Source organism: Haliotis asinina, chromosome 3 (assembly GCF_037392515.1).
Source record: "Haliotis asinina isolate JCU_RB_2024 chromosome 3, JCU_Hal_asi_v2, whole genome shotgun sequence".
Lineage (NCBI taxonomy): Eukaryota > Metazoa > Mollusca > Gastropoda > Lepetellida > Haliotidae > Haliotis > Haliotis asinina.
This window is the reverse complement of record NC_090282.1, coordinates 60063566-60537159: the sequence shown is the minus strand read 5'-3', so window position 1 is coordinate 60537159 and position 473594 is coordinate 60063566. Positions and strand designations below refer to the sequence as shown.

Below are 473594 nucleotides of genomic sequence, written 5' to 3'. Positions count from 1 at the left end.
ATGGTGGCGATATGAAGCCTCTTTACTCTTGAACAAAACCTACAAAAGGATTGCGCATATTGTTTCCTGACAAAACTCAGTCATGATTTATTTACCCCAAGTTACGGTTTCGTTTTTCGAACAACTGAAATCCACCCTTTTCCCGCACCACCGTGGGCATACGCTAGATCTACGCACCTTAGTACATTGGCAGTCAGCTTACAATCGATATCACTACGACTGTCCCTGAACCTTAAACGTGATCTGTAGGCTGTACGCGGATGTTGTATAAGATGTTAAAAATACCTGTTGAACACGTAACGTCTTCATACAGTTATATCAGCATTGTATTAAGTGTACCTACGGTTTGAAATAATAAATATCAGTGTTCTACCAGACACGAGGCTGTGGTAGATGTGTGAGGGAGGGAGCCCAGTTTACTGCCGCTTTGAACAGTACTTCGGTTGTAACAGGCTGTCAGCTCAACGTGGACGGAAAGCTGGTAGCTATGCAGATCTTTTCTGACCATAAAACGATTAAACCTACAGGGGCATAGCTACCTATATATAAGGCCCTGGCTTACACATGATTAATGCTAAAGAGGTTGGTCAAGCCATCAATAATATCTAAATATAAAGGGTAGCAACCTGTCGGGTTTACATTTTCAAAAGGCATCTGAGAAATTGTATAGGTGAAGGAAAACCACATTCTATGAATAGTGAACATTTTTATTTATTTTTATTTACTGAGTGCGATGTTTGGTTGCAGGTACTAACACCGTTATCAAGCGAATTGTCTGTGTAGATACTAACATTGCAATAAAGAAGTTGACTATCCACAGAGCTTGGTTTTCCTTTCCCTATCGGGCTTAGTCGAAAACAGTTGGCTTGCCTGACTCACATGGAGCTGAGAAACCCCTATCTGGGATTCAAACCCACGATCAAAAGACCCTGGTACGAATGATTATAAGGGACGCAGCTGTACAAATATCAGTGGTGCTTTAGACAACAGTGACACGTTTTCTCATGCTTTATACAGATTTTAGATCATTGTCAGACAAGCTCTAACCTTTACCAGTACATCCTGTTCAGGTAAGGGCTGCGGATTTAGGCCTAAGCTTGATTAATATTGAGCACTATGCGAGGATCTACCTGAACACGCGAACCATGATAAGGGGACTTCAGTTTGTTACGGGGTTACTTCCCTTTGATACTAGGATCCGACTCCAGTTTTGTTTTGGTTCTCTAGAAGGCCAGTGTGTTAGTCTTGTGCCCGTGAGTCTTACCAAGTGTGTATGTTACCAGGGATAATCTGCAGCTATTCTCCCTGATGTTACATGGTTGACACATGTCATCTTGGATATCTGTTTCCCACGTAAAACGGATCATCATGTTATGAGATTTTGGTTTAACGCCACATGAAACAAGACGATTTTGTGGAGGACATGACTACTTAACACATTGTAGCCCTTTGTACCCACATTGAACACATTGGTGTGCCGAGCGGACACTTTAACCATTAGGCTACCACTACACCCCGTACATCGAAGATATTGTTAACCATTAAAAACATTCGTTATGTTTAATGTTTCTAAAATAAGAATAAGTCATGCCACGATTACCACCTTGTTGAAATTCATACATACGGGTGACAAATCTGGAGATGTAACACAAATAGGTGAAATACAAACAGTGAATTCTAAGACCTACTGAAGGTTTTCATAGGTGTAACGAAGCGACCCGTGAAGGTCCGGGTTAGAATTGATCTTCAGTAACCCATGCTTGTCGTAAATGGCGACTAACGGGATCGTCTGGTCAGACTCACTGACTTGGTTGACACATTTCATCGTATCCCCATTGCGTAGATCGATGCTTATGCTGTTGATCATTGGATAGTCTGGCCCAGACAGATCGTCGCCATGAATGCGGCGTCAACCAACCAACCAATAGGTGAATTAATGTGACGCTAAGTGAGGCATTGTGCAGGCTACCGGATGGCGTCGAGATGACTATAAGGTATACTATTTAGTCGCGTCTGTGATTGGCATCCAGTTACTGAACGACCATACCTGTTTCTATTCCACAGACACGAATTACATCTGAAAAGGCAATACTAACACCCTAGTCCTTAATAGTTCTTACAATGCCCCCTAAATAACAATGGTCGTGTTATCTATTCCACATTCCCACAATTCCCTGAGCTGACACTGTATATGAGTTTTGTGTTGTGTCTTTTCATCCCGGACGCCATCACCAGTCCAGCTGCATATAGCGGCGCTTTGTAAATAATAGCTTCTATGCCTGACAGTCCCTTCACACAATCGAGCACAGTATGGGCTTATCCGGGGAGGAGGAGGTATTTCCCAGAACTTTCATGATATATCTGCACACCCTTCTCTTCGCCTTGGACCCACATCCCTTGTGGCGTTCCACAATCATTAACTAACTTGAAAGCAGTTTAGAAAAAAATCACTCACTCACTCCCGCGTACCAGATACAGCTGACCGAACCGAGGGGGTTCGGATTCTAGACGTTTTCTGATCAGGATTTCAATCAGTATTTGCGGCTCCACATGCATGCATCACCTCCTGCCAGTTATGTACGATAGAGGGTTCGAATCCTGGTTCACACCAAATACTTTTCTGGGTGTATCAGCACTCTATCCATGCTTTGGCATTTTAACGAAATGTCTATGACCTACATCGAGCTGTGGTGTGGCTTGACCCGTCAAAGTTAAACCTAGCTCTCACATTATTGGGAACATTTATTTCTGACGATGGTAATTTCGTCTAAATCTGTCTCTGAAAGACACCAAACTACATTTACCTGCGCTTATATTCAACTGGCTATGTCAATGAGACATATTCATCCTCCATATGGTCGGTGAATTATAGGTCACGTTGGATCACTGCATACATATAAATAAAAAATCACGCTAAATGGGGGAATATGATTATTTTCTGTCGTTACAATGAAGTAATTAGGGTTGTACGGATGAAATACAATTAACTCTCAGTAAATCTGTCCTGCTTGAGGCGGTGGACTTACCCACATTCGTCAAATGCTTGCAAATATTCACGTTAACTATAGAGTCATCTGGTCTGTTCAAGCCTACAAATTGTGAAACATACCCCGCTGCTTTGAAATCAATGACAAAAGAATTTTTGTTTATTCGTTAAAACATCAGATTAGTTTTTTCTTTGCCTCTATGATATATTTTAGATCATAAGAATACTGATCTATTGTACATAGACTGTTTTATTTACATCTCTCTATTGGCGACCAACGTCCCCTACAGCCGTAATGAGTGTCTCGATGCAAGGTGATATCTGTGACATGGTCCTATCATGACACTGAAATGTAGTGAATCCACAGTTCACGGGCTATTAGACACGAACGGGATATCAGGTTGCTATTTCAATACAAAGGGACGCGTGACACTACTGAGTTATACCGAATTTATTGCTAATCTCATCAAAGTGGTGAATGTGTTTGTGACTTTTGTTGCAACGCAATTCAGTTAAATATGCTTCTGCGAGTATGATAATTTTAATTCTAAAACGTAAAATTACACTTTTCGTACTTTAGGTTCCTGCAAGCATGATATGAATAAGGCGAAGTCCGGTATAAAAGTGTTGTGGGTCTAATTAGTGTGACTTACATATATACGTATATAAATGGGGGGGGGGGGGGTTCCCACTTTGCCTGACGTTTTTGTTCGGAATAAAAAATCACTGATGCGCGATAATACCTATAACAATAGGGGATTAACTTATAGTCTGTTTCGATCTAACAAACGATTTAACACACTACATTTTGATTTTTTTTATTTCAGCAATTCAGTTTGGTATATTTAAATTTGGTACAATTTCAAAAATTAATTTGCTTTCACAAATAAAATATACAGACATATACATAATCATTCAAACACATATAGATGTTGTGGGCTTACGCGATCCACGTTACAGTCTTAAAGGAAGGTCTGTAATTAAGTCGCCTAAAGGCATGGTAATTAGGATCAGGTTTGCGAACAAATCAGACCTAATTGGTTAAAATACCCCTTTTAAAGATCTGAAGGAAGTACAAACAAGTTGAATGCCAACTGGAAAGTATAATTACCAACTGAGAATATTTGTAAGTACTTCATCTCATTAAAATCGGATCTCAGTAAAACTACAGCGACACAATATGGCGTGATTGTAATGCGACAGCTAAATTCCTATGTAAAACCAAATACGTTTTTATAGAGCACCTTGTTTCCTCCTTTATTGCAACTCTTCTCATACCTCTTCGTGATATTCCACATTGTTGTTTGAGTTAGGATAAAGCTCATGCTGTAACTGAGGTATCAATATTTAGTTCAACACCATTAAAACTCGCATCGTAGACTGACGTGATCTCTGTAAAGGGCAGCTCAAAATAGAACAACCAAGAAATGGTTATTCGAAAGTGATGTATTTCATACAGGTGTCATATATAATTCTGACCTGTGACGTAATGCCTTCAATGCATATTAATGAGCTATCGCGCATAATTTATTTCCCTCCAGATGAAACAGGTCCTATACGACTGTAGAGCCTTGGGCCTTAACTTCGGCGATTGCAATTGTTTTCTGCCATGACGGGCCCGTGAAGGTCTGGGGTAGAACAGACCTTCATCCTTCATCAATCCATGCTTGTCATAAGCCGTGAATGTAGTTAAGTTAATGGGTACTGTGGTTGTTGAAGACACTGTTATTGAATCCACTCATCAAAAGCGTTTGAATACATGCTATTACTACTATTAAGGTATTAATGTAGGACATGTATATGTGTGATCGCTGACAGTGTTCAGAAATCGTTGAAATCGCTACCTGCTTGTGATGAGTGTTATTGAAAGACGTGTTAATGTCATGGGCGCATCCAGAAAGGGGGTGGGAGTAGCATATATTGGCACACAGTTCACACAGAAGTCAGGATTTTGGTTTTGGAAACTGTTGTTACACAATGTTAATCTTGCAGATGCATTTGCTGCGACAAAGGCAAAAATGAATACATTTTACGAGCGCTTCAGATTCGTACATTATGACGAGATTCTGGGTTGCTAATCTGTCATACAGTATGACTCTGCTGAAGCAAATATATCCAAGAAAGCCCACACAAGTCTTGCTAATGTGGCTAGTCTAGATTTCCGTTGCTTCAAGAAAGTCTCTGCGCTTCATTTTGTTGTGTTTATCATTTTAATTTAAAAACTGCTATTTTCTGTAAAACATGTTCATTTCAGATACTACCCGTTAGTCTAAGTGCTTCTTTCATTGACTGAATGTTGTTTTAAGCCACACAGAACAATATTCCAGCCACACAGCGTCCCTCTGTAAATAATCAAATCCGAGCCAATCCAGTGATCAACATCATGAGCATCGTATTACGCAACTGGACTAGGATGACGTGTCAGCCAAGTCGGCGAGTCTGCCCACCGATCCCATTAACTGCCTCTTACAACAAGCATGCACGTGTTACTTGAAGATCAATTGTAACCCAAATCTTCAAGGGTCGCTTGTCACACCTATGCCAACCATCCCCTACCCCCTGGTGTACCTACGGCCCTCTCATTGTGTCCCCTACCGTAATATTGCTAAAAGGGGCATACTTCTATTCTCCTTTACTCATTCAAGCCAGCCTTCATTCAGATGGACTATTGCTGAATGTGGCATATAAATAAACATTCAAACGAACATTTTCCATGACGTGTATAGTTTTATCGTTGATGGCACAGCTTCAGCCCTTGAACTCGCAGAAACCTATGATAATAGGTTCGAATCTCTGATCGCTCCGTTTTGGGGCCTGATTTTTAAGGGCCACACCTTTGCACGTGGGTTTCACTAAAATGTGAATGTCCGAGAGCATTCGGCATCACTTGCCACTTTCTGAAAACTGCAAGAAGACGCGCCTCCTTTCGCAACATGCACACCTGCCAATTCTCCCGCCTTTGGGTCGAGACTCATGCCATATTAGTCACGTCAGGCTCTCACGAAACTAAACAAATAAATCTCTGACCAAATTTCTATTTTCTTCAGCATGCACATGAAATAAAGTCACACAAATACGTGTGACTACATCGTTTGCAACGACTTTTTTGTGATGCATGAAGCCCGTACTAAGCAAATGCCATTCAGGATCGGACCAGGTGATTTCGGTGTCACCCCATTAGTCAAACGACCTATTACAGACTACATTCATACTACAGTCAACTAAATATGTCATGGTTAATTGCTGTTACATATGGACCCTTAATGCACCTGTAGGTAGATGGAATGACCCATATGGAAAAAAACAACAAAAAAGAATATAGGAAGAGTTTATTTATTCAAGAAACAAGTATAAATATACTACAAACAAAAAGTATGGGAACACCCTAAAATTTGATAGTCATATACAAAGCTAAACTGGTGGAGTCATTAATACCATAATGTACATGCAACCTTTTGCTTGCTTAGAGCACTTTAAACATGCTGGAACATGCAGAGAAGCAACTGATTCAATATTCTTTGACTTGAAATTATCAATAACACTGCGAAATGCCAAAACACAACAACAGAGTGCGTGTGGGACACAGACTTTCCATGCAGCTTCTGGCAGTCAAACATGGTGCTAGTGTGTTTCAACACCCATGGTTTCACTGTTTCTTTAGTACTTCATACACATATGAAACATTTCTTCAATACTGTGGTCACATATATACTCTTTCACAAATCATTTCATTAATGAAATACCATACTCTTGCTTTACACCATACACTAAGTCAGTTTAGATCTCTGGCTGATACAGATATCCAGAAATGTCCAGACGTGGTCCAGAGACGTGGTCAGCTTGACTTTGGTCCCAGAGTGTGGTGGGTCTGTCCTCCTCATCATGATATACACACGTTTTCTTAGGTGTACAGTAACTAAAACATCCAGCTGGGGTGGTTGTGAGGCAGGGACTTGTTCATCATGTTAATGGAACCCACCCAGATTGTTGTTTGTTCTACGTTGTAGGGGTGATTTCACAAGGGATGGGGAACTAGAAGTTGTCATTTTGGGTTGATATATATATATATGTTGATATGTAGTTATTCTTAACATTCTGCAACATAGTAGACTCCAAGTTGGTAGCTCTGTAAATGACAAACAAACCAATAAATTACATTTGTCATTCACTATCTGGTTTTAATAAAACTAATTTACAGAAACTAAATCTGTTATGACAAAATCAGATTGTATAAAACTGAGTGAAAAATATATTTCATCATCGTGGCATGTCAAACAAACAGATTTGTGTCACCTTATTGTTTTGCATTCAATAGGAGACGAGGGGCAGCCTAGTTTTAAAGCATTTGCTGGTCATGCGGAAGACCTGGGTTCCATTCTCCACAAGGGTACAATGTGTGAAGCACATTTCTGGTGTCCCCCCACCATGATATTGCTAAAAGCAGAGTAAAACCTTACTTACTCACTCACTCTATTATTATGGAGCCGACGTGATGTGATACTGTAGTCCTGGAAAACCAGCATTCTGGTCAGGGCCTTAGCTGCCTCCTGGAGGAAGCATTTGCTGTAAACCCCAGTAGTCACCAGTGATGGAATATTGATAGAAGCGACTAAACCAGAACGCAAGTCACCACCATAATGGTCATATGTTACTGCAATCCCATTACAAACTTGAGGAAACCTTACACCAGGGTTCGAATCCGGATGCCTAGAATACGTTTCTAGATTTATTACATCCAACCCATACCTATGGGTTTCACTAGCAGTAACACATGGGCATCTCTCACTATAAAGGTGAAGCTCATCACTATTGTCCACCACTGTATGACACCATAAGTGGTGCAACAGATTATCAATGGAAGGAGCCAAAATAGAATCAGAAGCTAAAAACTTAGCCAGCAGTTATATAATCTCAAGTTACTTTTGCAATATCCCACACACATTACTGTGCCTGCTATCACTGATATCATTTGTCTGATATTATAAACTGCATTATAATATAGCATTATTCTCCACTCACTCATCCATGAAGAGTGTTTTCAAAAATGTCTCCATTTTTCACAGAGACAGTAAAACATGATACATGCAGTAACCTCTCAGGGTATAGAAGTCCCTTAAACCCCACCTAGATCTCGGTCACAACACAGATGAAAGTCTTCCAAATAAAGACTTAAATTACGGCTAGTTCTTTGTGCTCTGCAGCAACTACACTTTAATGTGTGTGCATGCATGTGTGTGTGCATGTTGCAGAAATAATAGAAATACAGGAAATGAATTCTGAAAACTATGTTGTCAGTCATGTTACAGATTTCAACAGTTAATTATCTCTGTATCATGATATATCTGATGATATGCTTATATATACCTATTACTCTGCTGGGATTCTGGAAAAGAAAACATCCCCAGCAACATAGGATTAGTGAATAGGCTGACTAAATGGATACAATGACTTGGTTGATTGCATGTCACCTGCTCCAGTGTCACTTGGTGTTCATCATGTTCAACACTGGTTTGCAGTCTTCAGACAGGCATACACCTCCAATACAGTGTGGCATCATCCAACCAACAAGCAAATCACAGACTTACAGATTCCATGTGGCTGTAAGTAGGCCAGAAACATGTATGGTTTAAAGCCTGAGCAAAGACCATCAACATCTGAGGATGAGAGCACCATATTATATTGCATGAAAACAGATTTACTTCTCAAGGCAAAATGTCAAAGTTTAGTCTGGTCGATGGTGTTTAACTGAATTACACACCTATAAATTTTGTATCAATGGGTGATCTCAATGATGACCATCTGGACTGTCTTTGCTTATGACATCAAACATTTGATTGTCTGGCTCTGGCTTACTTCCCACAATTGTGATGAAATTGGACTGATGAGTTTTGCAAGTAGTTCTTGTTAACAAATGCTCAAATGTTTTACTTTCTGGGCATACATGTGGCCTTTATCAGCATATTTCTTGTTTAGCCCATATCTGCTTTAGGTATGGTAAATGGTGTAGACTGGTTTGGTGAAGTATTTCCTCATCACATTGAGGGCAGAGGTTCAAATCCAACATAGGAAACCCATTTCTGGTGTCACCTGGGGTTAAACTGCCTTGGGTATGAATGACAACAAAAGACCAAAGTAAGCTTAAATAATATATTTCTCTCATCACATTTGTAAAGAAAAAAGAATAAAAAGAACTCAGGATATTAGTATTTACAAGTATCTATTTTTCTCAAACAGATGTATATTTTCAAAGCATAAATGAAAAGAAACATATTTATCCAAAAATAGGAATGATGCTGCTTTAATGATATCTAGACAATCATGAGAAACATTTCTGAAATTCATATACTGATTTTCAGATCATTGATAAACTGGATATAAAAATAACAAGCCTATACTGGCCCCCATTTCCACATGAAGCCACACTTACACCACCTGTTCTAATCATGACTTTAACATCACGTCTGTGTACACTGTATACAAACTACAGGTCTATCCAAACTGTGGCCTCCACCTCCTCATCTAGCCATACCTACACCAAATGTACTAACTATAACTTTAACATTACATCTTGAAAACTCTATACAAACTACAAGCCTATCCAAACTGTGGTCTCCACCTACCCATGTAGCCACACCTACACCACCTGTACTAACCATGACCTTAACATTACATCTTCTACACCATATACAAACTACAAGCCTATCCAAACTGTGGCCTCCACCTCCCCATTTAGCCACACCTACACCACCTGTAATAACCATGACTTTAACATTACATCTTGTACACTCTATACAAACTAGAAGCCTGTCCAAACTCTGGCCTCCACCTCCCCATTTAGCCACACCTACACCACCTGTACTAACCATGACTTTAACATTACATCTTGTACACCATATACAAACTACAAGCCTATCCAAACTGTGGCCTCCACCTCCCCATTTAGCCACACCTACACCACCTGTACTAACCATGACTTTAACATTACAACTGTGTACACTGTATACAAACTACAAGTCTATCCAAACTGTGGCCTCCACCTTCCCATCTAGCCACAACTACACCACCTGTACTAACCATGACTTCAACATCATATCTTGTACACTCTATACAAACTAGAAGCCTATCCAAACTGTGGCCTCCACCTACCCATTTAGCCACACCTACACCACCTGTACTAACCATGACCTTAACATTACATCTTGAACACTGTATACAAACTACAAGCCTATCCAAACTGTGGCCTCCACCTCCCCATTTAGCCACACCTACACCACCTGTACTAACCATGACCTTAACATTACATCTTCTACACCATATACAAACTACAAGTCTATCCAAACTGTGGCCTCCACCTTCCCATCTGGCCACAACTACACCACCTGTACTAACCATGACTTCAACATCATATCTTGTACACTCTATACAAACTAGAAGCCTATCCAAACTGTGGCCTCCACCTACCCATTTAGCCACACCTACACCACCTGTACTAACCATGACTTTAACATTACATCTTGAACACTGTATACAAACTACAAGCCTATCCAAACTGTGGCCTCCACCTCCCCATTTAGCCACACCTACACCACCTGTACTAACCATGACCTTAACATTACATCTTCTACACCATATACAAACTACAAGCCTATCCAAACTGTGGCCTCCACCTCCCCATTTAGCCACACTTACACCACCTGTACTAACCATGACTTTAACGTTACATCTTGAACACTGTATACAAACTACAAGCCTATCCAAACTGTGGCGTCCACCTCCCCATTTAGCCACACCTACACCACCTGTACTAACCATGACCTTAACATTACATCTTGAACACTGTATACAAACTAGAAACCTATCCAAACTGTGGCGTCCACCTCCCCATTTAGCCACACCTACACCACCTGTACTAACCTTGACTTTAACATTACATCTTGAACACTGTATACAAACTACAAGCCTATCCAAACTGTGGCCTCCACCTCCCCATTTAGCCACACCTACACCACCTGTACTAACCATGACTTCAACATTATATCTTCTACACTGTATTCAAATAAAAAGCCCAAGGTTAACATTAATTAAGAGTAGCACACCAATCTATTTTGAACAGCCTATGTACTCCATTCGTAATGGAGTAAAATGTAGTACAAAACTATGTCTCGTCCATGGGGCTAATGCCAGATTCAATTTACCAGAATAGTGATTCCATTATTTGTATCATTTGGTACACTATGATTAGGGCTTTCATTTAAATAGGTTGGAACTACAGCCAAGAAGACAGCCAAAAAGCCGCTGGTAGGGACCAATGTTGAAGCTAAAACAAGACAAGCAACTGCTGAATGGAACACAATTTCAGGACACTGATAGGAAATGGGCATAAAGTTCTTACAATCTAGAGTAGTGACTTCCATTCACATAAATAGTTTCAGAGGAAACACACATCAATCAGAGCAAAATGTTGATGACTAAAGAGTAAGCAATTAATGTTAGTAAAACAGATACTTCAAACATTTTCAAATACTTTACTGCCATACTTATAGCCTGGCCCTCTTACAAACCTTCACCTCTACATCCTTAACCTCATCTCTCTTTCTCTTCCTATTCACCATCTTGTTCAGGGGCCCAGGTCTCCTGCTGGGGACTGGAAGTGACACTCCTTGGTGGCCCAAGCTGGTCAAACTGCAGGACACATTGCACTCACTCAGATTGGTGAAGCTGCTCACTGGGCTGACAGGAAGAGACATGGAGCTTGAGGTCAGTAGTGGTCCATCCTGAAAAAGGTCACAGGTGTTACCGAACCTGATGTCTTTAGAAACTATATCTGAGAGGTTGATGTCATCTGGCAAACCTGACATGTCTGATTTCAGGGATCTGCTAGGTGTGGTGCCATAGTTCAAGGAGGTGGTGCTGGAAGATGGGGAGGGAAGTAGATCACTGTAGAATTCCTCTGAATTCTGGAAGAGGGTAGAAGAGCTGGGGAAGGGGTCTGTAAGACTGGTGGAGCTCATGCTGGTCAGGCTGGGACTGGTGCTGGCTGGGAGAGACTCATCACTGGGGCTGATAGACCAGTTATCTGGAGTGCCTGATAAAAATTTTGATGTTACATCATCGGTGTCAAAATATGAATTAAATCTGGGACATTCAGGATAAAAGAAGGATTCCTGGTTTTCTAGATACTTGCTGATGGGGCTGTCTGGTCTGTTAGTGCCAAACATGGATGATCTAGAGGTAGGACTAGTGGGGCTGATGGACCTATTGTTGTTAGAGGGGATGGCTGCATCAGTCCAAGTTGTGTGGGGGTAGAGACAGGTACAGCGAGGCTGAAAGTCACCCAGGCTCACCCAACTCTCGTTGGGACACAACATCTTGTGGTTCTGAAGTATATTTCAGATGCATTTCCAAGTACAAGTTATTAGAAAAGAGGTTACAGTTATAGAGCACTCGATACCTAGTGTTAATCTTAACCAAACTCTAAACCAAACGCCAACCCTAACCCTAACTAAACGTTAACTCTGTTGCTTTGAAAGATGGCAGAAGGTGCCAGTATTCTGAAATCTAGCCGAAAAGAGACCTTTATGAAATCATAATACACTTTATTTCATGATATCTTCAAATGAATGTTAATGAGTCGATATACAATATCTGATGTTATGTATTTGTATCTCTCTGAGGTGTCAGTAGTTCTGTTAATGTAACACACATTCCTGGAACAGCAAAAAACGTATTAATCTATTCTATACATTTGTGGATTTTTGAGAGGGGCAATGTCTAACACCAATGACTAAATCAGTTCATATAAGTTACCTTCACAGTTTTTCTCTCTTGCACCAACTCAAGGTTATACTAGAGTCTTCAACTCCAAACTCAAGTCTCACAAGAGAAATCTGTAAAATAGAATATAGAGTCTACTATGCAAGTATGATCATGTATGAACTGAACTGAATTAATCAGTAAATTTATTTAAAACCTGAATCAAATAGTGACTAACAGTCTCAAGTGAGATCTGTCGCTTGTCATACTTATTGCAATGGTACCTTACTTAAGTGTTAAAGTTTAGTTTAGTCATTTCCATGTACAGTCGTGCATGGTGTAGAAACGAATACAGCTTGTCTGTTGTCAAGGATGAACTCTCATGTTTAATTGCTAACAAAAGTATACCTGTAAATATTTGAGCAACAAAAGTTTGTATCTGTACAGGAAATACAATTTATTACCTTACTGTAGTAAGAAGAAAGTGAAGGAGCTCAGATATGTCGTAGAAACTGCTGAAAAACACAGGTGTGATAGCAATGTTACGCTTCGATAAACGAAGATTCGTAATGGCCGCCCTTGAACTTGGCAACCGTTACCCTAGCAACATCGGTAAACATGTTTGTTCTAACATATACATCTAAAGGAAATTACAAAACATTCTGGATAAGAACCAGCGCTATTTCTCCTACAATACACATGCTAAAAATAGAAAAAAAATACCCTTTTCTTACGGTAATAGGTGAAAGGGAGGCTACTCTAAAATGTATTTCAAGTTATCTCCCTTCCCACACTCCAGCGCAGCGATGACTAGCTAAGATACTATTCATGTAGTGAACGCTATGTACCCTAGCTAAGCGATGACTAGCATAATATACTATGCTGGTTCGCCGGATGAACTCTGGGTAGGACCTTCCTAAACCGCAAAACCACGAAAGACGCGTAGACGTATAAACTGTGATAGTTGTATTTGAAGTTAATGTTTATGAAGTCGGGTTTGGCTTCAAAGCGTGGATTTCACTTGACACTACACAAATGAATATTTTGTTGATATATTTACATATGTACAACCGTTAACTACAACACCTATGTCTTCTTCAGATGGAATAAAATGTAACCATTATTCCGAATCCTGAAAATTCTAATTCTAAATGTTTTACTATTAAAGGTGGCTCTGTTTATTTAAATCAAGCAACAAATGCTGACAGAAGAGACGTATATAAGACCTCTGAAAAGTTTTGAGAACTAAACTAGCCACTTAAATTTGTTCTTGCATTGACAAATGTGCACCTGTAAACTATGATTGAAAATACTGTGGCTGAAAAATACCCGAGTAAATGGTCCGAGTTGCTTTTTGAGATGATACGAGAATAAGACGAGTGGGTCACGAATGGGTTACGAATGAGTCTGAGAACTTATGCAAAAAGCCGACTCGCTAACACACAGTTACATATGTACATGGGGGCGGCATTTGTCCTGTGCCCTACCTACGGCCCTGTCATTGTGTCCCCTACCGTAATATTGCTAAAAATGGCATACATCTATTCTCCTTTACTCGTTCAAGCCAGCCTTCATTCAGATGGACTATTGCTGAATGCGGCATATAAATAAACATTCAAACGAACATTTTCCATGACATGTGTATAGTTTTATCGTTGATGGCGCAGCTTCAGCCCTTGAACTCGCAGAAACCTATGATAATGGGTTCGAATCTATCTCTGATCGCTCTGTTTTTGCTCCTAGTTTTTCAGCATCACATCTTTGCACGTGGGTTTCACTAAAATGCAAATGTCTGAGAGCATTCGTCATCACTTGCCACTTTCTGAAAACTGCAAGAAGACGCGCCTCCTTTCGCAACATGCACACCTGCCAATCCTCCCACCTTTGGGTCTATTACTCATTGGCTCTCATGAAACCAAACATATAAATCTCTGACCAAATTTCTATTTTCTTCAGCATGCACATGAAATAAAGTCACACACATAAGTGTGACCACATCGTTTGCAATGACTTTTTTGTGATGCATGAAGCCCGTACTAAGCAAGTGCCACTCAGGATCGGACCAGGTGATTTCGGTGTCACCCCATTAGTCAAAGGACCTATTACAGACTACATTCATACTACAGTCAACTAAATATGTCATGGTTAATTGCTGTTACATATGAACCCTTGATACCCCTGTAGTTAGATGGAATGACCCATATGGAAAAAAAACAAAAAAGAATATAGGAAGAGTTTATTTATTCAAGAAACAAGTATAAATATACTACAAACAAAAAGTATGGGAACACCCTAAAATTTGATAGTCATATACAAAGCTAAACTGGTGGAGTCATTAATACCATAAGGTACATGCAACCTTTTGCAACATGGTCATATGTTACTGCAATCCCATTACAAACTTGAGGAAACCTTACACCAGGGTTCGAATCCGGATGCCTAGAATACGTTTCTAGATTTATTACATCCAACCCATACCTATGGGTTTCACTAGCAGTAACACATGGGCATCTCTCACTATAAAGGTGAAGCTCATCACTATTGTCCACCACTGTATGACACCATTAGTGGTGCAACAGATTATCAATGGAAGGAGCCAAAATAGAATCAGAAGCTAAAATCTTAGCCATCAGTTACATAATTTCAAGTTACTTTTGCAATATCCCACACACATTACTGTGCCTGCTATCACTGATATCATTTGTCTGATATTATTAACTGCATTATAATATAGCATTTTTCTCCACTCACTCATCCATGAAAAGTGTTTTCAAAAATGTCTCCATTTTTCACAGAGACAGTAAAACATGATACATGCAGTAACCTCTCAGGGTATAGAAGTCCCTTAAACCCCACCTAGATCTCGGTCACAACACAGATGAAAGTCTTCCAAATAAAGACTTAAATTACGGCTAGTTCTTTGTGCTCTGCAGCAACTACACTTTAATGTGTGTGCATGCATGTGTGTGTGCATGTTGCAGAAATAATAGAAATATAGGAAATGAATTCCGAAAACTATGTTGTCAGTCTTGTTACAGATTTCAAAAGTTAATAATCTCTGTATCATGATATATCTGATGATATGCTTATATATACCTATTACTCTGCTGGGATTCTGGAAAAGAAAACATCCCCAGCAACATAGGATTAGTGAATAAGCTGACTAAATGGATACAATGACTTGGTTGATTGCATGTCACCTGCTCCAGTGTCACTTGGTGTTCATCATGTTCAACACTGGTTTGCCGTCTCCTGACAGGCATAAACCTCCAATACAGTGTGGCATTATCCAAATCATAGACTTACAGTTTCAATGTGGGTGTAAGTAGGCCAGAAATATGTATGGTTTAAAACCTAGCAAAGACCATCAACATCTTAGGATGAGAGCACCATATTATATTGCATGAAAACAGATTTACTTCTCAAGGCAAAATACCAAAGTTTAGTCTGGTCGATGGTGTTTAACTGAGTTACACACCTATAAATTTTGTATCAATGGGTGATCTCAATGATGACCATCTGGACTGTCTTTGCTCATGACATCAAACATTTGATTGTCTGGCTCTGGCTTACTTCCCACAATTTTGATGAAATTGGACTGATGAGTTTTGCAAGTAGTTCTTGTTAACAAATGCTCAAATGTTTTACTTTCTGGGCATACATGTGGCCTTTATCAGCATATTTTCTTGTTTAGCCCATATCTGCTTTAGGTATGGCAGATGGTGTAGACTGGTTTGGTGAAGTATTTCCTCATCACATTGAGGGCAGAGGTTCAAATCCAACATAGGAAACCCATTTCTGGTGTCACCTGGGGTTAAACTGCCTTGGGTATGAATGACAACAAAAGACCAAAGTAAGCTTAAATAATATATTTCTCTCATCACATTTGTAAAGAAAAAAGAATAAAAAGAACTCAGGATATTAGTATTTACAAGTATCTATTTTTCTCAAACAGATGTATATTTTCAAAGCATAAATGAAAAGAAACATATTTATCCAAAAATAGGAATGATGCTGCTTTAATGATGTCTAGACAATCATGAGAAACATTTTTGAAATTCATATACTGATTTTCAGATCATTGATAAACTGGATATAAAAATAACAAGCATAGACTGGCCCCCATTTCCACATGAAGCCACACTTACACCACCTGTTCTAATCATGACTTTAACATCACGTCTGTGTACACTGTATACAAACTACAGGTCTATCCAAATTGTGGCCTCCACCTCCTCATCTAGCCATACCTACACCTAATGTACTAACTATGACTTTACCATTACATCTTGAAAACTCTATACAAACTACAAGCCTATCCAAACTGTGGTCTCCACCTCTCCATGTAGCCACACCTACACCACCTGTACTAACCATGACCTTAACATTACATCTTCTACACCATATACAAACTACAAGCCTATCCAAACTGTGGCCTCCACCTCCGCATTTAGCCACACCTACTATTATATGGTCTCTGTTTAAATCAAACAACAAATGCTGACAGAAGAGACGTATATAAGACCTCTGAAAAGTTTTGAGAACTAAACTAGCCACTTAAATTTGTTCTTGCATTGACAAATGAGCACCTGTAAACTATGATTGAAAATACTGTTGCTGAAAAATGCCCTAGTAAATGGTCCGAGTTGCTTTTTGAGATGATGCGAGAATAAGACGAGTGGGTCACGAATGGGTTACGAATGGGTCTGAGAGCTTATGCAAAAAGCCGACTCGCAAACACACAGTTACATATGTACATGGGGGTGGCATCTGTCCTGTGCCCTACCTACGGCCCTGTCATTGTGTGCCCTACCTACGGCCCTGTCATTGTGTCCCCTACCGTAATATTGCTAAAAATGGCATACATCTATTCTCCTTTACTCGTTCAAGCCAGCCTTCATTCAGATGGACTATTGCTGAATGCGGCATATAAATAAACATTCAAACGAACATTTTCCATGACATGTGTATAGTTTTATCGTTGATGGCGCAGCTTCAGCCCTTGAACTCGCAGAAACCTATGATAATGGGTTCGAATCTATCTCTGATCGCTCTGTTTTTGCTCCTAGTTTTTCAGCATCACATCTTTGCGCGTGGGTTTCACTAAAATGCAAATGTCTGAGAGCATTCGTCATCACTTGGCACTTTCTGAAAACTGCAAGAAGACGCGCCTCCTTTCGCAACATGCACACCTGCCAATCCTCCCACCTTTGGGTCTATTACTCATTGGCTATCACGAAACCAAACATATAAATCTCTGACCAAATTTCTATTTTCTTCAGCATGCACATGAAATAAAGTCACACAAATAAGTGTGACCACATCGTTTGCAACGACTTTTTTGTGATGCATGAAGCCCGTACTAAGCAAGTGCCACTCAGGATCGGACCAGGTGATTTCGGTGTCACCCCATTAGTCAAACAACCTATTACAGACTACATTCATACTACAGTCAACTAAATATGTCATGGTTAATTGCTGTTACATATGAACCCTTGATACCCCTGTAGTTAGATGGAATGACCCAAATGGGAAAAAAAAAAAAAGAATATTGGAAGAGTTTATTTATTCAAGAAACAAGTATAAATATACTACAAACAAAAAGTATGGGAACACCCTAAAATTTGATAGTCATATACAAAGCTAAACTGGTGGAGTCATTAATACCATAATGTACATGCAACCTTTTGCTTGCTTAGAGCACTTTAAACATGCTGGAACATGCAGAGAAGCAACTGATTCAATATTCTTTGACTTGAAATTATCAATAACACTGCGAAATGCCAAAACACAACAACAGAGTGCGTGTGGGACACAGACTTTCCATGCAGCTTCTGGCAGTCAAACATGGTGCTAGTGTGTTTCAACACCCATGGTTTCACTGTTTCTTTAGTACTTCATACACATATGAAACATTTCTTCAATACTGTGGTCACATATATACTCTTTCACAAATCATTTCATTAATGAAATACCATACTCTTCCTTTACACCATACACTAAGTCAGTTTAGATCTCTGGCGGATACAGATATCCAGAAGTGTCCAGACGTGGTCCAGAGACGTGGTCAGCTTGATTTTGGTCCCAGAGTGTGGTGGGTCTGTCCTCCTCATCATGATATACACACATTTTCTCAGGTGTACAGTAACTAAAACATCCAGCTGGGGTGGTTGTGAGGCAGGGTCTTGTTCATCATGTTATTGGAACCCACCCAGATTGTTGTTTGTTTTACGTTGTAGGGGTGATTTCACTAGGGATGGGGAACTAGAAGTTGTCATTTTGGGTTGATATATATACATGTTGATATGTAGTTATTCTTAACATTCTGCAACATAGTAGACTCCAAGTTGGTAGCTCTGTAAATGACAAACAAACAAATAAATTACAGTTGTCATTCACTATCTGGTTTTAGTAAAACCAATTTACAGAAATTAAATCTGTTATGACAAAATCAGATTGTATAAAACTGAGTGAAAAATATATTTCATCATCGTGACATGTCAAACAAACAGATTTGTGTCACCTTATTGTTTTGCATTCAATAGGAGACGAGGGGCAGCCTAGTTTTAAAGCATTTGCTGGTCATGCGGAAGACCTGGGTTCCATTCTCCACAAGGGTACAATGTGTGAAGCACATTTCTGGTGTCCCCCCACCATGATATTGCTAAAAGCAGAGTAAAACCTTACTTACTCACTCACTCTATTATTATGGAGACGACGTGATGTGATACTTTAGTCCTGGAAAACCACCATTCTGGTCAGGGCCTTAGCTGCCTCCTGGAGGAAGCATTTGTTGTAAACCCCAGTGGTCACCAGTGACGGAATATTGCTAGAGGCGACTAAACCAGAACTCAAGTCACGACCATAATGGTCATATGTTACTGCAATCCCATTACAAACTTGAGGAAACCTTACACCAGGGTTCGAATCCGGATGCCTAGAATACGTTTCTAGATTTATTACATCCAACCCATACCTATGGGTTTCACTAGCAGTAACATATGGGCATCTCTCACTATAAAGGTGAAGCTCATCAATATTGTCCACCACTGTATGACACCATAAGTGGTGCAATAGATTATCAATGGAAGGAGCCAAAATAGAATCAGAAGCTAAAAACTTAGCCAGCAGTTATATAATCTCAAGTTACTTTTGCAATATCCCACACACATTACTGTGCCTGCTATCACTGATATCATTTGTCTGATATTATAAACTGCATTATAATATAGCATTATTCTCCACTCACTCATCCATGAAAAGTGTTTTCAAAAATGTCTCCATTTTTCACAGAGACAGTAAAACATGATACATGCAGTAACCTCTCAGGGTATAGAAGTCCCTTAAACCCCACCTAGATCTCGGTCACAACACAGGTGAAAGTCTTCCAAATAAAGACTTAAATTACGGCTAGTTCTTTGTGCTCTGCAGCAACTACACTTTAATGTGTGTGCATGCATGTGTGTGTGCATGTTGCAGAAATAATAGAAATATAGGAAAGGAATTCCAAAAACTATGTTGTCAGTCTTGTTACAGATTTCAACAGTTAATTATCTCTGTATCATGATATATCTGATGATATGCTTATATATACCTATTACTCTGCTGGGATTCTGGAAAAGAAAACATCCCCAGCAACATAGGATTAGTGAATAAGCTGACTAAATGGATACAATGACTTGGTTGATTGCATGTCACCTGCTCCAGTGTCACTTGGTGTTCATCATGTTCAACACTGGTTTGCCGTCTCCAGACAGGCATACACCTCCAATACAGTGTGGCATCATCCAACCAACAAGCAAATCATAGACTCACAGTTTCAATGTGGGTGTAAGTAGGCCAGAAACATGTATGGTTTAAAGACTGAGCAAAGACCTTCAATATCTGAGGATGAGAGCACCATATTATATTGCATGAAAACAGATTTAAGTATCAAGGCAAAATGTCAAAGTTTATATCAATGGGTGATTTCAATGATGACCATCTGGACTGTCTTTGCTCATGACATCAAACATTTGATTGTCTGGCTCTGGCTTACTTCCCACAATTTTGATGAAATTGGACTGATAGAGTTTTGCAAGTAGTTCTTGTTAACAAATGCTCAAATGTTTTACTTTCTGGGTATACATCTGGCATTTACCACCATATTTTCTTGTTTAGCCTAGATCTACTTTAGGAATGGCAGATGGTGTAGACTGGTTTGGTGAAGTATTTCCTCAGAGCAGAGGTTCAAATCCAACATAGGAAACCCATTTCTGGTGTCACCTGGGGTTAAACTGCCTTGGGTATGAATGACAACAAAAGACCAAAGTAAGCTTAAATAATATATTTCTCTCATCACATTTGTAAAGAAAAAAGAATAAAAAGAACTCAGGATATTAGTATTTACAAGTATCTATTTTTCTCAAACAGATGTGTATTTTCAAAGCATAAATGAAAAGAAACATATTTATTCAACAATAGGAATGATGCTGCTTTAATGATGTTTAGACAATCATGAGAAACATTTTTCCAATTCATATACTGATTTTCAGATCATTGATAAACCGGATATAAAAATAACAAGCCTATACAAACACTGGTCAACATTTCCACATGAAGCCATACCTACACCACCTGTCCTAACCATGACTTTAACACTACATCTGTGTACACTGTATACAAACTACAAGTCTATCCAAACTGTGGCCTCCACCTCCCCATCTTGCCACACCTACACCACCTGTACTAACCATGACTTTAACATTACATCTTGTACACCATATACAAAGTACAATCCTCTTCAAAGTGGATTCCACTTCTCCATCTAGCCACACCTACACCACCTGTACTAACCATGACTTTAACATTATATCTTGAACACTGTATACAAACTACAAGCCTATCCAAACTGTGGCCTCCACCTTCCCATGTAGCCACACCTACACCACCTGTACTAACCATGACTTTAACACTACATCTTGTACACTGTATACAAACTACAAGTCTATCCAAACTGCGGCCTCCACCTCCCCATCTAGCCACACCTACACCACCTGTACTAACCATGACTTTAACATTACAACTGTGTACACTGTATACAAACTACAAGTCTATCCAAACTGTGGCCTCCACCTCCCCATCTAGCCACACCTACACCACCTGTACTAACCATGACTTTAACATCACAACTGTGTACACTGTATACAAACTACAAGTCTATCCAAACTGTGGCCTCCACCTCCCCATCTAGCCACACCTACACCACCTGTACTAACCATGACTTTAACATTATATCTTGAACACTGTATACAAACTACAAGTCTAGTGAAACTGTGGCTTTCACCTCCCCATCTGGCCACACCTACACCACCTGTACTAACCATGACTTTAACATTACAACTGTGTACACTGTATACAAACTACAAGTCTATCCAAACTGTGGCCTCCACCTCCCCTTCTAGCCACACCTACACCACCTGTAGAAACCATGACTTTAACATTACAACTGTGTACACTGTATACAAACTACAAGTCTATCCAAACTGTGGCCTCCACCTCCCCATCTAGCCACACCTACACCACCTGTACTAACCATGACTTTAACATTATATCTTGAACACTGTATACAAACTACAAGCCTATCCAAGCTGTGGCTTCCACCTCCCCATCTGGCCACACCTACACCACCTGTACTAACCATGACCTTAACATTACAACTGTGTACACTGTATACAAACTACAAGTCTATCCAAACTGTGGTCTCCACCTCCCCATCTAGCCACACCTACACTACCTGTACTACCCATGACTTTAACATTATATCTTGAACACTGTATACAAACTACAAGTCTATCCAAACTGTGGCTTCCACCTCTCCATCTAGCCACACGTACACCACCTGTACTAACCATGACTTTAACATTACAACTGTGTACACTGTATACAAACTACAAGTCTATCCAAACTGTGGCTTCCACCTCCCCATCTGGCCACACCTACACCACCTGTACTAACCATGACTTTAACATTACAACTGTGTACACTGTATACAAACTAGAAGCCTATCCAAACTGTGGCCTCCACCTCCCCATCTAGCCACACCTACACTGCCTGTACTAACCATGACTTTAACATTATATCTTGAACACTGTATACAAACTACAAGTCTATTGAAACTGTGGCTTCCACCTCCCCCTCTAGCCACACCTACACCACCTGTACTAACCATGACTTTAACATTATATCTTGTACACCATACACAAAGTACAATCCTATCCAAAGTGGCTTCCACCTCCCCATCTGGCCACACCTACACCACCTGTACTAACCATGACTTAAACATTACATCTTGTACACCGTATACAAAGTACAATCCTATCCAAAGTGGCTTCCACCTCCCCATCTAGCCACACCTACACCACCTGTACTAACCATGACTTTAACATTATATCTTGAACACTGCATACAAACTACAAGTCTATCCAAACTGTGGGCTCCACCTCCCCATTTAGCCACACCTACACTACCTGTACTAACCATGACTTTAACATTATATCTTGAACACTGCATACAAACTACAAGTCTATCCAAACTGTGGCCTCCACCTCCCCATTTAGCCACACCTACACCACCTGTACTAACCATGACTTTAACATTATATCTTGAACACTGTATACAAACTACAAGTCTATTGAAACTGTGGCCTCCACCTCCCCATCTAGCCACACCTACACCACCTGTACTAACCATGACTTTAACATTATATCTTGTACACCATATACAAAGTACAATCCTATCCAAAGTGGCTTCCACCTCCCCATCTGGCCACACCTACACCACCTGTACTAATCATGACTTAAACATTACATCTTGTACACCATATACAAAGTACAGTCCTATCCAAAGTGGCTTCCACCTCCCCATCTAGCCTCACCTACACCACCTGTACTAACCATGACTTTAACATTATATCTTGAACACTGCATACAAACTACAAGTCTATCCAAACTGTGGCCTCCACCTCCCCATTTAGCCACACCTACACCACCTGTACTAACCATGACTTTAACATTATATCTTGAACACTGTATACAAACTACAAGTCTATTGAAACTGTGGCCTCCACCTCCCCATCTAGCCACACCTACACCACCTGTACTAACCATGACTTAAACATTATATCTTGTACACCATATACAAAGTACAATCCTATCCAAAGTGGCTTCCACCTCCCCATTTAGCCACACCTACACCACCTGTACTAACCATGACTTTAACATTACATCTTGAACACTGTATACAAACTACAATCCTATCCAAACTGTGGCTTCCACCTCTCCATCTAGCCACACGTACACCACCTGTACTAACCATGACTTTAACATTACAACTGTGTACACTGTATACAAACTACAAGTCTATCCAAACTGTGGCTTCCACCTCCCCATCTGGCCACACCTACACCACCTGTACTAACCATGACTTTAACATTACAACTGTGTACACTGTATACAAACTAGAAGCCTATCCAAACTGTGGCCTCCACCTCCCCATCTAGCCACACCTACACTGCCTGTACTAACCATGACTTTAACATTATATCTTGAACACTGTATACAAACTACAAGTCTATTGAAACTGTGGCTTCCACCTCCCCCTCTAGCCACACCTACACCACCTGTACTAACCATGACTTTAACATTATATCTTGTACACCATACACAAAGTACAATCCTATCCAAAGTGGCTTCCACCTCCCCATCTGGCCACACCTACACCACCTGTACTAACCATGACTTAAACATTACATCTTGTACACCGTATACAAAGTACAATCCTATCCAAAGTGGCTTCCACCTCCCCATCTAGCCACACCTACACCACCTGTACTAACCATGACTTTAACATTATATCTTGAACACTGCATACAAACTACAAGTCTATCCAAACTGTGGGCTCCACCTCCCCATTTAGCCACACCTACACTACCTGTACTAACCATGACTTTAACATTATATCTTGAACACTGCATACAAACTACAAGTCTATCCAAACTGTGGCCTCCACCTCCCCATTTAGCCACACCTACACCACCTGTACTAACCATGACTTTAACATTATATCTTGAACACTGTATACAAACTACAAGTCTATTGAAACTGTGGCCTCCACCTCCCCATCTAGCCACACCTACACCACCTGTACTAACCATGACTTTAACATTATATCTTGTACACCATATACAAAGTACAATCCTATCCAAAGTGGCTTCCACCTCCCCATCTGGCCACACCTACACCACCTGTACTAATCATGACTTAAACATTACATCTTGTACACCATATACAAAGTACAGTCCTATCCAAAGTGGCTTCCACCTCCCCATCTAGCCTCACCTACACCACCTGTACTAACCATGACTTTAACATTATATCTTGAACACTGCATACAAACTACAAGTCTATCCAAACTGTGGCCTCCACCTCCCCATTTAGCCACACCTACACCACCTGTACTAACCATGACTTTAACATTATATCTTGAACACTGTATACAAACTACAAGTCTATTGAAACTGTGGCCTCCACCTCCCCATCTAGCCACACCTACACCACCTGTACTAACCATGACTTAAACATTATATCTTGTACACCATATACAAAGTACAATCCTATCCAAAGTGGCTTCCACCTCCCCATTTAGCCACACCTACACCACCTGTACTAACCATGACTTTAACATTACATCTTGAACACTGTATACAAACTACAATCCTATCCAAACTGTGGCCTCCACCTTCCCATCTGGCCACAACTACACCACCTGTACTAACCATGACTTCAACATCATATCTTGTACACTGTATTCAAACGAAAAGCCCAAGGTTAACATTAATTAAGACTAGCACACCAATCTATTTTGAACAGCCTATGTACTCCATTCGTAATGGAGTAAAATGTAGTACAAAACTATGTCTCGTCCATAGGGGTAATGCCAGATTCAATTTACCAGAATAGTGATTCCATTATTTCTATCATTTGGTACACTATGATTAGGGCTTTCATTTAAATAGGTTGGAACTACAGCCAAGAAGACAGCCAAAAAGCCGCTGGTAGGGACCAATGTTGAAGCTAAAACAAGACAAGCAACTGCTGAATGGAACACAATTTCAGGACACTGATAGGAAATGTTGTTTCAAAGGCATATAGAAGTTGGAGGAATCAAACTAAAAGTGCTTTATGGTTCAACTTCTTTAGTATACAAGGTCACAATGTTTCGAGACAGATTCTAGTCTCTTCTTCAGTCTCTTCTTCATCCTCACCTCACCTGAAGAAGAGACTAGAATCTGTCTCGAAACGTTGTGACCTTGTATAATAAAGAAGTTGAACCATAAAGCACTTTTAGTGATAGGAAATGGGCTTAAAGTTCTTACAATCTAGAGTAGTGACCTCCATTCACAAAAATAGTTTCAGAGGAAACACACATCAATCAGAGCAAAATGTTGATGACTAAAGAGTAAGCAATTAATGTTAGTAAAACAGATACTTCAATCATTAACAAATACTTTACTGCCATACTTATAGCCTGGCCCTCTTACAAACCTTCACCTCTACATCCTTAACCTCATCTCTCTTTCTCTTCCTATTCACCATCTTGTTCAGGGGCCCAGGTCTCCTGCTGGGGACTGGAAGTGACACTCCTTGGTGGCCCAAGCTGGTCAAACTGCAGGACACATTGCACTCACTCAGATTGGTGAAGCTGCTCACTGGGCTGACAGGAAGAGACATGGAGCTTGAGGTCAGTAGTGGTCCATCCTGAAAAAGGTCACAGGTGTTACCGAACCTGATGTCTTTAGAAACTATATCTGAGAGGTTGATGTCATCTGGCAAACCTGACATGTCTGATTTCAGGGATCTGCTAGGTGTGGAGCCATAGTTCAAGGAGGTGGTGCTGGAAGATGGGGAGGGAAGTAGATCACTGTAGAATTCCTCTGAATTCTGGAAGAGGGTAGAAGAGCTGGGGAAGGGGTCTGCAAGACTGGTGGAGCTCATGCTGGTCAGGCTGGGACTGGTGCTGGCTGGGAGAGACTCATCACTGGGGCTGATAGACCAGTTATCTGGAGTGCCTGATAAAAATTTTGATGTTACATCATCGGTGTCAAAATATGAATTAAATCTGGGACATTCAGGATAAAAGAAGGATTCCTGGTTTTCTAGATACTTGCTGATGGGGCTGTCTGGTCTGTTAGTGCCAAACATGGATGATCTAGGGGTAGGACTAGTGGGGCTGATGGACCTATTGTTGTTAGAGGGGATGGCTGCATCAGTCCAAGTTGTGTGGGGGTAGAGACAGGTACAGCGAGGCTGAAAGTCACCCAGGCTCACCCAACTCTCGTTGGGACACAACATCTTGTGGTTCTGAAGTATATTTCAGATGCATTTCCAAGTACAAGTTATTAGAAAAGAGGTTACAGTTATAGAGCACTCGATACCTAGTGTTAACCTTAACCAAACTCTAAACCAAACCCCAACCCTAACCCTAACTGAACCTTAACTCTGTTGCTTTGAAAGATGGCAGAAGGTGCCAGTATTCTGAAATCTAGCCGAAAAGAGACTTTTATGAAATCATAATACACTTTATTTCATGGTATCTGCAAATGAGTGTCAATGTGTCGATATACAAAATGTGATGTTATGTATTTATCTCAACATGTTTATGTCATTTATTTATCTTGTTATCTCTCTGAGGTGTCAGTAGTTCTGTTAATGTAACACACATATTCCTGGAACAGCAAAAAATCTATTCTATACATTTGTGGATTTTCGAGAGGGGCAATGTCTAACACCAATGACTAAAGCAGTTCATGTAAGTTACCTTCACAGTTTTTCTCTCTTGCACCAACTCAAGGTTATACTAGAGTCTTCAACTCCAAACTCAAGTCTCACAAGAGAAATCTGTAAAATAGAATATAGAGTCTATGCAAGTATGATCATGTATGAACTGAACTGAATTAATCAGTAAATTTATAATCTGAATCAAATAGTGACTAACAGTCTCAAGTGAGATCTGTCGCTTGTCATACTTACTGCAATGGTACCTTACTTAAGTGTTAAAGTTTAGTTTAGTCATTTCCATGTACAGTCGTGCATGGTGTAGAAACGAATACAGCTTGTCTGTTGTCAAGGATGAACTCTCATGTTTAATTGCTAACAAAAGTATACCTGTAAATATTTGAGCAACAAACGTTTGTATATCTGTACAGGAAATACAATTCATTACCTTACTGTAAGAAGAAGAAAGTGAAGGAGCTCAGATATGTTGTAGAAACTGCAGAAAAACACAGGTGTGATATCAATGTTACGCTTCGATAAACGAAGATTCGTAATGGCCGCCCTTGAACTTGACAACCGTTACCCTAGCAACATCGGTAAACATGTTTGTTCTAACATATACATCTAAAGGAAATTACAAAACATTCTGGATAAGAACCAGCGCTGTTTCTCCTACAATGCACATGCTAAAAATAGAAAAAAAACCCTTTTTCTTACGGTAATAGGTGAAAGGGAGGCTACTCTAAAATGTATTTCAAGTTATCTCCCTTCCCACACTCCAGCGCAGCGATGACTAGCTAAGATACATAGCGTTCACTATTCATGTAGTGAACGCTATGTACCTTAGCTAAGCGATGACTAGCATAATATACTATGCTGGTTCGCCGGATGAACTCAGGGTAGGACCTTCCTAAACCGCAAAACCACGAAAGACGCGTAGACGTATAAACTGTGATAGTTGTATTTGAAGTTAATGTTTATGAAGTCGGGTTTGGCTTCAAAGCGTGGATTTCACTTGACACTACACAAATGAATATTTTGTTGATATATTTACATATGTACAACCGTTACCTACAACACCTATGTCTTCTTCAGATGGAATAAAATGTAACCATTATTCCGAATCCTGAAAATTCTAATTCTAAATGTTTTACTATTAAAGGTGGCTCTATTAATTTAAATCAAACAACAAATGCTGACAGAAGAGACGTATATAAGACCTCTGAAAAGTTTTGAGAACTAAACTAGCCACTTAAATTTGTTCTTGCATTGACAAATGTGCACCTGTAAACTATGATTGAAAATACTGTTGCTGAAAAATACCCGAGTAAATGGTCCGAGTTGCTTTTTGAGATGATGCGAGAATAAGACGAGTGGGTCACGAATGGGTCTGAGAACTTATGCACAAAGCCGACACGGTGTCATATAGTTACATATGTACAGTCCAAGGGTGGCCGTTATGCCAGATCCTCTCATTGAAGTAGGGTGATTTCACTCTGCTTTTCTCTGCACATATTTCACCCAGCGTTAACCAGTACATTACTCGTTTAATCCATGAGATAATTTCAGCTGTAACGGCCTGACGGTGTAAGGAACGGTCATATATTTCACAGTGTCATTTACATATATATCGCTGCACAGTTCATACACAGGCCGCGTTCTTTCCGTATCAGCTGAATTGAACCTTATTTGCATATATATTCCATAGTGAAATTTCAACCTTCAAGGTCACAATCTTTATCCATTAGATAAAAAAAGATGTAAATCGTCACCTACAAAACCTGTGTGTAGGTGCCTCTCAACAAAGACGTGTCAGAAATCACCCGGTTCAGAGCAGCGCCTGTGTTATACAGCCAACTCTCAATTTGCCCTTTGTTTAGATAGTAACATGGCAAACATGTAGGGGGTATAAGTGTCATAACTCGCCATTGTGAATAAACAATACACGAACGTGATCGTGCAGGGCGACGTTTATGAACATCGGGGGTCTGTAATAATTCATTGATAAGAAAAATTGAACGGGAACGCCCCTATAAACCCTCGTTGACGACCGACAACAACACCAATAGCAATGTAATTTACGCTAGACAAGGCTTCCACGAATATTCATACACTGACATTTGCTGTGTCTGAAATTCAAAATGGCGGCCAGTATGGTCTTCGGTTCAAACGTAAGTTGATATTTTTTTCTGCAACTGACATTGTAGTTTTGTAACGTTATTATATATTTTAAATGGCATAAATTTGACAATATGCCTCAACCTGCCATTAGGAAAGGTTGTGCGTTCCTGAGGAAAGACAAACTTAGATATGTTTAAAGCGATCGTTCTCACTTTCATAAATACGTGAGTTTGGGAGACGTTTGAAATATGTATTTGGTAACATGAGTAACAGGTTAAAACCTCTTGGCTGTGTCGGTAGTCTGTGACACAGTGCATGACTGAGTCCCGCATTTCACAGGCGAAACTGAGAGATCTGTTTCAAGATGACTCGAATGTGATAGAACGGGTATCTGTCCGTCCGCTATGGCGTTAACACGTTAACTCAATATTTCAACTTCGCGTCTGTTGTAAGTTGCCATCATGATCATTAAGAAGCAATGGCAATGTTGACTCCGAAAAAGGTGAGTCTGGTTGAACTAGAGACAATGCAAGTCGTAGATCTTGGTTTTGATAATCATATACACGTGGAACCGACACAGTCATGATGGAATATATTCAGACAGCATAAAGAAATTTATAGGCCAGTTGGCTTGGTATATAAACAATGGTCCATAATAACATTCATTTTCTATGATAAATAACATATATGTCAAAGTGGAGATACACAATCAAAATGTACCCTTAAGCCAACTCCCGATGGACAAGAAACTGTGATCCATACCTAACGTTTTTAACACCGTAAAATTCCACGATGTGCTCCAATACACATTATTTAATTGCCATTCGTCCTATCTGAAAAGAAACAAACTGTGCCAGTGGCAGCATGAATAACGAAATGCATCACAGGTACAAATGACTCCGTGTATAGCTTTAATCAGCTAAGGTGTATATTGTTATGAATGTATATTGGTTTGCTTTATGACACTGCGTTTACAAATCAGAGTCTAGTTGCCATCGCAACGCCAGCTTTTAAGAAGCATGTTGTTACACTCATTGACACTGAGGCTCATCAGGTGTGGTGTGTCGAAATGAAATGACACTGGTTAGGATGTCACGTAGTATATTATGAATATGGGTTGTACTTGGTAGCAACAGTTGTTAGATACGAAGATTAGTTGAGATTTAATTTACCTATAGTTTATGTATGTAAAAAATAATTCTAACCACAGCTAGCAAGCAGCATGCACAACTATTTGATACAGTCAAAAAACCAATGTATCTCTAAGCTTGCTGGCACTGTTATTAATGTTAATTCCTAATACTAATATTCCTAATACTCAGCGTGATTTTTCTATCAGTGATCAGTTATTTGTTCGCGAGTTAAAACTATTTCTTATGCTTCATTTGTAAACACGATGGCATCTATGCAGGAAATCAAATAAATTGAATCACTTGAGTTAAACTTAACTGATCATAATGTTGATCCTCTTCCTAGAAGGGATACAACTCCTACATATCAGATCTAGAGTTCAGTGGATGAATGAGGGAGAAAAGTAACTTTTTTCTGCAATCTCGATAACAGAACTTTAGTTAGCAAGATAATGCCTAGTCTAGAAGCTCTGGATGGTTCTTTACTATTAAACTCGCAGCACATAATGAAAGAAGTTGAATCATTTCAACAAAATCTCTATTCTGCTAGGACCCCTCAATATCTGATACAGCAATCCTTGAGTTTGGGTATCACGGATGTCCCAGTCATCTAAAGCTCCCAAGTTTGTCACAGAGAGGGGTCCATATGGTGCTTAAATCTCTCAGTCCCGTTCGACTTCAGGCTTTTGTCTCACACCAATACTAGCGGTAGGGGTAGACCATTGGTTAAGCGTCCACTTGTCACGCTGAAGGCCCGGGTTCGACGCTGTGCATGGATACAATGTGTGAAGCCCATTTCTAGTGCAGTTGCTGGAATATTGTTGAAAGCCGTCTAAAACTAAACTCACTCACTGTCACACCTGGCGGGGTATACCTGACGCAATGCTCACGATAGCGTTAGACTAAACCCACTCACTCGAGGTGTACGTTGTCTAGAACCCTGATTCCTCGTCTAAGACAGACATTGTCTACCATATGGAGCAGTCTCCAACAAAAATAAAAACAGTTGAAACTATCATGTTGGAGTTCCATACAAACCTCGCTTTATCCCACGTCAACCATAGAAATCTGACTCTCAAAGGTACTGAGTGAACATTTTAAGCGTTACAGTTATCTCACGGGTGAGGACAAAACGAATGGGCTTCCCACATTTTACCACATGGCTACGCTGTGCAGGAGCTGGGCCAACCCCTTTAACCCATGTACCGTTTCCGTGGTTCGATCCCCGGTCGTGTCATACCAGCAACGTGTGTTGCTACCTGCATTGTTCTCGTCAGTAAGGAATAAACACAAGGTACTCTTAGCTCGGAGTGAAAAAAGTGTTTTGTTATTGTTTTTTTTTCACTCCGAGCTTAAGAAAACCCCTGTGTCTGTGTTGGGTAGGAACCTATCCCTGTACAGCTGTGTCAGTTGTACTGGCCAGCTCTATGTTCAGTGGGAATAAATCCTTAAACTGAAGAAATTTCACTTTGACAGCAATCACTTCTACAACGTGATTGAAGGGAAGCAACTCTAAATACTTGCTTAGACTGGTCTTCTGTCTATTAACACACATCGTAAAGGCAAGCATAACAGCAGTGGAAAACTCAGTAGCAAGGGCATGACATATTCTTTGTGTATGGTATATTCTTTGATTGTATGGTGTATTTACTAATTCCAAAGTCCGTGAAAGTTGATAAGTCTTAAATCGTCCTAAATAGGGTTCGTGTCATACAACGCATAATAGGCCTAAACGTAGTCGTAAAAAGAAAACAAAACCACATGCCCACGGAACGCCATATTGTTTACCTCAGTTACGATATATATTATTCCGCGCATTTAATGCAATAATAAGGCACTTTATTCGCTCGCTTCCAAGTATTAAGATGTCTGCACATTAGTCCATATTGGTGAAATGTAAGGTTTATGTTTCATTATACATCACGTCTTCATGAAATCAATTTTTACTTTGCGAACTATTTCCGTACAGCGGATGCAACACATCTGCAATTCGATAGCAACCATTAGTTCACCAGTAGCTGGGATTTTACCATCACTGAAATTAGTCGAGAACTGGATCAAAGAAGTCAAAATGAGTATTGAAACAACAAGAAGATTCGAGGGTCCTCCACAAGGAATCAGTGCAGGCTATAAACAACAACGTGCAAGAATTAGGGTTTGTAGACAAATTTTACTTGAAATTGTTGAAAAAAACCCGTGTAGGATGTTATTACTGTTAATCACAGGGGCTTGTAACGCTGAAAACTGCCATCAAGGTATATATTGTCCAGAATGGGTTAGGACAATATATACCTTGATGGCAGTTTTCAGCGTTACAAGCCCCTGTGCTGTTAATGTCAGTGTTCGATTGTGTTGTTTCTAATCATGGTTTCACATGATTTAGAGCATATGTGACATTTTCATGATTTTAAGCCGAAATACTACTTGTCATGTATGTCCGCAAAGCAAGTTGATACGAGGAAGGGTTTATTTCCCACGCATTATGTTCCTATCAACAATGGAAGTTTAGTACCAGCATAAACTGTATCCCCCCTAAAAAAATTACATGGTAATTTGTGTCTCAAGTAATATGATGACATGGCGGTAGGCAAGTAAAATTGGAAATGTGTAACTCTTTCTGATGCAAAAATTTGGTAGATATTTGTGTGTAATAAGAATTGGATGTGCTTCTATTTTCAGTTGGATGAAGAAATGGCAGAAAAAGCTGCTCAGATAAGACTGTAAGTACATTTAGAAAAAGCCTTGCATATTCTTCATGAAATGTTACCTGTAAGTGTCTGTGCAAATGAACCATGTCAGGTTTGACTGTTATTTTAGTTAGCTGATGCTGAACAGAAGGAAACTAAACTGACTGGGTCATCTAAAGCCACAGACATCTATCTCATGGTGTCTCAGAGTAATATGCTGTCAGACACTATCCTCAGATCATTTATTCTAGCTGTGTTAATCATCTAATAGGTTGCATACTAACAGTATTAGTCTGATACATGTCTGTTCAACAGCTCATCATGTATATACAAACAGTGAATGAATTTAGAAATAGCAAGATCAAGAGATGTTTGACTTAAATAAGGATTTTATTTTTAATTGTATTTCTTTAGCATGTTTTGTTGTTAACAAGTCTACAAGAATAAATTAATATGAAATGTTTTCATTGCTCATACATGTTAACATCATTAAGTTTCAAAAAGTGAGTTTCACATGAGCAAATCTTAGCACTTTTAGAAATGTGAACAAAGACTGAAATACTTGATTCAGGGGACATGCTCCACTGATTTAAAAGGGAGTGAAGACACTGAATTAACTTGTCACAGTTCTGGGTAAAAGTAATTAAAAAAAATGAATTGTTCACTACATTGAAGAGTGAAATATCAGTCCTTCGCTGATTTGAGAGTTTTGTTTGTTTTTGGTCCAATAAATTCTAATTCAGTGAAGTTCTAAAAGTAAGCCTGATTTGTTGGTTAGGTACTTCAGAAGTGCAACTGGCTAAAGGCAACACTTTCAAGCTTCTTTTCTCCTTTAGTAAGTTTGTATCCTGCGAGCATGATCCGAGTCTAGTGCTTGGGATACATGGTGATAAGTGTCAAGTACAACCTTCCATGTAAATCACTAGCATAACATAGCAACTGGCTTACAACAATCTACATCTAGATGAACCTTTAATTCTGAAAGCTTTTAACCACATAGCATGGCAAGTTTGTGCCTGGAATCAGATAATCAGCTGATAGTTGCTATTATTTGTAAGATGCTAATCTCCACTGTTAATCTGCATCATTATTGTATTTAAGCATCAGCCAAGACAGAGTTACTTAGTAACTATCACTTCTCATTAATTACTGTTGTATGACAGTATCCATGTCAGATGATCTATGTCAGCCTTGGTCCAGACACTAAAAGAAAGGTTATCCTATTGCTATTTAGGCTTGGTGCTCCTTGGCACCGACCGACACTACCGTTTTGTGTTGTTCTGGTACTTAACACTATGCTGACCTGGCACTGATTGCTTGTGCATCTGAGAAAGAAAATTTACAAGAGTTTAAAAAAAGTAAACATATATATAACTAGCCATCCTTTCAACTCCATGTTGTCATATCCTACCGGGCACTAAGACCTGCCTTTGAGATATATAAATGTAGACATGCAATGATATTCATTGTTGTCACCATAATTGCCTGTGTCACTGCATTGTTAATCTTCAGTGGGAGTTTGATGACAACTGGCTTTCATGGAATGTATGGACCAACTTTAAAAAAAAAATTTAATCTTGAATTAAATGGGAAAAACATTTGTCATGCCTATTGGTTATACAGCAAATAGATTAGAATATACCATAGAAAGGTATATACTAGCATTCACATAATTGACATTTGATCCCTGGATTCCAGGTTTGTTGTTGTTAGTGGATTGTCACTCAAAATATCAATCTCTGAACTAGCCTCAAATATTTGCAGGCCACCATCCTGTAGAATGAATATCACAGCATTAGGCACATTAAAACGACAAATGTAATGATGATTACATATTACTGTAAGCTCTACTTTTCCAAATCTAGTTTCATGTCATGATGTGACAAGTTTAGACATACCATCATTCCTATTGTAAAACTTGTCCTTTTGCTGCCTGAAAATATATTGGTGCTTGAATAATTTGACAGTTTCATGTATGAACTATGTCTTGTAATGAACAGTAAGTGCCACTGATAGTAAGGGGCAGTAACTTAAATAAGTTCAATTAGGGTCAATTTTATCTATTGGGACTAAACAGTCAATATATAAATCTGGCAAGAACATTTTGGTATTGAGGCAAGAACAATGTTACATGCTTTTTCCCCATTCTATTTGCATACTTGTTGTGCCACTAGGCAGCAGTGTGTGTTGTTCAACATGATTAATAGTTTTGTTCATGTAATAGTGTTGGTTAACAGTTGCATCATTTTATTCAGTATGGTTTGAGTACCTGTGTTGTTTTGATCAGGGAGAAGCAGATCAATGAGCGAGCCCTCTGGAACCAGGAGCTTGAAGAGAAAAGCGGCTTCAAGAAGCATCAGGAGAACAAGAAACGGATACAAGAGGAGCTACGCATGGCCAGCCGGGCAGCTATAGCAGTAAGTCAGAGGCCAAACAAGTTAGTGCTGCTCTTGAACTTGAAGTTAGGAAATAAATATAAAATGTTTTCAATGCCTGTGTTCATTAATGTTTGATGAATGCACAATTTTGTAAAACTTCTACTTATCAAGTACATTATTTATGAAAAGTGAAAAAAAAAAGATTTCCAGGTTTCAAATTCCTTAATTCTGGATCCATTTTGTTTAAAGCTTTGTGAATCTGTTAAAATTGCTGGTTGCTGACTCAGCATAAGATTTTTAATACTTGTTTCTCTGGCATACTGTGTCCCCAAAAGTATCCTGAAATAGCTTTCATCAAAATTATTGGTACTGATATATTTTATGATAATAGCAAACATAAGCCTTTAGTGGGTTTCACTTCATGTTTGATGACTTACAGTTTGCAGGGCCAATTTTTTTTGGACTATTAGTTCCTGCATATATAACAGATATACCATATCCTACTGAAGCAATTATTAAAATAATCTATGACATGCATGATGCCCATAGCTGATCTAATGCTCTGGCTGAACCGTAGGTAAGCATAAAGTCCTTGAAATCTTTTGTTACATACTTCATTTTGCTCCTTTGAAATTGTTTTTCCTGATGCTGAACAGATCTGGCTAGACTTGATCATTTTTAAGACAGATGTCTTCCCAAGTCATGGTGTACGACTATGCTTTCACAGACACATAATATGTCAATATGTGTTTTGTCACTATAGTATGTTTTTGAAGGCAAGAACTTAGTGACTTCTGCTTGGTACAGACCATAGGACAAAGAATTTATTTGTCTGTTGGAGTCATTGTACATAATGGCAAAGATTTCATTGTGGGAAGAAACATGTACAACTTGTCGCAAACATTTTATTTTTTAAAGTTGTACCCAGCTCAGTAATACTTATATAAAGGCTGATCAGGCAGGCAGCTTCATACTGACAAGAATACATGGGCCAAAGTATTTTCAATAGACACTGTGCATCCCTCAGTACCTCTGAGCAGGATAAAGTAAATATGAGAGTCCTCCAAATTGTCCAGTTGACAAATGGCATAAACATAAATCACAAATCACTAATTTTGTTCACTGTAACTACTGGAGAAAGAGATGAACATTTTTGTGAAAGTATTAAAAGAATGTTTACTTTTGGAGCTGTTTTGCAACTTGTGAAGGACTGAACAGGGTAAGAAGTGAAAGTGTTTACACTTGACTAATAATTAAGATGTCTTGTCAAGAGTTGCCACCAACCTATTGGTGATGTCCATGGAAACACAGTAGTCTTTGACTTCAGTTAATATTGAAACCTGTCAAGACTGCATACCACGTGACATCAAAGACATGTAACATATTTCTTTAAGTGAAAGTGTGTGATTTTATTTCTGTTTGTTGAAACTTAAGGAAAGCTGATTTCAATTTCCTACAACATTTTCAGATTTTGCTTGCTTGTTTTGCTATGATTATACTAAGAAATGCAAGTGGTATATTTTGAGAGAGAGGTAGGAGAGCACTGCAATTTGCTCGGCCGAGCAGCTTTTAGCCATGCCAGAATCTATGGTTGTGGGGTTGAACCTAAGACCAGATAGAAAGATATAGGACTTTGGGCTTAAGACTGTTGTAACATGATTAGTCTCTCACCTAATTATATAATACATTATTTTTGTTCTCTCTTTTCACCAGTATCTTTTCAGTCTGTCCAACAGGTAATTACTCAAGTAATTAACTCACATGTTCTGACACCTTTAGGCATGTATATCTGGTCCATCAGCCCACTGTTACTGTTTGGCCATGGTGTTCAGCCGAATGTGGGATAAAACAGCATTCAGTCATTCACATCTTCACTCACACAATTACTCACTGAGTTACACATTCACAAAACACAGATCACTGATTTTGTGCATTTGCACCCAAATCACTATGCATTGCACATTTAGATAGTGACCTTTATTCCAGGGCTTGATGAAACTTGTAGTCAATATTAGATACATGCTAGTAAATTTGATCCCAGTCACTGCTTTCATATTTCTTTCCTATCCCGAATACGGTTTTCACACTACCTGCAACTCGATAATGCAGGGCTAGGCAATATTATTCACAGGACTAGTTGGCATGTGGTTTTGGGATGTAGCATAAATAGATTTTAAAGAAAACAATTAGTCCCTCTACATTTTCACAGTCTTGGACAAGCAGTGTAAGTAATTTTCATCTCAGTATTATTTGTTACAGTTACACTCCTCTACTGAGTCTAACAAACCCTACTAGAAGGTCATGTCAGGTAATGTTTGAGCGACCGTCCAGTCAAACGCAAGATGGATGAACAGACTTAACCAGTCAAAAACAATGGCTACTGTTTAGGGCTTGGCACTGATCCCTAAAAAATGAACAGATATTTTACCTGCAGTATATATGCTTTTGGCTTTCTGATGACATGGTTACTGTTAGCCAATATAATATATCTCCAAACTGACATCCTTGAATATTGACAAGAATGCTACTTTCAGCAATTGTTTATCATTGTTGACAGTGTTGTAGCATGCTCCATATGCTTCACCTGGAAGCAGTTACATGGAAAATAGCATTCAGAATCATTCGGGTACAGACAGTTTAGAGGCTAAAGTTCAAAAGGTATATGCAAATGTCCACTTTTGTGATTCGGTAAGCAGTGTTCTGATTGGTCAATCTCAAAGTTTACCTGACGCAACCTCCTTCTATGGTTTGTTAGACTCGGTAGAGGAGTGTAATGAATAGTACTGAGACTAAGTTTAGCTAGACTGCTTGGACAGGTGTACTAGTAGCCATGTCTATATGTGCCATGAAGAATTGAAGAATTGTATACAGTGAACTTATCAAATACATATGATTATTATCTATTTCATCTTCAAAAAGTCAACTTATTGAGACAAACATGCTTAACTTTTATTTAGAAAATATCCTCAAGTGTGAAAATGTTTTTACATTTATGAATTTATCCATGTCTTAAATGGCTGTGAGCTCCTGCATGTTGTCATCAAAGCCTTACAAAGGCTGAGTGATTACAGTGAGACTCCAGATACCTGGACAGCAAACATACCGAAACCACACCTTTCAGCCATTTTTTCATAATAAACCAATCTTTTACGTTATTAAAGTGACTGTCTATAACAGATATTCAGTTTCCTTTTCCAGATGATAAATTTTACTAATGAACCGACTTAAATCAACACAAAATCGACTCACTTATCCGCACAATGTTTTTATCTTCTGCTGATCATGTGAAGTGAAGCCCGAGTGTCCTACACTTTTTGACATGAAACAAGGTCTACTAATCCAGACTGATGACCGATCAACAGGGTATTGGTCGTGACTAATAGGTCTGTCCAACACTAAGTGAATTGTAATTGGCAAATCAAAATAACCATGCTGTTTTTCAGTTGATTTTAACCCAGAAGTGTATACTCACTACCATTTCAACAACAAAACTTGGATGACAGAAATCCACATATCCAGATATTCAGTTATCCAGACGATTTATGCAAAAATGAATGTCCTGATATGGGGGGTCTCACGCTCCAATCTTTGTTCTCCCATGATAATTCAGCAACCCATGCTTGACATGAGATGACAAATTTGCTTGTCAAGCTTGCGCTTTGTTCTTTGCAGTGCAAAAAGTCAAGTTATTCTGTTGTCTGTCTAGACATCATCATTTGCACACCAGTGTCATAGAGCTGGAATATAGCAGTGTGACAAAGAAAGATATGTTGTCATACTCCTCATTGTTGCAGTTTTGGTAGACAATTGTTATCATTGTGATAAACAATCTGTAATTTGAAGTAAAATACTTGCTCCAGGCTGGACTGCCATGCTTTTTAGAATCAGTAGGTTTCTTTACAAGCGAAAACAGTCTGGTCATACAGTGTGTTGTTAAATTCAGTATTGGTAAATGATCACTGTTGGACTTAGATTGTGTGGTTGGCTTAGATGGTTTGTGCAAAAGAAAAGGACCAGGCACAGACCTGAAACTACTTTTACAGATCTTCTGGTTAGAGTCAACAAAACAAACTAGTTGACCAGTTACTGGGAGCAACTGTCTGATGCCAGATGCCATTGCCAAAAGGTTAATATCATGTATCTTCCAAATGTAATACTTTTGCCAACTGGACTAGTGAAACTGAAATATAGTGAGTAGATTATTAATTACTGTATTTATTTTATTTATTTTTATACACATTTCAGTTAACAAGTTTATACAGATCCAGAAGTATTCTTGTTATCTCTACATTGGAAATGTATTTCAGTCTCTACATGGACTCAATGTGTGCCATGCTTTCAACAGACTAATGCACTATCCAACAGTTTCTTCCAGAAATCTGAGTCCAATCAACTAACTCAAACCTTAGTGGGTTTTTAACAAGACATATCAGGTTGAAGTCCCACAGGGATTTTTAAGCGATGACTGTGCCTGTTTGTATGACTAGCCAAATAGTGTTGTACTGTGTCCGTGTATTGGCTGCAGTGTGACTTAGACTAGCCAGTGTCAAGAACACCTTGTTGTCTCCATGGGAAGCACTTGTCACCATGGCGATTGTTGTTGCTCTGCATAGAAAGCACAACGTCTGACCGTTCAGACCCCTCAACACTGCATTAGTGTATTTGTACATTATTGATAATGCAGTAATTGGATCAAGTTAAAGAATTGGGAAACGCAAAATGTTAACATGATGCAGTTTTCATGAGACTTGGAGTAGATACACCTCTTGTGGTACTTACACATGAACAGAAAAGGATTAAAGTTGACAATGTGACAACAATTTACTGTCAGGCAATTTAGAAATAAAATGCTTTCATGTAGACATGTTTTTCTGATTACCATGGTGACAGAAAACAATGTTGTTCTTAACCTAGATATGCACCATTCAGTGTCTAAGTCCAGGAGACTGAAGCTTTATATCTGGTACTGTATGTTGATGCCTGACACATTTTCCTGTTTTACACTTTACAGATTTTAACCCATCTTGCTGGTTATCTTATGTTGGTCGAATTAAAAATAAAATCAATATATTTTACTGAATACTTTATTAAGCATTAAGTTGTTTGTGTTTGTCAGAAAGATTACAAACTCCTGACAGTAAGACTTGAGATAATGCTTTGTATCCTTTGAGGTTTGCAGTGGTGAGAAACTTATTCAATTATGGGCTATACATTTGGTCATTTCCTGATGAAAAGGAATAATAACTTCAACTGTATTTTTCATGTGGTTGTTTATTTTCATTTTGAATAATATCACATAGAAATCTGATAAAGGGATTGTCAAAGATTGGGATTGAGAACAGACCTGTTTATGGAAGCTACATATCCTTTCCATACTGCTGTTTTTGCTGTTTAAAGTCTATAATCAGTAGAGGACGTAACGTGTACGCGAGACGGTCTCCCGTTACGTGTACAAGTGACTACCTGAGAGGGGGTCACTCATACGCGTGACTGCCTGATCATAGACAGGGAAATTCTTTTTGTCACACAAAAACGCGTCTAAAAGTGTTATTTATGTAAATAATTAAACAAAATTTGCTACAGTTGTTGAATGATGGTCAAGTTATTGGATGACGTGAATGAAAGCATAAAAAGAGGAAATTAAATAGTCAAAAAATGACAAAAAAGTGCAAAATTTGAGCAAAAAATGACGATATTTAACAGAGAATTTCACCTATGTACATATTTTTCAGAAACTTAAATTTAGTATTTTCTGAAAGCTCATTCATCGTAGATTCATAATATATATGCAGTTTTCGATGCACACCAACGCACACCTGTTTGTTATTGTGTTGAAACATGTTTACTTTCTTCGAAACTGCGCGAACCGTCTCGCGTAGAAGTGACTGGGTTACCGTGTCATTAATGGGAGGTAACTGATGCCTGACTAAATTGCTCAGTCAAAACATCCGTCTTGCGGCTTGGACTGTCCGAAGCGTACGTAATTTACATGGCGATATTTTTCTTACGTTACAATGAGGATATCATAAATTATAACAAAATCACGAATAACATTTTTTCATGCGGAATACTCTTTTTGTTGGAAGTATAATCATTGGAAAACACGACCACTTCTACCGATGTAAAAACAGTTTTACGTTTTATGTTTGCTGCTATAGCAGTAGATTTTAGACTTTTGACGGCAATTTTCACCTGTGTGCACATTTCACACAAACATGATCTTTATATTTTCTGAAAGCTTGTTCCATGCAGATTTACCTCGTATAGGTACTTGTTCGTGTACACGAATGCACATAGGTGTACAATCGCGATGAAACACATCTACTTTCCACCCACCGCTCGTCACAGACACACAAACGGCCTCACAATTTCGTTACGCGTACGAGACGCTTCCCAGAAGCACGAACAAGAATAGTCAGTTTTTGACGGCAATTTTCACCTGTGTGCACATTTCACACAAACATGATCTTTATATTTTCTGAAAGCTTGTTCCATGCAGATTTACCTCGTATAAGTACTTGTTCGTGTACACGAATGCACACAGGTGTACAATCGCGATGAAACACATCTACTTTCCACCCACCGCTCGTCACAGACACACAAACGGCCTCACAATTTCGTTACGCGTACAAGAGACGCTACCCAGAAGCACGAACGAAAATAGTCGGTTTTTGACGGCAATTTTCACCTATGTGCACATTTCACACAAACATGATCTTTATATTTTCTGAAAGCTTGTTCCATGCAGATTTACCTCGTATAAGTACTTGTTCGTGTACACGAATGCACATAGGTGTACAATCGCGATGAAACACATCTACTTTCCACCCACCGCTCGTCACAGACACACAAACGGCCTCACAATTTCGTTACGCGTACGAGAGACGCTACCCAGAAGCACGAACAAAAATAGTCAGTTTTTGACGGCAATTTTCACTTATGTGCACATTTCACACAAACATGATCTTTATATTTTCTGAAAGCTTGTTCCATGCAGATTTACCTCGTATAAGTACTTGTTCGTGTACACGAATGCACATAGGTGTACAATCGCGATGAAACACATCTACTTTCCACCCACCGCTCGTCACAGACACACAAACGGCTTCACAATTTCGTTACGCGTACGAGACGCTTCCCAGAAGCACGAACAAAAATAGTCAGTTTTTGACGGCAATTTTCACCTGTGTGCACATTTCACACAAACATGATCTTTATATTTTCTGAAAGCTTGTTCCATGCAGATTTACCTCGTATAAGTACTTGTTCGTGTACACGAATGCACATAGGTGTACAATCGCGATGAAACACATCTACTTTCCACCCACCGCTCGTCACAGACACACAAACGGCTTCACAATTTCGTTACGCGTACGAGACGCTTCCCAGAAGCACGAACAAAAATAGTCAGTTTTTGACGGCACTTTTCACCTGTGTGCACATTTCACACAAACATGATCTTTATATTTTCTGAAAGCTTGTTCCATGCAGATTTACCTCGTATAAGTACTTGTTCGTGTACACGAATGCACATAGGTGTACAATCGCGATGAAACACATCTACTTTCCCCCCACCGCTCGTCACAGACACACAAACGGCCTCACAATTTCGTTACGCGTACGAGACGCTACCCAGAAGCACGAACGAAAGTAGTCGGTTTTTGACGGCAATTTTCACCTATGTGCACATTTCACACAAACATGATCTTTATATTTTCTGAAAGCTTGTTCCATGCAGATTTACCTCGTATAAGTACTTGTTCGTGTACACGAATGCACACAGGTGTACAATCGCGATGAAACACATCTACTTTCCACCCACCGCTCGTCACAGACACACAAACGGCTTCACAATTTCGTTACGCGTACGAGAGACGCTTCCCAGAAGCACGAACGAAAGTAGTCGGTTTTTGACGGCAATTTTCACCTATGTGCACATTTCACACAAACATGATCTTTATATTTTCTGAAAGTTTGTTCCATGCAGATTTACCTCGTATAAGTACTTGTTCGTGTACACGAATGCACATAGGTGTACAATCTCGATGAAACACATCTACTTTCCACCCACCGCTCGTCACAGACACACAAACCTTACTCACAAGATCGTTACGACTACGAGAGACGCCTTTTGCCACGGGAGCAGACCCGGTGCTCAATATGTTCACTCGCATCAAGTGGTAAGTAACTTCAGAGGACTGCATGATCTTTAATAGTTTACGTAAAATGTATTCTTGAACACACTGCATGCAGGAATTACCACTCATTTCCTTAAGTTTTTATGTCATTGTCATCAACACGTAATATTATAGAAATACGATTTCTCGACTTCTAAACAGATGACGTGAATGTGATAAAAAAGAGTTATTTAGACGGAGATGTATGTATTCATATGTATTGTTTCCAGTCAAAGTAAACTTAGCCTCAGTACTTTTCCTTACGCTCCACTACTGAGTCTAACAAAACCTTATGGGAGGTCGCGTCAGGTAACCTTTGGGACTGACCAATCGCGAAAGTGGACATTCGCACACACCTTTTGAACTTTTTATCTCGAAAAGGTTCGTACCCGAACGATTCCGAATGTTATTTAGCGTATGATCGCTTCTGGATGATTCACACGGCGCACATTACAACCATGACAACAGAGTTAACTGTCTCCGAAAACAGTGTTTTGGCAATATTCAAGGGATCTCATCTTGCAGAAATATTAGCCAATGGTAACCATGTCAACAGAAACCCCAAAGCGTATATACCGCAGGTCAAATATCTGTATTTTCTGCGGATTGTTGTTTGTGGAGAGATCTGTGCCCCTAAGTAGTAGCCGTTGTCTGATTGGTTAAATCTATATAACCGTCTCGCTATTGATTGGACGGTCATAGGTCGCTCAAAGGTTGCCTGATGCGACCTTCTGCTAGGGTTTGTTAAACTCGGTGGTGGAGTTTAAGGAATAACATTGAGACTGAGTTTACTTAGATTGACATTGTTTCAAAGCTGTATTATTAGTCAACTACAGCAATAAAATCAGTCGAGCCATCCCTGTTACACACGGAAAATGCCACTTCCCTGAGCAGATTTTGCTCACCTACATATCAACTGATTTTTTGTCACAACTGATTAAACATGATTCTGTCTTTTACCAGTTTAACAACACCAAACAAAATAGTTAGCATTTAATTGTGCGTTTTTAAGTTTACCACGGACGATAAAAACATCGTAAGCAGTAAACTGCACAGTGGCTGGCCGTGTCCACAAGACAGCCGTGTCAACTGTCTGCAAATATGCTGTCTCCAAACCCAATAAATGGGTATCCAGTCTCCTACCTGTATATTCAGGGCTAATCAACTGCAGTCATAAACTATGCCTGACTGCATCCTCTTCATTCCGGCTTAATCATTGCTGGAAAACAGTGTCGTGTGTGATATTGCATAATCTGCGTGAAATTTATTTGTGTTTCATTCTGTCAGGGGACAAATACAATTCGCCGTACTGAAGAATTTTGAACATGCACCTGTGTCCGAGAATATATAACTATTTCCATAGTTATACTAAATACATATAAAACATTCAGTGAAAGGTTACGTAATTATGACAAATAATGCAAAATTCCCTGGTATACACATATTTCTTCATTCTGCAGATGATGGCTGAAAAGGCTGTCCAAACCAACATGCTGGACTGTAGCTGGGTCTGGTTGTCTTCCCCTGTCCATGCTGTCGCCCAGGAAGGAAAACCCTTCCTATTTCACGCATATACATAGAATATATATTTCTGTGTTGGCTTTGAATGTATTGTTTTTATCTATGAATACTATTTAAACCATCTACCAAAGTAAAAGAGAGGAAAGCCGATGATAGTGTTGACAACGACGCACAGCACTTTCAAGTACTCTTCGAAGATAATCAGTACAAGAATAACTCCTTCATACCAAAACAGAACACTTTGAAAACATTATAACATTAGGCAATAAAAATCTGTTTATAAGTCGTCGATCAGTAATGCTATGGACAATATTCTGAGTTTGTAATCATCTGGAACAATTTTACTCCTTTCTTCCTCATGAATATGTCATCTCATTATCATGTGAGGGATCGTTATCACGTGATCAGTTCAGTCGGAATGAAGTAAGAAAACGCTATTTTGCCCACCTCCATGCGACTTGAATATTTGTCACCACAAAATAAACATTTCTATGGCCTTTCACAGATTATCAAACACAAACAGGAAACGGAATACATGTAATTAACATTTAATTATGTGTTTTCAAGCTATCATAAAATATACCTCGGACGACAAAGGCACCGTAAACAGGAAATTACACAAACGCCGCCGCCCCCCCCCCCCCCCCCCCCCCCCATGTCCACCAGATAGCCGTGTAAACTGTCTGCAAACTCATTAGATGTACACACCCTGAAGTAACGTGCTGTACTGCATCACACCTGTTGCCTGTCTCCACCTGTATATTCAGTGATACCCAACTACATTCATTAACTATGCCTGGCCGCGTTCGGCCCAGTCTTCACTCCAGTGTCACTTGTGTGATACAATAAATTGCGTAATCCAAATGAAAGTTAATTGTGTTGCATTCGGCCAAAAAGATGAACCAAGACAAGCTCAATTCGCCGCACTGATGTATTTGAAATATGTACCTGTGTTTCATAAACATAGCTGTACTAAATACATCTAGAACATTCAGGGAAAGCTTCATACATTTTCGTTTTTATGACAAATAATGCAATGTTCCCTGGAATGTGCGTGTCCCCTCATTCTGCTGACTCCAGGCGGAAACGGGCATTTGGCCGTTCACAGTCCAACGCAGCATGCAGGATTATACATGGGGCCGGTTATCTTCCACTGGCCATGCTGTCTTCCAGGAACGAAAACCTTTTCTGTTTCAAGCATATACATAGAATATGTGTAAACAAGAAAGTCCCAGTTTTTACCTGAAGTAGATCTCGTAATGTGTGTTGTTAGTTTTGTTGTAGAAAAGGTATGTATGCAAATACGTATGTATTCGATCTAATTGAAGTTACCTGTATGTGTACAGGGTAAGTGAAATAACACATTCTTACCTTAATATACTGTGCACACTGAAGGGGATGGAGGAATGATGTCTTCCAGGATGAGGGATGTTACGCAAATCGCCGACATGATGCACAATTCTTCAGAAAATGTTGATTTGTAGAGTTAGCATGAGCTTACCGAATGCGTAATGTATCCGCCAGGTCATATGGAGTTTGATCGAAAGAGGGGGCGAAAGATATTACAACCTGCAGGGGGCGTTAAGTTTCCTTACTTAAATTTGTATTTTCGTACTTTTTTCATTTCGAAATTATGTCACAAAGTGTAATTTCTTTTTTTAAATGCCTTTATCAAATCATGTCAATTTCCGAAGGCATAAATTAGGTTCAAGTTACTTATATGCATTTTCATGATAAACAAGTCATCATTCGCAAGCTGGACCGTACAGAGGAACACCATCCTCAACTTGCAATAAGCAAACACGAGATCAGTGAGCCGCTTGAGCGGCTCACCAGAAATCTTATAACAGTTAGCGTCTAATTAGTTTGTTTTCTTCCCAACTTCTGTCATTTTACACAATGCACATCTTTTTACAGTGGTCTTAAAAGAAACATCATTTCTCTTTCAAGAGGTTCAGAAACGTTTGCATTTGGTTCGGTTCCAATGGTGAACACTAGCTAAGACTACAAATCGGTTTGCTATAATCGTCTTGGCAATGAAGTATTGCAGATTCATACCCGTGGAGATATTCAGAGAGATATGCATCATAGCCTAATTTTCATACATCAATAACATTTTTTTCAGATGTGTTTACAAAATAGTGTGTATACCGATGAAACTGCATGCTCACTTCCTTCGGATAACACCTCACATACGAGGGGTTCACGCTTCATTTGATTGGCTGAAACAGTCTGAAACAGGGACTGTATGTTCTGTAAAACAGCATGCACGGCTAATGCGGGCATAAACTGATATGTACTCTGGAAGATACGATATCCACATGTCAACACCATGAGCTGTAATGAAATATCGAAGCAGGTATTTTAGTATAACACTAATTTTGATCAGTGCGAGATGTCAACTATGGCTGGCACCGCGAGTCCCTTTTTTCAGTGTGCTGTGTGGAGTTACACAATGGACGTACGTCACTTCCGAAAAATATGCAAATGATTTAATAGTTTTCGCAGGATTACTTTTGACGAAATTGGCAAAGTTTTGATTCATGCAAGATGCGGTAGGGGTCGTATTAGTTTCAAAATATTCTGTAACTTTCTGCAAGATGAATACGTTGACATTTCCACCAGTAATACATTCAAATGAAATAAATCACCTTTTCATGAGCGATGAATTGATTTTTGTGTGATTGGCAATGGCATATGTAAAAAGTCGACCTTGGGCGTGGTATTCTGTTTTCCCGATGTTTTCACGTGCCGAAAAAATCGAAAATACAGAGGCCAAGTATGCATCAACCTAGGATGATTGTAAATATTTTGTCGGACAAACAACTTGTATTCTGCAGGTTGTAATCTGTTCAGTGCAAATGACGAAAGCGTGGCATCCGAGATCGAAAAACCTGTTCATTCACGACTGTCAAGTACCCCACCACCCTTGGGGATTTTACGGGACGCTTTAATTACCCTGCATCGTGTTCGCACCCAATCGAGGTGGTTCCACGGTGATTGAATTAATTAGGGGGAAGCGCTTCAGTTAGTACCGCGGAGCGCACCGTCTCGCGGACAAGAGACGATAGGCCGTCTCGCGTACACGTTACGTCTCGGACTGATAATATGCTTAAGGAAATATGGATTATCATATTAAGTTTCAGGTTTAGTACTGGGTCTTTGTAAAGATTACCTAAAGACTAGCTGTGAATTTAATAGTGTGCAACTAAAAGCTTGTTATTTGTTTCAGTCCTATACTGTTATTAGTATCTAGTACAACTACTTATAATTTTAGTAAGGATTAGGGTTCACCATGCTGACAGTGATCTGTGTCCTAAACTGGAAGTTTTGTGGTGTGTTTATTTTTTTTCATTTCTTGAATTCTCTTAACATGATTAAGTAATAGAATACACAAGAGAGAGTTCAACATCTCAACATCGTTGTTATTGCCATATAGAGGTATAAACAGGAGAAATATTCAGTCATATTGGAATACACAATTAGGAATATTGTTTGATAGATAAAGTCTAAACAATCTTCATGTAGCCTATCTTTCATTCCAGGTACGGCGTGTAGCCTTGAAGAATCTTATGGAGAAGGAATTTGCAATGTATACGGAGGAGCTGAAGACACTAGGAAAAACATTCTACAAACAGAGAGTCTAATGACATAATGTATATACATATGTAATGAAACAGCAAACCCTGTGCTCAACATGTCATATTTACATATGTCTCTTCATTCGTACAGAAGCAGTTATTTGAAAGGTCACATCTTACAGAAATTGTTTAATTTCTTCCTGAATCAGTTTTACTGCAGTCTACATGGTTTACATGGCTCAAATATTTTCTAACCCAAAGTGATATTGATTTTACGTGTCGTCCATTTTGAGATGAAAACTGCAATTATTTAATGTTTTATTTTGTGTCATTAGATATATATATTTTATCTTTAGTTTCCATTCTATATTTCATCAAATGGTTATACTCATTTCATGAACGTCGTCTTATAGACATCATTTTTCAAGGGCCCATGCATCTTATTTTAACCATTGCTTGTAATGTAAGATATTATGGCAGCAATTAAGTGTTTTAAGTGTATGTGTTTACAAGTGTATATGTTTTCTGTGATCTAATGTTTTCTCAGTGATTTGTTCTGGTGTTGGAGAGATTATTTAAAGGTTAGAAATCAGTTTCAGAATGTGTCATTTACCTCGTCCACAATGCCAAATAAATGTTTGTAAATGCACAGCTACCAAAGAACTTGTTAAGAAAGCACATGATCTTGAATTGCATCATCAGCATTATCACCTGGTATGGTTGTTATTGAATTGACAAAAAAATTGTTAACCAAAGATTTATATTGAAACTTCTCCCATTAACAGGGAATGACCTGTTTGTCCACATGACTGAAATTTTGATAAGGTTTATCAGGTGTCCGAGAACACTATTACATATACCCCTGACACGTATCAATATGTTTTGTGTGTCGTAGGACAGTGATTATCCCTATCAAGAGTGTAGTGATATATTTTTAGTCTTTGGGTCATCTTCACTTATTTGGAAGACTTTTATGAGTGTCATTGTGCATGTTCAGAATCCCAACTAGACCATTAATCAGTGTCATGTTTAGATTTAAATCTACCACTGACTTGCCAAATCTTCAGTGGCTGCTTCAAATACATATTGTTACATGTATTAAACATGCACGCTTCAGTTTGGATTAGTTTTGACCGCCATGGATTTTGTGTCCTCAGTAATCTAAATAACAGTTTGTGTATAGGATGCAGGGTGAAAATATACACATCTTCATAATTTTATGAACACTGCACTTGTTATGACTATCTTGCCAAGGAAATGTCTACCCAAGACCTGTCAGTGTCAAAAATACTAGAAGTATTATCTCTAACAGCATCAGTATTATGATAATAATAATAATAATAACAATAATATGTTTATCTAGCGTCTCTTTGTTACAGTGTCAATTATACTCTGTATGCAATAAACCAGATATTAAAGCATTTATTTTGTGTGTGTGAATATATTTGGATTCACGGGTGATGAACATCTTGATTTAAAACAGCATCAAGAGAAAATGAGAAGTCATACATAGTAAATTCATGTAAATTTATTTTTTGCAGCCTTTCGACATTTGACCAACCAATGTACAGACTTTACAATAACATCATCTGTCTCGGGTGACTCACTGTACACATGTATCTACATCATTCTTGCATCTTAAATACATCAACTAAAATACACTACCCTCTTCAGGTAACTTGCAGCTCAAATGATCATTTCATTCAATACACGAACAAAATATACATCAGAGAAATAATATCTTTTCTCCATAGGCCTCTTATTTTAATATATTTTTGTTTACCGATTTCTCTTTACCAAACTGTAATATACATCAGATTCAGAAAAAAAACATTCACTTTGCAGACTGAACATGGAAAGTATTTTTAAAAGAAGAATACAAATTCAAATTCTTCCCTGAAATTAATCTACAGAACTCTAATTTTGTATTTGACTCCATAATGAAGGTTCGGGTATATCAGTCTATAATCTTAATAGTTGAAATAGAAGACAAAACCTTTTCAAGATGTGCATCACAGAGGTCTGGTAATTTTCAAATTTACAATGACATGCTGAAATAAAAGTACACATTTCTTTTAAAATCCTGAATATTTGTCAAATGTATTAATCGCATGATTGGGAACTTGTGTTGCTCCATACAAAAAGCAAAATGCTCAATTTTGATAATATCTGGATAAACCCAAGTGTACAACCAGGAACTACTGTGATATGACCAAGATTCATATTGCTGATTCCGAGGGACTTTGCAGGAAGTATTGTTTGGGCATCAACTGGATATTGACGAAACAACCCAAAAGTTTTTTCAAAATCCAATGATTGAATCCAAATTTTTTTTAGCTTTTTGATTTATTTATAATTATTTCTTGTGTTGCCACTTCAGTGTCCGCTCTTTTGTATAAACTAAAATATATATTTTTCTATATAAACTTTGCACATCCACCCAGTCATTTCAAACATTAAACTCAGACACACATCAAGGGTGTGACACAAAACTCATCAACATTATACAAAGATCAGCATTCATATATTACATTACAAAATGTTTATCTACATGTTTACATAGAGACAGCTTGTACATGTACTGCATCACAGACAGTCCATGGACGGCATATAACAGTTCATATTATGCCAGTATTACACGTTGCAATGTAAAGTGTACACCTTTGGAAGATATTCATTTACCACCACAATCCTGATAATTTCAGTACTTTCAAGACTATTACTTTGATGTGAGAAGTACATATGATTCAGTTTGTGATGATTACAGATTTGGATACACTGGATCATGACATTACTGTATGAGAGGAAACAAGAAATGAAATGCTATCTTTCAAAGGACATTGCATTCTTGATGACAATATGTGTATCAACATTGCTAAGCAGCATGCATGATGAATGAACATGGAAATCTGATGTAAACACAAGATAATCTAAATATTTTCAAGTGCAGCCTAACATGATACATATATCTTCCAACAAATAATGTTCTGTAGACTACAAGCTAACCAATATCCTGACCTTGAACTAAAGTCTCGCCTGTTGTCATAATGTATGCAATTGTTAGGAGCACAGGTGAAATGTGCAGCATGCTCCCTGTGCATCAAGCACCATCTATGGCTGACAATGCATGTACAAGCTGTCTGTAGTTGCACCAAGGCAAGTAGTGACAATGACTTGAACACTGAGGTATGAGCTAGCCCTGTTTCTGCAGAGTCAGGGCGAGATGCGATACAATGATCACATGACCTTCCCATCATTCCCTGATGAAATTATACCCTAAAATAATACACAGAATACTTTTTACTGAAATAACAAAAAGGATGATGTTATATACTACTACAATGTGTTATCATCAACATTATTAAAAAGGATGATTTCATAACCCAAATCGTTTTCATAACTAAAAGAAGCACCCATAAAATGCCATTTTTTCTCTATCCAAAACATAATTTTTACAACAATACTATACCATCTGAGCTGTTACACAATAAAGTAAACGTTTAATTACAGGTACATGAATATTTTCTTGAAGACAGTACATTAGTTTAAGGACTAATTTCACAGGTTTTGATGGATGGGCATTTGACTCCTCTAAGTATATGGGTTGTGCGCAATGATATCTGTACACAAGATACACAAACAATAACAGGCATCCGGCTGTTTACCACAAGGAATACACTCTCTCCATCAATTGCTTGTAGTCCATCAATAAATTAATCACTATAAACACCTCAATGACAGGCAGGACCAACATGGTCCTTTTATGAGATGTAACTGCCAGAGAAATGCATTTCATGAAAAAAAATCTAGGAATCTGTACAGAACCAATGGTGAAAGTTCGGTCATAATGTTTACATATTATGGTAACCGAAAGTTCACAAACCTCTCATTTTGAAGTCTGTGCACAAATATATTACACATGATGCATTGCAAAATGCTGTCGGAAGCAATTCATCAAGACTGTACATAGAATCAACTGTTCTTTCATCTCAGAAGGTCTGACTATTCCTCTTCGTATTTCTATGCATTGTGAACCTTTTCATGGACACTATGTGTCCGGGACGTGTGACGAAGTGTAGACACAAAATACATCTATTTCACATGGACTGTTCCTCTGGCAAGAGTTCTCATAGCATTGTTGGTGCATATTTGCAAACTGGGTTTGATGTTTGGTCTACTATTTGATTTATAAGTCTTGAAGCAGATGTGAGAGAACCAGTTTAGTATGCAGTGTTTCTCTTTGAAACACAACTGACAACGTGTCAGTCACAAAGCATGTTCATTTCACATCAATGCACACAGGATGCACCATGAATAATCAAGAAAGGATGTCTGTGCAAAAAGTGCTCACATGGCAGTTTGTTCCAGCAATATATTGTGTCACCATTTATCTTGCCCTCTGTGAAACTTCTAGAAATATGCACAGTTCTTTCCTGATGTGATTAAATCAGTAAATAAAAAAATACTTCAAATTCAGATCTTTGTAGAAAAGTTAAACCATTCTTCAACACTAGGAGAGTTATTGCTTGTAGATGACAAATGTATTTTCACTCCAAATAAACTTGTCCAAGTTTCTGCCACTTAATATAATCGTTTCAATTCCATGCTGCCAGTTCACCATCAATTCATGATTAAGCCCTCATGAGGACTTCCAACATGTTTTTTCTTGACTTCATTTCTCAGAGTTTAGAAGAAAAACACTATAAACAGTTTGTTCCAAAACCCTGTAATCATTCTATCCACAATCCTGCATGACTGAAGCTTGGAGTTTGAAATCAAACAACAAACAGAAACACAATCCCATCAGATCCATCATTACATTCTCTAAATAAAAATTAAACAAAACATCATACACTCATTCTCGTATTTCGTGTACTGCGCAACTAAAAATATTTTTTAAAACACAAATCCAACCTGTGTCCATTGTTTGCACAAGCACATAATTCTCTGTCATATGAATTGCCATTTGTGCATATTCTCATCCATTTCCCAGAAAAACACATGGTGAGTGTGTCGATGGTGTTCTGTGTTCTAATACACACTGCTGGGTGGGGAATGCCCGAACACGTTTCATATCACAGGACAGCGCATCAAGCACTAAGGCAGTATGTTCACTGTGTGAACAAACAGGGTTATTAATTGTCAGGATGTTACCACAGCTATTGTTATTTGCCACCAAACTGAGATATTGCATTCCCAGGACTTTGACAACACGAACTGCACTTATTTTCCTGCAAAGAAAAATATAATATTGTTAGAAGTTTTAGAAAATATAAGAAATTAATTTATTTGATGAATTTATAGCATACATATTCTCCAGAATATCAGAATTATACCTGTACATTTGATGATAATTAGAACACATATTTATTGTTGAATTCATTTCTTGGTCAATACATACCCATATCCTGATATCATTCTGATATTTTTCAAATTCATGACACCATTCGTCAAACTTTCTTATCCATCTTTGTTCTATTTCTTCTTTAGCTGAAAAACAAAACAAGATGTAATTTTTTTCCTATTCTACTGTTACCATGGTTACCACCAACATGTTAATAAATATCAGCATTATCATACCATTGCCTGCATTTGATCATAAGTAAAGTACCAGTTACTGACTTGAGATTTATCAGTTTGGTCAGCAAAATGATCCATGCACAGGTACATGTGCACTAATACATCCAGATCAAAGCTGAGAGTAGATACTCCTTGGTGGTGACAGAGACATTGTGGCCATTGAATCCCACATCTGTCTTATCTTGCTTCTTGGCAGCGTTTGTGAAGAAAAATGCACATGCTTTCTCTGCTTGACAATTCTCCTGATATGTTTCATAACTGTCTTTCTTACATATTTTCTATCAGCACTGGCATAATCATCTATCCACTAAAACCACACATTCTACAGGGTATCCACTTCAGACAAGTCAGATATAGCCACTGTATACGCTGTCTAAGTGCTGGGATGTTTTAATAATAAGAGGAAAACCATCCATGAGTAACAATCATTATGGGCTGTATCTAGGAACATGCGTGTTCCTCGTATTTATACAGTTTCATTAATGACGTGACACATGTGATAGCATCATATTTGAGTAGATCATTGCTCATGCTGTTGAGCACTGGATTGTCTGCCCAGGCTAGATTATTTACACATTGATGCCATAGAGTTTATGTTCACCACCATCATACATTTTAAGTATTGCTGAGAGAAGGCGTTAAATAACAATAGAAACAAATAAATTAATGTTGAGATGAATGTTTGACATTGTTACTTACTGGTATCTACGGACACTGCGTATTCAGCTACAAGTCTATTCTTTGCGTCTGCTGCTCGGTAAACACCTTGATCAGCAGCTGTCAAGTCAGGGATGACTAAGGAATTATCGTGGGCTAGAATATGGCGATCACTTTGTACATTTGAACCATTCTTTGTCCATGTGACTAAACCTTGAATATTTAATTTATACTCCACACGTAATGTTAACGAACTGCCGGAAGCCTTCCATATACTTTTAGAATCTGAAAAGGAAAAGTTAAAGTATTAGTATATTAATGCTGAAGTTTTGCTGAAATTTGTAATATTAACTAAAGATTCACTGTCAAAGGACATTTAACAAAATTTCAGCAAAAAAGGGGAAAGGGTGGGGGGTTCCACACCCCTGTGCCCCTCTCTGCATTTGCTTATGTTCATGTTAATCATGAGACTACAACAACTACACAACTTACTATACAATGGCTGTCCGAGTGCATCTTCAATGGCAGCCTCCCAGGCCATGGTACGATCAATATGTCTGTATGTGACCAATCTGTAAACAAGGAACAAACATGAAATTATAAATACTATCAGTGAAGTGAATGTCTTGCTGCTATCTACAGTATGTCTGCCATGTCACAGCTGTGAACTTAATATGGATGATGTAAGTAAAGTGATATATGTGACTTGTATGATGTACAAAACCAGCTGGATAGACCCACAATCACAGGAACCTGAGGATCCAGAAGTGGGGTCCACACACCCTTTAATCTTATCATCCCATAACATACTGGATCCCACTTTAGATGGGTAAGATCCTTTCAGACCTTGGAGACATCATTGTGGGAAATCTGGGATTTGAACTCATAACAGAATAACGAGTGCATCCTTGGAGGGTGATTAGTGATATCCTCGCCCACTTGACCACTCTCAGCATCTGTGACTCTGTAACAAGATTGTGAATGTAATAGTAAGGCTATATAAAACATTCTGAATCTGGAATGAGGTACTGACTTTCTGTAGGTGTTGATGCTGCGACATGTTCCTGCATCGCGGTCCCACCCACAGTATGGGTCGTACAGACACTGGTCCACCTTCAAGTACTTGGAACAGATCTCGATCCTCAGCTGCGTCACTGAGACATCTGTGCCCAGGTACACGTACTTGCCCTGTGTGGAAAAGGACTGGTTATTGCACAGCTCTTACACACTGTCCACTGGAAATTTGCTCATAGGTATCGTTGGTAATTATGTGCAGTCAGCAGGGTGAATACAAACTTTTCCTGCAATGTCTAATTTCTTTATTAACCAGTGTTAGTTAGAAAGTAAGCGTGATGTATACATCACATACACCTCTCAATACAAACACTGATGTACATCCTTAATGTGATAAGTACTGTGGGAATAATGCAGACTTAATAAGCAATGATCCATTCTTGTACTATACTTACATGAAGCTTCATACTCCACACAGGTCTAACAGTATTGAATGGTTTAAATATAGTAGACAGGATGCTGTGGGGAGCTTTGTGCGTTGACTCAGATGGCCAGGCAAATATCTTGTACACCAGGCCAGTGTCTGAAACAGCCAGAAAAACACTGAAAGGAACAACTGACAACACATGGCACAAATACTTCACCTCATTTTCAAAATGGCAAAGGAAGGATTTTGTCCTACATGTTCCATTTTGATAACACACTGTTCAGGCCATTTGTGTACACAAGTGTTTCTAGATCTGTCTAGGCCTTGTATATGAACATACTTTTAAAAAAAACTAACTTAAAATCTTATCAGTTTATGTTTATCAAGTCAATAAAACAAAAAACAAAAATGTTTGAGATCATGAATATCTTGGGAGACATTAGTTCATATTGAAGAATGAGCAAACATCACCCAAAATATTCATGACAGCTAACCTCCTTGTCCATTGTATTTATTGATATCTTATTTCCTTTTACAATATTGTGTAATGGCAGACAACAGAGGGTGTGAGAATGAACTTACTACTGGCAGTGTAGAAGACCAGCTCCCCATGGCCAGACACATTGGAAGCCACAGCTAGTCTCTGCATCAGACAGTTGCCCTTGTAGAAGATGGGGCGGCCATATTGATGTGTCACAGCCTGGTCCATCAGGGGATGAGACTTGATGAAGTTGATGACTGTGTCAGGGAGGCTGCGGGTGTCATCCACAGAACACTGCAAATGAGAGAAAGGCTTTAGGTCTTGTGATATGTTTTGGGATGCGTGGGATCATGTTGTTGGAAACAAATTTTGTAGTAAATTAAAATGTGAAACAGGTGACAGGTGATCACAATTTCAACTGAGCATGTATATAAGGTGACTGTCAACTGACTGCAGCATTGGGATCCACTCAGTTACTGCATGGTTCACATGGCCATTTGCCTACACACAGCAGACCCTACCACAAAAACTGAATCTGTTACATCTTGTTAAAAAAATATGGGTTGGTTATTTAACACTTTATCAACATCTTAGCATACGTTTTATCAAGGACATACACAATACAAACTTTAATCATCTTTAAAAAACTACCTGTGAATCACTAGCAGACTGATTCGAGTTAAACCTGTTAAATACTGACCGAGTGCCAGCAGACAAACTGTCCTGCAATGTCTGCCCTGTACACTGTACTTACATTTCCTGGCCTGGGATCTGGAACATCCACCTCAGGTACTGGAAGCCAGTTAGACTTGGTGTTGGTCTGGTCCTTGAATGGGCCGTTGAAAGCTCGTTCAATTTGGTGCACAGTAAATGCACAGATGGCAGATGCAGTCAGGCCATTTCTGGAGAAGCAAACTGAATTTCAACAAACTTCCTACAATGAAATTCCTCGCAAAAAAGGACAACACTACCTGATACAGTTTGATACATTTTTTATTTAGACATCAGCACTTGAGACAATCTTTTCTGAATGATGGTATTCAGTAAAAATTTATGATTCATACTGGAATTCAACTTACACATTTGTTGTGAAGAGTCCGTAAAATGTCTGCCCATCAACAGAATACACATCCTCTGTAACAAAAACAATGATTCATATATTCCATAAAATCTCACCAAACCAAATGATATGTCTCGCCTCATGATGTAAAGCTTTACTTTGTCCCACTGACAACAACAAAGTTGGAGTTGTGACTGTTACTCACGTATTTCATCAAAATAGTATGGGTATTCTCCTGGGATGGAGCAGTTCAGTCGAGCCTTCAGATAGGAAGTCCACACGTGGTTGAGCACACCCTTCCCTCCCCTGTCGTTCTGTAAACAAAGTCAGAGAATGAGCATCCTTACCTCAACCTTATGTGGGTGGGTGGATTGGTGGGTGAATTTGTTGTATAATACATAACTGCCAGGTTGTAAATTATCAAGCCTGGATCCAACGATGGACATGAATATCGATCCACGCAACTAAGATGTAGGCCTGACCACCAGATCTTGTTAGTTGCCTTTTACCACAAGCATGGGTTGCTGAAGCCTAGGTCTAACGCAACCTTCACAGGTCATGCAGATCAGCCTGGGCCGCGTTTCACAAAACTCTCGTAAGCCTAAGATCTCGTAAGTTTTGTTGTAGCCATTGTGCCTCCTATACGGAAACACAGGAGCTACGGATGCTACGAGAAAAGTTACGAGATCTTAGGCTTATGAGAGTTTTGTGAAACGCGGCCCTGGATTGTAAATGTGATCAGCATAACCATGATGCCACACAGGGCAAAGACAGAAACATGGCAGCCTATCTCTAACTGCACACCAAGTTAGACATATATCCATTAACAACTGACTTGACCTCACTCAGGAAAATACGATGTCACAAATAGTTCAGATCATACACAGCCAGTGTTCCGCACAGTTTCAGGTCTTACCTTGCAGACTTTGGCCACCCTGGAGTAGATCTTCTTGCCACAGTTGGTGTACTCAAGCGCAACCTCCCGGAAGAAGAAGTAAACTTGGTTGCCTACATCGAAGGACCCAACAAACTGGGGCTCTGAAACACAGAATCATGTCAATCTTGTCAGTGATAGACATCAGAAGTCACACTTCATTTCAGATAATTCTAACAATGTTATCTCCCCTGTATCCATGACAACAAAAATAGAGATACCGTGAGTAAATTTACTTAAGTATGCAGAAAATAGGATCTGCATGTACAATCACTATCAATCACTGTCAAATACTTTAGCTTTCATTACATCAACTGCATATTGCAAACGTTATTTTGCTAATACACAATCATGTATTTTACCATTAAGCCACTTAGGGTCATTCCTCTGTGTCCTGACATAGCGCACAGCCATGGTGCCATTCCTGTAGTAGAGGTCAGGCCGGAACAGTAAAGGGTCAGCTTTGATGAAGTCTGTGACTGTCCCTGAGTACTGGCCTGGAATGTCACCAGGGTTGGATTCCTCTGAAACCACACAAGGTAGAACAAAGTCAGCTTTGTAGAACAACAGCACTCATAAACAACAGATAGACCTTGAACAGGAAGTAAGCTGGACTCTCGGACTACACTAACTCAATTACACATAGCAACCTGCATGGCTAAGCATGTGCAGTATGTAAGTGGGTATGTGATGGGTTGTATGCATTTTGTTTTACACCAACATCAGCAGTTTTACAGCTGCATTGAGATGATCAATAACTATGTGAAATCACATCAAAGGTTCATGAGCAGGTTCATCAACCAAGTCTACCATGTCTACCTCATACTGAGGTACTGGTGGCATGCACTCCAATCAGGAATCTGACTGGAGATGATACACCAGTATGACCACTGCTAGGGTAAACTGGTACACTGTCAGCCAGTTCCTACTGAGAGTTGTCTACCCTGGTTATCTGTTTAAGTTCCCCTGTCTTCAGCAGATACACACTAACTCATCAATTTCATGCAGACTGACTTGCTGATATTCAAAATCCCATTCAGATATATACTTCTATTTATCAAATTGTACTTACCAACAAACAAAGCTGTTGCATTATCAAAAGGGTCATATGGACACATCCCAATTCCAGACGAATGCGACAAAACCAGGAAGTCATTGACTGGGACCTGTCGAGTTACAAAAAAAACCCGGCACATTAACTTCCATGAAACTAACTGTGCAGAGAACACATAACATCAACCCATGACCACTTTTATTCTCATGCCTGGTTCCATATTCTGAAGACACAGCATCATCGTACTATAAAAAAGAGGTCTGCATATATTTTCCCCAAAATCAATAATGGCAGGGGATTGAAAAAATCTAATGTAACTACTTTCAAATAGTTCTTCACTTTTGTAAAAAAATATTCTCAAGAAGTACATCCCTCTTACTAGTTCTTAAATGCATTTTTTTCCAAAAGACAATTTCTAACCCATAATGGGTCTAATGGAGGTCACATCCTTGCTGGGAGGTGAGAACACTTACACTGAGTTGGTAGCTGGTAGGGTTGTAGGAACCAGTGCCGCACACGTACAGTGTGTTGGAGTTGCTGGTGTTGCGGGCGATGAAGCGAATGTGGTTCTGACAGTCAGGAAGCTGCAGAGAAACAACAGAATATGAAAAGATGTGACTGTGTTGAGAAGACAGAAGTATGTGTACTCTATGTGTACCTGCTCCCACCTGGTGGTCAGGTGTTGTGAAGTGACTGAAAACACCGATCATTGGTTTTCTGTAGCTAAAGACTCCAGGAAATAAACTTCTGTGAGTTTATCTAGTTGCATTCCACCAATTTGAGAGAAAAGGGAATGTGATTATACGTTGTACTAATATGGGTATAGAACCTTGTCTTCAGTGTGATGAGCTAACACTTTATCTGCTGGGCTACATTCAAACATTTCCTAGTGTTTTCAGTTGAGGGATCATATAGAAATGTGATGCAATTTGTTATCATGGATGTACTGTATTATCATGGAGAGAATAATCATAAAACAACCTACCTCCTTTTTGCCCTGTATCTTACATCTGCCAACATCAGCACGGTTTGGAGACAGGTCCTTTTTCCGTACCTACAGAAAAAGTCAAATAAGTAAAACATTGTCATCTTTGTGTTTTATGTTGAATCGAATCATGGTCATGTGAAATCATCAGCTCCAAGGATGCTGCTGAGATACAGTGACACACAATGAGATGGGTTACACATAGTGATGACATTGTTTAAGAAACACAGTTTGCTCTACCACCATGTATAGTGAATACATATACATGGTGGTACAGCCAACTGTATTTCTTTTCTAAGTTGCCAAATATAATTCTTCCTTGGTATAATTTCGATTAATCTAAGGCAGAAAACAAATGACAATGCCTGTGACTTGAATTAAGAATGCTCGATCATGGCTAACTGAAGCACTGTTTTACTACGTGTCTGGCCCCTATGTTAAAACAAATGTTACCTGAGAAAAAATTATAAACAGTTTGATGATGGTTTATGTTTGGGTGAAATTTCTTCTCTAACTTCACATATCTACTACCAACATGAGTTTAGATCAGTACATCTGGAAGTCAAGTGACATTCCAGACTAGACTAGGGGCAGGGGCAGAGTAGTCTGGCACAGTGAAATAATGCAAAAAGTGCACATTATCATTTGATAAAGTACTGTTGGTGCATTTGATCTTCCACTGGAGCATCTTAGAAAATTGAATCTTATGACCCTTTTCTGCTCTTGAAACCATTTTGGGAATGGAGGTTAGTGGTGAGTTTTCCACTGTTTTATTCCATCAATATCACGATGGGGGACACAATGTACCTGTGGAAAATCAAACCTGGGTCTTTGGAGGTGACTAGCAAATGCTTTAACCATGAGGCTACCCTATCATCCCCTTTGGGAATAGAACCCTGGTCAGTAAACCAGGTAACCACAGTAAGCACTGAGCTACCTTTTCCTTCTTTAAAACTGACTACTTCTCAGATCACAGCAGTTTTTCTTTAGTAGACTATTAATCCTTTGAAGTCTCATTTGTAATTACTTGAAATCTGAAGACATCACACAACACCATCAGACAAATGTGGTATTTGAACAAAGACGTATGGATCCAGTCATGGCAAGGGGAGGTAATTCAGTCTCATTAAGTGCTGACCTTGTGTGCTGGCTGAATTCAGTGAAAATTACTTTATAACATATACTTACGCTTGCTCGGTCTGTGACATTGGTAAGACTAAGCCCATAAATCCGATTCCTGTAAAAAAAAAGAATAAAATAATTAGTTTCAGGTGAATGATAAACCATTTCAAACCTCAAAGATTATTTGAAAGATATATCACGTAACATCAATAACACTTTTAACTGTAATGACAAGTCTAGATAAATGGAGTGATGAGAATTACAAATGATATTGATGCTTCAAATCTTTCCCCTAACGTCACAGGGAAGTTTTTCAATCAATCAAAAACTTCAGTAATTTTCTTGTAAATGTCTTCCAACGGCAATTAATTTCACTTTGTGTTGACAAGACGACATTTCACATTGATTATTATGCTTGAATAACTGCTCTGGGAAATCAGACAAAATTAGCGCAATTCACAATTCCTGGACATTGGACTAAAAACTCCCAAACTAATGACAGACAACACATTTCCCTTCGAGAAAACAGTCTTCTCTTCTTCATTCCCCGTTTTTTTTTTTCACAAATTCTCATTTTTATATTCAGCCAGGGGTGAAATTATGTTGGCTATTGATTTTCATGTTAAACTGTCATTAAGGGGAGGGCACTCTGACAGAACTCGTAACAGGAAACTCTCCAAACTTCTTAAATGCATAACATATGAGGATCCCATGACACAATATCCATACAATATCTCCTACTACATTCACATATTTACTCATGAATTGCTTTCTCTGCTCTTGCTTTTACCTCACAGATCCTGAAATGATTTTTCATCCCCAGAACATTTTGTTATTCTAAGCAATGATTTATAGCTGAGCTAAATGCGACAGATAGTCTGCTGGAACACAATGTTTTCATTACAGAAGGATTCTGAGTGAGAGACAGCCAATGAAAAAATCAGACAATATCTGAATATGATAAAAATGCAGGTTAGTCAAAATATGTTACAATCACAAGTTCTTGTAAATGACATTACCACATAACCACGGCAAAATCATTTCAACATATCTTTCCATGTAAAAGACTTAGACAGAAAACAAATCGACCAAAAAATGTTTTGCAAAAAAATTTCTCAATTCTCTGTAAAAACATCAACTAGTGTTACATAAACATCCAAATGTTCCACATTTGTAACAATACGATATCCCATGTACACCCATCTCCATCTATTTTGACAACAAAACAACCATGTCTTGCTGTTATCATCAGAAATACAAGGCGGAAATCACATGATATCACGAACATGCGGAGAGCTCCATGCATGTTGTACCACTTCCATGAGCAGCTGAATATACATGTTAAATGCAGTGTATGATGATCGTCGAATGGTCTCTCCGTACATACATGTATGTTTGTTGTGATAAACCTATAGCTCAACGTCAACCATATTTTCTCTCGAGTGCAAAAACTCACAACTTCCATAAAAAAATGTTTCTGTTTGATTTTTGGATGATTTCCACCATTCTTGCATTAAGTTATTGGTGGTATCTTTCACCTTATTATACAAGCTCATGCAATGTGATTATTTTCAGAAACAGATCTGCAGTTAATGAATAATTCAGAACAGCCTGCTGGTGTACAGAGCACAATATAAGTTGCTACTGTTTGTGATAGGAAATATGTTACTTCCTTTATCGTTCATGTCACGACATACTGAACTAGTTCACAAATTGCAGAGTAAACTGGTATCACACTGCTTCCAGGAAAACACCACCGATATCACAGCAGGGGAGTCCAAAAATGGCTTCACACATTTAACCTTTTCATCATCAGGTGGTTAGTGGGTACTGTTTAGAAGGGGTTGAATAATCGTTATGAATGTTTGAAAAAGCTGTTCTAAGATTAAACGATTCCAAATTTATCAATCAGGAAAAGAAATATCAGCCAAATGAAGAACCAATTAAGTTACCTCGCAGTGTACTTCATGGCTCCATGCCATTACATGACAAATTTTCTGTGGTTGAAGTTTAGAGTGAAACCAGACAAGGACTTGCAGTCAGGTGTTTGCCAAGCTTCTGTAGAACTGGTTGAGATGGTAGAAACCAGACAATTTACTTGGATCTGTCTTTGTACTATCATTACCTGATAAATCACAGACTTCTAGGGAACACAAGGGAAGTAACTGTGGACTACTTACACAATGGACCCAGAAAGAAAATATTACTTTCAAAAAAATATTTTCCTAAAATACTTCTTTTAGGTAGCAAAATAATCCCCATTCCTAGGAAATAATATGTTAAAGTGGGAGTGCTTAATCCTGAAATAAATCATCAACATCTTGTTATTGTCTCCTAATAAGTTAACAATAACATTTTTGTGCCCCATTTAACACCTCTAGATGTCTTCAAATTACTTCGTACATGTAAAAATCAATGACACCAAGATTACAAACTATAAACCTTTTGCCAACAACAAACACAGGAGAGTAGAGTTCTTCCTACTTCTGAGAACCTCTATAACCAACAACTGCCTTCAAAAAGCAAACAGAATGACAGAGCAATAAAAACAGTTCTCTTTTCCTTTTTCAGTTGACCTATACTTTTTAACATGCATAATTTCAGAAGATCACCATCATCAGCCAACTTGTTATTTCTCTTCACGAGCTCTGAGTGGCAGCCATGATCAGCCGATAACAGAAAGATGTTTTTGTAAATTGACGATGAAGGTCTGTAAAACCCAACTCAACCCCAACCTCCTCTGTTACTGTTAGCAGTAAAGCAGAAAATGGATTATGCCAAAATGCACAATTTCCCTTCAGTTCCGTGACCAAACATTGGCTCAAGAATTCCTCACCAGGACAAGAATTTTTGCTATTCACTACCTCCATCATGGACCCCCATACCATAATGCCACTCAGTTGCTATAGACAAGGTGAAAAACGAATTTAAAATGATGCAGAATAGGCACAAAAAGACTTTCATAATTTTTTCATCACTTCAACAAATACTTCATAAGTATTTTACAATTCAGTAAGATCACAGGACAAAGACAGGGTACTAAATGTACATGTCCTACCAAGAGAGTGAGTTCAGAATTATACAGAGTTGAACACTATTTCATATATATGTATATATGTTTGACATGTGAGAACAACACAGGTGAAACTGGAGAGCATAGGGTTAGTGCAAGTGGGTGGATGACATGCCACAATATCTTGTAGTGAGTATGGTTTCATGCCACTTTTAGCAATATTCCAGCAATATCACAGTGGGGAACACAACAAATGAGCTTTACACAATGTACCTGCGGGGGAACCAGCCCGAATCTTAGGTGTGATAAACAGCGATGAGATTGGATATGTGTGAAAAAAGATGAACATGGGCTAGGCATCTCTGGGGTAATGTAAACTTAAACAACATAATATATAACATGAATGACACTAACGCCATCAAATACATGGAGCTCTGTGGCTTCATGGAAAATGTTCGTCCCTGGGTAAGTCAGTGCTTAACATCTAGGCAATAAGCTCCCCCTACCCCCCACCACCAAAGCACCTTGTAAGCAATAATACATAATACAAGGATGTTTATTTAAGAAGAAGAAGACATCAACAAAGATTGTCAATAGCATCATATATCACATGTATAACACAAGTCTGTCTGTGTTAATCTCTAGGTGATATACAATATATTTGTCTTCACATCCCGGCATGGCTATATTACACAAGGTAACCAAATAACAAGGATATCACAAAAATTTGAAGAGATGAGATGAAACTTAATATGGATCCGAATCCAATATTACAAGACATCAGCACACAGAACTGAAAACACATCACAAGCTCAAGGCAATTTCCTCTGTTGTAGAGGAACTCAGACCACAAATGTGCAATGCTGAATAACATGACTATTAAACACCACATCTGACCTTTAAGAATAATCTGATCTTAATATTTCGCATTATATGTCAGGGCTTTGCTCTTTACCTCCAGACATTTGCAATAATCCCAATATGGGAAGAGTCTTACATTCTGTGCAACATGATGGAGTTATAACTCTATCTAACAATGTTCATCTTGGGAAACGTTCAGGCAGACTGCCCAAGGTCAAGGATTATGTTGTATACCAAGAACCCAAGAGAACCTCCAGTTTACAAAGCAACACAAATGTTGCCACCTTGCCCTATGACATTTCTTGTCTGTGTAGTCTGGAAGACACGTTGTATTTGGTTGAGCTGTAAACACAAATACTGCCTTGTCTGTAGCTATAGGGGAGGAAGTGACCACACCAAGCTCCTACTCCAATGTCTTTATAAAAATGCCGCTGGATGATCATGGTAACACGGTACCTTGCTGTTACTGAGCTTCATACGGTACAGGAGAAGAACACAGATGCAAACCATGCAGGCACAACCAGGTGAAAAAAATGAACCTGGGCTTAGGTGTGATGAGTTAACACTTCAACCAATGAGCTACTCCACTGGTCACTTGTCTTTGTCGGCAGGGTTGAAGTTCTAGAGTATAAGTCATTGAATCTTGAGTTTGAGTAAATGGGGTATTTTGAGCTGCTTTATCATCACTGAATAACTGCAAATGAATACACAACTGAGAGTGGTCAAATGTAACACACAAAGTCAGACAGGTACATAAAATCTGTGGTCTAGACTATAACTTGTCTGACTTCCATTTTGTGGAAGCTGCAGTGGTTGGGTGGGTTAGATGGCTGATAGTATGCTGGCGATTAGGCGTCTGACTCTGAGAGTGTGGGTTCAAAACCCAGATGAGACTCAAACCTACAAAAGTACAAGAATCTGTATGTTACTGAGAAACTTAAATCCTATCCTATACATAACAAACGTTACATCCCTGCACATGTTGAACATCACGGCATGTGAACCTGTAAACTAAAGGTACAGCAAGTGTATGATGCAGTTTTTTCTCCCTGACATCTCTTTTTCTCATCCATATACCAGATACATACCAGAGCATAACATGACTAGAAAGCCTCCACATCATCTCCACCAGGTGGCCCAGATACATCAGAAGGCGAGTGGGATATGACACAAGATTTATAGCCAATCACTATCCTCAAGAGACCCCTGACCTGACATCAAGAGTCGCTCAGGACCATGTGTCTACTGGAACAGAAGACCTCCACAAAGTACAATGCTGTCAAGTCCCATTACAACTGGTTGAGGAGACACTAGTCCCATCAAGGAGCCTCTTGGATTGTTCTTCCCAGGAGTTCCATAGAACAGAATGGTATCATTGACCTTTTCATTCAGACATCTTTGTGGTCGAAAGGAATAATGCCAAGTGCACACTAATATTTCCTTCTCCAACTGGCATGGCAGTGATACTCTGGGTGGCTATGGGGCGTCATGTGAAAATAGTTATACATAAAGTCAAATATAGGTCAATGTATAAGGAAACTTTCAGTTATGAAATAGCTCCTAAGAGCAGAGACAATTGTACCATTCTGACTATATCAAGAGCATGTGTTTTTTCAATCATGGTGACATACAAAATAGTGACCAAAGGCAAGATGATCACTCGTTTGAAAAAAAACAACAAACTCATAACTTAAGCAGCTGCTTAAATCTAGCTGACAAAAAGAAACAACACTCATCAAACAGTACAGCGACCAAACTCATCACATTTGCCAGTTTGTATGAAACCACCATGTCTTATTCTTGTTTCTAAGCACCATGATGTGAACAGCACGTTTCACAACTACCGACTGCTGAACCTTCCACCTGACATGCTTCATATCCAAAGGCAGCTGGGTTGTCAAATGCTTTAATGAGAAAAAAATACTTTGTCAAAATGTTATCTTTTTCCCTTGTGTGATTACAGTGACAGATTGGCAAAAAAATGTTATTTATTTTCAAACAACTCAGACCCCACAAACGGAAGGACAGCAGACAGTTTCTAAAAGCAACCCTTAAAATGGACCCAATTCAGCTGCTAACTTCTATTGTGCTGATTCAGCAACAATCTCAGGCCTACAAATAACACAGAGCCTAAAGGAGTTATAAATCATGTACAGGCTAAAATAGAACAGAATAAAATTGAGGGCCAATGAAAAAGTAAAAACATCTGTATAATGCTGGAACAAATGGTAATATAAGGCAGAACTGCAGTTCATCCTTTGTTTCATGAGGACATAATTATCCATCTAATCCCTGATGACACACAAATGAGATAACTCTGAGCTTTAGTTTCGACAAATGGTCTCTCGTCTGCTGAAACTAGGCCCTAAATGAGTTATCTATTTGATTTTCATCCAATTATTTTTCAAATGTGCCACAGCAGGAATATTAGTTTATTCAAATCAGCAGTGCCAGCGAGGAACAGAATTCTGCATGTTGAAAACAATTGAGCAATATACATGTTTGGTTAAAAACATATGAATTTGGGTTGGTAGGTTGGTTTTAAATCTAATAAAGAAGCATTTACAGAGCAATCTTAGCACCATGATTCACAAATATAGTTTGTGAGCTACAATCATCCTAATGGTAAGATTTGAAAAAGGACCAAAATTCTATTAATTGAATGAGGAAGAATCCATAGTGTTGTGGTTTAAACAAATGGTTGATTTGGGTTAAAGAGTTTAGTATAAAGCTACCTATTGCAGCTACATACTGCAGCTGATCATAACAGCAAGACAAAAAGTGCTACAGGTTAAACAAATGTAAGGACATGCTTATGATGCTATAGGGATGATGGGGGTAGTCTAGTGGTTAAAGTGTTCACTTGTCATGGCAAAGGCCCTGGTTCTATTCCCTCAAATGGGTACAATGTGTCCCGAACCATCATACTGCTGGAATATTGCTAAAAGCAGTATAAAACTAAACTCACTCACTCATGATGTTGTCAGACCAAGGATCTTAATCTGATCTAGAGGAGGCTAGAACTCTGAATGTGCTCCCTAACACATCTCACCTGTACTGTGTGTCCATCACTTCAAGCAAACATATTTCTTACTTGATGTGTATTAAATATACAGCCACATAGAAACAAAAATAATACAACTGTTACTTTAAAAGTTTAATAAGTTCTCAAGATATTTTCTAATCCTATCCAAACTGGAATTAATCTTTTGCAGATCTGTTTATGAGAAAATCAACATGTGATAAACAGCTTACTGCATATGTTTTAATTGAAACATAACATTCATGTAAGAGTGCTGATACATAAAACTGAAATTACATATGAATTAAATAAACCTGAATATCAAATGAAATATTTTAAACCCCATAATGATTAGAATATAGGTATGATAAGAAAGAAAATGTTATCTATCGAGCAATTAAATCGGTCATGATACTGGAAATTAGAATTACATATAGAAATATATGCTGGGAATGAAAATGTGCAATTCAACATAATCACTATCAGGCTAATACCTCCCCTCATATTTGAGGTATTAAGTAACACTTGCACTTCCTTCGATTCAGTTGAAATACTTATTTTTATGGTGGGAATGATATCTGTGATGTGTTCACTCACCCTAACTACATCAAAACTTGATGACACATGTGTATTATGTCAACTTTCACATGTGCAGCTATACAAAAATGTTAAAACATTTGAAATATTTGCAAAATGGGATTGTTATAAAACTGACTTTCAAATTTTAGTTTTTTTCCAACAATATGAATACAAAGTAAACCGTGCAAAGTAATATAAAATTAAAGACCTTTCAGTAGCACATTTTCAGTAAATGCATTACATTTAGAGCTCCAGAGCATCAAAGTATATGCAATATTTTCTGCCATATTAATAAAATCTGTCATTTTGTCAGGTGTATTTGATTTGAAACATAAATGGGAACAATAGGCCCTACTGTTTGTTGTATGAAGTTGGCAAGATCAACATCAACCTTTCAAACAATTTCCCAGCAGGTTACAATACATGCTCCTGGCTACACTGAGTGAGTGAGTGAGTGAGTGAGTGAGTGAGTGAGCTTAATGTAAGCTGTAAATGGAAAACTAGTAGTAAAGCCAGTCAATGTGATGTATCAGTTTGATAAAAATGTTGCAAATAGCAAATGAATCATAATCAGGGCCATGAGCAGATCCTGCCTTGGCTATAAGGGATGCAACTCTCCACAGCAAGCAGCAACCCTTTAGAAGAATGGATTAACATCCGGAAATCATCAATTCAAGCACAAAGACACTGACACTCTGCAGATACAATTCATAGTAAAGACAGCTTAATCTATCTCACATGACACGACTATCTCAGCTGTTTAAGCCAATTAAGCCAAAGGAAAAGACACCCAGTAATGCCCTTAAACCATTTTTCAAATCAATTAAAATAGTATTAAATTTCTGAAACAATATTTCACATTTGAAACCATTTTTTTAATGAGAGTCTGCAGCTGAAGCAGAATGAAGAAAAAATTCCCTACTTTGTCATTTCTCCTAAAGGAGGAGAATTTTAATGACAGATTGTTGGAAATACTACTGGAGACACATTGTCTGATCCGATTGTCTCTGCTTCCTAGCTATACACATGGTGAAAGACATTATGCGATCCCTTAACAGCATGCTAAGTTTCAGGAAGCCATCAGATTTCTCAAGGTTGTAAAAACAGTGGCAAATTAGAATCCGGAATGGCCATTAGTGAGTTTCAACAATAAACTGTATCAGAGACCAAGCCTTACAATCACAACAGCAACAGTCCACAGCAACAGCAACAAATGTGAAAAACAGGATTTTCTACAGTGTTTGTTTTATTATTCTCCACCCATATATGTATTTAAACACAATTCAATATGGATTTTAAAGTAATGAAATCATGACCTATGGAATTGCTGAAAAATCAATATGCAGAATAATATCTACAAACATTCCCACCATACCGACACACTAACAGATACTGGTGTACATTGAGCAGACTCCTGCTTGAAAAACGGCTCACTATCAAGGTAATAAATGTCAAATAAATTTGATAAAGCACCTGAATCCAAACAGCTCCGAGCATAGAAACAATCTGCACTGTGTAGAACAGTGGGAGTTGTAATCTTTATAGCTTTAATTCAATTGATTCATACATGGTGATAACTTCTTTTTACGAAAACAGGAAGTTAAGGCTATGCTGTAAATACTAAAAATTCATCTTCAAAAATTGTCACAGTGCTGTTATACCATATGTGAGACTTCTATGCTGTCAAACCCTACATGTAGCACACCTGCATCCAGTAATACCCTACTTGTGCACACCTGCATCCTGCCATACACTACTTGTCCACACCTGCAGGTATAAGCAGCCACTACAAACAGGTGAGGCATAATAGCAGGTGTCAGTGACATGTCTGTTATAAAATATATGGAGGAAGCATGAAGTCAATACTCTAAAATGTTACGAATATTCACTTACGAAAAAGGTAAACACACTTGTGCTGTTTGAGAATCTCTTGTCATTTAAAAGTATTAGCCTGCTTCATGAGAGTATACATAGCAAAAACTGAAGGAAAAATAATGGATTTGGAAAGTTTGGGGAAGAAAATAAGCTCCTTGAGTATTTGGATGACAATATTCATAAAGTTGCTTCAGACCACTTTGTGTTGTAAAATGGAAAAAGTTTCACAGTAGGTGATTACAGCTTTAGACTGCTTCTGGCAATATTCCAGCAATATCACAACATATGCCATTGTGTGGTTCAGACAATTGTACAAGAGAAATGTTCAAAGCATTCTGCTCACAGCAAAGATTTTTTTGTGATTATGGAAACAGTTTAATTTGCACTTTTTATGAAAGTTCAAGCAATCATTCCTTCATGCAAAGGGAAATCTGTTTAATATTCGAAGGAGAGATAGATGAAGAGGCAAAATCCACTATGGTTGGGATAGTATGGAGTAAGTTCCCCATTTCATCAATCCAGAAGCCAGCAGTGACAAGATCACAAAGTGTTGATGCCAAACACAAGCTCAAATAGGAATCCATGGAAACTGAGCCCCAAAAGGAACACACTGAGTGTATACAAGCATGTTCATTTTATAGTATCAGTTATTTCCAAAACTGGTCCCCACAACAAACAATGAATCAATTTAATTTTCATAACAGACAAGAATTGTAAAGATGACAAAGGAAGCATAGATTGGTGACATGATTTGTACCAATATGTCTTGTACTGACATATTGCATGTATTGTACTTTCATGTCTTGTACTGCTGTCTTGTACTTTCATGTCTTGTACTAATGCCCCTCTACCAGCTGTAGATAACAGCTATCTACCACTCACTGATTAAATTCCAGCATGAGTATCGACTACCAGTTCCATCTCTAGATGGGAGCAGCTATCTGCAGACACTGGGAACCCATGGACCTGGGTGGCTGAAGGTGTATTTACAGAGTGTTCTATAGTTACTGCTACACAGAGTACATGTTAAGAAGGGCAAAATAAAGGGTACACTTCTTTGCACATTCCTTGTGGAAACGTTAATGTTTTTTGAGACGACAAAGGACTCCTTTGACATAACATTCAGCTACAATCCATGGCATCCAGATGGGGGAAACAAACTAGGACGTTGTTCCATTCCTGGGATGAGTGAGTGGGGTCGGGTTTAATGCCACTTGAACAGTTCTGAAGTTATATCCCAGTATGTGGGCGGTCCTACATGTTAACGTTGGTGAGCACAGGAACTGACAGACCATGAATCATTGTGTGAATCTTGACACAAAACAACCACCAGCAAAAGAAAAGATGGAAACCATAAACATACTATTTCCTGTACAACCACTTCTGGATACTTGACATTGAAAGGGCCGTCAGTTAAAAATCAGGAACTTTATAATCTGACGACTGCCAAGGACTTACAGCATTATGTAAGTGAAGGAGGACACTTGGAGGAATTAAAAAGTTCTTAATGTAGAAATAGTCTTGTGACAGCATTATTACAGATGAGATTTTTCTGTGAAGTTCATCCTTTCACACCTAATCCATCACTAGTCCTTACAGCACTGTTAAATGCCACAAAGAAGCTTTGACATCTGGTTCATCACTTTGATAAATACGGCCTGACACACTTGTTAGTTGTGATGATATCAACAAGATAGGAGTTGGTGATAACTTCTGCACTAGATTATTATTGTCAACATAAATACACAGTATGGCTAATGATACCCAGTTTGCATATTATATACTGCCAAGACCTTTTGTTCTAACCTTCAGATGCACTCACACAAATACAAAACACTCCTTATACACGAAAAGAAACACTGTAGGTCTTATCTTCTAGTTAAGAACAAATATACAACTGAGACATCCCTTGTACATAGGTAAGACATCAGTAAACACATTGTCCTGCCATTCTCTTCAAACCAATTCACAATAGTTGAGGTGCGATCTCCTTTCCATCTCCATCAAGCATGTCTGCCATTGTTTGTTTCCCTTTCTGTTTTTACCTCTGACTGCGCTGGAGGCAGCATGCATGAACATTCGGGAAACAGAAGAACTGGATGAAAGGCGCGAGCTCAGGTTGTGGCACAGGTCTTCAGAATTGCTTGACATATTCTGAAACTTAGTCATTGCTCCTGACATTCTGAAGTCTGATGTGACCAACTCACAAAACCAACAAAGATCAGACTCCACACACAACTTTTTGAAGTGAAAATTATTTGGATATGGATGACAAATTTTCTTGCAATGAAGGTGACCATTAATGTAGTTCTGGATGATTAGTATAAACTGACAGATCTGCCAACTAGATAGGATCTTACTGCAATACTTCAGTTATGTTCACTGAACCCAAGTAAACAATTCGATGTTATCAAAGGCCAATATATTATCTATGCTTCCAAGGAATCTGCTGAGTTCTTGGCATTCTTGAGATGCATACAAACACCAATCCTCCACATGTAGTTTGTGTTGTCAAGGACCAGACATTCCATCTTGAGGAAGTCTTTGGCAACTACAGAATGTTTCAAAACTAAAAACAAAATATTTTCTAGTCTCCCTGCTTCATGATTTTGTTAAACAGCCACAATAAACATGCCATCTTAAATTCAGCTGAAACTGAACAACAGGCAAAGAAGCTGAAGATGAAATTAGTCAGCAATTAGTCTTCAATACCGAACATACTGAGAAAAAGTGAATCAACACAACTCTTGCCTATTAGTGAGCTATTTTGTCACTATCTTGTGAGAAGTATTGACTTTGGCACTCCTATTTTACCCTCCATGGATGCCATGCTCCATTTGCAGGAAGTTAAGATGATGGTACAGATGTGGAAAACTAAATAGCCAGGAGACAGAGGTTTAAAGAATGATGAATGTGTACTGCAGTTTCACCACACTGAAGTTGTTCTTACAGGCCTCTTACTCTCCACCACACTATTTAGAATGCCTTTAAAGGAGTCAATCTTGCAGGAAGCAGTTTGTAATACTGAGTTTTGTTTGCTCATCCGTTGCTGTTTTCAATGCAACTCGCTGTTCAATTTGAGAGAACATCTATTTTAAACTCGTGTAAACTTGTGGAACCCATGTTAAGAATGTGTTACAAATTATTACAGACTTCAAAACAACCATGGGTCAAATGAATACGAGGCATTGATTTAGAATTGGAAACATGAAATGTTTTACCAAAATTCATTTACAATTGAGTCAGAAGGCTGCATTGATTTTGCAAATGTGGAATATCAGATTCATTTCACACAAATATAATTGCTGACTTAATTGTAAACACTTTTTCACAAAGAACTGACTGATTTATTATTTTCAGACATTCTGATGTTTATTCCACTGTAGGAGAATGTTGTGTTTTGTCACACGTTCTCCTTGTGTTCAGCATTACAAGAATGCATGATGACAGCTTGATGTTCTCAGATTGATGGTGCATACAGCTGCTCCAACACAGATTGCTCATATTATTTCTACATACACAAGAATGCCTTCAAGCACAAGCTGCTTCTCCAGTACGAGCCTGTTGTCATATTCCTGCATACACTAATGGACGAATGATCAGGAAACACACAAAATGTTGCAGTAAAACGGTCACCATAGTCATGCAATGACTGTGGACTACCTGCATTGAAATCAGCTCTCTCGGTAAACATAGATGATTGTAAACCAAAAGTCACTGTGTTCTGTAATCTGATTGAAAACATGATCAAATGGTATTAGATTCACAAAAACTGAGAGACTATTCACTGCATATGGACACATAGAAATGTCGCAAACAATTGTTTTGTTGTGTCATCAACAGTGGTGACGTCATTCAAATCATAAAGTTAGAATGACGTCACAAATGAGCAACTCCAGATGCTACCATGGGAACCAGCGGAAACAGCCAGCTGATGACACTTCACTGCTGTGCCCATACTCGATGTAAATGAGTGCAGAAAGTAAAACCCTTTGCTTTACTTTTTTGTTTACAATGTCGATAAACATCATGTGTTGGCCAATTTCCGGGTGTTATTGAGTATTTGAAGCACAGGAATACATTTGGAACCAACGGCGTCATATAATCTTGACAGAATACAACAGGTAATGGCAATGACTGATCGAGAAATTGACAGAGAATATTTCATTAACTTCATGTTTAGCATCTGGGAATACAAGTTTTATGAAGAAATGTTATTTCTAATGTTTTTCTTGAGAGGAATTGATACAAGAATGAGAGTCAGAGCTTACAGCAACACTCTATCAGATATGCTATTCTTAGGGTTATTGAGTTGGGTACATGCTGTTTGCAGCAGTGTTCAAGCTCTATTAAATTGTCTGAATAATGGTGAGTGGTTTTAACTACAGTGCCAAACTATTAAGCCTTTTTTTTAGATAAAAAGATATAACTATCAACAAAAGTTTACTTTCTAACTGTATGGCATGACAAAATCAGAGATCATTTCAAAATGTCTCTTCCTGATTGATCACAAACGTACAAAATTGTTAAAGATATTCTCAATCAATATCCAAAGCTTTGTCTCCGTTAGTGAAGCTTACATATTGTTCCCCTCTCTGGCCCGTGAAGGTCCCACTGTAGAATAGGCCTTCAGCAACCCATGCTTGCCATAAAAAGGAGACTATGCTTGTCATAAGAGGTGACTAATGGGGTCGTGTGGTCAGGCTCGTTAACTTGGTAGATACACCTCTTCAGTTCCCAAATGTGCAGATTGATGCTCATGTTGTTGGTAGCTGGATTGTTTGGTCCAGACTCGATTATCTACAGACCGCAGCCATATAGCTGGAAAATTGCTGAGTGTGGCGTAAAACTAAACTCACTCATTCACCCTCTCTTCATAAATACCAAAAGTCTTTATATTAATCAGAAACAGTGTCTTTTTCCCTAAAATCAAAGACTAGATTTGAAGCTCAGGAAAGAAGAAGAGAAATGATGGTTTTTGCATGAGAAACTATGGTGTCAGTCATTTTAATGTGAGAAGTGTCTCAGCAAAAGGTCTTCAGGAAAAAGGATTCTTGGCATTTACTGCATAAATCCTGTCGTCTGATTACATCTGAAACAATGGATGTATGAAGAAATGAAGGCATGTATGCAACCAAAAATTGCTTTATTCTTTTTGAAGTTTCAGTTATGGCCTCTAAAAATGAAACAGTGAAATTGTACACATATTTTTGTCAACACAGACACTAACCAGTTCCTGTTCCTCAAACAACTGATATGAAAATTATATGGTGTTTTTAATCATATTGTTGTCATCAGTGCATCTTCTGGATTCATATAGACTCAAACTTCAATGGACATTAAAGTAGAATATATGGACTGTTATTAAAGGCATCAATTACCAAACCCTTTGAAATTCCAATACCATAAACTTAAAACATGGTAACTGTTTTAGACCATGTTGTTACAGAATGATATTCTCATTATCCTCCAGGCAATATCCATGTTTGCTGATGCCAGCGAATCTGTCTGTAGGCTGTCTGGATTCCATTCCAGAAGGATATTACTATAAGTTCCTTGCATGCCCCAGTACCTCCTGGTTTGGCTGGGATGACCATTACTTGCCGGTCAAATGAACATCATGTACCATGACCCATTTCAATGTGAAAGCCATGTCCTCTTCAACAAACTTCTTCAAAAGCAGACATTTTTGTAATTTGTCTGTGTTAGAAAGAAGAATTTGTTCACGTAATTTATTGATATTCTCAGATCTTTTATTTTGATGCTTCACCTAGCGTATAGACTAAACACCAAAGATAATGGCACTCGAGTCTTTGATCTGGGCTGGAATCAAAACACCTTTTCCAAACCAAGATAACATCTCTATTGCTCCTGTTTTTCTCAACATATTGCAGGAAACAATTTCATGGTCACTACCTCTATCCAGCAGTGGTACTAATACATTTCATTATAACCCCAATCAAACACATTAATCAATCAAGCTAATACCACAAGATAAGAAACATCAATGGCGTTCTTGTTCATGTACCTTTGTCAGACAAATGAACCAGTTACACCAATCTAACAAAACTAGTAATTCTTCAACACTGACATGAAACATTAAGAAGCAATTAGTTTGAAACGTGTGTACTAAGTTAAAAGGGGCAATGTGTCATATTTGTTCAAATCTATTTCTTGGTTCCTTCTGAATTCATGTCAGTTCATACATGTGTTAGAATACTAGAATGTTACTGTAAACAAACAGTGTAGGTTTGGGTAATTACTGTTTTGATTACTGGCAATATTAAAGTACAGTTTACTGGGTGCTATTACCATGGCGAGGAATGTTTGTATATCACATTGTATTAAGTTGATGTTGAAGAAATTCAAAACTGACACAAGACACAGTTTCTGATAATAAAACCAAGTAAAGATTAGCAAAATGATTTGATAATTCTGAATAAAACATGACGCCATTATCATTACCATTCAAAGTACACCTGCCTATTACTCCCAAAATGCTGGTACATGGTACATGGAGATACATTTTTATTTCTAACAGACAAATGGTTTGATTATGCAATAACGTTTTCAGAACATCTATATCATGTGTGTAGGATATATATACTTGGTGTCTTAAAAACATTTTGGTGTGAATGAGGCATCATCACCATCTTCTGTTACCAAACTCCAAGATGTTTGCCAGAGACAAGGCATTATGATGCTCAGACTTGAGTGCCGTCAGTTTTTGCTACCTAATATTACATGGCACACTATCCATTCTGAATTCCATTGCATTTGAACTCCATATCACAATATGTTCTGTGGTGATAGGAACTAACATCAGCCGCATATAATTTTTTAATATTGAACTTTTATTGCAATCCATGCTGACTGAATTTTCCTTGCCAACCAACTCCGGCCTTCAAGATGGTCTACCAAGATTGGAGGCAATTCTCATATTAAAACCTAAATTTTCATATTTCTGGGTCTTTCAAGTTTACAAATGCAACAGTTTTAGAAGCATAATCTATTCAAACATCTGACTGATTACTGAGACTAGTCTTACATGTCTCTGGCAAAAACAACATCTTGGCGACTGATATCTCCTCTCAGTCATCGTAGGCGTCCTTTTTGACAGCAACATTATGGAACATGTATTCCTATGTTGGCACATCTTTGAAAGCTGCTTCTGCACCTTAACACTTGTAAATTTGGTTTGGTTCCCACGACCAAACCATTTGGTTGGTCCTTCTGGACAGCAAGTAGTTTCCATTGGCTGGCATCCATCGCTGGTATCATTAGAAATTATTATTGGATATGATCTTTTTATCATGGGCGACTAGCGAATCATTTTTACATCATCCATTATGCAGTTTCACAGCATCTTCTTTCAAAGATGCCATCATAAGAAAACATGTGACTACATTTTAAACACATCAAAAGGCAGGACTGAAGTATGAATTTTTTTTTCAGCAGACAGTGTGTCTCCATTACAACTTTGCATAATTTTCTTCACGGATGCAATGGCACAAAGTATGATAGTAATCATCTATGACATGACAATCCTTGTTACCACTTCTGTAATTGCCCGTTTTCGATCACTGACAAGAACACAAATAAACAAATGTTCCAGACATGGATAGTGTGAGTGAAGCCTTAAGGTCTAGCTTCAAAGATGAGTTTATTTGAAAGTAATAAATTGGGCCTCTTGAAAATATTGAATGACCACATTCATGTGATCATACAAACATAGATATTCCATTTATGAACTCATGTATTTAAGTAGCAATTTGGGGACATAATTCATACAATCTTTCAAACTTACATCAATCTTCTCTCATCAAAAAATAACATCTTTCATGTGTGATGATGTGATGAGCTGTTCGGTGATTTCACAATGAAGTCATCGTGTCTTCTGAGAGGCAACATCACTTTATTATCCCTCTGCGGAATAAGTTTTCTTACACATTTGACTTTGCTACTAGTTTTGCTGATAGGCTATATATTTCTGTGATAGATTTAGCTATATATTTCTGTGATTGATTTGAATGTATATTTCTCTGACAGATCCAACTATATCAGTGCCAACGTCACAAATAAGCACTCTCCTTCCTTTGTGACATTTACGTTCAATGGAACTTTGTTCTTTATACAACTGTAACAAAAACTAATAAACTAAAAGCCTGCGAAAATGTTACCAAGGACAACAGAATGGGTTTTTATGCTGAACACGTGCTCAAATTCAACAACGATTTTTTTCACAATTACTGATGTGTTTATTGTTTCATAAAACTTAACAACATTCCAGAGGCCTGTAAATAATTTTGTCCATATCACACCACACAAGTTATTGTTATTATGAACAAGACAAGAGGGTGATATGATGAACAAAACCCAATGGTAATAAGCAAGACGGCTCATGAACTTAGTCAACAATCACACTTCACCAATGGATTCATCATAACTTGAAACAACACAGGTTACACAAGGTCTATTCTAACCCACTGTCTCAAGATTATATGTAATGTATCACAATGGTAATGTGAATGCCAAAACACGAGGCACATAATTCCAAAACGTCAGCTCAATGTGGGTCACCAAAAAGTGATAAGCGACAAGCGATAAGTGATACTATTCATCAATAATTGTTTCTCTTTAATTGACAGATTACTGCGGTATGAATGTCATGTACGACATTGTAAAGTCACAAATTTGCCATGATGAGACTTATAGCCCATGAACAGTGGCATAACTCAAGCAAGAAGCAGCCAGTCCTAAACAATGCCCGCAACATTGGTAGTCCTGCTCTTGATACTTCCCAGTAGATCTGTGTCCCTCTTCAAAAATGGCTGTTGATTAATTTTGTTATGTTCTAATTTCTCCCTCAGAAAGTTCCATACAAAATATTAGTTTTCCACAAAAGATCACAGGTATTTGAGCAAAACATATCTGTAGTGATGTGTATCAATGAAGGTTTTAAAAAAGTACAAAATACTCCATGCTGATAAGCATGTTACCTTGTAACATATAATTATATAACATGGGCCAAGGACATCGGAGCTATGAAACTGATATTAAAAAGACACAGATCACTTATTCATGCAGAGATATTGCATGAACAAGTTCTGTTTGAAATAACAATATACATTAATCATTCAGTACAAGTTCATAAAACCTTAGCCTTTTATCAACACTTTAAACAAGATAAAAAAGGAACTATAACATTATGATGATCATATATATACATGAACCTTAAACACGGAACGTTATAACAATAATGTTAGAAGTAGTGTGGTAATTTAAAAAACATCAATTTCAAATACAAATACTTATTTACTCTGACATGGTTTGACGGAGAGAGCAAAAAAACATGTCTAGATTAACATTTCCATACATACATTGATATATTACTCTTTAATTTGGATTTTTTAACTTTTCAGGTTTTGATTGTACAATTTCAGAAACATCTATAAATCTACGATAAATTGAAAACAGATACTTCATACTTTTACAAATAATCATGTTTCCAATAAATACACAGAAGTCTTTGAGAGCAGTGATGATGGATTAACTGTTTTCTTATGCAGCATCATGAGTCACCCTTTGCATGTTACACTATTCTCGGATCATCAAATCCTTGTAATATTGGATGGCATCATGTGAAGTCTCACATTATCAATTCCTCACCAGTTTAAGAGATAGGTCACATGAACTTTTATCACCATCAAATCCCTTATAGTCTCTTTAATCCATTGTAATCTGCCACTGACAAAAACTCCTTTTTTTCAAATTAGTTTAGTGTTTAATTTGGGTAGCATTACAAATCCCCTGAATTTCCTTGCCGACAAGGTTTGTAACAAGTGTCACACTATCAGTGTATGTGATACCACTCGGGTAATATGTATCATTCCTCTGGGGTTAGCCTTTGGAAAGATCTTAGGATCATATTACGATCGTAAAGGATTGTCAATTTTGCGAGCACAAACATGATTTAACGTCTTGTCGACAGTGATTTACACCATCAACAATGCTGGAGAGCTTGAGTTGTATCAAGAATATGAATGTAAATATTTCATTACAGAAACTTGAAATAACATATCTTCTTTCTTTGAGAGTATTGTTTAAATTATTCTAATGTATACGTAATGTAGATTTTAGATCCATAAAGGAAATAAGCGAGAAGAAAATAGAGACAGTTATTTACTAATCGAACCATGGTTACTTTGTTGGAAGATTAAGTGAGATAAACACCGTCTGGCCAAATAAAACTTTGTTTGTTATCTTTTATTTACACTGATAATAAACAGTGTTGGTAGCAGGATTGAAACCTTGATGCTTAGGAACTGTTTACCTTTAACGAATCAACAGAAATTGTCAAGTGCACTTACAGTACCTGTACAACAGAAGAAAAGAATATGTGTAAGAGCGAGCGAGCGAGTGAGGCTTCACGCTATTTTGCACAGCGTTACAGCATTCCAGATCTTTCACAGCATGTCATCTTAATGTACAAAGAATCACACCCACTTGCTGTTAGAGTGCCTAATAAAGATTTCAGTCTGAAAGATACTCTGTGAATTCATGTTCCAAGAAACCAGCAACCAATTCCTCTGCCAATGAGTTACTAAACCAATCACATCATGTCTCTTGCCAAAACATGGTATCATGACAAGCTGTGAATTATTTAGTAAACACTTCACACTTCATCACAGATATCTGAAATCCTTTTCACACATTAAAGTCCAGATTCTTTGACACACCAAGAGCTCACTGCTCCTTGACTGGTAGCAAAATTATCCAAATATCTGCAATGTTTCCTTCCTGAAATTGTGTATAGAGCATATGAACAAACACCGAACCATCATCAATCGAGCTTGATACTGATTACTTTTACAGCTTGAGTATTTGTTAAACAGACATCATGGGCGAAGTTCTTTGAAATTCCTCTCCTCTATGCATGGTGGCCACATTACCTTCGATTGATCTAGCACAACAGGCAAAGATTAGCTTGCTCTGGGCACAAAAAGTCAGGTTTGGTTCTGTCCAATTACCACTGCTTGTGAGGTGGTCCAACCACACTGTGTATGCAGGTGCAGCTCTACCCTAATAAAAAAATCATGCAAAAAGTGATGGTTTTAGGTATACTTGTAACTAAGGAATCACTTTTCACTCTGCAGTGGAATTTTTTTTGGGTAAAATTCCTGAAAGTAATCCTGAAATATAAACTGAAACTAATTGGTATAGTTAAGAGAAATTGAACATTTAGAAAATTCACAGTCAGGATAATCTGGGAAAAGTCTGCACATTGTTCAATTCAGCTGTTGGGCGGTTCAGTGCTTCAGCATTGTCTTTCATGTTTGAAAACATGTTAAGTTTCCCTAAAAACTTTTTCAAGTGTATTGAACTACAAAGTAGTGCCATGTGCAAGGCGTGTGTGGGACTAATTAAATACTGGCCTCCTGTTATCACTAACTGTAAGGACATGAGAGAACTTCCTTACATCTTATAAATAGGTTGGGGATCTCCAGTCCAATGGAACTGGTCTACAGAAATGAATGTGACACGGTTTATCCCTGTGGGAATTGAACCTAGAATTCATGTATCGAAGGCAAACACATTAATCACTGAGCTAGCCCACATCTCCTGAGATTGAGTGAGTGAGAGATGGGTTCTTATAATGGTTGGTAATGGAATAGATGCAGCTGCGGGATGATGTTTGAAACGACATACCCACTCACAATGTACCCATTCTGTTTATCCAGACATTAATTCTCAAAATTAAGGCATGGTCGCAAACAGGTGCCGGAAATTCATCTTAATGGAGCAGAACACTGGGTATTACAGGAAGTGCTCAAAAATGTTAAAAAAGTATTGTGTAAAATATGCACTTGATACTATCATGCTCCCATCATTTCTACATAGGTTTCAGGGAAAACGTATATCACTTTGCTTACAGTCTTTGTCCCATGTGAATGGCCAGTTTGTTAATGATTTGAACTATTCTGCATTTTCACACACAGTGATCAGCATGTGCCGATATAATTAATTATTAATTAATAATACCTGATTCGTATAGCACCTTCCTTCCAACTTTTGCTGCTCAGTGGTACTTAAAAGTTTCTGATCAGTATGACAACTTTAAGAATTGGAGTTGCAGGCATCGTTAAAGAAATAATTTTTTTTAAAGGCTGCAAAAAGATGTGTTGTTCTCTGCACTCTTGATCTGTTCTGGCAGGTCATTCCACAAAGTGTGAGCCTTCACAGAGAATGCTCTATCACCCATCTTGCTGTTTGTGTGTGGTATTGTGAGAAGGTCGTTTGAACGTAGGGAGAGCCTCAGACAACACTTGTGAAGTAGGGACGTTAAATACAGTGGTGCAGTGTCACTGTACAATTCTTTGTACATCAAGGTGATGATCTTGTAGTGAATACGCTGCTTGATAGGGAGCCAGTGTAAACTGCTGAGCGCTGGAGTGATGTGGACGATCTTTTTGCTCCTTGTGATCACTTGTGCAGCATTATTCTGAATCCTCTGGAGATGATGCACTGCTGTGGCCTCGTGGGTCAGTGACTTGCAATAGTCCAGGATAGTGAAGGAAAGTTATATAACAGCATGACAATAACTGTGTTTAAGGTACTTCATTAAGGTACTTTCTTATCTTCCCAATTTTCTCAGGTGCCAGGATGCAGATTTAGCAACAGAAAGTACCTGCTTGTTAAAGGACATTGTGCTATCAAATATAATACCACTGTTTTCAAAGTGTTCAACTGGAGCAACACCAGAGTCATTAACCACACTTGGTGCAATGGATCCCTTGGTCAGTTGTTGTTGTCTACCAAGAATGATGAATTCTGTCTTGTCCGAATTAAACTTTGGGTGGTGAGTAGTCATCCATTCCTGCACATCTTTGCTACAGCTGCTCGCGACTGACGGTGACACGACAGGGAGAGAGAGTGAGTGAGTGAGTTTAGTTTTACGCCGCACTCAGCAATATTACAGCTATATGGCGGCGGTCTGTAAATAATCGAGTCTGGACCAGACAATCCAGTGATCAACAACATGAGCATCGATCTGCGCAATTGGGAACCGATGACATGTGTCAACCAAGTCAGCGAGTCTGACCACCCGATCCCGTTAGTCGCCTCTTAAGACAAGCTGAGTCACCTTTTATGGCAAGCATGGGTTGCTGAAGGCCTATTCAACCCCGGGACCTTCACGGGTCACGACAGGGAGAAGTACGAATATATATAATGAAATATATATCATGAATACATTATGCACAAGAAACTATGGCTATCAAATGTATATTAGATATTTTGTTAGAAGTTATTTTGAGGTGACACATGCATCTAGGCGCTATACTGCCATACAGTGTCTTAATAGACATTCCAGGTTATCACAGGTCAAAATGATTCTTGCAAGAGTTGAGAGGGCTCATTTGGTCAGATTCGATAGCATGTCATTGTAAACTGAAAGTGTGGATTGCTGCTCATGATATCAAACACTGGATTGCCTTACCGATTCTTATACAGCTTGTATTAATACAGCTGGAATATAGCTGAAGGCTGAGCCAAACGACAATGACATAAACAAGGAACAAGTTACACCAACTCTCATATCTTTACTGCAGGATGACACACCATGACCACAAAACTTGCATCAGTCAGATGAGTCTACAAAGGCTAGCACTCCTGCTACATAATACTACATCTGGAGCAGGCATCTGGCTTTCTTTAGGTCATCATTTACAAAATACTAGAATTTCACGTCCATTCTGAAAAATTCCGTAAGTTTTCATCAGCAGGCGAACCTTGGCATCTGGTTCCATGACTATTGTAATATGTCTGTCACCATTGTAAAGAGATCAGTCTTGCTTGTCTAAGCCGGCAGACCAGACCATGGTTGCTGTAGCATGCTAACAGATATGTTGATGACATCCAGCCCTATCGGGTCACAGATGAAGTGCTCCTTCATCCTCTGAACCGCTGAAGGTGTGCAGAACGTTTAGTGGAATGCTGCCACTCAAAAAGTCATTGATGAAAGATGAAGACATTGATCCCTGCTCAAAAATGAGTTCTTAGCTCCATTTCACATTTTTTTCGTGCTTCTGAGACACATTCTCCATTATCAATACAACTCTATTGACAGGAGATATGACAACGAGTCCATATTTTGAAAAATTAATCGGTTTTGTGAGAAAGTGATTTGGATAAATATTTCAACAGTCTTCACACTGCCTTCACCAAACCTTCAGTGGTCTACAGATTGGTATATGTATCAAGTGATGCTGTGCAGTGGAAGTGACTGAAACTGATAAACCAGACATTAAACTATACTTATTGTGGAACATTTGATGCTTAGACTGGTTGTGTCTGTGCATATATCTTATGCGCCATGATTCACTTGTGTGTGCTTGACCTTCATTCCCTGCTCCCTGAGGAGTATGCTACCTAAGCTGCCCACGAAGCCCTGTAAGGTTGATGTCATACTGACATATGATATTATCAAGCACCCATTGCTGGATGAACAGAGGCATACTTTGACAAAGCTGTTGACTCAAGCAGACACCACATGTGCTACATGTGTTTCAGAGTGAGGTCAAACAAAACCTCTAGACACTCTCGAGAGGAGACAAGCTGACTCACCCGTTGGACATCTCTCCCATCTCTCCCGAGATAAAAGTGAGTGAGTAAGTAAATAAGTGAGTGAGCAAGTGCGACAGCTGGTTACCGCTGCTTTCAAAAATGTTTCAGTAACATTACGTAACGTCTGCTTTATGTTGGAACACATCCAGGCCTGTGTATTGCTCTGTTGTTGGTGACAATGATATTGATTCAGAACAGAAACAAGCAGATGATGTTGGTTACCTCCAGAGGATTACTATATTTTTCAACAAGTGTGCATGAGAAGAAAAAACAGTAAAAAGTGAACGGAGTGCCAAATTTTCACATATGGTTTCTAAAATGATTTTGATGGGTTGACATAAGTTAGAAAAAGATTATACATTTGTCAGGATTTAGAACAACTTTATTTAAATCATCACAACAAATGAAGAAATCAAACACAAGTTTGAGTCATGAATATTTATATGAGAAAACTTTTATGTGCAGATTTATGGAACTAAAAATCCTGGTTTGACTGAAAATGTACATTTGTACAAAAATGGTAGATTTAACATAGAATAAGTTTTGGAATACAGAAGAAGTATGTGATGATATAGATAGCTGTCAGGTGAACTGAATTTGATGAATGTGAAACTGGAGCATTTTGAACTCTGTGAATACTGTAGTAGTATAAAGGGAAGTTCAAATATAGGCAAACATTTTCTTACACTAATCATTGCAAGGAAAGGAGGTGAACACTCTTGCGAAAGGGGTGGGTGGATGGGTAAATGGGTAGGTGGTGTGTGTGTGTGTTTGCACACATCATTTTCACCTGTTTTCAGTGGTCATTTAATAAACCTTCAGGACAAACAGGATTCGTTTATGCATTACTATTATTACTAACATTGACATATTTTCTCCAACTAGTCTTGCCCTTGAAAGGACATCTGACCTTGTTAGAGCAGGTAATGGACTGCACTGTGGCCATGTTTAGAACTGTGTGTTTGTTGTTTGACACAGTAATGAGCAATACCCTAGATATATATGACAGGTGTATATCGTAATATATCTGGAGGAGACCTTCCAGTGAGTGATATTGGGAAAAAGATCCCCCAAAACATCGTCAATCAGAGACTAACCATCTAGTCTGTCTGGTGACCTCGAACAACCAGCATACACACTAGGGATCAATTTTCACCTGTCATCGCCACTCTGGTAGTTACTGTTATTGTTACTGCATTTATCAACAGGAATATTCCTGGTGCTTGCACATTTTACAACAGTTCTTTGAAAACTGAAACTGCAACTGATGTTAAATACTGACTCACAAACATGCTCAAAGTGGGCCTATGTACACCAGTCAGCAATATCATAACTGCATTAATGTTATGTGTCAATAATCGACTTAAACCATGCCAACCAGTGACTGACAGAGTGAACACCAAAATGTTACAAGGACCTACACACAGTTTGTCATCCCTCGCCATAAATTATCCAATCATTCATCTAGTAGCCACAACAACCTGATACACATCTTAGATAGCTGTTTCAACCAGTGTGGGGTTGTGGGGATTATTCTGCCACAGAAATCCACACAGACCGATGACAAAACAAAGATATTGAACCCTATTTCCATGTTTGCAGCTTGTGTGCTGTATATTTTCTATGTGTAGATCAATATATTTGTCTCTCAGACAGTGCTGCTATTACAGATGTTGTGTAAAGTACACTTCACCACTGAGGAGAGCTTTGGATATTGATCATAGTCTCACTGGGCATACACGGATAAAAATATTGCTGTTATCACAAGATACACAATACATTCCTGTTCATCAGGCACATATACCCATTGCAGTCCATAGAGCACTTACATAAAATTTTGATGATATATCATTATAATTTTCTATCACTCCGATATAGTTAAAACCTAAATGCATAATTCAGTGATCTATGAAGTTAAGCTTACTCCATTTGTTTGGTGTTCATGAAAGTGGTGTGTGTAATCACATTAGTCCAAGATAAAGCTTCTTCAATATAATTAACTTTCATGAAAGTGGTATTCGAGTTATATGGCGCCAGGATAAACTTGTTGAATATATAAACAGCTTTCATGAAAACAGTGTTTGTACTCACATGGCGCCCACAAGCAGGCTCTGGGACAAAGTATCCACCATAATGTATCGATAGTATCTTGGATCCGTGCTTTTCCCATCGTGAAAAGAGCTGACATCCAGATCTGGAAACACAACACATATTCCCATAAAATAACAAAATAACAGCCTCAAAAACAATCTGCTGCATAGAGATTCAGGTCTTCAGATGATTTCAAGGATAAAAGTCTTTTTTGTGACTGAGAACAAAAGAGTTTTCAATACAATAAATAAAGGGAACAAAGAAAGACTCTGAAATGAAACAACAAAAAAGTTGATGCAATATCTCCTGCTCTTGGAAATGGTCATTGTCAGGTCCCAGAAACCAAATAAACGTGAGGACACTTTCTGGCAGCTGGGACACACACTAACTTGGAAACTTACATTCACACGTGTACAGAATAATTTACACCTACAAATTTTATTATTTGATTCTATTTTGCTTTTATTTGCTCATAAAGATCATGTGACAACTGAGTCCTGATTTGATAAACAACACTGGTCTTGGAAAACATGTTTGAAAAACAACATTGTTGTCAATGAATACCAATTTGATAAACACTATTGTGGTAACTGAATCATTATGTCTACCTATTCTTATCAGAATATCTTCAGCAGCTGCCAACACAGACACCTTGTTATATATTATAGACTTCATCAGGAGATTAAACAACTCTTAATGTGATTTCTCCACACAAGAGATGTTTACAAGAGATCAAACAATTAAGCTCACAGATTCTGTACACTGCAGGCTGTGACGTTCCAAGTTTTCAGTTAAATCATCTTCTAGAATAGACTTTTTGCACGCAGCCGACAGAAAAAGAAGTTATCCAATATTTAATGCTTTCCAACACTATCGGTATTCATTGGAATCCCTTCCTTTACGAAACTGCCCACAAACCACACATGTTTTCATCTAGAGACAAATACCTCTAGCCAAAGTGGTAACAATGAAAAATACATAAAACGTTATGGTCCAACTTAATCATATTTTGCTCATCTCAAAATGGCTTGATTCGTGTCAGTCAACAAAAGGCTCTCTTGAGAAATAGGTCTGTAACAAAGTTAGAGCATGTCTCCCCATTGGCGACTTCACTTGGGGATCACCACATGACCCTAATCAGAGAAGACCCAGCTAGTATCAAGCCGTAAATTGAATTATACATTGTGTGACTAGATGATGTTCGCAGATCGTCCAAACACCAACCAGACATGACTAGTCCCACAGTTCAAGTTGTTGTTCAATATTGCAGTGTTTGCGTAGAGTGAGTGAGTGGGCTGATGCCACTTTGAATGGAGTGTCCACTTTTGTTAGCATGAAGATTAGGACAAGGATTGGAAATGTTGATGATGCCAAAGAAAGAAATATTTTGTATAAGGACATGTATTAGCCAGAGTGAGTGAGTGAACGAGGGAGTTAGTTTAGTTTAACGCTGCACTCTGCAATATCCCAGCTATATGGTGGCAGGAGTGAGTGAGTGAGTGAGTGAGTGAGTGAACATTGACACCAAAGGTAATTTAGATTTAGAAGCAATTCCAAAATTTAAGCCATACAGGAAAATTAAATCACCCTTCACCTGTAAATCTTTATGACTCACAATTCCACAACATTGAGATGAGTACGAGATAAAGTTCTTTGAGAATCAAGCTGTCATAGAAAATTTGATAATGTCATTTCATCTGTTACCAGAAAAATCCTAGCTCATCTCTATGGGGTAGGAATGACAAATTTAATTTAAAGATGGCCGCCTTGACAATCAGAGCACAGACTTGTGGGATATGGCGTATGATGGCAAATGTCAGTAAGCAAAGGACAGAGCTCAGAACCTATCATGGGAGACAAAATCCCAATCAGAAACATTAGTGGATCCTGATGAGTTTAAAGCTGAGGAAATACTACATCCAAATGCACACATGTTGCACTAACTCTTTAATATCCGTCTGAAGAAGATGGATCATTTCTGGCAATGCAGAGTGGTTAATGGTTTTATGTGTGAGCAATTCTCTGGAGATGTTCTCTTTATCATGAATTCACACTCTCCTAAGCTCGTAAGCAGTGCTGGATATGACTTTGTGCAAGGACCAAAGAACAAGCCCACATCTTACTCGCAAATCATACACTGAGAAAAGGAATTGGATGAAAAATGAGCTTTACTCTCCGGGGTATAAAGTTATATGAAAACTTGATGTCATAAAAAGTCATTTAGGCTTTGTGCCAAAGATATGAAAATTAAATATTTCTCAAGGTTCAAGGATTATTCACAGCTGATGTCCGATCACATTAAGTCAGTACATGTGAAGAGTAAGTGAGTGAATTTAGCTTTACGTCGATTTTAGCAACATTCCTGCAATTTCAGGGCGGAACACACCAGAAATAGGCTTAAAACACTTTATCCATTTCAGCATCAAACCTGGGTCTTTAGCATGACAAGAAAACACTTTAACCATAATGCTACACTAATATATGAAGAAAGTTAGATGTATATTATCATAAATTGTCAGCAGAAGTACAAATGTGCACTGTTGCAAATAAAACTGAACTGAAGTAATAAACCATTTTTTTCAGTAAATCATGGTCCTTTCATGTATACATCAAAGAAAAATAATATATGGCATGCTGTTCTTCATGTGACAAGTGATGAGCACACCTGGGAAATGTCACATTGTTCCGTTATGTGTCATATCACACCCTTGTGGAATAAATGTCTCACCTTCCACCTCTCAGATTCCATATAACATTAAATAACACAGGCTACTGTTATGAACCCCGATGACCTGAGACAGGAAAGACATTAGGCCACAATCAGCTGTTTTTTAGGTTTTCATTCAAAATGAACTCAGAAAATGTATAAATCAAATACCATTTATAAAATCTGCATATACCATGTGCATGGAAGTCATTCATGTAAACAATAATGGTTGGTACGATTATCTAAAGTGCATTATTTCATTATATTTGAAGACATTATACATCAGATATATTATCCATTGAAATGTTTTCTAATCTGATAAGTGTATTTAATCAAGTAAATACAGATGTAAGCACACATAGCAATTTTCATTGTCTAGAGATATTTGGTTTGTCATGAACAATGGCTGTGAAGTGTCTGCATTTAACTGAATCAAAACCAACATTGATTATAGAAATAGAAAAGTCTAGCCAACTGATTAGATTTAGAAAATAAAATTGTTAGACGAGAGAAATGTATTAAGCCATAAATATACCATCGAGTGGTTGCGGGTCAATATTGGGAGGTAATGAAATAATGTAAAGCAGGGTGTTTGGTAAGGACGTGGGCAGGTGTGAAAATCTAATTATTAATTTATAATGCCTTATGGTCACAGTATGTGTGTATGGGTACAATGAACAGGAAATCGGTAGTTCCTGAGGCTAGTGCCCTGACCATTCAAGTACACGACGTCATGCTAAGGTGCAGCTCCGCACGTACATATGCACTATAAGTAGCCAAATGCTTGGTTAGTTTATGCAGACATTGACAGTACAACAACTTGAAAGAATATGAGAGATGAGAGCACACAAGATAATTGAATGATTACAAACAGGTTTAAATTGAAGCAACAAAACCCTTCCAAATCCATAAGAAATCTCTGCTAAAAGCAAAGTTGATTGTACAAATTTGACTATATAAGTATAAATACATCTCACCAGATTTACAGCTGTACATTGGTGTTTGTAAATAAATTGAGCCTGGACCAAACAATCCACTGATTGTCACAATGTGATTTGATGACAGAGCACACAAAATATGTTGGCTAATCCAGGGACCATATACCGAGGGACAGCCCTCAGCAGTACTTTATCATTGACCATCACTGCCGCGATAATGAGTTCAAGCAATACCCACTGAACCAGTATATGGTCTCTGGCTAATCATACACACATCTTAAACCCACCCTGACATTGTGGCCATCTAATATACATTTTATCATGAAGGTAAGCAGACTTAATGTTCACTAGTCACTAAGAAGTCCCAGATTTGATTCCCCACATGGTATCCCCTGCTGTGGTATTGATAGAGTAAAAGTAGTGTTTAACCAAACTCACTCACAAACCCTTCCTGGCAACAAATTTGCCATAATTTAAAAAATTGATGGGACAGTGAACAGTGTCAGGAGGTCAGGCAAGGTCACATAATATTAAAGGTTTTCCCTGGTATTATTACATCAAAGTCACGCCCTACGTTGTAAACATGTGTCTGTCTGCTACCACTAACAGCAGGAATTAAATTCGTGTGAAATGGGCAGGACTTGGTAGCCCATGACAAATGTGTGTGCCATGTTGCATTGGGTGACGACAATGTATTGTGTTTCTGATGGATATCAACCTAGCTTCCTGTAAACTGCTGTAGAATCGAGCCCACTGGTGCGATCTAGTTCAATCACTTCAATACCCAAAATAGAAACAAAAAGAACAGGGCAGAAGCTATAAACTCTCAGAATACGAGGAGGATGTGATAGAGAGTTAAGTTAGCCAATAACCATGAGCAGAAGCAATGAATATATAAACCACTATATCAATAAATGCAAAAAACAATGTTTGCATGAACTAACTTAACTGAGCAAAAGGAATGTGCTTAAAGGTCAGACAAAGATCAATATTTGAAGTTTGAAAATTTAATTTGTTTAATTGAGCTATACATCAACTAACATTTTCATTATAATTTGAAATAAGCTTTGATTTCCTTGCATATTGGAATTATTAACTTTTTACATAACTCTCAATGTATAAATTACTGAATAATTTCAAATCTAAATATTATTCAGTCCATTTGTCAAATGTTTCCTGCTTAACACCATAAGCACATATACTGGACAAAAATAGTTAGAGATATATGTAAATTTTGAAATGACAAATAACGACATGATGAAAAAATATCAGTCATAAAGATACCAGTGTCCCTCACTTATTTTGTTCAGTATATATTCCATCTACAGGAGCCCATAAATAATGATAGTGTACCAGACAATCTAATAACTGATATCATAGCAATTATCCATGTCAATGTCAATGATACAAAAATATGGCCATTCAATCAACTGTTACCTCTTACAATCAGCACTGGAAGCTGGGAACATTGTCTAACCCATACCACACAGAGATCAATTAAACAGACTCTCATAACATCAACCTTCTTTGGGCATCGGCAACATGGATGATTTGGTAAAACAGAGACAAACAGTTTAAAATTCTTCCACAATGCTGTTGTAGTCTTTATCTTTCCTTGAAGGAGTGTTTATGTTTTCCCTGATCTGTGCAAGCCATAAAGTGACAAGACATCCTTTTCTAACTGTTTCCACCAAAAAAACGCAGCCACACAAAGCTCTTAATCCATCTGAGACAACAGAGTATGATAATTCTCGGGCACTGTGCTAAGATACACATTCATTAGACAAACGGAAACTGTTAAGGCTGTTTAAAAGTGAATTACAACATAAATCTCTCAGAACGCCTGGGGCAGACGACACTGATGCTCCAAAATGACAAATGTTGATGAAAATTTCATTGGCTTCTTCAATAAAGTCTGTAATTGAGATAAGACCTAAATATGAAATGCTTGCTCAGTAAATAAAACAACCATTATAAAATGCTATAGGGATGAATACTTGACAAAGTCATTTTCTGATTGCAGAATTTATGTCAAAAGTCAATGCTATCCCAGTATGACATTTTTATCTGTCATAAATATTGGAATGAAGTGAATTTTAAACAAAAATCTGAGCTCAGTGAGCACATGTTGCAGGGTTTTATGATTTTTGTTATCATATTGGATCACTTCATTTGTGGAAACCAAAATAGATGGACTGAGTGAAATTGGTTGAACAAGTCTTTCAGTCAAGTAATATCACATTGTGTCAGGTTGGTGTGGAAGGGAAATGGTGGGAGAGGGTGGCTTCAAACATTTAAAACTTTGATGGAACCAACAAACATGAGAATATTTATATCTAGGACTTGTAATCCTAAAGAAAGAGGACTGTTTTTCTGAAAATACAACTTCTTTATTCTGTATAGGCATCATTTCAACATAGATTCTAATGCCGTTGTCAAGCAAGTGAAAACTTCTATCAACTTCCATCAAACTTCTATAAACTTATGAACCTAGAAACACAATCATGTTGACCTGGGATTCAAACCCTAATCAAAGTTGATCTGGTGAAATGAAATGAACAGGCCACCAAAAACATAAAAATTCTTCCACATTTGTAAATGTCCCCTAGATATTTCCCAGTACTACTTCACATGTCTTGAATAATGCAAATTGCAATTAAGAAAAACAATGGTTTGTAATCAGTTGCAAATGAATTCTTCACTATGGTCATTGACCAGAGAGAATATTAGGTTTGTTTTTCCGATATTTTTTTTAGATTTTGACATTTTTGTAAACTAGAGAGGAAGTATGTGCACTAGAATGACCTTTATTAAGAGTTAATGAGGCCAAGTGAAGAGAACAATTCCTGCAATACTGGATGTTTGAGTCACATGGATGAACTCACCCATAAGCATAGCAAGTGTGAAATATGCTCTAAGCCAGCCATTTAGCATTCAGATATGAAGGAAAGCATGAAACACAGTTTTAACAACTCATGTGCATTTCAAACAGCTGACCATGAAAGGCCTCCATTTGGAAATATTAAGAAACACCAATAACATTCTCATTGATGACTGCCCTTGCTGAGACCCTGAGGCACTGGAAATCCACTTTGTCTTTGAGGTTCTTACTGGTCTTGTACACTCTAAGGCAGGCAAAAATCTGCAGAGGCATAAAATGGCCTGAGATGGAATTATTGCCAGGTTATATTACACAGCTGACACATTGACATGAAAACAACTAAACCTCACTTGGTAGTTTTGAGTGTTCAAAAAGTGGCCAGGATCACCTGAACGTTATTTCATGAATAAGAATTTCCCTGATGTAATTAAATAGTTCTAAAACCATGACCTTGAATGTTGTAATGCTTGTGAAAACACCATTTCATTTCCCTTGTTGTGAATACAAGGAATTTGTTTTAGAAGACGTTACTGTATTCAAGTACTGTAACGTGTTCACATATTTGGAAGTCATAATCGGACTGATAAACGGTTAAACGGATAAACCTAGAGCTTGTGGTATCACCAAAACATATGAAGTATTAGCTGTATGGGGTTTACCATTTGTTCTTTGATTCCAAAGCCAGCAGGGACCTTGGCACTGGTGGTTGCCTGATATCTCCAGAAATCTTGTGGCAATAGCTAAGGAGATGCACATGCAGAATATGTGGAGCTCTAGACCCTATGTCAGCTAAATGAACAGTATTAGAAAATAATGGCTATTTTGCCAGCAGTGTGGCATTACTTAGAAACTTTACTGCATTGCCCAATTCAGTTAGCTATTTCTGGTGGCAAATGAATCAGTTAGCTGATACAGGTTCTGCCCATTGGTCATGGTAAGTAGTTGTGTGGAGACTAGCATCACAGATTCCTGTGGATTTCTGTGGATTCCTGGAGAGTAAAAGTTGAACACTTTTCATATTTGTTTTGCATGACATTATCATCAACCTGAAGTTCAACATATGTTAAGCATAAAATTAACATATGTCCAGAAACACAGATTTGTTGCCGAAAAAAAAAAAATATCCTTCTGTTGTCATGGCATCATGAAAATGTTAAACTAATGAGTCAGAAGAGCAAAATCCAGAAACCATTTTTTTAACATTTCAGCAGCGTGAATATCTCAGTGTAATTATAGAACCATGGTCAGCTACAACCTTCAACTGATCATTGTGATATCTTCCAAAAGAAATCTTCCCAAGTGTTTCTTAGAGCTCCATGTCCCGATTCAATGAAACTAGTTAAGCAACATAAAAAATTAGTTCAAGGCACAAGTGAACTCCATGTGTGCCTGGCACCTCCAGACGATCTTGAGATCCCCTTAAGGAAAACCTGTTTCCCCATTACTTGTAGCAGTGCAGGTGTCTAGCTGCTGGCTTCTGTAATCACTGACTTTAACCGTATGTTGGCGTTTCAGCTCCCAGCAACTCACACTGGGTTAATTTCACAATTTCCTTAAAACCGTTAAAGGTATTCTTCAAAAAGTTTTCTGCTCATTTTTCATATGTGTTTTTCGTCTGAAATTTGAAACTTTTGTTTTGTTATCTCTTTCGCCATGATTATAATTGGCAGGATAATTCAATTAAATTGTCAAAAACATTTGTATGAAATTAATCTCATTTCTGACACGCCTAACTGCGCAAAAGCATGACACTGAGAAAATTAATAAACACACATCTTTTTTTGTCAATCATGAATTTGTTTGATTTGTTTGATAAGTCGATCAATGTATCTGATTAGGACAAGTGGATGTAAATATTTAGCATTTCACGTCCCCTATCTCACAGCTACCTCCTCGCTGGATCCCAATTTGTCAACTCTAAGGGGATAAGTCAGATAAAAGAACAGTTCCTGATAACATACACACAGTTTATGGTGAACATGATACACTGTGGAAACCCTAGAATTCAACAAAATGTGTTATTTTTTTCAGGAAATATTTATTTACTGTTTTGATACATATTGTGAAAACACTGCCTGAAGATTTCCTCATATTTGCTAAAAAGTTATTTTGGAGTGTCCCTGAGTGCAAATCGTTACAGAGTCAACTTTTTCTTCAAATATTGAAAGTTTGGTTATTTTTTTAAAAAGTGAGAACTATATGAAAAAATATCTTCAAAGATTCCTCACACCACAGGGAATCTCCTAATAGAGATGATGATCAAGCAGAATAAGTAACATCATTGTCTGGGGATTGGCTGGGATGTCTGAAAAATATCTTCGTACAATGTTTCACTTTTCACCAGCTCAGCAGTGTAGAGTTATCTCCCCTAATGTTTGTACATGGCCATAGCCACGTAATGCTACGAGCCCATAGATAATGACCCTAACCTGAAACCTATTCCCAGATACAAGTGTCTGATGTTGCGATATTGCAAATATATATGGTGAATTGAAGCAACATGATCTGACATTACCCTTGAAAGTGCAAAGTTGCTGAAGATGAACCAATAATACAACTGATGACAGAAGAAGGTGGACACTTTCATGACCTACAGATAAAGGTACCACCATGCCTTTCAGGAGGAGGTTACAAGGTTGATTGATTGAGGAAAGGCTGATGTAGCTCTCAGTCACTCCTACATGATATAGTCAGTATCTTTCACCAGAGATTCCTTGTCAACACGGCTGGGGTTTGACATTTACATTTATTAGCATCAGTGTCAAAATATGAGCCTGGTTTTATTAAACGGATTTGTATGACTGTGACTAATGGTGTTCTGATGATTGAAAATAAAAATTTTGATTAAAAGAAGGATTAAAGATAATTATTGATTGTAAAAATACTTACTTTCAATTGATCAGAGTTTTGATGTTTTAGCATAACACACTTAAAGTAAACTAATCATTAAATATGATGAATATTTATTAACAAACATGCACTCAACAGCGTAAAGCTATGCATAGTGTAAAATCTTAACCACTTTTATTGTTTGATAACAATGCCAGTACCTGTCTTGCATATGTGTATTTCATTGCATGACAATATTAGTTACAAAAAAACTCCGAAACATTAATTAGAACAAAACTTGTGAAAAATCCATAAAATTGGTGATTACTTTCAAAATGTACATATTTTATTTATAATCATTAATTGTCTGATAATCGATATTAGATTTTGTTTCTGATTCCCTACATTAGCTGTGACCATGTTGTAAATTCAATAAAGATAACCCACTGCCCTTGTCCTTGCACATGAGTGAGTGAGTGAGTGAGTGAGTGAGTGAGTGAGTGAGTGAGTGAGAACACAGAACACTGTTCAGCTGTCCAAAAAACAGCATCAAGCAATGACACAATCACAATATGTAAATTAATCCAACCAGCTGAACACTCAGTCTCCCAAGCATTGAGCAAACAATTCTCTTTTACACAACAAACCGAGCTTCAGCAGCATGTCAAGTGTATACCCATCAAAAACTTTCCCACGAGTGCTACCTACCTGTTTCAGGAACAATATCAGCTACCATTTTAGCTTCCTCTTAATGTTCAAGTCTTAGAGGAAGGAAATTTAATTATTTGCGACATACAATCACGCTCAATTTCCTTCTAATGGCTATGCTATTGCTCTCAATGCTCTGGCATTGTTCCTCTGACTTTTCTACTTCAAAAATATGTTTCAAGGATGCTGTCCACGTACCGCATATCTCCATATATAAGGCAATTTCTTATGCCAACAGAAGAGGGTTTAGAGTGAGTAAGTGTAGTTTTACACTGCACTTGGCACTATAACAGCTATATGGCAGCAGTCTATAAATAACTACAGTCTGGACAGAACATCCAGTGATCAACCACATGAGCATCAATCTATGCAACTGGGACATGATGACGTATGTCAACCAAGTGAGCAAGTCTGACCACCTGATACTGTCAGTGAGCTTTCATGAAAAGCATGGGTTCCTAAGATCAATTCTGAGACCAGTTCTGTTTTCCTGGCTCTATCACTTTCACACTCAGGTGATGGTTATCAGTAAAATTTAACATTTCCTACAAAATAATTGTTCCAAGAACTATTTTTGGAATATGAATTCCCATTGTATACAAATCCTGTTTTTTTTGCATTAAACATTTTCTGGACATAAAGATTAACAGGGTCTTGTTTCAATCATGATTATATAGCCGGGTCTAGACAGACCATAGACTTCCGATTTTAATGCAAGAAAACAAAGCCAAATAGTTTGTATAATTCTCTCCGGGGCAGAGATTTAGATTAGTGGAACAAGATGGGCTGCTATTTCTGACAACAGTACATTTGAGTTCATCTGTATCAGTCAGGAAATCCTGTACATCATGTAGGGGCTGTGTATTGACATTTTCAGATGTTAGGTAAGTATTTAATGATTTATATATGAACAAGATTGTTATCAACCCAAAACAGATCAAATATTATCATTTCAAGTGAGGAAATCAGAGGATGGTCAGCTGGATAGCGTATTTGCTCCCTCAACACAAGGACTTGGTTTTGTTCCTCTCATAGTGAGCAAATAAAGGTACATAAATCCCTATTCATTCCCACAGGTCTGACAAGTACAGTTTAGCAAAAAATTAACAGACAATAATTCAGAATTTTTTATGAGTCCAAAATGTTTAACTTGTTCCGGCAATGGGTGAGCAAATACACAATTACGAATACGATGCTCATACAGTTCATTGCCGTAACCCTCCTTCAGAGTCATAAAGCCAGGGCAGATGGTTCACAAACCTCATAATTGATTTAAAGAGGAAACTATCAACCTAATTAAACTCCCAATCAGCCATATTTTCAAATTAAGCAATCACAACTAGCGCACTGGGTCACGGTGCAAGATGAGGATCGGGATCAGACAGGCACTTCCAGTCCAACATCATTTTTATAAGGTTATACATTCTTTCAATGGCAATAATTATTTCCTTCTGGCCAAAGTTATGGTCCAATTAGGAATGACTGAATGGAACACATGAGCAGAGGCACGGATGCATGTACATGCAATGATATGGATGTATATATAGGATGATCTTGATAAAATAACGACTAACAAGGCATGGGCATGTAGTACTTGGTGTGTTTATCCCAATTAGCTTCAAGATGTTTTATCTGCAGTGTCCACATATGATGTGTTGAGATGTGAAGCCTCAGAATATCAAACATGAAGGCTACGCCAGATCTCTGCAAACATTTTGATACCATTTTATTACAACACCAGGTTGAAATAGTCAATTTGAACTGAAACCTTAACACAACCAGATCTTATCAAATCTATTTTTTGCTCTTTTTATCTGAATATCACATTATTCATTTCCATGTGTACATCATTAAAGAAAATGTTTAAGAGTGTTTTGGCAATGTTTGTTTAAAACTGAATAAAGATGGATGATCACACAACCTTATAACAGACAGTTTCCGACCTGGTAAACATCCTCACATACACACAGCCATGATACTGCAGTCCCCTTTCGTCAAGCTGCAATGCTACATAACAAGTAATAAACCATTAAATGGTTGCACCAAATGTTCTGTATTTACAGCAGTGACAATGTCTAAGCTTCTGTGAAGCTACAGGAAGGAAGACCTAACTTTAGGCTCCATCAGAGACTGCCTCTCAAGCAGCTCATAGAAGGATCCAGTTGGTTTTGGCTTTACTTTCTTCAAATTCATACAATACAGGTACAAAACAATTTCTAAAAATGCACCAAAAGCAAATATATCTTTGTTAACCTGATGTCCTACAGGCTATAAAAAGTTGCTTGGCTTGTTTTTTTCCTAAGAGAATCAGAGACTGAAAAGGGTTCTGCCTCAAGCAAAAATCTGATGACTCCCGAGACATTAACTGGATGGCAATATGGACAACCTCTAAAACACTACAAGGCATTTATTAGGTTATATACATGACTGTTTAACCCTATGTCTGTATATATTTACACATATATACTGGTGATGGCAAATGTTTAGATGTTGTCCATTTGATGTGGTTCTCAAACCATGGATATTTGATTGTGACTGATGACTTCACTCCAGGAGGAGGATATACCTATCTTCAGTACAGTAATGAAAATGCCTTGCGAGGTCATCAAGGTCAGACATTATACAATGAAACATCTCTCTACTCCATCATAGTCCTTGGATAGCAACCCTCAGTAGGGGAACCAACATTTATACATCGGTGTTATGAATTTCATCTCTCATCACTGACGACAGGCTGACACAGGAAAAGCCGATTCATGTCATAACATACTAGAGAGTAATGAAAGGGTGATTTATCTAGCTGAATGTCTTCAAGAGCAAAGAAAATACAAACTTTGAAGGTCAGAGACAGAAGAAGTAATGGAGGAACATCAGAAAATGCTAGGCTCTGTTTTCTTAAAAAAACAACAAACACACAAGTGTGGTCTTACGCAATTAGCCCCTGTAGAATTAGTTAATGGCAGTAATTCATAATATGGGATTTTTTACGTTTTAAGCGGAAATGCCACATCAGTTTTTTTACAGTTAGCATAGTCTACTTCTGACATTGAGCCAACAACATGCTATACGTGAAATATATATTCATTTTTAGGGAGTCAATGAGGGTGATGAATTTCAAGACAGTTCTGCATCAGATCCTGATTAGACCTGGATATGCCTTGTTGTAAACATGGAATTACTTCTGTGCTGTCTGCCTTACAACTAATTTCATAACAACCAAAGACAGCAGCATTGACTTCAGAGTTTCCATGTACGCCAGTAAGTGAACTAACAAGAATTTAGTCACAGACATCCATCTCCACATGCAGGAGCTTTGAAAGGAAAGGCAATAAACAAACAGGCTTTGTCTTTCATACGTATCAGCTTCCTCAGCAGCAAATGGGAGGACTGCGAAAGATATGTCCTCCTGTCTTGTCTTTGAAATTAGAATTTGAAACTTTGAAAAATGATAATTTCTTCCAGTTGCACATGTCCATATAATAACAAGATCAGAGTTCTCATTCTTCAACTGTCGTTCTTGTTTCCTGATACTGATAAGGATTTAGTATTCTCAGACGAGATGACGCATAATGATGGAGAGGACAACACAACACCAAGGAACGTGTGGAAGGGTGTGAATGATGTCACAGGGTTATCCTACAGAAAACAATGTCAGATAACTCTGAGCTAGCTCCAATAGCAACTGGCCATCCCACAAAGGCCCTGGTTCCAAAACGTGAGGAAATTTTCAACACTTTTATCAATGTTTTCGCCTTGATTAATGTCGGAGGTTATCAGTGTTGGGGAGGGGTTTTATCACTAATGAAATGATAGATCAGCTGAGGTCGGCAATTTTGACATGGGCAATGATTGGAAGCCCGTATTCTAGAGATGTTAGGATCAGAGGTCACTCAATGGTTTGCCGCCCACCTCTCTTGGGTTTGGGTTTGCCACCATCCCCTTTCATAAAATTATTTTTTTAAAGAAAAATACATTAACAAGTTTCAGAACATTTAATTTACACATTTTCTGTTGCCACTGTTTTGCAATCGGAATATGATGCCACAGGCAGTTTTGTCATTCACCTGATCATTCTTATACATGGTTTTTCAGTGATCACTGAGTGAAGAAACAGAGCATTGAGGAAAAGGACAAGAGAAAATACAAAAAGGGGAAGAAAAATTCAAAAACACATGGATGAAAGAGAACAGAGGGAAAAAGAAGTATACTCAGTAGAGAAGTATATGGATAAAATGAAAACAACAGATAAGAAGGAAAATACAAACATGTAGAAGAATAAGACAAAAAGATAAGGAGGGAAAGGAAAATTCTGTGAAAGAATAGGGTCAAGGAAATTAAAAGGAGTACAAGGAAAATTCTGATGACGAATAAGAAGAAAAAGGATTAGAAGGAAAAGAATCGGAAAAATGAAAAGATGGAGAGGAAGAAGAAGTATATTTGATAGTTTGGTATTGATGCCCATCACATTCTGCTACAGAATCTGTGTATGTTGATGACAGGGAAACATGCATCTTTGACATCACTATCTCAGGTGAATCATACCTTAACACTAAATATACACCTTTCTGTAGTGTCGGTAACGAAACCGATATAGACCAACTAGAATGTTATTAACAAACCACCTGCTATTTTGCTACAGAATTTGACATGTTCCATTTATAATTATCAGCAAGCAAAAAAGGAAATGAAATATCTGACAGATGACAAACACAGAAAAGCTTTCATCACTGGTTTTGACAACATGCACCAAATAACTTATATGTCACAGATAAAAGCTTGGTGTTTTGGAGAACTTTAAACTAAAGCATGAAAGATCAGGAAGATTATTTTTGCAAGCAGTGTCATTGTTTCAGTTATCAAAATACATAATAGTCCTCAGTTGTAAGTTCTCCATGATAAGAAATGAAAGGTTATCTGAAGCATTTTTTTGTCATCTCCATGTGTTGAAGGCTTGGCTTGGTAAATATTGCAATTCTGATAGGTATCACTACTAACACTTACAAATCATTTTCCCAACAAGTGAACTATGCATACATTGTACTCAGTCAGATGTATCTGGTTCAGACAGAATGTAACAAACAAGAGTGGTGTGTAGGTCTTGCATTGCTGACATGAAGATTAAAATGAATGCAGACATTTACAACCTTGTGACATTGATAACCGAGGCCTGAGGGTGTGGGTTCGAATCCTGGATGGGACTCAAGTCAAAAACAAAGTACTAGAATTTGTGCTTTACCAAGAAAGTGTAAGCCCAAATATAACATACGTTACAAGGCCTGAAAGCCAGGGATATGCGTCCTCTCTGTTCATCCCTGCCAAGACACTGGATGATGCTACTGCACAAATCGTTCAATTACGTGAAATATGCTCATGCCAACCAAATTTAGCAACATGAATATCTGTGGGTTTCTCTTCATGTGAAGTGTGTCCTTCCAGGCAGAGGTCCATGTTGTATGATATCACAAACTGTTCATGGTTGACAATGGGTTCTATATCAGAATGTTTTGCCATAGCACACGTTTCTCCCTTAGATTCACATCACAGTGGTTAATTCACAATGAGAAGGAATTATTACTTCTAGTTGACAAATAAAATAAGTGACACAAAAAAAGTAATTAGCATCTCAGTTTTCATTTGTTGTTGGTAGAGATGTTGGCAGTCAGATGCAAGTTAAAATCCTTGCTTGTCCATAGGCTTCTTAGCACTGTGGGGAGCTGTGACTGATGATAGTAACAGTATAGAACTACATGAACTAACTGCAGCTGCAGGGAGCTTTAGGACCTTGCAGCAAAGGGAAGTCTCTGGAAGCAGCCATCAACTCCGAACATGGAATGGGAAATGAGACGGGAACTTGACATGACAGAAATCTTAGATTAGGCTATCCTTACGCCCACATCATGACTCGTATAGAATAAGTTGGATCGCAGAGATAAACCATGAAATCTTTCTCTTGTGATCCCTGAATAATTCATGCAATAGGTACTTGTCAATCTGTTACATCCTAACGATAAAACAAACATGGCTCTGTACTTAGAAGCTTTCAAGCAGTGCTGGTTACGGTGTTCACACATGTTTCAGCCATTGCATGATAAGACCTCCCACAATGAGACAATGAATACCCAGGAATACTTCCACCACTGAGATAGTAACACAACAATACATCCCAGTCCCACAATCTTATCTTGCAACAAAGATGTGCAGCCGTTGTGCACAATCACACATAAATGGTCGATGCAGCCACAACACCTGACAACCCTCGACATCCATATGTGCAGCAACTGTTTCCTGTGATGTGCATATCATTCTGTTTACATCACAAAAACAGCCCTGGCAGGTAGATAAAGATTTTTTTGTACTTTCTGGAAACCAAGCTGAGACTGTAAATAAACGGAAGTGTTACTTGAACCTCCAGACCAATCTACTCAATACACAGCATCTTGGAATGTTAAGCATGCTAGATTGTTCCTTTTCCTGAATTTCCTTTACACTGAACCTAGAGTAAGTGAGTTGGCTTTAATTCTGAATTGAACAGCATTGCAGTGATAACTTTATTTGAGAGTCAAGTCAAAATGAATGGAATGAAGTTTAATAATAAAGAATAATTTTAGTGAAATGTATGAGTGAGTGAGTGACTTTTACATCGGTATTAAGCAATATTCCAGCCATATCACAGCAAGAAAGAAATGGGTTTTGCATACTGTACCCTGATGGGGAATCAAACCCCTTTCATCAGGGTGATGAGCAAACACTTTAACAACTAGGCTACCCCACCACCCCTGAAATATATGTGCAGACAGAAATAGATACAAGTTGTGCAATGATAAGGCACTAAAGTTATGTATCCCAATAAAGGGTGCCATAATTCCTTTTATCATCATACATTCAAAGTTTTTCTGGTATAAAGTCATGTGATTAATGACAAAAACTGTTTCAAAAACCAGTATGCCCAGGCTCCAATGCTTTTAAGTTGGCTGCCTGTGGCATTATATTCGCACAGCTCTATCATATAGGTTTTAGCCCAAAATATTCCTTCAATGATCTGGGCAATTGAAAACCTTCTGATTGTTGATTATGATCCACTTGAAAAAAGATAGCATATCAACTTCTGAAAAAGTACTGTAATTAACACAGTATCATGATACATATTGGAACGTAACCCTACTTTATCATTGCAGAACAAATATACATATAATCTTCAGAAAATGAAGACTAATTTAGCTCCTAAATGACAGACCATGTTGTATCCCCTGAAGCTATTCCCAGACACAACCTGATGCTCTTCCAGATGATACTATCAATAATCCTTATCTGACTTTGTTCGCTTCAGAGGATCCAACAACCCAATGGTTTTCCAAGCATAAAACAGCTACCTTCCAAACGACATCAAAAACGTGAAAAACTTCGGATCTAAATCTTCTAAGAGTGTTAATTTCCATTCAATCAATTTCACTTCAGTACTGAACCTTCACAGGAAAGGACTCTGTATTATTAAACTCAGTCTTTAGCACAAATCACAGCCTTGGACCCTCAATGTACAACAATATAGTGTCCCTGGGGGATGGGGAGAACCAGATGTCCCCCATAGGCACACCATAAACATGGGTAAGGTGAAAGGTTCATGCTGGCATTGAGGGATCGATATGGTTGTATCGGTCTGTGATGGCAGCAAGTATCATCCTCACCTTCATCCTCAGCACAGCTGGATGTCATACTGTTTGATGATGAATATATATTTTGATAACGTCATCTAAATCATTAATTTACAGGCATCTAGTGTCTGCAATTGTTGAAGCAAATACACACAAAAAAATATTTACCTTTGAACAGTTTAATTTTTTTATATACTTTCATAATTAAGCTGCCTTCAAAATGCACTGTTCTGAATTTCATTCTTTTCACATTCACAATTAAATTAAAAAGTAAAAGGATCTGATTTGGGTCTCAGCTTCCACATCCAGAGGCATATGTTCTAAATTTTCTGACTGAATGACGTTAATCAGTTTTCTGGAAATCTTTATGAATCACTAACACCATAAATGCTACTCAAACTTTGAAACTGCACAAGTCTGTCACAGTAGAATATATCAAAGATAATTTGATTAAAAAGCTATAATATTTATTCTTTCAAATTGCATCTAATCTCATGAAATACACTTTCAATATTACATTTTGCAACAGCAAGCTGAAGCCAGGAATCAAAGACAATCCCAGTCATGGTAGCTCCCTTCAGAACACAGTACAAGAGTCTGTTTTCCCTCTTGAATTCCTTGAAATCCTTCATCGATGTGTCAGGTAGAACAAACTACATACACGACCTGTCATTTCCTGTCATGTACCCATTCCCGTACATGTTAGTGCTTGTTTTTCCACGTCACTGTCATGAAAGTGACGCAATGACTTTTTTTTCCCCAGTGTTCACGGATTTCCTTCAGCCAGCGTATATTTATGGTGGATGACAGGCGCTGCTTTGAGATAAAGTGCTACATAAAAGGAACATATTGACGATCCCCGTAGAGGAAATGTTCGGATTAGTTATGTCATAACTTTGGCAGATTTCACTGGGAGAATGCCAGTGTGTGACGCACAAGAGATGGAGTTTAACAATATTAGCCATAGTCTCCACAAAAAGCATGGCAAACCTTCCGTAATGGGGAAGGCTGGAGCTACTCTGTCTTTGGAAAGGGAAAACAAGGCCATAAAAAGTAAAGTTTGGTTAATAGCACATGACAAGATAATGAAGTTCTGATAGAAAGATCAGAGGTTATCTCCCTTTGTAATAGCATCATGCCATGCTCTCCCGTTATTGGTACTAACTAACCTGTCCCTGTGTTCAAGATGAACAATATTTTGATCAAAATTTAATTTTTTACAAAAGGCTATTGCAAATGATGGGATGTATTCATCATAGTATCACCATATGCGTCATCAAAGTTTCTAAATATCAATGTTTGAAAATAATAGGCATCATATACTAATGGAATGTTGGAAAATAATTATAAATATGTAAAAAAAACAAATAGAAAGACAATCAGAAGATGTTTGAAACTCTATTTTTATAAACAACAGTTATGGTATGTATCATTTGACTTCATGCTATGGATAATCTATACTTTTCAGAACAAGTCAAGGAAATGAAAGACTTCCTGCATATTATCTGTTTGGACAGAATGGTGATAAAATCTTATTACTTGGTTTAAATTACATCCAATACACACATTAATCAGCCACATCTCATTCACAGCAGAAAAACAGTAATTAAATTTCTTCTTCATATAAAACACGGCAGTGATATTACAGCCAATTTATGAAAGGAATGGCTGCCAATAAACCTTCTTCTGATCTCCGTCAAACACGAGATGGCAATATTCATGGCAACACAAAGAAAACTGGTTTGTCATCTATTTGCCATAGCATGTTTCTCCTTCATTACTGTTACAAACACAAAATCATTAATTTTCCATCATGATTAATGTTCCACACCAAAGGAAATCCTTCATAAACCTACCTAGTGGACCTTTAACACATATTGAGCCTCCTGCATGCTGTTGGTGTATCACACAGCCCACATTCATAATTCCCAAGATAAATGATGAAGTATTACCACATGTTGGTGCAGAATTGATTATCTTCATCAAAGCTGATGGATAAAGACAAGCTATATTTACAGTGTCATCTGTCCACATGTGTCATTAATCACCTTGTTCTGTGAGGTTAGATGTGAAACATCACATCCAGGCCAATGAGAGATTTATCCATATTTTTCACGGTCTTGTGTCATATGATGCTATAGTAAGAGGCAGTGGGCAACATGGATCATCAGGTTTCAAAGAAGTACAACTTTACAGGAGATCTTTCATATGATTTGTAGAGAGGTCACATAACATGTAATCTTGTGACAAAAGTATTTAATCATTATCTGAAGGTTGGGAATGAGAGAATGGGTGTTTTTACCTCCTGTGTTGTAAGAGCTGAAGTATGAGACCTTCAAAGGCATGAATCACTTCTTCACAAGTTCAGTACTCAGGCCAGGCCAGGACGCTGTCTTGTTGTACAGAATTTGGTCATGATGCCAATAAAAACTTTTTTTTTTCAGTTTTGGTTCACATCTCATTCCTGACCCAAGTCATAGCAAATACTTTTTGCTAATTGCAAAAACTGTTGAAAATTTATCAACACAACACCATACTTTTGTCATTAAGGTTGGGTTTGTGTGTAAAAACAAAAAATACATTTCTGTTCTCTGTTTGAACAGTTGAACCTGAACATTAAAAATATTCTCATACAAATTTGTAAAGGTCACATCGAACTGAAATATATGCTATTAACAATTGATCAAAACCACTGTGATGTTACCCAAAGTAACATAGGATAGAAGTGAAGTTTTTTTTAACCTTTAAGACAGAAGTTGCTGCAGGCTGAAGCTACTTCTGCAGGTACAAGTAACTGTGTCTAGTTGACAATGATCAACTTCTTTTGATAATTCGAATTTCAGTTTTAATGCAACTGCACTCATGAGAACTATACTTTGGGCAATTATGTAAGAGAGGCAGATGTTTCGTAAGAATGTTTACTTAAAAAATATATCAAGATCAAGATTAAAACAACATAACAGATTACAAGATTTTCAGAGACTGTGATTATCAACATAGTTAGAAGCAAATGATAATGGCACAGAACTCAGTCTCCTTACAAATGCCGAGAATGTTATTCATTGCAATGCAATTGGACTTTGATAATCCTAAGGAACACAAAATGTTTTGGGCAATAGCAAATGCCAAGAGACAAGCCAAGTAGGAAAACCTACAGCATAAAAGCTTCACTGAAATATTCCTCTGATAAGTGGGTCTAATGAACTCCTCTTGTGACACGATGACTGATAAAGTTTTCTAAACCATCAAATCAAAGGCAAAAAATGCTGAACTACAAGAGGAAAATAATCTGCTATCCATGTTAACATGTTGAGAACACTTGCTTTTGTGAGGACCTCAAGACCTGGTCCCCCTCTGAGCACATGAAATACAATGGATCTCTTTGTCTCTCTGTCATAAGCTTAACCAGACCAATACATCTTATTAGGCAAACCATGAGATATCATAGACAGAAAAGAAGAGGTTGTATTCCTTTGACTTTGCAAAGAACAAAAGTATTCTTTCATGCACTTTACATCATGCTTTCAATACCTTTTTTAAAAATCCCATTTTGATGTTTCTGCAACAGTTCATATATTTTGTCGGTACATCTATTCAAGTCTGTCAATATTCTAATCTTTGAAAGCGTCCTCTTAAAATGCTTTAAATACATTTTAAGTTGTTAATCATTTGCCTAAATATGCTGAATATACATAAGTAAATACTGCAACTTGTTCACTTGCATAAGGGTTATATGGTTCAAGGGAACATTGCTTAAGCTAGTGGGTGCAGCCTTGAAAGGCACCTACTGGAATGATCCAGCTTGCATGAAGTATGTGTCCAACTAGGCAATAAGCTCTACCCATGCTATTCTTACACACAGCAGTGTCAGGCCACACTCAGTGTTACAGATAACCCATGATGGATTGAAATATAAATGCAAACTGATTAGGCGGACAATGGTACAAACTAGGAAGGGAACACTGGGAAAATACAGCAGTCAGAAAGAATCATGTACATGAGTAATGAACGCTTGACATCACTCGCCTTGTATCTCCCATTGTCGTTGAAGTCAATGAGCACACTAATCTGACAGAAGCAATTCACTGGATAGTTGTTTCTCAGTGAAAATACATACTGCATGGATGTTCTCACAACATGCAACTTTCGACTGCATGGATGTTCTCACAACATCAGGAATGGAGATTTTTGCATACAGCATGGAGGTTGGTGCACACAGCACGGAGGCTGGTGCACATAGCATGGCGGCTGGTGCATACAGCATGCAGAATGGTGCATGCATGAATCTTGTCATTTAAATCAAGGAGGCTGTTGCATGGAGTATGGAGTTAATGCACAGTGGTTGCAACTTAAAGCATACAGATTGTAGCATACAGCGTGGAAGTTGATGCATTGATGCATACAACATGGAGACTGGTACATACAACATAGGGTATGGCAATAAAGCAAGGAGGTTGTCGCATCAAGTATAAAAAACTGTCACATACAGCATGGAGACTGACATGCAAGGAGTCCTGATGACAAGAGAAATGCATCAGTTTCAGCCAACCTTCCAGCACCAGCCATGTGCACAATGCACCTTTGGACCTCATATGACAATAAGGTAGCAGGCAGCGATCTGCGCTGCTGTTAATGAAGATGGAATTGTAATCAGTGTGTGACAGTACTGTCCTTGGAGAGGTGCCATAGCCTTGGAGCTAGGTCCCCAATGGAAGGAAGACAAATCACCACAAACTACCACAACTAATGAAGTCGTTGTTAGGTTAGGTCTGGTGACAATCAGACTTTGGCAAGTCTCATGGGAACGTACATGAAATATAGTATGTGTGAGGACAACCTACCATGACAAACCATCTGAACAAATAGGCATCCAGAGAATTCAATAATGGAAAAGACATCTGATGTGATGAAGAATCAGTCATTTGGGTCCAATACTGCTTTGGAGAGAGTGAGTGAGTGAGTTTGGGTTTACACCATACTCAGCAATATTTCAGCCATATGGCAATGGTCCTTAAATAATCAAGTCTGGACCAGACAATCCAGTGATCAACAGCATGAGCATTATTCTGCACAATTGGTAACCAAAGGCCAGCGAGCCTGACCACCTGATCCCATTAGTCGCCTCTTACAACAAATATGAGTATCTGAAGGCCAATTCTAACCCAGGCCTTGATAGTATAATATTGCTTTGGACAGTATATCAGATATATAATCAGTGTCTGTTTAATCTATGGACAAAGTACATATTCAAAGTGTTACCCCATTGTAAAACTTTAAATAACAACTGGACAGACTGACCATAATTTCAAATCAGGAAAGGCCAGATTCAGAAATTAATTGGTAAGAAATGAGTACCAGGAGTGAAAAAAAACGTTACTACCATCAGATTTTTAAATATTTTGAAATACTGACAACGTTGAATATATGTGCTAATCTTCTCATTTAAAAAACCCACACATACACCGGCATCAGCCAGCATCTGTGTGTTATCATGAGTTTGGACAGGAGATAAATGAATGTGACTTGCAATTTGGTGGAGTCATATTTGAGCATCATCCTCTCATGTAAAGTGGTTATATGCTAATTTAAACTGACTGCAATCACCAAAGAGCAAAAAATTCACTTGAAAACGTCAGAAAATCCCCAGAGTTAACAGAATCATTATGACATGGATACTAGTCTCTAGATTAAAACTTCCGGCACATTTGTTTTTTTCTGAACTCTATGGACAAATGAGATGTAGAAAACATCCAAGTGGAAAGGAAACAAACAACGTGACGTGGCTGAGATATGACAGACTTCCTGACTGAAGGAGACCTCTAGGGTAATCAAAAGTTCAGTCCAAACCTGATTATTGGTCCCGAAAAGACAGCTGGAGTCGTAGGTGATGTGAAGAAAAAGTATGACTGAGACGTGTGATGTAAGGTCATACATCCGAATGTTGTGTGACCAGGTTATTATTGCAGCGGTCCCAAAGGAGGACAAGGACATCAAGAAGACATTGAAGGTGGCCATATTGACAGATCATCAATGGGCTGAGACACTGAATAAAATTGATGACCTGAAGGCATGTCTGGCTTTTGACAATCAATCCTCTGGGAAAACCCTTCAATATGGTGCATTGTCTGCAGTACATGGAGCCTTGGTGTACAGCTATACATAGGGTAGATCACCTACATATTGTGGTGTACAGCCCTTCAATGGGTAGATCATCTACAGATTGTGGTGTACAGCCCTACATAGGACGGATCACCTACGGATTGTGGTGTACAGTTCTACAATGACGGATCACCTACAGATTGTGATGTACAGCCCTACAATGGCGGATCACCTACAGATTGTGGTATACAGTTCTACATTGGGTAGATCACCTACAGATTGTGGTGTACAGTTCTACATAGGGTAGATCACCTAGAGAATGTCGTGTACAGTTCTACAAAGGGTGGATCACCTCCAGAATGTGGTGTACACCTCTACATAGGGTGGATCAACTTCTGTATGCAGTGTTGTTCGCTATTTAAGCTAATACCACCATCGGATGCTAGTGATGTTACTGCCATTCCACATCTCAACATCCAACTGAGAATATCATCACATCCATGGGGCAGAAGACAGACTGATTATATTCAAACTGAAGCATAGTACAAGCAGAATTAGGCCATGTGATCTTGATAGCTACACTCAAAGGAAAACATTTTCTTGACTACTCTACCCAACTATCAGTATCCTCTATGTGTTCAGATGAACTACATGTACATTAAATTTGTTTACAGACTTGGTGACAAAGATCTTGATTACAGCAATGCTATCCACTTTTTGCCACACTTGCTGAACAATGTGTCTGGTCTAAAGCATTGGGTCTTTCCTTGCATGTTTGGCAAGGCTCTTCAAAGTGAGCGATCTAATTAAGACTTTTCTGTTGGGAATAGTTTCTGAAGATGAGCAGATCTTTGATATTACAAATTAATTGCATCAATTGCTTGCAGGGGAAAAGCAAAATATCTGTTTCAATAGTCCTTGTTCTTTCCAGTTAACACCAAACAGGTTTGGCAGAAATTGCTTATAATCTGAATTATCCATTTCCCTTCTTGTCTTTCATCCAGACTCTTGCAATTCTATGATTGCTATATGTTCAACACACAAACAAACTTACCACAAAAGAACACTTTCTTTGAGTGAAGCCTCTTCTAAAAGGCCATAGATTCATGAAATCATAACTGGCAAATATGTTTGAATGATTGAGTCTCCATTCATGGAGATGTTGACAAAGTCAAATGATACTCGTCGACAGAGAAACTATTGCAAAGAACACTGGAATTGCATGTTCCAAAACATGAAGCCTGGCCTGATCAATTTACAATTACAGACATCAGTATTCCCTCTCAGTGCAGGCTGGATGCTTCTCTAATCCTACACGCACTCCCTCCTCTCGAGGATGTCCAGAAACAATCCACAGGGATTAACAATAATAGGCAGTACCACTCAATTGATGTAATTTTCTTGTTTGATGTAATTCGGTAAATTCTACCAGGAAGAGCTTATCTGAATAGAAATATCTTAATGACTTGACTGACTTCAATGAGACATGAGTATGTTGTAAATGCAGCTTGATAATTACTGTACTTTATTGCGAGAACCTCATAATATCTCCTGAACCAGGCTGTATTTTAGGAAAGGAAGTATGTATGTTGATGTTAATCCTGCTGATTGACCACTTTATCTGATCAGTATTTATATCCCTTATGGTATGTTTATTATTCCATAGACATATACTCATGGAGTGAGCTTGAAACAACTGATGCATAAATCATGTTCCAGTGAACACTTCTTTGTTCTAACATCTTTGGTGGGCTAGAACAACAGATGAAATATTTCAAAATAATCTACTATCTTCTGAATGAATGCTTTTGTACTGATATGGTGCTTGGATTCCCTGAAGGCATTGTTGTGAAGAATGGGCACCCACAGTGAGGGATATAAGCCTTGCATCCATGCATGTTTTCGGCTCATCCACTATTGGTTGCCACAGTAGGAGGGGTACTTCCAGAAGGGCTAAAGTCACTGGACAAACAGGAGTCCATGGCAGGAGGCATACCACACAGCATCCATGAAGAACTGTTTTATGTCCAGAAGATAATATTTGATACAGATACATGTTTCATGGGTAATAAATTGCAAAAAATAAAATATATACATCATCAAAACAATTTGTAAGTGTGTTTTCATACAAATTACAGCAGATGCGAATTCAGAAAGCAATGTCAGAGAATTATTGTTTTCAGGAATATTATAGACTATATTTTCAACAACTACTATCCCAAGATGCTATGTTGTTGCACTGTTGCTGTGCATGGAGACACTACATGAATGTGTATGAAATTTTAAGTCCTGCATATCACTCAATACCCATGACTGGCGAAATAACACCATCACACAGAGATACAATTGTGGCCTGATATAGCTCCTGGCTGATGGTGCTATGAGCTAATCAGCTGTACCAAGTCAACCTTTAATTTGACTGTAAAGATACAAAGAATTCCACTGCATGTTCCTGTTGTGTCTCAGCAAACAATATACTCAGCAGGAGTCACGTCAGACCACCAGTCACCATGGGTGCCAATAAACTCACCATTTAAAGCTTGGAAGGCACATCTGAAAAAACACATCAGCTGACCTCGAGATTGGGTGGTCAATGTTGGCATTCCTACAAGATTTAACAGTCTGCTCCCTGCTGAGCTGGGAACATCTCAGTAAGCTGGTCATAGCATGAATAAACAACTGGTAATCAGACAGGAATGGACTCAATAAAGCAAGTCACGATGCTGTGTGCTTTACTGGTATTACAATGCTTCATCAGTGGAATGTTTCAGTACCTGAATGCTTTGTTTCTTCTGTTTGCAGGTGTCTGTTACACCAAGATAAAACAATGTTCATTATACAACCTGATTCCTTAAGATTCCATGTGACTCACTTACTGTTACTAGTACTTCTAGTTACAGGGATGTCACCTTAAGAGGTCATGTGATACTGAAATAATTACCAGTCGCATGAAACTTTTCTAGATACAAGATGCCTTATCAAATCAAAGTCATGGAAACCATTGAAATCATATCAGGTTGTGTATACCTGACAGACAATATTTGACCATAATTTCAATCAGGATTCATACCGTTTTAAAAACACAGCAAAATGCAACCATGAGGCTACTGCAAGGCAAAGTTTAAAATATCACTGGATCTACATCCTGCTGTCAAACAATGTGTGAGTACTACACCACACTCTGCTGTATTCTAGCTATATGGCAGCAGTTTATAAATAATGAAGTCTGGACTGGGAGATCCAGCATGAGCATTAGTCTATGCAACTGGGATATGATGACGTGTAAAACAAAGTCAGCAATCCTGACCACTCGATCCTGACTGTCACCTTTTATGACAAACAAGGTTACTGAAGATCTATTCTAACCCAGTTCTTCAAAGGTGATGAAGTCAAACTGAAGGTAATATTTATGAATAGATACCGTCACTGTCACACGCGTAAACATTAACGTTGTTTATTTGTGTTTCAGGTTTCTTGTTATATGCTGATTTTTTGTTTGACAACACATTCTCATTTCGTAAGGACTTACAAAAGTTTCACCAGGCATATCTCAAGTTGCTAATGCCAAATCCATACCCATAACATTACTCAGAAGAGCCTGCCAGTAATACTCCAGGAAGTAAGAAAATTGTGGGGGATTATATAAGACTTAGGGTAAATCTCCAAAGTTCAGTACGTGCAAACAACATTCCAGTCTGCACTGGTAGGACTGATGAATGTGATATATCTACATTCTTGTCTGGCTGGACATCACCTCTCAACTGACCGATCAATCCATGGCTAATGAGGATGCCACAGGTAATTGTGACCCCTGAACATACTAATGGTCTTGTCATTAGCTCTCAAATCACTTGAGTAACATCGGTGCTACATGCTGGACAACTAACTATCAATCTCTGTGAATGCTTCAAGGTCACAGCATCTCATGGCCATTTTTTACCATGGTTTCAGCAAAATAAATTAACTATTTAAGATTACAGCAAAAAGTTTGGTCATAAAAACACCAACCAATTTAATCATCTGACATTATGAAACTAATGAAAATTCAATGGATTTGTATCTACTAACAATTTTCAAAATTCACTTTTTATATTGCTTGAATAAATCAGATATGGTGTTGCATTTTCCCTGAAACACATTTAATGAATTTCAATCTGAACTGAATTTATCATGTAAAAAGAAATAATATGATATTAACATCATCAGTTTTGTCTTGAATATTACTAATCAGTTATTAAAATTACTTGTCTGTGTATCAAACCAAAATGACTGTTCCCCATAAAGAAATTATTCAAACTAAAATCTGAAATGATGCATACACATGGTTCACAAACAAGATGCCACAATCAGTATTTGGTTCATTGTGTTGTTTCAACTTGAAATCAGAACAGTAACCTAGCGACAACACAACTAACAACTGGTTCAGACAATTTTTCAATTCTAAAATGAGATGTATTCACCCAGAGGACATTAGAAATGGGCTTAACACATTGTACCCATGCAGAGAATTGAACCTGGCCTTCAGCATGATACACGAATGCTACAACCACTAGGCTACCCTACCAAACAGCAGGTGATTAAGTGCTGGCCATCAAAATGACCGTCTGTGTGAACACAACAAGCCACAGTCAAAGGAGATTGCAAAGCCACATACATTATGCAGATTAATGTGATAAATATGAAGACTAATGAGATCCTTTTCTTTACTTATCTGATATCTGTTGACATTTGGCTACGATTTCAAGTTCATTATTGAAGTGGATCCTAAATACCCACTTTCCCAGATACTACTGGCCACAAAACTGACTGTTATGTATGTAAGTTTATATCTGTAAAGACAACAACTATCACAAATGGTGATTGGAACAGAGGGAGTTAATGTGTTCCAAAGCATTGAAATGTTTGAACATCATACATCTATGACGATAAATGTCAAAACGGATCATGAAAAGATACTGTTGTAGACATTGGAGGATAATGGTTATGGCATTTATGGCAAGGCATAAACGATGACCCAAAATGTCTGACTGTGATGATCTGACCAATATCCTGAGAACAGAACATATACAGTTCTCAACTATGATTCAGATTCTAATCTTATACTATTTCCATTTACTAATACCAGTGGTTTACAAAGGAAGATAGGAAACTCCAAAACAAATGAGTCAGCTCTTGAAATGGGTTCCAAAATATGTTACCCACACATAAAAACAGCATTGTGTATGATTAAATGATATCTCCCTATTTTGCAGTAGATCGGTACAGGTAGATCACCATCGATATTCAAGGATCTGTAATGATGTAAAAATACAGCCAGACAAAATAAACTAATTCATCAACAAGGCCATCTGGTCAGTTTACATGGCTACATAGCTCCAGTGATAATAAAAGCACTGTCACATTATTTCAACACATTACGACAACCTGATATCTGGGCTGTGATCAGAGTGCACCCCATGGTCACTGCATGGTGGGTAGACTTGTGCACATATCTAAGGTAAAGATTAATAATTTAAATGAAAATTTCATACAAAAAAATATATGACAGATAGGGGGTCTTACTGTTCACTCATCGAAACTTGATTCTTGAATGAGGATAGAATTACTATACATGCATGGGGTCATCATTCAGTACAATGCTGGAGCCAGGCTGACAGTGGAGTAGTTATTGTCCAAGGTCTGATAATGATAAGTGCATAGCTGCAAAGTAATCCTAGCATGCTATTTTAAAATGACACAGATTATGACAAGAAGCACTCATTGATCTTTTCTTTCTCCATCCTTACCATTAATTTGAATTCCAGTATAGTTACATACGAACATAAGTCAGACTGATGGCAAACTTCCTCTTCATTATCTTGAAACCACCTATGGTATCTTACACCATGCTACGACCAATTATTCCTCTGTATGTTATGTATCAAAGATCAGAGGCAGTGTTATTTCTCCCCTTAAGAAGTAACAGTGTTACCTTCAAGGCTGTAAGTGAAGTCTCTATCAGCTTCATCCCTCATAGCCATCACTCACAAACATAGCTATGTGTCTTTGAAGCTGTTTATCCTGGGGAACAAGCAGTACCTATCTAATGACAGTGTATTTATCATTGGGACAGTATGCATCACTCTTCTGGATGACCACTCACTGAGTGTTGTCTGTCTGTCTGGTACACAGACTAAGTCACTTAGTCTTTCTCAGCTTTCACCAATATTCCTGCCATATCATACAAACAGACTTGAAGAGAATACTAGAGAATTTTCAGAAGACCTTAAAGCAAATACATCCAAGAAAGCCCATGTCAGTCCAGAAAATGTGGCAGTCAGCTTATCAAAAGGAAGAAATTCTCAAGGGTCCTTTTTATTATTCTTTATTTGTTTCACTATGAGTTTGTTTTTTTTTTGCGGGGTGGGGGGGAATATGTCCATTTCAGAGACTAGTTGATAGTGTAGCACTCTGGCAACCATGTCGTGAAGGAAGAATTCCGTGAACAAACCAGAAATGCAGTGTCATGGTTATGAGGTCTATGACGTACTCCTTGTTCTTTGGTGGTCAACGTTCACAAAGATGGGTATAATTTCAAACAATCTCTGTCAGCCACGAGAACCTTATGTTTTGGGGGGGAGGGTCAATAATGGCACCGGTCACTGCCCCAGAATCAAATGTGGTACAAGCAGTGTGTTATACAAACTGTTTATGCCTGTTTATTTGTGTTATCTTTACAACACTTATCATTCTTGATTAGATGCTAGATGGAGATGGGTGTGCCCAGCTAGCTTGACCAGTCCTCATTTGTGCCACCAGCTCCTGGGAAAGCCATTGACATTTCACACAAATAATGCTGACATCAATACATCCCTGTTTCATCAACATTTACATTACAAGTTTTATCTTCAACAAAACAGAATTGTAAATCTACTAAAACCAGCTTGTGTGTCATGCTATCTCAAACAGACTTTTACAAAATTTAATGGCAGTAAACTATCACAGTGAAAAAACCGGGAAACCAGATAAGGTCGCATTGGAATTTAAACGCTGATACAGCAGCTGAAATTTAAAAATCAGAATCCTTGCACAGCAAAAATTGCAAGATCTTGTCAACATGATTTGGTATTCCCAGTCATTGAGTCTAATACACCATCATACCAGTAATGAGTCATAAACGACCACCATTAGCCAGATTGAGTGATGACCACCACCCCAGATGACCAGGATAAAGGGACACCAAGTGTACATGAAGCTTGCCAACTGCCACTGTGATGGTGATAGGCTTGCTCTTATAAATCAATGTAATAGCTGAACTTCTCAATCACTCCTTACAGCTAAACTGACCCACATGGCCAAGCAAGGTGGAAAGCTTTAAATCTTACAAATCTTGTCCAATTAAACCTGATGACTTAATAACATCTAGAGTGTCATTTCTGACAATCTAATGTGTAATGCTGCCCAAAATTTGCTAAGTGATAAGGAAAGTTGGAACTGGAGGTGATCAGCTTCTGGGTATTGAAATACGACTTGTTCTGGCTGATAGCTGAAGTAGCTGCAGGCATGACACTTATTACTTTTACTCATAAGAGCTACAGAATCTTATAAAGGATAACAAGCACAAAAATCATTTCTTTCTTCCAATTTCTTGAATTTGTCAGAAAATAAACATAAGGATCAACATGTTGTCAAAATTTATCCAAGAACACATAATTCTACGAAAGTCAATCCAAATCACCACTGAGTCAATCCAATGTGCAATTCTTTCAATTTGTCCTTTCAGCTACACATGCATGGATTAAAAAAGTCCCGATAATATAATCCAAAATTTGCCATTTCTGATCTGACCATAGCCGGTGGAGGTGGCAGGCAAAAGTTGTCCAACTCAGTTAGCCTCCATTACATGGGAGATTGCTAACAATCTGTTTACTATTGATTGCATACACCAAAGTAAACACCCCAGCGCTGGTCTTCAGTGTGAGTTTCCTCCGTTCCCTGTGGCCACAACCTCAGTATTCACCTTGGTGCCGATCCATTTCCTCCAGGGCTAGCAACTATGAGCCACCACCAGACCAATTTATACTCACTAAGATTCATTATCTAAGTCATTACACTAACCACCTTTGGGCTATCATAAGCCAGCTTTTCATTTGGGAAGAGTGCTTGGAATACTGTAACTCTCTCGAGATACCTACATGCTAATGCAGGGATTATTTCACCCCAATAAACATCAATCACAATGTTTCACTAGATCTGGGTGCTATTTCCATCTAATTTTTCAACAATTTCAGACATTTTTCTCAAAGTCTTATTTTGTTTCCGTTTGACATGGTATAACAGGGTTCTAATCAAAGTCGAGACGGTCTGTAAACTTCCATACCTACCTGAATGGAAAGGACAAAGTTGGTTAACACCTGAAATGGTAAAATTGTGACCACCATGCTGATATCAACCTTCTTTTCCATCAGTGTGGACCTAACATGGTTGTGCGTCAGCAAATTAAGTCTTGACCGACTCAAGTTGCTGCAATGGGAAAACCTAATTTCACTCTCTGTTCAAAGATGAGATGACTTTCTACAGGGAAAACATACACGTCTGAGTGTGAATGAGATCTAACATCCTTTATTGACTAGTCTGTATCACAGTCAAAGAATGACCTTATTCCAGACACTTTCAACAAACCAACTAAATCAAAATTAATTTGCATTTTTTGTTCACTTTCAGAACAATCCGAGTTAACACAACCTATTTAGTATTTAGCGTTTTATAATTTGTAAGTTTTACAGTACACCATACTCTAGAGATAAAGTATCCCATATTTCTCAAGGACAGAAATTAGTAGCAAAAAAAGACATCATTCCTGAATCAGGGTTCATGCCTTATCATAAAGTTGTCAGTGCTCCACTGCACAAACAACATCAGTAAAATCACATGTGTCAATCACATGTGAATTAAGTAAACCCCATGCTAATTTATGTAGGCCAGTTCATGACTGACATTGAGAACTGAGATGTTATACACTGGTCAAGCACTTGTTCAGTCAATCAAATAAGACTGAAAACACAGAAAGGTTTTTGATAACCTAGTAAGTATGCTGTACAGGACAAAAGGTCATGAAGAAAACTGAAGCATGACAGTAAATTTCTGACTGACTGACAAGATCAAAGTTACTCAAACTTATCTCTGAATTCCAATAAACATGCCCTTTCTCATCAAAATGAACAAAAGCATGCTTTCAAGAAATGGGACTCTTCCAAACCTCTATCACTTCCACATTCAAACAAAGAACATATATATCACATTACTTCATAAAAGATGGTCAAGAATCTCTCAAAAATGTCTACCTTGAATCATTAATAACATGGCTTCCAACAGCACCTATACAAACATAGTCTAAGTTCCCCACAAAAAAGACAACCTCCACAGCAACTATTTCCTTTTTGCAAAATAGTTGGATGTAGTTGAGTATGGAAGATGTTTTCTCGATGACCCCAGGGCAAGAATCTGGCCTTTCTTTGATACCATCATCCATACTTATGTTGGAATTTGATCCTGACTTGACCTTTGTCCAAGGATTTGAGAAGCTATCCATGTGCATGTTTCATGCATGCTGTCCCAAGGGAGCAAATCACAATTTTGGAACTTTAGAATCATCATCTGTGAAGGTATAACTTCAGATACCCAGAAATATATCGTATACATCTGAAACCTCAAGCTGAATGTCACTCATCAAATGTGAGATGAGTGAACATATATCTGATTTTATTTTTCTGATTGTATGAATGTAGTTAGTAACTGAGTTGTCATAATACAAACTAGATATCATTTGTGCAATTTCCATTCAGCTCAGCGTGAAACCATCTTGGAAAGTGATGTTGTTCTAAACAAAATTAATTTTAAATCAAGTTCCACCCCCAAAAATGTACTAATGACCTTCGCTATCTGAGTCCTGTCAGTCATATTCACAGAAATAAAAACAAGCTGAACACTGTAGATAGTTACAATCAGGACAGTCCATCCAAATTCAATTTAGATATCCCTAAAGGCAAACACAGAACCTGTGACACTGAGTTAAAATATACAACTCTGTAAAGAAGTCTCTCGGATTCTCTTCATTTGCAGCAATCACAGGTCAGATGAGATGAATCAACACCAGTGGAACTCCAATCTCACTCTACAAAATAATAAACTGTTGTCCTGACCTGAGGCCAAATCAGCTGTCCAAATAAAGTCATTGATTGTTTTAATAGCTCCCCGATAGCTTCTAATGGAACAGCAATGGCAGCCCATATCCCCAAGATAAGTTACTTTTAGGCTGATAAGGAATTTGAAACTACCTCCGAAATATGTGGTAATCCAAACTGAAAAGTTTTTAAATACGGTTTTTAATAAGGTTCAGTATGTGATCAACTGCATCATAGATAATAATTTAAATGTTTTTAATAGGATTTTGTAGGTAGGCAATTGTATTAAAGCTAACAATGTTTGTTGGGCTGTGTCATAGCTATCAGGGCCTTTGCATTCAGCATTTCCAGAAGAAGACAGAGACTTGCTCTCTGTTGTGTAAGATGTCAATGGGTTAGAACAAAACTTGACATTTGACATTTTTTGTGTGTTTCTAATTGTTTGGCCAACTACATTTGTACTTTACAGTTTTCACAAAAGTTATTCATACTGACAAACAGAATGCCACTTGATGCAGCGAACAGCAAAAGACACACAAGCAATAAATCAGTCTTACAATCGCTGTTACACAATGATTTCGTCTCTGTCATGACTCCTGTTCAATTAAATGGGAAGAGAAAACAATTTTTTTTTGTCTGACTAACCAACAGAGGTTTGGATATAAAAAACAGAAACTGCATCATCCCTGGAGAATTAGCATATCTGGCAAGGTAGCCATTTTAACTGCCATCGATCATTTCACTGAACTTTGGAATACATATTTCTAAAAGACATGAATACCTTTCTGATGTTAATCACTTAAACTGTCCTCTTTAAAGAATTGTTCTCACTCTGTAAATATACTTCTCTGATGCACAGTCTTAGATTGTACACTTAAATATATACTGAAGCAAACACTACAGTAGAAATACTTGGCACGGAGAAATGGGTTCAATATCAATATTGCAATTTACCTGATTTCACTGACGATCATCCAGGTGAATAACTTTTCCAGGTATATAACCAAACAAATGTACACAAATCTTAAAAACATTAACACCACAGGCATGCATATCCATAAAGCAGATTTCTTCAGAATTTTTCCACATTTTTCAGATGATAGGAAGATATATGAAATAGCATGTTGAGAAAGTTGGCCACATGTGTTAACTTGAACATGGCACTACACCACTTCAGTTTGCAATTTTAGATGCACCACCCTCCCAATTTCTATATGATATAGAGACCTGGCTTCCCAATTTGTAATAATTGTTTTTGATGTTGAGGGTAGCAGAGAACATTTGCATATTTATTCAACCTACATTCTACATCTTTAAAACTTCTGCATTTCTTTCAGATTCATGTCATGGGAAAATGCTAATTTGCCAAAACAAACATGCATGTTTTCTTATGAAATTTATGGTAGAGGTGGCTGAAAAAAGCTGATTAATCTTGCAAAATGCGTGGTGGTTCGGTGCACTGCTTCAGACACAGCATTCACAAACATACATTTCAAGGGATGTACATCAGTTAAGCTGCAGAAATGATTTCTGTAAGTTACATAGCAATTATTCCACTGCAAATCATGATGTGAAATTTAATCATCCAAGGTACTTTGGCAGATTCCCAGCATGCTGTAGATATAGTTGCTGCATATGTGCTGTGAGAAACATGAAATAGTATTTTTTAATGTGTCTATTACCATGTGAGCAATGTTTGTTTATGAGTTGGTGGTCAGCAAGGTTGCATGCTTCTTACTCCTTTATTCACTACAACTCCAGACGCATGCAGATTTACTGATATCTTGTTTATGGAAATGGGACAAATTGTAAATATGTAACGTAAAAGATTGGGTCCATGTTTATTTTAATTCATTAAAAGTGAGTGAGAAGAGTTATATGCAAAATTACAGTCTCAACAGGAAGTGCTGACGTCTTTGAGTCATCAAAGCATGAACAAGTAAATGGTAATTGGACAGGTTCCTAGAGATACTACTGAAATCCAGGGCATAGAATTCCGAAGCTCTCTTAGCGCTAAGATAGTCATAAGTAGCACACATTACCATTAACGTATGACTGTCTTAGTACTAATAGAGCTTCAAAAATCTAGGCCAAGTACAACTACCATTCAAGTCAGCTACCTCATTTCCAGTATTGCAATGATTTGGTTAAACATACAACATACTCTGGTTAAAGTGTAAATTCCAGCATGTCAGATTCTTCACATCTCCCGATCTGTTGACCTATGTGACACCAGAGACCATACCGGAACTAGCTGACCAGGTGTTCAAGTCCCTAGCCACAGGTAAATAAATGGTCCTGATATCCCTGGGTCAGACTCTCAACTCTCTGGACACTGTATCAGATTGCCTGAGGTGAAAAGACTGACACTTGATAGTCCAGGGTATGCTCAGATAGCTGGATGGAAGCTGAGATACCACAATAACAAATATGGCCCTGATATGTCCATCCCTGTGGAAAATTAGTGTCAGCTGGGGGCTTTCCTTAACTCCAGCTTCAACATCTGTTTGCTGGTTAAATCTACCAGAAAACTGCCCATGATATGCCTGAGTTGGACTCTGAATGAAAGTCAAGTTTACTCAGGCTTTAAAGATGAAATTGACCTGAGACTAGGGTGTGTGTCTCCACATTATATGGTGGCCGTCTGCAAAGCTGAAATACTTGTGGACTACTCACTGGCCCAGTCTCAAGAGGCTTGGATGTTCCAAATACAATGGATCCTTCAGACTACAATAATTTAATGTTAATTTCAGCTTGCTAAAATATTACAACTACCATTTCATTCAAACAGAATTATGCCTCAAGTAGACACACATTTTCTAATCATTGAAAAATTAATATTCAGTCAAATTGGGATAACTCAAGGCAAGCATATTTCTTGGGGAGTGGGAAGATGAAATTTCATGTTTTATTATTAGTCTCATCATATTTCTCATCAGTACCATGAAACAGCAGAGGGTTCATCTGACCAGACATGGCTGATGAAGAGATGAGGGGCAGATCCACAGCTGGGGCACAAAAGATCAGATGGACCAACTGATGTGCATCACCTACAGTGATATCCCTCTGATGACAGACAGCACGTGGCCAAATGGACTGACCAACAGGCTGCTTAGATTTCCCTTCCTATTTAGAGTCTGGTCCAGTCCTGACCAACAAACAGATTTCTCTCTTCTGACATTGACCAACTGCTTACATTCTTTGGATTTCTACGGTCCTGTCTGGTTTCATCCAGACATTACATTTGATAAGTAGCACACTGATTTTGACAAATGTTGATACCAAATTTTTCTTCAACGATTAAAATTTATGCAATTCCAATAAATCCACAAAAAGCAACACAATTTCAATATTGTTACAAGCACATCCAACAGCAAATGAAGCTATGTCAATATTTTCTGATCAGACAGGACAATTAAAGAAAGGAAATCTCCTGCACAAAAATATTTTGAATATAAATAAAACAAATGGCTATTCGTATGAAAGCATTTTTTTTAAAGACTCAAAACAAATGGCCACACTTGCCCCGTTAAATTGAATTTGATTCACTTTAATGGAACAAATCCCCCTCCAGAAAAGGTCATGCACCACTGGTCAGTGCCAATCATAATTTGCCACACTATCCCGAGTATTAAACACTCAGCCTGTACAATTAACACTGAGATATGGCTGGCTCAAGTTACATGAAGGGGCTTTCTCCTTTAATTTATGACCAGGTGGTATGCAATTATAATCAGTTGACATTTATTTTCATTAGGCAGTGTTCAAATTGCAATAAAAGGATTTCAGCAGTGTGCATGTTTGGATGCAATTGATTGTATGTTCTGTGTGTTGAAGTAAGCCCTGGAGATACATGTTTAGTATGCCAGATAAAATATCCCACTATTAGTCAGTATCAAAGTGTTTGGGATACTAAAAGTGGCTTTGTCCCATGGTTTAATGCAATTACTTGAACCATTAGGTGAAGCAGGTTCCATTGACAATGGCATATAATTTGGTAAAGTGATTCAGAATAAGATGTACAAATTGTCAAAAAAACATGTATTAACTTTTTTAAAAAAGAAAACAAATTGCCCTAATATGCACATTTTCCATTTCAAAAGGATATTATGACCCACTATGGAAGGAAAAGCAGATCTGCTGACAGCAAAACTTGTTGCAATGTGAAAAATATAAAACAAAAAATAAAATATATGATTCAGATGCCTGAATATCTTTCAGCTAATTATATGAAATGTACGCCTTTATGGGATAGATATCTTTCACATAATCCATATTTCATAACTTCAGTTTTAATATCAGTTTCATGCTAATGATCCCAGTGTTGACATTTTGCAGATCATGAAATATGGGCCTGGAAAATATTAGCATTGCTATTATCAATATCATCAACAGCATTAAGATATCAGATGCTCTCTGAAATATTACCCCTTACAATGCATCTTGATAAAAATATGTAGTTTACAAGCAACATTAAAATACTGAAGTTTGTCTGATAAGAGTCTTATTAATGCTACAAGTAATTCCCATTACAGGCAGGATACTTTTAATTATTGATAATTTATAGTGAAATGTGGAGCTAATATGAAACTCTTTCATACCATGGAAAGACCTTGATCGTGTACACCTTCCCAGTTTCCCTGATGCCAGAACAGATAAAAAAGATGATCTCGTCAGGAGGGTCCGCCTTTTCCGTCGTTTCCACCTGCGCTACAAAGATTTATTTGTGCATCACATGTTTTCCGTCACACAGCACAAGATGGCAACAACCCACTTGTCCAATTAGTGCTTCCTGTCGGTATCTGCGCACATTTTCAAACAATCGGTAGCCCTACAGAGGACCATTGCCATGATTGTGCAGGCCTCAGTCCAAGGTTTTAATGAAAGATGCTTTTTCATCATTTTGACATGAACAGGACTGAATCAAACTGTTTATCGCTCTTACTGAAGGACATTACATTTCGGCTGCATCTGATGACTACAACTAAACAGACAACAAGACTGAAGAGTGTAGGATGAGTTGGGCAAGAGCAATAGGATTAACAGAGTTTATTGCAAGAAACATGGACAAACAATGACATCTATGGGCAGTGAATGTATATGCCAGTAGACTATCATGAGTGAGTGAGTGAGTGACAGTGATGCTTTATGTGACTACTTAAATATTCTGTCCATACGTAAGCTTCACACAATGTACCCATGTGGAGAATCAAACCTGGGTTTTCGAAGGATGAGAGTAGTGTTTAATGACTAAGCTACACCATGTGGAAGGAAAGCAGAATGTGACGTAGGTAACACTCACAAGGTTCAAGGTTCTATCATCAATTTGCTACCTTGACAACAACCCATGGCAGCTAAGGGCCATAACTCAATATGTACATTCACGCAGAGTTACTTCCCTTAGTTGGTATGACCAGGGATCAAAATAATACAAAAATCAATAAATAACACTTCTTGAAAGATGCTGTAAACAAGGATAATTGAAGCTCAACTTTGCTTGAATCTGTCATTTGGGAAAAGAATGATATAAGTTTTATTTTTAGCAGTCATGCTGGCTCAGTTCAGTTGTGCTAGATGTTCGTGCAAGACCTACACTAGCAATCAGACCAAGAGAGCAGGAGCGAATATACTGCCCCAGGTCCAACACTAACGCACTTGATGGGAAGTCAATTTGAAAACACTCACATCCTTTCCACTCCACACTGAACAAACACTATATCCTTTTCGCCCCCAGACTTGACAATTAAAGGACTTGGACAGCTTTTTTTTTGTTAGTGTCTGTGCAGCAGACAAGGAGAGTTCAATGGTTGTGAGTGAACTGAAGGATTGTCTGATTTGATATTATGATGTACTTGTAGAGGGAAGGCAAGGGGTGTGCCACTTCCGACTTGTATAAGATTGTAAGTGCCAAAAAAAAGGTGGAGAATTTATCTGTGATAACATAAAATGGTTTCAGTCTTGAAAAAATATGTTTGGAAAATGATATTGTCTGAACAGACCTGTCACTGTTTTCCCAAGCAGGCCTGTTTTATAAAGGTGACAACCAATACTGTAATTAGAGGGCGTGGCAATAACGTATAGATTTTAAAAAAAAAAAAGGCCTTCCATAGAAAATATTCAGAAATGATTCTTGTAACCAACACCTGATGTGCACTTATAAACATAGGCAATATGCACCATAAAGTCTGCCGATTCTTCAACATCTGCCAACTTGATTTGCAGTCAGTCTTCATGTTGTATAACTTCAACAGCCACTGAATGATCTAACAAAAACTGTAACTTGACCACACAAGTTAATTGTTTATTAATCATCCCAGAAAACCTTGGTCTGCTACTTCTGTGTCAGCTAGGCTTTGTAATCAGATTGCTAATCATCCATGCTGGAGCTGATTTGTAAAAACCAACGGGAATTTAAAACCCTCAATGTTTTCCATAGGAAACATATAACAATGATCAAGAGATACAAGACGTGAACAATGATATTTGCCTGAAATTTCAGAAAGCTTATAATATTTCTCCAGTCCAAGATGGTACATATTATATACTTGAGTACTCCCCTAATGTCTCCTTCAAGATGTTTATCTGCTTGACATTTACATCTGCAGCTGAGGAGACAATGAGAAAACTGCTGTGTCATGAACTCGGTGGCCATGTTGTTGCTGTGTTAACTTATCACAAATGATGTTGAAATGATCCTCTACCAACTGAATGCAGGTTTTTATGCCATTTCTAACAATGTTCCCAAAATATCTCATCAAGGAACAGCAGGAATTAGCTTTCCATGAGGGATTGGCAACTTGGAATTCAACTTTCATCTTCAGGACCAAATGGACTCTTCCTCTCCTGGCAAAACCAGACAGACTTTGCTCAGATTGATGATCAAAGTCATCAGTTAACTGTTTCAGCCATTGGTATTCTGGATATTCCATTTAAGGTAGTAGGTATATCTCAGACTGTAAGTATATCCTGTCTTGTTAGTTTTTATCACCAAAAGGATGTGAATAGTCTGAATATTGTAGTAGTCAGTATTTTCTCAGTCAGGTAATCAGCACATCCTGGCTAGTTATTATTTCCCCAGCCGAGCAAGTAGTATATCCTGGCTAGTCAATACTTCCCTAGCCAGGTAATGCATATATCCCTGCTAGTCAGTATTTCCCCAGCCAGGCATTTCCTGGCTAGTCAACACTTACCCAGACAGGAAATCCAGATATACTGGCTGGAGGATATATCCTGACTAGTCAGTATTTTCCCAGCTAAGTAATACATATATACTGGCTAGAAGATATATCCTGACTTGTCAGTTTTTCCCCAGCCAGGTAGTCCTAACATCCTGGCTAGAAGATACATCCTGACTAGGGAATAACTCCCTGACAAGATGCAAGGCAGCAGGATGCCACCCACCCTGTCTTTCACTTATCCAGCACCTAAACACATGTTGTGCGATACAGTCACAGATATTCGTCCTAACACAATGACTATATTGTCAAAGAACACAGGGTCCGACATGCACTTGACAGTTCTCACAAGCTCCAAATGTCAGGGTGCCAAGGTGCACAGGGGAACGGAAGAAAGAATTCTTTTCATCCAATCCTATCTATGACTTGCACGAGCTGTTTCTTAAAGCTGGAATCTTTTTTCTGCATTCTCTAATTGGGTGCATTTTTAGCTCTTTCTTCTATAGGGTATGGCGATTACGATAAAGAGCTTAGATGAAAACATCCTGTTTTTTTTCTGCCTATTCACACACCCGTTTATTCAATTTAACCCAGGTGCTGAACAGTCAAGTGAGAGTCAGTTATCTGGAATATTCACCAAATATACACTACTCGATGCTGGAATGTGTTGAGCATGAAAAATGGTCAAAATCTGCCTGAAATCATGACACTTAACAATGAAATGGTTGTATATCATACTATCATAAGCAGGATAAGGTTTACTTGAACTACTCCCCACAGAGACTTCAGGGCAGAGTAGGTGTAAAGAAATCTGACGATTAGCATAAAAAGCTGTATTGAATGTGCAGCAAAACTCAAAGGCATGCAGCCTGTGATTATAACCTTTGAATCAAAATTCAAGCAACAGAAAAAATATTGCCTATCAAAATTAAGTTTTAATAAAAACATAAACAGACAATAATCTGCTAATTAGCTGCTCATGTTGAAAGTATTTTGGGAGAATATCAAGCTGTAATTGAATAGCTGTTTTAGCTGTGTCTAAGAGGGTGTGACTAATGAAGTTTGCGATACCTAAAAATTGAGATTGGTGTGTTCTCTCTGATGATCCAGATCTCATTTCAAACAGATTCATATGACTTGATATTGAGGATTACAGAATCTTGGTCAAATGCTGAATATGGATTTATATTGTGTTTAGCAACATTCCAGCTACTTCCTGGCAGCGTAAACACAATCCAGACCAAGCCACAAAACAGTGGTGGACAGTATGATCAGAGAGCAACATCACTGGTTTCAGGACAGTCTGACAGACTGGTGGGATTAGTGCAGCATTGTAACCACTATAGTAAAGTCTTGAAACAGAAGTCCAGTGGACATAACATGTAACACCTCAAGGTGACCCTGAGATCAAATGTCCAGCACACCTGCAGACAACTGTCCATGTGTCCAGTGTCGCCATACCTGTTTCACTCAACACAACACAACCACAAATGTGGAGCTTCCATCACTAACAAGGCTGTCAACATCAGACAGCATGTTCCTAACTACTGGAAATGGGACGAAGATGTTCCCTGTTCATCGGCCATGTTCAACAAGGTCAACGACAGCATGGCCACCTGTATGGCGAAGAGATCACAGACACACTGTCCAGTCTAAGTGCCATACCTGACAACTGGTTAATCTCAATCACAGCCAAAATACCAAACTGTCATGTTCTGTGAGTATGCTGTCATGTCAATACACTTTTTATTCATTCGTCTGAAAAAATAAATCCAGTCATCAATGTTGCATTTATTTTCGAGGAGTTCACAAGAGTAATGATAGAAAAGAGTTAGGAACTGAACCAATTAGTATTAAGCAATTCATTCACTGCATCTCAACAAATGATTTTCACCTTGAAACTATTCTGCTTCCTCAGTTAAAATGTACACATTTTGCAAAATCACTGCAGATACATACAAACACTTACAATATGCACGTTTCCATTTTGACCACAGCGGAAAAACCACTCATTTGGCTAAGAGCCAGTACTTGATAATAATTGAAAACAATATCCACGTAAAGACGTCACTACTAACACACTTTCCATGTGAAGGCATGCACGCTAACTACATGTGGACACAAACTTGAGTGTAATTTCCTAATTAATCTAGGTCTAGACACCAGCTGTGAACCTTCCTTGCAGATTCACAGCATCCATCGATAATCTTCTCTAATGTTGTCCATAACTGTATGATCACAACAGTATGCTAAAATCATTAAGATTACTTTTAAGAATAACATTTAAGAACCCATAGTTAATTGAAAAACCTCATATCTGAAAAACATACTGTTATGATACTATGAATTGGTAACTTGTATGGATATCAGTGGTTCCACGACTGCAAGAAATACATCTAAAGTTGCTCAATTACAAGTACAATTTTCGATTGGGAACAATATATTTCTTCTAGTATTTATTGACTGATCATTTGAGCAGATGCAGACGAAGTATTGGCAAAAACATCTATTCATTTTTCAATCTTCCAGATGATGTTTGTTCGATGCGACTGATCGTGGATTACACTATGGCTTATTGGATGCTTCAACATATTTCTTGTAATCTGTGTGACTTTGGGATAAATGGCATTACAGGCCTACAGGAACTCTTACTTCAAGCAGATCAATCAATGCTTCACATTAAGACTTAGACCAAGAAACCCATGTAATTCTTTTGATCAGCCAATCATCTTATAGGTTTATTGTTGGAGGGACTATTATTTAAGGTCATCAGAAGCAGTACTCGTGGACAGTATGGACAATATAAACATAGAGGACAATCCTGGCAATACAGACATGGATGACAAGATGGACATTCCTCAGGTACTGGTGCTGCAGGTGATGCAAAGGTTGTACTGGTACTAATTTGTCTCGAATGGCAATTAATTAACTGAACCAGATGATAAAATTTACTTATCTTAATGCTGGATGGTTAAGCATATAGTAATTGCAAGAATTTGATATTACATCTTATAATGTTCAATATATCTACATTTATGTTTTGTACTTTTTTTTCATAGACAGCAACATGTGGTTTTAAAGTATTTCAGCGGCAATGGTGAAATGAGAAATACTCAACTTTAGGTTCCACAAACTTATATTCAGTTGCAAGAGTTTGGTTTATAACCAGTTTGATCATGATTTCAGTTACAGCATGACTTTGGATAATGTACCAATGTCTACACTACTGAATGGCATGGAGTCAATGGTGGCAACTGTACATTGTTGTCTTTTCTTTCAAAATGAATTTAAAAAGATCAATTTTGTGATATATTAGGTTATATCAATAATTTATAGAGGGTTATTGTACTGTTGCCACCACTGACTACATGCCAATTCTATGGTGCCATTGTTTATGACACATTATCCAAAGGTAATCATGATCAAAGTGGTGATAAACCCTATGCTACATTACATTAACTAAGTATGATAAATTTATCTTTCTAAGTTTATTCTTTGAATCACTGAAATATTTTAAACCCCATATAGACTGATCTAGCAGTGGTATAATACAAACTCTGTGGTGGCTGCAATGCTTTGGTGGAATACCCTCAGAGGCATCAGAGAAATAGCACTAATCAAATTAAATACTTAACATTAGCAGTGGGACAAGTAGTACATGAAGTCAGAAGGTGAACATTAAACATGACCACACACTGCTGCAATTACAGGATGACAGAATGAAATAACAGGTCCCCAATGATGATGCATAACAGTATGGACTAGGAACACTCATCCAGGATGACTGAAATAGGTCAAGTCTGAGACACTATCAGGAAACTGTGACAAAAGCTTCAGATTCTGGTTTCAACTGACAAAAGGTTGGCTGCATAAAGGTTGTTTACAAAAATGTTACAAGTGAACGTGACTGTTTTCATGACTTGTTAAATGGTCAACGACTTGGATCTGCATATGGCAAGTACCAATGGTAAAGGAGCAAGAAGCTGACAAATATTTGCCTTCATTCTCTTACATCAAGCCTCACATTACACTGGCTGTGTAATCTGGATGTGTAGTAAAGGGATGATCTACTTATCAGAAAATCTATCAGTGATCCATCATGGCAAGAGCCTTTTGACGGCTCCCAAACTTTCTCAGGCAAGCAAATACCAGGCTGCTCCAACCAAAACCAACCACAGAATACTTCAGATCGAGGAAAAAGTCAATCCATTAAGATTTGCAAGTGGTTGTATTCATGGTCATTAATGGCATCTTTCAGCTGACAGATTCTCAAAGTTGGACTATACTTCTGATAATGCAGTCCAGAGTCATGATGTATGTGTTTCTATAAAAAAGAAACTGCCTTGGGCATGTAATTGCCAGGGTTTCAACGTCAATAACTTTGGACCTAGCAAGTGCTTGATTTAACATGACCACTTCACACAGCCTATAGAAGTTTCTAACATCTTAACTGGTTTTTTTCCTTTGAATTTAAGTGTTAAACACCAGAAACTGTTGGGTAACAGTTTGTAATCCTCTTCTGATAGTCGTAATGGCAAAGCTTTTTCTTCAAACTTGATCACCAACTTTGGGAGAATAGAATATTTGACTTGAAATATGCTTTCAACAATCAGATCTTTGGTAAAAAATTGTTTTATACATCAATCAATCTGCAACAGCTCATACAAAATAAAATCAATCCAAACTATCCCTTGCCGTATGAAAGAAGCTGATTCTATTAGCAATTCGCATCATAATTGGCGCGCTGAATGGAATGTTTTGTAGGGAATGGCTCCCCGAGGGATTTCCAATCTGGTTTGATTTCCAATCCTACTTTTGATGCGTTTAGGGGGATTTCCTAACTGAGAATATTGTCTTAAGTTTCACATTCAAAGACTAATTATACACCAGCCTTGATCAACATTACAGTATAGAACTTCAAGTCTTCCTTAAGTGCCCAGAAGGATTAGTTCCAATGGGAGGAGAGGAAGTTCGTGTATTTTGAGACTCCCTCTTGGAATGACGAAAAGAGATGCAAATGTTGCAACATTGTCCACAAGCGCTACCTACCTTTGGCTGCTAATACTGGCTTGTTTTAACTAACTATAAACCACCACTAGCCTTCGAGTGCTTGTTTGATCTTTTTTTGATCAAACAGCGAAGGAATGGGTTTTTTTCATCATATGATATCTCCCAGTAGGCACTTCTTCATCTGATATTTTCAAAGGCTGTTGACAAAGTCACTGAAAATAGCCTCTTCCCAGAGCTTGCTCACAAACAAGAGCTAGTCAACAATTAATTACGTCTAACTGCTGTTGTCAATACTTCGATCAGTGACATCAGGATTTTGTTTTTTTACCCCACCTTCATCCATTTATGTCTGTGCTGGTGTTTTTCATCAAAATGACTTGAAAAAGCAAACTGTTACTTGAATCCTTTACTGAATCAAATGAATCACTGAATAAACTCTCTAAATTACAATCTAATACTTTTAATGACAACTTCAATCAAGATAGTTTTCATAAACAAATGTTTATGAGCTTGAGACATTTAAATACTTGTCATTTTGGTATTATGCCTAGATTATTTTAAAAAATAATAATTTTTTTTTAGAATTGTGGCAGGAGTTGAAACCCGAAAATATGGTAAATGGAATTTAAATTTGCTTTATTGCACTGACATAGTGATGCGCATGCACCAACTGTCGGATGATGGTTTCATTGTACCAGAGACATGATGTCTTGTGGCCAGGGATTGCCCCACAGTCTGTCATCTCAAGGCAGATGCTCTCAAGACCATCCCCTGACAGCTTCAGCAGCTCACACCAGTCCTGGCCACAAAACTCAAGGAGTAGTGTGCTAGTATGTTGCTTGGGAGAAATACTGAAACTTGGAGACCAGACTAACAGAGAATCTGATACCCAGGCTGTAACATGGGAACCTACCATTGGACCAACGCACAAGCTCTTGAAAGAGATTATTCAACACACATAGACTGGATGGAAGTCAAAATCTTTTGTCTAGGATGGAATCATTTACTTCAGGTGTCCAAATTGTACAGATTAGGTAAATGGAGTCTACCAACGTTCTCCCACCAAACTGCACATTACTATTACAGGTAAATTCAGCATTTCATTCTTTCGTTCACATTCAGTTATACTAAGATATCATAACACTCTTGCCACAATTGACAAGATGTCATAAAACTGTTGTCACTGTTTACAAGATGTCATAAAACTGTTGTCACTGTTTACAAGATGTCATAAAACTGTTGTAACGGATGACAAGTTGTCATAAAACTGTGGTCACTGTTGACAAGTTGTCATAACACTGTTGTCACTGTTGAGAAGTTGTCATAACACTGACATCACAATTGACAAGATGTCAAAACACTGAAGCTACTGTTGACAATATGTGGTAGCACTGGTTCCACTGTAAACAAAATGTCATAACATTGTTGCCACAATTGACGTCATGTCATAAAATTGTTGCCACAACTGACAAGATGTCATGACACTCTTGTCACAATTGACAAAATGTCATATCACCATTGACAAATTTCATAACTCTGTTCCCACTGTTGACCCGTTTGATGAAGGCTGTATCATTGGCTCTGGGTTTCATCAGAGTCACCACCTCTTACTATGGGTATTTGAATTGTTTGACAATAATTAACTAAAGCTTAAATATTTGTCAGTATGTTACTGATCATTCATATGCAAATACACTTGTATTCCAAGGGATACATAAGCTTGTTTAACTGAAGCTAACAACAAAGCACCTAGAGACTTATACAATGACTGAAACAGATACTTGAAATATTTACAACTCAGACTTCTGATAAGATTCCAGATAAAACCCTGTATTTTATCACAGCAAAATAAACCAATCCCAACATGTAAGAACTGACAACAGCAGCTGACCCCTACATAAACCAGGTACTTCCCGCTGGGTGTCAGGACAAGATTTACTGGCAAACATTGGGAAAAATATTTGTTTTATGATAATTGTTACACATTGCACAGATGTTTCTGGATTGATATTTTTTCAAGGATCAAATAAGATTATGGTAGTTAAAAATAAGCTTTGCAAACAGAGACTATGATCCAGAATTTAACCTGTACCTAACAGACAAATCTGACTACATGTCTGTGGTGTGTGTAATATGATGTACTCTTGATCTATGTATAAGAAAATTCCTGTTATGTTAGATTCATAAAATATAGGTTTAAAAGGAAAAGAGTTTAATGACAGGCGGTTTGTTGAACAGAAGAATTCAAGTCAATTACCCTCATATGTGGATATTTTATCACAAAAGACTGCACATTATTATTCTGGGAACAAGATGGCAGCTGCACCATCTGTCGACATATTTGAGGTTTGATGCCAGGCACAGTCAATAAGTGAAATTATTCTTTATGTCCTTAGTGACGTTGGTCACATAAGGCTTAAAGTAGTGTAACGCTTTGCCTCTGAATACACATAATTTTGATAGCAACAAAGACACCCATTTTAATTGAAAAGTAGTCCCAGAGAGACCAGAGATCCTGAACCTGAGGAAATCTAGACTTGCTTCATATCGGGCATTAGCATTGCAGAGAGGGCTTGGCAGAAAGAAAAATAATGTACGTCAAGGACTGCTAGATAAGTAATAATAAATAAATAGGCAGACAGTTTCACAAATTCTGGTCTAGAAAACAGATAAAGAGAATGTACTAGACAGAAAAATAAATCCAGTGAGGCCTTGATGACTTACAGGGAAAATGTTAATCTGTCTCATTTTCCCTACTGCCATGCCCACCCTGAAAAGCTAAGTCCCTGGGTAGAATAGGCCTTCAGCAACCCATGCTTGCCATAAAAGGTGACTATGCTTGTCGTAAGAGGCAACTGACGGGATTGGGTGGTTAGACTCGCTGACTTGGTTGACACATGTCATCGGTTCCCAATTGCGCCGATTGATGCTATGTTGTTGATCGCTGGATTGTCTGGTCAAGACTTGATTCTTTACAGACCACTGCCATATAGCTGGAATATTGCTGAGTGTGGCATAAAACTAAACTCACTAACTCACTCACACACTGAAAAGCTAACCGTAAAAGAAGCAAGTAAAGATTTCCTCAGGTTCAGGTTCAGATTCAGGTTCTCCAACACGGTGGCCCCCATCGAGTTGGTTCATCAACATGCGAAGGAAAGATTCAGTATTTCATGTTTAGCTGAAAATCAGAAACTGGCAATAGAGAGTGCAAGGATCAATCGTCATGATGTGTTTGTAGAAACAAAAAATGGTAGTGGCAAGTTTTCCTGATGCATTCGGAAATTACTGAGATCTTGCGAATGATCACTCTTGAGACAGCGTCACTGATTCCACAACTAAATCTGAACACCTCCAATCGTGAGTCTTGAACACTCACACCATGAAAAGGCCGTATTAGAACAGAGGTTACGTAGGAAGATATGACAGGAGTAACCTCTGTGGGAAGAGAATGTCTGGAACCAAGCAAGTGTACTCTATTCCATGATAGGGGTGGCTGGGTTGCCTAGAGGTGAAATGGGTATTTTTTTTTACTATCATAATTATACATAATCAGGGACTAAGCATTAGTCAAGGAAACAGCAACGGCTTCATTTTGCTGTGTGGCATCAGATACCAACTTGATGTTCCAGCACTACACAAGCAGAACCACTTTATCTCACATACCTGATGAATTAAGACATGAAAAAAAATTACTTTATGTGGTGTCTAATGAAGATATTATTTTATTTTGTACATTATTACATTACAGATATATCTGCTTTAAACACTCAAAAATTATTTTCCTCTGAATGATAAATAGTAGATCAATGTGTTTATACAAGTCAAATCGTATGAGAAGAAACAGGGGAGTTACTATTCTTTTGTAACATGGATGGAGCTGTGTTATGCATGGAATGCTCTGACTTATGCCATTACAGATTTCCTTGCTTGGTTTTGCAACAAATTAATCAGGAACAGAATGCTCTCATCACCGGTGAACATGGCACACCTGCAAATACACCGTCGAACCACCTTACAACGAACAAACAACACTGTACCATCTTGTACATGGTGAAACAGGTTAACATTATACAGAAAAATACTTGCATACAGTTTGCTTCAGAAGATGCCATGCAAGTCTTGATTGATGCAGCTAATTTGTGGCATGTCTGAAGTTGGTAGCACTGTAGGCAGTCAATTTGTATATATCAACTAAGCTGAGCAAAACAGGTGGTCATGTTTGCTGCCATACTCTTTACCGTAGTGGACGGAATACTTTTTTTTACACAGTTGAATTTTGCCTCATAAACTGCACTTGTTACTCAAAAAAGTGCCGACATCACATAAACTTAAAAAAGCATGATAACATGAATAATTTTTCTTTAACATGCAAGAATTCCAACATTTACACAGCTGATGAAAAGTAAATTGGCACAAGTTCAATGCCAGTGTTCCTGTGATTACTGAGCATGTTTAGCCGAGTATAAATGGAAACCGAAACTCAACTCCTTGTGAGGTGCCACAAAAAAGACATTATCTGTAAAATCTATACACAGTTTTAAATAGAAATGGGTGTATAATACCAGTGCCAACAAAATGTTCCTCATAGAATCAACAATTACACTGGCTTGGTATTATCTGGGTGTGTTTGAACACGACTGAGATTTTCCTTGTGGTTTCCTGCGACAAACTGTCATATTTGGCACGATGACAAACATCTGCCATAAAAATTGTTAAATTGTATCGCTAATGGGTGGTACAGCAATTCAAGTGTATGATTATGTAACTATTAACAGTGATTGTTCTATTAAGGAAATGTATTTGTGAAAATGTTCTAAATTTTACATTTGTTTGTGTGAAAGAAGGACTGAGTGGGTTGGACTTAATGGTGCTTTGAACATTATTTCATTACCTTTTGGCATGTCAGCTAATGTGGGAATCCAGCCAAAAGTGATGCAAGACATTTATCACCTGTCAGATGCCATCAATGCCATTCCAGCTCAATGACAATTACATAGTTAATAGTCTCTCGTACAGACCCTGAAGTAAATATATCCAAGGAAGCCCACACAAGTCTAGAAAATATGGCAAGTCTAGATTTCCACAGCTTCAGGTCTCAGGGCTCCTTTCATTTCATGTTAGTTTCCTTCATTATGAGCTTGGTTCAGCACAGTATGTTCATTTCTGAGACTATCTGTTAGTCTACATATTTAAGTATGGAAGCAATACTCCCATCAGTTGGTGGATGGGATGCATATTTGGGGTCTACAGACCAAGAATCATAATTAGAACGAGGCTTGATTCCCAGGATGGGTACAATGTTTGAATCCCATTTCTGCCGTCCCCCTGTGATATTGCGGGAATACTGCTAAACCTGGTGTAAAACCAAACTCAGTCTTACCTGAAGTCCACACACGTTCAATGAGTACTAAGCAGCCTGCATTTGTATGGGTGTATATTTCACCAGAAATAGAACTACAAAAATTAAAGCAGACAAGACATTATTATGACCACTAATGTGCTAATTATCAGCAACAGCTGAAAGTCTTGAAACTAAATCTTAGCTTACTGTGGAATAAGCATATCAACTAATTAAGGTAACCGTGTACAATGTTCAGTAGGCACATATCTTGATGGCAAGTATAAATAGTTTACAGGAAGGCAGCGCTGCTTGTTGTGTCTGCGGAAGCAACTCGGAAGTTCCTTGTCTCTCAGGTACAGAGATGAACTACCCCATCAGACGGCGGTAATGGAACACAAGACCTATCTTACATCAACTTACAACCTTTTGTCCAAACTACAGGTGCTCAATGTTCTCTGACTGATGATAGTTTATGAGGCTTGAGCTACACACCCACTGAGAGTACAGCCAGACGTATATCTACAAAGTCTCACAATAGTTGCTGAGATAAGTCCATTGATCCAAAATGACTACCATGCAATTGCGAGAACATCGGCTGCAGATACTCTTGGAGGGTAACCAAGTGTGATGACCTTTCACGAAAACAATTCTTGTTTCAGCTTGATGTCATTTTGTCAGATGATCACCATTCCTTCTTGAAGTGTTCCTTCATTTCTGATGAAACATATCTCAATGTTTGGACTTCTTTTTATGCAGAATGGACAAACAATGGTCCAGCTAGCATATTGTCTCTGACCTATGTTTCCATAGGTTGGGATGGAGATCTTGCATATCTGAAATCTTCTACCACCTTGGGGAAATTGCTTCTAGCAACTCCATACTACTGGATGGACTTTTGGCACAGCTTCGGACTATGATACTCCTCAGACTGCCCCTAATTTGGTTAAGATGTCCCTTGGAGATATCTAGATACCCTGGGATAATTCACCTCACATGAACAGAAGATAAAACATTCTGGCATCTTAATACAGGTCACATCCAGACACTTTGGCCTTTGTAATGAAAGGTTTATCGGGACAAACATCTGTGATGTTGCTCCTTTGATATCTACTGGGTTCTGGTGTTACCTGGCCACATGGACAGTGGTTGTGAGTCAAGTAATTGCCATTGATAAGGCGGATTTGACCACTGAGTGTCTTCAGTTGTCAGCCCAGCCAACTACTTGTTGCGGTCAAGCATCAAAAACAGACCTCCCCTAAGCTCGTTAGGATTTTCTACCCTTCAAGGCTGTCACCTACATACATTGACTGTCACAGCTACCAGAGTAATTAATTACCGTTTAGCATGTACTTATGACAATAGAGAAATATACATTTTACCAGTTATGACACTTACAAAACGTTCTGAAAAATACTTCAGCCCACATGAAGATGACAACAGGAGATATCTTTATGTAAATCAACATAAATAAAAGGATTTAAAATTTAAATCATATGACTCAGCTGCAATTTCATAAGCATGACACTTGGACTTCATTAAAATACATTTGAAAGAAGTTCAGTCTTGTTTTTGCCTCAAGTCAATATTTCATGATTAGGTGGAAAGGAGACCACTAATTGGCTATCACAAAATTTAATCTGATGGTAATAAATTACAATTTCAAATTAATTAGAGTTTTAATACAAAGACGTTTAACACTTGACAGTCAGAATCCCTGGAGAGTAGAGACGTCCCCCTCGCCTGTATTAATGAAGACACCAGATTATACTGTCATCCATGTGCCAACTGTAATGAATTTATGGAGCTTTCCAAATACAAAATAATCAGCTTAAGAGTAGCAGTTCCATCTTCTTATCATCAAAAGTTGCTTAAGGGATTCTCTATGATTTAAAATAAATATTTATCTTTGCTTCAGTTCCACAGGTGGAGTGAGTATGAAATAAAGATGCTCCAACATAATGTCAATTGAAGCATTTGCAAACATTAAAATCTGAAAAACATATTTTATTTTCTGAATTAGACTTTAAAATTATTTTATAATGTCAGACTTGATCAAACACTGATCTTCCTCATGTGAGGAAAGCATGAGCTCTACAGCTCATTCCCATGCGCAAAATGCTCATTATGTCAGAAATCTGCTGCAAATCATCATCATCATCATCATCATCATCATCATCATCAAATTTCAACATGTTTGAGAAAGAAATATTTGCTGTGCATGTTCTCTGAACCTCACTGATGTCCCCACTCACTGGCTAGTGACCTAACATTGATTGTTCATATACCTTGTAGAGGTTTTTGAATAAGCATTTCAGTCACTCATTAATTCTTCTTCACAGACTCTTCTTTACAAACCTATCTGCAGGAACACTGTTTGTAATAAAATATGGCGACAAAATATGCTATTTTCAGAAAAACTATTACAGATTTGGAAGGGTCATCATGAACATGAATGAACAGTAATTACTGTAGAAAATCATCCAGGAGAATGCAACTGTTACTCTGTCAATATAATTATGTCCCTTGAGTGAGCTCTTGCTCAACTTAAGTAAAGAAAACACCTGATAAATCCTCCATTTATTCTTCAACAAAGAACCCGCTCAATCTTGTGGCTTTATTGACCTTATAGACAACCCACATTTTCTTTCCTTGGTCACCAGACTACCTACAACAATACAATTAAACTTGCTTCACGATTTTACTTTGACATCTAACTGGAGGCGATTAATTTTCTGCTTGGAGATAACCATTTCTAAACAACAGTTTCCAGTTTGTCACAAAAAGTAATCGTGGCATGGCCTTCCCCAAATAACTGCCAAATTACTACTGCTGAAGCATGGTTAGGTCTCTTGCCCAAAGGTATTTTCAGTGAAAACATGCAAAGGATGAAACCCTCCTTTACTGATTTCGTGTCTTCCCCAAGAAGATATTGACAGAATGTACTTAACGTTAACCATTTACGAACCAGTATTACATTTGGTGTTTGTTTGGAAAAGAACCTATCACTCCAAACTACAAAGTCTGTCCATCGGTGCTATAATGGTAGGCCTTCAAGAAGATGGGACTTTGTGAAGATTTAACTTTCAGGATACTAAGCCAGGATTACTTTCAAGGAATATGGATGAATCCGAGCTGGTCTTTGTCCTTTCTGCAGGTCCAGGCTAAATATTGATGCATTCACTCAAAGAGCATGTTCGACTTGGTCCCTGGCTGCCTATGTGGGAAGAGGCAGGCCATCACAAAACAACACGGAGCGTTTCACCACCACTCCAGCACATTCATGGCTAATCTCAAAGAAATCGGATATCAGTGGGCATTAACTGTAATATCTTCCTTCTACTCATTACAAGTTCTAACATTCACCAACATGGCTGCCATTAAATGTTAAATTCAAGAGAAAACAAACCCTTCTATGTACTCTTTAATGTCTACTTAAGAGAACATCATCAAATAAATGGTGGATCACATTTTTTTTTCAGCAAAGGCAATTTTTTTTTTCTGGAAGGTATTTCATTACTTTGATAATAAAATTCAAGAAACATGATATCAGTTGTAACATCTGCATAGATTGATATTAACACCGAAACTGCTATCTTCACTTTTAATTTACATTTAAAGCAAAACAATAGATTATATATCTATTTCATCTACCTCAAATATATTCATAATTTTACTGTTACGTATCTACATGTATTCATGTTTTCAGTTACTTTATAATTAGTTGTTTTTGTTGTTTTTTTCTAACATTATTAATTGCATGCTGCTGTGATTGAGCAGAAGTATTGTTGACCACAGTCTGACCCTGGCAACTAATGACTGCCAGCATAAGCACCATGGACACTGTCACCTAATCACAGGCTAGGACCACCCTCCCTGTCTCCATCCACCCTGAGGAACAAATAAGGGCTGCAGCATAAGCACTCTGCCCGTTACTCATCACAGAGTATTCCAATGAAAAGATAACTATTTCCTAATGTCTCTTACAGAGAAGTTTATTCTTTCCAATAATCCCCATTGTCCAGAGCACGGCCTCCAGCAGGGTCATTCAGTCTAAAGTGACCAGGGTTTTAATCAACTGACCAGAGGAATATAATCACTTCCTGCACCCCTAGGGCTGTGAATGTCAACAGACAGCCCCTTCACAAGTAAGGTTACCCAATAGATGATTAAACTGTAAACATGCCAGATAACCTTATCTCCCCAACTGCTATGTACATGCGATGTTATGCCATAGGCCATTGCAAGCTATGTTGGCTAATTAGCTGAGATTAGTTAATACAGTTGAAATGTCCAGGATGCGCAATTGTTTGTCTCTCCTAAAAGCTGACATCCACAGCATAACAGAAAACCTGTCATAAGATAAACTAATTTGTCCAGTAAACAGTTTGAGGTAGAAATGGGTCAGCACAAAATAATTCCAGAATTTCATCTTGTAACTGATTCCCATGAGATACATCTCATGTTGAAAGATCATTGCACAAACCATAATCACCATACTGAGTATATAGGCCATACATCAATTCATCCATTTCTAAAAGCCCTGTCCTTTGACAGCAGTGTCTGCAAGCATTTATTTGCAAAATATATTTTGAAAAGATCAGTATTAACAATAAATTCTATTCTTCTGTCAAAAAAAAAAGAAATTCAGCATGTATGATAAAAACAGTGTTTTCTTTCAAGTCTAGGCACTTTAGAAGTATCTATGAATGCAAGGATAGCTGACTGTGGATGGACAGGTTGATGTATAACAAAATCAGATCATAATCTTTTCACAAGTATCAAAGAATTAAGAAGCAAGAATCTGAAACTCGCTGCTTTAGACATTAGAAGTATTTTATTACCTCCAAGTCAGGACAAACTGTATTCAAGAAAAGCTATTTCCCTATTAAGTCAACTTGAATTTTACAAAGAAAACACAAGAATAAGAGATCACCAAATGAAGATGTTGCAATGTGATGCTCATCGCTTTTGTGTCATGATCTCAGCAGAACGTGAAACCAAATACAACAGATCTCATGGCATTCAGCACTCAGTATTCTGTTCTTTAATCTCTGTCTGTGACATAGGTGGACACTCATGTTCATAAAAGTCATGCTCAGATCTGACGTCTGTCAGTCATGCAGTTATAAAAGCCTTGGGTATCTGTGTGAAGTGAACTTTTTTCCTGTTCACATTTGTGTGACCCCTTGCACAATTACAGGCATATAATGTTTGCTTTAAGAGCCTGATAATCACTATGCAGTGAATGAAGCTCCAACAAATGGAAATGATGAAATGATCGAAACTCTCAGACGACATAGCTCATTTGTGAATAAAAATCACAAATTATTCTTGCAGCGAAAGCCAAACTGGAGCATGATTTACAGGCAATGAGCAGGATTCTGACACAAATTTCAAATAAGCGGAATCTATTGGATAACACAGAATTACACTGTCCACGAGCACACCAAATTGGTTTAGCGACTTCGTCAGGTCCGTAGAACCCTGGACCTGTAAACACTTGGGCTTTTCATTTAGTTCATCTGAGGCCAAAGAGGATGCCTCTGACCAGCATTGATTATTGGGGAATAAGATTAATTCGATTTTGCATAAGCTTGTAATGCCAGTCGTATATTTTGATAGTGGGTAGTGATCCCAACCTGCCATGGTAACACCCAAGACGATATCATTTATCCACAATTTTCAACAGGTTTTACGCGTGCATACTCCTGCATCAGTGACAATCCATCACCTCGTCTCATTGGTCGCGGTTTTATACCCTTCTTCCTTTACAGTCATTTACATCTTCTGATGAGCAGCCATCATGAAAGATGGCTTGCGCATTATCTTGCAAAGGATAGGAATCTTTATTAATATCAGTATCACCCTTCATAGCCTTTATCCCACTTTGCTATGCCCAATGTTGAATCAGGACCTGTGCTCATATATGATGAATTCTTATTATCTAAGAACTCATGCTCACTGAGATTTGGGGTTGAAAACAACATACACTCACAGAAACCAATATAAAATGGAAAGTGAGATACTTCTAACCTCATAAAAAATTGAGAAAATAATTCTACAGTATTAAAAGAGAATGGTGCTCAAGTATTTCAACATAGATAAAAACAATATTGGGAATAACAAAGTTTACAAAAAAGTGTAAATAATAGACAATTAACCAAAGATTACAAACCAAGAAGAGTTTAATCATGATTAATTCCTATGATACTTTTATCTTGAAAACATAAATCCTTAAGATTTTTTCCTCTCATCTCTGATACTAAATTTTACAAGTTTTAACTAATCAAGAAACATGCCCAACCTTCATGAGATCAGGAACTGTCATCCACTGTCTGTCTGCCAAACCAGACAAGGCATAGACGAAGTAATGAGTACCATGTGTGAACATTAGACATTGTCTTCGTCTAATCAGTATGCCCAATTACTGCTAGACTGTGTCTTGTAAGGCATGAATCAAATATGCCATGGCTGCCAATTGGTCTGATGTAAGTCCTCCTTTAAGAAAATTCCAATTTCTTATCTGTTACATGACTGGTGAGTACATTCATAGGATTTGGTGACATAGACAGAAAATGACCTCCCAGGCAATAAGAGTATAGATTGCAATTTACTTTCACATAAACAAAGTGCCTGACAATGGATCTAAGTAAGTGTGTTGACATACAGCAATCTGTATATCAGCTAACAGACCTATCAGCCTTTCACAAGGGCACCCCGGTGGTTAACCAGTGTTATATAAGGACAACAAAACAAGCGAGAATCATTATCCTGAACAAATGCTGTGACAATGTAAGGATTGGAAAAGAGATGGAACAGCAAGACCAATCAAAGAGGAAAGCTGTATCAAAAGAAAGGCCAGATGATGGCTAAATATCTCAAGAAGCAAGGCAATTATTTCAAGAGGGATTCTTAGCCAGTATGAACACATATTTTGTTGGATGAATTACATGAAAGTGATTACTTAACACACACATCCAAATCTGCCCACATCTACGTACTCAGGGGTCGTACTTGATAAATTAGCTAGTGTAGTCTAAAACACTTCATGGCTCTTGAAACCGGATGTAAAATTCCTTTATTCATAAAATCTTCAAGAGATCTTGCAAGAGCTAGATCAGTTGATTAGATGGAGGGAACAGTTCTGGATGGAAACAAAACTGAGACTGTAGGAAGTGGATGAAAATAGAGAAGCATTTGAAAGGATTGATGTATTCTAATGTACTACAGGAAACTGGTGAATGACAAATATTTGACAAAGGTTAAAGGATTCAGTGCCAGCTATATTTAGAGTGCTAAATTTGGAGTAGTAGGTTTGTCTGGAGATGAAACAAGAACACTTTTAAGTATGTCTCACCCATGTCTCTGAGGAAGGAAAACTTTGAAAGCTTGCTACTGACACTTCATTCATTACCGGAATTGTTTCACACCTGTTCAAGTTTGGCTGGAGTCTACAAGACTATCCAGCATACAAACATGTTAAAGCCCCTTTGAGGACAATAATTTGAAAAGTTTGATAAGCATTCGTTAGAGGCTGACAGATGACAAAGTGGGCCCACATAACCACTTCTGTGATACTAGGTTGATCATGGAGCTTCAGTCAGTCTGTACCCACGCTACATCAACTGTAGCCAGCATGTACCAAGACAAAACTTAGTCTCTGAAAATCTCTAAACATCACTTAAACTGAAAATGGGCCAAAGTGAGAGAGGAGATTGAGTACCTGAACCTGAAGAAATCTAGACTTGCTTCTCTTTGAGACTACAGGCAGATTACGGGCAGTGTTAGTTTGAGGAAAAATATGTGTGAGGCTGTGAGAGACTGGGCTACAACCCACAAACTACAGCAACTGTCACCAGATATACACAAGCTCTCCATGCATCATGGATCAACCACCACTGAAGCATTATCTAACATCCAGTTGCTATCTGATATCAGTAGGCAGGGAACACTCCCAGTCCCACCATAAATAAACCTCCTGGGAACATATCTAAACAGGGGTGTTGATATACTCTACAAATTGCTGTGAAAAATAATCTTATTAAGGGGTATGGAAATTGAGGGTATCTCCAACAGCTTTTGAATATGAGGAAAGATGTGCTGACATTTGCATTTCTCACAACATTGCTGAGTAATGGGTTTATTTATACTTGATGGACTTGCATTTCAGGGCTACAAAAAAAATGTGTGAATAATTCATCATGCCAGTTCATTGGTGCTTTATCGTTATTACATACTGAGTTTACAGCATTAATGGTAATATAAATGCCATGTCTGTGCAACAATGTATGCAGACAAATGGATTCTTATTAGACATCATCTGATGCAGGTGGCAACACACGAACTTCGAGAAGCTATGAATTTTCCAAACAATATTCCCACATTCTTTTCTCCATAACAAGAAATGACACTAAATAATGTCAGAACTTAAGAACATATTTTACAGATAAGACAACAAAACTCAGCACTGATTTGAATTGAATTATCTTTAGTTTCCCATGAATATATCAGGAACTATCATTTTCTATTCAACAAGATAAGAGCTGGGATTGTAAGTTTTTATACACAAATTCCATCGAATGCAAAACAAGCACACCTCATTCTTAATCCATGAGTTTACATTCCACAGGAATATGACAAAAATAGTGCTATGCAAATGTTCTCTATTAAAATTATTCACATGAAGTAGATCATCTATATCTCATGTTTTCACAAACAAATTACCTCATTGGAATAAAAGTCATACACGTCAAACTACAATAGAGATGTTTGCTGATACATTCTTCATTTCAATGGAGCTAATTATATACAGACTACATTTGACAGTTGTCATTAATATTTCATATTAGTGATGGAATTTACTCACTAGGAAGATACCCACGCATCACAAATGGACAGTACTGCACCGAGACACTCCAACTCATAAGCCCTAAAAACCACCATCGCCGTTCTCTTTCATGAATATTCAACTTACAGCCATGGTTGGAGGTGGATTTTAACACTGATCAGTAATACTTATGAAATGTACCTTTTTCAGTCATGAAAGGGAGCAAATGTGGTGATAACCAAATACAACTATCTTGGCAAATGGATGGCTATAGCAGTGTCATGGAAACTCAACACTGAGAATACATTCTGGAATGAAATCTACCATAACACATAATCTCATAAGACACAATTGTAAGGATTTAATGTCACACTGTAGAGCCCATTAATATCCTTTCAACTTCATAGTAATGGACACCAATTACCCTAACTTTGAATGCCATGACAGTCTTTTGTGGGAATGATATAACAAAGGGTAAATAAGAAAAATTGCTGTCAGAATGTACAGTGAATAAGTGTGAATGTGTGCACTGACTTACCTTGTGCTACAAACTGGGCCCCAGAATCACACCCCTCAAGTTCAGAAGATCCTACTGCAGCAGTTATTCCACACAGCAAAAACCACAAAGTCCCAAGGAAAGCCATGTTTTGAAGCTGGAGTTGTCGTCGATATAAAACCAGTTGTGTCTCCTGCATGTTTTGCATAATGACAAAACTGTCTTAAACACACTGTGCCAGTGTGTGTTCCAGTACCGATAGGAAGTCAAGCTCAGTAGTGGGCAAGGACTTTAATAAAATAGTTACCACATCTAAATTAACTCATTTATTCCCTGCTAGGATGGGTAGAGTTCATCTCTGTGCCTGAAAAACCTTCAAAGAATCGGCTTCACTTTAAAACTCCTTCTCCACTGATTGCAGTATTGGAACTTGATAAGTTCCGTGTGAAATATCTCTGAAAATGTTATAAGTCGACTTGTGCTGTGAATGAACTGACCACAGTAATAATGTCACACAAAAAATTAATTCCAACAAGCGAGTCTTTTCTCAAGAAGTATGTAGTAAACCCTCGGTTTGCTCCTGCTGTTGTTAATAACCACACCGCTAGAATGATCAGTCGCCTATATCTGTGAAATGTAAGACTAAAATCCTGCTTTCACTTCACACAGCAAGTCATAAATTAGATTTCCTCTAGTGGTAGGATGGCTGTTAATATTTCACGTGTTTGCTGAGTCCATGTCACCAGAGTCTGACCTGTGTATGTGAGGGGAGGTCTATGACTGATGACTGGAGCTGTCAATCACACACTAGTCGTGTGGCTACTGCCCAGGGCTTGTGTTGGCTCTGCGACTATACTCAGGGCATCTGCTGCCTTGTGGTCCAATTAGCACGGAGAATGGGTAGAGGAGCGTTCGCTGGCCTCAAGGCAATTTTCCTCCTGGTTGTTTTGCTATGCTGTTGATTAGTGTATAAACCTGGTAGTGGGTTGGTAAAAAACACAATTTCTGAACGGGAGTAACAGCTTTAAACTCACAGTATAATCCACTTTTGACTTTTTTAATCTTGATATTTCCTCCAACAGTGGCTTAGAAGTTGCCTGCCTATTTTTCGTTGATCACAAGATGGGGAATCTGTATGGCAAACGTTTGGAGGAATGGAGCTCCTGTTCTTGAACAATCACAGGAACAGAGGCGAAGATTGCACTTCTTATGTGAGAGTGGGGTCTACCACTGTAGAACAATGTACAAGCTCACAGACAGCAGATGGCTCATGCATGCCAGAGTTTTCTCAGCCGTTCCTTAGTTTCAGGCAGAGTTAGACCTCCAGTGAACTGGTACCTGTGGAAAATAAGCAGACGTATATGTAGAAGGCAGATGACAGGTGTTGTATGTGTCACAGAGGATCTACATCAAAGACGCAGTATATCATTGTGTAGCAATTTCAGTTAGGGGCTGTCTCGAGACTTCGGTCACTGGCTGTGACAGGGCTGTTCCTCAATGTTAAACGCACACAAGCATTATCTCTCATAAACAAACATCAGTTTAAAAGGGTTTCATGTCCCATTCAATCTTATGTACAAAATGGTCAAAATGAAAGGCAGGTGTTTTTTCATGCCTTCATGATTTGAACGAAGGCACAATTACTTTAACAAATTGGCTGGAAAAGTGCAGTGCATATGACTGGGAGCAACGTTTAAGATTACAGGGTAGGAAAATGAAGTTATTGTGACCAGTGGCAGGAATATACCTCACTGACCCCTAGGGCTCATAAACCTCATTCAAGTAGAACCTCAGACTGTTTGTGATGGTCTATCGGGTGATAATGAGGTTACCTCGGGCCACTGCTCTAGCCAGCTGAGGAAGGGACAAGGTAAGGGGAGAGAAGCAGTGCTCCCTAGTGGCAGACATGCTACCACCTGAGACTCGGCATCTCATAGGAGGTCTTCTTCATGATCAAAAGATAAAAGTCGACCTGGGCCAGTGGTTCATTGCTTGCAGGGGGAATGGTGTGAGCTAACAAACCCTGATAATGTAGTTAGTAATGTTACACCAATTAACACTTCCTGCACTGTTATCTGTCTAGAGAGTGAGTGAGTGATTAGGATTTAATGTTGCTTTGAAATGTACTTCAGTCATATCAAGTCTAGTCAGCTGATGGTCTCTTGCAGAAGACCCAGCTGCATGAGCGGGGTGCTGACAAAGACAGGATCTTAATCAAGGAGGATCTGGATCTGAACCAATCCCTGACAGATCCTGGTGGATCTGAGAGGCAACTTTGCGTTCCAGTACCTTTCTCTACCAGACCACCCAGAGGCATCACCTGTAGTTTCCTCCCAGTAAAGAATATAAGAGCATAGATTCAAACCCATGATCAGCAGATCCTGTCACTTCCAATGGGCATAATTCAGAACTTTCTTAAAACCATTGGTACTACGAACATACCACGCGAATAATTCCCAGATTCCAGGAGTCATACAGTGGGGAGTTCTGTGCAGACACTGATAGAGATGTGGGGGAGGAATGTAGACTGGGTAACATCAAAAGATGGAATGTGTATGAGACAATAAGTGTGTCATTTCTTATACAGCATTTTGGATGATTCCCTTAATACCACTCTGGGAAAATGTGAAGGGCGTTCCATGTTTCCCAATCAATGGGTCAAAATTAGCTCTGTCACAAACACTTAGTCTGTCTCACAGTCCCTAAACCATATTACTTTGCCTAATGCCAAGCCTTGTCTACAGTGCTAAAGCCGTTAAAGGAAGCAAGTCTATATTTCCTCAGGTTCTGAATCTCTCGTCTCCTTTTCAAGTAAAATGGGTTTGTTTGTTACTATCAAAATTATACATATTCAGGGACTAAACTGTAGTCTAACAAACACTTTGACCTGTTAGGGCAACCACACCACTAAATGATAGATGGTGAGAGAGTACATACACATTAGGAAGGGAATTAGAGAAGGTGGGTCTTGCTGCACATCATGGGAAAAGTCTCCTGAAAATGATGACAATTACTTTACTCTACAGTCCAGAGGGAACTCCTCTTGCTTATCTTTATATACAGATGTTCGATTCCCAAAATGGTACACACTGGAGTACTCTGAAAGGGTGCATGCGTGAGTGCGCGAGTCAGCGAGTGAGTGGCTTTACAATACTTTTATCAATATTCCAGCAATACCACAGCAGGGGACACCAGATACGGGCTTCACCCACTGTACCCATGTGGGGAATCAAACCTGGGTCTTCAGCAGATGCCTAAAACGCCAGGCTATCTCACTGCCCTCCAGAAGCAGGAGGTCTACACTCAGCGTAACCCTACACGGTCTCAGACGTTGTGTCAAGCAGCAGATGTAGAGGGTACACCACTTGATGTCACAGGGCATGGATACAGAACCGAGGCATCACTGCCATATGTCATGTAAACAGTTTGTGCAGCTTACATACGGGGATTGATGCATATATTCACAAACAACATCCATATAAACATATGGCTATACCTACTATCAACTAGTGACCGATTTACCGTTAACGATCATGGTAGGATATCTGATCACATTAACACATTTTGATGAGTTTCTCAAGAATCGGAGGTATCTATCTGGCAGTGTTAGAAGGAAATTACAGAAATATTTTTCAAAACTCTTGGCATTGTCTTGAATAAGTGTATGCAGACATATTTGATTCACATTGATATATTAATTCACTTGGCTCAACATGTCACAGGTTTGAGGAGTGAACACTGAAGTGTTTCTTCACAGCTGAGCCGCTTTAACTGTCCGCATGAGCAGTGTTTTGATAACTCCTGTTGATACAGTTGAGGATGGAATCTATGGTGAAATTCATGTTATGTAGGTGCTCCTAACTTAAACGTCAGTCCTAACATACACTGTGTCACATATACCCCCAAACCTTGTCTATCTGGACAGCTAGTGATCATCCAAAAATACTTGTACGAGTCTGAATTAACAATATGCTATAATCAGTTACATGTATTAGCATTAAACAAAACTGTAAGGACAATAAAGTTTCTGGACCAACAGCATTTGCTAATTGATTTTCAGAGATAAAGTCATATAATTTTTGCATTGATATTAATTATTTTGCCCTCATGGAAGCTACCATACAATGCATGCCAACAAAAATTACATATTTTGATTACAATATTAACTTAAAAAGTTCTTAAAGCATTCTTTACAAATATGTTATTCACAACTTGTGACTGAAACCAGTTTGGCAAACACCGACAACACTGTGTGCACCAGTTTTCAATGTATGGAGCAATCATTTACATTCCATATATGGCAAGTGTTCTCTGTTTGGAAGCTGTTCGTGTTGAGGTTTCAATTGTATTTCAGGCAAGTTGTTAGCAATAATAAGTCTTTTATTGCATCCAGAGAGAGAGATATATAAATGTAATATAAATGTAATATTATAGATACATATGGATACAATAAAAGACTTATTATTGCCTACAACTTGCCTGAAAAAGATTATATATATATAAAATAGGCCAAAATATTGTCAAAAAAGTGTGATATTGTGCCTCTAATTAAACAGTCTGAAATCTAGTATTTACTGACATGCTACATTCGCCAGTCTCATCACAAGTCGCTACCCCTGCTGATCTAATGTTCTAAGGTACGTAACTGTATCAGTACTTATCTCCTATATTCAGCACCACACAGCAAATTTCAAATGTGATTACACCTAGTGATTCCTCAACTGGGAGAAAAAGGTTCATAATCTATGATCATGCACATCAACAATCTAGTTTAGAATTTCTAATTTATGTCACATTTCTGTGTTTTACCTCATTACCACGTTCTACCACAGGTATGGCCAGGTAGGCCAAAGTCAAGACGAAGACATTTTGCCTGACAACTTGTCAAGCATCAATAGGCCACCAGTGCTAAATTATTTCAAGCATGCAAAATAATAATCTAATGCTGCTTCAGTAATTTGCCTTTTCATCATGGTCCATTGTTCCCATTAACATCTTGATTAAAGGTGAGAAGGTGCAGGTATGGCCAGGTACAAGGATTAACTCTTCACTTCCAGGTGTTAATTGATGAACGCTCTATTTTAGAGGTTAATGAGTTTTATGGGTGTACTGTTTTCACAAGTAATTGTGTCTGGTCTGGTCTACCTGACACAAGACTCGGTAAGATATGTCTGTTAATAGGTTAATTCAGCATGTACAAAAATAAGGATACATTAGCACAAGAGGGTTAATTACAAGTGGGATGCAAATGCCAGGAGTCACTTTAGGGGATTTACATTTGAGAAATGTCTCGTTTTTTGGGTAATGTGCAAATGCATGTTAAAATTAAAATCCACCTAACATTTCACTGGGATACGGAATTCCTTGATACACCTGACTGGCTACACATTCCAAGGACTTATCTCAGTAATAGATGCTGACATTACATCCCAAGTCTAAGGCAAATGTTAAAAAAATCAAGTCACATTATCATAAATTTTCACTAATATTTTATAGCTTTACTTGACTGACTTGTTTAACAACTTGTCCACTGTTAGAATACTGTGGATGTAAAAATCAAAGAATTTAACATAAATAATGCAACTTTGCTACATACATTGCAGGAATACTCTCGATATATAAATAAACGAATTGGACTTAAATATTACTATTTTACTACATGCATTGTTAGAATGTATTGTTGGAATACACTGAACAGCAACAGAAGTGCAAGTTTCGAAAAATATGAAGTCACATAGAAGCAAGCATTCATGTTTATGCGTTTTATTTAAAAATGTGACAACAAAGAAAACCGATTTGTGTGCCTTCTGCTATTCAGTATAATCTCAGTAACCACATATGAGCATTGTTCACAGTTTCTGATCACTTTCCATCACCCATTGCTTTGTCTAGTCTCATATTTAACTGCTGCCATTTGTAGGCGAAGTAATGCTTGCTCACTCAAATTATCTGAACACCTATGACAAAGAAAGTAAATGAGTATTTAATGTCTTGGATCAGGATAAAGTTTAATTTTTGAACACATAAGTACTAATTGAGAAGTAAATACAGTTTTCATAATTTCGTTTGGAAATGGAGTCTTTTGTAACAGCATTTGGTGACAGCATCAGGAGATATGCTGGTATGAGGTTAATCTAGAACTGTTCAGTGTAAATCAGATCACTTTGGGTCACTAACCAAGAAAGTGTTTGAATTAGTCTTACTGCTGTTCCTGTGATATATGTGAGTGAGTGAGTGAGTGAGTGAGTGAGTGAGTGAGTGAGTGAGTGAGTGAGTGAGCGAGCGAGTGCATCTGTACACCCGATACCAGCTAAACATATTTGGCCTGGAACCTTGGCCTTCAGTATGATGGGCCGAACACCTTAACCAATAAGCTTCCCCGCTGTGTTATTATGACAAGAGCAAGCAAGAAGAGGTTTTGTGCATGTTCCCATGCTATAGTGAGATGACTCAACAAATAAGAAAATCTATCACTTTACCAACACATCTACACCAACAAATAAACCAACCGAACACATTCCTGTAGTGACCCTACCATCAAACACTTAACTCCTGATGCTGTGATGTATATCTCACAAACTTCCACCTCAAAAAGGCATCAATCACAAGAAAATGGGATATCATCTCATTTTCACAACTGTCTTCAGCTAGCCATTACAAACAAATACACATAATGTAGAAGATAAGTCCATCCATACAGCCAGCTAAAACACAAGCATTTACAAGACTATTACACTGATGTATAGTAAACAGGTTGAACTGGTACAATTGGGTCTCTCTTCCATTGGATCAACATAGCTGTATGTGAACAGAAACCTCATTGAACAACTGCACGGCAATAAACACACAGCCTCCAAGTAATGGTCCCTCATTTCCCAGCTTAACGACAGGTAACATCTTTCTTCGCATGTTTATCAGACGGCTGATAAACGGCAACCAGATACCAATAAAACCTGTGAAATATAAACTTCTGTCTGGACTTCTTCTGGTTCACAAGGTTAAGCAACTGGTCTGAGTGTTGGGTAAGTTGTTTTTGACATTTGTTAGTAAGATAGTTTTGGGTCGTAAAGAAATGAAAACGAATGTGCCACATTTCTACCCTGATACCAGTGTGATATATTAAAGTGCTGAGTTACATTTTTAGCTTTAAATACCTTCATACATTTGTTTGACAGCTGGGAATGGAACAACCATTATCACATAGTACTTTGGTCCAATCTCAAACTGACAGATTACTTAATTTATTGAGAATTTCTTGTCAGGAACAACTTTAAATACATATCTCAGTACATTAATGTAAATTCCAAAGGATGATCTTGTTTCATAGAAACTGTAGTGCGAAAAATATTAATTCTTGTGTCATTTGTATTCCGTGGATCATTTGCTGATATCCTGACAGTAATGTATCAAAGTGGTGTCTCAACTTCTAATTATTACTTTAGAATTAAATTCTGAAAACACAGGTGAATAAAAACATGAAATGATTGTCCATTTGACTGACAGTCATCGTGAAGTGTTCATCATTCACTGCAGAGCTGTTGTTGAGAGGCGTAGGGTTACGTCAAACAGACACTGCTCTGGTTTCTTGCAACAATGCGTCTTTGTTGCTTTGATACAGGACAACCAGGGTCATTTCAACAGAACCGTCAGATATAACTGGTGGATTCATGAGAGCTAATTGGTACTGATAACGCGGCCATAGGTGTAACAATAAACTGCACAGTTACAAAGATTTGCAGAAGGTAGGAATTGTACACAAAGTTTTAAACATTCCATACCACCTTCATTGAGAGGCACTTGTAACATTGATTAAAGTTTGATTAACTTCTACGAGCACTTCATATCATGCCTTTCATTATTACAACACAATAAAGACCTATCAATGGACATTATAAATTTATCGCTGACATTGTTCAGCCTTGGGCTTGGTTTTTCATTATTTTTATTCTCTGATCACAACCAACAGAACAAAGCAAAAGCTTATTTCACAAGAACATGTAAATAATTTTATAGAAATTTTAAAACTAATTTGGTTGGTGAGTTACATGCACTGTACCAAAACATTATCAATGGCCAAACATATGCAAAATAAATGTTTTGTTGAAAATATTTTGTGTGAAAAAACGGTTGTCTCAGAAATTTGTCTGAATGATTAAATTATCAGTCACGCAATAAATCTGTTATTAAATTGGAAATGATAAACAAAATATCTTTCTTTATGAAAGATATCGTTATTTCAGCATCAATGTTCAATCAAGGAGCCATGACAACTAATCTGTTTAACTGTAAGGAAAGACATGACCTGTACAAAGAGAGCTTTGATGAAAACCTGACTCATTCTTTTGGAAATATAATGAAATAGAGTATCAGACAGACGATGTCAGAAAAAAATACTTCCGACAACAGAATGCTATAAGGCAACTTGAAAGCACAATCTTCGATCATGAGCAATGACATGTCTAATTACAATCAGACCTTTAAACCAAACACTCATAAATCTCTTCAAGGATAATAATTCATCATAGTTGGTATCAGTTTACTCGTTATTAATAATTGCTTCAAAGCAAGCCTACGACTCATCAGATATCCAATAAGCATCAATGAATGATTCAAACATGGCAATGATCAAAACTTTTATTTATTGAATTATGTTTATTAATGTTTGGTCAATTAAGTTGTGTGTATCAAATGTTGGTCATAAACACACATGTGAAGTTTTAAATCAGAAAGGAAACATTAACATTTCAATCTCTACTAAAGTCAGTGAGATAAACAAAAAAGAACATAAAGTTTTAAAGTTTGTCTTTTTGAAATGTACATCAGTTATCAATCATTAAACATTGTCTGCCGTGAATTGCTTCTCACTGAATCTCATTCTTTGACAGATGCTGACTATGGGGTCCGTATACCTACAGCAATGTTTATAATGAAAGTGATTACTGGTTTGGACACTTAATATGGCCTTCAAAACTGGTTATAACACTGCATATTCAGATATTTTCCAGATGTAATTTGACCATATGTATGATGTTATTGAGAAATGAGTTCCGATTTCATTTGTGTGAACGAAGCTTTTACACTGATTAATATCAGAGCTGTAAACTAAATGGGATCGCCATGACCTCGTTATATTATATGTATCGTTATCTTCTTATATGCATATCTATTTGTCATGACATGTAAGTGATTGAATAGACTTATGTTTTCATATATTTCAATTTCATAATTAGTACTGCAGTAAATATTTACTGCAGAGATGTATTGTTGGCAAGTATAGCCTAATGTTAATAAAACAATGTAAATACTTTGAACACGTTGGTCAGTCATATGTTGATAGATGAGTCAAACACTTGGATAGGTTGAATTTTTCCCTGGTCCAGACAACATGGATACAAAACGGTTTCACTGTTATGATGCATATAAAACAAGATGTCTATACAACTGCTTTTAATTCGGCCTATGGACTGCTTTTAATGTTTTTCCAAACAACTAATGTGCCATAAGTTAATAATTTTTCCAGATGCCATTTGTTATGAAAAAAGAAGCCGTTTCAGAAACATCCATCTGAATTTGGTCATCTGGTTCATCAACTGCTTCCTGAATACAACTGAATACAACTAAACTGAGAAATATCCCAGTATCTTTCAGCAAAGCTTAATTTCTGAACATGATAAATAATTCAACACAATTCAAAAGGTTCTTTGTTCTTGTTAATCAGGGAATGAATGGCAAGGGGTCCTTCCCACCTGAGCAAGTAGGGTCACACAGAATCAGTTGGCGAATGTAACATAACTCAACGCTTTCGACAGTTTTATTACCTGTGAACAAGATCTGAAGACTAGCTCTGCATTGCAACACATGGGATGCAAGATGCAGAGTGCTACAGCGCTGTCTTTCCCTGATGAATCACTTCGTGACCTGCAGCCTAGCGTCACAGTCATGATGTACAACCTAGCCATGACTGTCACGTTGTCGTGAATAAGGTCTTAGTGATAATTACGCATGGCACAGACACAGGGATTGCATTAGATATAATCTATGATACAACAGAACTCATCGTTAATTTCATTTCATTACAGAAATCTTCGACTAACTTTGTAGTTTATCAGACTTTGTAGATTAGAGTTTGATTAGGTCACTTCAAAGAGGCTGCATCTGCAACACTGATTAGAAGAATCAAGGAAACTGAATTGAATTTTCCTGAAAACTGTTGATATCATGTTCCATTGGAAAATCGATAGAAAATGTCAGCATTTTAATTGTTCTTTCATTTCAGAGGAAAAATGCATCAATTCTTTAATGCTACTTGTATAAAGCTATCTCTAGCTGATCTGAATGTGGTAGGTTCATGGATCATTCATGAAAACAATTCTTTAATTTTTTCAACATATGAAATGACAACCATAAAATACCCTACCACAAGCTGGTAACTTACATGAACTCATACGGCATTGCTGTATGGAAGTGTTTTAAAGGCCACCACAACTTACATTGACCATGTTTACATCATATACATACATGCAATAAAATCAACAAAAGCAAAGTGTAAGTTAAAAGTTTAGATATTTAGGAAAAGAATCTAATGTTTTGTCTTCAGAATAAGATCTGCTTGCTTGGCATTTTAGAAGTTGATGAGTAAGAGGAGTTTGCTTGACAAACAGCATAAGAATATATATACTGAAACGTCACAATAAAATATAATATAAAGAAGTTGTTTTCCATATAGCTTTGTACCTTCGTCTTATTCTGAAGAATACCAAACAAATTTCATAGAGATATTCATCAAAGAGAAAGTTTAAACTTCTTCCTTTGAAACTCGAAAAAAAAATCAGTTCCTTTTGCAAGCCAACTAGCACCTGTTTTTTAGGTTAGCTGGTAACACAACTGCAGACCACCCATGTCTTGTCTAAACAATCCCTCAATAAAATCATTGTTTGACCAGAATTCTGTCGGAATGTTTACAAATGTTCTATAAAAGGATAGTGTTTATCATTCACATATTACATAATATGATAAGAATCTCTTAAAGAGGGCCTCTGCTGCACTTAAAGACAGGGCTAGCAATTTTTTCAAGACAGGTAGATGAGAGAACCTGAGATTGTCTGGATGTTCTAAGCAACCTTTCCCTGGTCGAGTGCTATATATCATTATGCTTGTTGGAGCCTGGGCCCCTTTAACTGTACAACAGACTCAGACAACCTACCTGATACATGCAAGGTTGTTGTGATAAATCTGCCACATATCAATTCATTCATGCTTTGAATGACATTTTCAGCAAGGAGGTGAGACTACATGGGCTCACTTCATGATGAGTGGGTGAGTTTAGTTTTATGCCGCAATATTCCAGCCATATGTTGGCATTTCATGATGAAGAACACCGTTGCTATATACTGATGTATGTGGATGTGCGTGTGTGCATGTGCATGCATGCGCACACATTCAGGTGCATGCGTACATGCAGTGCATGCATGTGTGTTTGAGCATGCATGTCTACTTGCTTGTAATAGTCCAGTTCGATCCACCAAAGGTTTATAGTGCTAGTCCATGCTCTAACCACTACACCACCATCACGTAGAGAACTCGAAACCACAGATAATACTGTAATCTAAAGCTTGTCAAGTGCATAATGCCTCTCTTCTTTCAACCTGAACAAAACATGAAAGCAGACCCACAAATGAATTAAAATGAATCTGGTAACCAATCAGATCAGGTTAACAACAATGTAGAACAGAAATCGTGAAAAGAGAATCAAGACATCTAAATGACAAATGTTCCTGGAACTGCAGTCACGATCATTGCTGTGCAGCACTTGGAGGACGAGGCATCACCTCTGATACATCATAACTGAAGGCAAGACAGAATCAACCATATCTTCAGAACAAACAGTTTAAACCTTTTTTCATATTGTCTTTTATCATGCTACAGAAGAATGCTAATAAAATCTTTTGCTTTTATGATAGTAAATGAAATATGGATTTATAAACACAGTTCTGGATTTGAAAAGGTCATGTTGATATTTTTGTATCAGGGCCTGTATGAGAACAACACGTCGTGGAAACAAGTACAGTTAGTGCATGAAAAATTACTAACAAAAGCAAAACAGGGTAGCCTAGTGGTCAGAGTGTTCATTCCTCACTCAAAGGACCCAGGTTTGTTTCCTCACACAGGTACAATATGTAAAGTAAATTTCTAGTGGCCCCTGTCATGATACTGTTGGAGTTTTGCTAAAAGCAGAGTAAAACTACATTCATACGTATGAATGCAGGTATGATTCCTTACTGTGTCACATGAAATACCAATAACTGCACACAATTTATGTAATAACCTTATATTGTTTACATTTTATGGTTTAACAACATCAGAATTGATGACTAAGACATTTCCTGTATTAATCTTCTTAAATTTTAATCCATAAAATATCTTGGTCATCTATAACAACTTTTAATGCCACTAAAAGAAATGATATTTCACAAGATGAAACCAGCTAAAAGAAATGATATTTTACAAGATGAAACCAGCAATTAACAATGTCTTTGGCCGCTGAATTTCCAGGTCAAATAAGCATCACTGAGAAGGAATCCCACCATTGACATACATATATGAGAAATGTGCTGATTCTATCAGTCTCCGGAGTGTGGGTGTGCCTGCTGCCAGTCAAGTGTGTAACCGTGATTACATAACAAAAATATCTGGGTCAGGAGATGCTGACTGAGTCAGTCTGAACCACAGAGAGGGAGCTCTACCACTGCAATGTTCAAGGGGTGGCATTGCTGGAAAGTGAAATATTGGACAAATGCTTTTTGGGATTATGTACAGAGTGGTGTGGGTGAGTTTAGTGTTACATCACACTCATATTCCTGCCATATGGAGGTGGTCTGTAAATAATTAAGTCTGGACCAGATAGTCCAATGATCGACACATGCACAACAATCTGCGCAATTGGAAATTGATGACGTGTCAACAAAGACAGTGAGCCTGACCACCCAATCCAATTAGTTGCCTCTTACAATAAGCAGTTTCCTCTTGTAGCAAGCTCGGGTTGCTGAAGACCTATTCTATTCCTGATCTTCACAAGCAATTTACGTACAGAAAGCTGTAGAGACTAATCAGAAAGTGAGTGAGTGAGTTCAATGTAGTTTTCCACCGCTTTTATCAATCTTTCAGCAATGATATCAAGGCGGGACACCAGAAATGGGTTCCACACATTTTACTCACATGGGAATCAAACCCAGGTCTTCAGTGTGACGAGCTAACACTTTAATCACTAGGCTAAACCCTCACCCCAGAACCTAATCAGGGAAGTCATTATTTCTGTTGACAAGAATGGATAGCTGTAGTAAGTCACAAGCTCAGTGTGTCAACATCAATACTATTTGTCATGTAAAAAGAGTAAGTGAGTCTGATTATGATTTTACGCCACTTTTAGTTATATTCCAGCAATTTCATGGCAGAAAGTACAAAAAAGGTAATCACACTTTAACTGCTTGAACGATGGCCTCTCGTGTAAGATGAAACTTTTAATGACTGTGAAACCTACAACCACCTCATCCCTCTTGGTACCCAGCACACAACTACCACATGGGGCAAAGCGTACCTTGTCCATCCATGAACCGTTCTTGTCACCATGACATTCAACAAGAAGATGCAACTCCATATGACTGGGTTAGGTTGCTAAAAAGAAATATCCCTATTTAACAGGTTCATGTAGAGTATGGTACACTCCACAAGAATTCACATTCAAGAATGCTGGTAAGTGCTCTGACATACCTCAGAGATGACAGACGACATAAAGGAAAGAACTACAAATAGCTCAATCCTTCTGGATAGTGTCTGTTATGCTTGTTTTGCAATTCTCACGATAAAACACACATGCTGATGCATATCAATACACCTATGTCAGCCATCTATTCCTGTCAGGTTGGTGAGAACATGCTGGGACTATGTTAGCAATGAGGTAATACTATACACTCAAGTCTGAAAGCACACTTCTTATCAAGAGACTTTAAAACTTTCTTCAGACATCTGCAACTGTTACAAATACTAACATCATTAGAATAAATTGAAAATGAACACTCTTATTACTGCAGGAGACCAGACAAGACGCAGGAAACAAATGAAACAGTCTATCTCGATTATATTTTTGTGCCCCTTTTCAACAAATTCTAATCAATATATTTATGACTATATTTACAAGGACTAGTAACAAGAGATAGCACTCTCCTGAAATCTTGCGGTATCATTTGAGACATAAGTTTGCTTGTAATTATTCCCAGCATGAGAGATAGTTATCACAGCGCTAGTATCATGTTTCTATGTCTGCCCACAAATTATATGGCGGCCTGAAGATTATATCAAAGTCCGATTCAGCAGCTTCACCACTTCCAAATATCAGCTCTTTTCACAATGAGAGCAAGGAGCAGACACTACCTACCGGATTGTCCTCTGCTTTGATTCCTCATGAAGATAATGTATTACAACCTCCAAAGCAGCACTGTAGAACCAAGCCCTTTTAGCGCTGATAATCACATGAAGACTAATAGTGTAGCTTCCACAAAGACCCACGACTGAAGAGTGTATCCCCAGTGTTATTCAACAAAAGGAAGGATTTGCTAATTTGTAGGTCAGTTTGCCGTGATCAGCTACCTCATCCATAAATGATGGTATGGTGGTGCTGCAGTGTGCACTGTGTTCTTGTCTAGGATTCAAGTGGGTGTGTGGTATTGTTCAACAAACCTAGATGATCAGTCAAAACAGAGAAGTCCTCCCACTTCGATATTGAATGGACATAAAAGCAGACAAGCCAGTGAAAGAAGCTGGTTCCTAATGTTCAATTAATGGGACTGGAACAGTGACAATAGAATAGCCTTTTCCTCTCGCCCACATCTCTTATCCTGACAATTTTTTTGCTGTTGTTCATTTAAACTTTTAAACAGTTACTCCACAGAACTCTAAACCTTAGCACTATAAGATTCAACGTGAATGAGCAGTATGTCTATATTCGATGTTACATGTGTGGGTGACGGCAACACCTGCTACAGGCACAACAAGAAACACACTTAAACCACACCCTCCATCCTGAAGGCTCCTCATTCACGTCATGTTTGTTATTACTGTCATCAGACAAGATTGTTACTGTTTGGTTCTCTTATTTAAAAAAATAGTTGTTTTTTTTTTTTAATTTTGGGTACTTCAAATTTCAGTTCATACTGAAGAAGCATAACTAGTGTTTCCATTATATTCAAGATCAGGTCCCACTGTCACAGTTGTATTATAGTTCTACAACTATCCTAAAAGCCCTATACTCTAACATGGACTTAGCAATACGGAGATGACTGTCAACTTTGGTAATGGCAAAATACACTTCAAATTTCATACCAGCCTAAAACAGAAACCTTACTCCATATCACACACTAATGCTATATCCTTTAACACAGACTCCCACAAAATATCTTTCATAAGTCCTATATACCATACTTCCCACTGCAAATCACAAGGCATCAAGAATACATGACAAGGCATCAAGAATACATGACCACATAAAGGTCCAGTCTTACATATAAATATGTCAAGAAAATATACTTGAAAATAAAATTGTTATATGTACACAAGGCCCAACCCATTGTTATTGCACACTGAGTTAAGTTGCTAGGGTTCATATATCATAACAAATCCTGTTTACCTTCATGTTTTTCTTAATGGTGTTTCTACAATGGTCCTTAAGCTGAAAAGAATTTTTCCACATCAAATGATAATAAACAACATAATAAAATACACAAATTGCTGACCTGAAAACCATTTGTTTTCTTTCTGAGAATATTAAAACATTTTACTCGAAACTTTCACATTACAGGGTGCTCAGCTTGATTAACCTGGAATTCAAGAGTAATGACCCAAACAGTATAATGTATCCACAGGTAATAAATATCAAAACATTATCCACGCTGAGAGTCATCAAAAGAAACGGCCATCCTAAACAGAGAAGTGAATTTCATGTAGACCCATAATGATCAATCAGGTATAAAGTACTGTTGACTTCTGATCCTGCATTCTAGAGTGTCATCTCCATTTAAAATTCATGAGTGAAAACCCTTTGATTTCATTCCTATGATTAGCACACCCATTGATCTTACTATTGCCATCAAATATACAGGGTTTAATATGCTACGATGAGGAAGAATGGCGTAGCAGCTTATGCCTGGCTCATGAAAAATTCATCCAGTGCATTTTTTTGTCCATATCATATCACAGATAAGATGGCTTTCATACTGCACAATGGTCTGTGAAATTAGTTAAGTTATTGTGGTGAACAGATCACTATATGCATTCAAGTAAGTGTGAAACTTAATTCTGTTGTCAGTAGTATTGCAACCAGTCTTCCATGCAAATTAGAATATCATCCTTGCTGTGGCACTAGCTAGTATTGCAGTCGCGTGGAATGGAACCCTGGCATGATGCATCAATGCAAGCAGTTAAAAAATATATACACTGGTAATTGTTTTTACTGTAACAAGAATGACAACTTTGGGAACAAATAAACCAATCGCAAGACTGTAGGAACAAATTCTTTTTACACATATGTAAGAAGAGAAGAGGTTGACAGGGGATTAACATCATGGTCCGGATTACTTCCTTCCTATAGTACTGTGCAAGTAGGTATGTGTGTGTGTGGCTCTTTAACCAGTGTGTGGCTCTTTAACTAGTGTGTGGCTCTTCAACTAGTGTGTGGCTTTTCAACTAGTGTGTGGCTCTTTAACTAGTGTGTGGCTCTTTAACTAGTCTGGATTAATGCCAGGCTTACTTCCTTCCTATAGTACTGTGCAAGTAGGTATGTGTGTGGCTCTTTAACCAGTGTGTGGCTCTTTAACCAGTGTGGGGCTCTTTAACTAGTGTGTGGCTCTTCAACTAGTGTGTGGCTCTTCAACTAGTGTGTGGCTCTTTAACTAGTCTGGACTAATGCCAGGCCTACTTCCTTCCTATAGTACTGTGCAAGCAGTTATGTGTGTGACTCTAAAACCAGTGTGTGGCTCTTTAACTAGTGTGTGGCTCTTCAACTAGTGTGTGGCTCTTTAACCAGTGTGTGACTCTTTAACTAGTCTGGACTAATGCCAGGTTTACTTCCTTCCTATAGTACTGTGCAAACAGGTATATGTGTGGCTCTTTAACTAGTCATTACTAATGACAGGCTTATTGGGCAATGACACATGTTCCTCAGTTCATCATGGCAGACACATGCTTCTTTCATCCACAACTTGGGCATGTAACCAAGAGATTTCACACAGGCTTTTCTCAAGTCCCATCTGCTTGTCACGGGTGCCAGAATGCTTCAATAGTCACATAGTTCAGATAGCCCCTACAGACTATCCAGAAAGCAAACTGTCGGCAAAAACATAATGATAAGTTGTGAGTTGAAATCCCACACTCACCAGCCTCTCATCGCCATATCTATGAGTGAGTGAGAGTTTACTTTTATGCTGCTTTTAGCACAATTCCAGCAATGTCACGGTGGGGAAAGATTGTTGCAAAGAATGAAGAAGTTATCCATGAAACGTGGCCTACATGTAGACCAAAATACTATTTTAAAGTCACTCACAAGTACGAACCCTCAACCATCAACATCCCCTGGACATTTGCATACAGTAAACCCCTAGATCAGACACAACGCACAGCATACTCCTGAACCAAGATAATGTTGCAGCTTCTAAGGACCATTCCCTTATTCCCTGATACAAATTATTCCTCCATTACTGCCTAAGTGAGGATGAAACTGATTCCTACGTAATGTATGCATCTTTCCTGACCTCTGAGTAGTTTTCCGAGTGGCTGGGCAAATGAACACACCAGGCCAGAGAGGCATGAAATGTGATGTGAGCAAGGTGTGTATAATTCCAGTGAGCTTGTTCAGGCTGTCACAGTATAATACACTGCTTGAGATATGGAACGTTTGGACATGGCTGCACAATACCTCATAAATAATCAAGATTCCCCTATCATTTCAGGCTCTCTTGTCATCCTCAAAGACCATTCCAGAAATTTTGACATCATGTGAAGTGCCATCATTCTGAAATCAAAGCTTCTTTAATTTCTAATTTTCGGGAAAAAATATGGTATTGATGGGAAGTTTGCTTTTTAAGGGATTTGCTGATGCTGTAATTGAGCCAATTTGGTGCCTTCTTTGGAGATGTTTTACCATTCTCTCTTCACTTGGCATCTTTTCAACAATTTGTCTTTACAGAGGTTTATTCCAACAAAAAGACACATCCAGTCTATAGAAATCCAAAGGTAATTATTCTGTTGTTTTTCACAGATAATTACAATTATCACAAGCATCAGTTTGAATAAGTCTTACGCACCTGATGAGGTGGTGTGTATTTCGCACCACATCAGGTTGCAGTCGCTCAAACAAAGCCTGGGTTTCTGATGACGCCACAGACATAATGATATTACAAGGCTGTGCCATGATGCATGAAACATGCACGTTCTTCACAAGTCCCACACAAAATGCAGATAGGCTTTTCCACAAGACTGCCTGCATTAGCGGACCAGACTTGGTGACTGTGAAACGCGATTACATCAAGGTGTGTTTCATTAGAAGATTCCATTCCCAGGAAAACATTAACAGGATGGACGAGTTACCTGCCTTATTGACGAGGGAATTGGATGTTGCACAGCAGAATCAGCTGACAGGAGTTAGACTTGTCAGACATGATATTCGTCAAGAATCATCAGGCATACGTTGGAATACCAAATGTTCATTATGAGTTTAAGCAGCTTGAGTACCTGAATGCTTTGTTTTTATCATATTGGAGTCAGAATACAACGCCCAATGAAATAGCTCAAATTCAGAAAACAGGGTTGTAAAATAAGTTGCGTTTTTGCTAATTAGCAAAGAGGCTTTGCATAAACTGCTGTGAAACAAATGATCTTGGTAGAAAGAGGTTTGGGAGTGTGGGAACCATTATATAGAGTGAGGAGATCAAGGGCGTTTCTGGGGTAGTCGGCATGATTTGAAAATATATTCTATGCCAAACAACTTAAACAACAACAAATTCCTTCATGTTCCTATGATTAATATATTTTTTTACCATGATAGGTCAAACTTGACAACTGACACAGTAATACACTTTACCGAGGACAGATGGGAAGAATGGATGGATGGAGAGAGAGAGAAAGAAAGAAGAGTAAGGGAGAGAGACAGATTGTTGTCTAGGATCAAACCCTGGCCTATCATTGTCATAGGCTACCACTTTTACCCTAGTGCTACTCCTCCATCTGAGCCCATGACATCCTGCCCTGTGAGCTGAACAACATCTGACAATTCTCAAGTGAAAGATTCAGCAAGGAAAGACAGCGATAACTCCTGAAACTATCACAACTAGACCAATGATTTCAGCCTGGTTTGTTTCATGTCACTGATGTAGTGCAAAGACTTACTTAGCTCCCGGGATGAAACAAACGTTGTGAAGGTGTTTGTTGCCTCACCGGTCAACCAGAAAAAGGTGTCGGCTTTGACAATTCTGCATGATGCGTTAATGTCCAGAAGATCAAAGGGCCAATATGCAGTTGTTGCACTGCCTTCAATCCAGAGGAAATACTGTTACATTTATGACATTTGTACTTCAAAGATACCTCGATAGATTCTGATAACTCTCCAAACTAGTTTTATTGAGGGAATCACGTTAGTCATATTGAGTCATCTCTCCTATGGATCTTAGGTCTGCTTATTGTTTGTAGAGAATCAGCAAATGAAATCTGATATGAAATTACTTTTGTCTTCAAGAGTAGTGAAACACAATATTAATATACACTGAAGACTTTCTATTGAAACCTGCTTTAAAGTAGCAGGTACTAGCAGCCATGTTGATAATGCAGACTATTGGTAAATAAAATAAAACCTTGGAAAAGGCAAAGGAAAGAGCATTAAATAGTTAGGATGCTTTTGAGATACTTTTGTCAACATAAGTAGCAAAACGATTTGATCAGTATCTTAGCAATATCAGAGTGAACAGGTGATTATCACCAGTATCTTAGCAATAATATGATAAAATGTTTTCAGTATCTTAGCAATATTAGGACAACAACTGGTTATCATTTTGTATATATGTTACCAATATTAGGCTAAAATTTTATCAGTATCTTAACAAAATTAGCGTAACTAGTTACTTATTGTCAGTAAATATATTAGCCAAATGCATCTTGGGAGATAGAAAGCTGGCTTATCAAAAATCTCAGCAATATTAAGATAATGAATTGATTTATCAATATGTCAGCAATATCTGGATATATTACGGCCATGCAGGATCTTAGTAATATCCAGTGTCTATTCTAGGACACACAATTGTGCGATTTGCGCTAATAATGATCAAATCGCACCTCATAAAAACAACAGAGCGCGAACTGTCACGCATAGTAATTTGCTCCCTAACTACCTTTCAAAAAACATATAAAAAAAGCTTTATACTGACAAGGAATTACTTTTTAAATTGGAATCTGCCACAGAGTCAAGTTCGAGTGACAACATGTAAACATAACAGAGTAACTTCCCTTGGTTAAAACCACTATCGGCACTGGGGAAACGAAATTCCATTCACATCAGTATGAAAATAGATAACATTATCCAATGAAGTTATGATTTGATTAATTAGTTAATTGACAATGTTAGACAATGAACTCTTAACATAGTGCTTGTGTACAGCACTTTGAAAACACAGTTTCGTCGATCTTTTTTAGAACATCAGTTTGTTTTAACTTCGTTTTCGAAATCAGACAATATTATCACTTGAAGTTGAAGATGACAAATGAATATACAATTTTATTTACGATGGTTTGTGGTAATTTGGTGTGAACAATGCCACGCAAAAGAATGAAAATAACAGACTTTTTTGCACAAGATACCACTGAGAAAGCAATAGTGTCCGCCACGTCTCCCCAGACTGATACGTCTGTTAAGGAGACGTGTGAATCGAAAAGTGAGCAAAACCCCGAGACTGACCCCGGTCCCTCGGACTCTAAAAAAACAACCCCCAAACCAAGTGTTTTTCAGAAAATAATGCTTGCAAGAATGGCCATGGCTCTCTCAAAATGAGATTGGTGCTATGATATGTGACTATTGTAGCCAAAATAAAATGAGCAATAGTTTCACTGGTGTTGGTTGCAATACCTTTTGTACATCCACACTATTTTGAGAGGTATTCCCCCTACATTTTCCAAATCCCCCCTCCTTTTTCAGTTCTAGAATAGACACTGAATTTCAGGACTATTTGGGATTCAGCATATGAGAAAACTGACCTTCATCATCAGTGAATTCTCAGTTGCATAGAAAAATATAAAAAGTAGCACCTTGAGGCTTGCACCATGAGATCACTGCTTAATGGTGCAGTGGCCTGTACAGCATGACAAACTAGTGGACAGCATGAGCTTCATCAGCATGTCTGAGTCTAATGATGCACAGTCAGTTCCACAACATGCTGCAGTCACTCAAGCTTACTACAGTCCATGTTTGTACAAGCATATGGTCAAGAGGGCATATGCAGGCTACATTCCAGGCTGGTTGACTGCAATGAAGTTATGCATGTTCACCAAAAGATTAACGCTTAGTCTCTGAAAATATATCATTTTAACTGTAACAAGTAAACACATTTAAATTGATAACTAGCCCCAGAGGGACCACAAGTTGGAGAAATCTAGACTTTATTTCGGGCTTCAGCATTGTAGGGCAGGCTAGGCTGTAAGGAAAACATTATAGTTCAGGGACTGTGAGACAGACAATTCCACAAGTCCATAATACATTGATATCTGTTTTCAGTTTTATTTTGTCAGGCAATTATGAGTTTGTGTATGGATATTAAAACAAAATCAGCTTGCCTTAGTTTCCAGATCCAGATTGATGTCAGCTCTTGAGTTATCCAATCGTCTCTTTAGTTACCATGTGTAAAAACTGAAGAAAAAGAAAACAAGAATTAAATCGACATTATCGGACATGAAGCATTCTTGACCCAAGGACCATTAGTATACATGCCCCTCTAACAAGGCTTTGTACTTCACAAAAGAACACTGACAGAAAACGTCAGCACAACCTTCCTCACAAATAGAAGAAAACCAAACCATGACAAATGGCATTTGTCTTGAATCTCTCAAAATAAAACTAGTGTAAAAATATCTGAGGAGTGTCTGGAGCTTCTTGTTCGTTCAATCCCAGCATTTCCTTGCTAAAACACTGAGGAATAATGACTGCCAAATAGACAGGCCTGGCAGAATCCCTTACATCAATGCATTACGCAAACTTCAAAGACGCTTCCCAAGTCTAATAATCTGGTACAAGGCAGATGGGATAAATATGACACAGCGATTAGTCAAAAATGACACTTTCCAATTTCATAACAATAGCTTGTCTGGACAAACAATCGTATTATGTTGTCAGTTTTCGACTAATATGGCCGTCTCAAGTAGCCAAAGATGTTAGATCCAGAAAATTGTCTGGCAGCACTATACCAAGCTAAAGTGCTTAAATACTCCATTATAAGAGAATGAGAGTTGTAGGAGAAGACTCAAAACAGTCTTGTGATGTCGATAAATGATGTATTTTATACCATATTTCCCTCTTTGTTCATTGAGCACAACCACTGAATCTGTCTGTATGATTAATCTATCAGGAGTGATCACAATTTGGTGGTAGGGGATGACGTTATAGCTCTGTGACTGGAGAGAGTTCAAACGCTCGCTCTAACTGTCTGCTCAATTTTCATAACATGATTATTTCATTATCAGTTATGAATGGAGAGTACAATTATTTGAACTGAAACCTGAAACCAATATGTCATTTTTGTGGGATGCACTTAATGACACCCTCCGTCAAAAGCACAACATTATTTTCTGTACAATAATGCATACTTCAAAGATATCCATTCTGACAGTTCATGTATAAAAGATTTAACAGTAATGAATTGCAAATCTTGCTGAAGACAAAATTGCTGCATATATATTATGAGTGAGTCTGCCATAAGCAATATCATAGCAATATATACAAGTGACTCATTTTAATGATGCTTCATTGGACGAACGTTCCAGGTGACCATGCTTGATGACAATTACTACTTTAGTGCCTCATATGGGTAACATCTCAAACATCATTACAGAACTGTTGATTCATCCTACCTCCCTGGGCCACCTGTGCAAACCCCTTGTACAATCTATTGTGACACCACAGACCACCCCTGTCACCTACTGATCTCTAGTAGTACCTTGGACCAAACATGCCATCTTCTGCATGACCAATGGTGGCGCCTTAGACTGACTCAAGTCACCTGCATGAGTGAGTGAGTGAGTGATTGATCTAGCGAGTTTAGTTTTATGTGGCTTTTTGAAATATTCTAGTAATATCACTGCGGGGTACACCACACATGGGCTTCACATACTGTACCAGTGTGGGGAATTGAACTTGGATCTTTGATATCACCTGTATGATCTACAGCAACACCTTAGATCAACCATGATACATTCTGCATGACCTATGGCGACACCTTAGATCAACCATGATACATTCTGCAAGACCTATGGCGACACCTTAGATCAACCATGATACACTCTGCATGACCTATGGCGACACCTTAGATCAACCTTGCCCCCTGTATAATCTATAGTATCATCTGCTGAAATATCTTCAGTTTAAACCTTAGGCTCTAGCTTCTATTATGAACTATTGATAGACTGAGTCCCTAAAAACTCTGCATCGATCCTGTAAGTTAAACTTAAGTCACATAATCAAAAGATGCATTTAAATTAATTGTTAATGTGACCCTGTAGGTTTTATTTAGCCATAATCCACCTCCAAATCAACTTCTTTTTGACAGAGCATACAGTATCAAAACCTGGCAAGACAGGAAGTGTAGAACCAGCTAATGTACATCCCACTAAAAGAAGAAATGCAAGACTCCTCTATTGATGCACAACTAGCAGAAAATATCTGAAAAGCAAATTTGGTATTTTTTCACACAAATTCTATCTGTACATGAACACAAATATCAGTGCATTTCTCACTGTAGCCAAATGTAGGTCAGTGTGATTACTACTCGTGAGGTCTGATCCTACTCAATATATTGATGCAAAGAAGTACCAGCCAGTTGATGTGTATATGATATGTGGGCTGTCGCTCTGCTAATACTTGCAGCAAGGGTATATACATATTACCAGCAAGAAAAAAGAATCTTCTGGGCAGTCAAGCGTTTGTATAAAATGCCACCACAAACACTTTAAATGGTGTCTTTATCATTTTGGTAAATAATGATGTGATTTAGTCCTCATCACGTCTCTTTTTCACTTCAGTAAATGTTGTGGTTATGTTGATTGCGACGAATTCTGACTTCTTATGTTAGTTACAACTTTGCACGATATTCTATATTGAAAGATCAATACAATTTACCGAGGTAGAGAGTTCCTGACCATTCTCCCTCATTTCATTTCATGAAGGATTCCAAACTCACTTGTTGCCATGACGACTTTTCAAAGTCTATGAGGAATGCATAATGAATTTGCTGACTTCTAAATTTAAATCTTACAAATTCTTATGATCATAAAAATAGCAGTACAGAAAGAAATGTTTTGGTGAATATCAAGGTTAAGCTACTTGTCTATATGTCTGACACATTTATACATAACACAGCACAAGGATTATAGCACTTGTCTATATGTCTACTACATTTATACCTAACACAGCACAAGGGTTATAGCACTTGTCTATATGTCTACTACATTTATACCTAACACAGCACAAGGGTTATAGCACTTGTCTATATGTCTACTACATTTGTACCTAACACAGCACAAGGGTTATAGCACTTGTCTATATGTCTACTACATTTATACCTAACACAGCACAAGGGTTATAGCACTTGTCTATATGTCTACTACATTTATACCTAACACAGCACAAGGGTTATAGCACTTGTCTATATGTCTACTACATTTATACCTAACACAGCACAAGGGTTATAGCACTTGTCTATATGTCTACTACATTTATACCTAACACAGCACAAGGGTTATAGCACTTGTCTATATGTCTACTACATTTATACCTAACACAGCACAAGGGTTATAGCACTTGTCTATATGTCTACTACATTTATACCTAACACATGGTGTAAAGATTATACATCTATTACATTTATACCGAACACATCATAAAGATTATAGCCTTTGTTTACATGTCCACTACATTTATACCTAACACTGCAAGGATTAAAACATTTGTTTATGGGTCAACTATATTTATACACTGGACAAATATCTGTGTCACATCATCAGTTTTTCACTCATGACTTGACTAAAATAAGCTGTACATTTGTGATACATAAACACAGAGTATAAAATCCTGTCAATTAATGACAGCTAAAACAATCTGAATGTCACAGATATAGATGTAAAACAAGTGCCAATTCATTTTATATATTAATGTTGTCTGGCTGATTTCTGGTAGAACGTGAAGTCTATGACCAACTGACATTTACAGAGCACTTCAATCATGGCTCAAAAACAACAGATATAGAGCAGACATTACTCAGCATCTACAGTTATATATGTATCTTGTACGGTGTGATTATTTGTGTGCTCGTAAAATATCTTTGGAACTAAGTAACATAGTTCAGACTTCAGAAGTTGGTGAATATTATAAGATGAGTATATGGATGACAACTTTTTTATTGTCTTACACAAGGGCACCTGAAGAAGGGGCAAGAAGTAGCCCAGAAATGTCCTGTTAGACAATAAAAAAGAAGTTGTCATCCATATACTCACTCATCTTGTTACAGTTCAGACTTATGTGTAGTTATCAAGGGTAACTGTAGTCTTTTCACACAGCATTCTGCCATCAAATAAATATCTCACTGGGCCCATGATAGAATCCGAATGCCTCAAGCTTGCTACCACCTTTCAAAACACTCTTGATCCAGTCACACACCTCTCAGTGTATCTGGTAACCTCTTTGTGGAGAAAAATCTGTCATAACAAGGACAGTTTCTGTATTTCTCATCTGGAAAGAACACATTCACTCTAGTAGAAACTGACATTCTTCTTCTGACTAAACATAAGGATTTGATTCTTACGATGCCATGTTTGAACTGAGGTAGAATGCCATTTTTTACAACAGTAGGATGCCATGTTTGAAGTCAGTTAGGTTTCCATATTTTATGGGATGCCATGTTTGATCTATGAAAGGGTGCAAAGTTTGATCTAAGCTAGGATTCCATGTTTGATTTAAGTTAGGGTGCCATGTTTGGTCCATGCCATGTGTTCATGTTTGATCTTAGGCAGTGTGAAATGTTTGACAGAGGCAAGGAACATGTTTGATCAATGCTAGGATGCTATGTTTCATCTGGGGTTTGGTGCTATGTTTTCAGCAAGGAATATGTTTCATTTATGCCCAGGTGCCAGGTTTGATCTTATTTTGGATGTCATGTTTCATTTAGGATAGAGTACCATGTATTATCTTAGCAAGTAATATGTTTGTTCCGTGTTAGGATTCCATCTCTGATCTTAGCTTGAATGACATGTTTGATGCCAGTCAACGTGCTCTTTTTCACTGCTTCTGTCCTTACATCAATGATTTTTATTGAGTTTGTCATAATAACAAAACCATTTTAATGACAAAAGTTTTCTATCAGACTAAAGTCATGTGGACTGAAGCTGATTAACTGCCAGTATATGGGGCATGAAATATCAGGTTATGTACACTGAAGTGAAAATATCACTTATACTTTCACTCCAATGAAACATAATTGACACTTTTCTGATGAATAACAATCCCTATTTTCACAATGTATTCTTTTATTGCATTTTACTATGTTAATATTCCATATCATAAGGTTTATTGGGTCACTTTGTGGAACAAATGGGAACATTTCTTGGTTACATGCCAATATTATCCCCAATAAACCTGGAGGATATGCTCTGGATGTTGCAACACATATAACCAGGAAGGTTTAAGTACCTCTAGATTTATGTCTCCACACAGAAAAGCCATTTCTTAAAATAGTTATCTGTCACCATTTTGTGATAAAACAAATTTTTTTTTGTTCTCACAGCGACACATATGGAAACCAAAATTGAAAAACATTAATTTATTACTCATCTTCCAAGACAATAACTATCATACTACCTGAACTTTAAAGCGCTCCCTGTTTTACTAAATTGTATGTTTCTCCAGTTTTTGTATGTTTCTGAATTATCTGTAATCTTCTTTTCATCAGTTATTTGTGGTTTCTGTGATGTTGATTAAAATCAGATCAATACATAACATAAAGACATTAACATCCCCTCCCCACCAACTCCAAAATAATCCAAACTGTTTACAACTATCGACTGAAGCAAACACAAGAAAGAACAGATATTTCCCACACTGTACATGTGCAAGAACACTGGACTCTGGATGCTATTATGCGTACAACTGTTAATAGATGGCTGACAGTGACAAGGACTCCTGCTGAAGATTTCATAGCACAATCACAGTCAAAATACAGGATTTGTTGCACTGATGTAATCTAAGTAGGATATTTGCAGGAATCAATCAAGTTTGGTTAATGTGATGAGAATACAAAGGGAGAACCCTTTTCGCAGTGTATAGCAAGGTTTCCAGACTGCCTTATCATCAGGTGATCATGAAATTCCTTGTCAAACAGTATGTTCATCTGGTCCACATGGTCATCTAGCTGTAGTTGTTATGCCCAGTCATGTAATCTCAGTGATTTACTGCCCCATTATGTACAGACAACATGACTACCTGACAACAGGTCGTTACACACAAACACCTGATGTTGATGACAGTTGTTATGTTTGACATTTCACAACTACCTCTCTCCTGTGGGAGAAAAACTTGTTTTTCTGTTTCCTGATAGTAATGAGATAAGAGGATCATATAAACGATATTAAATATCCTATGACTGAGTATCCTGTCATATTGTTTGTTGTTGAGCAATATTTTGGTATTGGTATTTTTCTTCACATCTGGACCGGGAAACCACTGACTAAAAACCTGAGAAATGATCCAAGACAACTGACACACACGTCACACACCCTGATCACGATCCAGATGATCATAGAGCTAACGTGATCATAACTCCCATACTTTAACACAGAGTTTTGGTTATCACAGTGGATTGCACTGAGGAACAGGGATGTGTTACCTGCCTTTTTTCATCCAGCTTCAACAATGACAAAAAAAAATCCATCCTTCGTGTAGAAAATTATGAAGGAGTTTTGAAGAAATCAGCTGTTCTTTGGTTAAGCTTAAAACTGCTCACCAATTCAATAACAGCTCTATCCCTGGGGCATGCATATCGAACCTGGGTAAAACAATCCAGTCATTGACAGCATGAGTTCCTTCTGTAGGTAACAGGGATAGCCAGATATATAAAACATTGCAGCCACCTAATCCCCATTCAGCTGAGCACACATACCATGGAGGTATGAAAACTATGAATCCTCATTTATAAAATATTTGTATAAAAGACTTCTTCCCTCAGTAGGTTGTCATTGCTTCCTTGTGCTGACTAATCAACATCAAGCTTACAAGGGAGAAGTAGACTCAGTGTGGTGACTGTTTTCAGAGAGAACATCCCCATGTCACAGAACACTGATTGATCAGTGGAAGAATGCTAGACATCGTAAACGACAAGGCATACAATCATGCAAATGAAATAAAAATTGTACTCCAGGAAAGACACTGAGACTGCTGAGAACAGTTTGGTCATCATGCAGTTTCGAAGCCTGTAGAAAATATTTCCGTCACTACCATTGCACTCATCACAAATACTTGACAAGACAAATAAATTATTCAACCAAAACAGAAGACCATGTAGGGAGACACTGGGAGGAGCCTTTAATGATTCAATGTATGCAAATAAACATTCATGACAAACACCACACTTGACCCCGGAGAAACAATGGACCACGCAATAAAAACATACAATTTAGCAATTATGTGATGCGGTGTAGTTAATGGTGATCATTATAAGAACAATTGAAAATGGCAGCTGTGACAGAACTGGGTCACACTTACCACTGGTCTACTTTGTGGGCAACAAGATCTATGTAATTTTATTAAGTAGAAATAAATTGCCACAGCAAAATTTATAAAACAATAAACTGAGAATTTTAAAGATGATAATTATATTACTAAGTATCGGGTTTGCTTTTTATTGTAAATGAGGGATGAAGTTTCAATTGAACAGTGACACAAATCAAAGATGATGACGATAAAATCAGCGTATACCTGTATGAGTGCATGAATGTGGGTTTCATGCCACTATATTTCACTGATATATTTCACTGATATGACACTTGGCTGACATGAGCATGGGAAAGAAACCAATAGCAGTGAGTGAGTGAGTGAGTGAGTGAGTGAGTGAGTGAGTGAGTGAGTGAGTGAGTGAGTGAGTGCACATGGGTGGTAGCGTGAGTGGGTTTTAAGTGTTAGTAAGATTTTAGTTTTCAACACACCTCTATCATTTAAATCATATCACTTCAGAACCAAACCTGGTGTTTAATGACAAAAATAAGATTGCGGTCTGATGAAAGGCAGGTGGAATGAGCGTTTCAAAATTTATTCAAGATCTAAAAAAAAGAATTAACTTGCTGCCAACAGGATGTTCTTGATATTGGAACCACTCATCTATATGCCGTCTGAGAATCTATTCCAACCTTTCACAAAGTAAACAGTTGTGACCCAAATTTCACATCCTTAAGTCAACAGGCAGATACTTCTTCATCCGAACTCCCAGAAAAACCATCAACGTGGTCTTTACAGCCGGAAATCTTTCTCTCTCTTAACCAAGGTCTCTCTAACTACATTGCCCATGCATCAGGGGAAATGTCAATGTGACCATTTATAACCAATGAAAGATGATTTACGTCATAGCGGGTAATTACGACTGTTATCATGCAGATGATGATATGAAATGCATTATATCTGTCCATAAGGGATGTCAAGGAACCTCATTGGTGGAGGGACATGGATTGCCCAAACTAACCCTCTCTTCAAAGACAGTGTTCAGGAAGTAATCCCTTAATGGATTACTTCATTCTGGTTTGTTGGGATCAAACTTCCATCCATCAGATGGAGATATGAATTTGCATGTTGAATGTTATTTTAAGCCAAAGGCAGTGGGCAAGCTAAGTTGTTACAACATTTGCTCATTATACCAGAGATCCAGATTCAATTCCATGTGTGGTTACAATGTTTGAAGCACATTTTGGGTGTCCCAGACTGTGATATTACTGGCATATTGCTTAAATATAAAACTATACTCATTCACTAACTTAAATATTCAGACTGACACTAACAGAAATATTAAAACTGTCACATTGTTGGGTGTGAATATTTTAAGTCATATATAGGTGGATATGTGCAAACATAACGTCACATCCAACATTTGTTTGAGTCAGTTCTTGAGACAACAGTGGGATAATGGAGTCCTAACTTTTTTCAGCAAAATATCAAAGAATGAATTCCCATACAGAATTTTATATCCTTACAATTTGCATTGCACTGTAGATATTTTGAGCAAGACAGACAAATTCCAGAAACCCTTATCAATCCACAGTGTATTAGGTTGGGATGCAAGTTTGAAAGAAAGCCTGACTGAATCTGGTACATACAAACCAAACAAATGATGTGAAAGCACCAAATCTGATTCAAACATCCATAAGCAAGGGGGGAAACTCTGTTGGGAAAGTCAATCCCCTGCCACAGTTGAACATTCTTTTGCAACCTTGAACAGTTGACACATGAAATAAGTAACATGGGTGTGTACCCAAATATTTCGAGATGTAAAAAGTGTTGAAAATATGCTTTGTCCATTCGTAAGTCATGCTGCTCACAGGTTTCAAGAAACTTAGAGAGACATATAAATTTAAAAAGCATCAAAGAATCATTAAACCCCACAAGTAGCTCAGCCATTCCTAAAAAATCGTGTAATGTAATGCTTTCCAGATGTACCAGAATTCAATAAACAAGCCATCATTCCCCTATCTAGACAACAAAAAACACAATACATATACATTATTCAGTCACGATATGCCCATACTTTCAGATATGTGGCCAATTTCTTCACTTTTTACAGAGATATCTGCAGCACTTTTACTTGTACACTTCAGCACAAATCGGCCAAGACAGTCCCCGAAAAAATATATCATCTGTATCAGTTTGCTTGGTGTGGGTTATCCTTTTTTGCATTCTTGATGAAATATCTAGAGCTTAAATCATGTTTACATTCTTGCATAATTGAATTCCTACTTGTGGTAGGGATTAACCCATGCCTTCACAAACAAGATCACTATCAGAGTCTTCCTCACTTCAAAGATATACATTTCTAAACCAACCGCAAGTGCAACCTTTTAGATGCTGTGAAAATATCAGGTGCTTGCCAATCTGACAGTGGTACAAGGACCTGCACACATTTTGACACAAATATTGATTATCTGAAAATGTTTCAGGTGGAACTAGTTTTTATTTTTTGTTATGAACTCCACAACAAACTATATTGCTGGCTTCAACAGAAATACCAATTTAAATTGTGTTTCCTTGGCTCTGATTTTTTTGTGATTTTATTTATCCTTTTGTCGATTTCAAACAAAAGGTTTTGGCAGAAGTTTCTATGCTGCTCTTGCAATATTATAAGAAGGAATAGGGGAAATGCTAGTCTAAACAGCAATATTCCTTTAAAGAAAGAAGTTTAATAGTCAAAACAAGTGACTGACAACATAGCCATTATCCACTGTGTTGCATCCTGTGGACACAGCAACCAAACTGTCATGTGCAACCATCCTCAGATGATTGTATTAACAATGGGATATTGGGAATGTTCTTCCAAACAATCCTCACTGTGGCCATCATGCTGGACCAACTCTTGTTGTCTCCATCCAACAGTAACTGTCACTCTTTTTTGTTCTGTAAAGGCCAGGCCCTACACACATCATGATAATATCCCTGTTGTTTTATAAACTTTTCCCAGTTATATGGTTATGTCCTTTCTTGGAATAATCAAGACTGGACCAGACAATCCAGTGGTCAATATTGTGAGCAACAATTCATGATGTCAAGGTAAAAAGGGACACAATGAAACACACCTGTAAATAATCAGGACTGGACCAGACAATCCAGTGGTCAATATTGTAAGCAACAATTCATGATGTCAAGGTAAGAAGGGACACAATGAAACACACCTGGACATAATCAAGACTGGATCAGACAATCCAGTGATTGATACTGTCAGCAATCTATGATATCTGGGTTTGAAGAAATGCAGAGAATCAATTACCTTGTCTGACCACCAGATCAATGTGTCCCCATTTACAACATGCTTTGGCTGTTAGGGACCAATATTCGGACCATGATTCATTTTACCCTTCCACGATAAGTGACCTCTTCGGCCTCATAATCCCCCTGTGATTTAACAGAAACAGCAGGTACCAAAATCAGTCATGCAAAAAGCATCCTGATTATGAATCTACCCCCAGAAATCTCAAAAGCATTCAGGTTTCTCCAAATGCAACTGCTAACGAATTAAGAAGTTAGCAAATGTACAAATTAGCATAGATAGTGATATTACAGCTGGAGCCAGACAGAGTAGTCTCAGTGACTAGTCCATAGGGAAATCAAGACCTACAGATACAACACTGCTACTGATTGCCCACCAAGCTTCATGCCTTCCATGCATTTAAATCATTATAAAAATAATCAATAAACTACATCAAATATAAGAAAATAATCCAGTAGACTTTGTGCAGAGGGACACATTTGGACGTGTGTCCAAGGTATGTGCTGAACTGTGGATAGATCAACCTTCAGATTCTATCTTCCTGAAGCATTCTGGACTTCATTGTTTTTGGGACTTGGGAAAAAAATAGGTCTTTGAAGGTGTATTATTAGTTAAATAAGAGGTTAAAAGAGAAGCATGATAAACATTTTTATGTCGTACCAAAATGGCCCACATTCTGAAATGAAGAAAATTCAATGATGAAATTTCATGCTGTAAAACAATCCTGCTTCCTATCTGATCTGCCCATGAAAATGCATGTCAGTAAGCAATTTTTTAAAGCACATCTTTATTGAGTGCAGCTTCAGAGCCATCCACACAGTGGTACCGTGCCGTCATGACAGGATGTTGAATCATCAGTGGATATACACACCAGTGCGTGCGAAGCTGGAGGTGACCGGTGCAGCCTTGATTAGAAAGGCGCATCATGTTATTCAAACTTTGTCACAAAACTTTCCAGTGCAGTTGAACCGTGTCAGCGCTACATTTTGTTCAGCAAAGCATGATGGAACTAATTATGGGAAGCATACATAGGAATCAAATGGCAAAATGTATTTAGTTGACCTTCATAACTTCCTGCTTCCTAGATGGATTAGCATTCTGTCATCCAGTGTGTATCACGTTGAGTTCAAAGATTCATATTATGGGTTGGGTACTATTCTGGGGTTCATCGGCTAAGGATAGCTGAACCTGTCTGGGTGATAAATTGCTGAATACATTTTACAGGTGAAGACCAGTATCAGTTAATGAGAGTTTCTGAAATTTGTCTTACCCCTAGGTGAAGGAGTTGGCTTTCCTTGATAGAGCAGTGATCGAGCAGTTTTATTAATCAAGATATTTATCATTCTAAACAATTTTGCTTGTTTCACCATGAATGGGGTTCTAGGAATATGCACCCTTTTTGAGAGGAAAAGGATTATTTAGAGTCATATTGTGCGCAATAGCAATAAGTCTCAAAATGAGTGAGTGAGTAAGTGAGTGCGTGAGTGTGTGTTTGGTTGAGTGACTGGGTATGTGAGTGAGTGAGTGGACAGTATTCCACTTATAACATGGTGTATCAGCTTGAGGAATCAATCTGTGTAGATCTGGGTTAGGATTGATGTTCAGTAACCCATGCTTGTCGTAAGAAGAGACAAATGAAGGCTACTGCTGATCACTAGATTGTCTGGTCCAGACTCGATTATTTACAAACTGCCACCATATAGCTGGAATACTGCTGAGTTCTCTTAGAACTGAACTCACTCACCGACGTTGGAGGCAAGCCTTAAATGATGGAAGCATTCAGTGAAGTCTTTGGAGAAACTGTTATCCATGGATATTGTAGTGTCAGCTAGCTCTAATTCACTGACCTACACCAAAAACTACTTACCTCAAACAGTTGTCTTTAACTGATCTACACTAAAAACTACCTGCCTCAATCAGCTGTCTTTAACTGATCTACACTAAAAACTACCTGCCTCAATCAGCTGTCTTTAACTGATCTACACTAAAAACTACCTGCCTCAATCAGCTGTCTTTAACTGATCTACACTAAAAACTACCTGCCTCAATCAGCTGTCTTTTACTGATCTACACTAAAAACTACCTACCCCAATCAGTTGTCTTTCACAGTGTCACCACACAGGAAATACTGCATACACAATTTTGTTGTTACCACCTATTTACAGCAGATAAAAACTTTGCAAAAGGAAGAGGTGGTTTCTTTTTTCACCACCGTGAATAAATGTCAGGAACATGCAGCTTGTTATTTGTAAATATCCAAAATAACACGTAGCACTTTTACAACAAAATGCTGCACCATGTCCCAGTGGGCTGACATTTCCATTGTTACATACATTCAGGAGCCATTTCTGCATTAGCGTCCAGGGTAATAACAGATAAGCGCATCTCTTTCTCCGAAGAGTGCGCTACAGTGGCAAGAGTCACCCAATCATTCACAACCTACACATAACAGGGACAGGGTCTGTCACTGCAATTTATTTCTGAAACAAGCAGAGGAGCTACATGGATTGTCATCATGGCGTCTTGCTTCATCTAACAAGTAGTCAAATGAACAACCACTAACAAGGTAACACGAATTGTCATGGTGGTGCTTTTCGGTGGTGCTTTTCGGTGGTGCAATCAGTAGCTGGGAATTATGGCACCTTGCTGCCAGGAGGAGCAACAAAATGTCAACAAGCTAGACAGACAGCAGCAACAGGAGAGCATTGACTATTCTGAAGCATCTTGTCACAACAACCAGTAACTGGGGCACGTGGTTTGTCTTGACGATGCCTTGCCTCCATAGGAGTGAGTGAGTGAGTGAGTTATTGGTTATTTCAAAGCAATAATGAACGAAAAGGTGGATTTGGGGAAAAAGTCTTGGCTTGGCAGACTGACTCCAAATTCAACACCGAGAGGGTGGGGTTTTCTGGTGCTGTTAGCAATCTTTCCGCAATATCGCTGTAAAGAACACCAGAAGAGGGATTCACACACAGCACCAATTTGGAATTGAAGGTTGTACTTTGAGGCCTCCTGCTCTAATAGTGAGTGAGTGAGTGAGTGAGTGAGTGAGTATGGTTTAAACCACTTTTAGCAATATTCCAGCTTGATCACACCAGAAGATGCCAGCTATGGGATTCACATATTGTACCCATGTGGGGAATCAAACCTGGATCTTCAGCATGACAAGCAAACACTTTAACCACCTGGGTACCCTACCAAACAGGATGAACAAAATATGTAAAACCAAGAATGGAACCACTACAGTTAACACTGCATACAACCAGTCTCCCTGTAGTTATGGAATATTTCGTTACTTGTGGGAACATACAATAATATACCCTCCTTGTAGTTCTTCATCAACCAGTTTTAGTGACATTCAAAAACAGTCCCTCATTATACTAACACAACACTATTCATCTTTGTGTGTAACAACATGTCTCCCCTGCACTGATATACAACAAAAATACATTGCCACTTTGTGACTCTGTGTGACTCTCACTCTGTGAGAAAAAATCTCTCCTTCCTGTGAACTATAACAATATTTAATGCATTATCTCCACAGTAACATCAACACACACAATTACACTATCCATACATCAGTTTGTCTGATTAAAACCCCTCAGTTTACACATTAGTTTCACCACGTAACCTGAAATGGCAAATTCCGAAAAAACACATTGCCATGTTTTATGATCGGTTTCCTGGATTGCTGTCAGTGTACTGATAAACTTAATTCTTTGGAAAACATTATTTGCCTATGTATCAGTCCATGCTTCATCCAAGCTGCTGGTGATGGAGGAAGCCTCGCTCACTACCTCATGCACAGATGTCAGTATTCCACTTGCATGTTATCTTATGTGAAGAAAGCCTCAACTGCTAAGTGAGTGAATGAGTTCAGATTAAGCAGTTTTTAACCATATTCCACACATATCATGTCAGGGAACACCAGAAATGGGCTTCAGACATTGTACCCAGAATCAAATGCGGGCAATTGGAGTCATGAGTGAACGCTTTAACCACTGGGCTACCCCACTGTCTCCCTTATATAAATTGATGATGATCTTGGATGTCTATAAATTTGGTGAAAGTGAGCAAGTGAAGTTTACTGATGCTTTGAGCAATATTCCAGCAATATCACGGCCAGGTACACCAGATATGGGCTTTACCCTTTCTACCCTTGAGGGGAATTGAACACATATATTTGGTGTGATGAGCAAACACTTTAACCTCTAGGCTACCCCACCGCCTCACTTTGATGAAAACCACAAGCATGGATATGACGTAACAAACATCTAGATGACTGTTCCCTAAGAACATATCATTTTCAACAAGAGACCTTTATCTCATTTTTTTTCCTGTTTTATATCCCACTCATATTACTCCTCACTGCTAGTGGATTCTAATTGGATCTGACAAAAAAACATTGTTGCTAAATCGGAAGCCACATTTTCAAACCTGCCTGGATGTCTGTGATGAGACTGTTCATTTCGATTACCTGTACAACACCTGTCCCAGCAGCATGAGCATGTCTTTGCCTTGAACCATCAAAGCATGAGAATGCAGTAATTACCTGTCAAGCACTTGATGAATATTTCATTGGCAGGCCTGAAGTTGTGGAGGGGACAAGACGTTACCACGATGTGATGCAATCAATTTCACATGATGTAGTAGAAATTGACGTAGCGCAAGTAAGAACACAAACACTCTTAGTGCCAATATGTTATTAACAAGCCAAATTTAGACCATTACAGATTGATGGAAGGGGAAGCCATTTCCAATATGCCGAGTTGATTCGGCTGAATAAACCATACGGATGGACTACATCAACTTTTCAAAAGATCTAATCTTAACTAATACTGCCGATTCTAAATATAGGTGCACATGCTTGGTCTAACTGCTTAAAGCATGTAATCTTGCTATCCTATGAGTCTGAGAGCTTCATGATCAGTTCTACTTACAGGATAGAACATCTCTTGAATCACCAAGGTATGGTTTCATTAATACATCAACAAGTCCTAGATTGCCTACACTATCCTAATGTGTGCCAAAACAGCAGGTAACAGACTAGCTTCTTATCATAACTCTGAGTTTCAGTTGAGGATGTTTGGATAGGTTGTGGCGCCCCCTGAGACATTTTGACATCACTACACATGGAGAAGGAATCGGGAGAATCTGATTCTGACGGAGGTTGAAGGAAACATAAGCTTACATCAGAAACATGGTCTCAGAAACATTTGCCCCGGTGGATTTGGGGTAAAGGGAAGGTCCCCAGCACCTTATACTTGTGACACAATGAAAATTAACTGGGGATTTCGTGTCCACAATGGCTGCTGAGTCTGGCTTGTGCTTGGATGGATCATATTTCCCATTACAAATTCTGATTCAACATCATTGTACATCCTCTAAACTACTGGATGAAGCTACACTGTTTCATACACTGGGGGAATGTTATTTCTTTTATACAGTTCAAAACATTCCAGTTAGGTCATGGCAGACAATACAAACTGAATCACCACCGTCGTTTGACAGCACGAGCAAAATACACAGCACTGGGGAAGAATGCAACTCGTCAGCCAAGCCAACCATTCTAACCATCTGATCTTGGTTCAGGCTGTTTCTGTGACAAGAATTGGACACAGAAGACTTATTCTGACCCTGAATTCCCTGCAGGCTTTCAGATTAATGCATGGCGACCAAGCCAAGTTAATCAAGTTTCATGATAGAACTCTCTAAAATGTCCCAGTGAGATATGAAGTAGTCCCAGGATAAAAAATCACTTCCTCAGGAATCTTGGTCAGGCATGTTTCTCCATCCTTCTCACTCTGACATGTCAATTAAGATGGTCTTATTGCAAAATACCACCATGTGATAGTTTCTGAAGATGATACTCTTCAAGACGCTATATGAGATTCGGCTCCTGCAGTTATTTTCCAAAAACCTTCATCACAAAGGCAGAGGTGTATTTCTTTGTTGTGGGAGCACTGAATACATCATAATCTTCAATGCCAATAAAAGCAGCATAGGAGCGGAGGCCACTCAGTGCGAGACTTCCAGATATATCGAGATGTTGCTCACCTGCTTCTTGTAACAAGAATAGATTGAGTTGAGTGATGGCTAGGTCCTGCCAAGGTGCACTTGACACTTACAACCAGGAGATGGTCCCCACTAAACTAATAATGAATCCTCTAAACAATATTAGCATGCTGTAAACCCACAGTTCCGTGACAGAGTATCCATAAACAAGTACAGTAAGGTATACAAGAATGATGCAGGGTCTTGGCTTGAAGGATTCCATCTTGGCAGCATCTGGAGCTGAATATACATTGGGAAGAAACATTTGTTGTTTTCAGATAGGTTGACGGATGGTGATATCATTGAGTCTGAGGTTTGTGGTATGTTTTTTTGTGGGTGGAGATCAGGAGTACAAACATGTATATGTTACAAACACTTTGCTGTTTACTACCTTTCTCAGCAGCTCGGATGTAGGACAGAAGTTAAAATTTGGGCATCTAAATCAGTGACTGATATGATGAACAGTGACCATAATGACCAGGCATGATGACAGACTATTCACCATTTATTTCCTATGAAGGCAGTGGGCCAGCCTAGTTGTTAAAGTGTCAACTTGTCACGCCAAAGACCCGGGTTCGATTCTTCCCATGGGCACAATGTGTGAAGCCCGTTTCTGGTGTCTCTCACTGTGATATTGCTGTAATATTGCTAAAAGCGACATAAAACTAAACTCACTCACCTCCTATGAATCAGATTAATTCCTGTCCCAGATCTCAAAAATGGTTACCAAATATTCCATAAAATGAATACTCATACACTTGTTCCAGAGAAACACACATGACACAAATTCTCCAACACTTCTACTCACTATTGTCAAGTCATTATAGATACATTATTCAAAGTTCTATACTCAACAATTTGTTCTTTTCAGATCATGACAAGGCTGCAATCATGCAAGATATACCATTCAGGGAATCGTTACAACGTGACCCACTACCACTGTGACACAGCAGCACTGGCTTACTTCCATTCACAATGTCTCATCAGGTTTCATGCCTGAATGTTAAAGGTCTTGTTTAATGCTTTATACTGATTTACTATTCATTCCAAGTAAAATTCACCGATATATTATTTCAATAAATATATGATGGAAATCATTATCTCCGTAGATCGGCATCTACGGTGCTAACTGATATGAACAGTCAGCAGAGGAACCGTTTAGTGTTACAGTACTTTGTCAGAGAAGAAAGACAGCTTGCACAGTTGTTAAAAACACCTCTGGGCATCCAGCATCTATTATTTTCATAGCAATAATCAAATTGGAAACAGGGAAAATAGTTGCCATAAAACAGTCCCAGTGCCAGTTTGATGCCCTCCATGTCAGATTGTTCCCGAGGAGTTGTCAGTCTGGCGATGTCTTCCCATCTGTCTCCCAGAGAGGGGAGTTAACACAAGGGGGGACACAGGGGAAGCCCAGCCCTGCCAGACCCCTGCAGTGTAAACTGATGGACTTGAAAGGACAATTACTCCCACCATTTACAACCCAGTTGTCAAGCGGCCTGACTCAGTCTACTGCTTCCGCAACCCTAAAGTCAATATCTCTTACAATCAAAATCTCCACAAACGCCAAAACACGAACCTGGTTCTCTCCAATAAACTATCCAACTTTAAATTCTGACATATTTTTTTAGTTCACATGGCATGGAAAATGCATTAGTAAAACTGAAATTCTTTGTCTACCACACTTGGTTTTATTTCAGAAAAATGCAGAATATTGTGGGAATAATGGCCTGGGTCAAGATGACATTGCACATTGGCAAAATTCCTTGAAATTGCATGTGTGCATGCATGTTACCCTTTGTGCACATGCTGTCCAGGACGTTGTGATTTGTGGAGCACAATGACATCACAATGTAGGCAGATGCAGTTGTTACGCATGTTCCGAGGCAGCCAAGGACAAGCATTTCTTTCCCAGGGAAAAGCAGCAAAGTGTAGCCACCCATGACAACTTATGCATGTGCACTGTATGACTGCCATACACAATTAATAATTCACATTTTTGTACTTCCATTCTAAGTGAATAGTTTTTGCAACATTTCATTCCAAAGAAAATTGAGTGATTCCATCCAAAATTACATTGAGGTGAAAAATGTTGCTGTATTCAGTGTAAAGAGGTAATCAATAAAACTGTATGTTGCTACACACCATTTGGTTATTTCATATTTAAATCGCTGTTAGAGACTGATTATAGGCAAGTAAAATGATGTAAGTAATCTGTTACACTCCCATCCCAGTCTCAGTGGCCCCATATTCTCATGTATTACAGCAGACCAAATTCACTTCATTGGACGCTGCTCTCTATACCAGACATATACATTTATCAAATTGACCAAACATATCGTAATCAGTGATACAGTAGTGGAACCTTATGTGTAGATGCTTGCAGCCAAAAGATTGGTTATTTCAAAGCAATAATGAACAAAAAGGTGGATTTGGGGAAAAAGTCTTGGCTTGGCAGACTGGCTCCAAATTCAACACCGAGAGGGTGGGGTTTTCTGGTGCTGTTAGCAATCTTTCCGCAATATCGCTGTAAAGAACACCAGAAAAGGGATTCACACACAGCACCAATTTGAAATTGAAGGTTGTACTTTGAGGCCTCCTGCTCTAATAGTGAATAGTGAGTGAGTGAGTGAGTGAGTGAGTGAGTGAGTGAGTGAGTGAGTGAGTGAGTGAGTGAGTGAGTGAGTGAGTGAGTGAGGCCAAGAATGGGCATATACAATGTCTGCAATCACATCTGGGTTTGGGGATGACCCTTCAATACTCCACCCACTGCCACATCTTCACTGTATTGACAATTACAAGTATTGCTGGCTTACCAATATTACCTTTGGAATAAAAGCTTACACAGTGATACTGAATTGCATGTATCAGACAGTCAGCTTCTACAATATCTTACTTCTGACAGCATACATTACACAAACGAATATATCTATCCTTCAATTACACACTCCTTGCACAGGAGATATCTGAGATTGTGATTCGAATCATTAGCCTGATTATGATTTTATACTTTGCATGCAATGTGGTAAACTTCTGAATTTCAGCATGAGTGTTCACCAACGATGCACTTATCAGAAGTGTATCTCTCGCATAACTCTTTGTGTGTCAGATGAGGCAGAGACAGTTTAACACAGCAGAATTATGTATGTTTTGATAAGTTTGAATATTAACATCTTATTATATTCAAATTGTACATTGTACTACACGGGGAACAGCTTCTTGTCTGTAGACTTGACCAAAAAAGTATTCATGGCACATAATCCCCTTGCCTCATCACTGGAATGCAGTTTCAGGGGCCAAACATTTTCCATAATTACAGCAAACTACATCATACATCGTCCCGATAACATTACTGCCCTGAAGACATAAAGTAGGAGGCCAAATGAAATCCTTCCATTCCAAATCTGTAATCTACTGATGAAAAAATCTTAAACAGGCGTCAATAAAGAGAGCTTGATGAATTTCTAAGTCAAGGACAGGTGGGGCTATTTGGGCGATACGAAACTACTACCAAATGTTGATTAAATCCCTAGCGGCTGGCTTGTCCTAGCCTCCGTACCAGCAATTCATCAAATCACTCAATGAGAGGAAGCTTAAAGAGTATTGATCCACCGAGGGGCTCGCTTACACTTGCAGACACTTTTATCTTACAAAAACTATATTTATTGCAAACAATGAGTGATATCACACATGATCGATGCCTGGGGTTCATGGTGCCTCCTGCCATTGACCTTATCCCTGTATTTCATTAAACACAGCTAAAGAAAACAAGACACCACTAATACCATTTTTATGTCAGACCCCCAAAATAAATCACTCCTCCTCCATTGATTTCCCGCTATCATGCTGATTGCTCCAAAAACATGCTTACATATACTTGGAACTTGAAACTTTATTCAAGACTTTTTATTCCACAGAATTAGTATCAGTATTACATGACATTTCAGACACTTTGAGACTGTCATGTTGAAATGGATTCTGTGTGAACCAGAGAATGGAATACTGAATCCACGGGGTTTGAGTATATATGTCAGATATGTTTTTAGCAATATTCCCACAAAATCTCAGACAGAGACATCAGAAAGGGCTTCACATATTGGGATTCCATGAAGGGGAATCAATCCCATGACTATCATGTGATGTAAGAAAGCCATAACCATGTTACTTGTTGGGAAGACCACTCAGAGTGATTGGTCAGACTCACTGAACTACCAAGAATCTGTAGTTCCCACCCATGGTCAATAACCAGGCAGTATTTGCATATATCCCATGGAAATCCAGGTCTGTGTAAACACATCTGTAGTCTATCTTTTTCATTAATAGACATGCGGAGACGCCTGTGTATGTGTTTACATTGATGACATCCTTTTTTATTTGCCTGCCAAACATCGAGAATAAACCAACACGGTAGGACAATATGAACGATCTACATACATACACAATTTTACACATCATAACACACACTACGCATGTCTATGCATCAGGATGGGTGTTATTGGGATGATAAAGAGTTATCATCCTTCCTTCCCACGTGGCCTTGTTTACCTTGGGGAACATCTGCAAACTTTGACTAAAAATTCTCATTGGAGGTTAAAAACCACTTGACCTTGTATGTATTGGCAATTCAGATTGGAATAAGATGGCTCCAATCACACAAGGCTCTATGTGACCAAAAATACCTTCACACAAATCCCATGTGAAAACCAAGATATTTCCCTATCACCATGAGGGTTAATGTGTGTACTGAGCGATGCAATTAACAAGGGGAAGGGACACAGGTCCTTGACCTTCAAATACTGACCCAGGCATGACAAGAAATAATGTCTGCCAAATTATTGGAAAACCCTGATGTTCTGTGAGCAGCCTGGTCATCTTCATTATAAGGAGAAATCAGGAATCATTGATCTTGTCATCATCTCTACTGTTTTTCTTGTTATACTGGGAGAGTATGCAGGATGCATTAGCATGGAGTGTGGGGCTATACATGGATATTGCTGTGTACTGCAAACACATTCCCCACACTGCACACATACTGTGTTTATCTGGCCATTTCATCAATTCCAAATCAGATCTTGATTGGGCACATCATAATCTTCTACTGATTTACAACATCATCAGGCTATTTAGATTCTCTGAATAAACCGATATGACAGAAATACATGTATTATTAATGCATGTGTTACTGATAGTTATGGCTGTCTCAAATCCCATATTCTAGTCGGATTTAGTTACTTGTAAAACATGGGATGGTGCAGATATATCTCAAACAAGTGGAATTATTCAAGAATAAATCAACGGAGAAGCAATAAAACTGGTTGAAATACGATGATGTCGGTTATCTTACATTTGAAGTCGGTGCAATGCTACACCATAGCTGCAGCGACATAGTTGTCTTTGAAAGCAACATCAACAACATGTTGGCTTTGAAAACAACGTCAACAACATGTCAGCTATTCCACTGTGTTTCAGCTTGAGGTGCAGAGAACTTCAAAGTGATGTAGCTCTCAGATGTTTACCACCTTTGTGAAACCCATTAACACAGGTACAGTCCAAACAAAGATGGAATCCAAATCTGTGCACATGTGGGATTTGAAACGATGATCAGAGAATCCATGCATCCCTAAGGGACATAACTCTGTACAGAGCAATGTTACCCCAAAAAATAAACATTACTATTGTTTATAGTTAAATGCACACCTAATCCACCTCATAAATTCTCACCCAAACCAATCAGTTGTAGATTGGGTACCTGGAAGGACACAAACTCCTTATAAATCCATCATGAAAATTTGAAAAAAGATCTGTTTGCTACATGTACTCTCTGACTAAAACATACAAAACTGCGACACTGTAACTAAATTGGAATTGAAGATATGTATATATAAAATGTCTCCTTGACCTTGTTCTGCACAAAAACAACACACTGACCATGCTCTCATTAGTCCCTGGTATCAACTTTGTAAGAGTCACCAAGGTGGGTTTATTAGATGTAATTCAGACCAGGATCCAGGACAGTAGCAGTAAAACCATTGTGAGAGACCTTTAGTGCCTTCACATTTGATTTACAGCCAGTAATGACTATGCTATCTTCTTTAGGAACTTGCTGAAGACAAGATGAGTTAGCACAGGAAGCCACACACCTTGGGATACATCGGGCATTTCTGAGAATGGAATCTCAGACTATCAGACACCATAAAACTTCACCCTATTCCTCCGCAAATGTTCAGACCTTAAGCTGGAATGGTAAAGCTATCTCAACTTTGATGAAATTTCCCCATTGTACTAGAGAGTGCAAATCCTTTTCACACAAGAAATGTATTATGTGTTATTATGAAAAATGACAATAAAAAAAGGTTTTAAAGGTGGAGATTGGAAACTGAATCATATTCAGAATCAAATTTTGGTCGGGCCATTCAATTTAATCAAATGTATTGTTCAATGAATTGTTTCAATCAATGTTGATAAACTGTCTAACATATTTTTTGTCTTGTATTGCTTGATACATCATGCATTCTTTCATGCATTGTTGTAGGTACTTTCTTGATGAACAGAGGATGAGAGAAGAAAAAACAGTTGCAAGGGGAAGTTTAAATTCCTACATGAGCTAGTGAGTAGGTTTATGTTGACTATAATCATTGGCTTGGTACACTGACAAAATTTAAATTCAATATATCTTAAAAACAACTTCAGTGATGTAAATATTTTAATAATTTAGCAATGTCCATAACCAAACAAATACTATAGTCTGGCCAACTGATATCATGCAAGATTGGGATAATGGTGAAAAAGACACACTTAGTAATACTGCCCAGCCACAAAAATAAAGAATATAGCTTTAAAAGTGTTCTTCCTTTGAACATAGAATGCATATTACAAAAGACAATTTCTAAAAACTTACAACTATTTGAGAAAAAAAAAGAACAAAGAAAAATCTCAGCTGATTTTTTCCCAATCTTCATTAATGCTTTCATCTTGAATTTGGTCAAATTTATTTGTATGCTTGTTATTTTTCTCAGACATTGATTACCAGCCAAACCACCATCAGCTATACATATGAACTGTCACCTAACTGGCATAGTTATCAAAATATTGCAGATATCAAAGAAAATCATGTCTTGCCTTAAGACCAACGATCAATACTCCTTTCAGATGTTTTATAATGACAAGTTTTCATTCAGTAGTCTTGAAATTTGACATTTTTGTTGAGGGGTTGACATTTGAAAGACATAATTTCATAGGTTTTCAAAAGACCAGATTTAGACCTAAAATGAAAAAAAAAGAGAAAAGGAAAAAAAAAGACATTAAAAATTAAATGAATACTCTTCGACATTTGAACATAGCGATTAAATATCAAAAGTCTCTTCAAGTAACATCTGTATTGATGAAAACAGACAAAAATACATTTTGTAAACAGGTCGATTATGTATTTATTACATCAATATTGACAGTTTTCCACAGTGAAATTTAGTGATAACAATTAATTTCCTTACTGATTACTGATACACACAGTACAGGGGCATCTTATCACCCATATAATATGAACCGTGTAACATAAGACAAATGTCTGTTAATATTCTTAATAACCACATTTACTCAGAAATTACTATGTTTAATCAATATACCTTGATTGACCTGAACGACTATGAACCTGTGAGTCTGTATTTCAAGTAATCATATACAGGTGTAACACAGAAGAGAACGTATGAGTGTTAGATTGTGTGTATGTTGTTTAATGGCACCCTCAGCAATAATCCAGCCATACTGCAGTCTGTAAATAATCACATCTGGACCAGACAATCCAGTCATTGACAATACGAGCACTGATCTTCTCTCATGGGATATGATGACATGTGTTGACCAAGTCAACGGGCCTTACTATCTAATCCTGTTAATCAGCTTTCAACAAGCAATGGTTGCTGCGGACAAGTTCTAGGTTCTAGTCTGGATCTTTATATGAGTGAGTGAGTGAGTGAGTGAGTGAGTGAGTGAGTGAGTGAGTGAGTGAGTGAGTGAGATGATTTAACCAACCTTGCACACTATGAGTTATTTGATGTTATCCAGCTTTTAATATTCCAGTAAATTCAGAGCCAACAACATCAGGAAGAGGCTTTGCTTATTTTAGCATTCAAACCAGTACTCTGGAGTGATGACCTTGGTCATCATGAGTATGTCCTTAGTGAACCCAATTATGAAGAAACAATATCAGACAGTCATGGACAAACAACACCTGTCTCCATGCTAACAGACAGGTGATATATTCAAAACAACATACTGAAGAACCAGTATCACACGCCAGACAGGCTTCAGTAACAACAACTTTGACATGTCCTATAAACATACATTCCTAATATTAGTACCTGACAGGAAGGTGAAGCGACATGTACGTTATCAATCCTCAACTCAGTCACAGTCACAGTCAGATTCGTGTTGAATTGAGTGCATGAATTGATTTAATATGATGTGTGAAGTCAACTATTAACATGATGTGTGAAGTCAACTATTAACATGATGTGTGAAGTCACCTGTAGATATGATGAGTAAAGTAACAATTAAAAGGTGTGAAGTCAATATACATATGTGCAAGGTCAACGATAAATATTTGTGAAATCAATGATAAATATGTGTAAAGTCGCTTTAAATATGTGTAAAGTCACATGCAGAGTAAGGCGACTATAAAAATTATACACAAATTCAACAAACTCTGTTTTAATATTATATGTAATGTTTCCCAATAAATATGTGTAAAATTCTATCACTATCATATGTAAAGCCATCTAAAATATGATATAGCCCTTGAAGATCCTGGGTTAGAATTGAGTAAAGTGAATCACTGGATTGTCTGGTTCAGATATCTACATGGAATACATACTGAATGCTGTGTAAAGTAAACAAACAAAAAATACAAAAATTATGTGTGATATTAAAGATACTGAACTTGGAGAAAACACTCCATAAATTACGAATTCAGTCTCTTCAAATGATGTTAAAATTCCCCGGGAATTTCCTGTTCAGTTCACTGTAACATGCTTCTATATTAACCAGAACATTTGTGTCACCACAAATGGCTGTTCTGACATTTGAAAAAATATGTCCTTGATAGCTTAATTTTCGGTTACTGTAGTAATGTCAGAACATCCTCACACAGCATGTACTGTACATTGGATTTCATAAATGGTCATTAAAAATATATTCAGTTCAACTCAATTCATTCGCAAACACATATATTGGTTAAAAGGTTTGCACATAACATTCACTAAAAGCAAATATGGCCGGAGGGTAGAACATAGGCTATGGCAGAGTTCCATGACGGCAAGAGGAACCATCAACTCCAATCTATCGCTGATCTAATAGATGCTTGACTCCATACCTCCATCACCACAGTGAAACAATTTACCAATGAAGCATATTCCTAAACTGAATGTGGAACTTTCACATATATGGCAGCCATGCTGGTTGGTGGTTTGGGTTAGAAAGATAAAGGCTCTGATTACATTCTTACCCCAAGGAGACCCTGGACTTGTAAATAGGTAAATGGAAAAAAGCCTTGGGGTGCCTTATTAGACGGACATTCTCAAGTAGACAGGCAGAACATGCAAAAATACAACGGTGTGGCTAGGTCCATCGTATATGATCCAATTTCGGCAATTCAAAAGTATGATCGAGTGAATTTTTAGCAGGATGGCTTATAAATCAATGTCATTAACAATGCATGATATATGGAATTTTACAGTCTATCTGATGAAAGTGGCACTGAACCTTAAATTTCAATAACAACACTAATTGGATCAGCATTTCATTTCCCAAAGTGATTTTAAAGCAGCAACAGAAAGGCTTGAGTCTCCTGTATACAAAGCCAAAGAGACAAGCGTCTGAATTTATAATACAATGGAATAAATTTGCACTTTACATGATGCCAACAGGTTGATGTATCGGCCAATGAATCACTCATCCCTCAACACGATGTAACATGTATCAATTAGGATTCAAACAGTCCATTATGGTTTGAATTGATCGAAATAAAAAGTATTGATGCTTTCGAATGTTCTAAAATGACAATTTTATATTCAATACGCTTGAAAAATTCAACATAGTTGCTCAAGGCCGTTCTTTTTACAAACAAACTCGTGGAATATGGCCATGCATTATTCATTACAATATCTTAAGTGCTACAATGCATATTATCAACCTTTCAAACTACTGAATATCTAGATGTTCATAGATGTAGTTATGTCATTTATACTGCAAAAGTAGCAAAACCAAACTGTACCACATTGTATTTTGCAAATTTATCTGTTTTGTTCAACTATTATTCATATGGTGTAGTCATATAAATCACACTCGTTCAAGATGGCAACCTGTATATACACTCAACACAGTAAGCTAAGGACCACCCCAATATTCAATATTTAACCATTATATGGATCATAATATACTGTTCACACTTAGCTAAGGATCAAAGCATTTTTTCAGCAGGAAACCATCATGTGGGATGACAATTTGGTTTAAATATCTGAGCCTCGTGTAAGTGAGTGAGTGAGTTTAGTTTTATGATCCTGGGTTGCTGAAGGCAAATTCTACCCCAAACTTTCAGGGGTCCCTTGTGTAGGTATGGATCTAACTCTTCAGTATATCATTGCATCTTGTTGATTCTATACCTGCTATTGACAGGTGTTGTATACTTGTCAATGACCAATGCCATGATTTGCAAAATGGTTGATTGGTGGCATGAAACCATTTTTACGATTACTCATGTATCTAGTGCATGTAGTTAACATAAAGTGGCTGCTTTCATAAAGATGTGTTACCATATCCTTATTCATCCAGTTTTAAATGGATACAATTTCAAATCATATATCTACATTTAAGTAAATTTTAATGATTATCAAAGTGTGAAAAGTATATAAGAACTATTAAATGCTTGGTCCCTAACGTTTTGGTTGAGCATAGTTGAATCTGTGTCAGCAAAATCAATGATTGATATCATGAGCAATAACCTGAGCATCAGTGTACAATGACATCTAGGAATGTAATGATGTCAACCAGTAAACAACTGAGTAAAACTAGTGATTGATATTATAAGCAACATCATTGTCTGTCAGGGTACAGTGACATCTAAAACCAATTCATCCATTCCACATTTCCATTTGTGCAACTGTCCTGTTGGAACATGTGGGAGTACTGTCCATAATTATCCATGATTTTTACGAGGTGGTGGGGTAGTGGTGAAGCCATGAGGTTGAAGCGCTGGCTAGTCATGATGAAGATCCATGTTTGATTCCCCACATAAGTACAATGGGTAAGGACCATTTCTATTGTCCCCTGCCATGATAATTTTGCAGGATATTGCTAAAAACGGCATAAAACTAAACTCACTGACTCAAAGCATTACAAACAGCAATGATGATACAATACTTAAAATATGCTTTGTTATAAGCATATAAGGTGTATATATCATAGTATCCTCACATCCAAGTAACCTCAATATTACTGCAACCTTACATCCAAGTATCCTTTCACTCAAGTAACCTTACATCCAAGTATCCTTACATCCAAGTATCCTTACATCCAAGTATCCTTACATCCAAGTATCCTTTCACTCAAGTATCCTTACATCCAAGTATCCTTTCACCCAAGTATCCTTACATCCAAGCATCCTTTCACCCAAGTATCCTTACACCCAAGTATCCTTACATCCAAGTATCCTTTCACTTAAGTATCCTTACATCCAAGTATCCTTACATCCAAGTATCCTTTCACTCAAGTATCCTTACATCCAAGTATCCTTACATCCAAGTATCCTTTCACCCAAGTATCCTTACATCCAAGTAACCTTTCACCCAAGTATCCTTACATCCAAGTCACCCAAGTATCCTTACATCCAAGTATCCTTTCACCCAAGTATCCTTACATCCAAGTATCTTTACATGCAAGTATTTTTACACTCAATTATCCTTATACCTCAGTATCAACTTCACAAACCATCCAAGAGTACCGCAATCATGATGTATTTCATAAATTAATCTATTTCAGTATTTCATAGAAGAAAATACAAAGTATAATACTATATGTAGTATAATATACAGTTATAAAATATATTCAGTTACAATGCAATAATACTTCATTTCAGAAATATTTAATATACCACTTGATCATGGACCAGCGTTTATGAAAGTACATACTAAGTTTCAATCATCAAGATCTATACATAGATTTATTGATACACTGAGTTTGTGTTCACAATATAAAATACTTCAATGATAGGAATTATGAGATACAGTCAACATTACTGCAGCTACCAGAAACTCCAGCCCACAGATTCTATGTCTCAGTGAACACGGCTCATACTTTTCATCAATCACCTTGTATTTCACAGCAAGAAATAAGCATTATTACCAAACATAAACCAACAAAATAAAATTACACCCTAATCCCTATAATTCAATATCCCATTGAAGAAAAAACCTTAGTGTTCAGATAAAATATCTATATTTTATCATCAGATTTGATTTTCTTGATAAAATCACTTGGTTAGAAGCTGTTCTATGGGTTTCAGATGAGGTACATAAATTTTAATAAACATTTCTGTCAAACTTTGACAAAGTAAACACTTAAGAGTAATATATGCTTCATACCAATTGGACTATTGTATGAGGATGCACTTGAAATACTGAGATTTGCTCCACTTTTAGCAATATTCCAGCAATATCACAGTTGGGGATACCAGAAATGGGCTTCACATTCTGTACTCGTGTGGGGAATTGAACCCCTTATCTCTTGATGAGCCAATGCTTTCACCACTAGGCTACTCTGCCACCATTCTTGAAGTAAGGAGGATAGTGTATACCTTGACAAATGTTTAGTCTATGAATATTCTAGTCTCTGAAATATATATTATTTTTATAGTAACAAACAAACCCATTGAAATTAAAAAGGAGCCCCTCCAGAACCTGAGCAAATCTAGACTTGCTTCAGGTTGAAAAGAGGGTTCGACAAGAGGGAAAATAATGTTGTTCAGGGACTGTGAGAGAGACTAGTGTATACTATACCATGAAATACATCACTGCTCCATGTCTAGTGACACGAACACACCATGACAGGATAACATGGCAGTGGGCATGTTTTCAAAATTCTTTGGCTAATGCATAGCATGAAGATAAACAAGGTCTAAGCAGTGTCTCGGATTGAAACAAACACAAATTATACTGGTGTGTAATGTTCTGAAATGAGACAAGATGTTTCTTCAAGTGATCTGTAAAGTCGTCAGTGAGATCCTGGTGAGATTTGCTCCATTTCTCTAGGTATTGTGCCAGCTGATAGGCCTGGTTGTTTGTTTTGAAATATCAAGGAGACTCCTCTGTCCAGAAGAAGTGTGGACAGTAACTGAGAGGACCAGGACCAATCAATCAGTGGTCATCACAGTTTGTGATCACTCAGTCAGCAACCCTTTTGAAAATTCTCATACAGCATCATCATTATGTAATATTTACTTCTCCAGTCAATACCATTGCTTGAACTAAATTCTTGAACTAACTAAGTTCACTTTGTGTCCTTCAGCAGTTTACCATACATCAGGTTTAACTGTTTGTCAACTGAAAATTATGGTTTGATGGCTGACGAGCAGGATTTCATGTTTAGCTAATCTGAAAAGTGACACTACAAAATCTTGACTGATAAACATTAAGTAAACAATATAAATGTTTACTCTGTCAGGCTGAATTAAAGTGGGAGAAGAGGATGTTACAAGTACTTACATAACAGACACATAATACTGGTGCTTGATACTGATGGCCAGAGCTATCAAGATTCAGGTCAACTGATGATGTAGAGTATATCTGCTAGGTCGGCCAGCACCATATGTTAGACCTTCTAAACCCTAGGCCACATAAACAGAACTCAGAAAGCATGAACACTAGAGGTGATTCATTCCTCTAACTCCAACACATAACCCTTCTCAACAACAATCCACGATCACGTAAAGCGTATCCTCAAACACATTACACCACATTGTGAAAATACTACAGCATTAGAGCCAGGCTGATCACAGGAAGAATGTACTCACTGCCATACATTCTCAATTGGTCAATGGTAATTCTGTCATCATGTGTTAAGATGGGAACGATAAATACAGCTTACCATTTGTGTGAAGACCTGCAGTAAGAGTCAAGTCAAAGTGACAGCTAGGTAGAGAACACTGAGATATCACCAAGCATGAACTATGGAATCCCCCAGCCTGGAGGCTAGGCATCACCAGTACAGTGTTTACACTGGATGTGGAGGAATAACGGCTACGGCTTATCAGGAAACGAGGGCATTCTGATGCAAACACGGCCTTACCTTACTGTTGTCCATTCTGAATAATGGTCCTCTGCATCACCCTGCTGCAAATAATGAATTGAGCATTGAATAATGGAGTAGAGTCCAGAGTAACAGCAAGTGATTGACTGGCAGTGTGCCTGCCTGCCTGCCTGCCTCTATGTTGTGAGTGGGACTGAGACCCTTCTCAGGCTGCTAGCCTGCTCGCTCTCTCTGTCGGTTGGTCAGGGTAGTTAGCGGAGAGACTGCTGGTGCGAACCACTCTGCAGGAGAGATACAGAGAGGGGAGAGAGGGCTGGCAATAGCTAGTGTCAAGCTGTATCAGACGGACTGACGGCCAGACAGACACAGACCTGGTTCTGTTATGGGTAGGGGGTAGAATGTATGATCACTATGTGGGGTAGCAGATGTCAGATGAACTGACAGGGTGCACGGAAATGCTGGATTTCAGTGAAACAAAATGATATAACACACCACAAATGGGCACTGGGACAGAAATCTGTCATCTTTTTTTCACTACTTCAGGGTGGCCAAAGAAGATGAATCTGTTAAGCAACACACTTTAGAGGACAAAACCACGAGCTGATAATAGCTGGCTGTGAAACTACCTTTATCTCAAGGTTTAAGGTTGGGTCAGATGGAGCAGATAAAGCAGACGGATTGGAATTGCTGATATTTGCTGCAAATGATTAAGAAGTTTATTGTATGCTCAGACAGCAAATGGACATGTTGGGTTGGGTAATTAGATAATCCTCCCTACAGGGCAGAGGAGGAATTTGATTAGCCAAGACAAGACATATCCTGAAATGTATGTGTAATGACCATCTAACATGGAAGACCTGAGTCAGTCTTGCTTTGAATGACTGTCAGGTGCAGCTTGATAACTCTACACTATGGACACTGACTCGAGCGCAGAGATGGCAAATTTCATGAGCCTGTCCAGGTAGTTCTCATACCAGACTAAGGGATAGACATATTGATTTGTTTCCTGAGGACATAATGCTCGACACATGGCAGAAGGGACATACTTGCTAATGTCTTGAATTACCGATGTGTATGCATATAAAAAAATAATACTGAATGATGTGTTCCATTACTTGTTTGTTGTTCAACAGCTCTCAATAGTGTTTCTGCTGCTGTCAAAACTAAAGTCTCAGGCAGAAAACCTAGTGATTGATATCACAAGCATGATCCATACAATTAGGGTGTGATGATCCACAATCAACGAGCTCAGACCAATCAACCAGATCCATCTTGTCACCACTTATGACCAGTATAGATTGCTGGGTCCTAATTCTCACCCACAATCAGCAAGGGAGGGAATTATAGGAGACTGAGTGGTCAGCCAAGGTGAATCATTGTCTTGATTCACAGACCTTTTTAATGACCTGCTTAGTGAAGGATTAAAAGCTGAGGCAACCACATATTCCTCAATTATAAAAATGAATTTGTGGCGAGTGAAAGAGTCTGGTGTTAAGGTTATCTAGTGCATCTATTATATGTGGGCTGAAAAGCTGAGGCCACAATCATTACTAAAGTGGGATGATTAACTAGGTCAGCATGCATGGTGTAAGAGTGATTGCAACAATCAATGCTACAGCAACCAATATTTGTTACATCATGTCACAAAGTAGTCATGGACCTGTGTGTGGCGACAGACAGATGTGGATGATCACAACATTTTTTCAGAGTGAGAGAGCAAGTGAGTGAGCTTGTGAGTGAGTGAGTGAGTGAGGTTTTATGCCGCTTTCAACAACATTCCAGCAGTAACGCGGTAAGGAAAACCAGAATATGCTTTACACATTGTACCTATGTGGGGAATTAAACCTAGGTTTTCAGTGGAACACTAACCACTGGGCTACCACTCTGACCCTTGAAGCATGAAATATAACTGATGTTTATAATACAGGGATGTGTTTCAAACGATATATTTCTCTGAACAACAATTAATTCTGAAGAATCACAACAGAATAAATAAGAACCCATTCTGCTGAATATCACAATATATTCTGTCCCCAAATAAAGCTGGTTGAAAACTCAGTAATCTGGAAGGTGTTTGATTTTTACTTATGTAATTGAAACACTTCTATATTAGCAACCAGGCTCCCTCACATCTACTTGGACCAACAAGTAGTAATAAATTCCAGTTGTTCAGCTAGAAAACTTAATTTCCATGCTTAAAATTAATTGCCAAAAAAACCCCATAAAAATGTGCAATTAAACCAAGTTAAGTGCTATCGTCTCACATTTGACTGTGAGCTCTTGAGATAGATATTAACACACCTGAACCCATTAGAGGGAGCTGGGTTCACTGGTAGTTTGAAATGCATGTTGTCATTATATATTACCACAAGGAAAAGGATGGTATATATACATTTATTCAAACCAAAAGCATTGGTTGTGCTTGTTGTATAATGTAGTTTCTAGAAGGATTAGTTATTGTATTTGTTTTACAAGACTGTCAGTATTGGTTATTCAGAGTCAGTTATGCAATGAAGATTGTCAGCCTGTGTTCTGATGGTATTTGTGCACAATGTAGTTTACCACCTTACGTATGTATTGGTTCTTTTGGTTGTACAGTTTGGTTTCCTAGTCTGAGTAAAAGCTGTGTCAGTTGTATCATGCAGGTTCCTAGCCTTGACATTAGTGCTAAGGCTGAATATAGGCTGAATTTGTTGTACAAGTCTGAGCAAAGGTTCAATATCCCAAGCTTGATGAAGTCATGACAGTAAAGACATATTGGACGGATGCTGGAGAGAAAGCTTACACCAGACTGATTGATTTGCCATAGGAATAGAAAACTAGTGACTGTGGGCCGATCACGGTCTAGAATAGAGACAGGAATTACATAGGTGGACCTTGACAGATCACTGTCGCCATCCCTAACGCATAGGTAGGGGGCCTCAGGGGAGGACATCGCTCAGGTGGGAGGACATGGAGGAGGATATCTTTCACTCCAGTAGGAAAACATGTAGGAGGACATAACTCACACAGGTGGGAGGACATGAAGGACATCTCTCATACAGGTAAGAGCACATGAAGGAGGACATAACTCACACAGGTTGGGGACTTGACGAAGGGCATAACTCACACAGGCGGGAAGACTTGAAGGAGGACATAACTAACACAGGTTCGGAGACTTGAAGAAGGATACAACCCACAAGTGGAAGGACTTGAAAGAGGACATAACTTGTACAGGTGGGAGAACTTCAAGGAGGACATTGCTCATATATGTGGGAGGACTTGAAGGATGACTCTCACACACAGGTGGGAGGTTTGAGTTGGTGGTCTGGAGGGCAGAGGTTGGAGAATGACCAAGAAACAGGAGGCTTATCAATGGTTTGAGAGATGTGGAAACTATTTCAGCTTTGTATAGCACAGACAAATCTATAGCAGACATTTGGGATTAGTTATATCCATTTTCGTCCTGAGTCTGGGGTGCTGTCTGGATTGTCTAACAGGCTGATGGCAACACAAAATATAGCTAACACAGTAAAATACAGATGTGGATGACGGCAGACACACTTGCGACTACAGATGGAATGTAACTGAAGCAGTGGTACCTGTGTAGAGCTATCACCAACTCTCCAGGGTACCCAAGACTGATGTCTCCTTTGTCATACCCAGAATAGTAAAATCAAACACCAATGGAACTGGCTGGACACAATGGCCCAATGTCCATCAGATAGACTCCATGGTGTATGACAGATGTAGGAAGGGAGTAGACAATGTTAACATGGTAGGGATTGTGTATTATCCTTTAACCCTAGTCTGGGAAAGATGTGCCTGAGGACAGAAGACGAACAGACAGATGGAGAAGATGAGGAGCTGAACATTTATTAGATTACAGTATTATACATGGGATGAATCAGACATCAGCATGCTGCTCAGGCTTGTAGATAAGGCTGGGGTTGGATGCTCGCGGCTGTTACAGAATAACATGGGACCTATTATTTGAAGAACTATGACAGTAAAATAATATGATAAAGCAAGATAATTTAGCAATTTGGTGACCTATCTATAATATGACATTGCTAACTGCATGGCCATCACGTTGGCTGATAACAGCACACACCCTGGGGAGGGGATGGCACAGCTGAAGGTAGCAGTTGAAGTACAACTGGGCAGAGATTAAATATCTGGAATTTGACATTCATGGGAAGGCTTCCTAATGGGTATGGCAGAGGAGGTGAATGGTAAATGTACTGGGTGGTTAGGATCATTACATTGGATTGATTCCACAATATTCATGGACAGAAAATAGCATGAAATGTTTCAGTGAGTGAGGGAAGGAAGGTCACAGGGAAGTGAGCAACTGCTTGGTTGGATCAGTGAGTGTGTGAGTGTGTGAGTGTGTGAGGGAGTCAGGACTGTCAGTTCATCACTTACTTATTGCAGTTCATCACTTACTGTCAGTCAGTTCATCACTTACTTATTGCAAGCAAAGCTGTTCATCGGTGAATGATGAAGAACATGAGAGAGTTGTTTCATGACAACAAATTAACCCAACACCCAAACACAAGAAAATCATCTCCAGGACCATCATTTAGATTAACTTGTGACTCCACCAGCATTAGCCAACAATCCCTTGCTAACTTCTGTAACAACACAATCACAATTATACCTGACATTTCAAAGCATGACCACTAGCTCTTGTGTGACAAATTAAAAAAATGACTTAAGAACCCCATGGTTTTCAAGTGATCCATTCTTGCACCTTTCGCTGCCTGACCAAACAACTTCCTCACATCTAAAATCCCCAACTCATCTCCATAGAGGTTTATGGTTGGCTGGCTCAATCTGCAATCTCCAACTACTTAGCTTCCTGTGCATATAATAATCTAATATTGTCCACTCTCCTTCCTCTGTCAATCAACCCCTTCTTAACACCAAAGATGGAATCCAACACAAATAACTTCCCTGGAGGCAGCATGCCTGCAGAGTGAACAGACTTTTTTAAGATAAAACCCTTCAAGAACATATCTGGAAAGTTTACTAATGGATGTTTCATGCATGATGTACAGTATGTATGGAGTGGAGGTAAGGATTGCTTTAGGCGTTGGAGGGTCTTCCTGGAAGTTTGTCTATGTTATCCTGATATTGAGCTGATGTTTATCATCATGATTGTCATGTTGTGATACAGCCAGCAGTATTTTATGTCAAGTTTCCACGATCCTTATAGCAATATTCAAGAAATGGACACAGGGAATCAAACTCAGCTTTTCAGAGTGACAAGTATGTCAACCACTACGCTATCCCAGTATGAATAACAGTTTCATGTATCCTGCTTATGGGGGTACTCATATACTACAGATGGGTTGGTGAAATTGACAGCTTGAATGAAACAAACACAGATGAAATCATCAAAAGTGTATAACATATCCAATATTTGAATACAAGGCAAAAGGTTTTATAGTCTTGCTAGAAATAATGTACTCACTTAATAAATGGTGATCAGCTCAGGGATATCGATTAGTGCTGATTATGAACACAAATGAATGGAGACTACGAAACATGACTCACAAGGAACTCACAGCACCATCATGATAAATAACATTTCCTCCTTGAACATAATAAACACTAAATTTACCAAAACATGAACACACGACTGCACCTTGTTTACTTTTAGAAAATGGCAGTCAAGCATATCGGATATTGAAGCCAATCCATAAGTGTAAAAAACTGTAGCGCTGTAATTACCCCAACTTGTCCAGGACAAAGTCTCAAACCTCACGGATGTCTGCAGTTAATTTCCATGTCTCACTTTTTTTTCAATATTTGAGATTAAATATTGAAGAAATGTTGACAGTCATTAACAGACTGGTGACAGCGGTACGGTGAGGACTGTCAACACAACATCGGACGAGCATCGAATTAAGGATTCATGTCCAAGTCCAATTAATAATGGGGCGCCATAAAGGAGAGACTTTTAGCCATTGTACCATCTTCTTGCTGTAACCACTGAGCGGGTCTGGGATAATGTGAAAATGTCGCTATCACATGGGAAAAAAATTGGATTTAGGATCTCTCAGTCGATGTCGAATAGTGCCAGTTCTGGTCCAGATCCGATAGCATTGTGCCAGCAGAATAATGCTTAATTGAATGTGGGGATCGGCATTATGAAAGCCATGCCGGAAATTACGAAAAATTTCGAAAAAATCCTTGTCATCAATTTTTTAAATTGACTTTAAGAGAATGCCACTTGGACAAGAATGAATGACAGTAAAAATGGAGGAATGTTTGGGTCGTGAAGCATCATGAATTATGGCTTTCTGCTTGGGTGTGTTGGATAGGCAAAACAATGAATGATTTGATGAATGCTAATTCTAACTGATTTAAGTTTGAACTCTGTCAATAATTCCAAAAAGGTTTTACAGATGAAAAATGCAGCTTGTTTTTATTCTAACTAGACAAATAACATGCATATTTATACATTTACAGTTGACTAAATTGATAAAAGATATTGAAGAATTGTTGATAATTTGTTGAAATCGATCATTTTAATACAATAATGATTGGTGTAGTGAAACATGCCATATGACTATTTTCTCATATAAAAAATAAAGATTTGGATAAATATCTTCTACACACATCATATAATGCACCTCATAATTAAAGAAAAGACAGAAAGAACATTAAAAGAAGATTAATCTTTTGAAGAAAAACCATAAAACCTTTCATACAGTAAAAAACCAAAATACATGCACACCACAGTATGAATGATCTCGTTTCATTATTCACTGATTAAATATTAAGAAGATTAACGACCAGCTTTAGTATACAAGTGCATATACACATTAAAACCATTATCACATGTCCACTTTGTCATATATCAACAAAGCTTGATTGACAGCTATCCACACAATGTAAAACACACAGTCAAAACAATATGATCACCTCCAATTACAAGCAGCAGTCAACCAGGAAGTATTTATGAGGATTGTATGACAGTTAAATAATGGATGACAGCGTCACTCCATCAGAGTCGTGACATGGCCTCCATGTCAACACTGACCATACTCTTAACAACCTTGGGATACAGAGTTGGTTCAGCACATAGGTGGAACGTAACACTATCAATAATTTATTGATTCCCACCTTCTCCCCTAATGATGTGTTATGACAGCTGGTTTGGATAGGTATTCCTGTAAATATTTGACAAATGCTTGAAAATGGGTATAGTAGTCCTAATCAATGTTTCTCTGATACTTGTGTCCTGATGAAACAGTTGCTGGCGTGTAATGTGGTATCAAAATGATGATAATAACATTCTATGCAAAGGCATTGTTGTTGCAGTGTTTTCATGACATGATAGTGAGTTTTGGTTTTGCACAATATTTTTAGCAATATTATTCCAGCAATATCACACTGGGTAAAACTTTGCACTCTGTACACATGTGGGGAATGGAACCCAAGTCTTCAGCATGACCACCAAACACTTTAACCACAGTGCCACCTTACTGTCCAAATAGATTGTCCTAATCCGTCTGACCCGTGAAGGTCCCAGGGTAGAATAGGCCTTCAGCAACCCATGCTTGCCACAAAAGGCGACTATGCTTGTCGTAAGAGACGACTAACGGGATCGAGTGGTCAGGATCGCTGACTTGGTTGACACATGTCAACAGTTCCAAATTGCGCAGATCGATGCTCATGTTGTTGATCACCTGATTGTCTGGTCCAGACTCGATTATTTACAGACCGCCACCACATAACTGTAATATTGCTGAGTGCGGCGTAAAACTAAACTCACTCACTCACCTAATCCTTCTACTTCCTGTGGTAAAATGAGTTTAATACATGAGTTTCACTAATTCATTATGACAACCATGAAATAATTTCTTTACTACCTATTTCTTAATCTATAAAAAATGCACTGATCACAATCACTGCCTAAAACAACAGAAATATCTTATGAATCATGTCAACAGTCTACAGCTTAGACTAACTTCTAATCATGTTCATGACAAATAATCACAAAACGTCATGAAAAGGAGCTCAGAAACCCTTCGTATTTTCAGAAACTGGAAATCTAGACTTGCATGGGTTTTTCTCTTAGATATGTTTGTTTCAAGGTCTGTATGACAGCATGTGAGTGAGTGAGTGAGTGAGTGAGTGAGTATAGTTTTACACCTCTTCGAGCAATATTCCAGCATTAATATGGCTGGGAACACCAGAAATGGACTTTGCACTTGTGGAGACCTGAATACTGGTTTGGGGGTAATGAGCAAGCTGTTGAACCACTATGCTACCAAAACACTCATCTTGCCAACCAGACTGTCTTCAGTTATGACATCATTCCTAGTGTGATGACATTCAGATCTGATTTCACAACAAGAATCATGCCCACAACTATGGTGTCTGTATAACATGAACAACACGTGCAAGAATGAAGTGATATCTGCCCTACCGACGTGCAGTTTTGCATGAACTCAACTATTTCCAACCCTACAATTTGCTGTAGGACAGCAGTGCTAAATAACACAAAAACAATACATGAACAAAAGGGAAGAGAGAATCCCAAACATGACTACTGGTACTCCCTAATGCACTGTAAATGTTAAAACAATGAAATGTCCTCAACACAGATACTGTCGACACCCAAATTGATCAATTACATGCAATTGTTTCCCAGCAGTTGCTCTATGCCTCATTAAAGGAGAAATAGAAATAGCTTGAAATGTTGTTAAAAATACAAAAAGATCTTGTTTCACACCCAAAATACTGCATGTCTACATATTAATCCAACTCTGTCTCTAGAAGGCTAAATCAGTTATCAGTGTATACCAGTCTATAAGATAATTGAAGATGCTTCAATCAAAAAGCCCCAATTGGGTATAACAAATAACATATTATTTTGGTACCAGAAAAGTGATTACAAACACCGCCTATAGATATAATAATCCAATAAAATGTACAGCATTGGTATCAAGATGTATCTCATAAGCCAAGTCTATTTACAACTATCTGGGCAGCTGGTGCCCTAGCTTGTCCCAAGGCTGTATTGAATGATAGATCCATGGTATTACAGTAATTTTATCCTTAACATAGGAAAGTCTAAATATGCAGCTTTCATACAACACCAGTCTTTCAAAAGGACAGTTTGTTGTTAATATTTATACCATCTATGAATTATGATATAATCCAATAATGATAGCATTAGAGACTTGTGTGAGTCTACGGGTGCTGATAACTGGAGAGTCTATTACTAAAGGCTTAGTTCCTGGTGACTGAAGCAAGTATAAGGTCTTTCACCACATCATAAACCCTGATGCTGTATAGAAAGTAATACTGCCATAAACTGGGGTCAGGTTTCAATGAATTAATCATGATCAAATTACAGATAACAGCCAATGACAGCATGGTCATGTGTCTATGCAAAACATAATCCATGACAAACTTCCTCGACATAATCGATTAATGTGGATTTCTTCCAGACCGAAACTTGATACTAGTAAAGCTAGGCCACAATACTCCATCACCAGTGCTAGGATGGTCTTCCATGAACTCGTCTTGAAGGTCTTGTCTCAAGTTTATCCCTCTCAAAATGAACCATGTGAAATTTACAGCTTTTGTGTTCGGCACAGACAACTAAAGCCCATTGGTCAGCTGAGGTTAACTCATGTCCAGTGGCTATTAATTACTAGCTAATCAAGTTGATATCTGCCAAGACCAGCTCTGAAATTATTCATCAGCGGTGGAGGCAATATGTTACAATCGAAGCAATAACAGCATAGAATCCTCAATGTGAATAAACAGAGCTATGGAAGGGATTCTATTGTCACGAATGAAAGGCTTAATTTCCTTGTGTCATCATTGATGTTTGGAGTATGAATAAGAAGCCATTTTGTCTGCTGCAATGACTAGATACACTTGGCGAAAATATGAATCAACACATTTTCATCGCTCAAGGAGGAAAAATAAAATAAAATTCAAACTTAAACAAATTGAAAAATCAATATGAAATATCAATATGAGAATAGAAAAAAAATACTACTCAATAGAAGTTTAAAAAGCACCTGATCCTGATGGCATAACAAAATAATCACAATAATATGAAGGATCAGTGTTCCTTAACTGCTGAGTACTAAATATAACTCAGTGCCAGCCTCCTGATCCAGAAAGGATTATTGAATGCCCCAGCTGAGACAGTGACAATTGGACACAGTGACAAATGGAGTATTTGAAAGTTTATGCACGAGAACTAAAATTCCCGTCCTCTATTTCTGACTATCATGAAAAAGCACCCCCCATGAGAAATGTACATCACTGAGCAAGCTCGCACTGTGGCCAGTTTTGGTGAATACAAATTGCAAATTTTGCTTGAGTTTCAGTATTATCAATTTAAAAAACCCATCTATGTGAGACAGTTCGACATATTTATTCAATTGAAAAAGTCCCCTTTTGGCAACCAATCTGTTATGTGTTTGTAAATCAACATAACGCCACAGGACTGACCGTCACTGGAAGTATTTTTGTAAATTGCAACTTACCAGATTTGCACTTAATCTTCCTGCGTTGTCATGTTCATGACCTACAAACTGCTTGGTCTGCAAAAAAACCAACAAAAAAGCATGTGTCACTAGAATTTCACAGCAATTTGTCAATGTTTCATATTTCTTTGGAACAGCACAATGTGCTGAAAGGTGTTTCTTTCATATCTATTATATACAGTACAGACAAGCAGGGTGATATTGTTTCTGACAAATCTGTGGACGTGTTGAAATGATTGAACTCTTCGCTTATTACAAAAGGTAAGAAACATGGTGGAGAATTTCAATGTAAAGCTTCTTAGTGACTGTTCTGCCAGTGTGAATGTCAATTCTTAGCTTGTCTGAAGTGTTGGTGGGCTCCTTAAAGTGAAATCACACGTTTAAAGGATTTAACAAAAGGTAACTCTCCAGGTTATGCTTACTATTTTAATGGTGTGATCCTCCTGCCATAAAGAGTGAAACTACTGCCATATACAGAATGGTAGAACTATTACTATACAGACTGCTGTGCCTCTATTTCAATACTGACAGTAATACAATAATATGGAGAGTGGTAGAACTATTTCAAGAAAGACATTAATACAACTCTAGCAATATGGAGAGTGGCAGAACTCTTTCAAGACAGAGAGTGGTACAATTATCTAATTAGTAACAGTTGGGCAATTGTTTCAGTACGGATCAACATTAGTGCAACTCTTGCAGTGCATGCAACAATGGCAATAACAAGAATAGTGTCACGTTTCTTTCTGTAAAGTCGGTGGATTTTACTATCAGGAGTGAAGAGCAACGATAGAATCAGTATCTTAGTACAAACCTTATCAGCCAACACTGCACCACTATCATGTTCTGGTTGGTTGTGATGTACTGAAGTGAGTGAGTGAGGTTAGTTTTACACTGCACTCAGCAACATTCCAACTATATGGCAGGGATCTGTAAATAATCGAGGCTGGACCAGACAATCCAGTGATCAACAGCACGAGCAGCGATCTGCACAATTGGGAACCAGTGATGTGTCAACCAAGTTGGTGAGTCTGACCACCCGTTAGTCGCCTTTTATGACAAGCATGGGTAGCTGGAGGCCTATTCTACCCCTGACCTTATCGGGTCTGTGATGCACTGAAAGTCCTATCAGATGGTTAATTTGTAATTTTACAGTCAAAAGACTGCAGGTAATTGGTAACTCATGTTTATTTATTTGGTGCAATCTACAATCACTGCTCCATTGTTGGCTCAATATGAATAATAGAGTGTTTTAACATAGCTTTCAGTCCTATCTGCAGATCCTGGTGTAAGGGGACACAACACTGCAGACAAACAAGGTCCTTCAAATCATTGAACAGGACAAGAGCAGGTGATTGCCATATCTATACTTCCATACCTGTAACACCACAATTGAAATCTGTTTAACAGGCACGTCAATCCTTTGTTCAACACTAAAACAACATAAATGGAATATAATCCACATCCACATAATTTTGATAGCTACACCAAAGATCAAACTTGTCACAAATATGGATTCAAACCCAGAAACACCACATGTATCACAAAACAATACAACACTTTATACGTTCTAACTGTGACTCACCATGATTTAGGAGTAACAAGATACAATCAGGATCCCATGCATGTTGTATGTTGAGACAAATACTGGCAATGAGAGCAACAAACAACTCTTTTTTAGAAATTTCCACTATCAGGACTCACACAGAAACTAAGACCATGGAGTCTGGATGCCCAGTGTTAAAGTGTGGCTTTTGACATTAATGTCATGCATGGAAACAACGCAGGAGACAATCATGGGAAGAAGCTGCCCGATCCACCATGAATGTCTTGTGAGAGGAGCTGGCCCAGCTCCCTTCATGATCCGTAATATAATTGAACCAATCTGAGGTGCGGAGCTGACAATAAGGGCTGCTTTATGGCAAATGTGTTGTGCAGGACTGACGTCATTCTAAACATAAACCAATTGGACTTTATGGTAGGGCAAAGGGGAAGCATGACACAGGTCTGGTCCTTGTGTGGACAGCTGATGAAGAATTGGTCTTGGAATAACGAGGAAGATGGAGAACAGTTATTGTGGCCTTTTCACACAGCTCATTTACCCGAAAGTGAAATTTTTGTAAATTTCCAATTATGAAAGCAAACTTTAATGTTTGTGTGAGGAAATTAAAGAAATTCTTTGATCTTAGCTATGGATTCCATCACTTCTCATAACGGAAAAATAACCTTGGAAATGAAGAGGATGGGGGGAGCATTTGATTCATATATTAAACAACAAATAAATTATTCATCATGTAGCAATCAATCAGCATCGGCACATATTGATACACACATACCAACAAGTGTAATGCCTTGATCAGTGACAGGACTTGACATCATCAATGTCATTTATGCCTCATCTGCAAAGCAATTTTTGGTTGTTGCCAACACTGTTGCTGTCATGCTGTGAGGGAAACAAGTTTGAATCTCCTGACATTTTGATTTGTACATTAATCATAAACATTACTAAAATCACACGTAAAAATGTTTTGCCTTCAAAACACAAATTAACTTTTCATGGGATATTTCAAGCAGGAATAAATTTTTAAATACTGCCAAATAATCAATAAGTACAAGACATTTTCCACATTTTTTTCAAATAAAAAACACTTCGACATTTCACCCAGGCACAAACTGTTTCAGGAAAAATCTATTTGATATCATTCATAATACCTTCAGCCATGATGTGATTTTTTGACAATTTGATATAATGTCTGTTGCTTGTCCTAACATTTCAGGCCATGATCAACAAATAACAAGGACACAGATATTCTCTGTGATCAACTGTAGTCTTGGTGATCCACTGACTTCAGGGGTTACGTGTCATTCCCAATGGAAACTGACTCATCACAGGCATCAGAAAAACTAACAACATTAAAGTGGTCTTCATATCAGATCCTTACGTTCAATGTCTACCATAACTTTCAATGGCACAAACACACCGAAATCACCATCTTCAAAATGGTTTACCAGTTATTGTACAGGGAGGTAACTTGTTTTCCCTGTCTGCCTCTAATCTGTACTTGATACAATATGGGTGGACAACTGCTGCCCAATCTGTCAGGCCTCATATGTCTTGGTCCCAGTAGTGTATATATATGCTCCCTGTCAGGTGACTAGAACCAGGCAATCAATACATCGCCATACTATGTCAGGAAGCGAGGGCCCTCAAACCTACCATGAAATTGTGCCAGAGAAAATCCATACCTTGGTCAGACAAAGACAGGGCTCATTCCAGCAGGTGTTTTAGGGGATGTTTGGACAATGTTTAACTGTTAGGTGTTATAATACTGCAATAAACTGCTAAATCTTGCCACTTGAGATTGGGTCCTTTCTCAGATCTTGTTCCCTGACTGTGGACAATTTGGTTATGGTGTAGAACATCTCCATAGAGAACTAACATGCAGCATGAGACTGAGGTCCATACAGTTGTTTTATAGCTTGTACAAGGACATGAAGATACCACCTCTATGGACATGTCTCAGACAGGCAAAACAACGAGCAGTAGTTCATAGTTCAGAGTGAGTGAGTGAGTTTGAAGTTTTTTTCAATATTCCAGCAATATAATGACCGGGGACACCAGAAAATCAGCTACATATTGTGACCATGTGGGGAATCAAACCCATGTCTTTGGTGTGAAGGACGAATGCTTTAACCACTAGACTACCACTCCATCCCCCTCAGCAGTACATAACATAATAAGGATGAGAATATTTTTGGCAATATTTACTGTGCTAAGTGGTTGGAAGGCTGCTGGTTTGCACTCAGAAATACAGCATCGTAACTCTAGTCAAAGGTTCAATGCACTTGCAAAAGTCATTTTCAACTCCCTGGGAAGTATACAATGTAATAAGCAATACTTAAATTTTCATTGTGTTCATCAAAATTCTGGCAATGTGATTGGTTAACTGGGAACATTTCTTTTGATTTCATTTCCCAATGAATCTAAAAAGCTAAGCCCCGCCCACCGAACCGGACTACTTTGGGACCTGAGGAATGTCAGGGAATACCTTTACACGGCGAGGGAATTCCCGTGCACTCAGGTACCCTAATGAACTTTGGATAAACATTGATGAGATACATTGTGGTTAACATAAACAAACAACTCAAAATTATCCATGAGCGTTAATAATGTTGTAACGCCTTGACAAGAGCATGTGCCCGATGGAACAACATCAGTTCATCAACTTCATGGCATCGCAATCCCAGTCACATCGCAATCTCTTTCCACTTGCGCAAATACTGCTGCCACTAACAATCTCAGTTCCACTAACTTCATGTCATCGGGTTTCATTTCCAATTCTCACTTTTCAAACTGAGTCTTTCAGTTCGCTGGTAACAATTCAAATGTTTGAACTTGAAACTTTGCTGTTACCGGGACGCGTCATGTTGTTTTGTTTTGTTCTGATTTGCCACCCGATGTTAGCTTGGTTGATTGACAGGTGTTTGGGTGTGCTCTATGCTGATTGGCTAATGGTTTGGTAGGCGTGTCATTTTATGTAAATGAGTCACCTGAGTCATGTCACGCCATTACTGAATTCTTACACCGAAATTGTTAATTGGAGGTAACAAAGATACCTGTTTCGATGAATTTGATTATGTTTAAAGAACTATTGTTGAAAGCCTATAGTATTTGTTGTTGAATTTAATTATAAGAATCGACTGTGTATTTCTTTCGCTGCACTGAGGTATGAAACTAAAAACCAGTGTGCAAACTTTTGTAAGAATCCGTTATGCGGATTCATACAGTTTGCACATTGGTTTTTAGTTTCATACCTCAATGCAACGAAAGAAACACACAGTCAATCCTTATATGACATCTAGTGAAACTCAGGTCACGCTATCAACATGACAAACTGATATTTAACAGACATGAGCTTAGATTTTCAAAGCTTTCTTAGAGCTAAGACAGACGTAATTTCAATGTATGGCACTTACTATCTCAGTGCTAAGAGAGCTTTGAAAATCTGGGCCATGGTCCTTAGTAAAACTGGTTCCACAGTGAGAGTAGAATCTTCCATTGTGGGGGCTTAATCCTGCCCTCACCAGCACTATAATAATGATATATCTATGATTTATTCAGTAGAAAGGCCTAAGGTTCACATACATAAAATACTTATTTGCTAATAAACAAAAAGGAAAGAGTTGGAACATAAATGATACTATAAATGATAATAGAAAGGAACAGCATAAAACTGAAGCATAATGGGGGCCTATGAATCTCCTACAAATCAGGAGCAGATAACCCAGTGGTTTTGAGCACAGTGTTACGGAATGATGTAATACTATAAACCAAGACTTATCTCCTGATCCTGAGCTGGTGTACATGACAAGTATAGGTTGCTGAGGAATATCAACCAGGATACTTGTGAAGATCCGGGTGAGAATTGGTCTTCAGAAACCCATGCTTGCCATAAAAGGCAACTAATGGGATGGCTGGTCAGACTTGCTGACTTGGTTTGACACATGTCATCATATCCCAATTGTCATACCCCAATGCTCATGCTGTTGTCCACTGGATTGTCTGATCCAGACTTAATTATTCAAGTCATATATCTGGAATATTGCTGAGTGTGGCATGAAATTAAAATGATGCACTCTTACAAGGAATATCTTGAGTTGTGGTGTGTTTATCGTTCACATGAAAACTTTCATCAACAAATGATTTGTAAAGATTTAGTGTCTACAATTTCCTCACACATTAACCTAAAACACCAAAAACTGAAAATGTGCTGAGCATAAATCCATTACAGTCTCATAGAAGTCTGTCTGAGCTCAAACTTCACATCTTCCCTTCCTGACACATTTTGTACATAGCCTCACAAAAGGATGAGCCTACTCATCCTTGCCTAACTTTGTCAAGTCTAAACACATTAACTTTGCACATGTCTTACCTTGTAGAGCAATTTCTGGCCATTTCGTCAGAAACGGTGTGAATTTTCAGAAAATGTGTCATGTACATAAATCACGATTGCCATTTACATGAATGTAAATCACTTCTGACCTACAATCAATTGAATCAATATGGCAAAGCGTCATTGTTGGCCACATCACTTTATGCAAGTCCAACAAGGGGTTCACCATAATTTGATTTGTATGTTCCCTGGCGCTAACAGAATGTTTACAAACATTAAAAAATGATACAAATTAAGCGATCTACCAAATCTTGTACCCACGACACAGTTATCGGCTTATTGTAAATTGATCATTTCTGTTGCAGTGGCAAGCGACTCTCGACCAGTACTACACCACTTAAAGGATCAAACACTTTGCTGTGAGAGTAACAGGGAAAACCCATTGCATTTTCCCTCTACATCACTTGTATACTCTCTACCTCTGCATGCTCAGCAAATATGATTACGGCTGAACATTTTGTTGTCCACAGTCTACTTCTATCATGTTCAGACTTCACTAGCTTTGAACTATAGATCATTTTTTTTTATTGGACCAAGTACTTTGTAGCTAATGCTTTCAGTAATGTTGAAAGTAGGGGTAATGAGCTCACATTGATGGTCTTGATACAATAAATTTCCTCTGAAGTTACTCAAGATTTCAGAGGAAGAAATCTATTCTTACTAGATTGTTGTATAGATTGGTACCCATAAAATTTGATTTTGCATTTAAAGTTCTATTTTTTACATCTAAGTTTTGGCAACATACTTGTCTATCTTGGCAGTATAAAATGAAAAAACAAATGCCCTTTTACTTCTTTAAAGGACAAAATAATGGGTCAAAATTGATCTTAAAACTGTCTCCTTATGAAGTTATTATGAATAACAGCAGATTATAAGTTATAAGCTTATACCTTTCATGAAGTTATTGATCATTCAGTATGCTGCTGATGCAGCACTAGGTGAAGTGGCCCATCCAAGTTGTCAGTACGCAGTATATTATTGATGAAGATTCTGATGGAAGCATCAAGTCTTCATGAAGATAAGTTTAGGTTGAGTGCAAGTGTACATCATTAAACAACACAACTATAGCTTGCATGTACAAACTATGTGTGGTCTCACATGACACAGAGTGGGCAAGTGAGTGAGTGTGTTGGCGAGTGAGTGAGTGTGTGTGTGTGCATGGGTGAGTGAGTGAGTGCGTGGGTGAGTGAGTGGGTGAGTGAGTGAGTGAGTGAATGGGTGAGTGAGTGCATGCAAGAGTGAGTGAGAGTGAGTGAGTGAGTGAGGAAGGAGGGAGGGAGGGAGGGAGGTTTCCCACTGTATGAACAGTATTCTAGTTAAAATGTTGGGAAGACCTGTCAGCATGGCTGTGGGACAGACAAAAATGAAATGACTGGGCCACCAGTACCACATTGTGGACTATCGCCAACTGCCATGTCTGTCTATAATTAGTTGGACATTTCTAACTTAACATAATTCACTCATCCATAACCTTACTGATCTGGACAGTCTCATTTGAAAGGATAGCATCTCTTTGAACATTAGACATGTCTTTGGTAAATGACAGACAATTATTATACCATTACCATACACAAAAGCAAAACAAAGTCATGCAAAAATATGAAAAGTATTTTTGGCTACATGCATCCCACAACAACGCTATTGATTAAGGAGAGCCTGTCCCAAGTATCCCCGTATCTTTCACTATCAAGCATCTGAGCATCTGATGGTTATCCATTATTCAACACAGAGCCTGTGTTTTGACTGAACCGCTGTGATTTCCTACCAGCCACAGGATTTGGGGGGTCAGCACTTTGTGTACTCATAACAAGTGATGCATAAACTCACCAACCTCTTGAGAATCATATGCCAAACATTGGATTAATTTCAATATAATTTGCACTGATCATAAGCAATTAATTGTCATTTCAGCGTAGGATCAGAGGAGTATTATACTGTAATCGATCGAGTGTGGCGTACAAATATAATTTGCATTAATGGCACAAAAACATCTCGCAGGCGTTATGGTAGAAAGTCTAAGTGCAAATTTATTGACTGCGAGGCACTGTTCTAGGAATATGGTATTCACAGTCACTGGGTTTGAACTAATGAACACAACTGGGGGAATTTTTTTTTATGGCCCTCAAGAAGCGATTACACTCTGAGGAAATAAATATTTTATTGAAATGAAACTTGGGGAATGTGTCTTAACTCAGACAGGCTTTCCGAAAAAAGTACATAACATTTGTTGGCAATGTGTTTCAGCTGACCAAAAGATTTCTAACTAAGCACAGAGAAGCAATATCATGAAATAACCCCATAATGCCCTTCAATTTCCTGTGTATGTGATGCGTAGGCAGGTGACAAAGCTTTTTCAGAGTAGGCAAGATGTCTAACATGTGACAACCAGATCATGCAAATACATGGCAACAAACACAAATTACACATAGCTACTCATTAAGTACAATATCTGCTAATGAGTGTTTGATATTGTGAGAGTTAATATCAGTGACCTAATGGTCACGATGCCATTTCATTGGGATACTCCCATGTGATATTGCTCCAAGCACAGGCATTATTTTAGTATTATGTGATACTGTGTGGGTAGATATTTAACTGCTATGTTGTTAGTTTCCTGGATGCTGGCAAAAGACCACATATCTGAGTGAGTGAGTAAGTGAGTGAGCGAGCGAGCAAGCCAGCGAGCCAGCGAGCCAGCTTGGTTTTACCAATATCACAGCATGGGACACCAGAAATGCATATTCACATATTGTGCCCATGTGGGGATTTGAACCCAGGTACTTGGGTTGATAAGTGATCACTTTAACCACCACCCGCCGACTACATCTGAACAGCAGTGAGTGAGCGAGTAAGTGCGAGAGTGAGTGAGTGAGTGGGTATAGGTGTTACAACAATTAGAAGCTTCGATATTCAGAGTTGCCATGTAATCTGTAGTGAGATATAGGATGCAGGGGTGTCTTTCACAACATCTCCCATTTAGAAAGATAACCTTTACATAAAACACTAATGTATGCATGGTTACAATCACTTATTGCACTAGACACTTGTAATATAGCAAAAAACACTGATATGAATGTATAGAACAATGTTAAAAGGTATACTATTGATATGATTGGTAGTAATACTGCCAACATGGTAGGGAATATTGATCAGAGATTGGGAAACATGGAATCGAACATTGGTAGTATGGGAGGGAATACTGGCACTTGCAAACCATGAAGAACAGTATTCGGTCGATAGTAAATGATGAAGAACAGTATTCTGACACTAGTAAACCATGAAGAACAGTATTCTGGTGCTGGTAAACCATGAAGAGCAGTATTTTGGCACTAGTAAACCATGAAGAGCAGTATTTTGGCACTAGTAAACCATGAAGAACAGTATTCTGGTGCTGGTAAACCATGAAGAGCAGTATTCTGGCGCTAGTAAACAATGAAGAGCAGTATTCTGGCACTAGAAAAACCATGATGAGCAGTAATCTGGCACTAGTAAACCATGAAGAACAGTATTCTGTTGCTAGTAAACCATGAAGAGCAGTATTCTGTCACTAGAAAAACCATGATGAGCAGTATTCTGGCACTAGTAAACCATGAAGAACAGTATTCTGGCACTAGTAAACCATGAAGAACAGTATTCTGGCACTAGTAAACCATGAAGAACAGTATTCTGTCACTAGTAAACCATGAAGAGCAGTATTCTAGCACTAGTAAACCATGAAGAACAGTATTCTGTCACTAGTAAACCATGAAGAGCAGTATTCTAGCACTAGTAAACCATGAAGAACAGTATTCTGTCACTAGTAAACCATGAAGAACAGTATTCTGTCACTAGTAAACCATGAAGAACAATAACAATTAATCAAGAAAGTCTGTAAATGAGATGGAACGTGAAATAACTTAACAGCTGTCTGTAGAAATCATTTTAACCTGAACGCACCATGACCCTTAGTCAATAAACAATGCAGGAGAATATGAGAAGCGTGATGAAAGGTTATGAAGAGTTAATAAAACAATTTAATATTTTCTGGGACTATTTCCAGGCTCAAAGGACCTCTTGACTTGTTACACATTCTGTCACTATAAAACAGCCTTATCACAAACCGTCAAAGGTTGTGTTTGCATTGCTAGAATAACTGACCTTCCTAGGATCATAAATATTTTTAATAACACTCATTTCATGATACATAACTCCTTTAATATCCCAATTTACAACGAGATCGTGACACAGACAAGACGCACTTCAGAGGAACCGTGTTGAGCGTTGTATTTACTCTGAAAGAGATTAATCAAAACTTGCTTCCAATCATGTGAAGATTATTATCTCAAGAGATGCAACTTCAAACTTCATATATATTCTACTTATCAAATGACATACATATACTGCACATATACATATATATCAAAATGACCTTTTGTTTCATGCTTTGATTTCAGACTGACTTTGAGATTTGTCTGCATAATTCATGTTGTAGATCAGAATTAAATATTTGCTCGACTGAAATATCATTTGTGGGCAACCATAGAGAACTATACATATAATCTGTGGCATATTTCAGTTGTTCATGGAAACGTTACAGTCAGAAATATACCAGCTATCTGACAACTGATTGATGTTTTCTCTCAACAGAGTCAAATGTTTTTGGTATTAAAAAAGATCGGACCAGTGGGAACATGTTAACAAAGGTATTCAGGATCATTTGATTTTTTCATGTACCTGTAGTTAATATCACCAGAAGAATTATGACTGAAACATCATGTTATTCATAAGAAAAAGCATTCAGGAAACAAGTTTTCCCCAAAATACATTAACACAATCAGCGTTTTATATTAAATAGTTATGGTATGTCAGCTTAACTATATTCACATGGTAAAAGTATGTCCCTTAACTAATCTTAGATGTGGGGTAGTCGGGTAGCCTAATGGCTCAAGCATCCACTTGTCACACTGAACACCTGCCTTCAATTCCCCTCATGGGTACAATGTGTGACACCCACTTCTGGTGACATTGCTGGAATATTGTTAAAAGCAGCATAAATCAAACCTCTCTCATGTAATATTTCAGCTCCCTGGGGAGTATCCAAAGATATGAGGACTGCTGGAAACTTGAAACTTTTAGATGTACATATGACATTGTGCATGCTTTGTGACAAGGTAATTATTCATAGAGATATTTCCATGAGCCATAAGTTTAATTTTTCCAATTATAACTTCAAGGAGATGAAATTAGCTTGGAAAACGAATGGATGTAATGGACACAGAAGAATTACATTATTTGTATTATGCATCTCTTCCAAGAGAGACAATCAGTGAGAAACAAACCGAAAGACCATCCAGAAGACAATCAATGATGCACAGATGAAATAAGAAGGAAAAACTCTGAACAATTTAGCAAGCACATACACATACATTATACCTAAGAAACAAGCTCTCATTTAACACATTACATTATGAGTTTATGCAAATAAGATGACAATTCCCTCAAATTGTGTCTTCACAGTCACATGTAAACACAACAGCATATATCTCTATCACATGATCAATATCAAGGAAGCGACATGCACAAAGATACAGCAATAATACAATACAGCCAGAAGAATTATTTTAAAAAAAAGTCTTCATGAAGCACTGCCCAATTATGGAAATCAACATGGTTTTTTTCATACTGCATGACACATACACCGATGTCAGAGATTTCTTCATACATCACAGACAGCCAGAACAACTTATGCTGATCACAAATTACCGTTTTGAGATCTAAAGCAACAGAAAAGACAAACATGAAGAATCTTCAATTTCAATAATCATCAATGTACATTCGCATTTTTTAACCCTAATATGGCATGAACGTACATATCAGCATTTATCTTCCATGTAATTGTAAATAATTTTTCATATTAGCAAATTATTTCCTGAAAAAAGGAGGTCTGGAAAACTCACTATCAATCATCGTCAAAATTCATTCACTTCATTGCAGGCAATGAAGACAAAGCCTTACAGCTCTTCCTCCACAATGTCTGGCTTACATAAAACAGAAAACCAAGATCAGCTCCTTTAATTATACAGGCCGTAAATCTCTTCTGAAAACACCAAGAAGAAACAAAATCATCACCACTGCAAAACATCTTTATGAAATTTCAATCTGCTAATTCTTTGGTGGTGAGACAGACGTCAAATGTTGAGAAAAACTAGATCTCCTAAAGATTTGAAATTAATTGCAATAAACTGCATTATGTCCCTTGCATGTGTATTTTCTTCTTGCTTTGAAACAAAGCTGCAAAATCATCTGCCAACATTTCCTCTGCCGTTTGCAGGGGATTTTATTCTTAGGAAAATTATCAGGTTAATTGTCAGGGTAGTTTTGTCATGAACTTGCATGAGATCTGAGATAAACTGTTCTTTCTCAGCATACTGAAGGCATTATTTCAGCTGTTGTCAGAGTGTTTATCATAACTGGTTACAGCTGCCACAGATTGTGTATATGATAACAAGTCTCAAAAACAGTTGTATAGATAATTCCTTTTGTAGAATCTGATGTGATATACTGAAGTATTTCCCTTGTTTTATGTTCTAAAATTCATAGAGTGCACAAACTGTTGTCTGCTCTTGCATGATGATACATTTGTAGGAAAAGTAATGAGAGTGAGAGAGAAGAGTGAGCTTAGTTTTACTCCGCATTCCAGATATATATTGAGTCTGTCCAGTGATCAACAGCATAGCATCAATCTGCACAACTGGGAACCGATGGCATGTGTCAACCAAGTCAGTGAACCTGACCAACTGATCCTGTTAGTTGCTTATTACTTCAGCATATGGATACTGAAGATCAGTTCTAACCCGAATCATCATGGGTCAGAAGAAATTGAGAGCGAGAAAGAAAAAGAAGGAAACAACAGTGACAGGAGAGAGAAAGAGAGGGAGAAATAGAGAAACAGAAAAAGGGAGAGACAAAGAAAGAAAGAGATCAACAGAAGGGAGACAGTGAGAAAATCATTACTCACTAGCTGACATCAACAATGTTACAGATCCTGACTGTGTGATCCCATTAGTCACATTACATGTATAGATGCTACAGTTTGCAGAACAATAAAATAAATCAATTACTTAACGCTGACTATTTCGTTCAGAGATTTTTGTCTGGAGAGTAATACATAGCCCTATTACACATTGTGATTGGCATCGAGACAGCAATTGTCTGTTGCCTCCATCACTTGATACCAGAAACAATGAATAAAATCAATTGATCTTGCTCAATGCATACAGTGGCAAAGACTTATACAATGCTGCTTCCTAGACAAATGTTCTATATTCATTGATGTACCAGACAGTTTATTTGTATCTTTTACACTTGTGCCGATTTTGAGGGAGTTTTGTTAGTGCACATTTTTAGTTATACCATGGTACATCAGTTTCATAGAGAAGATGGGTATGGCAAGATGGGAGGAAGCTAGACAGATGTTAGGGGAGAGATAATTAGAGAGAGAACGATGTAGATAATCAATGAGATTCACTGTGAAACAGTCAGCTAGAAATACAAACAACAGTCAAAAAGATAAAGATATGGCAGAGACAAGCAGTGTGAAACAGCAGCAGGGAGACAATCAAAGGAAGTGGGTGGGTGTGACAACTGCAGAGAGACAAAGAGAAATAATCAGTGTGAGACAGTCGCAGAGAGACATTAGAGGAGAGAGAACCAGAGTGAGACAGCTGGAGAGAGACAAAACAAAGAGAGATAAGCAGTGAGGCAACAGCAGAGAGACAATAGAACAGACAGGGACAACCAGAGTGAAACAGTAGCAGAGATACAATAGAAGACAGAGAGACAACCAGAGTGAAACAGAAGCAGAGAGGCAATCAAAGAGACAGTGTGAGGCAGCAAGAGAAAGACAATCAATGAAAGACTGTGTGAGACAGCAACAGATAGACAATGGGAGACAACCAGTCTGAGGTAGCTGCAGAGACACAAAGAGAGACAATAAATGAGAGATACAACTCAAAAGACAATCAATGATGCACAGCAAAAAAAAGTAACCCAAAGCAAATAATAAAGAAAATCTTAACATATGTCATTTTCACAAGGCAATGTGAGTTCAGGACCAAGACTAGCAGATATAAGCAGCATCACACAGAAAGGAGGGAAAAACTTGGTGAGATACTGTGAGCCAATGTAGTCTGTGAGAAACGATGGAATTTCCTGTATCCCACCAGGGCACCTTCACCTCAAGATTCCATAGTACTTCACTCATTTCCAGGAATTAGAACCCCAAACCCATTTTCTCCTACAAGATTCCAATTTCCTTTTTCAACAGTACCCAAGTAGAATTTTTTTAGTTTCCTTGGCAAGATTGAACCGAGAGTATTTTTAGACAGTCAAGTTCACTTGCTATCAATCCATTGCTTCAACTGACAAATTTGTCAGAAAAATTGTCAAGGAAAGGCTTTGATGATGTAAATGGTTGGACAGTTCTATCAAAATGGATTTAAGTTTAATTTTCCTGGATAAAATTACAGAGTTTTAATCTGTTCCTTTTAGCATGTTTAAACTGAGTAACCCTTGAGAAAAAGTTTCACTCACTGAAACAAGAACAAATTTTTACACATAATCAAATCATGACTAATGGGTGTTTTTAATAGTTAAACATCCTTTTCCCTGAAGGCTTGAGTTGAAAAAGTACAATCTTGACCACGACAACCCATTTTGAATTCAAGAGAATGATTCAGTGGGATTGTTAGACTCAAGGTACAGAATATTTTGCACTTCGATATTTATTGTAAAAGTGGATTGAGGAGCAGTGATTGGACATTTTGATAACATTACGGCTTGATTGTGACAGCATGCACTGTTAAGGAGCACCAGAATTTACAGGAGATCTGCAGTTTGGTGCAGGGATGGCATAATCTGAAAGCATTAATCAGCTGTTACTATCTGGCTGAAACAGTTTGATAACAAGGATACAGATAACAAAAACGGAAACAATTTAAAATTTCCATCAGCCTTTGAAATATCTTGAGGATACTCCTCAGGGAGCTGAAATGCTATTTGTCTGAGTGAGTGAGTTTTGGTTTTATGCCACTTTTAGCAATATTCCAGTAATATCATGATGGGATACGCCAGAAACGGACCTCACATATTGTTCCCATGGGGGGAATCAAACTCGGGTTTTTAGCATGACGAGTAAATCCTTTCACCACTAGGCTACCCAACTGCCCCTAATGCTATTTGAATGCACACTTACATATTGAACAAGGATATAATAGGTTATGTGCTCTGAAAACTCCTATGTTGAACCTTGGCCTAACACAGTAAATTATTACAATCATGTTATCATCAGAAATGTTATTAGGATTATCATCATTATGTCACTGAAACCAAATTGCTTGCTTGCTGGTGCAAGAAAAGTGGATATTTTATCAACATTATCTTCATCTAGGTATTATCATCATAGTGGTGATTGTTACTTCTTTTAATCTGACCAGTGAGTGAGTGAGTGAGTTTAGTTTTACACCGCACTCAGCTATATTCCAGCCAAAGCTTATTCCATTAAATTACTCATTTGCTCTCTCATCCGCCATCCAGCCCACACAGCTTTTCATCCACCCACTCACATACTCACTATGTGATCATAGTACAAACATGCAACGGCGTATGTAGCCTTCATGCAGACTTCACTGCCTCTATCCAAGGTGATGAAGCTAATAGTTAGATTGATGGATTTACCCAACCCATGTCCACCTTGCAGATGACATCCCTCAACAGTATCAGCAGCAGCTGTGGAAACAGGTGCACACAACTATCACTATTAGAACTATCACTGAAACACACAATTATCTTGTTTATTAAACACTTTACACAAAAAAGGTTCTAAAATTTATCAAACCAGAAAATAATGTTTTAGTATGGCATCATGAGGGGTTGATTTATCAGGTTTTCAGTTTGGCTCAATATTAACCGAGTTCTTTGAAGATTTATTGTCTTTGAAAATGAATTATCTACAAATCTTCCTATTTAGCAGCTGCAGACATAATGTGTAACTTGTTACCAGATGATGTAATCAGTGCATGATAATATATTTATGTAGACAGTGTCTCCTGCTACCTACTCCTGCACATGGCATAAATAATGTGCATAGGGAATAAAAGATTGCAATTAGTCATTTTAATTATGTGAATTGATACAGTTATTATATTTCCATTATGAGTGAGTGAGTGAGTGAGTGAGTGAGTGAGTGAGTTTTAGCAATATTCCAGCTATATGGTGTCAATCTGTAAATATTCCAGTCTGGACCAGACATTCCAATGATCAAGAGCATGAGCATTGATCTGCACAATTAGGAACCAATGATATGTGTACATTTCCATTATGACTGACTAAGGGATTATTGCATGTCCGTAAGTGCAGATGATGATGAGATTCCATGATCAAACAGTATCACAGCTGGTGACAAAGGCTGTAAACAATCAGTGAGTGAGTTGGTGGACGAGTGAGTGAGTTGGTGGGTGGGTGGAGACCAGTCACATCCAATACACAACATAATATCAACTAATATCACATTTAACCATTCTGCACCATGTCTAATTTGATGATAGGAAGAAGAACATCAACCAGCAAATATACTTTTCTGTATATTTATCAGAACAGAACCTAACTGACATGTCATAGATCGTCAATCTCAATACAACCCCAGTCACCACAATGAAGTCCCCAGGGTCTCATACCAATCACCTTACTGACTTCGTCTTACACAAGAGACAAGAAGTGCAGTCAGGTGCCGCTAGGTTCTGTATCTACCTATCCATGAAAGCTCCACAGTCAACCAATCATATCACAAGATATGCGTCCTGCTTCAGGCAAACATGACATATTCCAACCTACTGACTAAAACAATAATAATAATCACAAACAAAGAAACGGAACAACTGAAGGACAGGAATGCTGCTTGTTTCTATCATCTGAGAACCAATAACAGTACATGATAAAAGTACTAGACATATGTAGTTCTGGCTGGCTGGGTTCATGACAGTCTACACAAGGATATTGATATGTCCCGACTGAGGTAGGTCAGCAGGAGCAGTGCATGACTCTGGAACCAAGCGAGGGTTATAAGCACTCTGTGTTGTTCGTCAAGGTAAAGGCACTTTCTGGTGCACCAACCATACAAGATGATCAGTTCACCTGGCAGTCCATGTTTGGATGTCTAAGCCTGGGCCTCCTTTCACGAAGTACTAAGGTGATCATAAGTCACTAAGGTAACCTAAGTGCAATGTTAATGAATGGATGTTGGAGTTAACCTTGGTCAAGGTTGCTTCATGATGTGAAAGGTGTCCCTAGACACAGAGACATTGGGTCCTATCACCTAGTAACACATTCACAAGGAAGAATACAGAACAAAACATGTACAGTTATTATACTTGTTTGGGATTGTTTCAAGATATTTATTTGGCTTTGTTTTGTATTTTGTTTACATCTGGGGTTGGATTATACATATAGTACTTGAGTGATTTTCAAAAAATCAAATAGCTTTGGAGCCTTACACGTATCCATGGCTACTGGGAACTATGTTTTTCATTTGTGAAAAATATGGCAGTATTACAGATGAAATATAGCTTTAATGGGTGAAATATTACCTTATTTAATGGAAACACTATGTGACAATACCCTTAATAAGAGCCAAAACAAGGGATTTAAGACTATAATGTAATGGAAGTAGTGTGTTGTGAAGGAACTATGGCAAATTCAGAAAAAAACACTTTGTGCTGTAGAAAACTTGGAGAGGGTCATGAAGGTAAATGCATGGATCAACATCATAGCGAATGACTTAGGATAAAGGTCAACAGAGTGAACTTAGCACTAAGACTGTAGTAGCATCATGTTGGAGTATGAAGCTAGGACACTGCAGTGTAAGGATCCCTTTATGGCAAAGACTCCTGATCCTTTGAAACATGAATTACACATGCAAATACACAATGTGGTTTCTCCGCCTATCCTATCTGGAGCCAATGACCCTGAGCTCTTACTATTTGGAGCCATCGTTTCTTAACTCTTTCTTGCTTTTCTAAAACATTTATTCCCATCCCATTTCTTATTCCACTTGCAGACACTTGTTGTTCCATATTCAACCATTCACTACCTGTATATTCATTCGAAAAGATGAATGCATCAAAGTGTCAGTTTTCAAAGAAAAATAGTTTAAAAGAACCCTAAAGAACCCTAAATTGAGCTGCCTTCTCATTTAATGATGAGATGAAAAAGAAAACACACATATTGCCTTCTGAGAAATCTCCTCAGGGCTTGCTTTCATAGTTGTAATCTTTGATATCATGATTACAAGACAATGTCACCATATTCTTTCATTATTTTGATATTCCAGTCCATGGCTATGAAAAGATTTTATTGCACAATAACAACGAGACAATGTTGAAAAGAATAATACATGTTCCATTAAGACCTTAATGAGAGAAATAAATTTATTTCTCATCAGAGGCATCAAAGGCTTGCATCCATTGTTTCAGGTCCTGATAGCTGGCGGGGGACAGGGAGATCTTCTTGCTCTACAGAATTAGTTGTTAGACCAGCTATGATAAATAATTAATGCTAGGGTTAAAAGGTAATAACTGGATAAAGCACTGAATATCTTTCAAGGATTGATCTCTGGAACGAGGGCTAGTTGGATTCTGGATGAAATTTATGTGGATGTTTCGCAGTCTCTGACCCTTAATGATGTTTCAGGATGTCTCTGATGCGGACATGATGACATAATGTAGGTTTATGATGGCTAACGTTGCAAGAAAGTAATTACACGAGTGTTGAGTTCCACTGTGATCTGATTGGACAGCTTGACGGTCACAAGGATCCTATTGGGGGAGGGAAAATTAAGTAATGAAAACATTAAAACCAAGGTAGCTACAACAGCATTTGATAAGATACCCATTTGATAAGATCCCTTAACATGTACATGAGTAATCAGGCATGTCTGCTACATAATAACAGCTAGAGTATCAAGTCTATATGTATGATGCAAATTGAAAGTTATCAGTGAAAACTGATACAACAGTTCACAGATGTTTTTTCAAAAACACCACAAGAAAGACACTACTATTACAGGTATTTAGAATGCAAGATATGTAATCCTTCTCCACATCCAAGATTCAGATGAACGAATGAATGAACAAACAAACGAATGAACGAACGTATAGAAAAGCAACTGAGAACGAATGAATGAACAAACAAACGAATGAACGAACGTATAGAAAAGCAACTGAGAAACATTTTTGACGTGATCATTTGTAATTCATAGCAGATATTTAGATTCAGTTTCTGCTCTCTCTATATATATTTAACATATTTTTAAACATATACAAAGTGACATTCAGATTTTATAAATACTTCTTCATAAACATGTATCAGTTGGTAATCTTACCTCTAGATGTATTGTAAGTAAGTCTTAATTGAATAAAGAAATTAAATTTTAATTTAAAAAATGCTGAACAATGATAATCAAAAGCAATATCCCCTAAATTTTCAAAGTTACATTGACTTTTGGATAACTTTAACAAAACTAGCCCACAAATGAGCACCTGTTTCCATACTGTTCATTTCAAAATATATTATCATGAAAATACCTGTTATGAAATATTTACAGCAGCTACAGGAAGGACTACCTCTGCAAGGTAAACACTTCCCCTTATGTTTCACCCAAACATTACAATGGGTTTAGCAACTAATGTGTTATAGATATTATCATATTGTATCGAAAACAAATGTGTCATTTCAGCTACAGATGAATAATACATACATCCATATGGACTGTCAAATTTCAACAATTAAACATCATCTCACACTGCATTTACCCCAGTTATTCATATGCCAAAGGTAGTGTTACCTACCTGATAACACAATGTTAAAATGTTATTGATTATTGGAGATAAAACCTCAAACTTTGGAATTCACCTTTCCCTATCTGTAGACGAGTGTAACAGTATCCCTTCATGGCTATGAGAAAGTGCATTACAGTATCTTCAAATCAACACATTACCATTTCATGAAGAGTACACAACCTGTAAGATGGCAGTGCCAATTATGGTTGATCCCCACGATTGCGATAATGTGCTGTTGATGTTATCAACACCCCTGAAGCATTGTTGGAATATGCTAATGGCCTGCAGGAATAATAGCAACAAAACCTAATACAGGATGAAGTCACACTCAGCTGCAAGCCAGATGCTATTATAAAGGACATGGAATTAAGATTAACTGATGAAGACAAGTATAGACTGACCATGTTTTGTCTGGGAACTTTTTATACTGCGCTCAGGCATATTCAAGCCATATGATGGTGGTGTTATGGTGTTTCACAATCCCTTTCCTAGCACCAAGTCCTTTAGTAATTCAGAAGCCCTTTCTGTAATACAGATTCTCTTCAGGAAGCAAGTCTAGAATGTCAAAGATCACCTAGGCTGCTTCTCAAACTAAACAGTGATTCCAGCTTATATCAGTTGTCTATATTTTCAGACTACAGACTAACAGACTATCTGGTAAGGTTTTGATATAGATCAAGTGATTAATGGTGTGAACAAAGATCCATCCTGTTAGGAATGGAATTGTAGAAACCAAACTATCCAACCAATCAACAAACTGTAGAAACCATACACCAACACACACATTTAAAAAACAACTGATCTTTGAAAATAAAAGCTATAACAAAACAGCACCCAAACAAAGGTCTTGATGTAGTGTAACCTTTGTAATCTTTCAGCCCTGTCTGCCCTTATCTTTGTTAGCATCAACTTTCGGAGTTGGGACCAAATTTTAATTAAAAAATACAACTTCGACACAAGGCCACACCACCTAATGATCATGTCAAGTTAATGACAGGCATTATAAAGGGGAATTAAATATCCCAAAGCTCCTTCAAACACCCCATTATAAGGTCTTTCAATACCTACACCTGTCAATAAGTCAGATGGAGCATTGGACAGAGGAAGACTGTATCATTGACCAAAATGAATATGAATTTTCATGTTTTGTTTTGTTAAATAAAAAGTAACAAAATAAAGGGTGAAAACATTTTCAATTCTGAAATGATGGTGGCCTATTTTTGTACTTTGAGGCAGCTGCCACAAAGCTGTCAAATCATTACAAAGACTACCCTGCGAGATGAGTTTTTCTTGCTTTAGACTGTACTTAATTAGTCAGGGAGTCTTGCTGGATCTTCTCGCCCCAGGGAGGTTTTGACATTATTGTTAAGTTTTCAATTGCGCTTTTCATGGCGCTATGTGATCTGAACTTTAAAATGCTGCAATGGTGTTTGTCGCTTCATTGACAAAATTGCGTCTAATAAATAGCACAAAAAAATAATGGGAAATTAAATTTTTGATAGAATTGGCTGAAATTTAAAGAATTAGGATGTGGTGGTGATTAAAAAAATTAAGACTCTACAATGCTTTGTTAGAAACAAGTCAAGCATTACTTTTATGGCTGATTCAATTAACTATTCATGAAAGTCATGGCAGAACTTCCTCCTAAATTTTCTTCATCCAATCTGTCTGCAATGCATATGTTCCCTTGAATTCATTTTATAGTTCTCCAAGACAAACATCACCAGCCCTACTGTCACAGAGATTATTTCAAGCAAACAGATAATTTATTTGTCTTAAAAATTCAATATTCATGTCCACAAATTTCATGCAATTACCAACTTAACCAAAATTATATTTTTTGATTGATTTAAATGATTATAACTCAAAAAGGTCATCATCACAACTATTTCTCATTTTTATAAACCTTGAATAAAATTACTAAAAGAAAAGGTTGAAAAAATATTTAAAGGTTGAAAGAGAAAAACTTGTAATTGAAAATTCGAAATGCCTACAAATGGATCACATACATTTGGTTGAGATAATCCTCTTTAGATGAAAGATATCATGAAAAGTGTTAATTCCATGAGATTGTCCACGTCTTACCATCTCCATACCGCCACAGAAACTGTCCTAGTAACCACATCACTCTCCAATAAGCTCATTTCAAAGTTAAAACCCACAGTCTCTCCGCGATCTTGCGCTAATCCGCGTGTTCAATTATTCCTCCAAAGGAAATCAGTGGACCACAAGAGCAATCATTCCCAGGCCCTGCGACTCTCGCTGCCACATGCGCAACGAAAAAGCACAAAAATTTAATTCACCTTTTTTCAGGCTGTGACTCATGAGAGATAATTTGCCATACATGATTTGCTTTTTCTGAAACCTGGATGCGAGCACCATCTCTACCACAGCTTTCAAGGCATGAATTCGAGAGGAAAGATATCGTAGTTCAATTCCAACCAATTACAAATTATTGAAGAAAGGCCATAAACATCTTAATGCTTTCAGATACGGGAACAGAAACCAGGTCAAACAAAACGATCATAACAGTTCAGAAAGGTATGACCGCCTGTCAAAGGTCTCGACTATTTTATTAGCTTGCACTATATGAATGGTGAAGAGCCCTAATATAATCCCCATTTTGCTTGCCCCAAACAACAGACTAAGGACTTGTCAAGTATGTGGTATGCAAGGTCTAGGGAATTTCATCCAAGTGTTATCTGACAGCTTTGACTCAGGTGTGAATATATACATCCGCAGACAAAGCACAACTATTTAATATCATATTTATTGTACAACTTTGCTTGATGTGGTGGCTGTTAAACACTGTTTCCTATTACAATAATAATTTACCTCAGAGCTGATGGGAACATGGTGAAGTCATGGAGATTTAATAGGCTCTCAGATGTTAATAAGATCATCTATCACCTGAAGTAAACTGCGAATGTAAGCATGTCATCACGATGTTTGTGTCAGTAGTTGTTAAGGCATCTTCATGTCAAAGGTATTTGTTTTTAGAGATAATTCACAGTTTTAATGCTTTACTCTACATTTGATGATGTTGTGTGCACGAGGTCATAAAATAAAGAGTCAAGCTGATATATTTACAGATTCTACCCTAAGAAATAAAGGAAATACTAAAATACACATTTTATATTTTCTCCATTTCAGTATTTGAATGTCTGCCCAGAGTTACCTCCCTGCAAATCTCTGCATACTCAAAGATTAGTCAGTATTGTAATAATTACATTTACATTTATGGAAATAATTAAAAATATTATTGCAGACAGTTTGACAAAAATCATTATTATTGCTGCATTGATCACTGGTATATACAACCCACAAGCCAGAAAAGTGGATTTCTTTCAGGCCGTTTGTTAAACTACACTGAAAATAAACATCGCTTTATTTCTTACCCTCACTTTAAATCATGACACCCAAGTGCCACTGAACACCAGAGTAGAAAGCACTAGGTTCATAACTATTAATTATCAATATAGAACCATGTTGATAAGTTTCAAGTTCTGTTGACTGCACACTGAGAATTCTGCCACTTCATGATATTGATATAAATAATCAATGTTGCTGTAAGTCAACCATTAAAATTGGAGACAGGTTTTGTCCCTGAAAGAAGATATCTTCCAAAAAACATATTGACATGAACATCTTACCTGAAATTGAAACATAGATTGCATTCACTGTGTTCTGAGACACCACAGAAAGATATTTTTGGCATCAACATTCGTTTGGCAAAATATGACTGGGGGCTAGACGCACCAGGCGACTTGCGAAAATCTATGCTGGGCCCCTCTCATTCACCAATAATGTGATTGTTGGATTTGAAAAACATACAAATTCCTTGGCAAAAAATCGATATATTCTTTCACAAACATGCTATGGGCTGATCCCTCAAGCGAATATGAAGATAAAGGGAGGTAATTTCTGAAGAAAATCCGACATCGATGCCTTGTAATCAATGAAGGAGGACACAGGACATGGAGACTTGTCAATATTTGTTGTTTTTTTTTATAGTGGCACTGTACTGAGCCAGCACGAACACACAACTTGTATTTTCTCAAGAAATGAGCTGGACAATTTGATTATAGACAAAGGAATATTTGGCAAATGTTTATTGTGATCACACTTCAAATGACCCCTTTGAGAATACAGAAATATGCATTTCAGAGCAAAAAAGTTTGCTTTTTTATTAACATTTTTTATTGTCCACCAGCCCAATCTTGTCAACAATACTATTTTTAGACTGGGAATTGGAATTTGGACCATTTGACAGAGTTGTATTTTGATTGACTCTTTGTTGGTTCAGGACCAGCTGTAGAGTTGAATCAATATTACTGGTCAGAACACGGAGATTGCCAGTGAAATTATCGAATTTGGACAGTTTGACCAAACTATTTCTCAGAGCAATTGATATTTGGTTCCATTTATCAAGGGATTGCAATTAGTCATTTTAATTACGTGAATTGATACAATTGCTACATCTCCATTATGAAGAACGAAGGAAGTGAGTGCAACTGCACGAGCTCAGGAGTTACAATTGTGAGTTGTTGGATGCCACGATCAACAGTATCACAGCTACATGGTGGCAGAGGCTGTAAGCAATCAATTGTGAGTGAGTGAGTGAGTGAGTGAGTGAGTGAGTGAGTAGGTGAGTGAGTGAGTAGGTGAGTGAGTGTTGAGTTCAGTTACATCTGAGTGTCATATGTACTTGGAACTAGAGAATGATGCAGATTATAAGGAATATTTTCTTTGCTTTGTTGTCATTTAATGCTGCAGTCTTAAAGCTATATCATGGCAGCCTGTTAATAAGCAAACATTGATGAGACAGTCCAGTGATAAACATCATGAGCACCATAAAAAACAGGTGGAATATGAAAACACGTGTCAACCAAGTCAGCAAGTCTGACCATTCAATCCCATTAGCATCCTATAACAAGTATGGGTTGGTTGCTGATGGCCAATTCTCAACTGGATACTCACATCTTTTTTTCGCAGGAATTTAAAACCTGTACAGGAAAATTAAACCACCTGTAAATCTTTATGACTCACTTCCATGACACTGAGATGAGATAAAGTTCTCCAACAATCAAGCCGTCAGAGAGCATTTGATTATGTTAATTGATCCATTACATGTTCAATATTTTGCTTACTTTCTAATATTGCATCTTTAAGTCTTTCAACAACTACCATTCCCTCTTATGTCTATGAAGAGTAACAGGTCTATGAAGAGTAAAAGCTATACCACCTTCCTCTCTTCAAGGAAGGACAGATACCTAACTAAAGTCAAACACGTCAGTAAAGAAATGACTAATGCATAATGAATATATACACAATGCTAACACTGAAGTACAACTGTTCAAACCAGTGTCTCCATGTGTCTCTCACAAGCCACTACAAAGTAGGATTCAGCATCATTTGTGATTGGTCAAGGAGAATGTTTGCTAGAACGTTTCGTCTGCTCGTCAGCAAAAGTATCTTGTTTGTCTGGAGAAGTGAATTATTACACCATGGCCTGAACTGAAATATAGACAGGGAAAACTAGCAGACACTGTATAAACACTCAGTATCTACTTTATAACAGTATCCTGAAAAAATCATGGACACGTCTTCGTCTGATTTTCCACAACGTGCAGTACAAGATCAGAATATGGGTGAATATGTTAGCAATGTAGGTTGAGCGTGTCATGTTAAATATAATGATTATGATGTCATCTTTAAAAATGTTGACAGTTAAAAAGGAAATTAATGAACAACCAAACAAAAAAAAAAGAGAAGAAAAGACTGATCACAAAAACAATCAAATGAACAAACAAAGGAAACACGTTAGGAGCTATATGCAGAATATGAATGAATATAATGTTAAACTCCACGAACATATAAAGACCATCAGTCTCAGGGTAAATCAGAACCAGTGAGTATGGTTTTACATCGCTTTAAGCAAAATTCCAGCAGCATCACGATGTGGACACCAGCAATAGGCTTCACATAATGCACCCATGTTTGGATCTGAACCCAGGTCCTCGGCATGACAAGCCAATCCTTTAACCTCTGGGCTACCTCACTGACCTCCCTCGAATAGGGAGTGCATGATATGATTACAATAATACCGAATGAATGAATAAACGTCATCATCTCTACCCAAACTGTGAGGTACTAAGTGACGTGGATTACCGCTTGCATAAAAAATCCATGAGGCTATGCCGATACTCTTAGAGCAGATCTCGATATTCCTAGGCTTTGGAGACTACTGAGGGAGGTAACTCTGCTCAAAGAATATTGGTACCTCAGATGACTGCAGGGTCATGAGTGGTTCACACAAAACGCAGGGTTAAAGCTCCATGTCATTGAGATCAGAGCTAGCACATTTTATCAATACCCTGTCAAGCAAAACACAGAGTAATTTTTTTACAACTCACAAGAAATATCTTGGCATGAGTCAACATAAGAGTCAGAGGTTTGATAAGGTTCATATTAACTCTACAACATTGCCACCCCCACTCAAGTTTCTAGGCAGCCATTCCAACACTGAGTGGTTGAGACTTAGCTTGTACTAAATACAGCTGGACAATGGGTACATGTTATTTTTGAGGGGTGAGTTATCCTATATGACATCATAATAAGACTTAAATCTGTTTTCCATTTAAGTGCAGGGATTATCTCTATGTGTGTGGTCGGCTAATCATTTTGGATTTTAAAAGTTTTGAAAAAATGTTGAGACTAAACTTGAACAGATATGACAAAGACTTTTACTACACATGCAGCAAGGTTTAGATGCATGAAATCATGTCATACCACTATCCCTCAGAGACAGTTAGTGAGTTAGTGAGTTTGGTTTTATGACGCTTCCAGCAATATTCCAGCAATATCATGGCAAGGGACACCAGAAATGGGCTTCACATGTGGGAAATCAAACCCGGGTCATGATGAGCGTATACTTTCACCACAAGGCTACCTCATGCCCCCCCCACCAGTGAAAACTATAAAACTTTCAATATGAATACTTTGTCAGAAATTCACAAATGTTTATAATTACTAAAATATGTTTAAATTAGCCTAAGGTTGTACAAGGCTCATCACATGAAACACTCAGACAAATCCAGGTAAGTAAGTCAATAATCACAATCTGATGTCAGTAAAACTGAACATAATAACAGCATTATGTAAAATATGGACTGCTACGTCAAACAAATTTGATGCTGTCTCTTTACACGAGATTCAATTATCTTACCATCTGCTTTGATATTAGATATGTTAAACACGGCTATCTTATCTGTATTGTGTAATTTGTAAAACGCTGATATCCTCCCAAAATGCCTTTCCAGTATGGGGAGATATGTCCCTCACACTGTCTCTGATCTTACAATGATAAGCTTGGCTCGAATACTCCTGTTCTCAATGATGTTGTGGCACGCAGTGGGTAATAGAGAGGTGATTTAAACCTATCTTCACAAAAAAAACTGTTCCAATTGTAATGGCAAACAATCTCTAGCAAGATTCAAAATTCTACTTAACATATTTGTTCATCGTGTGTAAGTGGGAGGTGAAATTCGAATCAATTTAAAAGGTGACATGTGTGTTGAATACTCCAAATAAAACGAGAAAAAAGCATCAAAGGTTTGCAAGACATCCCATTTATTATAAGAGCTGCTTGACGGCATAGAACATTCTTTGTTTGCTCAAACCTTAGGTAAATAGCATGACAAATGTAGTAGACTTGATCACTGATTGGAGCTGAGAACAGGCTACACTTATGTAATATGTCGCCTACAGACATTTGTTAAATGGAGGTTTTACCAGTGAATAAGGGATACTGTATTGCCACAGTATTATGTAAATATGGTGCCGAAATCAAGCTGAGCAAATTGTGTTAAAACATCACAAATTTAGCTAAATTGTGAGAAATTACTTGTGTATTAACTTTTTGTGTGTGTTTTACTCTGAAAATACAATGCCATTTCGAAAGTGGTCAAGAATGTAAAGTGCATGATCTCTACTACCAGGTATTAAACTATTTTTTGTGGAAGTCGTGGTGGCTCAGTGGGTTAAAGTACTGGCTTTGAGGGCTGGTGATTAGATGCCTCACTCAAAGCAGTATCAAGTTGTGTATTTTCACATTTTATTACATGTGTTTTGTGACAGCATCTTTCAATGATTAAATATTGATATTACATCTCTACAGGTATTTGTCATTCTTGATGGTACTATAAAAGCCACTTCAGATATTGGTAATTTTGTGGGCAGACATTTTCAGAACAAAAAACCTCATAGATGTCCTCAGAGTGTCTTTCTAATTCTGCAATCACTGTGGGAATAATGTCAAATTCATGTGTGTCAAAGGATCAGGGACTTAGCTGACAGAATGCTCACTGATAACGGAACATGCAGATGTGAGACAAGCTTTCTTTGACTGTATGTACTATACTTGAGAGTCAAAGGACTCCAAGGACTATATCAGTTGCCCAAAACATGAACATTGGATTCTCAAGCCAGTAGCACTTTTCATGCTGTGAATTTCTTGATATGTAAACAGCTTGTTCTAATGAAGAAAGTCACCCTTGAAGAAAAATTTTGGTTTGTTGTGTAATGCCACACTCAGCAATTTCACATCTATATGGCAGCGATGTGTAAATAATCGAGTCTGGACCAGACAATCCAGTGGTCAACAGCATGAGCATCCATCTATGCAACTGGGTATTATGCTATGTGTCATCCAAGGAAGTTAACTTCAATTCTAACCAGGCAAGCATGTGTTTCTGAAGATGATTTCGAATAATCTTCATCGAGCAGACAAGCTGTTCCTTAAAATGAATTCTAACACAGATCTTTACTGGGAAGACAAGCATGGGTGGCCAGTTCTAACACAGATCTTCACGTGTCTTGCAGTACTGGTAGGCAACATGCAGTCTATAATTTTGGAAATGTGTTATCCAAACATACTTAATTGTGACTAATAGGAAAACAAACTGTGTAAAGCACAAAATATTTTGTACAGCATAATGTCCTGGACTTACTGAATATTAGTCCAGAAGATGATCATTGAAGGCAAGTAAAATACATTGATGTTCTACTGATACTGTAAATAATCACATTAAATATTCATATCAATGGAGGTAAGTTACATAGTGAATGATTATCAACAACTGAACATTAGCATTCTTTCAGAACAAAAATATACTGATAGATCCCACAATGCTTCATATTTCTAACACTCACTCCCTAGAAATGATAACAACGGCCATTTTTTGAAAATGTCGTGTCACTTCATGAAATTAGCCACACGGAAATATCCACAGAATGAATTCTCTCCATATTCCACAGGCCAATACCCAACCCGTTCATCTCATCCGTGTCATCGCCAATAACACATGACAATCAGTCTAGCGATGTGCAATTATTACTGTGATAAAACTCGTCTAGACAACGAGCAAATAGAGAATAAATCCCAATGTGTTAAAATCCAGTTCAGCACCTGGATTATGGAAGGCTGTTAGTGATACTGCAGGTGCAATTAACGATTTAAGATCAAAGCTTGATGTACTTGGGCAGTTCGTGTAATCTGTTTGTGTTTTAGAGTGACTGACATTAGTCAATTAGGTTGCCAGGTGAAAGAGCTGACTTTAAGGTACCATGCACTAGGGTAAGCCTGGGTCTTATGTTGATTTTATCTGCGGAAATTGAAATATGAACAATGTAATGGCCTTTCAATTGACATATGTAAGCTCGTTCATTGTGTCATTATCACTTTAGCTGTATCGTGTCAATATTGACAATGCAGTAAAGGATCAATTCTCCACATAATTTAATCAAAGTGAAAGGATTCAATCTACTTAACTTCACTGTAAAACAAATCTGACATTTTTGGACAATTAAACACACTTAAAAACCATGTTGCATTTGAAGTATTGGGGGAAGGCGAAAGACGGGATGGGAACAAAGTGGTTAACAACGTCAATCCACAACATATTCCTGAAAGAGGACAGCATGGTGGTTTGGGGGATGTACCCAGCGTTGCACAGCCATTGTTATCCAGAGCATTATATTTGTCTTCCATCAACAGAATTACCTGAGGACCCTTGTCATGACATACTACATTCAACTGACACAGTGGTAAACATAGACATCCTTTCACATTACGCTCAAGATGACTGAAACTGTCCAAAAATATGACAGATGATGATTCGCTTCTAAATGAATTTGTGGCAGCAAGTAGTGAGTGAGTGAGTTAAAATTTGCCGTCACATCATCAGTATCTCAGCCACATCGTGACAAGAACAAGTGTGGCTGCAAATAGGTCAAGGTCGTTCATGACGTGATGGAGATATTATACCCTGGATTACCAAGGATGGTTGTATGACAGATCTGGCTTGGAATCCAGTTTCAGCTTTTCTATTAATCAGGTAGTGTTTACGTCTACCAAGCTATTCGATGGGTACCTGGTGGTATGATTTAGTTATTTTGTTTACTTGTTGTTTAATGTTGCACTTGGCAATATTTCAGCTGTATGGTGGCGGTATGTAAATGATCAAGTCTGGACCAGGCAATCCAGTGATCTACAGGTATGACTGTGATCACTGTAAGCTGTAATGGAAGTGTTATATTATTTTGGTAGCTCGTTCCATGTTAGGAATACGGTATCATTTAAGCTTTCACAATGAAAACTCAAAGACCAACTTGTTCTTAGGTTTATTTGAAAGTAAACTGCAGCTGAAGTGTATCAGATTATGGATTGATTAAATACTATTTAAACGACAACATATTACAAGTCCTTACTTTGAATTTATTCGTATCAACAGTAGTATTTTGTCTCACAGTCTCTGAACCACATTATTTCCCCCTTCCACCCAGTTCTTTCAGCAGCGCTAAAACCTGAAATGAAGCAAGTCTAGATTTCATCAGGTTCAGGTTCTGAAGCTATCTTCTCACTGGGGCTCCTTTTCAATTAAAGGAATTTATATTACTATTATTATTATTATTATTATAGAGGGAATGTTTAAAGAGTGAACAATTGAGCAAACCTAACACTTTTGCTCTGGTTATTTAAGAACATATATTTATCAATACCAAATATTTAGACTCAAGTAAGTCATGACACCTGCTGCATCTTAATCAAAGCAATGAAAATTCCATCCAAGTAAATCCAAACAGAAGCATTTCTTCCTGTCCCTAAAACCACCACTAAGTCCAGCACTCCATCATGAATGAAACCGCTCAATCCTAAACTTCAGTTTGGAAATATTTTTCCAAAAAAGAAATCATCAAAATTACAAAACAGATATTTTCCTTGAAACCATGTGTCAAAATAAATGATTGCCTCCAATCGCCTTGTACGTTACTTTGGGAAGCTATATCTGTGGCACGGAGTGCCACCTTGCACAGTCCGAGCTCCACTGTTGTGGCAAACATAGCGACAAATTGAAATGTGCCGTCTCTATTTACTTCTTCAAATTTTTCAAATACTGAGTGTGTCTAGAACTACTCATGCAAACAGCTAGTGAACGTTGTGCTGTTTCGTAAGAGCTGAAAAAACTCTAGAAGCCCAGTAAGTGGCATTGCATGTTTCATTTTTTGGCTCAACGAACATTCCCCTTTCTAAATTGGTAAATGCATGGTAGCAATGAAATTTGTTCACGAGTGACACCAAAATGTATCAAGTTTCAGTTGAAGGCTTTTTTACATTGTAAAAAACTTATTAGTCAAATTGGGTTTGACATGCGAAAAATGCCACTAAATGAAACAAAATTATGCTATTATTATCATGTCCATTAAATCTAAATTAAGAACTTGAAATAGGAAAAGTCTTGTTAGGGATATCCTAAAACGAATTTTGCTACAAAAGAGAAAATAAATATGCCCCAAATCAAGAGTCTATTCATGAAAAATCATTCAGGACATTGAGATTTTCACTATGAAATTTGATAAAAATTATCTGAAGCCACTTTAGGTTTCAATATTAAAAGAAAGTTGAAATTATCATGTCATTTAGTTATTGATTAAATAATTGTTGAGGGGCACTGTGGTAGCCTAATGGTTAAGGTGGTCACTTATCATGCTAAAAACACAGGTTTGATTTCCCACATGGGCACAATGAGTGAAGCTCATTTCTGGTGTCTCCCACCATGGAATATAGCTAAAAGCAGTGTAAAACTAAACTCACTCACTACAAAATTGCTGAAATATAGAATTTCATCCAAGTACCTTTCCATATCTATATTACTCCATCAACTAATAAATATTAGAAGCTTGCCAAGTAGGTAAAGCATTTATCAAGGTCTGTTGAAATGTTTGATATCAAAAGATATCACTCCTGTACAGCCCCATTTATCATCAAACATAACTCTCCAAACTTGTTCAGTTTGTAAAAGCATTCATCACATCAAAGGTAGTCATAACTCACCTGTTACCCAATATGCAATCTTCTACGCTAATATACACTTAAGGTCAAAGCTGTTTTGGAAAGTAATTATTTCAGGTGGGTAAAAGCATTGACAGTTAATCATCCAGGTGATGGCATAAGTCCTTTGGAACTGCTCTTATCCAACTGATAATCTCCAGTCAGGTGGAAATCCTTTCACTGGGAGATTTGGATAAAGAGCGTCAGTATGTTTAATCTTTACAATCAGCTTTAAGGGGAGGAAATGTGTTCAGAAGGGGTTTTCCCTTCCCCATAGATCAAACACTTACCTCCTGCACACCGCAGTGAGGCAACATTGTAACAATGGCTGACCATTAGATCAGCTGATGAAGTCAACACCAGAAGTTGACAAGATTATGTCGACTTAAAAAAGAGAAACAGTAAAAAAGAAGACATTATAATCATCTTCAATCCAGTTTGAGTGAACGAGTTTAGTTTTACGCCATTCTCAGCAATATTCCAGCTGTATGGTGGCAGTTGGTCAATAATCGAGTCTGGACCTGACAATCCAGTGATCAACAGCATAAGCATCAACCTGCGCAAATAGGAACTGATGACATGTGTCAACCAAGTCGGCAAGTCTAGCCACCCGATCCCATTAGTTGCCTCTTACAACATGCATAGTTGTCTTTTATGGCAAGCATGGTTGCGGAAGGCCTATTCTACACCAGACCTCATAATCCAGCTTGAACGGGCAATGTTTTTAATATCCTTTGTACTATAACCAGATGGATAGGAATTAGAAGTCAATGTAATGGTTTCCTGTTCTTGAACTTGTTGAAGTCTGACTGAGGGTAGGGAAGAAATGTCTTGAGACACCTCAGGGTGGATTCAAGGATGACAGTCTAACACAAGGAGAACTGGAATTTGGAAGTTTTACACCACTTTTACCAATATTCTATATAACAGCGCTTTAAATTCTGATCCAAGGATCTAAATGAGCAACTTTTCAATTCTGATTTAGAGTCCTGAAACCTGATTACAAACAATACTAAACAACTGCTCTCTTCTGTAAAGACTGGTTCCTGACAACAAAGGGTCAGCCAGCATCTTATGCACCAGGGGTTGATAGACTGAGTTAATAAAGCAATCTTTGCGTAAGACATGGGTACTCTTTTTTTCAGGAAAAACACTTGGAAAAATAAACAGAATAAAGTATTCACAGACCTGAGTTAGCGTAACCTGCACCTCGTGAAATGATGATAAATAACCCGTATCACGTCAAACACTAATTTGCTTGAAACAGAGATTACGTAATTCCTCTGAGGTTGCAGGTTATTCTGTAAGTAGGTGCACTTTGGTGCTCACCTGTCTCAGAAACATCTATCTTCAGTTGACAATGTGGTCACTGGATATTCCGCATCTCGGTTCTTCTGACAAGCACATGAGGCACTGGAGGCTCCCTTCACAAACGACTGCCCTACTTTAAATTAGATCTTAACAAGGCAGCAAAAAGCACAAAATGAAAAAGATACTCGCTTCAGACTATCTTTTGAAATACTGCCAACTCAAATTTTTATAATACCTTTACAGTGCATTTGAGTCTTTATTTTGCATACATTGGAAAATATTTTGTCTTAAAAACAAGCAGTAAACGAGTAGTAAACAAGTAGTAAACAACAGTTGCAGCATTCCTGCAATGGGGGTTAGATTATCCTCGCTTTTTCTCTACCGGATGTCAAAAGAAATGATCATGGAACAGAATATCTTGGTTTATCTTCATGGTTCTATATCCAGAGTTACATCATGTTTTATATATGCCACAGACACCTGCCACAATAAATGCAGGAACATTTAATGTATATATTCATGAATCGTGAACATGTGATACGACATTGGTAAAGAGGCTGAAGAGAATGTCAAATATTTATCATCTTTATGATAAACGCAACCCACTCATAATAAACACGCAGTGATGTGTTACCAAATATCTCTGAGTGCTCGCTCACAACCTGTTGAATCGCATCCTGAATTTCTCCACTCATGAAAACATGAAAATAAATTCCGGGCAAATATCCAACAAGTCTGCTAGAATCTGCAAATATTAGTCCGCCCATATGGGATTTTAAACTTCAGAAAGTTTGGTGTAGTGATGCAAATAGATGAACGATATTTTAAAATATTTGCAAACAGTGCAGCCTACACACACATTCTTGGCTAAAATGGCGCAGAGACAATGGGGGATTTTTTGGGTCTTATGACTGCAGGACGTCCAGAACAGTTGCTGGGATCTGTCTTGTTTATCATGACTTGTTAAATGTGCTGGAGATCAAGGTTAAATGGTATCTGCCTGGCATCATATCAACAACTGCTCAGATGCAGAAGACAAATATGCTAACAATTTCTATGGCTCTAACAGAAATTTAAGCCCCCTATGTACACTACTGTTCCAATACACATATCCCTCCCTTATGTCCTCATATTTCAGCCTGATACTTATTCAGCAAGACAGTGTGAACATGTGAGGATGCATGTGTTCACAATGACTGGGGTCAACTGCAAGGTGTATATTGATGCACTGATTTTCGTTTATACATATGAATCCTGGATCTTACTGCTGAGAAGACAACTCACGTTTATATTTGTGTGATATACTGAGGCAAAGTATCTATTCACAAGCACTGGGCATGAGTGAGTGAGAGAGGTTTTACACTGCTTTTAGCAATTTTCCAGCAATATCACAGTGAAGGACACCAGAAATGGGCTTTACACATTGTGCCCATGTGGAGAATTTAATTTTCAGTGAATGAAACCCGGGTTTTCAGCAAGACACTTTGATCACTAGGCTACTCCAAACACACACACACCCCTTACAAAACTGGACATATTGCATGGTGCACACTGAGTCCATGAGTTCTGCCTCTTCATGGTATTCACACCTTGATCTCACTGGAATACTGTTGAAAGCAGAGTTAAACTCTTTGATCTGACAGTTACTCCTACTTGAAGGAAGTTGGCACCGCAAGATCCACTAATTCCAGCTCCATGATGAACATGTCTAGATAACCAGACGATGTCCTTATTAGGTATTTCATCTAGAAATTATTATTTAAACTAACGACTATCGTTCAGGAAAATTTTGACCTGTTCCACCCTGACCCAACGGTAATGCAAAACCCCAAGAGAAGCAGTTCTAGAATCTTCAATGAGGCTCCTTTCTATTTAAATGGGGTTCTGTTTTTTTATCCAAATGACATACTTCCAGGGAAGTGTTAGTCTTCCACCATGGCTGTTACTCCAGACAAAACAGATCCCTCAAAGAAATGGGAGTCATGCAATGCCAGACACCAAGATATTGCTTAAAGAACAGGAACATAGATCTGTATCTACTGATATATACATTCTGTCTGTTATACACAAGCATTTGCTACAGGTACATCAAATGTTTAGGATGTTTTTACACACAGCATGGCAATGGAACCTTGCTCCTGGCAAAGATCTGCTTCTATATGCATCTTGTATAACATTCTCCACATTCACTTCTAAATATAATACAATGTCAATATGAAATATAGAAGAATGCTGGATTCTTGTCCAGGTATCCAAGTGCTTGTATAAAAGGGAAGTAACTGTGTATAATTCCAGGGCATTTGGTGCATTTGATTGACCAACCAACCAGTTGTTTTGCATTCATCTTCCATGACCCAACAAACAGACTGCTGTTTCCTCATTGGCCGATGTTGGAGTGTCTGGCATTGTGGTATCGGATGATCAATGTTAATTCTACACAATATGATTACAATGTTTGTACTTCTGACCATAACATATACAACATCCTGACATCATGCAATAACTGTGTGGGCGAAGCAATGACAGCATGATGATGGCGAATGATTTGATGTGTGACAGGGTTATTTGATGAGCGTTTGTCTGTTGATGGTATGTGTGAGTGAGTTAATTGGCATGTGAAAAAGTAACAGGTTAGCTGCAGCAGTGAATAAGTGGGTGGATGAGTGAGTGAGTGAGTTTAGCTTTAAGCTGAATTTAGAAATACTTTAGCAATATCATGGCAATGGGACACCAGAAATGGTTTTCAGACATTGAACCCATGGGATTCGAACCTGTGTTGTTGCTGTGACGATCGAATGCGTAATCACTTGGACTAGGTTACCTGACTGGTGAATGAGAAAGTGAGTGAATTTGGTCTTAGCCCTTTTATCTACAATGGCTCCTAACAAAATTTAAAAAAAAAAAAAGAAAGATGAAAAAAAAAATTACACTAAGTGTATTGACAGAATCTCTGCTTATCCACTTATCCAAAACAACCAAACACTCCCACATCCAGGCTACCCACACTCACTTTGATGCTTGCCAATCATGTTTTAACCATTCATTTTGTAACCTTATCCACTGATAGAAGCAAACCATATAACATGATAACTATGTTTAGTCCCTGCAGGAGACCAAAATCCTCACAGATGGCACTATACAGGAAGAACTGTAACAGATCAACTCACCTAATCCTGTTTGGAAGTTGTCAATACCCTGCTGGTACTGAGAACAATCTCAGTGTGCTGGCCTTCAAGAACGTCTCTCAGCCTGTAACAGAAGACATTGTTTGAGTTAAGTGATGATAAAGACTTATTCTCTGAAGGAGCACCTGCTGGTGGTCTGGTGACTTTGTCATAAACAGAATCAGTCCTCCAGACCTACATGGCCACAACCGTCTATGAATACAGCATGATTAACCTGGTCTACAAGAGTTGGGGACACCTTATCGTACAAATCAGTCATGCATTGTAATAGGAATAGTTTTGTTATGTGCAAGATCTTGGATAAATCAGTAGTTTGACATGACTGCAATGCGTTGAGATTTGAAATCCCTACTATACAGAACTAGAGGACATACAATATATACTACTCAAAAGAAGATAAAGAATGCTCAATACCGTTTGTACAAACATAAATATTCTGTCATGTTCATGATGGATAAAGAACAGTCATATTAAAACATCACATGTTGTTAACTCTAATGTGTAGTGTATACATTTTCAAAAATGATGTTTAGTGCATGTTAGCCCTAAGCATACATACACAGAATGCAGGTTTGACAAAGACTGTTTTTAACATATGAACCTAGATTTTCGAAGCATTCTTAGTGCTAAGATACATGCCATACATTAACATTAACTTATGACTATCTTAGTGCTGAGAGCACTTACAAAATCTAGGCCACAGTGTACATGTTGAAGTCTATCTTGAGACACTGTCACTTGAAAAAAGATACACACACCAACTACCTCCTATCTCTTGATCAGGTTTATGCATCAAAGTATATTTAATTTTGTTCAAGTCAATGAATTTGGTTCAATTAAAACATGTAATGTGGATCAAAGTGTAATGGGCAAAAGTTATTTATTTTATTGGATGAACCAATGAGAAACTACCAATTTCTAGATTTGAACCACGATCAGTATATCCTATCCATAACAAACATGAGGTGCACAGACCACTGGGACATGTTCCAGCAGATGTTACTTTACACTGATTAATTCGTTTTGATTGCTCGGAATATAACAGAGGTACCTATTTTTTGTTTGACATATTTCATTATGTTTTTATAAACAAAAGTTTGATTTTCAATTTTTGTAATTGTAATTTTGTACAAGATGGAGAAAAAACTTCAGATTCCGGCTCAGTTAAATCAATAAACAATGAAAACAACAAAATTGGTCACCATAACCCAAATTAATATCAAACCTGTACATGAAACAACCTCATTTCAAGCCACAGGGCGTTAGCATAAAGCCTTACATTGATTGAAGATCTTATTGCATACAACAATTAAACTTTAACATAACCCTTTCCATGTAAAATGAGATTACATGACAACACCCATTCAGAGGCAACATTCCGCAAGATCTACCACCTTGAACTAACATATACCCACAAAATATCACATATAATACGAAAATAATTCATATACATTTCACATGACAACATGACAGGCTGTTCACATCCCCAAGGCCAGATCTGTAATCTACAACGTCATTCCAGTAACGCCCAGACGTCAATAAATGATGACGGCCATTGCTATGAAGACATGAGCCAGGTTGCCAAGACTAGCTGGGATCCAGCCTTATGTACCTTAATGGAGTCATCTCCACATGTTGGTGGGTCAGGGTAGTCTTCAGCAATATTATGTGTGTTCAAGGAACACTGACTTGTTAATTGAAACAGATCGCATGGCTTCACCTGTTCTGGCCAAATGTAATGACTTCATCAATGGACCATATCTATCACGCCTGCCTTTATCTACGACAGGCAAATGGCAAGTGGTATAAAAAGGCGGTTTACATGGAGTTAGATCAAGCAGCGTGGAATACTGATATATACAAGATATGAAGGTTGATAAATCATCTAATGGAAAACACATAGTTGTCATCACTTTATCCTTGACAGGTTTGACATAGGAACCAATACCCTTGGCACTGACCATTTTTGCAATCCTTTTGGATTCTGAAAGCTTGAAGTGGCCACAATAGTTTGGGAAAATCATTGGACAAATCTATAAATGAAAAAGAACTGAAATCTTAACAGTGTGGATACATCTGTCACATTACTCTGTGTGTTTTACTATTTGTAGAGTACCTACCTTCCTATTTTCTCTGACTTTATCAACAATGAAGGTGTTACTAAATGACTCGTACCCTATATCCAGAGTGTACAACCAAATACAGAGTGACCACCAACAGCTCACAACTTGCATCAATTATATATCAGTCGTAGAACTTAATTTATTTAGTCCTAGTCTGACAGGGCCCTTTTTTATTGACTTTTTCATGGCTACAAGTAGAAATATACCCAGTGACTCTAACCTTATATTTCAGTACACTTGATTTCTTTCAGTTTGAGATTATGTACAGTTCCTAATCTATACAGCCATGCATGCATGATTTAATTACACTGCTCTGGCTTTATCTGTCAGGCTTGCCTGGTATCAGGCAACCAGCTAAATAGGCATCAGCATGCATGTACACAAGGCATGTCTAGTGGTCACACATGGGTCACACATGGGTCACACGGGCCACCACTGGTGGTAACGTGGGTCACACGGGCCACCACTGGTGGTAACGTGGGTCACACGGGCCACCACTGGTGGTAACGTGGGTCACACAGGTCACCACAGGTTGTAGTGTGGGTCACACAGGCCACCACTGGCTGTAATGTGGGTCACACAGGCCATCACAGGTTGTAGTGTGGGTCACACAGGCCACTATGGGTTGTAATGCGGGTCACACAGGCCACCACTGGCTGTAATGTGGGTCACACAGGCTACCACTGGCTGTAATGTGGGTCACACAGGCCACCACAGGTTGTAGTGTGGGTCACACAGGCTACCACTGGCTGTAGTGTGGGTTACACAGGCCACCATGGGTTGTAATGCGGGTAACAGACCACCACTGGTTGTAACGTGGGTCACACAGGTCACCACTGGTTGAAATGAGGGTCACACAAGCTACCACTGGTTGTAACATGGGCAAAACAGGCCACCACAGGTTGTATTGTGGGTCACACATGCCCCAATGGCTGTAACGTGGGTCACACAGGCCACAACAGGTTGTAACATGGGTCACACAGGCCACCACAGGTTGTAATGAGGGTTATGAGAGAACACTGGCAGTCTTGGAACTCTACACTTAAAACACACTGAAATTAGGAAATGATTAATTCAAATTTAATGACATAATTAAATGATGTCTTGTAATAGGGTCAGCTGAAAGGCATTTCAAACCTGAGGAAATTTGATGTGTCACTGACAGTTCTATTGATTTTTATAATAATGATTGTGAAAAGTATCCGTTACAGAGACTTCTCCAGCACATTTAGCCCTATACAAATCCCAGTGACTTACATCTAGAGTAACTCTTCATTTACATGGTACTTTATTCATAGGCATCTTTGTGCTTGTCACTCAAAAGGCAAGTGTCAAACACTGAAGATGCTTGGTTTGAATAGGTGTGGAAAACCAGTCATTGAATAAAACCCCTCCAGATTAGGTTTCAGGGAACCATGATCTTGTGACAGGATTAAAGTATTTTTTAACATGTGCGGAGGCAAAAGTTACACAAGAGTGGGACCAATAACACTGATAGGAACATGTCTGAATGTCACATGATCATCTCATTGGCTTTAATGGAGTATGTAGAGAATGCACATACAAACGGTGAGTGGATGTTTGATGTCAGGTTCCCAACTGTTCTACAAGACTGTCATGCCCAGGAGGGTCTATCATCACCTCTTTTTGTCATACAACATGATAAGGTGAGGTGGTTAGTTGAGCAGGAAACAGTTATGGGTCAAGTGGTTTAATTTGCAAGATCCATGCTGATAATTGGAAGCTGTAGACATGTCTCTGTGTTTACTGACACTGATCATTATAGGTGTGAAAATGGGAAGAGAAACCCTGACAGGACTAATTACAAGAAAATGGAGACATCTGTTGAGCTAACAGTTGATCCAGTTTGTGAGTTTATGTTATATCACACCATAGTCAGGTATAATACAGTTGGAGTGACCTTGACTTTTGATGAAGTCAGAGTGCAACCAAACAGGATCACTCTTACAAACTCCAAGGGTCAAAATTTGGAGGTTTAATTGATTGATAAGCATGACTTTTTACATGGAAAATCACGCCCATTTCTTGTTTGTATCCCTCTGACAGAGACATCATCCTCAATGTGAAAGTATATTTTACAGACAGTCCAAGAGTTAGTTTTGATGCTATGTTGCATAAAAACAGAAAGCACAAGGTATGATAAAGGACTATTCTACACACAAGATATGTGGAATCAAACCAATAATCTAAACATTTACAACTGTCATGGGAGTTATCAAGTGTCCATATAAATAGGAACGTTTTCCTTTTCAACACTTTAATTTTTCAAATTCAAAAGTAGTTTAATCTTTGAACATCTGCAAGCACCTGACACCATCTGAGTCTTTCATAAAGTGCAACAAACGTACACAAACAGGGATGAAGACTAGTTCATAGTTGGCATTTGTCCGGGAAAAATTATCATTTTAAACAAAATAAAATATTTAATTGCTTTAAACAATATCTGTAAGAAAAAAGGATCTTTTTAATACATCTGAACATGTTCCATTATATTTTTATCAATATGTTAATGGTTTCCAATTTCAACAAAGCTTTTAAAATAAAAATTCCAATTCAAAGAACTGGGCATATATTGCACCTGAACTATACTTTCATTGAAAACAACATTTTCAGCATACTACCATATGGTAATTATTCCTGAGCTTCATTAATGATACCTAACCCTCCTTCTTTGTACCACACTGATAACACTATCTGGTGTGTAACTTTAGTTATGCCTAGTCTCACTAATGGCAGTGTTCATCATTGGTCTACTCTGCTTTCAGCTGGCATTTGGCCAGGTACAACTGACTGCAGCACCCCTCCAACAGGTGTCAACACTCAAGCTAGTTTACTCGCAACTGACACGACGATAAACCACTGATATACAAATACTTATACTTGAAGCATGAATCAAGGAAGCACTGTATATTGATTAAGCTGCTCTATCATCATATCATATTATCTTTGACTTTAAAGTTTTTAGATTTTGTTGATGTATTCTGCCAAAGTTAAAGTAATAAAAAATGGGGGAAAATTTGGAATTTTATCCTCAGTCTTTTTATGCCTGGAAATGCCTTCATGCACTTTTCACAAGATGAAATGCAAAGCAGTAAAACAGAAAATGTCTGGTTTGGTGTCCATGAAGCACTACTGTATGTGGAGTGAGTGAGTAAATGCTACAGGTGTAGTGTTTTGGTTCTGTTTTGGTGAGCCAGGTAAACATGGGAAGAAGTGTTCCAGTATATGATGTTCAGAAGTTCAGTGGGGGAGTGAGGGAGTGTGGTTTTACATGACTTTAGAAGTACCCCAGTAATATCACAGCAGGGAAAATGGGCTTCACATGTAGTCATAAGAAGAATAAAACCCAGATGTGATGAGCAAACACTTTAACCACAAGGCTATTCCACTACCATGGCTGTTCAGAGAAACCTATGAATAACAGTATGGTGCTGACAAACCCAGAAAACAAATCTACCCAAATCTTGAATTCAAACCCTTGTTTTGGACACATCCAAAGGCAATTAATAACAGCAAATCTCAGCAATTATCCACTTGTATCCTGACCCTTACTGGAACACACACAAATGATTTTAATGTGGATCTTAAAGTAGCACAGCCATCAATGGCTAATTGTGTACCTGTTTTCATACTCTAGCCTATGGTGATACAATACAGGGTTAGAATCATGACATCAGTACTTCAGATTTGTTAGAGGAGGTCATTACCTGGGTATTTGGTGGCCACAATGGCCATGGGCTATGTACTAATTAGATGGTGGTTGTCTGGAGTCACACTCACTTGGTTGGCCTCTGGAAAACAGTCAGTTTTCAAACTGGCATTTTGTATTGTAAATTATTGCCAAACTCAAGAGCGTTTAGTGACTTCACTATAGATTTTGGGTGATTTCAATCATGCTTCGCAAGTTACTGCAATGAGGATGCTAAGTTACTTCGTACAAGGTTTAAGATAATATCACAAAGACTTCACAGCTAAAACCACCACATTTTCAAACCCTGTGAACCAACTGAAATCACAACAAAACCCACAATATTTGGCTGATCCAGACATACAGTAAAATCTTTCCACATTCCTGTACACTCCTTGAAATGACAAGTAACCGCTGTGTTAATTCTTCCCCATTCACTCCTTCCCAGAGTCCAGTGATTTGGCTGCTAACCCTCCACATTTCTTCTAATCAAACACCTGTAATCCTCCATGGGCTTTAACGAGAAGGTGTCAAACAGGTAGCGGGGTTTCCAAGCTGCCGTCACTCTCCACGACTTAACTTGTGTGATGTTCATATCCCAGACATGGTATTGTTAATAAGGAAAACACTCTGGGAATTTGGAGGATTTACAATGTCTACAATAATATCACATACTGATAAGAGATATGTTTGAGACAGTTAAAGTCAGACAGGTCAGCTCCATGATGAGACAATTGACAGGATGAAGGGAGATGAATTTGGCCAAATAATTAATCCTGCTGCTGCTGGTCTTGATAATATCTGACAGTTCATCAGGAATGCCGGAAACTTTGTTGTGCTGGTGGGGTAGCTTAGCAGTTCAAGTGTTCGCTTACCATGAAGAAGATCTTGGATCGATTCTCCACATGGAGATGTGATATTGTTGGAATATGGCTAAAGGTAGCGTAAAAATATACTCACTCACTTACACGTTGTCAGAGTAATACCTGAATATCTAAGGTATATCACATTGTCAGGGGCTGGGCACTGTATTATGTGAATATCTGTCTATATCACCTTGTCCTCAACTGGCAGCTACAATATTCCAGTGTGTCTATACCATCTAGCAGCAGACTTGTGACAGGAATTGGCAAAAACTTAAAAATCCTATGTCGCTAACTGATCATTGCAATTTTCAGATATGTATAGATCACCTGCTCCTAAACTGGTCCTTGCAGTGTATGAATATCTATTCATCCCCTAGCCCTAATCAGGTCATTGTGGGATGTGTATTATCTACACATCACTTGGTCCCAAAGAAATTATAAGTAATCACATTTCCAAAGAAAACATCCACTGTAAAGAAACAGCCTCAACAGCCACCTGTTCCCCAGTTTAGTTGCCTTTCATAACAAACATGGCTGTTATGACAATCATGAAAGGACAAGGATAGAGCTCGGAATGACCACCATCAGCAAACTGTCGTAGGACGCCTGAGTCCAGCATAATGAGGCTTATGTTCCACCTTCACCACAAACTAACATCCCCATAATCAAACAAGCACAAGTACCTTCCTCTTGTCAGCCTTCAGTTTAATAATCCACATCCTCCAGTATTGTATTCCAAGATGAAGGTAGGACCGCGGGACAGTGTTTCCACTGTCGCCTCTGCTTAGCCCCTGGCACTACCTTTGCCTCCCAATTTCGCCACTTTGATTGTGGAGTACAGCTCTCTGTGTTTGTTTGTTTGTAGTCTTAATGAGGCTACTTTGCCATGTATTTGGCCTGAAGAGTCAAACCGCACACAGAGAACATAGCCACTAAATCGTGCAGCGTTGAAATATTTGTCCAGTAAATATGTCTAAACTTGGACGCACACTCTAGCCTTGCTACTGGGCATATCTGTGTTTCCTGTCCGTGTGTGTACGATCATAGACGTGTAAACGTAATATGGCAGATCAAACACTGGATGATGATAACCCCCATTGTACGATGTTTGCTCACACTAGTGATATGACACCAGCAATGATACCTACAGTGTTGTTGGTAAACTCAACATGACAAAACAGAACCAACTTTAAAATCTGCCAACATGAGTGCGTGTGTGTGAACACTGCTTAATGCCACATCAGTGGCCAACATGATGATGATGATGATGACGATGATGATGATAACGACGATGATGATGACCAGAAATGGGTTTCACACATTGTGCCCATGTGGGGACTTGAACTCAGGTCTTCAGTGTGACAAAATGGATGCTTTAATCACTAGGCTACCATGCTGCCCTCTGCTTCATAAGAAATGAGCTTTCTAAACTCATGCAAGGAAAAAGAATACTGGACTTCACTATCTGTAATGTAGTCATTAAATTAACGGTGAGTGAGTGTATATTTAATACTGCATCACAGCACCTGTAAATAATAAATGCCAGACCGGGCAGATTAGTGTATAATGGTATGATCTGCAACCCATGGAGCTATGTCACGGTACTGCTCCAACAGTTCGGTCAGACATCACGACCATCTAAAACATTACGCTCATGTCACATGCATGGAGTCCTTATCTATTTTGGGGAACCCATAGTAAAGCCATAATCGTTCTGATTAGCTTAAGGAATAGAAAAAACAACACTTTTTGTGTTTCATGACTGTCTACAGCACCATACGCAATGGAAGAGGTGCAATGTCACTCAACTCAAACTTAACACTAGGACCATAAAACTTCAAACTGTCAGCATTCTTAAAAATGCACACTTTAGTTTTGTCAGGTCCTGCTGTTTGTCTTCCTGCTTTGGAGATGGAGAGATATTCAGCAGGAGGTCTATTTAAAGAGTGAGTGAGTGAGTGAGTGAGTGAGTGAGTGAGTGAGTGAGTGAGTGAGTGAGTGAGTGAGTGAGAGCAATTGATATTTGGTTCCATTTATCAAAGGATTTCAATTAAACATTTTAATGAATCTATGTGCCAAGTTTGGTGAAGAAATAGTGAAGGGTTTTGAAGTTCTAATCTGGAAAAGACAAATATGCACAGACGCACAGGGTTTTGCACAATGTGCATTTTATTAACCTACCCCCTCCAAATGCATTGTGGGGGATAATCAGCAATGTCACAGGAATAACATAAGTTTTCCAGGTGGTTACCAGCTATACTGTATCCTGTTTAGAAATTGAAACAAGCAGCATGCCCTTTAAGGGTCTTGATGCTTTTATAGGAATGTAAAATGAAAAAGAAAGATATTTCACATTCTTGACTTTTATCATTACCAATTTCAACGAAGACCAAGGAGATCTGTACTAAAGCTTATGATTTTCCTGCACTTATGTATGTCTTTAACAATCTCACCTGTGTGTTGTATCTTGATCAAATGTCTACCTGTCCTCCTTGATAGTGAGGTAAGCAAGTGGCAGCTTCCTCAGTTCTGATTAATATCCCCAATAATACCTCAACTTAATCCACCTAATCCTAAAATATGGGGATTATAAAGCATCCAGTCAACTGACTAAATCCTTTTTCTTGCATATTTCACTGTGAAAGTCACTGCAAGGTCAACTGTAGCCAGAGATTGACAGACATGATCTCTAGCATGTATAAGCATGGAACGTATTGATGCTTTTATCATTTGTCGCAATATCCTTCACTTTTGAAACCCATTGTAGAATCTGCAGAGACCCAAAAGAGTTTAATGAAATGTAAGAGAGCAGAAAATTTGAAATTACCCACAGGTTATTAAATACTGGAATTAGCTGTGATTTGAACTTCAGACTGATTATACTGTTCATAAACCACAGTGGGGTAGAATGGTGTGCCCTTTCATCCTGGAACACTTGTTGTCTGTGTGTTGGTGTCTCCTTCTACTGGACTAATCCACCATGGACAATGATCAGCCATTAAATGACACCATGAGGCCAACACCACGATGGTGTGTGTATACTTTGGTGATTTCGGGATTGAATGGGCAGCAGAAGAGGTCAGAGATATCAGAGCAAAATCACGTCTATGTCATCTGATGAAACAGTGATTGCATGTCAGTGGTTGATAATATGAGCATTTATACACATGGTCTGATATACTAGTAACTATGTTTATCGCGAAGATCGTGGTTAGAATGGTCACCAGCAACCCATGCTTGTCGTAAGACATGACTAATAATGGGACTGGGTGGTCAGGTTCATTTACATGTCATCACATTACAACTGTGCAGATGGATGTTCATGCTGTCAATCATTAGACTGTATGGTCCAAACATAATTATTTACAAACTGCTGCCATGTATCTGGAATAAGGTGCGAAACAAGACACAAACAAAATATAAATACTGTAGTCACCAAATCATCTTTTCAGTTGTTAAACACCAAAAGGGAATACAAGCATTTCTTGTGCCTCTATGTTTTAAAGGGATATATTTTCCATATGAAGGATATTGAGGTGATAGATTCAATAGAGATAGTCTCAGCTTGCTGTTCTTCATTGCAACTAAAGATACAGAAGGGTCTTTCTTTGTCCACTCCAATATGTTTAAGAAAACACTCGAAAGGTGTTTAATTATGACCAAGCAGACGTGAAACTTAGATAGTAGTCAGGTGTGTGAGGAAACTTACGTTAGGAGTCTCGTGCAAACAGCGGACAAAATTACTGTCTCTTGAAACTGACAGGATGGCGTTAGCATCTAAGCTTAAAACAAACACGAAGAAATATTGCCACTTGTCATAACATGGTATATGAATAGGTGCTATGTTTCACACAGGAAAGACTTTTTGTCTGCAAGGCTGATGAAACTGTGTGAATTACTTGACCTTTTGGCTTCAAATAGGGAATCATGTTCAGCTATAGCCACTGTCTAGTCAGGTCAGAGTTCATTAAGCTAGTCTAGACTGGACAGGACAGAAATACAATGCTTAAAAGCAGGACAATACCACGTTCATTCAGGTCAGGGAAGAACAATTTCCACTGTGATATTTTGTTGCTTTGAAGATGTTTTTTTCTCAGTGCAACATTTTGGCAAGGAATGTTGTCCTCCGAGTTAGACCATACAGATTGTCTTTTAGGACAAGACACAGGGTACAAACATAATGATGACAAACACACTTAGACCATGGCGCCATGTTTTTACACAACTTGTGAACAGTCCTAAAATAATCTTGTCATACATTTTGTGACAAAATGCAGAAGTCACCTCCACAGAGGTCTTCCAATTCAGTTGTAAATCCTCAATTCAAGGATCTTAAAATCAAATGGACAACCTCACACCATGATATAATGAACTTTGAAGATGCTTGCAACACCCATTTGTCCAGAAGGATTGACAATAGATTTCATGGATCAACAAAGTTCTGTATTAAGAAAATGTATTAAATATTTTCAGACCTTCCAAAGAATAGTTGTGTGGTGGAACAACTGTGTGTGGAGTAGCTGGGCATAGGTGTACATAACTTTGTTTGATTTACAGCAAGCTTCTAGCTTCCACCTTTTAAAAGAAAACACCCACAACCTGAATGATATGATTTTTTTCATTTAAGGATTGACTGTGTATTTCTTTCGTTGCATTGAAGCATGAAACTAAAAACCAATGTGCAAACTGTATGAATCCGTATAATTAAATTCAGCAACAAATACTATACCCTTTCAACAATATTTTCTTTAAACATAATCACATTCATCGAAACAGATGTCTTTGTTACCACCGATTAACATTTTCGGTGTAAGAATTCGGTAATGGCATGATATGACTCAGGTGACTCATTTACATAAAATGACACGCCTACCAAACCATTAGCCAATCAGCATACAGCACCCCCAAACAGCCGTCAGTCAACCAAGCTAACATCAGTCGGCGAATCAGGGTGGAACAACTCAACGCGACGTGTCCCGGTATCGGCAAAGTTTTAAGTTCAAACGTTTGAATTACTACCTGTGAACTGAAAGAGACAGTTTGAAAAGTGAGAATTGGAAATGAAGCCTGATGATATGAAGTTAGTGGAACTGTGATTGTAGTATTTGCGCAAGTAGGAAGAGGCTGTGATGTGACTGGGATTGCGATGCCATGAACTGATGTTCCAACGTGCGCATGTTCTTGTCGAGGCGTTGCAACGTTATTAACGTTCACGGATAATTTTGAGTGGTTTGTTTATGTTAACTAGACTGTATCACTTCAATGTTTACCCAAAGTTCATTAAGGTACCTGAGTGCAAGGAAATTCCCTTGCTGTGTAAAGGTATTCCCCGACATTCCTCAGGTCCAAAAGTAGTCCTGTTGGGTGGGCGTGGCATTTTTTTTCTCAGATTCATTGGGTAATGAAATCAAAAGAAATGTTCCCAGTTAGCCAATCAGATTGCCAGAATTGTAATGAACACAATAAAAATTTAATCATTTGCATTATACATCTGTTCTTGAACAAAAAACATGCATATATCCATAGTTTCTGATGCACCTCTTAACGAGAAGTTCCAATGATGGTCAATCTGTGTGTCTAGTAGGCTTGACTATGAGGTGAATGAATAATGGATTATTCAATATCAATTAAATCTGTTTATTTGGTCCTGATGTCCTTATACCTATCAACAAACATGGGGTACATGAAGGAAGTTGTCAATTCAGTCCTTATGTGTCATAACCCTGGCTCTTCCTTGACCAAGAAAATCATCTCTGTCGTCTGTTTCATCCATCTGCACAGTGGATGTGAAACCACAAAGAATTCCCCAAAACATCAAACAAATATCCACAGATCACACTACTCTGGGGCCACCTGCATGAAGTGATGTTATCAATACAACAATCTTACAACTATCTTGCAGCACTAATATCGCTTTGTGCAAGTGAGCCCTGGTCCCTCCTTGCTAGTGGTGAGACTGTGGCTATATCTTTCTCCCTGAATCCAAGGGTCTGTTCATGCCTTACTTCCAACACAATCATGCAAAGAGGTCAGCAAACAGACTTTTGACACTTTCTGAGCCTCTCAAACAGTCCAGTACAAGTTTAGGAATTTGGGAATCAGCAAGACAAATGTTGAACATTAGCACCCCTTTGAGGGTTACACATGATGACCTTACCATAAAGAAAGTGGTTCCGTGTGGAGCAGTGGGTGAGTGAGTGAACTGTGTTCAATGCCAGGTTCAGATTAATATGAGGTGAGCCCACTCTGATGCTGGTAGTACGCACATCTGGTTACGGTTCACACAAAACAAGCATGTCATTTGATTTGATCAAATGATTTTAAGTGGTAAAGAGACACCATTCTCTCCAGCAAGATGTGGTGTTTCAAAACATAAAATCTTCAGAGTGAGTCTGATTTTTTTGTGTTCTGGGAAATATTCCTATACACATATATCAAGTGGGCACCAGAAACTGTCTTAACAAGTATTTTCCTGATGTAGGGACATGAATGCAGGACTTTGGCATGACAAACTAACCAAACTAACAATTAAATTGAGGCTCAGGTTTCTCAGTCAACTCTGATGGATTCACAAAGGAAACAAAATCATGGGAATGTTAAGTGTATAGTTATTTGATATCCATCACTTGTCAGTTGGGGATCAGAGTGGATGGTCTCAATGACTGACAGTGCCTCGGTCTTAAATCACATCCTATTTTATCAAAACATAAATTATTGCATCGATTTAGTATGGCCTCTTTGAATTTCCTGCTATTTCCAATTAAAGAATTTCAGAATATTTTATGCGGATTATGATTAAATGGGGCAACAGATATGACATGACGTAAGTGTGACATCTTTGGCTTTGTATAAATGTAAATTTCCAAGTTTATGTCAAAACTCAAATATTTGAACTTTACAAACATGCTTTACTGACGATTCAATATGTTTATATCATTCCATAATCCAAAACCCTTCGTATTTGAAGTTTCAAGCATGATGGATGTGATATTCTGAGCTTGCTACTACTTGATATGGCCAATTGATTTGGCGGTGCATATTTCAGTTTAAGCTGGATCTTTGACACAAGAAACGAAAGCTTTAGAGGCTATATTGTGCTGCTCCGCAACTAGTTGTGAGAATTACTGTGACAACATAAATCAGCTTCAACATGGCTCAATGAAGTGTCCTCACCCTCTCTGACAAGGGACACAACCCATCATTCAGTGTCATCACCCCAGGGTTCACCCTATGAACTTTTTTCAAGGGGACAGTGTGTTTACCCAGGTTTATCCTTTCACATCCTGTAATCACCAGTCTCTAGTAAAGAATAACCCTTAACGATTGCTCTATTTATCTCCCAAACACACAGCAGACACCAACAAATAAATCTCCCCGACTCCTTGTAAACTCGCCATGAAGCGAATCGTGTAAAAGTACACCTTTAAGTGATCAAGAATCATGAGTCGCTTTAATGCATTTACATTTCACATTAATACACTAGAAGCAGCTTCAGCCATTTCTGATCAAATAATCCATCACATTTCTTTTCAATGCCATGACGATAAGCATTCGTGACAGGTCATCAAATGAAAGTGAAATACATTGTACAGGTACATAAACTAAAAGCTTCATTTAGTCACCAGGTCCACCTTAAAATGAGATTCTGATACCGTATCACATACTAGCATTTCACTATGGAGGAAAAGCATTACTAGACCATTAGCCTAATCAAGTGCATGACAGGTAGAACATAAATCATGACAAGGCCGAACAACATTAGCGCTACAAATAAGCATATCCTCACAGGTAAAGACCTGCTGGTTCACACAATGTTATCCTGCAGTAGACAAGGTCTGTTCAATACCTTGCCATACATCATGGAAAGAAGAGCCATACATCATTTTCAACCCCTTTTGTCATTGCCTGACCAAGCTATACATCCTGATCTTTGTTTGAAACATCAGAGGAAGTTTGTGTTGGGACTTCAAAAGGAACAATGTACTTTCATTCCATTGTTACAACTCAGACTAAGGTTAATGAATTACTTCTTGTCAGGTCATCATGCCCAAAAGTTGAAAAAAAGAAGAATAATTTTTACACATATACTTTGATGATCTCAAACATACTTGAGATCTCAAGGTAAATGCAAACATGGAAACGTTTAAAATAATTTGCATATGCATGTGTGTCATTTCCCTTGATAAGCTTCTCTACAAGTAGGTCATTTATGGAAACCAGTATTCATTTTGCAGTTCATTATTGACACGTCTTCATATCATTTCAGCTAATACATTCACTCCACAATGACATTTGTGTGTGATTTATTTACATGCATAGTAATTCAGACTATATAGGAAACAGCACTATTTATGCCACTGAAATTTGAGCATACACGTTCTGTCAATATCATAAGATCAAATGATTTCTGATCTTATCAATAGAAGAGTTCCTTTCTACTACTTGCATTCACAATACTGACAAATCACAATTCTTTATTGTGTGTGAGTTAAACAAACTAGAGACATTGCTTACATAAATTATATGCTTCCATAGTAAACAACACATGCTACATGAAACATCATAAATATAATCCAGTGTCGGTGAAACTTTCCACGTAGAAGGTAGACGGATAATCATGATTGTGTCAGTCTTTAGGTGAATGGTACAGAGAAAGTGCATGACTTTCCTTGGCCAGATGGCTGAACTAGAGGATGTAGGGTCCTGATAACACCATATAGATCCCGACGGCTCCAATGAACAGTTGCAGTCCTCCCAACAACGAGACCCCATTATTAGGAGCCATTAAAGCCACTGTGAGGTGGACACAAGCTTTAGTTAGCATAGTCACTCATTGGAGGCTACTCAAATAATGTCGATGGGCAAACTACACATTACAGTCGGAGAGATTAGCGGCTATTGCTGTGAATACAGGTCGAGATCGCCAGAAGGTTCAAAGTGCCGAGACACTAAGTCTGACTCGTCTCTGTCTCAGTGTCAGACATGGAATAGGCGGACTACACCCCTCAAGGGAGACAATTGTGGAAACAGAGGGGACTCCTATCAGGATGGGGCTTGGGGCCAAACCTGACTAAAATTGTAAATGTTTGTGTCTCTTAATTCATTCTGACTTGCCAGGAGGGCCGTCTGACCCAAGGCACTGTTAAACACTAATGTTCTTGGATATCTTGACAATAGTCGCCCAGATTAGCAATCACTGGGTATCCACTCATTCCCATGAAAGTAAATCTACGAGACATGATATGGCTCTTCACAATATTCCTTCCATAAAATTGAAAACTGGCCCCAATACCCTGAGAACCACAACAGTTGGGCATCATGATGAACAGCCTGGTCAGGAGTAGTTCTTTCAGGAGTTGTTGGATGTGGCTGAATTCCTGACTTTAACAATTCAGAAACATACAATTCAACAATAATGACAGGGATAGTTTTCTTCATTACATGACAGCTTCCATATCATAGTGTCATAAGTGAGTGAGTGAGTGTGTTTAGTTTTACGCTGCACTCAGCAATATTCCAGCTATATAGCAGTGGTCTGTAAATAAACAGGACCAAACAATCCAGTGACCAACAACATGAGCATTGAACTGCACAAATGGGAACCGATGACGTGTCAACCAAGTCAGCGAGCCTGACCACCCGATCCTGCTAGTCGCCTTTTATGGCAAGCATGGTTTGCTGAAGGCCTGTTCTACCCTGGACCTCCATGGGTCTATAGCGTCATAAAGAAGAAGTGTACAACCTATACATTTTAAACACTGAATAGTTATTTGCACTTGGTCAGTTTCTTCCCTGTTGAAGACATATACCTTTGTAATTGCCTGTCTGTTACTTTTTAGATTAGTTGTTCTGTAGCAATATTCCTGCTATTTTTGTTAGCTGAAACAGGAAAAAGACAAATACTATTTGAAGTGAACTATCGTATATGAATAACTGAACTAGGAATGATTATTCTGTGAATTCATCTCTTAGTACTTCAGGCAGACTTTACATAAGTTTTTATTTACCTAAAACAGAACCTATTTTATTCAATCATTTCAAGTTAAACTTTTTAGTAAAAAGAGTTTATTTAAAACACATACGTATGTAATGACTTGTGTTCCTTATAGTTTTACACAAAGATTATTTGACAATGGAAACCCTTGGTACATCATTGTACATCTGGACAGGTTATGTTTTGGTGACAAACATCTCAACATACATCCATCAAAATTACATCTGACACGAAAACTCCCCAGTTCTCAATAACCCCAATTTTTAAGACACAAAATCAAAGAAAGGACAAATCATCTTTGACACATAAAAACTGCAAGATTAGAACATGGTGGTCGAAATCAGCATGAAAGGCGCTACATTTCAAAGGATTTTCTCCTCTTGCCACTCAATCCAAGGGAGAAAATTACAAGTTTTTGACAGCTAGATCCCGTCAAATCGGGAAGAGTTGGAGAAGGAGGGGCATCAATGATTTGATATGTTTGACGGGACACCTGGACAGGAGGTAGCGCCCCCTAGCGAACAGCGGCTTAAGCTGGGCTGCATTGTCCTCCCCCTATTAAATGTGACCACTTAGACTAATGGGGACTATCCGAACTGGAGAGGACTCTTGAAGGATCCATGCATGTCAATAACATTTGGGCCAGCGTGAGATAGATGTCGTAAATGATGACTCTGACAATGCCTACCTGGGAGGCGGACAGATGGATAGCTCTCGAGATGCTTGTCGAATTCAGGCAGTTCGCCAGCAGCTGTAATCAGTGGATTAACCCCATCAGAGACATACTCACTTGCTTGTCATTCTTAACCCCTTGTTTTGTCATTATGAGGTCTATTTCATCTCAAGATCTGAAGTGCTTATTATCCCTCTGTTACATCATCATTCGCTCCAGCTAATGGAACCAAACAGGAAACTATTGTGTTTCCTTATCAATTCTTTACAACTACTATCTCTGTTGCTACTGTATTTTAGACCTCCACTAACACGTATATTTCCCCAGAATCAAACATTTCCACTTTGCATCATTGCCAGCCTATTTTTCACCCAATACCAAACATTTCCACATAGTTCTTTCACCATCCTTACCTTTCACACACCATCACTTAGTATGTTCACAAACATTATCTTCCCACAGTACATTCACAAACATTATCTTCCCACAGAACCTTCACAAACATTATCTTCCCACAGTACCTTCACAAACATTATCTTCCCACAGTACCTTCACAAACCATATCTTCCCACCAGTACCTTCACACAATCCTCCAACCAGTACCTTCACACTATCTTCCCACCAGTACCTTCCCACCATGTTCCCTCCAGTACTTTCACACCATCTTTCCACCAATACTTTCACACAATCTTTCCACCAATACCACACACCACCACTTAGTTCTTTCACACAATCTTTCCATCAATACCACACACCAGCATCAGCACCTTCTTGTTTTCAGTGATCCCTGATACAATGATCCATCACAATCCTGATATACAAGGCACAGGGGAAATCTGACATAAAAATAAACAAGACTTGTTGACAGATGGAGAAACTGGAGACTCAGACAACTGCGCCAGTGATAAGAACGATAATTCCTTGTTTTAAATTGCATAAGAAATTGACACTGTAAGAGCAGATAAACATGTTTTTAAGTCTAGAAGAGGAAGCAAGTTCTTGCCACTGCCTGAAATACAGTAACCTGCAAAATGGATTGTGTCCTTTCTCAGCCTGCAGTTCTTCACTTGATTTGCCCCGAGACACAACTAAACAGATCATAGAAAAAGTCAACCTGAGGTGAATTGAACATAATCAGAAGCTGTGAACCTATAACTTAACTCAGAAGGGCAATTTGAATGCAAAAAGAAGTTTCACTGGTTTTCATAGCCAAGCAAGAGAAAACCCAATTTGGATGGCTCTGAGACAGTTGCTACACAGTAGACTAAGCACTGGTAGATCTCCGATTTCGTTAATTCACTTCTTGTAAATAAACTCAGGGAAGTTTTCAGTAAGAAGTAACTTAGGCTTATAGTTTCTGTTCTGTAGAGAATTCAAGAGTACTTGATACATGAGTGAATTCAGTTCTACGCCCCACTGAACAATATTCCAGATCTATCTCAGATTCTGTCAGTTATCTTGTGTGGACCAGGAAATCCAGCGATCAACAGCATGAGCATCAATCTAAGAAACTGGGATATGATGACGTGTAACATCATACTCATAATGAGGACATAACCATTACAGTTGTGAGTTGCATAAGACACCACTTTGTTTTCATTGAGCACAGGAAGAGCCATTGAACACACGAAAGATCTTGTCCTGTCAAACATATCAAATAATTGATGCCCCTCCTCCTCTTTCCGATTTGACGGGATCTAGCTGTCAAAAACTTATAATTTTCTCCCTTGGATTGAGTGGCAAGAGGAGAAGATCCTTTGAAATGTAGCGCCTTTCATGCTGATTTAGACCGCCATACACACATATATATACATACAGAGATACAGAGAGAGAGAGAGAGAGAGAGAGAGAGAGAGAGAGAGAGAGAGAGAGAGATCAATGACTATAGGCCAAGACGTACATACCCTACCATAATTAGAGAAACGCATCGTAGATACTTCATATTTAGTTTAGATGGTAAAGGATGGTTACCCCGATTCACATGCTGGACTGCCTCCTCCACATCATAATATGATAAAGAGGTTGTCATCCATGAACTATCCCATCTTTCTTAATAATCATCAACTTCTGACATGCTAATCAATCACATCTTACATCATCGAGAGATAAAAAGATGGATATGATTGGTTTATGTACCACTCGTGTCTTTCATGTTTTAGTTTGTATTCTACATGAAACAAGTGTTCCAAACTATTGGAATAATAAGATTGCAGAAATTTACACATTTACCTCAGAAGTGAGCTGAACACAGAACATCTGATGACTCAAGTTTCAAGTTATATTGCCAATGCTGAGTAAACATATACATGCCACACCAATTTTCATCTGTAACATTTACATCAAAATATAAAATCCTCCAACTCCAAGCATGATTGATAAACTACTTTCCACTACATTCTTCAAATATAAATTTCAATAAACCTTATAAAATTGTCAAGTGTAATTTTATTCCTTCATTGTAGTCCTGAAGACGTGTAGTTCAGCAATTGATGTAAACATTCCCAGGGAAGTTGTACTTTAAACAGTAACATCTTTCATCACTGGTCCCCTTCATCCACAAAGTAAATATCTAAACATTCACACACTTTAGCACCCAGTTAGGATCACTTTGTTACATCTCGAGTAAGCAGAGGTTTACACGACCCTACATACACACGCCATATCTTCTCTAAAGTCTTGGTCAAATAAGCCAATCGTGTTGCTCATGCCCGGATATTCCCTCGTCTTTTTCCCTTTACATACAAACTCAAAAATCTATGACCAATCTTTGCAGGAAGTTGTATCATTTAGCACGACTTAAATAAACAAATCTCCGATTCCACTGATCGTGTATATGTCCTAGGTATGTCAGAAGGCAATAAAAGGCATTTTGTATTTGAATTGATCTCATATGCTCATGCTGTTTACTGGATGATGCCATTTCCTTTTAAATTTGCTGCCTCAAAAATCAAACATCCTGATATCAACACAGCTGATGGGGACCAGATGCACATACATAACACATGTAAAATGCATCTATGAACGGATTTCAAATGATTTTCCAGATAAATATTGATGACAACTTTGTCGCGACTCCTTCCTGATATTGTTGATAATGACAATTTCTTGAGTCATAAAACAAAATAAAGGGTATCGCTTATGTGTAAGGCATTTGTTCCATAATGCTGGTCTCCCAATATTCTGGTCCAAAAGAAAGTGTATATTTACCAACACATATAAAAGAAATAAATATCGTTCAGATTCATGGCACAAACAGTATGGTTGAATTAAAACAGAATGTCAATTTACAGAGATAAGTTTTCGCAAATATACAGATGAAATATTTCTTTGTGCAATATTTTCTGAGTCTGCTTCTCACTTGTTCACTCACTCACTCAACTCACCGCATTCATCAAACTAGCCACTATGATTGAGCTAATTCACTCACTCACTCAGCTCACCGCATTCATCAACCTCACCACTATGATTGAGCTAATTCACTCACTCACTCAACTCACCGCATTCATCAACCTCACCACTATGATTGAGCTAATTCACTCACTCACTCACCTCACTGCATTCATCAACCTCACCACTATGATTGAGCTAATTCACTCACTCACTCAACTCACCGCATTCATCAACCTCATCACTATGTTTGAGTTTATTCACTCACTCAACTCACCGTATTCATCAACCTCACCACTATGATTGAGCTAATTCACTCACTCACTCAACTCACCGCATTCATCAACCTCACCACTATGATTGAGCTAATTCACTCACTCAACTCACCGCATTCATCAACCTCACCAGTATGATTGAGCTAATTCACTCACTCAACTCAACGCATTCATCAACCTCATCACTACGTTTGAGTTTATTCACTCACTCAACTCACCGCATTCATCAACCTCACCACTATGATTGAGTTTATTCACTCACTCACCTCACCGCATTCATCAACCTCACCACTATGATTGAGCTAATTCACTCACTCACCTCACCGCATTCATCAACCTCACCACTATGATTGAGCTAATTCACTCACTCAACTCACCACATTCATCAACCTCACCACTATGATTGAGCTAATTCACTCACTCAACTCACCGCATTCATCAACCTCACCACTATGATTGAGCTAATTCACTCACTCACCTCACCGCATTCATCAACCTCACCAGTATGATTGAGCTAATTCACTCACTCAACTCACCGCATTCATCAACCTCACCACTATGATTCAGCTAATTCACTCACTCACTCAACACATTCATCAACCTCACCACTATGATTGAGCTAATTCACTCACTCACCTCACCGCATTCATCAACCTCACCACTATGATTCAGCACATTCACTCACCCACTCAACTCACCACATTCATCAACCTCACCACTATGATTCAACACATTCACTCACCCACTCAACTCACCACATTCATCAACCTCACCACTATGATTGAACTAATTCACTCACTCACTCAACTCACCACATTCATCAACCTCACCACATTCACTCACCCACTCAACTATATATGGACAGGTGCACAACTGACATCACAAAACACAGCCATCTGAGACCAACGTATTTGTCCTGCATTGAGGCTGTTCACTCACCAAATTCACATCACATTTTTTTTTATTCACCTCACTCCTCACCCAAATCCAGTCACTCAACCCTCTGAGTGACTCACTCATGCATACACCCACTCACTCACTCAACCACTCACTCACCAACTCACTCACTCCCCACAGACTAATTCTGCTACCAGTAGACCTGTATACACACGTACCACAGCGTTCAGAGACATGGTGAGAACATGTTGAAGCATAATGATGTTCAATGACCTTCCCTGAACTATTTCGTTATTACTGGGTTTAGGTGCATGTGGTGCCGGTCAGTTCACAAATGTCACATGAGTGCAAAACAATAATGTCATCCCTCTAATCAAATAATCCACTTTACTCCAATGCATGTGGGTAAACTTAGCTGGACAATTAATGACTTTGTGTAAACCGTACCTTAAAGGTGGAAAACGGGGAGGTATGTTAGACTACTAACAGGCCACAACACACCTGACTGGCCACAATACATCCAACAATGCATACTGGTCACATTTGAAGGTGAAACGAACAATAAGGATCTTCTCCTTGTAAACAGATTCAGAAAGTTTGACATCAAATCTGGTTACAGAAAACAAATGCTCTAATAATTATGTATGCTTGACTTTTTAACTCAGAAACACAACATGCTATTCAGTCTCTGAATATATATAATTTTGGTAGTAAACCAAAAATCATTTCAACTGAAAAGCAGTTCAATGGAGACAAGAGATTTATAATCAGAGAGATTCAGAAGACTGGGCAGTAGGGAGAATAATATGGTTCAGGGACTGTGAGACACACAGTCCTTCAGTTCCCAGAAACAGGTTGTATTGTTTTTCTGTCTTTTTATAAACACATAAACTGGGAATATATGTTCTATTTTTTCTGAGTAGTCACACATACATTTCATATCTTGTGTAAGTGTTGACCCAAAAATTGCACAAGTAAAGACAATTATCATAAGCTGCCTTCCCTCTAACATTTCACGTTTTCTTTACTTTAAGAATGCTTGTTAACGCAGTAGGATTTGAGGACATTAATCTCAGTCAGCTTTTTGTCGGAACAGATTTTTCTCACCAAATTATTCTAAATCTGTAACTTTTGTCCACATTTTTACCGAGACAGATAAGTCAATTACTGGTAACATTTTGATGTAACACTTCCGTCGATTTTGATAAAGATCTTATCTAAATTACACATATTAAATTTTCTGAGTCATTTCCGACAAATTCAGCATGAAAGAGCTGAATTTATGTCCAGTGCAGTGCAATTGCCAAAATTAGTGATATGCACAAAAAAGCACTCTAGCACCCCTGAACTGGTCTGTAATTAGTGTCTAGTATTGTCTTGGCCTTCCATATTCCTTCCAGGAACAATATCCTTCTACTAATTGGCTTTTCTAATTACCCTGATCAAGTCACATTCACTGCAAGACTAATTAACAGTATTTGAAGTAGGTGACAGACTTCTTCCGGATTGTCACCTTCATAATGCGACATTAATACCATCAGGTTGTCTCAGGAATACCAGCATTGAAAGCAAGCATAGTGGGACATTGCTGCTAATTGAGTTACTAAATTATAGAGAATTTAATCGGATGAGGGGAATTATGAGATATGGTTTAGTAAATTATCCCAGCTTTATTTAGTCTCACATGTAATGAGTCAGACAGAAAATAGCATATTTCCCTCCAAGATTTGTCTAATCCTTGTAACCAGATTACTTCTGAATCAGTTAGCATTTGTAAAATGGCTTTGAGATGACAATGGATTTAAAAGGTAATACAAAGTTGAATGTGGTGAACATGAAGGTGTATATAAACAGAGCTGGGGCAGTGACTTTGGGTTAGAGACATTTTTTAAACTTATAAAAAAGCATTTTAGAAGCTGTATAAGACAACTCAGTTTCCCCCTACATTTTCTTAAGCTTTCCAGTAATAGTGTCTGAAGTGGTAAGAATGTGAGAGAGTTAATCTTTAACGCTACTGAACCTGTGAAGGTGTGGGTTCCAAATCCCTGATGGGACTCAACTCCCAAAAAAGTACTAGAATTTACACTTTATTAAGAAAGTGTAATCCCAAATATCACATGTTACATTTGACCACTTTCTAAATGGCATTGTGTAATCATATCACTGAATCCCCTTGATACATGGTGCTGATGAACTGTCAAACTCTGAAATTGTCAGTCTGAAATTGGATATGAACAAAAGATCATAGGCTTGAAACTGCACACTAGATCAGTTCGAACTACGACCTGAACATATAATCACAGGTTTGAAAATGATTATGAGATCATGTCCAAAACTAGCATTTGAATCAGGGATCACAGGTGTGTGGCATGTACAAGGGATGTAACTCAGCACAGTATACTGCAGTACCTTTTCATAAGACAAATGTGTCATCCATCTTTTCTTGAACAAACACACATTACTGCTATTAACTATGCACATTTCTGCATGTTGCTGCACACTGCCATATATTTCAGCAATATGTGACATAGAATCGATCTCATGAGCAACAGAATCCATGAAAACATGGGAGCAACAAAAGAGCAATAACATCACATAATGCCTTTCCTTAATCAGTCATAAGCAGAGGATGTGCTGTTTTGTAGAAGTAAATCGTAAATGGATTTTTGTAGTTCAGGCTTTTCATTAACCACTAAACCAACAGAAATAAACTGCAAATATTTTTTTCTTATATTTTTTTTTGTTATTGTTGTTGTTGTTGTTGTTGTTGTTGTTGTTGTTTTTGTTTTGTTTGTCAGTTTTGGTTGATCTAATATGCACCCCAAAAATTGGAAAATCTTCTATCTTCAGCTGAGGGTGGGAGACTGGAAGAGTTGACAATGAAGGTGTGTGTCATCAGCAGTGACAGAAAGAGATCTACCAGTGATACGGTCTGGAGGTACCCACTCAGCCATCAATAACTAGCCAATTAGAATTCAAAACAGAAAACATGTCATAGAAAATCAGAGAAGGACGTCATTGAATCCCGATCAAGCATCATGTTATCAACATCAAGTGATGTTCAGTCCTGTGAAGAGAGTCTGTCTCTATCAAGTCCTGATAATCCGTACAAAATACACAAAAGGAGGTATCAGATGGGCTGTTCTGGCCATAAAATGGAGAGGAGTTACTGTCCTGTTCATTCATGAGAATTCAATGAGCTGGTGAAAGTTACAAGATCACCCTCCAAGGTTCTCCATCCATGCTATTGGGTGATCACAGCAGCACTGTGAACCTATGGATGTTGGGAATCTGACACTGAGAGAGTTAAACCTTTGTCATTACTGAAGCCGCTAAGCTGTGTCAATATTGAACAATGTTCCTCTGGAAATTTATTCTATGTTTTAAATTTGTGGTCGCCAGAATTCCTTTGATTCTGCATCCACACAATTTCAGACTGATACCTTTAATCTTTACATTCGATAACTGAATTAGCTTACACCAAAATAATGTTTATCCCACTAAAATAAACACATCTTCAATTTTGAAACTGGAATACTTGATTTAAAATCCTAAAGGAGTGGTCGATAGAATAAGGTTAATGTTTTACTCTTGAAAAGAGATGGGTAATATTTCAAATCTTTAAACACAGACACAAATGACAGTTCTACATTCTTAATAGAGTCAAATATCATAAAGCACTTGTGTCTCCTCAACCATACATTTATGTTGTTATTGTTCTAAGATATATGACATGCACCTTTATGAGAATTTTATCTATATATTCAGTAGTAAGAAGATCTAAATCAAACAAACACCAAACAATGGGACCTCTTTCCAAAGAGATATATTCACATCAATAGGCTTCACTAACATTACCTCCATGGAAGTCCTTGCCACCATAATTTAGCTTTGACTATATCCCTTTGTAAAGTGTGGTCTGCTATAGAAACAATAAACTGTCTGTGTTATGTACTGTTATGTGACACAGCCTATCTCTCGGCCATAACACTGTCACACAAAAACAACGAGCACATTACTCACCTCCAATATGCAAATACAGGTACAATCCAATGGTACTCTCCAACATGGAAAAGCCAGAGGCACAGGGACACCACGTAAAGTTAATCCCCGTGAAAAGCCAGTGGTGATGTCACTTTCAACTGATGACAAAATGCAGCATCTAAACCTGCAATAAATACAAGGAGAAAGTGGATATTGCTTACAGCCAGACTAGTAATTTACATCAGAAACCCTTGGACAAAGCAGTGTTACTCTCTTGACACATGAATGACCAAACATTTAAAAGTTGTGACACAGCTTAATACCTATAAAGGAAGTGTACTCTTAATGGGTTCATATTTTAAGTTTCCTATTTGAGAAAAAAATACAGTTATTCTTTCAATGCCATGGACTGTACCCATGCCATACTACAATAACATACATCCCAACAGGGTTTCAGTTCTGCTGTGCTTGCAGTTTTCAGGAAGAAATTTTGTGACTAACTACCAATTTTAACACAGTGGGCAAGGATATTTATTAAAATATTGCACAAAATTTTTCCTTAATGAATTAATGACTGTAGCACTGATACACATCATACCAAACCTTTAGCTTCCTCTGTCCTATAGCTACTGATAAGAAATGTACAGCAGTTTTGGATGTTTGTGGTGTTTATTGCAGGAGAGGTCTATGTTATATTTTATTTTACTGTCATTAAGAGATCTGTGAAGTTAAAGGACAGATCAACCTTGAGAGAGAGCGAAAGATCTGTTGAAAGATATTTGTATTGATGGATTGGAAGGGTCAGATTATTAATATCAATAATATTTGTATAAAAATTTGATTTGACATATAAACAGACATGTGACCCATCCACTGGCTTATGTGATAACCGTCTTGACTGTAACATTTTTAAACCAAAGAATTCACTACTTACTGGTTTTAGTCAGACCTTGATAGCATATCTTCAATACTACCCATTAGTATTTGAGGTCCCCCTTTAACCCTCAAACCTCCCCATCATCATTGCAGGAGGTAATAATACCGCTACCTATAATGTCCTAATTAATATGTAAGAAATTTCAAGGGCAAAATCACAAGTGTCTGGCCTAAGACGGATGTGTCGGACTCAGTGCCTGCACCATCCTTACTGCATATATGTCAGAGTGAACCTTGTAAACTGTCGGTACACACAGAGGACAGATCTTGGCTCTAGTCCTGACATACATACCCTATGACCTAGCAAGATTCACACCTTTTTTACCATATCACAAGCTATTCCACGATAAGGCAATCATAAATCTCAACACGAAATATTTTTAACATGATGACATGTTTATGGGACCGGTTTTAACTCTTTTTTGTTTTCCAAAATAGAACAAAATACTGGCAATAAAATCTTACATGATTATCATATTTGGAAGTGATGTATAAAAGCAACAAATAAAAAGAAATGTCAGAAGTATGAGTGAAACTTCCGAGCAAGAGCACGCCTTTGAAACATAATAAGAAATTTATTGGCATGTTTTAAAACTGTCGACTTCAAATGAGAATTAATGACATTTATGCACAATTTCCAACTGTGAAGGAAATGAATACTACAAACACAGGTACTGACATAATGTTTATGGACTCAACCACCACAAACCATATACTGAATGTGGATCAGTAGAGAGAAATATTTACTGTATCCTTGACTGAGTGAATAGGTGAATCAGTAAATACATATGTATAGCTTTAAGGCGGTAGGGCTTGAAGAAATGTATTGAACTGCGATGGTATTCCATAGAGGGAGGGACACCCAACAGTCAACACTACAGTGTATAGCAAGTATTACCTGCCTTCACATGTATCCTACTCCTTCCTACATGCCTCGAAAATATCCCACACGGCCTACACGGAAATATGCCGCTCAAACCACATACCTCCCTATCTGCTGAATGTCCATCCATTGACACAAAACCGAGTCACACACAGACGCACGATTACGCTATCGTCCCTTGACAATACATCCAAGCACTGACCATGAGTATCAGCTACTGACAGTCAAACAGATACACCTGGCTAGAGACCGCTTGTTACAGGTGTGAGTGGATGACAGCATTTGGATCGCAGGCTTGGTGACCCCTGACCTGACTCCTCCAAGTTCACAATACTGGCCAGTCCTCTATAGCAGCCAGGTAACGAGGTGGTTGATATGACTGCAGGGGGTGATGAAGGATAAAGGATGCTCCAGCTCAATAAAACTGTACCTCAATGATTTCTTCACACCATCATCTGGCAGTATAGGGGCATCAAATCAAATTCTGAATGATATAAATTAGCTGAATTATCCCAAGGAAGGGATGTGGTGTTAGCCAAGTTCTAGTAAGTGTGGTTCTGAAGAACAGGATTTCAAAGTCCAACAGATATAATGCCTACACCTTATGACATTTCTTCATGGTTTTTATCATCAACAATTTTAGTTTTATCAAAGGTATATCAGGAAAGGTTAGAAAACGATGAGGCTGGATTATATTTAGAAAGACATGTCTACCTGGTGTGTTACCTGAAGTTTTAGATTAGCTGAAGTATAAGATGTCTGTACCGTGTGTGTTGGCTGAAGTTTTAGATGTCTGTTCCTGCTGTGTTACCTGAAGTTTTAGATGTCTGTACCGTGTGTGTTGGCTGAAGTTTTAGATGTCTGTACCTGGAGTGTAAGCTGATGTTTTGTAAGGTATATTTCTATTCATTACAAGAACTGGACTTAAAAATCCAAGAGATGCCACACCTATATCATGGTTTTACAGACTAAAAATGTTATTAAAGGTATACAAAGAAAGGTTAGAAAACAATTAAATTTTGTTTGTGGAAAATGAATCACCAATTTTCCTGTGAGCACAAACCACTGACTAATATCACACCAGTAACCATGAAATCAATAGGCAATTTCATAAGAAAATCTTGAATTACTTTCAAACTGATTTATGTTTTGTCATGATCCATTTTCAAGTCATATAGTGCAAACTGCAAATTAAAAAATATATGTTCAAATTTTAATACCTCCAACACACAGTAAAATGAATCCAGCCAGAGAGAAGAGTCATAATTATCACAATGGTGTTATTACAGAACTCATCAAATCTATCTCATGGACATAGTCTATACTAATTACACATGGATGGCAGGTAGCTTGCCATTCAAGTTAAATTAAATAAAAAAAAAAGTGTCATTAATGTCAATACTTTTAACAAGGTTGTATAAAGATGCATTGATTACATTCAAATTCAGTTGTTAATTACTGAAAGCAAAATTTGCAAAACAAATGTAAAAAAAAAAAAATCTAACATTTACAAAACATTTCCTATGTTTATTTCATAAATCCAGTCTTGTCCATGGTGACATATTGCTTGAAGTAAAGACATTATAAGAAGCATGAAACACCTTAATAGCCAGACAAATGAAAATGCAAAAACAGATATGAGATGACGAGATAAGATAGAGAGACTCCTGACAGAGAGAGAGTCCATCCATCCTTCTTCATCTGAGATGCCCTGTTGAGATTCAATAATTCCTACAACACTGACTGCAACTTGCACCTTGTTACGACAAAAATTAAACGCATTCTGAAGTATCATGTTGCTATTTCAGCTTGGGTGTGTTCCTAAATATTGATTACTGTTGTCCCCATTACTCACTAATATCTTTGTTCTGATAAAGATGTTAATTACAGCTATGGAATCGAGTGTATTATTTACCCTTTTTCCTCACATTTTCCTTTTGTGATACACAGCATGTTTAGATGATAAAGGATTTCAGCAATAATTGAAATTCAAGCAAGATCGTGTGCAGGATGTTTCTTTTCGAGTCAGGGGTCATGAGAATAGGCCATGCTTATTCAACAAATTATCTTCTAATTACATACCCACTGAATGGGATGCAGTTAAATGTCACAACAACGCTAAATTCTTCTTATGCATGAAAACATATTTATACTGACGTCTGAATTAGATTGTAACAAAATTTGAATGTGAGAATGATAGCAATGATACAGGTGGTAGTGTGAAGGTTCTGGTTGAAAGCTTTTCAGACCTGGAGGCAACTGTGAAGCAGGTCAGTGTGTTGAGTATCCCACAATGTCACTGAAGGCTTAAACCAAAGCTGACAATTAATCTCAAAAATACAAATAGTTTAAGGTTTTCATTAAAATGTCATTTAATTTACTGAAACAAGAGTTACATATATCTTTATTTTCATAAATTGAAGCTAAATTATCCTGGAAAAACACTGTAGATTTCTTTGAGAGCTAAGAGATATTCAAACCGTTCATAATAAAAAAGTTGTAATACAAAGTACCATGTAAGGCGTAAATAATTTCATTGTTTGTTTTACTTTAGTTGCCTTGATATTTAGAACGACAGTTTGAAAAATTAATAAAATGTCAATGTAACTTCAAGATAAATACTCTTCTGAAATACTTGCTTAAGTAAAGAATCATACACCCAGATGAGTTAAATATATGTTAAATAAAATGTTGAAATTTAAAATATTTGTCAAATTTATGGTTTCTTTAACAACTGTTTACACAGGAGCTTAACTTTGTAAATCAGGTTTAGAAACTGATCAGACCTTCCCACTAAAGGCCTTCTCAGAAATTATTACTGGTTGTTATACAACTAAGTACACTGACAGTTACCTGCCTCTAGTGTGCACAAAAATGGAGAAACAGCATGATGTGTAAAATGGTGCTGAAACAGATCCAAAAATGAAAGGTATTCATTTGAAATAAAAAACCCTGATATGGTAATAATGATGTCTTTTTTTCACTACAACTACTTACTGTGAAATACTGGGTCAACATAGTCACTGGTTTTATTAACCCATCTTACTTGACGCATGTACAAACATAAGCATACCTTCAAAATGTCAATCAAATCATCAATAAATCTTAAAGTAAATACCGATTTAGAAACATGGATGAGAGCTTTCCAAACTTTAAACTATCTGGATGACCACTCCAACAGAGGAAAAGTCCTTGTGTGCCATGTGGAGTGTGTTTAAAAATCTTGCTGTTCATCAGCATCTAAATTGACCCCATTGAGGGCCGGCCAATGGCACTTAGGGCTGAAATCAATTCAAGAATTGCAAATTTCCCTTGTTAAGAAGGGAAGACTGGATGGTATTAGAGTGGTGGGTTTTATTGAAGAATTTCCAATAATGAGGCAAAGCAGGGTAAAAATAATGAAAATAATAGTATTTCAGGTTTTAAAAGCATTTGGGTGAAATTTCATTTCAGAATGATTTTTAAAATAAAAGTTGAACAAAACAACTATTGTTGAAATTTGTCAAAACATCTTAATACATGATGGGAAGATTACTGTCAGCACTAGCTTCTAGAATGATGGTAACAGTGTGGATAGTGGGATCATCATCAGGTAGCGATATGGTAGTCAGGATCCAAGCAACAAGCTGGCTTTTAGAATCAAATGGTAGCCAGGTACATTGCCACGTAGTGTCTTCTAGAATCATACAGATATTATACCGATTACCTGAATGAATAGTACTGCAACTGCAGCAAGCATTGTCGTATCAGAATGTCCACTGAGGTCATGGCATCATTAATGCTAGTTCATGTTTGAGTCCATGGAACAAATATTTCCGATTAAGTCCAAAGAAAGTCAATAATGGTTTTTAAATCCAAACTGCTGCAGTTTCAGGCTCTGACAATGAAGTTTCTCTGGACTCCTTGTTAATACTTTCAAATAACGAATCACCACGCTTCTGTAAAATATTTTCATGTCTACCTTTCGCTCCAATAAGAGAGTATGGCCATGACAACATATACCACTGTAACATATTGAGATTTTAATTAAGATCTAAACATACATAATGTTATTAAGTCTATATCTTTCGTTTATGTGGATGATCATTCAAAACCAGACATCTGCAAAGATAAATCCTGAACGGTAGTATACAGTTTAGAGTCTTCCAATCTATTAAACTGTAAATTGCCTGAACTACATTCTTCAAAAGAGTCCATTTCCATCAACAACATTCCATCAGCTTCTAAATCAATGAAAATGTCCTATACAAAAACGGCTGCATCAATGACATAAGATACGCTGTATATCCCCTGTGCTCCACTGGAGTATGGCCCTAATGGATCCGCCTGCTCTATGGGCTACTTTCATGATCGTCTGTACACAAATGGATGTCAAAATAACGTCTAAAACCTGGTATGAACACACCCTGGGGTCTTAAGTAAATTTAAGAATAATTTGATATATTTGCTGAAAAACAACAACTTCATGTCGTCAACAAAGGCACAGGGTATTACCAACAAAGTGTCCTAGCGTTATCATATTCCATATTACAGCCCCCGAAATCAAAACGCTTGACCATTCACACAACAGCTTTCAAGCCATCTTACGTAGCACAAAACCCAACACTTTTCTGGCCAGATTACCACATAGCAAGCCAATATACCCAGGTCACAAAGGCCAAAAGCAAAGCTAACCGTATCTTTTGACTTGTACCTCATGGGGCTCAAGGCCTGTGTCAACAAATATCTCCAACAATGGACAAATGTGCGTATACTCCTTTCACTGGTAGGCAAATAAAATTTGAAAATAAATACTTGCGGAAACCACGCTCTGTTTGCAAATATTGTCAAGGAAGGACTAATATTGAGATATTTGGATATGAAATCATCACATTTTTGACAAGGCTTTTGATGTTGATTATCTTGGAGGTCGATCAATGACAGCTGAATGAAATTCTACACACTTGGTTACAAAAACACTGACCCTTTTAATGGTTCTCGCTCATCTTTCATAGATTTTTAGCACATATTCAAAGATAAGGTGAAGCATTGGCAGCTTCAGGCTAGAATGGTCAATATATACTGGAGCTATGCTTGCACAATGAACTTTTTACCTTAGCATGTACTGAAACTAATCAAGGAATAAATACTCACTGGTCAATGAAGGAAACTAAAACAAAAGCTTCATTAGAATGGATACAGCCCTGATGAAGATAACAAGGTTTTGACAATTAGCACCTTAGTGGATGAGGTATGTAATGAGCTTTCTGATTCTGATTGTAAACATTCAAAATAAACACTGGATAAGTATAAGGAATCACACCAGTGAAAACCTGATAAAACAAGTCAGTGAATATAAAATGTCAGTGCAAAGAATACCCAGATACAGTGAGTTTAGTTTTATGTGGCTTTTAGCAATAGTTTTTTGCAACATCATGGTGGAGGACACTGGAGATGACCTTCTCACACGGTATCCATGTGGGGAACTGAACCCAAAACTTCGGCATTATGAGCCAACACTTGAGGATACCCTCATCGACCCACCCCCTCAGATACAGACACCCCCTCAGGTACAGACACCCCCTCAGGTACAGACACCCCCCTCTATGTGTGTAGAGGGCTATATAGCTGAGGAAATTATATGAATGGACTACTGACATCAGTGATGACACCAGGTGTTTCATTGATCTAAGTCTGTACTGCATACTAACACTATGGGTGTATAGTAGTTATTTTTTTTAAAGAGCAAAGTTTAGATAAGAGGAGAGTACGAAATGTCTGTTGTTTAAAATATTTTAGAAATGTTCATTTAAACTATTAATTTTTACCTGACAGACTTGTGCAAGTCTAACCGGGTGTTTGTGAAAAAGGTTAGCAAATCCACGGACCAGACAGTAGTACTTGTTTCTGGTGCTTGTTGGAACAAGAATATACTGTCTCATGCGCTACTCGGGTCTTGACAAAAGAAACTTGTAAGCTAGTATGTACCTGGTGATATGTAAACAATAATTGAATTACCATTGAATTTGATGCTAAAAAGGTGAGTTTAGCATAGAGTATCATTTGTTTCATAGTGTGTCGAGAGCAAAGTCCAAACTTTTTGATGATTTTGTCTGATTTTGTCTGATTTTGTCCTGCTTGTCCTTCACTGAACACAGTCAACATTAGAAAAGTATATTTGCCGATAAGTAAAGGGGCAAAAAATCAAAATTGTTATGGGAAAAACTTTACGTTTGAAAGTGACATCAAGATCTAATCAAATTAAGTGAGAAAGAAACTTGTACTGCTGGCATGTTGCTTGCAAAGGTTTTAAAGGAAAAACGGTGTGACATGTACATAGTCCCAAATAATCACAGAGATACAGTGTGGATTTCAATATCTGGGAGGAAAGTGATTTCAGACAGTTTAAAAAACCCATCTTTTTAAGATTTCAAGCAGTCAATTTTATGAGAACAGTCTCATAAACTGTACATAAGTAAGTGCATTCATTTAAAGATCTTCAAGAAGATAAGCATATGTTAATTACTTTATGTTCGCACGGACCAGGAAATGACGACTAGCCACCATGGCTTGTGAACCATTTGAGTTAATTTCCAGAGCTGTTATATAAAGCGTTTCCAGCTAATGTCTTCATATTTCATATAATTCCCATCAGGGCACAATTGACTGGAGTTTTGATAAGATGCAGAACATCACTTCTAAGGAGATGCTGAACTTTCTTTTAGGTTCAGATCACTTTGTTACCAGTTGCAAGATCAATCAGTGCATGTTTGATAACAATGCACCACACACTCTACCACACATCATTCTGTGAGGAATCAATATATTTCATTATTTCCTGGTTCAATCCTCATTTTCACCCATTGGTGCTACAAGACTTCATGGGAGTTGCCAGACATCTTATGCAAGCTTTTTCTAAGCCAAGATTACTTTCCTACAACATTTCAATGAAAAATTGTTATATCGACTAAACAATAAGCATGATAAGAGAAATAATTTCAAAACATTTTCTCAGATCGATAGCAGACAAAAAGGCTCTTAACAGGGTAAATTTGATACTTTAATATCCCAGTTGTGGCATTTAAAAAACACAGACTTAATAGATGGATTCAATTTTTTCCTCTGTAATGTGTGTTTTCTGCTTCTTTTAACAATATACTAACCATAGCGTAATGATGATACCATAAAAGGGCTTCCACATTGTACCTAAGAATAGAACCCAAGTATCTTTCACATGACAGGCAAGAACCTTTACCACTTGACCACCCTATCACCCCTAACTCATTAACACACTGACATACCTGTTATCCAATTATGTTATGCTTCAAACAATCTATGATGCATACTTCTGCAAAGTGCCATCCACATAAAGTATTAATTTACAAAAGATATTTTCTTTTCTTTTTTTCAGTAAGTACCAGTACTTGAGGCTCTCAAAGAATCCAGCTATTTTTCAGAATTGCAAGGAGAACTGTTTCCTGTCACAAAAAGCAAGTTTTACAAGTTACAGTGGTAATACAAACATTCTCCACAGTTGCTGTTACATGACATTGACATGTCGCTGGCATACCTCACACAGGCCATGCCCAGGGATTTACCTCTCTGGTTGTCACTGAGTAATGTTTTGTTGGGTCCCAGGCATGTAAGGATCCCATGGAGACCAATGTACTAACTACAAATACAGTAGAAACTGAACAGGGCAGGGATTGTCTTTGCTTGAAGCAAAACTTAGTTTTGAAACTTTGGCATGGAAAGTTATACAATATAAAACAGAGAAAATTTAATTCTGACAAACTATTTTTGTTTTTATCTCTATGGACTTATAGTGCAAACAACTGGCAATCATTCTCACATTTTTTTCACTTAAGATGCTAAATGTATTCTCTGTCATAGGCAACTGATCGCTGTGTCCTGATGACTGACCTTGTTTCAGAGGATTTTTTCAATATATGTTTATCATTTCCTGGACACATCTCTTGCATACACCTGAAAATATTTCCTTTCAGTAAACATTAAACAAATCTCTCAAAACTGATAAATATGTAGCACACTTTCACATTGCATTTATTTAAGCTAAACAAAGATCTCATGCTAAAAATTGAAATACAAGGATGGTCAGTTGTAAGAGTTATATCCATGAGCGCAATCTTCCAGCTATCAATACATTTTTCCAATCTTGTTATTAAAACCCATAGGATTTATCACAGCTGCACCAATAAATCTCCACTTAACAACAAATCTGTTTAGAAAAATATGTAATAACTGCAGCCAAATATTGTTTGCTTGAATGTTCCCTAAAAACACAAGCTGGAAGATCTACATGGTTGTTATATATTCCTGAAGAACAGGACAGGAATGAGGAATAACATATTTCTCAGAGTCTTAAAAATGCTTTCAATTAATTTAAGCAACTGTGTCTACTTGATAGTACACATCCATTTAAAAAGTGTGGAATAGCAAAATACACATCTCGAAATATGCTGAGCATCATTCCTCCTTCATTGTTTTGTCTGTGTAGCCTTGAACATGTCTACACAGATGTCATGCACAAAATATCCATCATGACCAGATACCTGATGGAAAGAACACTGTATGTTCCTCCAGTTGATGGGTCCTTGAGATAGCCTACAGGTTAAAGCATTTGCTTGTCACACTGAAGATCCGGGTTCAATTGCCCACATGGGCACTATGTGTGAAACCCTTTTCTGGTTCCCCACTGTGATATTGCTGGAATATTGCTAAAAGTGGTGTAAAACCCAATTTGCTCACTCATTCCTCTAGATGTTGAGTCAGTCAGTCAGTTTAGTTTTAGGCAGCACTCAATCTTCAATCTGTGTATAATACAGTATGGACCAGACAATCCAGTGATCAACAGCATGAACGTTGATCTAAGCAATTGGGATATGACGACATGTCAACCTAGTCAGCAAGACTGACCACTCAATCCTGTTCATTGCCTCTTTGGATAAGCATGACTTCACGACGACCAATTTAAACCCGGATCTTTATAGGTCTCCTCCAGCTGGTCCGATCTTTAGAGGTATGCATAATGCAAATAACCAGGTGGAGAATTGATAGGTTTTCAATTAAGTATTTGTCTGAAAAAAAAAGTTAAAATAATTTTTTTTTTTATATGAATGTCATCTTGTAAACAAAGAAGAATGTGTTTGGACAAAAATCCCATTTGACTTGAAAAACTGGCTATTTCTTAATGGAATGACATGATACAAAGTCCTATCTTTTCTCAAGATGTAAAGCACTTAAAGACATTAAGGACCACTCACAGATTTCATATTACTGTAGTTTGTAACTCAAGAGTCACAGGAAGGAACTATATGGTCCTTAGTTATTTTGAGCAGCATACTTGAGTCAAGGCATTTTAGTTCATGTATAAATAATGTGATGGACAACATCACATGATGGAATATGCATATTCTTAGATGGCTGGAAACAGGTTTCCCTACTTATCCACTTGGGTCCATCCCTTCAGGTGAAATACCTCTTCCTTCAGGAATTACATAAACAATGTCAATCAATGTCATAATTGATAAATCAAGAATGTGTACATCGGTTGTATGTTGCCTTCAGCATCCTCACAGAATGCATCTGGCCATCAGTTGAATAGGTATCATGAGATTTAGGATGTTACATTTGATGTGCAGACATGTTGGGTGTGCTTCTGTAGCAATGATTTCAAGCTAAACTGTTTGACAGAGGACCACAAACATTATAAATAAACATATATCCATTTAATATCAGTTAATTTAGATAATTGTCAATGACCATGGACCACACATAGATTTAATTTAAGCTAATGAATTAAATACATTTTTTCAAATTCATATATATTAAATGATTTTAATAAACATGCATGAATAAGCTGTTAAATTTCAATCAATTCAGGCCGATACACGTCTCTTTCAGCTGTTGCCAAACTTGATTACCTCTGCACTCAACAATATTACATTGATGTAATGTAATTGGGCTTGTAACTAATCAAGTCCCCATCAGACAATCCAGTGATTGCTATGATGAGCAACATTCCATACTGTAGGAGTTGACCAACATGCTATCAACTATGTTACTTAATCCTGGGCCACATCATCCATTTTTGGTGTACCTTAGTCACTTAGTCCCTGACTATGTACACTGAAGGCAAACAATAAGAGATCAGATAAAGGACAAGTATTTATTTATTTTTTTCAAGGTATTTACAAGGTTTACATCACATTGCTTGTGAAGAAACCTAGACAAAAATATGGTAACACTTTGCATTCATGTGATCCCTTCTTTCTTTTTTCCCCTCAAGACAGATATAACTGATACTGACAAATAAATCAGTTTAAATTGAGCCCCAAAATGAGTTGGGAGATTCAGAGAAATCTAGACTTCTTCCATTTAGGGCTTCAGCATTGCAGGGAGGGCTAGGCAGTAGGGAAAATAGTGTGGTTCAGAGACTGTGAGGCAGACTGTGAGACAAACTAGTACAGCTGTCTACAAGCAGTGCTGTTGAACAGCTCATACTATCTATACCTGAATCACCTCAGTGTTCACTGGTAACTTGTACACCACAATCAAAACCATAAACTGTAGTCACACACAGAAATCGAACTGTGGTCCATTTCACCTAAATCACCTGTTTCATTTTTCAAATGAACATGGTAGTGAATTATAGCATATAAATCCTCCCATACAATATAATCTGTATAATTGCCATTTGTCACCTGAATGTCCAGGATGCATGAATCAATCTGTCCCCAACTGCAACAATTCCAGAACATCAGACCAAGTCACCCACATTTGTCTCCACCCAGAACACATATAGTGATGCTCTCCCGCACTTAATAGATTTCTATAGAAGAGAGATAAGAGATCCATTACCATCTGAGCATGTATGTCAGTGGATTAAACCCTGTCTGGCTGGCACAAGGCTAGACTGTCAGTAGTCCTTGCTTCTTATATGAATTTATAAATAGTAAAAATCATCCAAAACATAGTGTTTTGTCATCCTAGGGATTCTCTGAACACTTAAAATACTCCAAGACATTTTTGTAAATGTCTCAAATTCTAAACATAGTTAAATGATAGATAATGGATGGTGCATCATATTGGTAGATGCTAACTTAACCAATTCTCCCAAATCAACTTCATTGTTCAGTTATAACTTTCTTGGGAAGTACTGTTTTCATTCATCTCACAACTGAAATGGATCTAGTTGGGTTTGGCCAAATGTATACAATACTGATTCAGTGTCATAATAATTATCATTTCCTTTATGACTAATTAAGATTTCTTTTTTCCCAATTCTGCGAAGCATGCATGTGCAGTTGCCACTGAACCATATGACATCATCCATTTATCATGACATCCTGGCATTCCAGAGATGGCCTTGCATTCCAGAGTAACATCAAGTTTGTATCAAAAGAGTGCCACAGTTATCAACTTTGTATTTCAAAACCGTAATTTTTCACATTTGAGGATGTTGTAAATTCAAAGCACAAAATTTTCACATTCAAAAGGAAATGTCCTGTCATCAAATACCCAATACCAAATAAAAAGAGCACAGTGAAAATCTCTGAATTATTCATATATTACACAAATAAAGACTTCTCCAGTCTACATTCCAGGGGGGCTGTGTGAAGGTCTGAGCCAGACAGCAGCAGGGAGGAGGGAGACACGGATACTGTATGTACACTGTGTGATGGTGTACATCATGTGCCAATGAAAGGAGAATCTGATATAAATCATATCACGCTGCATGAAGTAACATTCTATAAACACCATCATCTTGTGATGACATGTGGGTATTAAGCCTTTTTGTCATTTTTATTTATGTTTCAGACAACAAAATGGGTTCATGTCAATTCCTAAGGATGTAGTTTCTCAACATAGTAATAGCAGATACCTGAAGATTCAGAAAAGTGGAGGCTTCAGATGTGATATATTTCTTACTGTTGGTAAAGCATGCTGTGAATAATGAGGAGAATTGATTTATAACTACTCTTGAAAAAATGTACTTATCGATGACTGTTTTATATTTCTATCTATAAACCATCCTTTTATAAGCAAGTGCTTTTAGCTTTTCATAACAGGATCATGGAATTTGAGTTCAATAACTGAACACAAGGTGAAAAAAAATGAACATATTTTACAGGAGAAAGCTCATAGCAAACAAAAAATAAAACATAAAGAAAAGGAGCTCTTGAGGTTTTCTCCATTTTCAGAAGCTGTGGAAATCTCGGCTTGCCACATTTTCTAGAGTTGCATGGGCTTAAATTTCTTGGACAGATTTGCTTCAGGTTCTGACAAAGAAGGTGAAGCACTACACATTCAACAATGGAAAATATCTCATATTGCTCTTGTGAATGTGCATTTCTTTCACAATATTGTGCCAGTATGATGCTTTAACAGGTAAATGCTTTCCTTAACAATGAAGATATTCATTATATCTATTATAAAGGCTGGCCTAATGTTATACAGAACATGATATATACTAGCACAAGTATACCCCATGAGATACATTTCTATATTCATCCAGATCTATCAAAGTCAGATGCTGAGACCATAACTCTTGCTACCAACCGTTAGTCATGATACCCCATTAATCTCATTAGAAAATCCCTGCCCATTTTCAAAGCAATATTAACGCCATAAAATGTATCCCCCTTCATGTTGGTGTCCCCCACTTGTCCATCAGTGTGCTAACACTCACACATACACTGTTGTAAATGGCCTCTGTGACATCACGGTGGGTAACTGGCCACTTGACCTCTGTAGTGGGCAACACCCACACTGCCAGAGCTGTGTTTATCACAGTTGGAGATCAGTCAAGTCGCTTTAACTCCACTCACTATGGGAGATGAGAATTGGTGGGACCTTTTCAGGTGGAATGTTGGAGATTGTTGAATTATTTTTGGCAGGTTTACGTCCTATTTGTGCAGATTTTTACTAAGTGAGTGACTGATGGTGAAGACCTTGAACAACAGGGTCTACAGACAAACCAACTTTGTGTCAGTACTTAGGTAAGCAATGCCAATGGTGTGAGTGAGTGAGTGAGTGAGTGAGTGAGTGAGTGAGTGAGTGAGTGAGTGGTCTTTGCCTTTCATTTACTCTGCAACAATATTAATATTTCTAAAGAATCTATATGAGAGTGAATGAGTGGGTGAACAGCTTGATCATTTTGGTAATGGTCCTGATATACCAAGAAACATATGACATAATGAAAGATTTAAACCTGATGGGTGCTAGCAAATTAAATTAGGGTTTCCTTGCCTCCTGTGACACAAGGTGAACATGTCTTTAGCCATATTCATGCAATGTCACAGCTGAGAACACAAGAAATGGGCTTCACACACATATCCCACATGTAGAATCAAACCTGTACCTCTGACTTGATAAAGAGACACTTTAACCAGAATACCATCCTTTAGGCAGGCAAGTGCTCATGATTTTCACCTGCCACAAAGATCTGAGATCATGCACCACTGAGAATATTCATGTCATGCACACAGCGCCATACAGCATATGATCCAGATATTCACATCTTAATATATGCATGCTCACATACATGCACTTGATGTATGTCATATGAATATTTTACAAATGAATTCCAACTGGTTTAAGATGGGTGTCAAATGACTGCATATGTATTCATCTGGAACATAAAGCAAGAGGAAATTATTTAAGAGATATACATTAACAGCATAAATGCTGATATAAACAGCCAAAACGAGCCAACCATAACTGAAAATTAATATTAACAGTTAACTATACCTCTTGTAGTGCAATTTCAAAACACTGCTTCCAACTACAATCACATGAGCGAGCAAGTTTTTTTGTTTTTTTTGCTGCTTTTAGCAATATTCCAGCAATATCACAGCTGTGGACACCAGAAATGAGCTTCTAACATTGTACCTATGTGAAGGGATTGAACCAAGGTCTCCGGCATGAAAAGCGAATACATTAACCACTAGCCTACCCCATCATCTTGGCAACTACATGATGAATTGATGACTGTTCTTTATGCTACAATAGTCATCCAGGCAATTCAGTGATCATGAGTATCAGGCAACATAACTGGGAAATCAAGTACACAGGGTTTCAGTTCGATTTGGAATCTTGCTCAGTCTTGGCAGAATGATGAAAAAAAATTCACAGTTCCTCATTATTTATGGATATAATAACACTAGAAACAAATAAAAGTTTATACAATATCACAATTGTGACTCCACCTGCTTGCCAATGGCACTTGGTTGGGATTCCTTAACACATTGCTGCAAACTTGACCAATTCGTTGGATATCACCACAAGCATCCTTGCTTAAGCACCAATTTAAACCTGGATCAAGGACAAGCATCATTACTGAAGATCAATTCTAATCTGGATCTTTACAAGGGATAAGTATTGGAGGTGAATATCAGTTCTGACCTGGATCTTCACAAAGGACAAGCCTTGTTGCTGAAGACTAATTTTAATCTAGATCTTCACAAAGGAGAGGCATTCCTGCTAGAGATGGATTCTGACCTGGATCTTCACAAAGGACAAGCACTGTTGTTGATGACTAATTTTAATCTGGATCTTCACTAGTGAGAGGCATTGCTGCTGATGACTAATTTTAATCTAGATCTTCAAAAAGGACAAGCATTGTTGCTGATGACTAATTTTAATCTAGATCTTCAAAAAGGACAAGCATTGTTGCTGAGGACTAAGTCTTACTAAGAGTTTCTAGAGGACAAGCTGCTGAAAACTAGTTTTAACCTATGTGTTGATGAGTTCATGTGTTGACACAGTTACAGATGGTTCAGGTCCCATTATACATCAAGGCTGACAGTTCCTGATTAAATAATCAGAGATTTCCTTGAAGACCATATCTATTATCAGCCAGTTTACAGGGGAATTCAAAGCCTGCTGCATGTGACAGCAGAACCACTTGTCCTGAATAAGCAAAGGCAGATATAACATGGCTCAAATACCTGATGCTCAGTGTAGATGAGGATTCAGTGGTATGTAGCCACACATTCTTGATAGTGCAGGGGATCAGGGTGTACAGGGTGGTCACAGGGTCAGGAGTGTGAAGGAGGGACTGGCAGTGAGGGTAGGGCATGAGTCAGTGAGTAGGTCAGTGGAGAAGTGGGTGGAGGAGTGAGGAGTGGAATGATTGGGTACTGGAGTGGCTACCCTCTAAACTTCAAACATATTGCCATTTGAAGGTATGTCACTAAATTGGTGAGAAAACTCATGCAGGCCTTGATGTTTACCACATTGTGAAAACCCATGAGTACATGAGATGGTGAGATAGGATGGGTAACGGCAAGTTGGTGAGCAATAGGTAGATCAAGTGAGGGGTTTGGTTGGAGAGGTGGTAGGTAAGAGAGGAATTTGGTAAGAGGGGTAGCTGTAAAGCAAGAAGTAGACCAAGGAAGGGGTTTGTTTAGAAATGTGGTAGGTAAGAGAGGGATTCGGTAAGAGGGAAAGGGGTAAAGCAAGGGGTAGATTGAGTGAAGAGTTTGGTGGGAGAGGTGGTAGTTAAGAGAAGGATTTGGTGAGAGGGGTAGGAAAAAGCAAGGGCTAGGCCATGTGAGGGGTTTGGTTGGGGAGGTGGTAGGGAAGAGAGGGGCTGAACGAGAGGGCTATGGTCGGTGAAAGCTTGGGAGAGAGGTCCCCATTGCAGAGCAATTGGCTAAGCTATCAGCAGAGGTAATGGTCAAGTGAGATGTTTCCTCAGACAGTAATTACCATGGTAAATCTTGCCAAAACCTGATTAAATGTGCCCATGATTCAATGACAGTGAAATCTATCACTCTGATCTGGCTACAGTGAACATGGCACACTCCCATGTCAACTCTATCAACATGGGATGTTTTTCAACAAACTCTTTGTTTATTTACAAAACATAACCTGAAACACTTGGAGGGACGGACCTATCTCCAGCTGCGCAGTGGTAGGCAGGCTCTTAAATTGTATCAAACACTGACTACCAGACACATGCATCTCCATCCCCCTCAAGGACTCATATATCTTCTCAAATGTTCTTCTTGTCTTTCTTGTGACCCATTGACACTCATCAACTCACCCCAATATATTCTTTTGGCATTTAAAAGCATTAAAAATATGAACTTTTTCAACTTAAATTGTGTCAGTTTGTTTTCTCGTGCCATGCGAGTGAAAGTTGTTGGGCCCTGCAACAGTCACCATGACCGTGGTTCATACCGTGAGCTGTTGGGAATATGGCCAAAATTTTGCATGGTACACTGGCATAAATGCTTTTTAATAGTTTAACCCATTAAAGGATAAAGTGAAAAAATAAATACACTACAACAACCAAGAGTTTTTGTAAAATGCAGTGAGACACAAAGACTGACCTGACATGGGTTTCCAGTTTACACACCATGTGCCCCCTGCAGTATGATTGAGATACTGAGTAAAGAAACTCACACTTGGCAGTCATGGTGAACAAGCTCAGGCAATGCACATTATAAGTAGGAGGCATTTTGAATTTTAATGTGCACTTTGAGAGATTGAATGGAAATGTGCTCATATGTGTGGCAGCATGCGAGTTTAATGTAAGAAGGTACCCCATAGCAATATTCAAGAAATATCACCGCAGGAGACAGCAGAAACTCACTCCACACATTATGTCCATGGGCAGAACTGAACCCAGAACTTCAGTGAGTGAGTGCTTGAGTGAGGGAGTTATAATTTAACGTCACATTGGCAATATTTCAGCCATACCATGACGAGAACAAACATGATTATAAAGAATATGTATATATTATGAAACCTGTCGTCAAAGTATGGTAAAACTGTATTGTAGGAAAATGTAGCTGAAATTTAAAATGACAAAAATAGTACAGCTAAAAATTGGTAAGTGTAAATTTGACTTTGACAGTTTTGGGACTATTGTCCAGAACTTCAGCATGAAGTGGGTTCTTTAACGTCTAGGCATTGCTGAGTGTTGGGGAAGATTCCAAGCTATGCAGCTCAGACATTTTAGTAAACCAGTGGGGCAAAATAAAACATAATAGTCATAAAAAAAGTATTCCAACCATTGACCAAAGGCTCCTGTCAAGGTTAAGAAGTCTCAACTTCCAATAATAAAATTCAGCACCATTGAACCTCAATCCACAGTCAAAAAAACATTACAGAAATAGAAAGTATTGTATAGAAGTTTACAAAATTCAATATAAGTGCAAGAAAAATCCATTTCCACAGAAGTTATCAAAGTGTCATACTATTCTTATCTCTCAGTTGCAGTAAATGAATTCAGCTATAGGATATTCACATGCCAAGACAATGGTTGGGAAGTATCCTTTGTTGGGAAGTATCCTTTGTTAGGAAGTATCCTTTGTTGACTTTGCAAAAACATTCACTTTGAATATATCTCTCAAGGTAAGTCAACAGAACCCAATAGTGAGAACTCAATCCCACTTGATACAGTATTATAAGGTCTCTGGCTATAGCAATAAGAGGTGTTGTAATACACCTTCAGTTCATAAGAAGGAAATCATGCTTATATACAAGGGATGAAAGTGGTGCTGTGATACAACCATTATATGAATTGATACAGCGATGACTGGCCATGGATCAAAGCGCTGTAGATGGTGATACACTTTCAAACCATGCAACAAGAGATATGTTCATCCCTATACTTTTAAAGTAGTAATTGAAAATGCTGTTTGATGATAATGGTTTTGTTGATGATAAAATTCATCCTGCTTTGAATCTGATACAGTTTTCATTACTCTGAAGTAAAGTGTATTTATAAACAATGAGCATTCCATTTCACATCCAATCAGACTTGCATAACAAGTTCCACACAGTGATGAACATAACACAATTGCAGGTTACATATCTGCCGTATTCTCATCCCTCATAACTATCTGCTCAGCCATTGGCCGGGTCAGTGGAACAGCCGACAAACATCTACTATCAAATGACGTATTACATGTCTCTTTTCATTAACGAATGTCTCGGCATGTTTATGTTACCCAATATGATCTAATCAGACAAATCGCAATTAGTATGGATTACAGTCCAGGAGGCCATTCTGTCTGCGAGGCTAACAGAAGCAAATAAGATATCCACATCAGTTTTTCATGAGAATCATTTAATTGTCTCAAGTGGATTGAAGAGCTGAGGTGGTGAATGTTCAGCATTGGCTGACAAAACATGTTTGAAAGTAAAGCTGATGGTACAATGAACAAAACATACATCAGGATCCTGGGAAAGCAAACTGGTCATCCTTCAGGGAATGAGCGAGTAAGGAAGTAAGCCCTATTTTTTTTCATTGTATCAGTGTGAGTGATTGAGTTTAGTTATAAGCATTCAGCAATATAACTATATCGCAGTGGTCTGTAAATAATCAAGTCCAGACAATCCAGTGATCAACAGCATGAGCATCACTCTACTCATTTGGGATGTGATGGCATGTGTCAACCAAGACTGTGAGTCTGACCACCCAATCTCATTAGTCGCCTCTTGTGACAAGGATGGGTTACAGAAGATCAGTTCTAACATTGGTGTGCATGTGTTGGTCACACTTGACCTTGATTTTTATAAGTGGTGACTGTGGTGAATGAATTTAGTTTTACACTCTTTTTCGCAAAATTTCAACAATATGACAGTGGGGGATACCAAAAATGGGCCTCATGCATTATGACAATGAGTGGAATGAACCCGCCTCTCAGCATGGTGAACAGATGCTAAAATTACTATGCTAACACAAGGTGAGGCAATGAGTGAGCCACAGAGTGAGTGAGTGAGCGAGTGAATGAGGTAGCTATCAGCAAGTGAGGTAGTGATGGGTGTGTTGAGTGAGTCAACGAATGACTCTGAGTGAGTTGGATTGAAAAAGGTATTATAGTGGAATCTGTCTACTAAGGACTTGTCTGGGAGTGACTCATTTGTCCAGATTGTGAAGAAGTCTGAAATTTATGTCCATTACTATAGACACCAGTTGGCTTATCTATGGGGTAAACTTTTGTTAAACTTTTTTTTAGGGTAAGAAAAGAACATTGTATCGCTTCACGTGAACAAACAATGGAAGATGACTTTGTCAGTAAAGACGCCAGTTAACCTTTTCAGTTCTATATTGTCTTTGCCAGGCATTGTTTTATAGTAGTCCGGAGTGTGGAGAAAAATGCACTGTACAGAGTCCAGATTTGACAGATTCCACTGTACATTTAAAAGCACATGGAAAAGCACCTCAGTGATATGGGAATTCAGAACTGACAGACAATGTAGTCTTCCTTCATTTGGTACGAAACACAACAGCTGGTTTGGGGGAGTTGAGGCTTGTTGGTGTGAGGGTGGGTGTAGTATGAGAAATGACAAGGCAGTCTGTCTCAAAGTCCCTGAAATACACTATATCCCTACTGCCTAGCTCTCTTTGCAATGGTAAAGCTGGAAATAAAGTCTAGATTTCTTCAGGTTCTGAATTTTCCATCTCACTGGGGTTATTTTTCAGTTTTACAGGAATCATTTCATTCTGTCAAACTTAAACTCAGTGAAAGCTGTCAAAACCGGCTTCTGTCCAATCCAGCTAGTTGTCAACACTGGCATAAAATCTCAGTCCTGTCCACGATGTGTGCATTTATCATAAGCTCTACAATCTGGTACATTGTCTGAACCGGATTGTTTCTTAAGTCCTGATGAGAGCCGCTTGAGACAGCTGCCACTTTATAATGAGAGACTGGGAAGTGTTATTCTAATCGTGAGGCTAAACCACCGTACCTGTTTGTATGGGTGTAAACATTTACTGTCTCAACGGAACAAAGAGCATGCACGAACATCACAAAATAAGGTTCACATAATTAATCATAATAGATGATTTCCATACACTAATGCAGTGATCACATTTTCATAATTGCTTGTTGAGAAATACATTATTAATAATACATAGCTGATCTTTCTAAAATCTATACACATTAAATTACTTGTCAACTTGCAACAATACATCATTGAGAAACGAAAAAAAAGTACACAATTCACATTAGATTCAAGATTTTGCACTGATAACTGTTGTTAGGCTGAAGCATATCTACCATAACCAATGACAGATGCTAATATCCTCATTAATCACTATGACAACCATTTACAGTAACAGTGAGAGCTTCATGCTCATTGCTACATCAGCAAATCTGGCAGCATGTTGTGGGCCAGCATCTAACCTCAGGAATACAGTTATCTTATTTAAAACTATATCTACAAAATAAAAAATACAATCCAAATGGATCCCAGATAATGTTGTAAGCCGACACTTGGCAAAACAAGCCAGAGTTGAAATTTGTTCTTAATCTCGTCTCTGGTCCAGAACACAAACAAGGCTAGTTGACCCATGAAGATCCAGGTTAGAATAGGTCTTCAGCAAGACAAACTTGTGAAAGGCAACTGAAGGGATCTCGTTGTCAGACCTGCTAACTTTGTTGACACATGTCATTGGATCCCAATTGCAAATAACGATGTTCATGATGTTGATCACTGAGTTGTTTGGTCCAGACTCGATTATTTACTGATACCATACAGCTGGAATATTGCTGAGTGCAGTGTTAAACAACAAACCATACAAACCAACTATGCCAGTTACAGGCAACAAACAAAAAACATTAATGATTGCAACATGGAAAAGATTACCGAGGCAAAAGATTGGTTGCTGGTAGTTGTGAGACATTTTGTATGAATGTGTCTGACAGTAGATTATTTCTCTGTGAGACAGTGGAAAGTCATTGTTTTAGTGGACACCTTCAAATGACTGGTCACCTTTGACATGCATCACCAAGAATGTACAATAACAGATCACCCAAGTGTCTCTATGCAACAAGTCTGCCATTATTCTCCATGGGGATTCCATAGCAGCATGTCCTCAGAGGCTCATACCTATTTCAGAGCTGACTAGGTTCCTACGATGTGTAGTCTGGCTGACTGGGCATCGCCTTGCCATGATGACATGGGTCATTGCTCATGCCATCAACCATGACATATATGGGTTGTCATGACAGCTGGAATAATGATGACTCAGGGAAAAAATTTCAACTACTGTGGAGGTCCATGCAACTGCAAACATTATCACATTCTGACAAACTCAACAAGGTCTTAGTGCTGATTACATGAAAACAGTGAGACTAGAACAAGAGACAACTGTGACCCTAGTTCAGCAAGAATTATACAGTTTTCAGTCGACTGACATTGAATTCCTGAAATACAGTTACCATATACCATATTTAAAATATGTATCTACTAAAAATTCTATCATGACTAAATGAAATGCTTGAATTTGATTGGTCAATCAACAAAATCAGACTCAAGTCGTCTGTACTCATTTTCAGTACATTCTCAAGGGTCTGAGAGACAAAGTTCCCTAATTTGGCTGCTTAGATGCTTGCTTTTATTCTCAGATAGGCTGAATCATAAATCTGATCAAACCTGAGGCAGTCATATCTGAGACTTCAAAGAATGACTGACCTACTCACTCCAAACCGCTCCCCTTGGAAATTGACCAAATCAAACAAACTGCAACTTTGAAACTGAACCCCCAATTTTGATCCCAACCTCCACCATCTTAGAAGTGTGTGTGATTAGCGATTACTCTCCATTTCAAGTACTCCGTTTTATATCATTTTCATAACATGCACATAGCTGTATCTGTATTTCAACAATTTCTTATCAACAATGTCTTGGGTGTTAGTCTGGCCCTTATAAACTGACAGCTACCCACTCTATGAATGATGGATAATTGAGTAGTTAAACGTTGTTGGGTAAGGGGCGATTAGATTGGCCAATCCACAAAGCCTGATCTCTAGTCTTATCTGAATGTGTGTATAACTGGTGTTCCCATGTGTCAGTCTGTTCATCATGCTCGGGTCAGGTGGTTTCTTAACAATATTGTGTGTGAGGCGGAACACTTACCTGTTCACTACGTAGCATTAAGGGTTGCTCGCTGTACAAGCGGTCTACTATATCCTTGTCATGGTACATCAGGCACGGAATTCACCTTGATATTGGAGGGTAAAAGTACACTGAATGTGAAGGGGGTTGTGTCACTGGCATGAGATACGAAGAGTTTATATATGACCTTATCACAAGCAAATAAGGTGATATCGCTCAAGCAGGAAAAAGGTTTATATATGACCTGATGAAGGGTAAATAAGGTGATATCTATCAATAATGCAGCAAACAAGCTCATATATAAGAAATATATAATGTGATATTCTGAGATTGTTTATAAATGGCATTATCAATGGTATGAAAAGCGACATCAATATATTCTGAAATAAGTTTTGTATCACAGAGGAAGAAATTATGCAAGGAAATAGCACATATATCACACATCCATTGCATAAAAACTGATGCCAGTTTATCAACAAAACCGTTTACATACAACCTGATTCCTCATATAACAGATTATTTGTGTCACAAAAATATTCAAGAGCCTAAAACGACAAATACCACAAAAGTCTTATGGTAGACCTTAAAGAAAAACACACAATCTGTAACAATCAGAAGCATATATGACCAGAACAGGGTCTCACTGATCTGAGTTATGTGCCTGAGTAAATAAGAGCTGATATCCATAAGTCACCCTTTGCAAAGCTACGCATTTCAAGTACATAAACTGAAATGATACTCTGAAAAACATTTAAGCTGAAATACATAAATAAGCATTGTTTTATGGAGTTTGAATGAATGAGTTGAGTTTTAAGCCACACTCAGCAATATTGCAGCAGTCAGTAAATAATTGACTTTGAACCAGACAATCCAATGATCAACAGCATGAGCATCCATCTATGCAAATGGGAGCTGATGACGTGTCAAGTCAAGTCTGACCTCCCAATCCTGTTATTCACCTATTACGACAAGCATGGGTTACTGAGGAGCAATCTCAACTGTGATCTTCATGAGTTAAATGTAAGGAATTATTACACTATCAAACATATCTATATGACTTTCATGATACAAAAGACATTAATTTCAAACCTGATCAATAGTGCAAAAAGATATTCAATAGGAATGCTTGATCTCTATCACATTTTTATAAACACTCCTGTCACGTAAGTGAAATTGGTGAAGTTTTTATGTGAGTGAGTGAGTGAGTGAGTGAGTTTAGTTTTACGCCGCACTCAGCAATATTCCAGCTATATGGCGGCGGTCTGTAAATAATCGAGTCTGGACCAGACAATCCAGTGATCAACAACATGAGCATCGATCTGCGCAATTGGGAACCGATGACATGCGTCAACCAAGTCAGCGAGCCTGACCACCCGATCCCGTTAGTCGCCTCTTACGACAAGCTGAGTCGCCTTTTATGGCAAGCATGGGTTGCTGAAGGCCTATTCTACCCCGGGACCTTCACGGGTCAAGTTTTTATGTATGGCTTTTTAAATTAATACTGATTCTTTATCTCAATTCCATATGACAAGCCAGTTTGATACTACGAGACCCTGCATGTTTTTCTCCCTTCTGGTGAAAGCAGTATGTTTTCAAATGAATACAGTATTACAGTTGTTTCAATTCAAAACTGAACTGGTTCATTTTTCTTCACCACTTCTTCAGCTGGGTAACCTAAGGGAGAATTTCAATGTTCAGTTTCAGATATATAAATTTATTCTTCTCTAGATCCACCAATTCAACCTGAAGCTACATTGTGAAGATGTTGACAAAGCAACTTTCAGACAGTTAAAATATACACATAGTGGTGACTTTCCTCTAAGACAAATTCCATTCTGTTCCAGATTTACTGTCAAAGATATGAATGGACCTCTGATTATCAGTGATGACACTAGGTGGTGTATATATCTCCTGCTCACACAAATCATGATACCACTGTATAAATGGTATCACCCAGGAAAACAATCATTGCAAAAAGGATTAGAATTTGCACAGCCATCTTTCACTAAATTACGTTTACCTGTGAAGCAAAGATGTTCATTTTCAGAGAATCATTATTATTGCTACAGCTGTCAAAGCTTGTTAGATCGAAAAACTCAAGAGATCTCCCATTCCTCATTACTAATTCACCAGAAATTTTCCTTTGGACTGACTCCCTAATTCTTAAGAAGGGTCTGATGGTGTTTAATATTTGAAATATCTGAGGAATGTGTAACTGTGCAGTGAACACCCATGAAGTCATCAAATATCAAAGGCTAAACTCTGCACTGTACAAAATCATCCAGAAAAAAATATACAGTACAATTACAAGCTAAAAAAAGTATAAAACACCTGCCAAGAGAAATTGGTTTGAAAACTTTCCTTGTTAACTAAACATTAAATCAAGAAAACGATGATATTGCAAGATTTATCAACATTTTCACTTTGAATTAATTCTAAGATGATGATGATATGCAAATTAATGTTTACATTCCAAACAAATATCTTACAATAAATGTATACAAGCATTTTAAACAGCGCTGTACAAATGAAAGCACTTGTTACTTGGAGTGGTTCCCTCGACAAAGCCAAGCATCCCACCATTCATCATGGAGATTACATCTTTACACAGATCCATTACAAAACACTGAAAAGGCTCTTTAGATGGGATTAATTTACTTTATTCTCCTTGAGAAAAGATAAATATTACCTTAACATACCACAACAGAAATCCAGAAGTACCAGGTGACATAGGTCTTGAGGTCTTACTTAAACATATTGAACGATGGGGTGGGTTAGCACATAGTTCCAGGTTTGAAAAGTCGGTGCTATGAAAGGTGCATCAAGGTGTAGTATTACAGCTGAGTCAGCAACTATCCTGTTATGTCCTGGAACCTTATGAGTGTTGAGACTGGGCTTGACCAACTGGTGGATGACAGTGTCAGCTACAATCCAACATGTCAGTGAAGGCAGACATGTGTACCTACTCTCAAAGTTTGTGGACCTGTAGAGATCTGGGTTTGAATTGGTCCTCAGCAACCCATGCTTGAAGCAGGAATTGACTGACATGAACAGACAGACTTGATGACTTGGCAGAGGTGGATACACCTATTTGAGAAAGGGCAGGTGCACACTTCATTTACACCCGTTTCAATGGTCATTTGACAAAATTTCAGGAATGAAAGGGGGTTGCGCACCCCTGCCCCCCTCTATATGTGCTCATGCTTACGCTTGGTTGACACATTCCTTTGTATCTCAAATTTTGCAGATCAAGGTTCGTGATGATGATAATTCACTAGTCTTCTACAGACAAGATTATTAACAGACCACTGCCTTCCACAAACTGTATGTCATTAGTAATTTTGAACAACTGTTATATGATGGGGAACTATCCCTTAAGCAATCCCCTCGAAGAGCAGAAGAGAACTGGCAAAGTATCTGTGTCATGGGAAAACTACAAAAACAAAGGAAACTCTCCTGACCTGGAATTGTCTTTAGTGAGACTAGCTTTATATTTTACACACATATTCTCGTCATACATCCCTGGTTGAAGAAAGAGTGTCAGGGATATGCTTTGGCAAAAAGAAACTGAAGAAATGTGCTAGTGACATGCTTAGTCATGGAATTCCAAAAGGCAAGTGAAGAACAACTGCTAAGCACATGCTCTGTCATGCAATCCTCAAAAGAGGTTGATAAATGGTGCTATGAACATGTTCTGTCCTTGAATTACAATTAGGAGACAAACAAGTAAGGGATAAGCAAGAAAGTCTATTGTCAGAAGAATGACGTTGAACATCAAACTGAAGGAAAGAAGCTGTTGCATTAGGAACAACCCTGAACATCAATCTGAAGGAAATAATAACCTTGAACATAGAACTATGGGAGAGAAGCTGGTACATCAGAGAAACAACTTTCTTTATCTAATTGCAAGAGAGAAGCTCTGACATCAGAGGAATGATCTTGTACATCAAACTGCAGGATAGGCCTTATGCTGGCAACAATGGATGAGCAAGGGTCAGTCCAGACTCAAAGGAAAGAAGCTGATGAATCCACAGACATCAAAGACATGGGCCCTGTGACAGACACTCTGGCTGGTCTCTACGTGACTTATCAAGCCTAATCATAGTGTTAATGTACAGAGATGGAAACAGCTCCCTCTCATGAACTTATCTCCTGCAGAGGTGAACCCACCCTAGCTCCTCGGTGCATGTACATGCATGTATCACCAGTGCTACCTTCTCCTTAACAAACATGACAAGGACCAACTGAAATGTGGACAGGAATTTCCAGGAGTTTGTACTTGTATATTTTATTCCACTGATGCCCCAAATAACATTTTCACCTTTAAAAACAAAGATTCCAATGATGACATCAGCTTACACTAAATCATAAGATACAATTGTTCAAGAAATTAAACAGATGGCACATGTATATCTCCGTACTTACCTGATGAAAATGAATATTTTACAGGTTTTTTCTTAAAAATGCATGATCCATCTTTCAAAGACATTAAACAAGTTCAACCATGAGATTAAACAGCAAATGAAAACAAAAGCATGCCTGTAATACAAGAGACAAGAACAAAAACACCCATTGATCTAAGGTCTAACTATGCATGACATTAATTCTTTTACCCTTTTATACAACACCATACATCACATTTGAGAGAGAATGTTGGGTTTGACACTGCTGCAAACAATTTTATAGTTTACATACATCAGAGCATGTCAGTTGAATGTGGTAGAAAAGCTCACAATGACACATACCGTTGACACTTATGACCTACATTTATAAAGTGGACAAACATTGTCTTTCAACCCCAGTTCAGCACATCCTGACATGACAAAGGTAGAAAACTCTGTCAATTAAATGCAGGATCTCATACCTCTGGTTCATCTATATTCTTACATGATGTGTGGAGAATGCACAGTGAGGGAAGTTGCAGTGAAGGGGAGAGGATGTGGAGTGGAGTGGAGTGAAGTGGAGCGGAGTGGAGTGGAGAGGAGAGGAGCAGCAAGAAGTGGAGAGGAGGGGAGTGGAGAGGGGGTATGATTTTATACCGCTCTAGCAATATTTCGGAAATGGGCTTCACACATACCAATGTGGAAATTTAAACCCGGGTCTGCAGCATGACAAATAGACTCTCTAACCATTAAACTACACACTACAGCCCTTGAGAATGTACAGTGAGAGGGATATATAAAGTCTGTCAGGTGATAGTACACACGAACAAACAACATATCCCACATAGGGCCGAGTTGTCCTCTGATGGCGTGTCCCTCAGTAGGTATGACTGATACAAGGTGGGGTGGCCACAGCTGCCCACAGATAGCAGATAACAGTTGGGGAGGCAGCGGAATCCTGCCAGATACTGAATACCTTCACAGTGGGAATACTGGGCATTAATCAACTCAATAGGGAGAAACTATCTGCACTTGCTTTAAAGGATAGTTAATATTGTAGCAAAGGTAGAACTAATGTACTTGCATTAGTACCTGGTAAATATCAAAGAACGTCTCTAATATCTTCAAAGTAAAAGTATTTGTAGGTCAAAGTGAGTGAATATGGTTTTACTTTTAGCAGTATCCCAGCAATACCATGGTGGGGAACAGCAGAAATGGCCCTTCGATATGAGGAACGAATGCTTTAACCACTAGGCAACCACACTGCCTCTATATAACATGAAAACCACTATTGCCTGTCTTGGTGTCAAATAGCATTCTCCTATAAATCAGTTTAGTGTATCTTTTATTTGTGTTTCTAAACAAATGGAGACCTAACCTTTCCACTGTAAAACCATAAACATTTGCTAAATAACTGAAATGTGTGATTACTGACATAAAATTTTGGTTCACATGTTTATTCAATATCTCACTTAGCTTAAAGAAATATCTTTTATAAATAACATGTCAAGTTAAAACATAACACTTGGCCAACAAACAATCAGTGAGTTTATATTTTTGGACAGATTCAACAGCAATGCTCTCTTGCACAAATGATTCACTCAGGACTGTAAATAGAGGCAGCAATGCACTGCATGGCATATTCTGCAAACAATCATACAGTCCATCCAGAAAATAAAAACTTCATAAATTGCTATGACTCATATCAGATGAGCGGATGATCTCTTCAAAGGGCCAGTGCTTCAAATGAAATCTAGATTTGATGACTGGCTACAATGTCATGCATGTGACTGACAAATCACCATTACTGAATGGAATATCTCACCTGTTGTGTTGCCTCCTGCGTGTGACTATCAACCGTAACAGTTGTGCACACGTTCCAATTATTTGTAGCTTAAACAAACCAGGTAGAAAAATGCAGGATTAAAGAATAATAAACCTGAAATAATTTTTTCAGTCAACTCATAAAGTTTGTCCCTTACCACTCGAGTCTCGTGTTCCTTGAAGAAGATGCTGGGAAAACCAAATAATGATATTCAAAATTCTCGACTCACTCCAGGAACTGCAATTTCGCTCCATCAAGGAAAACATTTGCATTTCAAAGCGAGAGGCATTTTCCCTAGCTGAACTGTTGTATGACATTCATAAAGGGAAGTCCCCCCATACAACAGGAATTCCACACAACTGAAACAAGGGTCAATATTTGTTGCAAGTTTTGTCAAGCACCTCCCTACACTTTTAACATGTAAATCTCCAACACTCACCAAATACAAAAATTTCGACACACAATGAGGCCGACTTTGGTCAGTTTCAAATTCATTTGTCACCTGTCACATTACAAGACAAAATTGACAAGTTAAAAGCATGTTTTGTGTATTTTGGTGGACTACTGGGTTTCACGGGCATTTGTTAAAATCACTTGAGGACTCAGACTAATGAGATATGGAAAGTGAAATCACTTGTCACATCGGTGGTAAATCGCCATTCAACATCTACATTCAACACTGGGCATGGACAACAGCATAGGTCTCCAGGACAAGCCGACTTTGTTCGAGTACTTAAGTCAACAATACCAACGGTGGTGTAGTTGCCAGTATGATTACAAGGGATGAAACAGACAAATTCCACTAATGGCTCTGTTTACTCTGCAACAACTGAGAGTAGACCTTGTTGACTTTCTCAGCATCAGTGACACTGGTGAAGGGGAAATATAACTCGATGTCATTATTTCTGAAGACTCTACTTGAAAGGTGAAGGAATATGTGTGCCTTGCGTGCGTGCGTGCGTGCGTGCGTGCGTGCATCCATATTATCTTGTATCCAAAGCACACATATAACTTAGGGTATAACTTGACGGAAATTGTCTGTTTTGTTAACTGTGCACAGTTAATGAAAAGAATACATTGTCTCATATAAGTTGAATGTGGAGAAAACAAATTTGGACTCTGTAACTGTGAAATCTGTCATACACTAGACTAGAAAATGCTATTTTTGTTCTGTTCCAGGTTGAGTGTTCACCAGGCCATGAGTGTGGCGGTGCTAACAAGGATTATAATCAGGGAAAATCTGGGATTCACACTCAAGACAATTATTATACATATGTATACATAATCTGGGTACGTGAAATGTTGAGGATTGTCCTGAACATCAGCCTGGATCATATCAGTGGCAATATTACAGCTACCAAATCATGTAAGACTCTGTGATTGCTTAATCAACTCCTTAAGCAGGAGACAGTCCTAACAGATCCAGTTTAAAGAGTTCATGCTAGAGTTTTTCAAATGTCTGAAGATTAGACACAGCACATTTCAGCATGGCTTAACATCAACATGGGACTTAGAACCAGCAGAAACTACAATCCTAACCCTTTGTTGGCCATCACCTTCCTCATCAGCATCAAACACTCGGAGATTAATCCTCATCAAACATGCTCCTGTGATGTGGTGGGGTGTCCAGCCTGCTCACTCTACATGCAAGCCTCTCACCAACCTGCCAATCCTAGATCTAATCATCACCCACTGGTCTACAACATGGACACCAGCTTTAACTAATTATGCAATGACCTTCCTCAAATATCAATCGTCACCCAGCCCACAATGCCCAATAAAGGATCATTACCGCCCCCACTAACCATTGTGGACAATCAATGGCCAATCCAGATAAGCAAATTGCCTATTTTTGCTGATGGCTTCTCTAATCCACGTCCTATTTCAACAAGGCATGCATGTACATTGTCTTTTGTTGCTGAACATGTATTATGGCTAGCTCAGAGTTTTAGATTTTTCTCAAGGAAAGCTGATTTCAGGGTTTAGACACTTAGACACTATTTTATAGACCAATGTTTACTAGGTGGCATATTTCTAACGATAATGTGAGCAATAAAAGTAAGATCGCTGTTAGCTTTTCCTTTCTCTAAAAGATATCGTAGGTGATTGGCTTTGAATTTTTATTATGCTGATAGCCTTTCTTTGGACACTGGGTGCTTGGCTTTAACATCAAAGGAACGACAATAACCAGAAATTTATATCATGATAAACTATTGTTTTTGAAAGGCATGGCTTTGGAAATTAGGGTGAGTCTTTGATCATTGGAGTGTTCCAATAAAGATAACACTAGCACTGGGAACCTTAATGAATTAGCCGTAAATTTCTGTAGTTTTAAAACAGGCCAAATGCATCTTGTGGGTAAAATAGCACAACTGAATCATCAGAGAGTAAGAAGTAAGTTACCTGTTTCGACTTTGAGTTTGTGGCAGTGTGCCAAATGTCTGTGATCATTTTGTCACTCAATCGTTGTTTACTCCCAGAGTACATAACGTACTACCGAAGCTAGGTTCAATGCTGCCTTCCACAGTATCACTGCTGGGTCAGAACATTTAGGCTTAGTTGGCAGTAGCATCAAAATAATGCTAGTCGTAGACACTATCTTACCTACTTAGGTAAATCAAACAAGTGAGTTGGTTCTAGGCCCTATACACATGAGAAAACCAACAACATTTCTATGTGAGGGGTCAGTTCTTGGGTTTTCTTGTGACACTGATAAGATGTATGAGTGGACAAACAAGTACAGATTAGTAATAACTGTAACCATCAGGATTAAGAAAGAGATCTGCACAGAGTTTAAAAAAACGTGAAAACTGCAGGTGGCCCTGTGTTGTATAGGTAAAATCATGCTTTATTAATTGATGCATTGAACATCGTAGTCATGTCAGTTCCATGCAATCTTCAGAACTGGTGAGACACATGAAGCTTGCAATAAACAAAAAACATTTGTAGTGCTCCTCAAAAGTTGATTGTGAAAAAAGCTGATCTAACAACAGCTGATCAAACAGACAATCAAATAGTTGATCTACACAGCAAATGCTTCATCCAAAAGGATATGTTTTCTAGACGTTCCTGGGTTTGATCACAGGTCCTCCTCTTTAAGAAAATGCTATGCAGATGTAGAACTATCCATGTAAAACTGAGTGAGTGAGTGAGTGAGTGAGTGAGTTAAGTTTTATGCCGCTTTTAGCAATATTCCAGCAGTATCACGGCAGGGGACACCAGAAAATGGGCTTCACACATTGTACCCATGTGGGGAATCGAATCCGGGTCTTTGGCATGACGAGCGAATGCCTTAACCATTACGTCCCCATGTAAAACTGAAATCACATTCCCAAAGCAAGGTAGTTAATTGATTGTGAAGACCCAGACCCAAATGAAATATCTCACTATCGTCATCAGACTTTAGTATTACACAGTCCCTGGGAGAATTACATGTAATTATTCTTTAACACCTGTACTGTCAGATGAACACACAACTTTCTACTGTACCTTTTCCGTGTCCTGTCACTGCACCTGTATGGTACCCAATCCAAGTACTCCACTGTGAACACACTGAATATTCATGCTCTATACATGCTCGCATCATTTCTGAATTTCATCTGCAAACAATTTCCCCTTAAACCTGATCTGACTGCACCTGATTAATTCACTCTTTTGTTCGAACACCCACTTGTTCTGATTAATATACTGTATATTGTCACATGGTTCAACAGATTGAGTGGGAGGATCTCATGCTATGCTGAAGTCAGCAATATTCTGTGTGTATCACTGCAGCCTTCAAATAATATTGTTCCAGCATACTCATGATTCTAGCTATACCATGTGATTAGTTTACTCTCGTGTAAATGTTGACCTGGAATGAAACTTACCTTTATGATAATAATTACAATTGCTTGATATGCTGAGACCTGAGGTAAGGTGAGGTGAGGTGAGGTGAGGTGAGGTGAGATGAGATGAGGTACGGTTAGGTGATGTGAGGTGAGGTGAGTGAGGGCGTGAGTGACTTAGTGAATGAGGTGAGGTGAGGTTAGTGAGGGCGTGAGTTAGGTTAGTGAGGGCGTGCGTGAGTGAGGTGAGGTGAGGTGAGGTGAGGTGAGGGCGTGAGTGACTTAGGTGAATGAGGTGAGGTGAGGTTAGTGAGGGCGTGAGTTAGGTTAGTGAGGGCGTGCGTGAGTGAGGTGAGGTGAGGTGAGGTGAGGTGAGGTGAGGTGAGGTGAGGTGAGGTGAGGTTAGTGAGGGCGTGAGTTAGGTGAGGTGATGTTAGTGAGGGTGTGAGTGTGTTAGGTTAGTGAGGGCATGCGTGAGTGAGGTGAGGTCAGGTGAGGTCAGGTGAGTGACTTAGGTGAGTGAGGTGAGGTGAGGTTAGTGAGGGCATGAGTGAGGTGAGGTGAGGTGAGGGAGGGCCTGAGTGAGTTAGGTGAGTGAGGTGAGGTGAGGTGAGGTTAATGAGTGAGTGAGTGCATGCGTGCATGAGTTAGTGTGAGTGAGTGAGTGAGTTTAGTTTTACGCCGCACTCAGCAATATTACAGCTATATGGCGGAGGTCTGTGAATAATCGAGTCTGGACCAGACAATCCAGTGATCAACAACATGAGCATCGATCTGCGCAATTGGGAACCGATGACATGTGTCAACCAAGTAAGTGATTCTGACCACCCGATCCCATTAGTCGCCTCTTACGACAAGCATAGTCGCCTTTTATGGCAAGCATGGGTTGCGGAAGGCCTATTCTACCCTGGGACCTTCACGGGTGATGAGGTGAGATGAGGTGAGTAAGGTAGTTGAGTGAGCCTTAGCTGCTAGTCTTCTGTATAGTAGCATCAATGGCTGACACTGCTACTGGCTAGTTACATTAGGCATGTGTGAATAGTATGAATAGATCAGAATCGCTCACATACAGTTGGCAGTGTAGTACATTAGCCATAAAATGTATATGTGTGGACAGTATGAAGTATGTCGCCATACTGACGAAAACGCTTGTGTCATATATCTTTGATGGAGTTTCAGAAATGAAACAAGGTCCTTTCACAGCATCCTAACAAAAAAAATTAAAATATTTAGTGATATAGATATGGTGTTAAACTGTGTTAAATTCCTGTTGCTATATCATTTCCCTATCTGATTTAACCTGACGACATGATTTTTGACAAAATTTTCTGGTAAAATAACTCAGCAGATAGACTCCAGATAAGCACACAAGTAGCAGAGCTTTCAATTAAATTCTGTGCTATCTTATAAATTTTTAGGAGTAAATACATTCTTTTTCATGTTGTAACTTTTCTCAGATGGGGTTTACATGATGAACAAATGCTTAACACAGACCCCCCTCCCCCTCCAAACACCACACCACACACATGCACATACAATTTGCTCCAGCTGATTAGACTTGGCACTTACCATAACGACAACTTCAAATAGATTTGGTTACATCACACGCTGTCACGTCAAACTCAAGTGAAACAGGTCTTATAGGAGTTTCCATAGATGTGTGTCGAGAATTGCCAGATCTGCCAAACTATAGTGCTGGTGAAAAGAGAATCACACTAAATAGGTAAACCTGTATATGGAACTCAGGAGACGGTATCTATGGCACCACTGCCTAGAGCACCAGCCTTTCCTGTGTACAGTTGCATGCCTGGGAATGACAGACACCCATGGTTCAAATCTTGGTTCACAGCCATCACATTTCTTGGTTTTTAAGCACTATACCCATAGTGTATTCACCAAATGAATACTAAGGCTAAATGACAAAGAGAAATATTTCTTGGGCATCAGCACGTCACTTTTATTTGTATATGTAACTATTTTTCATGCCAAACAATTTTGACTTGGCCACGACTTTCCACTTGTCCACTATAAGAATGACTGTCTGTAAGAACAAATGTAATAAAATCTACAACTCATTAACATGTGCTAAACCTCACAAGCTGTATTTCTCAGAGAAAAAAGCCAACTTTTTTTCTATAAAATGAAAAGAAATAAAAGAAAGAAAAAAAAAAAGACAAAAAAGAAAACCGCCCTTGTCACTTTGAAAAGAAAGTGCACATGAAAAATTAAATTTTTTTATGCAACCTAAAATGTCTGTTTTTTCTTGCACATTAATCTGACCTACCTGTTTAAAGCATACTGTAAAGGAAATACTTTAAAACAGTGTTAAACCCTTCTCTATCACTCTTTGACCTCAGGATCAGCGGATACTGATATGTCAAAGTTATGCAACTCTGCACAGCAAATTTCTTCAACTAAGAGCACTGGACCCCCATGCATTGAAAAACTGAACTTCGAAACAAACAACAGGTTTTTTTTACCTTATCCTGACTGGATCAAGTAAGTTTGAATGAATCTAGTTAGACTTAATGAACTAGCCTGTCAGTGTAACAAGCCCAAGTAATCAAACAAAGACCTGTTGCATGACAAGCCAGTGCACAAACCACTGGGCCGCCACCCCGCCTCAACCAGCCAATTAAGAAGGATCTCTCTAATAATGGAACCTGCTGACTGCATGTATATTTTACTGTTTCCCACCACCAACATCTTACAACAGAAGCTGCTTTGAAGTGGACACATTGCATGATTGCCCATACTGAGGCGGTAATCCCAATATGACAAAAATAAGGACAAGGCAGTTTTATTCACTTAAGATAAGGATTTAAGCCCAACTTGCATGCAACACTGTCTATGTAAATCCTCAGTATCAGGACTAAGGTGTGTGCTCTGGGGTTGTATTTCTCTGTAATTATAAAACATTTAGAATGGGATTGATTGAAGTGAGGCAACACAGTCAAGTGATGCTGATTTATAGTATTGACCTCATCCAATAAACAACACATGTCTGGCAGTGTCAAGGTGCTTAGTTAATAGTTTCTACTGCTTGGGTGTAATCGGAGGTAAAGTAGGGACATCGGCTAACCTCAAACAGGTGGTCCTAATAACTTCATTAAAGAGATGGAGTTGGGTCAGAGGATGGTCACATCTCACTCACCAACATCTGTAGCTTGCTGATGTTATTAGTTTTATAATGAGGAAAGAGTCTACAAGGAAAAGAACATAAATGTCCATAGTCTGGCAACATGACTACAGTGAGTGAGTGAGTGAGTGAGTGAGTGAGTGAGTGAGTGAGTGAGTGAGTGAGTGAGTGAGTGAGTGAGTGAGTGAGTGAGTGAGTGAGTGAGTGAGTGAGTGAGTGAGTGAGTGAGTGAGTGAGTGAGTGATATTGGGAAACAACCAGGTCCTTGGCATGATGAGCAAACTCATTTATCACCAGGCTACCCCACTACCCCCAAATGACTAACGAATACAAGAGTGAAACCAAACGCAGAGATTAAAAGGAAGTTTGTAGCCACTTTCAGCTTGATAATGGACAGGAAGCTGTACCCAAACATTGCTCTTTGAACTAGTAAAGAAAGTGTAATCCATAAAGTTGTATGCTTCATGCTGACTCAACTTCCAGAATGCTCATCAAACAATTAGCAAAAGCAATTCTGACCAGAAATCAGAAACAGGAAAAAAGGTTGTTTTACTGGAGAGAAAAGTATTGTGTGATAGAATCTCAAATACACTCTGTGTTGGTCTAATATGATTGATGGTCTTAAAAGTTTACCAGTTTACAAGCATATGGCTGACAAAGTTAGAAAGATAACAAGGAGGAACTGGATTCAAACCCATTATCCAAAAGTTCAAGTATGCCTCAATGATATCTTTCTATTTACAGTAAATGGAGAATATCATTAGAATGGTATACTCCTTTTGGGTAGTGGGACAATGAATAGGTTAAATACGGTAGTATAGAACCAGAGATAGCACTCACACGAGCTTAATCCAACAATACCACCAGGAGGAATGACAACAACATGATGATTAGTGATCTGTTAAAGTTTACACCAAATTGTAGTTTGACGTTATCCTTTAATATCAGGGTAGCATTATTGGTGTAACACATAACCATTTATCAAAGTGGGAGAGCTTATTACAATTGACAGACTACATACAACACTGTGTCTGTTGTACTGGGAAATTGCTGGAAGCCCTCAAACTCCGTAGGAGAGGAAGAATTTCTACTTTTTTTCCAACCAATTTGAAGTGTGATTCTTGCGTGAGGGATTATACTATAATTCCTTCCACAAAGATGAAAGAATGTTCATCTAACATTATGTAAATAGTGCCAGGCCAAATCAATATGTCATATAAGTTTAATGTTAGTTTAAAGAGAACTTTGAACCATATCCTGCTGGGCTGGTGTGGCATACAGTGACTGGAATTTGTTGAATGCACTCAGTGTTTCATAAAATCATGTGTGGTTTACACGTATGCTTTTTAATTGTTCCTGTTTTGTTGTAAAGGCTGATATACGGTTGTAACTTTACTACATTTCTTCCAGCAAAACTTTCTGTAACAATAAATCAGTCTTCATAGAGGAGACAGATGGCCATGTCGCAGCATTCCAATGACATCGCAGTTTGAATGGATGCAGAAACCATGCATAAAGTTTACGAGAATTCTATGTGAAATTAAAAGGAGCAATTTCTATAGCTGAAACAAAATGGTTTTTTTTTGTTCAATCTACTAAATAATAAATATATATCAGAAACGGCTGCATGAGAAGATGATTGTATGGTTAAATTTAAACCCGGTCATTTGCTGTTCTGATGATTCAGCATTCTTTCATGGGTCATATTCAGTTAAACACAAGGACAATATTTTTATATTTGCTGGGTTGCATATTTCATTTGTCAATCTCAGATGTCAGATGACTGTCCCACATGTTTTTTGATCTTCAAAACTGATAAAAGTGCAAAATATCAGCGAGTCTGACCACTTGATCCTGTTCATTGCCTCTTACGACAACCATGGGCCAATATTCTAACCAGGACCATCAATGTGTCAGTTTGGAAAAAAGAACTTCATCAGTTATATAATCTTGAACTGTGAAAAAGACAATACCTCTCTCAGAGAAAACTTATAGCATCGTCCTTTTCATTTAACATGACAGTGGCAAATGGGTCCCATCTTGCTGGATTTTGCTGAATATGAGGTAGCGATCAAGTCAGTTTTATCCCTCTTTAGTACAGTTCTACATGTAGATCACAATGTAGCTGTGAAATATGGGATAACAGCCAAAACAGATGAAGGTATCAGTGAGTGAGTGAGTGAGTTTAGTTTTACGACGCACACAGCAATATTCCAGCTATATGATGGTGGTGTGTGAATAACCGTGTCTGGACAAGACAATCCAGTGATCTACAGCATCAGCATCAAAATGCGCAACTGGGATACGATGATATGGGTCAGTGAATCTGATTATCCAATCCTTTTAGCCATCTCTTATGATAGGCATGGGTTACTGATAAACTATAACCCATGCTATATGATGGTGGTGTGTAAATACTAGTAACTGTGTCTGGACAAGACAATCCAGTGATCTACAGCATCTGTACCGAAATGCGCAACTGGGATACGATGATATGTTTCAGTGAACCTGATCATCCAATCTTGTTAGTCACCTCTTATGACAAACCTGGGTTAGTGAAGATAAACTATAACCCAGTGTTGGCATTTTCCACCTGGTATCAACTGTAATTACTGACAAAAGACATGAATCACACATTCAAACACATGATAGCACATCCTGTCATACAAGAGGACTTATAACAACACAATTCATCGTGGGCCTAGATTTTCAAAGCTCTCTTATTGCTAAGGTAGTCGTACGTGCCATTCATTAACATCAACTTGCGACTATCTTAGCGCTAAGGGAGCTTAAAAAATCTAGGCCAAGGTATCTTTGACTGCTTTATGTGACTGTGTTTTGGTTTAAATAACGCTTTGAGCTGTTTTGGTAATAAGTGAGTGAGTATGGTTTTATTCTACTTTGAGCAATATTCCAGCAATATTATGGCAACAGACACCAGATATAGGTTTCACACATTGCACCTATGTATGGAATGAAACCCAGGTCTTCAGCGTGATGAGTGGATGCTTTAACCATTAAGCTACTTGTCTACTGATGATCTGGTATAGTGTATCAGTACAATAAGGAGGAACTGCCAGAAGTGAGGCGGGTTCCAGGAGTTTACCAGTTTGGTGAAACCCATCCAAACAAGTATGATGATGTCCAAACCTGACACACTTTACCGACACAAAAACTGACTGATATCCCAGACGACTGACTACAACACATCTCATTTCTCTGTTTCACTGCAGATGTGCCAATAAATTCCTTCCAGCTTGGCTCCTAAACCTCAAGGCCCAGCAATTAAGTCTGTATCAGGTGAGGCTTAAGGCCTCTTGTACACCTCTGACATCGTAAACTCGACTCATAAACAAACTCAGGTGAAACACAAGAAATGATGTAGATTCTACCTGTGACAGGTAACAACATTTCCCCTCGTTCAGGTGTCTCTGGCTAATTTCTGTTGGGTAAAGTTACCTGTTTTTGTTGCTATATCTAACAGTAAAACTGAATGGTGATGTGTAAATAGAAAGTACTTTGGAGCGTGCAAGTTATACAGTCAGGGGCATATAAATAAGTGATTCAGTATATTGAGTATATTCTTCTGCAATATGCAATACTGGAATGTTTGTTTATTGTTTAATTCCTTAATCAGCAATGTTTCAGTAAAATGGCACCGGTATGTAAATAATCGAGCCTGGACCAGACTGATCAACAACACTTATCTACGTATCTGGGATACAATGACAAGTGTCAACCAAATCAGCAAGTCAGACCACCTGATCCTGTCACTCACCTCTTATGACAAGCATGGCCATGGGTTTCTAATATTGGAATGGCATCAAACATGTGCAACTTTAGGTGTAGGAGAAAGTCTAAAATCCGTCAATTACTTTTCCTCACAAGGGTTGTACTTGTTGGCTGTTTGCAAAGGAAGAAGGATCCCTGATGAAAGTCTGTTTATAATGCAAAACAGTTTTGCCCTTCGTGCAGGGGACGAGCACAGAGTACTCAGAGTCAGACAGCATGCCCACATGCACCAAATGATACGTAACTTCAACAACAGCAGCAGGGAACTAGAGGGGACTTAAGCATAGAAAGTACAGACTAAAAAGAGTCAGAGTCAAAGAAAACAAAGTCCACCCAGACGATGTCCAGTGTGACTGTATGATATCTATATATCCCTTCAGTAAGTAAGTATGACAGTTCCTATAAGGTTACCTATAATATGCTGCAGATGAGTTTGGGCTCAGTCAATGATAATGTTATATTTCACATCAGTGCAATAAAAAACAGTACTATTATTTTCAAGGCCGTTAAGGATATGTGTATCTATGGTACACGGTACATTTGATTTGTTTTTAAGTTACACACAGAGAGTGATTATTATACTTTTTTCCTGATATTATTGAGAATACTGTGTTTTGGATTCTTTTGTTTATTATGCACATGATTCAAAGCCATGCAAGGGTTCGTATAACAGTCTGAACTTGAGAAATCTCCGCTACCAGTTAGCTGATGTACAGTGATGTATGATGTCACTCACTGACACAGACGGTCAGTCTACAAGGGAGCAGGATTCTCTCTCTGAGGGCGACAACTGTGACATGCCTATTTGATTCTAGTATAAACAAACAGCTCATGACTGAACGGACTGGCCACGTGTCATCAGCAGTCTGTTGTTGCAAGGTACTGTGTTTTATAATAATTCGTTAATAACTAACAAAGAGGGACGTAAATCAAATGGACATAAAATGCTGTATGCAATTAACATTGATGCTTTCAGGAAATACCTCTTACATTTCTTTGTACACATTCCTATTTAATGACGTTAGGTATGAGATATGGTATGAGTTATTAGGTCTAAAGTAGGACAATATACTTGCCGACAAATATCTGCTTTTTATGCCATAACTAGTTGGAAACCTTCATATGAATACCAAGATTTATGGTTAAATGAATAGAATAATATCTCTATCGAGTATTAATAACATTGTTTGAAGCTCATATATGAGGTCTGTTTCTGAACAAATGACATTGGTGATGTGAGATACCTCCACACAATTAAGCAGAAGATTCTTTAACAACACTGGTGTTTCTTTCAGCAAATGTCTGAAGAAAGGCCAGAAAAGTATATGACATTGTTTAAAGGAAAAGAACACAGACACAGAGGAGATTCCTTAAAGACACCCTAACTCCGTTCAGTTGTAATTCTTGAATCAATTAAAAACATGAAACCTGATTTTGTTATATTTTCTGGAATTGTTTGTGATAAAATACACCGTTGGACAGTTGTTATGAAAAAGGTTTATTTGATTAAAGTCCCTTCTCGTATATGTATTTTCCATGATCTTAACGATTCATCAGGTATGATTTGTAGCAAATGGATTGTACCAGGATTTCTTGGTGGCTTTCTAGTCACGTGAGGCAGGGGTGGAGGTGGTGTATTTCAAAGCATGTGGAACTAATCAAGCCTTTTCGTACATTACTGGACTAATCTAGACAAAAGACTACTATTTGATGTCTCAAAGAGTTGAAAATATTCATGGAATTTTGTTTGAATGGATCTGAATCATGACATGGTAGCCATAAGGTCCCTGATAAGCAAGAGAGACATTGCTGGACTCTGCTATACTACAGAATGAAACATCCTAAATCAACAATGATTGAAAACAAAAATCTAGTACACCCACTTATAATTACTAATGCTAATCATTCCAATAAGCCAAATCCATACCCTAAAGCATGCTCATAGTGATACGTTGTCACTCTGGTAAATGGATACTAGTATGTGTTCATTCACATTTCAGTATCAGCTCCCTAAAACTAAATTGAAATCAAAATACTTCCAATCATGAAATTTCCAAGACATTACTTTAATCACAAATTTTATTTCATTTGTTTTAGGCCTCTGTCAGCCTAACTTTACCAAAATAGTTAAATAACCTGAAACATACAATTCTATCTTATTTGTTCCTACCATATTGGAAATCTTACTTATTGGATTGCACAGAGTTATAAGCAGAAATAATGCCACTGTGGCAAAATGAAAACAGCAAATATTAATTTGTTTCATGTATATTCGTTTCAAAGATCTATCTATCACACTAAATTTGATTCTGGAAACTGACAAGGCAAGCATGTCTGAGGTCTCAGCTATAGTAGTTCTCATAAAACATACGCTTATGTGGGGGGCTGTGATTAACTTCTCAGACAAATACAGCTGAATGTGTTTTGAAATAGCCTCAATTTATTTATGCACATAAAAACCATTAATTAAATTCAACAGTAGACATCTCAAATCATCATAAAAAACAATCTGGTCTACAGTGTATCATGATTAATATACTCCCAAGCAGAGCAGGAAAATAAAAAACCCAATCTGATCCAACAACCTTCCATTGTTCTCTGAAGAGTTTATGTCTGGGACTAAAATATCCATATCTTCCAGTCATTTGCTAATTGCCCACACTAATTGAAAACAGACCTGAAACAAAAACAAAAGTTAAGGCCCTTGACAGATTACTGAGATTTAGACAGTCCAGGTCAGAAGGTTCAACTGTAGGGGATTTAATCATGAAGACAAGTGTCGTTAATCTTGCTAAAAACAGTCATTTCTCAATCATCGTTAATTTCAAAATAAATGATGCATGTTATGAAACACCAAATGATTCGACATTGTGGGATGAAGTGGCATTAACGAAGACCACATTTTAATTGGCTGCACACATTTTTGGACTCAATTTTTTAGCCAATATGCACGCTTCAGCTAACCGGTACCTATCTCACAGAATGGTTTCATTTCAAGGTACCGTACTTGCATCCCTATAGAGGGGAGTCCAGTCTAAGTAAACGTATCCTCAGTACTTTTCGTTACACTCCACTACTCAGTTTAACAAAAACTTATGGGAAGTTGCGTCAGGTATCCTTTGAGACTGACCAATCAGAACACAGCTTACCAACTCGCGAAAGTACACATTCACACATACCTTTTGAACTTTTTATCTCGAAAAGGTTTCGTACCCGAACGATTCCAAATTTTAGCGTACACTTGCTTGCGGGTGATGCACATGGCATACGTACAACCATGACAACTGTGAGTAAACAGTCGCTGAAAATAGTGTTTTGGGCAATATTCAAGGATGTTATCTTGCGGAAATATTAGGTAATAGTAACCATGTCAACAGCATATATACTGCAGGTCAAGTAACTGTTTTGTCTGTGGAGAGTTCTGTGTCAGTGACCTGAATGTTTTGAAAGTCGGTCCGATCCATAAATAGTAGCCGTCGTCTGATTCGTTCAATCTATTTAACCATCTCGCGTTTGATTGGGCGGTCATTGGTCGCTCAAAGGTTACCTGACGCGAGAAGATGTTAGTCATGAAAAAGGATAATATGACAGTGTACACATACTGGCATGAAAAAAAAAGTGGAAAAAAAATATGTAAAATAGCAAAATTCATAGATTTCTGAAAAAACATATACATGTATAAATGTTTGTCCTCATGTTTTGCAAACGATACATAGTTCTAAGTTACCCATGTATATGGTTCTACATAGATATATATAATCGTTAATATACAAAATATCCCACTAAAATCTCCAAATCACAAACTTCATAAAATGTGGATCATGCTGCCTGATTATTAATCATTTACAAAATACAAAAAAATATATGCTATGTACATTGATACTAAATACACATGTGACACATACTTCACATTTCCTACTTACAGGATAGAATGATATCTGATCAAAGGTGCACGAAGGACACCATGTCACAAAATAATCTAGCTCCATTTGGAGCAGATCCAGAAATGTTCTTGCAACTATTTGGGACAATGAACAGAGCCTGGGTTTGTCACTTAAAGCCCAAACAACAATCAAAAGAGAGAGGCATTTGACATCACCAGAGAAGGCAAAGTCTTTCTGCTGGAAAGATTACTGTCTCCATGTTCTGGTAGTCATGCACCAGTGTATGATTCCAATAGGTAAGCCTATCAGTTGCGCATAGATTAACAACTAGTCTCTGAAATTAACATATTTTACAGAACAAAAGTTCACAGTCAAAAAACGTATATATAATGAAAAGTAGCATGAGATGGGCTGTGGAAATCTAGACGTGCCACATTTTCTAGACTTTCATTGGCTTAAGACTTAGACTGATGCTTGGTCTCTGAACATATATAATTTTGATAGTAACCAAGTAACCCATATAAACTGAAAAAGAGTCCAAGGGAGATCAGAGATCCAGTCCTGAACCTGAGGAAATCTAGACTTTCTTCCTTTAAGGCTTTAGCACTGCAGAGAGGGGTTGGCAGTAGGGGAAAAAGAATGTGGGTCAGGGACTGTGAGGCAGACTATTTCTGGATCTGCATATGACAGACTAAGTGGAGCACACCAAACTGCATGTGTCAAGCATTTGCATGATCAAGTTCAAAATAGGAAGCACAGATAAGCCTTGCTCTTCAATTGAGACAGTGAGTGAATGAGTTATGTTTTACACCACTTTCAGCAATATTCCAGCAATATCACAGCAGGGAACACCAGAAATGGGTTCACATATTGTACCCATGTGGGGAATTCAACCCGCATCTTTGGCATGATGAGCCAACGCTTTAACCACTAAGTTACCCCCACCCCCTTATTCTCTTCATCTGGCTCCTTCAGACTTTCACCCGTTTCTAAATATGAAAATAGTTTTTGAACAGCTAAGACAACGACTTTCACAAAACGACCATGAAATACCTCCAACATTGATGGCAGACAGATAACAATGTGGAAAAGTGTTGTGTTTAACATAATACACATGAGCTTAATTTCTTCAATTTAAGTATTTTCATGTAAGACTTAGAACTTATCAGTCAACCATTCGAGCAAACTGCAAACTGACAAAGGATCCTTGGTCTCTCAGCACTTTTCCAAATGTATGAAGCTGTTAAATGCAATTTTCATTAAGGCGGCCACAGAACATTCATGTTTCACTGGTTTCATCAACAAACTGACAAATTAATGGCAGGACAGACAACTGATGTGGGAGCTAAGCTGATCAACTGGCAATGCTGGACCGTTTTCTGTAAAAATACACTCCCACACACATTTCTTTCTGTCTTTTCTCTGCAGCACTTATGAGACACTCTAGTGTCAGTATAAATAGTGTCCTCTCTGCTAAACCCTGGGATCTGCTCCCAATACGTTTGGAGCCGCAAAGTTAATTTTATACAACTTTTTATACAAATGGCTTAACTATTCAACCACCTGATAATTTAAAACTTTGGCCAAGTTTCTGCTCAGGAAAAAAAATCCAATGGAACATGAACGGACTGAACACATTTCCTTGAATGAAACTTAATCATTTTAAGTGTTTGTGCTTTGTTTATTAGACATCAGAAAACAAACTGTCATTGCCTTTCAACTTCTTGGTTTTGGATAGCTTGAGGATCTGTCATCTTAGCTATGTTGAAATACAGTTGTTTGATTGACACCATGCTGGTTGTCCACTTCTTCTGTCATTGCTGGATATTGGACCAATTAATCTCTTACCTTATTATTTCCAAAATGGGGTAAATACTATCCTTTAATTCAATTATATAGGAGCAACTGTTTCCTTACTTTTGCAAAACAACACCAATTTGACGTATGTTTTACATTCCAAATTTCATTAGTTGAGTGTTCATAAGTAAGGTTGATCACATCATTTCTTAAATTCCATCTAAATCACTATTTCAACATTCAGGAAGAGTTCCAACTGTCTCTGAATCAGAAAAAAAAACACAAGACAAAACAAAAAACATAAAGGCATTCATCGTCTCGCGATCCCTGAGCTAACTGAAAAAAATACTCTATAATTTTCTTTCTACAAAATCTCCTGACAGACTAGGAGGCGTAATTGAGAACGCTGCATCACGTAAATATTTCTGATTGCATCAGTGATATGTACATCCAATATTGATGGCAATCAACGCCCAAACATGACCCCCTGGCTGCAAAATTTCAGGGTGAGTGGGCTCTTTAATCTGCCAATTAAACTCAGGGTGCAGGCATTACGTGAGGGCATGACTGCAGGGAGGAAAGAATGGGATAAATTGCATAGGTAGGAATCTTGAAAAAAATTCATTTAGAGGAAAATGTAATTTTAAAAATACAAAAAAATACTGCATATTGCTTTTGTTGTAAATTGAATCCAGTTCAGATTGGAAAAGCAGCCTTATTCCATTTCAAATATATAATCTAACACACTACAAAGTACTTGTCACGTTTTCAAAGTGAAAATTCCTTGCTGTAGTTGCCAAAGGTTCCCATCTGGATGGAATATATAAGATCAGTGTACGAGACATGTACAGTGTGTTTCATGTGTTATCAATTCTGACTTGGGCTTTAAACTGTTGCTTTTACTTTATAGTCTAAAGGAGCTAAATGTATTAAATATTTAATTTCTACCTGCTTATGACGTTATGATGAACTCATCAAAATACTTTACTTCATTTTTTACATTTTTTGCTTTTGAATGGGTGAGTTCGTGCCTGCATGAGTGAGTGAGTGAGTGAGCGAGCAAGCAAACATTGGTTTCTTACATCCTTGATATTTCCAGGGTATACGTTCCGATAAATATCCACTATACCCTTGACGCATCTTCGTCTTGGTCTGATGAATTTCTTACCTCCCTTGGCTATCTTTTTATCCAGTCAGGTCTCAGGAAGTTGACCATTCCAATCCCAACTCACTTTTGCTTCTTAAATTTTCTAACCAATTAAACTTGGCGACAAAAACCTGCAGAGGTACCCTGAAAGAGTTCTTGCATATATTTTTTTAAATTTCGGGCCTGTCAGTTTGTCTGAAATATTTCCTGAAAATCCCTGAGTCACACTGTGAACAAACCTTTGCAGTTGTGACCACTATCTTTGTTGACACTGGCAAGCTTGGTTGCAATGGCGACTTAGCTGATTGACTACAGTGAGAATGCGGAGTCAGTGAAGGGAGGTAATAAAATTATCTGTAGATGATGTGAATGCATCCTGGATACAGTGGAGATTTAACGGAAGGCAGTTGCTGAGTAAACTGATTGGTTGATTGATCAGTTGCTGAATTAAGTGATTATTTAATGGTTCAGTTGTGGTGTAAAGTGATTGGTTGATTGGTCCGTTGGTGAGAAACGTGATTGGTTGAATGGGTCAGTTGGTTAATAAAGTGATTGGTTGCTTGGGTCAGTTGGAGAATAAAGTGATTGGTTAAATGGGTCAGTGTGTAAGTAAAGTGATTGGTTGACTTGAACAATGTTGAGAGGATGAAAGGGAAGGTGAGTAAATTGGTGATTGACCTGTCGAGTGGATTACTTGATAGTGGTTGAGTGTGTGAGTAGATAAATTGGTGAGTGGATTACTGGATAGTGGTTGAGAGTGTGAGTAGATAAATTGGTGAGTGGATTATTGCTGAATTAATGATCAATGAGTGGGCAAGAGGATGACTGATGAAAATTGGGGTTTGAGATGAGCGGTCAGTGGAGAGGAGGTGAGTTGCCCTTGGGTTAGTTAGCAAGTAGATGAGAGCATGACTCGGTGAAGTTAGGTTGAGCATGAACGTAGGGATGCATGGGGAGGCATAGGCTTAGACTATCATTATCTCTGAAATGAACATATTCTACCGAAAACGCTCCTAAATACCTACACGTAACCAAAAGACGGACTTTCTTTTCAACAGATACTGTCACAATCTAGTTGCCACATCTTCTAGACTTCTAGACAAACTAAAAGATGGACTCTCTTTTCAACACATACTTTCATAATCTAGTTGCCACATCTTCTTGACTTATATAGGATGCATTTTACATTTCGTATTCTGGGCTCTATGACTGGCCAGATTGGCAGAAAGAGGTAATTAATGGAAGGAGATATTTGATGATGAGTTTATCTTTGATAATGAAACTCAAACCATATCTATGTACAGAATATACAACATCCAAAGCAACATAGGCGAACACTTATGCCACTTGCCTAACCAAAGTCCGTCTGGGAGTTACATACCACCATGTCATTGCAGCATGTTTCCAAACTGATGCCTGCACTCAAAACTCATGTCAGTGAACCTGTTATTGCTCAATATCTGACACCTTGAAAAACACACAAACCCAACTGCAATTTATTGCCATTTTACATAGACTACATACAGGTGCCTAATGACACTCCTCCATCGAAAGTGAACTCAACTGAATACATTACCATGTGAATGCACGGTAACACTGTACCTGATCCAGAAAGCATTGCACAGCGCCCCCTGGTGCACACACCTTGATAATGGGGCACGTTTTAAGTGCTCAGCACACACTACATAATAAACTCACTATGCAGTACATGCAGGTATGCCCATTTGGCAGATGACAGACTCCCACTGAGGTAAAAACACAGGTGAAAATACAGGTACACTGCAAGGTAGACACTTTGTGAATATCATCTTTATATTCTGTAAATGTTTAGACATGGAAATGTAAATGTGCTCATACAATCGCACCATGATCGTTTAACCACATGTTTACTTAGATAAACATAGGGGAGTTTATAATGTAAACATTGTCATATTTGGATGACATATTAGAGGATAGAATGATCATTTATCATCCAGGAACAAATCTAGTGGATAAATAAGTTTTTGAACAAAAGGTTTCATCTTTCACAATAATTAGACCACAAATTAAACAAAATTAGATTTTTATTCCAAAATTTGTAACATGAGGTGGGAGGCATTCAATTTTTTATATGTACATTTTTCAAAGTGTACGTGAACTGTCAATGGAAGTTATTCACGTGAAGCAAGATGGAATGTCGGGTTGGACTATGCATTCATCAGGTAATGGGAGAACGAAAGCAAGAAGTAGCAGGGTTCTCGACAGCAGGTGCTTGTGACCAATATAATCATGTAAGGCAGGGTTTTTGGTAATAAGGTGACAGGAATCAAAAGGCATTTTAATGGCAGTCAATAATTACCAGTTATATTAACTCTTGTAAATAATTATTTATGTAACCCGATCATCATTTAAATCGTCTCTCATAGGAAGCATGCATCAGTGGGTGAGTGAGGTTTTAGGTCACTTTTAGCAATATTCCAGAGATCTCACGATAAGGGACACTGAAATGGGTTTTACACACATCAAACCTTGGCCCTTGGAATGACAAACAAATGCTTTAACTACTAGTGTACCCCACAATCTCCAGAAAACATCAGGTGCTGAAGATGATTACCCCAGTATGTACTTCAACAAAGCTCACTGCAGAAAGAGACAACTGGGTACGTGAAACACCTAGTAGCTCCATGTACACGTAGTCTGTCGTACAGACTCTGAAGTATAAATATCCAAGAAAGTCCACGCATGTCTAGAAAATGTGGCAACTCTAGATTTCCACAGCAAGAAAGTCTCAGGGCTCCATTTCATTATATCATTTTTTGTTTTCACTATGAACTTTTTTTTTTCAGGAAAATATGTTCATTTCAGAGACTAGCTCTTAGTCTACATGTACATGGAACACCATGGACAGACTTGGGGGTGTGACCTGCAAGTCTGTGCATGGTGTTGACAGGTCTTGGAAGCAGATCCTTGTATCTTAGGGATACTAATCACTGACATGGCATCTGGCAACTATGTTTCAAACTCCCTCTTATCAGTCAGGAGCTTAATGATAATTGACACTAATAATTATTGTCAGTTCAAGACTAAAGAACCTAATGAAAATGATAACAGGGCAGTTTATGAAAGGAGATTATTTGAAAATTAATCTGACAAAAATAAAGATAACATTAATGATTACAATGGCAACAAAACAGAAAGACCAGTGATTTGCCAAATGGCAACATTGAGAGAATGTGATCAAAGAGAAAGTCTACAATGTCATTTTCTCAAACACAAAAAAACCATGAAAACAACATACCATATTTTTTTCCCCATTTGATAATTACAACAGCTATAACTACCAACTGCTTGGCATGTTAAGATTGTAATATTATTTACATACATGTCCATCCCAAGTCATTCACTAGTCATGATAATAAAAATATTTTCCAACACATTTAGAATTAATTTTCAGTCTAATAATGCAGGTATCATGACTACAGCCATTAGATTAAACACCACAAATTATTTTGACAGTGTTGACTAACCATGCACATGAAACAGTTACCACATCCAGGTACTGTCTATGACAGCCATGCTAGTGCTGAGTTAACCAGTGCAACATAGAGCTGCATATCTACAAGGTTAAAGGTAAACTGCAAATGGTTAAGCTTTTGTGTGTCTCTTTCACCAAATATATGTGTATATATATAGACAGGTATGTACATGTACTTAAAACCCTCTTGGTCCTTTCAAAAAGCTGCTTTTTGTATGTATTCCTTCTCTGTCTTGACTATTCACAATAACTCTATTGATGATATTAAGGCAGAAAAAATAGCTAACATTACATGCCTTTCAAAGCGATTTCTATTATTCATGATTTGTAATGTACTGTCATTGCAATAGAAGGCGAAACAAGTTAATGCTATCAGTCAGATGTTATAGCAGTGCTACTGTCAGCCTTTTAATTTTCCATTACAGGTCAGATGAGCTTGAAAGGAAACTGACATGGGCTGTGGATATATATCTCTTTGGTGATACGTGAATGAAAGGCTTTGTACTGACAAACTGAGTATCATGATCAGGGTTAATCCTGGATTGTTAGTCATTATCCTTGTACCAGAAAGGGGGACAACTGCAACCACTGAATTTTGGCACCAAAGGCATTTAACCCCAATGGTTCAACAATGGGCCAGTTTAGCAGTTATGAACACTCATGAACAGTTGCAATGACTGAAAAATAGAAGCATATCAAAGTGCCTACCTTTTTAAGATATCATAGAAAATATCCAAGTGTTTTTCTTCATCACTGCAGAGTATCAAACTGCGTAAACAACGGTAGTTTCCTGTCAAAAGAATATTGAGCCCTGCAGCTGTCACGCACTTATGTTTTGTCTGTGTCAGTGTTGGCTAAATCTTATACTTTATATGTCAGCATGGGGCAGAAAATGAATGACGCATTCCAGACCAAGTCCAGGTTTTATTGATGTGAGGTGTGGTTGTAGTGGAAATGACAGATATAGACAGTAATCTTCACAGCCTTCAATCTGCTATCTCACTGACGTGTATCATTCACTTAAAACACAATAAAATGTCAATAACAAAATCCCAGCAACAGTTTCAATGGGCGAGGGGCTCAACAAGGGGTGGACAGGGGATATATGCTTTTGTCCCTGATGAGAAAATACAGGTGTGAGGTGTTTGGGGAAATGTTAGTGAGAGAGTAAGTTGCCATATAATTCTGACTTGAGAAGAAAGACCTGATTCCTACTCTAGTGCAAATCTCCACACCCTTAACCCCACTTTACCCCTAAGTCTACACCCTGAACTCTGCTACATCCCCAACTAGTCTCTCAGTCTACACCCATAACCCCACATACACCACTACCTAGGTCCACAGCCTACACCCTGAACTCTACTACATCCAACCTAGGCCCCACATCTTCACACCCTGAACTCCACTATACCCCTTTTTGGACTTCACGTCTCTACACCCTGAACCCCAATACACACCTATCCAGGTCCGTTGAAGATACTGCAGTGTAATATTTTTATGACAATATTGCACTAGTGTAATACCGCTTGACGTATGATGTCAAAATGGTTCAAAGTTGTGACATCACAATGCTAATGCTGATGTTGCAATTTTACTAGACCTTGCTTGACTCATGGAAAGCTGAGAGTGATCACACTGTGGGGAATTTCGCCGCAGTTTCTGTTGGCGAGTAATAAACAGAAAACTAAACTCGCTTCCGTGAAATATCATTTTTATTAAACTCGTTAAAGATTTAGTATCAAACGAGCGAAAGCGAGTTTGATACCAAATCATTAACTCGTTTAATGAAAATGGTATTACACTGAAGGTTGTTTAGTATCCTCTATCTATCACATCCTTACCTAGACCCAAAATCCCCATTACACCACTACCTGGGCTTCAAGTCTCTACACCCTGAACCATATTACTGAAAAAAAAACAAAAAACGTTTCACCACGAAGACATCACCCACCTGTCTTCCACCTCACCAATCCACATTCAACCCCTTCATATCCCTACCCCATTAAGAAACACCACCACCCCTAACCTAACCATGGACCAGCTACAGTACATACTCCTATTCCTGTCCTCCCACTATGCAAACTGATCTTCCCAATAGGTTCATCATACAGACCCTCAACTCTTTCATATTTACCTTTCTGTTGTCACATGTCACGTCAATATTACACCAGCAATACAAATTTCTTCAATGTTTCATATATGTAAAGCCAGAAACCGGAGTTTAATTTCCATTCAGCAGAGTTTGATCTGCGAAGGTAATACAGTATGTAGCTGCATGCCTGAAGGCTTGTGTAAAGAAGGAGCGAAGGTGGCCCATTATGCTGTATCAAATGTTACAGTTACACACAGAAATGTCAAGACTTGCTTGTGTTTAGGCTGGAATGTACCACAGACATTCTATGTGTCACTGAGCAATTTCACAGTTAGGATGATATACAAATGACTGAGCAAGTCTGTCTAACCTTATTTTCTTGATAATCAAACAATGCTATTCCAGCTTCCTTCATAAGTGAAATACATAAATGAAAATGCTTCATTAGACATTTTGTTAAACATGTTTTAGTTTATATTCTGATATGTCTTGTATACCTATGTATTTGTACATTGTCATGACACAAGTCCTACATACCATAAGGCAGACACAAGTTCTACATACCATAAGGCAGACACAAGTTCTACATACCATAAGGCAGACACAAGTTCTACATACCATAAGGCAGACACAAGTTCTACATACCATAAGGCAGACACAAGTTCTACATACCATAAGGCAGACACAAGTTCTACATACCATAAGGCAGACACAAGTTCTACATACTATAAGGCAGACACAAGTTCTACATACCATAAGGCAGACACAAGTTCTACATACCATAAGGCAGACACAAGTTCTACATACCATAAGGCAGACACAAGTTCTACATACTATAAGGCAGACACAAGTTCTACATACCATAAGGCAGACACAAGTTCTACATACCATAAGGCAGACACAAGTTCTACATACTATAAGGCAGACACAAGTTCTACATACTATAAGGCAGACACAAGTTCTACATACTATAAGGCAGACACAAGTTCTACATACCATAAGGCAGACACAAGTTCTACATACCATAAGGCAGACACAAGTTCTACATACTATAAGGCAGGCACAAGTTCTACATACCATAAGGCAGACACAAGTTCTACATACCATAAGGCAGACACAAGTTCTACATACCATAAGGCAGACACAAGTTCTACATACCATAAGGCATATTCATCATACTTTACCATACATTTACGGAAAATATGCCAAATGACGGGAAGATAGACAATATCACAATCGTGCTTTTCAATTTTAAAAATTAATTCATCACTGCTTCTATGATGTTTCAACATAACAAAACAGGAATTTTGTTCCTTCATGGATTTGTTTCATGTTTCTGAAAATAGTTGAATGTTACAGGGCAGTGTGTAAACATGCAATTGGATTGGTGTTTCTTACCTTCTAGCATGTTAATCAAGTAAGTCTGTACAACAAGAAAATAAACTGTCCGTGTCCAAGTAGCCATTAAATCAGGTAATGTCATTTCCAAAGTTTGGGGTGAAGTGTAACCCGATGGCTATCACTGCTTATCATCATCACATCTATGATAAAATATCAAAAATAGGATTTTTGTTCATAAATGATGTAAAGCATAAACCATCTCATTCCTAAGAAGAAAACTTCAAAGTTATCTAAATCATAAGGAAAAAGGATAAAGTTTGATGTTATCCCTTGAAAAATGTTAATGTTATAGATATGTGCATAAGGAATAGTTGACACACACCATTACATCATGTACTGTGGTGCTGAATATGATGCAGATGACGAAATGGGTTAAAAAGAACAGTTAATGGATGAAAAAAAGCTTCCCCTCCTGGGAAAGAACAAGTGTGGAAAGCACTTACCCAGGAACCTCTGCAATGTGAAGACAAACTCAGCTGTGAACAGCGGTGACCAAACATCGAGGTTCATTCATCATTGCTGGGTCGCCACATAAACTTAGTTATCTGGCATAGTGCAACCTCCCCTGCAGTTTACACATCGTTATCATAAACCCTTGGGTAAGCGCTGGAAGTGTGCTCATTTCAAATGGGCCGTAAAAAACAGGCTTTTTTCTGGTTTGTGTTTCTTTAAAAGAAGTGTTGGCATCACTTTCTTTTCAATTCAGTTCAATTGTCTGACTTTCACAGGTTAAACAAACAAGAACCAAAGCAAATAATTTGTGAAAAAATTATGGTTCTTTTCGCTTTCCCCTTTCATCTTTATAGTGTCATAATACAACGAATTTCATGAAATGATATCTTTGACACATTCACATATTTATATAAAAACAGATAACTCCCCTGAGAGATTAACAAATAAGAATATGGATTTTCTTAGAAAAATCCTTCATTTGCTCAGACATCAAATTCCAGTTTAACAAAAGAATTAGGTTGTAAACGGTTCTGAAAAGGCACCACCTTGCCAACAATCCTCTTAACCCCACCAACGGACTAAGAGATCATTACACTGACCTGATTCATCCATCTTACATTTCACCAAATTCAAATAACTTTTGTATTCCTTCAACACTGTTGACCTGATGAGTGTTCAGGGGAGTATTTATTCAAAGGGTTTACGGTATATCAAGGTCTGTAGGTGAATGTTTTAAGTAAGGGTTACACCATCTCAATCTTGACTTGATGACCTTGAGTTTTATCTCATGACATAAACCTTTTATCACATACCCTTGGCCACGTGCTGACTTTAACCCTACAGTAAACTTTGGTTAAGTTTTCCATCAATAGCAATTTGGATTTCAGGGCACACATAAATATCATGCACATTATTGGTGATACAAAAACATATTCTGCTGTAACCTTCATTGTGGTGACTGGATTGATGTTCAATTTCATTTTGAGAACCTGCTATTTGTTTGTCTGATCACACACTCAACGTCTCAGTAACTTAAATACCTAAACCACCCACTCAACCAGAGACCCACACACTAGGTCATTCAAGCACACGCTCAACCAAGTGTCCCCTCGGTGGTGTAGTGGATACAGCACCTGCCCAGAGAGTAGAGAGTCATGGGTTTGATCCCCAGCAGCATTATGCCAAAAGATATTAAAATATGGCACTGGTTGGTCGCTTCCTGGCACTCAGCATTAATGAGTAGAACAAGGACTGGTCGGCTCGGAGCAGGGTATTCATGCTTAAATGCTGCATGGTATCTCAGTGGGCTAGCACTATAGAACCAGCTTAAGTCTAGTCTAGTACAAGCAGCCACATATACAGATGCATACACATTGTCACGAGCAAAATAATCTCAAGTATGATGTTGAACCCCATTTCACCTCACCTCACTCACTCATTCCAAAACTCAGAGACTTTACCCTCCACACCTTGATTTACTCAAAATATGACTTCTGAGCATCTTCAAACTGTACCATTTCAGAAACTGATCCATTACTGTTTTTTAATGCACCAGCTGTAGAAACTGAACATGATGCTTCAACAAAGCAGAAGCTTCAAAGGTAAGTATTTCATATATTCATTCCTTTTGTGTTTGTCCCTTAGCATGATGCTAAACTTAACAGAAATATTCCTCTAAATCCCTAAATTGTCCAAGTCTTCAAGGCAAGAGGCCATATAAATGTTGTATGTCCGATTCAGTTTGTGTGTGGAAGATTATATCTTGGACAAGAATTCAAGTGAGAATCTCACCTGTCCACAATAATTTGTAGCCCTTCAGGACAATTGTTTACCCAAGGCTTGCTAGGGATCATCGTATCACAATGTAAACACTGTTGTATAAGCGCTGAAAAGATACAAAATTAGCCGTGGAAACATTTGTGAGATCCAATCCCTTGTTGTACAGGTCAAAACTTTGAACAGGGTAGAAGCAGTTGTCCCTGGCCCTTTGAAACAGAGACAGGGGTCAGGCTCCCTGAGGACACAACAAAGGGATCAGGAGAAAGGTGTGAAATAGAGAAAAGGAAAATCTGGTATGGTATTTCATCAATTAGGATTGTCGATTATCTACAGGTACTGAACATGTTGACAATTCCGACATGCACTTAACACTGTTTGAAGATGTGACAGGAACAATGTCCAGGCAGATTTTGTATCAGAACAGATGTGATATTTTGGTTTGAGGGGATTTCTTTTCAGAGATTTGTGTCAGAGTTTGCTCAGATGATAGGATCAGACAAGCACGTGTACTTGACACTGATGTGAGACAGTAACACCTTTACCTTGTCAGGCTGAGTGAGTGCGATAGTGAATGAGTGAGCGAATTGCCACTTTCACCAATATTCCATTGTATCCATGTAGGGAATCAAACCCAGGCCTTCAGGAGATAGTGAATAAGTGGGATTATGAGTGAGTGACACAGTGGATAGTGAATGAGTGGAATAATTAGAGTGAGATAGTGGATGGGTGAAGTAATGCGATAGTGACATAGTGACTCTCTATCCACACACTTCGAAACTCTTTTCTGCACCACTATGACACTTGCCCCCAAATAACACCTTTGTAGTTTTGAAGTATAGACGAAATCATCAGTATGTCCTGATATTCTGATCTGATCTGACCACCACAGATGATTAAGAATTCAAATTCAAAGACTTCCTCCATTGTAGTTTGTACTTAAGAACAGGTAACTTAATAGTCGAGAAATGGAATTGTTTGTGAGCCCTCAACCTTCCCTTTACAAAGTGTTGCTGCCACCTTATCTTGAACACAGCTTTAGCCATATTACAGTTGGACACAACTTCTTTGTTAATTGCTGCACCATACATTACAGGGTACTCGTGGACTTCTTCTCATTCCCTGATGTGTTCTTTCACTGACAAAAGTGTCTTATCATCACAGAGCTAACTGTTTTACATGTTAATATTCTTTAAAAATTGCGAAATAGCAAATTTCTTACAGAAGACTTTGTGGAACAAGAATATGTATCAAATGCTACCAAAACCATGTGAGATCCAGTGACTGAGATGAGTTCACATTATGGTGCATTGGTGGATCCAAAGGAGAGGTGGGGATGCTCCAAACCCACCCCACCCCTCAAGCCCTCTATGAAAATGATGAAAGACCACAACACCTCATTTTGAAAATTCCTGGATCCATCTATATGCTGGTTTACAAGGTCAATATAGGCTTTACAAAAAGACCATACAGTTCCAAGTCTTTATAACTTTAGTGAAACTCAAGAGCAGAAGATTAGTACTGACAGTCCAAGTTCCTAAGTTGCAGCTGGCTGGCAGATACTGGCTATGAGTTACTGCACATCTGAACATGGGGCCACCTGTGAGGTCCTACTTTTCATCTCCACAATGTTTGTTCAATTTAAAGCTGAGGTGAGATGTTTATAGAAGTGGATACATATCTGCCAAACTAAACATACAGAATGTGGAAAAAAGTCAGATCTGAAGAACACTATTTATGTTCTAAAGTTGAAAAAAAAGTTTCATATTCAGCATAATCCCAATATTGGAACATTTTAACCATAAATTGTATACTTATATACTTATCCAATCTCACATTATGCATCTCTCTTCTTCTTCTATGACCATGTGTGGAACATGCTTTGAGCTAAGTTACATCAAACCTTGTTGGCCTCTGACCACCCGACCACTGACCACTCGTGCAGCATGCTCAGCTGCCCACATGACAACCTGTGCCTGTCATTCTCGTCTTGGAGCCTTCCGTAATCTGTGATGTGGGGCTGGGAGTCTTCCATAATCTGTGATGTGGGGCTGGTAGGAAGGGCATCCATTGCATGAGATAGGATAAGTATATAAATATACAATTTATGGTTAAAATTTCAAAATTTTGTAACTTATCCTATCTCGCATTATGTAATATATAATTATGGCAGGAGGGCCGCAGATTACCCTGACAACTCTGCCAACAAGAGTATGTAGGACACAAGGAGGCCAGGTGAATCATCAACTCTCGGTAAGCTAACTCCACACTAGTGATGGGTTGCTTCGGAAATCCCCTTGGCTTACATGGCACAAAACTCTAGGGAGTAAGCGCTCTTGAGTTAATGTGGTTTTGACAAGCAAACCTCGCTGCCCCGCAATTTAGTCAGGTGACACCAGTGATCTGGCCAGTCCCTGCTTCAAAACTACCCTCCAGAGACACATGCTGGAAAGCGGTGAAAATTCATTCGGTGAAAAATTACATTCAGAACCAATCTCCCTAACTTACCAAAGGTGAGAAAGGAGCAGAACGTTTCGAAAACCATATAGGGAATCAGAAATCAACACTTCAGTGACGTAATTGCTTGGAGAGTAGAGGTCAGTAAGCGGAATGTCGATCATCTCTGCATGTAACACAAGACCGGTCTCATAGTCTGGCACACCTCCAGTATGACAGTGTAAATATGCCCTAGGTCCCAGGTGAAAATGATCCAGCCCATGTGAAAAAAAAAGTACTAAGATGTGGATATCTTTGATATCTTTTATTATGTACAGAGCAAGCCGACACGAAGGAGGATTGCTTCATTGGTGAACACAGGTTGATGACATCCAGGACCAAAGGGCCGAACTGATGAAGGCCTTCCACGTCTGAAGTACCCCAAAATGTAATGAGATGCAAACACTGTATCCGACCTCCAAAAACATTCCTCCATAATGCTTTGGGGAGAACAGTTCCTGTGAAGCACCATAGTGGAGGCAAGCACCATCGACAGTGGAGGGAGGTTCGCAAACTGCTTGCAGGATGGTAAACCTCATCCAGAATGTACGAATCTCGTTGTATGAGAGACTTCTGCTGTGGACAATGGAATAAAGAGTCTCTTGCATAGCCTTCAGTGGTCCTGAGAGGCAGCTAGATAAATCTGTAAGGTCCGAATCTGGCACAAGGATAAGTCTTCAATGTCATCTGGGCCCACAATTTGTAGACAGAAGTGGAATCGTAAACATGCGATCCGGGTGACATGGCAACTAGTTCTTGGTGAGGAAATCCCACCTCAAGCCGAGAGAGACTTTCGCATGAGTGAACCATTCAAAATGAACCTGAGAGACGTCCAAAGCATGCAACTCAGAAATACGAACACAGTAGCCAGGTGAGAAGGAAAAAGGTCTTTAAGGTGATATGCTCAAAGTCCGACGGTTCATAATCGGCTGACATCAAGTGAGCAAGAACGATGAAACGATTCCAAACTGGGGACAGAACTTCCGAGACTGGTCAGTGAGCTTATTGGATCTCAGGAGAGACTAGAACTCAAGAACCATGGAGATCTTCACGCCTGTAGCCACCGTAATAACAGTATTGACAGCAGCAAAGTAGGTTGACAAAGTAGTAAAACCTTTAAGCTTCTTGGAGATTCTCAGATGCTGCAGGCCATAGTGGGAGATGTAATGCCCTTGGTTCTGCAATAAGTTTCAAAATTCTTCCACTTATCATCGTATAATAACCGAGTGGAGGTGCGATGCTCTGTAGTTACAGCAGTAGCAACACCCGTTTGGAATACCCTTTGCCTACTAATGACCAATGAAGATGCACCAGTAGATGAAGCATGGGTGGAGAGCCATGGAGTGAGGATGAACTAGTAGATCTTGTCAATTGGGAAGTGGCATGGGATGGGGTTTGGCTAGGTCTTGCAGGTCGACAAACCAGCTTCTGGTCGACCAAAAGGGTGTGGCTAAAAGCAGCGTCATCCTCAGGGTCATGCACAGCTTGAGAAGTATGTATGGAAGAACAGCCACTGGTGAAAAGGCGTAAGCATTGAGACCATCTCGTGGAATGGCTAGAGCATCCTCCCCCCAGGTCAACAGATCCGGAAGTGGAGACACAAATCGAGACAACTGATGATTGAATCTGGTGGTGACCAGGTCCACTGTCAGAGTCGTTAATGGAAGACAATACATCCTGAATACCTCTGGATGAAGTTTCCACTATGTTGGGGAAGGACAACTCGACCAGGACAGTGAGTCCTGCAATGACATTTTTCACTCCTGGAAAGTGATTAGCCAATACTGTTACTCCAACTGAATCCACCAGGTTGAAAAAAAGTTGTGTCCACAACAGATGTTGAGAAGAGCACATCGACCCCATCTGGTTGATGTGCTACATGACCGCTGCATTGTCCGATTGGATCATAAGACATGACTCTCGAAGATCTTGCCAATAGATGATGGACAAAATTACCGCTGTGGGTAATTCTCTAGAATGTTGATGTGACAAATGCGATCTCCGAGAGACCACTGCCCTGACACTTGCTGATTGAGTAGGTGAGCCACCTCATCATGAAGTGACGCGGCCATGTACTGGTGGTGAGATGGAGAGATAAGGATGTAGTTCCAAGAGAAAGGAGATGCACGCTTCCGGATCACCCACTCTGATGTGAGGAACAGTTGTAATGGCCAAAGCTGAAGTTGAGCCCGAAGCGTCAGACCTTCTGTAGACGTCAGAAGACCCAAGAGCTCCTGCCACTGATGAAGTGACCTGGGCTGAGACAGTGCAAGTGGACTGAGACATTGCATCTTACAAAAAGAGATCCCTTGGGACAAACAGTCTGTTGACCTCTGTCGGACACTGCTCCGATGAACTGAAGATAGCAAGTAGGGATGAGTTCCGATTTCTGCCGAATGCCAGTCAAGCTGATGAAGTAGCTGCACTGTGAAGTCCATGTGACGAAGGAGGACCACACCATCGGTCTGGGCCTGGATGCAATCGTTGATGTATTCTTCGAATGTAATCCCCTGGTGATGTAGAAAGCTGACAATAGGTTTCAACTGGGGAAGGAAGAACCAAGTGAGGCGCTGAGATCCTTGAGTTGGGGGCACTTCTGAGACACAGACTGATCAGAGGCAAAGGCTGATCTTGAAGTGGCGAATGAACTACATTGTTTGTCCGGAATGACTTCCGTTCTCTCGACCTTGAAAAGAGGGTGGCGTAATGGGATGCAAATCTGGAATGGTCGGTATATATAGTGCAGTTGCCTTTGTCGCATGGAATCCCCCTCCCAGGGGGATAAGTGGAGAAGACCTCTGTGGGGCATAGCTGTCATATAAGAGAAGAAGTAAGCCAGCTGGTCGAGGATGGATTGAAATTGTTCTTGAATCAAAACCATCATTGCTCGAAAATGAGCCAGGTGATGTGAGCATGCATGAGCGACTGCCATAACAACTGCATCAGATGCTGTCAAGATCATGTTGAGGAGGGCCATAACCTTCCTGATAGTGCCATCCAAATGTAAAAGCTCTCGGTCTTCAACTGAAAATGGTGAATATGCCTCGTGGAGTCCAAAAAAGCAATGTCATCATCTAACGGAGGAGAGATAATCATGAATGAGAAGCCATGCACATGTGCTGCAGCCAAACTAAATCGTGGAGCTGTGAATCCACCTTTGATCTTCCAGAGATTGTTATAGGCTGCATCAAGCGATGATGCTAACTGGGTAATGCAAGGCCGTGGAGGGAAGGTGATGGACGCAAAATCTCCCGATCACATGTCAAAGCTGGAGAGTAAATCAGCAGGCGAAGTATGTCAAGGAAGTTAAAGATCGTCACTGATCCATACTAAAGCTGTGATTTGTCAATCGTATCAAAACTGGCATCAGAGGCCATTGTATCATCTGAGGAAGGAGATGAAGTAGCCTGATGATGTGTGCTGTCAAAGTGGTGAACTGGAGCGGATGCAGGAACCGAGGTAGGAGCTGAGGTAGGCTGATGTAGGACTGAAGTGACCACATGCACAAATGCATCAAAATCCAGGGCACGAGGTGATGAAACCTCAGACGCCAGATTCCAGGAGACTGGTAAAACAAAATCTCATCCGCGCAGCCACCATAGAGGTACCAAACTGGCAAGAAGCAACAGAAGAGCTCATCAAAGGTGAAGCAGATATTGCAGAAGCCAAAACATGACATGTAGGAAGTCACAAATAAAGCTACCGCAACCCCAGGAGCCAATGACAAGTAGGGAACAGTCACAGATGAGGTAACGATCAGAGCATAAACATCCAGAGTGGGACAAAACACCGCACTGTCATAACTGTGAGAGCGTACTCCGACAAATGTATCAGACACACTGTAAGCCCAGTCTAAGTAAAAAGTGTTTGCATTGATCTAATGCCAACAGCTGGAGGTGGAAACGTCGAACCAGGTAAACCATAAGGAGATGCTGAAACTGTGTGCATGGATCTAGGCGGTGTACTCAGAAAGCGTGAACTATGAAGTGAAAATGTGGCACTGGAAGTAACTGGCGCTCCAAACAAAAGTGCCACACTAGGAGTAAGAGATGTACTGGTTGAAAGCGCATACACAAGCGATAGATGTGACTGAAGTCAGACTCAGAGGACGGACAGTCATCAGCTCTACATTGATCCCTGTCAGCCAGACGATGGCTAGTGACTCTTCTGTATTCCAAAAGAATTTCCATCTAAATCTGTACAAAAGGTGCAACGTTGAGCCCATTCACAGTGGCCTAAACTGTTGACACACATCGTGTGTGGATCTGCTGCCGAGAAGTTGAAATGATAATTGTCACAACACTTGCATTTTTTGACGGATTTCGATTAGATTTCCCCATGTCTAGCAACTGAAAAAAATTCTCAAACATCAGAAGAAAACACTCCCACACCCGAGGGTGACAAGAGGGGGCAGAGGTCTGGTGATCAGAGACCAACAAGTTTTGATGCAGCTTAAAGCACATTCCACACATGGTCGGAGAACAAGAAGAGAGCTGCATAACGTGAGATACTATAAGTTTAAAACTGTAACATGTACAACAATACTGTAAACCAAATAAAAGGTCTTCATTCAAATAACATTGTTGGCAGTATATTAAAATAATTATAAGAATAAGAAAGAAATATAAAATTTCTTTTTCATCCACCTACCTTCTGCAAAAATACTTATAAACCATGAAGAACAAGTGTTGTACTTGTTCTGTTTCAGTAAATATAAAAACCAAAAGTGTCCCTCATTGACAATTAGTGGTTACGATTGCCAAGAATTAACACTGCAAATCAGGAAGTCTTTCAAAACTGAATTCACTTACCATTCTGCTTGTTTTCAGATGAAGGTAGGTCAGAGTGGCATCAAAGTAGGGAAATTTTATTTTTTTTCAGAACTTCATTCCAGAATTATCTTGTGACCAGTATACAGATCCTGAGCATGTATTCTGAGGTAGAGGACTATTTATGCACCACAAGGAAACCTTTCTCTCCAATGGAATAAAGGCTCTTTGACATCAATGGCAGAAGTGTTGACCTCAGAAAGGATTATGGAAAAGCTAATTAGCAAACAACCCTATCGATGCATGGTCATTCTAAAACATTTTCAGCCATTCCTTGAATTTCAGACTTCTGACGTCAAAGTCTCATCAATAACCACAAAAGTCACTTCTGATGTGATTGATTTAAGGAAGTAAGACATGACATACCTTTTAGCAGGGCCTTCCCCCAACACAGGATATTGACATAAATATTTCAGTATCCTCAACACTTCGCAAACATTACCATCCAGTCAAGTTACAAGTGCAGACTATAGCCATGATTGAGTTCAGCTATACATGTACCCTGAAAACTTTATCCTGCCATCATTTATAACTCTACTGGAGGATGAATGTCGTAGAAAAGTTTTTCATGGCGACAACTATGTGTGAATATTTGAATTTGTCAAAGCTTGTGTATCTCACCACTTATGGTGCCTGACTACATCCTCTTATACACACAGTGAGAACATTTACGTTCTTTATCAATGTGGCCTTTCATCACATCTTATCTAGGTCATCAAAGACACCACTCAGCTATGTTCAGCTTTAATCTGCTGCAACTTATACAAACCACTTCCACCACAAACAATACAGAAGAGCACTTGGTCCTCACAGTCATGGCTTCTACTCCCCCTACCATAGTACTTCTAGAAATTGTGACTAAACATTTATTTCTGTTCTTGGTAATCCACATCAGGTACTAATGAATAGTACCACCCTTTACCTCCTGTTTGATACATAATGCTGACTCTGATAAGATATTGATTGTTCAAGGCCATCTATAGACTGCTCTTGATTCTAAACACTGTTCTGTCTGATACAGAAATAACAGCCTACTAAAATGGTGCCACGTGATTTCAATGCTCTTTGTTGGTGATGGTGTGGAGATTGGCTTGTCAAGCTCTTGACTTTACTAACCAACTTTCTACCAGAACCCCTAAGCAGAGACTGGCATGAAATACTGGGCACCTACTCCCACTAGGAGACAAGCATGGAGTACCAGAGACCTGTCTCATGGAATCCCACATTGTAACATCCATGTGAGATGGGTATTGAACATACAAACAAATTAGATTTGTACAAAGGAGTACTGATCAAAATATGAAAAACTGTACCGTCAAATAACACAAGGCTGGAAGTTGCTACTCATTATCCCGCAAGGATTATGAAAATGAATTCAACTGTTCTCTTTCAAAAAGCAAACACATTAGCCTCCAGGAAAAAAAATATATTCTGCACTTCATACATGTGTGTTCACATCTTTGGGAGCTAGCGAGTTAACAGGACAATATCGTAGTGTTCATGATAAAAGTGTTCAGAACATTAGAATATGTAGCACATACAACTAACTTCAGTGAAGCGTAGCATCAAGAGATGGCCTACTTGATGGTACTTCATTCACTAACACTGAAGTACTGTGATACATGAACTCATGTGAGGTCTACTGAAAACAAACATGATATGTATCATTAGGAGGGGAATTACACAAAGTGTTTTCACCACTATTATCACAGATTATATACTTCTGATAAAATGTTTAGATTCACTAGTGTAAACATAATCACTTATTTCAGGCAATCGTTAGAAAAATCAGGAAACAATAAAAAGATTATTGTGAAGAGTTCAATAAATGATGAAAAATAGTGAAACTTTGCAAGTTCACTAAAATGCAGCTGTTCACCTGCACAATATTTGCACATGCTTTTCAGCAATTTGATGCATGATCCCCGTGCAATTCATCTGTATAAGGTTTGCAGTTGGTTCCCCCAAGTTAGAAGAGAAATCAATCTCCCGTGTAACCAATTATATACATAACATATAGTGAGTGTTTTAAGTGAGTGTAAACTTTTGAAAGGAAGAATGTTTGACTGAGGAGCACAATATTTGATAGCAAGTCGAGTGATAGACTGTGTTTTTGCCTCTTCTTTAGAAATAGCCATGCATATTGCAGCAGGGGAACACTAGACGTGGCTTCACACAGTGTACAAGCTGAACAAAGGATGTGCTTTTAGCATGAGTCTACATCACTATCTCTATTTAGGGACAAAGTCAATGCCAATGTGAAGAATTCACACCAGACAATGTTTTTAACAGGCTACCTGACAAAAACCTGCCATATAATAACATTATCATTTTTGTTAGGGTATAGCCTGGTAGATTTTTTTGATGTTCCACACACTTAAGTACATTCACCCAATTTTGGTGTCCGATCTGGTTAAGTCCATTTTGGGCTGGCAACATTTTGAAGTTACCAGGAGTGGTGTCTGACTGGGTTTTGGGCTCATTTCATTCATTAGTTATGTTTATTACCATATAGATTCATTTACATTCATTCACCCACATAAACAGCAGTATATGTGAAATAATTTGGGATCATACAAAAATGGTAATATTCAGCTGTATTACAAAGAAAGATTAGGATCATGGTGTGGTACTGGGGAAGAACATTTCCCAAAGTTAAAATAGCTCCCTCCACATATAGCTGCTACCTTTGCTTCAATACAATGACCATAAATGATAAGAGGTCAACTTGAAGCTGCAGAATAAATGGCCTGTCTATATCTAAGCATCACCTCTGACACAAAACACTCTATTTTGGACACCAGATTCTAAAAGCCAGCCAGTAATGTCCACTCAGACGGTGAGATGGGAGAGTAAGCCAGTCAACCAGTGAGTCCAAAACACTTCAACCTCTCTCAGGAGGTCCTTCAGGTGCTCCTTGAGAAGGTCCTTGAGATGCTTCTTGACATCTCAGCAATCTATCTTTTGATGTTGATCAACTAAGTCAGGAATGGGACAAATGGTTGTGCTATTACATTCATTTTCATTAGGCAAGATGAAACAGTTTACTGGTAGGTTAACTGACATCTTATTACTTTGGTGTTTGCAAGGCCTGACCAGGTTGAAGTACAGCCTTTCAACTGAAGGGGCAGTGAATACCATGTGGCACATTTCAGGTTATGATTCACATAAACTTTCTTTATAATACTTTTACTTATCTTCAGAAGAAAGTTAAACTTATCAGTTTCATTAAAACAAATGACACCATTTTTTAAAAAAATGGAGTCCTGTTACTGTGTGAATCTTGAAATTCTAAATCTGAGAAGTACTCAAAACTGGCTCATCAACAGAAAAAGTAGACGCTGATGAGATAAGAAGCAAATGTTATAGCAACCAAACTACATAGTGATGGCGATATCGTTATCAGCATTAATAAAAGAATCACCGAAAAGTCACAGAGATAAAATTGTTGTATCTTACAGTGAACCCCAGACTAGATGCCATGACAAGTGGATGATAACATTCCATGAGCAGTAATCAATAGACACAACACTGGAGACTGATGGATGTAGAAGTGTACATTCCAGATGCCATGTCAGGGAAAGACAATACTTTACCAGCTGAATCACTGAGTGAACATGTCGCATCAGCCATGTATTGAACCATTAAGAGACAAGACCTAGTTACACACTCATAAAAAGGGTGTAAAGTCGAACGCTAAGGTAAACATCACAGATTCAGTATAAAAATTTGACTCACATAAAAAAAGTCCAGACAAACATATCATAAAGGATATTGACTGAGTTAGTTAATGTTGTGATGCTTTACAAGCAGACATGGGGAGTGGTAGCCTAATGGTTAGGGCATTGGCTTGTCATGTCAGAGAACTGTGTTCGATTCCCCACATGTGCACAATGCTTGAAGCCCATTTCTGGTGTCTTTCTTCATGATATTGCTTAAACACTGCTAGAAGCAGGCAGGTTAAAAACTAAACTCACTCACTCACATAATACAAGCAGGCCAGTGGTTGATAACATGAACACTGATCCACGCCCACAGGGAACATGAAACACAATCAGCTGGATCTGTATCTGTACCCATCCAGTTATCAACAGGAAGCTCATACAACCATCACCACTGGAGAAGATTTTTCTCAGTCAGCAAGATGAAGACATTTGATGCCATGTGTGTACACCAACTGCTGCACATTAATGTACATAGTACCTTCACTAATTCTCCATTACTACTGCATCACATCAATGTAGACAAGGTACTGTAAATAATCTAATAATTTTCAAACTTAGAAGAAACTTGATTAAAACTGTTATCAGCATTCATGTCTAAGTACGACTTCATTTCTCATCATTAAGTCTCCATTTGGTCATTAAAAGCAAAATAGAAAAACAATTAAAAAGAAACAAACTAAAAGATCTGAAAACAGCACATTATGAAAAAAAGTGGTTAGATTAGTAGGTGTATTAAAAAAAGACAGACACTCCTAAGAAATAAAATGATTAGTTCTGGTCTACCTTAACACCAATCTGCAGTAAGAGCAAGTAGCAATGGTTACCTTTCTCCTGCTATAAGTGACTTACAAGTCTGAATAGTACCTCAATTTCAAAACTTTAAGTGCAAGGTAAAGTATTGCTCAAGGCAAGCAAATGCTAGAATGCCAATCAAACAATTATAGACAGCTGTTTAAACAAAAGCTAATTTAAGCAAAGCTATCAGTCGACAAAAGATCAGTAAATCCAACAGAAATCTATTTCTGTCAAAACACTGAATTCCCAGCAACCTAACAATTGAAAGCTGTATGACTATAGAGAAAGAAAGAGATTCAGAGGGATGTGCTGGGAGGCATAATTCACCAAGGGTGGAAATCAGTTCTTGGTAGATGCCATGTGTTTTGGTAGTCTGTGTTACTAACCTGTAACCACATGATTTTGATTCAGTAGTTAAGATACCTCTAGTTCAGATGACGCATTGAGTGATGGATGGCATTAGTGTCTGGCAATGGAGGAATGGATAAACAGATCGATGGAGTGGAAACTGGATGGGTGATGGAAAGAAAGGATGGACGGATGGATGGATAGAGTGGGTTGATGGATGTCTGATGGGAGGAATGGATGAATAGATCCTACAGATGGATGTAGAGAATAAATAGAAGACTATTGGCTGATGGGAGGAATGGATGGATGGACACAACAGATAAATGGAGAGAGTGAGTGGATGACTATTGGCTGATGGGAGGAATGGATGGATGGACACAACAGATAAATGGAGAGAGTGAATGGGGGACTACTGGCTGATGGGAGGAATGGATGAATGGACACAAAAGATAGATGGAGAGAGTGAGTGGAGGACTATTGGCTGATGGGTGGAATGGATGAATGGACACAACAGGTAAATGGAGAAAGTGAGTGGAGGAGTACTGGCTGATGGGAGGAATGGATGGATGGACACAACAGATAGATGGAGAGAGTGAGTGGAGGACTATTGGCTGATGGGTGGAATGGATGGATGGACACAACATATAAATGGAGAGAGTGAGTGGAGGACTATTGGCTGATGGGAGGAATGGATGGATGGACACAACATATAGATGGAGAGAGTGAGTGGAGGACTACTGGCTGATGGGAGGAATGGATGGATGGACACAACATATAGATGGAGAGAGTGAGTGGAGGACTACTGGCTGATGGGAGGAATGGATGGATGGACACAACATATAGATGGAGAGAGTGAGTGGAGGACTATTGGCTGATGGGAGGAATGGATGGATGGACACAACATATAGATGGAGAGAGTGATTGGAGGACTATTGGCTGATGGGTGGAATGGATGGATGGACACAACATATAAATGGAGAGAGTGAGTGGAGGACTACTGGCTGATGGGAGGAATGGATGGATGGACACAACAGATAAATGGAGAGAGTGATTGGAGGACTATTGGCTGATGGGAGGAATGGATGGATGGACACAACATATAGATGGAGAGAGTGATTGGAGGACTATTGGCTGATGGGTGGAATGGATGGATGGACACAACATATAAATGGAGAGAGTGAGTGGAGGACTATTGGCTGATGGGAGGAATGGATGGATGGACACAACATATAGATGGAGAGAGTGATTGGAGGACTATTGGCTGATGGGTGGAATGGATGGATGGACACAACAGATAAATGGAGAGAGTGAGTGGAGGACTATTGGCTGATGGGTGGAATGGATGAATGGACACAACAGATAAATGGAGAGAGTGAATGGGGGACTATTGGCTGATGGGAGGAATGGATGAATGGACACAAAAGATGGATTGATAGAATGAACTGATGATGGATGTCTGATGGGAGGAATGGATAGATAAACACAACAGATCGATGGATAGAATGGATAGAGGTTGGATTATTTGTGAGTGCTTAGTAGCTATATTTAAGTTTTTCTATAATGCTGAATAGTGTTTCACTTTAAATAAGATCAGCTTCAAGCCAGCACAAATACAGTCCACAATGAGCAGATGATTTAATGAATTGAACCTGTGAGCTAAGGATTATGCAGTCAGACTACCATTTTGCACTGTGACCTCAATAGTGACAAGCAATGCTACCTGTGTCACCTACATCTGCAATGATCACACTGATAATTCTACCCTTTCCCTAATCCATGTATGCTGATTAAATTAAAGAATCTTGAAGAAATTTCACAAAATCTTTCAAGAGCAGGTTGTGGTCATCTTGTTGTCACAATAGTTATATTCATATTTCACATTTTCACCCTAAAGATATTTAATGAGCACTGAGAGCACCAGAACTGTCAGTTACCGTAATCTTGTGAAATCCCCCCTGTCAGACCTTCACAGTTGCTTCCTGTTTTATTAAAATCCTTCAGATTATGCCATGTTAATAAACACAGTTAATATATCAAACACACTTGCTTGAGAAGATTTAGCTGGATATGTGTCAAGTTTTTGACTAAATTGGCAATTTCATCGAGGCTGTAATTACCATTACTTTCTTTGAACAGGCCAAGTAGGATGAACAGCACAATAAGTCAGTATGACTTCCTATCCAGAGATTAATGAACACTGACAGCTTCTCTTCTTATGGCTTTGAGACTCATCCAGTAGGACGTTGTTATTGATATGGCTGGTGCTTATGAGTTTGTCTTGTTCACAGTCAAAATTCTCAGCTATTGAAAATATAGATCGATGGATGCATTTGTCCATGATCACCTCAGATAATAATATATTACTCTCATGAATGTCACTTTCTTCTGAAAATGTTGCCAAGAAGTTGCTGTTCTCTGTGTACATAATAAGCTAACTGGTACAAGCAAGTTTTGACAATAGAAAATATATCAAGCGTTGCTGGAGAGTTACACTTACAGCAGCGATCTTATACGCTTTTTGCAGTGACAAAATTGCCTTGACCAGACTCAATTATTTACAGACCTCTTTCAATCTTTATTCTTTATTTCAACACTGAAAGGCCTCAGGCCTATATTTTAAAGAAATATCCTATTGCACATAACATAAAATCATATATCCTGATGTCATATCAAACCATATCATACCATCGTATGTCATAATAGATCATATCAAATCAAATGGTATAACATTATATCATGCCATATCATATCCTATATATTCTAACATACAAAATCATATCATACTCTATTATAGCATCATATTGCACCATATTATATTATTGGTGGGTGTGGTGTCTGTCATATAGCTGGAATATTGGTGAGTGTGGTGTCTGTCATATTAGCTGGAATATTGGTGAGTATGGTGTTAAACAACAAACAAAATGACAGTATTCAAAATCAAAATTCAGTCTGACACATATCAGTAAAAAGGAGAGAAACAATGATACAATGTATATTACATTATAGCACTTGCTTTATGGATAACAGCTTCTTTATTTCATAAGTGGGATGTTTAAATTAATAAGGTGTGTGCTGTGTTGTACTCCCCAACTTCTGCCACTCAAACAAATGCATACTGCATGACAAAAAACAAACAGCTGTGTTTGTGTAAAGCTGTAACTGTCCAGCAAGTTCTGAAAGTGAGTGAGTGAGTGAGTCTGTATGGTTTTATGTCACTTTTAGTAATGTTCCAACAAGTGAGAGAAAATATGTTGCATGACTTTACAAAACATTTGCCTGATAACTGATTTAACTTGTGATGTCAACTATAGAGTATCATTGGTTTCAAGAGCCAATGATACCAATTAAGATCCTGGTTAGAGGTGACTAATCACCTCTCACATGGTCAGGCTTGCTGATCTGTTGGCATCTAAATGTGCAGATCAATACTCATGCTGTTGATCATTGTATCATCCAGACCCAGACTGGATTATTGCAGACTGCTGCCATATGGCTGGAATATTGATGTGTGTGTCATTAAACAACAAACAGGCATCAAGGGTAATCAAGGGTAATGATTGGTATTGTCAGGTTAGAATATCATGACAAAAATTAAGGTCTTTAAGATACAATATATGCACATATTCTTAAAGTACACAGAATTACACAAAGCGTCTGCAGAAAAGGCTGGAGGAAGTACATAATCAATATGGCTACCAAAGTGGCCAAGACAAGCAGTTTAAATTCTATCACCATCTTTGAGAAACACTTGAAATTTACTTTCATTAAGCTAAGTTCATTTATGGAATCCTGAGATGAGGTGAGGTTTATAAGTCTTATTCAAGAATATTGAACAGATGTATAGTGACTGATACAATGAGTGTAAAGCTACCTGTACTTTCCCAAACTATAGCCAATTTCATGGTGAAATCATGCCTCACTGTAACTTGAATACTTCACTCCAACCGATTGCTCTGACCCTGAGCTGGTTAGTTTTATATATATATATATATATATAAACTTGTTTTCGCATATAGTTTTGAAACTTGGTCCAGCCATGACAAATCCTGAAAGTTGGTTGCATGAGAACCAAGTTTTATTTGTCGAGTCTGAAGGTTCAATGAATAAATCCAATTATCAATATGTTGATACAAGATGCTTCCTGTTATGGCTGCCAATATTGGGAAATTGGCCAAGTAATATTCAAAATGGCTATGAATGTTCTTTATTATCATTTTCTCTTCAGTTCCTTCATAAACTGATAATTAATGGCTAAATATCAATCTTGGAAGCAGCATGTTACTAAATTTCAATCTTGTTATTTTATCTGCATTACAAGGTGCAATATTGTCTAACAGAGCAGTCCTTCACAGGTGGTTTCAGATCTGAAGGTCTTGCATTTCCTGAGAAAAGATTCCAGAATAATTATTCACTTCTATCTTTTAATACCAAGGCTCAGTTTTCTGTCAGTTTCATTCCTGAGGCAATGTTTTTCAGTTAACAGCAGTGATTTGAATAAAGTCAAATTCTGATCCATGATTGTCTTACTGTGTTATGCTATTGTTATGTTTCAGCACACTTGGATTCGTAGAATATGCAAGCACATTCTTATATCCACAAAAATTAAGAAAAAGCAAAAACTTTGTGAAAATGGTCTTTTCAAACTGTTCTTATATCAAGAAAGGATGTACAAACTGTGCCTTCTCAAAATATTATCCGAGTTGATAACTACGATAACAATGTCAAATGTACATATAAACTTTAATGGAGGGATCATGAGACCATAACAAGTCGCAAGTCGGGAGAATTTCAATTGGAAAGCCAATCACAATGACGTCATGAGTCCACAAGCTGGACAGGGGTCAAACGACCATGTCACAATAAGAGGTATGGCCACAATTGGCATTGTCCTCTTGGAATGAAAAGGAATTGTCACAGGTGGAAGAATCTGGCCCCTGTAGCCCACACTAGTTAAATTCCCCTGAACAATCACAAAAAGGAGTTCTTTGGCTTGCTGTTATTCCACCCCAAATCACCACAGAACCACCACCAAAGTGATTCCTCTCCAAGACACAGAGATGTGCATAACATTCTCCCACGCGTCTATAGGTATGTTGACATCCATCACTATGGGGAATGTTAAACCTGGACTCATCTGTAAAAACAACATTCCTCCACCAAAACAAGGGTCTGCAGACATGATTTTGGCACCACATTTGGTAAGCTTGTTGATGACCTTGTGTCAGGATATGTCGGAAGGCGGGACATCGTGGTCTGTTTAGGTGATGACGCAAACGTTGGTGAACTATATTGGGGTGAATATGGCAAAGTCCTATGATGGTCCAGGATATTCATCACTGCAGTCTGAAACCTGTGGCGAAGATGGGTCGCCCTTATCCATCTGTCCTGTTTTGGCATTGTTACATGAGGACGTCCAGAACATGGTCATTTGATGACTCAATTGTGTTCTGGTAGCGTTTCACCTGTGCAGAAATGGTGTTCCAATTGCAGTGGAAATGTGCAGCCACTCGTTCTTGAGACATTCACCCACAGACCATCCCCATGGCCTCATGACATTGTCAGACGTTAGCCTTGGCATGCTATACATTTCAATAGCCCGGGCAAGGGTTGAACTTTCCAAAGTGACGGTATTGTGTGGCTTTCATTTGTTCTGTTTCCCCGGAATGCATGTGCAACAACGTATTGCACCTCTCAAGAATGAAACCACTCATGTCACGGAAAGTGGCATGTGCTTGCATGTTGGATACATGTCACTAATATCTGAGCTTAAATCCTTATGTGTCTACTGAGGTTTGATAAATTTAGATATTTGTATGCATAGTTTCTTTATATGCCTAGTATATATGAGAATACTGTGACAAGGTTATGATATCCTTTTCGCAAGGTTTTAGCTTCAAATGGTTTTGGTGAGATGTTGAAACTGAAGTACTTTATGACTGGCATACTATTTGACAGTCAAACTGTAAAAGCAACTTTAACATGAAACATAGATACAAAACTTTTGTATTGGATTCTTGGTCCATAAAAGCAAACAAAGCAATATGAAAACAGAAAATGGTCTCCAGGAAGTTGACATTGTAGGATAACATATATCACACTGAAATAGTCACACACTTAATTAAATTTTCAAAATTCCCAAAAGATTATATAACGAACATAAAGTATGTAAATGATCTATAAACCCTCCATGGAGGACTCTGTAGAGGCATAACAGCTGAACATTAGCTGGCTATTAATTACAGCAAATGGACACATTAACCATTAACTGTAACAAAATTGTCCATAAGCTGTCATCAGAATAACATAACAATGTCAGAAGTATCTAATTCTTTAAAGCTCAGTATGATAAAGACATTCCTTGGCACGAAATGCTGATATGTTATGAATACAGCCCTATGATAAAGTGAAACACATTGACACACAGCGAGGACCTGAGCCAATGTCCCTGCAGTGTAAACCACCCATGCATATAAACACAGAAACATGTTGATAGGTCCCCCCCAACTCAGATCAAAGAGATTAACTTCTTTACCCACAACAACAAAACTGAACCCTTCTAAAGAATGATTCTCACTCACCATACCTTAAATAGTGTCTTCTTCAATATATCTGGTACAATCAAAATTTCATATCCAGTAATGGACGCTGCTTCAGCCAAATAGCAGAGTTTAATAACATCTGCTTTGTACCTATGGCTTGTAAAGAGCTCTACAGCAGTGAAATTGTATGTGGTGTTGGGAGTTTGACTAAGTACACAAAACACGTTTTCTAAGCCTTCTCCACACATATCATGTCCTTGCGAATTTACCTACATGCCCTATGTCAGTATATATATAGCAAAAATCAGAATACACAGCTATGTCTGGTATTTTGTGCTCCCTAATTTATTCCCAAACATATGCAAGTCTTACAAAAACGGACAATGCAAGCTCATCTTGTTTACTGCCATGTCTCCTGTAATCATTTTCATAACAAATGGAATACTTTAAACATGAAACTTTCAACATTAATGGCTATAAAAATCATGGCAAAATGGCTGTTGAATGAAAACTAAATGATAACCAAAGCATCTCCATGAGTCTGATGCTCACTAAACAATCATTAAGCTCTATTAATGTGTATTTTTTAAATGATATTTTTGAATGATATTTTATACTTATCCTGACTTGTATTTATTTGACACTCTCTTGTATTACCCAAGACATAGTAGACGATTGACTTCTTTGGAACAAAAGAAGGTGGTACATCGATCTACATCAAGAGTTTATGAGTATCCAGGAGTAACTAACAGTACAGGAGAATCCAAAACTAGGTGGCTGGCCCACCACCTATCCACTGGATTCAAGCAAATAAGTAAATCTACAATTTCTGTAAATGGAGAGAGTCACAGCACTGTCATGGAGTTGCTTGTGCACATGTGTGGCAGCAGGCATTTTCTGGTGAGGTGTTTTTACTGTTCTCCGGAATTGTCATTGTGGGGGTGGTGGAGTAGCCTAGTGGTTAAAGCATTTGCTTGTCACGCTGATGACCTGAGTTCTATGGCCCAGACTGTGGTATTGCTGGAACAGTGCCGAAAGCAACAACACTCACTCACTCATGTTACTGTCCAAAGTACCTACTGACTATATACTAGATGCATTTATCCAAGGACAAAGATTGCATTGGTTGTAAAAGACAAAGACCAATGAACATTAAGCAAATGGATCTTCAAAAATGTCATGACAATAGGTGAGCATACAAATGGGTGAACATGTTCACCCTACCAGGAAAATCACTTCACATGTTCTTTTTCTTAACTAGAGATATAGAGCATATAGGCAGCAGTGAATTTGCTAGGCAGATGGCAATACAACATGATTTGATCAAGATTTTGGAGCACCTTCTTCTGTATGTATACCAAATTTGGAAAAAAAAATGCTTTTGGACATTTTGGATAACAATCAGACTAGGGTTTCCAAGGATGAACTGATTTGAAACTAATACGAATTCCAACTTGACATTCATGGCTCATGTTAAAGCCATCCATCAACATGTAATGTCTGGAATTACGGCATCAGCAGTCTCACAACTTTCACCATACAAAACATAAGTCAGCTGGACAAGCAGAAGTTGCTCTGCACAAATACAAAGGGGTGTATTGTATGTTATGTACACTGTAGTTAAACCCTGTAAAACAGTATTTGAAAGATGGATTGGGTTGAGTCATGGCAAAGAACAAGAGGGACGAAGATCTCAAACATGGACACGCCCAATTTCTATCAGCATTCCGCATGCTCTTTCAAGGTATGGTCAAATACTCATCCTTTCAGTCATCAGAACCCTCGGAAACAGACACTTACTCTAATCTGTTCACCAACTGCAGCATTCATCTTACGTTTAGAAAGGTCGGACAACAGGGGGCTCAATGCGTAGTGTAATTATGACCACAAACATAATCTGTCCAGCGAATGTGTGAACACTGTCTATACTCGATGTATGGTGGCAAACAATCCCCATCCTCGGCCATATACACAGGCAATAACACACGTGTCAATGTCCAACAGGGCTAATACACCTACTGGATGTTTAGTCATCAGTCACACAATGGCAGCAGTCTGGCAGGCGGGTATTAGCTTTGGTGGATGATATATATTATACCTGACCTTATTTTGCTAGTTTTCCAACAGAATTCTCTGAATATCATCATTTGTCCAATCAGAAAGTCTGGTAGACCTGCTTACTGTGTCTATAGCTAATGAAAGGTTTGGATGTGATCTTTCTTATTTGTGAAACTTTTCAGTTATTGTGTGAATTTAGGTTTATGTCACACTCGGCAATATTCCAGCTGTATGGCGGTGATCTGTGAATAATCGAGTCTGGACCAGACAATCAAGTAATCAAAGGCAATGAAACTTTTGAAATTTATAGTAGTCTCGTTGCCTGTGACAACTAGACAGTGCTGAGGACAAGTGACAATCTGATCATTATTGTGCTCATACATTTTAGGGCTATCATTCCATAAATATTGGAAAAGCTTAAATATTTTTTCGATACACTGAAAGTCGTCTTCAAGCAAGACTATCTGTACACTGTGGGGGCTGGTCAATATAGGTCTTCTGGGCTTGTCACAAAAACATGGACTTCTGAGGCTGTCCATGCTCACAAATCTATCCCTCTTTCTAAGGCAGTATACTATATTGGAGTCTAGTTTCCATCCTTGCCATTTCAAATCTATTTTGCTTGGCTAAGGAAGGACAACAATATAAGGATGAACAACTTCGTCACTGCAGTGAGAGCAATGTGTCGGAGTAGGTTCTCCACCATTACTAAGCAAGTATTGACACCTGCATCTACACGAAAACATCACTCTCACTGCAATATTGAAGTTGTTCATCCACATAGTGTTATCCATCCTTACTGCCCAAGTTTCTAAATGGCTCTCATGGACATTTAGCTCATTGCCCTAATCTGGGAAGGAAAGGGTAAAAGTTATGTCCCCTGGGATGGAGATGTGATATCCGATGAGATGCTGTTCTTATTCAAAACAGATTCTCAAAGATGATTCCTAAAGTAGATGACCTGGTGGATCAGATTACAAAAAACATTTGAGATTTGTTACCTGACAAACAAAATGACAGACTGCTACAGTATAGACCCTTATTATGGACACATTTTGCTCTCACAATAACACAGACAACACATAGTCATGTAACACTTCACATCACAGGAACATGAAACACTCAGCAGGGGGGTCGGGGGGCATCTAAAAGTAGCACAACATCCCCACTGGTTCCATTTGAAAATATAGTTTAAGTTTGCCTGAAAAAATACCCCATATAAGTACTAGGCCTATTTGACCAAAAACCTTGAACATTATAACAATGTCTGCACCTGAACCTTTCAAAGACATTTCAGAGCAAATTTGATAATTTCAATGACAATTTATATTTTTTAACCCGGATGTTCATTTACACAAAATGTTCTCTGACTGGGTAGACAGTTGATAGATATGTGTTTTAGACTTGTCATACTGCAGCACAGCAAAGTAGGATTGAAATGACAAGCTACCCAAAAGTTTCTTGTAACAACAGTCACAAGAGACTGGACACCAATTATATGAATCACGATGAATTGGTTGGCTGGCTAAAGCTGCATTTAGCAATATTCTGGACATCTGTAAATAATCAAGTCGGGACCAGACAATCCAGTGATTAACATCATGAGCATCATGCAATTTGGCTACAATGATGTATCAATCATGTCAGCAAGTGGTCACCAGTTCTAACCTGGATTTTCAGGGGAAACACAACATGGAATCAGTAAATAATGAATGAATGAATGAATGTACCAGCAAGGACTATAAAAAAACCCATTTTAATACAGTGTGGTCCTGAACAAGAGCACAATCACACCTAAATTTGCAAGCAAAGAGACCATCAGTCACAGCTCGTTTTTCCTGTGCAAGATTGATGATGAATCCTTTACATTTTGAAGCCCAGGAAGTGCTGATATTGTGAGCCAAGCATGAACAAATACCTATCAATCTTGTGAAACAGCACTACACCTGAACAAAGCTTTTTACCTCGGAAATCACATTTGCTTCCAGCCCCTATTGTTTTGTTCTACAACAATGCGGGTTGAAAAGGTGTCATCTCAGATTCATCAACATGCTTTTAAGGCTGGGATGACTGAACTAAATGTGTTTTAGCACACAAAAGCTGGTTATTTATTTCAGCGAACACAACTAATACAATATATTAACAGCTGATCACATTGCCTATTTCAGGGCAAATTGGTGGTTGAACATCGTAAATAACTGTGTGGTGGTCACTTGTTTTGCCGAACATGTCTGTTTTGGTTAAACCTGTTATATTCCTGAAGTGATTTATACAGCTGCCTTGGTATATACTGGGGAATGTGTCAGTTCTTTAAGTGTAAGGAAAGATGGAGATATATAGTCTTGTCACATAAAAGCATAGATTATGACAGTATCAGGTCACTTTCATAATATATGATGCATGAAGGTAGCTTGTAGTTCATCCATCAATCCCATAATTGGGGCACATACACACATCTTTGATTTGTTTGTGAAACACAAAGGGGGTTTGTAAGAAGCATATGCCAAATCTCTAATGTAGTGGCGCCAAAGCAGTAAATGTCTGCAACCTGTATTACTTTGGCTTTCTTCCCACATGCAGCTGACTCGCCATGATATAACTGATGTAGTGTCAAAAGTGGTGTTCAAACCCAATTCACATAGTGAGTGATTTGTTTAATGCTGCTTGGAACAGTACTTCACATATATCATGACATGTCAGCTGGATAAGGGAGATCTCAAACCTTTACCTTTTGAAGGTTATAAAACTTTACCCTTGGAAGGCCATAGACCTTTACCTTTTGAAGGTTAAAAACCTTTATCCTTGGAAGTTCATAGACCTTTACCCTCTGAAGGTTATAAACCTTTACCCTTGGAAGTTCATAGACCTTTACCCTCTGAAGGTTATAACCCTTTACCCTTGGAAGGTCATAGACCTTTACCTTTTGAAGGTTATAAACCTTTATCTTTGGAAGTTCATAGACCTTTACCCTCTGAAGGTTATAAACCTTTACCCTTTGAAAGTGGTAAACCTTTACCCTTTGAAAGTGGTAGACCTTTACCTTCTGAAGTTTATAGACCTTTACCTTTTGAAGGTCATAAAGCCTTATCTTCTAAGTTTATAAGCTATACCTTTTGAAGGTCGCAGACCTTTAAATTCTGAAGGTCATAAAACCTTACTCTGGGAAGGTGATAACACTTTCTGAAGATCATAAACGTAACTTTCAGACAGGTCAGAAACCATTATCTTTTGAAGATCATAAACTGCTACCTCCAGAAGGTCATAAACCTTCACGTTTGGAAGGTAAAAAACCCTTATCTTCTGAATGTCAAAAACTTTTACCTTCTGAAGGTTGCAGATCTTTAAATTCTGAAGGTCAAAAAGCTTTACCCTCAGAGGGTCATAAAGGTCACAATATAGCCTCATTATAATGAGATAGTTTTTTCCATTGTGATCCTTCTCTGCAAGATCTGGAGACAATTGGTGACCCAAGATCAAGGCACTGTTCACAGAGCAGATGATGTGACAAGAAGTAAAATCTAAATCTAACATGCTTTTGTGTTACAATCAAGACTCTGGCATCAATAAGGTGTAATAGCTACCTTTTTGTGTAGAATACATGCTTTTTCTGCTAAACACTGCAATATATGATCAACAAATATTGTTGGCTTTACTCCTTACTGTCATATTTAAAAAAAAAATTCAGCAGGAATTAAGGAGAAAACAAAAAAAGTCCATTTAATGCTTTGATAAAAAACACAATGCTTGAGGGTCCGGAAATACTGTACAACTTGCACTTTTATTCAGATATACACATGCTTACAAAAATTATTCAGTGAGTGCTTGTGGTCAGATCCATTTTGATGCATGTACATTTCATTGTCAAGCAGTTATTTCAAGAATTTGATGACAACATTAGCTTGGATGATATTTTTGTCTCCCTTGGGAAAGTTAACCCATCCATGGCCACCCCCTACTGTGACTTGCTCTAACATTTTATACAGTGAGCAAACAACATTTCCTTTTGAATGAATTTTTTTCATAATCACTTATTTCAAATTAACAAGGAAGATTCACCAATTTATATCACACAATATTTGTTCACAAGTGGGTAGTTCCAAAGAATGTTTTTCGTTACAGCAAAAACTAACAATACAAAGACCTTTGGGCTGTGCAAATGGACAAAAAAACTTTGTATAGAAAAGATATCATCATGGACTTTTTTGTCCCCGAGACAGACATGTCATCGTGTAGTTGTCAGTGTGTAAGCTTCATGGCAATCTTACACCTTACAGCAACCGTGTCACGTCACTCGGAACATCACCTATACTTCCACGGAGAGACGAGATGACGAATGAATAATTTAACCCTGTGTCCCAGGTTTCACAATAATACAAAGTTAAGCCAGTATCTGTAAGATCACAATACGTATCTCAGTCATGTAAGTAGTAAGCAGAGCCTGACTTATAAAACATTTATTGGTACAAATAGCATATAAGAATATAAATGACACAGGAGCACAAAGAGCCTACAAGTCTGTACAAAAAGCCTTCATCTACTGAGATTATGGGTAATGTGGGTCTCAGAAGCATAATTCTGAGGCAATATCTCCAGATTAATGGCCACAAGTGGAGTATTAATGTCCTAGAACTGAGCTCAGTAAGACACAATAACTACTTTGTAGTCTTGACAGCAAACTTCAGAAACATTTTAATCATGTTGAATTATTTATGATTGAGAAAATCCAGCATTAAAATGTGATAACTGAAACTTGGGTCTGTGATGTCAACTGGAGACAGAATTACTAGACTATGTTTGCCTCTGAAAATATGTAACTTTGAAAGAAACAAAAAACTCCATTGAAATTGAAAAGGAGCCCCAGTGAGACCAGAGATTGAAAATCTGAGAAATTTCCTTTAATTACAAAAAGATGGGTGGAAAAGCAGTGACTTAGTCAGTTTAGTTTTATACCAGTAATATCACAACAGGCAAAATAAAATAAATATGTGTTTCACATACTGTACCCGTGTGCAATATTGTGTCTCCTCTTATGACCAGTATATGGTGGTTGAGATCAGCTTTAACCACATCACTGCTATTGACCACCCGAGGCCTTTGAGTCTCCTCTACTTTAATCTTGAATCTCCATGCTGGTTATGACAGTATTTAAGTTCATTTCAGTATTTATTTTTTTGTACAAGAATGTTTTCATCTTTCATTGGTCACCTTGGCCATTATGACATGAGGCCAAAGGCAGAGTAAAATGAAAATAATGTCCATTTTTATGGTTGTCGAGGTCCTGACCAATTTCGATTTTCAAGAATCAAGAACACTTGTTCAATTATCATCGAGGAATTCTTCATTCTTTGTGGTTTACTTATGCTGTTTCTCCATAAAAAATATAACAATCTAAATTGGTCTGACATTTCATTGAACAAACTGTACATGAACAATCAAACTTGGAAAAAAAATGACTGGTGCTTTATTACATCATTGTTGAACATTATTTTTCAATCTGCTGTCGTGTTACACATGATAAGAACCTACTCATGCTATTAACGACATCATGACATTTTCATGCAATGGTGAAACAAAGCAGTTTTTACTGTAAAATGTTCAATAATTCCACAAGAGTTGTTTCCAATAATCATGTCTTTGGACTAAGTTGTGCTGGAATGAATTTTGTTCAACGTATTATTTTATTGATAGGGCAATGTTGCTTTCGTTGAACAGATTAGATAAAACTGGAGATAGAGAATTATCAAACACCTTGTCATACTTCCAGACAAGGAGAGGAAGTGAGGTGAAGTTTGGTTCAATGGTGTGTTCAAGATCACTGCACTTATTATTGATGTGAATGTGTACATGCATACGTGAGGCTGTTTGTGCAGACTGATGACAATATTTTAGTGCTAGCTGATTTTTATACTAGGTCTGTCTAACATGGAACTAATACAACATCAGTGACGCATCCACAGTGGGGTTGCTGGGGATGCAACCACCCCTTTTTTTCCAAGGTCATGTTCTGATTCTCAATCAACAACAACAACCCCACCCACCACACACTCTACCCCCACTGAAGATAACAATGACAAAAGTGCAACCCCCTTTATCAAAAGGCTGGATCCGTCCATGAACATACTGATTCTGAGATGATTAGTTTTTGTTTAATCCAGTTAAAGCTGAGCACCAGGCAGGGTATCAATAAGCATCCTCTTTTTGTATGACAAGCATGGAATTGAACCTCTGACTGTTTATTATTGTGTCAGATGCTCTACACAGCCACATTTCCATGTACTCAAAGTCAAATATAAGCTCTGTATCTTTTTCCACTATGACAATATTTTTATCATAAAAATTGCTGCTGAATAAAATCTAATTTCTGGTTAAAACCAGTTCAGTAGCTGACCATCTCATATTGAGGAGTGTTTGTGACACTACACACTAGCCAATGTAAGTATTTCCACCGGAGAATGAAACCTGCCTATTACAGCCCCTCTTCCATCACAACCTTCCACATTACATCCTCTACAACACTTCAGGTAATCCGAACACCAGACACGAACACAAAACTCCTGACAGGATAATTACCACTCGAGAATTTTTATGCTCCCAAACCTCATCAGCTGATACTGACGATGAGGGTACATTTTCATGATGGAAATTTAATCCTCAAAGTTCAAAAGAGGAGGATGAATGGGTATGTCTCCCTATAAACTATAGCTAATGTTCCTCAGGGGTCCAAGAAGAAAAGGAATATGGACATAAATAGATATTCGTGGAGACAGGATTTTATGAGGACTATAGGTGACCATTACACTGTTGTAGCTCCTTTCATTAAGAGCTAATATGTCTTTGTCACGAGCTTCTGACCACTGCTTTGATGGGAGGACATTGGTCAAGCAGGACATCCTACTGTGATGGTCATTGTGATATACTGGATGACAGGGTATTGGGTGAAACGTATTGTATTCTAGGCAATTTAATTTTGATACTGGTGTGTGGTCTAAAGCATATGTTTGAGTTCACAAAAAGCATACTTTCATTACTTTGTTCTATGGCCCCCAATGTTTGATCATGTATACAATTCAGCAAACTACAGTTGAGTATATCAACAGGATGTGGGAAAGGAGTAACTGAAAAAGATATCAAAGACATTTAAAGTGCTCACTCATAAAACTGTATGTGGTATTGTTAACACTGATGTAGGTTCCCGATTTTATAGCATAAACCCTTGCTTTTTCTAACTTTTCTTAATTCACAACAACTTATGTTCTTGTTTCCTGTTCACTTATGGGAAGGAACGTAAGATCAGTTTCATCCATCTGCGCTCCTTCCTCTATTTCTAAAACAATAAGCCACACAAAAATTCTTTCATAAAGTTCAATTCCATGTTTATTGATACAATTGGAGCCACTATGAACTCTGTCACCATATTTCTGTGTTAATGAAACTTGAGGTCAAATCTAAGAAGTCACCAAACCCCTGACCCCTGAGGCACTATTACTTTCTTCATTCATTTCTCAAACAACCAAGCTCGAGCATTGTCTTCAGTTCATCCGTATTCAACATTTTAATGGCTTGGCCACTCTTTACCATTGACGAGCAATGAGGCACAGTGTAATTCATCTTGACCAAGGAGTACACAGCACACCTCTGGCATTGTCCATTGTTAAAGAGGTCCTAAAGATGGAAATCTGGACATTCAGTGAATAAACTCCATGCTTGTTATCACTCTTTATTGAATGACATAACACTTCAACAGATGGAAGCCGCCCTCCAGGCATCGAGGTGATCAGTAATACTTCCCATTCTTCTTGACCAGCAGGGAATTGTGGGTGTCCCTTTTGTTCACAATTCATGACCTCTTCATGATTTGATTTCTTTGATTAATCAAGCTATCTTAATCCATTTAAGTCAGCTGCTTGTGAGCTTTGAAGAGGTTTTGTGATAGTCTACTGAGGGAATTGGATGCAAGCTGGTTGAGTGGGGACTAGGATATGTTCTTTCAAAGGAGAAACATGTAGAGGATTTAGGATTAAGGAACATTAAGATCACTGGAAGACCCAAGGAGATCATTCTTCTGTTTTTGATTCAAAGGCAAATACCAAGAATCAAACAGACTTTTTCATTACAGGGTGGGTAGGTCAAAGTGTTTTGATGCTCTTACATGGAGTGGAGTGATATAGTTTTAAAAATGGGTGGCTTAAGGAAAGAAGTCTCATCCCTGATTTCTCCAGATCACATCCACAGCTACACAGAGTTCCCCATCCCCTACACACTCTCACACTCATGGTCTCTCTCTCTCTTTCTTCCCCCCACCCAACACGCTTCTCTTTCCCTCTCTCCACCCCTTCCCAACAATGAACACACACACACATGGAAGAACACATGGCCCTTACAAACCCATATCCCCTACACCAGCATGCACATCTCACACACAAATAGTCCCTACAGAAAGACGCACACACCCACACACACACGCATGGCCCTTACAAACCCACATCCCCTAGATCAACATCTCACACACACATAGTCCCTACAGAAAGATGCATGTACACACAAACATACACACACATGGCCCTTACAAACACACACGTACAGACACAAAAACACACACACACACATGGTCTTTGCACACCCAAATGACCCCTAAACACCAGCGTGCCATCTGCACATCCACCTGCCCTCTACACACTCACATGCCCTTGCACATGTAATGACCATTCTGTAAATGACCAGACCCTTTTGATTAACCAAACAATTCCCCTAAATTATTATATCTGATCATACTGAAAGTCAAACTAAACTTTAATGAACAAGGTAATAAATCAATTCATTGAATAATCCTCATACTCATCAGCAATATGGACAAGTTAAAATGGGCAATTTCCTCAAATTGTCTCCCTTTCAGCACTTAGATCCTGCCCCTACAAATCGTGAGAATGAACATCCCACAGCACATAACAGTCACCATGTTTTTGTGTTGGAGGATAATGGCTGATTGAGACACAACATCTTGCAACCCGAGTAGCCTCACTCCTCAATAAAACACCGACAATGCAACCACAAAGAGCACATCCAAATCACCCTTATCAATCATCTTTGATAAACCTAATATACCTCACACCCACAATGCTTGTTTCCTGCTGACCAAACATGCACAAAAAAACACCCTGAGCACTTTTTCGGACCACTGGTTCTCCTGCTGTTATTGATGGGTAGCTGACAAGCTTATCAGTGGCAGTCAGTCTGCACACTGGACACAGACTATCAGCCAGGTGGAGTGGACAGCTGTTCTCCACGTCAATTCAAGGATCCACTCAAGACTTCCTTCTGATCTTAATGGTATGGAGAGACTACCTTAGTCACACCCATAGAAGGGAATTAAGCAAAGTTTTTGCTTCATCGAGTCAATACAAAGATCAATATTTTCGTATCTGGGTGGTTGTTAATGAAAGGTTGGGAAGAACATATAAAGTCCAACAGAAACATAGAACAGTTCAAACTGTGACGAACGTTGTTTCATGTTTGGGTTTGTAAAAAACATCCACAATGCATTAATTATTCTAATAATTAATTCAATAACTCAGAAATCACAATACATAAGAAACTGTAGGGTCCCCAGGCAGCTGATATTGATAATATGATAGGCTGTTCGAGTTTGTCATCCAATAATACAGAGAAAATCAAAGCCTGTTCGAGCAGCTGAGGAGGATATTTGCAATATACAAAGTGTTAGTATAATAATAACACTCTCGATGTCAGTTATTTGAATTCAAATGATACTTTTAAATGAGTTTTCAACTGTTTTTGCCAGTATTTCAGTTACCATATATCACAGCATGTCTGGTTCATAGTGCAGAATATATGATACAGGAACTGTGTGGGGCTAAATCCATGTGCAGAGTATGGTACAGTTCTCAAGACACTAGAGAATTAATTAATACTGAATACAGTTTAAGTCTAGATTGATTTGTCATGCTCTGGGCTGCATTTTTATTTTAATCTATATGTTGAAGATACATATTTTAAAATATGATAAGTTTTTCTCTGCTACTACATGTTCGACCAGGGCTGAATCTGGAATTCAAACCACATTCTGAGCAGCCCAAGTGCTTTTGATAAGATTCAAACACTAATATGCTTCAGTTCCAGTATGACTGAAGTAAGACAGGTGATTTCATAGTTTTGTTTTTATCATCAATCATTTGATCAAAATGTGTCCACATTTTATACTTGAAGTACTGCTGACAGGACATATATTACTTTTTCACTCACTCACTCACTCACTTACTAACTCCCTCACTCCCACAAAGGTCCTTCTGAATTGTCACCATACAATATCAGCACTGCAATAACAGCAGGTTTATATAAAGATGTCATGTCAAATTGGTGACTTTTTGGGAATCATAACATTGTCCTCAAAACATGTAAAAGAAAAGCATGTTTTCTATACAAAACATACTTTATGTGATACCCAAGGTGCAAACAGGCATTCTTCATACCTTCAGAGATACCAGTCATATTTTACCATTCCTGTTTTACACCACATTCAGACATATTCCAGCTACATGAATGCCCTCTCTGAGCAGGCAAGCCAGAGAGTGATATCATGAGCATCGGTCTGGGCAACTGTGATAAGGTGTCAAACATCAGTCAAGTCAGTAAGCCTGATGACCCAATCCCAATCAATCAACTGTAATGATGAGCATGGGTAAATGAAGATCAGTTTGGACATGTATTGTCTAGAGAGTGTCGGTGATATCTTGGTGTATCTTTCTTTTTACAAAAAACAATCATGACCATATAAAATGTGGCTGTCACAGAGCAGTTGAGTTGAGACATCATTCTTTTTCACATATGTAACATATGACTTTTCATGTTACATACGGCTGTGAGCTCATTTGAAAAATTCACAAAATTTAATCACAGATCATGAAGTCAGAGTTAAAATTGTACTTTAAGATCTATCAATCAGAGCGGTCTGTATCATGTGTCACAATGGCAAAAACAGCTCTCACACTCCTGGGCATAAAATCAACTGAGTGTGTTAAAACTCAAGAGGAACGTCATTTGCCTTAAACAAAAATTCCAGGACCCACTCTGAAAATGAAATGGTTGGTGCCTTGTGTAATCCAGCTAATGCCAATAAAAAAATCATTTATCATTTTAACTCCAATTTCAGATTCTGAAAAATACAGCACATCAAAAGCAAATTGGACACCACTTGATGTTGTCAGAATTAGAAACTGAACTTTGTTTGCATAATTCTCGTTAACTTTGGAAATACAAGGAATTTTGGTCAAGGAAATGACCTCTTGTGGCCTTAGGTGTATTCGAGGGAGATAATGGGACAAGGGTAAATGCAGTTGTCAGTCCATGTTACAGATGGAGCATCAGACGAAGAGCTGATTACTGTAATTGTCACAATGACTCAGGACGCCCATCTTTAGATGGTGTTAGAACGGGTCACTTGTGAAATACTACAGGCAAAAAAAAGGGAGAAAAGTATTGATTGGAACCACAATGCAGGTTACCTTCCTTTGCCACTTCACAGTTGAATTTTTCCATGGGATTAAAGAATTTTTAGGTATTAATCTTGGCCAGCATTACAGAATATCACATTCAGAATTGGACTTACATGGTTTCAAATGATCATAACAATGTTGAAATGTTAAGAGATATTGAATACTTTCACAACTTTGAATGTAAAGAAATATTACACAGAACACAGATATTCTGGGTTTTACTTACATGATTTGAAATGCTCATCATGATGTTTTAATGTGAGGAAACAAACAATATTTTTGGCAAATTAATAATTACATAACTCTAGAAACATAGGAAGAAATTACCTTACATGCACTGAGACATTTTGAAAAAGTATATTTGAATTTTTGTAATGTATGACAAAATCTCCACAAACAAACTCAGACTATTTAGGCATGAGATAATCAACACAGAAATGTCACTGTTTAGGTTTAAATATCATTGTGTTTTTTTAAGGAGTACAGCACAAAACACACAGCAGTTGAACGCATGTCAGTATTAATGTTGCATCTTCATTGTGTCTGTACAGTTGAATATGACATATTTTGAAAATCTGTCCTAATTAATATTTCTTCATGAATAATTCTGCCACTTGACTCCAGAGTCATCAAGCCTACGGATATTCCTGCCACACCATTCACACTGAAGAGCAAGACAACAAATGGACCAATCCACTCTATGGGAAGATGTTAATCCACAGTGGTTGGCCAGGAGCCCCGGAGTTAATTTCCCCATCTAATATCAACCCTCTAGCTCTCCAGTCTCCTTGACGTTCCTAGAATATCCTCTGTCAAGTAGGGCTACCTTTTGACCACTTGAAACAATCCTTGGGGACTTCATTTGAAACACAGTTGAAAACAGGTCAACAATTGTGACCAATGAATTGTCAATGTCAAGACGGCCAGACAACGCCCAAATAGGGCGCAGATAACATGACTGTAACACCTTGGAGGTTCAAACTTGCAAAGTAACTTGAAACATTGTAAACTCCTTTAACTTGAGATTTTGCTCAAGGTGACATAACATGAAGGTCCTGCCAGAGTCTGAATGACTCTTTAGTCTAATGTTCACTTGTGTCTGGAAATATGAATTGAGGAGGGATGAATATTTGAATTTTGAGTGGCGAAGGGTGTTGGGTTTTGAAATACTTGTAACTGAAAATACATGAAAATAATTTCCTCAGGTTTTACCAAAGAAATAACAGGACATCCTGTACATAAAAAGTGTTGTGGGTCCATGGACATTGTCTCCTCATATCAGACAAAAAACAAAGTCTTGTATCAGCGCCCTGAAAGTTATTCTGTCTACAAGCATCCATGGTCTCAGGAGATCACTTAAATGTTGGTCTCTATCTCTGTAAAAGTCTAGATGGTCTGTATCACTTCCAAAAACATTCTTGTGTACATTCTAGTTTGTTTAGAGCTCAACATGAAACTGAAATTTGTAAAGTTCCTTTGCATTATTTATTATTACGGCACCATATGTCACATTTGCCAACATCTGCACACTGAGAATAACCAACACATGATTGATTAGCATACCTTCAAAAAAAAAAAAAAGTCAGGAAACAAAGTGTGACTAATATTGTTCCGTTATGTTTGAAAAATACTTATCAATTCCTTGGTTACCATGGTAACTTTAGTACTTTTAACTATCCACATGACAGCTATGCAAGTTTCTACAGGGACATCAACTAAATGCTGAGCAGAAATCCATGGACACGAAGCTGTCCAAAGGTAGCCAGTTGGCCGGGTACACCTCCCTATCCAGATGATGGACACTAGATGGCCATTACAAAACTAGATGGCCATTACAACATAACTATAGGTTAAAAAATACCACTAAGAGTTCCAAATACAGACCTCTTTCCCCATGGGCTCCACTGAACCTGAGACAAGTGAAACACAGTAATCAGTATTGACTGGCCTCAAGTCACGTCTAATGACTAAGCCAACCAAATTTCTGCAATCTCTTTTACAAAAATGCAAAATCAGAAAAAAACATACATCAGCAGCCCTGAAGCAGATTACCATTTAGATTGATGTGATATTAAAGTAAAGTTTAATGATTTATTATAATCAATTGTTAAAAGGAAAATCTCCATTTTGTCTGAAAGTGCTCAAAGGGCAACATAGGGATCTCTTAAGGGTTTTCTTTCATGCTCTCCGCTTGACCCCTGAAACCAAACAGGGCCCCTAAAGGAGCACAGCTGGGTTTCAATATTAGAAGTGTCCACTTGAAAAGAGACCATATTTATTCAGAGAGACCCTGCTTTGACTTTCATGTGCTCTTTGATGGGGAAGACTACAATGAGGACATGCATGTACATGCCGTCACACACAGTGACAATCAGGAGCAGGATTTCACCATGCTCCAAAAGCAACAATTAACATGTGCTTCGGCACTTGTGCGCCTTCAGCAGATTAGTGACACGCTCATATCGGGCTCTTTTCATAATTATTGTCATCAAGATCCTGCAAAATTATAGCCTGCTCATATCAGTTCATAGTTGTTGCAATGGCAGATAATTTGGTCCCTGAAGCTGTCATCAAAATTATTGCATATTTTCACGAGATAGGGAATTAATCCAAATTGGAAGGTGAAGGCTTGTTGCGTTGTGGTCATCTAGAGTGATTCATACATAAATTGAATTTGCCAACATTCCAATTTCTAAAAATCCTAACAATCATCCTTGGTGACTGATAAAACTATAAACTGCTACCTAGCATTCTCCATCCAAATCTAAATGACACCAATCACAACGTTTTGCTCAGATTCCTTTGGGAAAAAACCTCAGAGAGAAATCCAACCAAAGAAAAATAATTACATATTTTTAATTCTTACCTGAAATGGATTAATCCTCCATCCTTTGACAACTTGTACATGAACTGGAATAGAAATGGATTAGATCAGTTTTCTGTTAGATGACATCTTTTTTTTCTCTTCGCTTTTCTTTTGGATGAGAAAGTATTCTCCTGTAAGGTAGGTCTATGTGCAATGGTGTCTTCAGTGTGCAGCAGCCCAAACATTTGTGTTCATAATGTCCATACAGCATACAGATACTTGAACTGTGCCCTGTAATACACTGTCTAACATGGTTCAGACTGCGTCCAAACGAGTAAATCATTTAATTCATGCAACACTTGATTCCCCATGACAAGCATCCCTGCAAAGCATGCAGATCAGAAATATTTCATAAACATTTTAAAAAGCAAATTTTTCATCCGAAACATCTAGGGCAGCAGCTGGTGAATGATCAAGTTTGTCCTGCTGTTTGGTATATTACGAAAAAATACCTGCCTTTTGTGAGCAGTCGTAAAACTTATTTTCTTCATACATGACTGAATTTTGCTGATAACGAAATTCATAAAGTTTAAGGGCTTGAATTTCCATCAAATTCACTTTATTCAATCAGGTTACGCACATGTCTGGAAAAATCTACAAGATTATCACAGGCATACAAAAAGCCTGAATTGCTGTGGTTCTCGTATCATCTCGCCCTACTGTGAGGAGGTAGACTGTGTAAAGAGTTTTGTTGTTACTCAGAAGTGTAGCCTAATCCCACAGTAAACATCATGAAAGGATTACAATGATAACCGAGTTTCAAGGCATCGATAGCAGAACCACCTAAAATCCATTTTCAGCATTTTGTCATGGCCCAAGCAGTTAAACATGAATATGATTGTTGTTTAATACCGAGTCTGTAAAGTATGGTCTGGATCAGACAACCCAGTGATTGACATCATGAGCATCAACCTTACAATAACAATAATATGACATGCAATTGTTACCCAGCCTGACCAACATATCTGTTTAACTGTCACATAGATCAGGATAGGTTGTGTGGGACATATATTCTTATCCAGACCCCACACACAAATAGGACCAGTGGATCAGTTTGTCTTTTGCTTTCTATCAAGCATCATGTAAGCAAATCATCCTTCTGGATGTGATTGTCATCCAGAGGGTGATAGCATGAAGGAGTGAACTGTGTGGGTATGGTAACAGATTGTCAGTCAGGTCACACCCAATAACTCTTCTAGATGGCACCTTAGACAAGTATCACAGTCAAGACTCTCAAAGTGTCTTGTTCTTTGGATTCACCATATCCTTCTGCACTGTTTAACTTACACGACTGACACAAGCTTGGTTACAAGACAAGTGTCATGACTGGATTGACTGGATTATTATGGGTGAGTGACTATAGTTCCGTGCCACTTTTACCAATATTCCAGCAATAAAATGGTGAGGGATGCCAGAAATGGGCTTCATACATTGTACCCATGTGGGGAATCAAAACCAGGTCTTCGGTGTAATGAGCAAACACTTTAACCACAAGGCTACCCCACCACCCCAGATCATGACAAGGCATCAACCAGGTTTAGGTCACCCAGTCTTTGGAACTAGCCTGCAGCACTGATGACCTGTTCTACTTCTGATCCTCATGTTCACACAACACTTTGGCATGAAACATATGTCATATTTAGGATTATATGTTCTTAGTAAAGTACAAATTCTCGTACTTTCTTCCGCTGAGTACCATCCCGAATTCGAACCTGCACCCTCAGAGTCAGGCCTCGGTGTCTGATCAGGCTAGGTGGCTGACTTTGTGTGCTGGCAATTAGGTGCCGGACTCTGAGGGTGCAGGTTCAAATACCAAATGGGACTCAACAAAAATAGGTACAAGAATTTGTACTTTAAAATTTAAATGTTACATTTGACCGCTTTCTAAGTGGCATTGTGTAATCACATTGGAATGAATACCTCAGGAGGGAGCCTTGTATGTATCGCAATTCTATCCTTAAAATTCAAGTCAAGATATGGGGACAGTAAGGTCTCAGTCTGTTATTTGTATCATTTTCTAAGAAATTATCATTTAAACTATTAGTCATTTGTAGATACTTGTCTGGACGCAGTGGCTTTAATCCTTGAGATCCACAAAGTTGTTTAGCTCTGAAGACTTGAATAATCTACTGACTTTGCAACTTAATGTAAATGTGCTAAGGAAAATTTAGTTTTATGTCTTTAACATCAAGTGACATTTATGAAAGTACTGCTACGGTTATCAGTAAGTCAAGCCATTAACATATCTACTTCTGTGCTAATGGAGAGATGACAAGCTAATGAGATGATGTTATCTTTGACGGAAAATCTACGCCTTCACAAATCTCCACCAGAAGAATGTCATGTGTACTGATGCAGCAGCATATTACCAACTTCCTCACTGCATACACGTCCTGCACTTACAGCAACAAGATCTCTTTGTGCTAGTCAACCAGACTGAAATCTTTGTCTTCACCCTGATCTTACTATGTGAGTGAGTTTAGTTTTATGCTGCTTTCAGCAATATTCCAGTCATATCACCTCACGGGTACCAGAAATGGGCTTCACATATTGTACCCATGTAGAGAATCAAACTCACATCTTTGGCATGATAAATGAATGTTTACCTACTAAACTACTCCGCCAGCATTATCTTACAGAATTGTCTAGGTCAGTAAAATGTGAGTGCATGAATGATAACCTATCAGCATTGAGCAAAATGATGAAATGAGTCTCACACTTTTAGGGACTGTTCATAATAATTTATTTATAGCTTGAGGGAATGATAATGAGTTTTATGCTGATATATACAATGTGACTGACACCCCTAAAATTTGTGTATAAAGTAAGTAAGCCCTGCTTGTCACATACAAAATCAATGACCTCCCCCTCCCCACACACAAACACACCAACACCTTCCCATTATTTTTAAGAAAAACTTAAAAATATTTTTATGCATAAAATTGCTGCCCACACCAACACCCACACCCCTTAGGCTAAATGAAAAAAATGAAATGTTTCTCAGTGAAAAAAAACGAGTGTGACTGAATCTATTACTCATTACAACGTGCTAAACTTCCCAAGCTGTATTTCTAAGAGAAAATCATAAAAATGTATTCCTCTCGTCACTTTTTTCCTATAAAAATTGTTGTAAAAAGTCCTCCTGTCCTCATCAGTACTACTGAAACAAATGTGCCTGAGAAACATTTAATTTCTTTTTATGCAGCCTTAGTACAAAACTGATGACCAACCCTACCTCCTCATAACTAAATGGTGACCCCCCCGCCCTCCCCTTACATTCATCATCACCCCCCTCTGGTGATAAATTATGAGTGAGTGAGTGAGTGAGTGAGTGAGTGAGTGAGTGAGTGAGTGAGTGAGTGAGAGAGAGAGAGAGAGAGAGAGAGATTTTCAGCAATATTTAAGAAATATTATGGTGGGGGACACCAGAAAAGGACTTCACACAATGTACCCATGTAGGGGCCTTTGGCATGATGAGTGAACACTAGGCTACCACAGAAAGTATAGAGAGCTTATTGTGTCCGCAAATCCACATGTAATGGGGTTCATCTCCATTGTGAGAATCTCTACAGGGTCTTCAAGCATGGAGTACTACTTCTGCTGCAAAATGTACGCAGAGTCAGTAAGTAGTGAATACTTATTCTCACAAGAATCAGTGTAGGGTTGGTAAGTCTAAATACACTTATATTTCAAGAGCAACAGCAAACAAGGTAAACTTCACTTACAATGAATCTGTGGCAAGAATACTCACAAATATGTTACATGTTATAATCACTGAATACTAAGTCACAACCATGATTATCTCTATGGAACATCTGGATTGAAAATTTGACTGAAACTGCCAAAAGGGAGTTTTCTACCAATAATTTGACTGAGACACAAAAATGGGCTTCACACATCGGACCCGGGTGAATGCTTTAGCCACTGGGCTGCCACCGCCTACCTCACAGATTGGGATGTAGGGATGGGGAATGAAGTTTTAAGGTCAATACAGCTTGATTTCAAAAATATTTTTCAAATTTTTCACAAAGAAAGAAGCACAAGTAACCAGACAAAACTAATGCTGACTATTGATGAGGTTATATCGAGCCTTGATAAGCAGCACAACCACCTACAAGCCTTCCTACTGCACACACAAACATATAATTCAACTTTGCAAAAGGCAATCTTATTGTGGAAGAGTTTCATTCAGGCAGATACACATTAATTGAAGCCATCAAGGGGGAGAGGAGAGGGATGTCAGAGTGTCAAGAACACAAAACAGGTTAGCCAAATCTTCCTTTTTTTAAAAAACCAAGAGCAAATCAAGGAGATCAAATTCTTGTCTGAAGAAAACCGTGAAAGGTGAAATGTCATACCCCATAGTGGGCTAAACACTGTGGCGTAACAAAGGTGAATGCTGTCTTAAATCATGTTTAAAGGTCCTCCCTATAATATACAGGCTCCTCCATGTGAACAATGTCTCTCAGCACAAAGCACAGAGTCAAGGGGAAGCCGTTCTTCTGGCTTCATTAAATCTTTCGAATACATATGAAAATATCTTTATGGTGCTGTCAGAATAAATTTTCCTATGTAATGCTTGAGTCTCAACACGAATTACGGCTGTCGTGGCCCTGAATAATACAGTGATCTAATGGTAGCCATTTCAGAAATGCTGTTACTGAAATTTGCACTGGTGTAAATTGGGTTATAAGAAAAAGTTTCCAAGTCGGTGAATGATTTGGGTTCTTCTGGCAGTGGGACGTCAACACATTATTGAATTTGTCTGGGTCTGAAGTACACCTGATTGGTGACTGATCAGGTACCAAAGTGTTGGAGAGAATGTTAAGGTTAATACATACAGAGATGTACAAGATTAACATGACAAGTCCATACACCAGAGTTTAGGACAGATTTGTGAATGTAGCAGAGGTCATTATGTCCTGAGAACCTTAAATTCCAAAAGTTTACAAGAAAAAATATTCTGGAACATCAGCATAAAAAATCCTCTTCCAAAACAACTTGAACTCTGACTCTATGTTCAAATCATCTAATAACAGGCTTTTTTCTTTTTGCAAGAATGAGTGAGTAATATTTTTGCAGTAGAACTTTAGCATGGTCAGCATTCTCATCCAGACTAGATAAATAGTGTGATCAATAATTTAACCGCATGTACATTCAGCAGGCACTGTGACCATCAGATCCACATTCTAGTTCACAAACATGTGGATGTGTTACTGTGTACCTGTTCTGACAAGCCTTTGGTTTTGTGAACCTGTTCCTATTAGCCCGTAGTGGATAGGTGTGGACAAGAGGTACTGTCTTGAGCTGTGTGAGCACAACAATTAAATGTAGGGCAATCATATAGTACATCAGATCCACTATCACAAGCATGTGCAACAATGGTAGTTGGATCTAATAGGGCAATCATGTGGTACAGTGGGTCCGCAAAGACAAGCATGTGGTACAGTGGATCCACTAGGGAAAAGCACTATGGAACTGTGGATTCGCTAGGGCAAGTATGGTACTGTGGCTCCACTAGGACAAGCATGGTACTGTGGATCCACCAGGTCAAGCATGTGATACTGTGGCTCCACTAGAACAAGCATGGTACTGTGGATCCACAAGGAGAAGCATGGTACCATGGATCTACTTGGGCAAGAGTGGTCCTGAGAATCCACTAGGGCAAGAATGGTAGTGTGTATCCACTAGTAGAAGCATGGTACAGAGGATCCACCAGGGCAAGAATGGTACTGAAAATCCACTAGGGCAAGGATGGTACTGAAAATCCACTAGGGCAAAAATGGTACTCAGTATCCACTAGGGCATGTAGTACCATGACACACGTTTAACTATAGATCTGTGAAGACAAGCAGTCATGGTTCATCTTTTGCCCCTTTTTTTCACAATGAGGCACATGCATGTTCGTAAAAAGATGAATATATCAACAACAAAAACATAGTTACATTCAATATATTTTTAACAAACTAAATTTAGTTGAACTGGAATCAAAACTATTCTGTCAATTACACTCTCAGGTTTAGGTGTCAGCATAAAAACTTGTAAATGTGTCTGTGAAACATACAGCATTAGTTAGAAATATAACCAGCACTACTGGAAAACAAGGATAAGTTGAGCACCGACCTGACAACTGACCTGTATTAGCATGTATGAGTGCCACCCACTGGCACTTGCCATTGTAAGCAAAGGGGCCCCAGGTTGTCCGCGATCAAGTGTAGTGCGACGGGTGAAGCATGTGGCCTGTCTCAGCAAACACATGTGCGGAAAAAATTTCATCATCTTGCACAGCATGTGCAGTAGCCTACATCTGCTCAACTTTTCACAAACCAAACGGGTTAGGTCATTCACGTGCACCACCTACTTCTCGTAAACACATTCTCTGCACTAATCCAACTTGTCCTTGTTTGCCAGCAGTACCTGGCTTTTTCCAAAGAATTGCACCTGTACATGCTATCATGCAGCATTTAACCATACAAGAGCACATACATCGTGTTAATAAGATTCCTTCATATTCATAACTTTATTTTTACTTAACATTAACAAACGCTTGTATATTGGTAAAAATCCTTAAAATATAAAATGAAAACATTATGGCCTCAGCATATAGATATACTTTTCAGCCATTGACAGATTTTACATTGTCTATGTTATGGTCTGTTCCACTTTCATGAATCCCAGAACTTTGTTTCCTACAGTTACATGTAGGACTGTCTGCCTTTCAGATTAGCTGTATAACACTTAAACCTTAACCACTGATTCTGTCTCAAGTGCTTCACTTGGGAACTGTATCAATCAACGAAAAATTGCCACTTCAAAATCGCTTTATGTTTGATGAAATCCATTGAACATTTTTCACTTTATTCATAACTTATCTATTTGGCCATGTAATAGTTCTTGGGCACCAAGTCGCCATCTATTCAACCCTTGTGTTGCCTACGGTCATTTCTGTCGCGGTTTTATGCCCTGGCTAAAAAGAAAATCTACCAAGTCTGATCAATGTTGGTTTAGCCTGTTGATGAATTTTCCTGGCTGCATAAGTGTTCAATGCTACATTTAGTGTCAAATTAAGGTCTGGGACTTGGTTTGGGGTAGTTAGTTAACAAATATCAGCTGTCCTTCCCCTGGAAACACATCTCCATCGCGACATTACACACAGTGATCATGATATATCATCAGGGGAGAATAAAATAGATTTTTAACTTCTATTCAGGAGTCTGCTTCAGGGAATCGTGCAGGAACAGAAAATATCAGATGGTGGAAGTTCACCCACTCAATTTCCTGACACACTACTGTATCATCTTCAGTTATCAAGGGTGTTTTATTTCCATTCTATTTTGATAAACACCAGGACCCAGTTTCCATTGTTATTCAGTATTTGGATGTTGTTCGTATTTCCTTGAGTGAAATGATCCTTGATCACTGAATGCATTATGATATGTCCTTTCCATTATGATATACACACCTTGAACCATACACCATTAACCAGGCACAGAATATTTGTCTCTAATAAGACTGAACTCATTTCATTTGATCAACGTGTGATCCCAGTTACATTACATTGCCATAATTCTGGCTGGAATATTAAGTAGTATAACAATAGGGGGTAAAAACAGTGGAGGTGCTCCAATGTTAAAGCAATGGGTAAAAATAGTCAAAAAAAGTCATTCGCAGGATATTTTTTCCATTTCTTTAGCATTACTGCACCTCCACTGTTTTTCCCCACTTGCCATACTACTTATTAAAACAATTACATTTTCCCATGAGTTTGAGGTATTTTTCTTTACATTCCACTTCAAAGAATTACATTATGCGAGGTTTTGATCAGATCCATTTGATCAGATCCATTTGATCAGATGTGAACCAGATGAATCAGATGTTGATAACATGGCCATCAAGCTATATGCTGTTTCACTAAGGTGGAATGTATTTTCAGAAAGGATGGTAGATACACCTTTACACCTGACACGTATTAGGTCCAAGGGGCATGTCTGGTCAACATCCCTACTGGAAACTTTTGAATCATAATTAACCTGTCCCAGTGTTATTTTTTATGGTAAAAATATTGTAACCATGTGGATCATGTGGCACTAATATCGCTTTGTATAAACTAAATGTCTTTTATTGTGTGACATAACAGCCATATTTAATATCAGAAACTTAGCCTTTCAAACCAAACCCATTCTTTAACCTTTAACTTTACTTCATTAACTTTACTTCATTCAAATATCATTCAAACATTTTGGCAAGAACCCAATTCAGAGTACAGACAAAAGCCTTAAACATCCACACACTCAATAAGTATGTGCTGTTTGGCACCAAAGTTTCCATTATGCATTTATTCAATATGCCATGCTTTTCACAGAAAACAAGCTCTGGTAACTGTCTAAATACCCAAGGAATTCCTAAAGACACAAACGTAATTGTGAAAGAATCATCCTTCACTCTTTGACTTCCTTTTTAAAAAACATTACATGAAAAATTCAATATGGCAAGGTCTAGGCAGTATTTGCCAAGACATTTTTTCAGTTTCACAAAGTTCTTATTAATATGGCTGCCTTGCAGCTTCACTGTTCGTGATCCAGTCAATCTACTGCGACCTAACTGATGTGGAATGAGCCCAGAGTTTCAAGGTTCCATATTTTTTGCAGGTTGCAGACGTCAAAAAACGTTTTTTTCAATGCTGTGACCCTTGTCTGACACATCTGCTCTTACTTCTTTTAGAGTTTTAAAGGTGGAACTATTACTTTAAATCTAGCTACACAGAGACTCATCTATAAGAGGCTTGCCCTGTGAAATGGAGAAATAGTTTCTCATTGGGCCGGAACACAAATATCATACAGGATATGAAAGACGTCAAAAACAGTGTTATCCTCAGTGGTATACATCTCCATTCTATTTTCATGAAAACACTGAACCCATTTGCCACCATTTCTCTGTTTGGTGACAGAGGTCACGCTCTGTCTTTACTGAGTAACTTTCCTTAGAAATGTTCTTGCTGACAAGCATTTATCAGACAAGAAATCCTGACATGTATACAAATGAGACGCTGAAAATTACACAGTGCATCAATGGAGATGAAGAATGAACACCTCCATTTCATAATTTGATATCACTCAAACTGGTTTAAAATATATTTTATGTACAATACATAGATGAATGGTAACTTTTAACTTTCTGCACTGGCACTTTTGAAATAGTTTCAGTTAGCAGAATATATTCTTCAATAATGAGCTACTAGCATATGTTACAGACCTAGTAGAAAAAGTACTACATTAAATTTTGGACTTTTATGTGTTTAGGTGCAAGGTGTATGTGTGGGGTGGGGGGGTTTGGGGTGGGGGGAGTGGGGGTGGAAGGGGGTTGGGGACTCAGTTGCGGTCAGTATGTGTTTGGCTGGCTGGGGTAATGGAGGGGTTGGGGTGAGATGGCATAGGGACGGTTTGGAATTATACACATTATAGTATTGGTTTTCAAGTTTTCTTGCAAGGGATCAGTCAACAGAATATTTCCGTTGTAAAATTCAAATTCAGTAATGTATAGGTGTGTGTGTGTGTGTGTTTGTGTATATGTGTGAGAGTTTGTGTGCATAAGTGTGCGTGTGTGCGTGCTCGCGTGTGTACAATGCCTCAAAAAATCCAGATCAGTGTTGTAGTACATCATAATACCCTCATTTTTGTAGTCCACTGAAACCCTGAATAAATATCCCAGGTAGGTGCATGGTCCCACAGGAGTGTATTTTTATAGGATGTTGTGGTCATTCCTGATAACAGAGTGTGAAATAGTTATAGTAAAAGTCTGCTTACATGGCACTCATATCCAGGCACATTGCCTGCTCACGGTGCTACATACATTTCTATGCCCAGTCACAAAACACTATCATACTTTCTAACATTTCTTTTCAACTCCCTGGGAAACAAAGCCATGCTACCTGTTAATCAAATTTCAAAATGAACTAAACACTCACATTGCTAGCACACCGTCACTGGTACTCATTTTACAGATGGATGGACTGAGACAATGTGGACCTAAGTATCTTGTCTTACAATGGGCAAACGTGCCCATCTCAAGACCCAAGCCGAGGTGCCTCCACAGGGAACTGAACCTGGTCCTACAGCAAGAGAGGCAGATGCACTAATGCGCTCCATGTCTGATTTTGAATTGACAAGTTCACAACCTTAGGAACAAATTGAGAAAAATTACACAAAAAGAGCAACAGTACATAAGTAATTTTTCCATAAAAATGGTTGGGTAACTGTTCTGTGCATGAAGTTTAGAATGCATGGATCAAATATGTGGAGTATCATTTCACATTATTTTCTTGCTCAAGAAAAAAGGATCCTGGTGATTAAGCCTTGAAACTAGATCACTATCTAAAGGATAAGAACAGTCTTTATGGGGACATTTTGGTCTTCAAAGTTAATGTTGCCCTTGAGTGTTACAAGAGTTATCTACCTTTATGATACGGTAAGGATTTTACATGCCCTTCTAAAGTTGAAGACCAAACATACACAGTGCCATTACAAACTGAAAAAAGACATACATGTTCGAAACCATGTATGTTAGTTCTTATTTAGTAATATGTGAATATCTATTAACTCAAATGAAAAAAAACAAATTAATTTATGTTACTGTCCTTTTTGCCTTTTTAGTTCATTCAGGTTCTGAGGAGACCATAACTTGTAAAAAAATTAATTAGTTGGTCAGACTTGGTTCATTGTGTGTCATTGTCAACCAGTCATTTGCTCATTATTTCAGTCCTTGATCAGTCTGTCAAGCCACTGTCATACACAAAGACAACATGCACTTAAGGAAATTATGATCATGGAATTTTGGAAATGGCCGCCTTCATGACAATGCTGGATATATTTTATATCAGATCTCATTTCTGTAAATGCCATTTGTCCTAGAGGATCAGGAGAAAAAGCACTCATTATCTGTGTAAATCAAAGAATATTTTGGTTCTGACGTTTTGTAAATACAAACACAAACAGACATTTCATTTGGCATTCTGGATACCACACAATATGTCTGTAATATAAGTACTATCATCTACCTGTTCTTCAGATATCCAGTAAAGAAATTTGTACCTTTGCAATGGAGGAGTTTTAACTTGGTCTCTATGAGAAACACAAACTACATTTTAGTTGATGGTTTGAGTTTTGTCATTGTTTGTATGTGTGATGGAAAGGAAAGAATGTGGGAAAATGTAGCTGCTTTTTGAGAAAATAGACAAACTCAGTAAACTGATTTCAATATGTCCCTGTGCTTTCTACAGAAAACACACCAAATTGATTGGGCTCTCATGTAAACCTAAGGGGCCAAACACTGAAGATCCAAAATCCGGTTATTCCAGTTTCTGATCTACTGTTTTTATCAGAATAAGTTCTTTAAGAGCTTGGAAATATTGAGAAGGGGTGTGCTTAAATTAATATTTGTTGATCAGAGATGAAGAGTTATAGAAGGGACTCGGTTCGAACATCCATGACACTATAACATTTCACAAAACATACCCTTTCTACACAGCTGTGTTCACTAGAAAAACAGTCCGGAATATGCATAACAAACAGAGATTGTTTCACATTTGTTCTGGCCTAGTACTGGGCTTTAATACAAACTAGTATGAGAAGATTTCAATTGGTTTTGAAGTGTGTCAGTGAGTATTTACTGTAGTGCTTGTAACAGTAAATACGGTATGTTTTGAACCCTTAACAACGTTTGAGAGACAATGTGTCAGTTGTCCTGTTCTTTATAGTATAAATCCAACTCATCAGAACAAAATGTCAAATTGACATACACCTCCAAGCATATCAGTATATTTCAGTGGAATCATTGACTAAATATTTATTGATGAACAATCATCCACCTAATTCAACAGATTTGCATTGAAATACATGATATATCAGCCACACCATAATAACTTCAGATTTCCATTCCTACCTGTGACACTACTAAACATGTTGCCATATAGCTGGAATACTGCTGAGCATGGCGTAAAACTAAACTCACACACTCACTACTACACATCCCATACATTACTTCAATGTCCCCCATATATCTTTCAGGTAAAGAAAGCAGCCATGAGTACTTGAGGACTGAGACAGGTAACTCAGGTATTAGGGCCAGGTTGGTACCAAGGGTCACATGAGTACCTACAAGATTATCTTGACCCACGGTTTGTTACATGATATAATATCACTAACATAACCCTTCCCCTACATCCTCCACATCTTTTTGTCCACTACCTATCAGTGCTTGATCACCTAACAGGACTTTTGAAACCTGGACCAATTCCTGGCTTGTACTGGTTCATTGTTGTTGCCAATCAGCATCAATTAGCTACTGGCTCCCTTTGTTAAGTGCCCACCTATTGTTATCTTACCACTGTTGTTGTTTCACATGTACTGACATAGCTATCTGTCTCCAAGCTGTTTATTCACCTGACGAAGGAATAAGAATACACTCCAAAACGTTGTGTTCCTCATAATAAAGAGACTGACATTCGCATTTCGAATATACTGATACATAACATATAGTTTAATGACTGTAAATATATAACTCCAACGTTACACCACAATTTAAGTCACTGGGGAGGCCAACAACAGGTACAAAGGTAGGGTCAGGCAACAGTGGGACAGTTACACAAGTTGTAACTATGAACTAATTCATGTACACATTGCCTATTTCACTTCAGGAAAAAATACTTTTGTGAAGTCCTAAAGTTCAAATGTTCATGTTCCATTCAAATCACATTTGTTCAAACATTTGTATGAATCAAAAGTACTATATGTATATTCTTCGATAAAATTGATTTCAATATATTTTTTTGGCATAATACATTTGAATTAATACTTAAAAAAAATAAAATAATGCCAGGTTTGAATTATGCAAAGAAAGTTTGAAATATCTATTGCTCTGACACAAAAAAATCCCATTTTTTGCACAATGATTATAACTGACGCCATAAAATATAATAATCAATATGCTTGTCCCCACCAGTCATTTCTTAACTTATGATCTTTGTACATATTTCATGATTACAAATGCAATTTGCTTCCATTCCCTCCAGTGCAAATTCCCCTAGTCTTTAAAATACCCTAACACACAGTTTCATTAAATGCAGTACATGATCGACATGCGCCACTAACACAGCCGACAGTACCAGTAAGTAGTTGTATCTGTGACATGACTAATGCTAGCGAACCAGTACTTCTCACTTCTGAATATCGTAGCAGTTTCTGGTCGAGCAGGTGCGTGTCGGACCTACTCACGTTTGTGCCACGACTCGAAGAAATATAGTTCTCTTGAAATTAACGACGTGTCGCATTACAGCTTTATTTTAAGGTGTATACAAACACAAAGAATCCATTATATGTGTTCAAATAAACTCATTCTACTCATGTCAACAACTCTGCGGAAAGGTGACTATTTCCTACGCGAGGTTGCTATTTGTATATTCATCCGCTAAAATGGAAGGAAGGACTAATACCATCAGTCTATCCATCGTTAAAATGTAAGTCTCGGCTGTTTGGTGTGGGTTTTCTGGTCAGATGTAGAATTCAAATGCTTGTACCGATGTATGTGATGTAATTATTGCCATCACAATGGTTGTTATTCCGTTAATAGCGCAGAACGTGACAAAATATGTTTTCTTCCTTGAATACTGTTCATTGCAATATCTAGGCCACATAGTTTCCCTGTCTCGGTTTCCTCCTCGTTTAATACTAGACAGTCCACAATCACAACGTCCCGTGGAAATTGTTACTGTTTTGACTGCCAGTATTTTTTTTTTTATGTAAAACGATGTGAGATTATTCGTGTTTGACAGAGAGGAAAATCAAGCCATTCGTCCTTTAGCATTGTTTCTTCTTTCCATCCGCCATGTTTTTCCATTGATCTGAAGGGGGCGTGGCACCTTGTGTCTTGTATTAAGAGTGGATATATTTACTGTCATTTTTTAGAACACATTAATCAACATCTCCAAGATATAAACAATTTTTTTATCTGTTACACATAAAATGTTATACTGTATATGACAAACATTGGGCAAATAATGTTGCTGAGAAGAAAAGTTAATTTTTTTTATCAGAAGCAGGAATTTACCATTCTCTGTCACTGTGTTAACATAATTAATATTAATAACATAATTAAATGTGCATGAGCTCAACATTTGGAAACCACTGCACATGCAAATTCTTCTTCTTTTTTTTTTCAAGATGAACCAGCACTCATTCTCACTATTGTAATTTCCTCTAGTTTATACTCAATTTAAGGATACTGAAGATATGTTTGCTAATCATAATTGGCTGTCTTGGGTTTTTTTTGAGTAATTTCAAGCATGTTTACATTGTTAAGCAATATCACAGTAACAGGAAATTGTGAGCACAGCATATATGAATATTTTTTAACAAAATAGGATCAATTGTTGTGTGTGTGTATATATGTTGTGGTAGACTCAGAATGATTAATGACTGTTTTCAAAATGTTTTTGATATTTGCTATGTTGTGTATATGAATAGAAAAGACAGTTCACACAATGAATGGATTGATTGATAATTAATGTATAGATCTGAGTTTCCACTTAGATAAGGTGTACTCTTTCCTTGTAGTCAAACTGTAGTCAAAAGTAAAGTCATGCAATAGCCATATGTCAGATTACAACATTCAAACTCCATTGCCCAGACAAATTCTGATCTTTACATTAAAACAAGAATTTTTAGTTTGGTCTATTTCTGAGTTGACGTCAATTTCTAGCTCACATATTACTTTTTTCAGGATAAATATGGATGCACCCTAGAATGGAAAATATACCTTCTGCTTTCTCTTTTGGGTCTGAGGAAGTAGACAACATGGAATTTCACAACTCACAATCAGCCAGTTTGGATCCAGCAGTCCATGGGACCCCAAACCTGATTACAGGTATGCAGTATGGCTCCTTGGGACCTGGTGGCCAGCGGAACACTATGTACCCTACACAGGGAAATATCACATTACAGAGGGCAAATGCTTTTGATCTGCCCCATTTGCAGCTTCAGTACCACCAAACAATGTCTGTGCCAGCTTTTCCTAATTTTCCAGGAGGAACATTTAACCAGATAGTTTCTCCAAGACCACAAATGACTCCAACCAATCTCCCAGCAATGGCTGGATTTACAGATCCATCCCAATTCATTCCACAAGCAGTTCTTACACAACAGCGATCAGGACCTGCACCAGATAAGATGGACACACTTCCAAGCTTTAATTCAATAGTGGCATCAGCAGCCACCAGTATATCCACCATGAACATGCATCCACAGCTGATGAGCAACAGCAAAGAAGCTGCTAACATGTTTGCTGCTCAAAGCAAGATTGCTGCCACCACTTCTCATTCCTCCCAGCCCATGTCTGATCCAGTAGATTCTCAGGGACAAATATTCTTTACTGGTCCCCAACCAAATACTCAGCTCAGTCAGCAGCAGCAGCAGCAGCAGCAAAAACCTGCTGAGTTCCTACCCCGAGATCAATCACTTGTTGTACAGCATGACAGAAGCTCCTCCACATCTTCTCAATCTGCTGGTTCCCAGTATCGTCCAACAGAACTTTGTTTTGAAGCATCTCCAAATATTGATGCAGCGAACTCTAGTTTCTTCACTCAGTCTGAATCTGCATCAGGGCAAATTCACAGTGTTCCCCATAAACCATCAGTCTCTTTGCCAAATAGTAATAGAGAGAACCTGTCATTCACAGCTGCTGGACTGATTCCTCTTAATGGGTCTGCTTTTGAACAAGCATCCAACTCAGAGCATTCAACCGCTGGTCCTGTTCTTCAAGACAACAATGGCAGCAGTGGCCATGATAGATCACCTTTGCCAACTGATGATGAAGCTAAAGGAGAGAAGTATTCAGAAACAGCCCTGTCTTTGACTCCCCATTCCTCAAGTGATACTCAAGATAAAATACATATATCCAAACCTTCACTCAAACATACCATTAAAAAATGTTCCTCTAGAGTCACACAAGAGGGAGCAGCTGTATGTAAACCTAAATCCATTCCTGATACTCCTTCATCTCATACAGTCCGATTTTTTTTGTTAGGGAAGTTTGGTGATCAGTCACCTTGGACACATCAGACAGACTGCAATGTGTACAACACCAGTGACAATGTTGACTTGGATGGCAGTGTCAGTTTTGGCAACATGACTGATCTTCAGGATAACAACCACAATGTTAAAGCTGAATACAAAGAAAGAATACAGTGTGATAAAAGGCAGGGTTCTGGCTCTAGTGATGATGTGGAAGCAAAACAAGACCTACAATCTTCCAGGAACACAGTATCTCGAAATAGGGTCAGCATTCCATCAACATCTGAAATGACTTCTGCTGGCCAGGAAGGTGACCTTCCTTCACCAGCTGGGAGCTCTGGCTCTGAGGGTGCGATCGATGAAGAATCTCCTTCAGTTGATGTTTCTGCAGCCGACAGGGCAGAAAGAGGAGAAGTGCAAGAGTCAGAGCCTGATGATGATGATAATGGTCCTGTGTTTCCCAGCATTGGGAAGTGTGACATCAATCCAAAAACTTTCTTCCAGGTTCAGCCAGACCTTGAAGACATTCCATATTTTGATTATGTTGACAAGGAAGCAGAAATGAAGCGTAAAATGTGGCAAGCTAAGAAAGAGCAGCTTGAAATGGAAAGGATGGATGTGCATGTGAAGATCGACGACTCCCAGTGTATCACAGTCGGAGATCAGAAACGGTGGCAGTGTCACAAATGTCCAAAGAACTACACTACCAAACATAATCTTGTTACTCATATCCTTGACCACAGTGGTATTAAACCTCATCTGTGCATGGTGTGTGGCAAATATTTCAAACAGCTGAGCCACCTCAACACTCACATGTTGACTCATGACAACGTCAAACCTCACGTGTGCCCCCTCTGTGGTAAAGGCTTTACCCAAGTGAGCCATCTGAAGAGACATCAAGCTGTCCACTTGGACAACAAACCTTACATCTGTGATATCTGCAATCGAGGCTTCGCCTACCCCAGTGAACTGCGAGTACACAAGGAGAAGCACATCCCTGGGAGGGACAAGTGTGTGGATTGTGGTGAGGACTTCTCCAGCCCCAAGTTGCTCAAGCAGCACCAGGCCACCCATGAACAGAGGGAGGAACTGACATGTACACAGTGCAATCGGGTGTTTCGCTACCCTAGTCAGCTGAGGGACCACATGGTAACTCATTCTGGGACGCGCCCCTACATCTGCACTGAGTGTGGTATGGACTTCATGAAGGTGTGTATCTTTAGCACTGTCTTGTGTGATTCTTTACACTTTATTTCAGATTGTTGTCTTGTGATATTTTGATTGTGTTGACACTGCTCTTATCTTTACCTGTATAAAAAGTACTTGTCAAATATACTCAACTGAGGCCATGTCCAAGTGAAATAGAGACATTCTCTACTCTTTGGCTGCTTGTACCTGTCTGATTTTTCATGAACATTTCCTAGAGCAAGTGTAGGGCATGTGTCTTTGAAAGTTTAATTAATGAGTGGAAATCTTACTTGATGAATTTGTTTTTGGGCTACTAGTACTCAGTTCAAGTAGAAACTTAACGAACTGTATATTTGGAAATTATGTCGTTTTTAGATTTACACTTTGCATTTTCATTAGAACCTGATTACCTTGATTATCCTACAGCAAAACCACACACGTTTACGTTGTGGCCCTGGAGGTTGTCCCACCACTCCAAGGCTGGTACTTTCATCTTTGTGTGGTATAAGAGCCTGATTTAACTTTCTGCATCATGCTATATTTCCTGTATGCATAAAAAATTGCAGGTATCGCCAGTTTGCTCCACTATCTCAAGGTACAGGTGGACCAGAACACATTTTGCTCTGGAGGAGAAGCCAACTATCATTGGTTCTACATTATCATGATTATGTCAGCACCAAACCTGTGCTTTACTTTGTTTGCCCAATGTTTACCTCACACACCATGATATAACTGGAATACTGTACAACCCATTCACTGTATCATGTGTATGTGTATATTGTTTTCCCCGGATCACATCCTCAATACCAATATCACCTGTATATTGTTTCCTCAAGACCACAACCTCAATACCAGTATCACCTGTATATTGTTTCCTCAAGACCACAACCTCAATACCAATATCACCTGTATATTGTTTCCTCAAGACCACAACCTCAATACCAGTATCACCTGTATACTGTTCCCACAGAACTACCACCTCAAGGTTCACATATTCTCATCTGTATATTGTTTCCACAGAAGTACCACCTCAAGGTTCACATGTTCTCACCTGCATATTCCCACAGAACCACTACCTCAAGTTTCACATGTTCTCACCTGTATATATTGTTCACACAGTACCATAATCTCAAGGTTCACATGTTCTCACCTGTATACTGTTCCCACAGGACATCACCTCAAGGTTCACATGCTCTCACCTGTATACTAGTATATTGTTTACACAGTACCATAATCTCAAGGCCCACATGTTCTCACCTGTATACTAGTATATTGTTCACACAGTACCATAATGTCAAGGTTCACATGTTCTCACCTGTATACTGTTCCCACAGAACTACCACCTCAAGGTTCACATGTTCTCACCTGTATACTAGTATATTGTTTACACAGTACCATAATCTCAAGACCCACATGTTCTTATCTATATATTGTTCCCACAGGACCATAATCTCAAGGCCATCAAGTTTTCGCCTGTGTATTGTTCTTACAGAACTTCTACCTTAAGACCGTCATGTTCTCACCTATGGATTGTTTTTCCTCAGGACCACCACCTCAAGGCCCACATGTTCACCCACACTGGCCTGCGCCCCTTCAGCTGCAAAGAGTGTGGGCGGGCATTCAACCAGAAGGCCAACCTCCAGCGCCACATGCTGATTCACAGCTCTGAGCGGGCCTACAGGTGTGAGCAGTGTGACAAGACCTTCACCCAGCCCCAGACTCTCAAGGCACACATGGTGGTTCATGCTGAGAAAAAACCCTTCTGGTGCAACATCTGTGGTAAGCTGTCAACATGTATCTGTTTGATGGATGTGAACACCAAGATTTGATGAAGCCAGACTTCTTCCTGTTTGTGGTTATGGATTTTTATATTGGCAAATTATATTTATGAAAGCATATAAATTTGTACCAAAATATATAAAACGCATTTTTCATTATGCCTGATCTTAACAATGTTAAAGTTTGATTTGTATGGATTGGTTATAAAAACCTGGTTTTGGTGCATAGATATATAATGGAACCTATAGTCTGAAAAAGGACTGTGAGTGATGTGTCAGACATGATGAACATCTAGGCGTCGTTATGATCCTCAGTGATATTTGTTTCCATGGTTACTGATTGTTTATTTTCCAGGTAAGGAGTTTGGGCGCTTGCACAACCTTCAGGGCCACATGCACATGCATAACAACTCCAAGCCCTATGTGTGCTTCTGTGGGAGCTCTTTCACACTCAAAGGTACATGGTTTCCTTGTTGGAAAAATTACAATACTTGAAACTATCTCAGAGACCAGTCATGTAATATTGGGGTTGGTGAACCAAAATGGCCATATTATAAATTCAACATGTAAAGGTCAATGTCAGAATATGAGACCAGCATACATGAGATGCCATCTTTCACAGCAAATGAATGGGTGAAAGGTAATTGGCCAGATGCCTATTGAAGATGACTGTGATCTGGTATGATATAGCAGTAACTCTCATGACAAATTACATACATACTGCCAACAAAAGGATGTAGTGGAAAGTTCATGACTTTGGTAATTCCTGATTTCCATATTGGATCTTGACTGCTTTGTGTAGTTCCATACCTTTTGGTGTCATTCAGTGTTCACTTACTGAATAAGGGTTGTGGGGTAGCGTTGTGGTTAAAGCGTTTGTTCCTCATGCTGAAGACCTGGGTACAATTCCCCAGATGTGTGAAGCCTATTTCTGGCGTCCCATGCCATGATATTGCTTGGATATTGCTATAATAGGCGTAAAAACCAACAAATATTTGATAGCCATTAGGTTTCATCATTGTTTTACTCTTTCCTCAGGAAACTTGAATCGCCACAAGAAAGTGAAGCATGGCCTCAATGAGAGCACAGAGAGCATGGAGGAAGAGGCAGTGAACTTCCTGAGTCTCATGTCGGAGAGAATCAGGGAGGAGCGATCACTGGATGATGAGGACGCTGACCAACAGGATGCACAAGAAATGTTGGACAGTCCACCTATCGACCAGTCAGGCGACTTAAAATCTCATCGGAGGGAGAGGAAGTCGACTCCGAGGAAGATTCCAAGACAGAGGAAGTCTGTGGACAATGACGACAGTTCCTCCAGAGATCAATGTGATGATGAAGAGGAACTCTCGCAGTACTTCAGGCCATTAGGGGGCAACAGCAGCAGTCAGATGAGACACAGCAGACGTAGTCTTAAGAGAGAGTTTTCATCTGATGAAGAAGGTGACACAAAAGAACATAAAACAAGAAGAGGTCATAGGTCAGTTCAAGCTGCAGAAGTCAAGGTCAAAGAAGAAGTCGCAGATGAGTCTCACAGTGATGGTGAGGCTCGAGAAGAAGGTGATGACGATGATGATGACTGGAGTCCAAGTCGGAAACGGCCACGTTTGCAACGTGGTGCAAAACTTGACTCTCTCATAGCTAAAAAGTTTCAAACTGCTTGATACAATCTATTAATTTCTGAGTGCAGTGGCGTATGTTACATGCCTAATTAGTCTGTTCTTCTGATGTATATTTGTCAGTTAAGTAGCTAAGATTACTGTAGGATTCGCCAAATTCCAGGGAATTATTAATGTGCTATCCAGGACATGTACATGCCCATATTTCAAAATCCATTATTATCCAGTGTCTTGTGTTTCCATTCTGTGATATGTAGCAGCAGTACCATGAGGAGTGTAAGTGCTTTATATTTGTCACACAGTAGGTTTATACGACGGCCAGGAGGCAGAAGATATGAAACCTGGTGGAAGTCATCATATATCTTACTGGTGTTTCATTCTGCAATTGCACAAAAAACAAAAAAACCCAGAAAACTGAAAGAAAATTGAAAGAAAAGCCTGTTTGATTGAGCTGAGATTAATCTGTGCTGAGTTGCATGTTTTTCATTCACTTTTAAACAAAGCGCAGCTTTCTGCTTTATATCGAATGACAGAAGATTTATTGTTCTTAATTCTCCTGTTTAGATATTTATTTCTCCCAGTGGATTACACACAGAATTTCATCAAGATGGGAACCAATCAATCTCAACACTGTGACATGGAAGTAAGATAGTATGATATATACCATGGACACTCTCACCATCACAGCTTCTGTTTAGCCATGCTGATGCCAGTTTTAGCGAAACATTCAATTCAAGTTACTCTTTTCAAGTTTCTCTTTGTAAATATGTCCAGGGTATTGATTGTACTAGAATGGAGACATGGTACACCAGATATTAAGGATGGTATTTCAACAATACAGCAAGTAGTTAAATTATTAGGAACAAAATTATAAAAATTAAAATCTGAGTCAGTCAGTATGAGACCTGGGAACTTGTGAACATTCCATCCCCAAAAAGTATTTTAATATCCATTTTCTCAAGTCAGTGTTTCACATATACAGGTATCATTTGGTATCGATACAATACCTGTCAGAAATGTAATACTGACAATACTTATCTGATATCATAATGTGTGCAACTGAGGCAGGGTAGCATAACACTCTGAACCTTGAAAGCTCAAACATGCATGATTTAAGTCTTTACACTCCTAACACAATTTCAGATTTTATTATTTCAAGGAAATATTAAGTATTAGGTTTTGTCATATGTAACATACAATATTCAGATGTCATTCTAGTGAAATCCTTGCTTGTTCATATTGACAATATGTTCTGGGACAAATGTTGATATTTTTACTTCAAGGACAACAATTTGATCATTTTTGTTTTCAGGGCAAGTTGTTATATAACAAGAGAGAGGAGAATGATTGACTCTCAGTCTTGTATTTACTTTGTAACTGTAAAATGTTTAAAACAAGTATATATTATGTTTGCTGTGTTCCATCTGACTGTTCCTCAATCGTGTTGTGTACTAGAATTTTGAGTTGTTTATCATTATAGCCAGTCTTATTGAACATTATTTATTTTGGGGTGAAGCTAATTGTTGCAGTGTAACATCACTCCAGTGGGTGTAATTTGTTGATTTCTAGACAGATTGGTGTAGGTATTTGGTTTCTTAATGTGTTTTTGGATATTTGCATTTTTTCAGTTTTCATCATTCATCCTGTAGTTTGTTTGTTCCATTTTTTATAACACTGATATTTCAGATATGTGAAATGTAACTATCTGATGTCCTCACTGCACTGTTAAACAATCTGGATTTGTCTTTGGGATAGTGATGCCATCATCTGAAGATTTTTGGACAGTGAATTGTGTGTCTACATGAAGCAACAGTAAAATCCTCATTATTCTCTAACGAGGAAATAATGCAGAGGGTACGATTAACTAACAATACGGTAATGGTGGCACATTTAGTAGATGACAATACATTATCCTGGTTTTAGTTGTCGCCAGGGTTTACTATCCCCAAATATATTCCTCACCGGACATGCTGAAGTTTCTGTAAAGAATGTGTGGAAATCAGGTCACTCATCCCTCCATTGAATGTAGCTCTGTTTTTGGTTTTTTCAAGCTATCAGTAATGACAGAGTTACAGTATATATGTGTGATATTTTTATACACAACCGGAGTAGTTCACACACTCGACTGTATATCCTGCGTTCAAGTCAAATATTGGTGCAGTGTGTGCGGCTCATTCCTGGTGTCCCCAGCTCTCATGTCGCTGGAATGTTATGAGGAGCAGGACAACCTCACTAACTCACTCATTTGCACAGTGGGAAATACGTGATCTTATGTAGAATAGTTTGTTTGCAGTTAAACTAATTGTTGGAAGAACCGAAAATATTCATAGTTCTATGCATATTCAGAACATCAAATGTTGAGCAACAATGTGATTGATGTTAAACTTCTTATATGATGGAAGGTACATTTTCTCTTTTGAAAGTTTTAGCAAATAATTTGTATACCACTTTGAAGAGGATACAATCTCAGGAACTAAAACAAATGAAAACACCCCTTTGTAAATCTGTATTTATATCCTGGTTGGAACTATGTTTGCAGTCAATGCCACAATATCTGTTCATATAACACAGTGTTTCAGCAGCAAGTCTTGTACTATGTACAGATCTGCTGTTCCATCTAAGAAATATTTCCTACAATGTCACAAAGCTTGGATCAATACATGTCACTTTGATGGAAAGTCTTTGTCATTATATCAAGAGCCAGGTGCCAAACATAAAACATACAAACTGTCATCTGTGTTGATGTCATTTCAGGGATAATAAACTAAATATGAAAGTACAGAGAGATGTTTAAAATCATATCTTCAAATAAGCTCAGCCTTTGAAGTATCCTCAATAAAAAATAATTTAGATTTGTTTCATAGACAACAGTCAGAGATAGACATAATGCTTTCCCCACAACACACTCCATATATTCCATTGTAAAACATACCCCTATGAACCTCTCCTCACCCTGAGTACAGCACCCACTCCTTTGGAGTTTAATTTGTGCAAACTATAGTAACTCAGTGCATTAGTTACTTATGTTTCTAGGGTGGTGGCGTAGCTTTGTGGTTTAAGTGTTCACTCAGTTTGCTGAAGGCCCAGGCCAAGTATCACAAAGCTCTCGTAAACCTAAGATCTCGTAAGTTTTCTCGTACCATTTGTACCTCCTATACTGTAACAAAGGCAGTAGGAATGCCATGAGAAAAGTTACGAGACCTTAGAGTTTTGTGAAATGAGGCCCTGGGTCTGATTCCCCATAAGGGCACAGTGTGTGAAGCCCATTTCTGGTGTCCCCAGCTGTAATGTTGCTGGAATATTGCTAAAAGCAGCGTAAAACTATACTCACTCACAATTTACATTTCCAAAGCATACAGGTGATGAAAAAAGCAGATGAAGCCTTCCAAACAATATCTTCCTTGTCTTTCTTCCTTGCTTACATCTCATCTGAAATGATGAAGTTAAAATTTTTTCTGCTTCCTCAGTTCCGATTTCATGTTCACAGATCAGTGAAGTTTTTGATACACCATAAACATTAGTGTAGCTTGTTTCCTGCAGAAGGAGTTGTCCTTTTATTAAAATGTGGTTGTATACTGTCCTAACCATATATATATCTTTGCTTAACAAGTGTTAGACTTGTCATGTACATTCATTTTGTTTTGTGATACAAAGTGTGATGAGTTTTGACGATTTGAAAGGTGTCCTTGATGTCAAGTGTTGAGTTTGACTGTTACAGCCTCCATGAAGGTACATCTATTGGCAGTTTTATATTTATCATATTTTCTTACATTAATATTTGTTCCTTACATTCCCATGTAATCACATCAAACTGTTGAGTTAATTAATTGTAGCAGGTAGTTTTGTGTTAGGTGAACAGAATGTCATGATCAAGAAGTTATTGCAAGTAAGGTACTATGCTCTATGGAGAGCAGCTTTCTTATCACGTTGTGATGTGATGTTTTGGTATAGATTCTTATGCTGTTGTCAATCTTGTTTGACAACAGAATATGAATCTATACTGAAAGGTTGCATCAAAATATAATATAGAAATTGTTATCCAAAAAGTATCATGCCTTTCTTATTATTTATCAACTTCTAAGATGCCAGTGAAACAGATCAAAAAGCTGGTGGCTGAAGGAAAGAGACCCAAATTCAAATACATCAACTCACTGGAAGCATCAGCCTCGATTATCCAGTGTGTCAAATCTTAATTCTGCACATGATTTTAGAATGGAGATATGGCCTCCTTTTACAAAGTAAGTCACTAGGGTAGACTTAGTGCAATGTTAAAGAATGGGAGTTAGGATTAACCTTAGTAAAGGTTGCATCGTGAGAGAAGCCCTTGGTCCCCTGGATAAATGAGGGTCAAGAATGAGGAGAATTAGATACAATGAAGTGACAGTGTTGTCAGAAATCATTCTTCCCTCGATATACCACTTCCTTCATTACCATCTTAATGCCAGGCCATTTGTTTGTTTCTATGTGTTTCTTTTATCTCCAGCCTCAACCAGCAAGACAGTGGGTGGGCCACCCTCTATATATCAAACGAGTAAATAAATGTTCCAAATGAACTCCTTAAAGAAAATCTAAAATTTAGAACACTTGCTGTAATGTAGATTGAGAAACTTTGCTTGAAACAATTTTTAGTAAATGCAGATGAAGAAAGATCAAGATAACATGTTGTTTATGAGTATTTGTAATTTCCACATTAGTAAAAGTTTTTTTTATTGTATCAAGGCATAGATTTTCACATTAGGTGGGAAAATTGTGACATGAAAACATTATATTATTTTATGGACGAATAACACTTCCGTGCCAGCAGGTGGTGAGATGGGAACAAAGAAAAAAATATGGATGGTTGTTTTCAGGAAATCTGTATCAGAAGGTGACACATTTTTTAAACCCACAGGTTAATTATTATATGATAATATTAAGGAATAGGGTTAGTCGACATTTCGAATGTACAATACAGTATTGGGTAATAACTTGTGTGAAAGGAAAAGACTGCTTCGTTGTTTTCATTAAAAGCACTTGTGTTGTTGATTTTAATTTATTTACTGTATAGTTTTTACTTCTGACACCAATTTTACTGTAATAACACATTTTACATTCATGTCCTCCTCACGTTCCCTTGCAGCTTTTACCCTGTTAACATTTGCTTTCAAATTTCCACAAACTCGGAACAAGTGGTCTCACCTGTGATTTAGTTTCTGTTTCTTGACCAGTTCAGTTAGCTATGTTGTGTAACTCGTGGAGATATCTCATTTGTTTACTAATAAAGTTCAAGTAATTGCCATCTTGATTTTGCAAATCATAACTGATTATCTTTACTGGTATTTCTTAACAGTATTAGATATATATTTTTCCTTCATGCATAGGGCATATTTAAATATGAACTGTGAAAAAACATAGTTATTTATTTGAATAAAAAACGTTTCTCATAATGAGTTTTTTCCCCTTATTTTCACGATTTGGTACATGGACTTGAATCCTGCTCATGCTCAGCACATTTCGGTGAATGATTATATGTATTATTTAAGTGATCAGCTTAGAATAATTGCTGATATTTCATTAGATCTATTGCCTTGGGCTGGGTCTTTAAGTAGAACATTATTTGAAAAACATAAAAAGCATGTGAAGAACAAAACTGTCGGATACTTTCCAATTTCCATCGATTTTCATCCGTTGAAAAACATATTCATGATCATAATATATTTCAACAAACACTTTCAAAGAGAAACGTCTCTCTGTAGGTTACAAAACGCGATATCACAATAGATTTTCAGTGGTCATTCACGCACCCACCAATAAGTTACCTCCCTTGACATACATGTATGCAGCGTTGTCGCTATTTTACACGGACGTTCGTCGCTATTTCACTAGAGCTCGGGGGCCAAAGTTCAGTGAGGTTGACACAAAGATTAAACATGTGAGTAGAACTGTTACCTCCAGTTGTTGGCAGGGAGTTGACAGCGCGGATTCTCCTTAAGTATTCGGAGACAAAGTTTTGATGTTTTTCCTTCGCTTTTGAACATTAACGAAAGATACCTTATTGTCTTCTAATTCAACGGTACACAGAATTAAGACTGAAAGAAGTTGAGAAACCCAGTGCCCCTGACAGTCCCCTCCCCTCCCCCAAATGAGAGTACCGACAAGTGAACATTTTATTGAAAAGTTATTCTCAAAGAGAATTTCCCTTGTTCAAATTAAGTATCTTTTTGCAAGTGTACTTCCTTTGAAACGATCATTGGGGTAGGCGTGAAATTTTAAAATTTATCATCTGCGAAAGTGGAATCAGACATGTGAACTCAGACAGCTATTGTCAGTCAGCACTAGCATAACAGACGTATAACCATTCAGCTTTTCATGTTTTTGTTTTATTTGAAGTAAATGACTGTATATGTCCAGTCTCATGATTCAGAGATAGGATGGTTCTACTTGGAGTATTTCATGATTGTTATAAAATGGTGCATCCAATATTTCAGGTTCATCGTGTGACTGGTACTGTGGGCTGACCTGTCAACATCATTTGGCAGAAAGTCTAGTAGTAGGGAGCATGTCTGCACTATTCAGATATGTTGTGAGGCAGTCATTCATGAAGCTGACATACAGACATGCAGGTGAAAGGACTGCAATGTGTGTTTCCATGGTTACCAGAAGGTGCTGCTATTCAACATCTGTCCCGACAGTGAAAACTACAAGAGTGTCTGAGCACCTGCTGTTGAATGAAGTGGAAGCAAACACGTTAAAGTCAGATCGAGACACCAACACTAACAAAACAGAGAAACCCTTGGTTCTGTTATTTGACTGGCTGTATGCAAAGCCCAATCAACTGAGAAAGTACTCTACTTTGTATCATAACATTGGTCTAGACGTGTTGACGGTGAAAGGCAGACTGTTACATTTCCTCTGGCCACCAATGGGATACAGATTAGCTGAAGAAATATTCAACTACCTCTTTGTGAAACGCCAAAGGAAAGACAAGTTGTTTATTCATGCCTTCTCCATCGGTGCCTTCAACTACACCATCTGTTTGACACTAGCAGACCGCCATCCAGAGCTGTATGGCATGTTCAGAGATCACGTTATAGGTCAGGTGTTTGACAGTATTGTCATAGGTTCATATGACAATATGACAGAAGGGATTGTCACTCTTCTTCCAAATATTGCCTTCAAGAAGGCTGTTTTCCCACTGGTAGATATGTACTACAGAGCAACAAGCAAGAACACAAAGGATGAATATGATCGGTTGGTGGCTCTGTTTAAAAATAATCCAATTCAAGTTCCAACTATATTCTTTTATTCCGAGAACGACCCCATGTGCCATGCACCCACTATGGAGGAGATGTTGAAGAACTGGAGGGAGAATATGCCTGAGTTTGAGGTTGAAACCAAGAGCTGGACAGTGTCCCAGCACACCGCACATCTGAGGCATCACCCAGAGGAGTATTTACAAGTGTGGCAAAGACTGGTGGACAAAGTTTTGTGAATATAACTGTGATATCAGTAGGTATTACATCCTCGATATCTCCAGGGTATACGTTCTGATAAGTCTCCACTATACCCTGGACGCATCTATGGCTCTGCCCGATAAATTTATTACCTCCCTTGACTGTCTTTTGATCCAATCAGATGTCTACGCTGGGAAGTTGAGCGAACCAATCACAACTCACTTTCGTTTTTTGAATTATCTAACCGATTATACTTGGCAACAGAAACAATGCAGAGGTTATTTGGAAGAGGTAGAAGGAGTTCTTGCATATGTTGTTTTAAAGTTTCGGACCTGTCAATTTGCTTGGATGATTTCCCTAAAATCTGAGTCGCACTGCGAGCAAACCTTTGCTACCGCTACCTTTGCTGACACTGGAAGGCTCGGTTACAACGGCGGCCTAGCTGATTGGCTACTGTGAGAAGGCGGAACCAGCAAAGGGAGGTAATAAATTTATCTGGCAGAGCCGTAGATGCGTCCAGGGTATAGTGGAGACTTATCGGAACGTATACCCTGGAGATATCGAGGATGTAGGTATTACTGCGTTAGTTTTATTATAAGAATGACATTAGTTTATTGATCTCTGTTGACAGTGTCATTTGTGTAAAATGTTCAAGTGTTTTGTGGATGTTGGTTTGGAAAACTATTTGATGAATGATTTGCCTTTTGAAAAGCCTGATGGGGACAGATGGGTAGGGAGATTTGGTCATTGTTTAGAGATGGGACCCCTCAAACACTTTGCTACAATGTATCTCTTGTGACAGACAATCAATCTTACTTTTAACAGTCTGAAGCAGAATAATTTCTTTCACGAATGTTCTTGGACACCATATTTCCTACAATGAAACTGGGGGTGGTGGGGTAGCCTAGTGGTTCATGAATTCAGTCACGCTGAAGACCTGGGTTCAGTTCCCAACATGGGCAAAATGTATAAAGCCCTTAGCTGGTGTCCCCTGCCGTGATATTGCTGAAATATTGCTAAAAGTAGTGTAAAACCAAACTCACTTACTCAACAAAACAGACTGACTGAACTTGCACCACTGGTATATCAAACTGGCCATTACCTGGTTGAAATACAAGGAATCGATTGTTCATGTTGTTGAATTACTGGCCTGTGATATTATATGTTGCACACTTGCTCATGCCATATTGATCATGCTGATCTCAGTTATTATGTATATGTTGATTAATACTCATTGTTATGAATACAATAAGTTTTTATAACAGAATATGTATAAAAAAGAGGATCATGAAATACATATTTTTGAAATACATTCTCATTGTCAATAACAATGGACAAACTTCTGTTCTGCTATTTTAAGTAAGATTACATGAGATACCAGAACTGAAAAGGTAAATAATCTTGTCTAGTAATGTTTAACTGCAAATCTGACACCTTTACTGACATAGTCGTCTTCTTTTGTTTGATCACGCGAAGCGATACAATATCATTTTCATACCTCTGAAAAATAGTTTGATGAAAGTGCAATCCATAGATAATCCAACCCCTTCATTTTAGGGACTTCAAATATTGGATCATTTCCAGCAAAGTACAGTTTGCTCCAAGCTGACTGTCATCAAAAGTTCAAATGTCAACTTTTATAAATCAAAAACATAACAAAACAGGGATGGTCGGGTAGCCCAGTGGTTAAAGCATGTGTACATCATGACAAAAGACCTGGGTTCAATTACCCACTTTGACAAAGTACAATGTGTCAAGCCCATTTCTGGTGTCCTTTATTATGATATTACCGGAACATTGTTAGAAGTGACCTCACTCACTCACTCACTCACTCAACAAAACATTCTATCAGCATTGCTGATTGAAGGTTGTCTGAGTAATGATGACAACCAAGTCATAATGAAATGGAAAAAAAACTAGGTTTAATTTACTAATGAAGTACATGAAGATTGTTGTAGTACTTGACACTTGAACAGTGTAATTTACAGTTAATCTCTGAGAAAATTATTGAAGTTAACAGTTCATTGTAAATAAACCCGGGAGACCAGACACCATGTAACATTGTCAGTGTTTGTTGCCATGGTGGCATATTAAATATCAGGTGTGAATCCTCTTGTAGATCTATTCACAAGCTTGTGAAGTTGAGCTTCAATGCTTAAGTGCTCCCAGAGAATGTTAACAATGCAACGTTATGTATTGCAATATATTATGAAATCACTGTCAAAGTGCAGAGGACCAATGAAGGTGATCATTACAAACGGAACATGTCAAATTTCATTTGGTTTTGAAAGAAAACACCAGCTTAAGACTGCAGGGTATGACAAGTCAAGATAACTATTCAAGATATCCTACAGACAGAACATACCTTTGAGCACCACTATTTTCAACATAAACATAGTCACAGTTGAACTAAAAACTACTCTGGCAAGAGTATAGTGATCCAGTGCCAGTTTTGAGACTAAACAAGATATCATCAATAGTTTGTTTGATCCAGTTTGTTAGAATTAACTGTCATATTGACTGATGTTATTATATCATGAATTTGTATATATTACATGTAGCATGTGTGTGGTATGTACATATGTTTAAAAAAATCAGCCGCTGCAGGTTGTCCATCAATCACCTGCTTGTACCAGATGCTCACTCGATGTATTTCTGCAACTTCACCAGTTGTACTGACGAACGCTACATGGGTGATTGTCAATGGCGAGAGGAGTGTCTAACAGATTATGTAAATACCCCTGAATAATATGGTTATACAAAACAAAACTGTTTCAAGCTTTCGTCTTTCCTGTAATTGGAATGACCACAACTGAATGCCAGGACTTATGCTCTATGCTTCCTGCATGGACTGGTATTTTGGTACACATATTTTACCATAGAACCATCCCCAGGGTTGTCATGACCTGCCTTGGATTTCCATGAGTCAGTTAAATGTGCCACACTACTCAGAGGGTGTGGAATTTGCTATCATGAGAACCATAGGAGTGGATCCAGGGTTAAGTCAAGGTTTACTGAAATGCCAGTACTGAATGTGAATAGTCACAGAGTTTTGAGTTTCTTTCACGATCAAACCTTCGCTAAGGTTAACCATACTCCCATTCTTTAACATTGCACTAAAGCTACCTTAGTGACTTATGATCATCTTAGTGCTCTGTGAAAGGAGGCCCTGGCTGTCCAGAGAATGGCCATGGGTACCAGTTCAGTTCTAAAGCTCAGCCCCTCTTTCACTGAGGTTCGCACATATTTATGGTAACTATTTAGAGGTTCATGCCACCTGAGACTCCAGATAAAGCATCCCACCAGGGGGATTTAGTGTACTTTAGTGTACTGGCTGGACGGGCAGTGTGTATATCTCAGTGTAGGGATTTGGCCCTATAGGTGTATAGGGATTCTCCTCCTTGGTCTTGTCCAGAGGACCAATCTCTGTGTACACTTCTTCGACCCTAGGCCTCTGGCGTTTCCTGGGAATAAAGTGAATGGAACTATAAACACTTCAGTCCAAATGAATAGTGTAAAACAGACAATAGCTTATTAAATTCAGATCTTGCACTCCAAACACCCAAACAAGCCTGTGCCTCAAATCAAAATGAAGATGGAACCATAATTAAACTGTAATAATAGTCTAAAACGATTGAGCCTCGTTTTGTAAGATTCTGAAAGGGACGCCTCAGAGCTGCTCACCAAGCGATCTTTTCAGTTCGTGACCTTGAGTTCGGCATTGACTAAATGAAATGAGAATAGAGATTACTGGGTCTCACAAAACAGACACACCTCTTAATACCATTCTCAGCTCAGAGTAGAAAGTTTGAATGTGGTGTGTGTGCATGATTGAGTGTACTGAATAATTTGGTGCATGTGTGCGTACGTTTGTCTGTGTGTGGGTCTACTGGACGTATATTCAAAGAATTCCTTCACTATGTCTCTTCTTTTAACTCTCTCTTTCTCTCTCTCTCTCTTTCTCTCTCTCTCTCTCTCACACACACACACACACACTTTATTAGGACATTTTGTATGCATCTAAGACTTTCCCTAGTTTTCTTACCCAAATCGAATCTATAGAGGCAAGTAATGGCGATGATGCTAACATACACTAGGCTTGCGTGGAGTTTTTCAATCATGACAAAACGTAACATACGTACTTGACAACACACACTGCAACTACGACGACCACGATGACCACAACCAGAGCTCCACCAGCAGCTATTCCAATGATCAGTCCTGAAACATGGTCAGAATGATAGGTATGGTTTCAAAATTGAATTGGCAAAAACATCACAATTATAACAAATTGGTCAAGTATGTGGAGGAATATCGATATCAATAGCTCAGTACCACAAACAATATTTTGTTCACATTACATTGGCCAGTTTTGTCCACAAAAATGGTTTTCACGTGTTGCCTGATTTCCACTAGTTAATATACCCCTTCGATAAAAGGAAAGTTATTTGGAAGGGTGAACACAGAGAAGTTTCTGGGTTTCGTCTTCTTTTTATTCTTTGATACAGTATTCATTACTTTTACTTGATGGTGGGCCAGGACAAGCCCCGAAACGTTGTATCAGAGAATACAAAGAAGACGAAACCCAGAAAATTCCCTATGTGATTCAAATATCATCTTCTAAAATTCAAGCATATATTTGGATGAGCTACACATGTCTGTTGTGAGAACGAATCGAATCCATGAAGACACCGTGACGGATTAGGACTGGTCTTGGCAATGCATTCTTTTCATAAGATCGGGTGGTTGGGTGCGCTGACTTAGTTGACACGTCATTGTATCCCATTTGCGCAGATCGATGCTCATGCTTTTGACCACTTGATTGTTTGGTCCACACTCGATTATTTTCAGACCGCCACCATATTGCTCGAATACTGCCGAGTGTAGCGTTACAACAACCAGCCAACCACCATTCTATGTTTGTTGTGAGAGCGGCATGGATCGGCGCAATTGCGTATGCAACAAAAAGTCGTCCTATGAAATATCTGAGTGAACTAAAAGAAGGGCAAGCACTAGAAACCGACCATTCAATGTATTGTCAATGTACTGGAGGAGGTGTGTCTTGGAACACGATTTGGAACAAGGGAAATGTGGCTGGTGGTTACATTAAAGAAAAATGGCACAAAAATCAAACAAGACAACATGTAATGGTCAGCTCCTATGCAATTTACCAACTGTAAAAAATGAAGTACCCATTTTCTGGTCAGAATCCGATTCTGAAATCAGACAACAAAGGCACAGTGAGAATTTGTCAGGTCCATAAATGAAGTCAAACAAGGCTCGAACAAACTTCGGGGACCAGACGTTTATACCCACTAACATCTGAAGAAAAAATATAACAGTCGGGGAAGTCATACCATTTACTAAACTATTGAAGGGAAACCTATATATGAAAAACAAATTATCTCTGAATACCTTGAATGGAATATGTTCATACGTGCAACTGGTAAGTACAAGTATCTGAAGTTCTTATTTCCATAATAAAACACAGGTCTTTCCAAAATTATCAGCCACCTCTATCAATGAAGTGAATATGTCGCCTTCTCTCCATATTTAACGCAAGTACCTGTGTTTAATATAGTGTTTATCTATCAAGAATACGTAATTATTATAATAAAACTTCTCATTTGAAACATTTATGAACATATACATTCAGACAGGCAAAGATCTCACAAGTGTTTCTCACTGTGACATTTGAGACTAGTTTTAAGTCGCATCTCCATCGTCTTACCTAAATTACACAAGTCTCCTTTCCATCCGGGCTCACATCCATCCGGGCACTTGCCAGTCACGTGGTGACAGGATGTTCCTGTCCGGCACTTGTAACAAGGAGACTTGCAGTTTTCACCAAAGAAGCCACGGTCGCACTCTGCAATGTAAAACAATGTACTGTAAGTGTTATCTTACTCTCGAGTCTGTTTTATTAAAGGCCACTAGCTGTCCAGTAGCTGGGCTATTACGGAAATACAAACAGGCATCATTTGACATACGTTGGTAAATGGAATTGTCCATGAGATCAGCATGACGCATTCGTCCATTTTTGTCCGTGTGACAGTCAGGAGAAGTCTAAGGTTTGATCAATTTAATATCGTTATCTTTCGGTCTCCACAAGTTGGCGATATACTCTACATGATTTTATTCGAAAAATATCCATCATATAAATGGTAGGTCGGTTACTAAGTATGTGATATCCTAAATGTCAGATTATGCCGGGTTAGAACTGGTTTCAGCAACTTAATGGATCGTTGCTCCTATACTTTAACAAAGTGTTACGACTTTGTGAAAAGGGCCCTGGTACGTACGTGCCATCGTACCCTTCAGTATGGGGTTTTGCTCATTACATCAACATGCACCTTTTTCTCATTCTGACTATTTACCGGTCACTGTTAAATAGGTCGGCGTCTGCAGTTTTGAAGAAGAAACCAAATACAAGTTCAGAGTATACAAATGATATATGGAGCATGTGGTGCGACTGTTTCGTTTGTATCCATTCTAACCTTGTAAACACATCCTTCTCTTATAACCAGCCATACAGCCCAAGAAACAATGGCCAATGGTCTTCTCACAGACCTCTCCCTTATAGCATTTTCCACACTCTGCGCAGGTTGTTCCATAACGGCCATCGGGGCAGGTTGCTGTGAAAGAAGAGTAACATGCAACTAGCTCAAAGAAACCATGAACGAAAGCGGCTGGCCGTAGCCTTTTCTCAGCTGAGCCGAGCAGAGAGCAATGCAGTGTTTACCTAGTTCTGTTGTGTTCACGTTCGGAGAATACACGTGGATGCCGATTGGTTGATAGACCTGTGATGCTGTCAGCTGGATTGCCATGTGCAACCCGTCAGCATGGAGCTGGAAGAACGATCTGCAATCGAAATATATTGTATCTAAATTCTGATAATGTATTTACAGATTTGTTCCTTTTATTGTTTTATTCAAGCACTGTAGTATCTTAAACAAATACCTCAATGAAAATTTGTTTTACCCATTTTTCCACACTGTGTAGTATAGGAATCCATTGAAGTAGGAAATGTAGAAGAACTGTTTTCCTGTCTCGCTTCTGAGTCGCTTCCTTCCGGTGCCATTCGTCAGAATTGACTCGATATAACCGACAGAGTCCGTCCAGAACAGGCGACCACCTACAATATACATGTTACCCAACAACTGCCTGTGGTCAGCACGTCAACAGCACGCCTAACACAGGTGTCATCTAGATCTGAAGAAACGTGTGACCGAAATACGCCAAACTAAATTCGCATTCTGCATTAAAGTGATATTCTGTTTCCCAAAATGAACACATGATCTGATAACTCTGAAGTGGTCTTTGGGATTATTATACAGGCCTGATCTGAAGCCGCCTGTGAAATGTATGTTCCATGGCTACTTTTCAGGAGTGAATGTTATTTGACGTCGGTACATACATATTCTAATGACGTTAACAGGAGGCGCTCAGCACAGCCAGCTCAAGGTCTTTCATGTTAACATACCAAGGCAAAGAAACCGTTGCCGCTTTGGAGTATGAACAATGCTCAGTGTGTTCAATATGTGATCCCATCCAAGATATTCAGATATTCAGATATTCAGAGAAACATGGAGTATTATACTTTTCTTGACCACGTAACATGGAGATAATGGCAGTGAGAGATCTCACCCTTGACGTCGATGGTGATACCATTAGGCTGTGCCAGTCCAGACGAAACCAGAGTTGCTCTGTCTGCACCATTATAATCACACGTCTCGATCTTAGGTGAGTTTCCGTTGTCGACCCAGTAGAGTTTCCTGAAAAACGTGGATACCTCGTGCACATTTAACAGCTTCACCATTTCTCGTAACAAGCAAGCACCTGACGTACACCTGGTATACACCCATTAAGTCAGCGTTACCTGACGTACATGTGCATACGCCTGCGCAGTCAGTGTTACCAGTCTCTGGAACAAGACCTGTATACACATACACCTGTATACACCAGTCAGATCAGAAGTTTTCGAAACACCCATACAGAGACATACACTCGACTTACACGTGATATACACTGGAAACAGACCTGTCATACGTTACCTGTAAGTCGTAACAGCCATACACCTGTCATACGAACACCTGGTATACAAATACACGTGACATGCAAGTGATATGCACCTGTTACGTTACAACACACCTATTTAATTAACCAGTAATGTGTTTGCCACGGTCTTACTTGTTCTTCGTGTCGGCAACAATCCCTCTGGGTTTATCAAGGCTGGTGTTCACTATGACTGTCCTCTGGAAACCGTTCATCTCAATACGGGCGACGATATCGACCCCAGCGTCTGTGTAAAACACCTGCTCGCTGTAGCTGTCCAGTGCTAGTCCCTCAGGAGATGATGCTGTCAACAGCATGTCACTTCAGAACAACGGTCTAAAGGTAATACTTACTATAAACTATACTAGCCACATAAAGAAACTGTGCATTGTAAAAGATTATCCCAGTTGATAAGTACGATAACAATGTCAAACGTACATATAAACTTGGAAGGATCATGAGGACATGCCAAGTCAGGAGAATTACAGTTGATAAGTCAATCACAGTGACGTCACGAGTCCACAAGTGGGAGAGTTTTCAAACGACCATGTCACAAGCTCAATAACGGGTATGTCCACCACGTCATAGAATAGAATGACACATCTTTGTGACATAGCATGGGGCAGCATCGCGTGTCATTTTGACGTAGTATGGAATAAGATGACGCATCATGCTGACATAGCATGGAGCAGAATCACGCGTCTTGGTGACGCTGTATGGAATAGGTTGACGCATCCTGTTGACATAACATGGTATTGCAGTAGTGTGTCATGTTAGCATATCTTCAGACAAGCCAATATCACATCTTACGCGTGTGATAAATCATTTCAGAAACAAACGACGGAGGACACGGTATTAATACTGGTAGACTTTCAATATATGGCCGAGCGGCATAAACGTCCAATAATTTTGAATATTGTGAAATGAGGGCGATTATATATTGACCTATATATTGATCTATGTCTTAAACAGTTATTTAATGCAAACGCTTCTGAAAGCTATACAGCATTATAAATTGAGTCAACCAAATTAAAAAACAAACAAATAACAAACATATTCACGTTTGGTTAAGGAGGCCACCAGTTGATCATTCTCTCCGTCGATGTCTGCTCGCCGTATTTGGTAGTTCCTGACGTCGGTCCAGTAGATGTGGTGACGCGTCCTGTCGATATCTATGGCCGTGGGCCTCAACATATTGGCTATATTGAGGGCGCCAGTGTTCCAGTCATGCAGGTTGATCTTGTGTATGAAGCCAAGCTGGCCCGTCTTACCCAGGTCTGACAGCAGGACCACAAGTTCAGGAGGATCACCTGGTGACGTATACGTGTAGATGAACAATACTGAAGAGCGTTTCCTTTTATCCCCACAAAGATAAACGCAAGCATTATTGTACACAGATTGACGAACACACATACACGCGCGCACACACATACATACAGACTGACAGGCTAATATGCACGCAGGCGCACACTGATAAAGACACTGAGGCGCGCGAACTCAAACGCCACACAGACGAACGCTGCGCCCCCTCCTGGATCGGCCTATGAAACAGGCCTAAGTGCAGGTAGAGAAGAATTTCATGACATGTTAACCTCGAAGTTTAATGACACAAAGCAATGCATATCATGCACAGGTAGCAGACAAAGTTCATCTTTGCGTAACTGATCTCACGTTCTTGATGCTATCAATAATGTTTGGAGCGTTAGTATAGAAGATGCTTCACGAATGATAACGTGCCAGCAGGTTTATTGTTTGAGCACAATGACAAAAGAAAAGTACACTCCGCAGTAACGATGCAGTTTTAAATATAAACGTATATCTGGCAATTACAAGCCGAGCAAATGCCATGTGTCATTACTGTAGTCAAAACATGCAAAGTAATGTGAGAAAACCTAAGAGTAAACCGTCTCAAGCGTATCACATTAGGTTCGGGGTAGTCAGTCTCCAGTGCACATTTACTCATTTACACAACTATGGTTACCAGAGCAACCACTAATTTTGGTTTGTTATACGAACTTCGACTAAAGTATACCTCAAGTCAGTGGGACTAAACATCAGTTCGTTATATCCGTCCCTTTGTCATCAGCTAGTTCGCTGTACATGTGTACACTATTCATACGGTTCTAGCTTGAGAACACGCTGGTGTCGAGTTCCAGGCTTCTATACACGAACTGTTTCTTGATGAAAAGTCAAACCTCCACTATTGTTGAAAGTTGTAATAGAATATCAACTAGGAGACCATTATGTCTCTGCTCTGTTAATTCAGCCCTTTTCGCTGCATCCAATCTGTCATTGTGAGCCTCAGTTGCAAATTAATCATTAGAATTCGTCTCAGAAGAGATGCTAAAACGTTGGGGAATTTTCAGGAAGGGAGGTGGATGGCGGAGAGTGGGATATAATTTCAGTGTTGATTACTTGCAACATCTGTCATATTTGGGATTTCACCTTCTTAGTAAAGTACAAATTCTAGTACTTTTTTACTTGGTCTCACAAAACAGACGCGATCTTTAAATACCATTCTCATCTCAGAGTTAAAAAGTTGAGTGTGGTGTGTGTGCATGATTGAGTGTACTGAATAATTTGGTGCATGTGTGCGTACGTTTGTCTGTGTGCTGGTTTACTGGACTTATGTTCGAAGGCTTTTCTATGTTTCTTACTTTTCACCAACCGTGATTTTCAAAACATGCTTCAATACCTAGTCTTTCGTGGGGATTGGGAATAGATTTGTTATACCACTCATAATGATCAGTTTTAAGGTCTCGGATTAAACATATCTTGTGTAGTTAATTCAGCTTTTATGCTACTAACAGCACAATGAATGACGGGTGTCGGGGTTTTCCGAAAGCAAGCCCAGGGCTACTATACGGAAATAGGGTGTTTGACAAGTGAACTTCGACACGAGATAGAAGCTCGGAAACATGGGCTTTTATTCGGATGTTTTTTAAAGTGACAATCATATAGAATAAAAAAAATCATATGGTAATAAGAGCAGTGAAATTTTAAATGTGTCTTTCACGAATATTACAATGACTATGCATTGAAAAGGAACGGACAAAACTCTAATAGAATTCTTGTTAACTTTATAATGTTTAAAAATTGGTCATGAGAACTATGGGGTTCAAAGGAGTCAATCCGGCGCTCAAAGGATCATCGGTGTCGACACCGCTTGCGCCATCACATATGGGGTTTTTAACAAGGCAATCAAACAGCTCAGTTACACCGAAAGGGTCATCAACGTCTCTTGCGACAACATCGTCTACGTCCATGTCACACATGAAAAAAAGTCTGAATAGAAGCCCATGGACTTCTAACCGAGAGGGCTTTCTTTCGGAAAACCTCGGCATGAAATGTTCGTAGGAAGAGCATGCTGCACTTTTTCAAAACGTTGGAGCTGGAAACACCCAAGGCTGGTGCTGAACAGTCTTGTGAATAGCTTTTGTCCCTGAATCTTATTGAACTAACTGCTTACCTCATGATATCGCGAGAATCTAATGGCATCCATTCCTTGTCATTACCAACTCAAACATGCGCTAACAGAGACAGGCATCACCATGCTGTCGTCCTTTAAAGCGCTAAATATTTTGTTTTACTATACCGATCACGAAACGTCGGCTCGCCATATAATGAAGAAGTTGTCATCCGTTAGGTATTGTTTATCTCGCCACGAGTGACAGGTATACATTCCGTGCAGCGGGTGTCTTTCCTGATGTTCGACTCACTTAGACAGGCGTTTTGGAGAATAAGAACAATGAATAGGTGATATTACCTTGTCCAGTGGCTAGCCAGGGCAAGATACCACCCACAACAAACATGCACTGTAATCTCATGGCTCCGCTGTTTAAGTGATGCATCAAAATATGGCTGGGTATCTTACATGCATCTTAACTAACAGAAAGGTCAGAACCCTGGATGAACATTTAACTTCCTGGACGATCCTTATTGGTGTATTTCTCGATCATCTGCCCTCAGTGTGATACGTTGTGAGCTAACTAGAGCGTTTCGTCTGTAATGTCACCGTGTATCATATCATCCCCAGACAAAGGAGTCACCATTGCGAGCCAGCTTTACTCTTTTTGTCGTCAGTTGTTAATTTCCCTGGGGTCCACTGTAAGCAACGGGTGCAGTATATGTTTTACAGTTACGCAAACCATTGTGATTCACGAGACGTGAATGGCGTGACGTCAACAACAGACGAAGTCGTAGTTGAGTTACCGATTGATTATTTATGCTCTTGGTTTCTTTCCTTCCGTTTGTGTGTGTGTGTGTGTGTGTGTGTGTGTGTGTGTGTGTGTGTGTGTGTGTGTTTGTGTGTGTGAGGGTGGCGGGGGCTGTGTGTGGATGAAATATTTGGGAGTGTTTCAATATTTTGTAACTATATTTTTGTAATATCAACGATTGTGGAAGAAAAACCCAAGTGGTATATGTATTGTGCGTGAAAGAAAATTGATGATACCAGTCTGATGTGGGAAGTTGTAAAGAAACAGGTGACCAGGCAACTCCAAACACACAGTCGAGTTACCGGGAACCAAAGTGGACTTTGAACCTGCTGATCCGAGAAGTGTGGATACATTTAAAACAAGACTCCTTTGACATGTCACCTGTAACTGAATATATTCAGTCATGAGCCCATAGCAGTGCACACAAGGCGCATTTTTTCTCTGCAATAAAATTAGTCACACATGGAGTTAGACAACTAGCTACCTACCCATGTAAATTACAAGAAGAACAGGGTGCCGTGTGTCATGGCGCTAAGGTGATAGTAAGTCTCATATTTTAACAAAAGTTGTTGATGAATGAATGTAGCTTTACGCACTACACCAGTGTCACAGTGACGAACACTAGAATTCGCCTACACACTTTGTGCCCTTGTGGGTAATAGAACCAGGGTCCTCAAGGTGATCATTAAACGCTTTTAACAGCTCAGTAGCCTTCGTTTGACGCCCGAGATGACAACGATTGCATGCTGTGGTTCATGGCCAGTTACTGCGTTGAACATAATATCATATAGATACCATTAGTATCATGTACCTATCTAGGTTGGTAACTCGTCTGTTTAACGTTCAAGGCGTCATACGAGTCGGCCCTAAGTGTCTTATTCGACAGAGTCATCGACTCCCATTTTGTGTGCGTATGCCTTTACACATTGTATAGCAACATTCCAGCAATATCACAGCAAGGGACGCTCTACACATTGTAACCATGTAGGGAGTCGATCCCGGGACAAGAGAAGGTTTTAACCTCAAGGCTATGGCAACATCTCTCCTCAGGATGGCAATCAGCCAGGGTGAGTGTGCATTTCCTGTGTCCCGTATGATAGACGTTGGACATAAATTGATCCTAGCTGAACGGAATGCTAGTCTTCAGAAGATTGAATAGGCCATTAGATGGCTTTCTATAAAATGTACATACACACAGAAGAACTTCAGCTTTTAATCGTGCATTACCTTACCATGTGTATAATCTTCGAATAGACGACTCAATAACGACACATGCCTAATGATTATATACAACAAAACCCTGTTAATCTGGAAATTTCCCTCTTCAGGGTGATGACAAGCATAAATATATACAAGAAATATTTGCGGCCAAAACTACAGACACATACACTAGACGAGGTTATACATTTGTTTGGACCTACAATATATGATCCTTTTTACAGCATCTAACAAATCATGTGTATATGAGTATAACAAGAGGTGAAATCATGTTTTTTCCCGGATTTTCCGGAATTAACAGGTTCGAGAATTCGTTGCAGGTGAATAGGTGCGGCTATATGGGTCTTGCATATGAAGACATCTGGAGGTAAAAGCGGTAAAAAGGAATATAGGATATAAGTGAAATACCTCATACCCATTCTATCAATGGTGTAATTAGTGTAATATAAATTATATATAGTGTCGAGCGTTGTCTATTATATATTCATGCAGCTGATTCAGCTTTATTTTGAATCGGTTGTGATATCTCAGTTATTGATCACAAACTCAGCCAGAAGGTACGTAGCTTACCAACCACTCTCATGCAGTCTTCAATAAAATGTTGTACATTCCTCTGAACAACGTTTCTAAACTCTTACTTCTACAACTTATTTCACAAAATTTGACTCACCCTTCATCTTTTTAAAGATCCAATGTAACCTGCAAAGGACATTTAATCAAAAGCAAACTTTAAAATATAAAGAAAATAAACATGTTTTATTAAATATATAACTAAAGATCACAGCCATGATAATCACAGATGAACTAAGTGTTGTACAGAAGAACTACACAATCGTCAAATGATAGTGCAAGATTTAGACTTCTGTGTTTCCGAGGAAGAGGTATGTGGCTTAGGTTCTTTCTGAGAGGTAGGACCAGTGTGGGCATCCTCGTCCCTCTTTGAGGGCTGGTGAGGAATCACTTTGGTTCCTTTGGCCTCAGTTGTGGACATCCTGTTTGATGGAGATGTGTTTCTGTTCCTTTCTACTAAAGCCGGCATATGTTTGTTAATTTTGCCAACCATTTCTTCGAACTCCTTGCCTGTCCATTTCTCCTGTACACTTTCGTCCTTGGAGAAGTTGATGTAAAGAAGCTGCGTGAACACCATGCTCATGGGACCGGAAGGCGGCCATGTTATCTTCTCAAGTAACAGAGGAACTATTGGCTTCTTCAGGGCATCAGCCAGACTGACTTCCCTCCTGCAGTTGGCGGACAGGGCATACTTGGTGGTTATACAGCTGAGTATGACCCTGCAGCCCCGCACTCCACGGTCGATCTTGTCGTAGAGGGAGTCCCCACCTCCCATCTGGTGAATGTCCATCCAACAGGAGTAGCCGAGGCTGGTGAGACGCCGGTAGAGGAGCATGATCTGTTTCTGTTTGCCCCACTGGTAAGAGATGAACACGTCAGGGGACAGGGCAGCGACCTGCAATGGTAACAAGAAGAGTGAAGCTGATGTTCAACCGGAAACGCGTGTTCAGAATGAGGCGAAAGTATGTTCATGCCAGTGAAAGTTCAGTAAAGTAAACATGATTATTACCTTTGCAGATTCTTTAGACTTTGGTTGAGATGTGTCTCCATTATTGCCCCGTCTTTTCTTGTCTATCTTTATATCTTCAACAAACGGTATCCACCACTTCTTATATTCTGCAAGATGAAACATAAAAAGAAAAATATAAGCTAGTGTGATCTCAAACTTTTATGTTATTAAAAATAACCCCAAAACATGCAAGTATGAAGCGCAGTTTTTCGTCTAATATACATCATTGACAAAGAACATGGCTGGGTATTCACGAGTGTAGGATTGCGGCAAGAACAATTATTTCAAATAAAGCGGGATCGACACTTCGCTGTCACAAACCAACTGGCGTCCCCTGGCTTCCTTGGGATATTCAATTGACCTCGTCTCACGACTTTATACAAGAAAAATATCACTTCAGAAGATATATTCAAAAAGCTAATGCTCAGGTTGAAATAATAAAAAAACATTGGAAAGTATTGAATGCCTCGACTACTACTGCATGGTTCCTTTCTGATGCCAGACAAAAAGTTATGATACATTTAAAACAATCAAGGTTTGAGCTTGCGAGCTTCACCGCTAAATGCAATATTCCAGTAATACAACTTTGAGGGACTGCAAACCGACTTCAAACACTGTCCCCGTAGGAAGAAACAAAACGGAGCTGTCGACATGACGTGCCAAGGGGTTTAAAACCAAGCGTTCTTCTAGATCCATGACATTCATCACAGGCAGAGTCGAAAAATAAAAACAACTTAATGCAACAAAAGCATGATTACGTCTGAGACATTTACCTAAAAAAAAATAGATGAGTAATAGACGATATTTATGTCTTGTGAGTGAGTCTTTATGTGAGTGTTTTGTAACATGAAGGAGGGTGTTTGCCACATCTACCGAAGAAATCGAAAAGCAAGAAAACAGATTTGACTCAGTCAAAGCTGAGCCACAGGCAAACGGTAGCGCAAATGGGGTTGCGCAGCATAAAGAATATGACAAGTCCTATTCAGAAGGTTGGCAACGTATTTTCCGCGCTTCGGTTCGAAAAATATTTTTCATGTCAAAATAAAATATCGCCACCATCAAAGGTACACTCCCATTTCCTCACTTGGCTGTGCTCTCACAGTTCTTAGACCATGTTCAGTAATTACTCACGTGAAATATGTTTTATTCAACATTTTAAGCGCAATGCTTGAATGATGCAGGGGGGTAACTGAACATATTCCATATACTAGTAGAATAATACCCTCCTGTTCTTCACTCCGTTGACCCTGGAGCTGGAAGGGGGAATGGAGAACGGTATGATCTACCATGAGTTGCGCTTAAAATGTTGAATAAAAATATTTCACGTGAGTAATTGTTCAACATGGGGTTGGAAATGTGAGAGCACGACCCAGTGAAGAAATGGGTGTATACATTTCATGGTGGCGATATTTCATTTTGACATGAAAAATAATTGTCGAATTGAAGCGAAGAAAGTACGTTGCCAACCTTTGCTGGCATGTAAAAAAGACTAGTCATTTTCTCTATGCTGCGCAGCCCATTTACCCTACAGTTTGCCCGTGGCTGAGCGTGCAAACCTGGGATTTTGTCCTATGGGCAAGAGATGATCTATCACGCTCTGTGGACGCAAATCGGCACGGTGAAATCATGAGCCCCAAACGACCAGCTTCATTAAATTCCAACTTTGAGTCAGAAATACCAGTACCTTTCATGACCTTGGCCTCATCGGGGACGATGCCGTTGTAGTTGAGCTGCATCAGAAGCTCCTGAAACTTGGCTACTGACCAGTATCTGTCATCCCCGGTCTCCTCTCCTGGGCGAGTGAAGAAGCGGATGAACAGGTACTCGCTGAAGATGGGGCCCATGGAACCAGCGGGGGGCCATGTCTGTTTCTCCATTAGGAGGGGGATTATAGGACGTCCCATGCTCACCGACAGATTCACCTGAGATAAATCAAGAATCGTGCGTCTATTCTTCTACTTGAGCTCTGTGCATCATACTAAATGATTCGTGTGGGGGCCATGCGGAATAGGTTTATTCAACTCACCTCTCTGTTACAGTTGGGCGACTTTGCATATTTCTCCGTCACACAGCTGATGATCACTTTGGAGCCCCGGATTCCCTGGTCAATCTTCTCAAACAGCTTGTCTCCTCCTCCCATCTGACCAATATCCATCCAGCATTCGTAGCCCGCCATCTCCAGATGGCGCTTCAGCAGCTTAACCTCGTTTTGGATTCCCCACTGGTAGCTGATGAAGACAGCTGGAGGGGACGCATACTCAAACGGCTCGTCTTCGACTACAGTATCTGTGGAGAAACACAAGGCAAATGTGTTAGAAGGACAGAAAGTCGTATGGTAATGAATAACTGCCGTTGTTTTATACTCTCCATTCTTGACAAACAGTAACATAAATAGATAGCCACTAACAGCAGGTCCATTTGGATATGCCAAGCCACGGCACCACCCCTCTCATTAATCACATTTGCTTGCTACCGTCAACAGTTTGGTTTCAGGTACCATGTAGTCACTCGTGCGGTTATTAACATAACATCAACTGTATTATTTTGAATCTCATTTCATAAACCATATCCAGGATTAGCATTTTTTTTTTTTGCCAGAAATGTCATTCATTACTCATTGTTGTGTCCTAAAAACGAATTTGTTATCTACCCATACATGTTGGTTTTTTGTGGATATTAATTATATCAAGATCTCACCTGCCATCTTCATGGCATTCTCTACAATGGAGGCTGCATCCATCCGTTTCATCACGTTTGTTGTACGGACGTTACTGATGTTTTGCGATTGCAAACCGAGGGAGCTCACTCTAAATCTAATTTTACAGCGTCTATATTATATACCTACCATCTTCATGGCATTCTCCACAATGGAGGCCGCATCCATCCGGTTCATCACGTATGATGTACGGAAGTTACCAATGTTTTTGCAAAATCAAATCGAGGGAGATCACTCTAAATCTGTTTTTATAACGTCTGTATTATATATTATAGCAGCAGGTTACCTGCCATCTTCATGGCATTCTCCAAAATGGAGGCTGCATCCATCCGTTTCATCACGTTTGTTGTACGGACGTTACTGATGTTTTGCGATTGCAGACCGAGGGAGCTCACTCTAAATCTAATTTTACAGCGCCTATATTATATACCTGCCATCTTCATGGCATTCTCCACAATGGAGGCCGCATCCATCCGGTTCATCACGTATGATGTACGGAAGTTACCAATGTTTTTGCAAAATCAAATCGAGGGAGATCACTCTAAATCTGTTTTTATAACGTCTGTATTATATATTATAGCAGCAGGTTACCTGCCATCTTCATGGCATTCTCCAAAATGGAGGCTGCATCCATCCGTTTCATCACGTTTGTTGTACGGACGTTACTGATGTTTTGCGATTGCAGACCGAGGGAGCTCACTCTAAATCTAATTTTACAGCGCCTATATTATATACCTGCCATCTTCATGGCATTCTCCACAATGGAGGCCGCATCCATCCGGTTCATCACGTATGATGTACGGAAGTTACCAATGTTTTTGCAAAATCAAATCGAGGGAGATCACTCTAAATCTGTTTTTATAACGTCTGTATTATATATTATAGCAGCAGGTTACCTGCCATCTTCATGGCATTCTCCAAAATGGAGGCTGCATCCATCCGTTTCATCACGTTTGTTGTACGGACGTTACTGATGTTTTGCGATTGCAGACCGAGGGAGCTCACTCTAAATCTAATTTTACAGCGCCTATATTATATACCTGCCATCTTCATGGCATTCTCCACAATGGAGGCCGCATCCATCCGGTTCATCACGTATGATGTACGGAAGTTACCAATGTTTTTGCAAAATCAAATCGAGGGAGATCACTCTAAATCTGTTTTTATAACGTCTGTATTATATATTATAGCAGCAGGTTACCTGCCATCTTCATGGCATTCTCCAAAATGGAGGCTGCATCCATCCGTTTCATCACGTTTGTTGAACGGACGTTACTGATGTTTTGCGATTGCAGACCGAGGGAGCTCACTCTAAATCTAATTTTACAGCGCCTATATTATATACCTGCCATCTTCATGGCATTCTCCACAATGGAGGCCGCATCCATCCGGTTCATCACGTATGATGTACGGAAGTTACCAATGTTTTTGCAAAATCAAATCGAGGGAGATCACTCTAAATCTGTTTTTATAACGTCTGTATTATATATTATAGCAGCAGGTTACCTGCCATCTTCATGGCATTCTCCAAAATGGAGGCTGCATCCATCCGTTTCATCACGTTTGTTGTACGGACGTTACTGATGTTTTGCGATTGCAGACCGAGGGAGCTCACTCTAAATCTAATTTTACAGCGCCTATATTATATACCTGCCATCTTCATGGCATTCTCCACAATGGAGGCCGCATCCATCCGGTTCATCACGTATGATGTACGGAAGTTACCAATGTTTTTGCAAAATCAAATCGAGGGAGATCACTCTAAATCTGTTTTTATAACGTCTGTATTATATATTATAGCAGCAGGTTACCTGCCATCTTCATGGCATTCTCCAAAATGGAGGCTGCATCCATCCGTTTCATCACGTTTGTTGTACGGACGTTACTGATGTTTTGCGATTGCAGACCGAGGGAGCTCACTCTAAATCTAATTTTACAGCGCCTATATTATATACCTGCCATCTTCATGGCATTCTCCACAATGGAGGCCGCATCCATCCGGTTCATCACGTATGATGTACGGAAGTTACCAATGTTTTTGCAAAATCAAATCGAGGGAGATCACTCTAAATCTGTTTTTATAACGTCTGTATTATATATTATAGCAGCAGGTTACCTGCCATCTTCATGGCATTCTCCAAAATGGAGGCTGCATCCATCCGTTTCATCACGTTTGTTGTACGGACGTTACTGATGTTTTGCGATTGCAGACCGAGGGAGCTCACTCTAAATCTAATTTTACAGCGCCTATATTATATACCTGCCATCTTCATGGCATTCTCCACAATGGAGGCCGCATCCATCCGGTTCATCACGTATGATGTACGGAAGTTACCAATGTTTTTGCAAAATCAAATCGAGGGAGATCACTCTAAATCTGTTTTTATAACGTCTGTATTATATATTATAGCAGCAGGTTACCTGCCATCTTCATGGCATTCTCCAAAATGGAGGCTGCATCCATCCGTTTCATCACGTTTGTTGTACGGACGTTACTGATGTTTTGCGATTGCAGACCGAGGGAGCTCACTCTAAATCTAATTTTACAGCGCCTATATTATATACCTGCCATCTTCATGGCATTCTCCACAATGGAGGCCGCATCCATCCGGTTCATCACGTATGATGTACGGAAGTTACCAATGTTTTTGCAAAATCAAATCGAGGGAGATCACTCTAAATCTGTTTTTATAACGTCTGTATTATATATTATAGCAGCAGGTTACCTGCCATCTTCATGGCATTCTCCAAAATGGAGGCTGCATCCATCCGTTTCATCACGTTTGTTGTACGGACGTTACTGATGTTTTGCGATTGCAGACCGAGGGAGCTCACTCTAAATCTAATTTTACAGCGCCTATATTATATACCTGCCATCTTCATGGCATTCTCCACAATGGAGGCCGCATCCATCCGGTTCATCACGTATGATGTACGGAAGTTACCAATGTTTTTGCAAAATCAAATCGAGGGAGATCACTCTAAATCTGTTTTTATAACGTCTGTATTATATATTATAGCAGCAGGTTACCTGCCATCTTCATGGCATTCTCCAAAATGGAGGCTGCATCCATCCGTTTCATCACGTTTGTTGTACGGACGTTACTGATGTTTTGCGATTGCAGACCGAGGGAGCTCACTCTAAATCTAATTTTACAGCGCCTATATTATATACCTGCCATCTTCATGGCATTCTCCACAATGGAGGCCGCATCCATCCGGTTCATCACGTATGATGTACGGAAGTTACCAATGTTTTTGCAAAATCAAATCGAGGGAGATCACTCTAAATCTGTTTTTATAACGTCTGTATTATATATTATAGCAGCAGGTTACCTGCCATCTTCATGGCATTCTCCAAAATGGAGGCTGCATCCATCCTTTTCATCACGTTTGTTGTACGGACGTTACTGATGTTTTGCGATTGCAGACCGAGGGAGCTCACTCTAAATCTAATTTTACAGCGCCTATATTATATACCTGCCATCTTCATGGCATTCTCCACAATGGAGGCCGCATCCATCCGGTTCATCACGTATGATGTACGGAAGTTACCAATGTTTTTGCAAAATCAAATCGAGGGAGATCACTCTAAATCTGTTTTTATAACGTCTGTATTATATATTATAGCAGCAGGTTACCTGCCATCTTCATGGCATTCTCCAAAATGGAGGCTGCATCCATCCGTTTCATCACGTTTGTTGTACGGACGTTACTGATGTTTTGCGATTGCAGACCGAGGGAGATCACTCTAAATCTAATTTTACAGCGTCTATATTATATACCTGCCATCTTCATGGCATTCTCCACAATGGAGGCCGCATCCATCCGGTTCATCACGTATGATGTACGGAAGTTACCAATGTTTTTGCAAAATCAAATCGAGGGAGATCACTCTAAATCTGTTTTTATAACGTCTGTATTATATATTATAGCAGCAGGTTACCTGCCATCTTCATGGCATTCTCCACTATGGAGGCCGCATCCATCCGGTTCATCTCTTGCAGAGCCGTCAACACAGCATACGAGGCCTCGCTGGTTTTACGGGTGGCGTACCACTCATTCAGCATGGCCATACAGGGGTCATGTTGCTGGGCCCAGCCTCGGATGTCGTCGTTGCTATAACCCAGGCGAGTTGACAGTAGCCTCCAGTCGTGGTCCCCCTTGGGGTTGAGAAGCTTGGACACATCTCGAGACCAGAAGGGAGCATGGCTTAAGGTCTGGAAGATATCCAGCAAACAATCTCATAGAAATAGCACACAAGTTTTACGATAAAAATCCCTTAGACTATCTTTATCAAATGTTTCAAAAGTGGGTAACCTCCTATCTTATTTATAGTCAGGAATAACATGATATTATACATTGTGTTGTCACAAACCCTCACCTTCCCATCTATTTCTTCCACCTTAGCCACGGTTTCGTCCACCGTCACCTCCAGAGTATCAATCTTCTTTCCCTGAGTTTTCACGTCCTTCTTCACTGTCTTTATTTCCTTCTTCTGCCTGCCGACCTCCTTCGTGACGACCTTGACATTTTTCTGAGTAACCGTGACCTTGGCGTCGAGTTCCTGCACATCGTCCTGTGTGTCCTTGATGTCTTCAGATAAGGTGGCCAGGCTGAAGGACATGACAATTATACTTCGCTGAGGGAAAAATACAGGATCGCATGAATGTACAAGTGTTCCTTTATTTTCTTCTTGTTGTTGCAAGGTTTCTTCACAAGCTTTATGTCGCACAACATGTGAAGAAACCTGCAAGAAATGGTGTAAGGATATATAAGAAACTTTAACCTTTCAAAGAGTGAGGCAGGCAACACTAATACCCTAAATCTTCATATCAGATATTCATGATAACATCATCAATTGTGACTTTCCGCAAAAAGCCAGTCGTAGGTACCTTCTTCCCTCAATCAAATCCAACAGAGCAGTGACTCCATCTTTGGTGTACTGTATGTCCGCTCTGGCCTTCACCTTCTCCAGGGTAGCCTTGTGTTTGGTCAGAAGATGGACACGTTTCCCGCCAACAGTCCGCATGCCGTCTAGCACACATATGAACAGCAGCTGTTCTTCTGGGCGTTCTAGAATCTTGACGAAGTGAGTAATAACCGACTCGGCATATTTCTGAAAATGCGAAAAGCGAACGTTTTAACCACTAAGCTACCTCACCGCCCCCAGTGTCCAAAATGACCATTCAAAATGCAAACAAAAACAACCGCAATATCATACGTTTGCAAGAGACTTGCGACCGGTTTGTAGAATGTACTCTGTCATGGTGTGTCCAAAACAATGACAGGCGCTTTAGAAGTTAACATTGTGTTTAAAAAATGAGAACAGTATCTGAAGACGTCAACAGTTAATGTACCTCACGAAGAAATATACGACGGAAAAACGCCGATGAGAACTGAGGAAAAATGCACCCATCCTTCCACTAACTCACTTTACAAAGTCATCTGTGTGATATTTCGAATATCTGCCCACTCTGATTCACCCACCTCCGATTTGAGCCCGACCTGTTTGAAGACATTCATCAGCGTCGGGATGGCGTGTTCTACAAGACCTCTATCGTCTTGCAGAAGAGGCAGGAGCTTGCCAACTGTTTCAGGGTTCTTTTTGGCCACGTTTTCCATGAGTATGAGTGTTTGAGGGGCGTAGAGGGGGTCCTTCTTGGCGTTCTTCCAAAGATCCTTCAAATTCTTTTCAGTGAACAACTGGAAAACGTGTTTTCAAAATAATTGTTAATGAATTGACACTCACATGCTAAACAGTCCGTTTTTCTTTGACAGAATATCAAATGTTAAATTCAATACTTCATGGATCATATCCACCATGATGGAGAGGTGCACATGTGGTACCAAATGTAAGGTTATTAATTAGTTTCTTCCCTTTGTTGTTTAACCTTACTGACCATACAGATCATTTGGAAGTGTCAGTAACCAACCTCAGGGTGTTGTTTAGCCACCGCTGAATACAGCTGAAGCATGTAAGACTTGGTCATGGCGTCTCCTGGATTGTGGTATTGCATGAAGGTCTGGAACTGGTCGTTGACAGGGTCAGGATTCTCGGGGTAGAGGGAAACAATGCTTTCTGAATGGAATGCGAAACATGGCTGTGATTGAGTGAGTGTGAATAGGAGTATGAGTTCAAGCAGCGTGTAAAAATATTCCGGCAACATCACGGGCGTCAGATACCGGAAATGGGCTTCACAAATTGTATTCATGTTTGGGTATTGAACCCGGATCGTCAGCATGACGAGCAAACGCCCGACCAGAAGGCTACACCACCGTAGAAAATGTAAGTACTGCTTTAGAAGACCTAGTGGTGTCTCACAAGCCCTTGGAAAATTCATCACAGAAACTATTGCTTATGTGTAGATGAACTGGGCTGGGAATGTGGTAAAGAAAATTAAAATACTTAACTAGTTGTGTGTTACAAAATCAGATAAGTACTGATTACTACTTTAATAAACAAGCTTTGTCTACTTTCCTCAGAAAACTCCTATATCATTCCAAACTTATAGCATTTTTGTCAAACAGAAACATGAGTCTAACTAACTAGTTCAGACAATGAACTCACAGACTGCCCCAATTTGAATAGGAGGTACAATGACTCACAATCCATCTGATTCACTTGTTACACCTGTTGTAAGTTCTTTGCGTTCATTCAAAGTATTTATGCAACCTACAATGTGATTGATATTATATGAAGGCCGTACAAGACCGCCAAACGTTTTCATCTAGCGGTCGAGCCTCGTTTTGAGATTTCCACAATTTCCGTTTGTCAGAGCACGTTGTCTAACAGAGCACGCTGCACGATGTGTTTGCAAGGTTTAGGAGCGTAGTGTTGCAATGTACAAGTGATCAGATGTATCAAATAATACTGATTAATATTTATTTATCCAGTTGAATTCTGGACTGGTTACTGTAGTAAGCTGCGCAATCATACCCAAACATGAGTCTCATTAAACTCTTCAGACAAAGTTTCAGTCGATCCGAATTTTTTTGTGTGAATATGAAAAGAGACATCACAAACACCTCTGGTTACACTGAATTCCAATTCCTTGGTTCATAAGAAAAGGGTATTTACAAATGAATGTTGATTTTAAACTTTAACGACACTCTGTTTCTATGTATTGTGGTGAGGTGTAGGCAGCATGGCCTTAACTAAGAGGTCACAGGCTATCTCTGTTTGATGAGGTCGTAAAATGATTCACAATGCATCTGACCCACTGGTTACACCTGGTATGTGTTTCACGCCTATTCGGAGTAGTTCTGTAACACAGTATGAGACTGCTGTGATATCAGTTCCGTACCAGACCACCAAACTTTTTCTAGCTGCACAGGCCCTTTTTTTCATTTGCACGATTTCTTGATTTCCGTTTGCAATGATTAGAAGGGGCGTAGTGTTGGAATATACAAGTGGTAAGATATATAAAATCATACTGATATATATTCATGTATTCAGTTAAATGGTTATCGATTGTTGGGTAATTAATGTTTTGACTTGAATATTGAGAGAGTTTTTTTTATGATTAATCCTCCAATGACTTTATAATTCCTGATTCCGTCATTCGTTTTGTATGAAGCAACATCAATGCAGAAATGACGAAAGAATAACAAGCATTACTCACCAAGGACTTGATGCTTCTCGGTGTCAAAATAAGCACTAATGAGTTTTTGCATGTCGTTTGCAAGCACCGTCTCAGAATTTGAAGACATAACTCGTACTTGAACTGCAGCCATTTCCCGAATACGTTCCGAGTCATGGTCAAGAAGGTCAATGAAGCCATCGCGCAATGGTTCAGCCCAGTCCATCTCGCCCATATCAGACAGCTGATGAAGTTAACAAAGGAGGACAATGATAGTGCTTAAACCATGATAGTCTCAGACAAATCAACCACAGTGTGTAATGAAGCATTGATTTGCCGTGTGTCGTTTTGCTATAAAAGTTCAGCTTAAAACTAACCTTTATTACGCTATACGGTATGATGAAATATATTTCTTAAACACAAAGCATGATATTTTGTGAAAACATGTTACCATTCTCAACACATTTGGGGCAAAGTGGGAAAAGAGTGTGTAGTAGATGCCTTCCAGCTCTCCAGTGTCTGGATGGTAGAAGTCCTTCTCAATACACGTTTTGATGATGGAGACTAGGACCGCGAAGTCCTTCCTGGTGAGCTGTCTACCGTTCCTGTACGAATAGGAACGACATAGCATCATTGGCAGTCTCCACAACTGCGTATCATGAAAATGATTCAGTGATTCAGTTGAAATAGAAAAACACATCGAAATTTCAAATATTATCACAGTATGTTTTCACAATGCCTTTTAGAAGGTCGTCAAATGTAACATGTGTTATATTTGGGTTTACGCTTTCTTAGTAACGTAAGTGTTAGATTTTGTACTTTACTAAGAAAGTGTAATTCCAAATGTAACATGTTGTAGTCACAATAGATTTAGTAATTATTTCTAAGAAAAGTGTATATATTTTAAACAAAACTGATCATAAAACAGGAGATTGATGAAAAAGATATTTTCAAACAAGCGTATGTTTCCTTCAATCTGGCAACAGTTTCTACAAGTGAATAATCTGGTTTTAGTTTTCACCTAATATATCTATTTCATTTATGAACATAAGCAAGTAAAAATGTTATTTGTGTACGTACTTCACGCCTCTCATTGCCATCACTGTGAGATTTGATGCCAAGCATTTCAAACTATGGTTCTCATGCCAGCCGTAGCTGTCGTCCTTCAAGGCTTCATCGACTACCCGAAAAGCTTTCATAATTGTGTCTTTGTTTTTCTGAAATAAGAATCTGTTGAAACTCGTTCTCGACCAATGGTTAATTTATACAAAACGTTGAAATCTAAGAAACTTGAATCTTTGTACAACTGACTATGAAAGTAAACTTTGACTGACACTTTAAACAACGCTGAGCCTACGACTTGTAGAACGTATAAAGAACTCAAAGTAACAATATAACGAGTGTGCTAGAGAACAAGCAATCTCGACTTTCAAACAAAACAGATTCAGTAGGGTCTTAAAGGCAAAAACACACGAAAACCATATGAATGGATTACTGAAAGCCGTATGCAACAAGATGTGGATCCCATTTAAGATCCTTAAGTCATTCTTTAATGCAGAAAAGGGGATTGTGCTATCAGTACCTTAGAATCGAACTCTGTTTGGTTGACAATTTTGAAAGCCTGATCATACATGTCCTCGTTCTTTGTCTCCAGAACACGAAGTGCGAAAGCTATCGATCCCTGGTTCAGATCTGATTGAATTCGGGCTTTTCTGTAAAATAACAATATTGTGTTGATCTATTGGTGACAAGGGCTTTTATGCTAAAATTACTGAGTGACTGAGTGAGTAAGTAAGTGAGTGAGTAAGTGAATATTGTTTGCAGCAGGTTTCAAACTTATTGTAGCGGTATCACTACAGGGGACACCAGAAATTGGAATCACATATTGAACCTACGGCGGGAATCGAACCCGAGTCTTAAGCATAAAGCCTAACTGACCCATTCACTGCAGACAAGGTCGCTTGGAATAATACGAATCCAACATTTCTGAAATAGCGGTTCAGCATTATCCCTTTTTTCATCAGTAATCAATTTCCAACAAGACTATGGCAAATATGTACCTACTTTGTTTGATCCAGAAACGTTTCTGCAAAGGCCGAATATGCTTTCCTGACCCCCTTGCTGTCAGCTGATTCGGGGATCTTCACATTGTTGATGACCTCAGAAATCTCCTTGGCATGATCACTGTGTTCCTTGAAAGAAAAAGTCAAGGCTGATATCAGGAACCCTTGCCATTATATTTATATCTGATATGGGATAGTAGGGACATGGTCAACTCTCATTTTCTGATGATTCCTTTCAAAAGTATTTCTTGATATATAACACTAGAGCTGACTAAAAATACTGACACTCTGAAATATCGTCGATAGGAAAAATGATCAAATATTACCGATGTAATCAATAGTGTACATATCGTACAAAACATCTTATGGTAGAAATAAAAGTAACTTATGTATAAATATGTCACCGCTTACCAGTGGTGGGAAATATTTAAATTTCTTTCAGACATTTATTTTTTTTATTTTAGCATAAAGTTACTTCTCCGATATTTATTTAGCTAGATAATCGATGATAGTTAGTTCACAATTATCGATCTCTATTTTCACAATAAAACATGCATTTACCTACTGATACCGATTACAAATATAATTTCTCATTATTATTATTATACCACTGTCAAATTGGTAACACCAGTTCGTGTCAGGTAATTCGCTATGTCCCCGATATTTGTCCCATGCTGTTTCTATACAGTTAGCATTACCTTCCAGTTGAGTGTTCTTCCCCTCCCAGACAGTGCCAGTTCGGCTGCCTTTATTGTCCTAATCTGTGGGACTTTGATGAGGGCTTTGACCAGCTTTATCAGTAGAGCTGCATGAGTTGGCGTTCTGAAAAAGGACTTAAAGTTTCAATTGTTTCGAGAAGTCAAAAACACAATGTCACATGTACCTATTCTCACATAATGAGCCTATTGAAAGCATACACATATCCAAATCATTCACAGGAATCAGATATCAAACGTGAAAGCAAATGAACAGCCAGTCATAATTATCTTCAGAGACTATTTTCTCCTTAAGGTGTGAAACATGTTTTCAACAAGGTCGATATTCCAGCTTGGCAAGGAACACGATGACCAATGTGGATGGAATAGTAAGCAACTGATTATATTTTACAAGCATGGAAACTGGGAAGATAGATGTTCTTCCAAACTTTGAGAGGGCACGTCCATTCACCCTGACGTATCTCTACCATCTACCAAATATGTATTTTTGTACAAATTCACATAAAAGACTTACATTTTATCATTCTGATATGATTATGTCGTAGCTGAATCAAAGTAGTGACATACCTTCCCATTGCGTTCGCGAGCACTCCCGATACAATCCCATCAGCAAATGTGACTCCCAGCAATGTTTTGTCTTTAGCTTGTTCCACAATCTGTGTTAGCTTCTTGCACATACTCTCAAACATAGCTGCATTGTCCTGAAATATTAAACTTGTGTATGTGTACTGCGCACACTCCGTCACCGTAGTGCTGTCAAAGGACCGTTATCCGCTGCTTTCCCTTTAACCATGAAATCCAACTTAACCTACCATATGAAAACGCCGGACATAACAAAAATATGTACTGTCCATGCTAGAGAATAAACAGTCAAAATTATAGGACTAGACACATTCCGCTTTGTACCGAATGCTAAACAACTGTGATAATCAAATGAAATGCATCATCAAATATGACACCAGGTGTTCGCTCAAAGGGTATGTATACATAAAAGCGGTAATCACATTACACAAATCTATTGTTCCCAAGTTCCTAAAACTCAAAAAGGGGCATGGTCCTGTTATTGATAGAAGACCAACCGAAAAGCTGAAATAAAGAACACAAATGAATGTTTTTCACTGTTGATCTTTAACGGCCTTTGAATTACTGCTCAGACTCAAAGATTTGTGCCCTACCTTCACAAGATTCCCATCCACTTCGGCGAAGAATGTACCAATAGCAGACACCAACTTGTGAACTGGGTTTCCTGCTTTAGTGGCTAGTATCTTGGCAGCTACGTTCATTATATCGTCATAGAGGTCCGTTACGCTTCCCGCTTTGCTACGAAAGAGTTGTAGATACATATACATAACATGAAAATAATTTGAATAATCGTAAAAGTATTTTCAATGGAGAGTCAATGTGTTTAGAAGTGGTCATTTACAGACCGTAGTCAGGGAAGGTTTATGTGGGTAGCTAACTCGCTTTGAATTGCAGTTTCGCGGGCTTTTCTCCATCTAGTTATTTTTCAATTTTATAAGTTGAATTTGCAGTTTTGATGATTTGTTACTGTAAGTTCTTACCGAAAGGTATCAGAATTTGCAAAGTTGTGTTTTACGTTGCATGTTACCTTTAACAATGAGTGAGTGAGTGGGTAAGTTGAGTTTTACGCCGCTTTTAGCAATATTCCAGCAAGGCGGGGGGACACCAGAAATGGTTTTCACACATTGTACACTTGTGGAATCGGACCCGGATCTTCGGCGTGACGAGCGAATGCTCTAACCAGTATGCTTCACCACCACCCCCAGATTTAACTGTTGCCGTGTTAACAAAGAGTTACTGATTAGTATCATTTAGATTAAACAGCACAAAATGGTCAGGTATAAATGATGGGTCCATTTTGTGAGGAGTTTTGTGGATTGTTATATACTGATTAACCAGATCGTACTTCACAGCTTTGAAGTACATGGACAGGCCTTTCTCTATTTTGTCCACACTGTTTGGACTCTTTGGGAAGGTCTCGTCGTTGATGATCTTCATAAGAGAACTCAGAACCGAGGCAAAAACAGCTTTATCCTTCACTCCCTGTAATAAGAGAAGCATAAACGGCTACTTTAGATACGTTTTAGCATCTTTTAAAAATAGCATCATTTGCTATTTCAGAGCCGTTGAATGTAAGGGTCAGAGAAAGAAGAACCGTCTATGTCATACTGATGTCACATTAGTGTGAGTATGTACTTGTATGATTTGGGACATCCTGGACTGTGGACTGCGATGATTCGGGCTAGAATTGATCTTCAGTAAATCATGCTTGTCATAAGAGGTCACTAACGGGAACGGGTGATCAGGCCTGCTGACTTGGTTGACACATGTCATCGTATCCCAACTGTATATATCGATGTTCATGATGTTGATCACTGGATGATCTAGTCCAGACTCGGTAATTTACAGACCGCCGCCATATGGCTGGAATATTGCTGAGAGCGGCGTTACACAACCAAACCAAGCCTCCTCTGTGAACTAATCAAAGTGACCGTCAGTCATATCATCAACCACAGTCCGTTAAAACTATATCAACCAACGTTTATAAATCAAATGAATTTATGAGCTAATGTATAAGCAGATGTGTGACGACCACCTCCGTAAACAACCTCACCTCAAATGGATGCCAATCAAGATGGATAAAGATCCAACGAGCCATTGTGCTCATCATGTCGCGCTCTTCATCCGTAGCGTAAGAACCAAACTCAAAGGCGATGTAGAGATCCAGAAAATCCGACCTGTGGGCTTCACACTGCTGGTCTCTGGGATAGACAGGGGTTAAAGGTATTTTATGTGATACTCATGCATCGTCCCTGGTGTGTGAACGTCCAGTCTCTTGTCATTTTAAATCATGACTATGTTTGTGTGGTGATATTAATTCCCGTATTCAGCTGCAAGGGATTCGCATTATGAGAAATGTAAAAGTTAGGAAGTTGACCTGTATCACAAATTACCTCTACGTAATGGAAATAACGATATTACCAGCTTTTGCAATTTGGGGCTTTGACATTTACTGTTTTCATATACTAATGTAATATATATGCATTTTGTACGTACAGTGCCTATCAATGCAGACTTGATCTCGCCGCGACATGGCTGGAATGGCCAGTGTGACCTAACGCCCTCCTCAAGTCAACCTAATTCCGGGTACTCTTGTAGTGTTTCTGGGTAGGACGTTTACAGAAATCTGGGCAAACCTCATGAGATACAAACATGTTTTGGTTGTGGACCACATTATAGGAGTAAAGCGTCGGAAATGTGTTTACACATATTATTCGAGAATGACCAGGCTCTAGTGTCCCTCAAAACAAATACTATTGAGCGCAAATAGCACAAAAGCAGTAATATTTGTTGGCGACAGCATCAGAGACAGCAGAGCATATGACGATGGTGCAAAGGTCAGCCAGATGCGCTATGTGGCTGAAACCTATGATAACGGCGTCACTCACTCACTCAAATGAATATATGATACGTACGTGAACCCATCCTGTAGGACATGCAGCATGTTGCTGGTGACATGTTCAGCATACTCCTGGTGATCAATCCTCTCCCTTGTCGTGTACTGTCTCTTGCACGCCCTCAAGATCTGCCTGACAGGCTCGCCTCTCAGAGACTGTTGGTATTAAATCCAAAACGTCATGCCGATGGAAAAAGAACTAAAATATGGCGGCAGCGAGTGAAGAACCTGCTCCCAGAGGAATTATAGTGACCCTAAGTGCAGACTGGCCTCTCCATATTAAAGTACTCATCGGAGGTCAAGGTCATGTCAACTGTGGTTAGGTGAAATAGTTATCTTTAGTGAACAGGATGTTATTGGACGAGTAAATTGCAACGTTTCGCCGTCTGCCAACCAGTGACTGCATTGTGGGCGTGGAAGGTTAATGCATAAATCCTCATCACCATTGAGACTAGTAAAGTAGGCAACATTAGAAGCAATCAACGCCATGAAATATTCAGTGTCGAATATCTTAAATGGGCTTAACGCATTGTGTCTGCAAAGGCGACCAAACCCAAACTATGGAAGTGACGAGTCAACGTTTTAAACACTAGGCTACAAGACTGCCGTAAATGCCACTGTAGACGGAGGCAAGGACGAGATAACAACTTAAATCGCAGTCGTACCTTACACAGTAACGGGTCAGTGGAGTAGCCTAGTGATTAAAGCGTTCGTTCGTCACGCCGAACACCCGGGTTCTATTCATTACATGACTACAATGCGTGAAACCCATTTTCTGTGTTCTCCGCCGTGATATTGCTGGAATACTGCTGAAAACCAAACTCACTCAGTCACTTACTCCACAGTAACAAAACAACTCACGTGACAATATTCCTCGAAGCCGCTGACCAAGTACACCTCCCTGATGAGTGTGAGGTGAGTAGTACCAGGGCCGCAGCCAATCAGATTCAGGACAAAGCTGAGTAATGGGTCGTAGAAGTCCTTAGGGTTGACCTTCCCGTCATGAAGTGAGAAGCTGACGAGAAATATAAATTTTAACTGGAAGCAGATTGTCGTGAATGGTAGCGAGTGAGTTTATTTTTACGCCACTTTTAGAAATATTCCAGCAATATCATGACTAGGATCACCAGAAATGGGCTTCAGACATTGTACCCATGTGGGGTATCGAACCCGGGTCTTTAACCACTAGGTTACCCCGCCGGCTCCCGTGTAGTATTAAGATATGTTAGTGACTGGGATACATTTTTGCTCATTAAAATTCAAATCAAAACAAACTGATGCTCAAGCTCTTGCAAAAGTCCTCAAACGACAGCAAATCGGTTAATCGCAATGATTAAATTAAACTACAACCACCGACACGCCACATACTTGAGAACAGATACCCATACCAGTCGATAAACATACCTGGCACAGGAACACTTTTCATGAATCAGGTGACTGCTAACGTTATTTACATAAACTGGCACGACTCGAACAAAGTTTACAGAGTCTAATATTCAAAGGTAAATCTTAAAATTGACAATCGTTCGAGCTATAACATGGTGTTGTGTATGTGGGCCCTGGCAGTAAGTGGTAGTGGATGTTTCCCACTGTGCCATGAATTCCCTAATGTTCCCTTAAGTCGTCTGTCTCGTGGACGCGGCGTGCCTTACCATTTACTTAAAAATTAATTAGGACCTATTCGGATTTGCAGCAGTTATAATCACAAAAACACACATTGGGTAGCTGTGTATACCTAAAATACATTATTCATTGAAGAGAAATTTTTCATCTGTAAAGACATTATTCTGTTCGAAGACGTTATTGTGTGGGAAAAGTAATGCTATTATTCTGTTGGAAAGACGTTATTCTGCTGGAACGACATTATTTAATTCATATTTTTAAAACGTAACCCAGCTACTCACGCAACACATGTTGAGATGTTGTCGAAGGCAGTCTTGACCATAGACCCTGCGGGCGAGTCCACTGATGGGAAGTCCGCCACACACACCTTCCCCTGGAGGATGGCCAGGGCGTTCAGGACCATCTTCTTGTCTATTATTCCATCCAGATACTCTGAGCTCCAGTCCTCCAGCTCTTCTTCAAACTTCTCCTGCAGGGCCTCGGTGCCCTTCTTCAGGTCATATTTCTTCAAGATGGCGTCCATGGTGTTGACTGACGTAATGACAAGGGTGAGATGAAACCCTTTCCTATGAGACTGGTATCAAATATAGAGAGAGTGAATAAGGGTGACGTTATGGTGGTTTTGGAAAATACATATCTCAGTACATATACTTTCTTATGTACATATCCATTTTCGAATGAGCCAGTTTCTGAGAAATATACTTTATTATGCATCTATCCATGTTAAAATGTTATCGATTCTGTGGGTATCTGTTCTCAAACAATGAGCACGAAAAGTATGTGCCTAACAAAAGAAACCTGTATGAGGCATTGTGTATTCATCCATCTGGGGTGTTCCCTTTTTACCATCCAATGCACATTTTATTTACCATTCAATATACAATTATCGGATTCCTTATTGAAGTGCTTCCGCAAGTTCACAAGTTTCGCAAACGTTTCAAAACGTTCACTAACATGAATTGATTAAATATTATGGACTGACCCCAACCTATCTAGCATATAACATCTCTTAGCATATCGTTCTCACAATAAGACAGACATAAGTTTTATTCGTAATATCGGCCTTTAATACAGTTACAAACTTTGGCACTTTCGTGAAACAGTGGTCATAATTTGTATTGGGATCTTACTTTAAAAACATAATGTAGATATAGTGCTGCGCAGTATAAACTTGGGGCTTTGGGACTGCAAAATAGACGGCAGAGTGAGTGGTCCTTTGTAGACATTTTGTTTGAAGTAATTGTCTCTGTACCACAGATGTTTGTCGCGCCGGAGGAATACATGATTCTCGGTTTCTGTTTCACTTTGTGTAAACATAAAACTCCCATGCTCAGTAGTACTGCCATACATTCGGTACTAGAAGCAGGGTGAATATTATTATGAGCACGTGTATATATCAAGTTCCTTACTCTGTATTCACCAGATTAGTCACGTTACAAACAATAAAGTGTTGCTGTCCATGAACGTGTCACGTAAACAAGCTGCCTATCAAAGCCTTGAGGTACACGTTTACTATACAAAACGCCGAAACATTGACTACCAAGTCCCATTATCAGCCGTAACGGTTTCCACTGGGGGTAGTAGGTAAAGCACCGGTAACAGTATATAACTGGATCATTGTGTGATGACACAGGTGATGACATTACAAGGTGATGTTTTCAATTCACGTAAGACCACTAATGCATGTGGCCCGCTGTTGTCAGTAAGTGGACTCATCCATCATGCCTATGTTAACACAGAAACCCATCCTGAACCCCCACGTTTTTCAAATTAAACCTACATGAACCTATGTCTCGCTTGAAATGGTGTCACTCACATCATTACTTTATCAAATATGGTAATTAGAAAAAAATAACATTTTCAGTTTTTATTTATCTTAAAGTCCTAGATGTACATCTTACCTGCTTGCCTCGCTGATCAACCAGCGGCGTCCCTGTTAAGGGCAGGTGTATTTCACAACCATGTCATCGTTTGTGTCCCTGTTGGATGGATTTCACAATCAAAACACTGGCCACCGGTGACCTAGATTTTTGTTACCCATGAATTACTGTATATGTCCAGCCGTTGATTTATACCGTTCTATAAAAGGGACCGTCCCCACAAGAATCTTGATCGTTGAACAAACTGAAACTGCATGTAAGAATACATTATAACAGTTGTATTGTCACAGAAACCAACATGCATTGTTCGTATCTTTAAACAATAATGCATGTGTTTAAAATACACAATAAACATACGATCTTGAGAAAACCCCTAAATTGTGGGTGATAGCTAACTGAGGCGGAGTTGGCGTGTCATTTCTATACACATTCTTTTCCTTTAGTTTCATTTCACATTGTTTGCTTTAATGTTTTGATTTGTTTTCCTAGCAACCATCCACTTCGGAATACAGTGTGTGAGTGAGTGAGTGTGTGAGTGAGTGAGACACTTTTAGCAGTATTCCAGTAATATCAAGGCGGGAGACACCAGAAATTGTCTTCACACATTGTACCGGCCAATCGAACCGGGGTCTTCGGTGTAATGAGCGAACGCTTTAATTACTGGGGACCCGTGAAGGTCCCGGGGTAGAATAGGCCTTCAGCAACTCACGCTTGCCATAAAAGGTGACTATGCTTGTCGTAAGAGGCGACTAAAGGGATCGGGGGGTCAGGCTCGATGACTTGGTTGACACATGTCATCGGTTCCCAATTGCGCAGATCGATGCTCATGTTGTTGATCACTGGATTGTCTGGTCCAGATTCGATTATTTACAGACCTCCGCCATATAGCTTGAATATTGCTGAGTGCGGCGTAAAACTAAACTCATTCACTTTAATAACTGGTTACCCCACCACCACTCGGAATAATGCCAATACAAGTGACACAACCATGAGGATTCTTCTTTGGGCGATTCCAACTACATCATAAGCATGTGTGTATCAGTCACTGTCATACAGTGAGAACACCTGGTGTAGATGAAAAAAGGCTAAGCATATTCTGCCCCACCGTTGGAACCCATCATAAACACACGCAAAGGCACGTCTATCATATACCTGAAGAAACACAGAAACATGTGGTACAAAGTCAAAATAGGGAAGTGCACCAAACATTTTCGTTACTCACGAATCAAGTTTTGTAATGTCCTTTACAGGTCTTCCAAAAACATTTCTGAATGTCTAAGTTGAAAGTGGAATCTTGATCAAAGCACTTTTAAACGAAAGTCTTAGTCGTATGGATCTGTGGCATCATAGCTGAAAAGAGTTAACTTGATAGTATCACACCCCTTAGTGCCTGGAGCAGGAATGTCGCTCGACATAGAGCTATTGCTGGCCTTTGCAACTTAATGTCTTGTGAATGGTTTCTCTTTTTGATGCAGAGATCTAAATATGAAGCAGTTCGACTGCTGTTTCTAGTCCACTCACTTGGGTAAATCAGTCAAAGAGAATTTAACCATTATATACGATATTTATAGATCATCGATATGCCCGAGGCTGTAGTTCCACGTGTACACGTGCATCTCGTGAATGTGAGAAACGTGTGATAAGGTCCTGACACACGTTAGATGTGACATAAATAACACGTAGAAGAAATGAAGAAATCAAAGGTGGGGAGTAGACAAAGAACAACATGAAACAAAAAAACAAACAAAAACAAAAACAACAACAACAATAACAAAAAGAAAACTAAAACAATTTATTCACCATATGAATGGTAAAAGCTTTCCATTAATATTTCCACAATCTTTGGATCGTGCGTGCATCGCACCTCCCAAGGGATCAAATGCCTTCGGAAGAGCAGTTTAAGGTTAGCCTGTGAGGACATGCACTCCTAAAGCTACCAAACACCACCTCCAATTCAACCCCTTGCCTGTTCACAACCGGATCTTTTTTCAAAACGGGTGCATTTTCTGTCACCACCTTTAATGAATCTTTGACCAAAACCTCACGATCGTAGGCGTCCGCGATTTCCATAGCGACGCCTAGCAACTCATCAACAAAGTACCGAGTACATATGGCCCACATATTCACCCGATACATCTACCAACACAGACAAGCACGTTCTGCACCGAGAAGGGCAAGACAAACATCATACCGAATATTGACTTAACAGTTTAGGGAAGAGGATATTTCTATGGAAGTGTGTTCGTCTCACAGTAGAAAAAGGTTATCATATCAGTAGAGCATGCGTTCATCTGCGTAGATGATACTTGACGCTTAGACTGTGGCACTAATACTCTTCCATATTTACAGAATCGGATCAAGTTACCTAAACTCGGCGCGATACTGAACTTTGTTGGCGATACGCATTGGTTGAAACTGTGCAAATATTCATGTATAACTGGTTATACATACTTCAGGCCAATACTGGTAAAAGCGTCCTCTCGTCAGTACGGCATACAGATAGCGTTTAGTCATACACACAGACGCGTCTTTTCATGTTCACTCGTACAGAAAGTGAGTGAGTGAGTGAGTGAGTTTAGTTTTACGCCGCACTCGGCAATATTTCAGCTATATGGCGGCGGTCTGTAAATAATCATGTCTGGTCCAGACAATCCAATGATCAACAGTATGAGCTTCTGCGCAATTGGGAACTGATGACATGTGCCAATCAAGTCATCGAGCCTGACCACCCGGCCGCCTCGTACGGCAAGCATGGGATCCTGAAGGCCAATATTCAAATCTAGACCTTCACGTTTGTATGGAAAACTAGGGTAGCATGCATTACTGACTGTCCCTGGATCTGTTTTAAAGTGTTTAACTTTTTTAAAGATCTAGTTTAATGTGCGTTTTTCAACTGCCATGCGAACTTGACTGTTTACCACAGAGGCCCACCGGAAAAAGTCACGGGTTTTCAGAAAAATATCATCAATAGTAAGAATTCTTTTGCAAGCTATGACATATTGCTTTAATGGTAAGCTTTGTGAAAACATCATGACTGACATTTGTTTGCTTGCGTCAATGGCTAAAAACGTGCACTACATCTGTCCACTTTCCCATCATAAATATACAGTGATGATCTTGTGGATTTCACAAGTGTCTCCTTTCCTTATACCTGTCACAATACCTTGCAAAGCCAAATCAGAACTTCACGTACAAAATGAAGAATAAGAACTGCATTAGCCCAAACGCCCTTCACGCCAACCACGCAAAGCTTCGTTGCGTCGTTAAAAGTTGAGACCCTGATGAAACAACCTTCAGGCAAGAGCCGAATAGCGGTCTCTCAATAGAAAGCATGCTCGACTGTACATACATCAGCACTAAGTTTGGTTGGCTGGTTTGTCGTTAGAGTTCCTCCCTCCACCCTGGTCATCCATCACGATGGTTCATTAACTGGATGTTAAAATATAGCTGCGAGCAGCGATGGGGGCTTCTTGTCTTTATTACAATGTATCCATTTGTGTCTCTAACTTAGTTCTTGAAAGGAGTAATGGTATCACTTATTTGAAATCATGTAACTGTTGGTTCATTGTCTTGAACTGAGAGTATTAGCAGTTCTGTATATTGAGATCATTTTATTGCAAACTCATTTCTTACATATAAAAATAACACGGGGGAAAGAATAACACGGTGTCAGGCTCACTTTTACTCGTATGCGTTTGTAACAGCTACTATATTTGTGAAATACCCAGGCCACGCAATATGCGCATAAAAATATGGCATCTTCGAAGCTGACACCAAATCGGAAATTTTTTCACCATATTTTTAGAACACAACATCAAGTGGGACATTGTCAAAACACTTACAAACAATAAACATGATTAATCTTTATATTAATAGAGATCAGAACTGTTACATTCTGTGAACTTACATCATCTAATCCACAAATATTTATCACAAAACTTACTGTAGCTTTCAGCAACCTGTCAGATTTCTCATCACTGGTTTCCCACTAAATTATCATCCACTACCTTGGCTTCTGCCTCATTATCCTACTTATTGTCATGGTAATTCCACTTATCTCATTAATGTTGTCTAAGTTCATTATAATGTTATCGTAGCTCATCATTTTACTTTTTTGATGCTTTATTTCCCACCTTTGCTATGTTGTTTCATTATCATATGTGCATGTGTGTTGTATAAAAAGAGGTGTACCCCATCATTGGTATAAGAATCTATACCAAATTTTACCATGACTATAAAGAAGTTGATCACGCATAAAGTTATGTCATCTCTGAAACAACAATATCTAGAATGCAGTCCATTGAAATGTGTCTAGTGTGAACACTTATGATATTTTGTGGATGCTCAATTAAATATTCAGTTTTGTGTAAAGAGAGAATTGCTGTGAAAATTATATGGAATGGGCTATTGAAAACAATATCACGTGTGAGAACAAAAAAGAGGCTAGGAGGGTCAGCACAGTTAAAGATCACATATACTCTAGGGGGTGCAAATGCATTAATCACTCTTCGACATCGTTATAAATGAAACCTCGTAATTACAACAACTCATTTCGATCTTGTATTACCTTAAAATGACCTTTTTGACAACAGCGCACAATTCTGAGCCGCAAACGAAATTTCAACCAGTCAGAGCGGCGCATCTTCGTAATGTAAAAGTAGATATAGAAATGAGGGTCCATGCAGAATTCATCTATATTTCGAGGGGTAAACTGCTTAATGTACTGGTTTGTACAAACCTGAAATATCGACAGCTGTCGAGAAAAATGAAAGCTATATGTTTTCACAATCTACTACGTTTTTCATCCTACACGTTATTTATCATCATTCACTTGATGCTCAGTTAATGAATTTATAACAGGTATACTAGTAATTAGTGGTAACGCCACTTAGATTACCTGACAAAAGTCCCCATTTGACATTTCTTGTGTCTGTATAGGTCAAAAAATTAAACGATGACGCGCTGATTGATTAAAAACTTTAATGCGGATTTAAATTGGGATTTGTGAAAAGGTAGTGTGTAGGTATGTCCATTTACTAACCTATACTGAATACACTGTGTCGTGTCTGTGTCTGTGTAAAAGCATCTTCCTTCTTTCAAAGGATTAACTGCCAACAAAATGACTGTTTGCTCATTATTGGCTAACTAAATTACTTTTTTATCAATCATTCTTAGACGTCCATCATGATAATTTCTGTTAATTGATCTCCTTATTTTGTCATTTTTGTTTTTCGATAAAAATCCACAAATATTTTATTAAGTTTTTTGTATGAATGTTTCAGGTGACAGTGGTGTGAAAATGACTGCAAGAGTTGAGATTGCCATAGTTTTAATGGCAGTGATTTTTCTAATAGAAGTTCTTTTTTTTTTTTGCGCCAACTGGCATGTAGTCTGTTGTTACGAGGTTCTACGCCTGTGCTTGTATTAATCAGCTACAGATAATTTATGGAAGCATTTACAATAATTCCTAAAATTTTGTAGTTCCCTTTGTGCCAGTCAAGGTTTAGGTCATTGGCTAAAGTTACCTTACCTTTGGACATTGAAGCTATCGAAATAGCATTGGTTTTATCTATGTTCAATTTTGAGTCCTGAGATTTGGCGAAATTTGTTCAGAGTTTCAGTTGCCGCTTTAAGTCTTTTTTCGAATCCATCTGTAATTAGCTGAGTATCGTCAGCATATTGTCCTAGTTTATGTTCAGTTTCATTAACCATTATGCCCTTTCTGTCCAGATTGTCCTTATCATAATACTTAACGTTTCCACTGCAAGAATGATTGTTTAAAGGAGCTCTCATTTTGATCAGGAACTAGGATTGGTTTTTTAAAAAAACTTCACTTGGAAAACAAGATAGCAAACAAATTTTTTATTTTTATTGCAGCTATACCACCTGACTTTGCGCGTGGATGCAAAGTAATGGCCGATGACAATGTACTTATTTATGTTTACAAATGTTACCGTTAATATAGAATGGTATAGGAAAACGCACCAGTTTGCGTTTGTAGCTAGAAAATCTTAGCTCCTGGCATCATCGTGTGCAATTAGTCGCTGTGAGGAGACAAAGCGCTGTGCAAGCTTGCCCATTCAGTACATTAACTGTTGTCATTAGATGTTAGTACGTCTTTCACTACTGAGAAGGGCAGCAACGGCGTTCAAGGTAATATTCTTCAGTTTCGAAGTATATGGTGCTGATATTGCGTTCATTAATTGTTGAATTTCGCATCCACAGTGATTTATACAACGGCAATCATCGTTTACTACGGGATATGGTACAACTTGAAACAGTTTGCGTGTGATGTCACCTTTTTTCGTGGTATGTGTGAGGCGTGATAGTCTAAAGTAGCAAGTCCACACTAAGTGAGTTGTCAAGGGACGTAACTCTGTAGTACTCATGAAAACCTGGTCCAATTTTGGGGGTCCTTGTTTTACGCGTTCTAGCTTTTTCCACGATGTATTTGGGTGAAAAACAACGACTGGTCCCTTCAGAAGATATTCCCGAGTTGGCGCCATTGGCGAAAAAGGTTGGTCTGCTCTGTTCTTTCATAGTTTTCCAACCCTTTAAAATATTGCTGAACATTGAAATTTGTTTTATCAATCGATGGCACACTTTAGATTATTTTTATCATAAGCACACATCAATCCTCTCCATTATAAAACAAATTTTAACTTAATGTAACCAGGGATGCACATTTCAGATAGATTTGTGTGAGGGAGGGGTGTATTGCCAGGGGCAGACAACTCCATGTGTGAATCCAGCTAACAATGATTGTGTCATTAACTCATTCATTGAGTAATTTTATTTAACATGCTTAATATGTTTTAAAGTGTTCAAATGTGTGTACTTTGATTATTAAACAGGTAGGAAAGCATTATTTATGTTTCAAATACCTTGTGCAATATGTATGTTATTTTCAGATTTACATGTATTTTCTGTCTGTATCCAGAAGTGACAGCCATAGAACACAAAATTGTGGCTAATAATAGTAATATTTGAAAACTGACAATATTTTACTGATCTTTTAATTTAAGCAGAATTCAGCATTATTCATTTGTGGATGTCATAGCACTTACATAAACACATGATGTAGATTTGGGTAGAGAGTAAGTATTTTTTGCACATTACAGCATCACAACATACCCGCAACATACCCTGATATAATTCAGGATCAGATTTGCTTCAGGTTTGAAACATGGTATCTTCAGCACTGTCTTTAAAAGCACTGTCTAAATTGAATCTTCAACACTGGTGATACGGGTTTAAGATTAGAATATATGAAAACATGTTACAATCTTAAGTTCATCTTAATTGATGCAAAACAAAGGTAGCACTTCATAATCTTGACTCTCTAACTTGAATCTGTTTCAATAATTTAGTGTTAAGATACTGATTTTGCCAACATTGACATTGTACATCAGTCATGATGTTTAATGAACCGTTTCTTTCTTCTTCTGCAGACCTGAAACATACGTTGATTCGAAGTTCTAGGATGTTCAAAGAAGACGTATAATTTCAGATGAAACATTTTTCCTCTGTAAAGCACTGTGCTGATAGAAAAGACTATTAATATATTTGTGGTTCAACAACATTTACTTAAAATAGTTTGGTACTTGAAATAAATAGGTGTGACGTTTTTTTCACAAAAATGGAAATGTGGACATTTCGCAGAGTTGACAGTAGTTGGCTTGATCACCTTGTTGATCAAGAACGGATGGACAGAATTTAATCAGGTAAAGTTTGTTGCAATGCTGATGTATCAACAAACCTTGGAAAAATAGTTTTAAAAATCTGAACCGTTGATCTAAAAATGGTGTGGACTTGCTATCTAAAGTTGGAAACGCTATATGGACAATGAGAGGTTACTGGATATTTATTTCGAAACATAAAACGTAACCCCGTTTTATTTTATCACACTGTAATATATAACAACTTGTTTATTTATTTTTAAAATGCTTAACACTAACCACTGTTCTAATTCTAAACAACATCCTTACCCTAACCTTAAGAGTCGAGACCCTAAAACTTCTAAAAAATCCTGATAAATAAGATATATTTCAAGCGGGGGTTACGGGCGGAATTTTTACCACATTTATTTCTTTATCGCATGTGTAGGTTGATAAGTAGTTTTCCATTCCCCTATAAATATATTTGTTATTGTAATTATCAAAATTGTTTTGACACTAACATTGAAACATCTGTGTGTTCAGTTTACAGGTCTTTTACCTGTAGAATCGGGTAGATCTAGACTAAAAAGATGTATAATAAACATTATTATTTGAATGAGCTCTTAATCATGAAAAAAGAGATCTGTAAAATAAGAACACTTCATAGCCATGAAAATTTTGAAATTAGAAACATAACAATTATTTAAAAAACACAGAAAGCATTAATCTTGAAAATACCTAGGAAAAAGCAAGTATTATGAAAGAAATCTTTTTCCTCCTTGTACGTTTCAGTGTTTATGGACTATTCCTCGTCCCTTTGTCAGGTGAATTGCAATTATAGGTTTGCATTTAAAGACTGTATACCATTGTCTCTCACTGAATATGTCTGCTACAGTATTTACCTGAAAACCATAGATTGGCTCCCACATTACTAATGATTGATGAAAAATGAGTCTTTGTCCTTTTTCGGATTGACTGAGACACCTTCAAAGATACACTATCTTACCACATTTAGAATATGTATTTGTGTTGAGGTAAGCATGTTGGCAAAGGGCTCGTTCTCTGTCTTCATGTTCACTGATTTGGGAGGACATTGTCAATCTCCTGAATAATAGTAGTGGTTGTAATGTGTCATTTGTGCATCATAAAATGTTTAGCCTGAACACTTCTAGGAAAAGTACACCTGTGTCAATGATAAATAACCACAGAAAGACAAACACACAATCAACCATTTTATTAATGTCTTATCAAAACCAATGTCAGCAATATTTCAGCTACATTAAACAAACATATCAAATAACACTAAGGTACCCCTGTTCCTGAAAATTTTGTATAGTACATCCCCGAGTCAGCAATATTTCAGCCACATTAAACAAACATATTATAACATGAAAATAAACTGCCCCTGAAAATCTTGGTTAATCATCCCAAAGTCAGCAATATTTCAGCCACATTAAACAAACATATAAAATAGCACAAAAGTAACCCTGCCTTATATTTTGTTTAGCCTATCAAAATCTCAGTAAATTACCGTAGTATGCCTGAAAATCTACAGCATTACACTGCCTCCATAGTCAACACGTCTCTGTTCTGATAGCACACTTTCACTTTGGCTAATGACAGCATAGCTTCCTCTATAAAGTCTGTATCAAGTTCATCACATTTGATGGCACTTAAGAATGTTCTAAAACATGATCCTTCAGCTGAAAGTTGTAATGTCTCGTTAGTTGACAGACACTTCAACGTGAATTTTGTTTTGTATTGTTCTATAATGCTATTGGATCTCTGCCGCATCTGACAGCTGTCACATTTGAAAGTAGTGGTGGATGGTTTAACGTCCTTTGCATGGTGGCAGTTGGCACACAACAAAATCTTTTGTACTTGGACACTTTGAATGGTGCCAGTTGTTGCTGGAAGTACAGCCTCCACCTGGCAAAGGACTTCGTCCACTTCTTTTATCTTTGTGGCTGGCGTTGTTGTCAGGTAATGCTCACCAGCATATTGTTTTATGGCTACATTCATGAAGGAAAACGAATTTCCTTCTGAGATTTGGTTTCTGTGCTGTTCCCAAAGTACCATAGGAATGCATCCAGCATTGTCACAGATGATCACTTTTTTCATCTGTGTCAGTTTGCCATACATGAGGACTTCTTTTTCAGTGAGAGTACAGCCTACCTTGGCTGTAATGTTGACCTAGAAATATATGAAAGAGTCATTTTAATACATAATTTTTTGCAAAAACATCATATTACTATAATGGTTGCAATAAATGTGTAATAGTCTCTCAAATCTATTTTTAGTCATTTATTTTAAGGATTATAAAATTAGATTTGCTGGAAATAAGTAATGTTATTCATTATCAGCAGCTGTTATCAAATGTTTGAAACATGAATCATTCACATACACATAATGTTTTGATTTGTGTTTTCGCTTTCTTACAGTGTCAGTCAACACAGGTCCCATTAATCACAATAATCCCATTTGATAGTGTAAGGAGTTGCTGAATTTGCATCATTGTACATACCTTAGTATTCACAGCCATTAACATAACTTGCTGGCTGTTTATATCTGGAGACGTGGTCTCCTCAGTAACAACATCTGTCACCTGCTGGAATTTATATGGCAGGCTGTCTAAATACTGCAGTTTAGCAGTTGTTCCAAATCGGAGGTCCATTTTGGACACATTTGTTCTGTTGGGCAGAAGCTCACAGTTTGTGAGCTTGACTGGGCTTCTGCAATAAGATAAACACAAATGTATTTGTGATTTTTGTCACTGTGACGTCTTATTTTATACATTAGAGGTTCAACTCAATTGATAATAGTGATGCTAATTCATATTTCATTGCAAAGGTACTCTTACAACTATGACAATAAATGTATAGTAACTTTTGACTAAGCATGAAATCACATAATTGATACTGTGAAACCACGAATGACACTGAATTGGTATGGTAACTTAATGTGAAGAAATAGCAAGAAGGTAGAGCAAGTATATATGGATGACAACTTCTATAATTCAAGAGCACAGTGTTTCAGTACAGGTTCAAATATCATTTTCAAGTGTGATTCACACTAAAATTAATGAAATTATCTTTCATATGTACTTGTTCTACTTGATTTCCAACTTCTAAATATGACACTATAACAATGAATAGCAAGGCGGTTTAATTGTAATGACCAAAACAACTGTTCAGCTCGCTTAATGTACTAGATATTCATCAAAACATTTCACTGCATAAGAACTACGCACTACAAAAAAACACAACTGAAAACAAATTAAAAAAACACATGAAACACAAACAGTGGAGATGAACTTTACTTATAGTTTGTTATGCAATATATTCAGTATGAAAGTCAGCACTGGCATGAGTTGACCTGTGGTTGCAGACTCAATTTACCTTTGCTTCTCTGCAAGTGTGAAGGTGTTGTGGATTCGGTCATTGAAAATGACCATTTCTTTATACTCTTTATCTGTTTGCAAAACAGCGTTGAAATATCTGAAGTTTCTTTTGCTGAGTTTCACAGGCGATATATTTTGAATATATCCCGTGTAGCTGTTTTCCTCTGACTGCTCATGGGTTCTCTTTCTCGCTCCTTTTGTGTCCATCATGAAATCTGAAACAAACCACATAACCATGAGGCTACATCATATAATCTTCTCTGACAAATATTACCACCTCTCATGTAGGGATGTTTTACTTGTGGAGCTGTGCCCACTGTTTGACCAGTTCCAGAAATTTGCATTATTTAGCTTTAGCATTTTGTACACAACTGTGCTTTTTTTTCAAATAATGGAGGGAGCAACAAAAGCATTTAATGTTTTGCTTTGTTAAGCCATATCACCGTTTAAAATTGCTGCTTGTCCGACCACCTGCAACAGTCTATTTTCATCATGAACCATCTAATTTCAAAAGTAGCCTGTGTGGTGCTGTGTGAGTAAAAATTCACAGTGACCATCTGTACTCATCTATGATTCAGATATCTATAATTTTGATTGTGTGGCAGAAAAAGCAACCAATTTCTAGTTTCTAAATCAGGTCATGAAGCGTAGTCTCATCATTATAATATAATGCATGCAGTAATATATTATATTTTTTTTCATTCTTGAAAATTGGACAGGCATGCTTGTATCTGATCTGGTAATTTTTTAAAGTTACCACTGGCTGTTTAATTTTAAACAGCCATATCATACCAATCTGTCCAACTATTCACACAACTTACAAGAGAGTTGTATTGGAATCAGTGATGAAGAATGAAACAAGATACCCCTTTAATATTTAAAAAGGATAATTTCTTAATTGCGCTTAAATTAATGCCTTCAACATTATGTTCTGTTCAGTCAAATCATTCTAATAAAGAAAAAATCTTAAAGAGCATCACATCTGTTTACTGCTGAAATTGTGTTGGATGAGTAGGTTATCAATTTCATGATCATTTTGTATATTTGCATATCTTATATTTCTTGAGCAAAAATAATTTTACTTTGCTTTTTAAAGAAAGATTTAGTTAACCCATATTTTCTAAATGATTCACAGACAAACATTCATTCAAAAATATATGGTCAAAGTGTCAGGCGTTGTCTGTGAACATAATATATTGTAGATATCAAAACAGGCAGTTGCTGCATGACCTCATTAGAGATGAATAATCCACTACCCCAGATGGAATATACAGAAATCACATTGTCATAATTGTGTCAAGGTTCACACTAGTGTTTGATAGCAGAGAAAGGTGGCTAATAGTGTGTGACTTTTGAAGGAGACATGTCTGTCCACTTGCAGTACAGTGTTCACAGGCTCTTTCATGTCTTGAACTGTGTGATCAGTGATGTCAACTTCAACCTAAATTCTAAAGTGATGGATGAAGTGAAACATTATTTTTTTATGATTATGTCTTGTGACTTATCAACCATTTTCCTTTAAATTTACTAGTGTGTCTGCTGATAAGGTGTCAAGGACTGATTCATTTAACCCATTTAATCAGACTACCTAATGTCAGTTAGTAATTTATTACCCGTCAGTTTACCAGTGTGAACAGCATACCGCCTGAAATTGAACTTTATGAAATTGCACTGACAAAAATGGTCCAAGGTGGTTGTCCAGTAAAAAATGTGATAACAGTACTATCACAAATGGTATGAATGAGCTGGATTCAATTTTGAGTTACAAGTGCATGAAATTTTGATTGCACAGAAGGACTGCCTTTTGTATTCCATGTGTGGAAATGATCTTTATGAAAGAAAATTTGTTTGGGTTTGAATACCATGAAAATGTATTGTGTTTTGAACGATGTCTAATATTTTTACAATAAGTGATAATTGTTCAATAGTGAAATGACATTTCTCATCATGAAATTTTGTATCCAAAGCAACTTTTGCAAATGATAATTGATGCAAATCATATTATGTGGATATGTTGGGTTTTTTAAGTGAGTGTGTGAGTTTACTTTTATGCTGGTATTAGCAGTATTCCAGCAATATCAAGACAGAGGACACCAAAAAATGAGCTTCTCACTTTGTGCCCATGTGAGCAACTGACTCTGGGTCTTCAGTGCGACGAGCTAACGCTTTAACCACTAGGCTACCCCACCGGTGGGGTTTTGTTAGGATAACATACAACCAAAAAGAACAAACATAATAAAACACATTACAATTATCATTGATTGTAAAAAGACAATCAAAATGAATATGAAAAGTCCAGCAATATGTACTTGGATTTACTTCCCTTGAAACAAAGCATGCAGAAGACTGAATCAAGTCAGAGCAGGTGGGTATGGGTGCAAATGTAAAGAAATGTTTGATTGGTTTATTTGTTGATACTAAGGGCTTTTTTATGTCTATATATGGTAGTGATCTGTTAAATGGGCATTTTAGAAGTATGGTGAGTTAAGGTCACATGCAACGAAAAAACACAATGAAAACAAAATTAACATTTATTCATGACATGCAATATCTGCTGCTGCTTGTAAAAAGGCAAATAATCAAAATTATAAGCATACAATCACGGTTCAAAAAGTGCAATATCTGTACTTGGGCCTACTTCCCTTGAAAGGAAGCCACAGTGTGATTGAATCCAGCCATAGCGGGTGGATGTGCACTCAAGTGTAAAGTTGGCTTTTGAGTGGCTGGTTCATTTGTTGATATGCTGAGGGCTCATGTGTACAGAAAGAGCATCTGTTTGATAGGCATTTCAGAAGGATGGCGAGGCAAAGGAACATAAAATTCTTTAACAATAACAACTTCTTTATTGTACTTTATTCGTTTTATCAGTATGGATTCAAATACGGTTGTCAAACACAATCATATACACTAGAAGACGTTGTTATATACAGATGTTTTGTAAATACATGTTCTCTGAATTTGCGTTCGATCCAATCAAAACTCATCTCAGTAGAGATGGTGAAGTACTGTGTGGCTGGAAAGTGTCATTGGTCCAAGTACAAAGCAGGACTTTGTACTGACCAGCTGTTTGCATAAATTTCTATCAAATCCAATCATTCGAGAAAAATGGATGTTTGTTTGCAACCCACAACCATGAAAACATGTTATGTGTACAAGTATGACCTGCCTAATTACATAATGTGCCTCAGATGCAAGAGTCCTAAATTGGTTTATTTTGTTTGTGGTGTATAGCCTGATAGGCGTTAAGTTCAAATTGCATGTGGTCAATGACTGAAGTTGTGTATTGCATATTGCTCTAGCAAACAGGCCGCCAGACAAACATGTGTCAATAAAACAGACCGTGAGTGCGTTTAGTTTTACACCGAACTCATCAATATTCCAGCTATATGACGACGGTCTGTAAATAATCTAGTCTGGACAAGACAATCTTGTGATCAACAACATGATATTCAATCTGTGCAGTTGGGGACTGTTGATGTGTGTCAACCAAGTAAGCAAGTCTGACCACTTGTTTTCATTAGGCGCCTTTTATGGCAAGCATGGGTTGCTGAATGCATATTCTACCCTGGACCTTGAATTATCATTGTGATAATTTGTTACTACAAAGTTGTTTTCGCTCTGCAAGCAACGTTTTAGCAATTGTTGTATTGTGGGTTTTCGTGTCTTTAAATCCAACAAAACACTAATAAGAACAAGCAGTATTTTCGTCATCCTTACCCAATATTCCTTAATTAAGCAGTAAAAAATAGTCATAAGTATTGCCTATGTCATTGGAATATTTTTTTGTGAGAGTGCATTGTGAGATGGACAAAGAGTGAGACCAACTGTTGGATTCATCATTTGAGAAAAGAATTTGTATTAAGAGCACACAACTGCTTAGGTTTTTGAACTTCAGGAGTTTTGACACTTGCATTTGATAGCATGGCAAACAAACATTGTTTTTTAGTCAAGGTCACCAAGGTCACGTGTCAAGGTCATTTGACTGGTTAGACACAAGAAAAAGACCTTTCTTTCGCGGGCTAAGACGACATTGTTATTGCATCTAGGTTGAAAGCAATTAGTGTTTCTGATTTGCCTGGACCCGCTGTATCATATGCGCTGGTTAGATTTGCTGACAAACTTGTCCGTTGTCTGTTCGTATGTCTGTCCGTCAAAATACTGTATCTCCATTATCTCGGAAACTATTCAACGTACTGAGTTGTGATTTTGCACATAGCATCCCCTTGACTGTGCGTAACAATGCTGTAAAAATCAAGTCATTCGGATTTCAACTTTTGTTGCCATGGCAACCCCGACAAACGAAAAACTTCAATCCAAGATGGCGGCCAAACGAGATATCGAATTTTGACCCCCGCCCAAAAATGTTCGCCTTCACATGACCAAGCCACATGCAAAATATGGAAGCGATCGGATCAATAGTAATGGAGTTATATGCTGTTTTATGCCGTTTTAGACGCATATTAGATTTCTCCCATTTTCAAAGCCACATGGCCGCCAAACGATGCAACTTTTGATATACATGTAAGAACACGAAATGTGAAGCATCTCATGCTGATGCACTATGCCGATTTTCACGTCATTCTGTGTAAAACTCTAGTAGTTACAGCGTTTCAAATGCAGTGTCATAAGAATCTGAGAAAATCCAATATGGCGGCCAAACAATTCACATTTTGACATGCATCAAAGAACAAAAAATGTTCAACACATCAAGTTACTGCACACTGCAAGATTTTAGCTGCGTAGCTGTAATAGTCATGGTGCTGCGATTTTTTGAAAATACATCTGAGTGGAAAATAAACAACAAATGTAAACATCTCCATATGCGTAACTAAGCAAGATATCGCAACAAACTTTCACTTGCGACATATTTTAGGTAGGTATTCTATATCTGCAAAATTTCAATGTTCTGCTGGCAAAACTTTCAGAGTTATGGATTGCGGAAAATGCGTACTTCACAAAATCTGCAAATTTCCTTTCAACAGCTTCAATCCAATATGGCGGCCGCATCATGTGACTTTTGATATATGACTAAGAACAAAAATTGTTCACCAGCCAAAAGCAACTTCAGAACATGTATTTGAAGTGTTGTATCTGCTACGTATGGCTTGCAAAAAAATTCAGAGAGAAGCCTGTTTACGTTTTTGTAGTCAACTTTTGAGCCGAAGTGGCGGCCATCGAATCCACATTGTCGCATTTGACGATGTCGTTGCGCAGGGAGGTGCCTAGAGACAAAGTATGGCAAGTTTGAAAGCGGTAGCTGTTGTAGTTGTAGTGCAGCAGATTTTGGGAGCAAAGTAGTCAGAATTGGGCTGAAAAACAGCAGCAAAAACTTCAATCGCAAATAGCGGCCAAACGGTGCATTTTAGCGACTCGACCCGTCCAGGCGAAATTATAGACATTTTGATTGCGCATCTGCTCAAGAAGTTTGGTAGTCATTGCAGCAGTAGTTTCGGAGATATTTACATTTCAAATTGAAAATTTCGAATTAATTTTGATTTATCTGCCCTTTGCTATTGGGCCCACAGCCTAGAGATTTTAATGGGGAATATCTACACCTCGGTGCGCATCTGCCTGATTTTTTTCAAGCGATTCTGTCCACTGGTGCTCTTTGTAGCGCTGGAACAAAATACGGCGGAAAAATAAATAATAATAATAATAATAATAATAAAAACATCAGTAATTACAATAGGTCTTCTGCCTTATGGCAAGAAGCCCTAATAAGGGCAGGTTGAACGGCAATCCTTCTGCACACGTTCAATCCGGTTGCTTCACACGTAAATAGAGCCATGAGCTATGAGGAGCCCTGTCGTACAGAGCACCTTAATTCGTCGCGTCCTTTCGGAATGACAGAAACTTATCACCGTGGCTCTCAACACAGGTTCTCCATGCTTACATTTCTACTTTCGTCAGCGCCATACCCGTGGGGTTCACAAAACACAAACGTATGAGACCTGCATCAACAGCGGTCCTGAGTATTAAACATACCAAACAGTGTTACGACCATCTCGCCCACTCACTAAGGCCAATGGGCCTGAGTTGTTCCAACTAAAGTACAAGCTGGTGTGACATAATTTATTTGTATATCAATATATTCACAAAACATACATTGATTTTAATGTATAGAGATCATCAACAGCAGTATGATATCGTAATACCTGAATCACATGCGAGAAACTGTATTGCGGTTTATGAGATAAAACCATTAGAAATATCTATCAATTGTACGATAATGAATATCATAACAGTGCGTTTATGAATCACTATCAAATAGTGATGTATCAAGGATTTCACGACTGCATACGTCCCTACTGAGACAACTGTCACAAACTCTTGCACATGTTCAGCTAAAACAGAGGTAAAATAGGGAATTGCATGAGACTTTATGTTCGGAAATGTCCTCCACACCAACTACGACAAGCTTTTAAAGCTTCACTGAGTCAATACAAAACAACCTTCACTGAATCTTTAAACGTTGCAGCCCAGAACAAATAAGCTTTGAACAAGAGTCGAAGGACCTTCGTTCAAGAGAAAGCACTGTACACACATCGGCACTGAAGGCACTGCATTAAATAATGTTACCAATGGAAAAGGAAATGTTGGCTGGTCCACATAGATCATTTACATCTTTCAAAAAAATGAATTATAAATATTACATACAGAACTTGTAACGTGTATATGTCAAAAAAAATCACAGAGAGTGATTTGTGTCATTGCACTGGCAATTATATAAAAATATATCTATATATACAAGTAGGGGTATAACTCATTGTATCACAGACGTTTTGCATCTAAACAACCATGTTGTATTTTAACGCACACACAAGACATAGCGTAAAAGGTGAACATATTGCCAGTATATTGAACATTAGTACATTGGTTCGTGCTTTGGTTCGTGCTGATTGGCCAGTTAATGGCGATTGTCTCATTTTATCACTTTTTGTGAATAATCATTGTTAACATTTCAAATAAATGTACGGTATATAATGCAAAACACCAGATAATTTACATTTAATTTTTTTCCAAAGGAACGTTTGAAAACTGCCCGTTAACTGTCCCAAACATTTCCAAACACTCACGCTACCTTTACGTTCACACGCGTATCATAATCCGGTAAGCAGTGATCGAACATTCGGTATTTGGTACGTACTTGATTTTACGTTTCCTTATCGATAAAGCTCACACCTGACTTACAGGCGCCATGACATTTGCCTATACACCTTTCAACAGTTCTTCAGGTCGCATCATGACGCTCTCGTTTCAGAGTGTTATAACTGGTTTCCCGAAGGAATTGTTCCGTTCTCTATATAATCGTGCAAGATTTTGACTTGTTCTCATTTGAAGATGGGGTTTGGGACCTATTTTCCTTACTGGAGGCAGGAGCAGGAGAGCTGGCTGGGTTGGGGTCAGGCGCTGGGGTTGGGGCGGGAGCTGGGGCTGGGGCGGGGGAGACCTTGTCATTGGTTTTTGAAGGCTTGCTTGACTGTGTTTTTGGATTGGTACTGTTGTCTGATGCAGATGTTTTTGGTTTCTTATCTTCTGATTTAGGTGTACCGTTATCTGTTAGTGCTGGAACATAGTTGTTGATTTTGCCAACCATTTCTTCGAACTCCTTGCCTGTCCATTTCTCCTGTACACTTTCGTCCTTGGAGAAGTTGATGTAAAGAAGCTGCGTGAACACCATGCTCATGGGACCGGAAGGCGGCCATGTTATCTTCTCCAGTAACAGAGGAACTATTGGCTTCTTCAGGGCATCAGCCAGACTGACTTCCCTCCTGCAGTTGGCGGACAAGGCATACTTGGTGGTTATACAGCTGAGTATGACCCTGCAGCCCCGCACTCCACGGTCGATCTTGTCGTAGAGGGAGTCCCCACCTCCCATCTGGTGAATGTCCATCCAACAGGAGTAGCCGAGGCTGGTGAGACGCCGGTAGAGGAGCATGATCTGTTTCTGTTTGCCCCACTGGTAAGAGATGAACACGTCAGGGGACAAGGCAGCCACCTACAACGAAAAGACAGATTAGATGAAAACCACATAATATTATGATACAATATGTGCTGCCAGGTTCTTACTGGACTAGGTCAACGCTTGGAAAGGGTCCATAACCTAAATATATAGAATTGGGAAGACAAATGTATCACCTCTGTTGACACTGTAGTTTGAGGCTTCTCTCCTTTGTTGTCTGTCTTCTTCTTCTTGTCTATCTTGATCTCTTCAACAACAGGGGTCCACCACTGTTTATATTCTGAAAATGATTTCGTAACACTATGTACTTTGAAAGAAATTTTACCACGCTCCGAAATGTCCGAAACGTACAGTAGGTAGGTGTTTTAGGCCGCTAAGTAACTTACCTTTCATGACCTTGGCCTCGTCTGGGACGATGCCGTTGTAGTTGAGCTGCATCAGAAGCTCCTGAAACTTGGCTGCTGACCAGTATCTGTCATCCCCGGTCTCCTCTCCTGGGCGAGTGAAGAAGCGGATGAACAGGTACTCGCTGAAGATGGGGCCCATGGAACCAGCGGGGGGCCATGTCTGTTTCTCCATCAAGAGGGGGATTATAGGACGTCCCATGCTCACCGACAGATTCACCTGAGATAAATCAAGAATCGTGCGTCTATTCTCCCACTTGTGCTCTGTGCATCATACTAAAACAATGCGTTTTGTTTTTGATTGGTGTGTGGGCCTTTTTGAATTGGTTTATTCAACTCACCTCTCTGTTACAGTTGGGCGATTTTGCATATTTCTCCGTCACACAGCTGATGATCACTTTGGAGCCCCGGATTCCCTGGTCAATCTTCTCAAACAGCTTGTCTCCTCCTCCCATCTGACCAATGTCCATCCAGCATTCGTAGCCCGCCATCTCCAGGTGGCGCTTCAGCAACTTAACCTCGTTCTGGATTCCCCACTGATAGCTGATGAAGACCTCTGGAGGGGACGCATACTCGAACGGTTCATCTTCCACAACAGTCTCTGCGGAGAGCAAGAGTGCACACTCAGGAATATTGTAATACGTAGGAATTGTTTCACATCATTTTTTGTCATATGATTTTCAAACTTTAAGAAAGGGACATTCGGCATGATCTTTCTTGAGATGTAAATGTCGTTTTCTGATCGGCTGAGCGCTCTGCTAGTATTTTCATTATAACATTTCTGTGTACCCCGCTGGCAATGCCAAACTCATTCGGTACTTTGTGGTAGCAATTCTTTATCTCGAATAATATCAAATCACGTATGATGCACGGAAGTTACCAATGTTTTGCAAATTCAAATCGAGGGAGATCACTCTAAATCTAATTTTACAGCATCTGTATTATATATTATAGCAGCAGGTTACCTGCCATCTTCATGGCATTCTCCACAATGGAGGCTGCATTCATTCGGTTCATCACGTGTGTTGTACGGAAGTTACCAATGTTTTGCGAATGCACACAAAGGGAGATCACTCTAAATCTAATTTTATAGCGTCTGTATTATATATCATAGCAGCAGGTTACCTGCCATCTTCATGGCATTCTCCACAATGGAGGCCGCATCCATCCGGTTCATCTCTTGCAGAGCCGTCAACACAGCATACGAGGCCTCGCTGGTTTTACGGGTGGCGTACCACTCATTCAGCATGGCCATACAGGGGTCATGTTGCTGGGCCCAGCCTCGGATGTCGTCGTTGCTATAACCCAGGCGAGTTGACAGTAGCCTCCAGTCGTGGTCCCCCTTGGGGTTGAGAAGCTTGGACACATCTCGAGACCAGAAGGGAGCATGGCTCAAGGTCTGGAAGATATCCATAATCGGTATAAAAACAAAGCCTTTCAATAAAAATAAACTTTTATAAACAACAACGCTTTGGATATCTTTTCCAGACGAAAATGGCATTTTGTCATACCTTACCTAATCAGAATATCGTGAGACTACAGACCTCTTTTAGTTAGCTATAAATGCCAGCTATAACGAGTGTTGTTACAATCCCTCACCTTCCCATCTATTTCTTCCACCTTGGCCACGGTTTCGTCCACCGTCTCCTCCAGAGTATCAATTTTCTTTCCCTGAGTTTTCACGTCCTTCTTCACTGTCTTTATTTCCTTCTTCTGCTTGTCTACCTCCTTCGTGACGACCTTGACATTTTTCTGAGTAACCGTGACCTTGGAGTCGAGTTCCTGCACATCGTCCTGTGTGTCTTTGATGTCTTCAGATAAGGCGGCCAGGCTTGTTGATGATAACAAAATATGAGTGCATACATTTAAATAGTCATATATCTTGAATCAATTTTATAAATCACAGATTATTGTTAGATTCACTGTTAAAACGGTAGTTGCCAACACGTCATGAATGTCAAGGTTAAACGAAGAACTGTCTTCCTGTTCCGTGAGCCCACTTGCAATACTTGCTTTTATTGTATGTTAGTGAAACATTTGGCGTAGGTAGCTATTTTGTATGCTTTTATACATACACGGCCATCATCATTAAGTAATCTCTCAGAACGTAAAAACATATTATTATAACGTGTGTTTAATAAATATACGTTATCGTCACGTTATGAAAATAGAAACCGGCGCCATATTCTCTGACAGGAATGGTCCTATAGACCTTTGCAAACTAAAATATGTATGCAGACAGGAGGTGAAGTTGGAACCGTATGACTGCAGTTAAAAAGTTTAACAAGGAAATAGCCAATGTATAATAACAAACAAGTTTTTCAGTAGAAATATCTCTAAAAAACTGTTCAGCATTAATAACGCATTTAATTGTAGCGCCCGTTATGCGTCGCATATGAGTACGCTGTCACTTTATACCTGTTGCCGTCCATCCTCGATATCTCCAAAGCATACGTTACAGTGAATCTCCACTATACCCTGGATGCATCTATGGCTCAGCCCGATGAATTTATTACCTCCCTTGGTTGGCTTTTTAGCCATTCAGGTGTCAATGCTGGGAAGTCGCGTGTAGCAGTCACAACTCACTTTCCCTTTTGTATTATCTAACCGATTACACTTAGCAACACACGCCATGCAGAGGTTCTCGGAAAGAGGTGGAAAGAGGGGTGCTTGCATAAGTTTTCAAAGTTTCGGACATGTCAATTTATCTGTATGATTTCCCCCAACTCTGAGTCAAACCTTCGCAGCATCGACCGCTATCTTTGTTGACACTGGCAAGCTCGGTTGTAACGGTGGTTTAGCTGATTGGCTACTGTGAGAATGCAGAGCCAGTAAAGGGAGGTAATAAAATTATCGGGCCGACCCGTAGATGCGTCCAGGATATAGTGGAGACTTATCGGAACGTATGCCTTGGAGATATCGAGGATGGTTGCCATTGAGAGCCGAAAGATCGTGTGTTCCTGCCTCGTTCCGAAAAAAGGGATTATCTTGACTCTATCTCTTATATCTTGACGCTTGCTCTTTTGTATGTTTATATACCTTATCTCGCTTTTGACATTAGCGTCAATTTTGTATGTTGCCTAATTAATAAAACTTTGCCTACCTCCTTCCTTCTATGATGTCTATTAAACCGTTGATGCCATCTTTGGTGTACTGAATCTGTGCCCTGGCTTTCACCTTCTCCAAATCAGCTCTGTGTTTGGCCAGAAGGGGGACATATTTCCCCCCAACGTTCCGCAAACCGTCCAGCACACACAGGAACAAGGTCTGCTCTTCGCGGCCTTTGAATATCTTCATGTACAGATCCAAAACCTCTTCAGCATATTTCTGAAATCGATATTTGTCAAGAGTAACATGCATTGCTTTGTATTCAAAATTTGCTTACAATAATGTTGGGTATTTATTGGTTGAGAATACCTCGCTGCTGTCTAGGAGAAGGCGTGGACACATTGAGCTGCATGGAACATCCATGATCATGGTATTTGGTTTCGTCCATACCTGTCACAAAGAACATTTCAGTGCATGTCTGCATTTCCGGTTTAAAGAGCTGTTCCTTTTCAGTAACCCAGATGATATTTTCGTCGGCTACTCTGAAGCTCCATTCTGTTTTGGATTTAAAAAACTATTTATTTTTCATGGGAACTTGATATTTTGTGAATTTCACACATTTTTATGCGGATATCGAAAAGATAATCCTATAAGTGGCATCGGAATGAGCATCTGTGAAACGATGACAGCATGACTTGTATCCATGAAGTCAGCTAGTCTGACCACCCGATCCCTTGAGTCGGTTTTACGACAAGCATCAGTTACCGAGACCCAATTCTTGTCCGGGTGTTCACGGATCAAAGGGCAGCCTACCATACAAATGGTGAACAAATAGTCAAAATTGAACTCATATACGCAAATAAATAAATAAATAAATAAATAAATAAATAAATAAATAAATAAATACATAAATAAATAAATAAATAAATAAATAAATAAATAAATAAATAAATAAATAAATAAAAAAGAGAAAAAAAGAAGAAAAAAAACAGAACAAAATAGGAACATATTCTTCAAAAACTGCAACAAGGTACTCAAAAACCGAAGCAAATGCATCTTTAAAGGTAAAGTTACCGTTTAAAATGGACGGCAGTCTTAGCACCCCGAAACGGCATAGAAATCGTCAACGATGTGAGGGGAAAGATAAAATGCATTTTTTTGTCGCTGTGAGTCTCATCTTGAAAATCCAACTCCGCTGTTGTGAGCTTCAAACCTATGTTCGTATGTCTCAGTGTCAGTCTTGCCATTCTGAAGAATGTGGTCCCTCGTTGGCCCGAAGAGGGTATGTACTTGTTGTCGACATGCCGAATGTTTCTCTTCAGTTTTGTAAAGAAAGTACTAGTATTCATTCCGTCACATTCATCGTATAATATATATTTAGGTGATTTAACCACCCACCTCTGATCTGACACCGACGTGCTTGATGACGTTCATGAGACAGGGTTTTACGAAGTCCGCCAGGTCTTTACTGTCCGCCAGCAGAGGCAGGAGTTTCCCAATCTTTTCTGGCTGTTGTTTGGCCACGTCTTCAAAAAGCATGAGTATTTGTGCAGCCGAAGTGTGATCCTTCTTTGCATCAGACCAAAGATCTTTTAAGTTTTGTTCCGTGAATACCTGCAAATTTGAATATCTCATTGTGATACTGGTACCACCTAGCTAGTCAGTGCTAGCAAGTTCTCATAGCATCGAATGAAGAAACAAAACAGACGCATTCTCCCTCGAGGTTTGCTATACACATTCACATATAGCTCTCTCTCTCTCTCTCTTTATCTTTCTCTCTCTCTCTCTCTCTCTCTGCGGTTCACGGTCCATTAATATTGTCGTTCTTGCCTTTACAATAGCTCACCTCAGGATGTTTTTTGGCGGCGGCTGCGAACAGTTGTAACATAAACGTCCTAGTCAAAGTATCCCCTCTGTCATGGTGTGCCATGAACTTCTGAAATGCTTTGTTGATGGGGCCAGGCTTCTCGGGGTAGATGGACACAAGTGGCTCTGGTAACATGCATATTAATACAGTAAATGTAAAACCCCAGCTTCGGAAAATAATCATTCTCTCTATTACCTACCGAATTCGTAACAAGCTTTGATAATTATTTTTGTTTGTTTGTTTGTTTGTTTGTTTTTGTTTGTTTTTTTGTTTAATTCGACGCACCTTCGGAAAACAACCAGCCATTGTTTAAGCGATATTTATTTCTCGCAAAAATCTAACCAACCTCACTGCAGTCTCACGTGACAGAGTAGTGATTGCTGCGTTTTTCAGATAGACCTACGAGAAAACTTTAAGAGTTTAAACGTACCGGAAGCTCACTTAGAACACACACCAACGCAGTGGTGAAATAGCATTATATATCACGAGACGTGACTTTTCTCTTGTTTCTGAGGAAGCGCACACATTCTTAAATAATTCTTCTTAATGTTTTACGTTGATACATACACATTCTTCTACAGCTGCGAGAGTACGCTTTATGACAATCCATATTTACATATCAAAGGGGCTGGATCTTTTGGTCTCCAAACGGTTTCGATGACGGTGCGTGGAGCCATACAACCCTTTCAAACAAGGAATCAATACGAAATAATGTCTTGCGTTTTAGGATCTTTTCTGAGTGAAACTAAATCATTTTAACAATGATATTCAATTAGATGTGTAGACTCGAATCTCGTAACATTTTTCTGCCCTGTGGTCGAGGTACTATGCTGGCTGGAGGCATGGAACTCTGGGTAGGAGAGTGCCGTAGTAGTTGGCGCCATCTATTAGCGAAGTGGCAAAAGGAAACAACTGTGCCTATTACTATTGTGTAAATCGGATCATTGAAACTCAGTGATCTCAGATGTGTACGTATATATACTGTTCTCCCCCGCCACGGATACAAATTTTTTTGTCTAAAGACGAAGCCATGAAGAGACCATTTTGAGTCGATATGTCGATCTATCTGTCGGTCTCACGAGTCCTATTTCAGGACTTTGGTAAATTTATCTTCAAGAGTTTTCATAAATTTGCAGTTACAATTATTGACACACTTATTCGTTTTCAAATGATTCCTGTACCAGTTTGTTGTATTTTGTTTCAGAAATATGAGGTCGCAGATTACTTACGAAGCATGTAGTACTTTTCATCCTCGAAATAACAGGAGATTAATTTGTCGACGTGTGGCGCCAACACTACTCCAGATTTGATGCATACATGTTGTAGCATGTTGCCGACCACCTCTCGGACAGATTCATCCTCGTGCCTCAGCAGGTCAATCAAATTTCCAAGCATGGGGACCGCCCACTCCACCTTGTTGATATCGTCCAGCTGTAAAACATTACGGGCAGGCGAAATTATACAACACAGACGGGTTCAACACAAGCACGCAGTTCTGAAAATATTGTCTCCCGAGTTGTCCGTAAACGTACAAGCATAGATATTAAGACACTGGCGCCAACATAAAGTGTGTGTTATTCAGAATGTGTAATTGCTTCACGGAATAGATGTTTGGTAGGATGCGGTTAACGATGATACCCTTAAAATCCGGGTTAGAATAGGACTTTGTTAACCATGCTTGACGATAGACGCGACAATCGGAATTGGGATGGGCGGCCTGATATGGTTGACATATGTCATCGTACCTAAGTCGAAGAGATGGATGCTCATGGTGTAATTCAGACTTTCTTGTCTAGACAGCATGGATATGATTATTTACAGACCGCCGTCAAATATCAGGAGCGATGTCGGGCGTTAAAACAAGCAGTAGCATCGAAAGGATTCCGGATTTTTCTGCTCCTGGATTAGTTAAACCAGGAGCAACACCAAAAAGACCTCTTGACCATTACAGTGAGAGGAAAACGTGATATCAGATATGTTTCCAACTTTTACCTTGCTTAGCACTTCCATGGTAACATCCGTGTAGATGCCGTAGAAGACGTTCCCAGGCTCTCCCGTGTGTGGGTGGTAGAAGTCCTTCTTGGCACACGTGTTAGAGATGGAGATCAAGACATTGTAGTCGTCCTGGGTTAGCAAGTTCCCGGCCCTATTCATACACGTACAATAGTTGAAATGTGTATGTCCCATGTAGTCCGTGCACTTGTAGACAACATACTTTAATATTTAAAGGTTACGCATATGTTAACAATTCAATGTCCGCTGTCATAAGTGAACGGAAGCTCTGTCAGATGTGTAGCTGTATTTTCATCAGAAGTTAACTGATCACGAGGGGGACATGGGTTGATGAGCCCGAAAGACTCCGGGAACACAAACAAAGATAGAGGGTACATCAACCTATGGGCCCCGAGGGACCAGTGAACAACGTATTTACCTTACCGAATACCTTAATGTTAAGTTTGAACTGTCTGAAGCATGGTTATCCGATCTAAGTGAGGAGTACCAGTGTTTGGCAATTAGCCAACACCTATAAAAACAAATTTAGAGTTATCCCACCTCTCACCGATTTGTATTCGCAAAACATCGGTAATTCCCGTTCATCATAAATGACCCAGTTATTCGAGATATAGAATTACTAACACGAAGTACCAAATGAAACCTCATAGTTGGGCGTTCCCAGCGGATAACATAATGATGACAAAAGAGTGCTCACTTATAAAAAAACCCAAAAAAAACCCAAAAAACAAAAAAAACCCTACATTTAAGTTTATAAGTGTAAGATAAGTAATTGAGATAAATATACATGTCATCAGTATGAGGAAATAATAAGCTGATCGTGTGTAAAATGAGCTCAACAGATTGTTTATTTTTTTACTCAGCTGGACCCGAATTGCCGTTCCGCCAAAGCATAAGTCATAAGTCCATCGAAAAATATGTCTGAGCTGTGACAAGAATATGGAACAGAACGTTCTTCTGAAGTTTTTGGCTCATGTATAACATTTTTGACATTATACCAGTAGGCATTTTTGTCCATATATTTACACATTTTTCCTTTGAGTCCTGAAACTGAATATTCACATGAGGAATACGAAATACACGTGTATTAATTATTATATTTGTTTGATTGTATCTGAGCAATATTCCAGTAGCATGACCGTCTGTAGATGATCGACTAGTTAAGTTTTTAATTCGAGTTTAGTTTTACTCTTCTCTTAACAGTGCTACAGAAATATGGCTGCAGAAATATGCTACCGGAAATCGGTTTTACACATTGTACACATGTGGGGAAATCAAACTTTTGGCGTGACAAACGATTGCTTTAACCACGAGGTTAAATTACTGATCTGGATTCGATAATCCAGTGATTGGTATTATGGGGAACTGACTCATTTGGTCGCCTCTTACGACCAACATAGGTTCTTCAGTGCCTACTGTAAACCTTTCTTTAGATCCCGGGTCTAACCTGGAATCACCCAGATCTAACACGATTTACTTACTTTATTCCCTGAACAGCATGTGATGCTAGATATGATATCATTCCTGAAAAGTCAAAGTTTTCAAGCCAGGGGTAGCTGTCATCCTTCAGAGCCGTGTCAACCGCACGCAACACTTTCATTAACAAGCCCTTATCTTTCTGAAATGATCAAAACACATGTCTTTGAATGAACTAATTGTGATACGCTGCATCGGTTCTGTTTCAGTCTTCCAGCTATTAAATGAAAGATAGGTCTGTGACCGTATGCTGAACTAGCTTTTTGTCTGTAGGGTCGTCGGCTGTGTACAGTGTTCACCACTATTACTGAAGATCCAGTTCGATTCCAACAGGTGTGAAATCATTGTTTTTCTTTTTTGCATTATACAAAACCGTACAGGACCCAAAACAATTTGTTACATCCGCCACTTCGTTACATTCGCCAGTTCGTTACATTCGCCAGTTCGTTATATCTCCCAGATTGTTATATCTGCTAGTTCGTTATATCCGCTGGTTCGTTAGAAGAGTGTTCGGTATAAACATAGTTTACTGTATGTGTGTTTTAAGAGGAAGATGACAGGAGTCTCACCTTGGCATCAAACTCTATTGGGTCCACAACCTTATAGCCAACACTGTACATCGCATCGTTCTTCTTCTCCACAATACTCAAAACAAAGTTCACCATAGTAGTGTGGATTTTGTCCATGACACGCGCAATCCTGCAATCATCATCATCATCATCATCATCATCATCAAACATAAGCAGACAGCTCATCATTGAAAAGCAGACATTTATGGAAAATTCATATAACAGTGAAGAGCGTGGCATGTTTTCTGACGTCATTTCTTGAGATTCGAAAATGCCCTCAACTTGATGCAACATAAAGAAAGCATGCGATTCGTGTTGTTTATGTATCCAATAGTAACATACTGCTTAGTACACCATGACAAACAAATCCAGTCGTAAATATACTTATAAACGACCATTGTTTATCGAAGATGGATTCAACGGCAGATCGACTTACTTGAGCTGATCCAAGAACATTCCTGTAAACGATTCGTACTTGTCCAGGATCTCCTCGCGCTCCTCTGACTCGGCTACCTTCACTTGACCAATGCCTACAAAAATGGCCTTGGCTTCCGCGACATTATCCTGGAAAGACACGTCACAACATTTACAATGAAGTAGCCTTGGGTTCAATACAATAGCCATGAACTCCACTTGTCGTGGTCCATTCCTGACCTCGCCCCTTTCCGTAACTCCTATTCGGCTTGACCCGGAATAACAAGAGTTGGTCACCAATGGGTCACTAATGATGGTGGCCATAACTTTTACCTTGTAACATCGACCTTAAAACACCACTATTTAGGACCGTTCATAATTTAAGGCAACGAGGGGTGATGATAAATGTAAGGGGGGAGGGGGCATATTTCCCACTGTGTTCAGCGACCTAGCGGGGATCATTTTGTAAACCTGTACAGGGGGGTGAGGGGTGAGCAAATTTTGTACATAACAATATTATAGATTATAATTCTGATAGGGTGATCACTCCCGACAAATAGTGGATACTAAACGACCTTCCTTGTAATGCCATTTTCATTGCAAGTTTTAATCATTTAAGGTTTTTAATAAACCTTTCACAAGTTTATTAAAAGCCGGTCTCACCTTCCATTTGATGGCCTTTTCCCTCTCGTACAATGCTGTTTGAGCCGCCCGCAGGGTATTCACCTGCGGTACTGTGACGAGAGCCTTGATCAGTAGAATCAGGAGTGTTACATGTTCAGGCGTTCTGGAACATAATCAATTTTACCGTTGACCCGGTGACAAGGGGGAGATCAACGAGGTCCTCGCGCGCCACCACACTTAGTTAATGTTAAACAGATGACAGACACACACGATATCAGCTTAAAGTCAGTAGGCAAACGGTTGTTCAATTAAATGTCCAGTTTTACGGAGTTTGTGTTTATGAAAGGTGCTTTTGTCTGCGTCCACTCTTATGGAAATTGGACGAATAACGTCTTACTTTAGAAAAGTGTAACGTTCTGCACGAGTCTGCAGTTTCTAATCACTATAGATTAGACATGAACATCAGAGACATGAACATCGATCTACGTAATTGGGACACGATGACGTGTGTCAACGTAGTCAGCGAGCCTGACAATCCGCTACCGTTTCTCGCCTCGTACATCCAGAATTGATTGTTGACAACCAATTCTATACCGGATCTGCTGTAAAAGAAGATACTATACGATTTATAAGTGACATACCTGCCCATTGCTTTGACAAGAACATCCTCCACAATTGCATCCGCAAATTTGACACCCAATAAGCTGTGGTCTTTAGCTTGTTCCGCAATCTGTGTCAGCTTCTTGCATACACTCTCAAACATCTTCTCTCTGCCCTGGAAGTGCATGTATTTAGATAATGATAACGTGTGGTTGTAGACTCGTCACAGTATCGAGGTACGTAACAGTGAGTGAGTGAGTGTGTGTGTGTGTGTTTTACGCCGCACTCAGCAATATTTCAGCTATATAGCGGAGGTCTGTAAATAATCGAGTCTGAACCAGACAATACAGTGACCAACAACATGAGCATCGATCTGCGCAATTGGGAACCGATGACATATGTCAACCAAGTCAGCGAGTCTGACCACCTGATCCCGTTAGTCGCCTCTTACGACAAGCATAGTCACCTATTATGGCAAGCATGGGTTGCTGAAGGCCTGTTCTACTCCGGGACCTTCACGGGTCAGGTACGTAACAGGTGGCCGGGGATTTCATATAGTACTGATGTTAAAAGCATATCCTACCATAACTTGGTTGTGTTCGACGTCGTCGAAGAAGTCGCCGACAGCGTTCACCAACTCATGCACGGGCTTTCCAGCTTTCTTGTCAATAAGCTCAGCTGCAAAGTCCATGATTTCATTATAAAGGTCCTTAACATTTTTCGCTTCACTGCAATGACAAGTAAAAAATTATTACAGAAAGAAAACCCAGTGTTTGCAATACTAATGCCACTTGTACTAGTTACGGTACAAGACAAGTTTTCTAGGGTGTGCATAACTTTAGAAAAGCAAAACACTAAATAAAAGCTCACATCCATTTTACATTCAGCTAAATTGCAAGACAGATTTCTGTTTCCTGTGAAACGGTGAGTATATTTCAAATGGCGGATTCAGTGCAGCCTGTCATAGCGGATATTGCCATCGTAACTCATCAGATAACGGAAGGCGATGGTGCTCCATTGTCTCCTTTCTAACATTCAACCATCTTACAAAGTTAATGGTGCTTAAGGATATTTAACCGATTATGGCACTTAAGGTCGGAATAACAGGAAGATCAGTGTGTTGTTGAGAGATATATGGACCGCGGTAACTCATGGACCAGTGGATGTGTATTGTCCTTACGTCATAGCCTCAAATAGTCCGGAGAGTCCTTCTTTGATATAGTCCACGGCATCCGTGTCCTTTGGGAAGGACTTGTCCATCACGATCTCCTTCAGGTGAGACAGGAACTTCATGTACTCTGCCTTGTTTGTCACGCCCTGGAGCACGAGAAATACTCATACAGTCGTAGACATTTGGATGAATGTTTCAGCTCAGATTATTTATACCATTGAGTATTTCTTAACATGATATTCTTGGTTCTTACTTATATATCGTATGTCTTGAAGCAGGACAGAAAGAGCGTTCAAGTTCAAATATGAGGTCTCTTCAAGAATTTGGAAGGTGTAAAATAACATTTATACAACAAGCACATTTTACTGGGATGCATTGTACTGTATGTCGCCCACTCACTTGGAGTTACATGCTATCAAAGTATCTGGATAATCAGTAGTCACCTTAGAGTTACATGCTATCAAAGTGTCTGGATAATCAGTAGTCACCTTGGAGTTACATGCTATCAAAGTGTCTGGATATCCAGTCAGTTATAAAGTATGGATTTAAAATATTCACACGGAGTCGATTTCTGTCAAAGAGTGTTATGGAAAAGTTCACACCCTGGATAGCTAATCAGCCATAATACACACTCGTGTCACCCGCTCACCTGGAGAGGCATGCCATCAGAGTCACGTATGTCCCGTATGCACTAAATCACCCAGAACAGTTTGCTTTCAAAGTATATATACAGTAGCTACCTACTCAATACCAGTGGCTTGATATCAAAATGCATGAATCCATGTCCCGTATATACGACATCACCTGGAGAAGCTTGCTATGGAAGTGTCAGTATATCCGGCACTCGCCTATTTACATGGAACCCCTTCAATCAGAGCGCCTGGATGTTCCTGATTTGCCCGATCGCCCAGAGAGGCTTTCTATCAAAGCGTCTTTATGCCCCGTATTCTCCAACTCACGTTTAGTGGATTGCCATCAAAGTGCCTGGCTATCCAATCAGCCAGATCGCCCAGAGAGGCTTTCTATCAAAGCGTCTTTATGCCCCGTATTCTCCAACTCACGTTTAGTGGATTGCCATCAAAGTGCCTGGCTATCCAATCAGCCAGATCGCACATCATCTTTCGTTCTTCTTCCTTCCGATCATGGAAGCCAAATTTGAAATACATGTACAGATCCATGAAATCCGCCCTGTTGGCTACACATTGCTCGTCACTGGAAGTGAAACGACACATGATCTGGTTAAAACGCGCTGATTTCATTTCACGATCATTCCTCAACTATTGTGTACTTAATCCCTAATCAACGCCATACATGCACACTACACAGATTTAGCAAAGAAACAAGCATTCGTCCATGAAATCCTGGGAGTATTTAGTTGCGGCAGGTTATCACTGACAGTAGTTTATCGCATCTTGAAATAACAGCAACATCTTGTGCTATAACAAAAGTCCAGAGGAGCAAACTAATCAATGCATCGATTCCATATATGTAATGCTGACTACCTGAATCCATCCTCCAGGACATACGACATCTTGCCTCTGACTTCACTGGCGTAATCTTCATAGTCGATCTTCTCCTTCGTCTTGTACTCTTTCTTACACGCAGCCAAGATTTTCTTCACCTGATCGCCTTTCATTTTCTACAGGTGGTATGAAGGAATGATCAATCATTTCCTAGTTCTCAAATCATGGGATTGATGAACCTTCCGGATTTAATCAACGTTTAGCGATATTTCAATAATATTAAATGGTGACACCACTGATAGTAACAGGCACATTGTACCCAAATAGTAGTCTAACTTTGGTTCTTTAATTTGATAAATAAACAGTTGTAATTTGATTATCCTTCCGATTCCTTATGGTTAATACATATGCATATACTGCTTGTCTTGAAACCTCGCCTATCTTAAGACAAAATCGTGTTTCAGAACATTCACACTTTGAACAATCTGAACATATTTTTCTCCAAATTCAAAATCAAAACTCAGAGTTCAAATATTAACAGTCTAACTAGCACCATGGGTAAAACCAGCAGAGGAAATACCGCTGTTTATGTTTAACATTATATCATTTTCAGTTAATGAAAGTAAATATAATGTCAACTCCACATTATCAGCTGAACTGATTCGAGTAGACGTCAAAACTAAAATACAGGTGAAAACCATTTTTTCGATAAACCAGTAGTAGTGTTTGTAATGTTTCTTTCAAATATGTTCTTCCACCTCAGTATACCTTTTATGAAACATTCTACCGATCTCTTTAGTTATAAATCAATGCAAATAATTAGTTCCACACTCACATGGCAGTACTCTTGAAAGCCGCTGACACCATACACTTCGGAGATGAGTTTCAGGTGCGTGGTTCCAGGGCCGGAGCCAGTCAGTTTCAGAACAAAGTCTAACAGTGGGTCGAAGAATTCTTTGGGTTTTCCTTGGTTTTCATCGATAATATACCTGTAGAGAAAGTCATCAACACACCCTAATGATATGTGAAAATACTGAAGGCATTCTGGGAGACGTCTTGTGACACATAGTATAGACGCAGCTGATGCACATACATACATACATACATACATACATACATACATACATACATACATACATACATACATACATACATACATACATACATACATACATACATACATACATACATACATACATACATACATACATACATACATTCAAACAAACAATCACGATTCATGAACTTGTGAAATACATATTTGCCATGTTGTTTATGTGCGCATGGTGAGACTATCGACGGCGTTTCGTATAGCTGACATGTCCTTGGCTTAGTGTGTCCTTCTGGAACTGGTTAAGGAAGGCAACAGAATCGTACGTGATGCAGGTCGAGATGTTGTCGAAGGCGGTCTTTGCCATGGATCCTGCATGCGAGTCCTCTGTTGGGAAGTCCGCTACACACACCTTCCCCTGCAGGACGCTTAGGGCGTTCAGGACCATCTTCTTGTCTACCGTTCCCTCCATATTCTCGTATGACCAGGACCTCAGCTCATCCTCCATCTTCTCCTCCAGGGCCTCCGTGCCCTTTTTCAGGTCATACTTCTTAATGATGGCGTCCATGGCGCGACCTGGAACAGATGTGTGAACGTCTATCTAGAATTATTTACCCTAGTGACTGAGTGGGTTTGGTTTTATGATGCTTTTGAAATATATTCCAGCACAGTCGTGGCTGGGGTCCCCAGAAATGTTCTTCACATACTGTACCCATATGGAGAATCAAACCTGTCTTCTACGTGACGAGCGAACGCTTCACCTAGAAGCCCCAGCCTCTACTACTGTTGCAGTGCGAGATGCCTACAGTAGTTCAAGCATCACCAGGGGCTCATTAAAGCGTTTGTGCTATGCCTCACTTCGGGCTTTTCTCCCACATGAAGCAGATCGGCCTTCCTATAGCTGAAATATTGTTTAACCCAACTTAGTCAGTCTGTCTCGACCTGTAACTGACCCAGAGGAGCGCTATGTCGGTTCTGATCAAATGCGGATCTCTTGAACAGGTATACTGAATCTTCAGAGCAATAGTATATTTGGAAAGGGACTTAACTCTTAATTCTCCGTAGTACTCGCTTCTGTAGATATGTGTTAGATGGGTCGAATAAATTTTTGTTTAACTAACCTGTTTGGTCTTTCAGTAAAAGTCAATGCACGTGTACATGGGGAAAACACTGAGATTGATTTTTGACAGTAGTCAATGACAAACATGCAAAGATCTATGGTTGCCAAGCACTGTTTATACAAGCGAGCGTGGATGGATGGATCTCTTCTCATTAATTTATCTATTTATATTTCATATTTTGTATTGCAGCAATCGTATAGGTAAGACTGATTAGAGTCACACATCGATAGACACATACTACAATAATCTCACGAAACATGTGACGTCATAAGTTGGCAATCTCCGGAAACCCACAGGAACTGTCCAATTTCCGTGTTGACACAAGGGGTGACAATATGTCGGAACAGCCATCAACTTGATTAATGTATAAGATTCTATTCTGAATGAACTTTTAGCTTTTCAAATGGCGGCAAACACTAGTTTAAGAGGGTGGGGCTAGAATTAGTCCCAAACAAGCTGTACGTAGCTGGTACTAAATGAATCGGTATTACACACAGTTCTAACTAACGGTGTGTTGGGCTAAGTGGGCTCGTGATGTTGATAATATCAATCACTGATTTGTCTGACCCAAACATAATTATTTATGGTCTATCGTCATACATCTGGGATATTGCTGAGTGCGGCATTTGACAATATAGTCCAGTAGAAATATATATAGTCCCGGACATTTCTGATAACAGGCCAAATTTGTGTTCAAATTGACCAGAAGGGTGTTACTGCTCCCCACAAAAAAACCCAAAGATAATCAGGATTGGGGAAATATATTTTTTGTGCATGGTTTTGGGGGCGGGGCCTGTTATCTTTTCACCAACATTTCAGGAATGGGCTTGTCATGACTGCATAGTTAATAGAATTTAATATATTTCTGGTTTATCCTGATAATGTTTTTTTCATTCCTGAAGTCTGCCTTTATACCAATTTAAAATCTTTTAATTATGTACCAATGTCAATATCAAATTCAAGAGAGGGTCAGTTTGTTCTGCTGTATATAATGAGGTCATAAATCTCAAGGTTTATGGTTAAATTATTTTCTATCATATACCATTCACAAAAAGTAGGGGATATTGGATTTACAGCATTGTTAAAATACAAATGATGAAGAAAAGGATGAAACAGATGCGGGACAGGAATTGATAGGGAAAAATTATTCCTCGTCACAATGCTTTGGCATTTCTAGTGGTATGCTTGCAGAATGGAATATCCCCTACTTCTATTTAATGGGAAATTTCATTAACCTGCTCTTTAATTCGATAAGACACAATCAACGACTCTGCAACATTTGAATGAGTTTAATACACAGTCTATTTTGGATAGTGTCATTCAACATTATAACTGACCTCTTTTTCACTGAGCTCAGTACTTGTCATCATAGCATGCATACTAGTAGCTGAAGGTAAGTTGAAGATATCCAGAGTTGAAATAACAAACTCGCAATGCAAAATATACACAAGTGCCCAGTCAGTCCACCTTAATCTTAATCAGCATACTCTTCACACGGCAGTGGTAATGGGTTTAAACAGTGACCCTTACATTTGCAGTGAACGCTACAGGAATTTCTTTTCTTTGAACACCTGCGTTTGGAACACAATCTTGAAGTTGAGCAAACACAACTAATGTCCTTGAGAAGACTGTCAGGAGCAGCAGGTTTATCTGTGATTGCTGCAACAATAGCGCCATCCACAGTTTGGAATACATATTCATGCAGTTTTGAGGTGAATCCATGTTGACACGTGGTTATGCACACGAAGTTACAGGCTCTGCTTGTTGGTGGAAGTTTCTCTACGGGTACAAATGTTCTGGATACAGCAAACAAATACCTCAGTTTATGCGTTCCTCATCAACAGTGTTATACAAAGTACTGGCAAATGTTTCACCTGCTACATGGATCATGTCTTTGGAGGCTGACACGCTTCCAAAAATAGATGCTTGATCTTTAAGTGAGTCTGTTGATTGGAGAAGCTTGAAGTGCTTCACCTTTCCAAGGCTGAACACAGAGGCAGTTGTATCGCAGGTTGATACGAAAGGCAGACGTTTACTCATGTCAATCCCAAGATTTTGTTTACACGTGTTTATAGATATAATTGATTCTTTGACTTCATGAATAGGTTTGTTGCAGGTTTACTCAGACAGATCAGTAACACCAAGACATCTGTGTCATCTGCATAAACAACTACTTCATCTGTGCTTTCAGCTATTGTGATAGCTTGCCCTTCAACAACATCAGCATCACCTTCTCCACCTGCATGTTCAATAGGTATTCCTTCTGCTGACAGATGTTCTGACAGCATTTAGATTGAAGCTTGCTTGTGTTTGACAGGAAACTCACTTTATCTCGAGGGACTGGAGTTGTGTTCTTCACTATTATGTCTGGTGAAGGTACCTTTTTCATTTTTCTCACCCTCTGCTCAGGCTCCTTGGTGGTCACGTTTTCATATGTGTCAAACACTACACAACAAGGTAAATTCTGTGTTGTTCTGTGTATGACACTATCAACATAGGTCTTGCCTATGTCAACAGTGGTATCTATCTTTGGCCATGGTATATGCTGGAGAAGTGCACATCCATCAATGACTACGCCCGGTGTTGTGGTGTGTGCTTCTTCTTTGTGGTAATGTGTCAGCAGATATTTGGCCAGGGCAGACTTTGGCCATTTTCTCATGGATCCATCATCATGGAAGAGAGCTGGTGACACTGCTGCAAGTTCAAATGAGAAGACATTTTGAGATGGGGGACCACTCACAAGAGTAATTGATAGGAATTCCTGATAGAGCTCCGTTGATGACATCTTACGCCGTGCTTCATCTGACAGGCGGACAGTCTTCTTCATGGTGGCAAATATGAATACTTGTGATGCCTTCTTCAACACAACATTTCCAAATGTCATCCCAGTCATATTTGATTGAATCTATTTTCCAATCTGAAATGCTTTATCAACATTCACTCTGTCTGCTGCAACAACTTTACTTGCAATATAGTTCATGTTATAAGAGCTAGCTTGAAAGTGTTGTGACTCCTCAGAAATGTCTGCATATCAGCAAAATCTTGTTTTATCTGCCCTGGGTTCATATCTCTGTGGTGGCCCACAATTAGTGACGATGTGTTGGTCATCAGTCGTAAAGCATCTGTGTACTGAGCCGCAACATTGTAAACAGACCCGCTTCTATAGGTATCGTCAAGCAAGAGCACACAGACAATCCTGAAGATACAACCTGCAGAATTTGGCATACTTGTTGTGCCCAGATGCTGCAAACAGGAGAAACATGCTTTCTGTTGCTTTCAGGTGTAACTGCCAGTTCCAGCTACTATAAACTTCCTTACAATGGAAACAAAGACCATGAACATTAGCAGCTTACTTGTCAGTGAGAGCAATTTTCTCTGTTCCTTCAGTTCAAGCAGTTGCACAAGAACCTGATTCAATGTTTCGTCTGTATCTAGGGTGTCTAGATCTCACTTGAACATTTCTTGTTGAAGCTACCTTAGATGATCTGCTGTCTCCTTAGAAATGATTGAATGTTCTTCGGATTGCCTGATTCCAGTAGTGTAACATGGAGTGCTGCATCAGTCAAAAGACATGCTCTCTGGGTCTTGGAATAGGACTTGCCTTCAAACGGTAGCCCAACGTTCATCCAAACCACTGTCCTCCATACACTGTCCTCCATACATTAGCACCCAGCACCTAGAAAAGACATTAGTTGATGGAATCATCCAAGCCTTAACTGCACATGAGAAAAACTCATCAGGGTTGTCAGTCTTGATTCTGTAGCCTTTGGAATAGAGAGGCTGATCAAACATTGTCCAAGTTTTATTCTCTGAGCTCAACAACTTCATGGTGCGGTACACTGCCTCATTTGTTTGTGGATTCAAGGGTATTATCTGATTGTAGGTGACTGATGTGCAGATGCAGTGATCTCTTGCAATCTCAGACATAAAGCCTTGCCAGTTAGGTGATGAACTGTTGTAAAGACTTGATAGGAGCCACATTGAATCCATGTGAAGGAATTTACAAACTGAAATGTTTACCTGTGGTAATTCTGAAAATTTCACATCAGCCATAAGATTTTATGATGGTTGCTTGTATGAATGCACCAAATTTCCAAAGTTTCCAGCTAAAAGGAAACCAGATGGCGACGCCTTTCTTCTATGTATCTGCATAGGACTTTGGTGAGCTGGAGGGTGAGCTTGAGTTTGACATGTCACAATGCCCATAACATGTGTTGATTGGTGTCCATACAATGTGTCCTCGTTATAACTTGTCAGCGACCACAGACAATAGCCAGATGAGACTTCTCTTTCTCATGCTTTTTCAAAATCTAACACTTGGTCATAAGAGACACTCAGCCCAAGGGTAGCCAGGAGATCTAAGGCAACGCGGGACCGTGTTGTTTGATGGACAAATAGTCCAGCAGATAAGAGCAGCGGGGAGACAAATGACTGCTGAGAAGTTTGCATGAGTATGTGGCATACAGAAACAATCAAGATCCTTTGTCTTAGGCAGGCAGATGGACTTCTGGGTTTATATTCTGCATGAGAAGTGTGAAGAACTGTGAGAAGTAGATGTGGAACCTGTTTTTCGAGATGATCAATATCAATTTCACCTGGTTGGGGATACACATCTATGTTGGGTGCTATGTCCTTTAATTGCTTTTTGACAATATGTCCAACTGATTTGCCGAGATGAGATTTTCATTGCCTGTGTCATCAACATGTGATTCATGATATGATTCATGAAGTAGAGAGCATGCCTCATCTGTCAAGGTCACAACACTTGGTCCTCCCTCTACTTCTGGAATGGTGATCCTTGATCCAAAATACTGAATGAGGCGGCGTTTAAAATGCCTCAGGCTATAGGGTGAAACCCCAGTGGGCAGAACAGCAGCATTATGGTCTAACAGCGTGTACAGCTTTCCATTCTGCATACACCAGGAAGTGAAGGCAGTGTTCTGAATGTTTCTTGCTGAATCCTCAGATTGTGTCCTTGCTGCCCTTTCATGCTCCTATAAGAAACACTGCATGCAATGTCTGTGGTAGGTTACCTAAACTGCACAAATGTCACCAGCAACAATAATGCGAGCTTTAACATCTGCTGCCTTATCATCAGATCTTCTTCCACAGAGGTTGAGAAGGGTCTCCTTTTCCTGATAATTTCCACTTCGCTAATTGATGAATTTCTATGTGGATGTTTTTTAAGGTCTTCAAAATCGATCTCATTTGCACAAATAAGGCAATGAGTCCTGTAGCTAAAAGTACCGTTCCCTGATCTCAATATACATGACTGGTTATTTTCATTATTTTCTACTTTCTGAGCCTTAAGTATGTTTGATGGAACCGTGTATGTCTTTCTGCATTTTTCATGAACAAAGTTAATTTTATTTGACCGAAGAGCTGATTACAATGAATCATTACGAACAATCGATACTTTGAGCAGGGTGTTTACACCCTTTTCTCCTAATTTCACTTCTGAACCATTTTGACAAATGACACATGGAGATCGAAACACATCTTGGAGATCGAAACATATCTGTAAGTAAAATGAAAAATAAATTGAATGATGAACAATAATATGCATATTTGGACATGGCAAAACCTATTTGGTGACAAATTATTATTCAGGAAAGAAAGAACAATTTATTGCCTGAATATTAGATTAGAAATAGTAATGTGGTGTAATATTATATATTTTCCCAAAACATCTGCATGGAGTGAAAGATAAATTCCCAGTAAGCATATTATGACGTGTTAACTCACTTCCTGACAGAGTAAATAAAATAAGTTTAATCTTAAATTTAACCATAAACCTTTACAGGTTTTATAAGATTGAATTGTTTGTACGTCTTTTATACGTCAGTAAATTATCTCAAACTATTTGCATTGATATACCAAGTTTTGATGAATAATGCAATTCTTACACTTGAAATATGTTATTGAAATAGCACTTATTAATTGAACTTTCATTGATTAGATAGTTCATTTATGATAGCAACAAAACGCACTTTTGCCATTGATATTCTAAGACAAAGAACTTTTTGACATCTAAGGGGCTTTGATAGACACATAACTATAAAATGTTGTCAAAGTATTATCCGCAGTGTATGGCCTTGACCTATTCATCCAGCGCATGCTTTTTTCCCCTTGAAAAATGCCTAATTTGAGGATGAAATGTTTATTGATTAGGCAAACATAACTGATGTAGAATGTTAATAAGTGCTATGCATCTTGATCGGAGGTCATAATTGCATGCAAAAAACTACTAATGAAAAGTAAACATAGATGACTGCAGTCCATGTATAGTAACATCATGAAAAGCGATCTAGGAGTCTTTGGTATGGCAACAATGTATGTAAAAATAGCTCAGAACCTACTTCCCACTTTAATGTTATCATTTGTTTATTATAAGATGAAATTCTGTTTGGAGAACATGAACATTGATAGTTTGACACTGTCATCATGCCTCTGCTTAGTCATTGCTATGTCACCTTCATCTGTTTTTATTAAATATATGTCCATGCTTAACATGTGGATATTTATATGTTTTTGGTATTTTTTTGTCTTCAATTTTATTCATACATACTCAGATTTGGTCCACTCTGATAGTTGACAGCTGTCTGTTTACATAGTAACGGTACTATCTTCTTACAACTGCATTTGTGAAGTAAGCTGAAAACAAAACTTGAGTCCTTCTTTTGGACACCATAAAAAACTGATTTCCCCCATGCTTGATTTTTCTTGGATTTGTTCATATAACCAGGAGACACTAGAGATTGATTTTGTATAATAACTGTGTTGCTATCACAAATGTCCGGGTTAATATATAAGACGCCAATTTCTACTGGGCTAATAATCAAACGGATACTAGACATGTTCATTCACATATTTCGAGAATAATGTAGTCAGGCATTCCACTGTTGGCAAAGAGCGGTAGCCTACATGCATGACTGTCCTCGTCGTATGGGCAATGGACTTCTCTCTCTCATGAACTAGTGTGCCACATGTTTAACACTTATTGAACCTTATCACGCGGTGGTATTTCATCCAATGTTCAGTGTATCTAGAAATGCTCTGTGATTATAAAATCATGTATTGAAAACTGCAGTCGTCAACATGTTGATCGCGTCGTTCGTCGTTCACGTCGCTACATATACCCGCATTCACTTGACAACCTGAACATAATATAAGTGTCAGTTACCGTGAGGGAATTACACTATGATGTCAGTCTTACCTGGATGCTTGACTAGCTGGTGCACCTGTACATGGCAGTTGCCGTACACCGGTGTCTGGGGGTTTTGTTTCCCATGAATAGACGCAATTCGTATTGATCATTGCGACACACATTATGGGGGTTCGTCTCAAAAACATTGAGGTAATTTTAACACGACAGGGACTGAAATGAATATAGTGCTCTGAAACAGATGCATTAGTTTAATGTAAGCTAAACAGTTTTGTATACGGCCAAAATGTTCACTGGAAAAGCAAATATACAGAAAAAACACACTGAGCTTGCCGATAGGCTTGTATCTTGGTAAGCATGTACTAATACCATTACTAATTACTAATTGAATATCTGGTTGGAGTCACACGTCTGCATATCGAGAAACTGGCTTGGTAGCACACTTTGTTACGTCTAATTCAGTTGGTATTCAATTTTAGTTGATGCTGTCAAACCGTACATAAGTGCTTATATTAAACTTCTTGCTTTCTACAGAGCAAAAGGTCGTTCGTAAAAGGTCTGATCCTTAAAAAAAGTTGAGTAGCATACTTGCTAATATACCACCCTGGGGATCGTTTTGAAAGGGGTATCATCCAACTAGTCACCATACACAATATAGGACAGGTCTCTGATATCTTTACTGTGAACAGCCCACAGGCTGATCGATGTTTGGCGGAACGGTAGGCGCGGCATAGCAACGTGTAAACAAAAAACAACTGATAACACATGTCACGCATGTACACTCTATAGACGGATTGACCTGTGTTTGAGTAGTGACAGACCCATTCATATATACAAGGTTAACCGTCTGCTCTACAGGCAATATTCAGCAATATGTTTAAACTTCTTTCTAATTGATCGATTTACTGTGTGAAACAGAGTGATCCAAACATTTATTTAATGTATTTATCTCTCATAGTTCTCCAATACTCATTATGCACACGTACAGTAAGGTACGTAGCGGGACTACGCAACTAAATGCGACATATCGTCATCTTGGAATGTTGTACCAGGTCACTACATCCCGGTCTATATCTGCACTTCGCTTGTCTCGAACATAGTGATACGTCGTATATAATGATTTATTTCATAGCCATAACACTATATAACTGTCTATATCTGCACTCCTTTTGTCTTGAATATAGTTAGCTCGATATATCGTTAATGAATGGTTTATTTCATGATCATAGCACTATATCCCGATATTTATGCATTTTTTTTCTCTCGAACTTCGATTAAATCAGCAAGCTTGGGTTTGCTCTGTAAGGTCGAGATGGGCAGTGTGTACGCTGACAATCAGAAACACTGGTTCGAATCCCGACATTGGTTA

The 473594-nt window shown here is 38.5% G+C and overlaps 9 protein-coding genes across 12 annotated transcripts; 3 read left to right on the top strand and 6 right to left on the bottom strand.

The window, feature by feature from the left end:
• Positions 1–11523: 11523 nt before the first annotated feature.
• Positions 11524–12354, bottom strand: LOC137276952 (uncharacterized). Its single transcript, XM_067808608.1, has one exon. It carries the CDS (start codon positions 12352–12354, stop codon positions 11524–11526), a length of 831 nt encoding a protein of 276 aa, XP_067664709.1.
• A 13944-nt stretch (positions 12355–26298) lies between these two features.
• On the bottom strand, positions 26299–27129 carry LOC137276951 (uncharacterized). Its single transcript, XM_067808606.1, has one exon. It carries the CDS (start codon positions 27127–27129, stop codon positions 26299–26301), a length of 831 nt encoding a protein of 276 aa, XP_067664707.1.
• Positions 27130–29597: 2468 nt separating this feature from the next.
• On the top strand, positions 29598–50570 carry LOC137276950 (cilia- and flagella-associated protein 141-like). 2 transcript variants are annotated; one of them, XM_067808604.1, is made up of 5 exons: positions 29598–29723; positions 32773–32958; positions 33483–33523; positions 35778–35907; positions 49112–50570. In XM_067808604.1, the coding sequence occupies exons 1-5, from the start codon at positions 29694–29696 to the stop codon at positions 49211–49213; spliced, it is 489 nt and encodes a 162-aa protein (XP_067664705.1). In that variant the 5' UTR covers positions 29598–29693; the 3' UTR covers positions 49214–50570. The 2 variants fall into 2 exon arrangements, with proteins under 2 accessions (XP_067664705.1, XP_067664706.1); XM_067808605.1 differs by lacking the exon at positions 29598–29723 and adding an exon at positions 32355–32419.
• Positions 50571–51474: 904 nt separating this feature from the next.
• LOC137278255 (semaphorin-2A-like) lies at positions 51475–380283 on the bottom strand. 3 transcript variants are annotated; one of them, XM_067810479.1, is made up of 24 exons: positions 380171–380283; positions 367012–367055; positions 275176–275320; positions 249211–249292; positions 212517–212573; positions 171215–171287; positions 149396–150691; positions 88528–88630; positions 62528–62576; positions 61340–61408; positions 60828–60938; positions 60373–60466; positions 59663–59824; positions 59283–59404; positions 58572–58680; positions 58386–58440; positions 58061–58208; positions 57408–57600; positions 56854–56981; positions 56418–56572; positions 55877–55956; positions 55427–55669; positions 54549–54637; positions 51475–54378 (listed from the first exon to the last, which is right to left on the bottom strand). In XM_067810479.1, the coding sequence occupies exons 7-24, from the start codon at positions 149559–149561 to the stop codon at positions 54313–54315; spliced, it is 2142 nt and encodes a 713-aa protein (XP_067666580.1). In that variant the 5' UTR covers positions 149562–150691; positions 171215–171287; positions 212517–212573; positions 249211–249292; positions 275176–275320; positions 367012–367055; positions 380171–380283; the 3' UTR covers positions 51475–54312. The 3 variants fall into 3 exon arrangements, with proteins under 3 accessions (XP_067666580.1, XP_067666579.1, XP_067666581.1); XM_067810478.1 differs by lacking the exons at positions 212517–212573; positions 249211–249292; positions 275176–275320; positions 367012–367055; positions 380171–380283 and adding an exon at positions 202048–202214; XM_067810480.1 differs by lacking the exons at positions 149396–150691; positions 171215–171287; positions 212517–212573; ... (2 more) ...; positions 367012–367055; positions 380171–380283 and adding an exon at positions 108096–108155.
• Positions 380284–380461: 178 nt separating this feature from the next.
• Positions 380462–390381, top strand: LOC137278254 (uncharacterized). The gene is made up of 5 exons (XM_067810477.1): positions 380462–380521; positions 381784–384281; positions 385805–386039; positions 386394–386495; positions 387077–390381. Exons 2-5 carry the CDS (start codon positions 381795–381797, stop codon positions 387700–387702), a joined length of 3450 nt encoding a protein of 1149 aa, XP_067666578.1. The 5' UTR covers positions 380462–380521; positions 381784–381794; the 3' UTR covers positions 387703–390381.
• Positions 390382–394272: 3891 nt separating this feature from the next.
• On the top strand, positions 394273–395751 carry LOC137278253 (transmembrane protein 53-A-like). The gene is made up of 2 exons (XM_067810476.1): positions 394273–395149; positions 395663–395751. Exon 1 carries the CDS (start codon positions 394274–394276, stop codon positions 395126–395128), a length of 855 nt encoding a protein of 284 aa, XP_067666577.1. The 5' UTR covers position 394273; the 3' UTR covers positions 395129–395149; positions 395663–395751.
• A 1239-nt stretch (positions 395752–396990) lies between these two features.
• Positions 396991–407102, bottom strand: LOC137278252 (nidogen-1-like). Its single transcript, XM_067810475.1, has 11 exons — positions 406912–407102; positions 404207–404455; positions 403281–403449; positions 402738–402865; positions 402072–402225; positions 401833–401951; positions 401588–401725; positions 400822–400959; positions 400283–400306; positions 399233–399311; positions 396991–398554 (listed from the first exon to the last, which is right to left on the bottom strand). The coding sequence occupies exons 1-11, from the start codon at positions 406994–406996 to the stop codon at positions 398413–398415; spliced, it is 1425 nt and encodes a 474-aa protein (XP_067666576.1). The 5' UTR covers positions 406997–407102; the 3' UTR covers positions 396991–398412.
• A 2313-nt stretch (positions 407103–409415) lies between these two features.
• Positions 409416–428861, bottom strand: LOC137276949 (uncharacterized). The gene is made up of 22 exons (XM_067808603.1): positions 428620–428861; positions 427577–427730; positions 426735–426871; positions 425873–426020; positions 425165–425301; positions 424413–424557; positions 423805–423938; positions 423220–423343; positions 422523–422650; positions 422041–422170; positions 421539–421675; positions 420910–421063; positions 420501–420702; positions 418812–418957; positions 418366–418581; positions 417771–417994; positions 417260–417491; positions 416822–417095; positions 412186–412445; positions 411844–412081; positions 410160–410266; positions 409416–410045 (listed from the first exon to the last, which is right to left on the bottom strand). Exons 1-22 carry the CDS (start codon positions 428859–428861, stop codon positions 409416–409418), a joined length of 4299 nt encoding a protein of 1432 aa, XP_067664704.1.
• An 18473-nt stretch (positions 428862–447334) lies between these two features.
• LOC137276948 (uncharacterized) lies at positions 447335–472331 on the bottom strand. Its single transcript, XM_067808602.1, has 23 exons — positions 472277–472331; positions 464266–464515; positions 463724–463877; positions 462928–463064; positions 462487–462637; positions 461435–461571; positions 460838–460982; positions 460296–460429; positions 459694–459817; positions 459053–459180; positions 458617–458746; positions 458053–458189; positions 456551–456704; positions 455788–455989; positions 454538–454683; positions 454090–454305; positions 452747–452970; positions 451243–451474; positions 450769–451042; positions 449985–450244; positions 449626–449863; positions 449416–449519; positions 447335–449275 (listed from the first exon to the last, which is right to left on the bottom strand). Exons 2-23 carry the CDS (start codon positions 464505–464507, stop codon positions 448577–448579), a joined length of 4368 nt encoding a protein of 1455 aa, XP_067664703.1. The 5' UTR covers positions 464508–464515; positions 472277–472331; the 3' UTR covers positions 447335–448576.
• Positions 472332–473594: the final 1263 nt, after the last annotated feature.

Excerpts from the sequence above, each read along its gene's own strand:
- LOC137276952 (XM_067808608.1), bottom strand. The coding sequence starts at position 12,354 with ATGTTGTGTCCCAACGAGAGTTGGGTGAGCCTGGGTGACTTTCAGCCT.
- LOC137276951 (XM_067808606.1), bottom strand. The coding sequence starts at position 27,129 with ATGTTGTGTCCCAACGAGAGTTGGGTGAGCCTGGGTGACTTTCAGCCT.
- LOC137276950 (XM_067808604.1), top strand. The coding sequence starts at position 29,694 with ATGGCGGCCAGTATGGTCTTCGGTTCAAAC. Across the intron at positions 29,724-32,772 it reads GTATGGTCTTCGGTTCAAAC|CGGATGCAACACATCTGCAA; the intron begins GTAAGTTGATAT and ends ATTTCCGTACAG. Across the intron at positions 33,524-35,777 it reads AAAGCTGCTCAGATAAGACT|GGAGAAGCAGATCAATGAGC; the intron begins GTAAGTACATTT and ends TGTTTTGATCAG.
- LOC137278255 (XM_067810479.1), bottom strand. The coding sequence starts at position 149,561 with ATGCAAAACATGCAGGAGACACAACTGGTTTTATATCGACGACAACTC. Across the intron at positions 88,631-149,395 it reads GGCCCAGTTTGTAGCACAAG|ATCTGGATGTCAGCTCTTTT; the intron begins GTAAGTCAGTGC and ends TTGTGTTTCCAG. Across the intron at positions 61,409-62,527 it reads ATGTCACAGACCGAGCAAGC|GTACGGAAAAAGGACCTGTC; the intron begins GTAAGTATATGT and ends CTTTTTCTGTAG.
- LOC137278254 (XM_067810477.1), top strand. The coding sequence starts at position 381,795 with ATGCACCCTAGAATGGAAAATATACCTTCTGCTTTCTCTTTTGGGTCT. Across the intron at positions 384,282-385,804 it reads GTGGTATGGACTTCATGAAG|GACCACCACCTCAAGGCCCA; the intron begins GTGTGTATCTTT and ends GTTTTTCCTCAG. Across the intron at positions 386,496-387,076 it reads GAGCTCTTTCACACTCAAAG|GAAACTTGAATCGCCACAAG; the intron begins GTACATGGTTTC and ends CTCTTTCCTCAG.
- LOC137278253 (XM_067810476.1), top strand. The coding sequence starts at position 394,274 with ATGTGTGTTTCCATGGTTACCAGAAGGTGCTGCTATTCAACATCTGTC.
- LOC137278252 (XM_067810475.1), bottom strand. The coding sequence starts at position 406,996 with ATGCATCACTTAAACAGCGGAGCCATGAGATTACAGTGCATGTTTGTT. Across the intron at positions 400,307-400,821 it reads AGGAGACTTGTGTAATTTAG|AATCGGATTCTGACCAGAAA; the intron begins GTAAGACGATGG and ends GTCTGATTTCAG. Across the intron at positions 398,555-399,232 it reads GTTGCAGTGTGTGTTGTCAA|GAAACGCCAGAGGCCTAGGG; the intron begins GTACGTATGTTA and ends CTTTATTCCCAG.
- LOC137276949 (XM_067808603.1), bottom strand. The coding sequence starts at position 428,861 with ATGGACGCCATCTTGAAGAAATATGACCTGAAGAAGGGCACCGAGGCC. Across the intron at positions 423,939-424,412 it reads TGGATGGGAATCTTGTGAAG|GACAATGCAGCTATGTTTGA; the intron begins GTAGGGCACAAA and ends TTAATATTTCAG. Across the intron at positions 417,995-418,365 it reads AGGTCGGGCTCAAATCGGAG|AAATATGCCGAGTCGGTTAT; the intron begins GTGGGTGAATCA and ends TCGCATTTTCAG.
- LOC137276948 (XM_067808602.1), bottom strand. The coding sequence starts at position 464,507 with ATGGACGCCATCATTAAGAAGTATGACCTGAAAAAGGGCACGGAGGCC. Across the intron at positions 459,181-459,693 it reads AAAAGGCCATCAAATGGAAG|GATAATGTCGCGGAAGCCAA; the intron begins GTGAGACCGGCT and ends GTGTCTTTCCAG. Across the intron at positions 456,705-458,052 it reads CATGCTGTTCAGGGAATAAA|GGCCGGGAACTTGCTAACCC; the intron begins GTAAGTAAATCG and ends GTGTATGAATAG.